The 576716-nt window shown below is 44.2% G+C and overlaps 1 long non-coding RNA gene and 2 pseudogenes across 4 annotated transcripts; 1 reads left to right on the top strand and 2 right to left on the bottom strand.

Moving 5' to 3' along the window:
• Nucleotides 1-215333: 215333 nt before the first annotated feature.
• Nucleotides 215334-524971, bottom strand: LOC100579768. 4 transcript variants are annotated; one of them, XR_004026205.1, is made up of 9 exons: nucleotides 524770-524971; nucleotides 427414-427823; nucleotides 378486-378654; nucleotides 334569-334869; nucleotides 329326-329455; nucleotides 246020-246132; nucleotides 219930-220066; nucleotides 217014-217217; nucleotides 215334-215612 (listed from the first exon to the last, which is right to left on the bottom strand). It is a non-coding gene; the product is annotated as an uncharacterized LOC100579768 (long non-coding RNA). The 4 variants fall into 4 exon arrangements; XR_004026206.1 differs by lacking the exons at nucleotides 217014-217217; nucleotides 246020-246132; nucleotides 334569-334869; nucleotides 378486-378654; nucleotides 524770-524971 and having other exon boundaries at nucleotides 427414-427826; XR_004026204.1 differs by lacking the exons at nucleotides 215334-215612; nucleotides 217014-217217; nucleotides 219930-220066; ... (3 more) ...; nucleotides 378486-378654; nucleotides 427414-427823 and adding an exon at nucleotides 462441-462606 and having other exon boundaries at nucleotides 524770-524964.
• LOC115830764 lies at nucleotides 307798-308027 on the top strand (annotated as a pseudogene).
• Nucleotides 319291-319444, bottom strand: LOC115830752 (annotated as a pseudogene).
• Nucleotides 524972-576716: the final 51745 nt, after the last annotated feature.

Genomic DNA, 576716 nt, shown 5'->3' with positions numbered 1-576716 from the left:
AGTGATTGTCATACGATGTGGACAAAAATGCCATAAAAATCAAAGAGTAACCTTGGAGTGTTTTTCTTCTTTTATTCTAAGCTTTAGGTTTGTTGCATTTTTAAATGTTTTCGAGATTTTTCAGTGGTACAGTGATAGTGTTACAAAAGTACTTATGTAATGCCTTCAGGTTTCAAAGCAAACAAAAATCAAGAAATGTTCAGTTAGACCAGCTTGGACATATCTAGGTAGAGCCTAATTGCTCTCTGTCCTTCTGCATCTGAATTTGCTGATAGGGTTGAGCCTCCACTCCCTTGCTGTCATCACCTTCCTCCCATGCTGTATGTTGGTTCCTGCTCCACAGCCCTAGGATTTCTCCCCAGCGGTCACCAGCACCCTCATTGTCTGGCCATCCACTGGCTTTGAACTCTTCTCTTGCTTTCAATCTAGTACCCTTCCTTCCTTGGTCACTGTTCCTTCTCCATCTCCTCCTAGAATTTACATCCTCTGTGAACCCTCAAATATTGGTGATCTCCAAATTCTCTGATTTCTGTCAGTCCATTATATTTTAGGAAAATTCCATTTCAATATACCAAAAGCTCAAATATATATCTATGCCACTCTGACTGTTTCCTCAGACTAGAATATCCAACCCCCTGCAAGATCTCTCCCTTAATGATTTCTAACTCCACTTGGTCAACACTGAATTCATCTTCCTACTCCTCTAAAAACCTGTTCCCTCTGTATGGTAAGACTCAATATGTGGTAACATCAACTATCTAGTTAATCCTCACTGATTCTCACTAGTGTCACTCTCATAGCCTTCACACACTCATACACTCTACACACAAACACACCACACCCCATACACTGTGCCTGTAGTCAAAGGCCAGATCCTCTCAGTTTTGACTCTAGACTTTTCTCCAACTCCATTCCCACTGCTCTTGAGCTGAGATTCTCATCATCATTGCTCCCCTAGCCATTGGAAGAGTCTCTTACTGCTCTCCTTACCTCCAGCCTTGGTCTCCTTGCATGAAAGCTGTGTGATGCAGCCAAAGGAATTCTTTAAAATGCATATCAACCATAGCCCCCTACATCATACTCCCCATCTATTAGTGCCTGTAGAATAAAGTCCTAGCTCTTAAGCATAGCCAACCAAATCCTCCTTGACCTGATCCTAGAGTCCCTTTGCTGTCTCCATAAGAAATCTGCCACCAACCAGCACCACGGTATCTTCAAACACTTTACTGAAGATCTGGGGGCAATTGATGTCAATAAAAAACTATTGATTAAAAAAACAAACATTAGTGGAAATGTGATCTACAAAGTAGAGATTTGGAACACATAGTTTAGTTATACCAAATTCCACTGCCCCTCCAATGCCATAGCACTTAACTAGCTAGGTGGCATGGAAAAAAAAGAAGGGTGTGCAGCTGTAAGAAAGACAGATGGAGTTCTTTATCTACTGACACGGATATTCGATCATTTATTTAAGGAGCCCCCTATTGATGGAAACAGAGATAGTTGCTAATCTTTACAATTTACATTACTAAGATATCAGTCTGTCTGTCTGCCTTAGGGACAGTAGGCCTGAAGGGCAGGCAGAGCAAAACTGGGGACCCTAGTTACAGAGCAATAGGCCAGCTAAGAGAAGGGAAGCATTTAAGGACCTAGAGGCCCTGGACTTAAGGCATTTAACCTTGCTAGGAGAAATGCAATAAATCAATAATTTCAGTGCATTCATTCACTTAACACACATTTACTGAGCATCTACTGCGTTCCTTGGGGCTCTATCAAGCCCTGAAGATAAAGTATGGAATAAACACCTGACCAGTCTCTGCCGTCATGGAGCTTTCGGCCTATTGAGGAAAGACGGGTAAGTATTTCAGAAGGGGCTAATCCAGCCTGGCGAGAGGATGGAAGTGGTTTTCAGTAAGAGCTGCACTCAGCAGCGATCACAGAGGTAGAAAAATCGCTTATCAATGGTTCTTCAAGTGTGGTCTTGATCTGTAGCAGAAGCAGCACCTAGAAACTGGTTAGAAATGCACATTCTAGATACCACTGCAGACCTCTGGAATGATAAACTCTAGGATGGGTGGGGCCCAGCAATCTGTGCTTTAATAAGCTCCCCCAAGGGATCTTTACACAGCCACCACCTAGAAATCCAAAAGATGTAAAGCAACTTTCTCTGCCTGAGACTGATCTGGAAAGCTCAAGGCAGGAAGTAACCTATGAGCCCACCTTCAAAGTAGAGTGAGAGTTCCCCAGGAGGACAATCAGAGCTGGTGGGGAACATTCCAGAAATTCCAGGTGTTTGTGTTCCTGAGCCAGCTCATAGTACCTCCAACCTACATATTTTTCTTAATGGATTTAAAATTAATTCCGGGGAAATGACTTATGCACAAAGTTATTAGCTGCATTTTTGGAAACAATGTAAACACCCGTCAGCAGAAGACTTGTTGAATCAACTCTGATTCATGCATATAAATGAGGACTCTCTCTCAGTTTAGAAGGGGAGAAGTCTTTATCTACTGACTGGGAGGTGAGTTGTAAAATACAGTGCTCAGTACAAAAAGCCAGCTGCAAAATCATGCTACCTTTTGTGTGAAAAAATAACACCATACATATATGTGTAGAATACTGCAAAGATGCATAAGAAACCAGTAACAGTAGTTTGCCTCTCAAGTGGGGAATTTAAGGAAGCAGGATAGGAGAGGAGGGTGATCTTCACTGGACACCACTTTGCACCTTTTCAATTTTGTTTTATGTACATAGGGTTACCAATGTAAAGAAACAGGAGAGATATCCTCTTCAACAGGCGAACAAGTGGAGGGGAGAGGAGATGGCGCCTGTTCTGAACACCTTCCCTCAATCTCACCCCTGTGACACCTCTTGGGGAATTTGGCAGGGTGGGGGATGTGACAGGGAGGGGTGCTCGGTGTGGTGTTATATTTATTGCTTTCAGTACCTATTTTGTTCTAACAGGATGTGCTGCTTAGGGTCGCAGCCCAGGACCAAAGTAATAAAAAGGTTGCTATTCTTGTTACAAACCTTGAGTTCCTGGTATTTGGGAAATGGTCACTGAACAGAGAAACAGCGGGGGTGGGAGACAGAGGTGCAAGAATTAGGGGAGGGGCACAAACAACCACTGTGGTGGGAAAGGGGCCCCACGGGGAGCTCCATTCAGAAAAAGAACAATTGGTGGTTTCAGGCAGCTGAGCTGAGAGCAGGTAGGGAAATGAGACAGCCTATGAGAGGAAGACACTGACCCTTGCCACTATCCAAAAAAGGAAACAAAAAATAGGTGCAAAAGAAGTGGCTTTTCATACAAAATGCTTCTTGGTTTAGCAGCTTTTGGCACTCTCAGAAAAGATTATCTTGACATCTCTCTTCTATCTCGGCTTCCCCATATCCCTGGAAGGAGAGGGAGCTCACCCTTACAAAGCACCAAGTACACATCTCGTTCTGCTTACTGTCCCTTTTTGTTGTCACCTTGAATCCTCTCCAAAACTCTTCCAGAAAAACATCCATTTTGCAGATATGAAACTGAGGCTTAGAGCAGCAAAGTAACTTTCCCGAAGTGGTCATAGTGGAGCCAGATTTTGAACCCAAGTCTTTCAGACTCTAAAGTCTCTACTACACTTTGCTGCACTTGCTATATGATTTTAGACTTCTCATTTTGCCTCTCTGATTTATAGTGTCAAGTGTAGTGTTCATGTTCACTGTAGAGGCAGAGATGAGAGAGAGAGAGAGAGAGAGAGAGAGAGAGAGAGATGGTGTGCTACACTTAGCTAAGGAAAGATCTCTTCTCAGATTCTGAAACCACTCTACTTGGAGTCAGCCACTTGGGCCCAGACTCAAACCCCTGGATTTGAAAACTGCAGTTGAAGGGAACAGAGAGCATGGTGTTGTTTCCAATAAGACAAAATTTCACCAAGGAAATCCTGTTTAAGACAGAGGAAGGATTCCCAGTATTTATCTGAGCTAGTAACCTTGGTTTGTATTTGCTTCTGTAAAATACTGGTTTATCAAGTCCATGTACGTGATGGCAATCTTGAGCCCATCCATCATAGGAGTTTTCTCCCATCTTCATATTGGCCAATAGCAAGGTCCACACAACTCTCCAGCTCCAAGAACATTGTCAAGATAAAAGTTTATTTGGAAGGGATGTGACCTTCTTCGGGGTTTCAACAAAACCCTGCAGATGGCTTTAAACTGAAAGGCACCTCGACTCAAATAAGATATGACATCTCTGGGATTTGTTTGTTGAATCATTCAGCAAGGTTCATTGAACACCTATTGCATCCTAGGGATACAGAGATGACTAAGAGATAATTCCAGTCTTTACACAACTTATAGACACTAACATATACAAGTGTAACAGCAAAAGATGAACTCTAAAACAGAGACCTCAGCCAAGGCTAGGGAGCACAGTGCTGCAAGTGGTCAATTCTCTCCAGGACTGGGGTGGTGAAGCAGGGGTGAAGAGTGGGGAATTGTAAGAAGTCTCTAAAGGAAGCTTTGAGATGAGCCTAGCAGAATGAAAAAAAAAAAAAAGACATTCCAGGTAGAGAGAAGTGCATGAGCAAATTTTTGGAGGCTTGAAAATTTATTATTCATGCAAAGATGTTGCTCATACAGGAAATCTGTCTCAAATTTTTTGCCCTGCTACCAACTTGCTATATGATTTTAGACATCTCATTTTGACTCTTCGATCTGTAGTCTCAAGTGTAGTGTTCATGTTCACTGTAGAGGCACAGAGAAAGAGAGAAACAGAGACAGAATTATTTCCATTTATGGTAAGAAGGGATACATAATTGCATTGTCAGAGAGAGTCCTAGCTGGATTTATCACAACCTCTAGGAATCTCTCCATGAGACACGCATGTTTGACTAAAAGGCCATGGAGGAAGAATTCCAAGGTTAGCAAGTGGTTGTCATTCGTATTGCCTCATATCTGAGATCTATGATCAACTTCTCAAGAAAAGAGGAAGTAAATATGAAAAAGGCTCAATAACTGAAAGTAGTCAATCTTGGCAGAATTGATTGCTGGTGCTCTGGGAGAGCCAAGAGATGGAGTTGTCCCTTAGATTCATGCTGTTTTCTCATACTAGACCACTGGCAACCTCCCTCTTTTACTGACCAGACCAAGCTTCAACATCAACTCTTCCTACATTCCTTCCCTGACCCACCAAGAGAGGTCAGGTACCCTCTCTTCTGTGCTTTCCAACACTACATGCTTCCTTCACTGTAGCCTTTAGCATACTGAATTGTAATTGCCTACTTACTATTTAACACCCCTCACTAGACTATACATTTCATTAGGACACCATGCCTCTGTTTTATACAGCTAGCCTACTACACAACATGGGCAAAGTAACTGCTGAATATGAATAAGTGAACAAATTAATGGGAAATGAGAGGATGAAGGTTGGAAGGTAGTAAGCAAATGGCAGTTTGCACAAAGTGGTCAAGAAGACTAGTTCCCTACATCATGAGTGATATACTCTCTTGGATCCTAGGTACCAGTTTGGATGAGTGCAAGGGAGGAACAAAGGAAGTCCCAGAAAAAGAAGTGTTGTATTACAACTGTCCTTGGGACCATATGCTATCTCCCAGCTGCTGGAATTTTAAAAGCCAAAAGCAGTTTCTGGCCATTTCTCCATGGGCATCAAAAGGCATAATCTACTCCTACCTGCAATAGTTAGCTTCAGGTGGCTAGGCCAGATGAGTTTCTTAAAGACATGAAAAAAATGTTTTAAGAAGAAAAAATGAGAAACTATTTGATACGGGAGATGACAGGCTAGAATGAAATAGAAGAATTGAAGTGAGCTCTACTAAGCCAAGGAACAAGTGGGGAAGTTAAGATAGATGATGGTGAAGGTAATAATGATAATAATAAAGATACTGATGACGATAAAGGCAATAGTGATGATGATGATGAAGACAGTAGTAATGGTGATGATGATAAAGGCAATAGTGATGGTGATGATGATCATGACGATGATAAAGGCAATAGTGATGATGATGATGGTGGTGGTGGTAAGAGAGGTCAACATTTTGAACATCTCAACACAGGCCTTCTATATGCATTCTCTCATTTACCCAACAACAACTCGAGAAGGTGGGTATCATTTTTATCTTTATTTTAAAGATGAAGAAAATAAAACTCAGAAAGGGTAAATAATTTGCTCATGAGCACAAATCATTTTTTTTTTTTTTGAGGTGGAGTCTTGCTCTGTCATCCAGGCTGGAGTACAGCGCAGTTCAGTGGCACCCTCTCAGCTCACTGCAACCTCTGCCTCCCAGGTTCAAGCAATTCTCCTGTCTCAGCCTCCCAAGTAGCTGGGATTACAGGTGCCTGCCACCATGCCCGGCTAATTTTTTTGTATTTTTAGTAGAGACAGGGTTTCACCATTTGGGCAGGCTGATCTCAAACTCCTGACCTCAAGTGATCCATCCGCCTCAGCCTCCCAAAGTGCTGGGATTACAGGCATAAGCCACGGTGACTGGCCGTGAGCACAACTCTTATAAGTGGTAAAGCCAGGACTTAAAGCACACTGAATCCAAAGCCCCTTCAGCTAACTTTTTTATAGTCTTAAAAAAAGTAAAAACTTATTTACTTCGGATCTTGAAATCTTCATGCCAATACTCCTTCTGTGCTGGATAACAGTCTATTGAGGTCATTACTAAGAAGAAATAAACATGATATCAAACTTAGTTCCCCGGAAGTAGTTCAATACACTCCCGACTGTACACACTAAATCAATGGTGACTTTGATTTCATATTCCAAAATGAATGACTGCAGGTGTATAGCGGGTGGCATCCAGAACTCCATTTCAGAAGATAGAAAGTCAGTTCAGATGTGGTAGGATTAATTGAAATTTCAAATTGTACATTTCACAATTTGCATAAACCACTGAATTGTAATATAGATTCCATTCATTCTGTGAGATGTCCCTCTTTAGTCAATAACAACCCACAAATCCTTTCAAAACTTAGAGTCACAGGTCTTTGCCTTGGAAAGAATAATCATGGAATCCATTGACACTCAGAAACTTGGTTAGGTGCCTGATCCATTCCAGGGGATTTAATCGCTATGTTCTTAACTAATTGCCAGCTCTTAAAAGACAGAAAATATGACCATTAATTCCTATTTACCCAAAAGTCAGGGGATATATGGTCTTATTAATTTAATGGTCTGGTGAATAAAAAAGACTACAGCTAACAAAAGATAAATTTCTACATTTCCAAAATGTAGACTATAATATAATACAGTACATTTAACCTCATATGAAGTCAGAATGCCTTACGGTTTACAGAGTACTCTAAAGAGCATTACCAAATATGATGCAACAACACCATGAGAAAACTAGAAGCATTATCTACATTAGAGATAAAAAATCTTGAAGAGATTTAATTATGTGCCCCATGTGACATAATTAAGTCTCTTCAAGCTTTTATATCTCTAATGCAGGAGATAGAACTAGAATTTGAGCTGTGCCTCCTAACTCCTCACTCAGAGATCATTCTGCCATCTGCTCTGCCCCATAGTTTTTGGTCACTTTCTTTCTAGCCAAGACAAGCGGACATACAGAATTTATAGACAATAAGCAAGCCACCCAGAAGCACTGTCAACAAACTTAGTACAAAGGAAACATGGAATTTATTATGGAATACAGCTGGTTATAAGCCCATGCAAAAAGTCATGTCCTATTAACTTTTTTTTTTCTCCTGGGCTTAACACAAAGTAAATGTTTGTTAACTTCTGCAACTAGCATATTACCATTCTGTTCAGATAAGAAAGTTGTTTGTGGGGAGTCCTGAGCCACAAGCCAACTCTCTTTTACTTAGTTACTCTGTCAAGTCAAATCAGACCAGGAGCTCAGATACAGCATGTTCCAGATCAGGATTCCTTGTGATCTTCCTCCAAGAACAATCTCATCGCATGCTGTCAGGAGATATCTCCTTAACAGCAGTAAAAGAAACACTATATGGCATCATACTAATGAAGTCAAAACCTGGCCGGGATCTGCCAGTGGACACCAAGTTAGGGACTAGCTTCCATCTTCAGCTTGCATTACATGTAGGACATCCCAGATGTCCCCCAAAGAAACAAGAATAGATCAAAAGAGTTGTTCCTAGCCCAGTGTAGGTGCCCTAGGTTATGGAAACTAGACAAAGTTCCCATGGAGCCAAATGACAAGGCCATATTTTCAGGGATGGCCAGTTGCCCATTTCCCTTGTTGACCACTGGCCACTTTTCAATGGGGGCATGCCTATTATCCCACAGACCAGATCAGTCAATAGGAATGGACTGTCAGAGACTTAGGAATCAAACTATTCTGGTTTGAACATCTTTGTTCTTCTAGCTGTGTGACCTTGGACAAGTTGATTAACCATGCTGAGCCTAAGATCCCTCTTCTGTAAAATGAATGGGCATGAGGATTAAATGAGATCATGTTTGTAAAGCATCTAGTACATAGTAAGAGTTCAATAATACGGAGCTGGATTTCATATAACGTGCAAAAATTATGGACGACTAAAATTACCCTTGAGAATTCTTTGAATTGCCCAGAAAGAACAATATACTTTAAATATGTGTGTATATAAAACACGTATATATAAACAAATATATATAGTCTGCCATAATAATATACGTAACATATACTTATAAATATATGATATATATGGTAGTTAGTGCATATGCACATATATAATAAAATGTATGATACTATAAAATAGTATCATAATTATATATAAAAGAGTTTGTAGTTGATTTTCTTGAGTTAAATAAACATATGCAAAAACCCTACTCTAAATAGAAGCTGAGCATTTACCATGTTACTCTCCTGAAGGCTGTAGATGCAAAGGAGCATGAAATGCCTGATAATAGTAAATTAAGCATATTCTCTACTCAACACTCTTCTAGGCACTGTTTCATGTATTTCCTCACTTAGTTTTCACAGCAACCTTACAATGTAGTTTCTATTACTACTCTCATTTTACAGGTAAGGAAGCCAGGGAACAGAGACGTTAAGTAGCTGGAATAAGATCCCATAGGAAATATAATATATAGTCTGGCCCCCACAGGAGATTGTGATCTAGTTATGTAGGTGGATGAAAAATGGAATCGATGCTACTTAAATATTTTAAGATGACAGTCTGGAAGAAGTAATATGACTGGCAGAGCTCTGATACAGACAATATTTTCTGGACTTAGGATTTCAGAACTGGAAGGACCCTAAGTGAATCTGGTCAGTGTAAGGGAAGGAGAGTTTGCTGTGGGGTTGGAGGTTCCAAAAGCATTCTTCTAAAGTTAAAACTGAAGCTGTGCCTTAAAGGAGGGAGGGATGGGTATGGCTAATCAGATGGTAAGAAAACGGGAGCCAATATATTTATGCTGATTATGGGTATAAAAATTGGGAGGCAAGCTGCTGACTTTCCGTTTCGTGGATATGTAGGTAAGTGGAGCTGTAGCTATGATGACAAAAGATAGGAGCAGTGTAAAAAATAAGCTGAGATCATATTGTGTCGGCCCCTGTGGTGGCACTCCCAGGGATTTGCCATGAACCTCAGGAAGCCCCTGAAACTGTGGAGCAAGAAGATGAAAAAGGGCATTTTGGGAGGATAAAGTCTCCCATCCCTGGCCCAAAATGTTTTGGCCATCAAACCAGCGGACTGCCCCTCCATGAGAAACAGCTAAAAACAGTTCCAAGGAGCTCATTTTTACCCAACAAACAAATCATTAAGCAAATGTGTCTGCTTTCAGGATGAATCTGGACTTTCCAACCCTTGGATGACACCTTCACATGCAACCCACAAGGCCTCTGCTGAATGTCCCTTGCAGCCCAACAAGAAAGCCATTCCTGGCACTAGATGATCTATGGTCGTGTTTTGTTTTCAAAGCTCCTGGTAAATTAAGTCTCCTGGAAGGCACCTTCCCCGAACCTTCCCCCACTGTATTTATGCTTAATTCTTGTCACTTTTCACTGCCTCCCCAAATTAAATTTATATGTGCACTTGGCAAATTGTTGCCATTAGTGTAAACATTCTCTACAAGACATCCCCAAGTTCTGGTGCCTAGAGATTTCGTAGTAAAATGAATTGTTCTCCCCCTCAATGTCTTCTTTGTATATTCACTCACTTTGATAAAGGTCCATTGATATCAAGTAAGCTTGTTTTGCAAAGCTCTGATCAGGAAGTCTTGATCCAATAAAAGATTTGTTTATTTTAAAGAACTTGAAGGTAACTCAACATTGAAGTAGCTCATGTGTTGAATGGTAGCACATAGTGATGAGGTGTGCTGTTGTAACTAAGCTCTGTTAGATGTTGTAAGTTACAGGGATGGGTCTGGGGTGGAGGTGGGGACATTCAGGGGAGACTGATAGGGCAAGGAGGACCTATAAGAAAAGACTCGAAGGACTTTCCATCTTAAAGGAAATTTTAATGGATCAAGAAGTAAAAAAAAAAAGACGCACACAAAGAGATGACAGCAGAGAATAGAGAATAGTGCTACAGTGCAACATTTTCTTTTCTTTTTTTTTTTTTTTTGAGACAGATTCCCACTCTGTAGCCCAGACTGGAATGCAGTGGTGTGATTTTGGCTCACTGCAACCTCTGCCGCCTTGGTTCAAGCTATTCTCCAGCCTCAGCCTCCTGAGTAGCTGCAATTATAGGTGTCTGACACCATGCCCAGCTAATTTTTGTTTTGTTTTTGTTTTTGTTTTTAGTAGAGAGGGGTTTTCACCATGTTGGCCAGGCTGGTCTTGAACTCCCGACCTCGTGATCCATGGACCTTGGCCTCCCAAAGTGCTGGGATTACAGGCGTTAACCACTGCACCAGGCCAATGCAACACTTCTAATACTTGTCCCCAACTTTCCAATTTTACCAACTTTATAAATGTCAAACTCAGTTTGTTGCTGATTTGGTTTTTTGTTTTTATTTTGTTTGTTTGTTTGCTTGCTTGCTTTTGAGACCAAGTCTCATTCTGTCACTCAGGCTGGAGTGCAGTGGCTTGATCTCGACTCACGGTAACTACTGTCTCCCAGGCTCAAGTGATTTTCCTGGCTTAGCCTTCTGAGTTGCTGAGATTACAGATGCCCACCACCACACTGGGCTAATTTTTGTATTTTTAGTAGAGACAGGGTTGCACCACGTTGGCCAGGCTGGTCTCAAACTCCTGACCTCAGGTGATCCGCCCACCTCGGCCTCCCAAAGTGCTGGGATTACAGGCGTGAGCCACTGCGCTTGGCCTGTTGCTCATTTTGTTCTGCATAAACATATATTATTTAATGAGAGTCTGTCTGGAAATATATTTGTTTCATAGTTAACTTGATTCTGAAAAACTAAGAATCACTTTACTTTTTTTCCAGGAGAAAAGATAGTATAACATATAACCCAGGCCTCTTATGGTAGTTTTCTCACTGCCTCAGATAGAAAGAGCTGATATCCAGTATGCCATTCCTGTTCTTTTACACGCTTCAAACGCGCCTTCCTACTCTCTCTATGACAGTACACCTCATACTTTAAGACTCAACTTAACACCTTTATTGAATAACCATGATCTCTTCCATATTCTAGTAAAAGAATTAAAAGCACACATGTTAAAGTCAGATGTATATGAGTTTGGAGTCCAGCTCAGCCATGTACCACATCTCTGCTCTTGAAGAATTATTGAATCTCTCCAAACTTTGGTTTCCTGATCAGTAAAATAAGCATTAAATAACAAAGTAAATGCTGGCTTCCGGTAGGGTTCCTGATGGGAAGTAAGTGCTCAGTCAACTACAGCTGCTCTGGCTATGACTTACCATTGGTTTTTCTGTGTATTTAGTGCCCTACTACACTGTTTCCCTTTGGGCTCTGTGCTCTCAGTCTGGCCTGCTTTAATCCTCTCTTGTGGATGAAATTTTTCTCTCAAAGAAGACTCTAAGAGTTTTCACAATATAACTCTTAGACTAACTACCGCTTAGCCAGCTTCTCTCCTTCTGATTCTAACTTCAATCTGCTGCATTGGTCTCACTTCCTGCCTCATCATCACTGCCTCTTGCCTTTGTCTAGTTCCTCCTGGAATCTCACCCAGACTCTTGCACAAATCTAGCTAAAAACATCTCTTTTTCTGTCTTTTCCTTCCCTGATCTATTATAATATTAATAACTACTCTTTTTGAGCTCTTACTACTTACCAGGAAGATAAGCACATAGCATACTCATACTCTAATCTCCATAGCAATACTATATGTATTCCCAATTATTCTGATGTATAGATGAGGAAGCTGAGTGAGGCTGAGAAAGGTGAAGTTCTATGCCCAAGGCTACCCAGTAAATCACCAGGTTAGGGTTCAAACCCAGGTCTGTCTCAGCTCCAAAGCTCTTTTCCGTATGTTCTGGTCCATCCCAATTTATCTTAAAGTCCGATTAATCTTGCTAAATCACAGATCTGCTAAGAAATGTGCAGTTTGCTCTCCTCTTGATTTGAGAAGCACATTTGGCCTGGAATTGAAAGTGCTCTTTATCTGACTCCAGCCTACTGTCCTTTATGAGCCTATCATAGTAAATGAAACTGTTCTCCTCTATGTGTCATAGAAGCCAAACCTTTACCAACTTGCTGAAACTACTCCCCCTATTGGGAATGCCCTCTAGGTAGCCACCTCTTCTTCACACATACCCAATCCTTCCATGAAGCATGCATCCCATTCACTCTTTTGTTTAGCATCTACCACGTGCTAAGCAGTTTTAACTTCCATGCTATTCAGCACATGCTACTCATCACAAGATGAGTGGGGGTGGGGTGGGGAGATGGGAGGAGAATCAGCCTGTCAGGAATGCCTTTCTGAAGGAAACGATAGCTTACTTAAGACTGAAGAAGCTAGCACTTAGTAAATAATCTCTCCTTATTACAGCATTTTTCTAGGTCTTTCTTAAGATCACACTTTTTAAAATATTAGACTTATTTTTCATTTCTTTTTTGACACTTACTAGACTTAGAGCTCCTGAAGGACAATATTTGTAACCATTTCATCTTTAAATCTGTTTTACAAAATAGATACTCCATGGTAGGCATAAGCACAGACTTTTGGAATGAGCAAACATGATTTTTAAAAACCCAGTTCCACCTATGAGCCGCATGACCCGGTTAGGCTAGTTAAATTACTTAATACTCAATTTCCATATGTGTGAAATTAGAAAAAATAATATCTGCCTCCCAGGGCTACTATGAGAACACAAAATAATTTCAAAAATGTTTGTATAATGCATAGCATTGTGCCAGGTATACCGTAAGAGCTCAATCAGTGGTGGTCCGTTTGTATTTCTAATACAGTCTTAGAGACTATTAAGTTTTGTATATCTCTTAGCACCATACACAAGAATAGTCCCATGTGAACATTCAATAACCTGGATTGCCTTATTATCATCCAAATATATGTGTATGAGTATGATAAAATTAAGTAAGATTATTTATTTCTTTTTGCAAGACAAATTTTCTTTCTGCCCCAAAATAGCATTTGAGGTTGAAAAAGCTAGTGCTTAATCATACACCACCTTGACCAGAGTTTGTCAATCACTCTACAAGTAAGCCTGGTGATTCATTCCTGTCAAGTGTGTATGTGTGTATGTGTGCGTAGGAGGAGGTGGGTCCAGGGGGCCTCATTTAACCAAACAAAGCAAAAGCAAAAAAAATTTAAGCCAGGGCTAGTGAGAAATTAAAACCATGTAATTCATTCTAAGCAGCATTTGTGGTTGGTTTTTGGTTTAGATAGCGGTGGTTTTTAATTACCCAAGATACAGGAACACACATCTAAGAAAGAGAATCCCATTAAACATGCTCAAGTTGACCCTCCTTAATTCAGACTAATAGAGAGGGGAAGACAGATCATAAATTTGAAGAATTTTCCAAAACATGCCATTACCTTCAAATGCACATAGTGGCCTCAGCTTATTAACTACTTATTAAAAAGATCCAAATTGAAATTCTCTGATACAGTTAATGAAATAGATGAGAGTATTGAGCACACACTAGGTACCACACACTGCTCCAGGGATTCAGGGGAAAATACACCCATGAATGAGATCTGCCTTTTGGGTGAAAGAGCTGCAAATACCTAACTTCACTTCAAGACAGTGAAATAAGAGAAAATTGTTTTATGGGCTTCCAGAAGAAAGCAATTATTATAAATAGAAATAGCAAATTTCCTTCTGGAGACTAGATGACATTTTAGCTGGGCTGTAAAAACTAAACGCAAATTAAAGGCAAGGGAATTCATCTTTATTGAGTATCTATTCTGTGCCATATGTTGAATATACCATATGTCAAGTAATTTCTCCAACTCTCTGAGATAGGCATAAGTATGATAGTCTCATTATAGAGATGAGAAGGTATTTTTTCCAAGGCTACACCATTAGTGAGTAGAAGCTTGGATTCTATTGTGGCCCTGGATGATATAGAACCTGTGATTTTACATCCTCTGTTGCCCTACAGTTTCTGCATAGCATATGAGCAACAAGATTAAAACGATATAATACCAGAGTTTCTATCATTGTAGCCAAACAATGAATGCATGAAAGCCTTCGTAACCAGTTCATTTCTCCAAGTAGATTGAATGTGCTCACTGCCAATACTGCTTATATTATTCATTACCCAGTATAGATTAACTAATTTACAGCTAACTTATAACTAATTTAAACAATTAATAAAGGTTATTGGATTGAATTGAATGAATTTTTTTCTCTTAAGAGACAGTGTAAAGGTTAACTTAAACCAGGTTCAAGTCTAATTGTAATAAATTACGTAAAATACTAAGTCAGTCAGAGACCAAATGAGGTGTTCCCAGGGCTTTGATTAGGGCACCAGCCTACCAGGTCCCAATATACAGATGATGTCTGTGCAAAAGCTCAGGGGAATACAAAGAAGCTTTGTCAGAATGTGAGTTGTAGTGGTTTTGAGTCCTTATGAAAACAGCTTACCACCCTTCCCCAGTGGAATGGCCGTGTCAATTGCAGTGCCTCCATATGATGGATCTTATGCAGCCATCAAACACCTAACTGGATGCTGCTTTTTGGTCTTCTTTGCTGGCTCCTTCTCATCTCTCCAAAGAAGAATCCTTGGTCTTCTTCCTTTTGTAATCTACTCTCACTTCCAAGGTGATTTCATCCAGTCTCATAGCTTAGAACACCATTCAACAATCAAAACCTCCACATTTATATCTCTGTACCTCCATCTTTCACTCTAGACTTGTCCATGCAGCTGCTGGATTGACATCTTCACTTGAATATCTGATAAACTTTTTAAACTTAACATGCTCTAAGTTAAATTATTATTAAATTATTGATTTGAGGCTCTCCCTGCCGCCTCTCCACAACCCTGATCTATGTCTCCTGAAGTCTTCTGAGTCCCAGTTAATGGAAAAATCAAGTATTCAGCCATTTAGGCCAGAAGAACTTGGAATCAACTCTTCTTGACTCCTTTTCTTCCTCATACTCCACATGGAATCTACTAGCAAATACTATCATCTCAACCTTTAAAATACATGTAGAAATTGACCACCTCTGGCCACCTTCCTGCTACACTCAGCCTAAGCCATCATCACCTCTTGCCTATTTATAGTTCTGCAATTGCCTCCAATGATCTCCTTGCTTCTCACCCTTGACCCCTACATGCTATTCTCAGGCCAGAAGCCAGAGTGGTGCCAGTGGCTCTCCCTCTCATCAGAGTGAAAGTTCAGTTTCTTACTAGAAATCATAAAGCCCTCATGAGGGGGCCCTCCACCTCCTCCTTTTCCCTCCTTCCCTGCCCCCACACACACTTTCCCTCTGTGCCGTCTTGCCAACTACGGTCTGGCTGCACTGGCCTCTCTGATGTTCCTTAAAATGACACACACTTTCCCAACTGTGTCCCCTGAACATAGGCAATGGGCCTCAGTCTCCTCACCTACAAAATGAGATAATTAGATCAACTAGTCTCTAAAGTCCCTCCATAAAAATATAATGGCTTTATAACTATTATCTGCAAATATGAAGACCATGAAATCCTAACCCTAAAAATAGGACAGCATTTTGAGCTCCAACCAATGATAAAAAAGAGCTTGCATTTCCATTCTTCTTCATTACAGGCTCTGAAAATAAAAATTAAATGTAAAAAAAAAATTCTTATAATGAAAACTGGAAATTTAGCAGAGGTCCACTGTAGTATTTAACCACTGAAATACTATGGTGACAAATACTGTATTAGAATAATAAGAAAAATATTCTGTTAAACTGCTAAGAGAAAGTAGGGAAGCAGTTTTATATGAATGCTATTATAACAAATGAAAATGTAAAAATAAATAGAAAGAGGTGTAGAAGGAAAATCATTAACATACTAAGAGTAATTGTGCTAAAGTCATTGGATTAATGGTTATTTTTTCCTCCTCCTTGTCTAAATTTTCTACTTATATGGTTTATTTTATTGCCTTTTATAATGAAGATGTGAATATATATGTGTGTTTAATCTTTCAAATGTTTAAACTAAGAGATTTATCTCCAACTAGAACCAATAGTTTATGGTCTTTCAATGACTGGGTCTATACACTACAGGCAAATTAGAAACTGTGTTCTTTGAACAAGAACATGGTAATAAAAGATTAACAGGCAATTTCCCTACATTGATGTGGATCAGCCATGCAGTCAACTCCTTTGGCAGCCAGGAGCTCAAATGCATGGACTCAGGTATTTTCTTATCTCACAAATATAGTTAGGGACATGCTCACTAATTCACATTGTTGGGAATACTCAGAGGCCCTTGGAGGGACTCTAAATTCTTTCTGTCCTCAGTGATGTCAAGATGTCATTCCAAAGGAAAGGGACAGCATAACCCTTATCATTCAAGAATATTCATTGAGTTTCCCAACTTCAATCTAATCGATGCAGTATTTATTAAGTCAGTGCTATGCAGCTAGACATGTAGAGTTCAAAGTTTTAGATTCACTGTTCTCTGTACAGAAGCTGCCTGGCTTTGGCCAGGTTGCTCGCCATCATGGATCTCAATGTCCCCATCCCTAAAATGGGGAAAGTAAAACCTTTGCCACTGTGGGAGAAAGGAATAAAGGGTGGAATGGGGAGTAGAAATGTGTCCCACCTTCAAAGGCTGTTATGAGCATTAAATATTATAACAGGTTAGCAAAAGACTTGTTTCAAATTACACACTCAAAAATTCAGTTCTTTATTCATTCAGCAAGTGTTGAGTGAAAATTTAGGATGTGCCAGGCCTGTGATAGGTGACATGGCTACTACAGTGAACAAGGCTCATTCTCCTGCTCAAAAGTGGTATCTAACTGGTAGGGGATCCAATAAATAAGAGATGATTACAATACTGTAGGCTATGCAGTAGATGGCAGAAAGAACACTACTATGGGAACACAGAGAAGGGCAGGAGGGCAGGGGGATAAATATCCCCTAAATACAATTAAAAAATGTTTTTAGTATCAATAATAACTTGAGTGTTGATTACATACCAGACACTATTCGGCATTTGCAAAAAAAAAAAAAAACTTTTTTACTTGCATTATCTAATTGATTCAATTCTGTTATCAATATCTCTATTTTAAGATAATTGAGACAGAGCGATTGAGTTGCTTTTCTAGAATCACACAGCTATTAATCATTGGAACCAAGGTTAAAAGCCAAGAAATCTGACTTCCAACTCGCATTTTTAACTGTTGTGAGCACCGCCTTCTTCATTGACTATTGTGTTTGTTAAACAGGGTAACAAAGGTAAAGTGCATAGAATATTGTCTATCATGTAGTAATTCCTCAATAAATGTTAGCTAGTGTTAGTAATAACAGTAGTAGCAACAGCGTTAAGAGTAATAACAAAAGAAGGAATGGAGTAGTAATAGTAGAAGTAGCAGTTATAAATAATAGTGATGATAGTAATAACAGTAGTGGCAGCAGCAAAATGTAAAGCATTCTATAAATGCTGGCAGTTAGTCTGGGCTGAGAAGAAGCAAACTAAGAAGGAGGTGAAAAGGGTTCTTATATTTTTGTATCCTATGGTTTCTCTCTCAAGAAACCTACTCTTTGGTGCAGAAGGGCCTGCACACATAAAACAGCTGGACATTTAGAAGAAAAACTCTTTATGCTTCAAACTGAATACCTGAATTTTCAAGAGCCACATGATTTAGGAAAAGGTTGTCTTTTAGGGTAAGCCCAGAGGGACATAATCCTTAAGTTTTGGCAGCATATTTGGAATGCACAAGGTGCCACACTGAGTACTCCACAAGAACCAAGCAGTTTATTCCTTACAAATGCTCTGTGAAGTAGGCACTGTATTGTCCCCATTCTACATAAGAGAACACTACTGTTCAGACAGGGCAAACTGTCTGCTCAAGGTTACATAGAATAAGCCGGGATTTTAACACAGAGATATGAACTCTGCTAATCTGGCTGCTGGGATGGGGGTAAAGTATAACCCAGATGGAACAGACTTGGGCAAAAGGAAAATAAAAGACAGGGCATGCTGAGAAGAGGAGCTGCTGGAATCAAAGCAGGTGGAGGTGACTCTGCTGGACTCAGGGCAGGGAGAGTGACTCAGGCCAACTGATGCACATGAGCCTGGGTCCTGCCCTGCCCAAGGACCCCACCCAAGAAAAACCACACAACAGAGACACACATTTGTTTCATATATCTTGTTTTTAAGTTGCATTTTGTTTTTGTTATCTGTATTGAGGTGTGTAAAACCACAATCAGAATGAGGAGAAAAGACAACTTTTCTTTTTTATTTTGTTATCTTCCAAAATCTACCCAAAGTAATAAAACTTTTTAAAAAAAAATGTTACTTTGGTTTTAGGACAATATTTGGGACCATGTTCGCACACCCATTTGACCCTTCTTCCTAATTAATACCCTGTAGAATTTGTTCTTAGCTGAAGTAAGCTTAGGAACCTCAGAATAGCAGTTGTTTATCCAATCAACAAACTTTTATTGAGTATCTACTGTATATCAGACCATGTACAGACATGACAGTGAAGTGAAAGAAGCACAGTCTTTGCTCCCCCGGAACTGACATTTTAGTTGTGCAATAATTGAGGCAGGCAATAAATGAAAAACCAAATAAATAAGATAGTATCAGATTGAGACACACAGTTGGACAAATATAAGCTAGAGTGACATGAAGAAGAATTATTCAGGAAGATCTACACCAGGTTGAGGGGCTGGGGTTTGCCCTGAGAACATGATATTTGAGCTGAGAATGGACAGTAAGAAGGAGCTTGCAATGTGGAGATCTAAGACTGGAGGCAGCCAGGTGGAGGAAACACCCAGAGCAGAGACCCCAACAGAGATGAGAACTTGGGATGTTGGAGCAACAGAGAAAACCGGTTTAGCTGGATCGTAGAGTGCCAGAGATAGAGTACGAGAAAATGAAATCCAGGATGTAGCCAGGGAGCAGATCAGGAAGGAGCTTGAAAGCTCAGCATAAGACGTTTGGATTTCACTTTAAGTGCTATGAAAGCCATTTGAGGATGGTAAGCAGATCAGAGAAGGAGCTTATTTTCCTTGGTGGAAGTATCTACTTGGTAGCTGTGTAGAGAATGAGTTATAGAGGGCCAAAGAAAGGTGAGAAATCAGTTAGAAAGATATTATAATGGTCCAGGTGGATGAAGATGGAGCATGGACTAGGGTGCTTTTGGTTTATTTGGAGCAAAGCAGACAGATGTGGAAAATGTTTTTAAGTTAGAGTTAAGAGTTCTTACTAACAGAGTGGACATGGTGGATGAGGAAACTTGTGAAACCTAGAAAAATAACCAGCAGCCAGGTTAGCAGAGTTTTGGTGTAAGGAACATGATGTATGGTGGTGATAATCAATGGAACATGTAGGTCTGGTGATGAACAAGCTGGTGGAGGTTTGGGGAAGAGGATTCAAGGGTTCTGTTCAGACATAACAGGTTAGAGATGGTTATTAGATATTCATGTAGAAATGGAAAGCAGGCATTTAAATATATAAGTACAGAGTTCAGAGAAGACAGCCTGGAAATAGATTTTGGCTTTTTCACCCTGTAGATGGTAAGTTAAACATGTGACCAGATGAGATCATCTTGGGGAGAGAGAAGGGAAAAACTAGGTTCAGAGCATCTCAACATGTGAACTTCAGTTTCCTCATTTATAAAATAGAGATCATAACAGATACCCCATAGCATGGCTTTACAAATTATATTTTATTTATACTGAAGTCCCAATCTGACTCCACATCCCTAGCTCATTGTAACACCATATCACAGTCCTGTCAAGGCAATTTCACAAGGGCTAGGGTTTCTCAAGGGACAGGGTTTATTAACCGATTTGCAAAGCAAGAGCCTGCAGTTCTCTGTACTCCACCAGCACTTCTTTCTTTCTCCAGATCCCTGCTTGACTAACTCCATCACCAACACGTTTTTACACAAACACGCACAATATTTTGGGGTCATTTTTCCATGGACTGCTGAATCTCAAGCCCTCAAAAAAGAGAAGGTTTTCAAGACCCTGACCTGGGAGCATATGACCCCAGGGAGTCATAGCTGGCATGGGTTGCACCCCATTACACAATGTCAACTAAAGTGGCAGCTGATTCCTCTTGGCTGGAACAAATAGGAGCTTCCCTTAGAGCCCTGGCCTGGTGCCCAGCGGGGTTAGTAGCAAGCAAAGGAGTCTTCAGTCAATGGGATGAGTGAGGACACTGACACACATGCTCCTGATCTGCCCTCTCTGCCACATTCCATTGCGCAAAAGAAAGAGTGGCAGATTCTGCCATAATAATAGCTAACATTTCTTAAGCTAACTCAGTGTCAAACAGTTGGGTAAGCGATTTCTATGCATTATCTTACTGAATATTTCCAGCAATCCAGCAAGCCTTATACCATTATAACCCCCAAGTTATATAAATTACTGAGCCTCACGGAGGTTACGTCATTGCTAAAGGTCAAACAACTAAGAAGTGGCTGAGATGTAATGCAGGTCTGCTCTGTGCACACTGAGCCCAATAGGCCACAGTATTGTATGACAACCCTTTTCAGTCTGTGTCAGCAACATTGACTTCCTACGCACACGGTGGGCTGCGCACTGGATGAGGAGTCGGGATGAGTCCTAGCTACTAGCTATGTGGCCTGTAGTAAGTCGTTTACCTTCTCTGGATCTTAATTTTCTTATATTCAAAGTGGAGAAAACAATCTCTGCCTCATCAGGAATATTGGGAGCACACAACGTGATAACTGATACAAAAATTGTTTGCAGACTCTCAAGGGAGAAATGCACATTAAAGACAATGATGCTGATAATAATAAGATGATCATGATAATGATACACACATACACATACATACATGCACACTAGAATGAAAACATCTCAGGGCTCCTTTAGCTAATTATTAAGAATAATTAGAGTAGTGCCTGGTCCCTATGTTCAATGAATATGAAGTAAATAAATAATTATGTAAGGAGAAAGAGCTGATGAGAGAAAACTCTACAGACTCAACCCACTTCAAGCAATTGAATCTGGAAATGAATCACCTAAACACACATAAAGTTGGGGGTAAAATGAAGTTATTTAGTTATTACAGCTAAATAACTTTACCTATCTAGCAGTTAGCACCATACCTAGCACACAATAGGTTCTTTTGTATAGTTATTTTCTCATTGTCTCTCATTTCCTCTTTCTCAATCCCCTTCCTTTTCCTTCTCTCTCTTCTCTCTCTCTAACTCTGTCTTTCTCTTCTCTTTCTCTTATGTATACATATATTATCTCTCCCTTATATTAGAATATATATGTACATACTGAGGCAGGGTCTTGCTCTTTTGCCCAGGCTGGAGTACAGTAGCACGATCACCACTCACTGTAGCCTTGACCTCCTGGGCCCAAGAGACCCTCCTACCTCAGTCCTGAGTAGGACTCCAGTTTCACACCTCCATGCCCAGCTAATTTTTTATTTTTTATTTTTGTAGAGACAGAGTCTCACTATCTTGCCCAGGCTGGTCTCAAACTTCTGAGCTAAAGCGAAACTCCCACTATAGCTTCCTGAAGTTCTGGAATTACAGGCGTGTGCCACCATGCTCAGCCCCTTTTATACATTTTTAATTATCTTTCAGTCACTTCCTTTCTTCTCGCATTTCTTTCAGTTCTTCCATATTCTCCCTAATGCCTCCTTTCTCTTTCCTACTCCTCTATTCATTTTTCCTAGCCACTATATAATGAATCCTCTTCTTTGTTTGCTTTCTTTTAGGTCTTCATTTATAGCAAGCTCTTTCTTCCCAGACTTTGATCACTTTAGATAGAAAATTCATCTATGAGGCCACTACAGAAAGACTTCCTAGAAATCCAACCATGATCACCTTCCAATAGTGAATGTCCCGTTTCAAATTCCAATCTGTGGATTGACTCACCCTCAAGGGCACCCTAAAAACAATCCATCCAATCAAGGCCACCTCTTCCATTAATACAGTCATTGAGGGGAAGCTTGTCAATTCCACGAAATTTATGTCCATCTATGTTGCTATAATAGCTTGTGTTTTTCAAGAACAAGCTGTGTAGGCTTCTGTCTCCCCCTGTGAACATTGAGCCTCTGGGAATCCTTATTTACATTTCTAATTTCATTTAACTTCCATAACAACCTTACGGGTAGACCCTATTTTTTCCCCAATTTATTAGTGGATATATTAGTCTGTTCTCACACTGCTGATAAAGACATAACCAAGACTGGGTAATTTATAAAGAAAAAGAGGTTTAATGAACTCCCAGTTCCACATTGCTGGGGAGACCTCATAATCATGGCGAAAGGCAAAAGGCACATCTTACATGGTGTCAGACAAGAGAGAAAATGAGAGCCAAGAGAGAAAAAGGGAAACCCATTATAAAACCATCAGATCTTGTGAGACTTATTCACTACCACAAGAACAGTATGGGGGAAACTGCCCCCATGATTCAATTATCTCCCACTGGGTCCCTCCCACAACACATAAGAATTATGGGAACTATAATTCAAGACGAGATTTGGGTGAGGACACAACCAAATCATATCAGAGGGCTCCCTGGATTGATGCCTTGGTGATTACTTGAGGGAGGAAATGTGTTGAACAAAATTTTCTCTGATGATTTCCCACTCAGTCTCATTGTTATAACCAGGAGACTCCAGCTGGTCTCAAAAACCTTGACATGTAGTTGGGCTGCAAAGTTCATTACATGTAATGTACTATTTCATTCAGTGTGAAGAATCAAATTTGGTGAAAGAATTACACAGAGTTATGGTTTTCTTAGGTTTACTTAGCTCACAGATCTGGTGGTTGGGGTGTCCAAGATCAAGAGGGTGGCATCTGGTGAGGGCCTTCTTCCCACATAATAGCATGGCAGAGGGCATCACAAAATGAGAGGGCAAGAGTGTGTCAGTTCAAGTTACGGTTTTTCTTTCTTTCTTTTCTCTTTCTTTCTTTCTTTCCTTCTTTCCTTCTTTCTTTCTTTCCTTCTTTCCTTAATAAGTTAACATTTATTAAGATCCACCTGCAACACAAGATGATTCATTCATTCATTTATTCATTCAATATAGTTCATGTCCTTTTCACATGGTGGAGGCAGCAATGTGTGCTTGTCTTAGCACTCAAGCTTTGGAGTCAGGCAGTTTTTGTTGGGCTCTTGAATTTGTTTTGCTAGTTGTTTGACTTTGGGTAAGTCCCCTAAGCTTTATGAGGTGTACTTTCTTTAACATTATAATGACAGCAATAGTTACTACATTACTTTTCAATGAAATAACGTAGGTTAATGAGTCACATGGTAACTGGCATATTAACATTCAAAAGTTGTATATATTAAAACCAATCAACAGTGATAGATTGTGACTAGATGAAATCAGTAGTCCACAAGCAAGCTGTCTCCTGTTCTATTTGGGAAAACTGTTCAGAAAGCCCTAAAATGTTTATTTTACATTTGAAACACTTATTTGTCAGAAAAAAAGGCAGTGTGTTATCATGTGTATATCATTTGGGCCAAAACACACTGACACAAATAAGTTTCACTGTTGAATATGCTTAGACTTGTAATTTTCTTCTTACTCACAAAAAAAGTTTGTGACTTGACCATGGTATTTCCAGTAAATCACTCAAGTTAATGACCTTACAGGAGATCATTTGTGCTTTTATCTCCTTTTGGTTTAATATCAATTTGAGTTTACACTCCATTGAATCGGACTCTTTTAGTGTTTTCCAATATTCACATCCTGCAGTGAACTGACATCATGCATGAAAAAATCACCCCTTCCTATCCAACCAGTGCTAGTAAATGTTTAACAACCAGCTCTGTGGAAATAGGAGTTGGGGAAAGCCCTAATTAGTAGGATTAACCAAGTTTTATTTTGTTGAGACAGGCTCTTGTTTGTTGCCCAGGCTGGAGTGCAGTGGGGTGACCACAGCTCACTGCAGCTTTGACCTCTGGGCTCAAGTGATTCTCCCACTTCAGTCTCCAGAGTAGCTGGGACCACAGGTGTGCATCATCATGCCTGGCTAATTTTTGTTTTTTTTAGAGATCAAGTCTCCCCATGTTGCCCAGGCTGGTCTCGAACTTCTTGGCTCAAGCAATCCTCCCACCTCAGCCTCCCAAAGTGTTGGGATTACAGGTGTGAGCCACTGTGCCCAGCCATTAGCCAAGTTTTGTAGTGTAAATACTATCCCCATGGCCAATTTCCAGCTACCAATATGACATCATGACTAGGTCAAATTATCAGAAAGTGATGAGTTTTGAATATTTGTTAGCTCTGTTTTCAATATAATTTATTTACTTTTAGGTTGATATATATTAATTTTAATAATGCCTGTTTAAAAATCAGCTTCCAAAATTCCTAACCATTTAACAATTGGCTCTATCCAGCCTATATGTTCTGGCTCCAGGCACCCCTGGGTAAAGTAAAGAACCTATCCAGAATCCAATTCAAGTCCTGTCACAAACTGCTCTATGAACTTGGGACCCTAAATTTATTTCTCTAAGGTTGTTTCTGCACATGTAAAGTGGGGTAAGAATCCCTGCCCTTCAGAGACTGTAAGGATTGGAGAAAATGCACGTATAGCCCCCATGCACATGAATGGTAGCCTTAGTCATGGTGGCCATTGCTCTTATTACTGGGTAATACTAGAATTGCAGGATCAAAGGAAAATGTTAAGTCCAGATTAGGGTTTTAAATAGAGCCTTCTCACAGGAACATGATGAATTTTGGAAACTGGGGTAATAAATGAGGGGTGTTGGAAACCCATTTATATTATTCCCAAAATGCAGCACACACAACTTTGGTGGGATATAAGATGATTTTTGTTGGTACATAGGTGTGTATTCCATGTTTTGATAACATTATACATATTTTGAGAATTTTATTCTATTTGTAGTAAAAGACATTGCCTTTCCATTCTTTTCAAACATTTCATTGTTTATATATGCAAAAATTTTCTTTCTAATTAAATTTTAATATATATGAATGTAAATAAATTTTATTTAAAGAGTAACATTCCATAAATACTAAGACAGAAGGTGTTCTAATATTGGAAAAAAATGTGTAGGTGTTTCATAAATGAAGGAAGTTTAGAGGATAGCGAATTAAAGTACCATAGTGGTCCAAAGGATGTACACAGGACAGGGCGGTGGAGATGAAATCCTGACTGGGATAACACCTGAGGTTTGGAGAGTGACTGGATTGGCAGGTAAGAGAGGAGAGGGATGGTAAAAGGCTGGACACATCAAGTAGAGTGAAAACTCAAATCACAAGTCAGAAAGTCTGTGACCAAAGGGTTTTTCTGTGAGTTAAATTGACTTGTTGTATGTACTTCAAAAACCAAGAGCTATGTCTACCCAAGGCAAAAGAAAGACTTTCTACTGAGAGATGCTAGATGATAAGCCCAGATAGAGACAGGGGAGAGGCAGAGGCAGTCGTGAAATTCCTCCAGTTTGATTCTTCAGTGGTCCCTGGCTCTTCAGAAATTGAGTGTTATTCTAAAAGAGACAACCCACGGCCTCTGCAGAAAAATCCAAAGATGGAGGGAGAAAAGGATATAAGCAAGGAGAACACACACACACACACACACACACATACACACAAACACACACACACACAAACACACAGGATATATGCAAAGAAACAGAGGGGGATCAGGTAAGTTTTCTCTACACTGATTTTCTAAGTGCGAGCCTGATTCTGTCACTCTCCTGCTAAACATTCTTTGATGACTTCCCATCACTCCGATTCACATTTTGTTACATAGTCTACAAGTCCATCCGTTGGAGAGCTGGCCCATTACTCCAATGCAAACTTTGTTACATGATCTAGAAGTCTATCCCTTGGAGAGCTAGCCTCCTCACCTCCTGACACTATGGGTGCCCTTCGTGCATTCCAGCCACACTGACCAGGACTCGGTTTCTCACACTCTCCTTGCTCTGTCTCACCCCAAGGCCTTTGTGCCTGTAGTTTCCTCTGCTTAAAATGTGCTTTGGGCCACAATCGATCTACTCCCACTTCAGAGCTCAGTCGACTTATCCTTTCCTCAGAGAAAACTTTTCTCATCCCCCACTGTAAGTAGGACAGGACACCAAGTTACACTCTATCATGGTATCTTTTAGCCTTCCTTCATGACATTTATCACATGTACCTTCCTGGGCAATTATTTGATTGGCATGTAAATGCCTGCCTGGGCTGGAAATTCTCAGGGGAAGGAGTCCACTGATTTTTCCTACCATTGTACCCCCAGTAACTAGTACAGGAATTACTTAATGGGCATCCAGTAAATATGTGTTCGATTAATAAATAATGAATTGAGTAGTAAAAGAATAAATGAGTATGTGTTGTTAACTATAATAAGTTGTTCAAATACTTTTTTATATTTGTTGATTTGTGTTTTGCTCCAAGTTTTATGCTAGCTCCAGAGAAAACTAAGCTGAGAAGCCCCAACCCCTGGCCTTGAGTTCAGAGTCCAGCAGGAGACACAAAACAAGTCATTAAAATGCACTGTGATTGCATTGTATGGACTTGGATTCTGATCAAAGTACGTAAAAGAGATAGTCTGAGAGAATAGCAACACTGCTAGTTATCATTTGTTTCATATTGCAGTAAATGCTATCAAGACTTTGGTTTTTAATACTCCTTCCTCGGGATTTATGACTCAGCCACTTACAATTAAGACTTTTCACCATGATCTGTGCTCTCCTCCGCATGACTCTCTGATCTATTGGTCACAGTGTATCTATCATATGTATCTATTGCCAATAACCAAAAATTCCTCTTAAAAAGAGAGTAAGGTATGCATCTATTTATGTTATTTTTAAGTTTGTACCTTGAAAGTGTTTACAAGTAACTTAACCTTAAAATGTAATTTTTAATTGGGAGTGGAGATAGAGGCAGTCTAAGAGTTCACAATGAAATAATTTGGAGTTTTTTCTTTTTGGAAGACTCTTCCCAAAGTCACATTTTTAACTGATGTTGAGTACACTCAATGTGAGTAATGTTTATAATTAGCATTTATCCATCATTCTGAAGACCCAGATGAATATTTTTGATGAATACAAGCAACTCACATTATTGTAGTGAGAAAGCCCATTGTTAACCTCTTTGGAGGGAAAACTTAAGACTCAGAAAGTTTCAGAGTCTCATTGAAGCTCACACAGGTAGAAAGTAGCCTTGCAAACTCTTGAAGTCATTCCTCCAATTCCAATACTTGAGCTCTTTCCAACGACTTCATGTTGTCTTGGTAACTCACATGCACTTTCCTCTAACCCTACTTTGGTTCTCAGAGCTTTGCAGGCAAAATTAGGAGCTTCAGGACCATAGAAATATTCCATTTTCCAGACTAGATGACGTGTAGGAAAATACTTGAGGCTTGCCTTTTCCAGGAACTTCACCCCTTCCCTGTTACGTACTTTTGATTTTGACACTTCCACTTCACAAATTATGTAGTAAGTACTCACCTGGACTGTTATGGTCAATACCCTCAAAATCGAAAAGGGAGTGCTTAAAAACATTTTTTTGAGACAGAGTCTTGCTCTGTCACCCAGGTTGGAGTGCAGTGGCATGATCTCACTGCAACCTCTGCCTCTGGGGTTCAAGCAATTCTCCTGCTTCAGCCTCCAGAGTAGCTGACACTACAGGTGTATGCCACCACACCCGGCTAATTTTTGTATTTTCTTTTCTTTTTCTTTTTTCTTTTCTATTCTTTTTTTTTTCTTTTTTTTTTTTTTTTGAGACAGACTTTCACTCTTTGTTGCCCAGGCTGGAGTACAGTGGTGTGATCTCAGCTCACTGCAACCTCCACCTCCCGGGTTCAAGCAATTTTCCTGTCTGAGCCTCCCAAGTAGCTGGGATTAGAGGTGCCTGCCACCACTACCAGCTAATTTTTGTATTTTTTTTAGTAGAGACGGGGTTTCACCATGCTGGCCAGACTGGTCTGAAACTCCTGACCTCAGGTGATCCGGCCGCATTAGCCTCCCAAAGTGCTGGGATTATAGGTGTGAGCCACCACGCTTTTGAAAACACAGTTTAAGCATGTTTATGTTCTTTGGCCCAATAATTTCACTTCTAAGAATATGCCCTAGAGAAATAATCACAGAAATCTACAAAGATTTAGCCTCAGCTAAAGACTTCACTGATACTTGTGTATCTTTTAAAAAAAAAAACCTTGGAAACAGCTTATATAAACTGTAATCTTTTCTCAGTGTAGAAGATTATGCAATCTTTAAAAGTAATGTGAATGGATCTTGAACATCAAGGAAAAATATTGGTGATTAATTATTAATGTGAAAAATTAGGTTATAAAACAATATGTACAATATAATTTCATAATTTCTCCTTTTTTTAAGTATATGCTTACCTGGTAAAAACCCTAGGAAAATATGTCAAGTTATTAGTGAGGGTAAACTCTAGGAAGTAAGACTATAAATTATTTCTTCTTCTTCTTCTTCTTCTTCTTCTTCTTCTTCTTCTTCTTCTTCTTCTTCTTCTTCTTCTTCTTCTTCTTCTTCTTTCTTCTTCTTCTTCTTTTCTTCTTCTTCTTCTTCTTTCCTCTTTCTTCTTTCTTCTTTTTCTTCCTCCTCTCATCCTTCTCCTTTCCTTCTCCTTCTTCTTCCTCTCCCTCCCTCTCCTCTTCTCCTCTTCTTCCCCTCCCTTTCTTCTTTCTCCTCCTCCTCTTCTCCTTCTTCTCCTTCTCCTTCTTCTTCTTTCTTATTTTCAGAAAAATACACAATGAACCTGTATTGTTCCCAGGAGAGAAGAATGAAGGCAAGAATGGGGAAAGAAGATTTACCAATGCAATGAAATCAGGAACAGGTTATGTCACTTGATCATGAAATGTTGAACCTAGAAGACATGCTATGAAAGGAGGACTCACCTTTCCTGCACACCATGCACGCATCTCACAGAGAACATAAGTTCCAACCTTTCCACAATTCTCATTCTGCAGATGACAAATTACCCTGACCAGTCATTGCCAGGATTTGAATCAAAACCTCCTGACTCCAGTCAAGGCTCCTTCTGATAGAAAAATATACCTATAAAATATAAATAAGTGTGTATATGCAAATATTTAAATTAAGAACTCAGAAGAGTTATAGGAAATAGGAAGGAAAAAGAATATAAGGGCATATTTATGAGCCCCAGTTAAATATATACAACCTCCAGTCAAATACTACTATTTATTATTTTTATTTATTATAAATAATAATATTTATGAATGGGATGAATATCTTCAGTCACTGAAAGAGAATGAATCCACAAAGAAAAGAGAAGTAACTTATCCAGTCCAGAAAGCACCACATCAGCCCAGACAAACACTCAGAGAAGCATTTAGCAACAACTTGCGGGATAAGGGTTTCCATTGTATATTTTATGATGTCGTTCATCATTCTGTTGAATTGTATGTTCAAAGAAATGTGGCAAGTCCTATTTCTCTTTCCCAAATCTCTGGATTTTTACTTTCTACCCAACCAAAGCCCTGTACTAGAAGTCAGAAATTGTCAACTGACTCTATTAAAATTTCAGCCCCAAAAACTGTACCCTCAAATGCTATGATTTAAATGTGGACTGCCAATGCCTCTAGAGAACTTAGTGCATTGACAACATGGAGGAGGAGCTTTGTGTCTTATCCATAGGAATTCCCTACTGAAAGGCAGTGCCTTCTTTCAGGTTATCCATTTATTTTATCCTCTGCAACAGGACCCTGCATTCTAGCCAGGATCTCAATGTGCTTCACAAATGTTACCTACAGGCCAGTATTAGCTTTATCTTTTTTCAGAATTGTTTCTAGTATCAGATGACTAATACGATTTTAGTGCAACATTCGGGGTTTACATTACAACAGAGCTAACAGGCCAAACCTGTGATGATATTTTCTTTCTCTCCTTCATGAAGGCATAAGTTCTCTGGCTGAAAAAGTGTAGGAGGGGCCAAAAAAAACCTCAGAACCCCTTGATCTCACCATCTGGAACCTCCTCCCCTGCATTGGCATTGACTAATTCTAAGATCTGAAAGATAACTGTCTTTTGGTCATAAGAAAACTTTGGTTCCCTGAAGGCCAACTCATAAAACTAAGACACATAATTTAAATGAATTTCACGTTTTAATCTTACTTGTATTAACAAGTAATAAAAACATTACTCAAGGTATCATTAGTTGCTATTATAAACAAATTTCAAAAATGTATATTGCCCCAAACACAGTAGAAGTTTCCACCTATATAAAATCCAAAATGGGTGGTGTTCATCAGCAAGTGGATGTATTCCTGACTCCAAGAAACACAGTCTTCCCTCTTTTGGCTCCATCATCTTCAACATGGAGCTCCAAAAATGGCTTGTCCATGTCAGCCCCAAAATGATAGACAGGAAAGACCATGGAAGAGACCATGAGAGATATTTAAGCAGCAAACCAGAAAGTAGAACATTTCTGATCAAATTTTTTTTAAGTAAAGTTTTTTTTTAATTGAAGCACAACACACACACACACACACATACACACACACACACACACACACACACACACGCAGACAGAGAGAGAGCTTGAAAACAATTACAGCTCAAAAAATTTTTGCAAGCTGAGAACACCCATGTGACCAGCATGAAGATGAAGAAATAAAATATCCAACATGGCACATGTATACATATGTAACAAACCTGCATGTTGTGCACATGTGTACCCTAAAACTTAAAATATAATAATAATAAAATTTAAAAAAAAAGAAACTGTTAGAACCAAAAAAAAAAAAAAATCAGCATCCAAGAAACCTCCCTTTTCCTCCTACTCTGTTCACCTCTCACAAAGGTAGCCTCTGTCCTGGCTTTTACCACCATAGAACAATTTTGTCTACAAGTTGAATAATACAACATAAACACTTCTATTTCTGCTTTATTTCTCACAACATTGTGTTTGTAATATTTATTCCTATTGTCACATGTAGTTGAAGATCATTAATTCTCCTTGTGATAGTATTTCATTTTGTGAATATAACTACATTTTATTTATCCAGTCTACTGTCTGATGTATATTAAAGTTGTTTCTAGTTTGGGTCTGTAACAAGTAGTGCTACTATAAATTTTGATGATTGTAAATGTATATTTCTGTTGGGAACATTTCCAGTAGAGTAATTACTGAGTCATAGGACATGTGTATATTCAGACTTATTCAACAGAGCCAAACAGTTCTCCTAAGAGTTGTATCAGTTTACACTCTCACTAGCAATGTATGAGAATTCTAGTTGCTCCATATCCTTCACTAACACTAGGATATCTTATTTATTTATTTTTATTTAAATACGTTTTTGGGGAACAGGTGGTGTTTGGTTACATGAATAGGTTATTTAGTGGTGATTTCTGAGATTTTGGTGCACCCATCACCCAAGCACTATACACTATACCCATTGAGTAGTCTTTTATCCATCACCCCCTTCCCCACAAGTCCCCAGAGTCCATTGTATCATTCTTATGCCTTTGGATACTCTTAGCTTAGCTCCCCTTATGAGTGAGAACATACAATGTTTGGTTTTCCATTTTGAGTTACTTCACTTAGAATAATGGTCTCCAATTCCACCCAGGTTGCTGTGAATGCCACTATTTCTTTTTATGGCTGAGTAGTATATATATATATGTGTGTATATATATATATATATATATATATATATATATATATGTGCGTGTATATACACACACACACACACACACACGTCACATTTTCTTTATCCACTCGATTAATGGGAATTTGGGCTGGTTCCATATTTTTGCAATTGTGAATTGTACTGCTATAAACATGCGTGTGCAACTATCTTTTTCGTATAATGTCTTCTTTCCCTCTGGGTGGGAAAACCCAGGAGTGAGATTGCTGGATCAAATGGTAGATCTACTTTTATTTCTTTAAGGAATCTCCACACTGTTTTTCATAGTGGTTTTACTAGTTTACCTTCCCACCAACAGTGTAAAAGTGTTCCCTTTTCAGCACATCCCCATCAACATCTATTATATTTTGATTTTTTTATTATGGCCATTCTTGCAGGAGTAAGGTGGTATTGCATTGTCGTTTTGATTTGCATTTCCCTGATAATTAGTGATGTTGAGCATTTTTTCATGTGCTTGTTGGTCATTTGTGTTACTTCTTTTGAGAATTGTCTATTCATGTCCTTAGCCCACTTTTTGATGGGATTGTTTATTTTGTTCTTGCTGATTTGTTTCAGTTCCTTGTAGATTCTGGATATTAGTCCTTTGTAGGATGTATAGATTGCAAAGATTTTCTCCCATTCTGTTGGTTGTCTGTTTACTCTGCTGATTACTTCTTTTGGTGTGCAGAAGCTTTTTAGTTAAATTAAGTCCCATCTATTTATCTTTGTTTTTGTTGCATTTGCTTTTGGGTTCTTGGTCATAAAGTCTTTGCCTAAGCCAATGTCTAGAAGGGTTTGTCCTGGTTATCTTCTAGAATGTTTATGGTTTCAGGTATTAGATTTAAGTCTTTGATCCATCTTGAGTAGATTTTTTTTATAGCATGAGAGATGAGGATTCAGCTTCATTCTTCTACATGTGTCTTGTCAATTATCCCAGCACAACTTGTTGAATAGGGTGTCATTTCCCTACTTTATATTTTTGTTTGCTTTGTCAAAGATCAGTTGACTGTAAGTATTAGGCTTTATTTCTGGGTTCTCTATTCTGTTCCATTGGTATATATGTCTATTTTTATACCAGTCCCATGCTATTTTGGTGACTATGGCCTTATAGTATAGTTTGAAGTCAGCTAATGTGATGCCTCCAGATTTGTTCTTTTTGCTTAGCCTTGTTTTTGCTCTTTTTTGGTTCCATATGAATTTTAGTATTGTTTTTACTAGTTCTATGAAGAATAATGGTGGTATGGTATTTTTATGGGAATTGTGCTGAATATGTAAATTGCTTTCAGCAGTATAGTAATTTTTCACAATATTGATTCTACCCGTCCATGAACATGAGATGTGTTTCCATTTGTTTGTGTTGTCTATGATTTCTTTCACCAGTGTTTTGTAGTTTTCCTTGTAGAGGTCTTTCACCTCCTTGGTTAAGTATATTCCTAAGTATTTTACTTTTTGCAGCTATTGTAAAAGCGGTTGAGTTCTTGATTTGATTCTCAGCTTGGTGGCTGTTGGGGTATAGCAGAGCTACTGATTTGTGTACATTAATTTTGTATCCTGAAACTTCCCTGAATTCATTTACAAGTTACAGGAGGTTTTTGTATGACTCTTTAGGTTTTTCTAGGTATATGATCATGTCATCAGCAAACGACAACAGTTTGACTTCCTCATTACCAATTTGGATTCCCTTTATTTCTTTCTTTTGTCTGATTCCTCTGGCTAGGACTTACAGTACTATGTTGAAGAGGAGTGGTGAGAGTGCGCATCCTTGTCTTATTCCAGTTCTCAGGGGGTATGCTTTCAACTTTTCTCAGTTCAGTACAATGTTGACTGTGGGTTTGTTATAGATGGCTTTTATTACCCTAAGGTGTGTCCCTTATATGCTGATTTTGCTGAGGGTTTTAATCAGAAAGGGATGCTGGATTTTGTCAAATGCTTTTTGTGCATCTATTGAGATGATCATATGATTTTTGTTTTTAATTTTGTTTATATGGTGTATCACATTTATTGACTTGAAGATGTTAAATCATCCCTGCATCCTTGGTGTGAAACCTGCATGATCATGGTGGAAAATCTTTTTGACATGCTGTTGGATTCTGTTAGCTAGTATTTTGTGAGGATTTTTGCATGTATGCTCATCAGGGATATTGGTCTGTAGTTTTCCTTTTTGGTTATGTCCTTCCTTGATTTTAGTATTAGGGTGATACTGGCTTTCTAGAATGATTTAGGTAGGATTCCCTCTTCCTCTATCTTGTAGAATAGTGTCAATAGGATTGGTACCAATTTTCTTTGAATGTCTGATATAATTTAGCTGTGAATCTATCTGATCCTGGACTTTTTTGTTGGTAACTTTTTAATTATCACTTCAATCTTGCTGCTTGTTTTTGCTCTGTTAAGACTTTCTGTTTATTCCTAGGTTAATCTAGGAGGGTTGTATATTTCCAGGAATTTATTCATCTCTTCTAGGTTTTCTAGTTTATGCACATAAAGGTGTTCATAGTAGCCTTGAATGATCTTTTGTATTTCTATGGTATGGGTTGTAATATCTCCCGTTTCATTTCTAATCGACCTTTTTGGATCTTCTCTCTTCTTATCCTGGTTAAGCTCCTAATGCCCTATCTTTTGTAATTTTTTTGTCTCAATTTCATTTAGTTCTGCTTTGATCTTGGTTATTTGTTTTCTTCTGCTGAGTTTGGGTTTAGTTTGTTCTCGTTTCTCTAGTTTCTTGTGTGACCTTAGATTGTTTATTTGTTCTCTATCAGACTTTTGGATGCAGGCATTTAATGCTATGAACTTTCCCCTTAGCACCACTTTTGCTGTATCCCAGAGATTTTGATAGGTTGTGTCACTATTATTGTTCACTTCAAAGAATTTTTTTAAATTTCCACCTTGATTTTTTTTGTTGACCCAACCATCATTCAGGAGCAGGTTATTTAATTTCCATGTATTTGCATGGCTTTGAGGGTACCTTTTATAATTGATTTCCAATTTTATTCTACTGTGGTCTGAGAGAGTACTTGATATAACTTTGATTTTCTTAAATTTGTTGAGACTTGTTTTGTGGCCTGTCTTATGGTCTATCTTAGAGAGTGTTCCATGTACTAATGAATAGAGTATATATTCTGCAGTTGCTGGGTAGAATGGTCTACAAATATCTGCTAAGTCCACTTGTTCTAGGGTATAGGTTATGTCTATTATTTCTTTGTTGATTATCTGTCTTGATTACTTGTGTAGTGCTGTCAGTGGAGTATTGAAGTGCCCCACTATTATTGTGTTGTTGTCTATCTCATTTGTTAGGTCTAGTAGTAATTGTTTCATAAATTTGGATTGCCGGTGTTAGATGCATGTATATTGAGGATTGTGATATTTTCTTGCTGGACTAATTATTTTATCACTATATAGTGTCCATCTTTATCTTTTTTAACTACTCTTGCTTTAAAGTTTGTTTTGTTTGACATAAAATACCTACTCCTGCTTGCTTTTGGTGTCCATTTGCATGGAATATCTTTTTTCACTCATTTACCTTAAGTTTATGTGAGTCCCTATGTGTCAGGTGAGTCTCTTGAAGACAGCAGATACTTTGTTGGTGAGTTCTTATCCATTCTGCCATTCTGTATCTTTTATGTGGAGCATTTAGGCCATTTACATTCAATGTTAGTATTGAGATATGACGTACTATTCTATTCATCATGTTATTTGTTGCCTAAATACCTTGTGTCTTTTTTCATTGTGTTATTGTTTTATAGGTCCTGTGAGATTTATGCTTTAAGGAGATTCTATTTTGGTGTAATTTTGAGGATGTGTTTCAAGATTTAGAGCTTTTAGCATTTCTTGTAGTGCTGGCTTGGAAGTGGTGAATCCTTTCAGCATTTGTTTGTCTGAAGAAGACTGTATCTCCCTTCATTTATGAAGCTTAGTTTCACTGATACAAAATTCTTGGCTGATAATTGTTTTCTTTAAGCAGGCTAAAGATAATACCCTAATTCCTTCTGGCTTGCAGGGTTTTTGCTGAGAAATCTACTGTGAATCTGATAGATTTTCCTTTATAGGTTACCTGATGCTTTTGCCTCACAGCTCTTAAGATTCTTTTCTTCATCTTGAGTTTAGATAACTTGATGACTATGTGCCTAGGCTGTGATCTAAGTGTGTCTTTGATTTCCAGAAGTTGTAATGGTTTTTAATTAATGCTATCTATTTCACTGGATAGTTTTTCCATTCATATTCTGTATCATGTTTTTTATTTCTTTAAGTAGTATTAAGTAGAACCTTTCTCTGGTGCCTCTTTGATTGGTTTATTAATCAACCTTCTGAATTCTTTTTCTGGCAATTCAGAGATTTTGTCTTGGATCCATTGTTGGTGAGCTAGTATGATCTTTTGTGGGTGTTAAAGAACCTTGTTTTTGCATACTACCAAAATTGTTTTTCTGGTTCCTTCTCATTTGGATAGACTACGTCAATGGGAAGATCTGGGACTCAAGGGCAGCTGTTCAGATTTTTTTGTCCCAAGGGGGTGCTCCTTTGATGTGGTGCTCTCCCCTTTCCCCTACAGATAGGGCTTCATCAGAGCTGAACTGCAGTAATTGTTATTTCTCTTCTGGATCTAGCCACCCAGTGGAGCTATTGGGCTCCAGGCTGGCTGGGGAGTGTCTGCGAAGAGTCCTATGATGTGATCTGTGTTAAGGTCTCTCAGCTGTGGATCCTAGCGTCTGCTCCAGTGGAGGTAGCAGGGGAGTGAAGTATACTCTGTGAGGGTCCTTGGTTGTATTTTTGCTAAGTGTGCTGGTTTTGTGTTGGTTGGCCTCCAGCCAGGAGGTGGTGCTTTCAAGAGTGCATCAGCTGTGTTTGTATAGGGAGGATACAAGTTTGCCCTAGGGTCACCTTTGGATAAGTATTCAGGTTTCTCAGGTGGTGGGCAGGGCCATAGAACACCCAAGAGATTATGTTCTTTGTCTTCAGCTATGAGGGTGGGTAGAGAAAGACCATCAAGTGGGGACAGGGTTAGGCATATCTGAGCTCAGATGCTCCTTGGGTGAGGCTTGCTGTGGCTGCTGTGGGGGATGGAGGTGTGATCCCCAGGCCAGTGGAGTTATGTTCCCAGGGGGATTATGGCTGTACCTGCTGCATCACTCAGGTCGCCAGTGAAGTGGGGAAAGCCGGCAGCCACAGGCCTCACCCAGCTCCCACGCAGCTGACAGCCTGAAAGGACGGTCTCACTCCCACTATGCCCCGCCTACAGCATCAACTTTACTTCCAGTTCTTGTTGAGAACTTGCCCAAAGCTACAAGCTTCTCAGGTGAGAAAGCAAGCAGACTCACAGTTCCTTGGCTGTCCCATGGAGCCTGCAGGAGCAATCCACCTCCTTCAAAGGCTCTGAGGATACTCTTGGCTTTCCTGGTATATTCCTGTGGTAGTTCTTAGAGGAAAAGCTCACAGTGTGGATCTCCACATGCTGCTCTGTCCCTCTGAGTGGCAGCTGTAAGTTAGTCCGGTCTCTTATCTGCCATTTTTTCCTCCATGCTCATTTTTATGGAGCTCTTCCTTGTTTTCCACATCTGATCATGTTCCACTGGTCAGACTTTAGTCACATGATCACACCTAAATGCAAGAAAGGCTGGGAAATGTAGGTTGTGTGTCCAGGAAGAAGAGGAAACAGTGTGGTATATTTACACAATATGCAAATATGTTAGAATCAGCCCAATAACAATAAAATGACAGTTCCCAGAGTATGCCCTGGAGGCCAGAGAAATGAAGCCTAGTCTTTCCTAACTGCATCTTTGGTCCTACACAGGAATCCCTGCACAGAAATAACATGTTGTAAGTTTTTCTGTCCAAGAACCTTTAATTGCCACCACAGGACTTCTCTTCCTAAGAAATGAAAGTAAAGAGATCCATTTCAGGGGTAAGTAAAAGAGTGTTTGAGGAAAGAATTGAAGGAGAAAAAAATTATCAAAATATCCTTGGGTTAGTTTAAAAATGTAATTTACCCAAACCCACATTCCTCATTCAGTCAGCTAATTTGGACTTTACCCTAACTAATTAATAAACCATGGATATTAATAGAGACTCTGTAGTATGAATTATTCTAGTGAGTCCCTATTTACCACATATTCTCGCCCAGACTAAATACTTCATGACAGATAAAAAAAGAAGTAAGGAAGAAAAGAAGGGAGGGAGGGTGGAAAGAAGGAAGGAAGAAAGGAAAGAGGGAGAGAGAAAGGGAGAGAAGAAAGGAAGGAAGTGAGAAGGAAAGAAGAAAGGAAGGAAGCAGGCCCCTCTCTGTATGAGTTGTACATCTCTCCACTTCTTTGCTGGGAAACTACACTTGGCTTCTAAAACCAGCCTCTCTGGTCTAATGACAATGACAAAAAGGAGCCCTGAGTGAGGAGACCCAAGAGTATTTGAAACCAGGTTACAACTCCCTTCAGTAATTTGGTTCTGTGAAAAAATATGCATTGCAACAAATTATTCTTAACTCCCACAGTAAGAGATCCAGTTCTCAAGGGTATTTGAGTTTATTTTGAGGGTGGAAGTAGAGGAGGCAGGCATTATTTTTATCAGTTTTTAAAATGGATTTTATGACCGTATGCATGAAGGAATAGTTCTGGCAGAAAAACATCTTCACTCTAATCAAAGCCCAGCGGAGATTCTTGATGTCATAGGGTATAAGGAACAAAGGGATTTTGCTCCCATATTGTGCATGTCTGCCTAAAACCAATACACACACTTCCTTGTCCCCTTCAATCTGACCCATTATCCAAGAAATGCAAACACTGAGGTACAGTCTTTCCCACCGTATATTTTAAATATCACCTGATACCAATAAGAGTATGTTCAATAGATAAATACTGCTAACAAAATTACATCCTTGGGAAGCAGTTTCATTGGACATTTTATCAAGATTAGATGTGTTCACATTCTTTGAGCCAATGATTGAACTTCTGTCCTCATTTCAAAGGACATGCTCTTAATTTCAGGAAATAAAGGTCTTACACATAAATGTTGTGGAGGTGATTATGGCAACAACCACCAACTATAGAGATTTGTTAAATTAATTTGGCATATAGAACATAGTGATGATTCAAATTATACCTATGCATATATGTATAGCTCCAGCCATATGTAAATTCTTACAAATTTTGAATTAGTAAACTTATAATAATTGGGTTTTCAAGAGCTCTAGTGCTAAAGGAATCGTGAGTTCATGCTTTAGCTTTAAGTGAACACATTAGTTCATGCTTTGTGAATGGTAGACTATTGCATTTCTGTTTCTAAGGCTGTGGCATTTTAATGATTTTACATTTGAAAATGTGTTGAAATTTAGTTTAGGTATCAAGTTAAAAGTGATATCATTTTGCATCAACTTGGTGACATGCTTAAAAGATATGTTAAGTAAAAAAAGGAGGAAAAAAATTGTTAGTATAGACTGGTAACAAAACTGAAACCAAAAAATGAAATAGAGTAAAAATGTTTTAAAATAAAATAAGTTTATTTTTCCCATTTTTGCTTCTTCTTTCAAAATTTCTTCAAGAAAAAAATTAAAATATTCTTTGAAAAAAATAAATATATATAAATTTGCAAACAAAATTCGCCTCTTAGGTCTATACTTTCTCATATGTCAACTGCAAGTCCCAAATTGTAAGGATCACTTAGGTTACGTGAAGCCTGATATTGGCCTTGTATCTCCAATATTTTTTATGAAAGTCAGGAGGCCTCATTCTCAGTGGTGGTATGAGCTCATATTAGTCTGTTCTCATGCTACTAATAAAGACATACCCGAGACTGAGTAATTTATAAAGACAGAGGTTTAATGGACTCTCAGTTCCACGTGGCTGGGGAAGCCTCACTGTCATAGCAGAAGGTGAAAAAGGGGAAAGGTACGTCTTACATGGTAGCAGGCGATAGAGCATATGCAGGAGAACTCTCATTTATAGAACTATCAGATATTGTGAGACTTACTCACTACCACAAGAGCATCATGAAGACCCACACCCATGATTCAATTACCTCCCACCAGGTTCCTCCCATGACACATGGGAATTATGGGAGCTACAATTCGAGATTTGGGTAAGGACACAGTTAAACCAAATCAGAGCCCTTACAAGGGGCAAACTTCCAATAGTTAGAGGAACCTCCATAAGCCCCCCTATCAAGTCAGTCACATCTACAGCCACATGACACATAGCTACGATGATGATGCTGATGATCAACTTAGAAAAGGGATGCCAGCAAGAATGACATTCTTCCTCAACTCTGCAGCTCTCCTTTACCTTCCTTCTAGAAACAATTTCTCAGTCTGAGGAAATCTGGGGTGGCAAAAAGATCAGAATTTGCCTTTTCCCTTCCTCTTTAATTTGAATGTACCGCTGGTACTGAAGCCAAGGCAGACTGAAGCCAAGGCAAGACATGCTGAGTCAAGTCTCTTTTTACCAACAATCTCCTTATTGTTCTTGCGGGCAGCATGCGGTTTTGTTTCTCTTTCGGTGCCAGTGGCACCCAGCCTATCTTTAGTCAGGACCTCCTGCATCATTCTAAGAGAACATTTTTTTTTCTCTCCTGCATTTAATCATATTCTCTGCCACTATATTTTAAAAGAAGTGATGTAGGTTCAATCTAGCTAGAGATGCAACAGCCCTCTGTCCCTAGAGTTCTGAAAGAGGAACACTTGCCTTCAAATTGGGAAGCATCTCATGGATCCTGTTTGCCTGGGATCCCACTCTAGCGCCGATTCCTGACTCATCTCAAAAATTCAGATACAGTCTTGGTTTTTGAGAAGGTGCAACACAGAGCTGTTACATCAATTAGTCAGTTCAACAATATTTCTTGAGAACCCACTAGGTGTCGGGCAGTGTATTAGCTGCTGAAAATGTGGCCATGGAGACGTGCCTTAAACAAATGATTCCAGTAAGTTATTAAGTCATAATCTCAACTGTTCAGGGTGCTACAGGAGTGTCTCACAGGGAGACATACTTTAGTCTAAGGCAATGACTTTCCACTAGGGGCAATTTTGTCCCCCCTGGAGACATTAGGCAATGTCTAAAGACATTCCTGGTTGTTACATGAGGGAAGGTGAAGAAATGAACAGGAGTGCTATTGACATTGAGAAGTTAGAGGCTAAAAGGCTGCTAAACATCCTACCATGTAGGATTTGGGGGTTTGGGGTTGGGGAGCTACAGGACAGTCCCCCACTCCTCAACCACCAACAACAAAAATTATCTGTTAATCATATCATGGTTAAGAAACCCTGGTAAACTTCCAAACTTAACCAGGCAAAGAATCACCTGGAGAGCTGGGCCACATACCCAGAGTTTCTGGTTCAGAAGGTCCAGGTGGGGCCTGTGAATTTGCATTTTTCGTAAGTTCTCGGGTGATGCTGAAGTTGCTGGTCCAGCAACTACACTTAGAGACCTATAGGTCTGGAGTTTCGGAGAACACATCCTCCCCAAAAACTGATGTGTGAAAGTTTAGCAGAAGTTAGCTAGGTTTAGCAGAAGTTAGAAGATAAAATTTTGCAGGCAGTTTGTGCCAAAGCCCAGAGGTGAGAGGTCCTGGCATATTCAAGGAACTGAAATGGAGTATGAGGTTGAATAAAGCTGGAAGGGGATCCAGAGTCTGACTGTGCAGGGCCATATTAGGGCTGTGGTCTTTATTCTGTTTGAAAGCAATGAAAGAGCGCAGAAGAGATTTTAGCAGCAGATGGAGGGAACTTTATCAGGCAGTTGGGGTAGGGAGATAGAGTAGGGCATGTTGCCTACAATTTGATGTAATAAGACAGCGAGGCCTTTGGAGCCACACAATCCTGGATTCTAATCCTAGCTCAGGCCCCTAATAGTTAAAAGATTATGGACAAATTATTTAACTGCCATGCGCCTCAGTTTCCTCACCTGTAAAATGGGACCATTCAGATCTATTTCAGCAGATTATTGTGAGAATAAATGAGATCATGTTCATAAAATTCCCGGCACAAAGAAGGGCTCAATGAATGTTAATTCCCTTCCATTAAATGTTAATGATGAAAGGACAAGGGGATCCTCCAGAACCTCATTTGCATCACAAAGAGAACACAGGAAAGCCTGATCTCAGCAATCCAGGTCTAACTAAAGAGCACTTGCATCACTAATGTGTGCCCAATCTGTGCCAGGACCTGCTGCTGGCATGTTAAAGTGCAAATTAAGCAACCACCTGCCCACACGAAAATGCTGAAAAGCTAATGCTAGGTTTGCAGATACCATCACAGAGCTCAGGCCAAAGTTACCTAATTTATAGATGTTTGGATACTTCAGAGGCTCTTCTCCCTTGTTCTTTATTGTTTTGTAGACTGACAATGGGGATGAGAAACAGGGTTTGAAACCACAATAAGTAATAATACTTAGTCCTTAAATAACATTTGCCATCTTCAAAGCCATTTGCAAACACTCACAAACTAAGGCTTACCGAGCCCCATCCTTGGGAAAGTGTCATTATCTTTGTTTCTTCAAGACAGCAAAGAGGATGAGGTAATGGAGTTAGCCAAAGCCTGTGGCCAGTTGGCATCAGAATGAGCAGTTTAATTTAATCCAGGCATCCCTAGTGGACCCATTCCAGAAAGACCTGGACATTTCGCTGAACAATGGGTTGTGCAAAATGTTGGATTAAAAGAGTAAGTTCTACTTTTCAAGAGCCCCTTGTGAATCCAGTTCGGCACAGATGTTCCCAGCACAATCTGAATTAGACTTAATTGGAAGGTTTGCTTTGGCCAGCAAGGTATTGTCACTGGTTCCCCAACTCTTACTCTGCCACCTCCCAGAAAACTGAGCAAATGTCAGGACTTTGTGTGTGTGTGTGTAATAATTATGTAATTAATAATGATAATATCTCAAAGTTTCCTAATCTCTAAACTGGAGAGATAATAACCTACAGGGCAGTTGTGAGGACAAGGTGTGAAAATGCCAGGTAGGTAATCAACACAAGGAAGCTTTCTTTATCATTGTTGTGGTTGACTTCACTGCTGTTGTATTTATATCATTTTATTATCTACTCTAAGTTACACATATGCTCTGCCTTAGAGTGTTCATAACAAGTCCCTTGTAAAGATAAGCAGCTAACGTCATCCTCTGTGGGCCAGAGAGGGAAAATGGGCTCACTCAGAACTACACAGCTAATCACTGGCTGAGCAGGAAGGAGCCCAAGGGCTTTCTTTATCTCACCTGCACTTCAATTTCAAATTCTTCTCCTATCACAGAGACTTTTGATATGTGTTCATGAGGTCTGCCTCTCCACATTCTGTGAAAATAGCAACATCTCCAATCTCCCCTCCCGTAAGTCCACACTAACTCAGAAGAAATTTGTTAAGCCTCTATTATATGCCATACACTGTTCCCAGGGTCTACAGAATGTCTTCCAGCAGTTTGTCCTCAAGAAGCTTCCAATCAATTGAAAAAGATAAGCACCAACCATTCTGGAATAACTGCTTCTCTGAATCTAAGATTTGGAAGGGAATGGCCACCACTAGAATTTGGGATTTGTGAAATGTCAGCTATGCCTCTCATCCCTACACCTACCCCTATGTCCTCAGAATGTCCTCCTTTGTCTCAAGGTATAAGATACCCTTGTTAAAATGCCTAGAAATGCTTTATGCTTATTTCAAATTAGATGCTTTTTTTTTCTACTTTAAATCAGTGTGGCACTGATTTAAAACCCTGGCTTTGGGGTCAGATAGATGTGCACCTAATTCCCATATTAGCACTACCTTGTCTATTTTACTTACCTTTGAAGAAACTAGAACTCCTGTAAAGATGACAGATTTTTGATGGAGGATTTGAAGGACAAAATGTACATAAAGTACTTACCACAAAACTAGGCATGTGATAGTTCTCCATAAGTAGCAGCTATTGTTATGATTGTATTATTTATATTATTATTGCTTTTATTACAAAACCATGTTACTTAAGTAAACATTGTGTTAAATCTGAATGCAGAGTTTGGCAATGATGTTTCTAATATGTCTTCTGTAAATAATCTTAGTGCAATTAACTGGTTATCTAGTGTAATAGACCTGAGGTCCTTGCAAATAATACAGTTATTCATAGCGCAGCTGCACAGATTATTTAAAAATTTAAAAAATATTTGTCCTTTTTTTCCTGGAGTTGCAATAGCTCAGTTTGGAAGCACTGGTCATTTCACAACCATCAGCCATAAGAAGGCGTTAGCTCCAAAGAACAGACTTATTGGAGTCAAACAGAGTATTAATCCTAGCTCCGTTTCTTAGTATCAGTGTGATTGCGAGGAGTTCAGCTCCACCAGGACTCTGCTTCCTCATTTGTAAAATGGAGATGGTAATATCAACCTCCATGGGTTATTGAAGAGTCAGTGAAATAATATGTATAAAAATCACTGCACTATACAAATGCTAGTAAAATACTAGCTATTTTGCTGTTCTTAAAAGATCAATTTCTGTAGTTAATATGAAACTAGAAAAAATAATTACTATTTTATAAATATAGTTATTTGGTAGATAGACTCTAAAAATAGAAGGTTCCTGTTGGAAAAAAATAGTGGAAGGGATGCTTGGTTTAAAAGGGTGGAAGGGAATGTATCATAATTATTAAATACCCACTCTTTGCATCCAAATAGCATACTAATACCATATTAATATTAATAGTATGTGTTATAGGTCCAGACAGATCTGGATTCAAATCCTAGCTCTATTGCTTCTTAGCTGTGAGGCATTGGAAAACTACTAAATACCTCTGGGCCTCTGCTTCCTGATCTACAGGTGCAATAACAAGTGTTACCTCCCTCACTGGGTTTTGATGAAGATTATGTACATGGAAGTACTTATCACAGTATCTGAGAAATATCAGGCATGTTACAAACATTCACTTTATTTTAACTATTATAATACACCAAAAAGAAAAGACAGCTTGGTCAGTGTTCTCTAGGTCAGTGCTTTAGGGAGAATAACACACTTATCTTAGGCAGAGCAGCAGTTTCAAGGGTAACATCTGAAAGTGCTGTGCCAGCTGAGAGAAGCAAGGTCTGGAACTGAAGTCCTGAATGCATGTAAATCAGAGAACCATAGCAAACAGAGGAGAACCAAGGCTAGGAGCAACCTGAAGGTGGCAGGGTGCTACACTGCCTGAAATATTACCACACATAGGGTGATCATACCTCCCAGTCTGCCCAGGTGTTACAGTATCTACTGATATGTAGCAATCCGCTCCAAATTTAGCAGCTTAACATTTTGTTCCTGTATCTGCAATTTCAACAGGGCTCTGGAGGGAGAAAGAAAGAGAGAGGGGGAGGGAGGACAGGAGAGAGGAAGAGAAGAAGAAATTAAAGGAAAGAAGGAAGAAAGAAAGGAGGGAGAAGAGAATGGATTAATAGATAGACCGACAAATAGATAATTGAAAATTACAGGATGGCAGAGTTTGCTTGGACTGAAGAAAGAGATTGCAGAGAAAACCTCACCATTCCTGGTATGCTCCAAGGGAAAGGAGATTTATGTAGAGACTGAAGGTTGCTCCAGCGAACTCTGACATCCCTCTTAGCTCTCAGATTCTGTGACCCTTTCTAAGGAACAGGCATGGTGGTGATTAACATTCCCTTTTCCCAAGATGAGTGGTGCAAGCTTTCATCTTGCAATGTTTATAAATGCCTTTGAAAATGGAATGTGCCACATACACACTAAGAGCTATTATTAATATGGTGTCCAAACACCTCTCTCCACATGATAGTTAAACAACAAAGCATTAGGATGCGAGAACTTCCATAGTAAGTATGTGTGTGTGCACACACCCCAATTCAGGAATGTTCTTTATTCTCTCTCTGCCTTGGGAGAGATCAGAATATCTCACAGAGGCCAGAGATGAGGCAGAATCGGGGACATGCAAGGGCCTATATAGATAATTGGGTGACAAGAGCATAATTAAGTGAACCACTTTTTATGGAGCTCCTATCTCCTGAAAGATACAGAGCTAAGTGCAATAAAAAATGTAAAAACTCAACAGTACGAGGCCCTGTCCTGGGAATAAGGATACGACAAAACATAGACCTGGTTTGTAAGAGGTTTACTCTCAGAAGATAAACTTTAAGGTGAGTCGACCAGGCCCCAAATGCAGGAAACCCAGTAGGTCAGAGCAGGTGACAAGAAAGAGAATATCCTACTTGTAAATAACTAGGGATAAGTTATCTAAAATTTTTGCTGTGATTGCAAAGGCCATAGTTTAATTTTTTTTAATTTATAAATGCTTTGAGAATCCAGTGAAAGTTATGAACTGTCTTCCCAGAGATATGCACTTGCAAATGAAATTTTACAATAAATCTCCTGGAATTCACAAATTTCCTAAAGCTCTGTCCTCCATGGGCTCTTTTTTGTACCTCTTGTGTAACTGTGACTTCTAAGATGTACATTAGCAAAGGCTGAATGGATTCAAAGCAGAGACCAGATCTTCTCCAACTCTGGATTCTGGGTGTCTAGCACAGGGTCCACCAAGCACGTTACACAAAATTGAGGAAGCCTATTTTAGGAAATCCTAGATAACTGGCAAAGCAGAGCCAACCTAAGTATACTTCCTGAACTTCCAATGTCCCTCTTTCATGAAAGAAATAGAAGCTGGGGATGCTTAAATGCACTGTAGCTGTAAATCCCCCTGGAATAAACCTCTCAAAGAGATAAACATCCACTAGCAACCATTCACTGGAAGAAATAGATTTGTCACTTGAGCAGGGTGCTCATTTGTAATGACAATAAGAAAGCAAAGACAAGAGAGAGTAAAAGAGAGAGGGTGGGAGTGGGAGGGCAGGAGAAGTAGAAAGAGGGCTTTGGAAAATCAAAGCTCCTCATCTCATCTTTTTCTAAAGCAGTCATCCTCCTTGTGAAGGTAAATAAAACAACCCCATATGGGGATTCATTATGCAAATGAGCAGCAGGGGAGAAGTCTAAGAGGAAGAGGCCCAGGTGGATGGTTACGTGGTGGGTCACCTCCCAGTGTCCTCTCATCTGCCCAAGCCTTTGCATGCCGCTCTAGAGCTTCTCCCCTTGAGGGCTTCCAACTTCCGGCCACCTTGAGGGACTTTCTGGTAAAGTGCCACAGAAGATAAAATTAGAAACCAGGCTTCCTTTTTTTCCTCCTTCACTCTGTTACTCACACATAAATCAGCATTCACTGAGAGATACTCCCCACCTTCTATTGGCAGACACAAGAGTAAGCTGAGTTTCAGGCTACCTCCCATCTGACTCTCATGCCCCTCCCTTTGCTCACCTGCCACTGCAAAACCAAAGAAAAACATGCCCCTGCACCCCCCATTCTCTTCATTTTACGTATTCTCTCTTCTTTCAAAATGTGTGACCCTGAGAAAACTGCTTAACTTCACTGAACTTCATCTGTAAAATGGGGGTTTTAAAAAGCCTATCCACCCACACAGAATGACCATGAGGAAAAAAATGCAGCAATATGAGTGGTGTTTGACAGCAAGTTGAACAGCCACACTACTCAGCTGAGATTGTTATTGGCAACATCACCATGAGCCCAGTTCCTCGGGGTTGTAATCCCAAATTCAGCTTCAGATATGATCCCTGAGGATCATGTTTGCATTTATCTCTCACTCTAATAGTCTGTACCCTTGAGGGTGGTCAAAAAATGCTACAGACACTGGGATGTGAATAAAAAATTAGTTGATTATCTCCTTTCCCCAAGGCTGCTTCTGATGCAGTTTTTGTGTATCAAGAGGAGAAAATAAGGACAGAAATTTCACGCTGTTTTTTCATAAGGATCAGGGTGTGATTCATTTGCATTTGCTTGATGAAGGAAGATGGAGCATGGTCTAGAAAACTTGCAGGAACTTTTCAAAGCCCACCCCTGACAAGTCAGGTCTGGAGGAAGCCCTGGGCAGCTCCTCAAGTGCCACCATACATGGGGATTTGCTTCTGAGTGGTACATGGATAAATATTATGTTTTTGTTGTAAAGTTTAGAAGTACATTTTAAATAATTATAAAAATCGATACCTGTTTTCCATTAAAAGTCATCACGATTAATTTTTCTTCCGTAATATTTCTACTTAGGTTGAAAAAAGAGTTACTATCTAGAAAATATAAAAGAATCAATAAAAAAGTCACTATCTAGAAAATATAAAATAATCAATAGTTCAAATAGATTCCAAGTGGGTCAAAAACCTTGACTTGTTACTCAAATCAGATATCATAAACAAATAAGGAAAGCTTTGAAGAAGAGGCAAGATAGCTGGGCTCCAGTTCTAGCTCTAGTTATTTTTCTATAAAAATGTAGACACAATGTATTACATCTCTGCTCACAGTTTTCCTAATAATGACAAGGAGTATGTTGCTACATCGTGGGAAAAATGTTCTCTCTCTCATCCTCATCCTTTAAAGTTTACTCTACCCCATCTTCCCTCTCTGGTGGAACACGTCTCTCCTTCTGCCTCACTCCCATGTTATGAAGCCTGGGTTGCTTGGGGAATGATATAGGAGAGTGATTGAAAGCATGAGCTCTAGAGCCAGGCTGTTGGGTTCATATCCCAGTTCTGCCACTCACTGGCTGTGCCTCAGTTTTCTCATTTGACAAATGAAGCATCTAGCTCATACAGTCATTATCAGCATCAAAGGAGATTAGGTGAAGTCCTTAGAGAAGTATCTTGCTAATAATAGGCACTCAAGACATGCTGGTTATTATAATTGTTCTATTAGAATTTATTGTTATTGTCCTCTTGAATATGTCCCATGTGGTTTTATTTTATAGTCAATTGTCTACTTCTCCCATGAGAAGGAAAGCTTCTTGAGAGCAAAGGTGTGGACTCTTCAGTATCGATTTTCCCTTAACACTATTCTTTGTAGGTTATTGGCATGTGTTATTGAATTAAAGAAAATGTTATTTGACAATTTAAGAAGTATTTAGTTGAGTGTTGATTTTTTCAAGCCAGTGGATTTGGATTGTATCCAAAATAAAGTGATATAAAAACAAACAGTATTGGTACTCTGACCACCCTCTCCCCTTCTGCCCCTTCCACATTCACAAGTAAATAGGAGAATTAAATCCCCAAGACTTAAGGATATGTGTCTTTTCTCCTCAGAGTCCATGAGACTTTCACATCAAATAGGTTCTTCATGGAAAATTTGCATCACAGACTCATGATATTTTAGAGTTGAATGAGAGTGTAAGACAATCATTCTTATCTCTTATTTTACAGAGAGGGAAACTGAGGCTCTGAGATGAAAATAGATGCACCCAAGATTACAAAGTGCATTAGTGGTAGTGCCAGAAGTAGAACATTCCTCAGCATGCCTGGAAATATCACTGCATTACAAATCTGTATGGCTGCAAAACAATGCTCTGTTCAACAATATACAATAAGGGGTTTAATGACTCAATGAACAGCTTGCTTCTCCAGGAAAAACACATCATCAATTTTTCAGAAGGCATTTGAAGGAAACTCATCATCATCTGCTACACACATCAGTTTCTAGCATAATCACAGCAGTATCTATTGAGTAGCTGCCATTTAAAGTAGGAGTCTGTAAACAAAAGCCCATGGGCTAAGTCTGGCCCACCACTTGTTTTTGTAAATAAAGTTTTATTGGAACACAGCCATACTTGTTCAGGTCTCCATTCTCTATAAATATTTTCATGCTATAATAGCAGAATTAAGCAGTGGTGGCAGAGACCAAATGGTTAGCAAAATGTAAAATGTTTACTTTGACCCTTTATGGAAGAAGTTTGCCAACCTGTTACAGAGCATGTACTGCATGCTAAATGTTCTGCTAGGAATGTAACATATATTTCTCTAATCTTTAAACTGATCTACTAAGTGTTTAGGATTATCCAGCCTTATTTTATAAACTAAGTTTTGGGCAAATTCCTCAATTTATTCTTAGATTACAATGCTTAAAGAAATCAAGGGATTTGTCCAAGGTTTATAATTTCTAAGCATTAAATTGACTTTTAGTAAAAGCAAAACATTAGTACATATTGTTAGATGTCAATGGTGAGAATATGAGATGTAACACCACAACTCTATGTGTCTGACTCAAGGAACAAATGAGAATCACAAAGCTGAACAAATCAAGAAAATGTAAAATAGCTTTAACAGTGAACACAAAAGAAGAGGAAGAATCTTTTTATAGAAAAAAAAAAATAGGTGCCTTCCAAAGTATGGAGATTTTGATTCCTATCCTAGCTTTTGCTCCTACATTGCGGTGTGACCTTGAGCAAGTTACATGACCTCTCTCTGCCACAAGTCTCCCATCTACAGAATTTGGTCTTAGAGCCCCCTGATTGCTAAGGCTCCTTCTAAGTCTCTGGTTCTGTGGCTTTTCTTGGGGCCATGCAGAGCCATGTCCTCTGCCGTGATTCAGGCAGGTCATGTTGTTGAGGCTACAGTCTAAGAGTTTTCTGAGGCCCTTAAGGGATTCTTTCCAGGATTCTATCACACTTGAACCTGCTCAGTCAGGGCTTTAAGAGTTCCAGAGTCTTGATAATAAATCTTTCAAGCAGGGTTTGGGAGTGGAGGAGAGAAGACAGTAGAAAAGCAAATTTGAACTTTTACAAATGAAAATAAAATCACCTTGCCATTTTTTTCCACTCTAATGAAGACGATAGATATAGATAGATAGATGATTAGATAGATGATAGATAGATAGATAGATAGATAGATATAGATAGATATAGATAGATATAGATATAGATATAGATATAGATACAGATAGATGGGACTGGTCCATTGGGTCCAGTAGAAAGCATGATTTATTTTTGGTTCAAAAGTGTACTCAATAGTGCAACATTATTTGCTATGTATCTGTCCAATTGCCTCTTAACTTACCCAAGTTTTAGAGAATTATCTACTCTTGTGAACCTGAGATTATTCACTATCTTTAAGACACATTATGCAATCACTGGCAAAATCAATTCTACAGAAGCTTGACTCAACCAATACAACAAACAATATAACTGGCTTTCTCAAGGCAGAGTTTAATAATCTTTAGCCTATGAATTCCTCCTACATAGAAGAAAGCTGAATGTTCTATAAGAATGGATATTTTGCCAGGCCTCTTCATTTTTCCTGCTTGATGTTCACAAAGTGATGTGGTCATAGAGAATGTTGCAGCTGATATGGGAGTGAGATTTGTCACAGAACATACCCCCTTCATCAGAGAATAAATCCCCATTTGAAAATAATTTCCTAACCCCATCAAGATCACAAAAGATTACTAATACTACAGGTCAGTGTTATTCAAAATAATATTTAGATCCTTAAGTGCCCTAAAAGATCAGAAATGCTGAAGGCCAATATCTTAATCCCCCGAGGACCTACAGTTTGACCTCTAGGTATACTTGAGGCATGAGGTTTTTCCTTAAGAACCAGCAAATCCAGAGAGGAGCCAAGAGGGTAAGAAGACGAGACTGGTAGGTCATCTTCTGAGGAAAGGACAAAGGAGACTCTCTCACTCCTAGACCCAGCTGTGCAAGTAGCTGCTGTTTCTTTAGCCTGGATCCAGGAATAGGAGACATGTGGAGCTGTCTGATTTATTTTTGGATAGCGCAGATACCATTATATCAACATCACACCAGGTCTACTCATAAATGCTCTGTGAGGTCACAGCAAGATGAGTCCTAATGGCAAAAACAACCACATTTTATTTTTCAGCCTGAGAGTTGGCAATCACATGCTCCAAATGATGTTTCCGATGATCTATCCAATAAATCAAATGGTCGTTTCAACTGTCCAACAGTGGTTGCTACTCCCTAGTAAATAAAAAATATGTTTAAATTAGGCAACAGACTACATGATTCTTATCTGCTGGTCTAACATCAGACAACTGATGTTTGTGAATATTCCTAGAATCTTAAATTAGAAAGAACTTTTGGAGTTACATGGTTCAGCCTTCTAACTAATGAGCCTAAAGTCTGAGGCTCTTATAGATCTGATTTAAAACCCCACCTCCACAAATAACTAGTGCATGGCCTTGAGAAAATTATTAAATCTCTCTGAGGCTTGGGTTTTCCATCTGTAACATGGAGATAATATCACTATTACTTTAAAGATAGCTGTAGAATTAAATGAGCATCAGCTCTCAAAACACCTGGCCCAACATCTGCTACAATGTAAGCATGCAATAAATATTAACCATTAATATCATTATTATTATTACTGTATCCCCAAAGGCTGGCTATTTGGCCTTTTTAAAATCAATTTTATTGTGACAAAATCTGCATACAATAAAGTACATATATACACAGTTGATGAGTTTTGGCAAATTTATCTGCTGGTCTAACATCAGACAACTGATGTTTGACTGTACCATATAACCACCATCAAAGTCACAATATAAAACATTTCTTTGACACCAGAAAGTTTCTTTCTGAACTTTTAAAGCCAATCTGTTTCAGCCTCAGCCCCAGACAACCTCTAATCTGCTTTGCACAAATCCTAAATGTCATTATAGATTAATTTTTCTTGTTTTAGAATTTCATGTGTACAGTATACTAAAATATGTATTTTGTGTCTGGCTAGTTTTTCTCAACATATTTTGAAATTCTTTTATGTTGTAGTATCAATAGTTTATTCTTTTCATTGCTGAGAAATGTTCAATTGTACATATATACCACAATTTTTGTATCTATTCGTCTGTTAACAGACATTTGGACTGTTCCAGTTTGAAACTATTACAAATAAAGCTGCTATGAACATTTGTGTACAAGTCTTTTTGTGGCCATATATTTTTATTTCTCTTGGGCAAATAAAGAGAATAGCAGGTATTCGAATGGCTGACTGATGATAAGCAAGTGCTTAACTTCACAAGAAACTGCCAAATATATCTTTCAAATTGTTGTGGTATTTTAAATTCTCATATGGTTTGTCTCTGTGTCCCCACCCAAATCTCATTTCAAATTGCAACCTCCATAATCCCCATGTGTTGAGAGAGGAACCTATTGAGAAGGGATTGGATTATTGTGGTGGTTTCCCCCATGCTATTCTCGTGATAGTGAGTAAATTCTCACAAGATCTGATGGTTTTATAAAGGGTAATTTTTCCTGTGCTCACACACACTCTCTCTCACCTGCTGCCATGTAAGACGTGCCTGCTTCGTCTTCCACCATGATTGTAAGTTTCCTGAGGCTTCCCCAGTCACGCATAACTGGCAGTCAATTAAACCTCTTTCCTTTATAAATTACCCAGTCTCAGGTATTTCTTTATAGCAGTGTGAAAACAGACTAATACATATTTTTACTGGCAATGTTGAGCGTTTCAGTTGCCTACCCTCTCACTGACACTTGATATTGTCAGTCTTTCTCATTTCAGTCATTTTAATGAATATATTGATAACTTATTGTGATTTAAACTTGCATTTCTCTGATGACAGATTATGTACTATAGATTTTCAGATGTTTATGTGCCATCTCTGTATCTTCTTTTATGAAGTGTCCAAAACTTTTACCAATTTGGATAGAGACAATGTCTTATTATTATTGAGTTGTATGAGATTGTATATATTCTCTTTAGAAGTGTTTGCCAGATATATGTGTTGAGACTATTTTGTCACAGTCTAGTACATTTAGTGTATTTTAAACACACTAACAAAATATCAGTCTTCTCTAAAGCAATTCTGAAGTTTAATAGCTTTATTAGGAAACTCAAGCTTATATCAAAAAAATTAATCTTTTTATATCGGGGACCAAATGTCACCCATTGCCTGTTTTTATAAATAAAGTTTTATTGGACAAGACCATCTCATTTGTCTACTTATTGACCATGGTTTCTTTTCTGCTGCAAAGGCAGAGTTGAGTGAGTAGTCGTAACAGAGGCCATGTGGCTTCTGAAGCCTCAAATATTTACTATCTGCCCCTTTATAGAAAAGTTCACCAACTGCTACTTTATAGCATTGAACTGTTTGTTCTACTCCAACTTGTGAGTAACAGAAAAGAAGCCTGTCATCTCCTCCAACGTTCTGAAACAATTCTTTGTCTTCCTTTCTGTTCTCCAGGCTAATTAAATACCTCTCAACTTGTCATGGAACAGGTTTTTAAGGTTGCACACCATCCTGGCCACTCTTCAGTTTGTTAGATCCTCTTAAATTGCCATGTCCAAAACTGTCATAAGACTTATTTGTGATCATATCATTACAGGCAACGAGAAAACCATTTACTCCTTTAAATTGGGCTCTATGGCTTTTTAACAGCCTCATCCCATGGTTGGCTTCAATTATGAATGTGGTCACTTATAGACCTCAAGTGTTTTTCTTCTGAAAGAGATCTCCCTAAGAGTATTTACCCATTCATTCATCAGTTCATTTAATAACATTTTATGAAGTGACTCCTGTATTTGATGCATTGTATACATGGTTATTTGAATGTACATTCCATATGCAGAATTTGTCTCTGTTAATTATTGGAGACTAAGACATTCCAATCTGCCATGTATGATATTGGCTATTACTAAGATTATCTGTTGCTGTGTGACAAATCCTCCCCAACATGATGCATAAATAAGTAATGATCATCTACTTAGTTAATGATGATGCCATTTGGGCCAAACTCAGCAGGGAAGACTCATCTTTGCTCTATAAGGCATCAACTGGCATCCTTAGGCCCTGTCATCTTTCTATGTGGTCTCCTCGTGTGGTCCCTCCAACATGGCAGCTTCAGGGTAGCAATCCAAAAATGCATTTTCCAAGAGAGAGAGCCAGAAAGGAGCTACAGAAGCATTTCTAACCTAACCTCAGAAATTACTTAAGGTCACTTTTTATTTGTCACATTTTATTTGTTGAAGAAGTCTCAAATTCCTCCCCTTTTTCAAGGGCTTAGGGAACTAGTTTCTCCACCTCTTGATGACTTTAAAATCTCCACAGCTACCATTGCTTTTATTGGAGTGATGGTTCTCAAACAGTGGTCATAAAGAGCTCTGATAGTCCATGGTCTGAACTGAGTTTTTCTACCGTAAGGACAGAACTTTAACATGCATTCCCTTAGTCATTTCTCTCAAGAAGTAAATATGATTTTGGCCTGGTGACAGCCACCTTCACTGTCCACTCACACCTGCCCTTGAGCTGAGAAGCATCACTCCAGTAGACCCATAGCAAGGACATCAGGTTTTCCACAGACCCGTGTAAGGCAGTCTCCTTCAGGTTACTTTTCTCGACATTGGAAGCTGTGTTCTGGACCTCAGCCTCAGGAAGATTGCGTGTGCTGCTTTAAGATTAAATTAAATTCAAAGGGAAGAAGAAATATTCCTTCAATCCCTTAGGTTTCTGGAAATACCATAAAATTTTCCTGATCACACTCAAGAAAAGGAAATCTTTATAATAAGTAAATTCTGCCAAGACTATCTCTTTGAATATCTTCTGGGGCCAGCAGAGTGATAACATCTTGAGTTCATTTAAAGTAAACTGAGATTTTAAACTTTTAATTAGCATTATTTCTAAAATGTTAAGCATGAACCCTATTACATTGCTCAAGGAAAGATGGATGGGGCTTTCAAGCAGACCTCAGAACTGCTAACTTAGAAGAAGCAGGTGAGTTGGTGAAAAGCACATGAGCTTTGAAACTAATATCCCAGCTGCAGCGGCATCACCCTATGATCTGGGGAAATCATGTAATCTCATTATGCCTCAGATTCCTCATTTGTCAAACAGGGAAAAGTAAATGTGAAATGCTCACCGATGTTCCATGTGACTTTCACTAAATCTGGAAAGCAGAAAAGTTCCAGGCTTAATTCTTATTATCTAGCCCCCAACAGGGAAAAGTAAAGAGAAAAACAGAGCAAATATGGGACTTAGAATTACTAACTTTGCTTCCAAATAGCTTCTTAGAACCTCTGTTTCCTCATCTATAAAATGCAGGTAGCCATTCTTGCACTGCACATATGCCTGGGCAGATGAGCTGATTAAATAAGATGATGCCTGAAAAATAGCACCGTAAACCTAATAGCATCCTAACTTGTCAATGGCTTTGTAAAAACAAACAAACAAAAACAAATTATATGAATCGATCAAGTTCTGAGGTGCTAGTATTGAGAAAAAGGCAAGAGGAAGTAGGAGTTCGAGCCAAGCTCTCACCTTTGGACTGAATCTGTAAAACAGCAAAGATTCAACCAAGATATCTGGAGCGTCCAACTATGTGATGACTATGCACAGATTCTAGGTGACAAGGAAGAAAGGAATGTAGGTAGGGAAGGGATGACTAGCCTTTAATGACGACCTGCTAAGAAAGGGAGTAGGACTTAGCAGTTTGGAGTAGGAATCCAATTGCCTGGCTCTGATCCTTAATACAGTACTTCTTAGCTGCAAGGTCTTCGCCAGATAATTAAACTTTCTGTGCCTCAGTTTCTCCATCTGTAAAATGGAGATAATTAATACTAGGGTCTCCTGACAGTTGTGAAGATTTTATTAGTTACTATAAGTGTTTGGAACTTGAGTGCTTCCCACAGAGTAAGCCCTCAATCTGTATTATATTTATTAATTTAATTACTGCACTTAACTAAAAATACATTTATAAAGAGTTTAGTCCATGCCAAGCCCTGTTCTAGAAACTAGGCAAAGTTACGAGCAAAACAAATCCCTGTCCTCAAGTAGTTTGGACAGGGTTCTAGAGCAGTTCCAGAAACATAATAGACAAATTACTACAAAGTAGGTGAGTCCATATTACTATAATAAATTTCTACTGAAAATACCATGGATAAAAGTAAGGCAGGGTAGAAGAGGTATGAGACTAAGGGATTGAAATTTTAGGTAGAATAACTAAGGAAAGCTCCCTGAGGCTGTGACTCACTCTTCATTTAGGGGAAGGTGTAGTAGGCTGCCCCGGGAGCCCCCAGATGGAGGCACTCATTTCACCTGCTACCAAAATCTCTGGCTGCTGCCTGTAGACTCAGCCAAGTAGAACTTCCTCACTCCAATTTTTACTCCTCCTCAGAAGGCAGCCTTCATTCATGACTGGTCAAAATGGATACACAAAAGCCCTGCCACTTCTCAACTGGGACAAATTCTTTTTTTACTTTTTTTTTTTTTTTTTAAGACAAAGTCTCACTCTGTCACCCAGGATGGAGTGCAGTGGTGTGATCTTGGCTCACTGCAACCTCCTCCTCCTGGATTCAAGTGATTCTCCTACCTCAGCCTCCCCAGTAGCTGGGATTACAGGTGCCCGCCACCACGCCCAGCTAAGTTTTGTGTTTTGAGTGGAGACAGGTTTCACCATGTTGGCCAGGCTGGTCTTGAACACCTGACCTCAAGTGATCCTCCCATCTCGGCCTCCCAAAGTGCTGGGATGACAGGTGTGAGCCACCGTGCCTGGCCTTCAACTGGGACAATTCTGAAGGGCCAGCCCAGTGGCAGGATTCCCTGTGGGGATTTCTGGAGGCCTCCACTGAATTGCAACATGGTCCCACTTCTCCCTCTGCCTAATCCCTGCTTCCCTCCCTCAACAGTTGTTCCTCAGTCTACTCCCCAAGTAGTGTCCTCCACATAAACTTCAGAGTCTTGGGCTCTCTTCTCCAGGAAACCTGACCTATGACCAAGGCTAAATAACTTGTACAAAGTCTTTGAGCAGAAAGGAAGGGAGCTAGGACTTGTTCCTGGGCTTGCCTGCCTTGGTGGCCTATGCACCTCATGGCAGTTATCAGCTGCAGTGCATTCCAGCCTGTTCCTGTCAGTGTGGCAACAGGAAACTTCTTGGAATTTCTGAGCAACACAGAGCATGAGGGTTGGTATGGCTGTGGATAAGCGAAAAAGAAGTGAATGTTAATTTCAATAGCAGAAGATACTAAATGTCCCACATCAAAACCCAATGATGAGGAGAGCGCATCATTGCATTTTGAAAAAATAACCTGTAGTATTCTAGAGCTTGACTTAGGTTTTGCTGTAAACTCAGTTCCTTTGCAATAAATGGATAATGGTTTATTTTATGTCAACTTTAAAAAACCCTCTTTACAAATAAGTTCTAACTTTCGTTTTTCATCAAGCACATTTTTCTTATTTTATTTTATTTTGTTTTATCTTTTTTAAGTTCAGGGGTATGTGTGCAGGATGTGCAGGTTTGTTGCATAGGTAAACATTTGCCATGGTGGTTTGCTGCACAGATCATCCCATCACCTAGGTATTAAGACTAGCATCCATTAGCTATTCTTCCTGATGCTCTCCCTCCTCCCCACCCACACTCTGAGAGGGCCAGTGTGTCCCCTCCATGTCCCCTCCATGTGTCCATGTGTTTTCATCATTCAGCTCCCACTTATAAGTGAGAATACACAATAATTGGTCTTCTTCTGTTCCTTCATTAGGTTGCTGAGAATAATGGCTTCCAGCTCCATCCATGTCCCTGCAAAGGACGTCATATCATTCCGTTTTATGGATGCATAGTATTCCATGGTGTGTATGTACCACATTTTCTTTATCCAGTCTATCATTGATAGGCATTTAGGTTGATTTCATGTCTTTGCTATTGTGGATAGTGCTGCAATAAACATATGCATGCGTGTATCTTTATAACAGAACAATTTATAGTCCTTTGGGTATATACTCAGTAATGGGATTTCTGGGTCAAATGATATTTCTGCCTGTAGGTCTTTGAGGAATTGCCATACTGTGTTCCACAAGGGTGAACTAATTTACACTCCCACTAACAGTGTAAACAAGTATATTTTTCTATGTTTTAGAATGGCATTTATATCGTAGGACATAAAGTGAACTTTTGGGGGACTCTCAAAAGGTGATCTTCCTCTTAGTCTCAATGAGATCTTCACTTTTACATCTGAATGTTTTTAATACCTGACTTTGGCTTCAGACACGACCCTGAATGCAGAAGTTCCAGAGGCTGGTGAAAAGGCATCTCAGATGGAAAGAGGGAAGACAGAAAGTCCTCAGAGATTGGGAAAGTCTTCCTATGTTACAAATGATTGGAAGGGAATCCAGGAGCTGAAAGAGAATTAGCATTACTATAAGTGGAATCTCAAAAAAAGCAAAAGTTCAGTTAAAATATCCAGAACTTGAAGGAAAAAAACTAAGTCCAAATACATGTAATTTTTAATGAGCACTTACTATGCATCTGAGCTCTGTCTGTAGATGTATGACTGCATTTATAGAGCACCTTTATGTGGAAGATGGTATTATAACTCACTTAAAAGGAATAAAAGCTGAGGTTCAGAACAGGTGACTTCCCAAAATTTACACAAATGACTTTCAGAGTGAATGTTTCAACTTAGATTGGCTAACTCTCAGTGCTATGCCCAAAACCAAGAATTCATTTTTATAATCATTGGGAAGACAACTCAAAAAATAAATATCCAGTTCTTTTGTAGTTCTGCTCTTGCATTTTCTGAGATGCAGCATTGTAACCCTCAGGAAGCTTAGTCCAGTCAAATGGATTCTTTGAGTTTATCTGCAAATCTGTATAAATATATAATCTTCTCTGAAAGTATTTGTGAAGACACATTTCTTGTGTTCTCCCAGAACCTCCTGAGCTTCCACTGTGGCATTAATAGCAGGGGTTGAAGCCTACCTTATCAGAGTTGATGTAGACAAATTACAAAATTTCTAGCAGCACAGCATTCTTTCGACATGTTCCAGCCTCTCCTAGAGCCTATGAAAATAACGATATGGGTCTAAGAAATGATTAAAAGAGAGGCCAAATATTTCTACTAAGTATTAATGACTCTGATTTTTACCGATGCAATGTTGGCCTCTTTTCATTTTGGAATCTTGGAAGAACTTCCAAACCAGAGATGGGAACCCTTGTAAGGCATCAAAGCAAATGTTACCTAGTCTCCAACTGAAGTTCATAGGATTTCATGGATTCAATAGGATTCTAGCAAACAGAAATATATAACATGATCTTAAAATATAATTTTTTAACTCCTGCATTATTTGAGTAGTGTCCTTGACCATTTAATCCCCAGCCCCCAAGTCTCAATTTCTGCATCTGCTAAGTAAGTAATAGCTACTGGAGTTCACATACCATGCAGGGCTAATGTGAAGAGCTAATGATCCCTTTGGTTTTCTGGTAAGGTATTCGCTGAGCTGCCTTGAAAGTGTTTTATTGGATATTTGTTGCATAATGAAAATACTCTAATCGTGTTCCTTCCCCACTTCCCTATGCTCAGCAGCATTTGGGAATTGTCCATTATCCAGTGTAAGCACATAAGCTTCGTTTTATAAGCTTTTCATGACCTGCTCCCAAAATCCTACCTCTCCAAACTCCGCTGGTATATCTTTCTTTCCCACCACAGCCAAAGATGCCCCACTTCTGAGACCAATTATTGACTTTCATTTTGCATTGATTTGTTTAATCAGCTTCCTCTGTGAAGAATGCTCCTCTCCCTGGCTGCCCGAAGAAATCAAGTTAATAATTCAAATCTCACTCAAATGTAACTCTACAGTATCTTCTCCTTCCACTCCCTTGCCACCCCACTGAGCTCCATGGCACTTTGCTCTTACGGCTAATCAATATCATAAGGCTTCTGGCTATGCTCAAAGTGACTTACAAAATTTACAAAATTGTAATCCAGCAACCCAAGTCTTCTGGCTCCTTTGGCTCCTTGTTCTATTCTAGTCTCTTACCACAGATGCTTCTAAAAAAATAAAAATAAAAATAAATACCAAGAAACTAAATTACCCCAGGATCTGTGGGAGACTCTGATGAATACCCAAGACATTCATTTCATGTTTAATAAAGCTAATGTGCCCAGCCATTCTAATAAAATTGTAGAAATGCAATTGACTAGACCTCATGGCTGGCTCTGTCTCTTCAGATAAGGCAAAGAAAGCTGAGTACAGTGTTTCCAGAAAATAAACAAAAGCAAGAATGAACTAAAGGGCTGTAATTCCGTCAAGAGTCTCTGGCCAGTGACAGAAACCCCCCAAAGCAGGCTTCTGTGATCTCAGAAATGACCACTTCTTTGAAATCCTTAGTCCCTGTAATATTTGAGTTTGATTCTGACAGTGACAAGACTCACGAGATAAGGCCATGGACTGCAGTCACAGATTGACTTTGTATAACACAGCTGTCCACAAATGAAGGATTCACCTAATCTCAATGAAAGCAAATAAATTCCATTGTGGTGGTGCCTTAAGTCCACAACCTCAAAGTAGAATTTCACCTCCCTCAATTAGAAAACATCCATGTATGCAAAAATTGAAATACTTCAGGATACCTGTAAGTCATAGGAAGAGAGCTTTTGTTGTTAGAGCTGATCGACCACAAATTTTTATCAGACATAGAATGCCAAGAAGATCTATAGGATTCAAGAAAGTGGAAGCTATGTTGTAACTCTGCCTTGACACAGCATGGCATATTTTGCATAACATTGTTAATTATCTTGATATAGCCTCTCAAAATCCATCAATGGGCGGCATGGTGGCTCACACCTGTAATTCTTGCACTTTGTGAGGCCAGGCCAGGCAGATCACAAGGTCAGGAGTTTGGGCCTGACCAACATGGTGAAACCCCATCTCTATTAAAAATACAAAAATTAGCTGGGCGTGGTGGTGCGCACCTGTAATCCCAGCTACTCAGGAGGCTGAGGCAGGAGAATCACTTGAACCCGGGAGGCAGAGGTTGCAATGAGCCAAGATCGTGCCACTGCACTCCAGCCTGGGTGACAGAGTGAGACTCTGTCAAACAAACAAAAACAAACAAACAAACAAAAAAACTACAAATGTAGGCAAGTAACCATCATAATTGTCCCCATTTCACACATGAGGAGAAATGTGGCTCAGAGAATCTGTGTGATTTCCCCCAAGTCATGTTAAGTAGAGGCTCAGGGTCAAAACCACCCCCAGTCCAGTGATTTGTCCACTCCTCTAAATATCCTGTCTACTCAGGGGTTTCACATAACATCAAGCAAAGGCTTCTGTTAAAAAAAAAAAAAAGAAAAGAAAAGTACAACATTCTAAAGGAAACTCTAGTTGTTCCTAAAAATTGCCAGGAAATAATGCTATGACTATTTAACTTATTGTTATTATTAATAAAGTGCATCTAGATTATCCTACCTAAATTTTGGCCTTTACTCTCCATGGAAGGTGTTTTACTAGAGATAAAATATAATGTATTTTGAAGTGCATGGTATTTGGCTGAGGAGAGATTTGGGTTCAAATATCAGCTTTGCTATTTACTAGCTTTATGACTAAGGGCAAGTTTCTCAGTCCCTTTGAGTTTTCTTATCTTTAATATAGAAATTATAACAAATTCATCACAGAAATATGGTAAGGAGTAAACAAAACTGCACGTGAAAAGTGTTTAACAGGGTGTACTTGATGCATAGTGGTGCTCAAAGAATGTCAAAATCTAGGGAGACAAACTCTTTAACATCTTGTCTGCTAACGGTGATCAAGCTACCCACAAGTTCTTTCATAGAGAGATTTCATTCAGGCTGCAGCCCCACTAGGGTACTACTCTTTGCATAATACCTTACACTTTGTGAAGAAGGTACATACACTGTCACAATTAAGGAATCAAATCACTGTCTTCAGGTTTCAGCCATTTGCCAGAAATCACGTTAGCTTTTGAATCCACTAGCAAAAGATAAAGGATTCACTTCTTTTCCTTATTAACAGAATTCAAACAAAACATGTCCTAAGCATCTGAAATAAGCCCCAACATTGGGAGAGCACTAGATGTCAGTTACAATTTCTTGAGTAGCTGCTAAGTTCCAGTCTCACTGTAAGGCACTTCCACCCATTAAAAGACATTAGCACATTTGAGCCTTGCAAACAACTGAGACTCAGAGTTGCCCATCATTGCTTAGCTCCCTAAAGTAGCAGAACAAGATTCTGACTCCAATGCTCTTCCCGCCTCCTTTAGGGCAAGGGCTCACTGCCTATGACTCCCAAGTCACCATCAAGTCGACATCCAACAGACAGTGCCCCAAGAGTGTGCACGGGTGGCTGTGAGTGGGAGGTGCCTGACTCACCACCACTGACTCACCATCAGGAGGGATCTGCTGCACTGGTCCTTTGCATGCTTATTCTATCCTTTTGAAATAGGATGACATCTTACTTGGTTTAGATTTAAGTCAGTATCTACTTACCAAGTAGCCTGATTCATTTCAGAATTTCACATATGTACTATGTTTCCCAGAAAGCCATTTGAAACAGCAGCTTTTCTTTGTGTGAGTTTTATTGTTCTACAAAAGGAAAACCTGCTTTTTCACGATTGCTCACTATTTATGAAGTCAACACTATTTGTCAGGTACTGTGCTAAGTTCCAGGTACGGAGAAACTGACTAGACCGATTCCATCCCTGCCCTCGTGGAGCTGATAGTCAGCTGGACATAACAGACCTAAACACTAAATTATAAAAGTGATTACACAGTAAAAACTCTGATGACTGCCACAAAGGGGAAGTCCAGAATGCAATAAGAGGTTATATTAGGGGACATACCACAGTCTTGGGGTCAGGGAGGGCTTCCCTGAGAAAGTGCTATTTAAGGAGAAAGCGGAAGGATGAGTACAAATTGGCCAATCAAATAGAGGGGTAATGATACTCCCAGCAAAGGAAACAGCACTTGCAAAATCCCTGGGGCAGGAAGAAGAGTAACACGTTTAAGGAACTGAGAGGTCAGTGTGGCTAAAGAGCAGAGACCCAAAGTGGAAAAGATGTAAGAATGGAGGAACAGGAGTATAGCAATGCTTTCCAAAGCACTAACTGGCGATGGCATCAGCCATTGTGAATGCATACAGTCAGCCCAATGCAAATGCCAGTTAATCTCTCTGATATTTATGGAAGTTAGACCTGAACCAATGAAAAGTTCAATGGCTAATTTTTCTTTTTTCTTCTCTTCCTCTTCCACCTTCTATTTTTTTCTTGGTGATTATATTACTTTCTAAGTATGAGAGGGGAAGTAGAGAGAAAGAATCTCCGAAGAAACTGCTTACATTACACATCTCATGCACTGTGTGTAGGGAAACATGTGTAACCTTAAGCAAACTAACAAGCTTCAGGGTTTTTTGTTCTTCTGCAAAACAGTGCTGAAAAACTGCAGAACACATTTAAGATTAAATGAGGCAATGTATACAATCTACTATGCACAGTGACTCACTCTAATAGTTAAAGCAGCACCCTCTTTCCAGGTGAGACAGGAAACTGAAGAGGTGTATTAGTTAGGCTAGGCTAACTGCTGTAACAAACAAATCTATGCATAGTGGTTCAAACACAACAGAACTTGATTCCCTGCTCATGTAATGTGTAAACTGGCTGTTCTGGAGGTGGCCAGCTCTCATCCACAAAGCAATCCAGGAACCAGTCTCCTTCTCTCTTAGTGCTGCACCCTGCTCCTCCACATCAGGCTGGAGGAAAGGTAAAACATGGAGGAGTGTGTATGAACAAGGCCTAAAAGTGAAAATATTATTTCTCCTGTAGAGCTCCATTACACAATCTCACCTAACTACCGGGAAATAAAGTCCAGTGGAGTGGAAAAAGAAGGAGAGGGTGTAAGTGGCTAGCCAGCAGTCTTGGCCAACATGCATAAAGGTGAGAGAGGTCTTTCTTATTCAATCAGCTTAAATAAATCAATCTTTCTGCAAATAGGTTCTGCACATCTCCTTTCTGCAAACCTTAGTCTAGGTATGACGATGACAATGAGCAAGTCAGTGTCTTCTGCCCCATCTGGAAGTTCCTAAGGATATGACAGCAGTGTGACTTCTCCCTCTCCTTTTTCTCCCACAACCACTCACTTGTCTCACTATTTTCTCTAGTTTTCTCTTCTAAGGATATGTGAAAATCCTTCCTCTTCTTATGATTACTGTCACTCTTCTTGATTTCTCACTTAAATCATGGTGAAATGTTACCTTATATCACCTGCAACTAGACTGACTCCCCTCCCACCCACCTCTGCTTGCCCCCACCTGAAACTCCAGTCCATTCTTCCCCCAGGGATACAAAAGGGCTAGCTCTCCAGTGCAAATTGCAAATGCAGTAGGCACTGGCCTGCTTCATATCCTGTTTGGTTCATCCCAGCATACAGGATAAAGTCCAAACCTCTTCATTTGACAGCTTACAGTATCTGGCCTCAGCTTCCATGCTTTCTCATGTTTCTCCAAGCCCCTTCTGGTACCTAGGGCTCCAGCAACACAGAATTACTTATAGTTCTCTGCACACAGAGCCACCAAGGTGCTTCTCTTCTCCAGGTCATCTTGACTCTTGTTGACCCTCTGGTGGCATGCACATCTTTAAAGTCCATCTCAGGCATTGCCAATGGTTGGAAGCATCCTCTGATCTTCGCCCTCCTCTGCCATTCTCAAAACACCTTGGGCATGTAATTATCTCTGAATTATCTCTGTAGTGTGTGCTCCGTTGTAATTCATCTGTCCACCCTACTATCCCTGAAACTCCTGGAAGGCAGGCAGCATTGAGAGCATTGAATGTCTTTCTAAGGACTTGCAGGTCTATCCTGCAATTTAAAAGAAATTACTGAGGATTTTTTAATAGAGGGAGTGACACAATGTAGTCAATATTTAAGAAGACAAATTTCAGGGAAGATTTTAAAGTTGAATATGGAAAGAACTGACTGAATGTAGGTCAACTAGCAAGAAGGGAGAAGATACCAGGGTGGCATTTTCTCTACACCCAGGGCCTCAAGATTTGGTCCCAGATCTGCAGATGATAGCCGCATAATGTAAGCACAATACCTCTCCTGGCTTTGTTTTATTTGTGAACAAAAAGGAAATAATAAATAATTCTGGACCATCTTACCAGTTTGATATGTGGGCATTGCAAAATAATGAATGCTAATGTGCTTTGTAAATTGCAGTAAAATTGGCAAGACTAGAAGTTAAAATCCAAATAAATCCAAACTTAGGCAGCCTCATCATACCTTCAATGTCAAGTAGAGTCCCTTCTTGAAGTCTTGAAGGATGCGTCCCAGAAGCCCCCACTGTTTCCTTGTGCAATGTGAGGCTGAGATCATCCGTGCTTGCCTGCCACCTGAAAGCTGAGTTTTAATATCTGAAGGATTGCCACGCAGAAGAAAAATGGGACCAACTCCATGGGCTGTGTAGCAGTTTCCAAGAGATGAATACTGGCTCAACATAAGAAAAAACTTTCAAACAGTCAGAGCTGTCCAAAGGCTGCCAAGGGCTGGGAATGGAGATGGGCTGTGAGCTCCATGAGATTGGAGATGATGGGGCCAAAGCTGGATGCCTATAGCTAGACTCCACACATCAGAAAAGTTTGGACTGATCAGCTTCAAAGCTTCCTCTCAATTCTAAAATTCTATTGTCCGCACCACTGGGTGCACCTCTATTATTATACATACAGATGACATGAGATGGTTGATTAAGGCATCTTTCTCCTCCACTAGAGTAGGCTCACCAGGAAGGTAGGAACTGAGTCTCCTTCAATTGAGATCCTCAATGCCTGGTACAGCTCCTGGCACACAGTAAACACTCAGAATTGCTGGTGGAATAAATGAATGTGTAAATGAACTAGTTTCTTTTTTTATGCTATTGACACCCCATAGGGGAAAAATAATGGTTTATTAGTTCGTTCTTATGCTGCTATGAAGAACTGCCTGAGACTGGGTAAATTATAAAGGAAAGAGGTTTAATTGACTTGCAGTTCTGCAGGGCTGGGGAGTCCTCAGGAAACTTACAATCATGGCTGAAGGCACCTTTTCACAGGGTGGTAGGAGACAGAATGAGTGCACAGTGAAGGGGGAAGCCCCTTTTAAACCATCAGCTCTCAAGAGAACTCACTATCATGAGAACAGCATGAGGGAAGATGCACCCCCATGGTTCAGTTATCTCCACCTGGTCCTGCCTTTGACACATGAGGATGTTACAATTCAAGATGAGATTTTGCTGGGGACACAGAGCCAAACCACATCATAAAGTGTCCTTAAGTTTATACTAGGACGAGTTCTTTCCTTTTGGGCCTTGTGTATTTTCATACTAGTCTACTTTCATACTCTCCAACTTGGAGTCTTTGGACTTTTAGAAGCCCTAACTTCAATATTTTAAAAAGTCAAGTAATAAAAATCAGGCATTTGTCCATGTTGCAATTACCCAGGTTTCAAACACACCCAGTTTGTATGCATTTGACTGGGAATTTACGAATGCAGTGTGGCCACTCTTTATCTTATATAGCAAACTATACCCCTGGAATGTTGCACCTATAATCTCATTTAATCTTTACACAAAGCCTGTATTTTAGGTCACCTCATCTCTAGTTTATAGACAAGGAGACTGCAGAGTTGAGATAGTCTATATTAAATATTTACTGTCAGAGGCAGAATTTCAATCCAGTGCCATCTGGCTAGCTGGCCCACACAGCACTCAGCTTCATTTTAGAGAACAAGGTTCCTCTGATGTGTGTTTCTGTCACAGATATGCTTGGGATGGGGACCTTTCCTGGCTATTAGCAGTTTCTGTCCCTTGATGGGCCAGTCAAATATGAGAGGCAAAGAGATGAATGCACAGAAGGCCTTCTGATCCCTCAAGAAACCCTCGGTTTAATGAGAAGGCTGATGCCCTACCTGCTAAGCAAACCTGGCCTCACAGACCCACCATGCTCAGAAAGCCCCCCACTCTCCTTTTCCAGTGCAATCTCCTTTCTACCCTCACATACAATATATAGCAGAACACCAGGAAGTCTCCCAGGCATTCTATTCTAGACCTTATATTTTTCTGGTGTTGACAACTTAATACGTGCTCATGCTTCCTTTTATGGGTAAAGATAAGCCCCCCTGATGGCAATCAGGGGACTGGTGTAGGAAATGCTGCATTACTCCAGTAAACATTTGACTGCACTTTCTCCAAGACATGCATCATTGTGCCAGGCCCCAAGAACAGCTTCAGGTCCACAGATCGGCAGGTGAGATAGCCTGGTCATGAATTATGAGAGGGCTTCTTTAAAAACCAAGGCAGAGCTGTGTGTTCTGGGGTGGCCCCTGCCGTACATGACAGAAAGCTGTTCTAAGGAAGCCAAGGGCAGAGTCCAGGTCTCAGATAGGGTGGAGTTCTCTGCTTCAAAAACTCATCCCTGAGAAAGGGGGCCTGTCCAAGTGGCTTTTAAAAGGAAATTACTGCAATTATGTAGCTACTTTTCATGTCTTTTTTTGAATTGAAAACTCAGGAACAACCTCAAGGTCAATGAGGAATACTGTAGATCTACAAATGCAGGGCACAAATAGCAAAACTATTGACAATAATTACCAATATTAAATGAATGCCTCCAATGTGCCGGTAATCATGGTATGTTCTTTTCATATTTCACTCCATTGCACCTCACAACATTCTCTTAAGGTATTTATTGCCCCGTTTTAGAACTGCAGAAACTGAGGCAGGGAGAGGTTGAGCAAGTTGCACAGCATCTTGCATTAAGCAAGGGATGGAACAGAAAGCTCGGCAGCCACCAGAAATGGTACTCGAAATGAATATGTGTGGATTCAAAAACAGGTACATGGTATGTTATTGAAGGGGAAAATGCAAGTAAGTTCTCAACTTGTATGATCCCACTTTTTCTAACTCACAAAAAGGAGTACTAGCTGACCCCATTAGGATGGTTACGATAAAATGAGAACAAACAGAAAAGAGCAAGTGTTGGTGAGGATGTGGAGAAATGGGGACTGTTGGTAGGAATGTAAAATGGTGTAGCCACTGCAGAAAACATCATGACAGTTTCTCAGAAATGTTAAAAAAGAAAATCCATATGATCCGGTAATTTCACTTCTTGGTATATGTTCAAATGAACAGAAAGCAGAATCTCAAGGAGATATTTGTACACCCATGTTCATAGTAGCATTATTCACAACAGCTAAAACACGAAAGCAAACCCAGTGCCCATTGATGGAAGACTGGAAAAACAAAATGTGATATGGCACAGCTCACTTTATTGCACATTGCTTTATTGTGCTGCTCAGATGTTCCATTTTTTACAAATCAAGGGTTTGTGGCAACTCTGAGTTGAGCAAATCTATTGGCACCATTTTTTTCTGACAGCGTGTGCTTGTTTCATGTCCTGTCACATTTTAGTAACTCTCACAATATTTCGAAGTTTTTAACTATAATTATGGTGATCTGTGATCAGTCACCTTGGGCATTACCATTATAATTGCTTTGAGGTGCAATGAACCTCACCCATGTAAGATGGCAAACTTAATGGATCCACATTGTGTGTATTCTGGCTGCTCCACTAACCAGCCACTCCCCTTGTTTTTCCCCTCTCCTCGGATGGCCCTATTTTCTGAGACATATAGTGTTGAAATTAGGCCAATTAGTAACCCTACAATGGCTGCAAAAAGTTCATATGAAAGGAAGAGTTACATGTCTCTCACTTTAAATCAAAGGCTAGAAATGATTAAGCTTAGTGAGGACAGCATGTCAAAAGCTGAAATGGGCCAAAAGCTAGGTCTGCTGTGCCAAACAGCCAAATTGTGAATGCATAGGAATAACTTTTGAAAGAAATTTTAAAAGTGCCACTCCAGTGACCACATGAATGATAAGAAAGCAAAACAATTTATTGCTGATATGGAGAATGTTTTAATGGTCTAAATAGAAAATCAAACCAGCCACAACATTCTCTTGAGCCAAAGCCTAATCCAGAGCAAAGCCCTAGGACTGAAGATGTTTTTCAATTCTATGAGGGCTGAGTGAGGTGGGGAAGCTGCAGAAGAAAAGTTTGGAGCTAGCAGAGTTTGATTAATGAAATTTAAGAAAAGAAGCCATCTCCACAACAGAAAAGTACAATATGAAGCCACAGTGCTGATATAGAAGCTATGGCAAGTTATCCAGCAGATCTAGCTAAGATAATTGATGAAGGTAGCTCCATTAAACAACAGATTTTTAATGTATACCAAACAACCTATATTGCAAGAAGATGTCGTCTAGGACTTTTATAACTAAAGAGACATCATGCTGAGTTTCAGAGCTTCAAAAAAACAGGCCTATGCTCTTCTTAGAGGCTAATGTTACTCATGACTTTAAGTAGCAGCCAATGCTCATAATCCACTACAAAAATCCTAGGGCTCCTAAAAATTATACTATATATACTCTACCTGTGTTCTATAAATCGAACAACAAATGTTAAATGACAGCTCATCAGTTTACAGTGTGGTTTACTGAATATTTTAAGCCCACTGTTGAGACCTACTGCTCAGAAAAAAAAGATTTATTTCAAAATATTGCTGCTCATTGACAATGCACCTCGTCACCCAGGAGCTCTGATGAAGATGTACAAGGAGATTAATATTGTTTTCATATCTATTAACATAACATCCACTTTGCAGCTTATGGCTCAAAGAATAATTTCAAATTTCAAGTCTGATTAAGAAACACATTTCATAAGGCTATAGCTGCCATTGATAGTGATTCATCTAATGGATTTGGGCCAAGTAAATTGAAAACCTCTGGAAAGCTTTCACCATTGTACGTGCTATTAAGAACATTTGTGATTTATGTAACAAAGTCAAAACATCCACATTAACAGGAGTTTGAAAGAGGTTTCCAACTCTTCTGGATGACTTTGAGGGGCTCAAGACCTCCAGATGTGATGAGAATAGCAGGAGAACTAGAATTTGAATTGGAGCCTAAAGAATGTGACTATAATCTTATGATAAAACTTTGGTAGATGAAAACTTGCTTCTTATGGATGAGCAAAGAAAGGGGTTTCTTGAGAAGGAATCAACACCTGGTGAAGATACTGTAAAAATTGTTAAAATAACAAAGGATTTAGAATGTTACATAAGCTTAGTTAATAAAGCAGCAGCAGAGTTTGAGAAGATTGGCTCCAAATATATAAAAGAAATTCTACTGTCAGCAAAATGCCATCAAACAGCTTTCTACAGATAAATCTTTCCTGAAAGGAAAAATCAATTGCAGTGAACTTCATTGTTGTCTTATTTTAAGAAATTGCCGCAGCCACCCCAACCTTTAGCACCCACCGCTCTGATAAGTCAGCAGCCGTCAGCATTGGGGCAAGACCCGTAACTGTTGGAAGGATCAGATGATCTTTAGCATTTTTTAGCAATAAGCTATTTTTAATTAATGTATGTACAGTTATTTTACAAACATGTTGTATTAGTCCTTATTTATGCTGCTGATAAAGGCACATCCAAGACTGGGAAGAAAAAGAGGTTTAATTGGACTTACAGTTCTGCATGGCTGGGGAGGCCTCAGAATCACGGTGGGAGGTAAAAGGCACTTCTTACATGGTGGCAGCAAAAGAAAATGAGGAAGAAGCAAAAGCAGAAACCCCTGATAAACCCATCAGATCTTGTGAGACTTATTAACTATCATGAGAATAGCACAGGAAAGGCTGGCCCCCATGATTTAATTACCTCCCCCTGGGTCCCTCTGACGATACATGGGAATTATAAGAGATACAATTCAAGTTGAGATTTGGGTGGGGACACAGCCAAACCATATCACATGTTATTGCACACTTAAACCACAGTACAGTGTAAACACAACTTTTATACACACTACAAAACTAAAAAAATTGTGTGATAATTTATTGTGATATCTGCTTTATTCAGATGGTCTGGAACCAAGCCTGCAAAATCTCTGTGTTATTCCTGTTTATACATACAATGGAATATTATTTTGCCTTAAAAAGGAAGAATACTCTGACATGAGCTACAACATGGATGAACGCTGAGGATATTATGCAAAAGTGAAATAAGGCAGTTACAAAAAACAAGTGCTGTATGAATCTAAGTATATGTGACACATAGAGTAGTCAAATTCATAGAGAATGGCGGTTGCCAGGGCCTGGGAGGAGGAGGAAACAGGGAGTTATCATATAATAAGCACAGAGTTTCAGTTTTGCAAGATAAAAAGAGTTCTGGAAATTGGTTGCACAATGGTGTGGGTATACTTAAGACTATTGAACGTAAAACTGAAAGGAAGGAAGGAGGAAGGAAGGAAGGAAGGAAGGAAGGAAGGAAGGAAGGAAGGAAGGAGGGAGGGAAGGAGGGAGGGAAGGGAAGGGAAAGAAGGAAAGGAGTGAGGAAGAAAATAGAAAAGAAAAAAATCAAGTTACAGTATGCATGAAAAAATATCCAAAAGGATACACAACAATGAGTTGATAGTAACTTGCATTGGATTATCATTTTACAAATAAATATACCTAAGTTTTGCTTGACTTTCTATTTTTTCTACAAAAAAACATGTATTGCACTAGTAATAAGATTTTTTAAAATTATCCTCAAGACAAGAGAAAAGCCATGAGAGGGAGTGAAAGCTGGAGCAGAGGAAAAGGAACCTACAATCCATGTACAGAGGGATGGAATGGACCACTGGTTCTGCAGGAGAGTGGTTCCAATCAGGCAGGCTGTGCACACTCCTCAAATTAGGTTCTTGTGCTCAGATGCTCAGCCTTTGTGAAAGAGGAGCTTACGAGAATCCTGAATAACCAGAAGTAGGAGGTCTTCATCCACATTAAAAAGAATAGGTGGTGAGAGTAGAGTCAGAGTTGTAATTCTGGGTGGGGATAGGCATTGCTGCAAGGAGGATCTTGTAATACACCTGTTTGAGCACTGCACCAGAGGGTGGAGGCAGGCACAGTGAAGACTGGTAGGAGGGAGAGTCCCTTCTCTGGCCCACTACCAATTAAGATACCGAATTTAAAACTCAGAGATTAAAGGGGTCTTAGAAAACATTCAGCCTAAACACCTCAATCCCCCAAAGAAATTTAAGCCCATGGAAGTGACATGATTTGCTTAGGGTTGCATAGACAGTTTTGTGGCAGACACCAGATTGTAATCCAGCTATCCTGAACATGTCTTCCTTATCAGTCCACCCATCCATCTATCCATTTATGCATGGATTTATTCATCCATTCTTCATTCACATTTATTGAGCATCAAATCTATACCAGGCTCTGAAAGAGCCACTCTCCATCTCCTTATCCCCCCACAGTGCGCCATACAAAGTGTATTTGCAGAGAGATAAAATGTAGTAGAAAATGTCAGATGCAAGTTTATGCTTTGCTGCATTTTCACTTCTCTTTGTCATCACTATTTGCATTATTGCTTATTCTTCACTTTACTCTGCAATGGTCACCTCATACACAACCAAACCACCACCATGAGAAGAGCTTCATAGAGAGGAGTGCTTTGGGGGCAGAATCTATGTGAGTGCTTCTCTTAAACAGGTTTTTATAGTTAAGGATATGCTGTGTTTATGCTGACCAACCTCTGCTTCTTGAGCTATCATGCAGGAGGAAGGAGAGGGTCTGTCTGTCTTAAGCTAGTCATTGTAAAATCTGTTTGAAGTACCGCCGTAGTTGAATAAATATTAACTTTCTCCTCATCTGTACACTTTCGCCTAATACTTTTTTTTTAGTTTTCACATCATCTGTTCCCTTTATCAGGACCATCTTCTAAGGCCAAGGAACAAAGATAAATGAGGGCAGAGTATTCTTCATATTAGAAGAAAATAGCTTTGCCAAGTTGATCTACTTTGGGGCAGAGGATGAGGAACTACAGCCCATGGGCCAAATGTCACTCTGACCCATCCATTGTTTTTGTCAATAAAGTTTTATTGGAATACAGCCTCATTCATTCATTTACATATTATCTATGACTGTTTTCCTTATAATGGCAGAGTGGAGCAGGAAGGACAGTGGCTCTGTATCCAGTAAAGCTGAAAATATTTACTATTTCTGTCTTTATCAAGAAAGAAAGACAGAAAGAAAGAAAAAGAGAGAGAGAGAGGAAGGAAGGAAGGAAGGAAGGAAGGAAGGAAGGAAGGAAGGAAGGAAAGAAAGAAAGAGAAAGAAAGATAGAAAGACAAAAAGAAAGAAAGAAAGAAGAAAGAAAGAAAGAAAGAAAAAAAGAAAGAAAGAAAGAAAGAAAGAAAATAGCCAACCTCTGATTTACAATGTGTTTGCTATTTTGTCAAGAGATGATTTACACATCCTATTTTTTCTCCTCCGGATCTCCAAGATGAAGTGGTGTACAATTGCAAGAATGACTAAAAGAAGGAGGAGCATATGCTCTGCAGTTCTAACAGTCTGGGGACCACTTTTTACTAAATTCCTTCCATCCTTCTTTATAATAGTGATTGATGTTACGTGGCAGACAGTGGAGAAATGTAACTGGTTTTCTATTGGTAGATAAATTTGTTACATCTTAAGCATAGTAAAAAAGCCAGTGACTCTAGGAGTCACAATACATTGGAGTGGTTAACCTTGTGATACTGAAATGACTCATCAGAGTCCCTGACTTTACTACTATTAGTTTCCTTAGTTTCAATCTTCAGTCACTGTATTCATGCTGCTAGTGTTTCTGAAAGTGCCCAATATGTGTCAGCTGCACAGGTTCTTGATTTGCTGTAGGGGCTTTTTCAATTTTTTTCTTTTTTTTCTTTTTTTTTTTTAAGATGGAGTCTCGCTCTGTCGCCCAGGCTGGAGTGCAGCGGCCCGATCTCAGTTCACTGCAAGCTCTGCCTCCCAAGTTCACGCCATTCTCCTGCCACAGCCTCCCGAGTAGCTGGAACTACAGGCGCCTGCCACCATACTTGGCTAATTTTTTGTATTTTTAGCAGAGATGGGGTTTCTCCGTGTTAGCCAGGATGGTCTCGATCTCCTGACCTCGTGATCCACCCGCCTCAGCCTCCCAAAGTGCTGGGATTACAGGCATGAGCCACTGTGCCTGGTCAAATTTTTAAGAGCCTTTGACATCCCTTGGCAGCTGAAGAAACTGTGAAAGTTTCTGCTTTACTCCACAGCCTATGGATGCAAGCTATGGATTTAATCAATAACAAGAAAAAGATGCTAAAATCATGTTAAGAACAGAATGTTTAACTCAATCTGGAGTTTCAAAGTCTAGATAGGAAGACAGGACACTGTGCATGGTTGAGGCAGAAAGGAACATAATACAGGAAATTAAAAGCTTAAACAACTGTGGGATGAATTGGAGTCACGCTGGTCAGGAAATCTGGAAAAGCTAGAATCCAGGAAGCTGTGCAGAACCGGAAAATTCTCAAGAAGATGCACGGAAGGAAACCAATGGAGACTTTCTGCATTTATTGACACCTACTCCCTGATGGCTGCTGCTGAAAATAAGAACTTCTTCTTCTCTTTTGCCTTCAAAATACCACACCAACACTTCTTAGAAGAATCCAACCCTGAACCCTCCTGGCAAAAATCTAGGAAATGTGGTCCAAGGCTAGCTTCTCTCATGCAGGGAAGAACATAAAAGGAAAGAGAGGATAATGCTGAGTTGACATTAAATAACCCAGCATATTGGGGGATCCAGGAAGACTTCCTAAAGAATATGATACCAGAGACTCGGTTTTGAAAAATCAAAATTGGCCAATCCTTGGCCTTGGTCAATGATTCATCAAGAGAGTTTCCCTTTCTAGACTACAAGAACCTGAATTAGGGAAGTACAGCCTTCCCAAGAAGCATTCATCTTATGCAACCAAATGAAGATGTATCCATAAATAGCCTGACTTGCTCACCATTCTGTGTTCAAAATGGATAACTGAGAGCAATCTTTCTTTCCTAGAGAAAGAAAGATATGCTTTATAGTTATTAAAACCAAGAGCAGTAGCCCTTCACATTACAAATGCAAGTGAGGAAGGATTTTTCTCCCAACATATTTCCTGAACAATGTGGAATTGTTGTGCCAAGAGATTGCGCAAGGGTGGGAAAATCGACCAACTACATGGTTGTTGGGCAATGCCCAGAAGTCAGATCCTAGCATCCCTCCCGTAGCGTTATTCCTTCTCTCCTTTGTGGCCCCCTCCCCTTCTTTTCAGAGACACACCAGGAAGCTCCAAATAACCATCCCATTGGTAACTGATCCTTCATCTTTCCCTCAAGATTTACATTGATGGAAGTCTCACAGTGCTGTGAAAGTAAAGGTGAAGCATCAGTTAAGCACCTACCATTTCTCTTGCTATGTTAGATTCTTTGTGTGCATGATTCAATTAAATCTTCTAAAGGACCTTTCAGATAAGATTATTATCTGCACTTTCCAGGCAAGGAGGCAGAGGCCAAGAAAGATAGATTGATAATACTGAGGTCGCACATATACTACTTTGCTCCATAGAAAATGGAGTAGGGAGTAGGGAGACCCCACTTCTCTACTATAAATGAATCCTTTTTTTTTGAATCCTGAATTCAGTGGGAGCATTCGTGGGTCACATAGAGGTCATCATACTCTCGGAGCTTTGCAAAACCATGGAGAACCTTAAATCCATCTCTTGAGACTTCTCTTCTTCCCTCCCTTACCCTAGAAAATGTGAAGCAGTGAGATCACACCATGGCCAGAACAGTAGCCACCTTGGAGTTCCCCACAGACCCCAACTTCCCTCTGTGCCATTTTCCCAAAGACACAAAACCAAAAACCAAACAAAAATGGCACCTTAGAGACTAGAAGGTAGTCTAATATCAGTAGATTTTCAAATTTTCAGACCAAATTCACCTTTGGGTGTTTTATTTCATGTAAGTTATTGTGTTTTTCACCTTCCACTGTTTCTTTATTAGCGAAGTACATACTAACTTGTGTTCAAAAAATTAAAAATACAGGAGTCGGGCATGGTGGCTCACGCCTGTAATCCCAGCACTTTGGCAGGTGGATCACTGAAGGTCAAAAGTTTGAGACCAGCCTGGCCAACATGATGAGACTCCATCTCTACTAAAAATATAAAAATTAGTCAGGCATGGTGGTGCGCACTTATAATCTCTGCCACTTTGAAGGCTGAGACAAGAGAACCGCTTGAAGCAGGGAGACAGATGTTGCAGTGAGCCAAGATCATGCCACTGCATTCCAGCCTGGGTGACAAAGCGAGACTCCATCTCAAAAAATAAATAAATAAATAAATAAATAATAAATAATAAATAAATAAATAATATATATAGATAGACCTGGAGAAAAACAAAATATATAAACACATTACAAATATAAAAATACTAAGGTCTTCTGTAACACATGAGTTCAGCACTTTATTTTTCTTCTCCACATTCCATTGTGTGCATTTCTCAGTCCTTGTCAGTAATTCTTTGAAGTCTTGGGACCCGGATTGTTATTGTGACATTCTTTTGAAGTTAATGGGTGCAGGAAATCAACGTGGCACATGGATACATATGTAACAAACCTGCACATTGTGCACATGTACCCTAAAACCTAAAGTATAAAAAAAAAAAATCATTATAAATGTTCTGTGTGCTGAATGGATTTCAGGCTTTATTTCAGTTTTAGAGCCATAATAGTGACATTTAGACTTATCTCTTCTTTAATTGTTATCACTGCTTATTGCTAGTCCTTCTATATGGTAACCATCTTGTTCAGAGTCCTTAATTGTGTTTTATTACTCAGTCTGCAGTATGTCTTAAAAAATGTGCAAGAAGAGTTTATAGAATCAGTTTATAGATAATATATTTTGTCTCTTTTGCATATCCAGTGATATCATTCTCTTCCCTGTGTATGTGAAGGCCAACTGGAATATATACGTAATATTCTTGGTGCATATCCTTTTCTTTGTCAACTCTATAGATGCTGCCAAATTGTCTTCTGGCATTTAGTGTGCCAGGAAGAAGACTAAGGCCAGGCTAATTTTTATCTTCAGAAACTACCCATAGTTTTATGTTTGGATATTTACAGGGTTTTGTGTTTGTCTCAGTAGGCTGGAAGTTTCACCAAGCTACATAGATGGAAGGCTCTTATCCTTGAGTTTTCCTAAGTTGGGGTCAGCTCTTTCTGTCTACCATGAGTTTGCTTTGTTTTAGCTCAGGGATTATTGTTTTTTTCATTCTTTACGCTCTTTGTCCCCTTTTCTCTCAATTCTGTAAGATTTTCTCAACTATGTTCTCCACAGCCGTGATACACCTTTAGGGAGCAACAATACTGCCCCTTTTTGCCTCTCACATGAATTTAATTCCAGCCATTGATGCATATTCTTCTTACTTTATCCCATCACTATTCTCTGATATAAGCCATATTTTGCCTTTATTTCCCTCCAGATCTTGCCTTCAGACTTCTGTTTCCATTTCAGAGAGACCAAGACTTCATGCAGTTTCTGAACATGCTGCGCAGTTGTCTAAAATGATCATCTAGATTTTATGGAAAATCATTTTCAAGATTGCTCTGCCTTCCTGAAGTTATTCCCTTCCCACTCACCCCTCAACACACATACCCTTTTTTTTTTTTTTTTTTTTTTTGCATCATTTTTCACTGGCCTCTTGGTGTTGTTGTTGCTGATAATATTGTTTGTTTGGCTCATCCTCGGACAGGACAAGGTCAATTTGTCAGTATTTATTAATGCCAAGAAGAGTGATTTGCACTGTGCATTGCCCTCTTGGTCAAATTCTCATCTCAAATCCATGATTTGTGTTCAGAATCCAGTCTAGCTCTTACTCAATAACCAGCTTTCACCTGTGATGCTCTTGCCTTGACTATGGTACCCCTTCCTCAGCCCTCAGCTCAGCTCCTGGTACTTAGAGATAATGCAAGATGGGACCAGCCCAGCTTCTGGTACTTAAGAGATAATGCAAGATGGGACCAGCCCAATGCCCGGCATGCAGAGCTAGTCCCAGTGTCCCAAGTCTTCATGTCTTGGCAGCTGTCTCCAGAGATTTGTCATGATTTCTTGCCGCCCTGTGGTCACTTTAATTGTCCCGATTCCTGCCCAGCAATTTGCTGTGATTTGCAGAATCTGGCTGGTTTGGGGGAAATGGGAAAAAGGGAGCTGAGGAAAGATAAATAATAATGTTTAAGAGACCAGCACCTCAGGAAGGGAAATAAGTGATTGCTTCATTTCCAGTTGATACAAAGCTTAGGGCTGAGTCTAGGTTCAGGGAGTGGGCAAAAGCAAAGCCTCTTCTTGCTTTCTCGGGGGAATTTTTCTCACCAAGGAAAGTAAGAGTATGCGCATTCTGGAGCCAAGGTAGATCTTTCTCAATCCAGATCCATCTACCCTGTCATTACCAAGAATCGTTCCAGATTCTATCATTAGGCTGTACTGTTGGTCTTCATTTTCTTTCTCACCCACAGTTTTAACGGTTTTAATAAGAAAAACTGTGGGGTTCAGCTTTGGAAGGCCCCAGCCAGCTGCCATTTTGAACCAAAAGTCAGTGGGCAGCTTACTTTAAACTTTTCCAATTTCCAAGCAGCTATTATCTCAAAAAGTCAGAAAGAAGACATCCAAACATCTAAACCCCATGGTGGCCTATCCCTCTCTCTTCTACTCAGTCTGGTAGAAAACTTGTTCATAAAGCAAGAGAAAAAGATGACAAAGTATTATTATTATTATTATTTCAATTTTAGTAAATCTTCTTCACAGAATCTTTCAAACTGCCAGTTTAGTTTTCACTCAACACCTCAGCCTCTGCAGATTGTCCCACCAGCAGGCTCTCCACTACTCTACAGATTACCTCAGGTCAAATCTGTGAAGTCCCATTTCTCAGGGACAGCCATGCAGCTTCCAGAGTCAGCCTTTGTCCTTCTCACTGGGAGGCCAAGGTGGTCTTTGCTGTGCAGGGTGGCTGAACTGGAGCCCTGTACTTATAATCTTGGAAGGAAGGTTACCTCAAACCTTCTGACCTTTACTTGTCAGTTTTAGACTTCCTTCTCACCTTTCATCCCCTTCAAATATAATTATCCTGCCCATCTCCCAGACCTCCACCCAGTTTAGGGGCTGAATTTCATTGAGTCTACACCAGGCAAGAAGACACAAAATGCAAACGAAGAGAAAGACTGATTTGAAAAGAAACTAACATGATTAGGGTATATTCATGTTAAGAACAGCATGACAGTTAAGATCAAAGTCTCAGGACTCCCCAGGTTCAAACCCCAGCTCTGCCACTTAGCACCTGTATAAATTTGAGCAAGTTATTTGACTTCTCTGTGCTTTATTTCCTCATCTGTAGAATAGGACAATAAGAGTCTCCACCTTATAGAGTTGTGTGAAGATTAAGTTAATATCTTCAAAGTGCTTTCAGAAATAAATGTCCAAGATCTGTTAGCTATTAACATCACCTACCACATGGAACGTTCTTTCGGGCATATTATTATAGGCATTTCGTCTACTTACTATTCTTCTCTCCAGGAGTATTTCCTCCACATAAGATGAATAATAGGAAACAAAGTCAGAGTCTTGTTACTAGATGCACAAGCACATCACTATCACCACTCCTCCCAAACAAGAGCAGAATTACTCAGCTAAGCTTGGTAGCTCAGCATAGTGAGTGTATAACCAAGCCTGAGGTCTGAAGTGAAGACAACACCGTGCTCTAGAATGGTAAGTTCTCTGTGGCAGTTGCTGAGCCCACTCATCCATCCCTTTACCTAGACAAGAATGCCCAACCGCCTCTCCCACATAGGGACAGACTGAGAAATAGAGGTGATGTGACCAGCTGCTAGATGGAGACCTGGTCTGCTTACACGTGGTGGCAAGATGTGAGAAAGAGAGTTCACCCTGAATGGGCCACACTCTGACAACCATTGCCTTCCTTGAGGGCAAACTGGAAGCATATCCTCGAATAAACATGCTTTCCCCTCCCCAGTAATTTCTCCATAGCCTCCCCATAGCTCTGCCAAATAGACGTGCTTACCCACACATTCAAGTTGAGCATACTGAGGTTCTGAGATTCAGGGGTAGAACCAAGATGACAATCAGGTGGTTCCCAGCCAACGTCCATGCTGTTTTCACCATACCCGACAGAAGGGATGTGTGCATGCAAAGGTGAGAATTTATCAAGTCTCTTCATTCAGTTGCTGAGCCAATTGCAGAAAAAGAATTCATGAAGAACCTGGAAATCTTATTGAGCTTAAGTCAGAGTCTTCTTAGGGTGTCTATCAGAGTAGGTCCTTCAGGTCTCCTTTGCTTAAGTACATTCCTCTCTCATTCTCTACTAGTGCATTAAATCAAATCTGTTCAAATACCCAAATGCAATACTCAAACAAGGTTTTCTCGGATCTCAGTGGGCCTCATGTTTCCCAAATGTAAAAGGGAGTAGACCTTGTAGGATGTTGAGGGGACTACAACCAATGTACAGGGTTTTGGACATACATTGAATGCTCACTTGTGAAATGATATATATTAAGTAATGTAGTCTTCCTGATATTTCCCAATGTTTCCAGACTCTCTCTCATCTTCTCTCATTCTGGCATTTAGACATAGCAGCATCGGGTGATTCAGAGAAGAGTAATAGTAACAGAAGAGTAAAGGCCTTTGAATCTTCAAAAGTTTAAATATTGGTTCCAGACATAGAGAATATATAATAGGTCACAAATAAGCTGTTTCCTGTCTCCCAAAATTAAATGAAGATTCCACAGGATGAGATAATGGAATAAAGAAAATCCTTGGAAACGAGCCCGATGTCTTGTCACCTGAGTGCCAGGTAAAGATGGGGGTGGGGTTGAAGAATGACAGAATCCGCATAAAGCTGGGGCTTCTACGACAGAGGGTACCTGATATGGTTTGACTGTGTCCCCACCAAATCTCATCTTGAATTGTAATTCCCATAATTCTCACATGTCATGGGAGGGACCAGGTGGAGATCATTGAATCATGGGGGTGGTTTGCCCCATCGTATTCTCCTGATAGTGAGTTAGTTCTCATGAGATCTCATGGTTTTATAAGGGGCTTCCCCCTTCACTGGACCCTCCCCGTGAAGAGGTGTCTTCTGCCATGATTGTAATTTTCCTGAGGCCTCCCAGCCATGCGGAACTGTGAGTCGATTAAACCACTTTTCTTTGTAAATTACCCAGTCTCTGGTATTTCTTCATAGGAGCATGAGAATGGACTAATACAGAGCCTGTACCTTCTTTGCCAGATAGGACCTGAGAAAGTGGCGAGTTCTCAGGTACTCAGCATGGTGTGTGCAAGCCAAATACGTACTTACTATGCAGCCAAAGCAGCTAAGAGCCAGTGGATCTGAAAGAGCCCTGCGAAGTGAAGAAGGGGCATGAAGGAGACACTCATCTGGGCCAAAAAGAAGAGGCCACATAAGAACAAGCATGGCTTAATTGATGCCACCAAAGAGAAATGATGGTCCAGAACAGATTCCTTTATTTCCTTCTCTCAAAATTTCAACAACAGGTGATGCCCCCACCTTTAAACAAAAAACCTGGACACATCACCTAGGTACAGAGAAGGGATCTCAAATTAACTGAGATCAAATTTCTAGCACCAGGGAGCAGAGGCTTGCTATACTTGCTATAGATATTAAGGTCTAGTATAAAAGAGAAAGGAAGTCACATATATTTTATAAATGTTGTAGCCTGAGTTTTATACCCGTTGCACTGCTGTTTTAGAATCTGTAGAATCTAGTTCAAGAAGACCCATAATTTAATGCAAATAATGGATAAAACTGAAAGAAAAAAATAGGATCATAGCTTCTTCCTCCCCTGATACCTACTAAAATAAACACAAATTGGAGCCGGGTGCAGTGGCTCACGCCTGTAATTCCAGCACTTTGGGAGGCCAAGGCGGGTGGATCACCTGAGGTCAGGAGTTTGAAAACAGTCTAGCCAACATGATGAAACCCAGTCTCTACTAAAAATACAAAAAGTAGCCAGGAGTGGTGGTGTGCGTCTGTAATCTCAGCATACTTGGGAGGCTGAGGCATGAGAACTGCTTGAATCCACGAAATGGAGGTTATGGTGAGCCGAGATTGCACCACTGCACTGCAGCCTGGATGACAGAGCAAGACTCCATCTAAAAATAAATACATACATAAATAAATAAATAAATAAATAAATACACACAAATTAGAAAAGAACAACAAGCCAAAAATTCACCAGGAACTGTTTAATAGGAAAAGACACTACAACTTTATCCAACAAACTTCAAAAACAGTAAATAAGAAAAGAAACAAAATTCTGGTCCACCAGAAACTAAAACCATGCTCGATTTCTCAAAGATACAGTTAGGAAAAGAACATGTAGGAACAGTGAACACGCACAAATAGATAGCGAAGGAAAAGGCCAAGAATGAACATTTGAGGCAAGAAGTCCCACATAACATTCGTCTATTCATCCATCCATTCATTCAGCAAATAATTGAGTGCCTACTCTATGTCAAGGACCATTCCAGGCACTTGAAGATAACAGGGAACAAAGCAGAGTAAAGCTGCTGTCCTATATTTTCATGGTGGTTGACGGAAGAAGGAAATGATTTTAAAAAAACGAAAGACAGTAAAAGATAAAATGCTTCTGATGATGTTAAGTGCCTTAAAGAAAAATAACAGAGATGGGCCAGGTGCGGTAGCTCACTCCTGTAATCCCAACACTTTGGGGGACCAAGGTGGGTGGATCATGAGGTCAGGAGTTCGAGACCAGCCTGGCTAACATGGTGAAACCCTGTCTCTACTAAAAATATAAAATGTTAGCCAGGAATGGTGGCAGGTGCCTGTAATCCCAGCTACTCAGGAGGCTGAGGCAGGAGAATCGCTTGAACTCAGGAGGCAGAAGTTGCAGTGAGCCAAGACCAAGCCACTGTACTCCAGCCTGGGCAACAGAGAGAGACTCCATCTCAAAAAAAAAAAAAAAAAAAAAAAAAAAAAAAAAAAAAAAAAAAGAAAAGAAAAGAAAAAGAAAAAGAAAGAAAAAAAGAAAAATAACGGAGATGGGGGACGGAGGGTGCCATGTCATCTGCTATATACAACAATATATATGAAAGTATATTTAATAGTATAAATGAGCAAAGACCTCATTGATATCCTAACATCTAAGCCTAGACCTGAGGGATTTGAGGAAGGAAGCCATGTGGTTATCTGGGGGAAGAGTATTCTAGGCAGGGGAACTACACTGCAAAAAACCTGTGGACAGTGTGGGCCTGGCAGATTTGAGGCTCAACAAGAAAGCCAGCGTGACTGGGGCCAAACAAGCCAAGGGATAGGAGAGTGTTGCCAGTGGCCATCACACAGAAGCCTAGGAAGCATTGAAGGGCTTTGGCTTGAGGAGGAATTTGAGCAGGAGAGTGTCATGATACAACAAACATTTTTAGAAAATACAGTACTAGTGAAGCACGTTAGACTTTAGCAGAAAGAACGAGGGCCATCAGAACCCAGCCTATTGCAGTGTGCTGTGCTGAGATGGTGAATGAAGGGGAGATACAGCTGGTAGTGGGCCCTGACACAGCACACTTTGTGGACTCTTAAATGAAACCAGTGTGGGGTCAACCAGCAACTAGAGCTGAGCTCTCACCCCACACTCTGTATCCTCAGAGTCTGGAAGAATGTTCAGAAAGAAACAGCCAGCCCATAAATTTAACTAGAAATGATAAGACAAGACCACCTTATTAAAGATAAGGCAACAAAAGAACAATCATATGTCCTCCACCTTGAATCAGGGCAAAGAGATGATCTGGGCAGAGCTCACCAAGCTAAGCCTGAGAAAAAAAGGGGGAAATGGCATTTCAACTATGCAAACATTCTAGAGCACAAAAGAGAAAGGTAACACAATCTGCGAAAGAACAATAAAAAACTCAGTATGGAATCATTTATACAAGACTGAAAAACAAGATGATGAAGCAATATGCTGTGATGAAAAAGAAGATTACCGAGTTAAGGAAACAAGGAAGGGCCAAAGCAACATCTTTACAGATTAAATAAATAAATGTAAACCAGCAAAGAACTGACTAGGCTCCACTAAAAATTCAAACAATGGCATACAAAAAAGGCTTTAGGAATCACAGTGAATACAAAGCTAAAAGATAAAGCAAATAAATCGATCTGAGATGGTGATAAATAAAGACTCCGAAGTTGGCCCACATAAAGTTCACTTATATTTCTCAAGTACAGCACCCAACAAAAGAAGAATATTCAGATGTGTACCTTCATGTCTGAAGGTTTTTCTGATGTTAGAAAACTATTATACTAAATCTGCAAATCATAAGAAAACGAATAAATTGGAAGAAAAACAACGTAATTTAAATAGAGATACTCAATGTATCCTGATCAATATTAACCACAGAGAATGCTTTCATCCAGGAAAAAAAAAAAAAAACAAGGGAGTGGAGGAATCAAGCTGGTCTCTGACTTCTTCACACAAATGTTTTTCCAAAAAAAATCAGAGTAAAATCTACATAGTCAAATAAAGGAAAGTGTAACCCAAGAATATTAAAACTGAACATATTCTCAAGCATGAAAGAATCCAGGGAATATATGGGCCATGTTGTAAAATATACTGGAAGACTAAATACAATCACGAGATAAATTTATTTACTTTTTTTAAACAAGCACATCTCTAGAGTGAAGAAGTTATGTTTAAGAGAACTAGTGGTTAGGACTAAATCCATTAAATAGTGTAGACAACACAACAGCAAAAATGTTGTTTGCAGAACAGAATGTGTTATCAATCATTTAAATTGAAAATTATAAAAGAAACAAAAATCAGGAAGTGAAAGAAAATGGGAGAAGATATTAAGAGTGGGAATCACTTGATTTTTCATAGTAGGAAGAGAATTCATGCCACATGAAAAACTGAAATATGTATGTTAAAAGTAAATAACATGGCACTAACCTACCTGGCTTCAGCATGTTTTTTACCTAAGCTTAGAAGAATATTTGAGGAAATAGTATCACTGGCGATGAAAGAAACATGATCTAAATTTCAGCAATTCCTTGAATTTAACTTCAGTTTTTCTCTGGTTGCATTCGACTGAAGTTAAGTAAATGCTTTATTTCACTAAATATGGCCAGTATGATATTTAATTAACTAGCTGTTTACCTAAATAGCTTCCAATTCTTGCATTTTTTTGACACACACTGATATCTGGAATGATATCCACCAAAAGTTAAAGGTGGCTATTTACTTCTTGCTGGTGGAATTTTGGGGTGATTTGTTGCTTTCTTTGTACTTTTAAAAATATTTTAAAATTAGTTTATTATGAGCATGTATCATCTAATGAAAATAAAGTTTTATGTTTATTTTATATATATTTTTTGAGACAGAGTCTTGCCCCATCACCCAGGCTGGAGTACAGTGGCACCATCTTAGCTCACTGTAGCCTCCACCTCCAGGGTTCAAGTGATTCTGCTGTCTCAGCCTCCAGAGTAGCTGGGATTACAGGTGTGCACCACCATGCCCTGCTAATTTTTGTATTATTAGTAGAGACGGGGTGTCATCATGTTGGCCATGCTGGTCTTGAACTCCTGACCTCAGGTGATCTGCCCGCCTCGGCCTCCCAAAATGTTGGGATTACAGGCATGAGCCACCGCGCCTAGCCAAAATAACATGTTTATAAACTACAATGAGATACCACTTCTCATGCATTTCTGTCTTCCTGAATTTGACTACTCTATGAATTTGAAGTGCTCTAGATGCCTCATATAAGCGGAATCATATAGTACTGTATGTGTCTTTTGGTGACTGGCTTATTTCACTCAGCATAATGACCTCAAGGTTCATCCTTGTTGTACCATATATCAGAATTCTACTGATGACTGTTTTTTGAAAAAACAAAATGACTGCTATTTTTCAAAAAAAAAAAAAAGAAAGAAAAACAAGTATTGGAAAGGATGTGCAGAAAATGGAACCCCTGTGCACCGATGAGGGGAATGTAAAATGGTATAGCCATTGTGAAAAACAGCATGGCAGTTAGTCCCTCAGAAAATTTAAAAATAGAATTACGCTATGATCCAGTGTCTCCGCTTCTGGGCATCTATCTCAAAGAATTGAAGGCAAGGTCTCACGGAGATATGTGTACACCCATGTTCATAGCAGCATTATTTACAACAGGTAAAAGAGGGTAGCAACTTAGTGTTTATCAATGTACATAGATGTATAAACAGTAAGTGGCATATACATACAATGAAATATTATTTAGCCTTAGAAAGCAAATGGTTCAGATATATAGTACAACATGGATAAACCTTGAGGTCATTATGCTGAGTGAAATAAGCCAGTCATGAAAAGACACATACAGTACTATATGATTCTGCTTATATGAGGCACCTAAAGAACTTCAAATTTATAGAGTAGTGAAATTCGGGAAGACAAAAAGCAGAATGATGGTTTCCAGGGGCTGGGAGAAGAGGAGAAGGAGGAGCTATTGTTTAACAGTTGCAATTTCAGTTTTGCAAGATGAAAGAGGTTCTGGAGATGGATGGTGTCACAGTTTCACAATGGGAATATGCTTAATAACAGGGAACTGTGCACTTAAAAATGGTTAAGATGGTTTTATGGTTAACGGTTTTAGGTTATGTGTATTATACCATGATAAAAAAAGTTTTATTAAAAAAGTAAACAAATAAATAATTTTAAACATGCACGATTAATATTAATGTAATAATAAATCACTACTAGATGGTGCCCTAAAACTGAAATTATTATTCACTAGTAGTTGATTTATTGAAGGCCTTATATAAAGGTGCCATTTATTTTAAACATCACAACTTCATGAGCGTGTTCTCATTTTAAAGACGAGAAAACTAAGGCTCAGATATGTTAAGTGACAATTACAGCATTTGCACACTTCCAAGTTCTGAGAGAGAGTGGAAATTCATGTTTTTAATTCCAAGTCTATTCATCCATTCATCAGTTTTGTACTGAGGCCCCACTCTGTCCCACACATTATGTTTGTTCCACCATGACATAATTTCTAGACTTCTTCCTGATGACTAACTTTGACTAAGAATTTCCCCTTTAGTTGGTTAAAGGAAAGTATATGGCAATATTTCATACTGATTTAGAGACTCTAATTCACAAACTGTCTCAAAATGGTGCATCTATTTAGTATTCCTTTCATCTTCACTTTGAAGATGAAACAGTCACTGATTTTACATATACTCTGCATATTTATTTCATTTGAAAAATACTGTATAATGAAATTGGAACCATGATGTTTGTTTATAACTGGTTCAACTCTACATGTAGACTGTGCACTTTCTATATGCAGTTCTATTTTACAATTGTAAAGTTTTTTTTTTAAAAAGAAAAGACTGTTAAACACAAGCATAACATGAGTTTGTTTCACTCAATAAATTCAATTTTGATGTATGATAGATAGTAAAACACAGATGACCCAAATATTTATATAAATGTGTCTAGGATTATATATTATTTACCTATTGCTATTTGTCAAATTACCCCCAACATTAGTGGCTTACACAACAAACATATATTCCCTGACAGACTCTGGGTCCGGAATCCAGGCTTCACTTAGCGGAGCCCCTCAGGCTCACTCTCTTTCACCTTTCACAGAGCTGAACTCCATGTGTTGACTGGGGTGGTCACCATAAAGCTCTACTGGGGAGAATCTGCTTCCAGAGTCACCGACGTGGGTCTTGGCAGGTCGCAGGTATTTCCTGGCAGTTGATCAGAGGCATCTGTTCCGTGCCACATAGATTTCTGATCACAATAAAAGTTTGCTTCTCCCACAGTGGGGTATCTCAGAGAAAGAGAAACCCAAGATGGAAGAAGAGTCTTTGTATAACCTAATGTCAGATGTTACTTCCAATCACTTCTGCCTTATTCTGTTCATTAGAAGTGAGTCACTAAATCCAGCCCACACTCAAAGGGAGAGGATTACACAAAAGTGTATAGGGCAGGAGGTGGGGGTCATTGAGAGCCATCATAGAAGCTGGTTGCCAAGAATACAAAAGCCACGTACCAAAATGTTAGCAATGATTGCCTCTAAATACTGGATCAGAATTATACTTGGTTTTTATATTTTTGTTGCTTCTCTGTTTTTCTAAATTGTTCACAGCGCAGAGGCAGAAGTGGTCTGTATTTAAATTCTGCATCTGTCACTCATCATCTGGATAACACATAAGACAAAGCTGTCAGTCTTACCAAGCCTTTGTTTCCCCAGTGCCAACCTCTTATACTTGTAAATAGCAACATGATCTGTATGTAAAAGACTTACACAGTAGCACATTACAAGAGCTTATTATCCAAGCACGATGGCTCACACCTGTAATCCCAGTACTTTGGGAGGCCAAGATGGGAAGATCACTTGAGGTCAGGAGTTTGAGACTGGCCTGGGCAACTTAGTGAGGACTTGTCTCTACAAAAAGTTTTTTAAAAAAATTAGCCAGGGACTGTGATGCACTCCTATAGTCCCAGCTACTCAGGAGGCTGAGGCAGGGGGATCGCTTGAGTCCAGGAGTTGGAGATTACAGTAAGGTGTGATTGTGCCACTGCCCTCCAGCCTGAGTGAAAAAGTGAGACCCTGTCTCTAAAATTAGTGCTTATTACTGGTCAATATCTAATTTTTAATATATTGAAAATTAGATGGTATGGTTTTATCCCACTTATATTTTCATTAGCAGGGAAAAGATATAAACAGATAAAACACAGGAAAAATAAGAGCAAATAGTATAAAAGCAAGTGCTCAAGTATGTAGGTGAGACAATAAATGAAGATATTAGAAATAAAGAGAAAATAGAAGATGAGGAGATTGTGGGAAGGGATACATTTCAGAGGAGGCAGGGCAGACTTTGAACAGGTTAGACGGCAGGATTAGAGGGTTTGAAATTCTAATGAGCTTCTTGTTTACTGAGGGCCTCATCCATGCCAGAGTATGAGTATAGTGCTGAACAAGGCCGAATATCTGCCTTCAAGAAACTCATAGTCTAAGAGACAAAGATATAAATGAAAAGAATCTTTCAAAATATTTGGTGACTTCAGAGCTAGAGATTAGCATTTGATCAATAGCTAATTATTAAGCACCTATTATGTGCAGATATTACAGTGGACACTCAAAACCACGGCCCTCAAAGAGCTCATAATATAGTGCAGAAGATGGATAATTAAACAGGCTATTTTATGCTAATATATTTGGCAATGTAATAAATGCTAAAGTGAGAAGAGAGATGAGATGAGATGGAAGAGCAGAGGAGGGCAGAGGACTGCACAAGGAAGGCTTTCTGAGGCAGGTTATATCTAATCAAGCTGAGATTATGTTAGCCAAGCCAAGAGTTAGGGGAAGGAAGTTTTAGCTGAAGGAATACCCCAAGCACAGGGTTCTATGATGCACAGAGAAGATGGCATAACTGAGAGACAACAGGCAAGAGGATTTAGACAGGTGAATCAAGGCCGGAATCTAGAGTGTTCAAAACTCCAAACAGGAAAGAGGGTGCATATTCAGAATCTGCAGTGAGCAATGACATGGTGAATGCTCTATTTAAGGACGGCCACACAGAGAACATGTGGATAAGTGGTGAGCTCAGCACCTGGAGGGGAGGGGACCATGACATCAGAGGTTGAGTTCACCTGGGGTCGTCCTCCCAGGGTGATTTCCTGAAATGCCAATGGCGTCTGCACTGGAAATTCACTGCAGCTCATTCTAAGCTCTGCAGAACCATGTGATGCTTGTAGAAACAATTAGTCTCATGCATGATAGACAGAGTGTCTCAGAGAATGACAGAGAAGAAAAAGCTCTCAAAACAAATCAAAACACACCAAGACTCAAATGGGGTCCTCACAGACAGTTTCTTCAATAAGATGGTGCCAGCAAAGGCAGAGCCTGACACAGGTTGGGAGAAGTTTTTAGTTGCCACCTTAGTGGGAAAACCATCTGATTTTACTCCTTGAGAGCACTGTGACTTTGGCCAAATCCCTTAATCCTTTTGACCCAAGTTTCACATCTCTAAAATAAGGATAATTAACCTCTACTTTACAGGACTGTTGCAGGGATAAAAGGAGATTATCACTATGACAGACACAAACCACTACCTCACTGTGAGCGAATTTTACTATTATTATGAGACAAAAAGTTAACGTTAATTGCTTGTTAATGCTTGAATTCTGGAGTTCAAGCTTGGGTTCAAATCTCAGTTCTTTCGATTGCTAGCTGTATAATCTTAGACATGTTGCTTAACTTCCCTGAGTCTCTTATTCTTTATCTATAAATGGAGGAAATAATAGTAACTACTTCATAGGAGTTTTATGAGCCATAAATTCTTAATTTATGTAAAATGTTAAAACAGTGCAGGCATACAGTAAACTCTCAATAAACATCAGCCATTATTATTATTATTAACAGTAGTGGTTGTAATAATAGCACCAGTACTAATAGTAGTAGTAGCGTTTCTGGGCTCTACTGATCCTGATTTTTATACAATGCATATGTGAGTGGAAAATCACATATTGATGCAATTCAGATTGTTTAGCACCTCAAAATATTTTCATATATTTTGTGCTCTTCAAACCCAGTTGCAGGCAGGGTTGCAGCATTATTCTGAGATTAAGTGTAAGGACAAACTTGGAGAAGTCACAAGAATTTCTTATGATCGCACAACCAGAAAAGGCTGTGCAAAGAGTTGAACCCAACTTTCCTGATGCTAAATTCAGTGTCCTTTCTCATCCTTTCTCTCTGTGCTGGGTATGGCATGCTTTAAAAATAATAATTTTGAGACATCTCACCAGGAATTTTCTTTAGATTGAGCTAAAATCAGACTGTATGGAATCAGTGAGTGTTACTGTTCTTCTAAAAAGTGTTTGTCTTTTCCAGTCTTGTCTCAGCCTTTTCCCCCAAGAAGAAATTTTCAGTTAACTATTAGCTTATGTTGCAAACATTTGTTCTTATATGCACTCATTCATTCTTGTAGGTGATTAAGGATGATGGGTATATAAATATACAAGTACATAAATGACAAATCAAACCATGTACATATGGTAATTTAATTTTGAGAGGAGTACCATGTTCATGCATTTCTATCAGCCTGCCTACTTTTGATGAATGTGCAATTTTTTACCGACCATTCTATCTTTGCCAATATTTAAGTAAATATCCTAAGTGTAGCACTAGAGAAAAGCATCTATGCCATCCAGATAATTTGCAGCTGGGAAACATGAGCAATGTTTTGTTTTTTTTTTTTTCTAGATTCTAAGTACATTGCTGTTCCGTACTTCACTAACGCTGTATGTTTCACAGGTGTCTGTGCTTTGGAATGTGCCACTGGGTGAAGTAACATTGATCCTAGATAGCAGTATAAGTTTTAAGATAAAGTTTAGTCATTTGACTAAATATGGCCAAGAATATTTTGGAAACTATCACAGATTATAGAATTTTATAGTTACAGAAATATAGAGAAGAGATACCAAATCCAGCTAAGTAAGATTAACCACAGATAAAAGAAGAGAAAGAGCATTCTAGAAAGGAAGAACTGGGTAGAAAAGTAGGATGACTTCATTCAGGAATCTACAGGAAGATTGGTGTTGCTGAAAACAAAAATGGCAGAGATGAGACCAAGGTGGGCCAAGGGGAGGTACAGGGTCTTGGATGCCATGCTGAGGGATGTGAACTTTATCTTGAGGTCATGGAAAGGTGTTAAGCACAGTGTGGCATAGCCAGGTTTGGTCTGGGACAGGGGAGTTGGAGGATGGTGCCTCATTTCCACAGCAGGCTGGAACTCCCAGCGTTCTCTGCTCTTTTTTCACTATTGAGGATGGTCCGAAGCTTTCCAAGAACGACCTTCCTCCTCTACAGCAAGAGGGCATGGAGAGTGATTGAAGGCCATCCAGAACACTGTGACTCATAAGCGTTCAAAGTTAAAATCATCTCTGACAATCAGCAAAGTCAAAATGTCATTAGGTTTCACAGGGCTCAGTGCTGAGAGATGGGAGCCCTTCGGATATAATGTGAAAAAAGAATTGAGACTCTAGGTGGCCAGGTACTCTCTTAGATTTTTGCACCCCTCAGAGTGTTGGATAGAGCTGAGCTGTTGTACAGCTGTGGGTTTTGCAAACCTGAGCTTATGAGTTCCTTTCCTAAAACTGTCTCCTCGCCATACCACACAATGCAATTTTGCCCCTCTACGAAACTTGGGGGGTCACAGGGTTTGAAGTAAAACTGAAAGTTCCAAAAGAACCACAAGAGACTTCTGCTGTCATGTCCTCCCCAAACTTCTCCTGTCAAAGTATGCCCTCTTCTTTTACTGCATGTGTACTTCCCAGATGTAGGGCTGACTCAGAGTCCAGATGTTATAGTAAAAGAACACTCAGCTCGGAATACATGCATTTGGTTTGTATTCTTGTTCTGTAGCTTTCTGACCATCTGACCTGTAAATCCATTTAACACAACTTTCCCATCTGCAAAACAGAAGGTTAACTAAATGATGTCTAAGGGAGTTTTGAGTTCTCTAACATTCTGTGACTGCAAGAACTTCCTGTCCTTGATGCTGAAAAGGCATAAAAGGAAACAAGCCACAATCCCACAATTATAATATAGCCATGATATTGATAATAAGCAGATACCCAAACAACGTAGTAGGAAAGTGCCTAGTGACATGGAAAATTCTTCAGCTCTATTGCCAATGAGAAAAGAATCTACAAACAAGTACATTATGATCTCATTTTTTGCACAGTAAATATATACATAGAAAACACAACCAAAAAAGAGTCTCATGGTCCTCTCGGGCCATAGGATTTTCTTTTTTGTGTTTATATTTATTTTCTCTCTCTTTCTTTTTCAAAGAAGGTACATTATTTTCCCAGTAATCAAGTACATTTTATTTGTAATATGACAAGGGTCATTATTCTCTGAAGTGTTGTGGATCTCATGGATCTATTGATTATTTTTATGGAGAAACAATGAAAATTTTGCAAATGATGTGACATTGAATCGGAAACACAACAGCTAAATGGGGGTAAGTTTTGTCGTAGAAACCCCTTCATCTGCTGATTTTCCCATCCTTTTCTCCTGAATACTTCTTACGATTTCTTATGAGTAGCACTGACTTTTCCTACTAAAGCATGTATACCACTTGAAGGCAAAAAGCAATTCTCCTGGTTCCCCTGTATTCTCTCTAAAAATAACAAGCATTTGGTCCTGAGAATATACAGAATAAATAAACTTGCACTTATGATGTTGGTTTTTGTGATGTTGTTTAACAACTAACTCTGTGGATAGTTGTGCAAAAATCCTCTGTCCCTGGTTTCTCAGTGGTGTGTGACCCAATCTCCCAAAGCCAAGTCCATGAGTTCATTTCCTACATCCCTCAGTTTTATTGTTTTCCTTGTGGCTTGAAGCAAAATCTCAACAAAGTGTGCAGTCATTGCACTGGGGAAACTAAGTAGAGACAGACGGATAAACTAGAAAAGCACAAGAGAGTTCAATTGTGAATGAATGGTTCTGTACAGAAGCAAGGACTCACTGGGCTAGGACGGAGAGATGGAAGAAGCAGAGGGAGGAGAAAGGAAGGGAAAAACCTCTACCTCTTGGACTTGGGCCAAAATAAGGTGAAATTAATCTTAGGAAAGCCAGTGGTGGAATAGTTGTCAGCTGCATTGCATTTCTTAAATACCGTATATCTAATGGGTCTTGAGAGCTTGTTTGGAGGTTCTAGCAGGGAAGCACATCTAATCATACATCCTTGACCAAAGACCAGTCCCCCTCTGTCAGGGAATGGTCGTCTTCTTCGATCGAGTGTGCAGCTTTGGGAGGAATGCCCTTGGAGCTGTGAGCAAGGAAGGGACACCCGCTTAGCCAGCCAGATCAGCCAAATCAATGCTGGAGATCAATGGGGAGACAGCTGTCGCAGTCAGATCGCCCTCACATCCAATACCATGTATCTACATGTCAACAACTCCCATATGTTACATCTTCTGCCCAGCCCGATCTCCCAAGTCCCAGACTAGTATAGTCAACTCACTACTTGACAGGTCCACTTGGATACTTAATGAACTTCTCAAACTTAACATGCCCTAAACTGAACTCCTGATGGTCCTGTCTTAAAACTGTGTAACAAGCAGCTCCCTCATCTCAGAGGACAGGACTCTCATCCTTCCTGTGCTCAGGCCAAAGTAGGAATAGGAGTCATCTGTGCTGTCATTCTTTCTCTCATATCCCACATTCAATTTGTCAGGAAGCACTGTTGGCTCTATCTTCAGAAAAATATCAGTATCCAACTGCTCCTCACCAACCACACCACTGCTCTTCTGGCTCAAGGCATCACCATCTTTTGCGTGTATTACTGAAAAAACTACCTGATGTTCTCCTTCCTTCCTTAACACCCTAGAGTCTATTCTAAGCACAGCATCCAGAATGAATCTCTTAAAACATACATTATTTTATGCCACTCCCCTGCTCAAAATGTCACACTGGGTTCCCTTTTCACTCAGAATAAAAGACAAAGGAGGGTTTTTTTGGTTTTTTTTGTTTTGCTTTAGTTGTTGTTGTTTGTAGACAATGGCCTACAAGACCCCCGTGACCCAGCTCCCAGCTCCCATTACTTCCGTTACCTTATCTCACTCATTCATTTCTTGCCACACACTTCTTCTTGCCCCTCCTCTAGACAATTATCCACTCATATTCATGGTGGCTTATATACACTTTATCTAACTGTTAAATAATATGAATAGCTAATATTTTGAATCCCATGTGCATAGCACTTTGCAGTTTACAAATTACTTCTGTATATAATATTTCACTTAATCTTCACAATAATATTGTGAACTAAGTATTACTTGTCACATTTTATAGATAATAAATCTAAGCTCAGAGAGGCTGAACAACTTGTCCAGAGTCATATAGTTAGTAATTGGTGCACTTGCATTCAAATATAGGTCCGTTAGACCCTAAAAGGAAAAGGGGGGGATTAATATTGATTGATGTGTACTGGGGTAAGATCCTTTACTTGACAATCTCATTTAATTTCCCTTAGTCTATCATTTTCTCACCTTCCATTATGTCCTACTCCATTACACAAAGTGTCCATAGTAGATGCTTACAAAATGTTGATAAGCATCATCATCATGATTACAAATTCTAATTATAAAATGAGTCAGATTCTCAGTTATCATAGATTATATATCTATAATCTATATCATAGATTATATATCATGGATTATATATATTACATATTATATAAATTCTAATTATAAATTATAAATAGAGTCAGATTCTCATTTATCATAGATCATGTTCTTTTTACTTCATCATTCATGAACTAAAGAAAGAGACTTATGACCAACAAGGTGGGAGAATTGAATTCAGTGTGCAATAATTGTCTATGTCTCTTTTTCTTCTTTCCAAAAATCACTGTCTGTTTCTCCTCACTGTCTGCTCTATGGCCATTCCTAAGGGAACACTTGGTTCCTTGAGTTCCTTTCTAACGTTATTCCCACGTAGCAATACAGTTATTTAACTTGCCAACTGTATGTTTCCAAGTGCCCCCAACATTGTCTTTTGTAAATGTCATGTGGTCTAACTCATTATCATTCCCTAAATTGTTCATCTATATTCTCAGGTATAATTATTTTTCTCCTTTCTCAGAACATGTTCAGAGCTTGATCAGTTATTTAGCCAATAAATATTTCTTTAGCCTTTAATATAGACGAATCCCTGATTTAGGAATTGGAAATTGACAAAGAGATAGGATATTTTATCTTTGTGGTACAACAAAGGATAAAGATAAGAACCAAGATAATTTTAGTCTCTTCCTAGGACGTAAGTGTCTGAGCTGGAAAGTACCTAAGAGATCAATTATTCTCCATTTTATAGATATTGAAACTGAGTCCCAGATTTTTTAGAGCAGTTTCCAGTTTTTTGTACCAATTATTTTTATCCCAACAGATTTTAAATGTTAAAGACTGTGTACTCACTAAAAAGAAGAAAATACTATGTTTAAGCAATTTCAGTCTTTCCTAGTTTTTTTTTTTTTAATTGAAGCTGTCAATTGGGGCTTCTAATTAGCATGAGGTAGAGTTGCTACTTAAATTGATTTCATTCCATCAAAATTAGAAAAACCTCCAGCCTGGCCAACATGGCGAAACCCTGTCTCTACTAAAAATACAAAAATTAGCTGGGCTTGGGGGAAGGCACCTGTAATCCCACCTACTTAGGAGGCAGAGGCAGGAGAATCACTTGAACCTGGGAGGTGGATATTGTGGTGAGCGGAGATGGCGCTTCAGCCTGGGTGACAGAGTGAGACTCCGTCTCAAAAAAAAAAAAAAAAAAAGAAGAATGAAAAGAAAAGAAAAAGTTGATGTTTTGGCTGAGTCTTTGTACTACTAGAAAGACTAAACATAGTTTTTTCATTATGTTTTTCACAATTTTTTGTGAACCCCTGGGGATTCAGAGAGCACAATTCAGGCAAACTTGCTAAGATGGGACAATAATAACAACCACGTCAAGAGTCAAACGATGAGTCCTGTATTCTCCCCATAGTCCTTCATGTTTCATGCATGCAGCCACCATTCCTTGGGCCCCAGCTGTGTTTTGGCCGGTCTTCTATGTACTATGATACAAAGAGCTGCAGATGCTCCCAGAAGAAAAGGGAAGAGAAAATTGTGCACATGTGAACAGCAGTCATTCACAGAAGTAGGGCCGAGTGAAAAAATAGTGAGCAGACAGATGAAGGAGGTAGGAAAGGATCCAGTTCTAAAAGAATTTATATAGCATCATCCCACAGAGTTTGAACCTTATTTCATAAGCAGTGAGAGGTCATCGAGGATACCGAATTAGGGAAATGGTGTTATCACTTTATGTTTTCCGAAGGCTGTCGTGTGGAGTGTATATTAGCTTAGGGGAAGAGATCAGAACCAAGGAGACCAAGTCAAAGAGTATTACAGTAATCTAAGCAAGGATATATGAGGGCCAAAACAGTGGGAAGAGAGGGGTAAATAGGAATGGATGTGAGAAGCATTTAGAACATTAGATAGGACTAGAGGAGCAGGAAGTAAGAATGTAAAAGTGCTGTAAGTGTTCTGTCAATTTAGCAGTCACGTCCAGCCTGCTTTTTGAGGTCATTAAGTGCCATGTCCCATGCGACCCTCTCCAAGCAAGCATCAGCTTAGTTACCAGAGATAGACACCTGACCCCAAATGGGCCAGATTTTCTTTCCTGGAAATCTTAAATAAAGGCATAAAGACTTAATTGTCCATATCCTGGAAAATCCTGCATATTAACATTGGAGCTTTGGAGACTCAGCTAAAGACCATGCTGGGGCATGAATAAGCAGCAAAAAGCAGTCTCTAAGGTAGATACCAGAGAAAATTGATACAGAGAAGACAAATGAAGAACCACATCATCCAGGAGAGGAAGCAAGGAAGAGGGGATAGGAAAAAGATAAGGGAGAGAGACGGAGACCTTGGTAAGGGATTGTACTCACGAAATTGTAAGAAAACAAATTGAGAATCATTATACCAGAGAAACAGGACTTGCACATCTGACCTGGAGAAGGTATTTGAAAAAAATGCTGTATTCCACTTTACGGTGATTTCAGGAGACAGAAAAGACCCTGGCAAAGAAAATCTTAGGAAGGAAGCATCATGTCCCTGCTGTCATGAGCTCAAATGTGGCACAAGGACATTGTGACAATTAAGTGTTCTAGAAATGTGACAAATCAGAGTGTTTGCCTGTGTTTAAGAAAGGAAGGCTTCTGAGGAGTAGTAAGGTAATTATAGCCATTATATTTACATATTTGTTTAGCACCAATAAATTGCTATGCCACATTTTGGGGTTTGGGGTTTTTCAAAAGAATGCTGGTGGTAAAGGGGTAATAAAAGAACTCATTGAAAAGAAATGTAAATGTGTACGTGCTGGCCATTGTGCCAGGTGGGCAGAAAAACATAGAGACTGAAGATGATCCCTACCATAGGGAAGCTTACCTCCAGGGAACACGATAGTATAATGTTAAGTATTATAGTGGAAGTTTTAACAGGACACTCTAAGAACCAGCATGAGCCAGGGGGATATGGATAACTATTTTCTAGGAGGAAACATTTGAGTATTACAGAATAAGCAGAAATTCACTGGACAATTAAAGGTGGAAGAGGGAAGGTGCTATGAAGAAATTATCACACTTTTCCTCCCAGTAGTATTTCATACATGTAGGTACTGATTCAAAAACAAAACCTTAAGTCTCTTGAAAGTAGGTTCTAATTTTGTTTTTATTGATAAGCTGATATTTTTCTTGTTGGGTCCTAGCCAATCTTAATATATTTGGTCTTACTCCATGATGGTGAATCACATGAGCTTAGGAGTCCAACAGACTGGACCTCAGGTCCAAACTCAGACATTTCCTAGCTGTGTGGCCTTGAGCAAGCTACTTCATAATTTCATAACTCTGTGCCTCAATGTTCTAAAACAGGGGCTATCCTGGTATTTACTTCATTGGATGTTTTTGATAATTATACTACTTCCAGTAATACAAAAAATATTTGAAACATCTTACTTAAGAAAAAACTTACTCTTTATGTCCCATTCTCCAGTAACATTATCTCAAAGTCATAAATATACTGGTATATGTAGTTTGTTAATGTACCAGCTTTTTAAAAGAATATTACAAGAAATTAAGAAAAAATATTTACCCACTATGTTTACTCAAACTAAACATTAGTCCCCTCACACTCTTCCAAAGCTCCCTTCTGTTTTTTGATGTCCTCAGACTTAGATATTGAAAATTGCTAAAATTCTAGTATACATTTAATATACATTTAATTACATGTTCTGCTTCTTTTCACCTAACATTATTTACAAACTTTTTTATTTGTTATATTTTTCATAATTATTGCTCAAAATTTTTAGAATGAAGGTGTTATCATTAATTTAAGTTGCCCCTATTGTTAGATATTTGAATCATTTACAATTTTGCACTATTAAAAATAATATTACATTGCCTTCATTTATTCCATAAATAATTTTTGAGCATATATTAAGTGCAAGACATGATTCTTCAATGTTGGGGTAGGAAATTGATTCAGGTAGAAATTCTGCTTTCAAGTTTTCAGTCTAGTAGAGTATAGCTAGATCAGTAGGTAAATATTTGCAATAATAGGAGTTGCATGGGTGCTGTAAGAAATGTCCAGTCACGCTTTTGGAGCAAGTGGCTTTATTTGGCTATAATTCATGGTTAGTGAAACAAAACACGGAGAGATTAAATTGGAATAGTAAGGGCAGATCATGGAAGGTCTCGAACTCTAAGTTACAGAGTCTGGGCTACTTCCTGTGAATGATGGGTTACTATCAATTGAGGCACCATGAACTAATGGCTAAACAAGCATGGGTTCAATGATAAAGGTTTGTTAAATAATTCATGACATGTACAAATAATGGAATACCATAAAGCCATTAAAATAAGTGGTAAAAGAATAACTAATGACTTGAAAACTATTTAGAACATTATCTACATAGAAAAGTCAGGTCATAAAACAATATATACAGTATGACTCCAAGTTTGTATCAGAAACAACAAATAGAAAAAAGCTGGAAAGATATACACAGCAATGTCCTTGTGGTTATTTCTGAATACAGAAATTATGACTGATTTTCATTTTTTCCTTTGTACTTTATGTTACTTTTTTCGTTTTAAAGTTGGGCATGTAATAGAGCTCTAACTGTTTAGCATTTGGATTGTCTCCAGTTTCCATTATTGGTGGAATACTTTGATGAAAATATACAGAAATATTTGTGTGTGTCTCCGTCAATTTATGTAAGTGAAATTTTGGGATCAAGAGATATGCCCACAGAATATGTATACTTCGTGTACTTTTAAAAACCTTGGTATTTAAATTTTTAAATTTTAAAAAAAGGCACTGTTTCTAGAGCCAGACTACCTATGCTTGAATGTAAACTCCACTATTTCCCAGAATGTGACCCCGAACAAGTTACATTAGTTTTCTGTGCCTCACTTTAGAATGTGAGGATATTAAAACATCTTCCTTATGGGGTTATTGTAAAGGTTAGATGCATTGTTTCCTGTAGCCTACAACAGTGCCCAACACAGGGTAAGCACTTAATCAGTGTAAAACGTTATGATTTTTTGTTTGTTTGTTTGTTTGTTTTGTTTTTGCCCGACGTGGTGGCTCACACCCGTAATCCCAACACTTTGTTTGAGGGGCTAAGACGGGTGGATTACTTGAGACCAGGAGTTCAAGACCAGCCTGGCCAACATGGTGAAACCCTGCCTTTACTAAAAATACAAAAAATTAGCCATGCGTGGCGGTGCATGCCTGTAATCCCAGCTACTCAGGAGGCTGAGACAGGAGAATCTACTGAACCTGAGAGGCAGAGGTCGCAGTGAGCCGAGATTGCACCACTGCACTCCAGCCCGGGTGACAGAGCAAGACTCTGTCTCAAAACAAAACAAACAAACAAAACCAGCCAACAAACAAAATTATAAAATAATTATGAATTTTTATTACTGATAATATAACAAAAATAATTTTATTTTGTTTTTACCTGAAGCATTTTTTCTTGTCATTTAATGTTTTCCATTAAGACAGTGTTTCACACCATCCAAGTAATTTATTCTTACAATTTCTATCACCACTTTAGAAAATGTTCTTTACTGGGTTTGAATCTATGACCATTAAAAAAATAGAAAATGTTCTTTAAGAATAATTCCCAAGCTATGGGATATGAGCCATTATCTTTTGCTCTTGATATGAAAAAGTATATAGTTTTTAAGCTATCCAATCACTAGTCACAATATATTTTGGCACGCAAGCTAGTTAGGATGTAGCTCTACAGTGTCAAAATCAATTCTGAAAGAACACAGAGATCCCTACAGGATTTCAAGCTTCACTTTTCAAGGGAACATTACGGTTTGAACAAGCATTTGTTCCCTATATTTCCCTCTGGAGCCTCTCTGAGACAGACGAAAGAGGGAAAGGAATCTTTTTTATAAAGTTAGAAGGTGCACCCGCCAGAAGCAATTACAGATGCGCAAAGAAAGCATCCTTTAAAATTTTGGGTTTTGTAGAACATAATCCTATCACAAAAAATATTCTGTTAAACAAAGCCTTACTTGCAAGATGAGGCTGCATTAGAATTCAGACATATTCTGTATGCCAGCAAAAGAAGTACGTCCTTTCCAGACTCCTTTGTGCTTCCTCTGCACATGTCTGTAACTGATACAATACCCATGGCTCAGAGGAAGGAACTGAGGACTGAAATTCAGGATACTTGGATTTCAGACTTGCTTGCTACTAATTACTTGGGTGACCTTGTACTAGTAGTTACAAGGCAACTTTTCTGAGCTTGTTTTTTGTGGTAGAAATGAGTTATAGAAACACAGCTGATGTCCAAGTTTTCTTGTGGTCTAAACATTCTACTATGTTTCTCCTGATTTTATTGTTTCCTTCTAGACTTGGCTCAGAGTTAAGAATGCAGTAGGCAGTCATTAAATATTACAACAGGATTCCCCTTAGCACTTGGAAAGAAGGTGAAAATTCATGTGCTAATATTTTCTCCCTTGACACACAACCCATATTTTTAAGGTACCTATTAGGTGTTGGACACTGTTATGTGATGGGGACACATAATAAGCAAAACAGAAACCGTCTTTGTTCTTTGAAGCTGAGAGGAACATCAGATAATTAAACGGGTGATGACTATTAAGTTTGACAGATGCGGTGACCTCAGGGATAGCCAGCTTTGAGGTGCTGTGATTTTAAAGCTGGACCAACCACTGGAAGATGCTAATTGTACTGATGTGTCAGCTCCTTTAGATAACCCTCCCTGGCCCTTTCCAACATCCTTAGCTCAGGCTGGATGAGGTGTTTCCCCTCTGGGCTCCCACAGCATCCAGTGCCTACTTTCATCTGGTCCCTTAATACATTGAACTGAAAGTGTCTGGACATATGTATTCACTCCATTAGATGCACAGTTCTCAAGAAGATGGGTTATTTCCATTATTTCTTTTTGCCTCCACCCAACCCCCCTATTTTAAGACATAGGACAGTTCCTGATGCCTTGTTGGGGCCCAGAAAATGTTTGTTGACTAGATATACCAGATGGTAGAAGTCTAATCAGAGTCCAATCAGCCCAGGAGTCAAGGACCAGCTCTAGGCAACTAAATACTGTCTTGCACAGAAAACATCGATATAAAAGTAATTATCTGGTTACCTTCATTCTCATTCAGATTTATCTTGTACTGCTCAAATATTTCCTCCTTTACCAAGCCACAGAGAGCATTGAGCCCTAAAGAAGAAATGATGTTGGAAAAGCTCTTTGACCTCTGTGCAAGAAGGTGAGTACACACACACACACACACACACACGATAACTTTATATTCCTCTGAATTTTTCTTTTTCTTTTTCTTTTTTTTTTTTTTTGAGATGAGTCTCATTCTGTCTCCCAGGCTAGAGTGCAGTGGCAAGATCTTCGGATCTTCGCTCACTGCAACCTCCGCTGTCTGGGTTCAAGCGATTCTTCTGCCTCAGCCTCCTGAGTAGCTGGGACTGCAGGCGCGCGCCACCACGCCGGGCTACTTTTTTGTATTTTTAGTAGAGACGGGGTTTCACCATATTGGCCAGGCTGCTCTCGAACTCCTGACCTCGTGATCTCCCCTCAGCATCCCAAAGTGTTGGGATTACATCCTGACTTTTTCTTTTCAATTCAATGAGTTCTTGTCAGCGGTTGACCCTGATCTCCCATTTCAGGGAACATGCTTTTAATAAACTCAGTAGAAAGTCAAAATAGACAAAATAGTTCTAATACAACTCTAAGACATTGGCGCTGTCTTGCTGGTGGCCTGAAGGTATACCAGCAGCATCCTGATCAAGCTCTGGGTTCTTACCACTGCCAAGCAACCTCTTTTCCAATTTGAATCAGGAAAGAAGCTTCCTGAGTCTGTGGGGAGCAGGGAATCTGCAGGTTAGTTGTCAGCCAACACCTTTGGTTCCTCCATTGTCTGACCCTGACCCATTAGTCTATCTTTTCTTTCTTCAGCTCCCACTTGCTCTTGCCAAGCTGAGGCTGTCTGTTCTCTGAAAGCCCAGCTTATCTTCCACCTCTTTGCCTTTGCACAGACTGAACTCTGGCATCAAAACTCTCCCACCCTCTCTGCATATTCAAATATTTCTTACTTTCAAGGTTAAAGTCACAGGGGAAATGCTCCAAAATGTCTTTTCTGATTATTCCAGCTTCATATAGTTTCTCCCTCCTCTGAGCTTTCTATGGAGCCTTCTGTTTGTACGTATTCTTATTAGTTCCTGCTTGGTGTTTTGGGAGTTCATGGACTGCTCTCATCTTCCCTGCTAGCTGCAAGTTCACTGAGGGCTAATTCATTGCTACATTCCCACACCCAGGACAGATAGGATGCTAAGGACATTTGAGGTGGATGCAGGGATGGGTTCTTCCACCCACTCTTGCACTTCTCATTCTTCAAAATAATGGACACATCTGCTATTTGAAAGGAGTGAGGGGGATTTGAGAGGCCTAGTTGCTAGAGAACTTCCTCAGGTTGGATCCTTTGTTCTATCTAGGCTTCACCCAAGCTAGGCTGATCTTGGGTGGAAAGCACTCAATTCCAAGGGGAAAGCATGGGCAAAGGCATGGAGATGTGAGCCTGCTGTGACTTTTGGAAACCATAGAGTGACTTGAATTCAGAGTCCACAGTGAGAGAAGACATGTAACTGGAAATATAGGAACAGCCTCAGATGGTAGAGACACTTGCATGATGTTTCACAAGATGGGACTTTATCCCATGGCCATTGAGGGCACCCCAAGAAGGTAAGCAGAGGAGGCAAGAGTGTGTCTCTGAAAAATGACCCTGGCTGCTTTGTGAACAAAGACGGACAGGAAGTGGGGGCCAGGGAGATCAGCTAAGGGAAAGTTTGTTAGACTCCTTGAAGGTACCATCTCTTTTGGTTTACCCTAGGTGGGAGAAGAAGTAGTAAATTTAGATGGCATGCAAGCACTTTTTTTTTGCAATTAAAAAAATCTCTGAGAAACAAATGGGCTAACTGTACCCAAAAGCCTTCCAAACCATCCAGGCAACAAACAAATATAAGATACACATTCCCTCAGGCTAAGGGAAAAATGAAGCTTCAAATTAAGTAGTGTTCCTAGGCACATCCTGCCTGTTCATTTTCTTCAAATAGTGATTGACACCTGTTTTTAGCTGAAACGTGCATTCTTCCCCAGAAAGTGAGGAGGAGGGCACAGAGCTTGCTGAACTGGGGGAAAAGAGTAAGTTACAGATCATTCAATACATAAGTGTTATTTTAAAGTAAAAAATTTCCAAAGTGGTTTTTGTTTGTTTTGTTTAACTCTTTTAAGCAAACAAAACAAACAAAAAGAAACACGAGTTTGTTTTACTCATATGTCTTTCATTTCTGTCTTGAATTTGTGGCCAAACCCCAGGTACATAACTACTACTCGCTGAAGAAGGTATGTGCCTTCGTTTCAGCTACCTTTCTCTGCTGTTTGGAATATTCTGCTTTCCTGTGGCTGCCATTTTTAGAGCTCTAGAAATCATACATAAAGAGAGCTGATTAGTGGGGAGAAATTTCAGTTGAGGAAGTGATAAGAGTTTGGATGTTTGCTCCCCCCGCCCCTCCAATCTCACATTGAAATGTAATCCCCAGTGTTGAAGGTGAAGACTGGTGGGAGGTAATTGGCTCATGGGGGCAGATTTCTCATGAATGGTTTAGCGCCATCACCCGTTGTGCTGTCCTCGTGATAGTGATGAGTTCTCGTGAGATCTGGTCATTTGAAAGTGTGTAGCACTGGCCGGGCAAGGTGGCTCATGCCTATAATCCCAGCGCTTTGGGAGGCCAAGGTGGGTGGATCACGAGGTCAGGAGATCGAGACCATCCTGGCTAACATGGTGAAACCCCATCTCTACTAAAAATACAAAAAAAAATTAGCCGGGCGTGGTGGCTGCCGCTTGTAGTCCCGGCTACTCAGGAAGCTGAGGCAGGAGAATCACTTGAACCGGGGAGGCGGATGTTGCAGTGAGCCGAGATCGTGCCACTGCACTCCAGCCTGGGGCAACAGAGCGAGACTCTGTCTCAAAAAAACAAAAAAGAAAGAAAGTGTGCAGCACTTCTCCCATAGCACTCTCTGGCTCCTGCTTTTGCCATGTGACATGCCTACTGGCTGTTCACCTTCTGCCATGATTGTAAGTTCCCTGAGGCCTCCCAGAAGCCAAGCAGATGCCAGTATCATGCTTCTGTACAGTTTGCAGAACCTTGAGCTAATTAAATCTCTTTTCTTTGTAAATTACCTAGTCTCAGATATTTCTTTACAGCAATGCAAGAACAACCTAATACAGGAACGGACTCAGAGCTGGTGCCCTGTGTTGCTGTAGTGCCTCCCCCTTAGCTGAGCAGAACTCTTCATTTGGGTCTTGTAGAGCATAAGCATATCACATTAAATACTCTGTTAAATAAAGCCTTGCACGGAAGATGATGCTCCTTTAGAATTCAGATGTATTATTTATGCTAGCAAAAAAAAATCAGTCTTTTACAGAATCCTTTGCATTTCCCTTGTACATATATATATATAGCTGATAGAAGATACTTGATGAGACCCCCACCTGGCAAAAATTTCTTTCTGGAGTCTTGCATGAATTCTCTACGCTCCGTTTTCCTGTCTAAAAGGTAAGGTTAAAAATAGTGACAGCTAATCTTTGGAGTCTGTTGCTCTATCACAGGGGCTGGAAACTATGGTTTGTGGACCAAATCCAGCATGCCACTTATTTTTGTGTGGCCAGAGAGCTAAGAATGGTTTTTACGTTGTTATTATTATTATTATTATTATTATTTGAGACGGAGTTTCACTCTTGTTGCCCAGACTGGAGTGCAATGGCACAATCTCAGCTCACTACAACTTCCACTTCCCGGGTTCAAGCGATTCTCCTGCCTCAGCCTCCCAAGTAGCTGAGATTACAGCCATGTGCCACCACACCCAAATATTTTTTTGTATTTTTACTAGAGACAGGGTTTCACCATGTTGGTCAGGCTGGTCTCAAACTCCTGACCTCAAGTGATGCCCCCACCTTGGCCTCCCAAAGTGCTGGGATTACAGGCACGAGCCACTGTGCCCAGCTGGATTTTACATTTTTAAATGATTGGAAAAAATCAAAACAGTAGTAATAGATTATGACGAAGGAAAATGATATAAATCAAATTTTGGTGTCTGTAAATGAAGTTTCTTGGAATACAGCCTCTTATTCGTTAACCTGTGGCCTGCAGCTGCCTTCCATTGTGGTGACAGAGTTGAGAAGTTGACACAGAGACTAAATGGCCTGCAAAGCCTAACATGTTTATTATCTGGCCCTTTACAGAAAAGAATTTCTGACCTATGCTCTATCTACTTAACAACCCTACATGTGAGTTCCCACCAGTGTTTCCATTTTAATGGTGAGGAGACTGGGGCACAGAGGATAACATGCTCTAGTGAGCACAGCTAGAAAGTGGATTCAGTGTCTACACCACCCAGTCAGACTCCAATGGGTATACTCTCATTCTTTATAGACTACATTTCCAAGCTTCTGTGTTAACACCTCAAATCCTCCCAAAGAGAAATTGGTTAAAGAGTAAAAAAAAACACTGTTAGCTGGAAGAAATAAGGTCTAGTATTTGAAAAAAAAAAAAAATGTAACTAAAAGAGAAGAATTGCAACATTCCCAAGACAAAGAAAAGATCAACTTTTGAGGTGATGGATAACCTGATTACCATGATTTGATTATTATACATTGTATATGGGTATTGAAATATCACGCGTATCCCCAAATATGTACAACTATTATTTATAAAAAATAAATAAATTTGAAACCAAGTTGAGGTCTCGTCCCCTCTGAGAAGTCTTTCTCCACTATTTTATCTTCTATTATTCTCTTTCTCCTAGCAAATTTCCATATCACTCCCTGTCTGTCCCATTCCTTTTGGCCCTTAGTCTTGTCCTACTGCAGTCACTTACTTGTTTTTCTATCCCAGTAGAATGCAAAGCCCGTTGAGGGCAGGCAAGGTGCCTGCTTTTACACCCCAGCCATTGGCACAGGGCCTGACTCACAGTAGGAGCTTGGTGCAAATGCCACTGATTGAACAAATGTGACTTAGTAGGCGAGTGTGATTCTTCTCCCCTCTACTAAAGCAAGCTCATTTATAACAGAGATTAAAACTTCCGCTCCCAGTGTTTCTCCCCACAGGGAAGAGCAACATGCTAGCTCTCAATGGTCCATTATTGGAGATTGCCTGTATTGAAAATGAAAATAAAGATATTATAATTGTCATTTATTGGCAACAGTGTTTGACCCAACCCACCAAGGGGGACCTCCTGCTTGGGGTTGTTCAGGCATGCCATTTCAGGATATTCTTTCTCGGTGAATCCTTCTCATCGCGAGCTGGACCATTTCAAGTCTCTTTTTGAAAGCCTGTATTGACTCACTACTATCTACACAATCAAGTCCAGTTTCTTCAGCTTGGCTTTTAGAACTCTCAGGGGTTTGATCCCAAGACAACTTTCCAGATACATCTTCTGTTTCCTCACATTAGACTTTCCACCATCTCCCAAGCTGCCACCCTTAGCCTGTGACCATGCCTTTAATCATCCTGTTCCCCACCCATGTCCCCAGTCATCATATCTTTGAATGCCTAATGCTGTGGGGAAATGCAGCCTCTACAAGGACAGAGACTGTGCCTCAGTCAGTGCCCTCCTCTTGTCCTGCAGTGTTTAACCCAGTGGCTGTGCACAATAAATGCTCAAGAATGGCTTGTTTGTTGCTATGGTTCTAGTCTCTTATCCATCCACCTGTTCTCGTCTAAATCCTCTGACTGCATAGAGGTAGGAACACCGGAAGAAGGTAGGAAAAGGAACAAAGACCTGTGTGCCTCCAGTATTCAAGCTTGTTCATTCATCCAACATTTATTAAACACCTACAATGTGCAAGGCACTGTGCTGAGAACTTTATATTTATTATCTCTCCTAATATTTATAACATCTCAGCGAGGTAGATACTATTATTAGCTTCATTAGACAAAGCGGTTAACCTAGGCCTAGAGGTGTGTAATTTGCCCAGGGTCACACAGCTATTTGTGTCTGCTCATGGAACAAAACTATGGTTTTTCTATTACATGTCATCATCCTAAAACAAAGACCTTGCCACCAGGGAGTGGAGAGAGAAAACCTGTGAAACTCAAGAAAGTAATCATAACTCCCCGCACAGGTAAAACAAAGGAAGTACAAGTGGCTTATTCACATAGATATTTTTTTTTAATTGTGAAATGAGGAACTCTACAAACCTGGGTGGGGTTTTCAACATGGTTGGCCTAGCTGAAACAGAGGAGGAAGTGAAAATCAAAGGAAGGAATGAAAAGCTGATTTGGAGTGAAAAAGTCTCTATTATCACACATGTTCTGCGTTTTTCTCAAACTCATTAAAGTCTGTGTTCCAAACAGAAAACTTCAGGAAATTTAGGGGCTGGCCATGAAAATATACTGTTCAGATCTCTTGCCATGAGAAGCTGAATGAATGCCCCAGGCTGCTGATATCTGCTGTGTTCATGTCCCGGCCACACCTCCTGTAGGCAGCCCCCAGCCAATGACTAAACACCACAAAGAGACTGGTCCGGGCCCATTCCTTAAGGCAGCAGTCCCCAGCCTTTTTGGCACAAGGGACCAGTTTCATGGAAGTCAATTTTTCCAGACTTGTGGGATCAGGGGGATGGTTTTGAGATTATTCAATTGCATTACATTTATTGTGCATTGTATTTCTACTAATACTATTACTACATTGTAATATATAATTAAATTATTATACAACTCACCATAATGTAGAATCAGTGGGAGCCCTGAGCTTGTTCTTCTGCAACTAGATGATCCCATCTGGGAGTGAGGGGAGACAGGGACAGATCATAAGGCATTAGATTCTCATAAGGAGTGTGCAACCTAGATCCCTCACATGTGCAGTTCACAATAGGGTTCGCACTCCCATGAGAATCTAATGCCACTGCTGATATGACAGAGGGTGGAGCTCAGGAGGTAATGCAAGCAGTGGGGAGCAGCTGTAAATACAGATGAGGCTTTGCTGGCTGGGCCACCACTCACCTCCTGCTGTGCGGCCCAGTTCCTAACAGGACACGGACCAGTACGGGCCCATGGCCCAGGGGTCGGGGACTCCTGTTTTAAGGCATGAAAATGTTCAGACAGGCTCAAGAACTCCCTCTGATCATGCCAAATTCTAGAATTTAGAGCTGTACTACAATCTGAGACTCTTTGCCACTCAATTTTCTTTCCTCCTCCTCTCCTTTCACAGGCGTAAGACCTGCAGCAGGTCTGAAGCCTCTTGCTGACTTCTTCCTCTTTTTCTTCATCAGTGTTTCCTCTAATAAATCTCCTGCACAGCTAATCCTACCCTTTGTGTGTGCTTCTCAGAGTGCCCAAACTTCCACATTAGTTCATTCAGACTTTCAGGTAATCAAGATGGTTTTTTTTAACTCATCTTCAGAGAGTTGGAAAGAATTAATGATAGAAAAACAATGATTCTCATACCCCTTGCCCAAGAAATTTCTGGCTTCTGAAAAAACTCCTCAAATACCACAGTAACTACAATAATTGCTATGATGAAATATTTTTAACTTTTACTCTGGAATAACCAGCTGAACGACATGAATGGGTGTTTGCTCACTTTAGAGACCAGAGAGCCGAGTCCCAGAACAGTGAGATGACTTGTGTGAAGTGCCATGATGTTGGTAAATAGGTATGGTAAACTGACATTGCCCAGCCCCTAATTTTATAGGCACTCCACTCTGCAGTGTTACATGACTTCATGTTTCACACTAACTGAAGGACACAATCAAGAAACCTGAAGTATCTACTTTGAGTAACATAATCAGTCAATTTAACCTAAAGAAACTCATTTTTGCATAGTGAAGAAATATCTATTGCTTGAGTGTTTTTAAACCACCTTAATTGTCTGGTCAAAGTCTTCAGCAGCGTGAGGCCTTATCAGTTGCTCAATATAATCCCAGTGCCTAGAACCATTCCAAGACTACAGAAACCTCCTTACAACATTGATGGATTGTTGTTGGATGGGCTGAAGTTGGGATATCCACATGGCATAATCTATTTTTCAAAGATGACAACTACAGTTGTTAAGTATGCATTTCAATGACCAACTTAAGAATATAACATGTTATCAAAAGCCATTAAAAATAGCATTTATTTCACCCTTACAATGTGCCATACACCATGCCAGAACCACCGTCGATTATTGCCCAATTTTGCAGATGAGGAAACTGAGACATTGATATTGGAGACATTAAGCCATTTGCCCAGTGTGTCACACTAATAAGTGACAGCGATCAGATTCAAGTCAGATTAGACAACCACTCTGCGATTTTGTCTTCTTCCCCTGGGATTCCAGATGTGAGCACAAAAATCCTCATTTTGGCCTAGCAATGTGGGTAAACAAGACTGAAACCACAAATAATCCAGAATAGCCATGTATTTAAAGAAATATTTTCCAGTGCTTCATTCAAACTAGATCAACAAAGTGATACCTAAAAAGGTGTTGTAGACCATTTGAGCTATGCGCAAAGTAGAGGACATTTATAATTATCTCATTAAAGGCTTGACAACTAATGCTTCCAAGGTACTTAATGCATTTCAGATTATTTCTCTTAAGGTTTTTCTCTGCAGATCTCTGTTATTTGGTTCACATTCTAACAGGGGAGCTTGAAAAGCCATAGGAAACTGCCCAAAGAGATGATTAAAGGGAACAAGCTTATCCTGACTTCCAATCTTGCTTAGAAAGGTCTTGGTCATGTCTGCGTATGCAACCCTTGAGTTTACCATCAGCCTCACCCATGCTGGTCTGTCTTTGACCACACTGACCAACTCATATCAAAGGCTGAATGTGGACAGTGTGACAGGCCGTATTCAATTCTTCCCATGTTACCAAATTTAGAAAGAGTCATCGTCAGACTGGAAGAATAGCTCCATGGCTGCCTACCCCAGACTCAGAAAAGAGGAAACCAGAATTCTAGATGGAAAAAAGGCAAAAAGAAGAACATTCTATTCATGATTTATTTAGTCATTATTTATCCCCAACAAATATAAACTGAGTGCCATTTTAGGCCAGGCACTGTGTTAGGAACTGATGAAAACAGCATACTTGTTTCTTGAGGTAAAGGGAGGGATGAGAAAGGAAGTACCTTTTTCATCAGACCCTGCGTACCCAATGGCCTTCCTTGTTTCTGTCCCATGGATCAATCCTGGGTCTTCTCAGCCAACCCTGGTTACCCACTCACTTTGCCAGCCATTTGTTTACAGCTGGTTATGTGACACACTTCTGGTCAATGGTATGTAACGGAAAGTCTGAAAGGGGCCTTCTTGGAAATATTTACCTCCCAGATAGAAAGAAAAGCATAGGAGAAGAGGCCCTTTTTGCCAGCCCTCCCCCTTTCTTCTTGTCGGACATGATGTTCTGAGAGGACAGAATGCTTAGGGGTGAAGCAGCCATATTGCAACCATGAGGAGAAACATTGCTGAAACTTGAAGAATGGAAGAACAGAAAGATATACAGGATGTAGGTCCTCAATGACATTGAAAGGTGACATGCATCGGAATCCAACAAGTATGTGATCAGCTCAGAGAGGCCTAATGCATGTGAAGATTTAAGAAGTGTCCGGTTTTATTAATAATATCAGTGAACAAAATGAAAACTTATAGTATCCACTTATTCTAGATCTATTTTGTGCCAGGCAATGGGCAAAGTGCTTTTCACATTATCTATTTTCATTTGCACAGGAAAGCAAACAGATGTTCAAAAGAGTGAGATTGGGCAGCTACCTCATATTTACCTAAACCAAATGCAGTTTTTAAGTCTCTATCATCCTTCCTCCTTCTTGTGTTGACAGCCCCTTGATGTTCCCATGGAGAGCCACAGTTACCCATCCCATGTGGTTCCAGATGAACCATCAACTGTGGTGTCTCAGGCCCCTTTTAGATAATTGAGAAACAGTAAACACTAAAAAAACTACTGATATTCTCTCTTCCTCTACACCCCAAAGCACATTTGGTTCATTCTCTTTAACTTATAAAATATAATATTTTTACCTTGTTCTTTTTCCAAGACCCCACCACATTTTTTAAATGATGATCTTTTCAATATATTTTTCAGCACATCACTTATTCTATATAAATATACCATATTACTAACATTCTATTTGGGAGTCAAGCAAAGTTCCAGTCTCCCAAATTCTATGTGTTCTCACCACGGACTAGCTCTAGAGGTATGTGGAGAAGGTGCAGTTACCAGGAAACAAGGAGTTAGAAGGAAAATATGTGGGAGGAAGGGCTCTCACCACTCACACTTGTTAAAGAAATATTACAAACAAACACAAACTCTGAGAACAGATTCCCCTGCAAGCACACTGTCCCTGCCAGGAAAATATTGCTCATTCCTTAATGCTGGAAAGGAATGAAGAGAAGAGATCTGCCTGGGAAGTTCAAGAACATTTTCAGCCTATTAATATGGCTTAGCAACTTTCAGATTCACGCAGCTCAGACCGTAGAATACAGAGGTCAGCAAACTACAAACCAAGGGCCACTTCCCATCTGCCACCTCTTTTTGTAAATAAAGTTTTATTGCAGCACAGCCATACCTATTTGCTTATGAATTGTCTATGACTGTGTTCACACTACAATGGCAGCATTAAGCTTCTGTGACAGGGACAGTCTACTCTGCAAAGTCTAAAATATTTTTTATACCTTGTCATTTACAGGAAAAGATTGGTGGCCACTGGTCTAGTATAATAATATCAGCAATTATCCGTTATTCAAAATCTACATTTATCTAGATTTAGGCCTCATGACCTCTGAAGTAGGTACCCAAATCCTTATTTCCAAAATGAAAGGAAAGTGAAGCTTAGAAAACTTCAATAACTCACCAAAGGTAATAGAGCAAGGATTCAAACCTAGACTTATTTAGTGAATATTGCCTGATGCTCTACTGTGCATTGGGCATGGGCTAAGTACAGAAAACACAGTCATGAGCAACACTCAAATCTCTCTTCACTCTTTGGCAAAAGGGGTAGCCCCTTCTCCATCTACATGCACCATCTGGGTGAGTGCCATTCCCTTCTAGGCATCTCTAGATGCACATTTTTATTTCTGCCAATAGCAGAGATATAGGTGGTGGGGAGGGCTAATAATAATACTCACATTCAAACAACTTCAATTTCCAAAAAGGTTTTGGATACATGACTTCATTTCTCCTTCACCATTGCTTTTTGTCCGTTTCAGAGAGGCAGTATCACAAAGTGGTTAAGAATGAAACTTCTGGCACCAAAATGCTTGCATTTGAGCCCTGTTTGCTAGATGTGTGAACTTGAACAAGTTACTCAACCTCTCTGTGCCTCCATTTTCTCATGTTTAAAGTGGGGATTATAACAGTAATTATATTGTGGGGTTATTATGAGAATTATTTGCATAAACACATGAAGCACTGAGAATAGTGCCTGGAATATAGTTAAGTGCTCAATGTTTACTTTTCATATTGTTTTATGGATGAGCCCAAGAATCTTGGTCAAGGCTTGTAGGCAGAGGCAGAGCAAGAGATTCCAAATCCCAGCCTCCTCTTCTTAATGCTAGAAATGTCCTGGAACACAGCCCTCTGTTTCTGCCTCTCAGGTGTCACCATTGTCCCTCACACACTGTTGTTCTTGTCCAGGCTACAGGTGCTGTTCTGTAGTGGAAAATGACCTAGAGCTGGAGATCAGAATGGAACACTGCACAGCAATGTCCAGAGAAGGAGAGAGTAGGAAAAAGAGAAAAGAATATGAGGGCATGAGGGCCTATGCAGCATTCTGAGCAGCATCAGGGCTTCACTCAGGGGTGGGAGCACCCTGGACAGGGGAATGATTCAGTGCTCCTTCAAGGAAATATGTTTTTAACTGTTTGGCCATCTACTCTGTGTGGGAAAATCAGAGAAAATAGCTTGTTGGTAGCAGCCTCAACCTCCCCTCTGTCCTCTCAAACAATTCAGCTCTGGCCCAAACTTGCATACCTTCCTGGCGCTGACCTGATCCACCATCCCTAGAAGATAACTCTGTTGGCACCTCTTTCCACCTTCAGTGTCTTATCAAACATTTTTTCCAAGCATAATTCTCCATGGAAGGAATATTAATAAATAAACTGTGTTCCATGTCATTAAATTTCCAGTGATGTCTCAGAGCCTATTATAGAATCAATCCTCTGGCAACTTCCTGTCTAGCCCACCCCTTAATTTGACTCTGAGTAGAGTTATTGCCCATTTTCAAGGCTAAGTAAAAAGGCATAATCACAAAGATATGGCCAGAGAGTGGAGAGGAGCCAAATCACATACCAGCGTGAGTAGAAAAATGGCTTTAATTTAGAGGGAATCACGCCCCTTCCCTGCAAAACACTCCTCCATGTGCCTTGCCAAGGGACCTCTTTATCAAGGTATTCATTTTTTTTAAGAGGAAGCAGCCGTTTAAGACATCAACTGATAAACTAAATTGGAGCCAGAAATGTGATTTAAATCCTGATTCCAAAATCTATTACTGTTTACATCATTTATAGAGTATAAATAATTATACTCACTTTACAAATACCACTGCAACATTTGAATAAAATAACATTTTTTTTAATTATTGCACTTTAAGTTTTAGGGTACATGTGCACAATGTGCAGGTTTGTTACATATGTATCCATGTGCCATGTTGGTTTGCTGCACCCATTAACTCGTAATTTAGCATTAGGTATATCTCCTAATGCTATCCCTGACCCCTCCCCCCACCCCACAACAGTCCTCAGAGTGTGATGTTCCCCTTCCTGTGTCCATGTGTTCTCATTGTTCAATTCCCACCTGTGAGTGAGAACATGCGGTGTTTGGTTTTTTGTCCTTGCAATAGTTTACTGAGAATGATGATTTCCAGTTTCATCCACGTCCCTACAAAGGACATGAACTCATCATTTTTTATGGCTGCATAGTATTCCATGGTGTATATGTGCCACATTTTCTTAATCCAGTCTATTGTTGTTGGACATTTGGATTGGTTCCAACTCTTTGCTATTGTGAATAGTGCCGCAATAAACATACATGTGCATGTGTCTTTATAGCAGCATGATTTATAGTCTTTTGGGTATATACCCAGTAATGGGATGGCTGGGTCAAATGGTATTTCTAGTTCTAGATCCCTGAGGAATCGCCACACTGACTTCCACAATGGTTGAACTAGTTTACAGTCCCACCAGTAGTGTAAAAGTGTTCCTATTTCTCCACATCCTCTCCAGCACAAGTTGTTTCCTGACTTTTGAATGATGGCCATTCTAACTGGTGTGAGATGGTATCTTATTGTGGTTTTGATTTGCATTTCTCTGATGGCCAGTGATGATGAGCATTTTTTCATGTGTTTTTTGGCTGCATAAATGTCTTCTTTTGAGAAGTGTCTCTTCATGTCCTTTGCCCACTTTTTGATGGGGTTGTTTGTTTTTTTCTTGTAAATTTGTCTGAGTTCATCGTACATTCTGGATATTAGCCCTTTGTCAGATGAGTAGGTTGCGAAAATTTTCTCCCATTTTGTAGGTTGCCTGTTCACTCTGATGATAGTTTCTTTTGCTGCGCAGAAGCTCTTTAGTTTAAATAGATCCCACTCATCAATTTTGGCTTTTGTTGCCATTGCTTTTGGTGTTTTAGACATGAAGTCCTTGCCCATGCCTATGTCCTGAATGGTAATACCTAGGTTTTCTTCTAGGATTTTTATGGTTTTAGGTCTAACCTGTAAGTCTTTAATCCATCTTGAATTAATTTTTGTATAAGGTGTAAGGAAGGGATCCAGTTTCAGCTTTCTACATATGGCTAGCCAGTTTTCCCAGCACCATTTATTAAATAGGGAATCCTTTCCCCATTTCTTGTTTTTGTCAGGTTTGTCAAAGATCAGATAGTTGTAGATATGCAGCATTATTTCTGAGGGGTCTCTTCTGTTCCATTGATCTATATCTCTGTTTTGGTACCAGTACCATGCTGTTTTGGTTACTGTACCTTGTAGTATAGTTTGAAGTCAGGTAGCGTGATGCCTCCAGCTTTGTTCTTTTGGCTTAGGATTGACTTGGCGATGTGGTCTCTTTTTTGGTTCCATATGAACTTTAAAGTAGTTTTTTCCAATTCTGTGAAGAAAGTCATTGGTAACTTGATGGGGATGGCATTGAATCTATAAATTACCTTGGGCAGTATGACCATTTTCACAATATTGATTCTTCCAACCCATGAGCATGGAATGTTCTTCCATTTGTTTGTATCCTCTTTTATTTCATTGAGCAGTGGTTTGTAGTTCTCCTTGAAGAGGTCCTTCACGTCTCTTGTAAGTTGGATTCCTAGGTATTTTATTCTCTTTGAAGCAATTGTGAATGGTAGTTCACTCATGATTTGGCTCTCTGTTTGTCTGTGATTGGTGTACAAGAATGCTTGCAATTTTTGTACATTGATTTTGTATCCTGAGACTTTGCTGAAGTTGCTTATCAGCTTAAGGAGATTTTGGGCTGAGACAATGAGGTTTTCTAGATATACAATCATGTCATCTGCAAACAGAGACAATTTGACTTCCTCTTTTCCTAATTGAATACCCTTTATTTCCTTCTCCTGCCTAATTGCCCTGGCCAGAACTTCCAACACTCTGTTGAATAGGAGTGGTGAGAGAGGGCATCCCTGTCTTGTGCCAGTTTTCAAAGGGAATGCTTCCAGTTTTTGCCCATTCAGTATGCTATTGGCTGTGGGTTTGTCATAGATAGCTCTTATTATTTTGAGATACGTCTCATCAATACCTAATTTATTGAGAGTTTTTAGCATGAAGCGTTGTTGAATTTTGTCAAAGGCTTTTTCTGCATCTATTGAGATAATCGTGTGGTTTCTGTCTTTGGTTCTTTTTATATGCTGGATTACATTTATTGATCTGCATATGTTGAGCCAGCCTTGCATCCCAGGGATGAAGCCCACTTGATCATGGTGGATAAGCTTTTTGATGTGCTACTGGATTCGGTTTGCCAGTATTTTATTGAAGATTTTGCATCAATGTTCATCAAGGATATTGGTCTAAAATTCTCTTTTTTGGTTGTGTCTCTGCCCGACTTTGGTATCAGGATGATGCTGGCCTTATAAAATGAGTTAGGGAGGATTCCCTCTTTTTCTATTGATTGGAATAGTTTCAGAAGGAATGGTAACAGTTCCTCCTTCTACCTCTGGTAGAATTCGGCTGTGAATCCATCTGGTCCTGGACACCTTTTGGTTGGTAAGCTATTGATTATTGCCACAATTTCGGAGCCTGTTATTGGTCTATTCAGAGATTCAACTTCTTCCTGGTTTAGTCTTGGGAGGGTGTGTGTGTTGAGGAATTTATCCATTTCTTCTAGATTTTCTAGTTTATTTGTGTAGAAGTGTTTGTACTATTCTCTGATGGTAGTTTGTATTTCTGTGGGATCGGTGGTGATATCCCCTTTATCATTTTTTATTGCGTCTATTTGATTCTTCTCTCTTTTCTTCTTTATTAGTCTTGCTAGTGGTCTATCAATTTTGTTGATCTTTTCAAAAAACCAGCTCCTGGATTCATTAATTTTTTGAAGGGTATTTTGTGTGTCTATTTCCTTCAGTTCTGCTCTGATTTTAGTTATTTCTTGCCTTCTGCTAGCTTGTGAATGTGTTTGCTGTTGCTTTTCTAGTTCTTTTAATTGTGATGTTAGGGTGTCAGTTTTGGATCTCTCCTGCTTTCTCTTGTGGGCATTTAGTGCTATAAATTTCCCTCTACACATTGCTTTGAATGTGTCCCAGAGATTCTGGTATGTTGTGTCTTTGTTCTTGTTGGTTTCAAAGAACATCTTTATTTCTGCCTTCTTTTTGTTATGTACCCAGTAGTCATTCAGGAGCAGGTTGTTCAGTTTCCATGTAGTTGAGCGGTTTTGAGTGAGTTTCTTAATCCTGAGTTCTAGTTTGATTGCACTGTGGTCTGAGAGACAGTTTGTTATAATTTCTGTTCTTTTACATTTGCTGAGGAGAGCTTTACTTCCAACTACGTGGTCAATTTTGGGATAGGTGTGGTGTGGTGCTGAAATAAATGTATATTCTGTTGATTTGGGGTGGAGAGTTCTGTAGATGTCTATTAGGTCCACTTGGTGCAGAGCTGAGTTCAATTCCTGGGTATCCTTATTAACTTTCTGTCTTGTTGATCTGTCTAATGTTGACAGTGGGGTGTTAAAATCTCCCATTATTATTGTGTGGGAGTCTAAGTCCCTTTGTAGGTCACTCAGGACTTGCTTTATGAATCTGGGTGCTCCTGTATTGGGTGCATATAGATTTAGGATAGTTAGCTCTTCTTGTTGAATTGATCCCTTTACCATTATGTAATGGCCTTCTTTGTCTCTTTTGATCTTTGTTGGTTTGAAGTGTGTTTTATCAGAGACTAGGATTTCAACCCCTGCCTTTTTTTGTTTTCCATTTGCTTGGTAGATCTTCCTCCATCGTTTTATTTTGAGACTATGTGTGTCTCTGCACGTGAGATGGGTTTCCCGAATACAGCACACTGATGGGTCTTGACTCTTTATCCAATTTGCCAGTCTGTGTCTTTTAATTGGAGCATTTAGTCCATTTACATTTAAAGTTAATATTGTTATGTGTGAATTTGATCCTGTCATTATGATGTTAGCTGGTTATTTTGCTCATTAGTTGATGCAGTTTCTTCCTAGCCTCAATGGTCTTTACAATTTGGCATGATTTTGCAGTGGCTGGTACCGGTTGTTCCTTTCCATGTTTAGTGCTTCCTTCAGGAGCTCTTTTAGGGCAGGCCTGGTGGTGACAAAGTCTCTCAGCATTTGCTTGTCTGTAAAGTATTTTATTTCTCCTTTACTTATGAAGCTTAGTTTGGCTGGATATGAAATCCTGGGTTGAAAATTCTTTTCTTTAAGAATGTTGAATATTGGCCCCCACTCTCTTCTGGCTTGTAGAGTTTCTGCCGAGAGATCTGCTGTTAGTCTGATGGGCTTCCCTTTGTGGGTAACCCGACCTTTCTCTCTGGCTGCTCTTAACATTTTTTCCTTTATTTCAACTTTGGTGAATCTGACAATTATGTGTCTTGGAGTTGCTCTTCTCGAGGAGTATCTTTGTGGTGTTCTCTGTATTTCCTGAATCTGAATGTTGGCCTGCCTTGCTAGATTGGGGAAGTTCTCCTGCATAATATCCTGCAGAGTGTTTTCCAACTTGAGTCCATTATCCCTGTCACTTTCAGGTGTACCAATCAGACGTAGATTTGGTCTTTTCACATACTCCCATATTTCTTGGAGGCTTTGTTCACTTCTTCTTATTCTTTTTTCTCTAGACTTCCCTTCTCGCTTTATTTCATTTATTTCATCTTCCATCGCTGAAACCCTTTCTTTGAGTTGATCGCATTGGCTCCTGAGGCTTCTGCATTGAAATTACATTTTTAAAATATCATAAAATGGTTGGCCTATTGCAATTGATCAATAAATATTATTGTCATTTAAGTAGACAAAGGAGGTAAAAGGGTCCAGAAAACTTTGTTTTGCCACGAATCTGCTAAGCAATCAATCAGAAGGAATGTTCAGATGAGATCCCTTGAAAACATTCCTCTCTGTCTACCTGCCACCTCCTGGCAGCTGGTGTCCAGGCTAGTGAGCTTCTGATGCCCTGGACGCTGCACACAGTGTTGGGTGATACAGTGAAGCAAATGAGATGCACCCACGGCCTCTCTGAGAACAAGAGATTGAAAGGGTCCTTTCTTAAGACCACTCTCTGAGTGAGGGTCTGAGAGGACACAAGTGGTGGATGAGGGAGTAAAGATAAGAATGGCAACGGACAAGTAGTGGAAGATTTATGTGTCCACAAACAGCTAAATCATCATCCTCACTCACTGAGGCATCCTTTTATGTCCATGGCTGCCTTGTCCTGTGAACCAGCCTTTGGATAAGATAATAACAACAACACAGTGAATGTTTATTTAGCACCTATTATGAGCTAGACAATCTACTAGGGGTTTTACATATATTCTTTCTTTTAAAACTTTCCTCAAATCCCATGAGGTTGGAACTCTGATGATCTTCATTTTGTACGTGAAGAAATAATCTCAGAGAAGCTCAATAACCTGCTTGGGGTCACTGGCAAAGTTGGGAATTAAACTCAAGGTCACCTGTGTTGCATTTTCTGGTTGGTAACATACTAGAGCATGTGCAACCCAATAAATGGTGACCATGATGATCAAGATAAGGAGACAGTCATGGGTTCCAGAGTGGTACCTTGAAGACATCCTTGTCTCCTTAGTGCCTCTCTCTGAATTCTTCCCTTAGTCTTCCCTCCCTCCTGGGACCACCAAATTACTATCTTTCTAATTCTTCTTTTGATTCTAGCTCGTCTAGTCAGGAGAAGTTGTGACAGTTACTGAGGAGAGGTTCTCATGATTCAGAGGCTCACTGAACCTCTATGCCTCACCCTAGTCTAGTGAGGAAATGTAGCTTTAACATACTCTCTAAGGAGCCAGGGGACTGGGTTTGAGTGCATTCATTTGTCCCTGATTACCCGACCTTGGCCAAGTCACTTGACCTCAGTGAGTCTTAGTGGATAATCAACCTCTGTTCTACAAACACATCATATTCTCAGAAGGTGGCTGTGATGTCACCTCTTTCTACCATCTCCTCCCATCACATATTCTTTCTTTTTTTTTTTTTTTTTTTTTGAGACAGAGTCTCGCTCTGTCGCCCAGGCTGGAGTGCAGTGGTGCAATCTCGGCTCACTGCAAGCTCCACCTCCCGGGTTCACGCCATTATCCTGCCTCAGCCTCTCCGAGTAGCTGGGACTACAGGCGCCTGCCACCACGCCCGGATAATTTTTTTGTATTTTTAGTAGAGACGGGGTTTCACTGTGGTCTCGATCTCCTGACCTCCTGATCCGCCCGCCTCGGCCTCCCAAAGTGCTGGGATTACAAGCGTGAGCCACCATGCCCGGCCCACATATTCTTTCTTAAGAGATTCTGCTTCCACTCTACTCCCTCAGTTATGGTCCAGAAGCCCAAAATAATAGCATCTTTTGGAAGAACATCTTCCCAAGGCTCTAAGCTCCTCTGGTATGTTCAGTGCTCTGTGTAAGTCCTTTCTTCCCTGAAAGCACAGTGATTTAATATGGTCCAGAAGTTCTCAAACTTGAGTATGCAGCAAGACCTATAGGAAAACTGTTAAAACTCAGATTTCTGTGCTCCACTGCCAGAGTTTCTGATTCAGTAGGTCTGGAGTGGAACCAAGAATTTGCATCTGTAACAATTTACCCATTGATGCCAATACTGCTGGTCCTAACACCATTTTGAGAACCACTGGTATAGTCTTTTGTTATTGAACAAGCACTGCACAGCCAGGATGAATTGGTTAACCTACCTGAAGTCGCTGCTCAGCTCTTCTACTTTCTAGCTGAGCAAACTTGGGCAGGTCAATTTCTCTGAGCCTCAGTCTCAATCAACATTAAATGGAGATGATAACAATGCATATCTCAAAAAGTTATTGCAATGACTGGGGGAGTTCCTGCACATAGAGCCTTCAGTGTTCTACCTTGCCCTTAGCAAGTGCTCAATATTTGTGAGTTGTTAAAATTCCAGGGGTTTTAAAGCCCCTGAGATCAACTATCCTGCATCCCCTCACTAGGCTGCACTGCACAATCTCCAGAAAAAAAAAAAATCATAACTATTGAATGCACCTCTATACCATGAACTTTCCAGAATGCAGGCCAGCTTCAGAGTAAACCAGTAATTACAGAATGACTCATTGTCAATCTCTGGGCTAGTGGCTAGACAACGTCGAGGCTATTTAGTTTTTTTCTGTAAGGAAAGAGCTCATGACACAATACTGAAAACTCAAAATTTGGACCTGGGTAACCTAGTGGGGTAACCTCAAGCAAGTTCAATACAATTTCCAGAGCTCAGTTTCCTCATCTGTTCAATGGGAACAATAATGTTCACCTCAAACTGAATGAGCTGTCAGCCTGTTTTGTGAGCTATGGTCCTGCTAGTTGTGAGAAATCCAACAGCTACCTAAATATTGGTGTCCATTACTGATCCAGGCAATTAAGGTGCCACGACTGATCACCTGAGTTCAGCCACTGCTCCCTGTCCCTTGACTGTGCTGCCACCTGGATTCTGCTATGTAATGAACCCTCCTTTCTGAGGAAGACCAAGCTCCCTGTGTTTCCAGTGAATGCCATTGGCCGATGTACCTAGCTATGGGCCATTCCAAAAAAGTGATGTTTTGCAAAGGCTGGATACAGCCACAAAGCTCACAGGAGACAAAGTCCATAATCATGTGCCCATTTTTCTTCCCCTTCTCCTCCAAAAGTCAATTACATTACTCACTAGTCATGCTTTGAAAAACCTCCAAAAATCCCACAGGAAAGCACCACAAATTATTTTTATCATTTTTGTTCCATTTCTCCTGTTTGCTTAGTAATCCTGGCAAATAATTTTGTGCAAACAAAAACCTTTTAATTCTATTGGGTTCTTGCCTGTGACACTAAAGGCTCAATGTTAAGGTCCAGGGGTAGGTGGAAAAAGTGCTTTGGATTTAAACTACCTTATAAATGAGCTTATAACAAAATGAAAGAACACTTAGCAGTAATTTCTTTATTCATTTAAATAAATACGGAGTGCTTACAGGGTGGCAGGCACAGTTCTTAGCTGTTCAGAATATAACAGAGAATATAGCATAGGCTCTATCTTCTTTTATTAATACCCAATCAAGGAATATTCTAGATGATAGAAATAATTAATGGCAGAGTATTTGGCCAGTAAACACTGGCTCTGTCACCTTCAGCAGTTTAATTTGAATTGGTCAATGTATGAGTACTGAAAAGGCAAGACTTTAAGAAGTTATCTACCTCTTGCTTTTTAATTTTTTTTTTACTGCGTCAGAAGAAATTATGACTCTTCACAAATAAGAAAACAAGTAATGGAAAATATTTCACCTGTTTTTTAATTGGCTACATTAAACAGCTATTCATATGTTTATTTATTCCCTCATTCAATCAACGATTTGTTTTCTGAGACTTTTTATCCACCAGGTACTAGAGATACAGCAGTGAATGAGACACTTCCTGCCCTCCAAGACCTGTTAGTCTATTAGGGCCAGATAATTACCATACAGAATGGTGAATTGTAGGAAAACAAAAATAACAGGCACAAAATAAACAATAATTGTAAAGCCTGAGTGTGCCTGACAATGTGGCTCACATATATTTGTACAATCCCAGGTACCTTACACATATTTGTGTAACTCTCTCAACAACCCTACAAAGGTGGGAAGTATTATGAACCCCACTTTACAGCTGGAAAATTGAACCATGGACACATCAGGTCACACAACATTTAAGTGCTACATTTGGGAAGGAAAACTTTGTAGTTTTTAATGACCATATGTTGCTTCCTCAAGTAAAACTTCTAAGCATTAACTTAGAGGTTGAATGACAACTTAACTTTGCCATCAGCCTAGAATATCTTGACTTACAAATGTCTCAAAACATGAAACTTCTTATCCATTGGGATTCATTTCAAATATGAAAGAGTCCAGCAAGAGATTTTTTCCCAGGACTGAGTGCCCAAAAGGTTTAATGGCCCCACCGGGTGGTGGCCAGAGAAGCACATCATATAAAACAAAGACAACGGAAGGACAGAAGATTTGCTTCCTGCCCCAGTGCCGTCTCTCTCTGCCATGTGACCTCCAGTAAATTGTTGGAGCTTGGGTTCCCCTTTTAAATTCAATGGGGATTTCAATACCAACTTCAGGCCATCATTTAAGGGGGTTAGAGGTGAGTATGTTTATTTATTTATTGGTTTATTTATTTATTTATTTATTTATTTATTTATTTATTTTGAGATGGAGTCTCGCTCTGTCGCCCAGGCTGGAGTGCAGTGGTGCGATCTCGGCTCACTGCAAGCTCTGCCTCCCAGGAGAATCAAGTGATTCTCCTGCCTCAGACTCCCGAGTAGCTGGGACTACAGGCGCATGCCACCACGCCTGGATAACTTTTTGTATTTTTAATAGAGACAGGGCTTCCCCATGTTAGCCAGAATGGTCTCAATCCCCTGACCTCGTGATCTGCCTGCCTCGCCCTCCCAAAGTGCTGGGATTACAGGCGTGAGCCACCGTGCCTGGCCATGAGTGTGGTTTCTAAGCTGCTATATGACCATTGAGCAAAAGTCTCTTGCTCCTCTAGACCTCACCATCACCATCCTCTGAATCTTGCTTTGTCCCTCTGAAAGAGTATTGTATGTCATGTAACCTGACTCCATATGAAAGCTATGTTTTTTATTACCATTATCAATACAGTCATCATCATCATCGTCATCATCATCATCATCATCATCATCTCCATGAGGAGCTTTGGCCCACAAATACATCAAAATGTATTTACTGAGTGTAAGCTAGTCTGGAATCCTTTTATTTTTATTTTTATTTTTTAACTTTTATTTTAGGTTCAAGGAAACATGTGCAGGTTTGTTATATAGGTAAACTCTTGTCACAGGGGTTTGTTGTACAGATTATTTCATCAGCTAGGTACCAAGCATAGTACTCAACAGCTATTTCTAATCCTCTCCCTCCTCCCACCTTCCACCCTCAAGTATGCCCCGGTGTCTGTTGTTCCGATTTGTGTCCATGTGTTCTCATCACTTAGCTCCCACGTATGAGTGAGAACATGCCATATTTGGTTTTCTGTTCCTGTGTTAGTTTGCTAAGGATGATGGCTGCCACCTCCTTCTGTGTTCCTGCAAAGGACAGGATCTCATTCTTTTTATGGCCACATAGTATTCCATGGTGTATATGTGCCATATTTTCTTTATCCAGTCTACCATTGGTGGGGACCTAGGTTGATTCCATGTCTTTGCTATTTTGAATAGTGCTGCAATGAACATATGTGTGTGTGTGTCTTCATGGCAGAATGATTTCTATTCCTTTGGGTATATACCCAGTAATGGGATCACTGAGCCAAATGATAGTTCTGTGTTTTGGTCTTTGAGGAATCACCACACTGCTTTCCACAATGATTGAGATAATTCATACTTCTGCTAATAGTGTATATTTTTTCTCTTTTCTATGCAACCTTGCCATCATCTCTCTTGTTTTTAAATTTTTAATAATAGCCATTCTGACTGGTGTAAGGTGGTATCTCATTGTGGCTTTGATTTGCATTTCTCTAATGATCAGTAATATAGAACTTTTTTTCATATGCTTGTTGGCCTCATATATGTTTTCTTTTGAAGTGTCTGTTCATGTCCTTTGCCCATTTTTAATGGCGTTGTTTGGGTTTTTTTCTTGTAAATTGTTTAAGTTCTTTATAGATACTGGATACTAGACATTTGTTGGATACATAGTTTGTAAATATTTTCTCTTGTTCTGTAGGTTGTCTGTTTACTCTGTTGATAGTTTCTTTTACTATGCAGAAGCTCTTAAGTTTAATTAGATCCCATTTGTCAATTTTTGCTTTTGTGGGGCATTAGAATCCTGAGCCTAAGGCTACATCATCAGTCACAGCCAAAAGCCCTAGAGAAAAAGGGAACTCTGCAGAGGTTTAGCCCAAAAGGGAAATCATCATCACAGCAGCAGCTGCTTTGGCTGACCTGGCATGAATGAACCATGTACTCTGGATAGGCACTTTACAAAAACCACAGAACTTTGCCAGCTTAGAGTTTCTACATTGCCCCACTGGCTCTCCCTGAATTACCACACCTGATGCTGTTCAATGATTCTGTGTGGGCCACTATGTTACCGCTATCAGCTAAGGTAAAAATACAGTATTTGTTAGCATCATTCCAGTTTTACAGCCTTCTACCTACAGTGCTGTATTTTCAGGTTCTCTTACCTCCCTAGTCTTTTCACGCTGTCCCTGCAGGGATTTTTCTTTCTGCTATGCAGTCCAGGTCACTCCAGGCTTTCCTTGCTCTCTTCCATGCATGTCACAGACTGGCACTCTCCACAGCCTTAGCTCCAATTAATTCTTTGTTTTGTTTGATTTCCAGCCAACAGCCAGCAACTCTTTGGGTTTTACTCCTGGTTGCTTAAATAAATAAACCAAATGTTAATTTGTTGCTCATTGATTAAGTGCAGAGATCGTGTAACTGAAAATACTAATGATTTTCTAGGTATCCACATTAGCACAGTAATGGTATTGGGTTTAGTTCGTGTTTGGTGTAGTGGAGGGAAGGGGATGTTCTTTCTTTAACATTTTTAATTTTATTTGTTTCTTCCAATGGCCTGGCAAAGTAGACAGGACAGGAATTATTGTCTATATTTCACAGATGAGGAAGCCCAGAGACATTAAATAACTTGTTGAATGTCACACAGCTCAGAAAAAGGTATCTGCAGCTAGGACTCAGTAAACCTGACTCCCTGCTCATGAAACTGTTGTAGGTGGCTCCATTCCCAGTCATGTACCCCTGTGGAATAATAATAATCCTTTATATGATGTATTAATATTTTCATAAACATTTTCTGTGTTTTTCAGAATGTCTTCCATGAGACAGCAGGTGGGTGAAATGCACTATAAGGAAAGAGTCCTGGTGGTTAACTGTGTGTAATATGCTGTATACTGCACCCACTTCTTGGAGAGTCAGTACATTGGTTAGTATGTGAAAGCCTCTGGGAAGTCCTGCGGCAGTGCAAGACTTGGAAATTAATTTTGACCCAGCATTGTCCAAATATATTTGAGCATGAATAGACAAGAGTGAAAGCAGAGACACCATATTCCAACAATACAGACAAGAGACAAGAAGTGTTTGGGCAAAGAAGGATGGCAGCAGAGGTGGTAAGAAGCAATTGGATTCTGAACATATTTCAAATGCAGAGCTAACCAGATTTGCTGGTGGATAGGATATAGAGTGTAAGAAAATGAAAGAAGTCAAGGATGATGCTGAGATTTTTAGGCCTGATCAACAAATGAACAGAATTTTCACTTCCTTCAAGAAGCTCTCCCTAGACTAATAGCCCCACCCTTACCATCACAACCTCTTACCACATCAAATCCCTTGCCATCAGAGATTGCACAATTTTATTTATAGCTTTGTTGATGACATTTTTGACAATGGCTGAGTTTATCATTTTTGCTTGCTATTATATCTCCAGTGCCTAGCACATTGTAGGCACGCAATAAATATTTGCTGAATGAATGAATGGACTGAGACTAGCATGTGGTAGTTGTTTAAATTGTAGCTACCATATTATTAATCAATCTAATATCCAGGTGATATTAATATTAATATGACTAATCAATTTAATATGCAGTGTGGGGCTGGAGAAAGGTGGAAGAGGAGTGACTGCTAACAGAAAACAAACAAAAAAATGATGGTCAGAAACCCCAGCTCTAATTTGAGTTATGCCCATATGTTTCTGAGTTGGCCTTGGGCAAGTCCCTTCACCTTTTCAGACCCATTCTTCTAATGCTATTCAAAAATAGATAAGACAATATGATTTTCATCAGCCCTGCACCTTGCTGTCCATGGGTCTAAGTGAAAGCAACAGCTTGTGTCTTCAGTAATGTCGTGCAACACTCTTCAATGCAGAACCTGTCTGATTTAATGTTCCATTCTCTAGCACAATTTAAGTCCTTTAGTTACCTGGAAAAGGGTAATGCAATTGTTGCTGAAGCCACCCAGAAGACTTCCTGGAGATTTTCTTTCTTCCTCCTTCCAAGACCTTTAAGTAGCAGATGAATATAGTGGTGTGTGGTAGAGAAAAAAAAAAACTTTTACAGTTTGTACTACTCTAGTTCAATTGACAAGATTGCAATAGGAACTTGCCCCTTTCCTACCCCCTAAAGGACCACTGGGCAAAAGTCACTCGCCACTCTAGACCTCACCATTCATTTGAATTTTGGTTCATCACTCTGAAAGAGTTCTTTTTCCTTCCAGTTAGGAATGCACACAAATACGTTTTCCCATCTGGACCTTTTTTGAACCATTCTCCCTAAAAACCAGTCTTGGGTTCTTGAATCTGGCCAGCTTGCATGGACAGTAACCTCACCACAATGCATACACATGTCCACAAGTTTTCATTAGCTCTCTCAATGAGGGCTCTTTTGGGTAAGGCTACCCAGAAAGTGATTTTCAGTTTCAGTTCATTTATTTTTGTTTTCCACCTGGCTGCCCAGGGCAAACACCTACCCCAAGAGCTTCTCCCTCTGGGGACCATCCTGTCTATCATTGGTTGCCTTGGTACAAATGTTGCACATGTCTCCTAATGCTGAGGCCCTACTAGACTCTTTCTTTCCCCAGAAGATGTCACTACCTGATTAGAAAAACAGCTTTCATCCAACCCCCAGCCCCTCACTGCCACTCAACGCACAATTCTCCATGGCTAATAGCTAAACCCAAAAGTCACCCCATCTTTCCTGATGTTGTTACCTTTCATTTTATTATCATTGTTCTGCGAAAAATATTCAGGGCATCTTATTACTTCCAGTCTTGTTTTTAAAATATTCCACTATGACAATTTTTTTAGTTTTCCCCTCAAAATGACCCTCTGCTGCTACTTAGCCTAGTTTATAGGTGAGAAGACTGAAGCACAAAGAGATGAACCAGCTTACACAATGACTATTGACAGCAAAGTTTACACGAGAATTTGTGTCTCCTGATAACATGTTCAGGTGTTGAAAAGAGAAGGTGCCAGAATTTTATTGGTTGAGCCATTCTTCTAAAGAAGGAGGGGAAAACTGGAACATGGAAACAATTCAAGGTGAGAAATGCCATCCTGTGAAAATAGACAGGAGGTGACTGGAAAGCCAATGGCTTAGCTAGAGGGCAGCTCAACATTCTTTCTGGCTTCAGGATTCCAGGATTCCTTAAAAACCAGGATTCCCTGGAAACTATGATACAAAGATGATGACAGCAGAAGACTTCACCAAGCCTTACAGTCAGTCATGGGGACAAGATCAAAGGGTGGGCCAATGCACCATGGATCCTTTGTCATTGAATGAAGCACCTGGGACATGTAGTATATCACTCTGAGTTCTTGGTTTCAAGAACATATGGAGAAAAATTGGGGAAGAGGGGTTAGTGATTTATTGAAAGTTTCTCAGAGGTTCTCAGCAACAGGAGACTTAGAAGAACAAGAACTGCAGCAGTCTGGATGATTTAAGAGGAGGAAGCTCAACAATGATCTTGCAGGAAGAAGGAAGAATGTAGCCGAATACCACCACTGCAGCTGCCTGAGCTGTGAATAAATTTTACGTAAGTATTTAGCTTTGGGACATACTCTCAGGTTTCAAAATCCCAGAAGCAAGAGTCACACAGTCAGGGTTCAAAATCTCAGAGGCAAGGTGGCAGAGGGATATAATGGGCCAAACTCTGGACATTTGCTAAACTCTATCAACCTAGGGATGAAAAGAGGGAGGATTTCAAGTCTCTGACATCTGTGATAAGTAGAGGCCACTATTCTCCAACCATACTACAAAAAAGAGGCTCTGTAAAAACAAGGAAGGAGTCTGCATGCTGGACAGCTCCCAAAATTACAATCTAGGAGAGCCCACTACACAGTAGGCTGGTATGCATCCCTGTAAGTTCAGTGGTTCTTCCAGAGCCCTAGAAGATGCAGAACACTATAGCATTCATGGTCGATATAAATAATAGCTATAATTTAGCGATCACCTACTGTGAAATGAGCAAAATAGGTACTAAATTCACATATTATCACATTTTATCTTCACAACAGCCCTGCAATGGGTATTATTAATTCTGCTTTACAGAAGAGGGACTTGAGGTTCAGAAAGGCAAGCTATTTCTACAGTCAAACAATTTGCAGGGAGAATTAGAAATCAAATCTAGTTTTCTGTGCAAAGCTGCAGCTCTTTCTACTACCTGATACTGTGCTCTCCAGACTAGACTAGGCAATCCTGTATTTCTATAGCAATGACAGAAGAAGGATGAAGACTCCGCAGGAGTCAAGTTGGAAAGGTCATTTTTGATAAGGGTTTGAACCAAGTTGGTATCTGAAGTCATCCAAAAAATAAATAAATAAGAGGGAAGCAATAAACTACTGGAATAATCCCAACAGTGAATCACTTTCCATTTTTATGTGTTCTTATGTGGCTTAAACAATAAATAGGCAAGTATTTGTTGAGTAAGACAGTATTAGATTCTATGGAGGGTGAGAGAACAGATAAACCAGTATCTTTCTCTCTTTTCATTTAAGTATCTTGAAATCTTGTTGTTTTCCTATATGCTTAAAAAGATAACTAGCAATTTGAATTATATAAATTCAGATATTAAACAACAAGGGTCCTATGAAACTTTGTTGTCAGGGGAGTTTCACAAAAGCAGTAACACCTGAACTTCCCACTGAATACTAGGTTTGAACAAGTGAAATCGAGATAGGTGGGCACACCTGGAAGAGGACCACCAAAGCAAAGGCACAGACACAAGAGGAGATTGGTCTACCTGGAGCTGAGAGTTCACAATACCACGTATGGAGAGAAAGAATTAAAAAGCAGGTTGAGCCGGGGACAGCAGCATACAACTATAGTTCCAACTAACCAGGAGGCTGAGGCAGGAAGATCCTTTGGGCCTACGGGTTAAAATCTATCCTGGGTAACATTGCAAGACCCTATTTCTTAGAGGAAAGAAAAAAAGGAAAAAGTAGGTTAAAGGTATCAAAGCAGGTTGAAATAAGTAAATGCAGAAGTTTCTGAATCACAGGCAATGGGCCTTGACATTTATATGACAAGTGATGGGAATCTGAAGAAGATATTTGAACTCATTAATATGTCTAGCACCTAATAGAATGTTCAGGCTCTACCAGGTAGGTTTGCTAAGTGAGCGAATGAATGAATGAATGCTATGTATAGGATGTGCTAGCATGGACAGAGTTAAGAGTGTATTGCAATGGCAGTCTGGATGATATAACATGGTGTTGGTAGCTGTAGAAAAGTTATGAAAAGTTTGGAAGCAATGAAAAAGACATTATAAAAGGGAAAAAAAGATTCTATTCCACCATTGTTTCCTGAGTGGTAATTTACATGAAAACAGTAGGAAAAAATTCTTCTAATAACCTCTAAATTCAAGAACTCATAACTCTACCAGTGGAGCTCAAGATGCTTATACATCTCTCTGGCAGTCAAAGATCTAGTCAGGGGAAGAAAATGAGAAGCATATTTTTAAAAGCAGAAAGTAAAAATATTAAAATGTATGTTAAGCTTTGGAGGCAATATTTAACTTTTTCTCTAATTAGGTAATTGAAGCTCAATTCACTAATTGTCAATGGAGAAATGCAGGTCTTATTATTCTTGGTTTGCAGATGGGAATACTGAGGGTCAAAGAAGCCCAACATTTCACAGTGACTTGATTCCAGGTACATTTATTCTAAGACCCATATTTTGTTTTGTATTATCACATGTCACAGAAGACTCGAGGAAGAAAAGAGAAAAAAAGATGAGAAAGATTCAATTCTAGGAAGTCTCCTTAGTAGATGTCTCAGGAAATACATGATGGGACTGTATTATAGTGAGGACCCATAGTTGAGCATATATAAAACTTTTCTCTCTGCACAGGTATAGCACTCTCCTGCTTACCTAGGAGAATTTGCAGTGAATGATAATCCATTTTATCTCCCAAGAGTTGGTAAATTGATTTTGTTTGTTTGTTGCTTTTGAAATGCACAGACTGCATATATGTAGTTGGTGCTTTTTTACAAGGCTCTGTTGGGTCAATAAAGACCCTCCTTTTCCATTTCTCCTCCCTGCATCTTACAGCCATCACATTCCAGCAGACACTAGGGAGCTCTCACCCAAGCCAATAAGCCCTAGAATTACCTGAAGCTACAATCATTCCCATCAAATAAGGTCTTGCAGTTTGGAACAAGTCCCATAGCTTCAGCAATTTGGCTTCTTGGCCAGGCCAAAAATGCTGATTTCCCCTCCCTGGAAGGTTTAGAAACCTGGGATGCACCATGGATGGGGTGCTCCTTGTGTTCTCTGCATCCTTCTTCATGACACAGGATCTGCTGAAGAGATGACTGAGGCTTCATGAAAGCTTTATGAGACACAGTGGAACAGAAAGGCTTTGAGCCACCGTCACCTTTGTAAAGTCCAGCTGCTGCCATCAGCTGCACAATAAAAGCTGAACAGAAAGGTTGGCCACATCCCACAAGTAATGCTTCTTTATTGTGATTCATTCAGAAACACCGAGTTCCACTGAGAAGCTGGGGATAGTCCAGAGGCAGCCTCAACCAAAACTAGCTACTTCTTGGAAATTTTCACCGGAGAAATGTGCTTGGGTTTTAAGCCCCAATGGCTGGTTGCATCCCACTGGTCACTCCTGAGGTTAATATCTCTTTACCTGTAGCACTGACTGCCTTTTCTCCAGTCCCCTGCTAACCCACCATCCAGCCTTACTTCCCTACAAACAAACAAATAAACAAAAAGGCTTCTTCTTAAAACAAAAACCCAGAATTAATATGATGCATAAAAACTATTATAGCCAAACACAAAGGCTCACACTTGTAATCCCAGCACTTTGGGAGGCCAAGGCAGGTGGATCACCTGAGGTCAGGAGTTCGAGACAAGCCTGGCCAACATGGTGAAACCCCATCTCTACTAAAAATACAAAAATTAGCTGGGTGTGGTGGCAGGTGCCTGTAATCCTAGGTACTTAGGAGTCTGAGGCAGGAGAATTGCTTGAACCCGGGATGAGAAGGCTGCAGTGAGCTGAGATCATGCCATTGCACTCCAGCCTGAGCAATAAGAGCAAAACTCCGTCAAAAAAACAAAAAAGAACACAAAAAACAAAACAAAACAAAAAACTATTATAGACTACATTGGCCAGACAGAATGCAGCAACACAGTGGTGCTCATTAAAGAATCATGGTCATGCCAGGATTTTGCTCTCATTCCTATAAGCAGCGAAAGTTCCCAGAGATGTCATTCTTCTCTTTAGCCAAGTTCACCGTACAAAAGTTTTCCTTTCTTATGTTTACCTAGAAGTTAAAAAAAAAAAAAGGGAAGAGGGAGATTGAAATTATTGCCATAGATTATTGGGAAAGAAACTTGAAATTGGTAAGGTCTTTTTGTAGAATAATTAGGGAGTATTCATCAAAACCTTAAAAAGTGCAGGCCCTTTAAACCAGAAACACCACAACTAGCTATTTATTCTGTGTTAATGGGCACAGAGCTAGGGATTGAGGTTACAGGGTTAAGGTGCTCCCAGTTTCATGGTAAAAATAGCAAGAGGCTGTGGATTATGGACATGGCAGCCCTGTGACTGATGACCCATAGATGCAGAAAGCAGAATGCTCCAGACTGTCCATGAGAGGAAGACCATGCCTAGAAAAGCCCATGGGCACCCACAGCTTTGTCACAGTGCTAACTGCATGATTCTCAGTGTGCTTTCAGGCACCCCCAAGCACTTCATGCCACTGCTCCAGAAATGGGAAGTGGTTGGCCTTGCTGTTGGAACTAGTTGAGACCTTTAAGATAAGAATCTCTAAGGGGATTCCCTGAGACCAAAACCAGACATTTCATGTAATCATGATCAGCTATTTCTCACTCTCTATCAGACCAGTGAAAATGAACAAAGTGGATGAAGGGAATCAAATGAATCTGAACTTAATACAATGGAGCTGTATTGAGGCAGAGGCTGCCCTAAGACCCAATACAATGGAGTTCTCCCCCTCACTTTGTGTTTCGCCTCTTCTGAAAGCTCTCTTAGCTGAAGATATATACAAACACATACACACAGGCACTACTCATACACTCAGACACGTACATCCGTGAATGTGCACAGATTCTCCTGAAACAAATACTATTTTAAAATATTAGAGGGAAATGACCTGTGCTACAGCAGCACTTTTCCTTCCAAGCCAAAATTGTATTTGAGTCATTGTCTGTGGCTCAGATGCTGTGTTACTGAGTGAGAATTTCATACAGTTATGTGGGAAACTGGTCCATAAACATACTTGTTAAGAGCATTTAGCTTTCTGGCTCCAGCCATTCTGATGTCTGTCTTAGAATTGTGCCAGGAGCCAATGGTAGAAAAAGAAGCAGCGTCATTCAGCTTAATTGGGCAATGATTAGGACTTCCTCCAACAAAGAAAGCAAGCAGGGAAACTGTAGCTGACCTCCCTGGGGCTGTTTAGGGGTCCTGGGTCCAGGGACTACTTTACACAGGATAAATATAGCTGAACTTTCCTAACCTCCCAGCCTGATTTAATTAGTAAACACCTTCAAAGGGATCAAGCTGACTTCTGAGACAAAGTCTACCACACACTGCAAAGGTGGGCAAATAAATATTTAAAGGGCACATCCCTGTAGGTGGAGGGGGGAGGGAAATAGATTAGGAACAGTAGGAAAAGATATGAGTTAACTTTGGGAATTCTGTTGTGTAACTGCCCTTGACCTTGCCCCTTCCAGTGGCTAAACTTGCCCTTGCTCCAGGGCTTTTGTGAGACCTCTTCACTAGACACAGCCACCCAGCCTCAGAAAGAACTATCCCAAAATATGGATTCACTTAACCTTATTATAGTTGTGGTCAGAGTTCTGCTCACAGAATATTTCAATTGTCTTGAATGTCAGGGCTGAACAAGATCTATTTAAAGGTCTAGAACTAAGCACTGCTATTTATCAAACTTGTATTAACATGCAAATCACTACTAAAGTGTGTTTTGTTTTGTTTTATCTAGCAATGATATAACCTAAAGGACTGACTCTTCAATGGTGGTGTTTCAGGAAATGCCAGCCGTTGTCAACTGCACCTCTGCAGAAGACCAGCCCTGTCTATAGCATTTCCAGACACTTTATGCTTTTTCAGTGGCTTTTAGCCAATTATCACATAGTTCCCCACCACATTGTGGTGGAACAGCAACTAACAAGACTTCCCAGGTCACACAAAGGCTCTGAAAGAATCAAAGTGCATGCCACACAAATGAACTACCATCAGTTCCACCTCCACTGTTAACACTCTGGAGAACTTGGGATAGAGAGATTTTCATAACGGGATTTAAATCTAGGAGTCATACTTGGAATTGGAGTTCAATTTTCTGAAGTGGTTCAGATGGGAGACCAATATGAGCTTCTTAATTACTTTATTTCACATATCAGAAGGCAAATGAGGCAGGGGAGTGAAGAATACCATTCTGGGAGCACCTGCTGAATTCCAGGTATGATATTCTAGGAATGATATGCTGCTGCCCATTCACTGCCTCACTTAATCCTCATGGCAAACCTGAAAAGTATGTATTATTATTCCTATTTTGCACAGAAAGCTGAGGCTTAAGTACATCAGATGGGCTACACGCAATCCAGTCTGTTTTGTTTTGTTGTTTGATTGGTTCGTTGGTTGTTTTTGTTTGTTTGTTTTATTTTGTTTTTGTTCATTTTGCTTTATCATTTACATATTGATTGTTCATTCTGCTTTATCATTTACACATTGATTGTTCATTCAGCAAAAAATTGTAAAATACTCACAGACAGTAACTTTGTCTAAATTCTTTCCTCTCTATTCCCAACATTCATCTGACTGCTAGACTCATATTCATTCATTTATTCATTCAAAACATATTTATTAGACAATAGGAGCACAGCAGTGAACAAAACCAAAAAGGTGCTTGTTATTATGAAGCTTATATTTTAACAGAGAAAGACAATCAATTAAATAAATAAGCAAGTTAGAAGTAAGAAAGAAAGGATGGAAGGAAGATAAGAAGGAAGGGAGAGAGGGAGGGAAGGAGCAAGAGACAGAGGAATAAAAGAAGGAAAAAGGGAAATTATCAGAAAGTGAGGTGTATCATGCAGAAAACTGAGATTGGAAGATGTGATGGAGAGAGGCTGGATGATACCTCAAATTGGGTATTCAGAACAGGATTCTCAAAAAAGGAGAACTTCAAACTACAAGAAAGAGGAAGCCACAGAAAATCAAGGGGAAGATATTGTAGCCAAAGAAACTACAAAACCCTGAGATGGGAAAGAACTTTAAGAGCTAAAAAAAACTGAGAAAAAATGAATGTGGCTAGCGAAGGTCAGTGATTCAGAGAAAGAGTTACACAAGATGATGTCAGAGAGATGGTTAGGAGCCAGGTGACATAGGACTTTGTAAGCCACAGTAAGGATCATTCATCAAATATGTGTTGAATGAATAAATGCACAGCCTTGGAGCACTAAGAGAATGTGAGTACCAATAGCCTTTTAAGGAATTTATACTTGAGTCAGAAAGACAAAAGAAATCCATGTCCACTCATTCAAGAACTATTTCCTGAGGCCCTATGGCATGCTGGGCAATGTGGTTGATACAGGGGCACCAGAGAGAATAAGCCATACTCCTGGCCTTCTACCAGTTCACAAGTTTAAGGAAAGAGACAAGACCATGATCAGAGTAACAGGTTTTTAATTTGACAAAATGCTATGTGAGTACATGGAAAACATCTAACAGCCTGGAAAAGAAGTCAAGGAAAAGCAAAGACAGCATATAAATTACAGTCAAGATAAAAAATTCAGAAATGCGTTGGTCCCTGTAGGCTAGAAAGGTCAGAGGAAATTGTCACAGAGAAAATTAGACTTAAGCTGGATCTTCAGGAGCAGAACTTGTTGGTAAGAGGGAGGAATTCGAGATTGAATAACAAATGCGCACAGGTTTAAATCAAAGGTCAGCACCTTGGTGAGGCATACAAACCTCCCCCAGCCTCTGCTTCTCCTAAGCAACACCTGCACTGCACACACACAAAAGCTCCCATGCTCATCCTCCCTCTCTGCTGAAACACAGCTGAAATGACCTACTATTCATCCCCTAAACTACTTGATATCTTGGTCACCAGGAAATGAAGGTCTGATTCTCACTCCAGCTACAAAGACTATGTACATCTTGCTGATGGTTGAACATCCCTCAGGATAAAGAATTCCTAATTTCACCAGTTCTCCTTCCTCGGCAAAGAGATTCCTCCTTAAATGCAACAGAAGTCTACTTTCTTGGTGCAGCTATTCCTTGATCCTAATTATTTTATATTTTTTTAATCCTAATTTTAATCTCAGCAGTATGTTGGCCAACTATTTCTGGGTACGAATCATTATCACAACATCAGAGGCATGTACAATAAGCATTAATTTCTCACTTACGAAGGTATGGGCTAGCTGGGAAGGCTCCGGAGCATGCTGAAGGGTGGTGGGAGGTAGCTCTGTTCCACGTTTCTCACTTTATCTGGGACCAGTGGGCCAAGTGGGCTAGGTTATTACAGTGATAGCAGAAGTATAGGAGAATGAGTGGAAACATGAGATGTTCCTTATGGGGCCGGAACTGGCACTCTATAACATCTACCTACATTTCGCTGGCCAAAGCAAGCCACACATCTAATCCCAAGGTAAAGGGGAAGGAAAGTGCATGCTGCCTGTTATAAGGCTATGACAAAATGGATGCAATGGGGCAAGAATTGCAGCGAAATATTCAACCAACCACAGAGGTTACAAATTATTCAACTCACTTTTCCTGCTAATTTCAGATCTCAGAAGGTGGAATTCATGTTCCTAAAAACATCTTTACTTTTCAAGCTAAGCTTTCTCAACTCCTTGGTTTTCAGAGCCTTTCTCCCCACCCCGATCTGAACACATTTAAGTTTGCAAACATTTGTAGCCAATGTTTATGAATGTTTCTAGCAATCAAATGTGGTCATGGTATTGTCTTCCAGAGTGGCTTTGCCAGTGCAAGACAGTGGGTCCATCTGCTAGGATTTGATGCCTAACAAAACATTACAAAAGTTAGCTCACACTTCTAGAAGTCAGGTTAGGCAATTCTTCTAGTCTGGATTGGGCTTGGTGATTTCATGCATGTGCATCAGCTGCAGATCAGCTAGAGATTGGCTGGTCTAGGGTGACCTGGGCTAGAACAGGTGGGATCTCTCTCAACACTATTTGTCTTCTTCCAGAAGGCTAACCAGGACTTATTCACATGGCTGTATCACGGTTCCACAAGTTCGAGAATGGAGACTGCATGCTTGAAAAATGGGCTTAAGTGACACAACCTCACTTCAATCATATTCTAATGGCCAAAGCCAGTCATGAGGCCAAACCAGAATAAATGACAGACTGAACCTCATATAGGAGAAGGTGGAAAGTACAGTGATCATTTCTGCAATTCCACAACAGAAGTATTCCATACTGTATGTTCATGAATGCATTGAATGTAATAAGCTTGCCTTGGGTTTTGGCCCATGCCACACTGTTAACTCAGAGAAGTCAATAAAAAACCTTAGACTTTTTTTTTTTTTTTTGAGACAGAATCTCGCTCTGTTGCCAGGCTGGAGTGCAGTGGCATGGTCTCAGCTCACTGCAATCTCCACCTCCCAGGTTCAAACGATTCCCCTGCCTCAGCCTCCTGAATAGCTGGGAGTACAGGTGTGCACCACCACGCCCAGCTAATTTTTTGTATTTTAGTAGAGTCGGGGTTTCACCATGTTGGCCAGGATGATCTCGATCTCCTGACCTCGTGATCCGCCTGCATCAGCCTCCCAAAATCCTGGGATTACAGGTGTGAGCTTCCGCACCCAGCCACAATCTTAAGACTTTTAATGATGAACTATTGTCAACTAAATTCATATTACACTTGTATTTATGCAGCTGATTAGAACCAAATTGCAACCCTTCGTATTCAATTTCATCTCCATTGCTTCAGCCAGCTTTGATCCCTTCATATCTCTTCTTGTAGCAATCTTTTGATTCCTGTTTAAATCAATTGCCATATTCTGAATAACCTCTTCATGTATTTTCTTATCATAGTTGATGTAAGAAATAAATTGATATTGTATTGGTTCTATCAACAATTTAAGGACAGGGATAACCACATTTTCTAGTCTTCCTGCATATCCTATGGCAGCCATCACTGTTCTGAGCACATAGCTGGTCCTTGGTTACCTCATGAAGTTATATAAGAATGAATCAATACCCAAAACAACACAATTCCAATGGGGTAAATCAGTGGTTCTTGAATTCTTTTTTTTTTCAGTAAAGTTCTTTTTAAGATAAAATATTTTATGAAAGTCCAACATGAAAGGCAGATAAACATAAGAAGACATTTCTGAAATTCTTTCTACTTAACTTTTTCCATTCTTATCTCCCATAAGATATCTGAGGCCTCCTCAGATGCCATGGAATAAAATTTGAAAAACACTGGATGAAGTCAACATTTTTCAAACTTTTCAAACTTAACCCTCAGTAAGAAATGCATTTTACATAGTGACCCAGGACACACTAACATATAGATAATTGAAACTACTGCTCTCAAGACTACTTCATCCTAAGTACAACACAATCTCGTTTTCTATTCTACTCACCTCATTTTTTGAATGTCAGCCATGAACTACTAAATTGATTTTATAAGCCACTAAACAAGCAATGCCCCATAGTTGGAAACTATTAGACTAGATGATCTCTTGAAGAAGTCTTTCAAGTTTTAAACTCTATTGGCCTATGGTTCTACAACTTCTGTATCCTCAATTTCTATTGTTTATTCCCAGGGCAGAGAAGGAGGTGATGGGCACCTCCAAAAAGAGCAGAAGTTAAGTTGTAGTTAAGCCACAATCACGCTCCCCAAGTGCATGAAGACCACATAATCTCGTGGGCATGAATAAAATCAATGGATCACTCTTGAGACGAAAGCTCACTCTGGAGTCAGACTACCTAAGTTTAAATCCCAGTTACTCAGGCTTATTACTTAACCTGCTTGTCAATAATTACCTTCTCTGAAATTTATGCCTAATAATTGTTACCTATCATGCAGGGTCATTAATAGGATTAAATAAGATCGTGTATAATGAATGTAGCTCAGTGCCAGGAAAACATGAAGTGCTCCAAGTTCTCTAGTATTGATAGGAAGTAAACGGTTATTTTTTTTTTTTTTTTGCAAAGAGTGAGCTCAATTATCAAGACCAAAGATGTATAAATTACTCCCCGCTCCCACTGTCTGCTTTAATAAGCAGGGAGATGTAGGTTCAAATTCTTTCTCTGCCACTGACCAGGTGTGTGGTCTTAGATGACTCACACTTTCTGAGCTTCAAGATCCTCAGTTGTGAAATGGAAATAACAAAACCTATCTGATAGAGTTGCTAGGAGGATATTAGGAATAATGACAAAACAATGAATATAAGACACCTGACCCAGGACTTGATATACAGTAAGTGCTCAAGAAAAAGAGTGTCGGTAGAAAGGGAGAAACACCCTAACAAAATCTGGCCAAAAAAAAAAAAAAAATCGAAGTGCTTTGAAAAGCAACTGTTGATATTTTTAAATAATGAAAGAAATAATCACAGCCAGATCACATTGGTTATTTTAACTGCGATGCATTGCTGTAAAATGCAGAGCCCTACTAAGAAGTTCCAGCAACATAAAGTTGTGGAATTCATCACTCTATCACGTGTGTCTGTGTGTGTGTGTGTGTGTGAGAGAGAGAGAGAGAGAGACATCTGTTTGGCTCAGAAAACACAATCACCTTCAGTGTGCAACACAATGTGCTGAGGTTACAGGATAAATAGGGCAAGTTCCTGTCATCAAGAAACCTATACTTTATCAATAGCTCATCTCCCTCTCTGTCTCTCTGAAGCTCTGTCCTCTTTTTATTTAGCACTTACTAGGTTATAGGCACTGTGCCAAGTATTTTACATCATTTCACCTAATTCTCATAGCAACCTGATCAGATGGGATCTGTTATTCACATTTCATAGTAAAGAATCCCGAGGCCATGTAACTGTTCAGGGGCAGTGCAAGGATGTGAACTCAGGTTTCTCTATTAGCCCCTAGGTCCTCCATAACTTCGTGTAGGAGCACAAACGTGTGATACCTTTCCTCGTCCTTCCTTGTCATAAGGATGGCACCACTATAACAAAAGACAGGATGACAAGAGAAAAGCATGATAATTTTTTTAAATGAAAGTTTGATGTGACATAAGAATCTTCAAAATGAAGACCCAATGAGCTACAGAAAACTATTCATTTTTATGCTTAGATTCAATGAAGAATGGACTGCCATGTAGAAATGTGATCAGGCGAGAGGATATGATCTAATGGTAACAGCGGGGATCTCAGCATGATCTGTCTGTTCCTATTCTTCTTGGCCTTTCTGGGTGGCATTTCTTCCTCCCAGGTTTGGGGTAGGATTCCTCCGAAATGAGAGTCTGATGACCTACTATACAATAAGGTAGGGCAGAGAATTTCGTTTTAGCCAGCTCCTCCACAGTAAGGTGGGAGAAAGTTAGTGTAGCATTTCTTGTTTCTGTGGCTGGTTCTGGGCAAAAAAGAGGAGTGGGAGCAGAAGTTCAAAAGGATCTCACTTCTATGAACTCCCTATGTCCTTCAGCTCAAAGTACTCAGCAGGCCATGGTGCCATACTTTGGAGTATGATGTTCTAAACGCCAACACTCCCAATTCTACTCCTATGAATTGATAAGCATAGATAGAAAGTTCACCAGATATAACATAAAATACTAGCTATGTGGTGCCTCTCTGTGTAGATCGTAACAGCATAGGGTAGGAGCTGAGAACATAGATTTCAAACTCGGCTAGATCTAGGTTTGAATTCTTGTGGTACCACTTAGCTCTGTGGGGAGAGAGAGAGAGAGAGAGAATTGGACTGAAACATGATATAATATAAAGTTTACATAAATACACACACACCATACACACACACACAAACACACATACATGCACATACCACCACCCCCATAGGCTCACTGTGAAAGGTACCTTAAGAGAAGACTGAGAAGATCTAATTCAATCTCCTTACTTTGCAGTGGAGAAAATCAACCCTGGGTGGGGACAAAGGCACAGTGGATTTCCTGCCAGTGCTCCCACAGGGAGGGAAAGACTGTCACCATTGGTACCCCAAGCTCCAGCCCCTCAGCCCTGTGCTTTTCCCAGCACTGCATCCCAGGAGCTCAAATTTTCTATAAATGTGTCCAAGTTTTCAAGTGGTTACTCCTGAGGTCAAAGGAAATGGCCATCCCAGATAACGCAGAGTCTTGAAGAGGAAGAAAGTTCCTCTCATTCTGAGATTTTCCTCTATCTGCCTCATAGAGGTCAAGAGAAGGGCAAGGGAAAGCTCCCATGACTTGACTCCTAGGTCTTCACATCCAAGAACGTAGTGGACGTTTAAATAAATCAGGCTGTAGGCAACAATTCAGACAGGCTCCCCCACACGTTCTATGTTTTTTGTTTTGTTTTGTGTTTTTGTTTTTTTTCCCCCTAGTGGATACCATCAGCTGTCTTGTTGCTAAGAGACCAGAGGGGGTGGGAAAGGCCAACAGCCATATTTTTCAAACTTATCTGCAAAACCGGTTTTGCCCTTGCTCCCCCAAGGGGTTCTACTTCTTTAGGAACCGGATATTACAACTAGGCAGATGGAGAGAGTGAGACTACATTTTTCGAGAAATGGACTGAGCTTTTCCTGGACATTTGGTGTCATCCAGCAGAGTACAGGGAGCTGCCAATTACAGGTCTGATGCAATGTTTGGGAAAGAGCCGCAGAGTACACATGACTCAACAAAATATTACGATTTGCATTCCTATCTCTTGGGAAGTTGCACTTATCAGCACCAACAAGTGCCATGCGGTCAGCGAGAGTGCTGGGCTGAGTTTGTCATTGGAGAATTAAAAAGGAATTAAAAAAAAAAAAAAACCAAGAAGGGGTTATGGGGAGGTGAGTGTTTGAATCATTCCGGGACTTTCCTTTCGGGTTGCATTCCAATCAGACAGACCTAAACCTGGCAGAGCCATACCATTGCTCAATGTCAGAAACATTCGCCTGGAATGCGGGGACATGTGAACTGGACACCCCCTGCAGCTTCCCTGTGTGGCCCAGAATGCTGAATCCACCATAAACACACCATCAGGAGAGCAGAGTCAGAGCCCAGAGCCGGGGTTAGTGGGGAAGTGGCACATTTCATATAAAGGAAGACACAAAAGGTGATGCTCTCGGCAGCATTCCCCCTCTAAGGCCTTTGTACAGGCTCACAATGCACACTGATGACCCAAGCAGAGATGGAAAATGAGCTGGTGCATTTTTTTTGCCCTTAGAAAAAAGTAAGAATGTGAATTAACTTCCTCCTTCTCTGGGTTTCTACTTGGCAGTCTGAGACAGACCAAAAAAAAAAAAAATTCCTATTTCCAAAGAACTCTAAAACTTTGAAAGTGGATATATGTGGACATCAAACTCCCCGCCCTGCCCCTGTCCAGGGACCTTTTCCACCCCAGCTAAGATAGTCAGGGTTCAATCCTTGTCACGAGTATAAATTAGAACATAAATCAGCAAACCCAAAAGCCCATTTACACCTTGCAGCTTGTTCCGGAGCAGAGAACTGATCATTGGCAGAGCATTCTGGGTAACTATATGCAAATCACATCACCCCTCCACCCCAATACAGAAGAAAGGAAGGCATCATAGCGAATCTGCCATTAACAGCAGAAAATAATGGCACAGGGTGCGATGTTCGCAAGGGTCGGAGATACAGTCTAAAAAGTAAAAACAGCCAAGCTAAATCAAATGCATACTATAAACAGACAGATAGTAAGAATGTGATGGCTTCGTTGTATTTAACCAATGGGATATGTACAATAGCTTTTCACATTCACCACTCTGATGATAAACTAGTCAAAATAGCATTGGCAGTCCCTATCACACAGAAGGTATAAACTTACTGCTAAAACAGTGACGATTACTCATGCCAGCTGTCAGAGATGATGCAATCTTTCACATAGGATAGCAATTAGCCGAAATAATCCTAAACCACTGTTGCCCTTAATCCCTAATTGCCTATCTGGGTTTGTGGTTTTGTCTACCAAAAAAGACACATACAGTAGCAAGTGAAAGGGCTTTCCAATGAAGATTCTAGGGTGAGGTTGAGTGTGTCTTTTTGGAAAACTGACAGGTGCACAAAAGATCAGACAGCCAACTGAGGGAGACCAAAGGCAGTGTGTTCAAAATTGAGTTTACTGCCCTTTAAACTCTAGAATTAGGGAGGAGGTGGAGGTAAGTGGGGACAGAAGGTAGAATCACAGTAACAGTGAGCTCAGAGCCGATCCCAGTATGGTTTTGGTTATGAACTCATTGGGTGACATTAACATTTTATTCATGGAGGCAACATAATGTAGTGTCATAGATATCAGCAGCCTCAGTTCTCCTTCACAATCTGATAACTCTCATTATGTAACACCAGACAAGTCACTTTTTCCTCATGGGAAAAAAGAGCTGAACCCAAGATAAAAGCCATGGCTATGATTCCTACAAAGGCATTTATAAGTTATCTCTCAGAAGACAGAGTTTAATCAGAATATATGGCAATAGATAAAACAGTCAGTAACAATGAAATCTAGATTTGTATTTTGAGAAGGTAGTAAAAGAGTGTGTCAAATTCTCCTTCACGGCCAGGCGCAGTTGCTTTCGCCTATAATCCCAGCACTTCGGGACGCCAAGGCAGGCGGATCACCTGAGGTCAGGAGTTCAAGACCAGCCTGGCCAACATGACAAAACCCTGTCTCTACTAAAAATACAAAAATTTGCTGGGCATGGTGGCGGATGCTTGTAATCCCAGCTACTTCAGAGGCTGAGGCAGGAGAATCGCTTGAACCCAGGAGGCTGAGATTGCAGTGAGCTGAGATCGTGCCACTGAAGACACAGCAAGACTCTGTCTCAAAAAAAAAAAAAAAAAATCCTTTGCGTTGTACAGGACATGCAAAGGAACGTTGTCCCCACAGTGGATGTCCTTTAAATAGGAGTGTGCTTTGACATGTGTCCAATATAATGGTAATCACTGTCAGGTTAAGCTCTAATAGTGTCTACTGAGCCTTTAGGAAAATTGCCACTAGAAACTTGTCAGCATTATATTGCTAACATCCAGCACAGTGCAAAGTTGTCGAATAAATGTTTGTTGAGTAAATTGACAGCTCAATGAAACTCAGTTTTGAGTTGAGTTAAAGGTGATACTTCTCTAATGAATATTTGGTCAGGTCAATCAGTCAGGGCCATGACTTTCAACCTCGTAATCTTGCCCCTCCTCCTATATTTTCTACACTGGTTAACTCTGTTCCCCCGTTTATGAAATACCCTCCCCCGACATTTACCTAGCAAATTCCTATTCCTATTTTGAAACCTTTCTCAGATGTCTTCTCCTCTGAAAGCCTGTCCCTGCCACAGCCTTGAGGATAACTGATCACTTCCTCTTTTGTGCCCACACTGATACAAAGAACGCAGTGCCTGGCAGATAGTATTACCTCAACACATTTTGATTAATGAGCAGATGAATAAATGAATGGTCTGCAAGAATGCTGACAATTGAGGTAAATCAATCAATAGCAATTAGGTGCATACTTGGTGTAACGCATTGTGTCTCTGCCTTTTGTTAGAATTGCATATCACAATAAAAGTCTTAAGGCAGGGAGGTAAAGAATCTATGCAATGAAAATCCTTGTAGCTTTTGCTGTGCCTCAGTAATCCACTCAGTGCTTTGGATTGGCCCCAATTACTAATATTCTCCAAAACTGAGGAATCAAAGGGAGCATTAATGCTAATATCATCCCTGAAATGTTACTCATTGCAAAGTGCTGTGTTCAGCACCATCTCTGAAGGCCTTCCACCCATTCTCAAAAGAAAAAAGAAAGCAGAAGCAACTGCCTTCCTCCTCTGAAATAGCGTTTGTCATTTTCATAAATGTCTTTGACTCATGCAATTTGTCATTCAGGCACATATTTCCTCCTGGGCCTGTCCCCTTTCTCCTTGAATGGGAAAGGATCATTCTGGCTAAAGGAGCCCAGTCCTTCTGGAGAGAGATCTGGTTTGAGGCACTGTCTTCCAAAGCAGAAGCATAATAACTAGAGCTAAAAGCTTTAGCCATATGGAAATGTTAGAATGTCAAGAGGATTCCCACCATTTTTAAATTCCGTAGGCATCTGGATTTGTTAATATCCAACCCAGGCCAAAAAGTCATGGAAAAACAATTAAGATTGTGGAGCCCATTCGACTGTTCTCTCTAGCCAGCATTTTATTTTCATCACAAAAGTTTCATGAACATTCAAGTCATGGACCATTCATAGCGTTGGTGAGGAAGTCTGTACATTTGAACATGCATGTTTCAAATCCCTAATAAAATGTCCAGAAAGATACACAGAGAACCCTTCACCTTGGTTATCTTTGGAGAGACAAAAGAGATTAGAAGAGTCATAAATAGGAATTTTTACTATTTTCTCTAAGTGTTCCTGTATCGTTTGATTTTTTTGAACCATGAACACATTGGAAATTTAAAAATAGTAATAAATTTATCAAAATGAGAACATAGGATGAGTTTGGGCCAACACATTAGAAATTTAAAAATAGTAATAAATTTATTAAAATGAGAACGTAGGATGAGTTTGGGCCAGCTCCCTTACATTTCTAACTCTGTAATTTTCCCACCTTTGTCATGGAGCCTCTTGGTACATGAATTTGTTCTCTTGTTCTTTAACATTTATCAGGTCACTCAGTAGGGAGTGAAGGGCTCACAGGAAAGAGAGGAGACTAAAACTGGTCCCAGCACTGTCTGAGCCGTTTCCTTGCACAATCTCATTTTCATCCTCCTAAAATCCCCATAAAATAAGTACTACTGGCTACAGAAAGCTGAACATCCAAATCATACCACTGATTTTCAGGTTTTCTTTCATCTATAAATGAGTACTATACATGTCCTTCTATTTTACAACCTGCTTTTTGCATTTACCAGTACATCATAACCATCTTTTTAAGTAAATGAATTTCATTCCTGTAGTCATTCTTGATGGCTGCCTAGCATTTGTTCATATGGATGTGTTGAAATCTACACAGCCAAGTCCCTATCACATTTTGAGGATAAGAAAATGAAGTTCAGAGAATTTAGTGAGGTGCTCAGGGCCACATAGCAGGTGAGTAAGAGCAGGAATTAGGCTCCTGGTCTGCCAGGGGTCTGGCTCTCACTCTTACAAATGTGCCCCGCATTATGTTCCAAGGACCCCGTCCTCCAGCTTCTCCTGGGAGCCCTGGCCAATGACATCCTTGCTGGATCCATCCTGGCACCTTCCCCTATTCGTTCTTCTATCAGAAGCAGTCACTCTGTCCAGATGAGCAAAAAAAAAAAAAAACGGGAAATGCAAAGCTCATGCATTTTACTACCCCTGTGGCTCTACAGTGTGACTGGCAACTTTTCACTGCCAAAGTATAGTAGAATTTAATCAGCAACTTTTTACTGACAAATTACAAGGCTTATTCTCGGACTTCCTCATAGTCATCCACCTGTCTGCTCAATAATAAGCTCACTTAAGTCCAAAAAAATTAGACAAAGCACAACCAGAGAATAGAGGAGACATGGCCAGTATGAAAATATCTGGGGGTTTTAGTCAAAGTGGTTCCAGAATGAGTCAGCAGGGAGATGTGGATGACAGGAAAACAGATTTCCACTTTAACAGCATTGAAACAACTCAAGTACCAAGAAGAGGGAAAGTCACCATCCCCTTGAATGTAGCACTGGGACAAGTTCCTTAGCCTCTCTGAGCCTCATTCTCATATAGAGAATGGGAATAATGATAAAAAGCATGCATGTAAATTGCTTCACAAAGTGCCTAGCCCATAGCAAGCACTCCAGAAACAAAACTAGTTTTATCACTTTCTCAACAATACTAAAGCAAACCCTATCATATGCCTTACTTTACAAATTATGAAACTCAGGTGATGAAGCTAAGTGGCAGAAAATAGACTAAAACCAAGTCTGCCCGATTTTGAAGTCCATTTTCATAACCACCAAGTTATTACTTCCTCCCTTAATAGAAAATTTAGAACAAGAAAATCCCTCATAATCTCGTGACCCTGAGATAAACACTTTTACTCTTTTAAACACTTTCAGATTTCTCTTCCATATATAAATGAATACTATTATTCAAAATTGGAGATCATGCATTACATTCTATTTTATAACCTGGTTTTTACATTTACTATTACATTGTAACCATCTTTTAGATCAATAAATGTTCATTCCCGTAGTCATTCTTGATGGCCATTAGTTCATACGGATAAGCTGTAATCTGTTCAGCCAGTTCTCTGTTGCTGGACATTTGTTCACAATGTAATCAACACTGCAGTGAAAATCCTTGTTGCGAAGTCTTTGTCTTAGCCATTAATAGGTTAAGACAATGTAGATACATTGGAGTTTGTTCTAAACTAGCAATTGAGTGCATGATGAGAGTTTAAGACTCATTCCATGAGAAAAAAAAAAAAAAAGTGGAAAAACTGGCATCCTCCTCTCTGGAAAAGTGAGAGTCCATAGGCTGAAGTGGTGGCATGACAGCTGCCCTCAGATGGCCAGGAAGGCGTTGGTGACACAGTGACTAGACTTTCTCCAAAGGCTCCGAGCAAGTAGGACAAGAAGACAGCAGGCTTCTGATGAAAAGCATTTTCTCACAGACTCAATTGTCAAAGGACAGATTAATGTGCCTCAAGGAGTGAAAAATGCCCCAGGATGCAAGAAGCTCAATTATATGCTGACCTCCCCACTGTGCAGGGATGTTAAAGAACAAAGCAATCAGTCTTAATTCTTAGGACTGCCTGAATTTTAAGCATCTAAGCTCTATCTCTAACTTACTGACTTGCAATGAAAGTTGGGAACCTACTAAACACCGAGCACTCTACAACATTGTTTCGCTTCATTCATAGACACTTAATAAAGAATGAGGCACAAGAAGGAAACCTAACTTATTTCAATGAACACAGCTAGTAAGTCTTGGGAAGTTAAATCTCTATATTTCTGGTGCCAAAGCCCATGCAGTTTGGTCCAGTGATTAAAAGCATGGATTTTAGAGGAGAACTGACTCAGGTCAACAGTTATCCTTCACTTGCTGGCTGGGCGACCTTAAGCAAGTGATTCAGACTCTCTGAACCACAGTGTCTCATTGGTGGCTGCAGGATAATAACACTCACTTCTGAGTATGGCTATGAAGGTTGAAGGAGCTGACTTATGTAAAATGCTCATTACCGTGCCTAGCACAAATGAAGCACTCAATAAATGTTAGGCAACATTAGCTAGTTGGCAGGTGTTGAGAGGTTTAGGAGAAGAAAATTAAGGGTTGCATACTTGGTTCCATAATGTGCTCCTCCTTCTCTAAAATGAGTTCATCTGTGTTTATCCATGAAGTTTTTAAGTGCCCTGGCTTCCAGAGCAAAAATCGTAAACATTGACTTACCCATGCCATTCATTTGTTCATGGCTGGGCACTGGGCTAGGTGCCATGACTATAAAATGAATGGGCAAGGCAATTATAGTGTCTGCCCTCATGGAGCTTCCAGCTTCCTGGAGAAGACATGTCTTAACACATGACAATGATCAAGGATGAGAAGGATACTATAGGCTAAAAGAGGGATGCTATGAAAACAATTTGCAGGGCTCCTCACTTTGTCAAGGGGAGTTCAAGTAGGCTCCATAAGTGGGTGATATCTAAGCTGGGCCCTACAGGAAGAAGAGGCAGAACAGAGAACAAGGTGCTGGGTGAACAGAATTACTTAAGGATCAAGCACAAGGGGGTGAGAAGTCATGGAGCAAGTCTGTAAAGCTCATCAGGAGCCCCTTTTACAGCAAGTGCACTTTACTGTGAGGAGAATGTGGACTCATGGTGTGGAGGCTTAATCAAAGAAGTAATATGAAGAGACAAGCATTTAGAGAGCTCATATGGGTGTAAGAATGGATGAAGGGAGCAAGCCTGGAGGCAGAGGCTTCTGGAAAATAGTAGTGACTTCAAAAAGAGAGTGGCAATGGGACCCAGAAAGTGGTCAGATTGGGGAAACCATTAGGAGCAGTGTCAGCCAAGCACATTCATTCTGGATGTAAACCTAGAGCATCTGCATGAACAGGGTTTTCTGTCTGGGTTTGGTGTGGGGCTTAACATGGTAGCTTGCACTAGGATTTTAAAAAGCCAAACAAAGAAATATTTTGGTGTCAGAATTTTTCAACTTTTCTTCTTTGGTTCCACGTGTTTAAATAAGAGGAATTAAGAAGATTCCTTGGTAAGCAAAGCAGAATGATTTCTAGGCTCTGGCCCCAAAGGTGTGCTTCTACAGATCTCCAGCCTCGAGCCAGCTCAGGGGATGGAGAGGATCCGGGAGCTGGAAGAATCAGGAAAACCAGTTCTTAATAATAATAGGTCGCCTCTGTATAATAACAGCTTCTGGCTTACAGAGTACTTTCACCGGCATTATCTCATTTGATTCTCACAGTAAATGGAACTGTGGGGAGGTAGGTGGGGAGAAATAGGGCAATTAGCATTAGCCCCACCCTTCCAAATATGAACATTTGTGGCTCCGAGAGAATAAGTGATTTGCCCAAGATTATAAAACTGCTGAGTAGTGGGGCTGGGAATGAGAGTTTTATGACTCTCCGTTCAGTGCCTCAGCGCCCTGTGTTATAGCTATTTTGGTGGAGGGAGAGTGGTTCATTAGGCCTGCTGAGAAAGATAGCATATATTTACTCATTAACACCTAAGAACAGCAAAGCCAAGGCTAGAAGAAGATCTCTGAGCAGATGAGGTACAAAACAGACAGTTTTGAATGGAGTGAGCAGACAATACTCATAAAAAGAGTGCAGACAGTGCATGCCCAGTCTGGGGCAGGCTGGATGTACTAGAGGCAGGAAACCACTAGCACTTGTCTGAACCCAAGGAAATTACATTAGGTGAGGAATGGAGTGAGGAAGGAAGAGTAGGCACTCCACACAAGAATCTGGGGGCCTCTGGTCGGCGAGTCCTACAGCCGAGTCTGAAGGCCCATCCAAAAGTCAGGAAGCAAAAACAAATTCCACAGCTTCACCAACTCTGAGCAGGAGCATTCAGGTAAAGAGACCTTACTCTGGTGCCTGTTCATGTCACCAAAGAGTTGATAAGAAAAAAGACCTGAGACTGTGTGTCTGGACAATTCAGTAAAATCCTCAAAGCAGAAACCTGGCCCATGTGGTCCTGCTAGCACCAGGGTCTGGCAGCTGCCCAGGAGGTTGTGAAAGGGTTTAGTTTCAAGAGCAGTTGAGCTATGCCCTCCAGCCCTGGAGAACCACAGAAAGTAATTTTGCAGGAATGATCCACAATGGCCAACGAGGAAGAAGGAAGGAGAAAACTGTTCCCAGAATCCGCTGGAGACCTCTATCAAAATGGTCCTACCATCTACATCTTGAAGAGTAAGAATGAGGGCACACAGACCCAAACCAAAGGCACTCTTGGTCCTTACTGCACATCACTGTACCCCAAATTTTCTGCAAAGTCCTTTATGTTTAACACCATTCCATTCTCACAGCAACCCTACATTATGTTGAGGAAACTGAGACCCATAGTAGATGTGGTCTTTGCTCAGGGTCCCATAGCAAGTGAACTACAGAGCTGGGATTTCCCAGGAGGTCTGGTAGCTCAGAGCCCATATTCTTTCCACTCCTCACAAAGCCTTGTGAGTTTATGTGCTTGAAATAACATTGGAGGGAGAGAAGAGGAAGGGAGCATGGAGCACAGTGGAAATTGTGTCTTAAGCCACCACCCTGACTCACTCCCTTAATTAAGCAGGGAATGGCAGCTGAGGTATCAGCCTTTAAAGGGTGGGGGGTGGAGTTCTAGAATACCAGTGCTTATGAAGGGGAATCCAGGCTGCCAGTGACTGAGGCATGATTCAGCATGGTGACTTCCAGATCAAAGAGGAAGGCTAAACCAACAGCAGCCCCAGATACAAGAACAGTGCCCATGCTCTCTGACATTTCTGAGACCCACTGTGGCTCCCTGCTTCCTTCTCCAGCCTCGTTTCAAACTAAGATGCAAACGGCTGTAGTTTTGTTCTAGGATGCCCATATCAGAAGCCTCACGTGGCCTTTAGCCTTTGCTCCTGAATTGGTCCCCATTGGGAATGTTCTTGCTCTTCTCTCTGCCTCCCTGACTCTGAGTCATATTTCAAAGATGACCCCCTCAATTCCCTTTTGTTCGACCAGATTTGTTTACTCTAGTCTGTTTACTCATGAATTCATCCTATCATTCATTTAGCCAATATTTGCTGAGTACCTTCTATTCTTGGGTTCTGTGGAGACATTGGGATGCAGTGTTTAAAAGAAAATTCAACTCAATCCAGTAAGTGTTTAAAATGCTCACCTGGTGTATCCATCCTGGTTCTAGTCCCCATGAAGAAGGCAGAGGAGCATCGTCCAGAGGAGACCTGACCTGCACCTACTCATCTCCTGTCCTCATTGCCACATAGGAATAAGAAATACATGGCAATAGAGGGTAATAAAAGTAACAACAAGAGCTTGGAGGATGCTTCCCTGTTATAGAAATGTTTAACTTCTCTGGTCTATCGAGGGGTGGGAAGGCTTCCAAAAGCAGGTTGCAATCTAGGTGTGTTTGAAATGATGAGTGAGATGAATGAACAGCTGGAATCAAGAAACCTGGGATCTGGTGCATACTCCACCTCTGTCTGTGCTGACTTGGAGCAAATCATCTCATCTCTTTGGATCTCATGAGGGGGCTGGAGTGGCACAACGACCAAGATCTCTCTTGCCTGAGTGCTGATCTTCATATTGAGTGACTTCATATTAACTTCATATTGCTCATCTTGCATCTCCAGGCTTCCATTTCATTGTCTCTAAAATGAAGATGCTAATAACCAAACCTTGAGACTCTAGAAGATTCAACAGGAGAATGTACGGAAATACAAACATGATGAGCCCTGGGAAGGGATGAGTAGGTCCAGGTCAGGTATCCCCTGGACGATGCTCCTCTGCCTTCGTCATGGAGACTGGAACAAGGGTGGACACACCAGATGAGCATCATCAACATGTACTAGATTGAGTTGAGCTTTCTTTTTCATACACACAACACACACTCAGAGACATACAGTTATTATCATCTCATCTCAGAATACTCTCCTCCTTCATTTCCATCAAAGCACTGAACTCCTCTGTCTAAACCCTGCTCCACCAGCAGCCCCAGCAGCATTGCTCCCAGGCCCTTCACTTGCTCTCCTTTGTGAGTTCTTACGTTGCACACATGCTGAGCACAAGTCTTTGGGGGAAGGCAGAGTTGAGAATTAAATTCTTCCTAACTGTATGATTTAAACTCACTGGGCCTCAGTTTTCTCACCCATAAGGTAGTAGAAATAATATACCTACATTATGGGATTCTTTTGAGAATTAAGTAAGACAATCCATGAAAAGTGTGTGGCAGAGTACCTGCACATGGTAAGTGCCTGATACACGTTAGTTGCTGCTATTCCTACTCTGTCAATCACTCGCAGTGTGAGTTTGACCAAGTGACTTCACCTCTCCATGCTTCTCTCTTTTAGGATTACTATGAGGATTGGGTAAATTAAAGTGCATAAAACAGTTCCTGGCATACATAAACACTACAGTGTGAGCTATCATTGTCATTATTTTTATTACTTTTTACACACAACTTACTTTTATTAATAACTCCTATTATTTCAAGAAGACTTTTTTAGCTCATTGATTTTAAAACAAAGGCTGCAAATTCTTAAACTGTCTTCCCATGGAGAAGCAGAGTCTATATTCCCTCTCCTCAAATCTGGGCAGGTTTAGGGTAGCTTTGACTAATAGAGTAGAATATAAATGACACTGTGTGACTTTTAAAGCTGGGTGATAAAAGGTCATGTTCTTCTGCCTTGTTTGCTGGAACACTTCATTTTGGAGCTCTAAACAGCCATGTGGGAAATATGACCATCTTGATGCCAGCATGCTTGAAGCAAGCTCCAGCTACATCTAAGGGCCATCTGTAGGCACCTGGTAGTCAGTTCCAATTGATTTCCGGCTTCCAGTTAACCTAGTAGAGAAATTCCACCCCTCAGTTATTTGAACAATCCCCAGCCATTCAAGTCTTCCAAGCCGAAGCCCGAGATAGCATGCAGCACAGAGAAGCTATTCTTGCTGTGCTTTGTCCAAATCCATGGAATCCTGAAGAATCTGTGAGCATAATATATGGGTGTTGTTTTATACCACTAAGGTTGGGGTGGTTTATTTTATAGCAATGTATAGCAGGAATTAACTCGTTTGATAAGCCTGTGATCTATCAGATTTCACCAAGATTTCCAGAAACCAGTTTGATATCTGCCTATGTTCCAGCTTCCTCAAAGACTTTCTCAGTATCTCTCTTATACTCTCTAGGAGTCTCAGTCACCCCCCTCACTATTTCTTCTCTTAATGTTTTATGGGCATCCCAATGGGCTCCATGCCTGTTTGCAAAATCTTCATCTTTATTCAATGAGTTCTCAGGTCAGATCATGTTTTCTATTTTATAGATACTAAAGCAGAGGCTAAGAAAAATTAACTGACTTGTCCAATGTCATCCAGGTGTTTTGTAGGATGCCTGACTCCCCCTCCAGTGCTTTTTCTACTACAATCTGTCACAGTCACAGGGATAAAAATTGTCAAACCTCTATATTCTGCGTCTGAAGTGGGGGAAAAAATCATCCTGGAGCCAGAGGGATTACCAACTCCTTGAAAAACTCTAAGCTTCATTTCTTTATAAGCCCTACAGAACTGTCACCCAGCCTGCCTCTGCAGAAACAAGCTCTTAGTGGCTTAATCAGAATGACAGCCAAGCATTTGCTTCAGAATAAAATGCTGCAATTACTCTTAGGTAATAGGTGCATGGGTACTTATGTGTGTGTATAAAGCACTTTAGCTAATATTGCCAGTCACCACAGCATCTAGAAATCCTGAGTCCTGCCTAGCCATCCACTGCCCCCTCATTCTTTCCCATTCCCCAGGGCCAAAACACAATGAAGATTTGTAATTGTGTACTAGTGAAACAGCACTCCAAACACACACACACACAAGCACACACACACAATTTTTTCAAAGCCCTGATTTGTAACACTGCTGGTTTCTAGGACATAAACACTTTCACCATGTTCATTTCATGTTAGCGACATGAGGAGTTGGGAAGATGTGAGCATAACAGGCTCTTATGAACCAGTGAGTCAGTTTCAGTGCACCAATGAGCCTCACTTCTCACTCTGTTGAAACATAACCACAGAGTCAAGCTGCCACACTGGTTTTGTCTCTTTACTAGTTTGCCTTCTGCAAATTGTCCCCAAAGACCAGTGCTCAGGGAAAAAATTTATTTTCAGAACATTGAAGGAGCCATTTTCAGCTAGAACACAACTCATACAAGATTAGAACATTTGTCTGGTGTAGTTATTGCTTGCTCATTTGTGCACTATTTTTATGGACTTAAAGCTGTTGATAATTCAAAAAATAACTCTTGCATTAGCAGAATTCAATACTCTGCATTTTGGCTTCGAAGCCTAGCATCTACTCAGCCTTTGAGCCCCTAAGACATACAGTTCTACCCGAGATCCTAATGTAAAGAAATGTAGAATGATAAAATCCTTAGAAAAGTACCTACACTAATTCAGTATATACTGTGTGCCAGACGTTGTTCTAGACACTCATGGCAATACAACCATGATTAAAATACAGTCTCTTGCAGAATGAAATTTGATTCAAGTGGAGGAGATAGGTGATAAACAAGTCAACAGGGAAATGAACAAGATGAAATAATATATTGTCAAATGTTGAAAAAAATATAAAAGGGTGAGGTGAGAAAGTGTGGTATGACTTTAGATTAGGTAGTCAAGGACAGCCTCTCTGAAAAGGCAACATCCGAGCTGAGACTTGAATGGCAAGGAGGAGCCAGCCATGCCAAGAGCAAGGGGAGGAAAGAGCTTGGTATGTTAGATGAAGGGAAAGGAAACCTCCATGGCTGGAGAGGTCAGAAAGTCAGAGAGTGCTCAGCTTTATGAGAAATAGTAAGATGTTAGGATGTCATTCCAAATATGATATGTTGACAATTGGAGGGTTTAACTCAAGAAGTGTATAATGTGTACTTATGAAGAAAGTCTGGCTGCTGTAGAGAAAAGAATGAGTACAGGTGCGAGATGATGGAGAATGAATTGATTGAGATACAGTGAGAGTGATACATATGGGAAGAAGAGAGTGGAATAGAGTATATTTTGGAGGTAAGGATAGGAGGACCTGATACTGCCTAGGCATGGTGTGGTGACCACTCTTGTTCACTCTCTTGCTCCAGGTGCAATGAGAACATTCCACAAATGTCTTTAACACACAGTGAGTGAGCACCTAATGCATGAATGCATCAAGCTAGGACTAGGAACTCTGCAGTTAAAGTGGCAGGGCCACTAGCTTACTGGGGAGACAGGCACATAAACAAATGACTTGAATATAAGGTGGTGAGTATCACAACAAGGCTATGTCTAAATCACCATGGGATACGGCAATGGACTGTATCTGTAGGAGTACCAAGAAGGATATCAAAAAGGCAGTAGCATTTCAGCTGGATATGGAGTGACAAGCATAGGTTTTTTTTGAGGATAAAGAGCCAGACAATGCAGGGAACTACTTCCAGTGACAATAGTACTGGTGACAATATGCTAGGCCCAGAAGAATAACACAAGTTGGAGGAAGCTGATGGGAAGATGAAGAAGAAAATCCACTGCACTGGTCTTTGAGAAGACAACCTGAAAATACAGTAAGCTGAGTAACTTTGATTGAGGAAATGGCTAGGACCATTCTAGACCTCCTGGGACCTCAGCTGTGTAGTAGTCACCATTGAAAGACACTTTAATTCATTTCTTCCTTTTGGTATTAATAACTGTCTTCTCTGCTCCTCACCACGAATCAGCCACCAACATACCATATGTGAACACCATCTCTGGGTCCTACTCCTAGTGTCCCCTGGGGCATCTTAGGCCTTGCTGGTGTATGTGGCCAGTGATACTGCCATAATAATTACAACTACTTATTGAATGCCTGCTCTGTGATCAGGCTTTGTGACATTCTCCCACTGATCCTCACAAACCTCTACAAGACAGGAATTATAATTCCCAATTTACTGACAGTAATTGCTGTCATGAAGTGAATGCTTAGCATGTGCCAGGCACTATACCAAGTATCTTCTGAGTATAAACATATTTCATTCATGCAACAGTATGATGAATAGGCATTTTGTTAATTCCATTTTACAAATAAGAATACCAAGATACAGACTGGGCGTGGTGGCTCACGCCTGTAATCCCAACACTTTGGGAGGCCAAGGCGGGGGGGCAGATCACCTGAGGTCAGGAGTTCAAGACCAGCCTGGCCAACATGGTGAAACCCCGTCTCTACTAAAAAATACAAAAATTAGCTGGGTGTGGTGGCAGGTGCCTGTAATCCCAGCTACTCGGGAGGCTGAGACAGGGAGAATCGCTTGAACCCTGGGAGACGGAGGTTGCAGTGAGCCAAGATTGCGCTACTACACTCCAGTCTGGGTGACAGAGCGAGACTCCATCTCAAAAAAAATAATAATAATAACAGCAAGATACAGAGAGGGGTCAAGTAACCTCCTGAGTTTAGCAATTGGGGATCTAGAATTCAAACCCAGGTCTACCTTACTCCAAAGTTCATCTATAACATGTTAGTTTGACATGCTAGATGGACAAGACCCAAAAGTGACCTAAAGTCAGAGTTTGGGATAACTATATAACTGCTTTGCCTCTGTCATATACTGAAGCACAGGGCTGATTTGGGGACTGCTGTCTCTCTGGACTCTGGTTTTGTTACTTTGCCCTGATGAGGCTTCAATGCCATGTCACTAAAGGGCCTCACTCTTCCTTTGTGGCAAGCTTCTAATTCCGGATGGCTGTAAAAGGTGGGAGGCAGGTGTGCCCCACATTCCTACTTCTGCAGCTCAGCTGGACACAGGGTTATACTCCACTTGCTCCTTTCCTCACACCTCTGAGTTCAGAAATGCCACATGCCAATGTCAAATGCACATGACAGTGATGATTTTCCCCCCCATCAAATGCTGAGTAAGAGTCACTGCAACAAATAGCTTAGAAAAAAGTAAATTTTTCAAACTAACATTAGAGAAATCCATAATCTGACAGACTCTGTGAACAGGTTACTGAAATCTGTTTCCTCTTGCTCCTGGGCACAGAGATTGACTACATTTCCCCTTCTTCCTTGTAGTTAGGTGTGGTCACGTGGCTGGGCCCTGCCCAGTGGGAAAGAAGCAGATGAGATAGCCACCACTTCCTGACCTAGCCCTTGTAAACCTCCCTTGGGTGACCTCCTTCATGTTCTATTCCTTCTAGGTCACTGGGATAGTTACCAGGGTGGTCTCAAGAGCCACCTTTGGGAGGTAGATAGCATAAGCACCATCAGTTAGGGTCTCTGACTGACTGCACTGAGCAGATTGCTCAGCTCTTAGTCCACAGAACCACCCACCCTAACACCTACTCAAATCCTTATACTTCTAAAACTAGATTGTAATTACTTGTCCATGAATTTTTATAGCCATTGGAATATGAGCTCACTGAATACAGTCATTATTCATGTTTAGATCTTCATAGCCTAATACAACATCTGGGAAAAAAAAGTGGTACCCAATACAGCTTTACTTAATCATTAGTGTTAGCTGCCTTTGTTAAATTCATGAGCTGCTTCTTGTTTCTTTGTTTATTTGTTCGTTTTCATAAACCAGATTGGGCAAGAATTACCATACCCACAGGTGGATGTTTGCATTTCATCCTAAGAGTATAATCACTTAGTATAAGCTTTGAACTCTCATTACATACAAAGGGCTCTAAAAGTTTGTGGGTCATGGATACCTTTGTGCACTAGGGAAACTGGAGTCACCTCAACTGAGAGTCTGAGAGATTGAAAACCCTGGAAGTAGAGGAAACTTCTACTTCTGGCCAAATTGGAGTAACAGGGATGAGATCTGCCTTTTCACCTAACAACAACAAAAAAAAGGACAAAATATGAACAATAGTTTGGAAAACACTTGACATCAGGCAACAAAGGACAATAACACATACCTGAGGCATGGTATGGAAATATAAAGAATGTTGACTGGAGAGGCAAAGGCTGGGGTTCTAGCTCAGGTGAGTCCTATGATTGCCCAAGATGACCACCTCGAGAATTTTTCCAGGTCTCAACACAGGGAGTGGGATCTAGGCAGAGCCCAGCAGGCAGGCTGCGTTGGGGAGACAAAGGTGAGTCCAAGTACAACAATGTAGCTGGAGCTCACAGACCCCAGAACCAGACAGAAAAGAGCTGCCCAAAGAACTGCAGAAGTCTTCACTACATACCTATTAGAATAGCTAACATGGGAAAGACTGACCATATTCAGCATTGGCAAGGGTGTGGAGAAACTGTAACTCTCCTACACTGTGAGTGGAAATGTAAAATGGTACAACCACTTTGGAAAACAGCTTGGCAGCTTCTTAGTTACACATCCACCTACCACATGATCCAGCCACTCTACTTTTGGGTATTTTCACAAATGAAAGCATATGTCCAACAAAAATTTGTACAAGAAGTCTCATAGCAACTTTGTTTGAGATAACCGAAAACCAGAACAATCCATATGTCCATCAACAGACAAATAGATCTACAAATCATGGTACATACATACAATGGAATACCACAGAGCAACAAAAAGGAATGAATGATTGATATATGCTACAACATGGATGAATTGCAAAATAATCATGCAGTGAAAGAAACCACATGTTAAAGAGTATATGATGGTTAATTCTTTGTATACAAAATTCTAGGAAGTGACAACTAATATCACAGTGACAGAAAGCAGATCATTGGTCCCTTGGGAGTGAGGGGACAGGAGGGTTAATAGGGACAGCCTGAAAGAAGAGATTATAAAGGGGCAAAAGAAAATTCTGGGGGCGATTGGCATGTTCATTATCTTAATTTCATGGATGTAGACATATGTCAAAACTTACCAAACTACACACTTTCAATTTAAGTATAAAATATACACACTTAAATAAAGCTGTTTGTTTTAAGAAAACCCTGGGATTAAAGGACATAGGGATATAGGTGTCAATTATAATGAAAGCTTTTTTTTTTTTTTTTTTTGAGACAGGGTCTTACACTGTTACGCAGGCTAGAGTGCAGTGGCATGATGTTGGCTCACTACAACCTCTGCCTCCCGGGTTCAAGTGATTCCCCTGCCTCAGCCTTCCCAGTAGCTGGGATTACAGGTGCATGCCACCATCCCCAGGTAATTTTTTGTATTTTTACTAGAGACAGGGTTTCACCATGTTGGCCAGGCTGGTCTCGAACTCCAGAACTCAAGTGATCCACCCGCCTCAGCCTCCCAAAGTGCTGGGATTACAGATGTGAGCCACTGCTCCTGGCGTATAATGAAAGCTTCTTAGTCTTGTGTAAAATGGGCTTCTGTACTATCCCAGAAACAGTCACATTGAGGCATCTGCTGGGGCTTCCCCAGAGGTGACTAGTGGGGAAAAATAGAGTATCAGTTGATATTGGTTGAGGAAGAAAAAGACCTGGGTTCTAGCTCAGACTGTTCTTTTACACACTGTGTAACTTCACATGCAGTTGTCCCAAAACTTGGTTGGGAAGGAACCAAGCTCTTATTTTTAAAAAGCAAGAGGAAATAATGGAGAGCATAATTTTGCAAACCAGACACACCTGGATTTGTTTTTCTACCTTGTTACTGAAGAGCAACACCCATAGACGAGTGCAGGAAGCCCAAGTGTATGGTGATAAATTTTTACACACTGAAGTTCTCTCCTGAGCTGCCCACATCCAGATCAAGAATCAGGACATTACCAGGCCCCCAGGAGCACCCCCTCCTGCTCCATTTCAATCACTACATACATCAAACAAACCTCAATTTGAATTCAACCTCCACCACTCATTGGCCATGTGACTTTCAGCACATTTTCTCTTTCATAAAGTGGAATTCATAATGCCAATTTGACAGATTTTATTTTTTGAAGAATAAAATGAAATCGCAGGTTTAAATCACCTACCACAATGTCTAACATGTCAGAGGGTTTTATACACAGGAGTTTCCTTCCCAACAAGAAGCTTGGAAGGGCCAGACTCCAAGGGGCAGGAGACAGTAGAGGACTCAGAGGATCCTAAGTTGCATCAGGGGCACACCTGTGGGTGAGTCACTTTGCCATTCTGGGTTCCAACTTCAATGCCATGAAACGAAGGCCCTATAAACACTGGATTCAATATGGTACTCCTTCAGGATACCTTGCCAGGGATACAAGGATGAATAAGACATGGCCCTTACCCTTTGAGAGTTTGGAAGTCAGAGCTCTCTAGTTCTGATCCGCTGTGAGTTTGAACTTCAGTTTCTGTAAAATTGTGTAAATATATGTAAGTGTACAAATGGGGAGATCAGTGCCATCTTTAAGGATGGTTCATCACAAGTACCAAAAGCTTTTATTTTTATTTTATTTTATTTTATTTTATTTTGAGATGGAGTCTAGCTCTGTCACCCAGGCTGGAGTGCAGTGGTTCAATCTCGGCACACTGCAACCTCCACCTCGTGAGTTCAAGCGATTCTCCTGCCTCAGCCTCCCAAGTAGCTGGGATTGGGATTATAGGCACCCACAGCCATGTCCAGCTAATTTTTGTATTTTTAGTAGAGACAGGGTTTCACTTTTTTGGCCAGGCTAGTCTCGAACTCCTGACCTCATGATCTGTCCTCTTCGGCCTCCCAAAGTGCTGGGATTACAAGCGTGAGCCACCGCACCTGGCACAGAAAAATTTTACAACCAGCATCTCACCTCACACTCCCTAATCAGAAACTCTAGAGTTAGACCCCAGAAATGAGTATGTGTTGCTAATCCCCCAGGTGATTCGGACACAAGCGGTCTACACAGAGCACACGGGAACCACAGTGGAGGAGCCAGGATGATGGAAGTTGTACTGAGCCCAGGACATACATTGCCAAGTTAATCATTACTAATAAATCTCTAAGGCCAATTTGCATCCTCTTCATGTGCCTCTTTTCCCGAAGACATACCAAAAATATACTCTCCTTAATTAAGAATATCCAGTTACTTGAGTTCCAAACAAATCATTTCTTCTTTCAAACCAGGATCTAAGTTCCCCATCCCTACTGAACATCAGCTATCAGAAATCATTTGCCTGTTTCTCAGCAGCAACTGATCATGACGTGACAAGACTGTCCTGGGGCCTCCTCTGAATAAACAGCCCACAGCACTGAGAACAAACTGTTCTGTCAACCAGCAGGCTGCTAGCACGGACAACTCTTTACACCTGTTGTCACAAGTGCTAATGATAAGTGACACTCATCACTGAGGATGTCTGAAATAGCCTTCCCAAAAGAATGGACAGTTGCATCCAATGTCTAGCCTTGAATTATACAAAATAAAGAATGATAATTAATAATTATAATAATAACAATAGCCAGCATTCACAAGGCATGGATCATATGCTCAGATACTTCTGGGCATTTTTAGTGTGTTATTTCACTTACTCCCTGGTATAGAATGAATTACTGATTTCAGTTCTTCATCTTTCATTTTTCCCTTTTTTACATTCTTTGACATGTGACTTATAGTTGTCCCTAAAGGTGGGGTGTATTTCCCCACTTCTTCCCCTCAGGCAAACCTAGGCTACCTCAGCTAACCACAGATGTTTCAGTAAGAATAAATGGTTCAAATTAGTGGATAGGAAGCCACTTACGTGGTGACTTGTGACATAACAATGACTGACCAATTCCATCTCCTAGAACAGTGATTGGCAAACCCAGGTATGGGCCTAGGCTCTGTTTTTGTAAAGAAAGTTTTATTGGAACAAAAAAAAAAAAATCCATGTATTTACATATCATCTATGGCTGCTTTCCTGCTGTAACAGCAGACTTGAGTAGTTGTCACAAAGACCGCGTGATTTACAAAGCATAAATATTTACTATCTGGCCCTTTACAGAAAAATAATTGCTGGTTCCTGCCCTAGAACAAGGTTTCTCAAACATTAGTCTGCATCAGAATCACCTGGAGGACTTATTAAACAGATGTAGCTGAGCCCGAGAACCAGAATTCTGATTGGGTAGGTCTGGAGTGGGACTCAAGAATTGCACTTCTAACAAATACCCAGGTAGATGCCAATGCACTGGTCTAAGGACCACACTTTAAGAACCACTGCCCTACAACAGTGGTTCTCAACTCTGGCTATATATTAGAATCACCTGGAGAGCTCTAGTGTTGAGCCCTTGGGTATATCAGTAATTGCTGAAAAGCTGGCCGGGCACGGTGGCTCACGCCTGTAATCCCAACACTTTGGAAGGCCAAGACAGGCAGATCACGAGGTCAGGAGATCGAGACATCCTGACCAACATGATGAAACCCCGTCTCTACTAAAAATACAAAAAATTGGCCGGGGGTGGTGGCATGCACCTGTAGTCCCAGCTACTCAGGAGGCTGAGGCAGGAGAATCGCTTGAACCCAGGAGGTGGAGGTTGCAGTGAGCCAAGATCGTGCCACTCCACTCCAGCCTGGTAACAGAGCAAGACTCCATCTCAAAAAAAAAAAAAAAAAACTTCCTGGGATTTTTAGATTTAGAAAACTACTCGGGAGCAACCCTTTTAGTCACTGAGTTACTGGTTGAGCAGCTACCATGAACAAGCAACTGTCTTGAAAACCGTTTTGAGGACACAGTACTGAACCTGAAGAAACTCCTAGTTTGAGGAGGAGACACATGGGTAAATAGCAAAAGGGAAGCTCTGTGCATGCTGGAGGTGAGCATTCGGTGACAGGGGCATCCCAGGGATGAGCTGTCAGGCAAGGCTGGGAGAAGAGGAGGAGTATATCTGGGGGAGGTAACACCAGAAGCAAATTTTGAAGGGAGAAATGTAATACACATTTCACCAATAAGAAATGTGGAGTCAAAGTTTTAGGTCTCTTGGCTGGGTTCACATTCTAGTATGTGGCGGGTCAGGATCAGGATCCAAACCCAGCTCTTGGAACATTTCCTTCACACGCCAAAGCCTATTTATGTTTTTCCTTCTGCATGACAGGTTAGTCGGGGGTTCTGTTCCAGACTCCAGTCTCATACACGAATGTAATGACATCTACAAAATAAGTACCCTCTAAAATTGTTGTTGTTAAGTGATGGATGTAATTGAATCATGGTATGATTCAGAAGGCATATCAGGGTCTTCAGGTGTCTCAGGGTCATCCATTCAAGCAGCCATCATCCAGATATTCTAGGTATGTCAGAATCCTCACTCATCTACATTTCTGGCTGAAAATTGTTTTGTATATTACAGAGAGACAAGAAGATATAATTTGCCTCTGGATGGAAGTATATACTACCACCTGATGTAGTATTCTTGCCTGAAAATCAAACTTTAATTCAATCAAGGATCTAAGTACCATTTACCAGGAAACCAGTGAACCAACCACAGAGAGGCAATCTGAGAAATCCAGACAAATGAATAACTCAGTGCAGAACAAACAACTCAGCTTCTTCAATAAATTTAAATTGTGAGGAAAAGTTTGTTATGAGCTAAACTGTGTCTCCTCTTTACAATTAAGATGTTGAAGCCCTAACCCCCAGTACTTCAGAATGTGACTGTGTTTGGAGATAAGGCCTTTAAAGAGGTAACTATGTAAAAATGAGGTCATGTGAGTGGTCTCTAATCCCATATGACTGGTGGCCTTATAAGAAGAGGAGATTAGGGCCGGGTGCAGTGGCTCACGCCTATAATCCCAACACTTTGGGAGCTTGAACAAGGTGGATCATGAGGTCAGGAGTTCGAGACCAGCCTGGCCAGCATGGTGAAACCCCATCTCTACTAAAAAAAACACAAAAAATCAGCTAGGCATTGTGGCACTTGCCTGTAGTCCCAGCTACTCGGGAGGCTGAGGCTGGAGAATTGCTTGAACCCTGCAGGTGGAGGTTGCAGTGAGCGGAGATTGCACCATTGCACTCCAGCCTGGGTGACAGAGCGAGTCTCCATCTCAAAAAAAAAAAAAAAAAAAGAGGAGATTAGGACACAGATGGTCCTACAAAGGACCATGTGAAGGCACACAGAGAAGATGGTAACCCACAAGCCAAGGAAAGAGGCCTCAAAAGAAACCAACGCTGCCAACACCTTCATCTCAGACTTCCAGTTTCCAGAACTGTGGGAAAATGTATTTCTGTTGTGTAAGGCCTCCAGTCTATGATATTTTATTATGGCAGCCCTAGTACACTAATATCGGGTTCCTTATCTTTAGAGCCGATGCTTTGGGCATTATTCAACATACCTTTGCAAACAGCCTCCAGCAACTTCCATCAGCTGGTCTGGTCTTTGGTTACAACTTCTGGCATTACGTAATACAAAGTCTTATCCTTCTTCCACATTTGAACCCTTTATGTGAGGGAAGCTGCCTGCTACCCACAAGACTTCCCTTTTCTGCCCTAAACACCTCAGTTCTCTCACTTGTTCCCAGGCCGTGGCTTCCAGACCCTCCCCAAGCACAGTACTCGTTACACACCTGAAGAAGGCCTACATCCCTGAAGTCCCGCCTTGCTCAGGGCTTATGAATTCGCTGTTCCCTTTGCCAGAGACCACCCTGACCTCGGATATCTGCTGGGCCCACTGCTTTGCTTTGTTTGGGTCTCTGCTCAAATGTCATTTCATCAGAGAAGTATCCCCTGGCCTTTTCATCCTTCACCCCTTTACTTTGCTGTTTCTCTTTCTATAGTACATATTAGACATTTATACAGATCATTATGGGTTGTCTGTCTCCATCCAATAAACTGCAAGTTCCCTGAGGACAGGTACTCAGTATGCATCCCTGCTGCGTCCGCTGCACTGAGGACAGGGCCTGTTGTTCTGAAGGGGCTCAACCTGTATTTCTTGGATGAGTGAGTAAATGATAGCTGTTTTTAAAGTTAGGCATTTCAGTTCCAGGTCACAGCAAATATCTTTGCTTATTTCCCCCCCTTCCCTTTAAAAAGGCTCAGCAACAAGCCTAAAAGTAGCAGAAGGAAGCTCTGTCAGTGGCCACCCAGCACCCTCAGCATCACTCCCCCCCAACAACAACAAAAAAAGCCGCCAGCCCACCCAGGCTGCAGCTGGACAGCCCGGAGACACTTCGTGGCCATCTGCAGACCACCGGGCCCAAGTCAGCAGGCCGGGGAGACAGCAGGAGGCCTCAGGGACAAGTGCTTCAGGCAGACGCGCACCCACCCTGAGCACATTCGACTTTCTCCTCATCAGACAGCTCGTTTGCATCTGCCCATGTGTACCTTGGCTTCCACAGCCTCTGTTTACAAATCTGGGTCAAGGAAGGACAGGAATTCCAACAACATGCGATTTACAGAAGCCGGCCCGCGGCCTGTTCTCATTTTGCCTTGTAAGAACGCCGTGTGGAGCAGCGTTGAGTCACTGGAGTTGGAAGCCACCCAGACCCAGTTGATGTCCAGCTGTCATCTGTGTTTACCATCATTGCAACTTGGGGAAAATAATATGATCTCTGTGAGCCTCTGTTTTCATGCTTTTTAAAAAGAAGATAATGATACAAGCTTATCAGAATTCGAAGTGGTGTATAAAGAGAGCAGCCCATGGAAATCATTCAATAATTTGATATTATTATTTACATTCCCAAGTAATGCTCTAGTGTGTCCCATCTCAGGCAGAATCCTGGAGTTGTCCTTGATCCCACTTTCTCCCAAAGACAATTGGCCATGGTTCTACCTCTTACTTTATCATGAATTCATCTATTTCTTCCTCTTTCTGTGAGGGTCTTCACAGGAAGACTGGCTGTTCCTAGCACAAGCTCAGGAGTTGTCCCCTGTGAGGTTGGTCATGTCTCCACCACTTCTGGCTGGGTGATGTTGAGCGTGTTATTTATCTTCCGTGTGACTTGGTTTTTTAATATGTAAAACAGAATGACAATGGTAGGTGTGGAGTCAACACTGTTGATTCCCTATTAAAAGCTTCTCCCAACACTCTTCTCCATTGCTACCTCTTGTATGGAAGCTGAGAAGCCAAGTATCAGAGTTCCTAGCCTTCTCTGCAGCCAGGGGTGTGCTATGACTCATTCTGGCCCAAGATACAAGCAGAATTCTGCTAGTAAGTGCTGACAAAGCTTGAAGGTTAGGTTATAATATCCATGGGAAATGCTTAGGGAAAGGATTGCGTAATAGAACAGAGCTGCCTGTGGAATGAATGTAGCAAGGTAGAGACCAAGGAGGAAACAGAATTCAACAAGAGGAACGAGGTGAGGACCAGGTGCTGTGAGAAGATTTCAGGGAGGTGGATGGTGCTGGAAGAAAAGATAGGACCTGGGCAGGGCCTGGACATCCCACACTGCTTTAAGACAATCTCGGAAGCTGCCTGTTCCTTGAAGGGAGCTAAAGAGTCAGTACAAGGGACCCACCATTCATCACTGAACTGTGAAGTGGTTATGAATTGGTCTCCACATCATCTGGTTTACATGGCACACATTCCAGTCACCATTAAGTGTGAACCGTGTCTTTCATCTCACACTGTCTGGCAGCCATCTCACCAGACAGGGCAAAACTTTGCGGGAAACCCCAGGATATAGGGTTGTGCCCAGCAAGGTCCCCTGGGCTGCTCTGCAGTGGCCACAGCCCCACTTGGGGGAACACTCATGTATGATACCCCCTCATGTGCCCTGTCCCAGCTGGAGAGCTGCTGCACTGTGTCCAGGCCCTTAGAGGCATAAAGGTCATGGAGAGATGTCAGGAAAAATTCCAGTGAATGGGTCTGCTATAATCACAGAAACTGCTCCTCACTTTCCTGAATGTCATGGGTCCCTTCCACCCACCCAGCCACCCCATGGTAGAACTGCTAATATTGGGGAAGAAGCCAGAAAACAAACAGACAGAAAACATTCCCCCGAAAGAGTGGCTCTTAGGTGTCCCAACAAGGTGACCAATTATGGTCCAGAGAGTGTGTCCAAATTCTGACTCCCAGCAGGGGTGGTGCTAGCCCCAGCTTGGAGATTGTTCAAATATGTAAAAGGTTATATTATGCTAGGCACTCAGTAGCCCTTTTGAAAACATGTTTTAAATACCTTCAGTGTCTAGTTTCTCACAGGCTTAACCTGGAACACAACCACACAAATGTTCTTTCCAAAATGCAAATCAGACTGTGTCACTTTCCTACTCAGAGATTTTGGTGGCTCTGCCTTAACGATGAAATTGAAGCTCAGCCTGGCAGATGCATCCACTGTTTCCTCTTTCTCATTTCTCTTTATATGGATGTCCCAAACTCATTTATATTCCTCAGACACACAGTGATACTCCTCCCTGCTTGCTTCTGCACATCACTGCATTCATTCAGTAACGTACTCATTCATTGAATGAACATTTATTAAGCACTTACTGCATGCCCATATGTTACTTATTAAGATACAATGATGAACAAGAACAAATGCCTGTCCTCAAAGATCATATCATCAGGAGTACTCATGCCTGGCAGCACATCAGAATTGTCCACAGGGTTGCTTGAAAGCTCAGAGGTTTGGGCTTCATTCTACTATCTCAGAATGAAAAGAGAGGGAAAGGAAACAGCAAGCAAAAACATCAAAAGAGAATGAGGGGAGCTGATTACAAATTTCTCCTATTACCTTCCTGACAACCAATTGGGTGAATGGGCTGGGCTGTAGAGCCAAAACGACTGGTTCAAAACTCAGGCATTTTTATATTCTGGCTTGCTGTGACATTTCCCCTTTGCATCCGTGGCTGTGAAATTATTACTAGTTCTCCCTTTTACTTTCAAAAGTGCCCTGTTTTGGAGGATAAGTTCTATAATCACCTTATTCTATAGTCAGTTTTACCCTCTCCTACCCGTGAACACTTGGGGGAAATGGCTGAAACTTTCTGAGCCTGTTTCATGGTCTGTATCACAGAGTGAGCCATACCTACTTGAGGAGGTGTGAGAATTAAATGAGATGATGTTTGCCAAGTGCTTGGCACAGTAGATGTTTAATTCACAGAAGATGTTGTTATTGTTTGCCTTGTAGAAAGTGGTTCTCATCTGGTCTGCATTTTTCACTGTCAGATGAAACGAGACCTCAACGATGAGAACATTCAGATGAAGCACAGAGCATTTATATTGGTGGAGAGGATGGCCCAAGTCAGCAAGACATTACTTGGGTAGTCGCTGGCCAGGGTGACAAGCCAGTCTTAAGTATCTCTGTTACAATATTAAAACTTCAGCTCAATGGCCTAGAAAGCTGAACTTGACTACCCTCCTTGTTGGTTTAAATTTCTATAGCATTAGGTCAAATGCCAGCAATGCGCCCAGAAGGAGGGAACTGCAGTCTATTTTGATGTCCAGGGTCAGGCTGAGGAGAGAGACTGACACATTATCTGTCTGGCTGATCGTCCACTCCCCTCCACCACGGTGGTGACTCATCAGATGGCAAGAAAGACCCATCTCTGCCTGTCTGAACAGTGATTCTGCTGGTGATTCATTGTTGCCCACCAGAAAGCCCCCTTCTTAATGTCCTCTTTCTGAGCTCTTCAATTAGCATTTAGGTCAAAGGATATTTAGAGGGAAGGGAGGGTAGAAAGATCTGCCAGCCGGACCAAGTGTGGCTTCACTCAGTGGCAGTGTGTCACAGGGAGGGAGAAGAGGAAGTGCTGGGTACGGCTTGCTCCCAGAGTAGAACTTGGAAACAGCTAGAGGAAAAAAATATATATAATAAATGGTGAATATTTATAATATTGCAGAGGTCCTTGGGGTGAAGGAATCTCACCAAGGACAGAAAGAAGGGCCAAAACTTTATAGAAATCAGAAATCTTTTTGGATGACATTGCATGAAGGTTGCTACATGAATGGATTGTTTAAAAGTCTAAGGTATGTCAAACTGAAGATAAAGTGGATCAACATGAAGAGAATATTTGTAGAGTCTAGGATAAAAGGAAGACTAAGGCAGGAGTTATCCAGTGCTGTTCTAGAAAGACAGTTACTAAGGCTGGTAGATATTCAAGTCTCTAGAATTATCCATAAGTTCTCTAGTATGGGCCTAAAAGTGGTTAGTTTTCCCAAAGTGTGATAGGTAAATCACATTATTAGTAACGTACATACACATCAAGAAAAATTCTTTTAGAAGTAATCTGTGCATTCATACCACTTGTACATCAAACCAAGATTATCACATGTATTTTTCTTTGAACACAATTAAGTAAAAATATGCAAACTTTTTCTTTCTCCAGACATGCCAAGCTTCAGCTGAAACTCAGGCCTCATACAGTGTGTGCCTAACAATGTGCTCTGAATGATTGACTATATTAGTGATTGAGTGAATAAAAATATGCATTATACTTCTGCCTCTTACAAATCTAGTTAATGTGAGTCTAATCTTAAACCCTGCTCACCTTAGAATATAGAATAAAAAATATATTTTTTAGACACGCAAGGCTGAAAACAAGAACCCGGACAGAAGTGACCCCACTAACTTCTGGCCATGTTGTAAACCCTCTTGGGACACCTTTTAGCCCCAAGGAATCTGGGGATCTTACAGTGGGTAGTTCACATAACCTGTGATGAACCAATAAGCCATCTCTGTCTGCCTTCAGTCTCTTGAGGAGAGGTTCTTAACTTAGGTCCATGAACTCTTCAAGGATCAGAAGGCAGACACCTGGAGGCCTGTGAAGAATAAGGAAAAAATACAGCTTGATTTGCACTCACCTCTAATTGAAATTTAGTATTGCTATCACTTGTGTATGTAGACAACACACAGTTTATTAGCAATAGCTGTGATTTTTGTCATCCACAGAAATGACAGATAATTTCATATTATATGTCAGCTGTGGCAGAGATCATGAAATATTGCCCTCATGTCTATTTCAAAGTTACATTAGTTACTGGACTTCTGCTACATCTTCTTTGATGCCTTCAAATAGCATATAGAGCACTTGTGGTAGTCAGGCTTCTAAGATGACCTTCAATGACTCCACCTTCTGGCTTTCATAACTCATATTCAGCTCTCCCTTGAGTGTGAGCTGAACCTAGTGACTTGCTTCTCATGGATAGAATAGGGCAAAGATGAGGAGGTGTCACACCCACGAGGAGGTTATAAAAGATTATGACTTTGGTCTTGCTCACACTCACTTTCCCTCTTACCTCCTCACTCTGACAGAGCCAGAGGCCACGTTGCAAGCTGTCCGCAGAGAGGCCCACATGGCAAGAAACTGAGGGCAGCTTCTGGCCAAGAATCAGTGAGGAAATGAGGCTCTCAGTGAGACATCTTGTGAGAAACCAAATTCTGCCCACAAGCCTGTGAGTGAGCTTGGAAGCAGGCTCATCCCTAGGTCATCTCAAGATGACTACAGCTCTGGCAGACACCTGAATTGCAGCCTCATGAGAGACCTCTAGCAAAAGGACCCAGTTAAGCCACGCCCAAGCCCCTGACCTGCAGAGACTGGGAGATAATAAATGCCTGTTGCTCTAATACATTTTTTGTCGCTCAGCAATGGATAACTAATATAGTTTGTGTGTGTGTGTGTGTGTGTGTGTGTGTGTGTGTGTGTACTGTTCCATAACAGTTTTTTGCTACAATTAGTTTCCTTTGAAATCCCACGTATCTTTATTTAATTCATTTAAAGTCATTATTCCGAGAAGAGATCATAGGCTTCACCAATCTGCCAAGGAGGTCTATGCCACCCAGGAGAGCCCCTGCCCCAGCCTCTGTTTTGAAGAAGACATGGGTTCTTGGAAAAGGGATTATATATCATTATTATTATATAAATGGTATATATATGTGTGTGTGTGTGTGTGTGTATGTGCATGTGCGTGCACGTATACATACCACATTTTCTTGACTTGGAGGTGGTGAAGTGGAGTTTGGTCCAGCTGATGGTTGCTCCCCTGAGGTTGGAGCAGTAGATTCTCATCCAAACAGCAAGAGACACCAAAGGGAAAGAAGAGAGCAGAGAATCTGTGTGGCAAGTTTGAGCCCAAAGTCTGAAGAGTGACAGAGCAATGGGGCAGATAGAGAAGACAGGGAGAGAGCCAGGAATGTCAGAGTTTGGGGAAAAAGTGGCAACCTGAGCTGCAGTAAAAGAGGGGTCCTGAGAAAATTCTATATCCCCAAGTGATTTGGCCTGATTCAGTTAAAAGACTAGATCAGCAAAGAGAATGTCATCCCCCCCTCCGATTTAGAGTAGAAATCCCTTGCTGTGTGACAGGCATTTAGGCACTGCTTTCTTGCACCTGTTACCAAAGTCTGCCCACCCACCTAAATGGTAAGCTCCTTGGGGGCAAGGCCCATGTGTCCTTGTTTCCTTTTAATTCCAGAGATCTACTGCAGCATATATGTTCACACATCAAATATCTGCTCAGAGACAGTGCTGGGCCTGGGAAACAGAGATGAATTAGGTTCAGTCTATCTTGAGTTGATTATGACCTAAAGAGGGAGACAGATCAATACAGGCATTGACATTAAAGAGCTTCAGTTCAAATGTGAACTGCATTTCTGACCAGGTTTGGAGTCTCTCCAACCCTTGACTTTACATCTGGTAAAGAAAGGTATAACACTCACCTTGCTGGTTTGTGGAACACTAAATGAAATAATATATTTCAAGAGCCTTACATAAGGCCTGACATGGGGCAGACACCTCTACCTTGCTTCTGATTCTCACACCATTTCCAGTCTTATGATCACAAGGCCACAAGTGTTTATGTGAGATCAAATTCCTGTGTAAAAGCTGTGGCAGACTTCTAAAGATAAGTCCTTCTCCCAACAAGCTTTCCTTCTCACTGCAAGATAATGTTCACCCACCCCACATGCCATGTTCTGTGAGCTCTCGGAAGCAGAGACCATGTGGGACTCATTTTTGCAACCCCAGCAAGTAGAAGAGTGCTGCATCAAAGTAGGGTCTGTTCAGCACAGGTTGAATGAATGAATAGGATGATAAATAATAAATCACAATAAGCTCTCCAAAATCGAGTGCAATAATGTCATGCAAGAAAGGTCATCATGAGCTGGAGGACAGGGGCCTTGACCTGGCTCTTTCAAATGTGGAGGATTTAGTTGAATGGAAGATAACTGGGGTAGAGAAAAGAGGGAGATAGTGAAGGCCCACAGTCACCTCTGGAGAGGAAGGAGAAACATTGACGAGGAAGCATGTAAAAAAGCTACAATGGCCTCTGCCAAGTTTCATTTTAAAAGAGAAAAGATCAGAAGTAACTGGCAAATGTCAACATGTGTTAAGTATGAGTGGTAGGTGCAAAGGTGATTAGTATATTCCCTATGCTTCTTGCTATGTTGAAAATATTTCATGACAAGAGAGGAAAAAGGATTTTAGGTGGGAAGAATGCCACAGGCAGGTGCAGAGAAGTCAGGAGACAAGTGGCAAATACAGAACAGGAAGCCTTGAGGCAGACTTCTTATTCAGGTCCTACAGGCCAAGTCCCAAGTGAGGGGCAGGGGAGCAAGCTTGGTGCTGTCCTTGGTCCTGAACCAAAACCACACCCTTGAGCATTGCTATTTCTACTTAAAAAGCAGTGGGTTCCTGCCTAATCCCCCCAGTGCTCAGAGGTTTCCTTAGTATTCTTTAACTTAATTTTTTAACTTATTTTAAGTTGATGCATACAAGTGCAGGTAACATAGGTAAATTTTTGTCATGGGTGTTTTTTGTACAGATTATTTCATCACCCAGGAATTAAGCCTAGTACCTGTTAGTTGTTTTTCCTGATCCTCTCCTTTCTCTCACCCTTCACCCTCTGAAAGGCCCCAGTGTGTGTTGTCCCTCTCTATGTGTCCATGTGTTCTCATCACTTAGCTCCCACTTATAAGTGAGAACATGCAGTATTTAGTTTTCTGTTCCTGCATTAGTTTGCTAAGAATAATAGCCTCCGGCTCCATCCACGTCCCTGCAAAGGACATGATCTCATTCTTTTTTATGGCTGTATAGTATTCCGTGGTGTATATGTACCACATTTTCTTTCTCCAGTCTTTATTTAGGTTGATTCCATGTCTTTGCTATTGTGAATTGTGCTGCAGTGAACATACGAGTGCATGTATCCTTATAATAGAATAATTTACATTCCTTTGGGTATATACCCTGTAAAGAGATTGCTTGATTGAATGGTATTTCTGACCTTACATCTTTGAGAAATCGCCACAGTGTCTTCCACAGTGGCTGAACTAATTTACACTCCCACCAACTGTGAATGTCTTTCTTTTTCTCCACAACCTTGTCAGATCTGTTACTTTTTTACTTTTTTTTTTTTTGAAATGGAGTTTCACTCTTGTTGCCCAGGCTGGAGTGCAATGGCACCATCTCGGCTCACCACAACCTCTGCCTCCTGGGTTCAAGCGATTCTCCTGCCTCAGGCTCCTGAGTAGCTGGGATTACAGGCATGCACCACCACGCCAAGCTAATTTTGTATTTTGAGTAGAGACAGGGTTTCTTCATGTTGGTCAGGCTGGTCTCAAACTCCTGACCTCAGGTGATCTGCCTCAGCCTCCCAAAGTGCTAGGATTACAGGTGTGAGCCGCTGTGCGCAGCCACTTTTTAACTTTTTAATAGTAGCAATTTTGACGGTGTTAGACAGTGTCTCACTGTGCTTTTGATTTGCATTTCTCTGATGATCACTGATGTTGAGCTTTTTTCCATATGATTGTTGGCTGCACGTATGCCCTCTCTTGGAAAGTGTCTGTTTATGTCCTTTGCCAACTGTTTGTGGGGTTGTGGGGTTTGTTCTTGTAAATTGAAGTGTATTATAGATGCTGGATATTAGACCTTTGTCCGATGCATAGTTTGCAAAAATTTTCTCTGATTCTGTAGGTTGCCTGTTTATTCTGTTAATAGTTTCTTTTGCAGTGCAGAAACTCTTTAGTTTAATTAGATTCCATTTGTTAGTTTTTGCTTTTGTGGAATTTAATATTTTTAAGTCAAATTTTACCAAGCTACTATCACTGCAAAAGAAATAAAAAATTCTAGCAACAGAATACATTTTTTTCCAACCTGATAGTAGTATGTATCTATTATTTATCAAGCTTTTGTATGTTCTGGACACCGTGATAAGCAGTTGTTATATATTGTCTCATATTGCTATAATTGTCTTCATTTTATAGATGAAGAAAGACACACAGAATGATTGAGGTCACAAAGCTCATAGATGGCACAGCTGAGATTAAAAGAGGTCACATAAGTACATACTCCAGGAATTAGCTAATCACTCCCTGGCATAGGCAAATAAGGCCTTAACTATGTAGAAGGAAGTAACTCTATGAAGTCACTGTCTTAAAACTCTCTTGATTTTTCCATCTACAAAGGCAAGATTGTGTATGCCAAAATGGCAGTGTAGGTGAAAGTACCTCATAAACTATTAAGTCCTCTGCTAGTGTTGGCAGCTCTCTCTGCTCTCTGTTATTGATAGTGATGGTTATAGTGACAATCATATGTCTTCAGCATATGCCAACAACATAAACTAGATTCTACTTCCATGGCTCACGGAGGTAAGCCAAGGCAATATATACATAGATACATACATACATAAATGGTAAAAAAGAGAGAGAGAAAGAAAGAAAGAAAGAAAGAAGAAGAAAGAAGAAGAAAGAAAGAAGAAGAAGAAGAAGAAGAAGAAGAAGAAGAAGAAGAAGAAGAAGAAGAAGAAGAAAAAGGAAGGAAGGAAGGAAAAAAGGAAAGAAAGAAAGAAAGGAGGACCCAAAATGGTGTGGCACAGACTTGGATTTGTGGCCTTTATTTTACCATATATTAACAATGTGACTGTGGGAGAGTGATTTGATCACTTCCCAACCTCAGTTTCCTCTTCAAAGAAGGGGTTGTGTCAATCCAAAAGGATAAAATGTGTGATAGGGCAGCCTAGGAAAAACTACAGCATCGCTGATGATGGTAATGGCAGCTACTACTTATCGATTCTCTTCTGCCTTGTGCCAGGCACTGTGCTTAGGCACTTTATGCACACAGCTCCAATCCTCATGCTGGTTCTAGAGAGTTCCTATTACTATCTACATTTCAAAGATGACAGAAGAGTTACTCAGGGAGCCCTTAGTAACTCTCAGCTAAATCAGAATGCAATTTGACTCATCTAATCAGATGGCACTTGGGAGGCTGGATGGCAAGGGCTGGTAGACAAGAAGTGGCCCTGCCCTATTTTTTCCAGAGTCTAGGCAGGTACTTCTAACAACAGGACCCATTTCAAGCTGAGAAAGAGAAAATCTCCCAGGCCACCACCCAGTTTACCAAAGTGCCAAATTCCAAGCACAGTGGAACCCAGTCTGGCTCCCCAGATGTTCAGAAGGCAACTGCCTCGGGTCCTCCCCTATGTCTCCTTTTCTCCAGCCTCTGAATCAGAGAAAAACTTGCCCTCCAGGCAGCAAAAACCAGTTCAAGGGAGCTGGGCTCCTTCCTCCTTGCTGGGCGAGCAGGGGAGAGGATAGAGGAACTCGTGCCAAAGGTCACAGTGTTCTGGGTCAGCGTGTCCCAGCTTTGAAGTCAGAGAGCTGCCAGTAACCAGGCAAGAAAAATGCTGTGGGCTGCTCCATCTATCAGGCCTCGGACAAGCTCTTGCTGGGCCTCAGCCTGCACAGCAGCTGCATACTTCAGGGAGGGCCACCCACACGAGAGACACCCCCTGGTCGCCACAGCAGCACCCTTAGGAACCTGTGACTGCAGAATAGCCAAGCCACAGAGCACACAACAGCTTCACAGGTGTGCCCATGTACCTTGCCCTCTTGCCTCCGTCACCAAACTCCCTTGGGGAGAGTAAGCTTTTTTGCATTTCCCAGGTTGTCCTACTTTCTCTCTCTGTACTTACAACTTCTCCTTAATTTGTTCAATCCTGACCCCCACCAAAAATAAATATAAAAAAAGTTAATTGTTCACTCACAATTCTGTGATATGATAAAGGTCCAGGTAATGGTGCTCAAGTTATAAAAACACCACTGTCCCTGTCTTTGCAGAGTTTATAGAGGGACATAGACATTAACTAATAAATGAAGAAGTTGGTATAGGATTAAAAGTTGTGGTGGCATTATGAAGGAAAGAGAACAGGGTGCCAGAGGAGAGAAGAGAGAGTAATACAGCAACCTCCAGACAGGAGGATAGGAAACGTTTCTTCCAGCAGGGGCAATGAGATTGAGGACTGAAGGATCAGCAGGAGGCTGCCTTCAAGGCCTGGTGGGGTGTGGGGTGAAGGATTTTTCTGGGAAACAGCACGTGCAAACGTCCTGAGGCAGGAAAAAGAATAAGATAGTCAGGAAAGGGAAACAATATACATAATAGATAGATGTGAATCTTCGATTAAGCTGTAGAACCCGAAGTCTGTACTTAAATTCTCCATCTCAGTATTCTTAGGTAGAATCAGGTAAGGATTCTGGGAGGAGGTACACTTGACCTCAGTATGAGAAGATGCAAAGAAAGAATCAGAAGACAAATGGTTCCAGTTTAGAGATATTTTTGGCAGATACCCAAAATCTCCCAGCTAGAAGGGATAGAACAGCAACTTAAATACACAACTAACAATAACTAACTTATACATGCATATTTTCTAAGTTTCTTCATCCAGTGCTTCTTCATCATACTTCAAGTTGGTCTAGAGATAAGTTTGTCTACAGATAGGAACGGAAGTAGGAAAAATGAGAAGAATCCAAGTTCCTATTTCTGTTCTCCTTACAACTAGGGAGAACCAGTCTATAGAAATGAGTGAACTAGTCTGTAAAAATGGGTGTTGAAATAGAAATGTTACCACCCAACTGTTCAGAGTTTCTGAGTCCAGCCATCCCCAGCAGGCCAGCAAAATCAGACTGTGGACACTTGGATGATTATCAACTCCTAGACCTAAGACAAGCCACTGACCTCTCTGAGCCTCGAGTTGCTGTTCTCACAAGAGAACAGAGCTGACAATATAATAAAAATGAGAGTCCCCTTCTTGGAAAAGCAGGGGGAAATGATCATTCAAAGTACTATTAATAAAATATAAAACTATTTCCTTTCTGTCAGTCTCTCTTTTGACTTGTCATGCTGTTTTAAATTTTTTATTTAACATAAATATAAGTAAAGCATAATAAATATTTTAAATCATCAGCATACATTTTATCATTCATCTTTATATTGTATAATTCCAGTTTTAAGTGCAAGTATAAGAGCATTGAATCCATATACAGAATCACCAAAATTACCCAACTTGTATTTTCTAGCCTGTACACACAGGTTTATTTTGTTCTTACCAAAAGAATAAAAACACTGCCCAAAACAAACTCAGTTATTTTTATTTTACCTTTCAATACACACACATTATACCAACAGTCAAAATGGCTGGCGGCTTTCATCACACACTTACTTCGTACTGGCCGTGAGTTCCATTGAACTTCTGGGCTCTGTGGGTCCACCAGAATTCTGTCCTCATGGGGCATGGCAAGGACGATATGTGATAAACAAGAAATGTGATACAGTGCCTATCTCCTCTCATCACTTACCTGCTGCGTTACTGCATCAGACTTTACTTACAAAACTCAAATTCAAAGATAAAAATCTGTGAGAGTTTCAAGCTAGCGACCGCAGAGCATTAAACCAAGCCTGGGGCTCTTCTGAGCAAGGGGCCATGTGTGCTCGCCCTTGCCACACCCACATGAAACCTGCAAGTATGATGCTCTGGATAGTAATCCTGACTATATGTGCTTAGTGTCACCACTTATGTTTTGACCATCATAAAGTATTTCACCTTTCTGAATCCAATTTCATCTTAAATGAGGATACTGGTAGTCTCTACAACAGGAGATTGTTTTCTGAAACAAATGACAATGTCCATGTCATGTGCTCAGCATGGTGCCTGGCATATGGTTATACCACAATGAATGTGAGAAAATAACAATAATAATGATTGGCAGTTATCACATTCCTGGTGGTAACAGATAACCACCACAGCTCTCACTTCTCCCCACTTCCACTGCCTGGGGCACTCCTGACAGTGCCCAAGGGCATCTGTTCATTAGTATCCATTTTTCTGACTGCACTTCAAAACCCCCATCCTTACCCTGAAAATAGTTTACTCAAGGACTGAGTCTATTTTTGTTTTTGAAGAAGGAAAACAAACCCATGTGCCAAAGAACAGACTTCTTCAAAACAAGGCAAGTCCCAGACAAGGCCATGGCCCTGGCTTTTGGGAGTCGGGAGGAAGGTTTAATTTTGAGTAACCTCTTGGCAGAAGATAATAACTCCATCTCCCCTGCCTCTGTGGTTGTGAGTCAAGGTCTATTGTCCTCTGGTCTAGCACAAAGGGTCATGTGCTTCCCTATTTAAAGCTATGAAATTATCTCGCTTCAAACAACATCAGAACATCAGTCTTTGTCACTGTCCCCAGGCCCCTTTACCCCCTCTTCTGTAACAAAGAGTCATGTTCCATAAACTCTTAGAGTTTATTACCCTGGCCTTAAGGTGCCCCCATCAATGCACCTTTCTGATAAACCTCTCATTTTCCCCAACATGACTCAGATCCACTTTGTTTAGCTCATTTTTTTTTTGCACCCAACGGACATTTCTTGAACATTCATTATGTACCAAGCATAGTGCTAGACGCCAGGGACAGACCTGTTGAGTGTGATACAATCTGTTTTCTGTGTGTACGCAGACTACAAATGTACACCTACATTTCAATATAATGTGTTAAATGCAATAAGAAAGGAAAAAAGACAGCACTGTGGAAACCCAAAATAGAAGAGGGGGCTTAGCCCTATGTGAGGGGTTTAGTATAAGTTGAAGAAAAGGACATCTTCAAGAAAGAAAGTCAAGAAAGAAAATGGCTATTTCTCACTCATAACTTCCCTAGTCATTCATCTGACAAACACAGATTAAGCAACATTTCCCCAACCCACCCATATTCTCTGGCAGCTCCCCTCTCCCATCTCAGCTCTCAGCACACAGTTCTATAAATGCACATTTCATTATCTTACTCCCAGAATAGACTAGGGTCTCTATAAAGGCAGCAAGCAGGTCTGCCATGTTCTCTGTTGTAGCTGTAGCCCCTGATATTAGTGCCCAGCATATAAAAGGCACACGATCAATATGTATCCCATTAAACAAAACATCTTTTGGCAACCTAATGTTGTGAAGGCTCCATGCTAGATAATAGTAATCCTGCTTAGACAAATACGCATAAAGAAGTAAATAACAATAGAGGTTGGCAAATGTAAATACTAAATGAATAATAGAGACTATAGATGTTAGGTAGACTGATATATTTAACTCTGTTTCATTAAATTCAGTCCAATGAATATTAATTGTGCCTTCCAGAAACATTATAGGAACAGGAGGAGATGCAAAAATAAAACAAACAAAAAAAAGAAATCCTTACGCTCAACCTGTTAATGTAGAAAAGCCAATACAAATGCACCAAAAAAAAATAAAAAAAAAAGAAAAGAAAAAAAGGACTATGAATATTCAAGGGAGGGGCACCAGAAAAGATTTCAGAAAGTGTTTAGAAAACACTGGAGTAAAGCACTTCTGTGTGGGTTCAGATGGAGACAGAGGAAGAAATCATTCCAGGAAGAAAAAGCATTTGAAGCAAACAGAAAGAAAGACAGAAAATGGGTGGTGCATTTCAGAAAAGCTTGATTCGACAGCCATCTAAAGACAGTGCTCCGGAGCAGAAAGAGTCTAACCTCCAGTATTCAGCAAGTTCACTAGCTCTTCCAGAAACCTCCTACACCCACAGTACTGGAACATCATGGGCCTGGCGATGACTTCCACACAGAGGCACTGGCCCTTTTTGTTTCCTTCAGCAAGGAAGTAGCACAATCAAAAGTGCATCTTAAGAATATTTATAGGCAACTACACAGGAGACATGTGCTGCTACCGTCTTCCCAGTCCTTCTACTTCCTTAAAGGAACCATACCCTTTTCCATTCCAAATGGGTCTAATAGGTCTTCATTCAGGGTAGTCTCACTCTAACCCTCAGTCTCAGGAGTGGATACAAGAAGGTCCATCATAAAAACCCATCCACTGTAATAATGACCAGTCCAGTGGTGGGCAGATTCCTCAACAAGAGCCACTCAGAATATTTTTCTGGATCAATACACAGATATTGGGAAAGAGAAGTATTTTCTCAGCTGATGTTGCTAAACTAGGAGGAAACAAGTTGGAAATATATGCAGCCATGTTCTCTACCCCACAGAGAAAGCCAGCCAGGTGGCATGAAGCCAGCACGCATAGGAAGCCAGGCTGAAGGATGGAGAAGGGGCCTGACAACATACTCTGACAGATGGTGTGTTTTAAACCTTGAATGACTAAAAGGACAGTGGACCCATCAACAGAAACGCAGAAGTCAAGGGGATGATCTGATTTTCAGAGACAGATAGTATCAACTCAAATCATCAAACCTTAGAATCAGAAAGGTTGTAAAGGGATTTGGTTCAAACACTTATCTGATGCCTGAATTGCTCTATCTTTTGTTTATGTTTTTCCCAGAATGAGTTTTATTCTGCTGGTGGCCTCATTCAGTCAATGAATGTTGATTAAGCAGTTGATCGATTTGGTGAATAAAACGTGAAGAGCCCTCTTTTTGAGGGGCTTTCCATTTACTTGGGAAGAAGGCAATAAACAAATGAACATATACTATATCGTCAGATTTTGCATACGGGGTAGTATGAAAATTAAAACAAGGCCCCATAACAGCTTTGGGGTATGCTGTGTTATATCACGTAGCCAGGGAAGGGATGTTGAAGGGGATTATATTTAAGGAGAGACCTGAATGGTGGAAGGAAGTGAGTTACACAAAAAGAAGAAGAGCATTCAATGAGGTGGGAGAGTGCTTCACATACAGCCATGAAGCCAGGTACATGTAGAGCTGGGTAAGTGGAGGTGAGGGGATCTGGTTGTGGGAGAGGCTATGGTCACCAGTGGACAGAGCACAGAGGACTTTGCAAGCCATGGTGAGTGTGATGGAAAGGTGTTGGAGAGTTTTAGGTAGGCGAGTGTTATACTAGAATACCTAGGAGAGTATCTAACCCAGATTCCATAAGTGGAATTCAACTTGTCTTGAAAGTAGAGAAAGACAGATATAGGAACAGGGGAAGGTGTTCCTGGCAGGGGGGCCACGCAGTCCTTGGAGCAGCAGTGAAAATGCACTTCAGCTGCCTGGAGGAGAGTGAGTGGGCAAATGGGGACAGACACAGTGGAAATTCTGGGGCAAGGCCCAGTGGACCAGAAGCTTGAAAAAAGAGGTTGGAACCCTACTTTAGTGAGACTTAGATGCTAGGCTAAGAAAACAACTCCTTATTAAATGGGCAAAGAAAAGCCATTAAAGATGTTTGGAAAGGAAAAATGACTCCACTCTGCCTCAGCAAAAACTTGTATCCCTGGAGAAGTGTGACGAAGGAGGAATAAGCATGAGCTGGGATTCAGGCAGACCTGGTTCAAATCTAGTCGCACTCTTGACTGTGCAATCTTGGGCAATCACACCAAGAGGATAAAACCAAGTAAGAAAATCAGAAATACATCAAATCACCTCATCTTTCACAAGGAATGTTCTAGAACAGACACTGGAAAACTACTTTATCTCTACAAATAAAGTTTTATTGGAAACACAGATGCATTGTGTGTTTGCACATTGCCTATGGCTCTGTTTTGCTCGCTGCAATGGCAAAGGTCAGTAATTGCAACAGAGACCTATGTATGACCAACAAAGCCAAAAAGTAATTACTATCTGATCCTTTACAGAAAGAGTTTGCTGACCCTGCTCAGAATAAAACTTTATTTTACAGAATAAAACTTCATGTTACAGGATGGCCCCTTTGCAGTAGGAGAGGAAATAAAAACTTGATAAACTTATCACAATTTAGGAGACAAGAAAAGCTAAAGGGTTTGGCAATTACCTCTAGACTTGAAAGAAACATTATTTTCTCATGATAAACAGTCAATGGAAGATGTGTAGTGAGACCTGAGACAGAAACAGAAATGCAGATGAGAGAAATGAGTACGGTGAAGAGGCAGAAAGACATTCATGGAGATGGGTGAAAAGAAATAGGGGGTCGGGTGTGGTGGCTCGCACTTGTAATCCCAGCAATTTGGGAGGCCAAGGTGGGTGGATCATCTGAGGTCAGGAGTTCAAGACCAGCCTGGCCAACATGGTGAAACTCTGTCTTGACTAAAAATACAAAAATTAGCAGGACATGGTGGTGCACACCTGTAATCCCAGCTACTCAGGAGGCTGAGGCAGGAGAATCACTCAAACCCTGGAGGTGGAGGTTGCAATGAGCCAAGATCATGCCACTGCACTCCAGCCCTGGTGACAGAGCAAAACTGCCTCTCAAAAAAAAAAAAAGGGAAAAGAAATAGGGACACAGGGGAAAGGGACAGGCAGAAAATAGGACAGGTTATCACAAAAAGTACCATACAATGAGGGGAATAGGAGACATTTTAAAAACTATGTATATCTTATGTATACACTGATATTACCTCTGTAGGGTTGTGACAGTGTTTATGTCCTCACCACAAAGAAAATGTCTTAACTGGAAATATCAAAAAGTCGTTTCTTCATTCCAGCCTGTGCTGGGATGGAAAATCAGGATATATTGACCCAAGGGATACCTGTGTTGACAGAGACCAAGACAAGATCCATACAAGGCTTTGAAGGCAAAGTTTATGGAACATTGAAGAATGTTTCCCGCTTGTTTTTATCAGAAATATCTGTAAAGGTTTATGGGCCCTCCTTTCTAGTCTGTCTTTCTAAGCTTATAAAAGTTCTTTTAGGGGATGTCTTACTGATTGCAAATATGACAAATAGAAGTAATGAGTTTTTTAAAGTTCCCCTTCCCTCCCTCCCAAAAAACAAAGCTATTTCCTGATTTTAAAGACAAGAGGAGGAGTCTGTTACTGTAGAGAAGAAAACTCAGGCAGGCCTAAAGTAAAATTAACACTTCTGTTCAGAGTGCGGGCCATCCCCTGTGACCACAGTGTGACAACTGAACTTGGTCAAAAGCCCTGACAGCTAGGGGAGAGGGCTCAGGATAAAGAATAGGAAGGAGGAATGGAGAGAGGGGCCTTCCACGCCATTCACTATTTTTGCTCTGGAATAAGTCATTGTTCACGTTATGCATACAAGCAAACCAGGATTTGAATTCTAAATCGGACACATGGATGGGGAGGAGAATGGGGGAATAGGGAGAGGTTGGTCAGTGGGTACAAAGGTACAGTTAGACCGACAGTAGGAATAATTTCTAGTGTTCCATTGCACAGTTGGGTGACTATAGTTAACATATTATCTATTTCAAAATTGCTGGAAGAGAGGCTTTTGAATGTTCTCACCACAAAGAAATCATAAATAGTTTTAGTGAGGGATATGCTAATTATCCTAATTTAATCATTACATATTTTATACATGTATTAAAACATCACCATGTACCCCACAAATATAAATAATTATTATGTGTCAACTAAAGTTGAAAATAATTTTTTAAATTTAAAAATAAAAGGTAAATTAAAAAGAAATAATATGACACATGGAAGCTGGTTGATCCTGAGCAAGAAGTTCTCTCAAGTTCCTTGGTCTAAGTTCTGTCTGAAGAGCTACAAACAGTTTACTATAGTTGGAGCAGGCAGCATTTGTGGGGCTGTGGCAGGAGAGCATGATAACGATAATGATAATAAATAATAACAATAGCTATTTACTAAGTGTTTCATGTGTGCCAAAGCCTGTTTTAAGTGCTTTAAAATATAAACTCATTTTATTCTCACCACAACCTTATTAAGAAGTGAGTTATTACTCTTATTAGCTCCGTTAGTTAACTGAGACCCAGGATGTGATAGTTAATTTCATGTCTCAATTTGATTGGGACTTGGGGTACCTAGATGTTTGATTAAACATTATTCTGGTTGTGTCTTGAGGATGTTTCTCAGTGAAATTATCATGAAATGGTGGATGAGTAAAGCAGATTGCCTGCTCCAATGCAAGTGAGCCCCATTCAATTCATTGAAGGGCTGAAGAGAATGAGATTGAATGAGAGATAATTCATTCTCTGTCTGACTGCTGCTGACCCGGGACATTGATCTTTTCCTCAGGCCTTTGTACCTGGACCAGAACTATACTATCAGCTCTCCTGGGTCTTGCTGACTTTGGATCTTGGAATTTCTCAGCCTGCCTACCCATGTGAACCAAATCCTTATAATGAACCTCTTTTTAATATATCTATCTCCTATAAATTCTGCTTCTCTGGAAAACCTGGACTACTACAGAGATTTAAGTAAAATGGCCAAAATTTGAATTCAGAGAGTCCAATTCCAGGGTCTGTACCACTATCGGCTGTGCTCTCTGTTGCCTCTATAATGAGGCTGGAAAGACAAGTGGGAATTACAGTATTAGTCTCCTAGAGCTATCATAACAAACTACCACAAAGTGGGTGGCTTATAACAATAGAAATTTATTCTATCTCAGTCTGAAGTCTAGGATTCTGAAATCAAAGTGTGAGCAGAGCCATGCTGCCTTTGAAGGCTACAGGAGAGAATCCTTCCTTGACTTTTCCAACCTCTGGTGACTCCTGGTAAACCTTTACATTCCTTGTCTTGTAGATGCATCACTCTAATCTATGCTTTCATCTTTGCATCACCTTCTTCTTTGTGTCTCTGTGTATTCTCTCCTCTTCTTACAACCACAACAGCCATTAGATTTAGGACCCACATTAATCCAGTATGATAGCATCTCAATTTTCAACATCTGCAAAGACCCTATTTCAAAATAAGGTTACATTCTGAAGTTCCATGTGGACATGAACTCTGGGGAGATATTATTCAACCCCCTACAGTTATGTAGGGTCTTGCATGATTCTAATACATCTGTGAGATCTAAAGAGATAATTAATTATTACTTTTTAGTCAGGGTTCCTTGGGTCCCAAGTGACAGAAACCTAACTACCTCATACTGGCTTTTGCATAAAAGAAATGTATGAGCTCAGGTTACTAAAAAATTTAGATGTAAACTTTAGGTATAAAAGTTTCAGAGATGGCTGCTTCCAGGAACACAAACAAATCCCATCTTTTAAGTATAATTTCTCCTGTTTTGATTTCAGTGAGGCAGACTCTTCCCAGGAGACGTCAAGGTGGCTTCCATCTCTCCAGAAATAGGACTAAAAGAACCAATGACCAAATCCACATTGCTTTTATTTTTCTTTGAAGTTATTAATAGTGAGAAGTCAATAAAGTTTCATTCTCTATCTTCTTAGCAATATCAGGTGAAGGAGAATTTCTTTTTCTCCAAATTTCAAAAAAAAAAACATTTCCGGAATAAATTTCAGTGGACCCACCTGGATCATATTACATCTTCAATTACATCTTCAGTCCCCAGCCAAGGGCAGGGACATTTTAATTAGCCTGGACATAGACCCATTGCACTTGGTCCCACTCATCTGGATGAGTCAGGGATGGTTCCAGAAGGAGAAATTCAGACATTGGATCAAAAGGGAGGATGGCTGCAGGGCAGGCAAAACCAATATATTCCAGCCTTAGATTCAAAAGAGGTGAATGACAAAATTGAATAAACCTTGGGTGTTCAGAAGAAAGCATCCAGGTGGCTGCCATTACATTAAATCTTCCATTTCTAAATCAATGTGCAAGGCAAATACAGTGTAGAATCCATAGTAAGTGCTTATTCCTCTAGTAGGAATGCATTAAGAGGACCAATTGCTTTTATTTTCACCATAATTATTATTATTGATGAGGCTGTATAATTTACTGAAGGTTTTCAGCATATCCAGTTCTATTTCATGAAGAGCTCTAGCCTCAAGAGCTTACATTTTATTTGAAGACATAGCCGCTAGGAATTTCACAGGAGACAAAGAGGAATGAAAGGAGACCAAATGACAAAAAATGGACTCAGCTTAATAAGATGTCTGAAGTAGAAAAAGCTTTCACCCCACCCTGCGTGTCTTACATATAGTATTTTCACAGGGTCAAATCTAATTAGAAGCAATGGTACGGGAGTAGAGTGGTTACATGAATCCTCCTGCAGATGACTATTATAAAAACTGGATTTAAAAAACCTTAAACAATTTAAAGACACTGGAAAGCATCCCAAACCAGACAGTAGCCAGAGGAGAGTTTAATCCTGAAAAACCACAACTGTGAGAAGGATTGGTAATTTGCAGCTTTCTCTATTGAGGGTGCTCTGTGATCCCCATGGCTGCAGATGTGAAAACCCATAATCTTACTGGCCTAAGGTGCCAGAGGTTGGTATATAAGGATAGAAGAGGAGGCAACATTTTAAAGGATGATTCCTGGCTATGAGAATCACAGAAGTAGTGAGATATAAACACCAGCTATAAATTCTGCCAAATTCCTCAGCTGACAGCTAAACTGTACACGCACAGGAGCATCCCAAAGGGACCAGTAAAGGGCATAAGTAGACCAGATGGACATTTACTCTTTAAAGATAGAACTACAAAGGATAAGATCTGTGAGGTTTCTATTATTTTTTTTTTAATTATGTGTCTTTCCGGTTTTGCACAGCTTGGACGGCAGAAAAAGGAAGTCTTATAGGCCTGAAATGTCAGGATAGAAAACCTGAGGTGGGTAGACAAACTAGAAATTAGGGGAAAAACCTAGAAGAAAACAAAACTGAGAGGGTGAACCTCACACCGCCCAAATTCTTGGCAAATAACCAAGTTTTGTAGGCACCTAGGAGATCCCCAGAGAGTCAGGCTAAAAATACAACACTGGAAGCCATAAGAAGAGACTAAGGCTATCAGGTGCTACACACTACAAGAGAGATAACGTTTGAGCTTTGAATCCTTTTAAGTTAACTACTTACTATAACAAAAATGCAATAATCCTCAAAAGTACACAACATAATCCAGAGTCGCTATAATGTGTTATCTACAATGTCTACTTTTCAACCATAAATTACTACACATGCAAAGAAACAGAAAAGAATGACCCATACTCAGGAAAAAAAGGCAATAAAAAAAAACATGGCATGGCAAAGATACTGTAGTCAGCAGAAAAGTGTTTCAAAATGTGACATGAACGAATTGTCCAATAAGAAATTCAAATGGGGAGTTAGAAACTATTAAAATGAAAATTATAGCTCTGAAAGAAAAATTAGTTAAATTTTAGAGGTATCAGAAGAAAAAAATCAGTGAATATGAAGATAGAGCAATAGAAATGATTCAATTCAAATAACAGAAATTTAAAATATTTAAGGAAAATAGAAGTTCAAAAACCTGTGAGACAATATCAAGCATGATCCAACATGTATATAATAAGAATAGAAGAAGTAAAGTGGTAGAAAGGAATATAAATGTTGTTTGAATATATAATGGTCTGAGCATTCCCAAAGTGGGTGTAAATGATTAATTTAAAGGTTCCCAAAACTTAACAAACCCATAGCATAATAAGCACAAAGACATATATTCCTGAACACATCACAGTAAAACTATGACTATCTTTGGCTAGAAGCATAACATAAAGCTAAAACTTTGGAAGCAACCAGAAGAAATAATACATTCCAATAAGGAACTAACAATAAAATCTATGGCAGACATCTCATCAGAAACTCTGCAGATCAGAAGATATTTAAACAGCAAAGTGCAGTTAAAACAAAATAAATTATCAATCAAGAATTGTGTTTCTAATTATTTTGCTTAAAAAATGAAGGTGGAAGAGATATTTTCAGATAAATCAGAATTAGTTTAATATTAACTCAAAGATCCATAGAGAAATCACACACAAAAATATCAGAGAGATATAGATAGAAAACAAGGAATTGAAACAAAATATTAAAAAAAATACTTGATAAACAAGAAGGCAGGAAAAGAGAGAAAAAAATAAAAAACAAACGAGATAAATAATAAAGATAAAAATAGATGACCTCAATACAAATTTACCAGTAATTATAATAACCTCAAATAAAAGGGAGAGAGTCCACAAGAATCGCTTGAGCCCAGGAGGCAGAGGTTCCAGTGAGCTAAGATCATGTCACTGCACTCCAGCCTGGGCAACAGAGTGAGACTCTGTCTCAAAAAAAAAAAAAAAAAAAAAGAGAGTTTCAAACTGAATAAAAAATTAAGAACCAACTATATGCTGCCAACAAGGGACATATTTTAAAATTAAGACCCAAGCAGATTAAAGGTAAAAGCATAAAAAAGATACCATGCAATCAATAAGCATAAGAAAGCTAGAGTGGCTACATTAATGTCAGACAAAATAAACTGCAGGATTACTAGAGACATTGAGAGACACTATGATAATAAAGAGGTCAATAACTGATTGGATATAGACAGATATAGATATAGACATAGACATAGATATAGAAATAACAATAATCAATGGTATTGAATGTCTCTGATCCTGTAATATGAGGATATCGTATATACCACAGTAGCATATGTAAGCATATATATCTTACTAATATATTTTTTACTAAATTTTACTAGCACATTTTTTTCTCCCTCACCAGAACATAAGTTCACATAATGTGATTTTTTTGTCTGATTGTTCACTTCTATATCCGCAGCACCTAAAACAGTGGCCAATGGATGATAGTTATCCCAAAATTTTGGTTGAAAATAGACCTGTGTGACTAAATAAATGAATAAAATGCCATTGAAGAGCTTGGGATAGCGTAGGGGCTCAATGAATGTTATTTTCCTGCTCTGTTTTCGTTTCCTCCCACATTCAAAGAAATACATCCACAAGTTATTGTGAGACTAAATTCACAGCTCAGGACTCATTCTCTTCCCAGTCAAAATAATATGATTACTTGCTGAATGAAACAGGAAATGACCAATAGCCACAACTAATGACACAGTCCCTGGCTGAGGAGATGAATGAACAGCTTCTATGCAGAGTAAGCAATAAAGAACCACAGGAATGTGAAGCAGAAATATTTGTTAATGATTTTTAAATGAAATGATACAGCTTGCCTTCCAGTTATTCATTGATGAATCTGACACTCACCCTACAAAATTTAACTGCCATCTTTTCAGACTAAATTCTTTTTGCCTGCACACCCAATTCTGAGGAAAGTGATAAATCATTTCAACAAGTCAGAGAATTAGAGTTCCTCATCTTCTGAAAGCAACAGGCCCCTTCCAAGACCTGATGAATAGTATAGATCCTCCACTCAGAAAAATGCATTCACACACAATGTCTTGCATACACTTTTAGGAGACTGAAGGACTCTGTTGGCCAGATCCATACACTATGTTTTCTGAGGCTAAGTTCTTCATTTTACAGAGGAAAATACCAGGGTCCAGAGAGAAAAATCATCTAACTCAAGGTCACTGGACTTACTAGAAACAGCTGTGAACCAACTCCACATCTCCTAATATCAAGTCTAACGTTATTTTCATTATAATTATTTTGCTTTTCATAGCAGACAAAATCTTTGCAGCCATCTCTGGTGAATGAGGTGTGTGACTCAGCTAGTTAATATCCATTCTGGAGGGGGAAGATATGCGTAGAAAGTAATGAGATTAGGGTTTGTGCCTGAGAGGAATGCTGATTTCAGTCTTGACTCTCTACTTAGCTGTGTGATCTTGAATGCATTACTGAATATTTCTGAGCTTCTGTTTTTCTTGTTTGGAAAATGAAAATTAAGAACACCTATCTCACATAGCTTTTGTGAAGATTAAATAAGAAAATCTTAGAAAGTATTGGCTGTTAGCAGGAGTACTAGCGTTATCAGGAGTTTAGTACTTTTATAATGTAAAGCAGTTTTTTGAATGGAAGTAGAAAATATTTTGAGTAATGACAATATCATTGGGAGAATTGTCCAGCCATCCACAGAAACAACTACAGCCAGTTCACAGGGTGCTCAAATAATGTGGCTCTGCAATTTAGGAGAAAGGCCATCCTATAAGAGCTAATCTCATAATATTCAATAGACAATGAATGTTTTAGTCAGAATATGCTAGTTTGTGCTCCTGTAACAAATCATGAAGGCTTACAATTACAACAAATGTTTATTTCTTATTCACATGACTTGTTCATCACCAGTTGCTTTTGAAACTGCTGGACCCTCTGGGAAGCAGACTTTGTCTGCAACTTCACCTATCATCAGGGTAGAAGAGAAAGACAACTATGATAAACCACAGGCTGCCTTCTGCCTGGTAATGACACATCTCACTTCCACTCACCTTTCATTGGCCAGAGCAAGCTACATAACCATGCTGTATACCCATGGGGCAGGACAATATAATTCTCCCTCTATGAAGCCCAGTGAATATCTGTGAACAATAATTCAATCTACCTTGCTTGATTGGAGCTACCCTTGTAGAACGGGCCACTTTAAGTAATGAAACACGGAGCTGAAGTATTTGAGCCCAACCAAAATGACCAGTTGAGAGGAAGGAGTCCTCAGATGACACAAACAAAACCCAAGGCCAAATCAAAATTGTCACAACTAGGCAATATGAAAAAAAGAAGCAGAATAACAGAAAGGCCATAGTCTCCATAGGAGCTGGAAAAGGGAGAGGGTGACGTAAAATATGAATTCCCAATCATTTGGCAAGAGTGCCCGGGTGCACTTGGCAAGCATTTTTTGCCTTAGTGGTATCTGTAAGATGGGGTCATAATAATAAGCAGGTCTTAGAGCAGTCATGGGAATCACTAAACGAAATGATTGATGTGTGCACAAGCACAGCACAGTATGTGGTCCATATTAGATGATCATTAAATGCTAGCATGTGTGTGTGTATACACAGGTATACGTATATATATATATGTACATACACACACGCTATATCATCCATATGTTATAATATATCTCTATATTGTGGATCACATCCAGGGTCTGGATCCTGAGAGGAGGCTGAGTCTGCAGACCCCACCTGGCTCTGGTGCTGCCCTCCGTGGTCATATGGCATGGCTTGGATTCCTCACATCTTTGTTGTGCATTACCATTTGCAAAAAGTGCATGTCCACCCTTTTTTTCCCATGTAATCCCTGCAAACCCACAAAGTGCAAGGTCCCACAGTTTGTAAGTGGCAAAGGCAAACTCCAAGCAGGACTTTACCTGAAGCCTTTGGGATCCAAATCCTGTGCTCTTTCTCAAACAAAATCCTGCCTGAGGCAAAGTTCTGGCCACCTTCTTTGATCTCTCCATCCCCTCCCCACCCACCGCCCACCGCCCACCGCCCACCGCCCACCGCCCACCGCCCACCATCATTTTCTCTCTCTCACCCTCCCTCTCTGCAATAGCTACTACAAAGGAACAATATTTGAAGAATAATGGTGCTCAGTTATCCCACTTTTCATTCAGGGCGTGTGCCTCCCCTTCAAGTCTCCCGGTGTGTCCAACCCAGGACGTGCCTGGCTTTGGGTTGGTTCTGTCCCTGTTCTGGGCTCCATCTGCCCTGGCACTGAACGCTGGGCCTGCTTCTCATTGTAACAAGGTTGCACTAATTAGCTGTGTTGGATTTTGCATATGGAGAGAGAATGCAAATAAATGCAAAGCAGCATGCAAATTAGCATCATCCTGGCTCTCCCAAAGAACCAGCCTGCAATACTGATGTCAGTGACAAAGTATATTAATAGCCCATCTCACTAAGGCATGCTATTTTTTCAAAGGAGGCAGGCATCAGGGTTTTTGTTTTCTTTTTTTTTTTTCTGGAATAATAGTGACTTCATATTGAATTCCGAGTTTATGATCCTTGACAAGAAGTTCATTGACCACAATGCTGTGTTCTCTATAGAAGGTTCTTGTGAGCAACAGGGTTTGTTGGAAAGAGAGCACAGACTCAGGAACTGAGCCATAGAGATCGTAGTTTAAAATGCTACTCTTTGCTTGGACAGTTACTTAGTCTGAGCCTCAGTCTCCAACTGTAAAATGGGATTAATAAATCTACTACGGAGCTGCTGATGAGGACTAAATGAGATCATGCTTAAAGTAGACTGAAATACAATAGGTGAGCAGTAAGTTCATCTCCTCCTCTCATATTCCTTCTCTGCTTTGAGGAGCTAAGTTGGTAATTCATGGAGACCGGAGGGTGCTCATCTCCCCCTCCTCGTTTTCCCTGTATTCCTTGCCATTCCATTAAATGTGTTTAAATATGTCTTTCTAGTACAAAGCTGTGACAGTAACACACAAGCCCGGTCATTTTTTGCAAGAAACTACAGGGTCTCTTACATCTTCCAGAAACGAGATTATGACTCTGTCCTGCTCCCCACAGCCCACCTCTGTAACACAGCAGCTATTCTTATAAAGCCTCTTCTATCATCCTCCCATCCCTAACGCCCTTCTCGGGTTCCCTGGGAGGTTAGGGGCTCTCCTCTGTGCTCCCAGAACGCCCACTCTGTGTCCCCTTCAGGACTGTACACTATTGCCACAGCCTGGTTTATCTTCCCCCAAAACAGACTAGAAGTTTCTCACAGGCAGGGACTAGTTCTGAATCATCTGTGTGTGCTGAGCACACATGGAAGACGTCCTGGCCCAGAGAAGGTGCTGAGTATATGTGGGAGTTAGAGAGAATGGGGAGGGTAAAAGGAAAGAAGCATCACCATATGTTTAGCAGAGGCCACATAAAAATCTGCATAATTATTCATAATAAAACACAGACAGAAGTGATACTTATATTCTGGAAATGCATGAAAACCTGAGCTTGGGTGCCTGACCCTGAGCCCCACCTCGAGCAGAAAGAGGCCACACGGACACGGATCTTCTCTAACACAGAGATGGTGCCCTGAGGTGGGCACTGTGGGGACAGTGGGGCTCCTGGTTAGGGCTCCCGGTTTCCCAGACCAGGCTCATCCACTCGGAGTTGAACATCCCAGTGTTCTGACCAGATGTCCAAGATTCACATTCTGTCACTGGAGCCTATGTCTGATGCAAAATAAGTAAATGGCTGTTGTTCGAACTTCCCGCTCCCCCACTGGTGGGGAGGACACGCACACACATATACACCAAGGGGCACACATTTGGAGCTGCTCACAGGCAACAGACACACACTCTGAGATTAGCTTTATCTTCTTAGGTGTTCCAAATACCCAGACACTGCTCTTGGTGGTTACTGGCATTTCTGAAGGTCCACAGATGCCAAGCGTGAAGATAGCCCCAGAGTCCCCAACTGTTCCGCCTGCCCATGCCCACTGCAGGGCCTCAGCTCTGGATAAAGACGGCACTCCTAGGATCCCACTCAACAATCGGTCTCCGGAGGATCCCTTGCCATTGGGCTGAGGAGTGTCCTGGGTTCTCCTTTTTGGGCTGTTAAGTTAATTTCAAGGCCAAAAGGCAGAGGTATCAGCTGAGTGAGCCAGAGGACCTACAGAATGGAAACTCTCTAGCCCCTGGCCCTCAGCTCTTTCTCATGGCAGCTCCTGGGAGAGTTGTTCTCACTTTGCCGGTGAAGATACTGAGAGATGAGGTGGCACATACACTTGCACTTGCCCCCGGACTGGAGCCGAGACCACTGTGCAGCCTCCCGGGGCCTGGCCTGGGGACCCAGGTAGATGGTTCCTGGGTCCTGGGTAGATGCTTCTCAAAGAGCTCTGAGCTCTTTGAGTAAACAGGTTCTTAAGAAGAAAACAAAGAGCTAGGGCAAAACTTCTAAGCCCTCAAAGGGTCTCACCTCTCCATAGGGGGAGGAAGGAGGGATGGGCATGGCCCTTCCTAGGGACAAAGCTGAAGGGTAGCATTTGGCCCTTCTGGGGCAGAAGCCTCTGTGGGAGGAGGAAAGGTCTGGAGAGACTGAGGAGTAAAGTTGGGGAGAGAAAGAAAGGAAAGGGGAAGAGGAAGGGAGAGAGAAAGAAAGAGGGAGGAAGTAAGGAATGCAGGGAGAGAGGGAGGAGGAAGGAAAGGGGAGCGGGAGAGAAGGAGTGAGGCGGGGAGGACCATCTACCTTAAAGGGAAGAGTGGCTTCTCCATGGAAACAAAAGTGCCTGTTTGCCTTAGGATGCCACCAAGGAGGAAAATTGTAAATCACTTTCCAGGCAGGAGGCAGGATGATTGCCCTGTCTTTGACAGCTGAATTTGAAAACACTCCTATCAATCATCATAGATCCTGTGGCGCCCACCTATGCCAGGTGCTATGTGGGCTATTAAAAAAAAAAAAAGGCCTCACACACACTGTTTTATCTTACACATTCCTTTTAGACAAATATTATGCAGGAATTATTTCGTCTCTTCCCCCATCCTCAACTGCAAAGAGAGCAAGAGAGGGAAAGAGGGAGGGAGGGAAAGAGGGAGGCAGGGAGGGGACAACAAACTTATTTACCTGCCCATCACACCAAGAAGGATCTTTCATCCAGACACAGGTGCTGGAGATGGAGAGACTTGAGTCTGAAACTCAGCAACCCCTGTGCCATTTATTGAGCGCTTACTGTGTGCCAGGACTAGTGCTGAGTCACCCACATTCTCCCATTTAGTGCCTACAGCGTGCCCTGGGAAAGGTATTGTCACTACTCCCATTTTTCTGAAGAAGAAGCTGGTTTTCAAGAGATGTCACACAAGTGGTTCAAGTCACAGCACTAGCAGGAGGCAGGTGGCAGGACTTCAACAGACTGAAATAAAAGGTGCTTATTCTCAACCCCCATAAAATGGCACTTTCTCTTTTTCACTGGAGACAGAGTCTCGCTCTGTCACTCAGGCTGGACTGCAGTGGCATGATCTCAGCTCATTGCAACCTCTGCCACCCCAGTTCAAACAATTCCCCTGCCTCAGCCTCCCGAGTAGCTGGGATTACAAGTGTGTGCCACCATGCCCGACTAATTTTTGTATTTTTAGTAGAAACAAGGTTTCACCATATTGGCCAGGTTGGTCTCAGATTCCTGACCTCAAGTGATCCACCCGCCTCAGCCTCCTAAAGTGCTGAGATTACAGGCATGAGCCTGCTTTCCTATTTATATGTCCTAATTCCATGTCAGCAAATGCCATAGCGCTGGGTTGGAGGAAGCCCAGCCTGCAGGAAAAATGACAAGCTGAAGGAAGGAGGTTGACTCCTGTTAAGGTTGTCTTAACAGGCACTTGGTGGGCCTTATGAGGTCGCTGCGCATGTGTGCCTGCATGTGTGTCTGTGCATGTGCATGCGTGTATGTGTGCGTGTGTACATGCATAGATGTGTGAGCACGAATGTGTGTTTATGTGCTTCTCTGTGTACCTGCATGTGTGTTTGTGCATGTGTATGAGAGCAAGTGTGAGTGTGTGTGCATGCGTGTGTGTGAGAGAGCAGAAGTGTGTATGTGTGTGCCTCTGTGTGTGTATAGTAGGTGTATGGTGCTTGGTGGCGAGGAGATTGCGCATGACAGGGTAGCTGGAAAGGCATTAAGAGTTCCCTTACTTTACATGAAGATAATGGTTTTCACCAAAATGGAGTATTCTCTCTCTCTGTTTTTCTATTTGTCTGCCTTTCTCTCTCTCTCTCTCTCTCCCTTTCTCTCTCTTTCTCTCACTCTCTCTCTCTCTCTCTCTCTCTCACACACACACACACACACACATCCTTGTATGTGATTTCTTCTTATATGTGACAGAGCTAACTGCTTAAAAATTACCTGGCTGGCAGACACTGCGATCATACATCCACAAGCTTTACTCCATGTGGATTCCATGAGGGGAGAGTTGTCCCTCATTTTACAGAGAAAATGAGGCTTGCAGAGGTCAAGTGAGGTTTCCAAGGTCACCCAGGCTGTGAATCAATGGTGGCTTAATTTCCCCTTAAATGTGACTGATTTCAGACATACCAAAGAAAAAGTATATATGGGAACATAATGAGTACTCACGTACCTGCTCTTCTATTTAAGGTAAAAATCCCTCCTTCCCAAAAGTAACTTTGAGGTTTCTCATTTCCTTAAATGTGTGTATAGTCTGCTGTTTGTGAACAACATACATCCTGGTTATTCTGTTTGCCACTGTCCTACCCAGATCCATCTCTGTGCCCCAGAGACTGCTCCCAGTAGAGGACATCTCCCAGATGCCCTTGTTTTCTGGTTCTTACTGGGTTCAGCCAAAGAGCCTGGCAAGAGATTGCAGCCGGGGCAGGCGGAGAGAGAGATCAGGGTATTTCCTACCGCACTTCCTCCTTGCTATGGTTATGTCATCCTGGGGCCTGCCTGACAGCCTCTCCTCTGACCCTCAGGCCCCCACCGGGTTCCTGTAACACTGCCTCCTATACTTGCCCCTTCAGGTAACTCCCAACTTGCTAGTTCCTGGAAACCTCACAACCTCCTTGGTTCCTTGAATCCAATATATAATGTTGGTTATATATTCATAACAAAACACCCAAAAACTAGTGGCTTAAAATAATGACCAGTTCTTTGCTCATTATTCTGTAGGTTGGTAATTTGACTTGGGCTCACCTAGGCAGTTCTTCTGCTCAAAGTGGTGCTGATTGGGCTCATTGTACATTTGTAGTCTGTCAATGTCAGCTCATCCTGGTTGGTAATGGCTGTTGGTTGTATCTTTCTCTCCAAAAGGCTTCCAGTAGGCCAGTGCAGGCTTCTTTACGTGAAGTCAGAAGCATTCCAAAAAGGTCAGGGCAAAAATCACAAGACCTCTGGAACTCACCCCAAATCACTTTTGCCACAGCCTATTTGTTAAAACCAGTCACAAAGCCAACCCAGATTAAAAGGGATGGGAAAATGGATTCCTTCTCTGGGTATAAGGAGCAGCAAATAGGGAATAAATAATGGAAGGGGAGGAATCTGTGGTTATTAAACCATCTCCCCTTTCTGAAACCTCTATAAACGGTCCCTTCTTTTCCTTTTCTTTAGAATTCCAATTCCATCTGGACATGCCTTCTGCTTCCTACTGGGACCCTACCAGGCACAGTATATAACATTATTATGATATCATACTACACCTAGAGTCTCACTCCATTGCCCAGGCTGGAGTACAGTGGCACGATGTCAACTCACTGCAACTTCCATCTCCCAGGTTCGAGCGATTCTCCTGCCTCAGCCTCCCAAGTAGCTGGGACCACAGGCATGCGCTAACCCCCTCCCACTCCGGCTAATTTTTGTATTTTTAGTGGAGACAGGGTTTCACCATGTTGCCCAGGCTGGTCTCAAACTCCTGGCCTCAAGTGATCCACCTGCCTCAGCCTCTCAAAGTGCTGGGATTACAGGCATGAGACACCGTGCCTGGCCATATACCGATTCTTCAGACTGCTTTTTATGCTTTACATCATGTTTTTGAGATTCACCTATATTTACTATATGTAGCTCTAGTTCTCCGATTTTCACTTCTCTGTGATACTCTTTGTATGAGTTTATTTGTCCATTCTCTGTTGGATGGACATTTAATTTAACTTTTTTTTTTCTTTGGTGTTGCAAATACTACATTTCTGCTTTGCACATGAGCATTCTCTAGGGAGTATAATTAGGAGTAAAGTTGCTGTAGTGTAATACTGCCAAATTACTTTCCAAAGTCAATATAGTCTTTAATAGAAGAAATAGAATTTGAGAGCTGAACAAAGCTGGAAAACCAGGTTCCCCTTACATTATGCAATTATGTGTTTTGAAGAACTGTAGCAATATCTGGTTGGAAAGAGCCACCCACCCAATGTAAGAATCCTTTCAACAGTGTTCCCCGGGGATGGTCAAACAATCCTTTCTTGAACTCTTGGAAATCCACATGGGAAGCCTGATACTTTAACTGTAATTCCCTCTGCAGAGCAAGAATAATTTTGGGAAAAAAATAGTTGTCTTTTTTTTTTTTTTTTTTTTTTTTTTTTTTTTTTTTTTTTTTTTTTTTTTTTTTTTTTTTTTTTGCTGTGCTGCTGAAGCCTGCACTCACCACTGGAACGTGTGGCAAAAGGAAAAAGGAACAAAGGATGAAGGCAGCTGGCGGTAGGCTGGGTAGATGCAGAAGGACCATTCTGCTCTGTAAGAAGTGTGTGCTTTATCCTGGAAGCAATGAAAAGTCACTGAAGGAAGTTGGGCAGGAAAGAAGCATGTTCAGATTTGGTTTTCAAAAAGTCATTCAATCTGGAGTATCCACAGTGGTGGCAGAGGAACCAAAGAGAGAACAGTTACAGTGACCCTGAAGAAAGATGCTAATGCCCAGATAAAAAGATATTAAGGCTGGAGAAAGGAACCTGCTTCAGTGGTTGAGACTAGAACCTGGAAGAGAACTGGCTTATGGCACTTACTTGCCCTATTAACATCCTTGAGCATTTGTTTCTTTATCAGTAAAACAAGGGTAATAATGGTACCTATTCCACAGAGTTTGTGTGAAGATAAAATAAAATCTCACATTTGAAACGTTTTAGGTCTGGCTCATGGTGTGTGCTCATAGTGTAAGTGTTAACTATTGTTATTGTTGAAGAACTGTTGAGAACACTTGGGGACAACGATAGTCAGGGTAGACTAAAGTGCCGTAGCTGAAATCCTCAAATTCGTAATGGTTAAAATACAACAGGATTTTATTTTCTCATATGCATGGGAGTCCAAGGTGAGAGTCTCAGATTTACAGACAGTCTCCTCCACATGGTGATTCAGGGCCCCTGGGTCACCTGGAACGTTGTTTTTCTCTTCATCCAGCCTGAGGAAAGGAAAAAGGTACATCCACTTCCTTTTTTTTTTTTTTTTTGAGATGGAGTCTCACTCTGTCACCCAGGCCAGGCTGGAGTACAGTGGTGAGATCTCAGCTCACTGCAAGCTCCGCCTCCCGGGTTCATGCCATTCTCCTGCCTCAGCCTCCCGAGTAGCTGGGACTATAGGCACCCACCACCACGCCCAGCTAATTTGTTGTATTTTTAGTAGAGACGGGGTTTCACCATGTTAGCCAGGATGGCCTCGATCTCCTGACCTCGTGATCCTCCTGCCTCGGCCTCCCAAAGTGCTGGGATTACAGGCGTGAGCCACCGCGCCCAGCCTAGTACATCCACTTCTTAAAAGCCCTCCTCCTGGATGTGAGCACAGCATTCCTGCTCATGGTCCCTTGGTGAAAACCAGTCACAAGGCCACAGCTAGATGCAAGGGAAGCTGGGAAATGTAGTCACTGACCAAGCAGCCACTTCTGTCTCCACCAGGGCTTCCCAACCTCAGCACTATTGGCATTGCAGGGTGGATAATTCTTTGTTGTCAGGCTGTCCTGTGCACATGGTAGAATGTTTGGTAGCATCCCTGGCCTCCACTTACTAGATACTAGTAGTGTGAGCACAGGCAATAGTAACACACACACACACACACACACACACACAGGATACAACTCCTACCAAGCTGTGACAACCAAAAAGTCTCTAGACATGTCTTTTGGGGGGCAAAATTGCTCCTGGTTAAGAAATATTACTTTACACTAAAGAAGGGGAGAAGAGATACTGTGAGGCAACTGGCAACCTCTTTTGGAGAGAGAAAATTCAAGCTACTAGCTCAGCTGAATTCCTAGTCCCTACTAGAATGTGAATTCCCTGAATGCATGGGTTTTGTATGCTTTGTTTTCTGCAGAATCTCCACTTCCATGCCTACAGTAGCACCTGACTCCAAAAAGGTGCTCAATAAATAGTTGTTAACTAACTGAATGTGTTAGGTAGACAAGACCAACATGTACTAGTCAAACACACCTAGGGTGCTTTCCATAAACCAAGCACTGTGCTTACAAAGGATGCCCTCTCTCCTCGCCGCAGGTAATAATTAATAATGACGATAATAATAAAAGCCCAGATCCACTGGAAGAAGGAAATCACATGAGATCTGCCAACCCCCCCTCAGGAGGTGATGAGCATTGGTACCTAAAGGACAAATACAAAATTCTGGCTCCATCAGCTGTTCCCCACCACTGCTAAAGGGCCTCACGACACCCAAATGCTGGAGATCCCTCTGCCATACCTGACATCAAGCCATTACATTCTCTGAGAGAAGACCTGATTATGCCGTAGGCAACAACCTACAATTTCTCATCTGCTAAGTGAGATTCCATGGGGTTTTAATTCTCCCGTTCACTTTAGAGGCTCCCGTCCCATCTTTGAAGTATTTCCCTTCCTCTTGGCTCTGACACCTCTGTCAACACTACAAGGCAGGAGATGCTATGACACTATGGTTGCCATGGATGAATCTAATGGTTATATTGATTTCTTGGTTACATCTGCTCCAAAAGAGCCATGGAGAATCAGGCCCCGAGGGTCTGGAAAGATAAAAGAAGAGAAAAAAATAAATGGACTTTTTTTCCTTCAGGGAAATAATTACTATAAACAAATTGACGTGTGAGCCTATGTTTAGAAGCGTTTATTACAAGAGACCATGAAATACAAGCACAGTAGTACAGGGCATGCACTGTGCAACCCGGGAAGAGTCAAACACCAAAATCACCTGAAAAAGAACCTCGAAGTTAGCTTCAAGGCAGGATGATTAAAAAGCCAGCCAGATTGTACATGTCATGAAAAAAAGATGTTTACTAGCTTTATGAAATCAAAGTCCCTAAGCTGCAATTTCCTCACTTGTAATATGGAACTAATAATATTAATACCTACCTCGCAGAATGATCATGAAAAACAAATGAAACAACAAGTGTGAAAATACCAAGCAAAGTCTCTGCCACACATTACAGTTTCAATTAATATTATTTTTGCTTCACAGGGAAAAGTGGATAGTCAGAAAATATGCATGGCTTTAAGCATGACAATTAATAAGAAGGAGTAAAAACTGGGACAACCTCTGAACAACCTCCTATAAATAGAAACAAAACCAAAATGTCAATAAAAACCACGTGCAGTTCCTCCATGACATGAGCAGGCAATAACCAAGAGGGTCCCCCTCAGGAGGCCATATGACATGGAACCCAGACAATGACTTTCCAAACCCCAACATCTGCACCTCTTTCCACAGTCAGACCAGCACCAGCACAGAAGGTTCTATCCTGGCCAGCCTTGGGGACAGCAAACTTCCCACCTTGCCACCCCCAAGAGACAAACAAATCAGGCAATTAAAAAGGGTGAGAGAGAAAGTGGACAGATTAATTTTTAGAGCCAGTTTGCACATCAAAACCAGACCTCAGCTACCAAAGAAATCAGACAAATTCATGAAATAAGAGTCTGAGGGTCGGTTTTAGCCCAATGTTACCATCCACACCGTTAGGCTAGTAGGGCAAACAGTTTGACTCCAAATCCACATATCTAAGACATTGGCCAGTGGGGGAAAGGCCCCGTCTTCCCTCTTTCCTTGGTTACTAGGCACTAATCTAAGCACTGTGGTATCAGAAGATGATGAGACAGACACTCTGCAGCATGTCTTCAAATGTGGCAACTGTTGAGAAGTCTTGGATAACGCTAGGGATTGTCCAAGAAACACAGAAGAAATGGTGCCTCTTGCATTGCTCAGAGATCCCCCCCACCCCCAGACATTTTAAACTTGGTCAGGCTAGACCACGGACAGCCTTCTGGTTCTGAAGGTGGCAAAATCTAGATACACTATTTATTTATTTATTTATTTATTTATTTATTTATTTATTTAATTTGTTTTTGAGATGGAGTCTCTCTCTGTTGCCCAGGCTGGAGTGCAGTGGCGGGATCTCAGCTCACCACAAGCTCTGCCTCCTGGGTTCACCCCATTCTCCTGCCTCAGCCTCCCAAATAGCTGGGACTACAGGCACCCACCACCAGGCCCGGCTAATTTTTTGTATTTTTAGTAGACACAGGGTTTCAGTGTGTTAGCCAGGATGGTCTCGATTTCCTGACCTCGTGATCCACCCCCCTTGGCCTCCCAAAGTGCTGGGATTACAGGCATGAGCCACTGCGCCCAGCCAATACACTGATTAAAAGTAGCCCTCCCACAACTAGGGCCTTTAGATGATATGCATCCAGAGTGATCTGGTTTCCTGCAAGAGAAAGAGTCCTGGGTAAGCACCTACAATGAACTAAGCATTGGGAACAGATTCAGAGATGAGAAACGTTCATATATTCATTCAGCAAATGTTCATTAAGCTCCCGCTATGTGACAATCATGATATTAGGAACTGGGTTCAGAGCAGCAAATCCAGTAGGAAATGAGCATTTTTTTTTTCTGCTTTCAAGTTGTTCACGGAGATACAGAAAAGTAAACAGAGGTCAAAACAGGAGTGGTAAATCCAACGGGAATGGACAGGAAGGGCCAAGACGAGTCTACAGGATGAGCAGGAATGAGTTAAACAAAAAGTTTGTTAAATAAATGAAAGAATAAGTATGAATTAATTAATTAATAGGCGAGAGACAGAGACCTCTGAGCAGAAGAGATTAAGTGCAAAAGCAAAGGAGCATGCAAGATCATCAAAATTGTCAGCAAGTAAGTGATCTGGTGGGGCTGGTGTGGGCTAAAGTGGCAAGATACTAACAAGAGCAATGATAAGAACACAATGACGGCTGGCATTTCCTGAGTTTTTTCCATGCACTGTTCAAAGGGCTTTAGGTGCATTGTTTCACTGAATATACACAATGTTACTACCTCCATTTTACAGGTGAGAAAACTGAGGCATTCATGAGACTGAGAATTTCCCCTTGGTCACACAGCCTACAAGTGGCTCAGCTGGGATTCAAACTAATGCCAGAGACTTCCTTCTTCACCTGTGGATCTTGAGGAGGGCTTTGCAGGTCACAGGAAGGCTTCTAGACTCAGTCTTGTCAGAAATTAAGAGGCCAAGAAAAGATGCTACACAGTTAAACATCTCACATTCTCTAAGGAGAGGCAGGCAAGTGCAAAGTCTACACAGGCCTTGCCAAGTGCTAGACCATAGGTTAGACAAAGAGGCATGCCTGTGCCTCTGACCCAGAATGAGGGTAAGTTGAATATTTCTTTGACAGATTGATGAAGGCTTCATAGAGCTGGTATCATCTGAGTCAAGTCTGGAGGGAAGAAAAAGATATCAGGCAGATGTCACAGTATATGCAAAGGAAGGGAAGGTAGAAACTGCACCACGTGTTGGAGGCAGGAAGGTTTGAAGCAATCTGAAGCATAGGGGAGGAGCAGCAAGAAGGACTCGTTTTTCACTCAGAGCTTGTCTGTGGCCTGGAGTCCAGGGTTTATGTCCTGGAGAACCAGTAGCTTGAGGGTTCTTCAAATTCAGAGAGGTCAGCCCTGAATTACTTAACATGGTACAGATGAAACTTATGCAAGAATGCCCTGCACACACATGGAGGGCTTTCAAGGTACTTATCAGCTGTCACCTGCACCTCTAAGATGAAGTGAAGATGGGTGAAGGCTGCTGGCAAGAGAGTAGGCTGAAGGACCTCAAAAATGTCTCTTTCCTCTTCTCTTTTTTTCAATTTCACACACATACATACAGAAGTTCCTTAACACTGAGAAAGCCCACCAAAAACACCTGGACCAGGAAAAAGGCAAGAGAAGAAGGAGGGAAAGCACCTAAGCACAAATCCCAGCCCTGCCCTGACCAGCTGTGTGCTCATCTTAACCATTTGCTCCTCCTGGGGAAGACTACATTTCCCAGCCTCTTTTGCAGTTAGTTTGGGGCCATGGGGCTGAGTCTTGGCCCATGGAGGCTGGGCAAAAGGCACAAAAGCCTCCACTTCCAGGCCTAGCCTTTTTGAACATCCTAAGTGACCCTCTGCCCTCTCTTTTTCCTTCTGTGGTGACTTTGGGGACCATATGCTCCAAATGATAGGGACTATAGCATGAAGGAGGGCTGCCCTACCCCAGTGAGACTGCAACTTAAGCAAGAAATGCGTTTGATATATTAATCCATTGAAACTTTGGGGTTTGTCTGTTGCTGCAAAAGGTATTGATTCTCCAGTGGTTCTAAAAGCTTGATCCACAAGCCCGCAGCCTCAGCCTCAACTTGGAACTTGTCTGAAATACATATTCTCTGTCCAGGAGCGGTGGCTCGCGCCTGTAATCCCAACACTTTGGGAGGCCGAGGTGGGTGGATCACCTAAGGTCAGGAGTTGGAGACCAGCCTGGCCAACATGGTGAAACCCCATCTCTACTAAAAATACAAAAATTAGCTGGGTGTAGCGGTGGGCACCTGTAATCCCAGCTATTTGGGAGGAGGCAGGAGAATCACTTGAACCTGGAGGGTGGAGTGAGCCGAGATCGTACCACTTCACTCCAGCCTGCTAGACAGAGAGAGACTCTGTCTCAGAAAAAGGAAAAGAAAAGAAAAAAGAAACAGATTCTCAAGTCCCACCATAAAGCTGCAAAATCAGACAGAAACTCTGTGCTCAGGGCTTAGAGATTGTTTTCAAGTGATTCTGATGCAGCTACAGTTTGAGAACCACTGGCTTCCTTTGAGAGGCTACTGTGTGGCCTTCATCTTTTTGAGCCTTGGTTTCCTCCTCTGTCAAATGGAGATAAGAACACCTCCCTTTCCAGGGTTCATAGGAGGGTCAAGTGATACTGCATGAAACAATGTGTTTAAGGAGTCTGGCATGGTAGTTGATACACAGTCAATGCATAATAAATGCTATTTCTTAATAAATAAAAATGTTAAATGTTAGTTCTTTTTCTTTCAGCTAGGGGCCAGGGACTGCCAGAAAAACAGAAGGTGGGGATGGGGATTGCCAGAGAAATAGAACGTGGGGTCAGACTCATACCTCTAATCCCAGCACTTTGGGAGGCCAAAGTAGGTGGATGATTTGAGGTCGAGAGTTCGAGACCAGCCTGGCCAGCATGGTGAAACCCCATCTCTACTAAAAAATACAAAAATTAGCTGGGCGTGTTGGTGGGTGCCTGTAATCTCAGCTACTCAGGAGGCTGAGGCCGGAGAATCGCTTGAACCCAGGAGGCAGAGGTTGCAGTGAGCCGAGATCGCGCCACTGCACTCCAGACTGGGTGACAGAGCAAGACACGTTCTCAAAAAAAATTAAAAAAGAAATTTAAAAAGCAAAAGAAGGTGTGATTCCTGCCTCTTGGCACTGTGCTAGACAGCTTGTAAGATGCCCCCAGTGATTTCTGCCTCCCGGTATTCAAGCCTTTGTGTAATGTACTCCAGTTGCAGGTGGACTGGACCTAGGGACTCACTTCTAATGAATGTAATATATTAAGCTAAGCTCCTTTTAAATGTCCTAGGGGAGAATTATTTGCCTCTTCCAGCTTCTGGAGGCCCCAGGTGTTCCTTGGCTTGTGGCTACATCACGCCAATCTGTTTCCTTTTTCAAATGAACTTCTCCTCTTCTGTATCTTATAAAAATACTTGTCACTAGATTTAGGGTCACCCAAAGAATCCAGGATGATCTCATCTCAGGATCCTTAATTACATATGCAAAAATATTTTTTTCCAAGGGAGATGATATTCACAGGTTCTGAGATGTAGACATTTCTTTTGGGGGTCCACCATCCAACTCACACAGTGCCCAAAGAAGAGTCAGGTCTTGTTCAGTCTTATATTCCACTGATCAAGACACCTCATGTGTAGTGCATGACACAAACTTGAAATTTGACAAAGTTTTTTAACAGAATGGCAGAAGTGCGTAACAGTAAAGCTACTGGGCTTTAGAATTAGCGAAACCCCAATTCAAACTTCAACCACTTGCAAATAAGTGACGTTAGGCAAATTACTTCACCTCTCTGGACCTCAGTTTCCTCCTGTAGGCATTTTAATAGTGTGTGTCTCATGGGGGTGTGATGAGGATTGAGGTAGTAAATGCAAAGCCACCACACAGTGTCTTGCATCAAGCAGGGCTGCAAAGTGCGGACACGGTGCCTGGCACACAGCGAGTGCTCAGAGAGGCTTGCTATTCCAACTAGCATTTTGAGGGCTGGAGTTGCTGTTGTCCTTACTCTCACAAAACCTCCTAGCCTTTTGCTCTGACTGCCACAGGGACCCTTTCACCTGCTCAGAAAGGAGAAAGAAAGAGGGAAGTCCCTAAGGCACCCAACAGTTCTCCTTTGAGACAGCTGTGGACTAAATATCCCAGCCCCGCCCTCCCATCTCCTGGCTGGTTTCCTCCAGTGATGCCTCCCAGAGAAGGGCTGGCGGCGAGCTTGCCTAGGCCCCTCATTGTTATTCCTGGCATGAGGTAACACTGCCAGCGTCCTCAGAGGCCCATAAGAATCCCCGCAGTTTGTCTTTCATCAGAGCAACTCAAAGCTGTGTGGCATCCTCCCCAGAAGACCACGCTCCCAACCGGGTTGTGGGAGCCGCCTACGTCCCAGGATGGTCTGGTATGTACAAGGCAGAACCGAAATAACCCAGCCCAGCACTGGCTCGAGGGCCACATGCCTCCAGGCTGCCAGGGAGATACAAGGCTTCGTGTGCAGAAAGAAGCTTCCTGGGATTTTCTGGACATCAATGCTCTGAGTCACACTGCAGTAGGCCCACACTCTCACTGCCGTACTGAGTAGCTGTGTGATTCTGAACATTTCACTTAAACTTTCTGTGCTTCAGCTTTGGCTTCTAGGAAATAAAGAAGAGGATAGTAACATCTACTTCATCGAGTTGCTGGGAGGATTAAGAGACAGTGTGAGTAGAGACTGGAAGAAAATATTTGCAGCGCATGTATCTGACCAGGGATTTGTATCAAGGATATATAAATAACCCTTGTGACTCGATAATAAAAAGACAAACAGCCCATCTTCCCAAATACAGAAAAGACCTAGACACTTCACAAAGAAGATATATGCAATAAGTGTGTGAAACAGTGCCCAATGCCATTAGTAATTAGGAAAATGTAAATAACAACCACGGTGAGACAGCACTCCACACCCACTAAGATGGCCAAAATCAGAAAGACTGTCAATACCAAATGTTGGTGAGGATGTGGAGCAATTGGAGCTCTCCTCTGCTCCTGGCAAGAGTTAAAAAATAATACTGGCCAGGCGTTGTGGATCACACCTGTAATCTCAGCATTTTGGGAGGCTGAGGCAGTCAGGAGTTTGAGACCAGCCTGGCCAACATGGTGAAACCCCATCTCTACTAAAAATACAAAAATTAGCGAGGCGTGGTGGTGGGTGCCTGTAATCTCAGCTACTTGGGAGGCCGAGGCAGGAGAATCGTTTGAGATCGGGAGCCATAGGTTGCAGTGAGCTGAGATCACGCCATTGCACTCCAGCCTGGGTGACAGGGCAAGACTCTATCTCAAAAAAAAAAAAAAAAAAAAAAAAGATACCACCACTTGGAAAAACAGTTTGGCAGTTGCTTAGAAAGCTAAAAATACACTTAGCATATGATCCAACAATTCCTCTTCTAGGTATTTCCCCAAGACATATGTCCATAAAAAGACTTGTCCATGAAATCTCATAGCAGCCTTATTCATCATCAATGCACACTTAAAACATCCCAAATGTCCATCAAATAGATGAAATAATAAACAGTGTGGAGTGTCCAGACAATGGAATACTAAATAGCGATAAAAAGGAAGTGTTTTTGATCTATGCAACAACCTGGATGAATCTCATAAACAGTGTATTGAAGAAAAGAAGCTAGACATGAGGAAAGTTAAGATGATTCTAAGAAGTTCTAGAACAGAGAAAATGCATGGGTAGGACAGAAATTAGAACAGTGGTCACCTTTGCGTGGGGTGAGCAGGACAGAAAATAGAGACACGAGGAAACTCCCAGGGGTGAAAGAAATGTCCTGTGTTCTTGTTTGGGGGTGAGAGGTACATGGATGTATACATTTGCAAAACACACCAAATTCTAACTTAAGATCTTTGCATTTTGTCATCCGTAAACTATATTGCAATAAAAAAGATTTAAAAGGGATATTGTATGTAGTAGAGAGATTAGCAAGGGGGCCAAGCTCATAGATGGAACTCAGCAAAGGCCAGCTACTATTACCAAATTGTAGAAACAAGTAAAAATGACTCAGTTGTATGCTGGGAACTTAGAGCACCGATCTGAACCGTGAGCCTCCCTAGTCAGGTCCCCTCTTGGAGAAGGGGAAAACTCACCCAGCGAACCCGAGGCGAAGACTGTTGTGCCCTGCCTCCCACGCTTCCTGTTGTTTCTCCGGTAAACAGAGAAACAGAAAAAGTGCAATTTAGTGATGCAAAAATGAAAGATGCAGCTCTAGGAGGAGTGGAGCAAATGCGGAGGGTGGTGCTGGGGGAGTAATGAGAACAGGCTCACTAAGCAACAAGGAGGCATGGATGCCACAGAATGTCCACAGCCCGGGCTGCTCCATCTGCGGGTTTCAGAGATGCCTGAAGCAGCTGTGGAAATGACATTGGGCCTAGCCACTGGGGCAGTGGCCTCTTTTTTTTTTTGAGAAGGAGTCTCGCTCTGTTGTACAGGCTGGAATGCAGTGGTGCATCTCGGCTCACTGCAACCTCCGGCTCCTGGGTTCCAGCGATTATCCTGCTTCAAGAGATTCTCCTGCCTCAGCCTCCCAAGTACCTGGGACTACAGGTGTGCACCACCGTGCCCAGCTAAATTTTGTATTTTTAGTAGAGACGAGATTTCACCATGTTGGCCAGGATGGTCTCCATCTCTTGACCTCATGATCTGCCCACCTCGGCCTCCCAAAGTGCTGGGATTACAGGTGTGAACCGCCACGCCCGGCCAGCAATGGCCTCTTGAAGACTGCATAGGCTCCAAGGGTAAGAAAAGGGGCTGGAGCCCAGCTGCCTCTCCCCCACCATACAATCCCAGGCCACCTTTTCTCATACTGGCCCCCCTTAGGGGGCTCCTCCTGCATCCTTAACTCTTTCCTGGAATGTTCCACCCTCTGCTGTGCTGTGGCCTACACTGAAGCAGGAGACATCGCTCCCAGCCCATCGTGGTCTATTCTACTTTAACTGAGATCTCTCATTGGACACAGGTCTACAGTGGCTCCCAGGATTGGCTTCGAGTGGCTGCTTGCTCAGATCTCAAGGAGCCTCATCTATTTCACACAAGGTAAACCAGATGAGGTGTCCACCCTGGTTCACAGCCCTGTGCGGCTGTGATCTTCCCATTACCCTGGCTGTGGCTGCCAAGTCTTCTCCCAGAGGTCCAGGGGGCAGCAGAAGAAAGTTGCTGATACCAGCAAGCAGGGCCTCCCTCCTGGTCCCCTGCCCAGCCCGTGCAGTCCACTTTCCAGGCTTCCATGGCCTGACTCCAGCTTTGCCAGCCATCCAGAGATGCCCACATTTGCATGAAGTAATTGCCCTTTAAAAGCATCTTTTAAAGAGAACACTCTGCATCTGAGAATTATAACAACAGAAGAAGAAAAAAAATAAGATTTCCCTCTCATCCACTACCAAACAGGAATGTCAGTGGCAAAGGGCCCATATTTTGGATACAAATCTTAAAAAAGCCTTAGGAGGCTTTAGGGAAAAAATATATCTATATTTGTAGAAGGTGGCAAAACTATTACCTTTCAGCTAAAGACTTTGTCTCTACCTGTGAATCAAAAGTCAGAACAAAACTGCACTCAATTACTAAACATGGAACAAGTATTTTGGGGTTTTTTTTTTTTGAAGCAAAAGAGTGCTATCATTTCATTCCCACCCATGACATGCTATGCACCCAGATCTGGCTACCTTATTAGCAAGGCCTGGTGCAGAATGAAAATGCTTGTTCAAACAGGAAAAAAAAAAAAAAGCTTTTTTCTTTATTCTGAGATCTCCATCCTGTTGTGTTTTGTTTTCATCTGCCATTTAATGTCATACTCTCCTGGGCACAGGAATACTTGCAGGGTGAATACAGCCCCTTGAAGACCTCCACAGCCCTGCCCCATGGCACAATTACGGGATTGACTCTGACCCTCTTCAGTCTTGGTCACATCTGGGAAAAGGAGGAGGTGGCAGAAGCAGAACTTCACTTACAAAACACAAACTCAAAGATAAAGTGATTAAGATTTTCAAGAGTTTCAAGGTGGCTATTGCAAACCTTTAAGCTCCAAGTGGGGAGCCCCCTTATATCTAGCAGTCAGCGTAACTGAAGGTGAGGAGCCTCCCCCTAGAATGTCTTATCAATCTGGGCTCAAGGCCTGTGCCTCTGCCCTTTGCCAAGTTACTGATCTTTCCCGTTTATAAAATGGGGCTAATAACAGTACCTCCTTTGTCAGGCTGATTGTATAATTAGTTGACCTAAGAATAATGGCTAACTCTTCTACAGCACTTGTTGGCATGAGTGGCATTAGCGGCTAGCCTAATGCCCCACACTGTTTGATGTGTTTTAGAAATATCAACTCACTTAACTCTCATAACAGGCCTGGGGGGACGTCGGTACTGTTTCTACCTGACAAGAGAGCATGTGGAGGGGTGGAGCAGCACGCAACTGGTCCAGGCCCAAACGGCTTGGGCGGGGAGGAGCAGCATGGCCAAGATTTGCACCCATCCACTCAGCTCCAGAGCATCACTTCTGCCAGGTGCCTGAAAGGTAAACAGCGGTTATTGTTTCATTTCATCTAGCCCTCATAATGAGCCTATGAGGTGGGGTTGTTACATTTGAGATCATTAAAGAGAAGGATACGGAAGCTCAGAGAGGTGAAGGAACTTGCCCAAGGTCCCCCAGCAGGACTACCTCCAGGAGAGGAGAGGATGTCAACTGAGGGGAGGAAAGGGATGGAGAAGCTGGGGCCTCTGACAGAACGGACCTGCATGGATGCCTTGGGGGTTTTTATGTAAGCCATGTCTCCAGATAGGATAGAAAGGCAGGAGTTTGAGGGGTATGGAAGAATGGGTCATTATAGCCCTGAGATGCTAAAATCCCTGATTATCAGGGCAGGATGGCAGCATGGAAAGCATATCTATGTCTTAATTTTATATTTGGGGAAACTGAAGCTGGATGTGGGAAGTGGCTAGCCTAATGTCCCTTAATCAGAAAACACAGCCCCGAGAGCAGATGACCCCAGGCCAGCATACTTGCCAGGTCTGTGGCATGTGCTGAGCACATACCAAGGGTCCCAAGTCCATAAATCCAACAGTCCAACTCCTCCTAAGAGGCTGCTGGATAACCACCAGGCAGTCCCAGGCACAGCCCAAATCCTTAAAATAAAGCCCCTTGCCATTTTGAGCTAGGGTGGGTTTTTAGTTGTAACATTTAGGAAAGGAAAACCACCAACTTTGTAGTCAGGCAGATGTAGAATTGAAAATGGCTTTAGCATTTAGTAACTGTGTGACCTTAGGCAAATTACTTGACCTCTCTGAGCTTCAATTTCCTCATCAGTAAAATGGATCAAAAGCAAGATCACATCATAGTGAACATAAGTTTCTGGAACAGAGTAAATGAAAAAGAAGTTACAGAGTGTCAAACTGCCTAGTGTAAAAGCTAGCACTTAGCAGGTGCTCAATAAAGACCATTGCTGAATCCATCGAAGGCCAAACCTACATAGCATGTAAGAGAAGGGTCTCACAGGAGATGTCAGTTCTAGAGGTACTTAACATACATCTCTGTCTAAAACCCAAAGAGGGGAAGTTCAGCAGAATTTGGGGAGGTCTGAAATAGAGGCCACCATTCATCATTACCCAGGAAATAAGATCTGGAAGTTCTAGTGATGGGAAGCAGGAAAGGGAAGTTGAAAAGGAGGCTTAAGTGTGAGAGAAGTTACATTTTTTGGAGTTTCTTTTCTATTTAAGGCCTTGCTAACCACTTGGTAAAACTCATTTCTGGTTCATGTTCTTAGCAGGAAAACACATTTCATGCTAAACAGTAAGAACAGGCCCCAGCTTGGAAAGTCCTCAGAGGTTCTCATGTTTCTTGTGTCATCTGCAACTGTAGGGTACCATGGGCTGAGTGACTCAATTTGAATAATTGTACTTTGAGGATTTCTAGGGGAAGCACCCAGGGCAACCTTCTGACTAGGATCTCATAACACACAGATAGAGTCAAATCAAGATGCTTCTGAGGCCCAGAAGGCTCACTCCAGATTGCAATGCATTCATTCAACAAAAATTGATGGCTCGCGCAATGTGTGCTGAAGACACTCTCAGAGACTGAGGACCCATAGTGAGCAACCTGGACACAAAGGGGCTTACGCTCTGTCGGGGGAGGCTACCAAAAGAGAATCTCCCATGGGAATAGGCTGCAGAGCTAAAGGTGTAGAACTTGGGAACCTAGTAATGACTGGGAGTTAAAGAACAGCTCTTCAAGGAGATGGCACTAGAGGTATGAACTGAAGGAGGAGAAAGAAATGTATTCATCTCCTGGGGCTGCCATGACAGAATATTGTAAATTGGGGAGCTTAAAATAACAGAAAAGTATTTTTCCACAGCTCTGAAGACTAGCAGTCTGAAATCAAGGTGTCAGCAGGACCGTGCTCCCTCTGAAAGCTGCAGGGAAGAACCTTTCCTTGCCTCTTCCTAGCGTCTGGTGGTTGCCAGCAATCCTTGGTGCTCCTTGGCTTGTAGATGCATCATTCCCACCTTTACCTCCATCTTCCCAAGGCCTCCCCACTGTGTGTCTCTGTCCCCAGGACACCAGCCAGTGGATTAGGGGCCATCCTCATCCAGAATGACCTTATCTGAACGTGATTGCGTCTGCGAAGACCCTATTTCTATTATACATAAGGTCACATTCACAGGTTCTGGAAGTCCGAACTTCAGCATATCTTTTGGGAGACACAATTCAGCACACTGCAGGAAGCAACACAGGCAGGGTGAGCATTTAACAAAGCCCTGAGCTCGGCAGCAGATGGAGGCTTCAGGAAGGAAGGAAGCCAGTGTGTCTGGAGCCCAGTGAGGAAAGGGGAAAGTGGGTGGCAGTCAGATCATACGGACCCAGGAGATGGTGAAGAGCAACAGGGGAATTCACCAGTTTTTAACTCTGAGATAGACACACTTTTTCCAGCTCATGCTGTTTGCCTCAAAGAGGTCAGCATCCCGGCACAGAGTTGTGGCCACCCAGCCTCTTCATAGTCTGATGCACCACACCTGTGACTGGCCTGCCACTCCAGAGCACCAGAGGTGAGGCAAAAATAGCTTATGGTGTTGACAGCTCTCTGCTCTGGGAAACCAGAGGCTAAAGGTGTCCCGTTTACTGCACAGTTGCTGCCTGAGTGCATCCTGATGGGCAGCAGGGGAAACCAGAAAGGGCCCTTCTCTGCAAAAAAAAAAAAAAAAAAAAAAAAAAAAAAGGAAACCTTGGACATATATATGTATACCAAAGTTTTGTGCTTGAAGTAAAGATTTGTTTTCTGTGCAGACCGTCTTTGGTATAAGGAAGTCCAATCATTTGTTTTACAAATACTTATGGAGTGCCTACCATGTCACAGATACTTTTCTTGGAAAGAGGTAAGACAAAAATCACTGCCTTCCTGAAGTTTATATTCCAGGGGAGTAAGATAAACTAATAAGTCAACTCAAACAATTAATTGTAGCACCCATTAGGAGACACCAAGAACAATGGAGGAAAATAAAACCAGCAAGGAGCATAGTGAGCTTCGTGGGACGTGCGGAAGTTTCACTGTTAAATTTGGTGGCCAGGGAAGGCCTCATGGAAATGACGACACCCGAGCAAAGATTGAGAAGGGATGAGGAAGTGGACAAATAGGCTAGAGAGGAGACAGCAGGTGCAGAGAACTTGAGGCAGAAGTATGCCTGGAGGGTCCAAGTTATGACAAAGGGACCAGGATGCCAGCGTGAAGTGAGATGGAAAGGATGAGGACGTGATCAGAGATGTCACAGGGCTGCATCCCATGGGCCTCGCAGGCCACGGTGAGGCCTGTGGCTTTTACTCGAAATTAGTTGGAACCCTTTGAGGGTTTGGAAGCAAATGGGCTTATGTGCTCTGGCTGTCATTTCAAAGGATCACCCTGGCTGTTGTTTTGAAGACAGATTGAGAGGCAAAGGCAGAAGCTGGGAGACCAGCCCAGGGGCTGTTGCAAAAATTCCAGGCAGGAATGAGGGTGGCTTCGAACAAGAAGTGAGAGGAGGTCATAGTCTGGATACATGTGACAGATGGACTGGATAGATAGCATAACTGCCCGAGAGATTCTTCCTGCCCACTGCATCCGTGCACCATGGTCAGCAGTGTCCCGCTGGTAGAGATGGTGCCAGAGTCAGCCCCCATCTCTCTGCCAGGAGAACTAGGCAGCTGCTTGAGCTGGCCTCCAGGCCTGTTGCCAGCAGGGGGCTACCGAATCATACACAGGTAGCCACCAGCACAATCCCACGAGACTCCAAATTTGTTACTGCCCAAGGGGTTATTCCTGCCCACTGCATCAAGAAAGACCACGGCATTGTAGTACAAAAAGAATTTAATAGACACGAGGCTGGCCACGCCACGTGGGCGATGGAGTTCGTACTCATATCATCTTGTTGAAAGCTCCTAGGTTAGGGATTTTTCAAAAGCAGTTTGGAGGAAGGGGTTGGGGTGGACAGGTAATAGGTGCTTGCTGCTGATTGGTTGGGGCAGAGATGAAATCGTAATGGGTTGAAGCTGTCCTCCTGTGGGGCTGAATTGCTTCTGCATGGAGCCATCAGTTCCAGGTGGAGCCATGGGTGTCAGATATGCAAAAAACCTGGAAAGATGTCTCAAAAGGCCAATCTATAATAGCAGTGTTATTCACAGGAGTAATTGGGAAAGTCGCGTATCTTATAACCTCTGGAATAATGTCTGCACCTTAGTAGGATTCATGCTCTCCTCCTCCCCGCACCCTGATGGCCCCCTATCTGCTTTACAAAAGTGGTTGAGTTTTAGGCAAGGCCTATTGTCATTTAAACTGTAGCCTAAATGTCTTCCAAAGTTAGCTTGATCCAATAGCCCAGGAATAATTAAGGGAAAGGCAAGATGGAGGTTGGGTTAGCTTAGCTTACTGTTATAATTTTCTCACTGATATACCTTTTGCAAAGGTGGTTTTAATAGGATGGATGAGAGAGGGGATGACCAACTGAAGTTCCTCATCTAAACCAAAGCCTTCCCCATCTCAAGGCCTTTGTCAGAACATCTTTTCCATCCTCCCTGCAGCAGGCTCCTTTAGGTCTGGGCTTGACTGTCACCTCCCCAGAGAGGGCTTTGCTGGACCCCAGCTCAAGTGTACTCCCCTGTAATTCTCGTTCCCATCCATGTGGATGTTGTACTTAAACACTAGTGGCCTGCTTAGGTTTTGTCTATTGCCTTGATTTGAGTCTGTGCCCCACACTGGATGCATCGAGCTCCAGGAGAGCAGAGACCTGGTTTCTCTTGTGCACCTGCCACATCCAAGAACCAAGCTCAGGGCCACTCAGAGGAGGTGCCCACATTATATTCAAATGAGTGCATATTTACATAAAGACATAAAATATCCAACAAGGCATTTGTTTTGGGAAGGAGGGAAGGAAGGGAGGGAGGGAGGAAAGAAGGAAGGAAGGAAGAAAGGAAGGGAGGGAGGGAGGGAGGGAAGGAGAATTTATGGAATTTGCAGACTCAGCATTTAAACCCAGGTTTGCTTACCCAAATATCACTCACTTTCTACTTCCCTCCTCCACCCCATACAACCATCAATCAATGAACAAACCCATCCTGCGGCTGGCTGGGGAACCTGAGTGCTTAAGTTGCTTGCAATGTAACTGAGAATGCTAAACTAAGATGCATGTAACACAACAGTGACCGTGATAAAAAAAAAATTCATTAGCAAAGTTTGTTGTAGAAGACTATTTAATTATAAGGAAAGATGTTTATGATACAGTTTTAAAAGAACATTTTAGAAAACAGCATGTAAAATATAATCTCCTTCCTAAAATATATATATATATATATATATATATATATATATATATATACACATAGAAAATTTACTGGAAGATTTTACATCAAAATGTGGGCTGGGTATATTTGACTGGGGTGATTACTGGTATTTGGCTATTTTATTTAAATTTTCTATCATGATTCGGTATCACTCTTGGAGCAATACAAAAGTAATTAAAATTATATTTCTGCATACATATAAGTCTATAGTAAGCTGCAAGGTCAGTAGTGATTCCCATAGAAGGGGCAGGCCAGTGGTCAGGCAAGGCTTCCAGAAGGAGGGAAGGTGCGGAATGAGGTGGAGCGCGCATGTGAGAAGACATTTCCTGCTGCCGTTTTCCCACAGTGACGCTGTGTGGTGGCCCCAGGCTCCTCTGGGGTGTTCTGCCTCTTCAAGCCTCTGAGGGAGACATGCAACTTGTTGGCTGGGTCCCTGAGAGGACCCTCCTGCCTGGCTTTGACCTAGAGGTCTCTTGGCCTCCATTGCCTTCATTCCAAAGCACTCCTGAAAGCATCCTTCCTCGGAAGATCCAGGAGAAGCTCACAATTCCATATCAGCTAGGGATGTGTGATCATGTGACCTGCATGTCGCCATATGCAATGACGCGGAGAACGGGAGTCAGAGTGAGAAGCCCTGGGTGGGAGGCCCACTCTCCACTGCTTAGCTGGGCGACCCCAGGGGAGTCATTTCATCTCGGAGTATTAATTGTCTGTAAAATAGGGTAATGAACCTCTCACAGGGCTGTAGTAAGGGCAAAAGAAGATAACTTTTGTGAAATTAATGGGAAAAGGCCAGAAAAGCTGCTTTCTAGACAGTAACTCACTCACAAATGTTAGCAAGCAATGATCCCATGGAAATTCAGTGCAGGACTCACTCTTGCTGGTAACAGAGAAGGAGGGCACAAAAGTCCCTGTCCACAGGGGCCAGGATCCCTGGGGGGTCCTGAGGCCTGGGTAGAAGGCACTAGGGATGCACCCAGCAGGAACTTCGGTGCTGCCAGCTTGCTCAGCATGGAGGAAACCTCTGCAGAGGAGGGGTGGACTGAGGAAGGGGAGCAGCAGAAGACAATTTCACACCAAGTGCTTACAAAGTGCCAGGAACCGTATTATCTCTAATATAAGACACCCTGCCAGGTAGTTATCATCTTCATCATTTTAAAAACGAGTAAAGTGCGGCACAGAGTGTTATGTAACCTGTGCAAGGTCACAGAACCAGAACATGGCCTCTCTACCTTCACTCTACGCGCACTAATCTCCATCCCCAGGGCCGAGGGGCTGCAACCGGATGGTGAGGTTTTAGTCTTAGCCCTGATGGTGAGGTGGGGAGGGGACAAGGGTGACTTGAAAAGCTCTCTGTTACCCTTGGCAACTGTCTTTCCATTCGCACCCCCTCCTGCACTCCTCTGCCAGGCCTGTTGATCACAGAGGCACCATCCCATTTGCTCAGCCTAGAAGTTCAGAATCTCCCGAGGTTTCTGAAGCCTCCAGCACTGTTCTTTGTGACACTCTAAACACAGCAGCTTCTCCTCCTGGGGATGAGAAAGGGTCAGCCAGGGCCCTGGGCCTCTGTTCCCAACCCCTGAGCCCAGCCCTGTTCCCAAGGCTGCACACTATATATCCAGCCCCAAGGACATGGTGCGAGCAGGGCGAAGGCAGAGAGGAGAGGGGACACAGGAACTGCCCCTAGGAAGGGAGGCCCCGAGGTCCAGAGAGGGGAACAACTTCAGGCCTGGCTCATGGAGACGTGTCCAGCCTCAGAGGGAGCAGGATCAAGCAGAGTTCCAGGTGCTGGGTAGGGCAGAAGAGGAGGGTGGTCCCAGAGCCCCGTCTAAGTTCCTGCAGGAAATCTCTAAGGAGGAGCTGCCTGGGGGCAGGCTGGGGTGCAAAATGCCTGTCCACTGGCTGTGGGGCAGGAGAGGGAAGAAACTAAGAGGGGAGTTCTTGTCTGAAGCTCATCTCTACGCTGATGGCCCAGAGTGCAGCTAGGAAGTATGGACTCAAGCTGGACTGCCTGGGTTTGAACCCTGGCTCTGTTACTTAATAGATTCTCAGGTAAACGAGTTAAATCTCTCCGTGCCTTACTTTCTCCATGTTTACAAGGAATGATAATCACACCTGCCTCAGTGTTGATAAGAGAAAGGAAATGAGTCTGTGTGGTTGAAATTTTCACAGGGAGCCTGGGGTGCGGTCAGCACTGCCTAATCCAGCGACTGGCACACCTTCTCTGTAAAGGGCCAGAAGGTCAATATTTTAGGCTTTGCTAGCCATATGGTCTCTATTGAATATTCTTTTTGTATTCTTCAACCCTTTAGAGACATAAAAATTGTTCTTAACTCAGAGTTCTTATAAGCACAGAACACCGACCAGATTTAGCCCAAAGGCTGTAGTTTTTGTTTGTTTGTTTTGAGACGGAGTCTCACTCTGTCGCCCAGGCTGGAGTTCAGTGGCGCTATCTCAGCATCCTGCAACCTCCACCTCCTAGGTTCAAGCGATTCTCCTGCCTCAGCCTTCTAAGCTGGTGGGATTACAGGTGTGTGCTACCATGCCTGGATAATTTTTGTATTTTTAGTAGAGATGGGGTTTCACCATGTTGGCCAGGCTGGTCTCGAACTTCTGACCTCAAGTGATCCACCTGCCTTGGCCTCCCAAAGTTCTCGGATAACAGGCATGAGCCACTGTGCCCAGCAAAGGCTACAGTTTAAGGACCGCTGATCTAGACTAAGCGTGACCCTAGAGTTGTAGGTGTGGTTAGGGGCAGGCATATTGGCTGGCTTCAGTTGGAAGCAGTTTCTAGGCCAGCCTGGTGAGGCAGAGGAAACATGGCAAGACTGGGGGCCCGGGTGGGGTGGAGCACAGCCTGCTGTAAGCTCTCATGCTGAGCCCTGGGCCCACCTGCGGCCATCATTCCCATCGCAGTTTAAGAAGCACCTAAGGCTGGAGCCCCTGAGGACAATGACAATGGACAGTGTGCCATTCAGAAGGGATGACCCACCATACGTCCTCTAATAAACATTTAAAAGTTGTTTACTATATGCTAAGCACTGGCCTAAGCCATGAACAAGGCAAAAGGGCCCAGGCTTGACCCCTGGAGGTCTCAGCTGGCAGGTTGCACCTTTGACAGCCCCAAGCTGGGTCTTCATCCTGAGTCTCAAGATGCAGTAGCCTCAGTGAACTCCTCAGCCTCCAAGGGTTCATGGGGTGATCCTCTTGGTGAGGCTTGTGAATCTGGGAGCCCATTATTCTGTCCTTCTGGAGAGAAAGAGAAAAAAAAGGATCCACTGACTATAAAATGGTAGCAGGACGGTGGCCCACCTGCATTGCTCAGCTGGTACAGGGGACAGGGCACCCTTCAAGTGAGGACCTCAGAGCATTTGACATATGTTCACTCATTCCAGAAAGCTCTCCTTCACTGCCCTAGATACCAAGGTCTCAAGAGGCTCCTAACTGTGGGCCCTGCCCATCCAAGAGAGTGACAGCATATAGTGAACATTGCCATTTTACAGATTGGAAAACTGAGTTTGAATAAAGCTAACTAAGGTGTCTAAGATCATGCCATTCACCATGATGGAAAAGCAAATCAGAATCTTATGTACCCTGTGCCCCACAAACACAGTGGACTCCTTCCTGTACCCCATCAGCATTCTATTCTATAATATTACAAAGCACAGTTGTACCTGGTTGGTTATCTTTTTTTATTTTGACTCATGTCCTCTGTGCCCTGAGCCTACTTGTTGCAGGACCCATGGTTAATCTCTAATGAATATACCAGCAATTGACAGGTGGGTTGAGTTTCTTTTTACAAAGAAATGAAAGTAACACCATCATACATATGAGATCTGGAGGGCACAGAGAAGCCAGTTCTGACCATGCAGAAAGAGTGTGGCAGAATTGGAGCAGAAAAGAAGAGTCTCCATAAGTATCTTAGAAACGGTATCGAGAATGCGTACCTCAAGCTGGTTGTTTTTAACTTGTGACTGACCGCAACACTAACAAACAAGGGAAAATGAAATCCACGATCATCCTCAGACAGGGTCACCCTGACATTCAGAGCAGAAGCCACAAAGTTTTGCTGTAAAGAGCCAGACAATATATATTTTAGGCTCGGCAGGGCACAGGTCTGTCTCACGATTCCACTCCCCCACTATAGCAGGAAAGCAGCCACAGACAATATGCAAAGAAATGGGCATAGCTATGTTCCAATAAAATTTTATTTACAAAAACAGGCTATGGATCATAGTGTGCCAAATCCTGGTTGAGTACAGACAATGGTAATGTGACCACTTAATGAGATTCTATCGTGTGCCATGAACTCTACATCTTTTAATCTCCTTCCTAAGGCAGGTGTTTGCTGAGCACTCACCCCCAAGCCAGGCACTGTTCTAGAAGCTGGGCTTCAGTGCAGGAAAATGCAAAACCCTGCTCCCTCAAACTTACATGGTGGAGAACCCTGCCAACACCCCACCCTCACCCCAAGAAAAAGCATCATCCCCACTTTTCAGAAAAAGAAAAAGGTACGAATCCTAGAACTTGTGAGGGGCACAGCTGGGATTCCAGCCCAGATTCCAAATCTCGGTTCTTTTCAGGATGCCATACCATCTCTCAAAGCAGAATCAGGACCCTCAATTTCAACCCAGAGGCTGCATCTCATCTTTAGCCAAGCCAAACTGCAGCTGCAATCTCCTATGCAACAGCAGCCCAAGTTTTAACGCCCAAAGCAAGAAAAGATGCAGTGGACACTGACTGTCCAGCCTCTGATAAACCTAATAGAAGCTGCTCTCCAGGGCAGGCCATGCAGGTCTGGCCCTATCCACGTCTGGAATCACGAGATGCAAAAGATGCAATGGATTTAAACTCTGCCTGTCTACCAACAGTCCCATAGACTGAGAGGTCTGGGGGAGGCTCTGGAGCAGGAAGGTGGAGATGACAAACACAGCTCTGCTGTTTTGAGGCCTGGTATGGGCATGGCACTGGTTCAGAGTCTCCCTGTCATCCTTTTTCTATGGTTTTCATGGCTTGGACCCTGAAATAAAAGAGCCCTCTGTGAAAGGGAATGAAGACAGGGAGGAACAGAGAGTAGAAGAAAAAACTTTTCTTGAGTGCCCACTTGATATCAAGCACTTTAACATTTTACCCACACACGATGGGTAGGTATTCATCATTGCTCCTGTTTCATAGACCAAGGATCAGCACAAAATTTTTTTGTAATAGGCCAAGTAGTAAATATTTTGGTTTTGTAGGCCATCCCATCTCTGTTGAAACTACTCAACTGTGCCATCATTGAGTGAAAGCTCTACACACACCAACTATAGCTTATGTAGACAATACATAAATGAACAAGCATAGTTGTGTGCCAATAAAACTTTGTTTATAAATGCTAATGATAGAATTTCCTATAATTTTCATGCTATAAAATTACACTTCTTGTGATTTTTTTATTTAAACATCTAAAAATGTAAATGTTTATATTTGCATTTAATTTACATTTATATTTAAAAATGTAACATTTTCTATGTAAGAAACCATTTAAAAACGTAGCAAAAATCCTTAATGTGCAAGCTGTACAAAAACAGGCACTGGACTGGATTTAACTTGCGGATCATAGTTTGCTGACCCCTGTTTTAGAAGAATTCATAGTTTTAGAAGAATTCATTTAGGTGACCTGGCAACCTGACGCAGAGCCTAGGTTTGTAGGTGCATGTTTGCAGGTGCGTACACCATGCTGCTGATGTAGCATTAGGAGGGGTGGCGAGGACTGTAGCAAAAACCTATCCATTTTGACAACTTCAAGTAGAACAGTAAAGGCCTTTATCCATTCAGTCATTCAATCACTTATTCAATGGTTCCTTAAAATGTGCAGAGCCGGGAGGACATGGTGACTCACGCCTATAATCCCAGCACTTTGGGAAGCTGAGGCAGGCAGACCACAAGGTCAGGAGTTTGAGACCACCCTGGTCAACATGGTGAAACCCTGTCTCTACTAAAAACACAAAAATTAACTGGGCGTGGTGGTGCACACCTGTAATCCCAGCTACTCAGGAGGCTGAGGCAGGGGAATCCCTTGAACCTGGGCGGCAGAGGTTGCAGTGAGCCAAGACTGTGCCGTAGCACTCCAGCCTGGGCGACAGGGCTAGATTCTGTCTCAAAAAAAGAAAAAAATGTGCAGAGCCCTGGGGGAGGTGATATTCATGCCAAAGGCCTCTTTCAAGCCTTACAGCAACTCTTTTTATTTTTTGTTTTTTGAGACGAAGTCTTGCTCTTGTCCCCCAGGCTGGAGTGCAATGGCGTGATCTCAGCTCACTGCAACCTCCGCCTCCCGGGTTCAAGAGATTCTCCTGCCTCAGCCTCCTGAGTAGCTGGGATTACAGGCACCTGCCACCAAGCCTGGCTAATTTTTGTATTTTTAGTAGAGATGGGGTTTCACCATGTTGGCCAGGCTAGTCTCGAACTCCTGACCTCAGGTGATCCACCCACCTCGGCCTCCCAAAGTGCTGGGATTATAGGCGTGAGCCACTGTGTCCGGCCAAGCCTTACAGCAACTCTTCAGAGGGTTGGTTATTTACAATGCTTATCCCCACTTTACTGATGAGAGAACAGAAGTGGGGAGAGAAGCCCAAGCTCTTTCCGTGATCCAAGCTGCTTAGGCGTTGTGATGGTAGAATCTTTTCCTTAAGGATTATGGCAGCAAATAACCAAAATAGAAATAAAAAAAATATGAAAAGATCAAAAAAGAAAGACAGATCTTAAAGTTGCATATATGTATTATTCCAGACGCGGCAGTCGGAAAAACTTGGTGGAAGAGGCATCTGGGCAGGATGGAAGAGGGCAGCATTTCAGCCAAAGGAGGTGGGGGCACTGCAGGCAGCAAGAAACAGAAAGAACAGAAAGAATAAAGTCCCAGAGAGCAGGATGGAAGACTGAGCAGATGTCAGGAGATCTCCTGGTGGTGCAAAAGTTATTAGGTTGGTGAAAAAGTAATTGCGGTTTTTGCCATTACCTTTAATGGCAAAAATCACAATTACTTTTTCACCAACCTAATAGTATGGACACTGGGAGGTGGGCTGGATCAGTCAGAGGAAGGCCTAAGGCCCCTGCCCAGAGGAGGGGAAGGGAAGAGCTTCAGGGAGCTGGGGACACCTGAGCCATCTGTCTGATGTGACAGTTGAGCAAAGGCCTTGGTGTGTTGGTAGCACAAGACTAGGGAGTTTCAGAAGGTGCTGGAAGGGGAGATGGAAAAGGAGACAGAGAAAAATAAATGAGACACAGCAGGGGGGCTGGTGGACAGCTGGAAATTCTGAGCCTAAGGGTTCTTTGCAGCTTCCCAGCCCCTGCACTGGGAGGATCAGCTGGGCCAGCCCAGTGGGATGCAGGGGTAAGTGTCACCACCAGGCCCAAAGCTTGCACACGGCCCAGGGGAGAAGAGGACAGCTCAGTCCAGTTGTTGACCTGTTGGGCTTCAGCTTTCTCAAACTCCTCTCACATTCCCACCCTCACAACCTTATGAGGACAGCTCTCAGCAACCCCACAGGACAACGGGGACACTCAGACCCACAGGCCACAAAGCCTGGAATGGAGACACACCCTGAGATTTCCTATGACTGCTAATGATGCCAGCTGGCACCTGTGGGGTGCTTATGACATGCCAGGCACTGAGATAAGCTTTTACCATCCTCACAACTTAACAAAAATGTATTACATATTATTATAAATGTATGTATATATACATGAAATACTATATATTATCCTGATAAGTAACTTTAAAGGTAGAGCAGTTGTTTTGTCCCACACTGAGTATGCAGCCAGGATTGAACCCAGCTGTTTTCTTTGTCACCTTACCGCCCTTTCATGTATCCCTCTAGAGTCTAAGCAGCACTCTCTGGAGAACAGAGAGTTATCAAGAATGAAGAAGAAAGGAAAAGCAGCTGTCTTGGGGACACTGGAGCCCCATTATCTCCTCAGATGAGAATGTAAAGGACATGTTGGGGGAGGGGTGGGTGAGCCAGGGTGCTGTGTGATGCGGGCACTGGAGGATGATTCTGAATAAAGGTCAGGCTTCTCCAGCGTGAGAAAGCCAGCCGGAGAGGAGTGATTCCCTCACCCATAGCAGTGCAGGCTTAGCCGACAGCCGGGACGAGTACCGGACTTGGCCCAGAGTGCAGGTTGTACAATCATCTCAGCCCTGCCGGTCACTGCAGAGCACCAGGGCAACCTGGGGAGAGGAAAAACAAACTCATGAAGGCCTGCCAGGCCCGGACAGTCCGAGGAGTAAACAGAGGAGTGATCGCCCCCAGGGACCTAACACCCCTCCCTGTCCTGCTGGGCTAATAATAATTACAGTCACTAACATTTACGGAGCACTCACATGCCAGGCACGTGTGCTCAGAGCTTTAGATACATTCTCCCTTTAATCCTCCAGGAAAGTCTGTGGGAAAGGTGAAAAAATTATTCCCATTTTACAGAGGAGGATCAGGAACTGAGCTGGGATCATCAAGCTATTTAAATAGAGGAGCTGGAATCGAAACCTGGCAACCTGACTCCACAAGCTGCACCCATGACCTCCATGCCACAGGGAGGCTGCTGGGCATGTGGCAATAGAAAAAAAAAAATATTTAGGAGCCTAGATTATGTGGAATCAGATCTTAGCTCCACTGCTGCTCACTGGATGATCTTGGATTAACTATGCTCAGCAACTGTTGTCTCAGTGGTATAGTGGGGACCCCAGGTCCTAGCGTGGTAATGAGCATGGGGGGTGACATTAATGAGCAAAGTGTCTGCCAGTAGTTCCTTCATAACTGGTGTCTGATCTCATGGGACCACAGCCCCTGCCACCTCCCAGAATATGACCTGGGTCTTCCCTGAACCTCTGACTTCTCCTCAGCCCCCCATCCTCCTGGGCTGCACTCTATTTGGTGAACTCCCAAAGAGGATTCCAAAGCCTAACAAGTGACCAAAGGCTCCCTAAGAAACATGCTCTCTGATGACTTAGCCCCCCATCAAAGTCAGCCTTTAACTTTTCTCTTCCCTCCATTGCCAATTCATTATACTCCATCCATGGAACAATAAGGGAAATGTAAAAGGTGGGCAATTCAATTGCATCAATATGTCTACTTTCTGGAATTTTGGACACACAGTCTTTTGAGAAAAGAAACAGAAACCGTAAGCTCACCAAACGCAGGTAAAGACAGTCTTCTGTGCAGTTACCCAAACCTATTTGAAAGTAAAAACTCTAGTCAGGCCCTCCTTGGAGGTGACGAATTCCATAAATATAGAAAACTGCTGGCCCTGGGAAAGACTTTTTTCTTTGTCTGCAAAGTATCTCCCCACTACTCCATAAACATCCCCACTACTCCATAAACATCCAGGTCCCCGTCCCATAGATTGAGTGAGGTGGAGGGGAAGGCCCATGTGTAGAACTGAATTCAACATGATTGGTTTTCTTTGCAATCCTTTGAAATAAAATCCGAGGATTTTGTTATATGCATTTTAAAAGCATTATTCTGAAAACATGTCCATAGCTTCTCTAGTTTGCCAAAAGGGTTTATGGTACAAAAAATGTTCCAAGCATTTCTGATCTTAGTGGGTGAGGCCCTAGTGAACTCACATGTTCCTTACTCTTCATGAAATCATTCTCTAACAGTTTCTTATAGATAGGATCCCGTTGTTTTCCCCTTTCAGCTTTCCCTGTGGAAATCCTCCTGGTTTGTCTGCAAATATGCGTAACAGAGAAAGAGAGAGGGAGAAACAAAGAAAAAACGATTTTCTTCTAATCTCGACATACTTTTCCAATTATGACCCCCCCCACCCTGCTATGCGTAATTGTGTGTTTAATCATCTGTATGCCCTCATGGCCTGTAAATTCCAGAAGGGCAGGGGCAATGTTGAATCCTCGCATCCCAGTTATAGACTGAACATTTGTGTCCTCCCAAAATTCATACGCTGAAATTCTAACCTCCAGGGTAATGGTATTGGGAGGTGGGGCCTTTGCGGGGTGACGGTCCTGACAGTGGAGCTCTCCTCATGACTGGGATTAGTACCAGTATTGGGGGGTGATGATCATGACAGTGGACCCCTCATGACTGAGATTAGTACCATTATAAAAGGGACCTCAGAGAGCTCTCCTGCCCCTTCCTTCACATTAGGACACTGCAAAAAAGTAATCATTTATGAACAAGGAAATGGGCCTTCACCAGACGCAGAATCTATCAGCACCTTGATCTTGGACTTCCAAACCTCTAGAACTGTGAGAAGTGAACTTAGTCTTAAAGTATTCTGTTGTAGCAGCCAAAATGGACTAAGACAGTAGGTCTCTGATCAGATCAGTTTTGGCTAAGTGCTTGAGATGAGAAGGGGTCTTACCACACATAGCTTCTCTCATTTCCATGGGTAAATTTCCCTCCCTCCAGGAAATCTCAAGATATTTTCCCCTGGCCTCAGTGATCTGTTCAGAGTTCTTGGCCTTTTCTTCTTATTTGGGCCACATGGAGGACAAGTTGGCACAGCACCTGCCTCCTGGGGTCAGGGCCTGGCAGTGCCTTCTCACCCACATGGACTTTTTCCCTCTCTCCTCCTCTGAGCTCACTGCAGAGTGAAGACTACATTCTCTCCCGAAACCGCTGGTCTACACAACTAGCAAAATAGCCTCTTGCTTGTGGGCGTCTCTGGTAATCATGGTGATAAATGAAAGAACAAGTTTTTCTTGAACAGTGAGTCTATACCAGCTGAGTACTGGACCTTTCGCAGTTGATATTTATGGAACACTCCATCCCCAAACTGCAGACGACGCATTCTTTTCAGGTGCACATGCAACATTCGTCACAGGACACTGAGCCATAAAATAACCTCAACCACTTTCAAAGGACTGAAGTCATGCACAGCATCTACTCTGAGGACAATGGAAAGAAACTAGAAGTTAACAATAATAAGTAGGTAGACAATCCCCGAATACCTGCAAATGGGGAACCTCGCTCAGTGCTTGGCACAAAGTGGGCTTTCAATAATATTAGCTCCATCCCCCAACCCCTGCCCCGACATCTTTCTCCACCTTAGGTATGACCAACCCCTCTACTGCTGCTGAAAGTGAAGGTAAACCAGCAGCCAAGGACATTGCTGAAGCCCTGAGTGTGTCTTTCACTGGCCAGTCTGCACCATGAGCTGGGACCGTGAATTAACCCTGGCCCCTGCCTTGAGCCCATGGGCTTTCACCAGATCCATGCTTAGACAGGAAGATCTCCACCATTCTGCCAAACAAGGCACCTACCTTGCTGAGGGGGCTGCCAAGGTGTGGGGTGAGGCTTGATTTAGTAATGGATCTTGTTCTGCTTACTCAGAACCTTCTCTGGCAAATAAAATCAAACTTGTTTTTTGGGGGGGAATTTAACTGTTATGTCTTGAGGAAAAAAAACAAGTAGCGGCTGGGCACGGTGGCTTACACCTGTAATTCCAGCACTTTAGGAGGCCGAGGTGGGCAAATCACTTGAGGTCAGGAGTTTGAGACCAGCCTAGACAACATGGTGAAACCCCATCTCTACTAAAAACACAAAAAATAGCCGGGCGTGGTGGCACGTGTCTGCAATCCCAGCTACTCGGGAAGCTGAGGCAGAAGAATGCTTGAACCTGGGAGGCGGAAGGTGGAGGTTGCAGTGAGCCAAGATTGCTCCACTGCACTCCAGCCTGGGAGACAGAACGAGACTCCATCTCAAAAAAAGAAAAAAAAACAAAAAAAAAAGTAACACATCAGGAATGTCAGCAGAGTTAGAGGATTTCCATGATCGCAGCAACACAGAAAACCAGCAAAAACCTTGGTGAGCCAATCATTCAAAGTAAATAGCAGGCGTAGCCCTGGCATTCTTTGGGTTGGAAAACGAGGTGGGCCCTTAGTTATGCTTAAGAGTTTGCTTGAGCTTTTCAAGGCCAATAATGGGAGTGATCCATGTTTTTGATTCATTAACTAAATGGGCAGTTGTGGTGTTAATAATCTGCCACGCATAAGAGCCAGGTGGAGGGACACATTATTACCAGATGCCTGAAATGTGTAAACAACCACAGTTTACAGAGACAAAGCTGGTTGCGGCATCATTTTCCTGCAAATTAGGATAATGTCACCTAGGCACAAATGAGTGGAAAATTAAGATCTGAATTAAAACACATCTAAAGAGACTGATACAGGACAAAACATCCTTGGCAATCAGTTCATGGAGGCTTTCACTGGGATTCCATCGAGTGAAGGGAGTTTAAAAAGGTACGATTACAGCCCAGTTTTGTCACATCTGAGCTGTGGAACCATGGGCAAGAGGTTTCACCTCAGTTTCCTCATCTGTGAAAAAGGGGTGGTAGTGAAAGAATTTACCTCAGAGGGCTGATGAAGACTGAGATAATGCACAAAGATGCTCCACAAGTGCCAATCACATAACAGTAAACAATATTGGGCACTGACCGTGCAACCTAAGCAAAGATGCTGCATTACGACAATTCTGGGAAGTAGATAAGAAAATTAAAGCTCAGGAAAGCTAAGACATTTGTCCAAGGACATAGCTGTAAATCATAGAGTCAAACTCAGTCTAACTCCAGAACCTCAAGAAACTTCCAGTCCAATAGGAGTAATCAACAGAAACCACTCCCAACAATTCCAGGACAGCCAGCCACGCAGCCCCAGGGACAATATGCTGGAGCCAAACACAGCCAGGGCCCACCCTGTAGGAACAAGGAGTTAAGTTGTCCCATTTGAGCTGGGTCTTGAAGGATGTTTTAGTTTTTACCAGAAAGAGAAGGAGGTAAGAACGGCCTTATCGGAAAACCCATACTGAACAAAGTAAGATGGTATGGATTAAAAGAAATTCTCTGTTTAGGTAAAGCTGACAAGACAGCTGTTGTGGTGCGAGCTTTGGGTTTGTTGGAGCCTCTTATGATTATTTCTGTGTCTTTGCAAACATTCTGGTTAGTACAGTGCTGTGGGTATAAGTACAGGCTCTGGTGTCTGATGGTCTAAGTTGACATAATCAAGCTGTGTGACTTTGGGGAAGAGACTTAACCTCTCTGGTCCTGAAGTAGGTTTGCCTTTCACATGAGGATTAGCATAGTAGCACTCTGGGCAGCTCTACTAACTGCAGAGCTCCATGTGAACACTTAGCATCAAGCCTGCTAGGAAGCTGATGCTTATGTTTCTGTCCCACTAGATGTGGCCCTGGGTCTCCCTGTGTCATCCTTTTGCCCACTGCCTAGACCCCTTCTGCCCATTGGCTGGAATACTCAAGGAAATACTAGTTCGTGTCCTAAAAAAAAGGAAATTCTCAAGAACCAAAGAGAAATGGGGCTTGGACTATTACTATTACTAGGGATGAGTTACTGCTGAAAACAACTTATCGACTCACAGCCAGATTTAGGGATCTGACTTCATCCCTTTTGCAAAATACATTTTGGCTAAATAATTGTGACGTGATGTCATTTGAATTCTAACCATTTGACGGCTGACAAGGAAGGCACTTTTTGTCTGGACCACAAGGATGTCTGTACTAATCTTTGTGTTTTATCATATAAAACAGAATGGCAGATTGGAGACTTTCATACAAAGGTACATTTGCTTTAACGTCTCCTCTTACACTTCACAAACTCTAATCTTGGGGATCTTGTTTTTTGCCTGGGCTTAGCTAGGTGCTTATGTTAATCAGTCTTTAAATCAAAGATGCTAAGACATACATCTTTTCAAAGTTCAATATCTCCAAAATAGGTATGTGTCCTACAACCAGTGGCATACAGTAATGCAGTAGTTTCATTGGAAGCATTTGTTTCTTTCTTAGTACACATGAATTAAGGGTGAGTCATAAAATGAAGGCATCTTAAATTTGAGAAAATATTATTTGTGTGGAGAAGCATGCTAGGTTTTGGACAAAACTTGCTTTTGCTTGAAACAACAACCACATCAATATATGTTATCACTTTTAACTTACAGATAAGAAATCTGATGCCCAGAGTGTTCAAAAAAAGGTTTTTCTCATGACTGCCTAGTACGTAGGAGGAAGAGTTAAGGTGGGGTTCTCATTACTATTGTGGATTACATATTTACTGCAAAACTTAGTGCTGTAAAACAATAATTGTTTTATGTTGCATGATTTTTTTGGTCAAGAATTTGGGATGGGCTTGGCTGGGTGGTTCTCACTTGGAGTTTCCCATGCCCTTGTGGTCAGATGTCAGCCGGGCCGCCGACTTTTGAAGGTGCAGAGGGCCTACATGTGCATCCAAGATGGCGGCTCTCAAGGTTGCTAGCTGATGCTGGGAGCTCAGCTGAGGCTACAAACAAGAGCACCCACCAGGGACCTCTTCAGCTCGACAGTCTCAGTGCTTTCCCCAGAATAAGTATGCTCAGAAAACCAGGCAGGAGCTGCATAAAGCAGTCACAAGCCTGCAGACTCAAGGAAAAGTCATATATCCCATCTTTCAATGGAAAGAATATCAAGGAACAAGGTCATTTTGTTTTTAAACCACCACAGATGGGAACCTCGTTCTGACTGGTACCAAGACCCCATATTTGGAATGACTTGTCTGGTGCCTAGGAGCAAAGCGAGAAAAAGAGAGTGTGAACTAATCATGAGGAAGAGGATTTTTAAACAAATGCAAGAGGGTTCATCCAGTCACATGTAGCTTCATTTTCACTTTCATGTATTCACTTTGTAACCTCAAACACTGGTCCAGCATTGCTCCCATTATTGAGAACATATCTAGAGCTTTCTGGGAAGTGGTTTCAGGGCCAATTTCGCAGGCTCATAAGAAACATCAGGCTTAGAATTGTGTCAGCTGTACCTTATTTCTAACCTAAAATGGCCTTTTGTAGTTTAACAAGTATTTAGTGATCACCTGCTACAGAATGTTCTGGTTTCTGTGGATTCCTTGATGAACAAAACAATACCTCATTCTTCACTTGGCTTACATTTTGCTGGAGGATGCAAAAAATAACCAAATTTGTAATAACATCCGCAAGTCATCAGTACTACAGATAATGATAGGAAATGAGGGGCGGGGGAAACTCTTTTAGAGGGAGTGGTCAGAAAAGGCCTCTCTGAGAGTTGACATCTAAGCAGAGAGCCAGGCAGATGTGCAAGGGAGAGTGTTCCAGAAAAGGAAAATAGTATGTGCAAAAGCCCTGAAGCCACACTGGTCTCAGATATGTCTGGCCCACAGCAAGGAGGCCAGTGTGGAAAGTAGGATAAACAAGGGGGGAAAGTGGCAGAGGAAGGGTGCACCTGGGGTTCACTAAGGACAGAGAAGGCACTTAGGATTTTAATCTGAGATGAGATCCATGGGAGGATTTTGAGTGGTTTAGTCCCATGCTTTGGTTCACATTTTTAAAGGATCCCCTGGCTGCCAAGGGGGTATAAAGGATAGAGTAGAAACAGGAAGATAGATTAGGAGGCTCCTGCAGTAAATCAGGCTAAAGGTGGTGACAATTTGTCTGAACTGTCCTTGGTGGAGAAGGTAAGTAGGGGCTAAAAAGAGCAGATATTTGTTCCATAGGATTTGCTAATGGACACACCTACCAGTTGATCCTTTAAACCCATGAACAAGGTATATTTCAAAATATTGCTCAGTGGCTGCCCAAATTACAGTGGGACCTCGACAGAGGTGGCAACTTCGATGGTAGAAAATGAGAGACCCAGGTTACACCAGTTCCCTCAAACACTAGCTGAGGATCTTGACCCTCACTGCATAGAAAGGGCAGGAGCTCAGGCATTAGCCCTTCCTTCTCACTCTCACTCTCTGGCAAGAAAGGTATGAGGAGAGTCAAAGAATAAATCACTAGTTGGAAAGACCCTCTCAAAAAAAGAGTTCACAGATAAGTCTAGAGCCTTCGAAGGGAGCTGCCAGGAGAGACCCAAGCCCATTTGCATGGGCAAGTTTGGGTATTTCGGCCATTCAGTTGTTGACACGACTTGGTAGTCACAGCCTCTCCTTTGCAAGCCAACGTTCTCTAAGGAGCCTTTTTTTGTCAAAAAGAAACCACCATTGTGGCTGCTTTGAGACAGATTTTAGGGGGAGTTTCATGCTCTATGAGCCTCAGTAGTGAAAGGGTCAAGGTTCTGCTTAAATACCACAAGTGGCCCAATGATGGGATCAAGATGCAAACCCAAGCCTATAATAGTGACTACTTTTCTTTTAATTTTACTCTGACAAGCACATCTGCAGCCAATTACAATGTGCCAAGCAATGTTCTAATCATTTTATAAAATGTTTAGTCATTCAATGATCCTAACAATCATATGAATTCAGTATCACTATTATCCTTTATTCAACAGTCAATACACAGTTACTGAGCATTTTATACATGAGAAAAGTGAGTCACAGAGAAGCTAAGTGACTTGTCTAAAGTCACACCACAGAGCCAAGATTAGAACCCAGGAACTCTTGCTCTGGAACTTTGGCACATGTCCTGTTGTTTAAGTCACTCTAACTTGGATTGTTTCTTATTTTCAGCTGAAATTATTTCTAATAGAAATCTGTATATCTATTAGAAATAATTTCAGCTGAAAATAAGAAACAATCCAAGTTAGAGTGACTTAAACAACAGGACATGTTGTACATAACAAGAAGTCTGGAGATAGTCATCTGTCTTAGGCTGATGGAACAGTTCAACAATGCTATAAAAAATCCAGACCTTTTCTATCTTTGCTGCTCCACTATCTCAGTCTATTGACTTGTCACCTCATAATTACAAGATGGCTGCTGCACATCCAGGTATCATGTCCAAGATCTAGGGAGGAAGAAAGGAAAAGAGTAATAAGCTTCCTCTGCAAGGGGCTTTGCCTTTTCATTGGAGAAGAGACTCCCTCCTCAGCATACTGTTCCTAACAAGACTGGGTAACTTGCCTGCCATTACCATATCTAGTTTAAACCAGTCATGATTCATCTCACCAGGTTGGGATAAGAGTCTGACTTCCCTGAGACTTGGTGCCCCCTGCCAACCCTTTGAACATATTGATGTTCTGTACAGTGGGAGGCAATGGTTTTGAGGTAACAAGAGACAGCGTCTGCCATGGATATTACTACCCCATGATGGGAACATTGCAGCTAGAAGGCACAAGGTTAAGATCACATGACTGACAATATGGCAGCTCCAGAATACTAATGCAGGTCCATCTAACTCTAAATCTCATTATTTTAACTGTAAAGTAATACATTGCTAAGTGGAGTCGAGAATGGATGGACACACGTGTGGCTTTACCACTGAAAGTTGTAGCACCCCGAACAAGTTACTTAACCTCCCTAAAGCTCAATCTATTTATCTCTAAATTGTGGCTAGTAATGATGCTGAACCAAGGGGCAGCTATGAGTGTAAAATGAAATAACATATGCAAAGACCCTGACAATACTAAGCAATCAATAATTCTTGGCTATTTTTATTATTGTTGTCACTACTATTATCACTTGTTACCCTACAAGACTTTGTAGCTACAGTGGCCTTGTACTCAGATTAGAACACCACTTTGGGCATCTTTGGGCAATCTGGTAATGGCAGTCAGTAGTGGGTAGGCCTGAAAGTGAGGGGGGGTGTTCAATATAATACTAACTACAGATTTAAGAATCTTCCAGCTTGTCTTGCTTGAATGTAGTGAGTCAAGGACTGGTGGCTCAAAATACAGGTCTACAGATCTCCAAGGCACAATAGTTTAGTTTTAGCCTTGGTTCTGTTACTAGTAAAATGCCGTTTGGCCAGAAGTATCTCATTTCTCGTTTGGGGACCTTTGTGTTTTCATCTGCACGGTGAAGTGGTTTTTCCATTATTGGTATTCAGTGTGTAGTGGACACCAATTCAGCAGCTATTATACTCACGGTGCCATGGAAGCCATAGAGGAGCAGTGATAGGGGATGCGGATCTCACACTCAGAAAGCTTAGAGGCTTAGGAATCTTCAGTGTTTCCTTCAGCATAACATTTAATAACATTAGCCAGAAGGCAAGGCTAATAACCCCCAACCCAAAGGTTTATTCTGAGGATTAATCATGTTAGTGACATTGTAACAAAAAATCTCTGAACAAATGCAAAAAACATATAGCTATGGCAGTTTCCTAATGAGCTAAACATAGTCTCACCATGTGATCCAATAATTGCGCTCCTTGGTGTCTACCCAAATGAGTAGGTTTCCTGTTCCCACAAAAACCTATGTACGAATGTCTGTAGCACCTTTATTTGTAGTTGCCAAAAATTGGAAACAACTAAGATGTCCTTCAATAAGTGAATAAATAAACAATCTGTGGTGTGTCAAAATCCCAGAAAGTTATTTTGTGGATATCTACAAGCTGATTCTTTTATAGCAAGGCAGAAGACCCAGAATAGCTGACACAATACTGCAGGAAAAGAGCACACAAGCTGGAGGACTGACACTACTCCACTCCAACACTTCCTATAAAGCTACGGTCATCAAGATGGCGTGGTATTGGCAAAGGAATAAACAAGCAGATCAATGGAACAGAACAGACAGCCTGGAAACAGACCCACATATATATAGTCAATTGACCTTTGACAAAGGAGCAAAGACATTACAATGGAGGAAAGATAATTTTTTTCAACAAATGGTGCTGAAACAACCAGACATTCATTTGCAAAAAAAGAATCTAAACATAGATCTTAAACCCTTCACAAAAATTACCTCAAAATGCATCATAGACCTAAAAGTAAATTTAAAACAATAAAACTCTCAGAAGATAACAAAGGAGAGAATCCTAGATGACCTTGAGTATGGCAATAACTTTTTAGGTACAACACCAAAGGCACAGTCTATGAAAAAATTAATTGATGAGCTGGACTCCATTAAAATTAAAAACTTCTGATCTGCAAAGACACTATAAAGAGAATGAAAAGACAAGCCATTGACTGGGAGAAAATATTTGCGCAAGACATGTCACTTAAAGGAATTTTATACGAAGTGTACAAAGAGCTCTTAAAACTCAAGAATAGGGAAATGAGCAACCCAGTTAAAACATGAGCAAAAGACCTGAGCAGGCATCTCATCAAAGAAGGTATACAGATGGCAAACAGACATATGTCATCAGGGAAATGCAAATTAAAACAACAATTAGATACCACTACACACCTATTAGAATGCTGAAATCCAAAACATGAATACCAAATTCTGGTGGAGGATATGGAGCAACAGGGACTCTCATTGTTGGTGGGAATGCAAAATGATATAGCCACTTTGGAAGACAATTTGGCAGTTTTCTATAAAGCAAAACATGTTCTTACCATAAGATCTAGCAACAGAACACCTTGATATTTGCCCAAATAAGCTGAAAACTTACATCCACACAAAAACCTACACACAAATGTTTATAGCAGCTTTATGCACAATTGCCAAAAACTTGGAAGCAACCAAGATGCCTTTCAGTAGGTGACAGGGTAAATAAACTGTGGTACATCCAGACAAAGAAATATTATTCAGCACTAAAAACGAATGAGGTGTTAAGCTATGAAAAGACATGGAGGGACCTTAAATGCATATTACTAAGTGAAAGAATCAGTCTGAAAAGGCTACATCCTTGGGAGGCCGAGGCGGGCAGATTACGAGGTCAGGAGATTGAAACCATCCTGGCTACCATGGTGAAAACCCTGTCTCTACTAAAAATACAAAAAATTAGCCGGGCATGGTGGTGGGCGCCTGTAGTCCCAGCTACTCGGGAGGCTGAGGCAGAAGAATTGCTTGAACCCGGGAGGCGGAGCTTGCAGTGAGCCGAGATTGCACCACTGCACTCCAGCCTGGGTGACAGAGTGAGACTCCGTCTCAAAGAAAAAAAGGAAAGAAAAAAAGAAAAGGCTACATCCTATGTGATTTCAACTGTGTGATTCTGAAAAAGATAAAACCATGGAGATTAGTGGGTTGCCAGGGGTTAGGGGGAGAGAGGGAGTAATGAGGAGAGATAGGGGAAGCACAGGGGAATTTTAGGGCAGTGAAACTACTTTGTATGATATTATAATGGTAGGTACATAACACTATGCATTTATCAAAACCCACAGAACTACACAACACAAAGAGTGAAGCCCAATGTAAACTATGGACTCCAGTAACTCTTAATGTATCAATATTGGTTCATAAATTGTAACAAATGTACCATATTAACTCAAGATGCGAACAATAGGGGATATGGAGGGAGAAGAGGAGAATATATGGGAACTCTATATTTTTGACTCAATATTTTTGTAAGCCTACAACTGCTCAAATAAATAGCCTATTAATTTACATACACACAGACAGCTGAGCAACAGTCATATCCTTTGATCTAATGATTCCACTGATGAGATCCTCTTGAGATACAGGACATACTAGGAGAAAACTTTATTTACAGAAGGGGAAGAAAGTCAGCAACCTGTAGTTCATCACAAGCAACCACATGGATAAAAGCAAATTTCAAAATGGTAGTTGAAAAGGTTATGGAATAACGTGGACAATGCTTGTGGAAAAATGTAAATGGAAAAAAAAATTGGAAATCACCTTATGATAACAACTATGTAAAAAAAAAAAAAAAAGAAAAGAAAAAACCCCAAAAACAAAACAAAACAGAAAAACCCTAACTAGCCAAGCGTGGTGGCTGGTGCCTACAGTCCCAGCTACTCGGGGGGTGCTGAGGTGGGAGAATTGCTTGAGCCCAGGACGTCGAGGCTGCAGTGAGCCATGTTTGCGCCACTGCATGACAGCCTGGGCAACAAAGTGAGATCCTGTCAACACTTGTATAAACGGACATAAATGGGGTATAGCACATTGATAATGATAATTGATAGTATGTTACAAAGGGCACAAGATTAGGATAACTATTTTATTCATTTTTTCAATTTCTTATATTTTTGACTTATCTTCTAAAAATATATATGAGGTCTCAAATATATATATAGTCTACGAATCCTACAGTGAGGGGGGAAAAAGACAAAAACTGGTAGTAAAGCCAGATGGCTAATAACAATAGCACCACCTCCACCTCCTCCATTACCATTTCTTAGGAACTTACTACCTGGAAGCCACTGTTCTTAGTACTAAGTTCTAACTAATCTGGGCTAACCCACTCAAAGTCACAGAGCTAGATAGCATGGGGTTGCTTACAAGCAAGTAAGAAACTGATCTCTGAACCTCTGGCTTATTCAAAATATACTTACTGAGAACCCAGTAGAGTCACCAGGTGCTTCAAACATGCAAAGAAAAATGAGAAATAATTTAGAGAACAAGGAGGGGAGGTTAAGAAACCACTTACTCACTCACTCGCCTACCCAGCAAGCATTTATATATTAATTCCTTACAAAAGGCTAGGCACTGGAGATACACATGATTAAATGTTATCTCTGGCCTTTAAGAACTGCCACTCTATTCTCCTCAGAACCCTACATCTTCCAACCTGTGACATTTCTAATCGTGGACAGGCACGCTAACTGTTTAAGAGGCTGGGACCACAGGCATAAACTGAAGCTCCACCAGCAACCCTGGATGTGTGATCACCCTAAGTCAGACTTGGAAGTGCAGCTCCTGAAGGGCAGGAACCATCCCCACGACCCCTCTCTGCCCATTCTAGTTCACTTGAACTGACTTTTAGGGTCAGGAAATTTATTTTTGTTTCTACCCCATCCACCAACCCCACACCAAGCATTTCAGATCAAGTATCTGTGAATCATAGGTCAGGTTGACTCATTTCTTAAAGTTTCCAGGCTGTGAATGAAAATGGTATTGATGGCTGGGAAGATGACCAGATGCAGGGAGCATCAATGAGACTTGTTCTGCATTTATCTACAAAAATGCAAACCAGATCTGCAAGCATTTTATTAAAATGAGGAAGGCAGCTGCTGAAAAATTTACCGTCAGAGAGGCTTGATAAATGGAAACGATCACCATTCCTGTTTCAAAAAACTAATTTATCATGTACACCTTCCTAATGACATTTTCTCTATTCATGGTACTGCCTTTTTGGTTTATCTTGGTTAATGTGAAAAAATGCCCAGGGTGGGTTTTTGGAAGCTCAGTTATAGATTCAGTGCTTATAAAATTATGAGTTATTTTTTCCATATAAAACAGGAAAGGGGAAATAAAAGAAATGTGGATTGAACACCTATTGCAGATTCTCATTTCACCCCCTGAAGACCGAGCAGGTTAGGAAGCACATGCTAGGAGAGGGTTAGTCCCTCAGCGAGCTCAGCAGCGGAAAAGCACCACAGGCTTTGGTCTCCTTTGGTAGAAACCTGCTCAAGCAGGGAACACTTAACTAAGGGGTGTTCAGGAACAGAAACTCACAGTAGGGGCAAAAAACAGTTCCGGGACTAGGAGAATTAAAGCCCCAGACACTTAGCTGGGCTATGCCTCCCACGTGGCTTCACACCCATTTACACTGACCTTTCACCTTCAGAACCACATTGAGTCTGCTGACCCATGTGGAACACCCAGCAAGGGGCCATAACTCTTGCCCTACATGGAAAGCCTGATTGGGCCCCCTAGGGAAACCCGCTGGCATCTGAATCAGATCCTGTGACCTCTGTGGTCCTCAGCCTCAAAGCAGGGGAATACCCTTTGCCGTGGATCCACCACAAAGCCTCAGGGCCTAGGTGAGAAAACTTCACCTGTGAATCATGGCAGCTCAGCACCTTCTCTGGGCCTCTCTTGGAAGCCCCTGAAGGGCTTAGCATGTGTCACCAGGGACCAGGACAGCTGCAAATTCTCCTGTGAAACAAGAAAGTTTCATGGGCTCTGGTGGTCTCTGAGGATGCCTCATCAATTCATGAGATGACCTATTTGCAGGTGACAAGGCTCACAAATGCCAAATGAATCACTCATAAGTGAGTGTGGTTTTCAAGTTTTCAGTGTCATTTTAGTGGATACCTGGCTCATTTGGAATTGTGATGTCAATAGACGGAAGCCCAGAGAAGGTAAATGACTTGCCTAAGAACACACAGCTAGAATTAAACAAGTTTGGAAGTAGAATTCAGGGGTCCACAACCTTTTTTCCCATCATCATACCACCTTGCTTAGAACAAAGATAAACCTAAGCAAAAGAAAAAAACATATATTCATTTTAATTGGATAGCAAAATAGTAGGAAAGAGGAGGAAAATCTAAAGACAATACATTCCTTGCCACTCATGGGCTCTTTGAGACATTGTCTCAGCTCAGAGCTCTGGGCTGGAGCTTAGAGCTTTATCAGGAATTGCCTTTCCCCACCCCAACATGTAGTGAAGGGCGAGCTAATAGGACATTCTTTATGTCAATCCTGGTGGCAGTGTGTGGGCCCAGTTATTCAGTATAAGAGCTTCAAGCTGCTCACTGAGTCCATTCTGCAGATAAGAGAAGTAACGTCTCAGGAGAAGAAATGATCTGCTCAAGGAAACCCAGCTGGCTGTGGGCAGAGCAGACACCAGATCACTGTGTCACAACACAGAGTGAGTGGTGGTCAGCATCACTCACTATCCAACTCTGTGGGGTTCCCAGAGCACAGGGTACTTCTCTAGACTGTGAGGATAAAGGAAACTCTGGTCCCTCTGACAACCCTTCAAATTTTACATAATCTGTCTACTGGTTTGATATAATTTCTAAGGCAAGTGGCTGATTTTGATAAAATGTGTTGTAGCTACCAAAAGATAGCAGTGAACCTGGCTAGGTTTGTCAACTTACACATGAGAAGCGATCTGGAAGTATAATGAATGGGAAAGCAGATAAATAATTTGTGTATTTGGTCCAAATAAAAGGTGGGTACATCCACATGATGCAATAAAACAATGCAGCAGTTAAAAAGAATAGAGTGGCTACCATGGATAGCACTCTTCAATATATTGCTGAATGAAAAGGGGTAAACTGCAAAATACTCTACCAGAGGTGTACACAATAGCACTCAGTGTGTATATGTGCATGCTACAGTGTACACTTAAATGAATTAGAATGGTCTGCAGGAATGTGCTCTAAAAGATAACAAACGTGACCTACACCGAACTAATGAGGAAACAAGGATTGAGGATGGGTGAGCTAAAAGGACTTTGGCCTTATGTGGAAAGTTTTTAATTTTTCCGAAATGAATGCAATCATTTAATATTTATGTGATAAAAGATTTTTTTTAAAAAAGGAGAAAATAGAAATATAATTTTAATGATTCATCGATCTATTCACTCATTATTTGAGCATCTATTATGTGCCAGGCATGAAGAAGGTAAAAAAACCCAGCCCCTGCCCACAAGAATATGTTCTAACATGGAAGGAGGAGGTTTCCTGCTTATAAGCATGATGAGATATATTACAAGTGCTCTGGTGAGTGAAGAAATCAGAGCAGAGTAGGAAAATAAAGAAAGGGATCTCCATGTTTCACAGGAAATCCAAAGGCCAAAACAGAGTCTCCAGTCAATTCTGCCAAGGCCTGCCATCTTAAAAAAAAAGGAGTATTATGACAACAGTTTGCAAAAGGACACATCTTTTGTAATTTTAAAGTAATATCCATGATCTCTCACTTCAGCTAGAGTTCACAAATGAATATAATAGTACAACGGATAGTTTGCAGTTTGTAAACATTTAACCCCCATGAATGGAGAGAGATGGTTTTGTTACTTTTTAAAGAAACTAACTCTTTGGCTGCATTTATCAGTACATATGGTTTACTCCACTAGACTAGAAATGGCTCTGCCAAAATTGCTGCTTAAATTTGGGTTTCTAAAAATAACTCATGGGAAGCCTGCAGTGTGAGAGGAAGATGGTTGCACACAGCTCCAGGGAGGAAAATCTCAAGCATTTGATTTGAATTACCTAAGAGCTGAAATTGAGTGCAAATATCTCCTTGTAGCAACTGCTATATAATTAGCCATCCTAACGGAATCCTTTCAAAACCGAGGCAGTTCAACAAGTTATTTTAATTGAAAATAAAATTTTCTGACCAACTATTCTGTCAAAACCACATTAAATGAAGATAGCTCAGCAGTGACCAAATCACTATAAAAAGCATTATGTGTTATGGGAGAAATGAGCGGGAAGGAAGAGGGGGATATGCCTTTTTTTTTTTTTTTTTTTTTTTTTTGAGACAGTCTCACTCTATCATCCAGGCTGGAATGCTGTGGCACGATCTCGGCTCACTGCAACCTCTGCCTCCCAGGTTCAAGCAATTCTCCCGTCTCAGCCTCCCAAGTAGCTGGGATTATAGGCATGCACCACCACACCCCACTAATATTTTTTTATTTTTATTTTTTTTATTTTTAGTAGAGATAGGGTATCACCATATTGGCCAGGCTGGTCTCGAACTCCTGACCTTGTGATCCGCCCACCTTGGCCTCCCAAAGTGCTGGGATTACAGGCGTGAGCCACTGTGCCCGGCCGGGATATGCCTTTCTATAAGGGTAAAATGTGGCAGTTTTCTGGGCTCCTTTTTCTAGCTTCATGTGTCTTCTGGTCTCTTGGAAAAAGTATTCCATTTTCTCTGCATCAATGTTACTGCTGGGGCTACCACCTGAGTACAGTGCATCACTGTCTTCTGAAAAGAAGCAGCCAAGTTAAGATCTCAGAGATAAAGAGGGGAAGAGAAGAGAAAATGGCACTTGCTTTCTGTCCCGTTCATGACTAGCACAAGGACACCTTCCAACCCAGGAGGGCCACATTCATCCATCAGTTCTTGGAGAAGACTGCAGAGACTCGGCACTGCCTCTGCACTTGGACTTTCATCTTTGCTACTTATCAGCTGTGCTGAGTTATTTTTAGCATCTCTGAGTAGCAGTTTTCTCATCTTAAAAAAAAAAAAAAAGAAAAAAAATTGTTGTTATTCTCACACCTCCCAGGATGGTCAGGAAGGTTAAATGTGTGCAAAATCAATCTGGTATTCTAGACAGTATCTGCAATTGCCTGTGTGAGGAGGACTAGGGAGGGTACCAGACCCTTCCTCACAAGTTGAAGTGGGTTGGTGCGTGGACCAACGGTATCAGTACTGCCTGAGAGCTCATTGCTAGAGTAGACGCTCAGCCCCACACCGAAAAATTGGTCAAAAGTCTGCATTTAACAAGTACCCCTGGAGATTTGTGCGTGGTTCAAATTTGAGCCTCACTGGCTGGCGCCATCTCCCAGGTGTGTGATTCTATATCGGGTGACCTGTGTCGAAAGGAAGGGAGGGAGGAATGAAGGGATGGAGGGAGAAAGGGGTCAGTTAAATTAAAAAACAATAAAACTAAAAGATCTTCGAGTTACTAGTTATGCAGGTTTAGGTTAAAACGTCCTGCCAAGGAAATCTAGACCTTGAAGCCATCCTTTTTGCTTAAAGCCACATCACTGGGCTTGCGATCCCCATTCAGACCGAACATGTGGCCCCTCAGACCCATCACCAGGTCTACATCTAAAAATGCTCAGGTGGGCCGGGTGTGGCGGTTCACGCCCGTAATCCAGCACTTTGGGAGGCCGAGACGGGCAGATCACTTGAGGTCAGGAGTTCGAGATCAGCCTGGTCAACATGGTGAAACCCCATCTCTACTAAAAATACAAAAATTAGCTAGGCATGGTGGCGCACAACTGTAATCCCAGCTACTTAGGAGGCTGAGGCAGGAGAATTGCCGGAACCCAGGAGGTGGAGGTTGCAGTGAGTCGAGATTGCACCACTGTACTCCAACCTGGGCAAGAGTAAGACTCTGTCAAAAAAATAAAAATAATAAAAATAAAAATAAAAATAAAATAAAATAAAGTAAAATAAAATAAAAGTGCTCAAGTGGACAAATGTGATAAGGGAATGTCTCGTGAGACAGAAAGCTACCTGATTTATTTTTCCCCAAGCCTCTAAGCACTGTGGTTAACCAACCTTCTAAAAACACCAGCGGTGCCTGCCTCCAGTCCATTTAGCTTGGTTAAGAAAGGAAACATCTCTTCCAGAAGATTCTGAAATTCTGGTTTCCTGAGCCTCGCAGTGACTAAAATGGAGTTGGGGGAAAATGACTCTTAGACTTTTAGTCAGTGTAAGTGGAAATTGAGATGAGACACACAATATAAAGTGACATATAAAATCCTAATTTTGGAATAAGGAACCCTGGAGATGGTCAGCTTATAAGGCACTTTTCAAATCCTTACTGGGAGGAACTATAATGAAATCCTGATTTTAAAAATAAGGAGGTGGAGGCTCTGCAAGGTTGAGTGGTCAAATTAGGAATTGAGGGCTGTTGTCTTTTGTCTTTTCCATCCCATGCATGCTTGTTCTATGGCCCAGTATCCATGTCCCCAGCCACCTTCCAGAAATGATCCAGTCATGTCTTAGAAGAATTACACTATGTCTTTGTGGTCTTTGTCACTGAGTCTTCACCTGAAAATGGATTCTACTGATGAGGGGAGTAATGGTGATGTTCCCTTGGATAAAAGCCCAGCTTCGGAGCCAGAAGCTTTTGGATTCAAATCATGGCCCTGCTACTTATAACTAACTTTTGGTAAATTGACCCCTCTGAACCTCTCGATTTCTTCATTTTAAAAAATGGCAACGATAGTAGCTAATAAGTATCAAGTGCCATTCTAGGCAATTTACGTTTATTAACTCTGTGAGCAGGTGCAATATACTATTATCATTCTTCATGTAGAAATGAGAAAGCTAAGGTACAAAAAATTGAAGTGACTTTCCTAAGGCCACATGGCTGATAATTGTCAGAATCAGGATTCTATAGGAGCCTGTGATGTAGCAATAATATATCAATGCTCTCAGAGGGCTGCCAAGAGATATCTATGAGATTGTAGAAATAAAATGCTTCCCAGGCCACCTGGCAAAGATAAGTGCTCAACAAATTATAACTATAAGGTTTCCATTTATTTTATTTTTATTTATTTATGTATTTATTTATTTATTTATTTAGAGACAGAGTCTCAAATCTGTCTCTCAGGCTGGAGAGCAATGGCATGATCATAGCTCACTGTAGCCTTGACCTCCTGGGCTCAAGAGATCCTCCCACCTCAGCCTCCTAATTAGCTGGGACCACAGGCATGTGCCACCAAAACTGCTTTTTTTTTTTTTTAATTTTTATAGAGATGGGGGTCTCCTTAGTTGCCTAGGGTGGTATTAATCTCCTGGCCTCAAGTGATCCTCCCGCCTCAGCCTCCAAAAGTTCTGGGATTACAGGCATGACCTGCTGTACCCATCCTATAAATTAATTTCTTGAGCTAGCCAGAAACACAAGGTTACTATGGCATCCACGTGGCTGACAGGAAGGGGAAGTTGCTGCTTGCAGAAGTGATACTCTCCGACAGGTATTCATCCCCACCTGTCCTCAGCAGGCATTCGGCTTTGACATCATGGTGCAGGGCAGGAACTTTGGTGCTCTGCCCTTTGAATCTTTCTATTGATTTTTGTCACACAGAACCTGCATGGGAACCTCAGCTGGAGCAGCTGGTGTGGAAATGGGTCTCATGTCTGCCTGGCAAAAAGAATTGCCGTTTCCAAAATGAGCTGGATGGATCTAATCCCCAAAGCAATGGACATGTATGAGTGACTCGCCACTTCTGAAATTCTCTGCAAATCAAACAGATGTGGGGGAAGATCCCTTGTATAGAAGAGGCAGCACGCATGCAAAAAATTGGCAAATGAGGAACTCTGATTTAGAAGACTCTGTTGGCTGCCAAGTTACTGATCAGCCACTGCTTTCTTCTTCTTTATTAAAATATTCCCAGTTCTATTCAGGGATAAGGGAGATAGCAATGTGCTCAAAAGAAGTCCAAGGCAGGGGGAAGAATTGGCCCTGGCTTGAAACAGCCATGACAATCTTGTTATCTCTGTCAAGGACTGGCTGGGAGCTTACCTGGACTAATTTGGCCATTGAGACATAGGGGAAGTCTACTGGGGATTTCTGGGGAAAATTTTCTTCCCTAACAGAAGATAGGGAGTCACAGTAAAAAGGCCCCTTTTTTCCTGCCTGATGCTTCTTCCTGCTCAAAACGCTGTTATGACAAAGTGATGTCTACAGCAGAAAGGGCCATCACAGGGATGCTAATCAAGTGCTCTGATGTGGTTGAGCTGTCAAATGCATCCTTTCTGATGCATCGGCCAATACCAGGTGCTGGCAAGGACAGAGGGAAACAGAAATCTTGAGCACTGCCTGTGGAAGTGTAAATTGGTACAGTCATTCTGGAACACAATCTGGCAGTACTTGTGAAATTAAGTGTGAGTGTGTGCTATGACTCACCCACATCACGGTCCATATCAGAGAAACTCTCCCACAGTCCATATGGGTACAGGTGTGAAGAGCTCATCACAGAACTAGGCTGTGGTTACCTCATGTCCACTAGCAGCAACAGGAGAAGCAAACAGGGCAGGATCTATGGCAAGGGCAGGGTAGATGCAGCCCCTCAGATGAACCAGGTGAACACAGAGCACCAAGACTGGCTCTGAAAAAGAGTGTTGAGTAAGCAAAAAAACCAGATTGAGATCTATAGCAGAATCCCATTTGTCTAAATTAAAAACAGATACCCAATCCGAACAAGACAGGGAGGATCCTCATGCAGGCCCTCATGCAGGGCCTGCAGCAAGCACACTGGAGTGGCTGCCTATGGAGGAGGGAAGGGAATGAGAATAAAAATTCCACACTTGTCTCCTCATCTCCTCTTGCAATAGAGGAGGCAAGTGGCCGGGGGTAAGGGGCCTGGTAGAGATCAATGATGATGAAAATGACAATGAACAAAGAAGGCATTCATAATAAAATTCAAAAGAAAAAAACACAGCCAGATTTACAGTCAGAGAACCCAGGCGTGAATGCTGCCTTGATCCTTACTGGCTACAGCTCTTTGGAAAAATCACAGTGCCTCAGTTTCCCCATCGTGAAGAGCAGGTTTGAAGAGTGGCTCTGCAGAGTGGTTATGTGACCATCCAAGGAGATAGTGTGGGGAGATTCTAAGCTTGGAACGTAGCAGGGGCTTCCTGGATGGTAACTGCCAGGAGCCCTAAGGACCCAGATCTCTCTTCTGTAAAATGGGGATTTACATTACCCACCCAGCATGATTATGGTGCAGTTGAAATGAGACATGACCATAAGGGACAAAAAGCAAGATCATGATACCCAGGAGCATCTCCTGCTCTGACCCCTGCGTGCAGCAGTGTGTGCTGTGCTCATGCCTGATACAGCAGCGAGGGTCAGGCTGTCCTTTCGTGACATCATTCCTAGTGGAACATGGGCCTTACACATTCAATATACATATTCCCTTTTACTTTATTCTAAGGTAATGACTGAAGTTTAACTGAATAAGACAAGTTATAAAAAAGAGAAGAGATGAGAAGAAAAAAGAAAAAAAGAAGCTGTCATGCTCTTATTATTCCAAGTAGGCAAAACCTTCATTTTCCAATGAACAGCTAGCCTCTTTCTATACAGGTTTTCTGTAATCTCAGGAAGGACGCAATGCCTTATGTAATTGTCACATCACAGATTGTCACTGCTCTCCTTAAGGTGCTGCCTCTTCCCCATGATGACCCTTCAGATGTCTGGGAAAGATTCCGTGAAACAGAAGGACCATGTATCCCTGGAGTCCGCTTTGTTTCTAATTTTGCCCCTAAGTGCAATAGGCTGCAAGAACCCCCTTCGGCACACAGCTTTCTTGTTTTCTGGAAACTATCTTCTAAATAAACTTCCCAAATAGGGATACAAGGTCAAACTAAGGCTTTGATGCCTCTTGACAAATTGTTACTCCAAAAGAACAAATTATGCTGTCACCGGCAATGGAGGCATATGCCAGGCTCTGACACATTCTTAAAATAAACCCCAAAACCGGCTGGGTGGTGGCTCACGCCTGTAATCCCAACACTTTGAGAGGCCGAGACGGGTGGATCACGAGGTCAGGAGATCAAGACCATCCTCGCCAACATGGTGAAACCCTGTTTCTATTTAAATATACAAAAATTAGCTGGGTGTGGTGGCATGTGCCTGTAATCCCAGCTTCTCAGGAGGCTGAGGCAGGAGAATCGCTTGAACCAGGAAGTCGGAGGTTGCAGTGAGCTGAGATCGCGCCACTGCACTCCAGCCTGGTGACAGAGCAAGACTCTGTCTCAAACAAACAACAAAAAACACAAAACCTATTCTAATTTTTGGCAACCTGATGGGGGAGGTACATTACCATTGTCTGATTTTCTGGTGAACATCACTGTGACTCCCAGGGACCCCAAGTTCACTGATGTGCTATTTTCCTCATGTGAGGTCTGTGTAAGAGCACCCACATCTTGTTGAAGTGGGTTTTCTGCATAGAAAGAGAACTCTTTCACATAGGCAGGCCTGAGAGGTGGAGCGGTAGATGGGACAGAGAGAAAGTCAGGGAGAGGAGAGTGGGAGCCTAAAGCCTTCTGGGAAAGAAGGAAAAACAGGAACAACAAATGAAAATGTTTGTGTAAAAAACTGCAAACGAGAAAAAAAAAATCTCACGTCCACTGAGGACACAGCTCTATAAAATGTATGCACGCACAGCAGGAACAGGGGGCAAGAGGCCAAGCAGACATGAAGGCAAGAGTTGTAATTGGGTGAGATAATGGCTCTGGGGTTTGGGCATTCTTTAAAATTGTTTTTATAGATGTGGTTATATTGATTTTCAAATAAGATAACCAAAAAAAAAAACACAAAGTATGTTAGTCCAAGAATAGGAAAATAAGAGCAGAGTCAGGAGAGGAAAGGCAGAAAATGAAACAACGGCATGAAGACAGTATGATCAGTCTCTTCCACCCTTAAAACCCCTCTGGGGCATCCCTCAGGGCTAAGGATAAGGTCAAGCTACTTCCCGCAAGCAGGGAGGTCCCACATCACTCCTCCAGCCCCGTCCCTGGTCGCTGGTCACAGGTTGCTCCAGCTCGCCCCTAACTCCAGTTCTCCAGCCCAGGCCTGGGTTGGGATCTCCACAGAGCATAACTCTGGCCCCTCTGTTGGGTTAGTCCCCACACCTCCTTCTGGGAAGAGCCCAAACATCCTTTCCCCTGGGAAGCCTCCCCTTTCCCCTAAAGTCGAATCGCTGCCTAGTCTTATCCTGCCAAGACATCCTGTGTGTTCCTTTTCTGAGTTTCCCACTGCAATGGCTTATACTGAGCTGCTCCAATATAGACCTTTTGATTAGAAGTCTAACCAGTTCAGGAAGGGGACATCACACGAGGACTGTGCCAGCTGTGGAAGGAAGGACTGGCCTGGGAGACGGGACAGGCAGAATGGGCTGGACAATGCCCACTAGATAACTCCACGTCAGTTTTCCCCTTCTACTCTCTAGCCCCACATCGCCAATCCAATCAACTCTTTAAAAACTTATTTCTCAAGTGCCTGTTATCACCAAGACATTGTGGTGAGAAATTACAAAACCCAGGCCATTCCTTGAGTGTGTATAACCTAGTTAGGGAGTCGAGACTTCAACATGAGGATTGTTAGATAACCATGCAGCAACGAAGTATAAGATAAAACAAGATTGTCAAAGATTAATCGAGTATGGGCATTGTGTGGTCTGGGTTCAGGACAGCAGGGTTACTGTGGCTGCAAAGGAAAGTCCTCTGAGAGCCAGATTTAAAGGATACCCACTGGACAGGTAGATGTGAAAGCAGGGGGGTGAGAGGATAGCATTCAGTGATCAAGGCCTAGAGCAGGGAAGGGGTATTATTGCACGCTCAGTGGCCAGCAAGTAGTCCCCTGAGGGAGGGTGTGTTAGGGTCAGAATTTTGAGAACCTTAAAACCCAATGATAAGAATCTGCACTAGAAAAGAGACGAGCAAAGACCCCATAAAGCAGTGCAGCTGATGAGCGTCATTTGTGTGGATAGATGCTCAGGACAGACTAGAAAAAGATCCAGTTAGTTAAGAACCTCCTGTGAAAGTTAAAGCAGGAAGACAGGCATGTGGTACCACAGCTGCCATCTCCCACCTACAGGCACGGTGGTCAACACCAATTCATTAGAGCCCACTTTCCTACAGGGCCCAGTTGGGACCTCAGAGTTGTTTCCCATTCAGGGCCAAGAAAGCCCCTACCAATGGATCCGGAATGACAGTTCAAACTTATTTTGCCTTGCAGGTTGTATTAGCATTAGTCAGAAGTGACGCTGTTATGCTGCACTAACATGTCTTTCCAAATTTTAGTGGCTTAAAGCAACAAACATTAATTTCTTTTTTCAGCTGCATGTTCATCACAGGTCAGCCTGAGATCATGCACAATCTCAGCATCATCCAGACCAAGCCAACATGGCAGCCTCTACACACAGCACTGATCAGCAGCAGGCCAGAAGTGAGAGTGACCTCTGGAGGGTTTCTCACTAGAATTCCGACATGAAGGACAGAAATGACATGTCAATTCTGGTCACTACTCCTTGGCCAGAATTGCTCACAATGGGCAAGAAAGTTCAGTCTTACCCTGTGGAGGACAGAGTCAGAAACGATAAATGGCCTAAGTATATCCCCTTTCAGTCACATGGAATTTACTATTAATCAATTCAACTAGCAAGAACTTATTTTCAAATGGCATGCTCTGCACCCAGCCACTTTCCTTCTCATTATCTTCTTCTATTTTCTTCATAGTAATTGTCACTATCTGAAATATCTTAACTGAAATGCCTTGTTTATGGATCTGTCATCTGTTGTTGCCTGTCTCACAGACTAGGTTCTAAGCTCCATATCTGCCTTGTTGACAGTGTGGGGCAAATATTAGTGAAGTGAGCTCAGCAAATATTAGTGAAATGAGTAGGTGGATGAATGAAAGGTTCCACAGGGCGAGGACTCCGTCAGCTTAATTTAGTGTGCACAATGTCCAGCATGTTGTCGGAACTCAGTGGGCCGCTGAGAAGTTAGCCAGTTTTTCATGTGTCTGCTTGAAGTGACATGACTCAGCACTTCTTCTCCCCTTGGTGCATTTCCTCTCTCTTTCCCCCTACAGGGACGTAAGCTGAAGACTGGTCTTGACAGATACTATGCCTATTGATTTCAACCTTGAGATCCCCCCACTAACCTTTCTCCCCTTACCCTCAGGATTCAGGGCCAGGTTTCAGACTGGCCTGAGAACATAGGGACCAAAGGGAAAAAAACAGCCAGAGTGAAAGAGAAATGAAGAAGAGACTTCTGGCTGGGCGTGGTGGCTCACACCTGCAACCCCAGCATTTTGGAAGATCGAGGTGGGTGGATCGCTTGCGGTCAGGAGTTCAAGACCAGCCTGGCCAACATGGCAAAACCCTGTCTCTATTAATGATACAAAAATTAGCCAGGCTTGGGGGCGTGTGCCTGTAATCCCAGCTACTCTGGAGGCTGAGGCATGAGAATCACTTGAACCCGGGAAGCACAGATTGCAGTGAGCTGAGATCGCACCACTGCACTCCAGCCTGGGAGACAGAGTGAAATTGTGTCTCAAAAAAATAAAAATAAAAAAGAAGAGACTGCTGAGAGGGATGTAACCAGCCCTTGCACACGCATGCACTTGCACGTAAATTGTAAATGCTTCACTCTAGTCTGGCCTCTTCAGGAACTTGCTGTGCAAACTTGGGCAAGTCCCTCCCCCTGTAGGCCTCTGTTTCTCTGATAGTAAAATCTAGGTATTGAAGAAGGACATTTCTAAGGGGTCTTCCAGATCTAAAATGCTACAAGCAAGAAATCATCTAGGGGCATATTTCTCAGAGTGGGGTCTATGGGGTTACAGCTTTTATAAGGCTTTTGTAGGCCTCACACACATTGTATCAAATACATTAATTGCACTCATATCCTTCATTAAAAAATAATTCCTATGTAACTGTGAAAGTTGAGGCAAACTTAACATAAAGTTGACATAAAGTTCTATAAAACATACAGTATAACTATTTCTATTTTGCATTTTTGTTTTCATGTTTTTCAGCTAAGAATTTTACATGTTTGTTCTCAAGGTTGTTTGTGGGTCTTTGAAGTATCAAGAAGTCCCAGACATTCTGTTTATAGCACTTAACTGGTCAAATGGGACTATCTCAGATGTTCGGTAAAAATGTCATTTGCAGTCAGGGCCCCACCCTAGACCCACTGAATTAGAAAATCTGTTGGGGGAACCCAGGAATCTCCATTATAGCACGTCTCCCAGATGATCATTTGCAAACTGAGGTTTGAAAACCACTGCCATAAAAAGAGGCTGAGGAAATGGGCTGAGGGAGGCAATTAGGGAGGAGGAAAGAGGGTTACAAAGGTGACCAAACAAGGGTGAAAAGATGACGGTGCATGGCTTACGTTTTGCATGTGTGCAAATGTGTTTCTGCCCACGTGAGCCCACACGTTCCACCAGAGTAAACACATTTTGCAAAACCATGAATCGCTCTCTGCTGAGCCCCTCCTCCAGACCCGGAAAACAATACTCAAACTTAGTCTGGGACTGCACCCCCTCTGGTGATTTGCAGGAGGAGTTAATATTTCTAGCATATCATTGGGCACCCAGCCTGAAGACTGAAGGTGTCTCTGCCAGGGACAGGTACTGCAGGAAGGACTATCAATAGCGTTGTCACCCAGATGTTCGTGGCAATGAGTTCTAGCTTTGGTTAGTAATACATACTAGCTCCATCAGTGAGCGGTCTTAACTCATCTGTGGGGATGGAGATTTTCTTTAATCTTATTTTGTTTTAATTCACAGATAAAATTGTATGTATTTACTATTTACAACATGAGGTTTTGAAGGACACAGTGGATACATTATGGGATTACTAAATCTAGCTAATTAACATATGCATTACCTCATCTAGTTATCCTTTTTGTGGTAAGAACACTTTACATCCACTCTCTTAGCATTGTTCATGAATACAACACATTATTAACTATAGTCAAAATCGACTTCTTGAACTTATTCCTCCTATCTAAATGAACTTTTATATCCTTTGGCCAGTATCTTCCCAACCCCTCCCCAGACTCTGATAACCACCAGGCTCCTTTCTACTTCTTTGAGATCAACTTTTTTAGATTTCACATATGAGTGAGATCATCTGGTATTTGTCTTTCTCTGCCTGGCTTGAGCCACACACACAAAAGTTGCATGTGTACATATGTGTGTGTGTGTCTGGCACACACATAAATCTCAAAATTTATTCATTTATTTTTTGAGACAGAGTCTCACTCTGTTGCCCAGGCCGGAGTGTAGTGGTGCAATCTCAGCTCACTGCAATCTCCACTTCCCGAGTTCAAGCAATTCTTGTGTCTCAGCCTCCAGAGTAGCTAGAACTGTAGGCGTCCTCCACCACACCTGGCTAATTTTTGTAGTTTTGGTAGAGATGCGGTTTTAACATGTTGGCCAAGATGATCTTGAACTTCTGACCTAAAGTGATCCTCCCACCTCAGACTCCCAAAGTGCTGGGATTATAGGCTCGAGCCACTGTGCCTGGCCTGTGTGTGTATTTAAGCATCTGCAACGATTAGAGGTGAAACCTAGCAATAAGAAGTCATCAAACTGTACTGCTGAGTGCTGGTTTTCACGGTGCCAGGAAAGACCAGGATAAAGGGGTAGGTTGGAAAGAAACAGGAAACTAATTCAAAAGGCCAAGTACTGTGCTAGGGATTTCCTACGTATGTCTCACATTAATCCACTGGGGAGAGCATTATCTGTCCCTTTCTTCCAGTGAGGAAACCAACACACAGAAAAGATCTGTGACTTGCCCCGGATACTGTAAGATCAAACCCTGACCCAGCTAACCACCAAGTTCACGTTCAGTGCCCCATGCAGTGTTGCCTGAAAGTTCCCTAGCTTTAAACATAGGAGGGATGGGAGAAGGAAGCCTGTTCTAGAAAGGGGGAGCCTGAGGAAACTGATCTCTCGAATCAGAGATAACAACCCAAGTAATTTCCCAACAATTTAATTCACAAGCAACCAGTGGTTATTGGAAAAAAAAAAAATCACAGATTAGCAATAAGAAAAAAAATACACATATAACCACATCCTCTCCCAAGTAATGATGTTTTTATACGTCCATATTTTTACTAGCAAATACATATTTTTTCTAGCCTACAAATGACATGATCCTATTTTTGAAATTTTATCAAAATTTATATAATTTTGCCTTTTTAAGAACATGGATAATGTGTTTGCTTGCCCAGTTCTCACCTTCTGTGAATTTATGTCAATCCATACATTTCTTTCCACATTCTAAGGGGGAAAGAGGAAACCCTTCACTTCTTTTTTGTTTGTTTCCTGTTGTTGCCTGCTCCTCTGAACAGATGCGTTTAGGAAGGGTTAAAGAGTATCCTATGAAATGTTGTGTTCTGGTAGATAATGTGGCCTTCGGAAACACACTAAACAAAAATTAAGTTGGTTTCCTCCTCCTCATAGTTGAAAAAGAAGAGCAGGTTTTGTAGCAATTGAGAGAAAATAATTTTTTAAAATTATCTTAATGCCAAAGGAAAAAGCAGCTGTCCTGTCTTCCCCTGCACCGCAGGGAGCAGCCCTCCAAGTGCCCCCATCACCCCTTCCAGGCATCCGCTAGTTGGGAGAGTGAAAAATAGCCTCCTTTTCACTCCCCTGTTGTTAACGAGGCTCCCTATTGAGACGTAGTTAATCACATCAATTAAGAGCTTTTCTTGCATGTGGCCTTGCCTGCTAGGCACTGGCCCTGTGTCCATGGGAAGGTGAGTAAGATAAGCAGCCAGTCAGGTCATGTGATAATTAAAATACAGACATTTTGCTTTTTCTTCTCTTTCTATGTTTTTTCATTTGTACATTTTTTCTTAAATCGGGCATAAGTCACGTACAGTGAAATGCTCAATTCGTAAATAAACAGTTTGATGAGTTTTGACAAATGCAAGTATTCAAATGCACCAAACCAGCAAGACAGGGAACATCTCCCTCTCCCAGAAGGTGTTCCTGTGCCCTTCATAGTTTCCTCTGCCATCGTCCCAGAGAAAACCACTGTACTGACTTCTAGCACTGTCATATGAATGGAGTCGCACATTCTGTGTTTAAAGAGAAACACGAATAATGAGCAAGAACGAGCAGCTTCTAGCGGGAATGTAAAACAGGGTAGACACTTTGGAAAAGAGTTTAGCAGTTGCTGAAAAGGTTATACGTAGAGTTACCATATGACCCAGCAATTCCACTCCTAGGTATATACATGCCCAAGACAAATGAAAACATACATCCATACGAAGTCGTGTATGAACCTTCAGAGCAGAATAAATCATAACAGCCCCACCCCCAAAGAAACAACCCAGTGTCCATCAACTAATGAATGAATAAATAAAATGGGGCATATATTCATACAATGGAATATATTCATACAATGGAATATATTTTGGGCATAAAAAAGAATGAAGTATGTGTTGTAACCTAGATGAACCTTGAAAACGTTATGCTAAGTGAAAGAAGTTGCTCACAAAATGCAATATATTCTGTGGTTCCATTTATGTGAAACATCTACAATAGGCAAATCCATGGCCAGGCGCGGTGGCTCACGCCTATAATCCCAGCATTTTGGAGGCCAAAAGGGGCAGATCATCTGAGGTCAGGAGTTTGAGACCAGCCTGGCTAACATGGCGAATCCCCGTCTCTACTAAAAATACAAAAATTGGCCGGATGTGGTGACTCACACCTGTACTCCCAGCTACTTGGGAGGCTGACGCAGAAGAATCACTTGAACCTGGGAGGTGGAGATTGCAGATCACGCCACTGCACTCCAGGCTGGGTGACAGAGAGAGACTCCATCTCAAAAAAAAAAAAAAAAAAAAAAAAGTGGTTGCCTAGCACTGGGGATAGAAGGGAGATTGGGAGGTGATATCTAAAGGGTACAGACTTTCTTTTGAGGTGAGGAAAATATTCTAAAATTGGTAAATTATATGGTATGTAAATTATATCTTAACAAAGCTGTTTAAAGAAAAAGAAACATTCAGAATCAAAAAGAGTAAAGACAATTGTAACGGGCAGAGAAGACAGACCAGTTTTCCTTCATTGGAAGTTTAACTGCAAAAGTGTTTGGCATTGTGGCCTAAGGACCCCATGCCACCTGGGAAGCATAATTGTTGTTCAGGAAAGAAGGTCTCCTTCCCTCCCACGAGAAGGTTGAGGAGTTGTCTGCTTTTCTCAGGAGTCCGTGCCCTGTTCCCAGAGTTTAAACTCTGAGAGTCCAGGAACTATTCATCAGATTCATTTGTTTATTCCACAAACATTTATTAAGCTTATGTTTAGTAGGAAGTACATAACCACATTTAGTCCTGACATTGCTATCAAGTGGCTGCATTTATAGGGATATCTTGAATGCTTCTGTGTGTCTGGCCCTGCGTTAAGCAGGTGATCCTAGGGGACTAGGGTGGTGGAAGGAGCTCATCATGAGAGCAAGACCAAGAACTTTGAGAGTAACAAACCTGGTTCTAAATTCTTTCTTTTTGGCGGAGTCTCGCTCTGTCGCCTAGGCTGGAGTGCAGTGGTGTGATCTTGGCTCACTGCAAGCTCCGCCTCCCAGGTTCACCTCATTCTCCTGCCTCAGCCTCCCCAGCAGCTGGGACTACAGGCGCATGCAGCCATGCACCTGTATTATATTGTATATAAAATACAATATAATTTTTTGTATTTTTAGTAGAGACGGGGTTTCACCATGTTAGCCAGGATGGTCTTGATTCCTGACCTCAAGTGATCCTCCTGCCTTGGCCTCCCAAAGTGCTGGGATTACAGGCATGAGCCACCACGCCCAGCCTCTAAATTCTTATTCTACCATACATTAGTGCATGACTTTCTCTTTTCCTGCCTCACAATTCCTCACCTGCAAAGACCAATGACTTACCCTATGGCTGAACGATGAAGAGTCCCAGCTCTAGGAACCAGACCCCAACTCTACCACTTCCATGCTACATGTGGCTTCAGGTAGTTTCTGAACCTCTTTGCACCTCACTTCCCCATGTGTAAAATGGGGATGGTATGATAACTGCCAACACTATGTGGGATTGGATGAGCTTACACATATAACCCAGGGGTCAGCAAACTTTTCCTATAAAGTGCCAGATACTCAATATCCTGGGCATTGTAGGGCAGCTGTCCTTACTGCCCCTTGTCATCTCTGCCATTGTAGCATAATGCAGCCATAGGCGATACGTTAAGAAAAAGGGTCTGCTATGTTTAATAAAATGTTATTTATGGACATTGAAATTTCCATTTTCATTTCATGTAATTTTCACATATCACAAAATATTCTTCTTCTCTTGATTTCCTTCACTACCATTAAAAAATGTGAAAACCATTATTCACACTTGGATTGTACAAATACAGTGGTGGGGACAGATTTGGCCCATGAGGCGTAGTTTGACCACCCCTGACATAAAACATGTAAACAGTGTCCAGCACATGGTCAGCTGCCCTGCCCAGCCATTGAGCCTGGGCAACAACGACTGAGCATTCACCTATGTTGAGCTGCGTACTGAGCCTTTCCCTGCCATATCTCATTCAAACCTTATCATAATTGTACAAAGGGGGTTCTCACATGAAAAAGCCACGACTCAGGTGAGAAAAGAAGCAGAGTCATTGTAAATCCAGGTCTTTCGGACGTAAGCCATTGCTTCTATCCATGATAAAATATGTGCTGGCCACCAGGACACAACAGGGAACTGACTCACTTGGGCTCATCTCCAAACAATACAAATCATGATTCAATAATCTGAGATGTGTGTTGCACAAAGCAAGGGCTGGAAGGAGGAACAAAAGGGCACTCACTACACAGTAAGCAGTGAGGGAGACCCTCTAAAGAAGGGATGATGGCCTGAGAACAGCCATGCGTCTGGTGCAATACCGAGTGCCAAACAGATGAGGCTGGAAAGGTAAATCCACCCTGAAGCCCTGCTGTGGAGGGCTCGAGGACATGGTCGTCTCTCATGCGGGGGGTGGAAGGAGACACTGGTCCCCACTTTTTGAAAGGGAACTCCGCAACCTCAATAGCCTAACCAGCCCTTGTTTCAGCCATTCTAGTTTATGGGAATATGTCCTAATGAAGTAGGAAAACATATTCACAAAGATTTAGCTTTGGGAATATTCATGCCAACACTGTTTATAATAGTGCCAAAGTTGAATTCATTTCCTAAATGTCTGCCCTAGACACTTAGAAAAATTCAAAGGGTTTTGCCACTTAGGTCTGAACAACGGTGAAGGCTGGTCTCCAAGCAATCAAATGGTGATGTAGTAGAAATGCACATGTTGATATTAAAGTGTATTTATCATGTATTTAGTAAAAGAGCTACTTACAAACTAATGTATATACCACCATACAACTATACACATACACACACACACACACACACACACACACATCAGTTTGTTTAATTAGTTACATCTAAGTGATATAAGGGTTTTTCGCTTTTTCTGGAAGAGGTATATACTGCTTTATAATAAGACGTGAAATAAAACTGATGTTGGACAAGAGTTTCAAACTCCCAGTGATTTAATTGGTTAGGTAGAATCACTATTCATTAATTTATCCAATACATCCCTAGGAAGGATCCATCACAAGCTAGGAACTGGGTTATGCACTGAAGAATTGAGAGAGATGAGATAGACAGAGCTCCATGTTGAGTAGGAAAGCTGGTCAGGTAACCACCTCCATTCATTCAGTGGCACTGATGTTCTATAGTATTTGCAGAGAGGAGCCCCAGCTCCTGAAGAAGGGTCCAGCCTCTCCCCCTAATTTGATCTCAGGGTTGGCTTACACCCCACACAATCAGCTTTTGATCAATTTGACAGAAGACCTTCTGGTATCCATGGTGAGACTAGTGTTTGGATTGAAAGCTAGGCCAGTGATACCACCATGTGAGCCTTTCTTTTCCTCACTCACAAACAGGGTAACCTCTCGCAGCTGTCAGGATAAGCCAAGGCTCGGGAAGTGTTCTGCAAATGGCAAGGCCCTGCACACGCTGTGGCGGAGATTTAATGCCGAGATCCGAACCTCATTCTACAAGGATGACGACCTGGAATTTAAATGATGATGCATGCCAAAATGCAGGGAGGAAAGCATGTTTATGAACTGAAAGGCTGAACAGAGACAGGCAGTGAGCAGTGAGATTCTAGGTCACTGTACCTTGGAGGGACGGACACCTCATTCTGTACCTCCCACCTCAGCCAGTGCCAGGGTGGCTCCTGACTTTCTGGTGCTTGTTTGTAACCCCAAAGACAATCTGTACATTTGAAATTGGATAAAATTTCCCTGCAGGTTTTTGTTCACATACATTAAAGAGAAGTATTTAGGAAGCATTTAGGACCTAGGGCCGTGAAAACAAATCTTAACATATCTCACTGCCGGTATAGTAGAAAGAGAAAGGGGTTTTTCCGGTTAGGTCATAAGGGTTTGAATCCTTGTTCTGTGCGCTTTTGTAAGCTATTATCCCTTAGCTTCGGGGTAATAATACCTTTTCCACATGGAAAGTAATAAGAAAAGCAACGTTTGTATACAGTATTGATGCTCAATAAAGAGCAGTTGTAATTTTCTTAGTGAGAAGGCCTCAGGGAACTTACAAAGCAATGAGGCCATATCACCCAGAAGCTGGACCTGGGGTAAATCAGCTCACTCTGAATGGGAGGGAGGCTCAGGGTGGTCTGGTTATCTCACAGCTAAACTTGACATCAGCTCAGCCTGGAAGTGGTGAGGTGAGAATACCCTGTCTTTCTCAATGATGCGGGAAGCTAAACTAAACTAAAACTCCAAATGTGAAACTGGCCCTGTGTTCTGCACTCCTCTGAGATCACGGTCGTGCATGAAGAGAATGCATTCATTTTTTCTGGGGAGGGAAAGTAAAATGAATTAACCGGAGAGTAAAGAAGGTACTGCTGGGGCAAGCATGAGCTGCCAGGGACCTGCCACGATCAGAGGCGCCTGTGACGTTTCTATCAGAATCACCCCAGAGCAACTCGTGAAATAACCAGATTCTAGGTCAATCTCTTGGAGTCAGCAGGCCTGGGGTGGGGCCCAGGATTCTGTATTTTACCAAGACCCACTGATATACTTCTGATATGTCCCAAGGGCAGTCTTGGCAACCATTTGTGTGGTGGAGAGGGCACTAGGCATTGGCTTCGGGAGGTCCCAGTTCAACACCCAGCTGAAGACCAGCTCTCAAGCGCAGTGATAAAATTTTCTCAAACACACTGGGGCAGGGCCCAGGTTAAAGCAGCCTGGGACTTGTGTACAGGCTGCAAACATATGTATAAACAGGGAAACATCTTTGTGAGCTATGCATGCAATTTTATGTATACATGCAATTAATATATATTGCATATATAAATATATACATATGCAGGTGTATATGCAGACACATATGTATGCGTATATGAGTATACATACATGCACATTCAAATGTAAATACATGAATGCATGTATACAGGCATGCATATGCATATAGGCATGAATACATACACACTCCTATTTCAATTAATCCTCACACAAGTTCCACTTTAGTACCAACATTATCCCCATTTCCCTTATAAGGAACCTGAGGCATGAAGGAAATAAGAAACTCACCTAAGGTCCCATAGCTAGTCAGTGGCAGAGGCAGGATTTGAAAAGGACAGGCTGGCTCCAGAGTTTCTGTTCAGAGGTCACTACATTATTACAAACCAACCCAAGAGGTTAAGCAGAGTAGAAGCTGAGAGACATAAACCTGAAAAGCAACTTGTGCCCGGGGTGGACTGTGTCTAGTAATGAGTGATATGAGTCCTCCCATTTCTGTACATGCATATTGTTTCTCCCATCAAGAGTTGGAGTTGCTTTCCCTGCCTTGAGTCTGGGCTGGTCTGTGGCTGCTTTACCAGGGGAAAGTGATGGAAATGATTCTGTCCTAGGAAACTTTCACATCTACCCACTTGGGATTCAGCTACCCAACCTACCATAAAGAAGGTTGAGCTAGACTGCTCATGATGAGAGACCTCATGGCAAGACAGAGGCCACCAGTCACTCCAGTCACCCCAGCTGAAGCACCAGACTCCTAATTTAATGCAGCCACACACCGATTCCAAACGCTCCCATGTGGAACAGAAGAACCACCAGCAGAGCTCAGCCAACTTATAGAACTATGAGAAAAATAAGTTGTTTTAAGCCACTATATTTTGTTATGATTTGATGTGCAGCAAATAGAGAACTCATTCATGCACCTACATGGCTTGCAGTAAAATATAAATTTTAGAATAAGCAGCATTATGTGCTGAGCACTAGGCCAGGCAGTGTATTAAGTGCATTACATTCATTGTCTTGTTTAGTCTTTATTGGCATTAATGTAGGAGGTGTTAATATTATCTCCATTTTATTGATAAGGAGACTTAAGCTCAGAAAAGTTAAGTAACTTACCCTCAGCATTGGCAGTTCTTGGAGTTGTACCTAAATCTGTCTCATTCTAAAGTCTGCATCTTATGATGTCCAAGGTTTTTAAAATAAAAATAAAACAAATAAACACAAAGCTTGTATGTAATATCAAGGTTCTCCAAAGAAATAGAACCAATAGAATGTGTGTGTGTGTATGTGTGTGTGTGTGTGTCTGTGCATGTGTGTGTCTGTAGGGACATAGAGAGATTATAAGGAATTGACCCACACAATTGTGAGGACTGTTAAGTCTAAAGTCTGCAGGGCAGGTTGGCAAGATGGAGATCCAGAGAAGCCTTGATGTTGTAGTTTTAATCCAAAGGCATCCTGGAGGCAGAATTTCTACTTCCTTAGGGAACCTCATGTGTTTTCTCTTAAGGCTTTCCACTGATTGGATGAGGCCCATCCACATTATGGAAGATAATGTGCTCTACGCAACGTCTGCTGATTCAAATGTTAATTTCATCTGAAAAATACCTTCAGTGACATCTGGACTGGTGTTTAACGAAAACCTGGGTAACTACCCAAGGTGACAGATGGAATTAACCATTACATGGCATTTCTCTGTGATCTGTGTCCCTGAAAACCTGGGCCCAGCATTCCCAGTCACAGTCATGATTCACACAAGCAGCAAAATAAATGAAACTGCAGTCAGAATATGTCAGATTAAACATGGAGTGCCCAAATCATGTGGCAAGAGGCAACCAGCCACATTGAACCCATCAAGGAATGAGCCCAGAAGACAAAGATAACTGACACAGCTGAAGCAGGCCATCAGTGTTTCAATCAACAGGTGCAAGGAACTGAGGATGGCAACAATTAGGAAGCCATGGTTGGTCCCAGGAGCCAGCTTTACCCTCAACTTGCTACGAGACCTTGGGCCATACCTCACCTCTCTGAGCCTCAGTTCTCCATGTAAGCTTGCTGTTCTGCAAAGAACTGTCAAGTTCTTTCCATACTTCTCTTCAACTTCATCTTAGGCACAGGCCATTGCCATAGCAACCTCCTTTCAACTGTGGGAAAAAATCTAACAAATTCCATTTTGCCACTACAAAGAAAGTGGGGTACAGAGTGCATCATGCACTTCCTGGTGGCAATAAAGTAAGTCACTGGTGAAACCTCAAAAACTTGGGAACCCCCAAAACTCAGGCTCTTCTCTTCCTATTTGTTGGGAGAACCAATAGGAGGTTCTCACCCTGTTGTCACACACTGTATGCTAACTTAGCATTTGTAGGAATTCACATCCTCCCACCACCTCCTACAGTCACCAGCAGATATGCAACCCAGAACCCAGACTGGCAAGAGGTTATCACTCACACTGGATTTTGCTTTTTTGTCCCCACTAAAGGCAGCTGTTTCCTACAAATTTGTGTCAATCAGGCCAGGAAGTTTCTTTTTCCCTGCAATCCATTGTATGCAGGAAGATCAGAGGGCCCTGTCAGATACAAGGACGGAACTAGCTGGGCACTTGGAGATACAGGCTGGCTGCCCTGGCCTGGCCTTGCCCCAGCCCTCCTGGTTGCTCAGCCAGTCCACTGTGCTGGTGCAGCTGTACCTACCGACAGATGCTCAGAACAGGAGACTTGTTATGATAATTAATTAGGAGCACTGGCATCATCGTAAAGAGCCTCTGTTCTGTTCCAAAGCCAGCTAAGAAACTCACATCACTCACTTCCTTTCCTGTCTCATAAACATGCTGCCTCTAGTCCACTGAGGGGCAAGCGATTGAGCTTGTTTCCTAGGGGTAACCTCTCTAGTAAAACAAAGCCATTCTGAGGAGCCTGTGTGGACATCGGGCAGGACTACATCTCATTCTCATCTCATGGATGAAAAAGCTAAAGCGGATAATAATACCTATATATATAAATACCTATATATATAATACTCATATATATAAAATACACATATATAGGTATTATATATATAATATATATAAAATACATATATATATGTATATATACCCCTCCAAGATGGCAGATGACACTGTCTGAGCACCCAGTATAATCTATACTCTCATTTTTTTCACCATTAATGTAAGATTAATAGGAAATTATTAATGCACTGCTTCCATGTTGATCTAAGAAAACCAAGACTTAATGAAGTTAAACAGTTTGCTCATAGTCACTTAGTAATGAGTGAGCTCAGATCTCAATCTAGCTGTGTTAAATTCCTAGATCCAGGTCCCTTCCTCTTTACTATGCTGTTAACTCTGTGCCCAGCGCATAAACTGCAGTGAGAACTTACCCAAGAAATAGGATAATGACCCTTTGTTTCATGCACCACCCATTTGCTGAGCATCTTTGCTGGGGTGGTTACTAGAAGAAAGCACTAGAAAGGTCTGGCAGAGTGGTTAGATACACAAATCCTGGAGCCACTGCGAGGTTTAAAATCCTGGTTTTACCATCTACTGTCTTCATGGTAGAGCTAGACCACATTACTTAGCCTTTGTGTGCCTTGGTTTCTTCATCTGTAAAATGAAGGTAGTGACAGTATCTCTATCTCAGTTGGGTCTAATGAGGATAAAATAATTTGGTAAACATAAAGAACTTAAAACAGTGCCCTACACATAGTGTGACAACAGCACGAGTTTTTATTGTTGTGACTGTGGTAAACACAATTGACCTCCTCATTCTTCCCCTTACAGGATCCCAATCTAGTGAAGGAACACGGATGTGAAATAAACAAAACTAAATGTATCATTTTAAATAATACTATGAAGAGAAGAGTAATATGAGCAAGATGGCAGAATAGTAGTTTCCAGTGTTTATCCCTTCACAGAAACAGCAATTTGAACAACCACCCATGAAAAATATACCTTCACAAGAGCTAAGAAATCCAGATGAGCAATTACAGCAGCTGGGTGGAGCATAGGAATAATAAAAGATGCATTGAAAAGGGTAGGAATAACAGTTTCACATCACTTACGTCACCCTTCCCTCAAGACAACACAGTGCAGCATGAAGAGAGAAACCCTTCATGTAGAGGAAGCAGAGTGAAGTAAGCACCCAACATCAGTGCAGATCCTAGTACCAGGTTGGCCTTCACAAACCCATGCTACAGGCATAAACACAGTCAATAAAGCCATCCCAGTGTATCTCAGTGCCAGTCTGGCCCCCAGGGACCCAGAATCTAGGCCTGTACCCATGGACTTAGGCACCAGGCCAGCCCACTTAAGAATTCCAGCAGTAAACTTGCCCTCAGACCCTGCCAGCCAATCCACCCAAAATATCTTGACTGGTGAACAGCTTTCTCGGCCAAAGCTAATTTGTAAAGAATAAAAGAGATCTCTACTTCTTAAAATATGTAGACACCAACACAAGACCACGATGGTTACAAATAGACAAGGAAACATGACTAAAAACAAACTAAAGCACCCGTAACCAATCCTAAAGAAATTGAGACCTATACATTGTCTGACAAAGAATTCAAAATAATTGCCTTGAAGAAACTCAACTAAAAGAGAACACAAACAACAAAATCAGAAAAACAACACATAAACAAAGTAGAAGTTCAACAAAGAGAGATAAACCATAAAAAAAAGGCCCAAACAGAAATTCTTGTGGTAAAGCAAAATGACTGAACTGAAAAATTCTATAAGGAACTTCAGCAGCAGACTTGATCAACCAGAAGATGGAATCAATGAGGTCAAAGACAGGCCATTTGAAATTAGTCAGAAGAATAAAAAGAAAAAAAGAATGAAAAAGAAAACTTATGGGACTTATGGGGGACACCATCAAGTGAACCGAAATACACATTATGGGAACTCAAGAGGAGGAATGAAAGCAGAGGAGAAGGTGATAGAAAGTTTGCTTAAAGAAAAAAATACATAGAACTCTCCAAATCTGGAGAGGAAAATAAAAATCCCAATCCATGAAGCCCAAATAATTTGTAATTTATTAAACATAAGGAGATCTTCATTGAGACACATTAAAATCAAATTCTTAAAAGTTAAAGATAATATTATGAGCATCCATCTGAAGGGAAGAGTCCTCCTCTCCTTGGGCACAGAACTTCCCCCAGTCCCCAGTCAGCACCAGGTTCTCAGCTACCTATGTCTTATGCAATTCAGGCTTGGCACAGATTCCCAATAATGCAACCTCCTCACTGGATGATAGGCTATGTGAAGACAGAGTCTTCATTTTATGCATCCTTATAACTCCAGTGTGAAGCACAGACACAACATATCATGTGCACTCAATCAAATTTCGTTCAATGAAAGAACAAGTGACTCTCTTTCATTCTCTTGGAGTTGAATACTCAGTCGTCCCATGAATGGTTCCAGTGCTCAAGCTGAGAATCTTACACCACAGCCAATGCCCTGAAGAAATTGAGACTGTGCTGGGAAGTCAGACACAAAAAGAAAGAGATGAGGTCCACTCTTGCTGTCAGACATGAGGAACTAAGAGTCTTTCAAACACAGGAAGATGACTTTGTGGCAGAAAAACCCACAGAGGAAGTGAATGATGGAATGGAACTTGAGGACAGGTGGAGTTTGAATAATCAGTGGGGTAGTCAATTAGAAGGTTAGGGAAAGCCCCATTCATTTATCTGACAAATCAAGCCCCAGTAGGAGCCTTTAGACAGGTTCTTCTCACAAGAACCCCGCAGGCAGGAACTATCAGCCTAGGTTAATGTCAAGGATACAGAGGCTTGGAGTGGTGAGGTGACATTCCTAGAGTCAGAGAGCCAGCAACTGTTGGAGCTGAGGTCTGAACCCAGCACTCTCTGAAGCCAGAGCCCATGGATCTCTCAGGCATCCAAGGGAGAAAAAACAATGGGATCAAAGCACAGACGTCAAGGAAAGCCAGTAGTGTTTAAAAGACAAGAAGTGAGACCTGTTTACCAGAACTGATTCCCCACATGAGAGGCTCGGAGGCATTCAGTCTTTATTCACAGGCTGGAGTGATGTTGCAGTGGACTTAAATGCCCCGAGAGGTCTGACTTCAAGCCTGTGGGTGACATGGAGCTACTGTTTTTGAGTTGGACAGGGACATGGTCAGAACTATGCTTTCAGAATTTGGACTTGGCCACTGGAAGAAGAGACAGTTAAACTCAAGTTGCCCAACATGAGGCATGGGATGGGAGAGGTTGGGGGAGGGATGGAAGGAAACAGAGTGGGCACCAACAGGAAGGAAGCAAAGTCAGGAACTGCTGGCTGGAGTGGGTCCAGGGAGAGGGAAAACCACTTCTCCTTCCCTTTCTTATGATTGCAAGATTAGTACATGAGAATTAGGCTGCACAGGCCAGGACTTCCCAAAACTCAGGAGGGAAAGAGCCCAGAGCATGTGTCTCCAATGAAAGCTATAGCTCCAAATCACGTGATCATCGGTCATCTCCTTGTCCACCCTGGAACCCTTGCCCCAGTGTATTTTGGGGTCAGACAGTCCCTCAGGGGATACAGCAGTGTCCTTTCCTTCAGCATTCAGGGCAAATGAGAGGCAAAGAGATCAATGGAATGCAAAAGCGTTACTATAGATAAGGAGTCGGACGCACAGAGAGCTTCCACCACTTGCCTAATATCACACAGCAAGTACATGCCAGAATGAAAATTTAAACCTAGAGCCCCTGTGTAAACCTTACCTGAATCAGTCAGGGAGCAGCAGGGAGGCAGTGGAAGAATAGGCCCCCCGACCTCACTCCCCACCTGCCTTCCCATCCTGCCAGTGCCTCCCAAACAGATACCAGAGAGCACAGCAGCCCCGTGTTGCATCCACCCTGATAATGCATCCATGCAGGTCAGCCTTCTGGGCACAAAACAAGGCAGAGAAGAGCAAGAAGTGGACCTGGAGGGGCCCATGAAAGTTCCCCAGCACCCACCACTCCAATGGCCCAGCCCCTGGTAGGTCTCCAGTGCCCTTCACCCTACAGAGCCACAGAATCCCCAGGCCTTGACTCTGCAGCAAGGGCCCGCCTGCCTCTCAAGAGAAGGGCAGGGCCCCACACAGGCAAGTGCTCTGCCTCCGCCCAAAGCTGGGCATGCATCATCACACTCCCGCCTTCCTTCCTCATGCACTCTCCCTTGCCCTGCTTCTATCAGTGGCTCCAAGATGCAAACATCTCAAAACGACCTGCTTCTGTGTAGGTGAGCAAACAGGAGTGCTGTCTTAAGAAATGAGGGCCAGCTGATGCCCACTACCAGGCCCAGCCAGCCCCTCCCAGCTTCCCTTCCAGCCCTGCACATGGAGGCCTGGCGGCCAGGAAAAAGAAAGGGCTCCTATCTCTGATTCCTCAGGGCCTCTGATAAGAAATGTCATCCCTTGCTGGGTAATATTACCAAGCCAGATAAAAATCTCTATCAAGCTTAAACATATGGCTGGCTGCAGAACACAGAGCCCAGTGGAGAAGGGTAATTTATTTGCTTAAGCTGAAAACCCTGGGCAGCCGAGAGAAGTGCTGAATAAAAGAGTCAGAGCCAAATTATAACCTCTTCTGACTTGGCATGGGGATTTTTCCCTGGGAAGGATGAGACACCTGAGAACAACAGGGGGCTCTCCACACATTTCTCCTGACACAATAAGCACTTTCGCCTTCCTCTTTCTTCAAAGGGCACTTTCACTTATGTTATCACATTTAATCCTCACTACAACCTCAAGAGAAGCATTTTTAGCTTCCTTTTTACAGATCAGGAAATTGAGATTCAGCAAGGTTAAGTAAAGTGGCCAAGGTCACAGAGGCAGCCATGCTGGAGTGAGGACCCAAACCCCAGCAGGTCTGACTCACCAGCCCACCATCAGATGGGGAGGCTGATCCCAGCTTCTGGGGAGGATCGGCTCATACATTAACTTAATCAGCGAAGTCAGATCTGCCCGACTTAACTGACAATGTCAGCTGCACATTGTAATCTTGAAGGTCCATTTCAAGGCTCTTCCCTGTCTCCTTGTTGCTCTGTAGCCTAGAGGATAATGAGAAAGTCTTGCAGAGCATAGAAGCTCAAGGAAAAGGACGGGAGGCCAGGGACAGTACCCAGGAGAGCAGTGAGTGACCTCAGGGCTTAGATTCCAGCCTCATATGCTCAAGGACTAGCAGGTAGAAGGAAACTGTGGAAAGAAAACTCCTCTCTCTGTTCATTCATTCATTCACAAATATTAGTGGAAAGCCTATTGTGTGCCTTCTCTAGCTTGGCCTTGGAGATACAAATGCAAATGGGCAGGCTAGGACCTGCCTTCATGGAGCGTCTGTCTTCTAGAACTGACTTACAGGTCAGTAAAGAGGCAATAGCCACAGGGCGTGTTAAGTGTGTTTGTGAATGCAGAAGTTCATGTAACTGATCTGGGGTTGGTGGCTGTGCATTAGTGTGTAGCTGTTAGCATACTCCACACACTGCTCTAGGTACTATTCTTTAAAAAGTCAGCACTGTTAAGGTTGACTTTGCTCTTTGGTAGTTAATATAGCTTCAAGATTGTTCCCAATTACTTCATATAGCCACTAATTTTTTTAGATTAATTTTTAATTCACAAATAAAAATTGTATATATTTATAATATATGATGTGAAGTTTTGAATTATGTACACATTGTGGAATGGCTAAATTGAGTTAATTAACAGGTGCATCATCTCACACACTGATTTTTTTTTACTAATTTTTTAAACAGCTGTATTAGTCTTCCATTTTATCACAATTTAATCAACCAATCACTAACTAATGAGCATTTAAGCTGAGTCTCATTTTTCTATGTCAAACAATGTTGTAATGAAGATTCTATTCTCATCATGCATGTGTTTCTGCATGCAAAATTCTTAGGATTCACCCAGTGTTTTTTAAGCTTGGCTTTTCCTGTGCTCTTCACTTCAGCAGTAGCAAGGTCTCAACAGTGTCCTTTACAAGATAATGGCTCCCATGCACCCATCCTCTTCAGACCCTGGTGGGGCTCTAGTAAAAGAGTTTTAGTTCTCTTTAGTGAGCAACTGCCACCATTTCCACAAAAGCGCACCAGAAAACAAAAACATTTCCCTTCTGGGGGCCAAGAAACCACTCCTCTTATCCCTGCCTCCTCTGCCCATGGTGACTTAGTTCAGAACCAAGCTGAACTTAGCAGCAAGACACCAACCTCTCTTCTCACAGGTCATTCCTAGAAAGTGTCAGCTTTCCTTTTCTTCTGGACTCTGAGGGATTCAAGAACACAGAAAGCCCAAGGCTAGCAAATCTCCACTGAAGCTCAGGATTCATCAAAAACCAAAGCCTGGCCTCAGAAAGCACAGCAAATGTCAACTGCACACTTCGGAGCCCAAAGTACCTTGGAGGAAGGCATCAGTCCCAAACAGAAAACCTTTGGATAGTCAAAAGATAAAGAGAGTATGACCCCATGGCTGGAACAAAGTAGAACCTCAGACAAGAGGACATCCTCTTCATGAGAGGTTGGCCATCCACTGAAGACACCATGGGGGGCCGTGAAGGGAGGGCAGACATGAGAAAGGCAGAGCCCCACTCCTTGGTCCCCTGGAGAAAACCAAAGAAAGGGCTATAATCTATGTGATCAGAGATGGAGAAACTAAGAGCCTGGGGAATAAAGAAAAGGGCCTTACTCACTCTTCCTGGACAAGTTAGAGAAGAAGACATTTGAGTTAGATACTGGAAAGTGAGCATTTAGAAGACAGAGAAAAGGGAGAGGACCTTCAGATGGTACTAACAGAGCAGTGTGGCATGGAGAGTGAAAGAATGTTCAGCCAGTGGCCAGGCTGTAAAGGCTATTCCTCAGGTGCTCTGCTAAAGAGCTTGGCTTCTCCCTCCAGATGCAATGGGGGGCTGTGTGGGCTCCAGAGCAACAGAATGACAGATTAGAACTATGCTTCTGCATCACCATGGAGCACGAACTAGTGAGAGAAGATTCTTGGCCATGTAGAAACCAGTATCCTACAGTTCTAAGAACATCCCACAAGGCAACAAATGCAGTGACTTAATCAGAAGCCTACGGAGCCTGGCTCCCAGTCTTCAGATCCCAGCTCTGCCATTCCCAGGTTGAACAAGTTACTGATCGACCCCATGGACAGTTTTCTCATCTGAAAAATGGGGATGATATCAGCAGAGGCCTCTTAGGGCCATTTTGTTGTTTGTGAGCTGGATGAGTTAATATAAGTAAAGTGCTTAGGACAGTGTCTGGCACACAGTAGGGGCACAACACAAGACAGCTGTTGGGATGGCTGCCATCTCTCTTGTCCCCTTGGTTTCCTCTTTCAGCATTGTCATTTCTTCTGTAAAGTGAGCAGCTACGAATCTGAGCAACAGTGAGCAGGTTTGGGCCAACACTTGCTTAGGAGGGCTGGAACTACATCTGAAATAGTTTGGGGTCTGTAGCTTCTTGTTAGTCCCCAGAATCCCTATAACAGGGATTCTCTAAGACTGTGGTCCTCAAACTCCACTGCATAATAGAATCACCTGGGGAGATGTTATAAATCCAAATGCCCAGGTCCCATTTCAGACAAAATCAAAATCTTTGCAGCTGGGGTACTAGCAGCAGGATTTAAAAAATCCCCTAGGCAATTCCAACCTTCAACCCAGTCTCAGAACAACTGATCTAAGAGTCAAATCCAACAGGAAAGGAAAACATGGCAGAGGGTAAAGCAACCCCACCCTTGAGCAGTGTCATCTGCAGAACTCATTATCAGCTCATTATGAAGCCTCTCCTCATTACACCTTACAGGGCAGCTCAGCTGTCACACGGAGCTAACAGACTTGAAAGTTGCCGTGGATCATTACATTTGTAACACCCCCTTCCAAAGTCTTCTGGAAGCAGGTAAGGGTAGAAAATACCAACAAATACAGCCATGTGGGTAACTCTTGTGGAAAAAGCATTGGGTTGCGTGCAGACAGCTGGTTCTGGCCCTAGGCTCTTCCATTAATACTACGTAACTTAAAAAGCATATAACACTTATGCACCAGTTTCTTCAGTAGTGAAATAAAGGTAAGAACTGACTTACTCATTAGATAAGGTGTTTGTGGGGTACAAGCCAGAAGACAGAGGTCAGCTGTTGCAAAGCATTTTTATTTAACATGTTTTCTAGGTCTTCAATGGAACATAAAAAGTTTAGGAGAGAGAAATGTCCCCTTAAACACTTTTTTTTCAATGAGAGAAGGGAGGAGTCAAGGAGTAGAGTTGGTCGGCCACATGAAAGCTCCCTTCAGAGCAGGCTGCAGTGGTGCCTGCCCACAAGGGGTACAAGTGGGGCCAGTGATAGGGCAGGAGCTCAGGGTGTGTCCAAGGGCTGCCCCAGCAAAGACGTTAAGATAGGATATGTTATCTGGGAACAATGGAACAACTGTACCGTTGTCCTAAACCTGAATCTGACAAGAGGGGATAAGACTCCAGGAAGTATGTCCCCAAACCACTGGCCAGAGTGGCCCCAACAAACCACTGGCCCATTTGTTCATTCCTTTATCTGCTTACTCATTCATGTACCTTACAGTAGTGTATGTCAACTACGTATCAAGAATTGTATGGATGTACAAGATTGTAGGAATGCTGGAATGAATGAGCCTCACTCTGCACCCTCAGGAGGGAAAAAGATAAGTAGGTCAAACGAGTGGTATTTAAGTACAACACAAAGTGCTAAAGTATAATAAAATAACAAGCATAATAGTAAATAGCCACCACTCATTGATGGCCAACTATGCACAGGCACCATACTTGGTATTTTATATTGAACATCTCAAATCCTTGCTATCTCCTCACGGTAAGGATCTTTCTGGGGGCAAAGATGGTTGTTATAAGCATTATTACCTTTATTTAACATTTACTGAGTCCTTACTGTGTTGCAGGCACTGTGCTGACGTTTTGTTTGTTACCAGCAGGGAGGTAGTAATGATTTAGATTAGAGCATGGGCTCTGGGCCCAGATTTGCCTGTCAGTAGCTGGGTGATTTTGAGTAGGTTACTTTACCTCTCTGTGCCTGAGGCTGGGCATGGAGGTCATCTCCAAAATAGAGAGTTATGCATTTAACAAATATTTAGTAGGCACTTACCATTTTTCAGGGAATAAAGCACTTAATAAAATTTACAGAAGTATCTGCATTCCTGGGGATCATGAGGGGTTGGGGGTGTCAGACTGTCAACAAACAAATAAACAAGTAACTATATGGTGGGTCAGATGATGATAAGTGCTATGGTGATCGATTAAGACAGAAAAAAGAAAAAAGGAAGATGAAGGTGCGAGGTGGGTGCTGTCTGCATAGAGTGGCCCAGAAAGCCTTGTCCAATAAGATGTTTGGGGCTAGATGCGGTGACTCATACCTGTAGTTTCAACACTTTGGGAGCCTGGGCAGCAGGATCGCTTGAGCCCAGGAGGTGGACACCAGCCTGAGCAACATAGTGAAAAAACATTTTTTTTTCTCTACAAAAAATAAAAATAAAAAAATTAACCGGGTGTGATGGTGCATGTCTGTAGTCCCAGCTACTTGGGAGGCTGAGGCAGGAGGACCACTCGAGCCCAGGAGGTCAAGGCTGCTGTGATTGCACCACTGCACTCCAGCCCGGATGACAGAGCAAGACCTTGTCTTTAAAAAAAAAAAAAGACAAGATGTTTGGCCTCCGTGTGTGTGTGTGTGTGTGTGTGTGTGTGTGTGTGTGTGTGTGTAGGAAATAGTTTGGGAAAATAAGTAATACTATACAGCAGTTAAAAAAGAGTAATGTATGTGTACACACACATATGGACACACAAAGATCTCCAAAATATAATTATCGACTGAAAAAATTAAGATGTTGAAATACTTGATTTCCCCCAGCTCTGAATGCCATGGAGTCCACAGAGCCAGAAACAGCAGGTGGAGGACCCAGGGATCAATCCCAAGGGGCTGGGCTGCTGAGGCTCCTGCTGTAGGCCGTCTCCCTCTATGAGGGAGTGAATGCCATGCCCTCTGTCTAAGTCTCCAGGCAACAGCATCTTGTGACCCAGCTTCCAGTCTGATTTTGTTCTCTTAGTTCCTTGAAGATACTTACACTGATTTCAAAACAAAACAAATCAAAAGAGCTTCCCTCACCTCCTGACCCCCAGCCTGTGAGAAGCCATGGAGAGCAATTCATGAATGCTGAATTGCAACGTGAAGTCCTAGGGGCTTTATCTAGCTACAGATCTAACCCACAGGGTATTTCAAATATTTTTGAAGTTATTGCCTACATCCAAAATTCAGAAATTTTCATTATATTCAAAGTCCAAAAATTACTTTGGCAGCACTGAACGCACCCTCCCACAATACAACATTAAGTGGATGCTAATGGAGGGCTGGCCCCTTTATTTAGGGAAGGCACCCTCCCATTGACCCATCCCCACTCCTTAGAAAGCACTTAGTCCAAGGCTGAACACAGTGGCTCATGCCTGTGATCCCAGCACTTTGGGAGGCTGAGGCAGGCAGATCACCTGAGGCCAGGAGTTCGAGACCAGCCTGGCCAACATGGTGAAACCCTGTCTCTACTAAAAATACAAAAATTAGCCAGGTGTGGTGGTACAATCCTGTAATCCCAGCTACTTGGGAGGCTGAGGCATGAGAATTGCCTGAACCCGGGAGGCAGAGGTTGCAGTGAGCCAAGATTGCGCCACTGCACTCCAGCCTGGGTGACAGAGCAAGATCTTCTCTTAAAATAAAATAAACCACCTAGTCCATTCTCCTCAGGTGGTGATCCCACTGCTCAGACAGGTGAGAAGGCTCACACAGCAAGCCAGGGCAGTACCAGAACTACCATTACCAATCAGTATTCCTCACACAAAGACCTGTGTCCCTTCCTCCTGCCAGGCTCCACTCCTTCTTCTTCGGGACCAATTACAGTCTTAGAAAGTAGATGATCCACTTGACATTGGGTGACATGGGGCTACAGCAAGGCCCTGAGGAGTACCCTGTGTCCAGGACATTTTGTGGGGAAGTGGTGTTCTTACACTGTATGATGGTCCAAACACATTGCAACACTATCGCCATAATTAGCCCAGGCCTGGTCATCAGGAGGACTCTTGCTCAATATTATTCTTTGCTTCTTGGTTTCCACATCCAGAGAAATAATACTTCTCTAAAAATCAATTGTCCCCAGCAACCCACCTACACAGTTCTTGGAAAATATGGGTTAAACATTCTGCCTTACAAAGAAAACAAGGAACAAAGAGGGTGAAGGAAATTCATCACCATGGTCCTGCACTTCACATTATTCACACCAACCGTTTTTCCAGTCACCGAGTTCAAATGACCCTGTCCCTTGGGGCTGCAAAACTATTTGTACCAACACTTGCCATTAAGGAAGCTTCACATGCTTTAATAAATGGGATTACTCAGTACCAAGAGAGGCTAAATGGCTTCAAGAGACTGGAGGTTAGGGGAACTGAAAATGGCATGGAAGGAAGATGCCAGAATAATCAATTTCTGACACAAGAGAAGGAACGGCTGGATGCCAGTCTGCTGCCCAGAACACTGGAGGGACTGTGATATGGGAACTGCAAAGCATCAGTCAAATACGTAGGTGGCCCCAAGAGAATCCCTTCCCAAACTTCCAGAAAAAGTAAGGAGATAGATGGCTCTCCATGATGACATACAAACTGTTTTAAGAAGAGGCTGCATCTAGTAATAGGGGATGCTTGACACATAGCAAGTGCTCAGCAACCAATACAAACACACATACTAAACACACGCAAACATGAACAACACACACACAAACACACACACAAACAACACACACAAAATACAAACACATTCACCACACACACACAACTCATGCACCCAAACACACACACCAAACACACGTACACACACACAAAATACACACACAAAATACACACACACGAACACACACACAAAATACACATACACATTCACCACACACACACACACAACACACATGCATACACACACAAACACACACACACCAAACACATACGCACCAGACACACGCACCCAACACACATACATGCCAAACGCACCACACACACATGCAAACACACACACGAGCACACACACGCGCATACAAACAACACACACACATATGCACACAAACACAACACATGAGCACAACACAAACATACAAGCATAAACACACAGATGCACACACATGCACAAACGCACACAAACAACACACAAACACACATGCACACACACAAAAACACATGCAAACACACATGAGCACAAGCACAAAACACACAAACACAAGCAGAAACATACAAGCAGAAACACACATGCACACAATGGACAAACATATACACACAATCACACACAAGCACACACAAACATGCACACACACAAGCACAAAACACACAAACACACATGCATACAAGCAACACACACAAGCACAAAGCACACACAAACACAAAAGCATAAACACACACAAGCACACACAAACATATGCACACGAACACACCCAAGCAAACACACACATATACAAGCACACACATATATGCACACACATGCACAAACATATACACACAAGCAAACATATACACATATATGTGTATGTACACAAACATACACACATATGCACACACATGCACAAACATATACACACAAGCACAAACATATACACAAACATATACACACAAGCACAAACATATACACACATATATGTGTATGTACACAAACACACACATATGCACACACATGCACAAACATACACACAAGCACAAACATATACACACATGCACAAACATACACACAAGCACAAAATACACACAAACACATGCACATAAACAATACACATACAAATACACAAGCATGAATGTACATACACAAACACACAAGCACACACACAAGCACTCATACACAAGCACACACACAAAAGCACAAAAACACATAAAAACACACAAGCACTCACACCCAAACACATATAACACACACAAACATACACACATAATTTCTGAATCTCTTAATCTGTGCTGTGCAGCCCTGTGGACTGGCTCCTCTCTGCCCACAATTGTCTCTTGATGATCACACTCATATTTAAGGCTTAAATAACTTAAGTCCCAAATACAAATCAGAATATCCATTTTTGCATAAATTTTGGATATCCAAATTTATCCCTTTGTTCCATGTGTTAGGATTTTCCAGAAAAACAGAATCAGTAGGATGTGTGTATGTTGAAGAGAGAGACAGAAAGGGAGAGATTTTAAGGAATTGGCTCATGTGATTATGGGGGCTGGCAAGTCCAAACTCTGCAGGGCAGGCCAGCAAGCTGGAGCCCCTAGGAAGAGCTGATACTGCAGCTTGAGTCCAAAGGCAATGTGTAGTCAGAATTCCCACTTCCCATTTCCTCAGTCTTTTTACTCTTAAAGCCTTCAACTATTGGATGAGGCCCATTCACATTGTGGAGGGTAATGTCCTTTCCTCAAAGTCTACTGATTTAAATGTTAACCTCATTCAAAACATACTCCATGTGACATCTCAACTGGTATTTGATCACATGTCTGAGTACCATGGCCTGGCCAAGTGGACACTCTGGATCTATACATGCAGCTACCTCCTTACTGTCTCCACTTGGATGTCTGACCAACATCTCTAACATAATAATTCTACTTCTATCCACAAAAAAACAAACAGGCACTCCTGCTCACCCTGAGGATTCGCCCATATCCATAAATGGAAACTTCATTCTGTAGTTGCACAGGGTAATCAACAATCAGGATCATATTTCTTATGGCACCCCATAGCCAATCCACCAGCAAATCCTACCTTTGAGATATACTCTGAATCTGATCATGTCTCACAATCTCCTCTGCTTCCACCAGGCCAGGATTACTGCAATACCCTGGATTACCACAATAGCCTCCTGATTGGTCTGTCTTTCCACCTTTGCCACTTCCAGTCCACTTTCAACACAGCAGCCAGAAAGATCTCATTAAAATGCAAATCAGAACCTGCTAAAAAGTTTCCAACGGTCCCATCTCAACAGAGAAAGAGCCAAAGTCCTTACCAAGACTCCCTCTGAGCCATCTCATCCCTATCTTTTTTGCCTTTTGTGGCTAGACTGTCTCCCCCGCCACCATCTCCCCTGAGGTATGGCTGCCTATCTCTCATGACCAGATAGGGCATTTCCTGAAACCCATCCAGCTACAAGGGGAAGCAGCACCCACCAGGGCCTTAGAGGCTGAGCAAGGGCCATGACTTTAGGGCATTAACTTAAGGACAACAGGAGGGGAGGGAACACTGAAAGGTGTTAACTAGAGGAGAGGTGGGCACAGGGTAGAATTTGTCTCTTTGGACGATTCCCCAAGGCAGCTGGTGTGGATTGTTGTCTGAACTGTATTTTAAAAGAGAAGAATTAGGTGGCTGCCAGGTAAGGAAAGGTGGGAGGAGGGAGGGAGGAAGGGGGAAAGGAGGCGAGGCAAGAACCTGAGCAGGTGCTCTGCAACCTTCATGAACTCCCCTGCCAAGCGGCTACTATTTCGCACAGCAACAGTCATTGACTCACAGGGAACAAAGGCAGAAAGAAGAAACGGTGTTTGATTGTGGCCAGAAGAAAGAAAGCCTTCCAGTGGCCAAGAGGAGGGGCACCTGGTGCTGAGTAGGTTGGCTCAGCAAATGGAGCTGATCCGTCCCTCCCCTTCCTTCTGCCTCCCTTCCCTCCCTCAGACAGTACCCGAGCACAAAGACACAATGGCTGCAAGGTCCCTTCTGTGTTCTGATGACTTGGTTGCAGACATCTGGAGAGGGAGAGAGGAATTACCATCTTTCCTACTGAAGAACATTAAATCTCCTTCCAAAGACCTGCCCAGCTCTCAGCAGGGTGCTTTGTCCACCAGGCCAGGTTCAATGTACCTATAAGGGCTCCTCTTACTGAAGCTAGTGAGGCAGGCTGCTCCACTTCTCAGAATCCCTCTCAATTAGCAAGACAGCCTACTGCAGAGCATATTTTTTTGCAAGCAATAGAGGATTCCGTCCCCAAGGAGTCAACTAGCAGGAACTGAGCCCTGTCAATGAATCTGTGAAATGATCCTAAACAGGCCAAGTGAAGACTGTGCTTCAGGGCAGGGCTGGGAAATGGGTGACTTGATTATTTACAGAGGCTTGTTACTCCAGAGACCAGCACCCTCAAGCCCATTCACGTGCCGCATCTCCCTCTTAGGACTTATCACTGCTGGAAATGACATTCTTTCTTTCTTAGCCTCCCTCACTTGGCTACAGACCCCATTAGCACCATGGCTGCATCTGCTGTTCACCGCGGCAACCTCACACCCAGGGAAGTGCCAGGCATGTGGGGATCACTGAATAAATACATGCTGAATAATGACACTGCTCATGCTAAATGGGGACAAGACAGGATGGAGGCTCCCGGGGAAATGTGGAGCTCAAAGAAACCTTCCATCAACATTTGATCCAAATTCTTAATTCCAAACAGCAAAATAAAAGTTTTTACCAGTGATTCCAATCTCAGGACTCCTCCATGGGGGTCCTCAGTCTATTTTTCGAAGGGTCAAGAAGTCTACCAGAAATTTCACCTTCCTTTCCAATAAGACCACAGTTGTCACCGAAAATATCAAGCTTCTTTGTTCGATACTGGCCAGAATTATATCACCTCAGCCTGGTGACCCAGATCAGGAACTCCCACTGGCAGATATTTTTAGATAAGAAAGTAGAGGAATAAATACTTAACAATGAAGTTTGTTCGGCTGATAAACTCCCTCACAGGGAAGGAGAACCATAAAAGGGATTTCTGGTATAGCACATGTTGGGAACCACTAGTCTACACCAGTGGTTCTTCATCAAGGGTGACTTTGCACCCTCACCTGCCCACCAACCCCAGGAACAGCACTCAACTAAATGTGCTGCTGGGCTCTAAGCCACCAACGCGAGCAGCATTTGTGTTTACCTGGAAGGCAGGGGCAGGACTGAGCTTCGTGTGCTCCTGGGCAGCTCTGTGTCCCACTGAGGCATGGGGATCAGAACCCAGGCTTCTCAGCAAGGGCAGAGAACCTGGAAGGGTTGGGTGCCCCCTCTGTCTGCGGCACAGCTAGCCTAGTGTGTATTTATGCTAAAAAATGCATTGAGATCCTCCCTCCAAATGGACTGTACTTACAGGCCAGATGCTTCAAGGCTGCCCCCCACTTTCCTTTGCAAGCCTGTTGCTGACATGGCCTCAGGAATGCAAACAAACTGCAACAACACAATAACAATGACAACTGCATTTCCAGGTAGGGAAAAGAACATTCTCTATAGCGAATCAAAGCAAGCTCCCCCAAACCCACACCTGAAAAATCCATTAAAAGCATAAATTATAGAATCTCATCTGGGATCACCTCTACTCATTGTGTGACCATGAGTCAGCCAGCCTCTCTGTTCCTCAGTTTCCCCAGTGGGAGGCAGTGATGATTACTCCCCTCTGAACATACATGCAAAATGAAAACAACTGGGTGTATGTCCCATCATCAACTGAAAGACACGTGAGGAGACTGTAAAATGGACCCAGTGGCTCCTGCCCCTCAGAGGTGTGGTGACTGCAGGGCCTAAGGCCCCAGCACAGTGCCCAACTTCCCCAGAAGTGCTGGGTCTTGGGCACCCCTGCCTCCTTCCACTGCCTGGGGGAGCCTCCATCTGTGGACCTCTGGCAGTGGCAGTGGTGGTGGCTGACTGGTCAGGAGGAGAGTGGCCCAGGTAGCTAATTGGTGAGAATCTCAACAGCAAGTATGCATCAAAATCATCCCAAATGTCCCAGGGAAGGAGCCCAAATCCATAGTGGGCCTGGAGGCTGCATCCTCAATGCAGCAGAGGCAGGCAGGAATGAACAGCACCCTGCGGCCAAGTCCTGGCCCTAACGAAGCCTCAGGTTTCTCTAACAGTCACTTGCTCAACTGCCTTCCAGGAGCTGCTTTGACAGCCTTCTAGTACCTTTCTGGCAAAACCCAGGTGCGATAACCCTGCAGCAGCTTCCACTCACGCCTACAATGTCTGACAGGTACATGGCAGGGGCGAGATTCCCGTTTACTAAATAAAAGAATGATGTATGCTCATGAGTAGCTTACAGAGAGGTAAAGCTAAGGCTGCCTGTGAACTGCAGTGCCTGGGAGGATCAGGAGTGAGTGACTGTTTCAGAATAGCCACTAAACTACTGAGGCCCCAGCACAGTAGCCACAGGTGAGTAGTCACCCTCAGAGGTATGGTGACTGCAGGGCCTAAGGCCCCAGCACAGTGCCCAACTTCCCCAGAAGTGCTGGGTCTCAGGCACCCCTGCCTCCTCCCACTGCTAACTACTAAATGTCCTATCAATCCTATCCACAAGCGTCAGCCCAGAACACCTCTGCAGACATTGCCCTGCATTGCGACATCGCTGTGGAGAGGTTCTCCAGCATCCAGTGCCTTCCTGTCGATGAGGAGGTGCAAGAGGCAAGGCACAGGAGGAAGGTGCTGGGGTACATACCGTGCTCCAGACAGCCAACTTCATGTGCATTTCACAGCTCAATCCTCACCACCATGCATGAGATGGACATGACTATTACCCTTATTTTACATCATGATGTTACATCAGATGACAGACAAACCTGGGGCTTTGAGAAGTAACATGGCAAAAGGCCCCTTAACTAACAAAAGGTGAACATGAACTTGAACCACAGCACTGGGACTCCAGGGATCTACCTTGGAACCACTGAGCCATTCAGTCTCCTTCATCACTAGGGAAGTGGTGTTAACACTTACAATACTGCAAGGACACATTGTATTAGTTCCTCTTGCTGCTGTAACAAATCATTGCAAACTTGGCAGCTAATAACCTCACAAATTTATTCTCTTACCCTTCTGGAGGTCAGAGGCTGAACTAAGTCATAAGGAACTAAAAGCAAGGCATCAGCAGGGCTAGATCCTTCTGGAGCTCCAAAGGAAAATCAGTTTCTTGCCTTCCACTTCTAGAGGCTACCAGCATTTCTTGGCTCCTGGCTGTATCACTACAACCTCTGTTTCCATGGTCATATCTCCTTCTCCTCTAGGGTAGTCAGTTTCCTTCTGCCTCCCTCTAATAAGGAACCACTAATAAGTAACTATTTGTGATTGCTTTGGGTCCACATGAGTAATTCAGCACTCTTCCCATCTCAAGATCCTTAACTTAATCACATCTGCAAAGTCCTTTTTGCCACGTGAGATAACAGTAGAAGGTCCCAGAGATTATGGTCATCTTGGGGGGCTGCTGTCCAGCAGACCACATGTGTTGACTTGTCTGTACCCTGCACTGTCTTACTCGTCATCACATTCCCAACACCTAGCAAGGATCAATAAATGCAGAAGGAGGGAAGAAGGGTAGGAACACAAGCATTCCATCCCCTAGCCCCCCACAGAGTGTTAGAGCAGAGAGAGATGGGCTCAGGTCCAAGGAAGGCTGAGCAGACACATACATATGTACTGGGAACCCTTAGAAATCGCAAGATGTCAGCACCTCATTGGCTTGAGGTCGGAAGTCCCCAATGAGTCATGTGTTTGTTTTCCTAACCCTGTGTGTTCCCACAGCTATTGCAGCCTAAATAGCAGGCCCACAAGCAGCAGGCAGCTCCTCTCATGCCAATTTCCTGGGAACCCAGGCAAGGCTAGAGTAGCCAACAGGTTTACTGCTGTGCCCTGGTGAAGGCACTGTTCCTGCATTACAGTAAACAAAGCCAGACAGAAGAGAAGCCTACAAATAATTGGATCCTTGCCACAAATGCTTTTATTGCCCCCTACCCCTGCCTGCCATGTGATACTATGAACAGTTGCTCTTCAGGGTAAATAAAATAGCCATAATAGCTACTGCTCATGCCAGGACTTTGCAAATATCATCTCTATTCTTTTCAACAAATCAGGCAAAGCAAGTGTTGCTATGTTTATTTTACAGATGGGGAAACTGTGGCAAAGGCAGCAGTAAAGTAACTTACTCAAAGTTCTCTGCTTGGAAAAAGGCAGAGCAAGGTTTCAAACCTGAACCTATCAAACTCTAAGGTTGAGTTCTTTCAGCTTTGGCACACATTTGCCAAGTGTGAGGAATAAATTGTGTATATGGAGACACAGGTCTTGTCTGTGTAACAGAGCCAGGTGTTCCAGCCTCCAAGTTAGAGCTAAGCGATCTGGAGCCCAAGCTCCCTGCTGAACTAAGGGTGTCCCTGCTTGTACCTACATTTGTCCATTTTGCACATGTATGTCTAGCTTCCATGCTGTGTTTGACACTGTAGTGGGCACAGAGGACACAGAGATAAATAAAGGAGCCACAGTCATCCCCTTCAAATGGTTCAGTTGACACACACACCAAGAGATGAGCCAGAACAGCACAGTAAGTGTGTTCTGGACCAGAGCAAAGCCTTGGAAGTGTGATGTTCCAAAATGGAGAGTCAGCAACTCCACCCAGGTGGTGAGAACAGTCTTGTGGGAAATGGGTTTCCTCCCCCAGATCCAGAAGGATGAACAGGAGTTTTCCAAGAGGAAGAGAATACTAGTCCTTGCAGAGAAAAGGGCATCCTCCTTATAAACCTTTAGTTCACTGGGAAAAATAAATACATCCCTGGGTTTATGTTTGGCACAGAATAAGTGCAGAGAGGGAAAGAGGGAGAAGAAGAAGAGGAGAAGGAGGAGAGAAAAGAGGGGTGGGGGAGGTAGGGAACATCTTGTTTCTATCTCCCTCATTCAAAGCTCTGCACTTTGCTTTTATTAGGCCAAAGGTCAGAGCAAAAAAAAAAAAAAAAAAAAAAAGTGCAGAAGTGCAGATGGTACCACCTGTAAGCTCACAGCTCGGCAGAGTTGGGGAGATGGCCGGCAAGGCAGATGGCTGCCCAGCCTTCTGACTTCGGCCACCCAGGAATCACTTTCAAATATGTCTCCTTAACATGGGAAAGCAAGCAAAAGTGTGAAGAGGGGCCTCAGGCAGGCAAGTGAAGAAAAGTATTCCTAAGGGAATGGACTTCAGGATACAGGCCAAAGACTTAATTTGGCATCTGGACTCCCTGGGGCTATGCCATGGTGAAGGGGGACAAAAGAGGAGGGGATGCAGCTCCAACTACACAAGGAGGAATGCCTTACTTCAAGGCCATTGTCAAAATCAGAGCCCCAAGTCAGTTTCAGTTCTCAAGGCTGGAGATTTCGCTGAACTGGTGAGGCCCCAGCCTGCACACTATGGCTAATTTATGGCTCAAAGGCCTTATTTCTCCATGACCTATCTCAAAAGACCTTCTTCTGAAGACTCCAAAGATTTTACGAAAAATCCTCTGCTATGTTCTAGCCTCTGGGGTGGCCACCCAGGGAGAAGCTTGTGGAAAGCCTGTGGCGACAGCAACCTGTGGAAAGGAGGTCACAATTTCTCTCTCCTAAAGCTTCTTTTCCTTCCAGCCTCCAGCACCCAAGCAACACTGTGAGGGAGAGAACTGGCTGCAAGTGTCACAGAAGTCTGACTTGGGCACAGGTTTGGGTTCACACACACACATACACACACATGCACACACACATGGGAACCAGTTAGGTGACATTTCAATGCTGGCTGAGCCACTGCTGTTAGGCAACCTTGATAAAGCCCCCTGGTCCCACAGAGCCTCGGTGGATTGTTGGGTATTCAGTCACTGCTAGGTGCCTGTTAGTCTCTTCTTTCTAATGATGCAAATAGTTTTAAGTAAGGATGACAGCAAAGCTCAGAGAAGCCTGAGGGACAGTTGAGATGACATCACCTGTGATCAAGTGCAAACAGGTCCTAACTCTTCACCCTACCTGCACCCTCACCCTCCACCACGTACCTCTGCAGTGCCTTCCTACTCCGACACTCAGCGTAGTGAGGTCACTCGCCTCAGCCAATGGGGTGGTGGCAAAAGAGAGGCCAGCAGAAGCTTGGAAAGGGCTTGCTCACCTAGGAGTGGTCTTGTCTTGCTCTGTGCTTTTCACCGTAAGAAGGACATTCCCCCAGCTAGTCTGCTGGTTTCAGAAGGAGATGAAAGACCCAGAGGGCAGACTGGAGACACCCCAGCCACTCCAGCAAAATCACATCAGCCACCAGGGAGCCACACCCCAGACATGGAGGCAGTCCAGCCAAGATCAGCAGGGCTGCTTGGCCAATCTCCCCAGATGTGTAGATAATAAATGTTTAATACTGAAAGCCCCTGAGATTCTGCAGTTGTTACTTGGCATTGCTGTGGCAAAAAGTAATTGATGCAATTATGGTACACCATGATAGAAACATAATATGCATCTCCCAAGGCTACCGATGAGATTAAATGAAATAAATGAAGGTCTTAACTCAGTGAATGGTAGCTGTGATCCACCATCTCATAAGAGGGCTTGAGATCACCACTAAGCTGTCTGGAGAGGTCAAGGGAACAGCCTCAGTTTCCTGTTCTGAGGGAACAACAAATGTTCATGAAGGAAGCAGGAATGGGGCAACCACCTCACCCTTCTTGCTCTAGCCCCACAGGTTGCAGCAGCCCTGGGCCCACTCACACAGTCAGGATCCAGAGCCATAAGCACAGCAGTGTAGGCTGCGACCGCTTCTACACCCATGTCCTCCTCCTCAGCTCTGGGCCTCACAGACTCCACCGAATGACTGCTTGGGTCTTCAGCTGTCTCTTAAGGCCTGGTTTCCTGGGAATTCAAAATGACTCCCCCTCCAAGGCTTGTTCTCAGGATCAACAATGAAAATGGATTTGAAATCCCAGCAAGAGGCAGACTGCTATACGAAATGAAGGGATGTCTTCCTCCCTCACCACCACCATCGCTGTCATCGTTGACATCATCATCGTCATCATCATCACATGGTTGTCCTCACTATCATAATAATTAGAGGAACACAATATTCCAAAGGCTAGGGGGAAGAAATGGGTAGCAAGGTGGCTATAGACCAGTGTTTCACAACCAGAGTGCCAGGTTCAAATGCCGGATTGTCTTCTCATGTGCTGTGAGATCTTAAGAAAGTTACTTAACATCTCTGAGCTTCGATTTTCTCATCTATAAAATGAAGATAACAGTACTACCTACCTCTTAGTGTCATTATGAAGATTAAATGAATTAATATAAAAATCAGTTAAAATAGTGTTTGGCATATATGAAATGCTCAGAAAGTATTAGCTGCTACTGTTATTACTACTGTCACTGTTATCATTATTAGATGTACACAGAGTAGGCACTTTAACTTATCAACCTGTCTAATCCTCACAAAAACACTAAGAGTTTGGACTCATCCAGTCAGTTTTGCAAGGTGAAGAGCCTTGCTTAGCTTCCAGGTTAATGCTTTGTATGCAATACCAGGGGCCCTGGCAACGTGCAGGCAATCACAGGGCCCAGAAATGCTCCCCGTGCCTCCCTACACCCCATACCTATGATCAGGAAACAGGCTGATAAGCTCCCTGGCAGTTCCTGGATCGTTTTCACTTTATTTGTGCTGCTTTCTGCAGCTTTTGTGTTCTACAATGCCCTTGGCTGGGCAATCAGCCCCTGGGGCATCAAAGGCCCCGCTGGCAGCAAATACAAAGCCACAGCAGTGCCAAGGGTCCCTCCCCTGCCAGCCACCCGCCACCCGCCACGCAGCCCGGGAGATTCACAAGAAGGAGGTGCCCAGCCTCCTAACCACTCCAGGTGTTACTTAACCCTCAACCTTGCGATCTGTCCCAGAACAGGCCAGGTGCGCCAACCCCAGTGCGACAGGCAGGGCTGATGTCCAAGTTTCTCCTGGACTCAGGGCAGCAGGCAGATAGCTGTCAACACGACGGTTCGGAGAACTTTGGTGTGAAAGAGCTCAGAAAAGCTTCATAGGGAGGGCACTGTCTTGAATCCAGAATGGGCAGATCCCTGTTTCCACAATTCAATAGTCATTTACTGAACACCTGCTCTAGGGCAGGCCTGGGACTGGGGCTGAGGGATTCAAAGACAATCTGACATGGTCCTGGACTTGAGGGGTACACAGGCTAGTGAGGGGGCCATGTGGAAAGACATGTTGAATGCTGTGATGAGCTTTGAGCAAGAAATGAGATAAAAAAGAAGACTCAACTTCCTGTGTCTATTCACTCAGTAACTATTAACAGAATGCCCACTTTGCGGCAGATGCTGGGGAGATGACAGTGAGTGAGGCACACAGTCCCTGTTCTTAAGAAACTCATGTTCTTGTTGACTCTGCCTTGGGGAACTCCAAAAGCCTCTCAGAGAAGCTTCTGGATGTCAGCTGTGCCTCAAGTAGCTGAGTAATTTTGGGGAACTTATGTTGCATCTCAGCACTTCCACGTCCTCAACTGTAAAATGGATATAACATGTTTGTATTATAACATACCAGGTGGCCTTGAAATATTTTCCTGCAGAAAAATTTCCTAACAGAAAAAAAATTCAAATTACATTAAACGACAAAAGCTGGTTACAAAACCAGAGGAGCCTATTCTTTACTTTTTCAAATATATGTATATGCAAGAATCTGTATTTAATATGAAATGAAATATAGATGAAAAGCATATAAAATGCATTACATATGTACATAATAGGCATGCACTATTATGTCCATATAAACTATTATTACACATGGTTATAAACTAGCAGTTCTAGTGTGTGTAGGGGTATGCATACGTGTGTATACACGTGCACACATGAGTATATATGTTGTTAGGATAAAAAGGTTTTTTAATTTTTCTGTTTCTTAAGACGGCATCTCATTCTGTCACCCAAGCTGGAGTGCACTGGCACCGTCACAACTCACTGCAGCCTCTAATTCCCAGGCTCAAGTGATCCTTCCTCTTCAGCCATCAAGTAGCTGAAACTGCAGGTGCCCACCACCATGTCCAGCCAATTTTTTTAAAAAAATTTTGTAAAGACAAGATGTCACTCTGTTGCTCAGGCTGGTCTCAAGCTGCTGGGCTCAAGCAATCCCCGCATCTCAACCTCCCAAAGTGCTGGGATTATAGGCGCAAGCCACAGCACCCAGCAACAAGTGATTTTTTTGTTTGTTTGTTTGTTTGTTTTGAGGCAGTCTCCCCCTGTTGCCCAGGCTGGAGTGCAGTGGCACAATCTCGGCTCACTGCCACCTCTGCCTCCCAGGTTCAAGTGATTCTCCTGCCTCAGCCTCCCAAGTAGCTGGGACTACAGGTGAGTGCCACCACGCTCAGCTAATTTTTGTATTTTTAGTAGAGACGGGGTTTCACCATGTTTGTCAGGCTGGTCTCGAACTCCTGACCTCGTGAAGCACTCGCCTCGGCCTCCCAAAGTGCTGGGATTACAGGCGTGAGCCACCGTGCCTGACCGCAACAAGTATTTTTTAAGTTTTCTTTCACTTATCTGAATTTCTTAAATTGTGCAGTCAGCATGTACTACTTTTGAAATTTAGAAAATAGGAGGCCAGGCACAATGGCTCACACCTGTAATCCTAGCATGTTGGGAGGATGAAGTAGGCAGGTTGCTTGAGTCCAGGAGTTCGAGACCAGCCTGGGCAACATAGAGAGACCTCGTTTCCTGCAAAAAAAAAAGTCAAAAAATTAACTGAGGGTGGTGGTGTGCACCTGTGGTCCCAGCTACTTGGAAGTCTGAGGTAGGAGGATTGCTTGAGCTTGGGAAGCCAAGGCTGCAGTAAGCAGTGATAGAGTCACTGCACTCTACAAAAAATAAAATAAAATAAAAAATTAGCCAGCCATGGTGGTGGTGCTGTAGTTCCAAGAGCTGCTTGGGAGGCTAAGGTGGGAGGATTACCTGAGTCCAGGAGTTTGAGGCCAGCCTGGGCAACATAGTAAGACCCCATCTCTATAAAAAATGAAAAAATTAGCCAGGTGCAGTGGTGTGTGCCTGTAGTCCCAACTACTTGGGAGGCTGAGGTGGAAGGATTGCTTGAGCCCAGGAGGTCAAGGCTGCAGTGAGCTGAGGTCACATCACTGCACTCCAGCCTGGGTGACAGAGCAAGACCCTGTCCCCAAAATAATAATAATAAACAATTAAAAATTTAAAAATAGGAACAGGAGACCCCTCTTTCACACACGAGTCTTTTAGGCTCCGATGCTCCTCAGCTACTAGAACAATGATCCCCCACATATTAACAATGCTCCCCACAAGTCCTGTTGAAGGCTTAGCTTGCCATGTGCTAACCTACAGTATTCATCACCCTTCACTGTGCCGGTGAACTGGGTGCTCTATGCTCCCCACTTACAGAAGAGAAAACTGAGGCATGAAGCAGATAGGTCCCTAGCTACAAATGGCAGAGTGAGGCGCTCGACACTCTTCTGAAGCCAAAGCCAGTGCTCCTACCCTCTGCCCAGTCCTGCCTCTCGTCAGAGAGCTCAGAACCCAGCCAGGCTATTCCTGCTGCCAGTTCTCCTTTGTGGAGACAGAGGCTGTGCGATGCACCGCCTGGGACAAACCAGAGGGCTTCACTATGGAGAACAGGGAGCCTGGGAAAGGACTCTGGGCTGTGGGAACAGCCCCAGCCGGCAGCCCTGGACGCAATGCCCATGCCAGCCGAGGAGAACGTCCAGGCATTTCTGTCCCCATGTGAATGGGCTTGGGAGCAGCCAGGTCCCAGGAGCCAGAAAGGCGGGAAGCAGCTGCCAGCACGCCGGCACCAGCACCCTGCCTTGCGCACTCGGGCCAGCTTGGTTGGCTGCCTGTCAAGGCTTCAAAGGAGTGTGCAATGCAGGCTGGGGGACCTGGCTGGACTGGTTTGCCTGAAACTGAGGTGGCTGAACAAAAGGAGGCCGTGTGGGCTGGTTTGGCGGGAGCCCGTGGCGGGATGGAGGGCAGGAAGCGGGAGACAGCAGTGGGAGGGCTGGAGAGAGATGCAAGGTGCACTTGGCACTGGGCAGCCTATGCCTGCAGGAGGGGACCAAACGCCAGCTGGGGGCCTCAGGTATAACCCACACACAAGGGAAACAGGCTCAGGGAAGGCTGTGCCTTGGCAGGAGATGGCCAGCAAAGTGCAAACTCTTGTGCTGGTTAAACTCCAAGGGATTAGGTGCAGCATCTGTGCATTCTGGGAAATTCATTGAGTCATTTCTCCATTCATCCAACAGTGGCTGAGCACTCACCATGAGCTAGCACTCAGTAGTGCTGAGAACTAGCTGGGGGCCAGAACACCAGGGCCCCTACCTTGGCCACCTTGCATGGTGCCACAGCCCAGGGAGGTAAGAAGCCAGGGTCTCCCCAGGTTGAAGAGAGGGCAGAGACTTGTCGCATGGCACAGGGCATAGACACAATGCCTGGCTCCGTGGTGATTCCATCACTGACTCTGGGACTCAAAGCCTATGACTTCCTCCCCTGAGCCTTAGTGCCCATCATACACTATATGCTCAGTAAGTGTTGGCCAGGCAGTCAAGCACATCAGTGCATGGGTAGAAGTGGGTAAACCCAGGATATAGGATAGCTGTCCCCACCCAAGTTCTCTTCTGACTGCATCCTGCCCACTCCCAAGGGAATCACCACCTTGTGGATAAGAGGTTCCACTCTCCAGGGACCTCAAACAGTGAAGTCCTGAGCACAGAGCCTGGCACTCTAGGTGTCCAGCTAAGGGGAGCCACTGTTAGTGCTGCCGGGGAATACAACAGCAGGAGGAGGAGTCACTTGATTTCAGAGCCACACAGGCAGGGTTGGGACCCAGATCCAAGGGACTTGGAGCCTGGCTCTTTCCTCAACTTCAAGCCAGCACCAAAGAGAAGGTCACAACCTGGCCCCTGTCTTTGAGATTCTTATGTAAGAACAGAGAGAGATCCGCACAAAAATGGAAGCGGGGGAACCGTGCATGGTGTCTTGTAATCAACAGTCACAACAGATGACCCATTAGAGAACTCAAGAAGATCAAGGAAGGCAAAGAGAGGGGCTGGGAGATGGCAGACAAGAATGCCTCAGTGCACAGGCCTGGGAGTCAGGGGTCCCGGATTCTGCTCCAGACTGCCATCTCTTCTATGGAATGAGGCCGGTCACATTCCCCACAGAGCGTCTTCTCATTTGGTAAATGAGAGGGCAAGAGCAGAGGATCCACAAGGTCTTTCTTTGCACACTACAGTTCTGTGCTTCCAGAGGGAGGGTAGGTGGGAGACTATAAGGAGAAGGTCAATATTTGAACTTTTCTGGCCTCTCGAACAGGATCAGCAGAGCTGGAACAGCTCTGGGTGCTGCCTGCCTTCCCAGGGGTCTAGCCAGCCTCCTCATCCTCCAGCCTGCCCTGCTGCAGCTGATCTTGGTTGTAAGCCAATGTGGCATGCAGAGAGACAGGTTGCAGAGAATGGAGACAGAGGGATCTGGGCTCATTTTCTACCCACTGTTCAATGTGGGGCTTGGGGAAAGATATTTCTCCTCTGTGAGCCTCAGCTTCCTCGGGTGTAAATATGGATAAGAATAACACCTGCTGCAAAAGGTTGTCAGAGAGATTAAATGAGAGCCCAAACAAAACACAGCGCAGAGAAACATGAATTCCTCTCTCCCTACTCTCACTTTGAGCACAAGCCCTTTGAATAAAAAAAAATACAAATAAAAAATAAAAAGTCTTCTTAAACGTCCACTATTACAAAACAAGAGTGAATCAGAAAGAAGGCTGGGGCCGGGCACGGTGGCTCAGGCCTGTAATCCCAGCACTTTGGCAGGCCGAGGCAGGTGAATTACTTGAGGTCAGGAGTTTGAGACCAGCCTGGCCAACATGGTGAAACCTCATCTCTACTAAAATTGCAAAAATAAGCTGGGTGTGGTGGTGCACACCTGTAATCCCAGCTACTCTGGCAGGAGAATCACTTGAACTCTGGAGGCAGAGGTTGCAGTGAGCTGAGATCACGACATTTCACTCCAGCCTGGACAACAGAGCAAGAGTCTGTCTCAAAAGAAAAAAAAAAAAGGAGGCTGGATTTTCATAAGGAAGATCTGGGCTCCCGTCTCTGCTCTGATACTTATTCTACATTAAGGCACTGGGGGAGCTACTCAAGCTCTCTTGGCCTCAGTTGCCTCACCTGTAAAATGGGGCTAAAAAAAAGCTCCATTCACAGGGTTTGGGAGACCGTAAGTGAGCTAATGTATGTGAAAATGCCTTGGAAATCAGGAAGCTTTCAACACATTAATTATTGCAATGCTCTGTCTTAGTAAGGCAGATCCTCTTGTAAGAAACAGCCTTGGAAATAGTCTCTCACATGGTTCCAACAGGAAGGGAGCTGTATTGATATTCTGCACAAATTTAAATCTTCCCTAACATCTAATCAAAGGCAGGCAGTATGGCAAATTCTTTCTGATGTGGCCCAAATGGTCTGGGAATGGTGCAAGACTGGGCATTTGGAGAAGGGTGCCTGGGGTAAGCTGGACAGGAGACTTTCTCCCCTGAGGGCTGAAGGTGCCTGGTGCAGGGCTCTCAGGCACCTTGTCAGTGTTTGTTCTGTGCACATTGAGCGGGCCTCCTGCCTTCTCCTCTGGGTACATTAGGTGACAGTGGGATTATTACCTGCCTGACAGGTAGTTGAGAGACAGGGGTACAAAGAGGGCAAGAAACAGCTCCTCAGAGAAGCTGCCAGCCCAGCAGCTGGCCCCCGAGGCCCGGAACACCCAGGGTGCAATGATGGAAGGCATCCTGCTTCTGTACCCCAAACCACTGAGCAAATACACAAGTGTGGCAGGTGCCCAGGGCTGCTAGCCAAGTAGGGCTCCTGCCTGGCCAGCGCCAGCCCAACCAGCTCCCTGGCACCGCTCCCACTCTCTGAGCTGGCAGGCAGAACGAAGGATAGGTAGATGCCGGGGCAGCCACGATGAGGGGCTTCTCTCCTCAGATCCTTGGAGGTGTTGTCTAGAAATGGCATGTCTGGGGCTGGGCACAGTGGCTCACACCTGTAATCCCAACACTTTGAGAGGCCAAGATGGGATCACTTGAGGCCAGGAGTTTAAGATCAGCCTGGTCAACATAGCGAGACCCCAGCTCTATAAAAATAAATGAATGAATGAATGAATGGATTAGAAATGGCACACCTGCAGCTAGCCAGCCCTCGGGCCTCTTCCCAAAAGGCATCCTCCTCATGATGCTGACTCGCTTCCCTGAAGACAGCACAGGAGCATCGGAGCAGCTCAGTGTTTCCTAGAGCGTCTTTTGTTGTTGTCGTTAAACTATACTGCTTCTTTTAAGGTGCTCACGTGGAGACCTAGAAACTGATAATGCCTCCATGGGAAACTTTTTTTTTTGAGACAGGGTCTTACTCTGTCACCCAGGCTGGAGTGCAGCGACACAATCACGGCTTGCTGCAGCCTGGACCTTCCTGGGCTCAGGTGATCCTCCCACCTTAGCTGGGACTACAGGCATGCACCACCATACTAGGCTAATTTCTGTTATTTTTTTTGTAGAAATGGGGTCTCGCCATGTTGCCCAGGCTGATCTGGAATTCCTGGGCTCAAACCATCCACCTGCCTTGGCCTCCCAAATTGCTGGGATTACAGGCATGAGCCACTATGCCAGCCCTCCACAAGCAACTTTTATCCAGGAATTTCAGTGACACCCACTGGCCCATGAGATCTCAATAAGTCACACCAAGGGCCCTGGAAGGGGTATCAGGTAATCTGGTTACACTCACTGCCGTGTAGCCTTGGGCAGGCCACTTCCATCCACAAGTGCAATTCCTTCATTGATAAACTGAGGAGCTTCACCTGGATGCCTGCTGTGGGCTCTGCAGACGGTGGTGGGGTGTAAGAGGCTGTCCTTTGCTGTGAGGTAGCTCTGGATGTAGAAGTTCGAGCTGTTACCTCCTTAGCTGTGTGCTCTGATCATCTATTTGATGTCTCTGAGCTGTTTGGTCCCCTTTAAAAATCAGGAGAACAATTCTTCCGTGCAGAACAGATAAGAAGTGCCTGGTGTAGAGCAAATGCCCAAAATATGGGGACTGCTGTTTCTTTTGTTCACTCATGCTGTGTTCTCAAACTGATACTGATGTCAAGCTATTTTCTCCTTGAAGAATGTAACAGGCTTGCCTTGAACCCAAATTACTCCGTAGATCAATCTACATCTCACGTAAAACTAGGAACCTAGCTACTTCACATCTCTCTCTCTGAATGTCCAGCAAATGGCATTTCCACACTTAAAGAATATCAGGTGAGTGGCAGTGATCATAGCCTACTAGAGATGTTCTGAATAGAGAAATCGGCTGCAAAAGGGTTACATAATTTATCCTTATAAGACCATTCAGTCATTCCAAAAGTAGTTGATGTATTAGGCAATGCATGTAGCACTAACCAACCCATGCCCTGGCAGGATTTGAATCCAATAGTTATTACTATTGTAATAGTAATAGTTATTACTGAGTTTCTCACTGTATCTATTACCAAAACAATGGTGCACAACAAGCTCAGTGGCATAAGCACTAAGTGTCCACATATCTGTGTGGTCAGGTAGGTAGCTTTGGTGATGTCGGCTGGGCTCACATGGAGGTCTAGGAGTTGGCTGGCTGTCAACTGATCTAGGTTGGTGTCAACTGGGACCATTAGAGCACCTGAGTTATGTTCTATGTGTAGAACATAACTACATGTAGAACATATGGTTCTCCTGGAACCAATGACTAGCCCTGAAATCCCTTTTCATGGTGATAAAAGAGATTCAACAGTGGAAATGGAAACAGGTTTTCAAAGCTCAGCTTGTGGCCGGACGCAGTGGCTCATGCCTATAATCCCGGCACTTTGGGAGGCCAAGGCAGGCAGATCACCCGAGGTCAGGAGTTTGAGATCAGCCTAGCCAACATGGTGAAACTCTGTCTCTACTAAAAATAACAAAAATTAGCCAGGTGTCGTGGCGCAGTCCTGTAATCCCAGCTACATGGGAGGCTGAGGCAAGAGAATTGCTTGAACCCAGGAGGTGGAGTTTGCGGTGAGCCAAGATCAGGCCACTGCACTGCAGCCTGGGCCACAGAGCAGGACTCTGTCTTAAAAAAAAAAAAAAAATCTCAGCTTGCATCATGTCTACTAACAGCTCATGAGACACAGTGAGTCCCGAATGAGATACAGGGAACGAGTGAAGTGTTAGGGCCATTCCTGTAATCAGTTCACCACATCATTTTATAGATGAAGAAGGGAAGGTCCATATAATTATGCTACTTACATAAAGTTACTGAGCTCAGTATCTGAGTCAGGATTTGAACTTGGGCTATTTCAACTGTACCAAGTTCCATGCTGCTGCCATCAGATATCATGGGTACAAAGGAGAGGCAGCAAGAACTTGGAAGGCCAAGAGTGAACCGGACACCAGATTTGGCCCTGCCAGGAATTCTTCAGTGCATCTTATGTGTGGAAGGCCTTTGTGAGTGCAGGGAAATGCCTTCCTGGCCCGGGTGGAGATCTAGCACAAGCTCTGGCCAACAAAAGCTATCCTCACCCTATACAGAATGAAAGCAAATAGCATTGAATTAAATAGCTGCAATCAACCAGCAGCTTTATTTGGGAGAGTGGATATGAATTAAGCAGTTCCTCAGAGAAGAATGCAACTTTCCTTTTATTTCTAAGCCCCATAAATCCAGGGTAAGGATCAAGCCAAGACTCCAAGTTAATTGATCCACTCCCACCCCCTCCCTACCTTAAAATGTCCTGGTTTTACTGGGGATAAGGACAGCACATTGTAACCCACCTCCACACAAGGCCTGCAGCTCTGCTGTGTTGACATAGGAAAGAAAAGACCGAACAGCATCCAGAGCTGACACCCAGCATCTGATTCAGTGGTTCTGGGCAGGAGCACAGAAGCTGACTTTTCTTTTTTTTTTTTTTTTTGAGACAGAATCTCACTCTGTGGCCCAGGCTGGGGTGCAGTGGCATGATCTCGGCTCACTGCAACCTCTCCCTCCCGAGTTCAAGCGATTCTCAGGCCTCAGCATCCCAAATAGCTGGGATTACAGGCACGCAATGCTTCCCCACCCCTGCACTCTCCCTCACTCCCAGCACCTTCTGTAATGCCACAAACATAATGATGCATGCCATCTGAGCTCAGACGCTAATCAAGAATGAAGGAGAAAGAACACTGAAGACCTCCCTGCCATATTAGGCATATTGTCTACAGTTGTTCATTAAAATAGCACATAAATGAGTATTTATTCGGTTCTTTTTGCACTATTTTAAGAGGGATGTCTCCAAGGACTTGAAAAATCCCAGGAGTATTTTTAGCACACTCACCCTGCAACAGCATTTCTGTTTGTGGGGGCTGCTTACACTGAGTATAAAGATGGCCCAGACAGGCTGGGCGCAGTTGCTCACGCCTGTAATCCCAGCACTTTGGGAGGCCGAGGAGGGCAGATCACGAAGTCAGGAGATCGAGATCATCCTGGCTAACATGGTGAAACCGTCTCTACTAAAAATACAAAAAGTTAGCCGGGCATGGTGGTGGGCACCTGTAGTCCCAGCTACTTGGGAGGCTGAGGCAGGAGAATGGCGTGAACCCGGGAGGCGGAGCTTGCAGTGAGCCGAGATTGTGCCAGTGCACTCCAGCCTGAGCAACAGAGACTCTGTCTCAAAAAAAAAAAAAAAAAAAAAAGCATAAGTCCTGGGGAATCGGACTGGAGAGGCAATGCCCCTGTCCCCAGTAGAGATTGTGAATCCTAGGCTGGGGGATGTGTCCTGGATTCAGCAGGAACAGGAAGCCCACAGGATGTCTGTAGCTAAGGAGCGATGGAAGCAAAGCTGCACTCCAGGAAGATGCATCTGGAGGCAGTAGGAAGGGTGGTTGGGCAGAGGGAGGGCCTGGAGTTGAGAAGACCCCTAAGGAAGCTACCAAAACAACCCAGGGGGTCTGAAATAGGAAGCCAAGGCCCACGTTGCAGTGGTAAAAATCCACCAAGCGGTGATTATAGGCAGGTGGGGGAGATGAAGTGTTTGGAAGATGGTAGCACCTGCTCATTCAGGAGCAGCAGGGCAAGCTGAGTTGAGACACGTGAAAGTGAGCTACTGGGACTTGAGGGTCCCCTGCAAAGGTGCAAACACGCTCTGGAAAAAGAGGGGCCCGGAGCCTGCATTCCCAAACACTAGGATCCTGTATTAATTTTCTACAGCCACTATAACAAATTACTACAAACTTAGTGGCTTAAAACAACACATATAATTACCTCAGTGCTCCTTAGGTCAGAATGTGGGTTGGCTCAGCTGGTTTCCCTGCTCCTGGTTCACGAAGCTGAATTCAAGGTGACAGCGGACTGGGCTCCTAACAGGAGGTTCTGGAAGGATCCCCTTCCAAACTTATTCATGCTGCTGAATTCAGTTCCCTGCAGCTGTAGGCCAGGGGTCCCCATTTCTCTGTTGGCTGTTAGCTAGGGGCCACCGTTAGCAACCAGTCTCTCCCTCCAGTTCCTACAAGTGGGCCCCGCATTTCAGAGCTGGCAGTGGCACATCAACTCCTTCTCACACTTAGAATCTTTCATGGCATCTTCCTGATCACAGTCAGAGAAAACCTCTGCCTTTAAGGGCCCGTGTGATTGGATTGGGCCCACCTGGATAACCAAGGCTACACTCCCTATTAGAAGTCAATTGATTAGTAACCTTAATTACATCTGCAAAGTCCCCTTTGCCATATAAAGTAACATTCCTTCATAGGCATAACATCAGAGATTATGGCGTGGGCATCTTTAGAGGGCCATTCTGTTTACCAGAGCTTCTCTGCTTCTCCACAGGAAACAGGCTGAGACATCACACAATAAATCATAAGGGGTAGAAGTGCCCTGCCACAGAAGGAGGCCTGGGTTCTAAGCATCATGGAGAAGAAGGACTTTACCCAGCCTCAGTGAGGGGTGGTGGAAAAGATGAAAATCAAGAAACATTTCCCAAAAGAAAAATGAGATTCTGATGGAACCTGGAATTGAGCAGAGCAAAAGGATGTGTTGCCAGTAGAGTTGATTAGGCTACAGGTCATTGGAAGAACATATTTAGAAGAAACCGAAGCTAGAGCGAACTCCAAGTAAACGCCAGTTTACTGCTTTGTCCACTGCAAGTGGACAGCATTGCAGGAGCTAGCCTCCGAGTGCCAAGCTGCTGCCATTCCCGTCTCCTGGGGGGCCGATTCTGCCTTTTCAGGAGCAACACAGTGTGCCTTCATGGAAACCCCATCCCACAAGTGAGAGAAGCTAAGTGAATCTGCACATGCTGGTCTAGGAAGACATCTGTGATACTGTAAATAAAAATGGCACGCTTATCAATACCATTGCAAGTTTCCATTTCCTGCCTCCCTCAAAACGAAGTACAAAAAAGCAAACGTTGTGAGTATGTATGCACTTGCAAAAGCTGATTGTTAAATATTCAAGAAATTTGCGAACTGGTTTTTAAAGCTTTGGTTGCCTGAAATCGGCTGCGGTGGGATTTCACCATTGAAATCGACAAACCTACAATTCAGGGTTTTTGTTTCTCCTCTTGAGAAGTTTAACAGTGCACCACTACGTTTGCATAAATTACCAAATTGATAACAGGGATTATCTCAGGAAGGGGCGAGATGGGTTTCAAGCTGGTGTTGGTTACTCTCCCTTCTTTATATTATTAATTTTTAAAAGTGGTGCAATTATAGCAATTTTTAACTTTTTCCATTATCTTCCAGATGTAAAAAATTAATGAACATAAAACAAAACCACCAGGCTGTAATTCCTCATTTTCAGAGTTCTTCTCCTTGGAGGCAGCAGCAGCATCCTGGGCACCGTGGCTGCCTTCAGCTGGTCCAGACGCAGTGGCTCTGACGTTCTCTGGCAGGCGGGAAATGCTGCCTCATGGTCAGCGGCTGCTCATCACTGATGCACTGCTAAGAACTGGGCAGCCCAGACCAGCTAGACAGCTGAGGTCTTCCCAGGAAGCTGGACACACCTCCCCAGGGAAGAGCCTTCCTTAGCTGCAGACTGAGCCACAGACCTCGGGGCTCATCTGCTGCAACCATTATGAATCATACTAGGATTATCAAGGAACAATCTTCTCCAGGATCAGCCCTTTCCCTACCACTGTCAGATTCAGGGAATTTTAAGTGGTGGGGGGAGGAGGAAGGTAGCCGGTGTATTCCAGACAGCAACACTAACCACCTGTCCTGAGGATGCAAGATTTTCTCATTTGTAAGGCTCTGCGTAACACACTCATCCTAGCACACAGGGCTTCAATGTCAGGATGTAGCCTCCTTCCCAGGAAGCTGGCTGGACACTAGGTCACAGATGAGCTGAAGCTCTCCCAAGAATACACCCCCTGTTTGACCCTGACATTCACTGCTACGGCCACCTGAAGCCGAGACTTTCCATCTGGAACATTTTGGTACCTATCTCCCTGGCATTTCACCAGCATTCTTTTCCTCTGTGATTGTTTAACCCAATAAGCACACAGAATGACATTACACATAGTGGTAAAGAAGTTGTTACATGTGGTGATGAAGATGTCATTACACGCAGCAATGAAGGGGGCTTCCAGGAGCCTAACAGAGGCGACAGAGGCACAGAGGGGCAGCTGGCCACTTCCTGGGGAGAGCATCTACTAATTTCCAGCCTGTGTGTCTGGCACAGAGCAGCTAATCATGACATGACTGCTGATCTGTGGGTGACTTTATGTGACCTTTTACAATGTCTTTTTCTTTCCTTATCATATCATCATTCCATTTGAACAATTTGCATCCTGTCCCTTTTCCCCATAATGTAGTCATTTTTAACCCTCATTTTCATGTTTAAATGGCTGAAGAAAGAATTCTGTGCATGCGCTGGAGGGCCTTCAACCACTACCCTCTCACAGGAGATTGAAGCTATTTTGGAGTTTTCATGGTTATAAACACATTGCAGCCAATATTTTTGTGCATATGTGCAACAGGATTCTGAAAATGTTCTCTGAAATAAATCTATGTATTCATAGATTATTACAAACTCCCAGGGCGCAGGAGGGTAAGATGTGCTGGTATTCCATCTGATCCTGGTGAACACAGGAGCTGAATGTGACCTACGGCTGGGCCACATGTGGCATCACCCCCAACGCAAGGAGAGCCCCAGAGACCTCATCTGATATGTGGTAGGCTGTGATGGCTGCCAATATAAATGAGGCAGTGTGTGTCCAGGTCCTATTAATTCATGTTAAAAAATTAAGGAGGGCTGGGCATGGTGGCTCACGCCTATAATCCCAGCACTTTGGGAGGCCGAGGCAGGAGGATAACTTGAGCCCAGGAGTTCGAGACCAGCCCTGGCAACATAGCAAGACCCTGCCTCAAAAGAAAAAAAAAAAAAAAAAACAATTAAAAGAGCACTTGGTAGCATGCACCTGTAGTCCTAGCTGCTTGGGAGGCTGAGGTAGGAGGACACTTGAACCTAGGAGGTTGAGGCTGCAGTGAGCTGTGGTCATGCCACTGCACTCCAGCCTGGGCTACAGAGCAGGACTCTGTCTCAGAAACAAACAAACAAAACAAAACAAAAAAATTAAGGAGGAGGCAGCTGGCCACGTAGTTGTGTAGACAACACATTCTTAATGTCTCAGGAACCGGGCAGCAGAATTTTTGCTGTTGCAGGAATGTTCCCACCTGTTCTGCTGTGGTCACTTCTGCTCCATTCTCCATTGCCCTCTGGCACACTGAGAAAGCCCTTTCACATGGAGACATTCAGAGGCAAAGTTTGGAAAATAGGACTCTGGGACCTCCATACAAGGGCGAGAGAATTTAATTCAGGTTAGAAACATCTGGATTTGAGGTCCACTGGATTTGTACAGCTGCCCATATGTCCCCCAACCTCTCTGAGTCTATGCATTTCCATCTATAATCAGGTGGGTGACGATGGCTAGATAATCTCAAGGGCACCTCTCTAATGTTCTACACCATCTTGGAATCTTTTTTTTTTCTTTTGAGACAGGGTCTTGCTGTGTTGCCCAGTCTTGTCTTGAACTCCTGGGCTCAAGCCATACTCTTGCCTTGGCCTCCCAAAGTGCTGGGATTACAGGCATGAGCCACCATGTCCAGCCACCATCCTGGAATCTAACAGGATGGGAGCTGCTGACCCAGGAATGGCAGGGAACTCGTCCTCATCCAGACTGAGACATCAGACCCTCCAAACTTCAAGTTTCCACAGCACCGAAGCTCTGATTAGGAAAAGCCATGGCTCTCTGGCCAGGATAATCACGCCATGTCACCTGGGTAGCTTATTCAATTGTGAATGTTTAAAGAGCAGTACAGGCGTGACTCATCTTCGTCTCCCTCATAGCACCAGTTGTGTGGTGAGCATGTAGGAGAATTTGTGCTGTCTCCTTCATAGTGAAAACAAAACCAAAGACAATCTATAAGATACCAGCAAGGGAGGAGTTAATGTAAATCATGATCCAGCTGTAAGCGTTAGCCATTACATTCATGGTGGAGATCTATCCTTAATAACACAGAGAGATGTCTACCACATATTTCCAAAGGGATACATTAATTTCTGGACCACACAAATGGTCCTGTGAGGCCATGTGTACCTACAAACAATCCACAAATAAGTAAGGCCATAGTTGGTGACACATGTTATGCAAGGGTAGGTTCACAAACCCAACCTCACTTATTCTTAAGCAATACTAAGATATTTATGGCAGAGAATGGTTACCATCCCCCTTCTTTCTTTCTTTTTTTTTTTTTTTTTGAGACAGGGTCTTGGTCTGTTGCCCAGGCTGGAGTGGAATGATCTTGGTTCACCGCAATCTCCACCTCCCAGATTCTGGTGATCCTCCCATTCAGCCTCTTAAGTAGCTGAGACCACAAGCATGTGCCACTACACATGGCTAATTTTTGTATTTTTTGTAGAGACAAAGTTTCACTATGTTGCCCAGGCTGATATCCAACTCCTGAGATGAAGCAATCCTCCCACCTTGGCTTCCCAAAGACCATCCCCCTTCTAAAGCTCGTCTAGAACTTATCCCTGGCAAGTGAAATGACTGTATCCTACTTACAGGAAGACGTGTTTAAGAAGTGGTGTGCCTTCTCTCCCGTCCTTCATCTCTGCTGCCAGCTGGAGGGACTTCAAGGTCCCAGGGATGGCAGAACAAAAACGTGGAAGAGACCTGGGCCTCTGGATCACAGAATGAATAAAAGCCACCTAATGACCAGGAAAACGCTTCTCAAACTTTTTATTTATTTATTTATTTATTTATTTATTTATTTATTTATTTTTAAGACAAAGTCTTGCTCAGTCGCCAGGCTGGAGTGCAGTGGCGTGATCTTGGCTCACTGCAACCTCCGCCTCCCAGGTTCAAGGGATTCTCCTGCCTCAGCCTCCCGAGTAGCTGAATCTACAGGTGCATGCCACCACAGCCAGTTAATTTTCGTATTTTTAGTAGAGACAGGGTTTCACCATGTTGGCCAGGATGGTCTCGATTTCTTGACCTCATGATCTGCCTCCTTGGCCTCCCAAAGTGCTGGGGTTACAGACATGAGCCACTGCGCCCGGCTTCAAACTATTATCTGACTTAGAAAGAGGCATCTTTGAGCTACTAAAATACTGAGGTTTATTTGTTATGTCATCTAGAGTTACTCTAACTAACCAATCACTTCTCGGACAGGCACAGTGGCTCACACTTGCAATCCCAGCATTTTGGGAGGCCGAGATGGGCAGATCACATGAGACCAGTAGTTTGAGACCAGCCTGGTCAACATAGTGAAAACCAGTCTCTACTAAAAATACAAAAATTAGCCTGATGTGTTGGTGCACGCCTGCATTCCCAGTTACTCAGGAGGCTGAGGCACAAGAATCGCTTGAACCCAGATACCAGAGGTTGCAGTTAGCTGACATCGCACCACTGTACTCCAGCCTGGGCAACAGAGTGAAACCCTGTCTCAAAAGTAAATAAATAAATAAATAAATAAATCTATTTCTCTTTTCTTTCTCTTAGATGAGGAAACTGAGGCTCAACATGGTAAATTAAACTTGGCAAGGATACACAACTCACAAGGTGTGGATTCCCACTAGTTTCTTGGACAGTTTCTAAAGTCTATGATCTTTCCACAGCACCCAGCTGGTGGCATGCTAATTGCTTAAGTGCCCCTAGAGTCCAGATGAAGAAAGTTCAGGGCACAAGACTCTGAGAGTATAAAGCACTCCAGAAATAAGCCAGTTGCATTTGTCATTAGCTTTCCTGTCCACATTCCCTTTTCTTAGGTTCAGTCCATCTAGAACTTCAATTTCAATGGAAACAGAGGAAACGAATGTGGTAGCAGACATCACTAAGCACTCTCAAAGCCTTCCTGTTACTTTGAAATGGTCTAAAAAGCCCATTCTTTCTACCCACTGGGTCCCCACCTTCCCCGCCAAGTCTGTGTTCTCTGTTCGGTTCATTATCAGCACCGCCCACAGCCAGACACGGCCAGGAGGCTTCACAGAAGCCAAAGAGCTTATCAGAAATAAGTACTTTATTTGACAGTGAGGCCAGATGTGCAGAGAGAGGCATTTCAAGGCCTTCACTTCTCTTCTCATAATTAGTCAGCTTCTAGCAATGATGAGAGTCTGAAGATGTCACAAAATAATGAATGACCTTCTCAAGCAGCTCCAATGAGGGAGCATTGTTTCAGCACCCATCACAGGATTCCAGAATGTGAGCATTGAGGGAGACCCTCAAAATACTGGCTAACCCCCCTTGTAGAGATGAGGATAAATTCCCAGAGAAAAGCTATGTCATCTGTCCAGCCACTCTCTGTGTATCCACTGTGCACCTGCCGTGTGTCAGGCAGTGACCTAAACCCTGGGAGGGAATAAATGCAAAAAAGACACATTCCCTCACCTTGACAAAACAGAGCTTCATGAGAGACACTGACCCATTTATCTCAGGCCCATACATGTTTATTGCAGGGCCCACTAATGCTTGGGTCCCCATGCTCACCAGAACAACAGCTATTACAGCAGCTACAATGGTCCAAACCTATCCTCATATACGTGTCTACAGTTCCCAGAAATCTGTAAAGATTTCTGTAAAGGTCTTTTGTGACTCCAGGATTTAACACAGTGTCTCAGGATGTGATGTTTAAGCTAAATTGAGTCAAATGAATTAATGAATGAATCACACTGGAACAAAATGAACAAAAAGTTATTTTTTTGAGCAAAAATATAACTTTTTGTTCATTTTGTTCCAGTGTGATTCATTCATTAATTCATTTGACAAAGCACATTTCCTAGCCCCAGTGATTAGGACTTACTGTTGAGGGATAGAGAGGTAAGTAATCACAGTAAGTCCCAGGACACTATATGTGGAAGGGAAAGAAAGAATGCAGGTGACACAACTAACTCTGTCAGGAGAGTCTCCCCCACAGCAAGGTACGAATAAGGACCATTTGTTCCAGTCTCCGTAGCATCCTAGTCTGTTTCCACTTCCTCTTGTCATCATCTGTCCTCTTCAAAGTTCAAATAGCTCAAGATGCAGAGATTGTGTCTCTCTTGTTCATTCCTCAGCATTCAGCCAGTGTTCAATAAACATTTGTGGAATGAATATATCAGGTTAGGGACACAAAAACACATTACAATTCCATAATAGAAATAGAAAGTGAAGATATGCTTACACACAGGAAGAAGTGGCTAACTCTGCCAAGGGGAAAAAAAACAACAGGAACAATATCTTACATACATTTACACACTCACACACATGCAGCTATTGCAATGATAACAACACCATTAAGCAAGACTTATTTGTGGAACCCTAACTATTCAACAGGCATAGTCCCAAGAGTTAATGATAACAACAGACTTATAAGGAAACTAGTATTATTATCCCCATGTTACAGAGAAGATGGAAACAGAGGCACAGGGAAGTTGGGGGTGGCCTTTCTGAGGTCACAGAGCTAGTAAAAACAGGAGTTGCAGTATAAATCCACATGGCACCCCCCTATACTATGACCTCAAATCAGGATGGTTTCAGTGAAGAAGGAATGAAATCATTTCTACAAAACCAAAAGCAATCAGTACAGAGCTAGCAGGCCCTGGGAACATAGCAGGCCCCTTCATGCCTCATTCCAATAACCCATGAACCTGAATGTGCAAACCTGCCCCATACCAACAAAAATTTGGTGATTCTCAACCATCTAAAGAGATTTTTTAAAACACCAAAGCCCAGATCCCTCTCTAGATCAATTAAATCTTAATCTCTGGAGTACGGTGGGAGTGGAGTGGATATTAGTAGATTTTGCAAGCCCCTAGGTGACTACGTTATACAGCCAGGACTAGGAACTCCTAGACTGACTTGTTTACAAGGCACAAAACGGGACTCTGGCAGGAGGAACAGCCGAGAAATTGCTGAGGATCAGCAAGAGTGCAAGAAAGAATGAGTTGACTGTTTGACTACTGTTTGCCTAGACTAATTATTCATGTGACTCGAAACAGGGTCTCCATCAACTCTGCAAGAACTCCTTGCACACCCAACACGGCCAAAGTTGGCTCACATTCATTTGAAGAGGGTGCCCAACTGTCTGCAACCCTAATGCTCTGCCCAAGAGGAGTTGAAGACCTTGCTAAACTCACTCAACTCTTGAAGCCTCCATTTTCTCATTTGCAAAATGAGAACAATAAAAGCTGGTTCAAAGGGCATTTGTGAGTATTAAAGGGGATATTGATGTTGATGAATTTACCAAAATGCAAAACAAACAGATAAGCATCAGCCTCAGAGAAAATATTATTTCCATCTTGGAAAAGGCTGAGTAGAGTAAAGAGTACAGTAGAGACCCAGGTCCAAGCCTGGCTTGGCCTTTCCTAGCAAGTCTAGAAATGACCCTGCCCATGTATTCCTCTTCTGCCAACCAAGGTACCACAATAGCTCCTTCATGCATTCCCTCATTCAGCAAATGTGTATTGAATGTCAACTCTAATGTTTTTTTTTTTTTTTTTTTTTTATCTTCTTAGTGATTTATATTTAAATATTTCTTAATGATTTATATTTCTTAGTGAAGCTTATCCACCATGATCAAGTGGGCTTCATCCCTGGGATGCAAGGCTGGTTCAACATACGCAAATCAATAAATGTAATCCAACATATAAACAGAACCAAAGACAAAAACCACATGATTATCTCAATAGATGCAGAAAAGGCCTTTGACAAAATTCAACAACCCTTCATGCTAAAAACTCTCAATAAATTAGGTATTGATGGGACGTATCTCAAAATAATAAGAGCTATCTACGACAAACCCACAGCCAATATCATACTGAATGGGCAAAAACTGGAAGCATTCCCTCTGAAAACTGGCACAAGACAGGGATGCCCTCTCTCACCGCTCCTGTTCAACATAGTGCTGGAAGTTCTGGCCAGAGCAATCAGGCAGGAGAAGGAAATAAAAGGTATTCAATTAGGAAAAGAGGAAGTCAAATTGTCCCTGTTTGCAGATGACATGATTGTATATCTAGAAAACCCCATTGTCTCAGCCCAAAATCTCCTTAAGCTGATTAGCAACTTCAGCAAGTCTCAGGATACAAAATTAATGTACAAAAATCACAAGCATTCTTGTACACCAATAACAGACAAACAGAGAGCCAAATCATGAGTGAACTCCCATTCACAATTGCTTCAAAGAGAATAAAATACCTAGGAATCCAACTTACAAGGGATGTGAAGGACCTCTTCAAGGAGAACTACAAACCACTGCTCAATGAAATAAAAGAGGATACAAACAAATGGAAGAACATTCCATGCTCATGGGTTGGAAGAATCAATATCGTGAAAATGGCCATACTGCCCAAGGTAATTTATAGATTCAATGCCATCCCCATCAAGCTACCAATGACTTTCTTCACAGAATTGGAAAAAACTACTTTAAAGTTCATATGGAACCAAAAAAGAGCCCGCATCGCCAAGTCAATCCTAAGCCAAAAGAACAAAGCTGGAGGCATCACGCTACCTGACTTTAAACTATACTACAAGGCTACAGTAACCAAAACAGCATGGTACTGGTACCACAACAGAGACATAGATCAATGGAACAGAACAGAGCCCTCAGAAATGATGCCGCATAGCTACAACTATCTGATCTTTGACAAACCTGACAAAAATAAGAAATGGGGAAAGGATTCCCTATTTAATAAATGGTGCTGGGAAAACTGGCTAGCCATATGTAGAAAGCTGAAACTGGATCCCTTCCTTACACCTTATACAAAAATTAATTCAAGATGGATTAAAGACTTATATGTTAGACCTAAAACCATTAAAATCCTACAAGAAAACCTAGGCAATACCATTCAGGACATAGGCGTGGGCAAGGACTTCATGTCTAAAACACCAAAAGCAATGGCAACAAAAGCCAAAATCGACAAATGGGATCTCATTAAACTAAAGAGCTTCTGCACAGCAAAAGAAACTATCATCAGAATGAACAGGCAACCTACAGAATGGGAGAAAATTTTTGCAACCTACTCATCTGACAAAGGGCTAATATCCAGAATCTATAACGAACTCAAACAAATTTTCAAGAAAAAAACAAACAACCCCATCAAAAAGTGGGCAGAGGACATGAACAGACACTTCTCAAAAGAAGACATTTATGCAGCCAGAAAACACATGAAGAAATGCTCATCATCACTGGCCATCAGAGAAATGCAAATCAACTCTAATGTTTTGATATAAATCATGGGAGCTAATGTACTTACAAAAATGCTTTGGAAATTTTAATGTGCTCCACAAATAGGAGGGAATTGTTTCTGTTTGTAATGATTCACTGTAAGCTGACGAGTCCCAAAGTCTATAGGGACCTTATGGGGTCACATCAAAGTGCAATGCTTGGATCCTTTCAGCCCCACCCCCTCTCAGTAGTAATACAGTCCCTGTGTGGATATCTCCAGTGACGAGATCCCAACCACTGTCAGAGACAGAGCATTCTCTCAGGTTTCTTTTCCTGTTATTAAGTTGCTTTCCGTTTGCCTGCTGTTTCTACCTTTCCATTTTGGTTCTGATCTTTGGGGCCACAAGAAGTATATTTGACCTCTTCTCAGTCTTTCACTAATTGAATATCACCATCATTAAGGTCCAGCCTCTACCTCCTAACTCCTCTCCACATCTTCTCTCTGTGAAGCTAAGACAGCCCTAGTTTCCTTGTATTTCTCCGTTTGGAAGGCCATAATAGACTGCCCCAGACTGGGTGGCTTAAATAATAGAAAATTCATTTTCTTACAGTTCTGAAGACTACAAGTGCAAGATCAAGGTGCCAGTATGGTCTGTTCTGATGAGGGCCCTCTCCTTGCATTGTGGATGGCTCCCTTCTCATTGTGTCCTCACTTAGCAGAGAGAGAAGAGAGACAGTAAGCTCTCTGAGGTCTCTTATTTTGAGGGCACTAATTTCATCACGAGGGCCCCACCCTCATAATCTAATTTAACCTGAATTATCTCCCAAAGGTCCACTTCTTAATACTGAATACATGGGGGTAGGTTTCATCATATACATTAGGGAGGAGGAAAAGAGTTCAGTCCATAACACTCCCCCACAAAAGATTATCTTGCTAAACAGAAGCAAATCTGATTGAGACATTGACTAAGTACCCACCATGCCTACAAAACATGACTCGTATATGCTGAGGAAATCAATTTGATTGCCCTACCATTAAGACACATATAGTCTAGAGATTGCTATCACCTACATTTTAGAGGTCCCCGCACCTTAAGACAGAATGAGCCAGAGGCTTGGGTCAGGGAATTTACAGAGTCAAAGAAGTCAAGGCAAGAGAAAAACATAGCCCCACCCTTTGATTAGATTTTATTCTACAGATTAAGACTCCTGAGCCAAAATCACAAAATATCAACCCATTCACTGTTGACTGATTGCCTTTGGATCATGCTGCAGAGATCACAGCAGCAATAAACATGGCAGGCAAATGTATCAACCCTTGGGGAACTTTAACTTGTTTTCTGCTGTTGTAGTGAGATCAAGTGTGTGTGATTCAACGAGACGGGTCATGTGAAACTTCCCTGTACCCCTCAAGCCCAGCACAGAGCCTCATCCAAAGTAGATGCTCAATGATGACACCTTGTAAAACAACAAATAATAACCAAGACCTCTCCTAAGTCTGCTGAGGGGTAGCCACATGGCTTCTTAAAAGTCAGAGGCCATTTGCTATTAAAGAAAGCCATGAGCTTTGCGCAGTGGCAGTATCGTAGCCAATGAGGTTTCTCTGAGGTGCGATTATTGCTAATAGAAAGCCATGGATGGTCCTGGAGACCAGAGCCATCAAAACCCTTGTTCTTGTGCAGAAAAGAAGGCAAACCAGGGACCGAACTTGGCTTTTGAAGATGACTCACCACCAAAATCCCAGGTCTTGATGACAGGTTAAATCTTGTAAAACTTTAATTTGGCGAAGGAGTTGGCTACTGTATTACTCTGTCACATGTCTTGGGAGAGGTCCAGTTTCTGTCACCCTAGCATTAACTGAAAAGTGGGATGAAATATGAAGACATTTTGCAGTTTATAAGAGAAAAGCACCAGGGAGTTTTAACAATTTGGAGAAGTATTATCCTAAAATTGGACTCTAATGGTCGCTGAAACCATTGCTGCATTCAGTAAAACTGGGTTGCCTAAAGCTACTGCCATGGAGAATCTAAAACAAGACATAGTTTAAGAGGCACGAATCAGTCACATAGAGGCTTGATGCACAATATGTCCAATGAAGCTTCCACCAGAGAATTGAAAAGCAGTATCTCAGCAGAATTGCAACTTCTGATTTTAGGTTCTTGTCAATCTATTCTAACTCTTAGCAAAAGATTCTTGCTGTTCAGCCTCAGAAACACTTTTATCTTATCAGTTGACTTTCCTGAAATCATGCTGTATTGAGCTATGATTCTTACTCAAATATAGTTCCTATGTCAGAACCTTATCAATGAGAAATTTCGCAAGATTGCGTGCCAAAATATCCAGTACCACACTTGCATATTTTTAATTCAAACAGAATTAACATTGCATCTTAGACAGTGTGGTTTACCCTGCTAGTCATGTCAAACACTGAAGACGGTGACTGTACTACATGATTATTTACCCACTTAGCTCAGGTTCCCATTGTTCACATTCACATCAAGACAGATCAGCACTGGCACAATCATTGCTTTTATTGGGTATACCAAGTGTTAACAGATCCTTCAGTGTGTTTCTCAAAATCTCTGTTGGCCTATGGTAAAGAAAAATAAAATCTATTTTGAAAACTCACAGAGCTCTAGTTAAAGGTTCATTTAATACCACCTATACGTCTTTAATGTCTTTAGATGGAAAAAAAAAAAAAGCTTTACAGTTCAATTAATGTTTCCCCTTTGGGTGCAATTTAACAGAGAGGGCTTCAGAAAAAGAATGAAAGAGGGCTATTAAACACATTTCTTATATAAAGATACTTGTTCTTATGCAGGACATATAGAATAGGCCTTTTTGTAGCAAATATTTTAAACGAGATATTTTGTTATGTGATGCTTTTTTAGCTGCAGCTAAAACAATTTTTAGTCATGGAAATTCTGAAAAGCTTGTCATTTCTTTTATTATACTTACTGGAATATGATTACTTTTGTTGAAGGACAATATTTTACCCTCTTTTCCTTACCCTGTGGCCCCCAAAAATGTTTCTGCTAATGATATATAAGCAGATTTCTAATACTTTATCTGCTTTTAATCTGTGAAAATTAATATTTGGATACTTCATAATTATCTTGATTATGTCACTTGATAAAACAGTGATATGTATTAATGTTAGTTCAACCATATATTTATACTGCCTGGGAATAGGTGGATGCAATTGTGTGGTGAGCATAATTTGGCAGTGTTCACTAGCTTGCAAAAACCTACTGCAAGAGCTTAAACATCTACATGAACACTGACACGAAAAAAGGATGTAAGCCTGACCACAGCTTCTGGTTCCTAGATGGACCTGGCTGTGGTTTTCAGGCCCCAACCTGCAGGGAGCCCCTACAATCTCATCAGCTGAGTGGGCAGAATAAAGACGTCATGCCTGCACATGCTCAGCATTGTGCCCAGCATGGTCAGGGATTGATAAAAACACTTGTATATTCTATTTTTATTATTATCACCACCATTATAATCATTACTGAGAGATGCATCCGTAGAAACATCATGTCAGAGAGAAGCAGAGGAACCCAGAAGGCAGCAATTAAACTAACATTTAGAAGCAACACAGGTGATGGGGCAGCCCAGAAAGCTGAAGACAGAAACCATTTCAGAGAATTAGCCGCAAAAGAAGTAGGGAACAGGCATGAGAAGGGAACAGTTCTTTCTGGAGCTAACTCAGTGAACATGGCAGAGCCTGTGGGAGCATACATTTTTGCATCAGTTTCCTCATTGATAAATTGGAAGAAAGGTATATGGTAGAGAAGGTTACATTAGTCAATATTTGTAACAAGTCAGGGCACATAGTAGGCCTTCAGTCAAGAGAAGACACTTTTGTTCTCACATCTCCCTTCTTAAATTAAGGAGCATCTGCCCTGAATACAATCCTGCACAAAAGTAAATCCACCTAAACAAAATTTCACAGTAACTACAAAAGCCTAATGATCATTTAAAATTCCTAGGAGAAACAGACGACCATTCACCAATTAATCCGGTTTAGATAAATCAAGCACCACTTAAAGAATCATTTCTCCTTAAAGAGGTAAATGCAATGATTGTCACATGGCAAATTTCTAATTTTTCATTCCTCTCAGGAGACCAAAATGATACAATCTTAGTAATAAATTTCTCCCTAAAGTTTCTGAGGACGCACAATTTCCAGCCTCCTCAGACAAAGGTAAGATGAGTCAACTAACATTACTGTCGACCAGTGTGAAATGTAGGCCACCTTTGTGTCTACAACTAACATACTTTGTTAAGGATCAGATGTAGGACAGTGGTTTGTGGAGTGAAAATTAGGTGGGTGTCCACTGGGCAAGACATTGCACAGCATTGCCTGTGCTGGAAAATGCAAAAGAGAATAAGCTGGATGGGAAGACATCAAACCTAAACCTACACGTGTAGAATCACACTCATGCATACAACCCACATTCTTACTGTTTTCCCATTATCAGGAGACATCAAAAAGTAAAAGATGTCTCATACCTTCCAAACACATTTCCCAGAAATGTCTGTTAACAGGAAGTACGTACCCTTCACAGAATTTCTCCCATGTGTAGATAAATATGCATATGCACTATATTGTTCTGTTTTGCTTCTACAAAAATTGGCCAATTCTATACAAACAGTACTACAACTTATCTTTTCCAATTGATTGTGGACACCATCCCATATTAGTACATATAAATCTATCTCATGGTTTGTATTTAGGTTTTTATTTTTAGTTTTTATTTTAAAATAATTTCAGATGTACAAAGTAAGAGTTTAAAAAACAGAGAAATTCCATTTAGCCTTGCAACTTCTCAATTTTGACATCTTATATACACAGTACAATTATTCAACTGTGTCAGGAAATTAACTTTAGTACAATACTATTGCCTAATCTAGCAATTTAGTACAATACTATTGCTTAGTTGCTTAATCTAGAGACGATATTCAAATTTCATCAGTAACACTTTTTTCCAATGCAGAACTCAGCCCACAGTCATGCGTTGCAGTTACAGTTGGAGCATGTCCCTTCGTCTCTTCTAGTCTGAACTCATTCCCCAGTCATTCTTTGTCTTTCCTTTTTAAAGAGTGCTGATCAGTTGTTTACTAGAATGTCACTCCATTTGTGTTTGCCTGATATTTCCTCCTTGTTAAATTCAGGTTATAGTTCTGTAGGCCACCTTTGTGTCTACAACTAACATACTTTGTTAAGGATCAGATGTAGGACAGTGGTTTGTGGAGTGAAAATTAGGTGGGTGTCCACTGGGCAAGACATTGCACAGCAGGCAAAGTATATACTGAGCAGGCAAAGTATATACTGAGCCTAGAATATCTTGTGGTGCCAAAAAGTAAGGCAGTGCTCAGAAAACAACAGTAAAATGGCAAAAATACATAGAACCCAACTTGAAGGGCATCCCAATGTAAAATCTAGAAAAATCTGAGCACAAAATGTATTATAGTCATAGGTTATAACCAATATAATGAGAATCCATGAGTCCATACTGATTTTTAAAAATTGCATTTTTTCAATATAAAAGAAAATATCTTCCTTATAGTAAAATTTTAATTGACAAATCCAGAAGTAATGATGGAAGTAGAAAATCACTGTTTGGCACACACTGTAGTAATAACTGTTTCAGACAAGAATTATCCATGAATGCTAAAATTAGTTTGGTGAAAGTATGATGAGAAACAAGACACTTACATAGGTCCAAAGTATCTCCTGACAAGATATTTATTCATTACACAGAGAAAAATAGAAAGCTTTACAGTAGAGAAATCTGGCAGACATCACCTTAATCAAGTGATGGAAGTAAACATCATTAGTAATGTGACAAACCAACACCAGGTGCCTCCTGATCTGAGGCACTGAGAAGAACACAGCATCTCATTCTTTATAGTGGCAGCTGAGCATTGTACTGTTGACCAGCTAGGCTGTCTTCAAGGTTCTGATACATTACTAATGCTGTTGAATAAATATCTTTTGAAATTTCCCTATTTCTAGGGTACAGACTCCGAGAAGTGGGATTGCTGGGCCAAAGGGTGCATAAACTCTAAACTTGGAGAAGTCCTGCCCAACCTTCCCTTATCTTTTTATTATTATTATTATTATTATTGAGACAAGGTCTCACTCTGTCACTGAGGCTGGAGTGCAGTGGTGCAATCTCAGCTCACTGCAACCTCTGCCTCCCAGGTTTAAGTGATTCTCCTTCTTCAGCCCCCTGAGTAGCTGGGACTACAGGTGCACACTACCACATCTGGCTAATTTTTGTATTTTTGGTACAGACGGGGTTTCACCTTGTTGGCAGCTTGGCCTCGAACTCCTGACCTCAAGTAATCTGCCTGCCTTGGCCTCCCAAAGTGCTGGAATTGCAGGTGTAAGCCACCACACCTGGCCTCGAAACTTCCTTTATAGCGGTTGGTCCTGTTCATCACCCTCCACACTTCAGCAGCAGTGTGTGAGAGTACCCACTTTCTTTGCTAGCATTCAGCACTACAAGCCACCAGAATGCTGAAAGCTGGGGCAAAGGAAGCCATATGTGGCTGTGTCAGCAGCTAGGCAGATGCAGGGAGTACAGCAGGAGCCAGACAAACCGAGAGTACTGGGTGCATCCGGATGCAGAGGGATGCTCTGAGGTTTAACTAAGTCAGGGCTCCAGGACAGGCTGCAGTCAGCAGAAGGTATATGTACAAAAGATAGCAGGGAAAAGACAACAAGACTAACATATCTGTTGGATGCTATTTGAGAGGTTTGCTATTTAGAAATGACCTAAGAGCTTAAACTTGCACCAAGCCCCACCTGGCCCAGTCTCCATCCTTCAATCACAGCTCCTTAAAAGTCTAACACAGGGGTGTCCGATCTTTTGGCTTCCCTGGGCCACACTGGAAGAAGAAGAATTGTCTTGGGCCACACATAAAATACACTAACACTAACGACAGCTGATGAGCTTTAAAAACAAATAACAAAAAAATCTCACAAGCTTGGTCTAAGACAATACAAATGTAGTAGTGAGGTTTCCCAGTCAAACTTACTAGTGATAGTTGCCAACCTTTGTGTTGTAACTTTTTTTTTTTTTTTTTGAGATGGAGTTTTGTTCTTGTTGCCCAGGCTGGAGCGCAATGGTGTGATCTTCGCTCACTGCAACCTCCACCTCCCAGGTTCAAGCGATTCTCCCGCCTCAGCCTCCCGAGTAGCTGGGATTACAGGCATGTGCCACCACGCCCGGCTAATTTTGTATTTTTAGTAGAGACAGGGTTTCTCCATGTTAGTCAGGTTGGTCTTGAACCCCCAACCTCAAGTGATCTGCCCTCCTCAGCCTCCCAAAGTGCTAGGATTACAGGTGTGAGCCACTGTGCCCAGCCTGTGTTGTATTTTATAATCAATTTCATGTCACTTTATGTGGACTTCACAACAACATAGAGAAAGGCATTGTTACATTTACAGATAACAAAGAGTGGAAAATCAGAGAGGGAAAGTAACTTGTTCAGGGCTGCACAGCTGCAAAGTGAGGCAGGTAATTGGTATTTGAAAGGCTACTTCAGTGGTATCTGGAGACTAGTCTATCTCCTGGCCCAGGGTTCTCCCTGTAGCAGGACCACTGTTGTCCTAAGGCCACAAATACATTATCTCATTTCATCTCTAGAGCCATCTGATGAGATGGGTAATATTGTTAGCTCCATTTTACAAATAGGAAAACGGAGATTGTGCCCAGGGCTTTGCTACCAGTAATGGGTGGGCTCAGGACTCTCTCGGCAGAGAGGGAAGTGAGGGGACAAGGCAGACCCAGCTCAACCCCACCTCCAGGATGAGCAAATGTAGAGAAAGGTGAAGAAGTGCTGGCACCTGGATAAAGCCCTCCCTTCTCCCCCACCCAATAAACCCAGTAAATCCATAGTTCTTGATTACCTACTGTATACAAACTGGCTGGATTACACGGACCTGCTTTACAGACTAATGTTCATTATAATTCACAAAAGTCAAGGGGATCTTATTGTACAATGAAATATAGTAGTTGGGGCCTGCTGTGGACTGAAAGGTGCCAGCATCCATTCTGCATTCATATGTTGAAGTCCCAACCCCCAAGGTGATTGTATTGGAGATAGAAACTCTATGGAGGTTAGTAAGGTTAAACAAGGTCCTAAGGGTGAAGCCCTAATCTGAAAGGATATGTGTCCTTAGAAGAAGAAACACCAAATAACCTTCTCTGCTCCTACAACCATGTAAGGACACAGAAGAAGGCAACCATCTGCAAGCCAAGAGGAGAGCCCCCACCAGAAACTGAATCAGTTCACACCTTGACCTTGGACTTCCCAGCCTCTAGCACAGTAAGAAAATAAATGTCTACTGTTTAAGCCCTTCATTCTGTGATATTTTGTTATAGCAGCCCACATAGACTAAGACAGGGTCCCTTCATAAATCAGACTGGTGGCCTGATTAATTTGTCTTTTGACTATGCCCTCATCAGTCACGTTGGAGAATAGTCCCCCAAATCTATATAAGAATTCACTTATAATTTACACGTATACATATGAATGCCTATATTATTATTATTATAACAGGGATGAAAACAAAGACATTTTATAAAAAAGAAATAAACAGGCCAGGCGCAATGGCACACACCTGTAATCCCAGTACTTTGGGAGGCAGAGGCAAGCAGATCTCTCTTCAAGACCAGCCTGGGCAACATGATGAAATCCTGTCTCTACAAAAAATACAAAAACTAGTCAGGCATGGGAACACATACCTGTAGTCCCAGGTACTTGGGAGGCTGAGGAGAGAGGATCATTTCAGCCTGGGATGTCTAGGCTACAGTGGGCCATGATCCTGCCACTGTACTCCAGCCTGGACAACAGAGATAAAAAGAAAAAGAAGAAGGAGAAGAAGAAGGAAAAGGAGAAGGAGAAGGAGAAGGAGAAGGAGAAGGGAGGGCCGGGGAGCAGAGGAGACAGAAGAGGAGGGGAGGGTAAGAGAGGAGAGGAGAAGAGAGGAAGGAAGCAGGGAAGGAGGGAAGGAAGGAAGGAAGGAAGGAAGGAAGGAAGGAAGGAAGAAAGGGAAGGAGGGAGAGAGGAAGGGAGGGAGGGAGGGAGGGAGGGATGCAGGATAGTCTAACACGGTGAAATCCTGTGTCTACTAAAAATAAATAAATAAATAAATAAATAAATAAATAAATAAATAAAAAGGTGTGGTGGCAGGCGCCTATAGTCCCAGCTACTTGGGAGGCTGAGGCAGGAGAATTACTTGAACCTGGGAGATGGAGGTTGCAGCAAGCTGAGATCACACCACTGCACTGCAGCCTGGGCAAAGAGCAGAACTCTGTCTAAAAAAGAAAGAAAAAAGAAGGGAGGGAGGGAGGGAGGAAGGAAGGAAGGAAGGAGGAGGGAGGGAGGGAGAGAGGGAGGGAGAGAGGGAGAGAGAAAGGAAAAAGAAAGAAAAGAAAAAAGAAAAGAAAAGGGAAGAAAAGAAGAGAAGGGACGTTGTAACATTTTCTCCTTATACTCTGTTGTGGTTTTAACTGTGTCCTCAAAAGTGTTATGTTGAAGTCCTAACTCCCAGAACCTGTGAATGTGCCTTATTTGGAAATTGGGCCTTTGCAGATGTAATCAAGTTATGATGAGGTCATGCTGGATTAGAGAAGATGCAATTCTAAGAAAAGGGAAATTTGGACACAAACACACAGGAGAGGACACAGGAGGATGGAGGCAGAGACTTGCATGATGCAATGACAAGCCAAAGAGCACCAAGGATGGCCAGCTGCCAGCAGAGGCCAGGAGAGAGAAAGGGAGGATTTTTCTGGGCATCTGCAGGGAGAACACAGCCCTCACAACTCTTTGATTTCAGACTTCTGGCTTCCACAACTATGTGAAAATACATTTCTGTTGTTTTGAGCAGCCTAGTTTGTGGTACTTTGTTATAGCAGCTCTAGGAAACTAATACACACCCTGACCAATCTGCACATCCTACTGAAGAAGAAAGAGTAACATGTAAAGCAATGGGAGGAAAATGTCACACAGGTGCAGAGGCCAGATTGGAGAGTAGTGGCTCATCATAATGATCATGCCCACAGATCCCTGGGAACCGAGGTGGGCCCCTGGCCATGAGGAATCACCCAGGGCTGATGTGAGACTCAGGCGCCTGTTAGGGATTATCCAGGTCTTTCACTCATTTATGCATTCAGCAATCAGCAAGGATTCCTGAGGAATATTGTCAATTAATCACTCAAGTTTCACCCTCAGAAAAATAAAGTTCTGGCATCAGAGGGACAGAAAGATTGTCGACGTGCCCGGTCAGGAAGGTGAGTTTGGTCAAGCAAGATTGTGCCGGGGAGCTGCCACGGTCTGAATGTTGGTGTCTCCCCAAAGTTCATAGTTGAAATCCTAACCCTCAAGGTGATGGGATTTGGAGGTAGGGCCTTTGGGAGGCGATCCGATCATGAGCGTGGAGTCCTCATGAATGGGATTAGTGTCTTGACAAAACAGGCTCCAGAAAGCTTTCTCGCCCCTTCCTCCATATGAGGACACAGTAAGAAGACACTGAACCGGGAAGCAGTGTCACCAGACACCAAATCTCTCAGCACATTGATCTTGGACTTTTAGCCTTGAGAACTATGAGAAATAAATTTTTGTTGTTTGTAAACCACCCAGTTTATGGTATTTTGTTTCAGCAGCCCACATGGATGAACACAGGAGCAAAGGGGAAATCATGGAAGGAGGATTGCTTTCGTTCCATAGGCAAACCTTCCCCACTCTGTGAGTGGCTCAAGGTCAGCAAGGGAAAACAGATTCCTGATCTGGTGGGGGCCAACGGCGAGTCTGAAAGGGTCACAGGAAGTGTGTCAGCCTCTGCCTTCTGGGACCCTTGAGCAGCCAGACACCGGTGCAGAGGAAACCCCCCAAGAAGCACTCAGCCCACATTTCCCCCCAGCTAGCCTCACTTCCCCCCTCAGCACTGCCCTGGTTTATTTTGACAAGGTTGTTTCCACCCTGTACGGTCACACACCCTTGCAGACACTAGGGAGTCCTGCCCACTCTGGGAACCATTGTTCACTGTGGAAAACCCGAAGCGTCACCTTTATGCACAGCAGGCTGGGAAACAGGGCTGCTGGAGAGGCCCTCAGGAGCAGTCATGGTTGTGGGCAAGCAGCAAAATGGGGTGCAGACAGCATGCAGGGCTTCCTGGCATAGACCTGCAGGTGGGTGGTGGGTGGTGGGGTGGGGGGCAATGGCAATGCCCTGGGCCTCCAAGTGATGAGCTTGGAAACCTGCTTCAAGTTGAACTGAGCAAAGGATGCAAAGGTAGGAAATACAGAAATACACCTCGCAAGAGAAGAGGAAACATACCAGATGTTTTAACAGGTAGAATTTCAGATAAAAAAACAAACCCTGTATTGAACATGGAAAAGGCACAAGGGGGACAATGAGGTCTGGGAGAAGCAGCAGCTGCATGAAGCAAGTACACCCCTCTGGTGATGGGATCTGCGGGTGGAATGATCAGCACTGAGAAGCCTGGCGGACCTTGCAGAGCTCCAGGCTGGGCTGTCATCTCTGATAGTAGCAAAACGCAGCTGGTTCCAAGTATGGGAATAAACAACAACAACAAAAGCCCTATACACTGAAATCAACTATTGCTATGGGACAAAGTCCTGCTGCCAGGAAAGTATTGCTACGGTGACACTGTCAGGCACAGGAGGCAAATGGGAAGGGGCAAGGCCTTCCGCCCTTCCCACCTGCCAGTTTTCCTTTGAACAACCAGGTCTGGCCACTCTGGGCCTGCAGACTTTCAGGGCCATAATCAGTAGCCACAGACTGGCCATTTCCCCCTTTATACTGGGCCTACACAAGGACCATAGTCAAAACATTTCTCAACAACTGACTTGCTATGCAACCAGGGAGGTGCCTGACCACTCAGAGCAGGTGCTGGCCTGATCTCCTGGCTCCTCGTTACCTCTGGTGCTTCCAGTTCTGCACCAAGCCCTCCTGACTGCCCAGGAGGCCCACATCACTTATTTTTATTACCTGCCTGGCCTCTGTAGACAATTGAGTTTGGGATGCCTGGCTGAGAAGGAAGCCAGGTGGGGGATTCTACCTGATACATCAACTGTTTCATCCTTATTCTGTGTGCCTCAGGTCCCAGGAAGGCAGGGACATCCCTGATGGGGCTAACCAAGGGGTTCTAGGAGCAGTGTGCAGGGGAAGAGGTTGTATGGAGTGGGAGTGGCATGGGAGGGAAAGGAAAGCAGGAAAGGCTGTCAGTAGGAGGACAGGAGCAAACAGGACAGTCCAGAAACCAGCAAGGGCAAATGAAGCCCAGGGAGAGAACATTCAAAGGCCTGTGAGCATAACACAGTGTCCCGGTTTGCAAACATCTGGGCAGTACACATTTTGGAGTCTCTTTCTACATGCATCTGACTCATCTTGATTTTTGTAGAATGAGGCCAACATTGACCATAGGGAAAAGTCCAATGTTCTCAGCCCACTGCTCTTGCCCCACGTGAACTTTCCAACGTCTCTGTTCATTACCTTCTTTTGTCAATCAATGTGGGCAAAAAGAAAACAAGTTTGTTAAAAGTGGATGGAGGCCAGGCGTGGTGACTCACACCTGTAACCCCAGCACTTCGGGAGGCTGAAGTGGGTGGATCACCTGAGGTCAGGAGGTCAAGACTAGCCTGGCCAACATGGTGAAACCCCGTTTCTACTAAAAATACAAAAATTCGCCAGGTGTGGTGGTGTGCACCTGTAATCCCAGCTACTCGGGAGGCTGAGGCAGGAGAATCACTTGAACCTGGGAGAGCGAGGTTGCAGTGAGCTGAGATCACACCACTGCACTCCAACTTGGGCGAAAGTGCGAGACTCCATTTCAGAAAAAAAAAAAAAATGGGTGAAATGTGGTAATGAATTAGAGTTGGAGACAGCAGTATGAACTCATAGTTAGCTTAACATAGATAAGATGGATACCTGGGGAAATATTTACACATACGTGCATGTACATGGATTCATATACACACATTTATTTATGTATTTATTTATTTTTAAAATTTTTTACAGGGAAAAGTGCAAATGCAGTCCCCCATTACCACAAATTATGCAGTCACGTCTCCCACATTTGGGGGAATCACAGGGGTCAGCACATTTGGAGTGCAATGGATAAGCCTCACCCTGGGGAAACCACCTTCGTGATCATGGTATCTCCCCATCCTCCCTACACACATATATTTCACTGCTCTGTCAGTTGAGAAGATCTGGAGGAAACAATACCTCAAGCACATCTAGCACCCAGATCTTGGATTCTAAGTCCTTTCTCCAGTAAAATGACAGGGGATCCTTGAAGAAATGGCTGATTCTATAACTGGGGCTGGAAATATACAAGATAAGCCCTAAGCATCTTATAGTGCCAGAAAGTATGGATGTACCAAAAAAAAAAAAAGAGAGAGAGAGGGAGGGAGAGACGGAAGGAAGGAAGGAAGGAAGGAAGGAAGGAAGGAGAGGAGGAGGAGAGGAAGGAGGAAAGGAAGGAAGAAAGGAAGGAGGAAAGGAAGGAAAAAGGAAGGAAGGAAAAGAAAGGAAGGTAGGAAAAGAAAGGAAGAAAAAGGAAGGAAGGAAGGAGAAAGGAAGGAAGGAAGGAAGGAGGAAGGAAGGGAGGAGGAAGGAAGGAAGGGAGGAAGGAAGGGAGAAAGAAAGAAGAAAGAAAGGAGGAAGGGAGGGAAGGAAGGAAGGAAAAAAGGAAGAAAAAGGAAGGAAGGAGGGAGGGAGGAAGGAAAGAAAAGAAAAGAAAAGAAAAAGAAAAGAAAAGAGGGAGGGAGGGAGGGAGGGAAGGAAGGCAGGAAGAAAGAGAGAAAAAAAGAAAGAAAGGAAAGAAAAAAGAAAGAAAAGAAAGAAAGAAAAGAAAGAAAGAAAGAAAGAAAGAAAGAAAGAAAGAAAGAAAAGAAAGAAAAGACCCATAATAAGAAAGTATGTCAAATGGACACAGGAAGTAACTGAAGAGTTCCCAATAGCCAAGGAAGAAAAACCATGAGCAATAAAATAAAATCATATTGGATTATAACCCAAATAAATTAAAAATTATAAAATAATACCTGCAAGTCCATACTGATATATAAATAAATAAATAGGAGAGAGGAGTTAAATCTCCCAGGTAGAAAAAGTCTAAATAGCTCATGTAGATCCTCTAGCCATGGAGAAGGAAGAGCAGGAATGCCCTCTTCTCAGGGGATGGCTATGCACAGTGAATTTCTGCTGAAGAGTTTAATATAAAAAGAGGGTTAAGAAAGAACAAAAACACAAAAGTATCTTTAAAGTGGACAAACCTGACAAACGATACCGCAGCCAGGTAATCAAAGTCAACATCAGTGATAGGTCATGCTGATGGTGCCTACCCTTGATTTCATAAAAGCGGAACTTTACCTCTGTGGCCTTCCTCCATAATCCCAATCTAATGATAAGAAGAATCAGACAACCCTCACAGAGGTACGTTCTATGAAATACCTGACTAGTCAAAGCTGGTCATCAAAACTCAAGACTGTCAAGGTCATCACAAACCAGGACAGTCTGAGAAAGCAGCACAGCCCAGAGCGGCCTAAGAAGACATGATCACTAAATGCGATGTGGGATCCCAGATGGGATCCTGGACCAGGTAAAAACTAACGTAATGTTTCAACTTCAGTAAATAATAATGTGTCAGTATTGGTCCATTAATTGTAACAAATGTGCCACACTAATGCAAAGCGCTAGTAACAGGGAAAACTGGGAGCAGGGTGTATGGGAACTTTTTGAACTGTTTTCACAATTATCCTGTAAATCTAAAACTCTTCCGAAAATAGAGTTTATTCTTTAAAAGTGTCTGGAGGATGTGCACAAGGGTGTGGAAGCAGAGGGGCTACAGGTAAAAAATCATGACATCTGGAATAGTTCCTTCAATTTTTGCTCCACACGGTGACTATCTTACCCTGCTCCCATTAAACTCTGAACAATGTTATCAGCCTGAAAAATGGATTGGCATAAATGTGAAATGTCGAAGCTGGGAGGGACTATGGTGGCCATCCAGGCCCCTGCTTTCAATTACACTTGAGGAAAATCAAATCTAAAGACCGAAAGCGGCCGGGCTCGGTGGCTCACTCCTGTAATCCCAGCACTTTGGGAGGCTGAGGCAGGCGGATCACCTGAGGTCAGGAGTTCGAGACCAGCCTGACCAACATGGAGAAACCCCGTCTCTACTAAAAATACAAAATTAGCCGGACGTGGTGGCGCATGCCTGTAATCTCAGCTACTGGGGAGAATCGCCTGACCCCGGGAGGCAGAGGTTGTGGTGAGCCGAGATCACGCCATTGTACTCCAGCCTGGGCAACAAGAGTGAAACTCCGTATCAAAAAAAAAAACCGGAAGCAAATGACCAGTGAATGTTTCAGTTCAGTGCCCATGGGCAGAGCTGAAATCCTCAGGGTCCTGGAAGAGTGATGGAGAGCAATGTCAGCCTGTCCTCAGAACAGCCCACTCTGCAGAGGAAACCGAGGCTCACAAGAGCCAAAAGCCTTCTTCCCAGCCAGAGGGCTGGCAAGCAGCAAAGCAGAGAGCCAGGCTCGCGTCTCCTTTCCAGCTTCACAGAAGCGCTTCCTCCCTACGACCACTAACCCTCACACCCCTGACCCCTGTCCCCATGGCCAGTCACTTTCCCGTTTCCTCCCACAGCAGCAGGGGGCAGTGGCTGAAGACTCAGGTAAGATGCAACTCAGGGAGGACGGCACTTAGATTGGTTTCTCTTTTTTTTTTCTTGATTCTGTCTTTATGAAACTTTTCTTTAACCCAACATCGTTTAAATCCTGATCTGATTTCTCATGAGCTTGAAGCCAGGGTGCCCACGCTCTGCAAAAGAAGAAAAATGCCAATATGAGTCCTTGAGGCTCAGTGTTGTTGTGCAGTCCGTGGACAGGACAATGTCCTCATTTCAAGGTTTCATTTTTGGAAGAAAAAAAATTCCTCAGGATGCAGGACGCCCTGCATCCCACAGTGAGTATGCCCCCATTGCAACCAGCTCTGGGAGGGTGACCAAACTAAAAAGGAAACAGTTCCAAGCACAAGGACACAGATTACCAGCAGAGTCATTATTACTCACAGCAATTCAGGCCCAGGGTCTATGTGGTGCAGGGTTTCTGAAACCCGACCTATACCTGGGAAGGAGGCAGAGAATGAGAGGCCTGGATGCTGGGTGGAGGTTCTGTGATTTACTTTGTTACAAATTTAAGAATAAAACCTGCTGGATCAGGAGCTTTTCCTAGCTCCTCAAATAAACCTGGATCCCAAGAGGAACAGAAAGGAGAAAGGTGAGTGTGGGAGAGGAATTGGAGTGCAAGCTCAGAGGTCCTTGAGGGAGGGAGGAGAAGGTGTCTGCTTTGGGGAATGGCAATAAGAGGTATGTTGGGATGGAGATACCCAAATGTGTAGCACTTATACCGATTTAGTGAATGGTCCTCTCATTAGTAAAAGCTTCTAAACATTAGCTTTAAGTTTAAAAAAAAAAAAGGACATTTGAAGTTATGCAAAAGCCCAGAGGACCAGTATGCGCTTCACATACGTTCCGCAGGAAGATTCCTTCATTTGCAAACTGGAGTATATTACATAATCATTTCCACTTCCTGGCAGGTTGTGAAGAGTAAATGAGATCATATAATGTAAAGTGCTTGAAACACCATGAATAATACATTTGAGCTATTACTATTTTTACCATGATTGCTGGTAGATTAGAAGTAGTCTCTTCACGGCCATCTTGATTACTACTAGTACTAACACGACCATCACTCAAACACTACTACTACTATAAGGATAGTACTTTATTAGTGGTGCTTAATAGAATCTATTATAATTCTCAATCCTTAGCATATTTCAGGAGGAAAACTGACTGACGGACTGATATAACGCACAATTAAGGAAATGAACAGTGAAACAGATAGATTCCTGTAATGTGGGGGTGTATCTTAAAAGAAAAGCAGTCCAATAGGTTGCAAAGAGCAAAACCAGGAGTCAAGAGCTGTCTCTAGTCCCAGGAGCCGGATGCTGTTAACACAAGAGTGTTCAATAAATACCTAACTGATGTCTGAGCAAGGAAGAGACAAAGAATGACAACAGTCAATTGGGCTTAGCTTAGATAAACACTCAAAGCCAGGATACAGACAGAACAGGACAAGAGTGGCTCTTACAGTCACTTGATTCAGGATCCTTGTTTTAATGATGGGGCTGTGAAGGATCAAAGGGGTCAGCTGGGGCTCAACACTCAAAGGGCAGCTTTGGGCCAAGTCAATCAAACCAGCCTGGTGAGCTGAGATGCATGTTACCCAGTAAATACAGGTATTGGGATAGACTGTGTCTCTGCAGTGTGATGGTTAATTTTGTGTGTCAACTTGACTGGGCCATAGGATTTCCAGAGAGCTGGTTAAACAGCATTTCTGAGTATGTCCAGATGAGATTATCACTTCAACCAGGAGACTGAGTAAAGCAGATGGTCCTCTCCAACATGGGTTGGGCCTCATTCAGCCCACTGAGGGCCTGAATAGAACAGAAAGGCACAGGAAGGTTGAATTTCATCTCTGCCTGATTGCTTGTGCTGGGACATTGATCTTCTCCTGCCCTTGGCATTCCTGGTCCTCAGGCCTTCGCATCTAGACTGGAACCTACACTATAGGTTTTCCAGCCCTCTGCCCTTTGTGACACAACAGCTGTTTCCTAGGTCTCCAGCTTGCAGGTGGCAAATCACAGGACCCCTCTGAGTCCATAATTGCGTGAGCCAACACCTTATAATAAATAAATCTCCTAGATATAGATATAAATATCAAGGTAGATATCGATATAGACATGGATGCGCATCTATCTTCATGTTCTATTGGTCCTGTTTCTCTGGAAAACTGACTAATACACTGTATATTTCAAAGACTTTAAAGAAGGACAAAGCTCCACTCTGTTGACTCCTCATAGACTATCTCAGCACCTGACTCATAACAGGAAAGTGGACAAGGGCAGAGAGGACAGGAGAGAATGGCTACCTCCTGTCAGTCACCACCACAAAAGGTGCTGGGGAGGTGGGTTCAGTGAGACCCAAGGCCCTGCTCCCAGGGAAAGTTGGAGAGATTGTGTTCCCAGGCGAGATCCCAAGCACAGCCCCCTATCGGCAGATCCCTTCCCACAAAAGGCACTGTAGAGAGAAAGATCCTCATCTTCAGAAGAAACAGAGCTGAAAGAGGGGGCTAGGAGTGGGCAGAGGACAATGGTGGATAAGGAGAGACGGATGGAGAGGGGGTGAGGAGCAGCACAAGAGAGTACAGAGAATGTGCCGGGAGAACAGGTGGGCACAGAGCAGGTTTAAGGGATTCAGAAGACTCATGTCCTGATTTGGGAGCCACCATCCATAAGCAGGGTGAGATCTCAAGCAATGCAATTGCTCCAAGCCTCCAGTCCCTTCATCTGTGAAATTCTGAGATCCATGAAGCTGGCTTCACTCCCTGTGATTTCCTTCAGAGAAAGCACAGTGGCTTTTCTCCTTTATTTCAGGCACCCTGCACAGTGGCACACTGCAGGTTCTCGTTCGATATTTGTGCAATACAAGAAAGGAGAAAGGACGAGAAATCACTTTATAAACTATAAAGTCCTGGGCAGATGACAGGGCTGCCTTTGTTTCTTAAGGCAGACTGGGGAGCTTCTGAAAGGGGAATACTTTCTTTCTCACTTTGCCTTTCCAGCCCCAAGTCAGTGTCCTGAATTCAGTTAACCCAAGAAAACGTTCTCCAAGCATGTCCTATGTGCTGTTAAAATGCCAAAAGCTGGAAGCAGACAGAGAACAAGATCCAGACCCTGCAATCCAGGGGAGAAGAGCTGATGTTCAGGAAAGTGAAATGCTGCTTCTGGAGACAGAATAAATCCCCCCAGAGAGAGGATAAGAATTGACTATTCCAAAGCCCAGCCTTTCCTCAAAACCATAATGATAATCATCACCCATAGTGACAGCCACAGTGGGTGGTCACCTGTGTGGCTGGCTGCTAGATGAGCTGGACTGAAAGAGACTCAGAAATGCTTTCATTTTCAGGTGATGGTGCAGCCACTGCTCCCCGCCTGGGCCTAGTGCATTGCAGACATCATGGAGGAAGCTCCGTGTCTGTGGGTGTGACGGTGTATGATCAGTGAAAGATGTTATCAGAAGAAAAAAAATTAGGCACATTTTCCCCTAGACTTACTAATCCTTCCTCTGCAATTACCCTCATGGTTTGACATTAATTGAACTCTGTCTTCACTACTAAAAATAAACTCCAGGGCAATTGCAATGCACCAAAAACCTCAATATGAAACCACAAGAAACAGTAATAGAGAAATGGGCCAATACCAGAGGTGTTTTGAGAAGATGTTTCTGTTTCAAGTGTAGAGTTCCGAGTGGGCCAGGAGTTCTTTAAAATCCTGTGGACACCAAGTGCAGGAAGCAATCTTTACACACATACCTTGTGGCGAAAGACTGGTACTGGCTTGTATCCCTTGACAGGGAAGCGGGAGCCTACTGATGAGGTGTCACCAAAGGCCAGGGGGCCAGCATGGCCAGTGTGGCAGTATCAGGCAGGGAGCCAGCAGATGACACCAGGGGGAGGCAAGGCCAGAAGAGGAGTCCAAAAGAGCAAAGTGAGGGTCTAAAGGGAAGAAGCTCATCCTGTCTGCACATCCAGGGAGCAGGGCCAGGGGTGAGCAAGAATGACACTGAGAGAGTCAGGAGCTAGACAGATCAGGAGCTGGAAGGAAAAACAAACAGGCTCCTGTTTATTGCCCATTTCCTCGGGCAAGGTTCCGCCACCCTCACAACCAGACCAAGTGGCTTCTGGTCCATGATGTGGCTGGGAAAATTGAAGTCTGGCTGGGTGTGTGGTGTGCACCTGTAGTACTAGCTACTCAGGAGGCTGAGGTGGGAGGATCGCTTAAGCCCAGGAATTGGAGGCCAGCCTGGGCCACATAGCTAAGACCCTGTCTTTAAAAAAATAAAAGAAAAAAAATTTTATGTGTGTTTTGAGACAGACTCTTGCTCTGTCACCCAGGCTGGAGTGCAGTGGCACAATCTTGGCTAACTACAACTCTGCCTCCCGGTTTCAAGTGACTCTTGTGCCTAAGCCTCCCAAATAGCTGGGATTACAGGCGTGTGCCACCATGCCCAGCTAATCTTTGTATTTTTAATAGAGACAGGGTTTCACCATGTTGGCCAGGCTGGTCTCGAACTCCTGGCCTCAAGTGATCCGCCCGCCTCAGCCTCCCAAAATGCTGGAATTACAGGCGTGAGCCACTGTGCCTGGTGAGAAATTTTTTTCCCTTTTTTTTTTTTTTTTTTTTTTTTAAGAAAGAGAGAAGTTTGAAAAGCTGTAAAAGACTTGCCCAGAGTCAAATGGGGCAGTGGGAAGTGGAGCCTGGGGTAGACCCTAAGTGTCTGACTCCGTGTTCCTGGTGCCTTTGCTGCATGGCAGGCAACAGTCCCGACTCATGGGTGGGAAAGGTGAGGATGCCCTCCTACTGGTGTGCGTCCCAGCCAGGCTGATTTCTAGGCAGGTACAGACAGGCAGGCTCCCAGTGTGAGAAGTGCCTTTAGGACAAGTAGAACTACGGGCACAGATGCAAATGCCTGGGCCTTTCTTCAGCTTCTGTCATAGAACAGACTGCCTGAGGCTGTGCTCAGGACTACGGGCCTGGGAAACCCCTGCTCTGTCTTTCTGCTCCCAGCAGCTGAATTCTAGGGAAATGTCTCTCCGTCACCCCACCCCGACCTGCCAAGCTTCTGGCTTTCAGATTCTCTGCCACATGACTGAGGTCCCATCAGCCCTTTTCCCCAATATGAGAATAGCTTGTTTCAGCCCTCCAGGTGCAACAGCGCATGGGGATCAGGAAAGGCTGCTGCCCCTGTAAGCTCTCTTGCTCCCTAAGCCTTCCTCAGAAGCATGGGCTCCCAAGACATAATTAAATGACTGTCCCTGAAGGTTAAAAAGAGCTGCGAGGCCGAGTCGGGCAGATCACGAGGTCAGGAGATCGAGACTATCCTGGCTAACATGGTGAAACCCCGTCTCTAATAAAAATACAAAAAAAATTAGCCGGGCGTGGTGGCAGGCACCTGTAGTCCCAGCTACTCAGGAGGCTGAGGCAGGAGAATGGCGTGAACCCAGGAGGTGGAGCTGACAGTGAGCCGAGATTGCGCCACTGTACTCTAGCCTGGGCGACAGAGCAAGACTCCGTATCAAAAAAAAAAAAAAAAAAAAAAATAGAGCTACGTAGGGCTCCCAAGGAAGGCTTGTCAGCTGTAGATATTGCAGTAGCAGAAGTGAGAAATTCAACAACGAAACAAAAATGAATGCGTAATATGAATGCACAAAGGTGCTGAGCTCTAAACAATGGAAAGGATTTTTAATTGCTAAACAGCAGCTCAGCTCCCAGTACGCTTTATTCACAAGCATCTTTCAAGAGCCACAAGAGGCAGCACCTGCTCCAGGAAGCCTTCCGGCATGCAGAATGTCCCCTCCACCATCCTTACAGACACCTAGGGAGTATGGAGTATCCTATGTGTGCCAGTATCCCCACCTTGACTGAGGGGCAAGGCCTCATGCTCTTCACCTCTGCATGCCACAGGAATGCTATCTCAGCAGATTTGAAATGCAAATGCGCTTTTGAAAATTTCAGGCACAATACAAAGATGACATATGTAGCACAACAGAAGTACAATTCTCTGCTATGCTCTCAGTTATGACTTCTCTGTCTTCTCACCAGTCCACACCTTCTCACCCACCTTTCCACCCTTGCATAGCTTTCAAATTCATGATAGGAATCATGTCAGTTTCCTTTTCATCATGTCATTTATTCTTTCCAACATCTTACTTAAAAAAAAAATTGCAACTGACCTCATTCTTTCCTCTGAAACTTTAAAAACTTTCTTCTTTTGGTTATTTCTCTATCTCTTTTTCCCTCTCCTTTCAATTACTCATTCATTTGTTCTTTCACCCTGGGTCAGGCACTGTGCCAGATCCTGGGATGTGTAAGACAGTCCTTGCTCTAAGCAATTTCACCAGCAATAGGGGGAACGGGCAGGGGAAGGGGCAAGGGACATTTCAACCCAGTGCAGTAGCCATGGTATAATGGAGCCATGTCTTCACTAGCCCGCTGCTGTCCAGTGAAGGGGGTAATCAACTCCACTCTGGGTGAGGGGCTGGGCACAATTGGGAAGGTGATTCTCAGCTGTTTCCCAGGCTGACTTGGTGATAGGTGAAAGGCTGGGGGGACAGCAAATGAAAGACTTCAAAATAGCCTGGTACATGGAAGGAATTCTAAATGGCATAATAGATGAATAATTTGCAAAAACTCTCTTCCCTTTTGGAGCATTTCCTCCTCAGTGCAAGGCAGCCTGCTAAGCTGTTTTGCTCCAATATCTCACTCAACACAAACAACATCTTCATGAGGTAGGCACTAATACCATCCCTACTTTACTAATGAGGAGACCAAGGCTTTGAGAGGCTGAGTGACTTGTCCAAAGTGAGGCAAGTAGCAGAACCAAGAAAACCCAAGTCTACCTGAAGCGCTCGGTCTTAACCTCTAACCCTTTACCTCCTGCACCCTCAGCCTTAGTGTGGAAGGAGCATGGAATTCAAGGAGGTGAAAGGAGGAAGCATGGATTGGCTGGGAAAAGAGGAAGAGCTCATGTTCTGGATGTCCCAAAGGTGTCTCAATCTGATTATATAACCCTCACCCCACCTTTTCCTCTTTTCCCCAAGGCTGTCTCCACATGTTTTCACAAGACAGCTGGAGCATCCTGCACCTTCTGCTACAAGTGGGGCATTCACTAGGAGATGGTGGCTCCTCCCTCCACTAGGGACAGAGGGAGAGCTTCCTAGGCACAATGAATAAGTGGACTAGACTCTGAGAACCACATCGGGGAGAGGTTATGGGGAGCCAGCTTCCCGAACACATTGGAACAGCACAGGAAGACACATCGAGAGGTCAAGAACCACAACCCAAGTTGTGCTGCAGGAGATCATCAACTCCAAAAGCTATTTTTGGTTTCACAAGGATCAGGAGGATAAAGTCCCTTACCTTAATTCTCCAACCTCAAAATACTCCAGCTTTAGGTCAGGTAAGGACAGTTCTCAAGTCCGTCCAGAGTGCTGAAAGGATATGTATTTTCTCAGATTGGAAGTGCCGAAATCCCAGGTGTAACAGGATTCTAGAAACACACAGAAAAATGATACATATTAATATCAATGTTTACCTTGAATAGATTTGGTAATGAGATGTTTCATTCATTTAAAAGTTAAGGACTGCACATTTACTATACACTGAATGAGGAGCACAAGAAGAGAAGACATTTAATGAGCAATGCTTATGTGTCAAGCACTGTGTTAGGCATTTTATATACATTAAACTGTTTAATCCTATGAGATAGGTTTTGATAGCCCCCATTTCTGAAGTCACACAGGCAGCCAGGGCAGAAGTGATGGTTGGGTCTTTCTGACTCATAAGCCCCGACCCATTAATCATGTTTCCCTCCCCCTACTAGAGCATTTTCATTCACCTTCCAAGAATACTAGGTACAGAGGAATAAGAAACACACCCAATAACCCCATTCTGAGAATAGCCTGTCCCTGGGTGCCCAGCCCATTTCATACACAGTGGGGACCATGTGAGCCATGGAGGCTGCATCAGATTAATTTTGTTGTACGTTTTATCTGAGCCCAACACTGTCATCTGGTAACATGTGTTCAGTGGACATCATGCATTATTCAGGAAACAAAAAAATGTAGCCTCACTAGAGATTTTTATCTTAACTGATCATCAAGATGGCTAGATGAGGTGGTCAAAAAGGGTGGAACAGTGTGGAGAATGAGGCCCAGGGGCCATCCTTCTCTGCTATCCTAAAGCAGCGCCTGGTACTTAGCCCGGGGATCCAGGCACTGACCTTCTCTCCTGTCCTTCAAAGAACTGTGATGCTCCAGTGTGGCCCCCACAGAAAACCCCATTCATACATTTACAGTACGATGCCCTTTGCCCTTTTCAGCACCCTCCCCCATCCTCACTGGCAGCCAAATCATGAATGAGATGAAGCTTGGTCAGCACAAACTCAGAATAAAGAACCCTGAAAAGTTCTGAAGGGGAATTTGCTCTCAACTCTGGAATAGCTGGTGAAACATCCTTGCCCCACAGGCAAGAACAGAGGGCAGGTGGCTTGTATTCCCCACTTTGATTTCCTCATCTCTCCGCAAGGAACAACTTGGCCATAATTGTCTTCTCCGAGGCCCTCTGGTTGTCATATTCCTTCCTTAGATGTGTTGGTATCACGGACAGATCTGCAATGGTTCTGCGAGCCTCAGAGTCCTCGCCTCCTCTCATTCAGTGCTGGCTTAATGCATCCTGTACTCAGAGTCCAGTTCCCAGCAGCACAGAGTGAATTCCCCCTTACTCTGAAAAGTCCCCTTGACTAGCTAGGCACGCAGAAAGATGCTGTCCTCAGCGCCTCTGGGCTCCCCAGTGAGCAGCCTCCCACACGCCTCAGGCATTGTGACTGGGAAAGCACTTTTAGCCTTATTGTCAAAATGCATTTGCTTCGTTACCCAAAAAGGGCAGAGGCACAGCCTCATGGTTGATGGTGGGCTCTTCTCAGGCTTCCTGGGTTGGCATCCCAGTTCTACTACTTAAAGAGACTTTTTAGGACCCTGAACAAGTACTCAAACTTGAGCTCTCTGAGCCTCAGTTTCTCATCTTAGAGGCTTGTTCCTGATGTTAAGTGAGAATCTTTGCAGAGTTTAGCACTTGTCTCTGGATATTACAAGCCCACAGAAATGTCAGCTTTTATTAGCACCACTTAGGCAAATGCTAGAGACTTAACTTCTTCCTCTCCTCCCAGGGGGAAATGAAAAGGCCTCCCCTCTTTCTATCTCACCACAGTGACTTAGCGTAGGGGCTCAGCACATGGGGCCAAGGGAACAAATGAAGGCAATGAGATTGGGCCAAAGCCTGGGGCTTCAGTCAAAGGTTCTCAGCTCCAGGCCTGGCTGTAACCCTCCCTTTCCAGCGTACTCATCTGTGAAAAAGAGTGGACTCAAACACTACCCGTCTGCCAGGTGCGCCGACAGGATTAAATGAGACAGTTAGCAAAAGAGGCACTCTGTAAACTACCAGGGAAATCCAGCTAATTATAATAACAGCGCCTTTACTAGCAAATTCTGTGGAGGACATTTCACTAAGGACTGTCCTCCTGAAACCTCACTGAACACACACAGAGTCCCCAAGAAATCAGGAGACAGACATAACCTTTCTTCCCATTTTATAGATGTGGAAACTAAAGTTCAGAGGAGCTAAGGGGTCTCCCTGACACCAAGAGACAAATCCACAAATACAGGGCTGAAGTGTTGGTTTGCAAGCTGATGTCCTGTCCCCTCCTCCTTGTAAGGGGCTGGGGAAAGGGGGTTGCAATAACCCAGCACGTTGGCTCCTGCAGAAAAAAGAACCTCTTTCCAAGGCAGCCAAACTGATTAATGTTTTTAATTAATGTTTTTAGCCACACACACAAAGCAATGTTCCATGGAAATTAAAGAAATTAAAATTTCTAAGCTTCTCCCAGGAGCTGCCAAGAATCCTGGGCAGGCCAGGGTGTTTAGAGCTCGGTGCAAAGCAGAAGGTCATAGCCCCACCTCAAAATACTGAACCTGCTCAGCAGGGGGTCACTTCCCACCCACAGAGTGACAGGCCACAAGGAGAGAACTTGCTCAGAAATATGCCAATGCCAATAATTGGTGGGAGAAGCAGGGAGTGAAGAGGAAGGTCTGATGGGAGGTGCTAGGGCCTGGGACTGAAGGGTCAGGTGGCTGCCCCCAGACCCTCTGGCTATCCTCCCACCTGACACAATTCTCAAGGATGGGATATCCACCTGCTGTGTGGTTGACTGAGGTACCTGCACCTGATGTGGCCGAGCAAGCCATGGGCTTTCTAAGGACACTGACAACACTTCCCTGATGTCGCCTGGGACCGCAGAAGGTCATGCTGGGCCCAATGCTGTGCTTTGATGTCTGAGGAGCCTGAGTGCCAAGGACAGGCTGACTCAGGACCTCCGAGGCTCCCAGGAGGTTCAGGGCAGAGGTGTGCTCTGTGTTAACATCTATCTGTTCTCCTCTCTGCCAGCAGAATATCAAGCATGCCACAGTTTCAGATCATCCATTCCTCTCCACAGGCCGAGAGGCAGGGCCGTATTGTCTTCCTTCTCCAATCAGAAGGTGAATTGCACAAGGGCTAGGTAACCTGAACAAGGAGAGGCAGTCCTATATGTAAGGCAGGTCTCTGTTGGAAAGATGGAGAGACCCAGGGTATAACACACAACATTGACTAATCACCATCTCTGCTACCAGCAAGGTGGCTCATCCTGCACGGCTGCTGGCCTTGGATGCCACCAGAACGTGGCCCAGGCAGTGGGGCCAACTGGGTGGGCAGATGGCAGCCAGGACCAGCCACCAAGGGCTAGGGTAGGAGCCTTTGGCCACTTGGCAGGAGACAGGGAACAAGCTTCAAAATGAGCAACAGCACTTGGGTTCATGACGTGGAAATCATCAAAACACCGTCGCCCACTGCAAATAGATCACGGAGGTAGACTATGGTACCTGCAGGAGCTGTAGATGGCAGAGAGTGGAGCAGTTTCCCCTGGGAAGCTCCTGAGTGCAAGCTCCAGCTTTGGGATATGTTCTTTCCCTCTGGAGAAGGCCCCAGAAAAGGACACAGAAGCAGATACTGCTTCTCACAGGCAGTCAGCAGAGCCTGGCCCCCACGCTTGCTAGATTCTATCAAATCCAGCAAGCCGAGCATGGGGTGCAGGGCAGGGTGGGAAGTGCATAGTCTGCCCAGCTCTGAGCCGGTCCCCACCAGTTAGGAGCTGTGTCAACATGGGAAGTCAGCCTAGCTTCTCTGGTCTTCTGCAAATCTAGGATTTAAAAAAAAAAAAAAAAAAAAAAAGCAGCTACTCAGCCGGGCACAGTGGCTCACGCCTATAATCCCAGCTCTTTGGGAGGCTTAGGCAGGAGGATCGTTTGAGGCCAGAAGATCAAAACCAGCCTGGAAGGCTGGGCGCGGTGGCTCACGCCTGTAATCCCAACACTTTGGGAGGCCGAGAGGGGAGGATCATGAGGTCAGGAGTTCAAAACCAGCCTGGCCAAAAAGGTGAAACCCTGTCTCTGCTAAAACTACAAAAATTAGCCAGGGGCAGTAGCAGGCACCTGTAATCCCAGCTACTCGGGAGGCTGAGGCAGGAGAATCACTTGAAGCTGGGCAGCAGAGGTTACAGTGAGCTGAGATCGTGCCACTACACTCCAGCCTGGGCGACAGAGTGAGAATCTGTCAAAAGAAAGAAAGAGAGAGAGAGAGAAAGAGAGAGAAAGAAAGGGAAAGAAAAAAAGAAAGAGAGAGAGAGAAAAAAAAAGGGAAAGAAAGAAAGAAAGAAAAAGAGAAAGAGAAGGAAGGAAGGAGGGAAGGAAGGAAGGAAGGGAGAAAGAAAGAAAGAAAGAGAAAGAAAGAAAAAGAAAGAAAGAAAGAAAGAAAGAAAGAAAGAAAGAAAGAAAGAAAGAAAGAAAGAAAAAAAAGAAAGAAAGAAAGAAAAGAAAGAAAGAAAGAAGGAAGGAAGGAAGGAAGGAAGGAAGGAAGGAAGGAAGGAGGGAAGGAAGGCAAGCAAGCAAGCAGCCTGGCCAACATGGCGAGACCCCGTCTCTATTAAAAATACAAAAATTAGCTGGGCATGGTGGCACATGCCTGTAATCCCAACTGCTTGGGTGGCTGAGGCAGGAGAATTGCTTGAACCTGGGAGGCAGAGAGTGCAGTGAGCTGAGATTGTACCACAGCACTCCAGCCTGGGCGACGGAGCAAAACTCTGTCTCAAAACAACAACAACAGCAACATAAAACAGCTATTCCTGGACTGGGGTGGGGTGGACGGGAGTATTGTACTGCAGTGTCTGCAGAGTGCTTAACACAACCTCTGGCTCAGAATGGGTGCTTGACAAACACTTTGTTATTCTCAGGGTCTAATTATTGTCCTTATTCCCGTTGCCTGGTAGGCAAATTAGGTTTCAGGACAGATAGTCTGGATTTAAATCCTAGCTCTGCCACTTGCTGAGAATGTGACCATTGACAAACCACTTTACTTCCCGATGCCTCCATTTTCTTATCTACAGAAATGTGGGTGTGACCACCAGCCATAGGGGACCATTGAGGATTACAGAATCAAAGCAAGTGGTGCGGTATGAGCTTTCAAAAATAACAGTCTCAACCCAAACTGAGGAGCGTTTCTACAAAACAACTTACCCGGACTCTTCAAAAATGTCAAAGTCGGCCGGGTGCGGTGACTCTCGCCTATAATCCCAGCACATTGAAAGGCCAAAGTGGGTGGATCACTTGAGGTCAGGAGTTCGAGACCAACCTGGCCAACATGGTGAAACCCCGTCTCTACTAAAAATATAAAACTTAGCCAGGTTTTGTGGCACATGCCTATAATACCAGCTACTCGGGAGGCTGAGGCAGGAGAATCACTTGAACCTGGGAGGTGGAGGTTGCAGTGACCTGGGATCATGCCACTGTACTCCAGCCTGGACCACAGACTGAGACTCTGTATCAAAAAAAAAAAAAAAAAAAAATCAAAGTCAAGTATGACTGGGGAACATGAGACACAGCCACTAAATGCAATAATGACCCATAATTGGGAAAAAAAATAGTCAAAAAGGACATTATTGGGACTACTGATCAAATTTTGTGTGGCCTGAGGATTAGATAATACAATTGCAGCAATGCTAAATTTCCTGAGTTTGATAATTATACAGTCGTTATGTAAAAGAATGTCGTTATCCTTGGGAAGCACACACTGAATATTTAGGGATGAAAGGGCATGTCTACAACTTACTCAAATGGATCAGGAAAAAATAGCGTATTTGGTGGTGGGGTGGAGTGTGAGTTAACAACTGATGATCTGGGTGTCCAGTAGTTCTTCATATCTTCATAATTTTTTTCTGCAAGTTTGACATTATATTAAAATAAATAAGGACCACAAGCTACAGAACAAGAGGGCAAGAATCACCCTGAAGAGCCTGGAGTATTAACTGTCCATGCAAGCAAGAAATCAAAGCCTTTCTCAAAAAAACCTATGTCACCTTAATTACAAATGTCAGGATTTATTACGTAGAAAACTACAAAGGGTAAGGCTGAAATTTCATTTGAACTACCACCTCCGTCCAAGAAGAAGAAAGAAAAATGGATGGCTACTACTGTTCCTACAGCCCACGGCCAGGCTGACAGGGCCATCAGGAAACAATTAGGCCACATCCAAGCCATCCAGCAGCCTGGCGCATAGGTGAGCTGGGATTTGACCCCAGGCTGCCTCAACAGGAGGCCAGAGGGAGGCAGGTACTCCAAGTCAAGCAGCAGCCAGCCCCAAGATCAGCCCTTCCTCTGAAGCCGAGGCCCCACGCACTGTAACGCTGAGCCCTTAATACAGCTGCAAACTGCAGGGGAGCCCAGACCTGTCTCCCTGCCCTGTGTACTCCCCCCACACTGTGCACAGCAGGTGCTCAACACTCGTCTGTAGATGTACTCATGGACACGCATCTTCTTTTCAATAACGCACAGACTCTTTCAGGAAGAAGGAGCAAGAAACCTGCAACAACTGTGTCCCAGGGAGGAGAAACAGGGGTCTGGGGACATGAGGGTTGGCAGTCTTCATTGGAAAACTTTGTATATCTTTTGGATTTTGTGTCTTGTAAATGCTTTACTTGTTCAAAAAGTTTTGTTTTGTTTTTCTTAATTCTTTTAATTGATTCCTTTATTTTATTATTTATTTATTTATTTATTTTTGTAGAGGCAGAGTCTCACTGCGTTGCCCAGGCTGGTCTGGAACTCTTGAGCTCAAGCCATCCTCCCTCCCCTGCCTCCCAAAGTGCTGAGATCACAGGTGTGAGCCACTGCACCCAGCCATTTTGTTTTAATACAAAAGGAAAAAAAGAAATTGACAAAGTTACCTGTGAGGCTGCCATGAGTGCGAAGTCGTGAGTAATCCCATGCTACTTAATGCTGAGCCTCCGGCACACAGCTGTTGCTCACTACGCTACACATCCTCTTGTTTTCAAAGAGTGAAGAGACTAGAATCATTAAAGACCCAGAGTCAGCAGCATCACTGATTTTACTGGAGAGTGTTTAGATTTGATCACCAAAAGTTCAGTCCTTATGTTTCTGAAACTCTAGAGCTGCTGTTAAAACAAGGTAGGAAAACCAGCCTGAAGTAATCCTAACATCGTTATCCAACTCCAGTAGGTGCCAGGAACTGTGAAGATGTTTTCATCCCTACAACAACCCAAGAAGGTGGGTAGGTGCTCATATTATCCCCATCTTACATTTCAAGAAACCAGGTCACAGAATGGTCACAAAAGGCACCCAAGACCTCTGCAGAGGGAGAAGCCTGGTAGGTGAAGGAAGGAAGTCTAGCGCCAGAGACTGGGCTTCTAAAGTCTATACATCCTCCTTGAAGGGAATGTGAGGACCACCACTGTCCCAGGAAAAAAGGATTTTGACTCAGAGAACCCTGGGTTCCAAGCCAAGCTCCCTCCAAAAGCCGCAGGTGTGGTCAGACAGCCTTTGGTGGCACCACCTCTTGTGAGGACTGAAGAAGATAATATGTGAGGAAATGCTTTGGAAACTGTAAAGTGCCATGCAAATCTCACCGTAGAAACAGAGGATGCAGTGGGGGCGTGGGGAGGAAGGAGGCATCGAAGTTCAACCTTACCAGGAGGTTTTCCCTGAGCCATTAGAAGTATTTCCACTCCTGGTCTTCTACCTCAAACTTTCCTTTTTGTACTACACTTACATTCAACTTTCCCTCAAAAACGTCCTCCCACTTCAGAGGTTTTAAGTTATTAAGTCAGCCCTAAATGTAAATAGTTTTCATTTCTCTAACCCCAAAAACTTCCCTTCCCGCCAGCATGCTTTGGTCTTGTCACCCAGAACATCAAAGCCATTGTTTTCCGTAAAAGCGTTCTGATCACTTGGGTGACTTGTGCAGATAAACACCACCCACCACATGCCAGGCTGTGCAGCACCTTCCTGGTGCCCTGTCAGGAGGTGAACAGGCCAGGAAAAAATGCCAAACTCTACTGGCAAATGCTTTGCGCATGGTCACATGCCCTGCACCTCTCTCCAAGCTATTTGGGTAGCCGTGACCAGTCCCTTCCCCACCAGGGCCCTCTTGCAGAGGAAGGAGGTTGGACCAAGCAATCTCTAGTTCTCCTTGAGATCTAAAATTCACTGATTCCATCTCATCCTCCCTGCTCAGAACTTCCTGAAATATAATAGTTCATTTACACACAGACACACACATACACACACACACAGAAGCTAAGTAACTGTGTATAAGCTGGGCTCTAAGCCTGGGCGCGGTGGCTCATGTCTGTAATCCCAGCACTCTGAGAGGACAAGGCAGTGGATCTCTTGAGGTCTGAAGTTCAAGACCAGCCTGGCTGACATGGTGAAACCCCATCTCTACTAAAAATACAAAAATTAGCGGGGTGTTGTGGTGGATGCCTGTAATCCCACCTACTCAAGAGGTTCAGACAAGGAATCACTTGAACCCAGGGGGTGAAAATTGCAGTGAACCGAGATTGCACCACTGCACTATATCCTGGGCGACAGAGCGAGACTCTATCTCAAACAAACAACAAAAAAAAAGAAGCTGTAGTTTTTGGTGACTCACAGAGAAGAAAATATATTTTTCCACTTAGCTCAAAAGAATGATTCCTCCATTCTTCAATTACTCAAATGATGTAATGATGTAAAGTCACCAAGCCAATGGGGCACCTGGGGAAGTTCCAGGCTCCTGGGAGTTCAAACGTCAATGAAGGTAAGTGAAGCAGGGAATTTCCCATGGTGGACAGGTGCACCCAGAGGTGGGCTGCAACAGAGAGTTCCCTCCCTGAGAAAACATCCCATATCCATTCAACTCTCCAGCTCAATAAGCCACCTTCTAGGGAACCCAGGAAACACTGAGCTCAACGCTGGCCCAGAGCCCATCGTCCAGGAAGTCACGCCCCCAGTATGAAGGTTGCCTCTTCCAGGAAGTCAATGTTGAGCCACTGCTCAGCCCAAACCCCCTAGACTATAACCTCCAAAAGGGTAACAATCGTGCCTGGCATGTCATAGGAACATAATATATCATAAATATTTGCTAAATGAATTACTCACAGTGCTTCCGTAAAGCTTAGGTAATTCCATTCCCCAAAATACTGGGTGCTTTTATGTGCTAGGTACTGGGAATAAAATGGTAAGCAAAGCAGATATTTGGCCAGGCACAGTGGTTCACACCTATAATCCCAGTGCTTCAGGAGGTTGAGGCAGGAGGATCACTTGATGCCAGGAGTTCAAGACCAGCCTGGGGAGCACAGTGAGACCCCATCTCTACAAAAATATTTTAAAAATTAGCCGGATGCTGTGGTATGGACCTGTAGGTCTAACTACTTGGGAGGCTGAGGTGGAAGGATCACTTCAGCCCAGGAGGTCGAGTCTGTAGTGGGCTATGATCATGCCAATGCACTCCAACCTGGGTGACAGAGCAAGACCCTTTCACTAAAAGCAAACCACCACCACAACAAAAAAACAAAGCAGATGTTTCTCCATCCAGGCTTCTTCTAAAGCAATTACTAAAGTGCTGACAGATGACCATCAGCTCTCAGCCCTCTCTGGGAACTGCCTTGGCCGAATACAATCACCTTGTTCAAGATTAGGCATCCTTTGGGTGGTGGGGTGGAGGGGCACATGATATGACTGATCAGCCCTCACCTCAATTCAGGACAATTCTGAAGGATCAGTCTAGCTCCCAGGCTCCTCTGGCATTGGCGTTTGTTGGGATATTGTTACAGCTCCACTTCTCCCTCTGCCCAACTATGGTTTCTTCTCCTTCAGTTTCACAGCTGTTGATCCCAAAGGAATCCCATAATAAACATCCTACTTGCTAATCTACATCTTAGCATCTGTTTCCTAGAGAACACAGCCTGCATCGCGAAGGTTTATATGACAGATGCTCAGGCCATGTGCCACCAAGATGAAGGTTCCAGGACCAGAAGGGCAAGCATATCATAGCAAATGGGAGCTACTTTGTGGGAACACCTTGCTGACAAGGATGCAAAGCCTGGGCTCAAGGCTGGGATCAATGAGCAAGGGTAGTGAGCAGTGTGCAAACACTCGTGATCGTTTGAATGTGTGGATGAATCCCAGCTCATTGAGTTAGAGACCCATTTTCTTCAACTTTGTTCACCTAGCACCTAATATAAAAAAGGAGTTTGGTAAAACTTCTGTTGGGTGCCTAGATGATGACTAGATGGACAAATAGATAGATGAACTTACACATTTGGTTGAGTTTATTGTTAGACGATAAATGAAAGATGATTATTTGGTACAGGTTAAATTGTGTCATTTGTGTAAAGTATTAATCACAATGTCCAAATAACAATAATGCTAAAAATGGCAACTGCCAAGGCGGAAGGGTCACTTGAGGCCAGGAGTTTGAGATCAGCCTGGGCAACATAGTGAGACCTACAAACACACACACACACACACACAAACACACACACACGTAAATAAATTAGCAAGGCAGCTTAAGTCTAGGAGTTCAAGAATACACTGAGTTATGTTTGTGCCACTGCACTCCAGCCTAGGCAACAGAGCAAAACCTTGTCTCTAAAAAAATTATAATAATAATGGTCCAGGTGTGGTGACTCATACCTTTAATCCCAGCACTTTGGGAGGCTAAGGAGGGCAGATCACCTGTTTTCAGGAGTTCTAGACCAGCCTGGACAACATGGTGAAACCCCATCTCTACTAAAACCACAAAAAATTAGCCAGGCGTGGTGGCACGTGCCTGTAATCCCAGCTACTCAAGAGGCTGAGGCAGGAGAATCACTGGAACCCAGGAGGCAGAAGTTGCAGTGAGCCGAGATTGTGCCACCTCTGCACTCCAGCCTGGGCAACAGAGCGAGACTCCATTTAAAATAAAATAAAATAATAATAATAATAAACAAAAACATGACAACTAAGGCTGGATGTGGTCGCTCAGGAATGTGCATTGGGAGGCCAAAGCAGGAGGATCACTTGAAGCCAGGAATTTGAGACCAGCCTGGACAACATAGTGAGATACTGTCTCTACAAAAAAAAAATTCTTTTTTTAAATTAGCCAGATACGGTGGTACACACCTATAATCCCAGCTATTCAGGGAGGCTGAGGCAGAAGGATTGCTTGAGCCCAGGAATTTGAGGCTGCAGTAAACTATGATCGCACCACTGCACTCCAGCCTGGGTGACAGAGCAAGACCCTATCTCTTAAAAAAAGAGAAAGAGAAGTAAGCTACTCATGGAGAACTTCCTATAAGAGGTAACGTGTGATCAGCAGCTTGAAAGAAGTGACAGTGTGGAAGCAGGCATGCAAGAGAAGAGAAGAGCAACAAAACATTAGTACATAAGCCCTGACTCTGCTCTGCTCATCAGATGCTGGGGTAAATATAACACTGTCACTAGGATAGCCCAGCAATGCATGGGGAAGCATGCTGTCACCTAACACCCATCACCATGGATGTGGGTGAGAACATGCCTGCAACCAGCGGAGATGAACAGTTGACAGAAGACACCGAACTTACAACTGCGGTTTACAGACTTAATCCTATAGTGATAAGAAGTCTTCAAGCTTATGGAACTAAGGTGTTGGGTGACAGCTGGTAATGCAAGTGTCAGAACTGATACAAGATATCTTTTTTTGAGACAGAGTCTGGCTTCGTTGCTGAGACTGGAGTGCGGTGACATGATCTCGGCTCACCGCAACCTCCGCCTCCTGGGTCCAAGAAATTCTCCTGCCTCAGCCTCCCGAGTAGCTGGGGTTACAGGCATGTGCCACCATGCCAGGCTAACTTTTTTGTATTTTTAGTAGAGATGGGGTTTCACCTTGTTGGCCAGCCTGGTCTTGAATTCCTGACCTCAAGTGATCCGCCCACCTCAGCCTCCCAAAGTGCTGGGATTACAGGCGTGAACCACCATGCCCAGCCAAGATTTCTTAAATAATCCAACCTTTGAACTGTCCACAGTTTCTTCAGGTATCTCCTGCAGCAGATGGGGGCTTAGGAAGTACCTGGAGCCTCCATTCTGAGAAAACAGCTTCAGGGGCAGAACCCACACTTGAAAAGCCCAGACTCCAGCTTCAGCTTCCCCCCCAGGAAATGTACGGACCCTGGGGGCCATCCTCATTAAGATGCCCACCAGACCTACTGGACATCCTTATTTCTGAGGGTGGTCCCTGAAGAAACAGATAAGAGGATTAAGGACAAGGAGAATAAATTAGAGCCTGGGCTTTGTGCAAACAAGAGTAAGTGAAGAGGACAATAAGAAAGGGATAGTAAAGTTTGGTTGGGAAAATCACAAAAGCAGTGGTGTCACAGAGGCTATTTGCTAAGTGGTACGATGTATTCTAGAGAACACTGATGCCTTTAGCCTATTACTACACATCGTGGATCTGCAAGCACCTAAAACACTAAATACTGGGGCTGTCAGAGGTGGCAGGTGGGATGACAACTCAAAAAACCAAACTCCAGGGCAGGCTGGGATGCTGTGTGTCAGGTTGAAGGTCACAAGTCACAAAGAGGCAGTAAAGCTCACAGCTGAAGCAGACAGGCCTTGCTGCTGAGCTACCTGGGCTGGAACTGAGTCTCCACCACTTCCTGCCTGTGTGACCTCTGTGTGGCAGAGCAATGAGCACCTCCCTGAGGCTCAGACCAGATCTATGATATGGAGATAAGGATACAGAGCCCCCAAAGTGTCTGTTGGAACTGAACATGACCTGTGCCAAGCCCCTGATGTCTGGTTAATGTTCAATAAGTAGGTGCTGGTGTTATTATAACCATAGGTAACAGTGCCACCCTTTCCAACTCTATTCCACAAATCCCTAGGGGGTCAAGAGAGTCTCCTGAGTGACTTCTGGGGGCCAGATGGAGATGGGAGGTTCAGCAGGAGGACTGAACCTATTTTTATCAAAGCAGCTCTCCTTTAACCAGTTACAGGTATAAAGCTTGCATATAAGATTTCAGTAGCCAGTGGAGTTTGAGGGCTTTAAGACAGCAGAACTTCAAATATTCATCCTCTTGTTTATTAGTAATAATAATAAACACTCAAGAAAGCAAGGAACTCATCTAAACTCACCTGGCAAGTCAGAGGCAGGAAAAGGGAAGCTGCAGCTGCTGGCCCTGAATCTCCCACACAGGCAATTAAAGCTGCTCTGGAGAAGGGTTAGAAGAGATGACCTCTGAGGTTTCTTTTAACTCTGAGATTCTGCAATTGCAAGTTGAAATTCTAACTCCCATCCTTTTATTCCCCCTGAGTTGAATGTGGGCATTTCTGCAAACCCAAAGATGTAAGCTGCACTCTTCCTTAGAGACAACAAGGCTCTTTAAAATCCATCCTGGCTTCTCCCTGCTAGCCTCAGCCTTCCTACAGAGGAAGGTTCCAGCTGGAGAGCTAGGGAGGGCTCCAGGCACTCAATGTCAGACAGGCAGAGACAAACAGGGCTAGAGAAGCCTCCAGCTCCACAGGATGTGGTGAGTGAAGCAGCAAGAGAAAACCAGAAAAAACCATCTAGAAACACAACAGCCCCACAAATAAAGAGACAACATGAACACACAGGGACTTTTCTTCTCTTCATTTTTCAAGCTAGGAAACCCAAAAATAGTTGAGGGAGCTGTATCTCAAAGCTTTCTGAAGAAAAACCCTGCCTAGCTCATAAGACAAATCTAGGGGGACAACTGTTAAGTTTGAAGTCATAAAGACCATAAGGCCAGTTCAGTGATTTCATGCAGAACCCCACGACGTGAAGAGCAGGGTGTTGCAATCCCAGCCTTCAAACTCAGGGGCCGGTGTGCTAAGCCGAATTTCATACAAAGGCTCAATGTTGAAGCTCACTCATTTTAAGTCAAGGCTGCGTTGCAACTGGCTCAACTTGAAGGCGTCCACATGGAAAGAAATGAACTTGGCTGGAGGAGCAGCCAATGTCAGCATTCCCAAAGAGAATTGGTAAACACACAGATGGAAAAAAGAAAATTGGCCTCACTAAGGATAAAAAAAATATATAAATCTAACAAGAGACCATTTTGCACCCATTGAATGATAATTTTTTTAAGCTAATGATACCCAGTGTTGATGAGGTTGTGGTGAAACTGGCATGTCCACACGTTGATGGACGCAGCATAAACAACCTTATTTGAAAGTAATTTGGCAATGTGGGTCAAGAGTCATAAAACTGTGCCCTTTGACTCAATAATCCTGCTGAGAATCTGTCCAAAAGATTTTCCAAGAAGAAAAAAGTTATATGCACGAAGATGCTCATGGCACCCTTAAAAGTGTAACAGCAAACTACTAGGCACTTTAATTTTTAACAACAGAGAACTGATTTAGAATATGACTTGTCCACTTGATGAACCATTATACACTCTTTAAAAATGATCATTTGCAAGCTGCTTTAATAAAATGAAAAAATATTTAGGGCACATCAAATGTTTAGGATATATTATAATAAAAATGTTTTCGCTTTAGGATTAAAAAAAACTGACTACAAACTATTCCCTACACATGACTATATAAAATCATTAATTAATGTAAAGACAAAACACATCAGATATCTGAAAACAATCTGATTAGTCAAGGAAGAGTTACTGATTTTGTTTTCTCACCCGTATCTATTCTTTGGAAATACAATGCTGTGTGTGTAATAAATGACATCAATAATGATTATGGGCTGGGCGCAGTGGCTTGCACCTGTAATCCCAGCACTTTGGGAGGCCGAGGTATGTGGATCATTTGAGGTCATGAATTTGAGACTAGCCTGGCCAACATGGTAAAACCCCATCTTTACTAAAAAATACAAAAGTTAGCCCCGTGTAGTAGTGCGCACCTGTAGTCCCAGCTACTCAGGTGGCTGAAGCAGGAGAATTGCTTGAACCCGAGAGAAAGAGGTTGCAGTGAATCAAGATCGTGCCACTGCCCTCCAGCCTGGGTGAGAGTGAGGCTCCATCTCAAAAGAAAAATTAATGATGATGATGATGATGATGATGATGATGATGATGACATTTTATTGGGAAAACTTCAGTAATGTATAAAATTAAGATAAAATTCTGGGGAACTGGAAATAGAATTCAGGATATGAGAAAGGATCAAACTCAGAGGCATTTGAGCATCAAGTCAAAAAAATATGATCTCTAATCACAGAATGGAAACTGTAGGCACCAATGGGGTGATATATTAGCAACGTCAGCTCTCCAGGCCCCATGGCACATCCGGCAGTATCTGATCATCTCAGCTTTGTGAGATTCAGTCTTCTTCCTCCTCCTCCTCATACAGCCCAGTGTTCAAAGAGAAACAGAAAAACCCAATCTGTGTAATTTAAGTGCCCACCCTTTGAAAACATAAAGCCCTGCTGAGAGACCAAGAAATAACTTAAATACTGAATTTCCTAAACTCTGTCTTCTTTTTTTTTTTTTCTGAGACGGAGTCTTGCTCTGTCCCCAGGCTGGAGTGCAGTGGTGCGATCTTGGATCACTGCAAGCTCCTCCTCCCGGGTTCATGCCATTCTCCTGCCTCAGCCTCCCGAGTAGCTGGGACTACGGGCATCCACCACCACGCCCGGCTAATTGTTTTGTATTTTTAGTAGAGATGGGGTTTCACCACGTTAGCCAGGATGGTCTTGATCTCCTGACCTCGTGATCCGCCCACCTCGGCCTCCCAAAGTGCTGGGATTACAGGCGTGAGCCACTGCACCCGGCCTCCTTTTTTTTTTTTTGAAAAAGGCAACTTGGGTCAGCTTCTACACTGGCACTAGAAGTAATGAGGAACTTTAGTTTTCCATCGGGTGGGACCTAGTTGGGATTTCCAGTGTGGACCACAATCCCAACACACAGTTGTCCTCACTGAAAGTCCAAGCAGGGGTGGCCAAGGCAAAGGCAGTACTTTGGAATCACAGGGGACCTAAGTCTAGTTCTGACTCCAACACTACCAGCTCTGTGCCTTTGGGCATGTTATTTTACCCCCACGACCTCAGTATTCACATCCATAAAATGGGGACGTTTCAGAATTTTCCTCCTAGCAGCATGGTGAGGACTTAGTGTAGCTCCTGGCAATAGTCACGGCTCACTAACTGGTGGCTCTCTCCATTATTCTTATTTCCTATGTACCCCTGTCATTGATTCATCTCCCAGGTCTTCAGGTACCAGGTGTGCATACATGGCAAGGGAGGGCACACAGGTAAATGACTAAATGCAGCTGAACAGCCAGGCATGGTGGCCCACACCTGTAATCCTGGCACTTTGGGAGGTCAAGGCAGGAGGATCGCTTGGAGTTCAAGACCAGCCTGGGCAACATAGTAAAACTCCATCTCTACAAAAAATATATACATATATAAAAACTTAGCTGGACATTGTGGCATGCACCTGTAGTCCTAGCTACTTGGGAGGACTGCCTGAAGCCAGTAGTTCGAGGTTATAGTGAGCTATGATTACATCACTGCACTCCAACCTGTGTGACAGAATGAGACTCTGTCTCTAAAAATTTGTTTTAATTAAAAAAAAATTTTTAATATACAGGTCAAACTTGGCTGACATTAGGATCACCTGGGAGCTTCAAGAAGCACAGCTGCCCCAGTCCTTCCCAGAACAATTATGTCATCAGCTTCTCTGGGAGTGGAACCCTGGCAAAGCTATTTTTATTTATTTATTTATTTTGAGTCAGAGTCTCGCATTGTTGCCCAGGGTAGAGTGCAATAGCGGGATCTCGGCTCACTGCAACCTCCGCCTCCCAGGTTCAAGTGATCCTCCTGCCTCAGCCTCTCGAGTAGCTGGGATTACAGGTGCCTGCCACCACACCCAGCTAATATTTTGTATTTTTAGCAGAGACAGGGTTTCACCATGTTGGTCAGGCTGGTCTTGAACTCCTGACCTTGTGATCTGACCACCTCGGTCTCCCAAGGCACAGCTATTTTTAAAGCTGATTCCACTGTGCCACTGGGTTGGGGCACATCTAATTTAAGCAGGAGCAACCCAGTGATAATTGACTTAGGCCACAGTTCAACAGCTCCAATTGAAACCATCGAACGCCCTGTAAATGACCAGCAAATAAATGGCAAGGGGCTCCCCAACTCCCTGCCTGCTGCTCAGCCGAGTGACTTTCTGCAAAGCAAGAAAGCTGGCCGGCTGGAGTGGCCCACCCCACGGAAGCCACTGGGAAGCACCTGACCAATATGGGTGGTGCACTGACAGTCTTGGGGTGAACACAAGCCCCTGGGGCAGAACTTCACCCCAACATGCAGCTTGAAGGTCTTGCTGCTGCCGTCCCAATGCTGGAGTGCAGTATTTCCTGAGGAATCTGCAGGCTCCTCAAGAGCAGGTGTCCAGGGAGGCTGAGGGCAGATGCCTTGCCTTTCCCAGCCCCAGTGAAGGGACCAGGACAGCAATTCTCAGACTGGATTTTCCAAGGGCGATCTGAGTAGAGGAGGGGCTTGCTGGGCCATCTTCACCACAGTCACCTGCCTGACAGTCTCACTTGGCCAGACTGTCCAAAGACCAGCATTCTACTCTTCCTTTCTCCATTTCTAAAGAATCCTCAGTAAACAGCCTGGAGCCTCGATAATAACAGCCTGTTTCTGTCCCAGTGGTGACAGATATGCTAAGAACGTTCCATGCACACAACCTGCAGTAGCTCCTGTAATCTCACAGTGGGCATTTGGGGTTGATGCTGTCCTTATCCCCATTTTATGGATGAGAAAAGTGAGGCCCAGAGAGGTAGTCTACCTTGTCCAAGGCCATAGCAGACTGGAACTCGTGGCCTGGCATGGGTTCCAGAGGCTGGGCTGTTCTATGCTACACTGCAGTGCCCTGGCTTGAGGGCTGCCCTCTTCATTGATTCCTCCCTTTAATCAAAAAATATTATTGGGCCCCTGCTCTATGCCAGTGCAGGGCAGGGGGCTGGGGCTATTGCATGGGAAGAGACATAGGCTGTCTTCTAAAGAGCTCTCACCTGAAACCTAACTCTCACAATCTCTAACAGATCATGTACTCTTGGAAACCTCTCTAAGCAGTGTGGGCCTGGACCGTCTCCTGCAGAGGCCCAGCAGGGGACGGAGGCAGAGGAGCAGGGGATCAGGGTACAGGCTGCAGGGTCAGGCAGACCTGGAGGTGAATGCCAGCTGTGTAGGGACTGGCTGCATGATCTGGGCAAGCTCCTCCCTGGCCCTCGGCTGCCAAGGCCTGCTATGCAGAGCAAATGAGAAACTGTCTGCCCTCCATAAAAAAATAGCTCCGACTAGTTAGAAGTCAGAAGTGCTGTTTAGAACAGGGGCTGGCAACCTTTTTCTTTAAGGGTTAGACAGAAACTATTTTAAGCTTTTTGCAGGCCACAGGGTCTCTGTCAGGACCAGACTCTGCTGTTATAATAGTACCTAAGCAGCACCGATAGCACATAGAAGAATCGACATGGCTATGTGCCAATAAAACTTTATTTACAAAAACTGATGGCCTGTCAGTTTGCTGGCCCCTAATTTAGATGACATGAGATGGGACATGTAACAGCCATGACATCAGTTAGCTGAGTGATAACCTGCTCTGTTTTCGTTTTCTTTTGCCTCCTTCTAGAGCACTTGGGCTTTAAGGTAATAGTGATTCCCAGTTTTTTGAGGTTTCCTACTTTCTTTGGTGATCTTTAGTTTTTGTTTTTATGTTTTGGGGAGGAGTCTTACGTAGCTTTATTTAACCCTACAGTGCCCCAACCAAGGTTGAGACCCCAGTTGTAAGTCTTCCCCCGGCCCCTGTTAGGCTGTGACAGAGGGTTGGAGATTGATGGCTAGTAAAAAACAAGTCGGCCAGGCACGGTGGCTCACGCCTGTAATCCCAGCACTTTGGGAGGCTGAGGCAGGCGGATCACGAGGTCAGGAGATCGAGACCATCCTGGCTAACACGGTGAAACCCCATCTCTATTAAAAATACAAAAAAAAAAAAAATTAGCCAGGCATGGTTGCGGGCGCCTGTAGTCCCAGCTACTCGGGAGGCTGAGGCAAGAGAATGGCGTGAACCTGGGAGGCAGAGCTTGCAGTGAGCCGAGATTGTGCCACTGCACTCCAGCCTGGGTGACAGAGTGAGATTCGGTTCCCCCCCCAAAAAAAAAAAAAACAAGTCATGGCAGATCGAGAGAATGTGAATGCAGACAAAACGCTGTAGCTTATGCTGAAATGTGTGCCCCCTGAGGGTCTGAGGAGACAGAAAAAGGAGAAGAGAAGGTTAGGCATAGCAGGAAAGGTGAGTAAGCCACACGCTTGGATGCACAATTCCTGCTCATATGGTAAGGCCTTTCCCTCCTATCCAAGAGCCAAAGGGGGGTTGGGCATGCTGGCTCCAGGCAGAAAGGGCTGCTGGAGACCATGGGTGTCAGAGCCCTGTCTTCTTGTCTTCTTTTCTGGGAAGAAAAGTTCCACTTCATCCATGCAACAAGTTCCTATCACCCCTGCACCCGCTGCAGAGAAGATCACCCAGACTGGATGGACAGCGCTGCTCCTGCTCTGTCCTCTGCAGACAAGCTTTCATCCTGGGCCAATAGTGGCCCCTATGTCAGACAGGCCAGGGTTCAATCCCAGCACTTGCACTGGTAAACTGTGTAGAACTTAGGCAAGTTTCTTATTTCTGAGTCTCACTTTGCCATCTTTATCTTGGTGGTGAAAATAGCTTTATTCATCCACTCAGCAATCATTTACTGGAGTGGATATGACTCTCTACTTCCTAGCACTGTACCCAGGAAGGGCTGAGAGAAGCCTGGAACACAGTGAGTGCTCAGGAAGAGGCAGTGAAGAGGACAGCAGACTCCTTGGAAGTCCAGCACAATGCTGACTCATAGGAAACAAACAGGAATGTTTGAGTGGCTGCGCACCAATCTGAGGATGACTCGAGCCCCCAGGTGGTCAGTGTCCAACTCAGAGGGCTGTAGAACTTCAGAACATGATATGTAGTGGCCAGCAGGGGCTCCAACAGGCATCCTGGAAAGGCCAGGGTCTGAAATGAATAGATTTTAGGTGGGTCAGAAAAGCTCTCGGCCAGGGAGAATCAAGATAAAGGAATGGAATCAAGACAAAGGAATGGAAACCAGCAGAGCCTGGGGGTTGCCACCTGGTTGATGCAAATTATGGGTTGGAGGCTTGGATTACCAGATTTCAGCAGATTTAATGACAAATCCTATGACATAATAAATACCTATTAATAATGAAGAATGAAAGAGAGGATTCCAAGCCATATCAGCAGAGGCAAATGTCAAAGTTCGCTTATAAACATGCAATTCCTTGCTCTAAATGGAGTCTAGGAAAGCCATCACCTCAAGACAGGATGAGATTCCCTTTTGTATTAGATTCTCAGGGCTGCCGTACAAATGGTCACAAAATAGGTGGCTTGAAACAACAGAAATGTTTTCTCTCACTGTTCTGGAGGCTGCAAATCCAAAATCAAGGGGTCAGCAGGGCCGTGCTGTCTGTGAAGTCTCCAAGGGAAAACCCTTACTTGCCTCTCCTGGCTTCTGGTGGCTGCCAGGAATCCATGGCCTCCCTTGGCTTGGTGCTGTATCCATCTAATCTCCGCCTCCATCATCACATGGCCTTCCTCCCAGAGTGTGTCTGTATCCACATGTGTCCTTTCTCTTACAAAAACATCCTTCATTGGATTAAGAGCTCACCATACCCCAAGATGACCTCACATAACTTTATTACATCCTCAAAGATCTTTCCAACTAAAGTCACATTCAAGGGGACAGGGGTTAGGACCTGAACATATCTATTTAGGGGACACAATTCACTCACATACTTACCCTTTTAGGGCCTCCCTGATACACCCCACTGGCCAAGTTTTGCCTAAGCCAGGCCTCTCAGTGTGTCTTCAGTTAACAGGAACATAATCTTGAGTCCCTGGTGGCAATTGTAAAATCAGAGAAGCTTCATGTGCTGACCTCATCTCCAAGAGCACTTAGGTTCTGCATCCACATCAGCGCTGTCTTGGTGTCTCCCTAATGGTGTTTTTGAAAGAGGTTTCAAACCACCCCCCATCCCACCCCACCCTACAGCTGAGCCAGCACTCTACACTCAAGAGGCATCCAGATGCATGGTGTCTTAACAACAGACAACCCCAGACCTGCAACAGTTAGTAAGCCAGGCAGTTAGTGAGGGACCATCGAGGACAGATCCTGTTCCCAAAAGCCAGGCAGGAGGGTCACTTTGGAAAAGGGACGTATACACCCCTGCCTGTTTTGCAGGTTCTCCCACTCAGTTCTGACACATCCAGAACTTCTCCCCAGCTGCCATTTGGAAAACCCTATGCAATCTGTGTACGGAGTCAGCCAGGCAGGCCTTCCACAGACATTTGTCAGGCTCCACTCTCCTACACAGGATTGTTGGCTGAGCACAAACGTGAACAAAGGTCAGCGCCGAATAGGAATGAGTGCTCCAAAGCCATAGGTTTCCGGAGCCTTCGAACCCAAAGCTCCCTCTCAAGGCAGCATCCAAGCACATACTACAGGCACTCAATAAATGTCAGTGGAGGCAAACTGACCAGAAAGACTTTTCCAGTCTGTAAAGGGAGCCTGTGTGTGCTCAGATACTCAGCAATGAATCTCCTGTGAGATGTCTGGCAAGTTACAGAACCATCGTGAGCTCTTCTCCTTATCTGGATCTAGAAAGCTGACATTAAAAGGAGTCTTAAAGCACTTGCCATACTTTTCCTTTCCGTCTTTGTGGCAGGAGAGGTACTGCCCAGGCAAGCTGTCCTTTATTCAGGAGATGGCTCAAAGTAGGCTGGGAAAACACAGGGTGAGCCTTTCCTGACGAGGCCTTATTCTTGGCAGGGCCACAGAGCACCCTCTGGACTGAGCTTTGTGGTAGATGCCAGGCAGAGGCATTTATTGACCTCGTGGTACTGTCCAGAACATGCACAGATGAACAACCACTTGCTGAGGATGGCCCCAGTGCTAGCCTCTGCGGTTTTTCTTCCTTTCAGCCAGTATTGTATTACAAGCCCACTTTGTGTCCCATACAGGAGGAGACTTGGGCAAACAAGAGCGCAGCCTTCATGGGACTAATCCCAGGCTCCTCTCCTCCTTCCTCCCTCTTCTCTAAGCTCCCCAGAAGTTAACCTCGCCTTCTCCCCAGTTCACTGCCCAGTTCATTCTTCATCTTCCAGGAGAGATCCCGGGTCAGGTTTTCCATTCAAAGAAAGGCCCTGTCCTCCTTCTGACCTGTCCCTTTGTCATCAGCCGGTGGGTATGCATCCATTCTCACCAAACAGCATCCAACCTGCAATCAGCCCTGGGGTGGGTGTCCCATGAGCCTCCAGAAACAAACACTCATTACCCAAGGCATTGTCAGGTGTGCCATCCTCGAATTAAAGTCTTCCAGAGCTAGCATCAGCAGCCTCCTGGGGATTTTCCTTTCTGGGGCAAAGGGGCCTGGGGCTCAGGACCCATCTCAGCCAGCAAACCCACCAGCCACAGCTCTGGGATACCCGTGACAGGGGGCATGAAGTCTCGGCACATCAAGGGAAGAAAAAAAGAAAGGCATTCTAATATCCCCATCAGCAGGTACTCCCCACCATACCCCTAAAAGATGAAAGGACAATCTCAACAGTCACATGGTTTCCTGAAAAGTCCTTTCTATGTCCCATTGTGGCTCACACTTGACTTTTACAGCGCTGACGTATGCTGTCCAATGGGGTGGCCACTGGCTACATAGGGAGGGCTATTTAAATTTAAGTCATTGAAATGAATTCACACAAAAATTGCAGTCCCACAGCCGCTACAGCCCCAGGTCAAGTGTTCCACAGTCCCATGTGGCTAAGGGCAAGGATGTCAGGCAGTTCAAGTTACAGAAGGCTCTTCACTGCTCCCAAGGCCTTCTCTCACTGCTGAGAAGAGGGGCAAGCCCCATCACCTATCTTGTGCCCCAGTTATGTCCCAGTTTAGCTTCCTAGAGGTATAGTGGAAAACAATTCCATAGTGAGAGAAATGGGCATAGCTCAGAAATCAGCAAAAGAACTAGTGTGGGGTCTTTTCTAAGACTCAGGGTCCAAGTGCAGCTCTGTTACTTACTAGGTGCATGACCCTCAGCAATTCAGGTCACCTCTGAATGTCTCAGCTTCCTCATCCCCACAATGCTGGCAAAAATACTCTCCCTGCCTCTTTCCACAGCTTTTGGGACAATTATGAGACTCCATAACCGAGGTAAATTCAATACCATACAGTGGCAGGATCAAAAACAACACTGTACTATTAAGGTTTGCATTCTTTTAGACGCTATTATTATCATTCTTGTTTTGTTATGAAACCATCAGCTACATTGATCCACCAGCATTTATAGGGACTCTAAGCAATGCAGTTTAATTTAATACAAACCAAGTAAGCTACCCCCCTCCATGTGATTCCGGCAAAACCTCTAAAACTGGATTTGCAATTATACTATTTATTGTGACATTCTCTTTCACTGGTTTTCCAGCCTTTGTTCTGCATTCATATCAAAGTAGTCTTTCCAAAAGGTAAATCCTGTAACCTCCTTGCCTCTCCCCCTCACCTAAAGTCTGCATCATCAGGAAGGTAGGATGGAAACTCCTCAGAGCTTCAAGCACAGAGCTCCTGGTGGACTCTGAACAGCCTGCTCATCTCCTGCCAGTCTCTTTCCTGCACCCAACACCTCACTCTGTTAGTTCCTAGATGTAGGGCAGAGGCTCGGACACCCAGCTCTAAATGGACCAAAAGGCAGCAGGCGGTGCGAGGAGCCACCTTCTCTAAATAACTCTACCTGCAACTGAAGTGCCTGCAACTGACACATCCAAGGGCAGAGTGGAGAGAACAAGGAAGGGTCCCCCAGAACCCAGGATGGCCACTTGGCTTTAAATGGGGGGTGAACAGAACTGTGTCTTTGGCCTCTCTGTGACTGTGCCAGGATGATGTCACCTTCCCAGTGACAGATGTAATGCCAGAGCCTACAGCAAGCCTTAGAGTGAACAGCTGCCTGAGAGACCAATCCCAACTGTCCAGCCCCATGGTAAACTCTGTCTGACGCTGTAAGGGGTAGGGGGAGCATGAGGCTCTGATGAATCTGCCAACTGGCTGTAAGAAAATGTGTACATTATACCCACTTAGGGGACAACATTTTTTCATTGGTGAACTTGGGTAAAGTATATGAGGGAGTTCTTTGTACTCTTCTTGCAGCTTTTACTCAATGTGAAAGTGAAATTATATCAACAAAATTTTAATTACCTTTTTAAAATATATATATATTTCTCATATAAGATAAGAAAAAGTGACAAAACCACAGAAAAGAGCATCTGGATATGAGGTCTAAGCCTTGGCTTTCCCCAGAAGTGCTGGGGCCTCCTAGTGTGGGTTGAATGCTGTCTTCACCCCCAGAAAAAAGATACTGCCCTTAGAATCTGGTGGCTATGACCTTATTTGGGAAAAGGGCTTTTGCTGATGTAATGAAGTTAAGAATCTTGAATGGGCATGGGGGCTCACGCCTGTAATCCCATGCTGTGTGAGGCTGAGGCAGGACAATGGCTTGAGCTCAAGAGTATGAGAGCTGCAGGGGGAACATGGTAAAACCCCATTCCTAAAATAAATCAATAAAATAATAATAAAATTAAATAAAGTTGTTTAAAAATAATAATCTTGAGATCATTGGAGGCCCTAAAAGATGAGGAGAGATGGACATAGAGAAGGTACGTGGAGACAAGAGCAGAGATTGGAATGATTCCGCCACAAGCCGAGCAACATCCAGTGCCACAAGCAGCTGGAAGAGGCAAGGAAAGGCTGTCCCTCAGCACCTCAGAGGGTGTCAACCTCGCTGACACCTTGATTTCAGACTTCTGGCCTCCAGAACTGTAAGACAGTAAATTTCTATTGTTTTAAGCTACCAAATCTGTAGAAATGTGTTACTGCAGCCACAAAAAATGATAAGGGCCTTTGCCTCCAGCAGGAGAAGGAAGCCAGGCTTTGACTCAGGAGGGTCTGAAGCCCAGTGTGGCTGGAACCCTTCCGAGGACCTCCATCATCCAGTTCTGCTCCCACCGGTGGCTTGGGTTGGTCGCTGCTGTATCCGCCAAGCTGAGAACGGGCCACCACATGACAGGCATAACCAGGAACTATTTCTGAACCAGTGAGCTAATGGCCTCCCACTCTGATATCCAGGTGCAGGCCTGCTGCAGGGAACACACCACCGAACATCTGGGAATGACAACTGACAAAACACGACTCCCAGCAGATGCTGCTCCTCTCCGGGCATGGCTGACTTGCCCCTCTTTGCCCAGCCTTCCCTGAACCCATCTGCTTGTCCTGGAAGGACGCTCCTGGGGCTCATCGTCGTCATGGCACTCCTCCTTCTGCAGGAAGCCTTCGCAGTCCCTGTGGGGTTCCCCCTCCAGCTGTGAGTTCCCTGATGGTGCAAATTCAGTCATTCTCCACTGGACATTCAACCCTTGACAAACGTTACTGGACGAATAAACGATCCCAGAACTGCAAACAGAATATGAAGATATTTCTATTCCAACTCTTCAGTCAATATATATTCAAACCAAGAATCAGAGAAGTGGAAGGAACCACCAGGACCGGGTCCCAAGGCACGCAGGACAAAGGCCACACTGGACTTAGGGCAGGACTCCATTCCTCCATTCCAACCCCACCTGGACCCCAGCTAGATCAGCTTCCTCCCCAAACATCATTCCCTGATGATTCCCAAGTGCCAAAAATGATGCCTGACACATACTACATGTTTAAGTGAATATTTATTAAATAGGCCCAGAAGTCAGAGTGGGGATGTACAAAGTTGGTTTCAATATTTGTAAATGCTGCTGCTTCAAAAAAAAGGTGGGGGGGGGGCTGCCTTCTATGGAAAAATTAAAAATATCTAAGGGCGCTAAATCCCCCTGTGTTAGTAGTTCAGGGAACTTTTCTGCCACACTTTTTCTCAGAGGAGGCAGGAGTGGGTGAGAAAAGCAAGAATTGAGTGATTTCCAATAACAACGCTAGTGCAAACAACCACACTCACCCATGCACCAAACAGGTGGCAAGTCTCACCAGGTGTCAGACACTGAGAGAAGCACCAGGGACACAGAAATGGCAAACCCCAGTCCTGCCCCCTAGACCGCACAGTCCAAGGTAGAGGGCAGGCAGTCACCAACATGGTGGCAAGTGGCCAATGCGAGCCTAGGACCTGGGATAACAGAGCATGGTATGAAGTCAGCCTGGGCAGGGGCAGGAAGGCTGCCGTGTGAGGGGTGGAAGATCCCAGAACTTGAAAGATCCTGTCTTGGGCACCTCTAGGAGGAAGAGAAAGCTGCTGGGCAGGATGAGACCCAGACTCTGTTGAGGAAAGAGAGGAGAGATGGCCAGCCCGATCTCAATCCCGCAGGCCAGAGGTCCACTGGGGCCCTCTTCCAAACACACCTCCTCTTCCCTGACCACCCCAGTGGGGATCTGACACTACTGCCCATATGCAAGTCTCAGTCTGCTCCTTTGTAAAATAGAGACACTAAAATGTAGATGAGGCCAGGCATGGAGGCTCACGCCTGTAATCCCAGCACTTTTGGGAGGCTGAGGTGGGCAGATCACCTGAGGTCAGGAGTTTGAGACTAGCTTGGCCAACATGGTGAAACCCCGTCCCTACTAAAAATACAAAAATTAGCCAGGTGCAGTGGTGTGCCCCTGTAATCCCAGCTACTCGGGAGGCTGAGACAGGAGAATCGCTTGAACCCGGGAGGCAGAGGCTGCAGTGGGCCGACATAGCACCCCTGCACTCCAGCCTAGTCGACAAATCGAGACTCTGTCTCAAAAAAATAAAATGCAGACGAACCCCCAGAAGACAAGGACAAAAAGCCCAACCTAGGCGTTAGAACATCCAGGCCCTAGGCCCTAAGAGGGATGGTAACCCTTAGCCCTGTCATCTACAAAATAAGGTCACAGCAGAGCTAGATGATCTATAATGTCACAGCTGAAGTTAAAAAATTCAATGAGTTGATCACACCCAACTCAAGGTGCTGGCTTAAGGATTAAGAAGGAACACATGTGTCAAAAACCATTAGGCTGCAAAGCAGTGCCACGGATGATCCTGTGTACAACAACAACCCCCTAAATGTGTGGCCCACTCCCAGTGAGCCAGCCCCGGGCTCAGAATTCTGCATTCATGGCCGGGTGCAGTGGCTCACGCCTGCACTTTGGGAGGCCAAGGCAGGTGGATCATGAGGTCAAGAGATCAAGACCATCCTGGCCAACATGGTGAAACCCTGTCTGTACCGAAAATACAAAATTTAGCTGGGTGTGCCCCTGTAGACCCAGCTACTCTGGAGGCTGAGGCAGGAGAATCGCTTGAACCCAGGAGTCGGAGGTTGCAGTGAGGCGAGATCGTGCCACTGCACTCCAGCCTGTGTGACAGAGCGAGATTCCATCTCACAAAAAAAGAATTCTACATTCATTATCTCCTTCGTCCTCACAACAAACCTGGAGAATGTGCAGGTGCTACATTTCTACCCATTTCACAGACCAAAATGTGAAGTTACAGGTGAGTCATTGTTGAAGCCAGAAACCAGGAGTCAGACTCAGGCAGGGGGGCCCCTGGAGCCCCTGCAGGCCATCCCCACTCCCTAAACAAGGTTGAGAAGGCGTGGTCTAAAGAGGAACACCATGGAAGGAAACCAGTGCTTTCTTCACTTTTTAGTTTGGCAAAACAATCCTTCATGTTGTTCCGTGGTTTGGAGAATAGTAATGTGTATGGGGAACAGGTGCTCAGTGGTACAGACAAAGTTGTACATTTCCAGCCTCAGAGTCTTCAAGGCAGCTTGCTGGTAGGAGAATCTGGACTTGCTCATGCAGCCTTAGCTGCTCACCCAGCTTGGGGTGGAGCACAGCCCCTCCAGACTCCAGCCCAAACAATCCCCATCACCGCCGCATTTCCTAGTACAACACACAGCACCGAATCTATGCAGTGGCCTAAGCTGGACACCGAGAAGAACATTTTACCCCTTCCTTCCTGTAACCCCAGAGGCTGCTCGTGCACCATGTTCAGGGACTTCTCTATTGGGTCTCCAGTGCATCCCTGTCTCCTCCAGCTCAGGCCCCGTCACCACTGGCCACCAGCTTGGACCTCCCTCCGATCTTGTCTTCGTATGGCAGAGACCATGCTTTCTGAAATGCTAATCTCTCCCTCTCTCACCTCTGCTTAAAATCTGCATCATGAGACCATCGCCCTCAGCACAAAGTCAAAATGGTCTTTCTAGGATCTGGCCTCTGCTTACCTTTCCTGTCTCCCTCCTGCCTCTTCTCTGGGCAAACTCCTTCCTTCCCCTGACCACCCCAAGTCCACACCCTGGGCTCTTCTGTGTGCCTATGGCACCCTGTGTCCCCAGGCAGGTACCTTGGCTGTGATTATCTGATTTCTCATCTAAATTCCTCCCCTATTCGCGCCCCCCGCCCCTCCACACACACACACAGGAGAACAAAAAATCTGTAAGGAAAATGAGTACTTCCAACTCATTCCTGTACTTCCAGAATGCATGCAGCACCATGCCTGGCCTGCAGTATGTGCTCAATTAAACTATTGCATAATGAGAAACACCCTATGTTTTGAAGTGTGCAGGAAATTGAAACAATAATACCCTCTCCCCACAAAAAAACAGAAAACAGTTATCTATGCCTCAGTTTTCGTGTCTGAAAAATGGAGACAGACTCCAGAACAGGGTTGACAGGAAGGAAGTACCTCAAAGTAAACCCTGCAGAGGCCTTCAGTGATAAGTGTTCACTTTCCCTATCTTCAGCTTGCTGATTTCCCTATCATGGTGCATCCATCCAGAAGGCCACAAAGATCCTATCTCCCACCAACTGAACTTCAAAAGCATCTTTATCTGCAGAACCCACCTCAAGGAAGGTTGATTCCTAACTTCTCTCGGTGATCCTTTTATTCTGGGCTGGCTAGGCACACCCGCCCAGCCTTATCTGTAATGTCCCCAAGCTGTTGTCTTTCCAGGAAGGGTGTCTCCTATCTACAGGCCTCCAGGAGGCAAGACCAGGGAGGCAAATAGAGGAGAGCACCTCTGAGGCCTGAGATCTGGCTTCTGCCACCCTCAAGCTGTGTGACCTGGGACAAATCAACCCATTCATCAGAGGCTCAGCTTCCCCATGTACCCCTCTGTTCAAAAAAGGGAGTAGGCTCACAGACCCTCCAACTTGGGAACTGCAGTAACAGGCTGTACTGGACACGTTGAATGAACACCACAATGTCTGCCTAAGCCGATCCCTTCTAGCAAAAGAGGGAGAGTGTGAAGCAGAAAGAAATCAGGGAAATTTCCAGAAATCATGTCATGGGCTACCTGCAGATGACAAAACTACTACGTACAGGAGACCCCTTCCAGGAATCACATACTGCATCCGGGGAAGGCCAGAAGTAAGTGCAGACATACATGAAAAGGCAGGCATTAGGGATGGTTAAGTGGATGCCAATTCCATGCTTCCAGAAATGAACTCAGCCTAATGAAAATTCTGCAGGGGCCTCACCTGTATATCGCACTTGGGGCTAGGAGCGCAAGCACCCAGGGGCTCCTGAGGGGCTGCTGACCTAGGTCCCAACCCCGTTCTGCCATTTCCTAACCGGTTTGTTCTCAGCCTCTTTGAACTTCAGATGCTGAACAGCTTAACAATGTCAGAGCCTAAATCAGCCTCTGGCCCATTAAAGATGTCTGTTTCCTGCCTCCTTTCCTTAAAGAGTTTCAATGAGAAGAGCTCCTTTAAGGGTAGACACTGGGTCTTTTTTTTGTTCTGAGACAGAGTCTCGTGCTGTTGCCAGGCTGGAGTGCAGTGGCACCATCTTGGCTAACTGCAACCTCCGCCTCCTGGGTTCAAGCGATTCTCTTGCCTTAGCCTACCGAGTAGCTGGGACGATAGGCACGTGCCACCATGTGCAGCTAATTTTTGTATTTTTAGTAGAGATGGGGTTTCACCATGTTGGCCAGGGTGATCTCGATCTCTTGACCTCATAATCCGCCCGCCTCGGCCTCCCAAAGTGTTGGGATTACAGGCGTGAGCCACCGCGCCCGGCCTGGGTCTTTTAACTTTTATACCCCCAGAGTGTAGAATATTTAGAATACCAGAATTCCTTTATAAATGCTCACTAAATGCATGGATAAGATGAAAACATAAGACAGGAAGCAATCAGGGGACTGATAAATAGTCATCAATTCGCTTGGTAAAATGCACTCACATGGCTAGCACACATGAGACATCCCAAATCTCCCTCCTGCTCTTTCTCCGTTAGAGCCACACAGATGCTCTGCAGGCCTGAGCCCACCTACCCCACCCCACCCCACCCCACCCCGCTAAGGGGCAGCACAGAACAGCAGCAAACCATGAGGACCCAGGCCGCCTGCTGGGTTCCCATCTTGGTGCTGTGACCGTGACAACTGACTGAGGCCCTTAAGGTTCTCCTTCGATAGTACCCACTTCACAGTGAGCTAGGAGGACTCTGTGAGTTCAAATATGACATGTGCTTAGAACCAGGCCTGGCACATGGCTCCCGTGGCTGTCAGCTATGGGATCATTCATGCTACTATTGTTATTCCGTATAACCAGATGTTGGAAAAATTCTGGAGTCACTGAGCCACAGAAGGCGCACATCCAGATCCTAGATTGCAGCTGTCAAGACACACTTCGACCCTTGGACTTGGAATCCTAAATCACTGGGTCAAATCCTGGCTCTCACCTACCTCTGGCATCTGACTCTCTCCTCTCTGAGCCTCAGTTTCCTCCCCTGGAAAGCAGACTTTTCAACCTGCCCTGTCTTCCCCAAAAAGGGGATCAAGTAAAACAGAAAGCATAGGCCGGGCGTAGTGGCTCATGCCTGTAATCCCAGCACTTTGGGAGGCCAAAGTGGGCGGAATGCCTGAGCTCAGGAGTTCGAGACCAGCCTGGGCAACACGGTGAAACCCCAGCTCCACTAAAATGCAAAAAATTAACTGGGCATGGCGGCATGCACCTACTCGGGGGGCTGAGGCAGGACAATCACTTGCACTCCAGCCTGGGCAACACAGCGAAACACTGTCAAAAAAAAAAGAAAAGAAAAGAAAAGAAAAACAAAAAAAGAAGAGAAAAAAAACAGAAAGTATGAAGTTTTCTAAGGTTGGTATGGTAGGTGCTGAATAAATATATTCATTTAAATGAATAGATTACAACCTCCCCCACACTTAGATCAGCCAACCAACCACTCTGTCCATCCTGTTTGATGCCACGCCCATGTTCCCTTCACCTCACCACCTGTCATTCCCATGTGCCTCTCTGCTTTCTGTTAAGGGCACTCAGCTTTGATCACCCAGCAGGGCTTTTGGTGCCAGGGAATTAGAAACCATGGCCAAGATCTGAGAACACGTCTATCCCCATATCACACAGGCTGCCTGCTGTTTCTCAGCCTTGCCCTGCAGAACGGGGAACGGCAGGGAAGCTGGAAAGTGCACCCACACCTCCCTGCCTGCCATGCGCATGCCTGTGTGCACCTTGTGTGTGTGTGCACGTTCAGAGGTTGCAGTGCTATCAGCTGCGCAGCACACGCTGCAAAGCCTCCCAAGGCAAAGAGAAACACTCGCTCCCAGGACTGGGAAGGGCTGAAGAGGAATGAGCTGTTTGGCCCTAGGCAAGTGACTCCTCCTGTATCTCAGTCTGTTCACCTATAAAATGAAGACCATGACCCCATGGCCTGCAGAAGACTTTTTTTTCTTTCTTTCTTTTTTCTTTTTTTTTGTTTTTGAGACAGAGTCTCGCTCTGTCACCAGGCTGGAGTGCAGTGGCGCAATCTCGGCTCACTGCAACCTCCACCTCCTGGGTTCAAGTGATTCTCCTGCCTCAGCCTCCTGAGTAGCTGCATGGTACAGGCTTGCACCACCACACCCAGCTAATTTTTGTATTTTTAATAGAGATGGAGTTTCACCATGTTGGCCAGGATTGTCTTGATCTCTTGACCTCGTGATCTGCCCGCCTCGGCCTCGCATAGGGCTGGGATTACAGGCGTGAGCCACCGCGTCCAGCCAGAAGACATGTTTAAAACCACCCCTGAAACTTGAGTCTGAAGAGGGCTTCATATCACAGGCTATCACGGTGCTTTTCCTAGTGCTCGGGAGCAGAGCGTGGATTCTGCCATCCCCAAGCTGTGCAACCTGGGGCAAGTGACTTGGCATCTCTGACCCTGCACTTCCACATGTGCAAAATAGGGGGATGGTACTAGTAGCTAAAGTAGAGGTAAACGGTGCTTGAAAAGTTGTTTGAAAAGCATTAAACCACCATGCAAGCTAGGTCAGTGATAACTGGTTAGTTACCAGAGGGAATAAAAAGTGATAATGATAGTGATGATAATAATAGTAATAATAGTGCCTACCATGATAGTGAGGCCTATGAAAGGCCATTCTTAAAATAAAATAAAAATGAATAAATAAGAACAAGCTTCTACTAAAAGGAGGGCTCTAGCTCAAGTGTGAAGCAGACCCTGTTTTCATGTTTTGCAGAGAAACATGAGACATAAAAAAATTAAACTGGCCGGGCGCAGTGGCTCACGCCTGTAATCCCAACACTTTGGAAGGCCAAGGTGGGTGGATCACGCGGTCAAGAGATCCAGACCATCCTGCCCAACATTGTGAAATTCCATCTCTACTAAAAACACAAAAATTAGCTAGGCGTGGTGGCACATGCCTGTAGTTTCAGCTACTCGGGAGGCTGAGGCAGGAGAATCTCTTGAACTCAGGAGGCAGAGGTTGCAGTGAGCCAAGATCGAGACACCGCACTCCAGCCTGGCAACAGAGCGAGACTCTGTCTCAAAAAACAAAAACAAAAACAAAACACAACAACAACAACAAATTAAACTGCAGAGCTGTGTCTTCCCTTCACCATGGAACCTGGAATAGAGGTGGCAGTCCTTTCTCCTGCCACAACTCCCTATCTGTCCCTACACAGTGTGGAAAGACAGAGCAGACTTTGTTCAGAGCTCCTTTCTTGCCAGCCAAGGAAAGGCCTTTGATGGTGCTGGATGGATGAGGGGCAGGCCCCTCTCAGCCTCAGCTCCAGCCCCAGCCCTGCCAGCCTGGCTCTGCACCATCCTTCCTGTGGAACAAGCACTAGGGCTCAACCTGGAACAGCTGAGTGCTGGGGGCAAAGCCAAGGTTCTTCCCCTTGAGCATGGGTCCCAGATGCCCTTCCCACACTCCATTGTGACACGCTATAGTTGTAGATGTGCCTGTCTACCTCCCCAAGCTCTGAGAGGGCACTAACCCAGGCTATCTCTGTCAAGAGGTGGTACAGTATGATACGCAAATTCAAAGGCCTAGAGGCCAGCTACCCAGCTACAAATTTAGCCCTTGCAGAAACTAACTGGGCATCTTGGGCAAACTACTAAGCCTCTTGGAGCTTGGCTTTTTATTTGCAGAATAGAAATGATATTACGGCTGGTCGTGGTGGCTCACGCCTGTAATCCCAGCACTTTGGGAGGCCCAGGCAGGCAGATCACTTGAGGCCAGGAGTTTGAGACCAGCCTGGGCAACATGGAAAAACCCCGTTCCTACTGAAAATACAAACAAAATTAGCATGGTATGGTGGAACGTGCCTGTAATCCCAGATACTTGGGAGGCTGAGACATGAGAATCACTTGAACTTGGGAGACGGCGGTTGTAGTGGGCTGGGATTGTGCCACTGCACTCCAGCCTGGGCGACAGAGAAAGACTCTGTCTCGGGAAGGGGAAGGAAGGGAATTACAGACTCTTGGGCATAACTCTCAGGTCCACTGTGTGTTAGTAACTTAGTGTCTTGACCTGAACTACCATGAAGCTGTTTATGGATTTTATTTATCCCACTTACTATGAAAATTAATATATTTCCCTGTAGAAATTTTGGGCTTGGTTAGAGGCACTGCCCCAGACACACGGTATATTGGTCTGCTAGGGCTGCCATTAAAAAGGAGTACAGAGTGGGTGGCTTTAACAACGGAAATTTATTTTCTCATGATTCTGGAGGCCAGAAGATCAAGTTGAAGGTATTGGCAGTTGGGTGTCTCCTGAGGCCTCTCTTTGGCTTGCAGATGGCTGTCTTTTCACTGTGTCCACACATGGCCTTCCCTCCGTGTGTGCGCATCCTGGTGTCTCTGTCCAAATTTCCTCTTCTTACGGGGACTTTAGCCCAGTTGGCTTAGGGCCCACCCTAATAGCCTAATTCTAACTTAATTACCTCTTTAAAGGCCCTACCTTCAAATCCAGTCACATTATGAGGTCCTTGGCACTAGGACTTCAACATATGAATTTGCAGAGACACAATTCAGCCCATAACACATGGTATGATATGTGTACTGTGTTGCCTTTCTAAAATCTCAAAACCGGATAAACTCCCAAACATAATTCATCCTAAATGTTTTGAATAAAGGATGGAGGACCTGGAGGACAGGCTTGTAGGGTGGTGCAAAGGATAAATGTGGCAGCACACAGAAAGCCCTGGCCCATGGTACAGAGCTCACAGACTCCCAGGACCAAGCCGAGCAGCAGTTGCAGAGCAGCAGCTCAGTCATTGCTTCATGGAGGAATCCACAAACTCAAACAGAGGCCCGAATCCTTCTTCTACACTGTATGACTTTGGGGAAGTCAATCCCTGGGCCTCAGTTTGCTCACCTGCTCAAGGCAGGCAACTCCCACCTAGGAGTGGCACTGGGGGGCTGAATGACACCCACGGGTAGAAGTGAGTACTTGTTGGCCGGGCACGGTGGCTCACACCTATAATACCAGCACTTTGGGAGGCCAAGGCGGGTGGTCACGAGGTCAAGAGATTGAAACCATCCTGGCCAAAATGGTGAAACCCCATCTCTACTAAAAATACAAAAATTAGCTGGGCATGGTAGTGCGTGCCTGTAGTCCCAGCTACTGGATAGGCTGAGGCAGGAGAATCGCTTGAACCTGGGAGGCGGAGGTTGCAGTGAGCCGAGATGGCACCACTGCACTCTAGCCTGGTGACAGAGTGAGACTCTGTCTCAAAAAAAAAAAAAGAAGTGGGTACTTGTTGAGTCTCAGTCACAGCAGTCACACAACCACAACAAGACAATTTCATCAAAAAGCATCTGTTCTAGTTAAAACATAGGCATTGCAGGCCTCTGTCATCCCTCAGAATGATTCTCAAATAGCATTCTGAGGCCCACAAGGAAACTTAAGAGTAACAGAGGTCAACTTCACCCTCAAAGGCAAGTCTTTTCTTGGAGCAATGTCAAACAGTGGCAAAAGTCCATGGTTTTGGTTTCTCTTTGCATATGGTTGTGCCTTACTGCTAGTAATTAAGAGATATTCAAGATGATCAGTATTTCAAGGTTTGTGCATGTTTTCTCCAAAGTCCTGGAGCCAACCTGCCTAGGCCATGCTTTGCATTTATGTATGTATCTTCTGTAGTTGGGATTCTACTGGGAAGGAGAAATTATGAACCAGTCACCTACGTGAGCTGTAGCAAAAGAAAAGAAAAGGAAACAAAAGAAAAGAAGAGGAAAGGAAAGAAAAGAAGAAAAAAAAATGTTCCAGTCATCTAGGAAGTCCACATAGAAATGAGCTCACGACAGATTTCTTGGAGTAGGGAGAAGGGAATGTCTTCTCTAATCTCAGGAGATCTGGGTTTCAGCTCTAATTCTGCAAGTTAGAGTTTCAGTCTCAGCTTTTTTATCTGTAAAATGGAAGCAAATTACCTGTTCAATTTATCTCATGGTTGATTTGGGAGGGGTGTGGATAGTGCTGTTGCTACCAGAGCAAACATTAGAATGGTTTCTGATACTAAATACTAAATAAATGTTACTATAATACTAAATACTAAATAAATGTTAGCTATTATAATTTATTCTTCTAACTATCTTTATGGCCACCCCCGATAAAGGTATTCCAAAGAGCTTGATTTTTGCAGATGGAGACAAGAGTGGGGATTGAGTCAGGTTCTCAGGCAATCTACAGGCTGATATCTCCAATATCAAGGTCTATCTGTTCATTCATTTTACACAGAGTCCAGTAAAAGCATTCCTGCACAGGGAGGTTGCAGTAGGGTGATCTCCCAGCAGATCAGCGCCAAGATACTCCAGAACAATTCAAAAGGACAGAAATTGCCCAGCCCGACTTTCAAAGCAAGAATAAGTAATGTGCCATAACCGTCAGTTCAGGGCCAAATTCCAGGCAGGCCCTTGTTCTCCCATTGAGGAAGGACAGAGAAGCTTCTGCCTACTGGAGAGAATGACCTGAAAAATGCAGGCACGGGCCGGGTGCGGTGGCTCATGCCTGTAATCCCAGCACTTTGGGAGGCCAAGGGGGGCGGATCACGAGGTCAGGAGATCGAGACCATCCTGGCTAACACGGTGAAACCCCGTCTCCACTAAAAACATAAAAGATTAGCCGAGCATGGTGGCAGGCGCCTGTAGTCCCAGCTACTTGGGAGGCTGAGGCAGGAGAATGGTGTGGAGGTGGAGGTGGAGGTTGCAGTGAGCTGAGATCGCACCATTGCACTCCAGCCTGGGCCACAGAGCGAGACTCCATCTCAAAAAAAAAAAAAAAAAAAATGCAGGCACAACCTAGGTGCAGACACAGCTTGCGATTCTAAACCATGAGACCTTGCTGAGCTCCCCAGACTATGCCTCTGTTGCCTCATCTGAAAATGAGGGCACATATTACATTTTGTTTCAAAGTATGACTATAAAGCCAATGGAGAAAAAAGACTTAGCACAAAATCGGTACCCAAAACATGCCAGTTCTTTCTAGAATAGGGTGTTTAAAGAAAAAAAATGGCAGATCTTCAAGATGTAAAGGAAGCATCAAATGAAATGAGTAAGGAAACCAGGGGTCTGGAAACAGGGAAGGGGCTTTGCAGCCCTGGGGAAATTTGTGCTGAGTAAGCAATGAGACAGTGAGTGTTAAGACAGCCTCAGAGCTCAGGGAGCTCAAAGGGCTTTAACAGACATGATCTCACTGGGATTTTTTTTATTAGCTTCTTAGACAGTTTAACAGGTTTCTCCATCTCTGCTGAGACAGTGAAACTGTGGGCTTCTCTGGCCTCCCTGGGCACATGGAGGCCAGGGCAGTCTTTCTGAACCTGCTTGGGTGGCAAAGGCCCAAGATCTGTTTCTTGATCTACAATCAGTCGTGAGCCAGGCATTGCAGAAGGAAATTCATTTTTTAAAAATAAATTTCCTAGAGCAACATTAAAAGAATGCTGTTTTTTGGCCAGGCGCAGTGGCTCACGTCTGTAATCTCAGCAATTTGGGAGGCCGAGGCAGGGAGATCACGAGGTCAGGAGTAGAGCAGCCTGGCCAGTGTGGTAAAACCTCATCTCCACTACAAACACAAATATTAGTCGAGCGTGGTGGCATATACCTGTAGTCCCGGCTTGGGAGGCTGAGGCAGGAGAATCGCTTGAACCCAGGAGGCAGAGGTTGCCGTGAGCCGAGATCATGCCACTGCACTCCAGCCTGGGCAACAGAGTGAGACTCTGTCTTTAAAAAAAAAAAAAAGAGAATTCTGTTTTTGTTTTTCTAAGAAGCAGAGCAGCGTGGAAAGAAGGGAGGCTTTGGGATCAACCCTGGGCTTAATTCCCAGCTCAGCTGCTTCCTGGATGTGTTTCTTAGTCTACAAAATAGGGCAAACAGTTCTTCCCTTGAAGGACAGTGCCAAGGACCAGTGCAATGACAAATGTGAGGTTCAGGCAGTCTAGGCATGTGATGACCGGGGGAGGCTTGCTGTTGATATTGTACTCCTTTGTTACACGCCTTTTAATTTCTCCTAGGGGTATTCATTCAGCTCTAATCTCAAGACCTTTCTGTGATCTGACGTCCCTCAGATGTCAGATCTATGCTGTGACGCTGTCTTCCTTTTGATCAGCCTGAGGCCTGCATCAACTCTACCCACTGGCCTTGCCCTGGGCTTCCTACTCAGGGCCCTACCCCTGAGCTCTCTGCTGGTGCACGGGTATGACAACAACACGGCTGTGGACACTGCTGTGCAGGGAGCTTTGCCTCAGGAATATTGAGCTCCAGCAGTGCACTGGGGTAGAAGGAGCAGGTGGGATGGAAGTTTCCCAGGAGGGTCCTCTCCCTCTCTAAGGAAGCCTCGGTTCCCTCTTCAGTAAGACAGGGGCACCAGGTATGGTGGCTCATGCCTGTAATCCCAGCACTTTGGGAGGCTGAGGCAGGTGGATCATGAGGTCAAGAGTTCGAGACCAGTTTGGCCAACATGGTGAAACCCCATCTCTACTAAGAATATAAAAATTACCCAGGCATGGTGGCACGTGCCTGTAATCTCAGCTACTCGGGAGGCTGAGGCAGGATAATCGCTTGAATCTGGGAGGCGGAGGTTGCAGTGAGCCAAGATCACACCACCGCACTCCAGCCTGGGCGACACAGCAGGACTCCATTTCGAAAAAAGACAAGAAAAGACAGGGGCTTGCATTCCCATGTGATTGCCCAATGGAGTGAGATAATGTCTGTGAAATGGCTTATAAACTGTAAAAGTGCTGAGCAGACTGAGCTGTTAGCCATCCTCCCTCCTACACCTCCTCACTAGAAGGTGCTCCTCGTGGGCACCTGAATCTTGAGTGTGAGGGAAGGAGACATAAAGGAGAATTCCCAGCCCAGGCCCTTTTGGGTGAAAGTCAGTCCTCCCAGGTCAGTCTTTAGTTCTGGTGACACATCTGTCTCCTAAGTGATTGCCAGCTGTCTCTTCTGATCCCCCGCGATCAGCTCTTCTCCCAAGAGTCCTTTAAGCAAATTCCATCTGAGCCTGGTGACCTCTGGGCCCCGGTGCTTAATAGAGACAGTGGGAAACTCCTCCACCTTCAGGTTCAGGAGTGGAGGCAGCATGGAGCAGTGGCTGGAGCTCCCACACTTGAAGCAGGACCAGCCTCACCTGGGAAACTCTGGCCGCATCTCCCCACATGGCACAACAGCTTTGTGGCTAAGGGCTGGACAGGCAGATGGCATACAGGAGCTGGGACACCCAGAAACGCCCAGGTCTCAGCCTCTCACTCCTATGCAGGGAGAGTAATAACAGCATGCCGCCATGGGGCTATTGGGTGTTAACCGCAGGACTTGGCACACAGTAGCACCCAAGTGAGGTGAGCCGCTTTCTGTGGTTAGCATTCCCACTGTCAAGCCTGCATCATCAGTAAAAGGGAGATTAGAAGGGCATGTGCCCCAGAAGTTTATTAAAAGTATTAAATGAGAAGACTCATGTAAAGTGCTTAGCACAGTCTCTGACACTTAGTAAGTGCTCAATAAATGAGCGTTCTAATGGCTTAAGTTGGAGGGAAACTCCCGTCCTCTGGCATGCAGCTTTTCCAGGAACCCAGGCCGCCAGGGAAGGTGGGGGACAGCCTCAGCTGGAAGCAGAAGAGTGTCTGGCCTGTGACTAAGGCACAGCGAGTCAGAATCCAGCCGCTGGGCAGGGCCGGCTTGGGCTGATGCCTGGCCTGGCCCCAGTTCAGGGTGATGCGTTTTTACCGTAAGGTCTGGGTAACTCCACAGCCAGCACTGGGCCTCCCTGTCCCTGGGTGGGGCCTGACACTCACCCATCAACCATGAGAGCCACTTCGTAAAAGAGGCGGGGACTCTAGAGCAGTGAGGGCCCAGTAAGAAAGGGCAGATTCACGGGTTTCAGCGTCATCTCCTAAATGCCACCCTCATTGGTTTAACCATGTGAGAGACGTTAGTATAGCATGGCAGGTCTGGGTGCCAGGCTGAGCTCTGGGACAGGAGCCAAAGTCAATTAATACCAGGGATGGGGGGTGGGGGTGGCTGAATAGGGAGAGGATGCTGATGGGCAGCAGCAGTGAAGGGAGGCTGAGCTCCCTCCCAAAAACAGGAGGGAAGAAAAGAAAGGTGGGGGAGAGAGGAAAGAGAGAGAGGGAGACAGACAGATACACACACACACACACACACACACACACACACAGAGCTCCTGGAGTTCAAACGTTCCAAAGTCAATGCAGCAAATGGGAGGTTCAGGTCACAGGGGGCTGGCCTTCAATGTGTCCCATAGGCCAGGCACTACTGGGTGGGCCCTTCACCTACAATAGTCTTATTGTAACAACAGCTGGGACGGCATAGTGATCTGGTGTGTGGGCACCAGAGAACAACTATGAAGTTCCACATGTTGACCAGCCCCTTCCTTGCTGACTAACATGGGACAGGTTCATTAACAGCTCTGTGCTCCACTCTCCTCATCTGTAAAATGGGAACAGTAGTATCTCCCCTCCCCAGCCAAAGGCTACACATGAAGATGAAGTGTGTTCAGACATGGAAAAGGCTTAAACAGGGCCTGGCTCGCAGTGAGCCCCCAACGAAAGTCGGCTATTCCTGACGCCTCTTACCACAGCCTGTGAAGTAGAAATTCTCAAGCTTCTTTTCAGAGCTGAGACCAAGGGGGTTCAGAGAGGGTGCATGACTTGCTCATGATCGCTGTATTGATCCGCCAGGGCTGCTATAACAAATTTTCACAGGCTGGGTTGCTCAAACAACAGAGGTTTACTTCCTCACAATTCTGAAAGCCAGAAGTCCAGGATCAAGGTGCGGGCAGAGTTGTTTCTTCCGAGGCCTCTCTCCTGGGCTTATAGATGGCCACCTCCTCCCTGTGTCTACACGTGGTCTTCCCTCCTCATGTGTCATCTTAATCTCTTCTTCCGATAAGGACGCCCACCAGTCTGACCGTATTAGAGCCCCGGCACGTGAGCTCAGTTAACTGTACCTCTCTAGAGACCCTATTTCCAACCACGGTCACATTCTGAGGTATGGGTGAGTAGGACTTCAACCTATGGTTTTAAGGGGGACAGAATTCATCCAGTCATAGTCACCAAGCTTCCCTGAAGCTCTCCTGGTCTGGAACAGAGAAATCAGAGTGAACTAAGATCAAAATCTGAGGGCAACCTTGGCTTTCCCCTTCTACACAGAATTGGATGACAGCCAGGAGATAGATCTATGAATTTTCTCCCCTGAGAAACCAGACGGGACCACCTAGAGTCCGTCTCCTTCCCCCCAGACGCCCTGGACCTACCGTGGGCACAAGCTGGAGCTCAGGGAATACCTCTGTGCTCCACCACTCGGCAGCTGCTTTTCAAGAGAAGGAAAACACTGCTACACACCATCCACAGCCACCTCACAATACTGTATCCCTTTGTCAGGGATAATAAAACAGAGGGAAAGTCACTCTGAAAATTACTATGGCCTTGGGTCAAAGGCAGGCTGACCGGGGCTGGCAGAAGAAAGCTAAAACTTCCTTCTCTGGGATTCTAGGAATTTCAACAAGCGAGACCAACAGATACTTTCAGATTAAAGAAAGGCAGTGTGTTCCCAAACTTTGACCCCTGTGCACAGGCTCTGCAGAAAAGCTGTCACTTTGCACTCAGTTTCCTTGTAGGTAAAATGGGGATAATAATATTGTCTGTCTGCCTAATTTGTACAAGGCTCTTACAAGAGGGTATAGCACAAAGTAAGTGCTTAATAAATGTGAGCTTTTCTTTGTATTCCTGTTTCACAGTATTTGTAAGTATTTCACAAGATTCAGAAACCTTGTCCCTGGACTGTGATGATCGCCTTTTCTTCAGTCTTCCATTCACAGACCCAGCCTCTGGTGGGCAGTCACAACACACCTGGCCATGTCCAGAGAGGTCCAGAAACCTGCCCCAGGTGTCAAAGCAGCTAAGAAACAGGGCTGGGTGAGACTCTGCCTGACTCTTTCATTCTCCCAAATCTAAGTTAAGCAGTGATTCCTATGCCCACCTGGGAGGGGAGAAACCTGAGGCCCACCTTGTAAATCCCTGCAGGCTCAGCGTGCCTGGCATTGGGCTGGGCAGGGGAGACAGAGGGAATGCCAAAGAAAGAGCAGTTACAAAGGACAGACCACAGGTCCAGGACGACGGGACTTTCAAGAGCTTGTTCATGGCTCTGTTTTTGCCCAAACTCTCTCGATCCGCCTTTGAGCAACGGTAATTATCTCTTTGCCTCCATCCACTTCATTTACCATGCCTGTCCAATTCTTTCCCAATAAGCCAGAGAATAAGAGTGCAGACATTAAAGGTCAGATTTGTATGGTGCTGAACCCATTTAACCCAGCTGTGTGGCTTTGCGTAAGCTACCTAGGCTCTCTGAGCCTCCATTTCCTCGTGTGCAAATCGAGGAAAACACTCGCCTACTTATTAGAAGGAAAGAAAAGATTGAGTCCCTGCTATGTGACAGGCCTTCAACAAGGGACCACCTCTTGTCATAAACAAGAGGCACATTCTGAACAAGTGACCACGGGTTTAACTTGTACACAGGTATTATGAAAACAACAAGTCCGCATTTCAATAAATATTTGTTATATAAATGAACAGGACTGTTCCCAGAGCCTGCTGCTGGGAGGAAACTGGGGAATAAGGAACTCAAAAACAAGGTAAGAATGTCAGAGCAGGGAAGGGAAGGGAGGAGGGAGGGAGTCATGACCTTGGGTCAAAGGCAGGCTGACCGGTGCTGACAGAAGAAAACTAAAACTTACTTTTCTGGGATTCTATCCCTAGCACCTAGGACTGTCTGATATATTAGGCACCCAATACAATCAATTGAATGACTTGTGCATAATAATAACCCAACACACTTGGGAGAGTAAGCATGAGCAGAAAGGCCAGTCGCCCTAAGTTCCCTGCCTTGGATGTGTAGCTGGTACCCTGACAGACCAGAAGCAATTTGGCCTGCAGTGTTTTTCCTGGGTCTGCACTCCAGCCAGCCCTGCCTTGGTGCAATGTTTTGTCTGTCTCTAAACCCCTTCGTACACATTCACATGTGTTACTAACTCTTTCTTTTTTCCAACCCGCAGCGAGGCTGGTAGCTTTAGTCCCTTATTACAGAGAAACAAAAGGAGGCCCAGAGAGCTCATGGGTCTCTCCCTAGGACACAGAGCTGACCGGGGACGGTGAGTGTCCCAAAAGCCAGGCCTTTGGTTCCACATCCTGTGCTGAGTAACGTGCTAAATAATGTTGATTAGCTGAAGGAAAAAATGAATGGATGGGAACAACAGTGGGATGTGATTATTTTCCAAAGAACTCAGTCCTGTCTATGGCTACGTGACAGAAAAAACTGCTCAGTGGGAGGTCCAAAACTGACACCCAAGGCAACAAAAGGAACAGGGAAAAGGAATCGTTTCAGATAAGCAATGGACGAGACCAGCGTGTCCTCCTAGGTCGTCAGGGCACAGGCTGGGGACTGTGAGGATTCATGCTGCCTTTGGAGGGCCTTCAGCATGGGGCAGTTGAGGGCAGGCTGCTCATCCCCCTGGCAATCAGGGGAACTACCAGAAATGGCATCACCCCCATGAGACTGGCAAAAAGCAAAATTCTGACCTATCAACTGTGGGTGACCAGATGGGGGAAAACAGGGCTCTTGTGTACAGTAAGTGGGAGTGTAAATTGGCATGATTGTTCTGGAGGGCAATGTGATCGCGTCTTATAAAACAGAAAATGTTCCTTAGCCTCCACAGCAGCGAAGTCGCCTCAGGGTATAAATCCTGGAAGAGCTCTCACATAAGTGACCAAGAAAGCACGTGCAGATGTTGCTCCCAGCAGTGTTTGTAATATGGGAGAATAAAAAAGAAAGAAAGAAAAGAAAAAAAAAGCATCAAGCACAGTGTCTCAACAGGGGAATGGTTAACTGGCCCTTGAAAAATACTCGGCAACTGTTCATTGTTCATTCTCCTCTGATCTGACTTCCCACACACGCACTCACCCCACCCACTTCACGTTCATTTTTATGTTTTATCAGCCTATTGCCTTGACCCCCAGGGGAAAGCAGAATTCACATATGAAAAAAGAGGGTCAGACTCCCCGGAAAGCTTTTCTACGTCCTTTGCCCAGGAGAGGTTCCCATTACAATCGGGCCTGGACCTCAGCCATGAGCACAGGGAGGGAAGGAACCAATTTCATTCCACTTAAACCAATTTGCCGGGCCCAGACAGCAGCTAATGAGCAGCCTGCGCCCTCGGAGTCATCGATACCACTTTCCAAATCAAGTTACCAAATTGGTCTTAAAACCACTTCAAAGGGGCCGGGCTGACTGTTACCAGTGAGGCATCCTGCTGGCCATATGGCCACGCTTCTTCCCACTGGCATCCTCCTCCTCAGTATCAGCTGCAGAGGGGATGAGCTGGCTGGCTGCTTTTGTCTCTGCTTTGGATCCCTCCTTCCCCTGAACGCCTGATTGTCCATAATGGAACTTGGGTCACCATTTAAAAAAAAAAAAATGGGACAACTGTGGCAGAGGGATTCAAATAAAGGAGGGCCCATTCAGGCAGCACAGCCACTAGCACAACAGCCCGGTGAGGTCAGTACTCTTATTGTCCCCATTTTACAGACAAAGAACCTGACAGTATGAAAGCTGGGCAAGGTCTCACCACAGTTAGCAAGTGGCAGAACCAGAAATTGAACCTGGGGCTTCCTTAAACCACAATCCATGCTCAGCCTCTGAGCCACGCAGGCTTTATAGTTTAGATCTTCATGACTTACATTCCCTTCTCTACAATCAAGCAGAAAAAATAGTCAAACGGGCCAGGTGTAATGGCTCATGTCTATAATACTAGCACTTTGGGACGTTGAAGCAGGAGGATCGATTGAGCCCAGGAGTTCGAGGATGCAGTGAACTAGGATGGCACCACTGTACTCCAGCCTGGGCCACCCCCATCTCTTTAAAAATAAATGGTCAACCGAACCTTGAACAAGGGCCCAAAATAATTTTCCTTAAGAGGCTTTTTGTTACTATTCATAAATATAACCCCTATTTTTTATTGAGTGCCCATGGAATGAAAAGCACTAGACTACCTTGCCTCTTTAATCACACAAAAGTCCTGAAGTAGATGGGATGATTTTTTTTCTCGCACATGTGGAGTAATATGCTCCACATCCTACAGTCAGGAACGGAACACTCATCTTCCACATTGGGGATGAAATTCACTTTAAACCCTCAACTCAGTTTTCTTTTCCCTAAATCCAACTATCCATCAACCTGTCTGTCTTCAAGCAGAAGGCTCTGTGGAAGAGCCCGTGTCAGCCCTATTAGGTGGTCTCTAGATTAGTGGTTCTCAACAAAGGGAGATTTTTGCACACACATATGCACATATGCACACATGCACACATGCACATATGCACATATGCACACACCACCACCACCACCATCACAAAAGAACACGTGGCAATGTCTGGAAACACTTTAGGTTGTCCCAACTGGAAGCTGGGGTTGCGACTGACAGCACTACTGGCATCCGGTGGGTAGAGGCCAGAGATGCTGAGCAACATCCTACAATGCATAGGACAGCCCCCACAACAAATCATCTGACCCAAAATATGAACAGTGCCAAGGCTGAGAAACCCTGCTGTAGACCCTACCTATGTCTTTGCAATTTCTTCATGGTCTTGATATCATACAAAGAGAGCTTCTTTATTAATCAATACAATAATGTAATACTCATTTGCATTAAAACTGAGCAAACTAATTTTTGCAGCTAATGGACCCACCAGGGCTGGCCAGAATAAAGGGCTGGGCTGGAATTCATTGCATGAAATGGTGCTAAGATCACTTGAGAAATGTGTCCTTTCGCTTAAGATTACCAGGAGGCTACTATGTGTCAGACTCTGTGTTAGGATCTGGGGAGGGCGTCAACGGGCAGGAACACTCTGTGCAGGACCTCTTTCTGTCCCCAGAGGACACACATCACCTTACTGAGTCACCAGATGGTGCATGGGGCATTTCCAGGCCCCCCACAACAGCACATTCTCTTCTTTCAGGACCTCAGGAGAGAGGCTAAAGACAGAACAAAAGGAGACCTGGGAAGATGGGTCACTCAACTTGGAGAGGAAGCCCTGAGGCAGGCCCTGCTCCCTCCTCCGATTTTATTTCTCAGATCCTAAGGAATAATAACCACAGTTAAAATGACAGTCTATACAAATCTCAGCATTGGACATGACAGTTTCATTCCAGGCTTTCCAAAGCCACTTCAGAACAGCCACCACCTAAACAGCACCCAGGACAGGAGAGCCGATGCCCAGCTTCAAGGAGGGACTGAATCTCACAGTCTTTCCTATTGAAAGACAATAAAGCTGGAGGCTCCAATACTTAAAGCAAAATGAGGCACCAGCTGGTCAGGCAAGTCAGAATTTGAACCCAGCTCTACTGAATGAGAACCTTCAACATTGACACCAGGTGGCTATCACTCATCCTGGTCAACAGTACATGGTGGACCTCAGAAACCTCTGGACACTCCCTGGGCCTTAGTTCAGCAGCTGTAGAATGGGTTATCATGTCCCCTATGGCAGCCTTGGGGGGCTCCTCCAGGTCAAGGGGGAGAGGTGAGTGACATCCGTTTCAATGCATGAAGATGTAAATTAGGTGCTTTCCCACCACTGGCTGCGTAGTTGCCCGCAGGAGAAGCCTTAATGAGAGGTGGCTATGGGTCAACAAGAACAGAACCACACCTGATTTCTTTCCTGTCATCACAGGCAGACGAACCTGGGTTGAGATGCCAGCTTGATGACCTTAGGCAAGCCATGGAAATTCTCCATGATCCCTTCCACATTCACACAGTGGAGATGACAGTTCCCAACTGGCAGAACTGACAGGCGAAAGTGTCTGGCCAAGGCGAACATGGCCTTGTGAGTCTTAAGAGCCACACATGCCGGGAGTTACAGAGCTGGGGATATGGGATCACACTCTGAGGGCCCAACATCTGTGGGCCTGAGGACCTGGGACTCAGGGTGCCCTTGGAAAGGTAGTCATCCCCTGACAAAAATGGGCCCACAGGGGTGGTGCCCTGCAGGCTGGTTCAAAGAGCCAAGGGCCCCGAGGAAGCCAAAGGGAATGGTCTCCAGAAGGAGAGGCATGGCCCACTTCCCAAAAGAGAAAAGTCCCCCCCCACACCCATGGCGCAGAGCTGAGCTGGTGCTGGTCGAGGGGCTCTGCAAGAAAGAGGGGCCCCTCAGGCCAGAGAGACACTGGTACCAGAGCAGGAGACTGAGTGTGGCCTGGAAAGACATGCATTGCCCTAAATCAGAATAAAATTTGAAAAAGGCATGATGATCACGGTGTTCACATATATACTATAACACCAAAATGATAATAACTCTTTAAAAAGTAATGCCCAATAATAGCAAACTGGCTAAATAAAGCATGACATTTCTACCACCAGAGTAATGACAGCAAACATTTACTGAAGATTTACTGTAGACCAGATACTATTAAGTTGACCTTTTATAGGTCAACAATTCAATGCTGCCAAATTCATATGGCTGTACATAATATTTTAAGCACTTTACATGTATCCATTCACTTAATCATCACAGTAACTCTTCTGAGGTACTATGTCAGAAAACCTGCCACATCTCATTCCAATCAAAGAGATGCCCATGTCGGAATTTCCTGGAACCTGTGAATATGTTGCCTCCCATGGCAACAGAACTTCCTAGATGTGATTAAAGCTAAGGACCTTGAAGTAGGGATTATTCTGGATTATCAGGGTGGCCCCAGTCCAATCACATGAATTCTTAAAATTAGATAATCTTTTCTAGCTGAGATCACAGAGGTGAAAAGAAAGAGGGAGAAAAGATTTAAATCCTAAAAGGAACTGGACCCACCATTGCTGGACTTGAAAATGGAGAGAGGAGGCCACAAGCCTAGAGGGGAGGCTTCTAGAAGCTCAATGCAGCTGGACAGCCAGCAAGAAAACAGGATCTCAGTCCTACAACCTCAAGGAAACGAATTCTGCCAATATCCAGAATGAGCAAGGAACAGACTCTCCCCTGCAGTCTCCAGAAAGGAAGGCAGCCTACAGGCTCCTTGATGTTAGCCTGGAGAGATCCATGTCTGACCTCTGCCCTAAATAACTGGACATGAGCAGGGCACAGTGGCTCACACCTGTAATTCCAGCACTTTAGAAGGCCGAGGTGGGAGGATCACTTGAGTCCAGGAGTTCCAGGCCAGCCTGGGCAAGATAGTGAGACCTCGTCTCTACAAAAGATACAAAAAAATTAGCCAGGCATGGTAGCTCACGTCTGTAGTCCCAGCTACTCTGGAGGCTGAGGTGGGAGGATCCCTTGAGCCCTGGAGGTCAAGGCTGCAGTGGGCCAGGATCACACCACTGCACTCCAAGCCTGGGTGACAGAGCAAGACTCTGTCTCAACACCGTCCCCCCACCAAAAAAAAAAAAAAAAAAAAAAACTATGCATTAATATATTACGTTATATAAACTCTAAATTTGTGTTAATATTTTATGGCAATCATAGAAATTAATAAGCAGGATAAAAAGCATTCATAACCACACTTGAAGGCAGATGAGAATATGAATCACAATGCCCAAGGTCACTCAGCCAGCAAGGAGCAGAGCCGGGTCTGAACAGCTCGTGGGACCTCTGGCCCTGCCGTTCTGCTCTTCAGTCTCGTGGAAGAACAATTCCAAATCCAGTTCCCAGATGGCAACACAAAGACTGTATTTTGGGCTGACACTACCAAAAGTTGGGCTTTAAAAAAAAAATGCAGTTATTATTTTCAGTAATTAAAATTGTTAAAAGATCTTGGCCTGCCTAGGCCTGGATGATGGCAATAAAAATGTGGCTAGAGATGAACTAACATAGGGGTTGGGTGGGGGAAATAATGAGTCTAGAGAGACCAGGCCTGATATTCAGCAGGAACTCACTCACCTGCAGTGGTTTTGTGAAAGGCTGAAGCGGACCCATAGCAGCGAGTAAACAGATGCCTCCCCATGAGGGCAACTGTTGTCCCCCGTGTCTAGGCATGTTCCCTCAGGGAACATTCTCCCACCCACCTCCACAAAATGCAGGGTTCAGGCCTGACGCAGAGTCTCAGAACCTGGCACCATGTATCCCAATGCCTCAGACTCGAATATTTGACTATCACCCCCAAGGGATCAGAGAGTTAGGAAAGTTAGAAAACAGTGGGCCCAGCAGGCAGGTGCCTTTGGACTCACCTAGAAGAAAGGAAAAGATCTGCTTTGGTCAGGCCTCTAAAGATATGGAAAGTATGTGGAAAATGTACAGACCCTTAGGTCTGGTCTTAGGCCTGTTTCAATCATCTCTTCATCTTCTCTGTTAGCACATGGCCTCCGGTAAGCCACTTACCTCTCCAAATCTCAGTGTCCTGGCAGTAAAAGGTGAATACCAAGGGAGCCACGTGCCAAGCAGCTCAAAGGGGAGATGATTCAGCCTCCACTTAAAGTACCATCACGATGGCTGTATGTGCCAAGGTCACCCGCGCACCTCAGGAGAAGGCTCCAGGGAGTGTGGTCAGCTGCAGAAGCAAAAGGTATGACTGTCAGTGCCATGGAGTCAAAGGCAGGCCTCACAGAGCACAGCAGTGCCAGGGACTCGAGGCTTTGAGAGATCCCACACCCGGCTCCCGTGCTGCCTAACACAGCTTTTCTCCAGCACCTCCACTTGCCGGACCATACCCTGTCCACCTCTGCATTATCTGTGGTTGTAGGCCCCCATCCATGAAGCCTGTGTGCCTTAACCATCCCACATCAGGGTGCAGGGCCACAGTGCTGGTTGGGAAAGGGCCGCAGCCCCACCTTTGTACATGGAGTCCTTAAAAAATGTTGGTCAAGTGAGAAGGCAGGTGAGGATAGGGGAGAAGAGTCACAGGGTTGCCAAGACAGACCCCAGCTCTTTCTTCCTCCATAACCGCAAAGCCTTGGCCTAGAGAAAGCGGAAGCAAGAAGACCCCTTGGTCCAACCCCCATAGTCCAATTTAACTTCCCAAATAGAGAAAGTACATGCCACAAAAGAGGATGGGGCTTCTGTGATACCACTCAGAAGTCCTAAATTGCTGCATCCCTCTCAGCCTCAGTTTCCTCATCTATGAAATGGGCATGATGCCAGCCTGTGCACCTCATCAGAGGAAGGACTGCTCAAAGGAGACGCTCAACAAACTTCCCTGTGTGAGCATGCATTCTGCCACACGATGACTGCACCATCGAATGAGACCCACTCGCCTGCCACACAGAGACCCTGGGACAGAGGAGCGCAAGGGCAATAAACCTAAGATTTCAGACATTAGTAAAAACAGACTGGAATCTTCACTCATTTTCAGGGACATTTCAGTCTTTCTCTTCCATGTCCCTTGGTGCTGCAGCTTTGAAAACAAATGGCATTTCTTTTTAAGGGTGTCATTTTTCTTTAAACACCTTAAGAAAAAAAGTTAGAATCCCAAAGGGATCTTACATTTGAGTTCTTGTGTAATCTGTTTTGCTAGAAGCTTTCAAATACATATATTTTTGAAGCCACAGGTTACAGCCCCAGGGTGAGGCCTTGGGTTCCTATCAGCAGCCCCTCAAGGCTCTGGGAGCATCTCTTCTTTTCATCTGGAGCAGCTGTCCTGGAGGAACATGCCGTGGACACAGCTGTCTGAGATGAGTAAGCCTCATCTCTGGCCAAAAGGAAACACACTGTGATTTGGGGTCTCTCTGTCTCAGGATGGGGCTTCCTCGGAGGCATGAAGCCATGCGGGACGGCATCCTTTCCCCGGAAAGTGCTGAGATTGTCAATCTCGCTCATATTTGATCAGGGCTTGTCGCCTCTTCGTGGCCCCCGCTGATAAAAGCAGGGCTGGCGCTGTTTCTGGAATGATGTGAGAGATACCACCCCCATCCCAGCCCTAGGAAAAAACGATATCATTCTCCGGATGGCTATGCTCCTTGTGAACACCCCAAGGAGGTCACTTGAAGAGGTTACAAGGCCAGTGATTCCCAGCTGGCTTCCGCTGAGGGAAAGAGACTGATCTTGGAAGAATCAGGCCAGGAGCCTGATGAGGAAAACTGAGGGACTCCAGTGTCGACTTCCACACAGGCTCTGAACTAGACGGAGCATGCAGCAAGATTTAGCGTGACAGAGACTAAATTCTAGCTCTGTCACTTTCACAGTGAGACTAAAAAATGTCTTCCCTCTCTGAGCCTTGGGTTTGACTTCTGTAAACCACGGGTAATAAATAATGTCCTTGTTCGATACCCATAAAGATTGAATTGAATTGGGGCCAGGCTCACTCCTGTAATCCCAGAGTCTTCCTTCAGAAGGAAGAAAGCATAATCTATATGCTGGCTGGCTCTATGCAGCAGCAGGTATCACAAGCGGTTTTTGTCTGCCTTTGCTTCTGAAGGTTAACCCACTACCTATTTAGAGTGGCCAGGTTGGTCTCTCTCTCTCTCTCTCTCTCTCTCTGTGTGTGTGTGTGTGTCTTTTTCCCTAGGGTGGGCATTTTCATTCAGGCAGGTGGCACCCTGCCCAAGGAGGGTGGATCACTTAAGGCCAGACTTTGAGACTAGCCTGACCTACATGGCAAAACCCTGTCTCTACTAAAAATGCAAAAATTAGCTGGGCGTGATGGCACACACCTGGAATCCCAGCTACTCAGGAGGCTAGAGGCACGAAAATCACTTGAACCCAGGAGGCAGAGGTTGCAGTGAGCCAAGATCGTGCCACTGCACTCCAGCCTGTCTAAAAAAAAAAAAAAAAAAAGAAAAGAAAAAGAATGAATTAGATAATGTGCCAAAGCATCTCAAGATTTGCACCCAAGACTCGTCAGTTCCCTTGCCCCTGCTGCCAAATTAATTGCAGTTTACTTGTAGAGGTAAAGAGGGTGCCCACAGCAAAGGGACTGAACCAGATAACTCAAGGTAATCACCCAGTGGATGATGCGGGCTGCAAGCCCGAGGGGTTAGGTGACTTGGTCTGGACTTAAAACGGGGACAGGAAATTAGATACCAGCATTCATTTTTCTGATTTACAAATCCTTTCCAGCATAAAACTCTTCTAAGGCACATATGTGAACATACACAGTTATGCTTCAGCCGGTTCCTCCCATCTAGAGAATCCAACCAAGGACACACAGGGTGTCTAGGGAGAAGAGGTTATTCTGTGGCACAGGTGGCTCTGCAGAGGTGGCTGCCATGCCAAGTCCCACAGGAGGGTATGTTCCCAGCGAAGAGTTTAGAGCAAAGACCTGCTCAAGTTACATTAGGGGTGAGGTTCCTTCCTAAAGGCACCCTCAAGCAACCCCTCACTGGAAGCAGGAGAGGAAGCAGCTCAGCCCTGAAGGCTGCAAGAGCTCAGCAGTGCCTACTGCCTTTGTTGACCTTTGAAGGTGGACAATCATGGCGGGAGGGAAATGACTTCTCCAAGGCCAGGACACGGAGGGGTAGGACGCACGGATCTAACCATAAACCAGATTCAGAAAGTGTCAGACCAGCATTGGGGCAGCCATAGGAAGCCAAAGCCACACCCAGCACCACCTTCCTCCTTTCTGAGAAAGGCCATCAAAGCAATATGACAGCAGCTGGCACGATGGAGTGATCCTCATTCAATAGAGAGTTCTAGCCTGGGTACTTCAGGGCTACAGTTCTGCTTAAAGAAGACACTGTTGACCAGGTGGGGTGGCTCACGCCTATAATCCCAGCACTTTGGGAGGTCAAGGCAGGCAGAACACCTGAGGTCGGGAGTTCAAGACCAGCCTGACCAACATGGAGAAACCCCGTCTCTACTAAAAATACAAAATTAGCCGGGCGTGGGTGGTGCATGTCTGTAATCCCAGCTACTCGGGAGGCTGAGGCAGGAGAATCACTTGAACCTGGGAGGTGGAGGTTGTGGTGAGCCGCTATCACACCATTGCACTCCAGCCTGGGCAAAAAGAGCAAAACTCCATCTCAGAAAAAAGTAAAAAAAAAAAAAAAAAAAGAGAGAGAGAGGACAGTTTGTCCAACTCTTGCCTCAAGACCATTCCTCACTCAAACCACTTCCACCCTCACGTGGCCACCCCTGACAAGATTCTCAATCTTTGGCCCACACCTCCCGCTGACACCTCTCAGATCAGGAAGCTACCAGTTACTCTAGCTTTTGGTCAAATCCACCCTAACCAGGATGGTCATTACAGCCAAGATCATCAGAGCACGTACTGCGTGCTGGACACTGTTCTCCGCTCCATACAGAGGAGGACCTGACTTTGATAAATGGTCAAGATGATCCTCTGGGATACATACTGTCCCATTTTACAGATAAGAAAACTTCTCAAGATTAAGTAACCTCCCAGGATTGTGCAACCAGAGCTCATGCTCTGTGCCATCAGGCCATGCATGGCTCACCTTCCTCTGGGCTTTGGACCAGACTCCTGAATACATATGTGACTCTGTCATCTATCAGTTGTGTGACATCAGCCAAAGCACTTCATCTCTCTGAAACTTCACTTCTTCCTCTACAACAGGGGATCATAACAACACCTTCCTGAATGAAAATGCCCACCCTAGGGAAAAAGACACACACACACACACACACACACACACACACACACCCTGACCTGGCCTCTCTAAATAGGTAGTGGCTTAACCTTCAGAAGCAAAAGCAGACAAAAACCCCTTGTGATACCTGCTGCTGTGTAGAGCCAGCCAGCATATAGATTATGTCTTCTTCCTTCTGAAGGAAGAGGCTTAAAAGAAGAAGAGAACTCGCTGGGCACGGAGATTACAGGGCTAACGCCTGTAACCCCAATACTTTGGGAGGCTGAGGCGGGCAGATCACCTGAGGTCCGGAGCTCCAGACCAGCCTGACCAACATGGAGAAACCCCGTCTCTACTAAAAATACAAAATTAGGCAGGCGTGGTGGCGCATGCCTGTAATCCCAGCAACTCTGGAGGCTGAGGCAGGAGAACGGCTTGAACCCGAGAGGCAGAGGTTGCTGTGAGCCAAGATAGCGCCATTGCACTCCAGCCTGGGCAACAAGAGCGAAACTCCATCTCAAAAAAAAGAGAACTTAGGAGAGGCCCTGGTTGGATAACAGAGCACCCAGGTACAGCAGTTAAAACCAAAGAGAACTCTCCAATATTGTTTCTAGCCCAACGCCATCTGGCCCCAGGAGCAACAAAAGTGGAGACTGCCTAAGTAATTACCAAATTTTATCAGTTCCATCCCAGCTCCAGGCCCTCCAAAAAACCACTGACAAGTCAAAGCCAAGAATTTAGCAGCTTCTCAACTTTTCCCCACACACCTGGAGGTAGACCCTTACCCCAAGGAACAAAGTCTTCATCCTGTTAGAAATCTATGAAGGGAACATGTAAACAAATGTTGCAGAGATAAGGAAGCCTGCCATGAAGGAGTCAGTTTGCAATCTCCGGCCGAGAAATTGGGAGAAATGTACTCATTCACTCTTTCCTGACCTAAGACCATTCCGGGAGTTCCTAAACAAAGGCTGGCCATCTCTTTCCCCTCTATCTTTGGCAAACCTATTTCAATGATCACTGAGGCACTTTCAGACCAACTTCCTCCCATTCAGAGAGAGCCCAGACCATCCTGGGGAGGAAGACACCCAGAGGGAAGGCTTCAAGGGGCCCAATGCCTCAGCAGTCCCCACCCCAGTCACCACCACCAGACTGGTGGCTTGGTGAAGATGAGGATGAGGCTGTCTTATTTATCGCCTTTACCAAGACAGGTACCTGGGGCAAAGTAAGCATTCAATAAATTTTTGTTAAACCCTGGAATGTGCAGCATCCTTCCCCCAAAAAGAACTGCATGGAGTCACCTCTACTCAATAAAATGCCCAACCAACGACTGAAGTTTCTTTGCCCCTTTGAAAATATGAAAGGCCCTTTTTCAGTCACCTTAGCCGATGGCCCATACTACGGAAAAGGAAACCCATCAAAGGGTAGTGAAAAGGGCTCAGTGTTGTATCCTGTAGCTGAGTTGATGGCTTCAGCAACTACAATGTTGACTTATGAGCAACCTACAGCTCTGTAACCATCACAGCTAGTTGAGAGTTAGCTGTGAGGCTGCAACCCTGCTGAAGGCTTCAAATGCCCATCTCATTTGACTGTCTTGCTTTAGAGGCTCAAACAATAATTCCCATTTCATGGATGAAGAACCCAGGATGTAGAGAAACTGTTCAAACTTTCTTAAGGTTGCTCATCTAGAAAGCTATGGAGGCAACATCCCCACACAGTTCTGCCTGTCTCCTATGCCCAGGCTCTTACACTGCCTTGGAAGAAATAGTCACTCCCAGAGAAAGCAGCAAGCAAGTAGAAACGGCACATCCTTGGCCTCTGGGTGACCACACACTAGGCAGATGTCTCCAAGGTCCCACCAAACCCAGAGGGGCTTCATCTTGCCCCTTCCAGCATAAGGGCATCATCCCCTCATCAGTCTCTCTCCCGCCCACCCTGTACACAGCACACATCTCATGCACAGGATCTCCACTTTATGATGGTGTGCCCAGCAAGAAACTATACCCATAGGTTTGTGCCTGTCTCCATGGGAAACCAGAGAACAGGAATGAGTTCTATTTCTAAATGCAGGACATAGTAGTACCCAACACACAAGAGGCACTTTAAAAATATCCATGATACCGGCCAGGCACAGTGGCTCATGCCTGTAATCCCAGCACTTTGGGAGGCCAAGGCAGGTGGATCACCTGAGGTTGGAAGTTTGAGACCAGCCTGACCAACATGGAGAAACCCCATCTCTACTAAACAAACAAAATTAGCCAGATGTGGTGGCGCATGCCTGTAATCCCAGCTACTCCAGTGGCTGAGGCAGGAGAATCTCTTGAACCTGGGAGGAAGAGGTTGCAGTGAGCCAAGATCGTGCCATTGCACTCCAGCCTGGGCAACAAGAGCGAAACTCCATCTCAAAAGAAAAAAAAAAAAATTCATGAAACTGAGTTTGCTAATAAATTAATTCCCATCTATAAAAGGGCAATAATATACCCTTTTATAGCCTCCAAGGTTGTTGGAAGGAAAAAATAAGATCACCCATGAAAAGAACTGCTAAGATCCAAATTGCTATAGATAAATCCCTAATCCCTGACAATCCTTAAGAATGATAAATAGAACAGAAAAATTAAATGTGAGGATGACCTGGCACAACACTCCACATGCATTGGAGATAGATACGCATATACATGCATGTACGTGTGTGTGTGTGTGCGTGTGTGTGTATGTATGTATAGTCAGAGATGTGTATATCTAGCTATATATCTATCAACTTATTGAGACAAAAATAAGAAATGTGTATTATAAGATAGAAACATAATACGTATTATGTTTTTATTTTTTATTTTTAATTAGCATAGAAAGAAGGGGCCTTGGATGTGGAAGGTGAAGCTGTACGCAGCTTGGTGTCCATCAGGTACCATGTCTACGAACAGCGAATCTGCACAGAGTTCAATGGGAGTCCAGTGATGCGCCCGTAACAGACTGGGACTCAGCCACAGCGTGGGGAGTTGGATAAGGCAGGTGCTGGGAGGAGTAAATGGGGCTGATTTCCATTACTGCTCACCTGCGAAGTCCTGCAGACAGGATAGAAAGAAAACTCATGCGACAATAGTTCTCGCATGCCCTCCCATGTTCAAGCCTCCTTGGAATGATCCCTCTCAGACTTCCCAGGGAAGGCCTTCATTATTCATTCCTTTACCAGGAGAGGGGCAGAGGGGAGGGAGATCAAACCTAAAGCAGACACCCGTTAGTAATGGGAGAGGAGCAGAAACACAGACCCCCTGCCTCCTTGAGACCAATCCCACCCCGGGAGCACCTTATACCCATGGCTGGGCCTCACCTGCCCCGAGTGCTGGCATGGGGCAAGTGGGCTGGGAGTGCACGGCATTCCCAGCAAAGAGGCAGGCCCCACTCCTGACGTTCCCACCCAGCCACAGACTGTCCACCGCCAAAGGCCAGGCCCTCCATGGTGGTGTTCCCAGGAATCTGGAGAAAATTCAATAGAGGAAGCCTGAGGATGGGGTGGGAGGAGGAAATGGGGCAAAGAGGCCCTGCCAAGTTTTCCAGAGGAAATGAGTAACCCGTTGTTATGCAGTCACACAGCGCCAAGCGAGGAAGTGGCATTGTCTGGGGACCAGCCGCAGGGCCTTACATAATAGGCACCCCTCTCACTTTCTGGCCCTGGCCGTATTTGGGGATTGGCAAAAACATCTGATGAGCACCTCCAGCCTGTGTAAACACTGGCTTTATTAGGGTGGTGGACAGAGGTCTGGACGGGAGTTCTGCTTGGCTTCCGCTGAGTGAAATCGATTCCCATGGCCTCATCCTGCAGGCTCCCAACCGTTGGGTGGCAGTGCTGCTCACTGGTTAGCCCCAACTCTGAGGCCAGGCTGCCAGCACCCATCCAGATTCCAGCTCCACCACTTTCCAGCTGTGTGATCTGGGCAAGCTGCTCAGCTGCTCTGTGCCTCAGTTGCCTTGTCTATAAAGTGATACTATTTGACTTGACTGCTAGGGTTACAGAGGATGAAGCAGAATCATACACACACAGTGCTCAGAACAACACTTTGCACAAAATAAGCTTTCAATGATGAGCCAGTCAAGGTCCTAGAGATAAACATAGTGCCCCCACCTTCAGGACAGGAAACGGAATAAGTAAAATACAGAGGTGAGGCCTGCATTCAGTAGAGTCTGCACTGGGTTTGGTGGCTGGGCAAAAGAGAGGCAGGGCAATCACTTCCCCCCAGCACCCTGGAAACATAAATGGAAAAGGAGTCTCCCTGGGAGCAAATAACAGAGGTGATAAGCTTGGAAATAAGAAACACCAAGTTCTTGGCCAGGTGCAGTGGCTCACACCTGCAATCCCAGCACTTTATGAGGCTAAGGTAGGCAGATGGCTTGAGCCCAGGAGTTTGAGACCAGCATGGGCAACATAGTGAAACCCCATCACTACAAAAAAATACAAAAACTAGCAGGGTGTGGTGGAGCGCACCTGTAGTCCCAGCTACTAGGGACGCTGAAGGGAAGGATCCCTTGAACCTGGGAGGCTGAGGCTGCAGTGATGGCACCATTGCACTCCAGCCTGGGTGACAGAGCAAGACCCTGTCTCAAAAACAACAGCAACAACAAAAACCCCATCAAGCTCTTGCTGGAGATATAGGAAGATTCTAGCCAAGTTTAACAAAACCTTGAAATTCATTCCAATTAAACCCCCTGGGTCACAGCCCACGATATCATCATGAACCTGAAAATATGCTATAAGGGGGTTCTCAGCGGAGTCTGTAAATCCACCCACTGCTCTACACAGACAGACCTGGGCATGTCAGTGAGGGGGTACGAAGGTTAAGAAAAACCCTTGACGCCCCAGGAACTGTTAACCTTTACACACCCTGCTGGGGCCCCCACATTCCTATTCACAACAACTCATAGACGGAGATACACACACACACACACATAAACATGCAAACACACAGCATCTTTGTTTTGAAAAATGAGGAAACTGAGGCACAGAAAGGTTATGTTCCCTGGCTGAAGTCAAACCCTGAGTAAATTTAAAGGGTCAGAATTCAAACCCAGGTTTATTTTATTCTCCACTGAAAAGATTACTGCCAGGCATGATGACTCACGCCTGTAATCTCAGCACTTTGGGAGGCCGAGGAGGGTGGACACTTGAGGTCAGGAATTCGAGACCAGTCTGGCCAACACGGCGAAACTTCATCTCTACTAAAAATGCAAAAACATTAGCCAGACCTGGTGGCGCATGCCTGTAATCCCAGCTAATTGGGAGGCTGAGGCACAAGAATTGCTTGAACCCAGGAGGTGAGGGTTGTAGTGAGCTGAGATCATGCCACTGCACTCCAACCTGAGCAACAGAGTGAGACTCTGTCTCAAAAAAATAATAATAATAATTCTGCACCACCACCCCCCCCGAGGTTGGTTTTTTTAATTATTGTTATTTGTGAAATAATCACAAACGTGTTGGGAACACAGAGCAAATCCTTTTCCCCTACAGCGTGTGAGAGGGAGTGGTGGACCTGAAGCCCTGTCACTACAGAGTACTTCCACATGTACTTTTCTAAAGCAAAGACATTCTCCCTTAGGACCATATTCTATAGGAAGATCAGGAAGCTGACACAGATACGTAACTAACATCTAACGCTCCCAGCCATCCAAGGTTTGACAATTGTCCAGAATCAAGCTTTGCATTTAATTCTCACATCTCTTTAGTCTCTTTCAGTCTGGAACCATTCCTCAGTCTTTCCCTGACACTCACGACCTTGACACTTCTTTTTTTTTTTTTTTGAGACGGAGTCTCACTCTGTCACCCAGGCTGGAGTCCAGTGGCACCAACTCAGCTCACTGCAAGCTCCACCTCCCAGGTTCAGGCCATTCTGCTGCCTCAGCCTCCCAAGTAGCCGGGACTATAGGCGCCTGCCACCACACCCAGCTAATTTTTTTTTTTTTTTTTTTTTTTTGGATTTTTAGTAGAGACAGGGTTTCACCGTGTTAGCCAGGATGGTCTGGATCTTCTGACCTCGTGATCCACCCACCTCGACCTCCCAAAGTGCTGGAATTACAGGCATGAGCCACTGTGCCTGGCCGACCTTGACACTTCTGAAGATTATAAGGCAGTTATTTTGAAGCACATCCTTTAATTTGAGTTGGTCTGATATTTCCTCATGATCACATTCACATTATGCATCTTTATTAACATTTTTTTCTTTTTTTCTTTTCTTTTTTTTTTTTTTTTGAGACGGAGTCTTGCTCTGTCGCCCAGGCTGGAGTGCAGTGGCGCGATCTTGGCTCACTGCAAGCTCTGCCTCCCAGGTTCACACCATTCTCCTGCCTCAGCCTCCCAAGTAGCTGGGACTACAGGCGCCCGCCACCATGCCCAGCTAATTTTTTTTGTATTTTTAGTAGAGACGGAGTTTCACCATGTTAACCAGGATGGTCTCGATCTCCTGACCTCGTGATCCACCCACCTTGGCCTCCCAAAGTGTTCTATTTTCTTTTTTAAAAAATTGTCCCTGGGAGCACAGAACCTATTAACATTTATTTTTCTTTTGCCTAATTGCAAAGCAAGAGTTGGGAGGAAGATTTCCTGGAAGAAAGTAAATCATCTAAGTCAACTGTGATGACAACCCACACCCAATCATTTTTAATTGGGCGAGGCAAAACGGTGTACTAGTTTATGGCTTAGGGAGGGTTCCAGCAGTCTGCCTGTCTGGGGAGGGACTACAGCTTTTACACAGCCAAGTAGATCCTGGCATCAGTTGCTCATGCCAGCTTTGCTTACAAATAAAAAAATTAAAAAAAAAAAACAGAAAAATGAAAAACTGAAAACCCTCAGAGTTCAGCCTAAAAAGACCTTTCATGCAATGCCAGGACTCTCCCTTTCCCACCCCCTAAACCCCCCTTGCTTCTGTCCCAAAGTACAATACATATGTTTATCTTGCTTCTAAGTAGGGGTATATTAAAATACTTGAGGATTTTCCCCTCCTAATTCTGGCATGCTGGCTCCCACTGGCTGTGCAGCCACATATCATGAAGTGCAAAAGCAACAGTAAATTATACCCTTTACAAACACAGGGATCTTTCCTGAGGTTGGAAGTCGCATCACTTGAAAGGCTGACTTTCTTCAAACTTCCAGGAACTGAGTGGCCCAGAGCCCATCTATTTAAAGGTCAACCCAGCCCTGCTGTATTTGGAGGGCTGCCTTGGACACAGGCTTATTCTCGGCCCCTCTCTGCAGCCACCGCAGCAGGCCAGGCTGTGAGCACCACTGTGTCCCTTTCAAAGGGAGAAGGGAGGCCAGAGACAGAGGAGGGCCAGAGAGAGATGGGAGATTGGAAACAACCAGTTGCCACCCCCTTACCCACCGCACCCCTCTGGGGGATAGGGTGGGGTGATGGTGGCTAGCAGAGTAAACTCCTCTGCCATGATTAAATCTCGGAATCGAGCTTAGGTCCCAATTTTCAGGGACAAGATGGTCCATTTGGTCACACTTTTAACTCAGCTGCCTGGGCTTAAGCTCTAGCAAAGCAGAGCAGATGGTAAAGAAGACAATTCAGGACCATCCTGATAGGTATAGGGACCACAGCAATGGGAATTTGCTGTGTAGGAGAAAGATAGGGCTCAACTCGATACAGCCTGAGCAAGTGGAAATTCACAGCCAAGAAGCAGGGTGGGGGTCAGAGGATAGAAAATTACTAACAGGCAACATCAGGAGTAAGGGGGATTCTGGTTAAATCAACCTATCAAGATTCTTGCTAAAGGCAGGCCAGGGTGACCAGACATCATCTGGAGGGTGGTAGAAGATGAGGGACCCTATCTATCAGATATGGAAGATATTGAGGGCGGGTGGTCCTTACCAAACTGACTCAGCAGAGTTTTTTGCTAAAACTAGATTTTACAGGAAGTGCACAGATGGGCCTAGGAAAAGACTTAGGTGTCTGATTAAATTGGGTAATTGGGTCAAGCAAAGAATCTTTGTCAGTAGGTAGTGGGAGATGGCCCCTGTACCAGCTTGGCAAGGCAGCCAGAGGGGACGACAGCCCTTCTCACCCACCAACCACACTGAGAATCTTTGGAAAGTATTTAACCCTTAGCTTGGTGTTAACTTACACAGGTCTGTGTGTATTTAATTCTATGAGCTTTGCTCAGTATTTGCTCACTCTTCAAACTGCTCGTGAATTCAGAGGATGCCAGGTAGTGAGAAGTCACTGCTGATAGAGCACCTGCAGCAGGCACAAGGGTTCTGTGGTTGGGGGGTCAGCACAGATTACAGATGACTTTCAGGATGGTACAGTCAGTTGCCTAAAGTCACCCAGCTAAGGAGGGGGCATGGCCAGAATCCCAGTGCTGACCAGTCTGACTCCGGAACATAACCTCTAATTTCATCACACTCTTCATACACCCCCACATTCAAGAAGGGAGCAAAGTTGTAAAGAAGACAGGCCCCACAGATCCTGGACCATGCAGCAAGCAGTGCTAGGATGGAAAGAACTCATTCCACTAAGAGGCATCCAAAAGGGCTCCATGGAAGATTTAGCATTTAAGTGTTGCCTACAATGGGCCTTTTTGACAGGTCAGAGAGAAAAGGAAGAGCAACCCAGGAGGAAAGTACAGGAACAAAAGCAATGAGACCAGAAACGGGCCTAGATGGGTGATGACAACTAGCTGGCGAGGCTGAGTCTCTGCGTGGTGAGGGAGCCCAGGACTCCTTCTGGATGTCTTTCCAGCCTGTGTGGAGTGGGTGTCCCCTCAGTGCTAATCACCGCACCACATCATTGACCCAGGTTATTTCTGATCCCCACAACAGTGCAAGGAGTAGAGACGAATAGTCCCATTTTCAAAGAAGAAGTTCCGGGTTAGAGAAGCCACCACTACTGAGTACCTGGCTCCTAAGCAACAGGGCCGGACTTGAACCCAGGGCTGTTTGCTACCGAGGTCCGTGAGTTTCCCATGCAGCCTTCCCACGTCCTTTTCCCCTTTCTGCTGAGGTCATTGTCGGCACAGAAAAGGATGTTCGGGGGAATGAACGGAGGAGGGAAGGAAGGGGGGAACAGCGCCAAGGCTGTGATTCAATGCAGACCTTTCCTCGTGTCCGATTAGCTTGAAAAGACTTGGAAATCAAAACCAACCAAACAAAACACTCAACAGGCCAGCCCAGGAAGCTTCTATTCTCCGGAACAGAACTGAAAAGAGAGCGAGCAGGCCAAGGGTCTCCAAGTCAGATACATCATCAGAGGGGACTCAGGAAAGGGAACGTGTTGCCGGATAGTGTCTGAGGGTGGGCACCCAGGGACAGATCCTGAGGAGGGAATGTCTGTCTGTGTGATTTAACAGGGAGCAACCTCAGGAGAAAGGAAGGGAAGGCGGCAGAGCCAGGCAAGGGAAGGAGGTGGTCTCGGCTGGGGACCAACTCAGGCCATCCACAGGATGCCCGGGAACATGAACCGCACCACGGAGTTTACCCCTCATGGAAACAAGAAGGAGCAGCCCTTTGCACCCCTGAGTCAGCCAGGGCTGGTGCAGGGTGAGCAACTTCCCGGATGGAGCAGCTCCAGTTGGAGGAAGGCTAATCTCCAGAGAAGGGGTGCTGTGGACATTAGCAGCAGTGGACGTTAGCAGCCGCTGTCTCGGCAGCTGGGGTGAGTGTACCAGTCCAGGGAGGGAGATCTGGGGCAGCCCTTCAACAACAACCACTACAGTTAGTCACAACGGAGTGACTGTGCGATGCTCGGGAATGATAACAGCCCCCATTTTTTAACATTTCCTGCAGTCAGCTTCCCTAGGCCAGACACTGCCTGGGCTGAATCAGCCTCTCAAATGGGTGCTGGAAACATCTGGGTCTTAGAGGGACACCAGGGGCAGGAAAAGAACCATTCTGGGGAGAAGAGAGCCGGCCAGAGACCATGACTGGAGGGAAGTGGGCAGAACAAGAACAGGACTGCAGAGAGTCCCACCTTTTCTCCACGCCTCTCTCCTAAAGAAAGCTGACATCTGAAATCAAATGAAACGAGTTGAGAACACAAACTCATGCTCCCATTCTTACACCCCAAAAAAGTCTAAAACTCAACTGGGCACAGTGGCTCATGCCTGTAATCCCAGCACTTTGGGAGCCCGAGGTGGGTGGATCACCTGAGGTCAGGAGTTCGAGAGCAGCCTGGCCAACATGGTGAAACCCCATCTCTACTAAAAATACAAAATTAGCCAGGCATGGTGGTGCATGCCTGTAGTACCAGCTACTTGGGAGGCTGAGGCAGGAGAATCGCTTGAACCCAGGAGGCAGAGGTTGCAGTGAACCGAGATGGCACCACTGCACTCCAGCCTGGGCAACAAGAGCAAAACTCCATTTCAAAAAAAAACAAAAACAAAAAACCTCTAAAATTCATAGAACAGCCTCTGATAAATCTTTTCACAAGATTATATGATCTCAATAATTATTTTCAATAAATTAATTAATGAATCCTACCATAGTGCCCGCCATATGGTAAGTGCTGAATACAAGCTGAATGGCGTGTCCACTGAACACACTGTAACATCCACCATATGCTTACAGATAACCTCCTAGATCTTTCCCAAAATAATAGAGGCTCTCTTTTCTGAAGTTGAGTTTGGCTTTAATCTCACGATGCTGGATTTTTCAACTAGATTTTTTTTATTTTTCAACTATATTTTTTTGATTTTTCATCTTGATTTTTCAACTAGAGCTTTACTGTCCCCAAATGTTCATCAACAGATGAATAGATTTTTAAAAATGCATTATACCTGTGCTAGGGAACATTATTCAGCCCTAAAGAGAAATGACGTGCTCATCTATGCTACAACGCAGATAAACCTTGAAAACATTACACCAAGTAAAGAAGCCAGGCACAAAAGGCCATTCCAGGATAGGTATATTTGTAGTACAAGTAGCTCAACAATTTCTTAGCACTCAGAGAATTGTGGGAATAAAGAGGTGACTGCTAATAAAAACAAGATTTCTTTTTGGGGAGATGAAAATGCTCTCAAATTGATTGTGGTGATGGATGCACAACTCCATGAATATATTAAGAACAATTGTGTTGGCTGAGCACAGTGGCTCCTGCCTATAATCCCAGCACTATGGGAGGCCAAGGTGGGTGGATTGCTTAAGGCCAAGAGTTCAAGACCAGTCTGGGCAACGTGGCAAAACCCCATCTCTACTAAAAATACAAAAGTTGGGACCGGGCGCGGTGGCTCACGCCTGTAATCCCAGCACTTTGGGAGGCTGAGGCGGGCAGATCACGAGGTCAGGAGATCGAGACCATCCTGGCTAACACGGTGAAGCCCCGTCTCTACTAAAAATACAAAAAATTAGCCGGGCGTGGTGGCAGGCGCCTGTAGTCCCAGCTACTCCGGAGGCTGAGGCAGGAGAATGGCGTGAACCCAGGAGGCAGAGCTTACAGTGAGCCGACATCGAGCCACTGCACTCCAGCCTGGGCAACAGAGCGAGACTCTGTCTCAAAAAAAAAAAAAAAAAATACAAAAGTTAGTGAGACATGGTGGTGTGTGCCTGTAGTCTCAGCTACTCGGGAAGCTGAAGCAGAATAGCCTGAACCCGGGAGGCGGAGGTTGCAGTGAGCCAAGATGGCACCACTGCACTCCAGCCTGGGTGACAGAGCAAGACTCTGTCTCAAAGAAACAAAAAAAAAATTGTATACCTTAAATGGGTGAGTTTCAGGTGAATTATATGTGAATTATATCTCAATAAAGCTGCTATATATAAAAAAGAAAGGAAGAAGTTTGCTCTGATGTGAAGGAATAACACCAGCAATGATGGATCACAGCCACTGTATGAAAACGCAAACTGGTGGCTTCTAGAAGAGGTCCGAACAGCTCCATGAACACACAGACATGTGTCCCCAAATACATCCCCCTGGAAAGGAGGAAGAGAATAGCTGCTGCCCACCGCTCCCCAAATCTCTGACCCCCGGCTTCCAACACCGTGCCAGAGGGGGCATGGAGCAGACAGCCAGGAACTCTTATTTTGTCTCCTGCCCTGAGCAATTCCTAAACAGTGGGAGTTAAATATTTATAAAGCCATCACTGTTTGTTTAATGTTCAATCTGTACTTGGGAAAGCTGATGCAGGGAAATGCTGAAGTGACAGCTGATTATACAACCCGGGAGAAGCACGGCGCACCAGGATCTGACACTTCCCAGGGCTCTGGCCCTCACCTTCTCTCCCTTTTGCTCCCCAGCACGGGCTGCCTTCCTCCTTCTCCTTGTGCCCTGGGTTAGGGGGAGGCTCCTGTGTTTAGTCTCCTCTTCCCAGCTCCTGTGGAACAAGACAAAATAGCCCTTTTCACCAAAAGCTGGAGTCTCCGTGCTTTTAATGGGATGCGAACAGTCCCTGAGACTGGGATACTATTGGGGACACATCTTCCTTCATGGAACCCACTGCACTGAACCCTCTGCCAATAGAAGATCCTGCTCAGAAGCGGGGACCTAAACCAAGGCAGTGGGAGCCGCACACTCAGACCAGGAACGCCTTCTGAGGCCTCCCCCAAATCATCCTCCTCGTCCTCCTCTGAGCATGTCCTGCACCAGGCCCCAACCTGAACACTTCATCGAAGATGAATGTTGGAATCCAACTCACAGGCTTCACATCTGGCTTTGTCATTTATCAGCTGCGTGACATTAACCCGCTCTGACTCAGTTTCCCACACTGCGAAGCACAAATGAATGGCCCGTCTACTTCACAGAGTTGCTTGTGAGCATTAACTAAAATAGTACTTAGAGGCAGCCAGCATCGCTATGATGAACTCAACGGTGACCCCGCCACCTGCTTCGGAGTCCTAACTCTAAACCTCACTTGTCTGTGACCTTGGGCAATCCCAGTCACTTGTCCCAGCCCTCCTCACTGGTCTACCCAGCAAATGAGATTACCACATAATGCGATAAAATAAGATACTTAATAAAATGATAAAAATGAGATATACAGTAAGACAAAATAAGATAGGGTGAGCACTGCCCAAAATATGGGTCAGGGCTTACCGGTGTTGCTGATACAGCAAGGTGGGGAGATGGCTGCTAATGCTCCTTCATGTCTGGGACTCCTGGGACTCTTTTGGGGACCCAGATACTTCTGAAAGTGGCTAATGCACAGGGATTATCCTGCCAGCTGCATCCAGTAAGGGGTTGCCAGAACCTCCTAATCGCCTTCCCCATTATGGTGTCACCAATTGGTCTGGAAGTAAAAAGATGGGCCTGGGCTAAGTAATGGTGAGAGACCCTGTCCAGCCTGCAGGACCTCTCCTAAGCCTGCGGCCTTCCTTTCCTACCACTGAGTTGGCAGTAGAGTAGGGGACACAGATGGATAAACAAGATCTCCCTCCTCAAGGAGTCCTGGGTCCCACAGTGAGCTGGACACATAAAGAAACCCCTAATGAATGCAAGGATAGAGGTAGGAAGGTAGCTCAGAGAGGTGCAGTCAAGGCAAAGAAGAGTGAACTAGGCAGAAGGAACAGCAGGAGCTCTGCAGACATGGAAAACTGAGAAAGAAGAGAACCTCATTACCCCAGAAAAGAACCCACTTAAAACAGATCCAGATATTTAATGTAGCGTATGGGGGAGGGGGGTTGCAGCATCTTGAAAAATCAAGCTTCATCACCTGCTTCGGATTCCTAGCTCTACCCATTTGGCTGTGATCCTGGGTGACTTTTGTCACTTGTCCTAGCCCTCCTTAGTGGGGGGTGGGGGGTTTATCTTGGAAAAAGAAATAATTATAAAAATGACTTTATATTTATTAGTATACAATTTATAATTACACATAAACTACACATAAAATAAGATTTATCTTATACTTTGAAACCTGAATTGGCCCGGTGTGGTGGCTCACGCCTGTAATCCCAGCACTTTCGGAGGCCAAGGTGGGCAGATCACGAGGTCAGGAGTTCAAGACCAGTCTGACCAATATGGTGAAACCCTATCTCTACTAAAAATACAAAAATTAGCCGGGCATGTGGCACATGCTTATAGTCCTAGCTACTCAGGAGGCAGAGGTAGGTGAACTGCTTGAACCCAGGAGGCAGAGGTTGCAGCGAGCCAAGATCACACCACTGCACTCCAGCCAAGGCAAAAGAGCAAGGCTCTGTCTCGGGAAAAAAAAAAAAAAAAAAAAAAAAAAAAAACTTGAAGCAGAAATTATAATTTTTTTAATTTATTATTTATTTTTCGAGACAGAGTCTGGCTCTCTCACCCAGGCTGGAGTGCAGTGACGCAATCTTGGCTCACTGCAACCTCTGCCTCCTGAGTTCAAGCGATTCTCATGCACAGCCTCCCAAGTAGACAGGATTACAGGCATGCACCACAATGCCCAGCTAATTTTCTGTATTTTTTAATAGAGATGGGGTTTCGATATGTTGGCCAGACTAGTCTCAAACTCCTGGCCTCAAGTGATCCTTCCTCCTCGGCCTCCCAAAGTGCTGGGATTACAGGCAGGAGCCACTGTGCCCAGCCCCTGAAATTATCATTTTAAACTATGATCTAATTTGCTGAGTTGTGTACAGAATGAATCTAATGTCGAGGCCTTCCTTAGCACACATTTTCTCACAAAATATAAACTTCCTTCACTCCACTCCTTCATCATTCATCCAAGGAATCATTTTGCAAAAGACCTTTCGAAGACCTCTCTTAATTTTTTTTTTTTACATTTTTAAATCACTTTCCCTTGATTTGCATAGGGAGCCATCATCTTTCCTTTCTCTTCTCCATGGTTAACAGCTCTGATTCTGCTAGTGCTCCCCACTTGCTGTATCCTCAGCATTACTCAGTGCCCAGCACACAGGAGGTGTCAGTAAGCGTGTGTGGTTCATGCAGCCTCTCACAGGCCTTTGCTGATTCCAGGAAACCCTGCAGCTGGTACAAAACGTGCAATTTCTGGCAGCTGATCTGCCTTGGAGAGAAAAACTCCTGTTCCTCAATTCTGCCGCTGTCATTTCATTGAAAATGCAGGCAATCATAATGACCAACACTTAAATATTTTATTATAGTTGCATATTTATTAACCAATCAAAGGGCAGGATCTTTTTTGGCACGCTGACTAGAGATGCAAATTGTCTTTCATGCAAAATACACACTCACAAATCAACATCTACAATTCCTGGTTTCAATTTCTTTAAAGCAGTGCCAAAGTTAATCACCTGTAAAGCATATGGAATACAAACTATGGTTTTACAATTTTTTACAGCTGTTTTGCCTTTAAGTTATTTGGTGACAATTTTTTTTTAGCAAATCAATATTATCCATTCTATCCAAAGTACTAAACTTTCCTAAAACAACTCTTTATAAACTCAATTTTCATTAGTTTATGTAGTATTTAATTACCAACACAACAACTTTTGGCAAGCACATAAATCAACTAGCAGTAACAAGCCTTCTGGGCACACCAATATCAATGGCTAACATTTATTGGGTGTTTACCATATCATAAAACACTCTTCTAAGCCTTTAAACGTACTAATTCATTTAATGCTCATAATCACTTTAGAAGGTGGGTACCAGTATTAGTCTCATTTTACAGATGCAACATACAGGCACAGAGAGGTTAATTAACTTGCCCAAGGTCACACAGCTAAGAAATAGAAAAAATTTTGGATCTGGAAAGTTGGGCTTCTGGGTAGCCCACAGAGTCTTCAATGAGCCTGGGGCCTCACTCAGTTTGCTTTTACAAAGGGAATGAGTAACATCACTTAATTCAGTGAGTAGGCCAAATAGAGGTCAGCTATGAGTTTCTGCTGTTCTTGCAGTGGACTGACAGATTTTTACAACGTCTGGCCATCAGTAAATGACTGATTATCACTGGATGTGGGTGGGCTGAATGTTGGCAGTGAGTTTATTCATGCATATTTTTATGTTAGGATGACTTTTGCCGTCCTAGGCAAGCTCTGTCTGCAGGAACACAGATAACGCAGGACCCCCTCTATTTCTGTGTGGCTAGAACATGAACCGCTGTTGGGGGCAAGAGGAGAGGCTGGGGGAGACTTCAAGGCCAGATGTGTCAGGCCAAGTGTTTTGGATTTAACTCTGCCTATAGTTGCTTCTTCATGTTCAGTGACTGGCCAGAAATTGCACCTGCCTACCGCTGTGAAGGGATAAGATTCAGGAGACCCCCGAACTGCTGGCACCAAATGTAGAACGGAAGGAAAGGGAAGAAAACCTGACAGTGGAACGTGGGCCTGCATGCAAGGGCTTGGAGGCTTTCCTTCCACTTCTGACTTTCCCCTAGTCCCCAGGACACCTGCACTGCTGGATGGTGGGCCACAGTGAGTGAGGCCAGGAAACGAAGGTAGGGACCCTGACCAGAGGCCAGGCAGCTCTTCCAGGCAGAGGGAAGGTCAGACATCTGATCTCTGGGCTCTCGGTCCAGCGTCCTTTCCACCACCCCATGCCACAGTCGCCAACAGAGTCAGAGTGGGTAGCAGGATGGTGACTGCTCAGGGGAGGGGGCAGACCCCACTCAGACTGGATGAAGAGTGAGAAAAAATATATAACATTGCACAAAAGTGGGGAGAAGCCTTCAGTCTCCAAAGCCCTGCTCCTGGAGCCCAGACAGACTGTGTTGCTAAGTCAATAACTTTCCAGAGTAGAGGGTTAAGAAGAGGAAATGGCTTTGTTACCTGAATCCTTTCACTTGTTAAAAGGAGTCACCTTCCTGATCCTTGAAGTAATCGACATCAAGGAGGAATGCTGAGAATTTTCAGCTTCTCAGCCAGCTGACAAGGTGCTGTGTGAGAATGTGCACACTCCATAGCAGCCCAAATACTACTTAAAGTGCAGAGGCAGGTGGCATTAGAAAATAAGCCAACAAAAGTAAACCAGGCTTCACTGCTCCCTGGTTAGCAGAAGCTGAGGGCTGGCCAGGCTCCTGGTACCCGACGTGCAATCACATCTCAAGGGAGGGAAGGCCCAATGCGCACTGCCTTCACCAATCTGACAGCTGTCATCTGAAGAAGGGTGTCAGGACAGCCCCAAAGATCAGAACCCAGAGAGCTGGGAGAAAGCCCCCATGACCCAGTGAGAGGAAGAACATTAGAACTCTGCACACCACCTTTCAGTGGTAGTGAGTGCCCCGTCAGTGGAGGTATTCCAGGGCTGACTAAACAGAGAAGTGGCCAGGTTGCTACGAATAGGGGTTCAACTTATCTCTTGGGTGGTTAGAAAAGAATGCAGCGACTCAAGGCTTGTGCATTTGCTCACTGCATTACAAATGCATATCAGAAAGGTTGCACAATCTAACCTGACCCTTTGTTCCTTCACATTCTTTCTCTCTAGGGCTTTCTCTGCAAAGCTAGAGGAGCTGTATGGATGTCAGGAGCAAAGTATCCTTTCTTCCTTTATGGAGGGCCTACTATGTGCCAGCACTATCTGGGGAACTTAGATGAATCATGCAAGCCCCTAGTGCCAGTTCTCTAGAGCTAAGGCACAATGGCTTCAGTTTATCAATGAGACTAGAAGCCAATAAACATTCCTGAGGGCCTAGTGGTTCCAGTTGTGAAAGCCGTCGTCACTGGTGGTAATGTTATTCTATTATTCCCACTGACAAATGAGGACATAGATCAGGGAAGAGAAAGGACGCCATCCGTTCACCGAGCAAGTTCGTGGAGGAGCTGGCTTTCCAATTTAGCCAGCCATACCCAGCTCCAACATCCACACTCTTTCCCTGGCTGTGCTGCATGGGGCGATACACAGTCCCACATCCCCAGGAACGCCCCCTCCACCAGGAAAGTCAGGACTTGTCTCCACTCCCCCATCCACTGCCTTCAGGGGTCATTCCACCGTTTCCTCTATATTTCACCATTGGCCCAACTGAATTCCGGTGGCGCAGGCCGCCCCTGAGGCATGGCAGAGACGAGCAGGGCTTTGAGAGCAGAGATGAAAGGCAGCGCTGCAGAGCGCATGAGGTCTCAGCACAAATGTCAACTGCTTTCATCAGGAAAACCCAAAATTACCCACTCTTACATGCAGTCTTTCATCTGCTACGGGGCAAGCAGAGGCTGCTTATTAGAAACGCTGCCTTGTCCGTAATCTCCTTGTGGGGGACAGGGTTGAGGGGCAAATGCCAGCATCACCCTCAGAATCACAGCACTGCCTCACTCCGAGGGGCGGCTGGCCTGTCGGAAACACAGGCTCCACTCTGCCCTTGGCCACCAGACGCTGACTAACCGGACAGAGAGGAGGTCTTCCTGGGCCAGCTGCCACCACTGCAGAGGCAGACTCTGCCAAAAGACGGCTGTCCCTAAAGCGGGCTGCAGGAGCGCTGGGCCGGCCAAGCCACTGCTGTGCACCTCCCACACATACAGCCTGCAGCTCCAGGAAACAGAGGTTTGAGACCGCAAACTAAATGTACAGGAGGGCTGACCGGCCCCTCTATTTCTTCCTTCTCTCTTTCTCCAGCAAAGCCAGCAATTGCGAACTCCACATCATAGATTACTGTGGCTAAAAGGGGCCTCTTGAGGTCACTGATATGGTTCCCCTGGATCAAGACCAGTCTGTCCTGGGTCATCACAGGAGCCAGGCTATAATCCTCACGAAAGGGATCTCAAGAGATAGCTGGTTTCCTTTATTGCTACCAGAGCAGCCTGCACCTTTCTGAATCCCAGCACTGATGACATTTGACTTTTGCCTTCTATTCCAATATCTATCGCCTCCTCATGATCTGTGAGTCCTTAAGACCAGGGGCTGTTTTAGCCTTTTCTGTGTCTTCGGGACTTAACACAAGGCCTGGTCCAGAGAGCTGGCTAGGAAATGTGGGTGGGTGGATGGGTGGTTGCATGGATGGATTAGTAGATGGTAGTGCAGGCAGAAAGGGGAAGAGACAGAAGAGAGTTGTAACTAGGGGCTATCAAACACATCTACTCTAAACTGCCACAATCGTGGAACTTTTCGGCCAAAGTGGGCTTGAGAGATGCTCTAAGTCTCACTGCCACTCCTTATTTTGCAGAGGAGAAAACTTAAACTCTAGCACTCACTGTCTTGTGCAAGGTGAGATAATCCATCCTAACATCTAAAGCTTTTGGCAGCCTCCATCAGAAAGGATAAATAACAATTTATCCTGCTATCAGAACCGAAACGATACTCACGCTCCCCTAGCTTGTGCAAGAAGTGCTGCCTCTAACCTGCAACCCAGAAAGCTTCAGCTCAGTGCTGCCAAAAATACAATAAAATCAAGAGGGAGTGGGGCTCAGGAAGGAAGGAACACAGGTCTCCCACCACCACAAGCCAAGCTTAACGTGATGGCCCACACCTTCCCACCAGGAAGGCCAGCCCTCTCTGCTTCTCACCTGGATCACACACCTCACCAGGAAGAGAGGAGGACAAAGCTAAGCATTTGGATCTTCCAGGAATAATTCCTACTATGAGAGAAAATGCAGCCAAAATCCAAAGACCAGAATGAAATCATCTATCTCCTGCTTGGTTATGGCGAATACAGACACATCAATCCATGACTACTTCCTGACAGCCTGTTGTGCATTTAGTCCTGGGCTGAGCACACACAAAGGACAAGAAGTCTAAATCCTGACCAGGCCCACATTGAGGTCATTGATCTACTACTCATTCATGAACTTGTTCACACAACAAATCATTATTGAGCACCAACCACATGCCACAGTACTAGATTCGGGAGTTTGGGTCTGTTCTCTGCTGAGTATGCAAGAAGCTTGAACTTGATTCCAGGAGAGAACATCTAACAATAACCATCATGCACATCACTCATGTCTGCACAGTGCTTTTCCATTCTCAAAGCACTTGCCCCTACACGGTGTGTTTAATCCTCACAAAACCCCAGGGAAGACATCAGATAAGTGTTCTCATGCTCTCCCACTGCACATTTAGGGAAACTGAGGTACTGAGGGTTAAAGGCACTCATCCATGACCACACAGTGGAACTGTGACTCAAACCCACATCTTCTGTTTTCTTTTGGCTATAAATCTTTGCTCCCCTGTAAGTGGGATGTGGGGAGTCCATATTGGCCTAGTGGCCAGGGTGGGCTGGACCGTGAAGGATGTGAATATGTGGAAAGCACAGGACAAGGTTGCATGAAAAGACATAGATCTGGGCTCTTCAGGGTCAGGTGATGTACCCATGGCACAGAGCACTTGGCATGAGCCAAGAATCTGAAGCAAAGCAAAACAAAACAAAAGCTGTCCACTGTAGAGGAGGAGGAACATAGAAAAGTGATCAAAAGCAGCATTCTAGAGTCAGACCAATCCTGGTTCCACTTCTACACTGTGTGCTCTAATGGAGCCTCTACTTTCTCATCTGTAGAATGGGGCTAATGAACCCATCCCATCTCTATAGAATCCACCAGGTTTAAGTGCCAGACATAGTGTCCACATACCCTCTTTTTTTTTTTTTTTTTTTTTGAGATGGAGTTCTGCTCTTGTTGCCCAGGCTGGAATGCAGTGACGCAATCTTGGCTCACCACAACCTCTGCCTCCCACATTCAAGCAATTCTCCTGCCTCAGCCTCCCAAGTAGCTGGGATTACAGGCACGCGCCACCACTCCTGGCTAATTTTGTATTTTTAGTAGAGACAAGATTTCTCCGTGTTGGTCGGGCTGGTCTCGAACTCCCGACTTCAGGTGATCCGCTGCCCACCTTGGCCTCCCAAAGTGCTGGGATTACAGGCGTGAGCCACTGAGCCTGGCCCACATGTCCTCTTTCAACCTGATGGGATCTGTGATGTCACAACTGTTTTAATTGAGGTAAAATCTGCATAAAATAATATTAACCATTTTAAAGTGTACAAAATCAGTGACATTTGTTTAGTACATTCACAATGTGGTATAATCACCATGTCTATCTAGTTCCAAAACATTTTCATCACCCCCAAATAAAGCTTTGTACTCATTGGCCAGGTGTGGTGGCTCACACCTGTAATCCCAACACTTTGGGAGGCCGAGGTGGGTGGATCACCTGAGGTCAGGAGTTTGAGACCAGCCTGGCCAACATGGTGAAACTCCATCTCTACCAAAAATACAAAATTAGCTGGGTGTGATGGCACATGACTGTAATCCTAGCTACTCAGGAGGCTGAGGCAGGAGAATCACTTGAACACGGGAGGTGGAGGTTGCAGAGAGCTGAGATTGCGCCACTGCACTCCAGCACTCCAGCCTGGGAAACGAGAGAAACTTGGTCTCAAAAAAAAAAAAAAAACCAACACTTTGTATCCATTAAGCAGCTACTCCCCATGGCCCCCAGCAACCATTAATCTGCTTTGTCTCTATAATTTTGCTTATTCTTGAAAATTCATAAATCAGACAATATGTGACTTTCTGTACCTAGCTTCTGTCACCTAGAACAGCATTTTTGAGGTTCATCCATGTTGTAACATGTATCAATGTCTCATTCCATTTTACAGTTGAATACTGTTTGCTATTCTTCCACGGACAGACATTGGACATCTGGGTTGTTCCCACCTTCTGGCTATTGTGAATAGTGCACATGCCTGTAAAAGCTTTTTGTGGACATACGCTTTCAATTCTCTTGTATATACGCCTAGGAGTGGAATTGCTGGGTCATATGTAATTCTATAGTTGACTTTTTGAGGAACCACCAAACTGTCTTCCACAGAGACTGTATCATCTTACATTCCTACCAGCAATGTACAAGGGTTCCAGTTCCTCCACATCCTCGCCAACACTTGCTATTTTCTGGGTTTTGTTGTTGGTGGTGGTGTTGGTGGTGTTATTTAATTATAGCCATCCTAGTAGATATGAATGGGTATCTCATGGTTTTAATTTGCATCTCCCTAACAACCAATGCTGTTGAGCGTCTTTTCATGTGTTTATTGGCCATTTGTATAACTTCTCTGGAGAAATTTGTGTTCAAGTCTTCTGCCCATTCTGAAACTGGGTTGTCTTTTTGTTTTTGAGTCCACTAATGTTTTGAGCAAGTGTGTAGCAAACTCATATGCTGCCTCAAGCCTATTCATCTGGCAGTCCCAGCCACTACTGAAAAGCAGGGTTGGTGTGAGGTAAGGCTGCTGGATTCTGCATGCGGGCCTGGAGAGAACAGACAGCCGTGTGTGTGTGGCCCCAAACCCTTCACTTAGTAGAGGCTGCTGGAGGCCCTGGAGATGTCCAGGCAAGAGCAAAGGACATGATTAAAATGGAGTGGGAAGCGGGACTTTCGCGGAAGGTTAGAAGAGATTAAGGGAGGGAAAGACCGTGGACGACTTAATCCCACGTAGACCCTGGAGTGTCTGAGTAGGTGATTTCAAGGAATCAGTGACCAGCTGTTTTCCATTTCCCCAGCAGAACAGGAGGAAATGTGCAAGTCAGGGAGAGGGTTAGGCTGAGCACAAGAAAGTGCTTCCATACTGGAGAGCTCTACCTGGCAGAATCTGCCAACACTTGGCATAGAATGCAGACCACCCATGGGGCAGACTGGACCCACCCAAGCAGCAGCGCCCAACAGAAACCAGGCTTAACTGTCCCTGTACCCCATGGAAACACCTTCTTCAGCAGAGAGAGAGGGACTCATCACAGTCATGTGTGGCCCAGCATTAACCTTAACACCCCATGGCCTCCCAACATAGGAGAGCCTATACTGGGCCCAGGTCAATGGATCAGGCTAGGTGCAGTGAAATCCTGCTTTGAAGGCCAAGTGCCAGGGAGCAGACATGAACAGCATGCTGTGCCTGACCCTGAGGAATGCGTGGCTGATAGGAGGATGCTGGGGAAACCGCTCACTCCAAACCAGCAGAAGGCACAGGCACCATGAAAACACCTGGACAGAAAGTCTCTTGGACAAGGAGCTGAGCTTCAAAGTTAGCAAGAAGGGAGGGAAGAGGCCAAGCAAGGTGGCTCACACCAGTAATCCCAGCACTTTGGAAGGCCGAGGCAAGCGGATCACTTGAGATCAGGAGTTCAAGACCAGCCTGGCCAACACGGTAAAACCCCATCTCTACTAAAAAGAAAAAAACGAAGTGGGGTGTGAAGGGGGTGGGTGGGAGTGGCTCACGCCTGTAATCCCAACACTTTGGGAGGTGAAGGCAGGTGGATTACCTGAGGTCAGGAGTTCAAGACCAGCCTGGCCAACATGGTGAAACCTCATTTCTACTAAAAATCCAAAAACTTAGTCTGGCGTGGTGGCAGGTGTCTGTAATCCCAGCTACTTGGGAGGCTGAGGCAGGAGAATTGCTTGAACCTGGGAGGTGGAGGTTGCAGTGAGCCGAGATCGTGCCATGGCACTCCAGCCTGGGTGACACAGTGAAACTCAGTCTTAAAAAAAAAAAAAAAAAAAGAAGAAGGGAGGGAAAGACATAAAATGACCCAGTATTTGGGGTCAGTGGACATGTGTTCAATGCTAATGTCACCATTTATAATTTCTGGCAAATTCCTTCACCTTTCTACCTCTATCACAATAGGGATAATCCAACTTCTCCACTGCGATGGTGTGGAATAATACAAGTGAGTCAGCTCACAGGAAGCTGCTGCCCTCCCATCGTGGAGGGCTGTACCTTGGCAGATGCTCTCCTGAATGTGCTCTGCAGCCTCTCCCTGGGTTCCAATCCCCCCTTAGCCACTTACTTGCCAAGGGATCTTTGGCAGATTACTTAATTCCTTTGAGCCTTAGTTTCCTCATCTGTAGAGTGGGTGTGTAATCACAGTACTTATTATAGGGTGGTTGTGTGTGTTACATGTGTCAACACGTAGAAATCACTTGGAAGATGAATGGGAAGTGCTCAAAAATTTAAGTAGCTATTATTCTATAACTTTCAATAAAATAAACAAGCCTTCTTCCTAAACTGTCTACATGTTTAGTATAGATTTCTGCACAGTGGGCTGAGCTGAATGCCAGGATGTTCAAACTGCAGGATCACAGAACTTTATCACATGTGGGATCTGGAGAAACTAATGTTCTGCTCGAAGAAGTGAAGAGACAGGTACAAAGGCTCACCTAACTCAGGGCACTCAAATCCAGGTCTCCACTAAAAGCTGGTTACTCTGCTGCCCTCTCCCCATCCACCAACTTCCCCACACTGAGCCGCACCCATTCTTTATCCATTATGAAACAAGCACCACCCGTAAACCTGTGGTGAGGTTCAGTTAAAACAGTTTACTGATGAATGTAAAGCTGTTCTTTTGGCCATCGCCTAAGATAAGGGCCTGAGGCCAAAGGGAGCAGGGAGGTCACCCATAGTGCGGACCCCTAGTCACAACAAAAGAACCATCAATTTCTCTAAACAGCACTCTAAGAAGCAAAGAAAAGCACAGCAGAGGGGGCACCCATGCTATTAGACACAGCTGGTGTAAGCCCTAGTTCTATGACTGTGCCTTTGGACAAGTTCCTGACCATTCCTGGGCCACAGTTTCCTCATCTGTAAAACAGGGACTACACAGAGGTAGTAGCGAGGATGAGAAACAGAGGCTTATACAATGCCTGCGGTTTGGCAGCCTGTTTTTATTACAGCTGTCATCTCCTCCGGAGACCTCCAGCCCTGCACTTCACAGTGGCCACAGGGATCAGTTTCAGTGATTCACGGGCCAGGGCCTGGCCCTGCAGAGCCTTTGCAAGGCCGGCCAGGTGAACTGCTGGGAGTTGGGGACCGGCGGCCGCTCAGTCCTGCTGTGCAGGTCAGAGCAACTGCACACAGGAGCACTCCCTTTGCGGTATCTTCAGGGCTTTGGGTCTCAACCTAGCTGCATCTGGACGCACTCGACTGCCACAGGCCCAGGAAAACAATGGCCAGAACGGAGGAACACATACAGCATAAGCAAGGGGGTGACTCTACTAAGAGGAGCCCGACACAGGCTGCAAATGGCAGAGGAGGTCACTATTCTGGGAGTCCCGCCTGTCTGACCTCCTCTGAGTCCCTGGATGGTTCAGGGCAGGAGGAAGAGGAGACGGAAGTCTACAAGTCCAGCCTGCCCCAGGTTCTGGGATTGACAGATTGTCAGAACTGAGTTAAAGCCCATGTCCCCATCCTTCTCACAGCCTCTATAAGTAAGCCTGACCCACGAAGACTGCAGCACAGGAATGCCTTACAATAATTTCTATTGCTCTTCACCGTACAATACACAGTCTCTCTCTCTCTGTCTCTCTCTCTCTCTCTCTCTCACGCACACACACACACACACACAAACACACACACACAGCAGACTGATACAATGGTTAATAGCACAAACTCTGGAGCCAGACTGTTGGGGCTGGAACACCAGCAAGCCACTTTCAGCAGTGTGACATTAGACATTATACTTAGCCTCTCTGATCCTCCAGTTTTCTTGTTTGTAAAATGGGGCTAATTATAGCACCATCTTCCTAGGATTATTACAGGAATTAAATTATTTAACAGATGAGACCAAATTCGCACTGCCCAGAAGTTAACAAGCACTAGATAAATGTCAGCTATGATTATTAGTTACTAATCTAATTATTATCATTAGGAAGTCATTTAATTTAACTGATTTGACTGGTAGCTTCTTCATGAGTTGTCAATCACACAGAGATTTACCAAGGAAAGGCCATAAAGAAAAGAAGGAAGAAAATTAGCATTCTTTGTCAGCTTCCTACACATGTGATCATTTCAGGTCAGGATTTCACATTCCCTGCAAAACTGAGGTTGTGATCCCCAGTTTACAGATGAGGACACCAAAGTTTGGAGAAGCCAAGGCAATAGAGTCAGATTCCAAAGCTAATAAATTTATTACGGAACAAAAACCACCTTCTAAAATGTCACCTTCTTGTGCATGTTTCCATGACCCTGTACCTTTCTCACACAACTGCCCCCACCTCCATCTCCCCAATCTTCCCACCAGTCCCATCTTCCCCTTGCGTGGCCAGCAGAGACCCACGTCCATGGTGGACACTGCTTAGGCACCCCACTAATTGCTCTTCCAGTGCATGTACAGAGCTGACCTCATAGCAGGATGAGGATGGATGTGGTGTGCAGAGACCCTTCCCTGCACCCCACTCCCAGCACCTTGCGACCAATCCCCACACACCCAGCCTCTGCCCCATGTTGGAAAAATTGCCTCCCACTCTGGTGCTACAGATATGAATCTCAGCCACAGTGACGACTGTGGCAGCTACAGGCCTGATAAACACCCTGACAAGAAAAGAAGCATCAAGTGCCCGCTTCTCTCTGGTTCCTAAATCCTTTGGCCAAACATTTTCTCCACAACTCTCCACTCCAGTTGTCTGGTCACTGCCTGTCAGAAAGAAGTCCCAGGTCCCTGTCAGTCCCAGAGCCCCTGCATGGACTCTGCCCACTGTCCCTTTCCAACATGGAGGCTCCCAATTCTGGGGTCCCCTACACCCTACCCTGTACCACCACATCCCCATGCCTGCTCCAGACAGCACTCACCTCCTATGACAGTGGGACCAAAGCAGTTCTTAAAGGTCCAATCCACTCAGTTCTTAAATGAAAAACAGTTGCCCATCAGTCACCCCCAAAGAGCTCCGCACATATGCCAAACATTCGGTATGCACTACTTCAACTGATCCTTGAAACAATCTCCTGAAGCAAGCACTATTACCACACTCATTTTGCAGCTGGGAAAAACAAGGCTCAGAAGGTAAAGTGACTAGAATCACATGCTGGTAAGGCACAAAGCCATGATTCAGACACAGACCCTCCCTCTCTTGAGATGCATCACTTTGAAGACTATTTCCTACTGTTTTCCTGTAGTTTCACCTGATTTGGGGAGAGAGAGCTCAGTTTTTCCAGTAACCACACTGCGAACACAGCAGACAGCCACTTATATTCATGGATGATCTGAATAGTAAAAGTAGCCAATAGGCAAGGACAAAAACGTGGCCTGCATGACCCATTTCCCTTTAATTTTTAAAAGTCTCTTTCAACCAGGTCTCTTCAGAGTTCTTCATCCATCAGTAAATATGAACTAACGCCATATTGAGGGCCTTCAAATATACAGTGGGCCAAACCTTGTCCTTCCACTGGAAATACGCACAGGATCACGAGAGACATGGACCTAAATGGCAGGGGCCACGTGGGGAAAAAAGGGGCAGCGTCTATGAGCTAAGGGGACAGAGCAACCAACTCTGCCGGGTAAGTCAGAACAGGCTTTGAAGACCTGGCGGCTGGGTTCAAAGCTAAAACTGGATGGGGACTGGAGAGGGAGACAGAGGCGGAGGGTGACCGTTCCTCTTAGGACTGGTGATGGTGGCCACCTCACCTCCCTGTGGCAGGGACCCTACTGCTACGATAGTTCAGACACCTCCTGCAGCCCTTCCTCCCGCACTCCAAGGAGTTTCTCCATCCGACTCAAAGCCCACCATGAAACCAGCAGTGCTATTGCATCTAATCTCAAGGTCTCAGACAATGGGGGTGTTTAGCTGGGAGTCCCACCAAGCGTTTAAGAAACTGAACAGGAGGCTGGATGCGGTGGCTCACGCCTGTAATCTCAGCACTTTGGGAGGCCGAGGTGGGTGGATCACAAGGTCAGGAGTTTGAGGCTAGCCTGGCCAATATGGTGAAACCTCGTCTTTACTAAAAATACAAAAATTAGCCGGGCATGGTGGCACGACCCTGTAATCCCAGCTACTCAGGAGGCTGAGGCAGGAGAATTGCTTGAACACAGGAGGCAGAGGTTGCAGCGAGCCGACACCATGCCACTGCACTCCAGCCTGGGTGACACAGCAAGATTCTGTCTCAAAAAAAAAAAAAAAAAAAAAGAAAGAAAGAAAATAAAAAAAAAAAAAAGAAAAGAAACTGAAGAGGAAGGGATGAAGAGATGCACATGCATGCACAGATAATGAAGATGCACCTCCTCATTGCCGACCAACATGAAAATACAAAGCCTGGGATGCCTGGAAAGGACTGTGTACAGAATACTAAAATGTGGTTGTATTTTGTGGAGTTGTGCCACATGTCTCCTTGACTTATCACCCAACACACAAAAAGAAGGCGAATTCCAAAAAGATGAGGCAGCCATAAAATTTAGATAGAGAATGCCATGGGTGATGAGCGGCCACAGATTAACTGAAATGGAATTTCCTCCTTAGTCACTGGAAGGCATAGGAACCCAACTCCAGGCAGGGAGGCCACTGAGCCACTTGAATCAGCCTCTTGTTCGCTGCTCGGAGGGAAACGCAATCAGAAAGAAGCTGGGTGTGGAATGTGCTCCTTTCTGCAGCACTTTTTTCATTTCTTCAGCTACCCCCCCACCCCAACCATCCCCTCCTTACAACCACTATAAAATCTTGCCTTGGAAATCTAAAATCCACAATTATTAGGGTGATAGCTTAGAAAACAGGGTCTGAAATGGTGAGGATTTCGTGGAAAAATATAAAGATTTAACACAATCTTTCTGCCATCTGGGCTTCCTGACCCAAATCTGATCATTGGCAGCACTGCATACTAATCCAGGAATTCACTGACAATACGGTCTGAACTGTTTCAGTGGTGTTTTCCTCCCTACCAGCCCTGTCTGCCCGCCCCCTGTCCAGCATGCACCCCAGCCCGCCCACAGAGCTGCAGCAGAATTTCCTGTCATCCTCCGGAGTGCTGGCCACCACAGCTGATGACTTCCGGAGACCCTGCAGGAGAACAGGCACTGTAAACATAGCAGTCCCGTGTCACTTCCATCAGGCATAAAGATCCAGTCTCCTGAAGGCTAGAGTGCCTTCGAAGGGCCCGGGCTGTCCATCTGGGACCAGATCCCTGTCATTTATAGCACTGCATTTTGACATGTCTGGGGTAGGAAGCAGGCAGTCTGGAAACATGCTCAAGAGTGCCAGGGAAGGCCGGGCGTGGTGGCTCATGCCTGTAATCCCAGCACTTTGGGAGGCTGAGGCTGGCAGATTACCTGAGGTCAGGAGTTCAAGACCAGCCTGGCCAACATGGTGAAACCCCGTCTCTACCAAAAATAAAAATGAAAATTAGCCAGGTGCGGTGATGGCACATGCCTGTAAACCCAGCTACTCGGAAGGCTGAGGCAGGAGAATTGCTTGAGCCTGGGAGAGGGAGGTTGCAGTGAGCTGAGATTGTGTCACTGCACTCCAGCCTGGCTGACAGAGCAAGACTCTGTTTCAAAAAAAAAAAAAAAAAAAAAAAAAAAAAAAAAAAAAAAAAAAAAAAAGAGTGCCAGGGAAGGCTGGGAATCCCAGCTGAGTCCTTAATGGCTGGGTGTCTCAGCCTCTCCAAGCCTGTTTCACATCTGTAAAATGAAGGTGATATGACATTTACATCTTTGGGTCACTGAGAGAAATATTTAAATCCTGGCACATAATAAGCACTCAATAAAGGGTAACAATTACATAAGAATGGTGACATTAATGCCTGCACATTGACACCTCAACCATCATGCACAAGACCTTAACATCTGACAGAATGCATCAAAAACAAGACTCAGGCATGAGACCCCAGAAGCATCCGGAAGGCACTGGATTCTCCGGATGGCAAAACAGAGTCCACCCCCCATCCCCCTCTCAACCCCTAGGAGCAGGGGACATCAGATGTGTCCCTTAAGCCACTTCTCACCCATTCGTCACACTAAAGAGTTACAATCTGCTCAGCCACAGCCTGAACTTCCCCAAATTTCTCCTTTTACCATTATCTTCGGTGCTATCTAAACATTTATCATCCTCAGGAAGATGTAAAATGCTGGTGCTGTCTGAATTCAAAATGCAATGTCAACTGGAAACCTCAAAGCCATTTGGAGGATTTATTTTGGTGCTAACTAGAGAGCAAATGAAACCCCAGGAATGGCTTAATTAACCCTGCAAGCAGCAGTCAGGCATTTTCTTCCTGTCTCGTTGTGGCTCTCAAGGTTCCCTTAGGTTATCAACAAGGATAAAGGAATTGACAGGGACAAGAACATAACCCAGGTGGTCATTAGAGTCTGTCCATGAAAGCAGAGTGGGGAAAGGAGCTCTCATTTGGAAGAAGACCAGTCCAGCTCTGCCCGAGATCTGCCATACACTGATTATGTGACCATCTGCAAGTTCCTAACCCTCTCCAAACCGCTCTGAGGTTATAAGGATGTCCAGGCTTCAAGGATACTTGGTGTGTGGGGGGTGTTGTGCAGAATATATCCTACTGAAACCTCAGACCCTTCCTACACAGAGCAACCAGTATAGCCCCATTTTACAGATGGGGAAACCGAGGTCAAGAGAAGTTAAATAACTTGCCTCAGACCACATCTGCAAATGGCAAAGCCAGGATTCAATCCAGGCCAGCCAGCTCAGGCCCCCTAAAGCCACTGCACTCTTGCACATGACACAAAAGACTCAGACTGTGATGTCAGGGAAATCCAAGATGGGAGATCGACTCAACCTCTATTTCCTCGCCTGAGAAATGGGGGTGACAGCAATAACCTCACAGTGTTGCTACAGCAATGAAATGAGGTGAAAGTCATGTAAAATGACAGAAGAACACAATTATATATACTCAAAACACCCACAGGACCTCAATTTTTTAGCACACTGCCCTACACACAGTAGGTGCTCAACAAACATTCATACAAACATTCACCTGAGTTGAGGTGCTCAACTCAGAGATGACCAATGGATGTGAAAACCTTACAAAGTTGTTGTAAGGATTAAATGATGCCAAAAATAAGAATTGCCAGCATGCTAAGACCACAAGAAATACATATCCCAAAGGAAATTCTCTTCTCCATGTGAGGCTCCTCTGGACATAACCCCCAGGGCACCACACAGGTGGTCTATATCCCTGTAACCAATCAGTGCCCAGAAGAGATAGTGAAGCTCAGCACAAAAGAGCAGGTGAGAGCTCCGAGCCCATGGCATTTGCCCATGTTCCTGAGTGGGAGAGAGAAGGCATGTGAAAGCATCACCCCCAATGTTGCATCCTCCAAAATCACATTAAAATCATCAAGTCACAGACAGAAGCTGCTCCAGTTGGATTTCTAAATATTCATCTGAGCATTTGTGTGTTTTGAGGCTGGGAAAGGGCAGGGGAGAGAGAAACTTTTCCCCAAGGAAGCCAGGTACCTTTGAGCACCGCAGGGACTCATCAGCAGATAGACCAGAGCTCTGCAGACACACAAAACACAGCCTGGACCCAGGATGCGAAGCCTGAACCTTAGTCCTGCCCTAGGACCAGCTCCTTGGACATACAGTCTGTGCAGGCACACAGGGCTCCTGGCTCAGAGGGGACCAAGCTTGGTTTAATGCTCTGCTTCAGCATCTAGAAATTCTTCATAATTTTTGCACAAGAGAGCCCACATTTCATTTTGCACTGAGCCCCACATATTATGTAGCCAGCCTGGCCTACCACAGACAAGCCAACAGGCCCAGTTGCTCCTCCTCACTGGCCTCAGTCTGTCAGTGGTAAAATGGAAGCATAATGCCTGCCTCACAGTTGCCAAAGCTGGCCAGGGACCCACGCACTCAACACTTCATGAGTGTGAAATGCCATCCCCCTAACTGAGGGCCATGATTTGCTGCCTGGCAATGGGATTATTTTCCCAAGTATTGGCTACCACATTGATGTTTTGCAGGTATAACGAGGCCAGAGATAGACACACACCTCAGAATGATGGATGCTGACATCATCATCATCATCATCATCATCTTCATCACTGTAAAACACTGAGCTGGCCCTAGAATGGGGCACATCATTTAGGGGTCTGACAGTGCTGAGCAGCAGGGCCAGGGGCAGTCAAATTCAGCATTGGTACCAACATGCATCCTCTCTCCTGGTACCAACCTGCAAAACTGGATAACCCACCAGAACAAAAATCTCCATAAACCCCTAGTACCCAAAATAAAAGAAGGTATTGGCTACAGTAAGACCCCTCCTCTTACAAGTGAAATGCCCGTACTGCATACCAAAGACAAGTTGTAAGCTCCTTAAGGATAGAAAACAGGGCTTCACACACACATAAATGAAATATCTAGTAATACTTCTAATCAAGGAGGTGAAAGATCTCTACAAGGAGAACTACAAAACCTTGCTGAAAGAAATCAGACATGACACAAATAAATGGAAAAACATTTCATGCTCATTGATTGGAAGAATCAAAATCATTAAAATGGCCATACTGTCCAAAGCAATTTATAGATTCAATGCTATTTCTTTCAAACTACAAACATCATTTTTCACAGAAGTAGAAAAAACTATTCTAAAATTCACATGGAACCAAAAAAGAGCCTGAATAACCAAAGCAATTCTAAGAAATAAGAACAAAGCTAGAGACCTCACATTACCTGACTTCAAATTATACTACAAGGCTACAGTAACCAAAACAGCATGGTACTGGTGCAAAAACAAATACACAGACCAATGGAACAGAATAGAGAACCCAGAAAGAATGCCACTTACCTACAACCATCTGATCTTCAACAAACTTGACAAAAAGAGGCAATGGGAAAAAGACTTCCTATTCAATAAATGGTGCTGGGATAAATGGCTATCCATACGCAGAAGAAAATGAAACAGAACCCCTATTTATCACCACACAAAAAATAACTCAACATGGATTAAAGACTTAAATTAAGACTTCAAACTATAAAAATCCTAGAAGAAAACCGAGGAAATACCCTTCTCAATATAGGCCTTGACAGGAATTTATGGCTAAGTCCTCAAAAACAATTGCAACAAAAACAAAAATTGACAAGTGGGGCCTAATTAAACTAAAGAGCTTCTGCAGAGCAAAAGAAATTATCAAGGGAGTAAACAGACAAGCTACAGAATGGAAGAAAATATTCACAAACTATGCATTTGACAAAGTTCCAATATCCAGAATCGATAAGGAACTTAAACAAATCAACAAGCAAAGAAGCAAATAATCCCATTAAAAAGTGGGCAAAGCACACGGATGGACACCGCTCAAAAGAAGACATTCATGCAGCCACCAAACATGAAAAAATGCACAACATCACTAGTCATTGGAAAAATTCAAATCAAAACCACAATGAGATACATTTCATACCAATCAGAATGGTTTTCATCAAAAAGTCAAAAAATAACAGATGTTGGTGGGCCTGTGTAGAAAAGGAGACACTGATACACTGTTGGTGGGAACGTAAATTAGTCCAGCCACTGTGAGGAGCAGTTTAGAGATTTCTCAGAGAACTACAAGTTGAACTACCATTTGACCCACCAATCTCGTACCTAGGTGTATACTCAAAGGAAAATAAATTGTTCTACCAAAATTACACATGCACCCATGTGTTCATGGCAGCACTATTCACAATAGCAAAGACATAGAATCAACCTAAATGACCATCAGTGGTGGACTGGATAAAGAAAATGTGGCACATATACACCAAGAAATACTATGCAACCATATAAAAGAATGGAATCATGCTCTCTGCAGCAACATGGATGCAGCTGGAGGCCATTATCAAAAGCAAACTAATGCTGAAACAGAAAACAAAATACTACACGTTCTCACTTATAAGTGGGAGCTAAACATTGGGTACACATGGGCATAAAGATGGGAACAATAGACTCTGAGGACTACTAGAAAGGGGAGGAAAAGAGGGGGACAATGACTGAATAATTATTGGGTCCTATGCTCAGTACCTGGGTGATGAGTTCCATCCTACTCCAAACTTCAACAGCATCTCATATACCTTTGTAACAAACCTGCACATGCATCTCTTGATTCTAAAATAACAAGTGAAAAAAAAAAAAGAAAATAGAACTTCAGCTCTGGAGCTCTGGTGTAGCTCCAGAACATGCAGCCTTGCACAATGCCTTGCACGCAGCCAGAACCGAGTATACACAATGACAGCACTAGAAATGACTTGTGAACTGTCAAAGTGCTTGATGCTCAGTGGTATCATTCAATTCACAGGTAGGGTGAACGACTATCCCAGTTTGCACAGGACTGAGGGGGTTCTCAGAATGTTGGACTTTCAGTGCTAAAACCAGGAAACTCTCTAGCAAACCAGGACAAGTTGGCCATTCTGTTCACAGGTATTATTTCTAAGGCCAAATGTGAACAGAGGTTACTCCTCAGTGGAGCATTATGGGGCTGTTTTTCAACCATCAACACATTTCTACACATTCTTAGTTTTCACCAAAGACCTTGTATTAGTGTTATCATCATGGGAAGTGTTGAAGAAATAAAAAGGTTATTTCATAGTATGCACTATCCATTACCAAATCCAAATTTTCTATTTCTAATCATATTTTTCTTAAAAAAAAAAAAATTACCCTTGGCCAGGTGCAGTGGCTCAAGCCTGTAATCCCAGCACTTTGGGAGAACAACGCAGGAGGATCGCTTGAGCTCAGGAATTTAAGACTAGCCTGAGCAACAGAGTGAGACTCCATCTCTATTAAATGTAAAATTAGAAATTAAAAAAAAAACTCTTCTCAAATTGTCTATTTTTAAACTTCCCTTGTGGCTGGACATGATGGTTCATGCCTATAATTCCAACACTTTGGGAGGCCGATGTGGGAGGATCACTCAAGTTCAAAAGTTTGAGACCAGCCTAGGCAACATATCAAGACTGTCTTTCTCAAAATAAAATGAAAGAAAAGAAAAGAAAAAAAAATCATCCCTTGTTCATTTCTGTCAGCTTTTTCCCAGAGCATTCAACTTCCTTCCAGCAGTTTCCCCCTCCTGACCTTTACAACCCTGCTGCCCTGAAGTGTCCTTCTGGGCCACCACAGGCATCTCAATCTTGTCTTTCCTAAAATGTGCCTGTGCTGTGGGCTTTGCTAGAAGCCCCAGATCCTGGCTGAGACAGGCTCATAAAGTGGTTAAAGTAACTCTGGGTCCCCCACCCCTCTTCCTGCAATGGGTCACTTGGGTAACCCCCAGTGAGTGAGGGCCAGAGCCAGACTCCAGCCAGCCCCGCCAGCAGCCGTCTGCAGCAAGCCCAACTTCCTCCTCAGCTCTCCACCGTGCATCCAACTCCCCAAAAGCCCACAGCAGTGGTGCCTGGGACCTCCATGTCCAGCCTCATGATATCCAGCCAGGCCCAGACAACGCTGTTGGCTTCTTCACAAGTGTCTTCTCAACAGCAATGTCTTCATTCACACCCCCACTCCAGGCCCCTATTTCTTTTTTCTTTCTGCTGCTTCTGCAAGGAGCCCCCATTATGTTGCTCCTTCTACGCCCAGACTCTGGACCTGCCCTGGCACTTGCCTTGTCCCCTTCCAGAATTCACCCCATTCAGACGTGTCATGAACTGGTACCTGGTGTCAGGCATGCTGACTGGCAGAGGGATATAGTGGTGAGCACCACCCACCCCTGCCTTCCAGAAGTTCCCAGCCTCTCAGGGAAGGAACCTAGGAAATAGTGCCAACTAGAGAGTCATGTGGCAACCTCCGGTCAGGCTGCAAATGTGCATGCTCTGTGCCCTGTACTCCTGGGACCGACATGCACCTGCAGCCCTGTGCCAGGATGCTCATGACAGCATTGTTTACAAAAGCAAAATTCTGGAAACAACCCAAGACTCTGTGGCACAGGGAATGAATGAACAAGCATAGTAGCATCATCTGCCCAGCATAATGCCGAGAGAAAAGAGGAAAGTGCAGACATCTTATACATTATGTCACCTATCTAAGAATTTAAAAACACACAAAATGGTGCTACCAGTGATCTTCAAATAGATTTGTAATGAAATTGTAAGAGCATGACCTGTCATACCCCAAGTTTAGGAGAGGTACTTGTATGAAGAAAAGGATGGGGAATGGGAGACAAGGCTCACAGACTTCCCATTTATCTTTTTTTTTTTTTTTTTTCTTTAAAGACAATGATCCAGGCTGGGTGTGGTGGCTCATGCCTGTAATCCCAGCACTTTGGGAGGCCAAGGTTAGGGGATCATGAGGTCAGAAGATCGAGACCATCCTGGCTAACACGGTGAAACCCCGTCTCTCCTAAATATATAAAAAATTAGCCAGGTGTGGTGGTACATGCCTGCAGTCCCAGCTACTCAGGAGGCTGAAGTAGGAGAATCGCTTGAACCTGGGAGGCAGAGGCTGCAGTGAGCCAAGATTGTACCACTGCACTCCAGCCTGGGCAACAGAGCAAGACTCCATCTCAAATAAATAAATTAAATAAATAAATAAATAAATAAGCAAATAAATAAATAAAATAAAAACAATGATCCAAAGCAAAGCATGCCACCTCATGAACACGTGCTAATCCATGGGTGGGAATACAGCTTTTGTTACGTTGCCCTTTGTGGCTTTCTGTTTTGTGTTTCAGAGCTAGATATTCACACTATGCAGAGATCACCCTGAAACTCCACAGCAGATTCTAGAATCCATGGAGGCTTTGGGAAAGACAGTGGAAAGCCGAGGAAGCCAGAGAGCTCCAGGCACTCACAGCACAAGAGGGAGGCGGACCACCAGATCATGAGGTCTCCACCGGTGCCTCAGCAGCCAAGCACTGCCTGGCCTGAAAGGAATGTGCTCTATGCCCTCACTTCCACCAGCTCCAGGCTCCCTCCCCGAATAATCAAGAGTCAGGCTCTGTTCTGCTCCCTTTTCCGGATGTCTCTGTGGATGAAATGCAATCCCACAGAGTGGTGTCATCCAGCTCTCAGGCAGTTTCCCAGAGGTGACTCATCTGTCCTCTCAACAAGCGCGTGAGGGGCACAAGACGAGGACTGTCACCCCATTGAGAGATGGGGAGCCACAGCCACACAGAAGTCCCAAGAACTGCCTGAGCTGACTCAACAGCCGGAAACTAGGACAGTCACAAAGCCAATCTGACTTCCAAATTTAAATGAGATTCAGGGCTTACTATGCGTCATGTTCAGAGAGGGGAGATGAACAACTGGCCAGTTTTACCTCCCAGATCATCTCATTTTCACAATAACAGGCTTCCCAAAGGAGCAAGCGAAGGCCCAGAGAGGCCAAGTGTCCTCCCTTAGCTCACAGAGCCAGAAAGCCTCAGGGATTTTCTAACATGCCTCAACAACCTCCCCAGAGCATTTCTCCATCAGGAAAACTATTTTTATTATGGGTATCCTTATTTTCCCTGCAAACGCGACAAGAAGCTTCTGGGGCCCCCCAGTGAGCAGAAAGCTGAGAGCTGGGGGCCAGCCAGTGTTTATTTGTTTATGCCATCATCTCCCACTGAACCCAGTCCCAAGCTACTGAGTGACTCAGAGACCTGACCACCAACAGCTGTTCTTTGGTTGGAGCCAGATAAGCCAACAGGGGGTGGGGGCGTCCATTGCACTTCCCAGTAATCAGGTGGGACACACTCTTTCTGTCCAGTACCCCCACCCCTTGTGGAGTGATAAAGGGTGACAGACAGATGAGAAGGAAAGACCCCCATCCCCAGCAACTGCACTGGAATTCCAGCTATCAGCACGTGGGCACTATTTTAACAAGGCTGCAAGACAGAGAGAGAGGAAAGAAGCCCCCATGCCACCACCTCACCCCCACCACAGGGAAATAATCTGCCTCCTGGGAAGGTGAGAGGGAAGAGAGCCACCAGGGCCACTGGAATATAGGTTCCAGCCAAGGCCACCCTGAGGCCCAGAGTCTCAGGAATGGGCCATGGTTGGCTCCAGTCTAGTGTGGCCCATCAATTATGGTGACTTCACTGCCCCAGTCTGGTCTCTAGCGTGATAAGCGAAGGCACTTCCCTGCCTAGCTTGGTCTCCAAAGCCTTTTCCCTGAAGGTTCCCTGAGCCAGAAACAGAATGTATCTTAAGGCTTTACCTGTCCTCAAAAGCCTGATCTCTGGATCCTACTCCACTCATTTTAACTGAAAACATCACTCAGGTCCAAAGGACAGAATAATGAATCTTTCTTTCCTTTCTTTTCTTTCTTTACATTATTTTCTTTCTTTACAGTCTTTTCTTTCTTTACATTCTTTTCTTTCTTTCTTCCTTCCTTCATTTCTTTCTTTCTTTCTTTTCTTTCCTTTCTTCACGTGGGTACAAAGGACAGAGTATCTTTCTTCACTCAGGTTCAGAGGACAGAATAATGAATCTTTCTTTTCTTCTTCCTTCCTTCCTTCCTCTCTCTCCTTCCTTCCTTTCTTTTTCTTTCTTTCTTTCCTTCCTTCCTTCCTGTCTTTCTTTCTTTCTTTCCTTCCTTCCTCTCTCTCTTTCTTTCTTCCTTTCTTCGTTTCTTTCTTTTCTTTTCTTTTTTCATGCAGGTACAAAGGACAGAGTATCTTTCTTCACTCAGGTCCAGAGGACAGAATAATGAATCTTTCTTTCCTTCTTTCCTTCTTTCTTTCTTCCTTCCTTCCTTCTTTCCTTCCTCTCTCTCTCTTTCCTTCCTTTCTTTTTCTTTCTTTCCTTTCTTCCTTCCTTCCTGTCTCTTTCTTTCTTTCTTTCCTTCCTTCCTTCTTTCTTTCCTTTCTTCCCTCCTTCCTCTCTCTTTCTTTCCTTCCTTCCTTCCTTCCTTCTTTCTTTCTTTCCTTCTTTCTTTCTTTCTTCATTTTTGGAACTGGTCCTTCTTCCAAACTTCTCACATAGCCCCTTACTCTGCTCTTCCTATGGACAGCTGAGAATCATTTTCCAACTTTATCAAATATGCTCCCTTCTCTTAAGATAGCCTGCCCTGGCTGCTTCCTATGTCTTTCGCAGGCTAACTAGGCGCTGTAGGGAACAGGCCCAAATGCACCCATCCGGCCCAGATATCCAAGAGGCCAAGGCCACGGTCCTGCACCACAGCGTGAGAGTTCTTCTTTGCAGTGCCTACATACCTATGCTTGCCCCAAAACTCACTCAGGGATAACGGGGTTGGGGAAACGGTGGAAGGTCAAACAGAGACCCTCTTGGAATCTGTTCCCTTCATTAACTTTGGAATTCCACAGGCCAGTGTTTTCTCAAGACTTGTTACACTGAATACTCCCCCAGGAGGAGGGGGCTGCAATCTTCACACCCACAGGATCTAGCTGGGAAAGCCAGGAGACAGCTTCATGGGATGAGGTCAGCCACCACCCGCCCAGCCCCCAGGTGGAGGAACTAACATTTAGAGAGCAAATACTAAATAGCTAGCATTAGAGTAACAAAGAGAGATTCAGAGGTGTTATGGTTTGCAGATGAAGAAAGTGAGGATCAGAGAGATTAAAACACTTGAGCATATTGGGGCCTGTGGGGCGGGGCCGGGGGAGGAAAGGCATCAGGATAAAAAGCTAATGCATGCTGGGCTTAATACCTACGTGATGGGGTGATAGATGCAGCAAATCACATGGCACACGTCTACCATGTAACAAACCTGCACAACCTGCACAAGTACCCCAGAACTTAAAATAAAATAAATACATACATAATAAATAAAAATAAAATAAAATCCCATATACAGAAAAAAATAAAAATAAAAACTTGAGCAAGATCACATAGCAGGTATAAAACAGCAGACCTTCAAAACCTGATTTAGTTTTGTTCTAAAAACCACACTCTTCAAATAATTGTAGCTATCAGTCAAAGAGGGCCAAGATTTCATGACACAACCACTCGAGGTGGGACGCTGAGTGACTGTCCCTGGAGCCCAGGCCTGCTGGACCAAAAGCCCACTCAAGTTAGCATTGAGGCCTGTGTGTAATTCAGGGACGGAACAGTGTGTCCAATACTGTTCTAAACTGACCTCCCAAAACTCTCTAAACTGACCTTCCAAAACTGTCACTGAGACCCCTCCTTGTCAATGCAGCACCCCCTGCCAAAATGCACACGCCTTTACATTTTACTATGTATGGATATCAGAGCCTAGGACATAGTAAGCCCTCAATAAATGTCTGCTAAATGAACAGTAAGGGAACTAGCCGTGTGAAGGCCATCTTCTAAGTTTTCTGTAAAAGCCTAATGAAAGCACTGCACATATACTGCTTAACAAGTCTCACAGAAATATTACATCTTGTAACAATTTTTTTTTCAGTGTTTATGATCTAGGAGAAGTTTCTGCCTTTCAAAGACAAACATGTTTCCTTTATTTAGGCCAAGGACAAACTACAGCCTGAAGGCCCATTGCCAGTTCTTGTAAATAAAGTTTTATTGGCACACAGCCACACCCACTCATTTACATATTATCTATGGCTACTTTCCAGATACAAAGGCAGAACTGACAAGCAGAACAGAGCTGTGTGGCCTGCAAAGCTGAAAACATTTATCACCTAACCCTTGATATAAAAAGTTTGCCAGTCCTTACTTTAGACACAAATATAACCTACTTAGCATGTTGTGCTAACTAGGAAGCTCAGAGCTAAATGTAATGTTAAATTTTAGTAACTCATTCATCTTCAATATTTTTTATACCTTTATGCCTATATGCTTTGATCTTCTAATCCCATTTGAAAATTTTATTTAAAAACTAGTATTCCCTGAGTACATATTATATGCTTGGCACTGAATGAAGCCTTTTAATATGCTCTCTTATTTAATTCTCACAATAAACTCATGGAGTAGGTAATATTATCTTTTATTTATTTATTTATTTATTCATTTGGGAGATGGAGTCTCACTCTTTTCACCCAGGCTGGAGTGCAGTGGTGCAATCTCAGCTCACTGCAACCTCCGCCTCCCAGGTTCAAGTGATTCTCCTGCCTCAGCCTCCCGAGTAGCTGGGATTACAGGCACACGCCACCACGCCCAGCTAATTTTTCTATTTTTACTAGTGGTGGGGTTTTGCTACATTGGCCAGGCTGGTCTTGAACTCCTGACCTCAGGTGATCCACCCACCTCGGCCTCCCAAAGTGCTGGGATTACAGGTGTTAGCCACCATGCCCAGCCCTGATCTTTGATTTATTGAGAATAAATGAATGAAAAGAATAAATGAATAAGTCACCAATCGATTGCATAGTGGAAACATTTATTATTTCATAATTCAATCCCAGATAATAATTAACTCAGGAATTGACTGAAAAACCTTTGGTGCTCAATGACTGTAACAGGCAGGACTCAGATAGTAACTGCAGGCAATTTGACCCAAATTATAGGATTATAAAGTGCTATCGTTCTGGGATCCTTATTGTTTTCAATCTAGCTTCAGACCAAGCTGTGCAGTCACTTCATTATGAATCTTCAGGATTTGGGGAGAATCAGCAGACATGACACAGAGCTACTACTCAAGTCACAGGCTCAGACACTGCCTCCAGTGGCGTGGCCAGAGCCACACAACCAGAGTACCGCAGACAGAAACAATTACCGACGCCCCAATATAGTCCTCTTCAGGAGGACTAGGTCCACATGTCACTAACAGTATTTTTGAAAAGTTGACCTTTTCTTAAGTACCAACATCCTAAGCAGTATTATCTGCAAAATCACAGGTCTCACGTACCAATTGTTGTCTTTTTCTAATTTGAGTTAAACACAAAACAACTTTTTTATTCTTATCTATAACCTGAAATCATCTTGCATTGCTCATCGGCATGCTTTGAGAAACACTGGCTGGACAGGAGTAGGGGTGTCGAGGCTGACAGACGGGAATGCAAACACCAGCTTCTCTGCTCTCTCCATCAGTAACCATGGCAGCTTTCTCACTGAATCTCAGTTTCTTCATATGTGTAAGGAGGAGACGCATCCCCCTTGCCAGATTAGAAGGTGAACTGGCACATTCCAGGTATTCATACATACCAGCTGTTAAGCAACCTTGGGCTGTTCACTGAAGAACCCCTGGAGATGATCATGTCACAGCCTTTCCCTCATGGCCACCCTGGGTAGACCATCAGGGGCTCCAGGTACCGTGGGGAACAGGTCCAAGATGCCAGACCATCTCCAGGAACCCGGCCAGGATTGTCAGTGTGGGTGGCAGGGCAGCCTGTACGACTAGAGAGTGTGCTGTGAATAATTCCAGGAGCCCATCAAGTGACAACAACACAGGTTGGGACTGCTGTAGCAGCAGCCAGGGATAACAGGGCTCTTCTCAGTGGCTGAAGGCAGGTTTGTGACATGAAATCAGAACAGCAAGCTCCTGCACCATGAGTAGAAATGCAAACTGTTTAGGCAAAAGTCCAGGGAAAACTGGGAGAGCCAGCCTTGGAGGCATGATGCACCAGCAGCACCAGCACCCACCATCTGATTTATGAGTGTGGGAGCCACTAGGCCTGGCTTGCCCAGCTACATCCTCATGTACACCTGTCGTCCCAGAGTAAGTGATATAGCGTCCCTTTCACTCTCAAGTCTCCTGGCTGAGAAGAGAAATTAGCCAGTTTTTCTATGAATGAATGTACTAAGGCCCAAAAGGAGAGGTAGTTTGCCCAAGGTCACAGTCACCAGTGGCCAAGAAGGGAGAATGTGCGTCTCTCAGCTCCAGGCAATGTTGTGCAGTGGCTTTGGAGTCAGACAGGGCTGTCCAAATGCTGCCTGTATTCCCTGGGGACACTTGATTTCCCTCTGGGTGCTCCAGTTACTTTAACAGTAAAACAGGCAAGGCAAGGTGGGTCACGCTTGTAATCCCAGCACTTTAGGAGGCCGAAGCAGGCAGATCACTTGAAGTCAGGAGTTCAAGACCAGCCTGGCCAACAAAAACTAGCCAGGCATGGTGGCGCACGCCTGTAGTCCCAGCTACTTGGGAGGCTGACACACGAGAATCACTTGAACCAAGGAGGTGGGGGTTGCAGTAAGCCAAGATCGCGCCACTGTACTACAGCCTGGGTGATAGAGCAAGACTCAGTCTCAAAGAAAACAACAAAAACAAAACAAAACAAAAAACAGTAAAATGGATAATGACCATAATGGTGCGCATCTCTTAGCTCTGTTTTGAGGTTTGAATGGAAAAACATGTGCTATGTGCCCTGTAGAGAGCATGGCTTAATAAATGGGGATTATTACTACATCAGCATCTTTGCTGACACACAGAAGGAATCTTATTCATTGCCATAACCATTCTGTGTCCTTTGGTGCCCGAGCCCACTCTAGCCCTACCGTGAAGAGTGAGAGATAACCCAGACCACCACAATTGGGTTGTTCTAGGCAGTAACTGATAAAAGGGGAAAAAACAGAGCTATGGACCATGTGATAAGTGAGGCACAGCTGCCACCACGATAGGGTGTGGGGAGAGGGCAGGAAGGGGTGAGAGAGGACTGGGAAGGCACAAAGGAGTGGGGAGTATGCTGCCTCTGTCTTTCCCAACTGACCCCCTCCCATCCCAGGACCTCTCTGCTAACCACTGTGAGCCTCTCTCCAGACCCTCAGCAGCCCCCCGAAATGGCTCCTCTGTCTGCCCCTACGTGACCACAGTCAAGCACGGCCCAGCACCTGCTGCAGCTCACCGTCACACACACTCTTCCCAAGACCGCAAGGAAAAGTCTTCAGCTGAAGGGGCCTGGTTCGGTGTAAAACACGAGGCAGTTCTCAGCTTCTGGCTCTGTCTTCTCCTGGATAAATAACCTTGGGGAAGGTACATGGCCCCTCAGAGCCTCCAAGCACTCAACTGTATAATGGATACACCATTGCTCTCCTAGTGGGATTGCTGGGCTAAGTCATATATATACTCAATAAAAGAGTGTTTCCCTTCTGTCTGACCTTTTCAAAGAAACCAAGAGAAAACCACGGAGAGTCACCATATTTGATCAAGGCAACTGTGATGCAACAAATAAAATGCCTACTATATGTCTAGCCTGTGAGCAAGGCAAATGCACTTCCTCAACTCAGAAAGATTACTTTCTAGTGTGAGAGAAAGACATGAAACCCAGTAACTTGCACAGATGAATATACAATTAGAACATATCTAAGAGCTATGGGTGAGAACAGCATATAACACCCAGAGGGACATTATTTACTTTAGGAGGTCAGGAAAGCCTGTCTGACAAAGTGCTGTCAGGCATGAGCAGAATTAGGAATCCAATCAAAATCAGACTCAAGTCCCCGCCCCAACTGTGGTCTTGGCCACCACATGCCAGGTGGCCTCAAGTGGTCTGAGAGCTGGATCACTTGCTGTTTGAGCTGCAGCTCTCCTTCAGGCAGCTTGGCACCACTCATCGCTCAGAGCTAGCAGCCTCCCAGGCCACCAGGCCTGGACCTGAGAGGCCAGTCCTTCCACTTGTCAGCTGCAGAACTGCAACAGGCCTTTGTGGCCAACCCAGCTGCTCCCCCCCTCCAGCTGGCATGAGACTCCATTTCCTCATCTGCCACTGACTTGTCACTCTGCCTTCCCATGGGCTGCAGGGAAACTGTGACCTTTAATCAACTGTCCACGCCAACCAGCTGTGCCCAGGCCAGAGTCCAGCACTGCCTCCCTGGCTCTGCTCAGAAAGATCATCAGAGCCAAGAAATGTCCACTATCCCCAAAAGCTACCCCCAGCCAACATCACCCACCACATGCTGAGTGTCTGTCATGTGATCAGCATTTCAATGTCTACTTGGCGATCTTCAACTCCAGTCCTGTGACGTGTGATAATACTTAACCCTTCACTGCAGGGAAAGGAATCCATCAGTCTGCATGGAGGCACGCAGTGTGTATGTGTTAAAGAGTCACACCCAGGCCTGTCTGCCTCCACATGCATCTGCCCACATACAACCCTCACAGTACCAGCCATATGGCCTTATGTTGTTCCTAGCTCTGAGCGCAGAGCCAAGAAATTATCCCCCCATGCATATCTTTCCATTGAATCTCTCATGTCTTCATTCATTAACAATCCTGTCTTAATTTACCCTTTCTGCAGTATGAGAGACTGTGCCAAATGCCACACAATGTCTTAAGGACACAGAACCAACAGCAGAGGCACTTTATAGGGAGGTAGATGGCGACAGATACGTAAACTGGGAACATCAGAAAATGGTGACAGGTACAATAACACACGTCAGGGCAGGGAACAGTAACGGGTTCCAGGAAGGACCTCTTTAGTTCCATCTGTCTCCCCCAGGCACCCAGCATCACACCAACCAGACAGAGGGTGCTCATTAAATGCCACCTCATTGAGACAACCAGCCACATCCCAGTGAACTCTCCGCCACCAGCCAGGACAGCCTCACCTCAAGCCCAGCTGAGCGCCGGATGGAACGTGCATCAGATGCTTCACCAGGAAGAGTCGGGGTCTTACATTCCATAGGGAGACCCAAAGGAAGTTGGCAGAGATCTAAGTAAACAGAGATCTCAACCCTCGCAGCCAGCTGTGGTCCTTCGTCCCCCATGGACATCCAAGCTGTAAGAATCCGTGAGGCATTCAGCCAGGGCCTCCCTTAAAACCACTTTTAGTATCCTGAAATGTGCCGGATGTGTGTCATTCCTGTACATGGTTCCACCAGCGTTATTCCCCAGACCACCAAAGATCACTGTAAATCCATCAGGCTCATTAAATACTTGAACGAAGCTCCATGCAGCTGACAGGCACCGCCATCTTGAGGGGCATCTTTTTAATCTCCTTCTGGCCAAAAGATCAGGCCTGCAACAGGGAAGAAGAAAAAGACAGTCTTGTCACAGTCACTGACCCAGAGCAGTATTCAGTCACTCTTTCCTCCTTGTGTTTGGCCCTAACAGAGTGTAACTCACTAAAAATAATTCTCCATAACTGGTAACACATGAAGTTGAGACCGGCATCCAGGGAGGCCTTCAGGTGAGAGCTACCTCCCCTGCAGTACCAAGGACCTCTCAGACAGGGAACTGCCAGCTGCTCATAGCCTCAGGACCACCCTGGGAGGGGAGAGGAGGCTGTGGGGCGTCCATTATAAAGTTGAGGGGAGAATGTTTGTGACTGGCTTAGAAAGCTGACAGCAAGGCCAGGCCTGGCGAACAGCCTGGGCTCCCCTGCAGGGCTGAGAGGTCCCTGCAGGGAGCTGAGGGGTTTAGGGTCAGCTGGTAGGAAGTAGTTCTTTGTTTTGTTTCTTTTTAAAGACAACCACACAACCCTGGCCTGGCTCCAGGCCTTGTCCTGCACTGTGAGCCTCTTCAGGGCAGGGCCTAGGACCTGTTCTGTTCTTATTCATTCATTCAGTAATTACTGAGCACCTGCTAGGTACCCAGCACTCTCCCAGCAGGAGGGCAATAGCTTTGTCTTCCCAATCCAGTGTATTTAAATTACCCCAAAGATAACTGAAGGACAAATTGATCCACAATGCCTAGGGCTGGAGGCTCAATATTCCCCAGCCACCCAATGATAACAATAACTGTCCTTTGGGGAATGTGTATGATGTACCTGCTAAAAACTCTGGCCTCTCCATCTGATATGATCTCTCAAACATCCTGGGATGCCTGCCCCTGTTTTCCAGATGAAGAAGTGGAAGAACACAACCATTCTACTTCAGACTAGTAAGAGAGGAGCCTAAATCGGAAGCTGGACAGTCTGTCTCCCAAGTCTGTGCCCTGATCCACTGCTCTAAGTTACCTAGCGAGGGATTCCTGCCCAGAATGGCCGCAGCTAAAACTTACTTCCAGGCTTGCTGCATGTATGAAACTCTCATTTCATCCTCACAAAAAACTATGTGTTGTAGATTATTGTTAACCGACTTTAGAGATGAGAAATTTGAGGCCCAGAGAAGTGAAGCAACTTCCACAAGGTCACACAGCTTTAAAAAGAAAAAGAAAAATCACAGAAAAAGGGTTTGAGGCTGGGCGTGGTGGCTCACGCCTGTAATCCTAGCAATTTGTGATGCCGAGGCTGGTGGATCCCTTGAGGCCAGGAGTTCAAGACCAGCCTGGTCAACATGGTGAAACCCTCTCTCTACTAAAAATACAAAAATTAGCTGGGTGTGGTGGCGCATGCCTGTAATTCCAGCTATTTGAGAGGCCGAGGAATGAGAATCGCTTAAACCAAGGAGTCGGAGGTTGCAGTGAGCCAAGATCACACCACTGCATTCCAGCCTGGGCCACAGAATGAGACTCTATCTCAAAAAAAAAAAAAAAAAAAAAAAAAAAAGAAAGAAAGAAAGGAAAAGGGGTTTGAAACAAGGCGGACTGGCAGACTGGCTCCAAAGCCCACGAGCTTGACCACTGCTCCAACTTCCATCAAAAGCAACGATTACTGCCAAAGAAATGTTTACAAACGTAGTGGTTTAAAACAGAAAAAGAAATAAAAAATAAAACAGCACACATTTATGATCTTACATTTCTGGAAGTCTGACATGGGTCTCACTGAGCTAAAATCAGGATTTTGGGAGGGCTGCATTTCTTTCTGGTGGCTGAGAGGGAATGCGTTTCCTTGCTTTTCCAAGCTTCTAAAGGCTGCCTCATAGGCCTTGGCTGTAGCTTCTTCCTCCATCTTCAAATACAACACCAAGGCATCTCTTTGACTCTGCTTCTGTGGCCATATCTCTGTCTCTGAATAACTCTCTGCCTCCCTCTTCCACTCATAAGGACATATGTGATTATATTGGGCTCACCCAGATGATCCAAAATCATCTGTCCACCTCAAGGTCCTTAGCCTTACTAGCATCTGCAAAGTCCCTTTTGACATGCAACATATTCACAGGTTCTAGGGATTCGGATGTGGACATGTAGGGGAATGTTATTCTGCCTGCCATACAAGAATAACAGAGGGCACCCATCTCCTGTTTTAAGAAGTCTTCCGTGAGGAGGCACCACCCATTCTCAAAATGGAAATCAAGCTAGCTGCCTCACCCTGCCCACAATGCACACAGCCACACACACTTGCGGCAGCTAGTGAAGAAATCACAAAGGAAACAGTAAGGTACGTTTTCTTCTTAAAAAACATATCCAGCCGGCCGCGGTGGCTCACGCCTGTAATCCCAGCACTTTGGGAGGCCGGGGCGGGTGGATCACAAGGTTAGGAGATGGAGATCATCCTGGCTAACACACCCGTCTCTACTGAAAATACAAAAAATTAGCCAGGTGTGGTGGCGCATACCTGTAATCACAGCTACTCAGGAGGCTGAGGCAGAAGAATGGCTTGAACCCAGGAGGCAGACGTTGCAGTGAGCCAAGATCGTGCCACTGCACTCTAGCCTAGGTGACAGAGTGAGATTCAGTCTCAAAAAAAAAAAAAAGAGAGTGAGATTCTGCATCCAAGTTGGGTTTGACCCCAAAGCTGTTTTCTTTCCATTCTGAGACACACTCTTTCTTATTTAAATAAGACAGTGTTTCTAGGCCAAGCGTGGTGGCTCATGCCTGTAAATTGCAGCACTTTGGGAGGCTGAGATGGGTGGATCACCTGAAGTCAGGAGTTCGAGACCAGCCTGGCCAACATGGTGAAACCCTGTCTCTTCTAAAAATATAAACAATTAGCCAGGTGTGGTGGCAGGTGCCTGTAATCCCAGCTACCTGGGAGGCTGAGGAACGAGAATCACTTGAACTCGGGAGGTTGCAGTGAACCGAGATTACACCATTGCACCCCAGCCTGGGTGGTAGAGCACAGCGTGAGACTTTGTCTAAAAAAATAAAATAAAACAAATAAGACGGTGTTTCTAGAAAGTTCAAGAAGGTTCTGGCAATGGTTGAGTAGTTCCTATTGAAGCAGTTCCCTGGTAGATAGCAACTATAAACTCTGAACAAATATTTTTTAAAAATCAAAAATCTAGGCACCAGATGACCAAAAGTAGAACATTCTGGAGCGTGATCAAGACTTGGACACTCAGCAATCCAGTGAATTCCTGCTTTTGGTCAATTTTAGCCCGAGAGTAGGTCCAGTTCTGCAACAACATGTGAGTGGCTAACACTCAGATGGTGTTGCTGCACTAAAACATCAGGACAGAGATCAAGGCAACACAACAGGTGAAAGTGAAAGAAGAAATCCTGGTAAAAAGAGAGTTTCCAAAAAGGGGAGTTCAAATTCTGTGTACAAATGTTCCCTAAGTCACTAAGTGACTCCTGAGCCAAGTTTGCATGCAGTAGCCCAGTTAAAGCCAAAAGAACTAAACAGCAATTTATATTGCTGCCCAATACTAGGGAGTCAGAGTTTGAAGTCTTAGTTTACTGAGTTAACTACCTACTGAAACAAAAAAGCACTACTCTTTGGAGGAACAAAACAGAATCAGTCCTTACCAAGTATCACTCACAATGTCTGTGATATAATTTATAATAGCTCAATGTAACAAACAACTAAAAAGAAAACAAAAACAGGAAATGTAATCCATTCTTAAGAAAAAAGATAGTTATGGGGACCGTCCCCATGACCCTGAGATGACCCAGTTTCTGGAATTAGCAGACAAGGGTTTTTTAAGCAGCTATTATAACTATGCTCAAAGACTCAAAGGAAAATGTATTCTTAGTAAATAAAAAGATCAGAAAGCTTAGCAAAGAAAGAGCCAAATGGAAATTCTAGAATTACACAAAAAAATCTGAAACAATCAATTGGATCCATTTAACAGCAAACTGAAGAGGAACCAAGAGTCAGTACAATTTGAGGAGAGGCCAGTAGAAATTATTTAATCTGAATAACAGAAAAAAATTCTGAAAAATTGAAGAAAGCCTCAGAGACCTGTAGGACAATATCAAAAAGCCTAAGAGACATGTAATTTTAGTCCCAAAAGGAGAGAAGAAAATGGAGCAAGATCAATATCTGGGGGGGGGAAAGGGATGAAAGTGTTCTAAATTCAGTGAAAGACATTAATTTATAGATATGAGGATATCAGCAAATCCCATGCACGATATATATTTTTTAAATCACACGTAAGTATATAATAGTTGAACTGCTGAAAATCAACGTTTGAAAAAAGTCATGAAAAGAGCCAGAGAAAAACAGTGGTTCTAATTTCTTAAAATCATTGAAAAGGCAGATAATTACATCTGAACTCAATATGTGCTCTGCAGGTGACTTCCTCTTGTCTCATTTATTTATTTATTTTATTTTATTTATTTTTTCCTTGAGACAGAGTCTTGCTCTGTTGCCCAGGCTGGAGTACAACTGTGCCATCTCGGCTCACTGCAACCTCCACCTCCCAGGTTCAAGTGATTCTCCTGCCTCAGCCTCCCAAATAGCTGGGATTAGAGGTGTGAGCCACTGCACCTGGCCCTCTTGTCCCATTTAAATCTACCTGACAGCTTTTAGACCCAAGAGGAAGATGGCTTCAAAAGGAAGCTCAAGTATCTAAACAGCCCCTAAGAGAAAAGAAGAAGGAAGTACAGTAATTAAAAATTACAGCTTGAAGTTAGACTCCCAAATTTACTACTTTTCTTACTCTGGGGAAATGTTTTTAACCCTTAATTTCCTCATCTGAAAATGGTGGTAAACAACATCTACTCATTTCATAGAACTATTGTGAGGTTGTGTGATGTTTTGAATGTTTGTTACCCACACCCCCAACGCCTAAATTCATACGTTGAACTCTTAATTGCCAAGGTGATGATCTCAAAAGGGGAGGCCTTTAAAAAGTGATTGGGTCATGAGGCTGGAGGGCTTAGTGCCCTTATAAAAGAGGTATAAAATACCTTATTTGATCCTTTCACCATATAAAGACCCAACAAGAAGGCATCATTGCTGAACCAGGAAACAGGCCCTCACCAGACACCAAATATGTCTGAGCCTTAATGTTGGACTTCCCAACCTCCAGAACCATGAGAAATAAAGTTCTGTTGTTTATAAGCTACCAGTCTAAGGTGGTTTGTTATACCAGCCTAAATGGACTGTGACAGGTTGACATAAACGACATAAAGGACTTAGCATGTTGCTGGGCACATATTAAGAGCTTGATGGATCTATCACTCTCGCATCAAATGGAAGAGGCTCCTGCAAGTCACCCCACAGCAGTGACTCCAGGACTGCACACACTCACTCCTCAGCTCCGACAATGACCACCAAGACCTGCCAGCCCTGCAAAGCAGCCCAGGAGAGGCAGTGCTCCTGAATGTCAGGACTGGAGTACCGTCAGCTGAGAGGGGCCACTTACAACAGGAAGGGGAGCTGTGATTTATGGTACCAGCCTCAGTAAATGACAGGGGAGTGAACAGGGGACACAGTCTGTTAAATATTTACTGAGGCCCACAGGCAAGTCTGAAGCCAAGTTTGTTTTGTTGGGGTCGGGTCCATTAAAGCTCTGTCACCTGAGGAAGAATTATGACATGGTCTGTTGGGTATTACTGCAGTCAAGTGGTGGTCCCTGACCAATGGCAAGGGCTGCCCTGATGCTCACAAGAAGGTGGCTGCACCTCGCCCTCCACCTGCAAAAATACACAATGCATGGCATTGTACACTGGGATTCCCCATATCATCAAATCACAGTGCTTTCTCAGGGAGCATTTTCTTTTCTCTCCTGCTTACTTGCTGTTAGATCCCTTTCATTTGCTCTTTCTGCAATGGGTTGGCTAAAATTTAAAAACCACACAATGCCAATAATTGGCTTTGATGTGGAACTGGAATTCATACGTGCTGGTGAACAGACACCCTAAAAAAGGACAAACAACCACTTTGGGAAACTGTTTTGCACTATTCACTAATGCTGAATATACCCAAACCCTATGACCCTGCAGCTCCACTCCGTGGTATCAACGCACAGATACGTGTGCATATGTTCACCAAAAGACACGTCTAAGGATATCACAGCGGCACTATTCATAACAGCCAAACACTGGAAACTACTCAAATGCCCATCAACAGTAGAATGGATTTTTTAAAATATGCACACAATCTAGTGACCAGTGAGAATGACCTGAAAATGCACGTACCACATGAATACATCCCACAAACATAATTTCAAGTGAAAGAAGCCAGACACAGGGGAGTGTGTGATTACATTATTTATATTAAGTACATAAACAGGTTAAACTAATCTGTGTGGTTAGAAGTCAGGACAAAGTTCTCCTGAGTGACTGACTGGGAGGGGGCTTCCAAAATGCTGGAAATGTTCTATTAATCCAGGTGCTGGCTCCACACTCAGGTTCGGTTTGAGAACATTCGTCAAGCTATCGATACACATATGACATGTGCACTTTTCTCCATGCGCATTATTTCTATAAAAAGGGAGTTTATATTTTTTGAGTTTTCCTGTGAAAATATGTTTGCTGGAATGTCAAAGACATCAGAACACCCCCTCAAGGCTTGGGAATCGGCAGCTTCCAGGTTTCCCTGTTTCGTCATATTCTCACGCCCCACTGCCTCACAGCTGACCCTTCCCCAGAGGACACTGAGGGGAAGTCTTCACAATAAGCATGCTCTGGCCCAGTGACACAGAATTGCCCCACAAGAAAACGTGGCCCCAGCCCCATTCTCTTGGCTCCATCTCTCTCCTCTCTGCCTCCCAGGCTATCAGGACCAAATCTGTCATTTCCTTCTTTTTTTTTTTTTCCAAAGTTAAAATAGGAATTCTTTTTTTATTTTTTTATTTTTATTTATTTATTTATTTTTTATTATACTTTAAGTTTTAGGGTACATGTGCACAACATGCAGGTTTGTTACATATGTATACATGTGCCATGTTGGTGTGCTGCACCCATTAACTCGTCATTTAATATTAGGTATATCTCCTAATGCTATCCCTCCCCCCTCCCCCTACTGTCATGTCCTTCTTGACCCTCCCCACCAGGTATTTCCACTAGCTGAGGCCCTGCCACAGATATTTGGAAGGAAAACGAAAAACAGGCCGCGTCTATTCCCTGCCTAACACCAACAGACCACCTCTGCGCATCCACTCCCCCTCAATATAGGACGGGCAGATGGATGCTTTGGTAACTGAAGACTTAAAGTATACAGGGTTGGTACAGGCTGGTAAATGGGGTATGAGGTACAGAACACAGAAAGTGAGGGAAGGCGTCCCTGGTACTAAAGCTTTGAGTGGAGCACCGTTTGCAGGGGGAGCCACAGTAAATGTCTCCCAGTGTGTGTGTGGCTGTGCCTTCCTCTCTCTGTCTCTCTGCCTCTGAGCCTTCTGGACTCTGCATGTGTATGTGTGTGTGTGTGTGTGCAGATGTGTGTGCATGCATGTGTGCATGCACGTGTGTGTGCATGCATGTGTGTGCGTGTATGTGCACATGTGTGTATCTCCCTCTCTTGCAGAAGGGACCAGTCATGTTGTTAATTTTAGTACCAGCAAGAGTCAGAGGATGTTAATTATAACACCTCTGAGATCCGGTCAATGGGGCAGCAGTCGTAGGAGCAGAAGTCTCACATGCTGAGTGTGCCTCAATTTCTCTTTCTCTCAGGATTGTGAAGTAAGATTTCTTCAAAACTGGCTGGGCAAGGTGGCTCATGCCTGTAATCCTAGCACTTTGGGAGGCCGAGACTAGTGGATCACCTGAGGTCAGGAGTTCGAGACCAGCCCGGCCAACATGGCGAAACCCCCTCTCTACTAAAAATACAAAAATTAGCTGGGCATGGTGGCGGGCACCTGTAATCCCAGCTACTTGGGAGGCTGAGTCAGGAGAATCGTTTGAACCTGGGAGGCGGAGGTTACAGTAAGCCAAGATTGTGCCACTGCACTCCAGGCTGGGCAACAGGAGCCAGACTCCATCTCAAAAAAAAAAAAAAAGATCTCTTCAAAACTGATACCAAAAAGACGATGTCTCCTTTATCTTCTTCCGACGAAGGGAGAGGAGGCAATTTCTCTGGCTGTGTTCATATTATTTCTCTGTGGTACCCCAGGAGCTGGGGCTTCCCTAACCTGGAAGATAAATCAGGGAGATCTGTTCCCAGAGAAAGCAGCAGCTGTCCCCCCGCTGACAGGCTCTATTTTTGCTTTGTTTCACTTCCTCCCTAACGTGTGCTGGGATGACATGGATCAGCTGCTTTGGAATTCCCAAGCCTTCGAGCACCTGCTCCCCTCGCACTCACCCGATTCCTCATTCAGGGGAGGGGGGATGGGAGCCACAGGAACCAAGATGTGAATCCTCATGCTGTGGTCACAACCGTATGGCCTTGGGCACATCCCTTAAGCTCATTGAAAGTGTTTCCTCATCTGTTCAATAAAAACAAAGAATAAGCCGGGCCCAGTGGCTCATGCCTGTAATCCGAGCACTCTGGAAGGCGGAGGCGGGCAGATCACTTGAACCTAGGAGTTTGAGACCAGCCTGGACAACATGGTGAAACCATATCTCTACAAAAAATACAAAAATTAGCTGGCAGTGGTGGTGCACCTGTAGTCGCAGCTACTCAGGAGGCTGAGGTAAGAGGATTCCTTGAGTCCAGGAAGTCAGTGGAGGCTGCGGTGAGCCGACATCATGCCACGGCCGAGGCGACAAAGTAAGACCCTGTCTCGAGAAATAATAATAATAGGCCAGGCATGGTGGCTCACACCTGTAATCCCAGCACTTTAGGAGGCCAAGGCAGGCGGATCACCTGAAGTCAGAAGTTTGAGACCAGCCTAACTAACATGTTGAAACTCCATCTCCACCAAAAATACAAAAATTAGCTGAGTATGGTGGCTGCCACGTGTAATCTCAGCTACTCGGGAGGCTGAGGCAGGAGAATCACTTGAACCCAGGAGGCGGAGGTTGCAGTGAGCTGAGATTGCGATTGCACCACTGCACTCCAACCTGGGTGACAAGATTGAAACTCCATCTCAAAAAAACAAATAATAATAATAATAAGGAATAGAAACATGTGTCCACTGGAGTTCATCTGTGGACAAGACACTGAATGTATAGAGAGTGCTCGGCACACAGTGGGCTCACAACACAAGCGGATAAAGTCACCCTCAACAGCACAGCGCTGCTATTACTGTGGCTACTCCCATGAGTCAGACTCAGGAGATGCAAGCCGAACCCAGTCCAGTTCCCTAATGTTATTAAAGGCTTGATTTCCTCTACACTTTGCCAGACACGATGTGGGTCTCCACAAGGAGGAGGCAAGCAACCAGTACAGAACCAGCCTTCTACCAGCAGCCACCTTCATCTGCATGATGCAGCAGAGCCCTGCTTGAGCTCTGCAAGGTACACTGCTTAGAGCCAATCTTCAGAAATACTGACATTCGGGTTCTGCCAGCCTCCAGCAACCCATGTGTGTCCTGCACAGTGCTTGGGAACTCAACAGGTGCTTAGGAATGACTGGAAAGCTGGGTGCGGTGGCTCACGCCTGTAATCCCAGCACTTTGGGAGGCTGAGGTGTGTGGATCACGAGGTCAGGAGTTCAAGACCAGCCTGGCCAGCATGGCAAAACCCCGTCTCTACTAAGGTACAAAAAATTAGTCGGGCATGGTGGTGCATCCCTATAGTCCCAGCTACTCAGGAGGCTAAGGTAGGATAATTGCTTGAACCCAGCAGGCAGAAGTTGCAACGAGCAGAGATCATGCCACTGCACTCCAGCCTGGGAGACAGAGTGAGACTCCATCTCAAAAAAAAAAAAAAAGGGCCTGGCGCGGTGGCTCATGCCTATAATCCCAGCACTTTGGGAGGCCGAGGCGGGTGGATCACGAGGTCAGGAGATCGAGACCATCCTGGCTAACACAGTGAAACCCCACCTCTACTAAAAATACAAAAAAAAAAAAATTAGCCGGGCATGGTGGCAGGCGCCTGTAGTCCCAGCTACTCAGAAGGCTGAGGCAGGAGAATGGCATGAACGTGGGAGTGGTGGTTGCAGTGAGCCGAGATTGTGCCACTGCACTCCAGCCTGGGGGACAGAGCAAGACTCCATCTCAAAAAAAAAGGAAATGTTGACTGGAATAGTGGGCAATTAATTCCAGCTACATAGACAGTGCTCAAGTGCTAGCTCCTAGCACAGTGCTAGAAGCCAGAAATCATATCAAACATGAAAGACACAATCCCTGACTTCATGGAGCTTTCAGGCTGTACCAAGATTTCCAGAGAACCAAGCACACACACAGGACATGTCCATCAGCAAGGACATTTGTTGATGTACAGGTTGCCTTGGCGGGCTGGCAGAAGCTAAGGAACAGGAAGAAAGGTTGGACCACGTGGGATGTGAGAGGCCCCAGTACGTCAGCACACAAGAAACCTTGGAAATAATCTCGTTCAATGTCTTCACTGAAGAGCTGAGAAGTAAGGCCTGGAGAAGTAAAGCGACTTGCCCAAGATCACCCAGCGAAGACCTGCAGATGCAGAGTGAGAAGCAAATCTCCATGAGAAGGGTGTGCTGAGCACAATGCCTAGAGGAGGAACTGGTCCTTAAACTGGTAGGTGCTGGGGCATTGTCCGTCGAAGGTGGCACGACCAGAAGCCCAGAAGAGCACGTAATTACCACACCTCCTGAGTGCTGGTTCTGAGAGCATTGGTTGTGTTCCTGTAATCTCCAACAACGCTGTGAGATACGAACTCACTTAGAAACGAGAACACTGGTGCACAGCAAAGCCCAAGTACGCCCGAGCCATGCAGGAGTCAGCGAGAGACAGAGCTAGGATACGAGCCCAGGCACTGCCTCCGGAGCCTTTGTTCTTTTTTGTTTGTTTGTTTTGTTTTGTCTAATTGAGATAGAGTCTTGCTCTGTCACCCAGGCTGAAGTGCAGTGGCGTGATCTCAGCTCACTACAACCTCCACCTCCTGGGTTCAAGCGATTCTCCTGCCTCAGCCTCCCAAGTAGCTAGGATTACAGGCACCTGACACTAAGCCTGGCTAATTTTTGTGTTTTTTAGTAGAGACAGGGTTTCACCATGTTGGCAAAGCTAGTCTCCAACTCCTGACCTCAACTGATACCCCGGCCTTGGCCTCCCAAAGTGCTGGGATTACAGGCATGAGCCACCACGCCCAGCCCTGGGTCTTTGTTCTTAACCACTAGTCTGCCTTGCCTTTGAAGAATTATGTGATGACAAAGACTGGAGGCAGAGCCATAGGATAAGAAGCTTCTAAAAGAAAGAGACGGGAATGGCACACTGCTGGGAAATGCAAGGAAAATAGATTTCCAAAGCATCAATATCATCTACTGTCAGGAGTTGACCAAAACAGCCCCAACAGGGCTCAAGTCTTGCTCTTTTTCCCTCAGTAGTTTCATCATGTCATCCATGACATCCTTCTCCAGACTGGCTCCCTGTCAGAGTGGGCAATGTGTCTAGTTGTGGCCTGAAGCCATAATATCATTCCCCCTAGGCTCAGGGAGTGGGGAGACAGGCGTCCCCAGAACAGCCCACCCCTGGCCACTTCTCCCCACCCCCTTGCAGGTGAGAAGGCAAACGCCCTCATCTGCAAGATGCCTGTGGGCAGCATCCAGTGAGGCTGTGGGCATTTCTCGCTGATAGACACTGTCTTACAGATCCATTAGGACTCAGGCACCTAAAAGTTATGGGAATATGACTGTGCTAATAAGGATCCCAGGGTTACCTCACTATAGCCTTCTTTTTAATTAACTAGACCAGACCAGACCAGTAAGGAAGAGCAATAGTAATTTTAAGACAGAAAGAGAGGCAGACAGGAAGACAGGCAGACAGTGGCAGGGAAGGGAAAGCGGAAGAGAGGGAAAAAAGAGGGAGGGATGCGATGTCAAGTAATGACCAATGCTTCAGAGACAAACAGGCTAGGGGGAGAATTCTAGCTCTGAGGCTTCCAAATCTGCGAAGCTTTAAGCTTCAGTTCTTTGAACCTGCATCCATATCTGTGAAATGCCTTGCAGAGTTGAGGGAACGCTAGAGATAACCCATGTGAGGTCCTCGCACCTAGTAGATCCTCAATATAGGAAAAGCTCCCATTTAATCAGGCTCACCTCCACTCTCCTTCATCTTTAGGCTCAAGATGATTAAGATGCTGAAATGACAAAGAAGAGTCGTGAACACTGTTCTTCTCCAAGTGACAGACCTTCAAAATTTGTGGGTTTTTTTTTTTTTCAATTTCCTTTTGTTTGACTATGCCCACAAAATCCCTCAGGGAAAGGTCAGCAAAGGTCCAAATGTCAATCAATCATGAACAAAGGGGCAAAGTGCCAAGGACGTGAGCCATCAAACAATGACTCAAGGTGACAGTTCTTTGCAGAACAGCAGGACCTGCACTTGAAGATTCCAAATACAGAAGTTCTACAGTGTGCATGTTCTCTAAGAAAGTTTAGTAAGGTTTTTTGTGGGGGAGGGGGGCTGCTGTTTTTTTGAGACAGAGTCCGGTTCTGTCACCCAGGCTGGAGTACAGTGGCATGATCATGGCTCACTGCAGCCTCAAACTCCCGGGCTGAAGTGATTCTCCCACCTCAGCCTCCAGAGTAGGTGGGACTACAGGCACGAGCCACCATGCCCTGCTAATTTTTGTATTTTTTTGTAGAGAGAGGTTTTCATCATGTTGCCCAGGCTGGAAAGAAAGTTCACTAAGTTTGACAGAGACTCAAGAGTTTATACTGGTCCCTGTCTGCAAAGAGCTTAAAATCTCATTTACAAAACAGGACTATGAGAAATGGTCCATTTAAGGACTAAGTCAAAATGTTATCCTAAACAGTAGTAGATGTCCATGTGGAGTTCAGGGAAGCTCCATGAGAGATCAGAGCTGCTTTTCTGGGATGTCCATGTGTCCCCTGAGAGGTATCTAAGTTGGGAAGAGAGAAAGAGACCCTTGGGGTAGGGGCAGGGGTTGGGGCTAATGTCAAAATAAGGAGAATGAAAGGAAATGGCACTTATCAGTCACCAGTCACAAAGAAAACCCTTTTAATTTCCCACTTAATCCCCATGTATCCTCACAACCCCACAGACAGGTCTCATATCTGAAAGTTACAGAAACAGCAGCGTGAAGAGGGCAGGCACCTTGCCCAGTTTGTGTGGCTGAAGAGGGTGGACTTGAGCCCAGGTCCACAAGACTGAAAGTCCCCTTGGGGGCCATCATCACACCACAGCCTGCCTCACTTTAGAATCCGGGCACGTTCTAGGCGCTCTGAGCTCCCGCTGTCTCAGGGGCTGGGGAGTTGGCCTCCTCGGCGAGAGGAAACTTTCCAGCACGCCACTCTGCTGAACCTGTCCTCTCCCACATCCCACAGCTCCATACATCCCATAATCACCACCTTTGTTCCAACTCCTCTTTAAAACCTGGATTAGCTGGGCTTCCGGGGAGGTCACGCTCCTGACTTTGGAATGCACTTCTGACTTTCTCAGAAGCAGGTCTCTACTCAAGTCACGCAGGCACATCTCACTAAGTAAACTTTGGCAGCCATCTAGCTTGCCCAAGGACTCTGGGTAAGTCCAAATTGGGGGGATGGGGCAAATGAAAGCGATGACAGCATGAATAGCCCACGACCGGAAGCAGGCACATCGGCTCTGCTCTGCTGTCACCCAAGCACCACGGAAGACAGGAGTTGTGGAAAACTGGCAGCAGGTGCTCTGGGGGCACCTAGGAGGTGACATGGTTCCCTCCTATGCCTGCTTAGAGGACAGATCCCACTTAGGCCCCATCCCATCAGAACTGGAGGGGCCAGGAGATGGGAAGAGTGTACGGGCAATGCTAATATCATCCAGGGAAAGGTAAAGGATGAAAGCGGGAGGAGATGAGAGGAAAGGGAGAGAAGGGGAAAGAAGGGAGCAGTTAAAATAAATACACAGGAGACATTCAAATTCACTGTATTAAAAACCTGTCAGAACAGCACTCCAGAAAAGAACCCTGACTTGGGGAACCTGAGTCCCCAGAGCTCTGTGGGAACTGGGTGACATTACAGCATTCATAGCAAGCCAAGTGTGAAACCACAAACATACACACACACACACACACACTGCTGTTTGGGGCGTGTGTGTGAATCACTGTATGTTTTCCAAGTGTCTCCATGGTGCAAGTCACAGTACTGGTCTCCTAAAAGGCTTCTCCCAGTCTTCCCCCCTAGGCCAGTGGCTCTCAAACCTGAGTGTGCCTAAGCACCACCTGTGGACTTGCTACAACGCAGATCCAGAGGCCCACCCCTGTAACTCTGTTCAGTAAACCTGGCTGGGGGCGGCGGGCGGTGGGGGCGGGGGGCAGAGGGTGCCTATTTGCCAGGTCCCCCAGGTGAGGCAGGGGTGCCACAGAACTCCCCAGAGAAACCCTGTTTCAGAGGACTTACTGCTCAGAGAGCAAATCGGTCTCTCTTTCCAGCATGAGGCCTTGGAGATAAAAATGAGAATATGAGTGATGGTTGCTAAAAGGGAGAAGGAGGAGCCCACGACCTGCGCTTACTGAGCTCCATTCTGTGCTGAGCACAGGCCGGGTCCAAACACTCAGGGTCTCCCTTCCTCCCCACCCTCCCCTTGGAAAAGGTTGCTAGAAGCTTGTGCATATGAGCAGCTAAGGCTCCCCAGGGTGCCTCGTCCAAGGTCACTGAACTAGGAAATAGCAGAACTAGGAACTTCCCTTTGTCTCAGAGAAAAGAAAATGAGGAAAGGGGTACACTCTATATCATGGAGATGTGGAGCGGCTTAGAGGAGAAGAAGGAAATGGAAAAGAAAACAAAGAAAATAAATTATTGAGCACATAAGACTTTGCACACTTGGCCACATCCCTTTAAATCCTTCAGTCCTTTACTATGCTTATTTCATAGATGAGGAACGGAGGCTCGAAATATGTCTAATGATGAAGTATTCCTCTTACAATCAGAAAACAACACGTGAAAAAGGGAGAGAAAGAAGAGAGAGAGAGAGAGACAGAGAGAAAGAGAGACAGAGAGAGAGAGAGAGAGAGACAGAGAGGACACACACCTCTCCCTTCTTGCTATGGCTCCAGGAAGCAGGCCACCTCTGAGCACCCTCCTGGCTCTCACAAACCGTAACACCGGGAGGAAGAACAGACCCCAGCTGTGAGGAAGGGGACAATGTGCAACTTTCCACAGTCACTGGCTAAGGTGGGAAAGAGTTAAGACCAAAATCCAGCATCCCAATTTCTCCCCCAAACACCATAGAAAACTGAGTGCAACTAGCAATGACACTTCTCATCATTATAGTAGAGGACGTTCCTCCACTGTAAATACACAGGCACCCAAGGGGTCACATCCAAAGAAGCACGCATGGTGAAAGGGCAACTGCACCTGCTCCAGCAGGCACAGTGCAGCCCAGGGCCACACACCAACACACACACACACACACACACCTGGAGGCCAACCAAGACTGCAGGGCAAGGGAAGGGCCAGGTGGCAGGCCAAAAGATCAGTAGGCTTCCTGCAGGTGGGAAGGGTACCCACCAGGGATGTGAAGGAAAGGAAGGGTGGGCAAAAACCGTAAAGAGGATGAAAACCTTCTTTTGGGGAAGAAGGGGATCACACAACAAATTGAACTGCTTCACTTCTGTCTCAAACCTGCTTCACAATCAGGCCAAACGTAATACCCACTGCTAACATTCACAGTGCACATTTCAGATCAGACATTGCACACCAAGAATTTGAGTGTGGCTCAGACTCTCAACACCCCTATTAGGAAGGTATCAGTCTCATACTTGTGTTACAGGTGACAAAACCATAGCACCAGTCATATGGGTGGGAATAAAATGAACTGGGATTGAGGACCCACAGTCCAAGCTCTTAAACTTTTAGCTTCAGCTGCAACCATCCCTGATCTCTGGACATGGTGGATGTGTCATTCACTGATTCTCCTCTGGGCTTCTGTACCTGCTATTCCTCCAACTGTTACCCACCCTTGGTGAACTTCTACTCATCCTACAAAGCCCTTCTACTCCTCTGTGCAGTCTTTCCCAATCTTCTCATTAACCCCTTGTGACTTTCAGCTGAATCCACTGCTGCCCCTTCCCCAGTGCTCCCATGGCATCATGACATTATCAAATTTAAATCCTAAGCCCGTCACTCTACTGTGTCATTCACTCTAGCACTGCACCCCAAGATGCAGAACTGCATGTACTAAAACATGCAGGCTGTATTTTCTCCATAACCCTCGCCCCAAATTGAGCTGCCCTGAGCTTTGCATGTTCCCTTGAGTGTCTTACACAAAGCTGTGAGCAGCTTGAGGACAGTAACTACACAGCCTTAAATTCTATGTCTCCCAGATATAGGGCGCTTGGCTGCTTGGCAGCTACTGGTGCTCAATTAATGTTCACGCTGGGTATTCATCCACTAGACATTTACTGCACACCTATTGTATGTTAGTCACTGTGCTTGGCCAGAATGATGGAGCTCATTTTTAATGAAGAGATGGCAAAAGATTGCAAAGGAAAAATGGACAACACAGAATCATTGATTCATAGAGGCAGCAAAGTGGAGAAACGGAGCAAAGATTCTGTGGGGCAAAGGCCTCCTCTGGGAAGCCTAGGCTCTGAAATCTCCATAGCACATGTGCACCCTGCCTCTATTGCATACTGTGTACACCAAGAGGGGTATTTAACATTTCTAAGTTTCACCTTCCTCCTCAGAAATTAACGACACCCTTTACTTCATAGGGCTGCTGGGAGGATAAAATGAGACAATCCATGCAAATTGCACGCCGGGTCCCTCCTACACAAAAAAAACATGCAATAGATATTAGCTACTATTGCTACCACCTAGTAGCTCAATACATGAACGTGAAAGCTAGCCACGATGATTTTTCAGCAGCCAAGAATGCCCTTGAAGGATAAACATACTTTTGTGCTTCCAGAAGTTAGAAGGGGTCTCCTTCCTATTCATTTTCCAAATAAGGTTAAGAAAGTGTTACCCTTCAGTTAATTCCAGATGCCAAGTAATCTAGGGCTGTGCTTACCCAGCAGGTAAAAGAGCTGAAGGTAAATCAGGTGTGTGTTATGGGAATCTTCAGAAGGCTGCAAGGAGAAGCAGGCATTCAGTCTGAGCCTGCCCGGATTTCTGTAAAACCCTCAGGAGGACACACCCAGAGGCCAGAGGCAGGCCCTTGTCTTGGGACACCATAGGCGCTCCAGGCTGGAAGCCTTCTTCCCCATGTCCTCACCTAACCCCAAGCAGAACAGCCAGAGCAGGCCAACACCAGCAAGTGAGAGGGCAGGAAAACAGGAGGAACCGTGCGGGGCTGGGGAAGAGAGAGCAGCTCAGTGGTGCAGTCAGCAAGAGAGGAGGAAATTCACAGGGCCGTCCCGTCACTTTGCTTTAATGTGTCTGGATTCCTAGAAGATCTGAAGCAAGGGGCAGGCGTGGGGACAAAGGATATATCTCAAACCCACAAAGGACCAGGGACCACTGTGGACATAATTTCATCAAAAGTCTGCTGTAACTCTCATGATGGCCTTTGACAGTGGCAAGACTATCCCCTATGTGAGACCTGAAACACTGAAATAATCAAGCTCAGATTCCAAGCCAGGGTTTTCTGGCTGCTTCCATTGAAATTCTCTGCCAAAGTTCAGGCATGACATTCTACAGAAAGGTCACTTCTACTTTTAATATTTCTGTAGTGTTTGAAGTTATTTTTAATGAACTTTTTATTTAATTTTTAATTTTTGTGGGTACACAGGCATATATATTTACAGGATACGTGAGATATTTTGATACACTCACACAAAGCATAATAATCCCTTCAGGGTAAATAGGGCATCCGTTACCTCAAACATTTACCCTTCCTTTGTGTTAGGAACAATCCAATTAAACTCTTATTTACTTATTTATTTATTTGAGACGGATACTCTCTCTGTCACCCAGGCTGGAGTGCAGTGGCGCAATCTTGGCTCACTGCAACCTCCACCTCCTGTGTTCAAGCGATTCTCCCGCCTAAGCCTCCCAAGTAGCTTGGGTCACAGGCACCCACCACCAAGCCTGGCTATTTTTGTATTTTTAGTAGAGATAAGGTTTCACCATGTTAGCCAAGCTGGTCTCGAACTCCTGACCTCAGTGATCTGCCTACCTTGGTCTCTCAAAGTGCTGGGATTACAGGCATGAGCCACCGCACCCGGCATCTTTTAGTTTTTTGAGGGTTCTTTTGTTTTTGTTTTTTTGAGACGGAGTCTCACTCTTGTCGCCCAGGCTGGAGTGCAATGGCACGATCTCAGCTTACCGAAACCTCCACCTCCCGGCTTCAAGTGATTCTCCTGCCTCAGCCTCCAGAATAAGATTACAGGCGCCCACCACCACACCTGGCTAATTTTTTTTGCATTTTTAGTAGAGACGGGGTTTCGCCATGTTGGCCAGGTTGGCCTTCAACTCCTGACCTCAGGTGATCCGCCCGCCTCGGCCTCCCAAAGTGCTGGGATTACAGTGAGCCACTGCGCTCAGCCAGTTATTTTTAAACGTACAATATATTATTGTTGACTGTACTTCTAATACAATCAGAAAAGAAAGTACAGATGCTTCACTGGGTTTTCTTTTTGAATCAGCATCTGGCACCAGAACTTGCAGATATTCCTCTCTGGGTGTGGGAACAGTTCCTGGATATGGGTCAAAAAACACCACCAAAGAGCTGTATCTTGATCTTCTCCTCACAGTTGATGTCATGCCCTACACTGAGAGGCAGTCACATACTTTACCAGATTCTGGTGGACTCTGCCTAAGGACAGACAAGCAGAGGGCCCCTGGACACCGGGAGTCCAGCGCATCCCTTCCTCAGCAGCAAAATTTGCAAAGACTCCATCAGCTGTGCCAACATCACACAAACCTAGGATGTGAAGCATCCCTCTCCTCGCTAATGTCTATTTGATACAAAAGTTTTCATAACCACTCCCCTACATTCCCATGAGTAAAAAACACATTTATTCTGAGATTTGCCATCCCCTGAGAGGGCTCCTGGGCATCGCGTCAGCAAAAAGGTAGTTGTATGTGCTAACTCCAGGCCAAAATGTGGAGGAGTGTCACTTATACGCAGTGTCCCTGTCCCACGCAACCCCTCCTGGTGCTCTCCCTGGAGAGGCACACAGCCGGCAGTAACCATTCCTCTGCATTGCGTGTTTTAGATTTGCTCACTGTCTTTATTTTTTTCTTGCAGAGGAGGTAGACAGGGCATGGTTTTCAACCCACTCACAAGGTGATCTGGAATATAGTCCAGGAGGACAGGAATTAATTCAGCATTTCAGCCTCTGAACTTCCTGCCCTCCCTAGTCACTGGACAGAGAGGAGAAGGAGGAGGCAGAAAGGAGACCTGACTGTGGCCGTCACAGAGTTAATAGGACACACGGCATATTCAGCAACACTACTCATCACTTTGGCAAACAGTATAAATAATAAGGGCTCACATTTTCAGGCTGCATGCTGGGGCTTTACATGCATCATCGCATTTAATCATTGCCTTGACCCAGACAACTTTGCAAGTAAGGTCACTGAGGCCCAGAAATGTTAAGCCATCTGCCCAAGATCTCATAGCTAGTAAGTGGGAGAAGGTGCTTCCTCTAGCTGAAGAGGATGTTTGTCTAGACATTTCAAGAGCTCCCAGAGCTCTGAATGCAGAATGAAATGGCCAGTTCTACAGATACTTCATCTTTCCTTCATTCAGTAAATATTTACCAAGTAGTCCTATGTAAAGGGAGGGAGTGCTGCTCATTCTCCCGCTCCACTTCCCTCAACCCCCAAAGGGTATTTGGTTCTGTATTGGCTACTGTCTTACTTTTCTGAGGGCAGCCATAACAAATTGCTACAAACTGGGTGGCTTACATCAGCAGAAATGCATTCTCTCACAGTTCTGGGGACTAGATTTCCAAGATCAAGGTGTCAGCAGGACTGTGCTCCCTCTGAAGGCTCCATGAAAGATCCTTCCTTGCCTCTTTCTGGCATCTGGTGGCTTCCTGCAATCCTTGGAGCTCCTTGGCTTGTAGCTGCATCACTCTAATCTCTGCCTCTGTGATCACATGGCCTTTTCCCTGTATCTCCACAAATCCTTCTTTCCTATGTCCCTCTCTTCTCCTCTAAGGACACAGGTCATTGGCTTTAGCCCCCACCCTAATGCAATATGATATCATCTTAAGTAATGACATCTAAAAAGACCCTATGTTGGCCAGGCATGGTGGCTCGTGCCTGTAACCCCAACATTTTGGGAGGCCAAGACAGGAGGATCACTGAAGGTCAGGAGTTCGAGACCAGCCTCGCCAACGTGGTGAAACCCTGTCTCTAGTAAAAGTACAAAAATTAGCCAAGCGTGGTGGTGGGTGCCTGTAATCTCAGCTACTCGGATGGCTGAGGCAGGAGAATAGCTTGAACCCAGGAGGCAGAGGTTGCAGTGAGCCGAGATCATGCCACTGCACTCCTTCCTGAATGACAGGGCGAGACTCCATGTCAAAACAAAAACAAAAACCCTACGTCCAAATAATGCCATGTTCTGAAGTTCATACGGGCATGAATTTTGGGGGGACACTACTCAATCCAGTACAATTGTTTACTGTGTTCTTCTACTATAAGGTAAAATTTGTAAATGACAAACATTCTCAAGCTTGCAGGTTATGAAGTAGCAGGGAACAGTAGAAACAACCAGGCCCTTAAGGTCTCAGAAAAACAAGAGGCGGGAAAGAGCCTAATGGGAAACAGTTGGTATTGTCTACCATCTTCTTTGTCCCTTCGACTCGTGGTATTAGTCCAACACTGCAAAGCTCAATACTAAGTAATAAGACTGCAATACATCTTTGAAAGCATTAGCATCATTTTGTTTTTTAATAATAAAGAATAGGCCGAGCGTGGTGGCTCACACCTATAATCCCAGCATTTTGGGAGGAGGAGGTGGGTGGATCACCTGAGGTCAGGAGTTCAAGACCAGCCTGGGCAACATGATGAAACTCCCTCTCTACTAAAAATACAAAAATTAGCTGGCTGTGGTGGCGCATGCCTGTAATCCGAGCTACTCAGGAGGCTGAGGCAGGAGAATCGCTGGAACCTGGGAGGTGGAGGTTGCAGTGAGCCGAAATCGCACCATTGCACTCCAGCCTGGGCAACAGAGAGAGACTCCATCTCAAAATAAATAAATAAATAAAGAAAGAATAATAATGCCAACTTCATGATTTACTAACAGCTGCTTAAATAATTCATTGTAATTGTAACAATATGGAACTTGCAAAATCGTTGAGTCCACCCTGAAGCAGACCCCTAAGCCTCCAGTCAATATCATCTCTGCCATCTACAGCTTCCTAAGCTGCTTGTTATTGACTTTGGTCCAGCAGAAGCAACTCCTGAATACCAAAGTGTGCCTGAAGATCACAGTAGTGCCTGTGGTTTTGTTTTTGGGAAATTTTAAGTAATTCTTAAAGTCTGAGAAACTTTTAAAAAGTAAACAGATAATACATATATATATATATATATATATATATATATATATACGTTAAAAGGAAGGAGAAATAATAGGATGCAACATTTTACACACAGGACCATTAAAAAAAAAACCTGTGGGCCAGATGCGGTGACTCACACCTGTAATCCCAGCACTGTGGGAGGCCTAGGAGGGTGGATAACCTGAGGGTGGATAACCTGAGGTCAGGAGTTGGAGACCAGCCTGGCCAACATGGCGAAAACCCATCTCTACTAAAAATACCAAAAAAATTAGCTGGGTGTGGTGGCATGCACCTGTAACCCCAGCTACTCTGGAAGCTGAGGCACGAAAATTGTTTGAACCCAGGAGGTCGGGGTTGTAGTGAGCCAAGATCATGCCATTGTACTCCAACCTGGGCAATAGAGTGAGACTCTGTCTCAAAAAAAAAACAAAAAAGCAAAAACAAAAACAAAAAAAAAACTGTGATTCAAGTGATAGGAAATTGGTAAAATCAACTATATGCCTGGATTCTGGAAATGAGCACTATTGCATTTCTGGGTGGTGGAACTCGTGTTTTAAATTCCCTTCTTTTCAGGGAGTAGGGAATGCCATAGACCCTGAGGCCTTATAGCTCAGAGAGCTGGCACTAAGGTGGACCCTAACCTCTCTGTCTTCCCACCACCTCGCAGAACTGCTCTAGGATTAAATTAAATGAGTTAATATTTGCAAAGGACTTAGAAGAGTTACCTAGCTTCTAGAAGGACTATAGAATTCTTTGTTAAGCAAAATAAATATCTATTTCATAATAAGAAAAGATTATTTTTAAAGTCAAGGAAAAAAACACTGTCAGACAAGGACAGAGGGATCACAGAAGAAGGAGCCTCAAGCCCCGGGGGCTGTGCTGTTGCCTCTTGTTATGTTTTCCTTTGATAATAGTTGAGATGGACGTCCTGCCCTCAGTGAAGGCATACTTCAGATTCAGCAGGAGGCAGCAACAGTGATTTTATTAGGGGGCAGAGGGCGAGTGACCTAGGGCCTCTGGGACATTTTCATCCGGAGATGCTCCATAAAGGATGACATCTCAGATCTCAGCTTCAGGTCTCAGATTTCCCAGTCCCCTTCTCCCCACCCCACTGGCCACCATGCATCTGCATCCCCCAACATAACTGCATAAAAAATGAGACTGCACAGCCACAGGGGCTGTCCTCGAAGTTCATTTTTCACCTTCAATCAAGGCCAGCCCAGAGGGCATTACCATCCCAATAGCCCAGCCTTTGTCAGAGAGGAAGGCAGAGTGAGGACGGAAAAGCAGGGAGTAAGTGCTGGTTCAGCAGAGCCCTCCCCAGCGGAGCATCTTCCAGAAGCATCGCTCATTGTTATTCCAGCCAGGTGTCAGCAAGCTGGCCAAGCCCGGGATACTGCCGAGGAATGTGCACATCAAGATCAGAGATAATTCCCCCCACAAAATTCCTCACCTCCCACCCTCTAACTGCGGAGGAGTAAATGGGGGTGTTCCAGGCAGAGGAGCTGATGGGTCTCCTTTGCACAAAAAAGGACTGCCAGGCTGTGGTGGCTTGGACCCCTCCTCCTCCACCCTCCCAGGCAAGTGTGCCCCTCCCCCTTCTTCCTTCCTGACAGCCTGACCTTGGCTGAGGCCAAACACATGCCCGGGCAGCATCCCCGGCCATTCCTAGCATTCTGGGCAAGCAAGCCTGAGGAAGGCCGCAGGCAGGTCTTGAGCAGAACTGAGACGGGCATCTGAGGCCAGCTAAGCCAGGCCCTAGGTGGAAACCACTTGGTAGAGCTTCACCATTCAGGCAAGCAGCCCATGCACTGCCCAGCTGATGACTTGGGTTTCAAGCCATGCTCTACAGTGAATCAGTGAATGTAAGCCTTACACACAAACACATATAGCATTAGTGCAAACTCCTCACAGGTGCAAGGAGCCTTCCTCTAACACGGCCCAAGGCTCGCTGATGGTGTGCTTACCTAGCATAATGTGTATCATCTGCGGAGGGTCGGCAGACGGGAGGCAAGGTCTGCCTAGGTCTCGGAACCCAAGATCTTCCCTGTGTACTAATATGAATGCACAGACAATACATAACAGTCTGGTCTCCTGCAGTGATGCCTGCCTTCACCAGTGATTAACTGAGCCTTCAACACAAACTAAGGTCTCTGCACTGCTTCTGCCACTGCTCTGTCACCATCCTGGAACCCATCAGATAGCAAGTTCCTCTCTCCATCCCCTATCCCCTTCCTCCTGTGACCGCCCCATGCTCACCCAGCCCACCCCTGTCTCTATTAGATAGGGCTACTCCTCCAGGCCTCCTTCATTCCTCTGATGCTGAAGGAGAGGGAGTGGGAGGGGACACTGAGGGAAGGCAGGATGTCCCAGTGCCTATGATCCAAGAGCAGGACAATCCGCCAGCAGGTCAGCAGTGGGCCTCAGCTCAGAGAGCACCAGCATCTCTGTCATCTGGCCCCTACCCTGCCACATCCTATTCCTGTGGGTCAGGGGCAAGAAAGAAGACCCAGGGGCAGCTATGCTCCCTACCCAGATAGCTCACGAGGTCCCATCAGCAGGAGTTGGGATACATGTCATGGAAAACCACGAAGGTGCTGGGCCCAGAGCAGGGGCACAGCCAGCAGATATGATGAGCTGGAGGAGTAGGTCGTCTGGGGCCTAAGGGTACTTGTAAAGGGCTCCTGAGAATGCCAATACACCAACAATTCAAACAGCAGGGCAGGAGGGGAAGGGGTCCCTGACGCACCATCACGCCATCCTGTTCAGGCAGCCAGAGGCAGAGCTGGACTGTCAGAGGGAGAAGCCCTGGGCGTGTGATATTTATGCAAGTCCCTTTATCTCGCTGATCTGCAAACCCTGCCTACGTAAGCCATCCCTGCCAGGTCACCAGGCAGCTTCAGAGGCCCAACTCACTGATGATCACACCCAAACAAGGGTTTGCCTGCCAGTGCCACACTCAAAGGACATTTCCCTTGGACTGCCCTCAGCTCCCACTCCCCACAGGCTGGACACCAGGCTGGCCATCAAATGCTGCGTCCATCGCATTCACTTCCTAGGGCTGCTGGAACAAACTAGTACAAACTCAGCGGCTTAAATCCACCCACATTTATTATGATACAGTTCTGAACATACAAAGTTCAAAGTGGGTCTCACCAAGTGTTAGCAGGACTGTGTTCCTTCCTGAAGGTTCTGGGGGAGTTCCTATTTCCTTGCCTTTTCCAACTTCTAGGGACTGTTATTCCTTGTCTCATGGCTCCTTCCTCCGTCCTCAAAGCCAGCAATGTTACTTGTCACCTCACATGTTTCTGAACCTGTCTTCTGCCTCTCTCGCCCACTTGTAAGGACTCTGTGATGAGACTGGGCCCTCTGGATAATCTAAAAGAATCTCCCTCTTTTAAGGTCAGCTTTAATTCCACCTGTGACTTTAATTTCCCTTCTCTGTATGGCATATGACATCCTCATGTTCCAGAGATCAGGATGTGAACCTCTTTGGGGGAAGCATAATTCTGCCTGCCACACCCAGGTTTATCCCCATCCTCAGGCTACTGTTCAATATCTGCAAAGCCCCCAGATTGGCACCTACCACGTTGTCCTTCTGAAAAAGCCAGGACCATCCTGATTCCAGTGACCCCTGGATGATTTCAACCACCTCCCCATCCTGAGAATCCTCATCCAAATTGAGGTGCAGTAATGTGGTGCTCACTTCAGGATGAAGAAATAGTGGCAAGAGACTCACCCAGGGCCACACAGCTCTAAGAATGAGATGTGGGATTGGAACACTGGTGTTCAAGCAGGCCTGCTGTCTACAGCCCCATATGAATCTCAAGAACTCAGACTAGTTCTGGTCTTAGATCCTCTTAGCCAGGTCCCTCTAGGACAAGATGGCCTCTGTCACCTCCATCTGGTGCTTTGGTAGACAAGAGGACCTCTATCTCTAGTTCCCGCTGCCTCCACTGAGAATTTCTCTGTGTTAGAAATATCCTGGCTGGGCGCGGTGACTCATACCTGGAATCCCAGCACTTTGGGAGGCTGAGGCGGGTGGATCACGAGGTCAGGAGATCGAGACCATCCTGGCTAACACGGTGAAACCCCATCTCTACTAAAAATACAAAAAAATTAGCCAGGTGTGGTGGTGGGCACCTGTAGTCCCAGCTACTTGGGAGGCTGAGGCAGGAGAATGGCGTGAACCCAGAAGGCGGAGCTTGCAGTGAGCCAAGATCGCGCCACTGCACTCCAGCCTGTGTGACAGAGCGAGACTCTGTCTCAAAAAAAAAAGAAAGAAAGAAAGAAAGAAATATCCTGCCACATTCAACACATGTCTGTGTGAAAAGCAACAGGTAAAGAATAAAAGAAGCAAGGGGTGGGAGAGAAATCAAAATTTATTGAATGCTTGCCAAGGGCCAGGAGCAGGCATCCAGTTACTGAATCTTGCCCACAAACCCTGACAGCAGGCCTCCTTAGCTCCATTTTACAGACAGGAGGCTGAGGCTCCCAGAGATTGGAAGCATGCCTAAACTCATGCAGTGGGGGACTGGCAGGGCCCCAGTTCCAGCTGGCAGTGTCTCTCCCCCCTCCCCAGGTCTCCTTCATCCCTGCCCACCCAGGAACCCAGCATTCCAACCCACACGGAACTGACCTGACCCCTTCACCCCACGTAACCTTTCTTTCCTGCCCCACCTCCACTGCAAACCACATCCCACCTGCAGCTTCTCTGGCCTGGAGCTTGATTGGTTTCAAGCTTCAGTTTGTGAGGAAAGAGGCTTTTTTCCCCTTGGATGGCAGGCCCAGGAAAGCCATACAGGGTTTAGGGCAGGGATGTGCCAATCACCTGGAAGCCAGTCCCAACCTTTCCCCTACATCTCGCTCCATCCGCGCTGAGCCAAAATAACCTGGAATCAGTGATGCCAGCGGGCACAGGGGCAAAGGCCTGGCACCTCAGCAACTCTTACCGCTCTCATCCAGGCACAAAAGCAAAGCCCTGGCCACAGGTACACAGGGTCCTGGGGGATCCAGCTTGAAGGTGGGCCCAGACACCGGGTCCCAGATCTGCCAGGTCCAAGCTGGGGGGCCTCAGGCAAATCATTCTACCCCTCTGGGCTTTGACTTCCAAGCCAGCACTGTGCTAAGGGCTGCGGCAACACTTACCAAGTGATAAAAGAGACATGATCGATGTCCTTAGCAGAGAAGCTGACATTACACAACTGTTCACACAAGCACACACCTAAGTAAGAAATTGCAATTGGTGCGACAAAGGAGAAGTCCACCCCTAACCCCAACAGCTAATTTAGGGGTTTAAGGTGGGGCTCCCAGAAGAGATGACTTTTAAACTGACACCTGAAGTTAGTAGGATTTTTTGTTTATGAAGACGGAAGGGAAGAGAGAAGTTCCTTGGCAAATGCCACTCACTTGAGAACATTTAAAAGTGGCAACTGGCCAGACACGGTGGCTCATGCCTGTAATCCCAACACTTTGGGAGGCTGAGGTGGAAAGATCATGAGGTCAGGAGTTCAAGACCAGCCTGGCCAACACAGTGAAACCCCATCTCTACTAAAAATGCAAAAAATTAGCTGGCGCAGTGGCAGACACCTATAATCCCAGCAACTCGGGAGGCTGAAGCAGGATAATTGCTTGAACCCAAGAGGCGAAGGTTACAGAGAGCCGAGATCATGCCACTGCACTCCAGCCTGGGTGACAGAGCAAGACAGGGTCTCAAAAAATAAATAAATAAATAAATAAAACTGGCAACTGCCCAGATCAATGGGGCAAATCCTTGTATTCACTTGCAAAGCATGGTTTGGTATCACAATCAGATGCAGATTTGTAAAGAAACGTCCCCCATAGAAATGGAGGCGTCGATTCCAGAGACAGGATGCCTAACAAAGGGGACTTACTGTGGAGCACCCCGGTTCCACCATCTGCAAAATTCACAAGTTAATCAAGACAGATCTTACAAATCAATGAGAAAAAAATTGCTAACACCCCAAAGGAAATGACCAGTTAACAAACACAAATAAGCCATAAACATGAAAAGCTGGCCAACCACACCAGTAGTCAAAGAAAAGCAACTTTATAACAAGATAGTTCCCCTCATGTTTTAAGAGTTTGCTGCAGGCCGGGCACAATGGCTCAACCCATAATTCCAGCATTTGGGGAGTCCAGGATTGCCCAAGGCCAGGAGTTTGAGACCAGCCTGGTAACATAGTGAGACCTCGTGTGTACAAAAAATATTTTAAAATTAGCTGGGCATAGTGGTGTGCACCTGTGGCAGGCTGAGTTGGGAGAATCTCTTGAGCCCAGGAGGTCTAAGCTATGAACTATGAACTGAGCTATGAACGTATCATTGCAATCCAGCCTGGGTGAAAAAGCGAGACCCTGTCTCTAAAAAATAAAAATTAAAAGTTAATTTTTTTTTTTTTTTTGAGATGGAGTCTCACCTGTCTTTCAGGCTGGAGTGCAGTGGTATGATCTCAGCTTACCGCAACCTCTGCCTCCTGGGTTCAAGCAATTCTCCTGCCTCAGCCCCCTGAGTAGTTGGGATTATAGGCACCTGCCACCATGCCTGGCTAATCTTTGTATATTTAATAAAGATGGGGTTTCATCATGTTGGCCAGGCTGGTCTCAAACTCCTGACCTCAAGTGATCCACCCACCTTGACCTCCCAAAGTGCTGGGATTACAGGAATGAGCCACCGCGCCCAGCCAGAAAAGTTAAAAATTTTTAAAAAGAGTTTGCTGCAGTAATTAGAATGCTCACACTATTGGAGGCTGCCTCAGCAACCCCTAACATTGTCTGTGGAGTGGTGACTGGTTAAAGATTCCTCAACAGCAAGCTGGGAATGCATCAGGACCCTATTAAATTCCTCGGGTGTGGGTGGCTCTGCCAAGAAAACAATCAGAGACACATGAAAAGGTTTATACCTTGCAACAGGTAAAAGCAGAGGAAATCTGAAAGCTCCGAAGGACCGACTTGGCTGATGATTAGCAATGACAATGACAATAATACCAGTAGCAGGCAGCATGCGCCCAGTTCCTGCTCTGTGCCTGGTACTAGTGAGGGACTTTGACAACTTTCTTCAACTCATCCTCACAACAACCCCATGTAGAAGGGGTTCTTATTTTCCCCATTTTACAGAGAAGAAAAACCTACTTATGGAGTACCTTTCCTGTACAGGTGCATAATGAAATATGGAAAAGATACTCAAAATAAGTTTTTAAAACTTTAAAAGACATAGGGGAGATGGTCATAATATAATATTAAGTAAAAAAAAAAAAAAAAGTCAAGAACAAAACCACCTGGAAGCAAGACAACAAGATTTTTTTTTTTTTTTTTTTTTTTTTTTGAGATGGAGTCTCGCTCTCTCACCCAGGCTGGAGTGCAGTGGCGCGATCTCGGCTCACTGCAAGCTCCGCCTCCTGGGTTCACGCCATTCTCCTGCCTCAGCCTCTCCGAGTAGCTGGGACTACAGGCGCCCGCCACCACGCCCGGCTAATTTTTTGTATTTTTAGTAGAGACGGGGTTTCACCGTGGTCTCGATCTCCTGACCTTGTGATCCACCCGCCTCGGCCTCCCAAAGTGCTGGGATTACAAGCGTGAGCCACCGCGCCCGGCCGACAACAAGATGTTAAGGGTGACTATTGCTAAGTGTCAGAATGATGGGTGATAATTACGAGTGATCTATATTTGATCAATTTTTAGCAGAGGCAGGGTTTTGCCATGTTGGCCAGGCTGGTCTCAAACTCCTGACCTCGGGTGATCCACCTGCCTTGGCCTCCCAAAGTGCTGGGATTACAGGTGTGAGCCACGGCGCCCAGCCTGCACCCATGCTTTTGTCCAAAGTCCTAGTCATTGACCGGTTTGAGAAGTGGCTCCCATCAGAAACAAGTGGCCCAACTGTGCCACTTGAAACTCCGTCTCAATAAAAAAGGATAGTTAGTTGGAAGCCTGGCTAGGTGGAAGGCTGGTTAGATGAAAGAGTGGCTGGGTGGAATAAAATATAGAAGAATGGTTGGGAGAAAAAAACATGGAAGGGTAGAAGGAAAAACAGAAGCATAGGAGAAAGGGGATATTGAGGTGAAATCATCAGGAAGAGGTGAGGTAATAGCGTCCCAGGCAACACGATATCAGTACACCAAGGAGGAGGGAGGCTGGGGACACGCCCGCAGTGGCATCCCAAGTTCATGCCTTCTGAAGACGCCTTCGAGAAGACTTTGGTTCCGGTGGTTCCTGGCAGAGGAGCAGCCTGTTGCTGGTCCCACACCGCACCCCAGCGCCCAGAGCTGGAAGCCGAGTCTGCCGGGAGCTGGCCTCCTGCGCCAGCACCTCCGCCGCCAGGACCTGCTCCTCGCCTTCTGGAGCTCACTGGGAGCCGGTTGTCTTCACAGAGCAGCCTGGTGGTTCTAGGAAGTGGCCCTGCCCAGAAGCACACATGCCGTTCCTGGTAGCCCTGGAGCGTCATCAGTTCTCGTCACTGCTGGCAGCCGCAGCCAGTCACGGGGTCCGTGTGAAAGGAGGTGTTCACGGGGCTTGATGTCACAGCATTATTCCTGGGGCTCACCACACCCAGGTGGAGATGACACACGAAAGGAGGGAAGAGAAAGTAATCTCCCCTCAGGATCTGTGTGACTCAGCCTCTGCTTGTAGAGACAAAGAAACAAATGACAGCCAAGGGCCTCTGTGCATGAGAATCTCGTGCAACTACTTTTGACCTAGATGGTATCATCCCCATTTTACAGACAAGGCGATTGAGGCCAGGACACGTTCAATGAATAGCAGTACCGAGATTCAACCCCAGGTGACTATAAAGCCCAAATCTGACTCCTGCACAGATTTCTCCAAGGTCAGCATGGCCCCGAGCCTGCTCCGTTTAGACAGAAGCCATGACGGGATTCCACAGGACCAGGGCAGTCAGGACCCTGGCAGGGAGTCAGACCTGTGTGAATAGTTCGCAGGCCAGCAGTGGATATTTCTGTCCCTACTTCATAGCTTCTTATGTGAGGTTACTGTCTGTGCCATGTTTGCTACTTAATTATTTAGGAGGAGCAGTCTAGGGTCATAGGAAGGAAGCAAGCTCCAAAAACAGAGACCAGAGTTCAAGTTTGGAGTCTGCCATGGCGTGATATGAGCAAGCTGCTTCATCTACCTGTTGTTCCTCAATAAAAGGTCATGCCCGGCATGAGGTGGGCACCCAAATACATTGTTCCTAGTCTTTCTTCATCTGCCTCACAAGATAAGAAGCCCAGACCTGGTTGTTCTGTATGTTCTAAGAATACAAGAACACAGGCAGTTGAAGAGCCAAGCCTACAATCAAAATTGTCCAAAATGAGACAGCCAACTACAGACAAGCATAAGATGGTTGTGAGGAAGAAAATACTCAATTTACCTCACTTAAGAGTGCCATTACAAACGAGCCTTCAGGCCAGGTGTGGTGGCTTATGCTGGTAACTCCAGCACTTTGGGAAGCTAAGGCGGGAGAATCACTTGAGCTCTGGAGTTGAAGACCAGCCTGGGCAACATAGCAAGACCCTGTCTCTACAAAAAGTGAAAAAATTAGTCAACTGTGGTGGCACACACCCAAAGTCCCAGCTATTCAGGAGGCTGAAGCACGAGAATCATTTGAGCCCGGTAGCTCAAGGTTACAGTAAGCTATGATAGCACCACTGCTCTCCAACCTAAGCAAGACCCTGTCTCAAAAAAAAAAAAGAATCATGAAGTGTAGTCACAAGAGAAAAAGAAAAAAAGAGAAACCAAGTGGTGACTCAAAGTCACAGAACTGCTTGCTGTACATTAGTAGATTTCATAGAAAGCTACTATAATGGCCACCATCTATGGGCCAGTTGCAGTTCCAGAAATCCTTGTACAATAATCATTCCTTTACAGAAGACAGGCTTGAAATTTTCCATCAAAAATAGAAAGTCCACTTTGATATCTGGCCTTTTGGCCAATATTTAAGATGCCTGTTTTCAAAAAGTGCCCACGTTAAAACTTGTCTCCATATCACTCACAAGCATTCTGCAGAAGGTAACCTATGCCCAAACCGAAACCTCAAGACCATCTTTTATTTTTATTTATTTAATTATTTATTTATTTTTTGAGACAGTCTCACTCTGTCACCCAGGCTGGAGTGCAATGGCACAATATCCACTCACTGCAACCTCCGCCTCCCAAGTTCAAGTGATTCTCCTGCCTCAGCCTCCCTAGTAGCTGAGATTATAGGCGCCTGCCACCATGCCCGGCTAATTTTTGTATTTTCAGTAGAGACATGAAATACACCAAGTTGTAGTTCACCATGTTGGACCGGCTGGTCTTAAACTCCAGACCTCAAATGATCCAGCCGCCTTGGCCTCCCAAAGTGCTGTGATTATAGGCGTGAGCCACCACATCCAGCCTAAGACCACCTTTCTGGTGACAAGTTTGAATCTTTGGGGATTTCTCACACCAAAGATGATAACTGAAGAATCATGGATCCCTGACAGCACTCCAAAGATTCTGAACATTCAACTCCATTCTTTTTACTTCTTTAACTCTCATTTCCTCTCTTCTCAACCCAGAGTTTAACTTCATCACGGTCCACCATACGAATCAGAGCACTTTGAAGATTCATTTGAAGATGGTTTCAACTCACAAAAGAAAACACAAATGATTTAATATCCATTCATTCATTTGACCAATATTTATGAAACTTCTCCCATGTGTCAGGCAATGCCAGGAGAGGGGAGAACATGAGGATAAAAAAGCAATAAACAATGTCAGAAAAGGTGGATGCTCCTCCCTATCTGTCCCTAATTGTTTTTGTTTTGTTTTGTTTTGTTTTGTTTTTTGAGGCAGTCTCACTCTGTCACCTAGACTGAGTGCAGTGGTGTGATCACTGCACACTGCAGCTTCCAACTTCAGAGCTCAACCAATTCTCCCATCTCCTTCTCTTTCACCTACTGAGTAGCTGGGACTATAGGCACACACCACCATGCCCAGCTAATTTTTTATTTTTTGTAGAGATGGGGCCTCACTATGTTGTCCAGGCTGGTCTCAAACTCCTAGACATACTCCATCCTCCTGCCTCAGCCTCTAAAATTGCTGGGATTACAGGCAGGAGCCACCATGCCCCAGCCTGTCCCTAACTGTTGAGAGTCCCTGGGGGAACCGAGCTGCCTCTTCTTATAACCAATGTCATCAAGAGCCCAAAAGAGGTCTTATTCATCTCAGTATCCCAGTACAATGTAGGCACATGGTAAGCACTCTCAATTATTATATTACTATTATTATTATTTTTTAGGCAGGGTCCTACTCCATCTCCAGGGTGGAGTGCAGTGGCAAAATGTTGGCTCACTGCAACTTCTTCCTCCCATGTTCAAGCAATTCTCCTGCCTCAGCCTGTCGAGTAGCTGGGATTACAGGTGCCTGCCACCAGGCTCAGCTAATTTCTGTATTTTTAGCAGAGACAGGATTTCGCCATGTTGGCCAGGCTGGTCTCGAACTTCTGACCTCAAGCAATCCACCTGCCTCGGCCTCCCAAAGTGCTGGAATTACAGGCATGAGCCACCACGCTCAGCCCTCAGATCATTTTAGCCTCAGCTTCAGTAACTAATCTATCAAATGGGATGACACAAGGATGGAAGGTTTCCCTCCTCACCCCAGGCACAGCAGTTAGGAAAGCACTCTAGGCCTAAATGTTAGCCTTGCTCCTGACTGGTTGTGTAGCCAGGACCAGTTCCTGTGACTCTCTAAACCTTAATATCCTTATCTATTGAATGGGGATAATGACAATACTCCACTGTCATTTACTTACTTAGTCTTCAAGAAAAACTCCATTTTAGTCCTCAACAAAAACTCCATTGAGTTAATATAGCTGGCTGGGGCCGGGCGCAGTAGCTCATGCCTGTAATCCCAGCACTTTGGAAGGCCAAGGCAGGAGGATCACCTGAGGTTGGGAGTTCGAGACCAGCCTGACCAACATGGAGAAACCCCGTCTCTATCAAAAATACAAAATTACCTGGGCGTGGTGGCAGGCGCCTGTAATCCCAGCTACTTGGGAGGCTGAGGCAGGAGAATCGCTTGAACCTGGGAGGCAGAGGTTGCAGTGAGCCAAGTTCATGCCATTGCAATCCAGAGCGAGACTCTGTCTCAAAAATAAAAGAAAAAAAATATATATATATATGTATGTACAGCTGGCTGGAAGCACTTAGAGTCTTAGGCCTGCCACATAGTGTCTATAAAAGCCTTCCCAGGACACCCAGCCACCTTTCCCAGCCACCCCAGCATACCCCCTAAGCCCTACACATCACATGCCCCATCAAAGCTCTCCACACACCAAAAGGACACTCATCCTTTTGTCCACACATTGGGTGGAGGGCAGGTGTGGAAATTCGTCCTTTCAGGGAAGAGGGGTGCCCACTCTCATTTTTCTAGAAACATAGAGTCCTCAAGTTTCTTGCTCTACTTTTGATAAAGATGTAGGCACAAGAAATATTTCTCATCTCTCTTTTCTAAAAGAATAAAAACGGAATGAACTTGAATATAAATAGCAACGTCAGGTGGCCTGGTCAGGGAGGGGCGAGATTATGGAGAAGGGAGTGGGGCATGACCAGGGGACGCTGCTTGTGGGCTCCGGCCAGGGTGGCTGCACAGGTGTGGGGCCCCCACCCCTACCGGCCATACCTTTCATGCTTCCGCTCCCCACAAGGGAAGCCCGAAATTTTCGTTTTCACACGAGGTCTATCCATTTTTACAGGTTAGTGATTAGTTCAAAGGACAATTGTTTCAAACACAGGCCCAAGAAAAACGCTGTCCTGAGCAACCTCGCTGGTGGGGGTTCCCGCTCAGTCCTCTGAGGCCTGAGATGACGGGAGTTCACCGGGAAAGGTGCTCTCCCGTCTCTCCTGGGGAGGGTGTTACGAATGCAGATTCCAATCCCCTCACCCATTTGTCCCCTTCCCGGGAGAGAGAAGGGGCTACACTTTAGAAACACTGCTCTAGTCCAGTGTCTGCCAGGGCCAGCAGAAATGACCCCCCCAAAGCCACCTGACTAAAGGAGCGTGAAGCTGGAAGCTGAACCCTAAGAGGGTTTCTCTAAGGCCAGAGGCACCTTACAGCCTCAACGAGGGTTTCCCCTTGGGGTCAGCGAGCCATCCAATTTCCACACACCAGGACCCATTTCCATCCCCCAAGCTCCAGACACTAACCCTTAGGGGTCCTTACAGCCAAGGCCCCCAGCTGCTTCTCCATCCACCTCTGCGATGAAATCCCTCAGGGCTTCACCAGCTCAATCCACAATGACAGCAGGACTCCTAAGAACACTTTTGTTTCCCCTTAATAGTTGGCTTCCTGCACTGCAGACAGCTATGGTCCTTAGGGAAGATTCCAGCAGCCACGTGGGAGAAAGAGAGACAGAGAGGAGAGAAACCTAACTTGAATCAGGTAGTTTAAAATAGTAAACTGAGTCACACAGGTCTAGGGTCAAATCCCAGAAATGCTGCTTTCTAACTCTGTGCCTCTGAGTCAGTATCTTCTCCTACTACACCTTCAGTTTCTTCAACCGTGAAATGGGTATAAGGACAGCATCAGCATCTTTGGGTCAGGACAAGAATTCACAACCTCAGTGCACACTGAGCATGCTACCCTGTGCCAATGGATAAATGGTATTCCTGCCCCTGCTTCTTCATGGTATCGGGTAGATTCTCAAGGTCATTTCAAGACACTCACAAAATACGCAAGACACAGGAGATGTGTATGCTCTTCCTGTGGCCCTGCCAGGACACGCGACCCAGCCCTCTCCTCCCGAAATCTTGCCTGGTTCACTCCTGCCTGGACTTGCTGAATCATTGCCCTGGCTGCTTTCCTGTAACTCGGCTGCTGACTTGAATTGAACTCTTCGATGCTGGATCCTGTAAGGCGGACCAAGATTGAGGAATGTATCTCCGAATGCCTGGCATCCAGCCACAGTTCTGTAAAATGCCCAGGGCGCGAAAGACCTAGAGTGTCTCTCTAGCATCAGAGAGGGTCACATGACAATTTGGGACCCCTTTAAATGCTCTGAGGGACAGGAAAGCCCAAGAGGGTCCCACAAGGCACTCACTGTCCAGTCTAGGGCTGCACTGTGACTCAGAGGCCTTACTGCTGAGCGATGACTCAGCGGCCTAGTGCAGAGCCAGGGCAGCTGTGAGCAAGCCCCTGAGCTGCCTCCAGGAGTAGGTGGTCTTGTGCCAGGCAGGCCGGGCTCAAGTCAGCCCAGAGGAATGCCCCCTGCCCTCCACCTGTGCCCACTGTCGGAGACTCACGCAGCTGGCATCCCAGCAGTGCTACATGATCTACCTGTCCCTGCGCCAGGGTAAACAGGCAGAAAACAGGAGCCCTGCTTCCCGGCTGCCGCAGGGGTGAGGTCATGCCTACAGAGGGCAAGGCCATGCTAGATCGGAGGAGGGTGGGCGGCCTTGGGGCAGGAAATGGCAGGGATACCAGCAGGCCTCCTTGCCAGGCTGAAACAAGTTGGCACGTGGGGCTGGGGATGGAGGAGCCGGGAAGAGAAAACGCAGTACAGAAAGGGCAGGACAGAGCAAGGGCCACGGGATGGGGGCGGCGGGGGGGATAAAGGAAGGGTCAGTGAAAAGCTGGGATGTAAACAATGCTATAAGATGCTCAGAGACTTAAATAGCATCGTGCCCGCCTTTCTTCTCTCTCTCTTTATTCACTTTTTTTTTTTTGAGAGAGTGTTTTTTTGTTTTGTTTTGTTTTTGTTTTTGTTTCTTGTTTTTTGTTTTGAGACAGGCTAGAGTAGAGCAGCACAATCTTGTCTCATTACAGCCTCTGCCTCCCAGGTTGGAGCGATTCTCCTGCCTCGGCCTCCTGAGTAGCTGGGATTACAGGCACCCACCACCACGCCCAAATGATTTTTGTATTTTTAGTACAGACAGGGTTTCACCATGTTGCCCAGGTTGGTCTCAAACTCCTGACCTCAGGTGATCCCCCAGCTTTGGTCTCCCAAAGTGCTGGAATTACAGGCTTGAGCCATCATGCACGGCTCCTCATTCACTTTTAAAGCTCAGTTACGACCACATGCCCAACATTCAGGTCACACCACACCCCTATGGAAAGCCTCTGCCTCAACTAGACTGAGCTAAAGAGCCCCCTCAAACTCACTCGTTGGGGGCCTCCACTGCTGCCAGCCCTTAGGTCAACCTGAGCCTCCACCAGCAGAATCTCCCTCAGCCCATTCCATTTCTTCTCTCAAAACCCTATGCCGCTCATGTTCCACCTCATCCAGGAAGCCTTCCTAGAGTTGCAGGAGTCACTTTCCCCTGCCTCCTGCTGGGCATGGTTCGTTCACGACTGCATTATGGGAATTCTCTGGGAGGCTATATCTTGTCTTCTCACTTGAAGCCCTGGCTTGGGAAGACTCGCTCTCCTTCTACCGTGTACTTCAAGGCTCCGGCCACAGCCTATCTTGCCCATGGGAGATGCTCCATAAACTTATGCCAGCCGGGACTTTCCCTGATCTGAAATCTGTATATCGTGAGAGAGAACCTTGTCTGTTCTCCCAGCAACCACTATGCCAGCCAAAGTCACACTCTGCCACTGTTTCCTGAGTCCCTCTCCAAGTCAGCTGGACCTGGTGCAAGGCGCCACAGAGGCAGTGAGGACCAAGTCCTCTGGGCCTGCCTCGAGGGCCCCACTGTCTAAACCAGATCATTAGAACACGTCATAACATGTGGCCAGAACCTAGAGAACAGCAGGTACCAGGCTGCTGTGCGCATGGGGAGGGAGAAGAGCTGGGCAGGCTTCTTGAATAGTAATAAAGGACCAAAAACATCAGCTCACATTTATTGAGCTCTTAGTACGTGCCAGGGGCTTAACCTGCCTTAATCCTGATAGCAATCTTGCCAGGACACCAGGCACTGTACCATTCACTTTACATATGTTAACTCATTCAAACACTAACCCTACGAAACAGATACTGTTAAACTCTCCTATTTCACACAAGAGGGAGCTGAGAGCCAGAGAGGTCAATATCATACAAGATCACAGGTGGATTCAAACCCCAGCAGGCTAGAGGCAGAGTCGATGCACTGACCACTTCACCTCACTGCCTCTCTGCCTCAAGGCATTCAAGCAGGAGAATGATGCCCAGAGGAGTTTGGATGACTTGCCCAAGGTCTTAAGCTTATTCATGACAAGGAGAGTCACCAGCTCACTAAACATCCAAGTGTCTCTCCAATGGGCTCCCACAGGCTTCAGCATTAGCGCAATGCAGCTTTCTGACGCCAGGCTCTGCCTTGGAAGCTGCTGATCATGCTGTCTTCCAGCTGTAGTCACTGCTGCTACAGTTTGGAATCCCACACAAAGTAAACACAATTCATCACAGCAATTACTGCAGTGACTCAGTCCCAGGAATTCTGTAACCAGAAATCAAGGCAGCTCCCCAACTGCCGTGAGCCTGGGTATAGGCTACCCAGAGTCACCTATGGTCAGCCAACAGGCCAGTTTGGCTCCAGACCACCCTTGTAAAGTGCTGGCTGAGCTGCAGCCCTTGGAGATCTAGAGATATGCCCTCACTTCAGGGTCATCACTCACTTCCTGCCTAGGAAGGCAAGAACAGAGACTGTGAGCACGGCGTGGCAACGGGTCTAGAGAATGTGAAAGGTTTCTCCAATGAACCAGTCCAGAGCAGCAGGGGCCACAGAGCACAGAGCCCCCAGAAAGACCCCTTGTCCCAACCTCATTCCTGCATGGAGAAACTATGGCTAGAGCCTCCACAGCCTGCGTCGTGATGAATCAGCACCTGGCTCACGTCTCATCTCTGAGACTCTGGATCCCAGGTGCAGATTCACCCTCCTGAAAGGCTGGGATGAAATGACTCCCGCTGCTTGCCAAGGAGAGGTTACTCCTGCAGTGATTCAGTCTCTGACCTCACAGTGGAGGCAGAAGAGGCCACATCCAGAGAATGGCTGTGTCCATGCACCATGAATTACAGGCCAATTGGTGCTAGGCTCTGGGCTGGGTGTTTTGCTACATCGTCTCACTTGCTCGCCAAAAGCCTGCAAAGCCCACACTATTATATTATCCCCAGGGTACAGATGAGGGCCATGGGCGGGGGTGGCTCAAAGGAGTTAAACAACCGGGTCACACTGCTTGGGACTGAATTTGCATTAGAAACTCAAGATTCTCTCATTCCATGGCCTGTGTTCTTACCACGCACACACAGTGCACTCCAAAGAAAGAGGGAAACAAAAATCTCAGAAGAGCATCCACCCCAAACGAATACATCAATTAGGGTGACACTTATAGAGCAGGCCATGTGACAAACAAGCCAGCAAATGCCTCACAACACCTGGGTTCACCACCCACCTGCCAAAGTTTATATTTAAAATAGAGTTTCCTCCATACCTAGTTTTTTTGTTTTGTTTTGATTTGTTCTGAATTCCTGTTTTAATATAAAATGCTTAAAAATGCTTAGAAATCTTTTCGTAACTACATTTTATCTTTTTTTTTTTTTTTTTTTTGAGACAGAGTCTCCCTCTATCACCCAAAGTGGAGTGCTATGGCACGATCTTGGCTCACTGCAACCTCCAACTCCTGGGTTCAAGTGATTCTCCTGCCTCGGCCTCCCCAGTAGCTGGGATTACAGGCACCCACCTAATTTTTGTATTTTTAATAGAGGCGGGGTTTTGCCATGTTGGCCAGGCTGGTCTTGAACTCCTGACCTCAGGTGATCCACCCGCCTTGGCCTCCCAAGGTGCTGGGATTACAGGCATGAGCCACCGCTCCTGATCGTAACTACATGTTCTTAACTTATTTCCACAGTTACCCAGTTAATGCGTCTACATAAAAAATGAAAGAACAAAATTCACATCAATCTTACTTGTTTAATCCCATGTGCAGACACCAATTATGTCAGGCAAAGTTGCTATTCTTAACATCTGCAAAACTGGCTCTGCATGGGTCCACACCATCACTGTGTCTTACTATACAAACCATAGTGCTCTGTGGTATGAAATCTACACCAATCATTTTCATCATTAGTTATCTTTTTTAGAATACCTGAACCAGGGCCGTGGCATCATAACCAAAAGTGCAAACATGGGCCCCCAACAGATGCTGGTGGCCTGAGTTTCTAATCAGATTTCCAATGTGTATCAGATAAGCCGCAGAGATTACAAATCTTTTCCAAAATAAAGGTTCCTTTTCCAGGCCAAAGTAGTACTCCCTGATAACCTATGTTGTAAACCAGACCGACCGCTAGGTCTTCTTAAAGGGAGGCACACCTTTGCCTAACTGCCCTAGGGTGGGTGGTATAGACAGCAGCACTCTCTCAAATGGCCTTTTAGGAAGTTTCCAGTCCCTCAGGGCCCCTCACTCCCCTCACATACCCACAGGCTCATACACATGTAGTTACAGGCTGTGTACCCATGCATATGCAAGCAGGAGCATACATACACATATGTACAGGCTGTGCACCCATGCATGTGCACACAGAAGCACACATACACATATGTACAGGCTGTGCACCCATGCATATGCACACAGGAGCACACATACACATACGTATAGGCTGGGCACCCATGCATGTGCACGCATGATCACACATAGGTACAGGCTGTGCACCCATGGGTATGCACACAAGAGCACACATACACATATGTACAGGCTGTGTACCCATGGATATGCATGCAGGAGCACACATACACATATGTACAGGCTGTGCACCCATGCACATGCACACAGTCTTTCTCTTTTCTTATTTTCAAGTGTCCCTGATTCTAATTCCACCTCTTTTTACCTTGATGGCATAACTAGGACTGTGATGACAGCTACCACTTCATAGGAATGGCAAGGCCCTAGAAGTTTTTCATAGGATCCTACCTTTATCTGATTGAAAACCAGTCTTTCCACCTCCTGGGAACACCTTGTTTTGAAAGCTGGGCCAAGCTGCAAGTTCTGCCTAATCCTCAGTAAGTGGAAGCCTATGAGGGTCCCCAGAGCTGTTTTTCACCCATGGTTTACTTCCACTTTGTCACCAAACTGCTCTGACCCTGTCTTAAGGGTACTGAAAAGGTAAAGGTCTCCCAAGGCCTAAGGAAAAGAACAGAAAACAGCCTGGCTGCAGCCTCGGCCAGGGTCTGCCAGGCTAAAACCTCCAGGCTCCCCAGGCCAGCATTATCTGCCACCTACTCTCTAACCCCCTTCCCTTGTCTTTGGCAGACTCACTAAATGAACACACACTCTTCCTACTGAGCCAGGGCACCATAAGGCTCTCAGCAGCCACCCAACCAATCAGGGTTGGCACAGAGAAAGAGACTAGCTGGCATCCCCTTCCCAGCAATTCAGTGTCACAAAGGAGAGCCCCTGGGATCTGACTCCCAGCTGTGTCTCCAACCCCACCTCCCTTCAGCATGGTCCACACCATGCCCTGGGGAGGGCTTCAGTCCTCTCTAGGCCTGGACCTCCTCCCCTAAGGCCCAGCAACATCCCAGAGGGCCTTTCCACACTATGCAGCCATCATGTCCTCTGCCAGGCTGTACCAGTACCACCCTGAGCACAGCTGTTCCCACAGCCCTTTATTGGAGCACTAGGGGTGGTGGTCACCAGCTTTTCCAGTTTTGAGGAGTATTGGTCAAATTTGTTGGTTTTTTGTTTTTTTGTTTTTTGTTTTTATCTGAGATGGAGTTTTGCTCTTGTTGCCCAGGTTGGAGTGCAATGGCGCAATCTCGGCTCACTGCAACCTCTGCCTCCCAGGTTCAAGCGATTCTCCTGCCTCAGCCTCCCAAGTAGCTGGGATTACAGGCATGCACCACCACGTCTGGCTAATTTTGTATTTTTAGTAGGGATGGGGTTTCTCCATGTTGGTCAGGCTGGTCTTGAACTCCCCACCTCAAGTGATCCGCCCACCTCAGCCTCCCAAAGTGCTGGGATTACAGGCGTGAGCCACTGCGCCCAGCCAAATTTGTGGTTTTAGAGAGATGAGGTCTTGCTATGTTGCCCAGGCTGGCCTCGAACTCCTGGGCTTAAGCAACCCCTGCCTCAGCCTCCCCAGTAGCTGGGACTACAGGCACATGCCACCACACCTGGCTTTGGTCAGGTGTATTATAGGAATATGCAACTGGGATTTATTATCAGTCGCGTGGATAGAACATAACCTTGACATGTGATAAAAACTGACATTTTACCTCTGGGGTCTCTCTCCTAAAAATGCATAACCCCAGTCTAATCATGACAAGGTTATAAACTTTTCTATTTAAATGTATGATAGATAATATACTCAACGTTTGAGCTGCTCCCGATTTCAATATATTCATGCTTCAAAAATTCAAATGATACCCAAAGATACAATCAAGCGTCTCCTTCATAGTCTGAGGTTGCAGCAAGCTATGATCACACCACTGCACACCAGCCTGGGCCACAGAGCGCGACCCTGTCTCTGAAAAGAAAAAATATATATATCTTCTTCATGCATCTTCCTCCCTAACCCAGTCTCCCCTCCCCGCGTCTCCCTCCTCCCACCACGCATGGGCCACCACTTGTGTTGGTTTACTGTGCATCCTAACAGAGTTTGTGCAGACACATTTTTACATCCCCTCTACACCCATGCTTTTTTTTTTTTTTTTACAGAAAAGATGGCATGCCATACTCCCCACTCCACACTGTGCTTTTTGTGTCAACAATACATCCTGAGATCTGTCCATGTTTGTGCACACAGCACTTCCTCATTCTTTTCCGCATCTTGCCTAGTACAATGTGTCATCATTTGCCGAACCAGTCTTCAACTCACAGATGTTTGAGTTACTCCCAGTCTTTTGCTATTATAAAAATGTTTCATGAATAACCTCGGGCACTGTTCTTTTCCTACAAATATCTGTAGGTTATCTCTGTAGGGGAAATATCTCAATGTCCCAACATGAGATGGCGAGGTCAAAGGGCACATGCTTTTGTAGTTTGGAAAGAGAATGCCAAAAGGCCATAATTCCTCCCAAAGGGCCACATCCACTTGCATTCCATCCAGCAACACAGCTTTTGTCAACAACAGAGCACATCACCAACATGTGTATTGTACAACGTTGGTATTTTTTTATCTGTATTCCCTTTTTTATGATTGGGTAGAGCAACTTATCAAAGTGTCATTTGAGGCCAGGCACGGTGGCCAAGAGTTCGACCATCCTGGCCAACATGGTGAAAGCCTGTCTCTACTAAAAATACAAAAATTAGCCAGGTGTGGTGGTGGGCGCCTATAATCCTAGCCACTCCAGAGGCTGAGGCAGGAGAATTGCTTGAACCTGGGAGGCGGAGGTTGCAGTGAGCTGAGATCTCACCACTGCACTCCAGCCTGGGCGACAGAGCAACATTCCACCTCAAAAAAAAAAAAAAAAGGCCACGTGCAATGGCTCACGCTTGTAATCCCAGCACTTTGGGAGGCCTAGGTGGGCAGATCACCTGAGGACAGGAGTTCAAGACCAGCCTGTCCCAAATGGCGAAACCCTGTCTCTACTAACAATACAATAAAAAAAAAAAAAATTGCTGGGTGTGGTGGCAGGCACCTGTAATCCCAGCTACTTGGGAGGGTGAGGCAGGAGAATCGCTTGAATCCGGAAGGCAGAGGTTGCAGTGAGCCGAGATTGCGCCACTGCACTCGAGCCTGGGAGACATTTCAAAAAAAAAAAGAGTACCATTTGGGACCCCTTTCCTGTGAGCTGTCTTTATATTGTGCAGACCCATTTCCCACACAGCTATCAGCTACACCAGCTGCCATTCGGCCATGAGCTAGACTCCGTGGGTGGTGGGTGCAACTTGGAAACACACGGCACAGGCTCCAGTCATCAGGGAGTTGATCCAGGAGAAAGCTCACATGTAAAAGAAGGCTGCAGCCTGAGGGAACATGCAGTAGGAATGCAAGGGTAAGTGCAAGGATCATTCTAGAAAGGAAAAGCTCACTTAGGAAATGGGATTAACCACGGCCTCCAAGTACTACCTGCTCCCTGGAGAGATAGGAGAACAAGAAAGGCGCCCCACACAGCTAATCCTGTTTAGTAGGAAGGTAAGGCCAAAGACACCATGGACACCCACCGGGGCCTCGACACAAGCCAAGGAACTGGGTCTTACCATGCAAAAACGGAGGAGAACTCTCCCACCTGTTCTTTCTTTCCATTCTACTGACATTTCCAGACTGGTTACTTTGTTCACTTTTATTACCACTTAGTTCAGTAGCTCTTAAAGCTCCAGTCACCTCAAGAGCCCTTACAAAGTACACGTGCAGCCCTGGAGGGGTCCAGGATGTGTGCTTGGGAAAGGCTCCAGGGTGAGTGATTCTTATGGGTATCTCTGATAAAGGACTACCACCCAGCTCAGGGCTGACAGGGCCAGCACAGCCTCCCTGGGACCCCGCTAAGAACAGACCTTTCAAAGTGTGGGTGGGATGTGACAGAGAAGCTAGGACAGATAGGAGTGACCTTTCCGCCGAGTTTTGTTCAAGTGAGAGAGAAAAATCACCAGTGTCAGAGAGATGTCCACCTTGGAAATCTCTTTTGAACACAAAATCCTCGCCAGGCCTGGAGGCTGTGGATGGGAAAACAGGACACTCCGTTCTGCAATTATCTCAGGTCTACTAAGAATTCCTCCCAAGACCAGAGACACCTTGGGCAGTTCATCTGCATATCTAATGTATTATTTATGCCCCTGCCAGCTTCCAGAATGCTCTGGGTCATATCGCTTGCATAACCCCATCCGGTAGGTGGAAGACGATAATGTTGAGTCTGCTGTATAAGTATGTTTGGGGTCAAGGACTAGCATTCTTAAGTTCCTAGACTCACACAGTATTTTTGGCTAGCCATTCCTTTCTGTTTCAGCGTACGACGGGTCTAGGCTTTCAAATACTTCAAATACGGTTAAACTTCCTCCTCCTCCCCACGTTCACCCTCTCCCCTCTGTCCCAGCCAGTCCACCAAAAAGCCATTCCTGTATCTTGAGTGTGACTTCTCAAAAGCCATGAGGGTCTCCCTCTTCTATAAGGACTTGAGACAACACTCTTCATTTAGGCCATTCATAGGCAACAATAATCTAGATCCAAGGTCAGTTCCCAGCTCCTCACTCTGACCATTAGCTCCAAGAAAACAAGCCACCTCAGACCCCACAATGAAGCCAGTGGTTTAGGCCCCCAATGCCATCTCCCGTCACAACACACACCTTATTTCTCAGTTTTTATACCATGCAAAGGGCTAAATTCTAAACACACCTCCTTTAAGAAACCTTTCCCCACTACTACAACCAACACCCCCCACACATAAAACACCTGCTAGGTTCCAGGCACTGTCCCAGGCAGTGATATGCATGTAAAACACACCTCTGGCTGGGCGCGGTGGCTCATGCCTGTAATCCCAGCACTTTGGGAGGCCGAGGTAGGCGGATCACGAGGTCAGGAGATCAAGACCATCCTGGTTAACACAGTGAAACTCCGTCTGTACTAAAAATACAAAAAATTAGCTGGGCGTGGTGGTGGGCGCCTGTAGTCCCAGCTACTCGGGAGGCTGAGGCAGGAGAATGGTGTGAACCTGGGAGGCACAGATTGCAGTGAGCCGAGATCGCGCCACTGCACTCCAGCCTGGGCGACAGAGGAGACTCCGTCTTAAAAAAAAAAAACAAAAAAACACACCTCCATTCCTACCTAAGAAGTTCAATTGAGTGGATGAGACAGGCATTCTGATGCAAGAGGATGAAAAGGGCTCTGTTCACAGTTAACACAGGGATCTCTGGCAGCCTATTCTAAAGATCGGAAGTCAAGGAGAACTTCCTGGGGTAGGTGGCATGAGTTGCATCTTTAGGAAGCAAAGAAGATTAAAACGTTACAAGAGGTTGTGTTGGTTGTAGAGGAATGGGTGGAGACGAGCTGAGTTTCTAAGGCCTAATGGGCAAGGGACGAAAGGACAACAAACTGTGTGTGCAACATACCCACCCAAGAGCACAGATGCACAAATAAAGGTGGTCTTGGCTCTGCCCACTGCTTCACACTTGTCATTTCAGACCCATTATGAGGCTGCAATCGGGACTGGGCAGCTTTTCTCATTTACGAGAGGGCACTACATTCTGCTAACTCATGCAAATAGATCCTTTTAATAATGTAGACATGCCAGGAGATCGAGACCATCCTGGCTAACATGGTGAAACCCTGACTCTACTAAAAATACAAAAAAAATTAGCCAGGCGTGGTGGTGGGCACCTGTAGTCCCAGCTACTTGGGAGGCTGAGTCAGGAGAATGGCATGAACCCGGGAGGCGGAGCTTGCAGTGAGCCGAGATCGTGCCACTGCACTACAGCCTGGGCGACAGAGCAAGACTCCATCTCAAAAAATAATAATAATAATAATAATGTAGACATGCATCAGTAATTCAGAGGCTAGGAGTCTCCCCAGAGAAACCATGAGGAATATCAACAATCCCCTGCCACAGGACTTAGCAGCTTTGGAAGGCACCGTCCAAGCAGCCACTCTGGAAAGAAAGGTGCTTCTCTCAAGCAATCTGTACAAAGCTCCCTGTGAACACATCACATCTAGTCTGCCCAGGAAGACAAGGGATTCCCAACTCCTATTAGAAAACAGCCAAACAGGCCGGGCGCGGTGGCTCACGCCTGTAATCCCAGCACTTTGGGAGGCCAAGGAGGGTGGATCACAAGGTCAGGAGATCAAGACCATCCTGGCTAACATGGTGAAACCACGTCTCTACTAAAAACACACAAAAAAATTAGCCAGGCATGGTGGCGGGCACCTGTAGTCCCAGCTACTCAAGAGGCTGAGGCAGGAGAATGGCGTGAACCCGGGAGGCGGAGCTTGCAGTGAGCCAAGATCACGCCACTGCACTCCAGCCTGGGCGACTGAGCAAGACTCCGTCTCTAAAAAAAAAAAAAAAAAAAAAAAAAAAAGAGCCAAACAGGTATCTGTCAAGAGCTTTGATTTACAAATACCTGGCAATGATAAACCTCTTCCAACCATATTACCTGTTTTGTTGTTTGTTTGTTTTTTGAGACAGAGTCTCGCTCTCTTGCCCAAGCTGGAGTGCAGTGGCATGATCCCAACTCACTGCAACCTCCACCTCCCAGGTTCAAGCAATTCCCTCCTGAGTAGCTGGGATTACAGGCATGCACCATCACACTCAGCTAATTGTTGTATTTTTAGTAGAGATGGGGTTTTGCCATGTTGCCCAGGTTGGTCTCGAACTCCTGACCTCAAGTGATCCACCCGCCTCAGCCTCCCAAAGTGCAGGGATTACAGGCATGAGCCACCGTACCCAGCCCATATCACTATTTTTATCCTCACAACCTGTGTGGTAAGTAGGGTCCCATCTGTCACTTCTGTAGACCAGGAAACAGGCTCTTGCCTATTGGTCATACATTCAGAAGACTCCAGAGAGGGTATTGTGACCTGGCCTTCTAGCCCTATGCTACTTGCTCTCTACTATATGAACTCTAGGAAGTTGGGTACTAGGCGATCTGTTAAGGCCACCTTATTCAACTCCCTTTGAGAGCCCGCACAGGAGCTGAGGGCCTCTGTGACTTGTTGGTGACCCATCTCACTCAGATGCTATCTCTTGAAATTGATTAACTGGCTCAGGGATGAAAAGGTCTCTTCCAAAGCAAGAGGGAGGGCTGGTGCACACTGATCACTTCATTATTGGCCCTGTCTCACCCTCTTTGGAGGAGTGGACAGATGACCCTCCAAGACGGCTGGGTCTTGGAAAGACTAGGCCTTTCTGTGGAGTCCAGAGTTGCTACTTGGGAATGGGGAGACAAAAAATTCAACACAGGCCATGCACAGTGGCTCACACCTTTAATCCCAACTCGCTGGGAGGCTGAGGTGGTAGGATTGCTTGAAGCTAGGAGTTCAAGACCAGCCTGAGCAACAAAGAGAGACCCTATCTCTACAAAAAAAATTTAAATTAAAAAAAAAAAATAGCCTGGTGCGGTAGCTCACACCTGCATTCCCAGCTATTCAGGAAGCTGAAGCAGGAGGATCACTGGAGCCCAGGAGTTGAAACCTGCAGTGAGATATGATTGTACTCCTACACTCCAGGGTGGGCGACAGAGCAAAATTCTTTCTTAAAAAAAAAAAAATCCAGAGAAATTCCATAAAAGAGCAAAGCCGTTTTCCAGTTTTTGTCTGAAAAACTCTAAATTGATTTAAAATAAAAAATTTAATGAGGAAAGCATTAAATCCATGGATTTACAAAACTACTTCTGCAAAAGTTTAAACGGGCCATACAACTTTTAAAAATAAAATAACAAAATATATATAAATAAAAAATATAATAACAAATATAAATAAATAATAATTTTAAAATAACAACTTTAGCCAGGCGCGGTGGCTCACGCCTGTAATCCAAGCACTTTGGGAGGCCAAGGAGGGTGGATCACAACGTCAGGAGTTCGAGATCAGCCTGGCCAATATGGTGAAACCCCGTCTCTACTAAAAATACAAAAATTAGCCAGGCATGGTAGCAGGCACCTGTAGTCCCAGCTACTCGGGAGGCTGAGGCAGGAGAATCACTTGAACACGGGAGGCAGAGGTTGCAGTGAGCCAAGATTGCGCCACTGCACTCCAGCCTGGGCGACAGAGCGAGACTCCATCTCAATAAATAAATAAATAAATAAATAAGCAAGCAACTTTAAAATGAATCAACATGCATTTGCAAATAAAAACACAGGTGTCGGCCGGGTTCTGTGACTCACACCTATAATCCCTGAACTTTGGGAGGCAGAGGCAGGCAGACCACTTGAGGCCAGGAGTTCAAGACCAGCCTGGCCAACATGGTGAAACCCTGTCTCCACTAAAAAGACAAAAATTAGCTGGAGATAGTGGCACACACCTGTGGTCCCAGCTACTCAGGAAGCTGAGGCACGAGAATCACTTGAACCTGGGAGGCAGAGGTTGCAGTGAGCCAAGATCACGCCACTGCACTCTAGCCTGGGTGACAGAGTGAGACTGTCTCAGAAAGAAGAAGAAAAAAGCAGATGTGTAGCTCCTGGGTCAGATGATGAGGCATAAAATTGCATCTGTGATGAGAAGTACACCAAGTCTGGGGTCAAGACTTGGATGCTACCACAGATCTTACCTAAGCCATGGCATTTAGCCTCTTGCTGTCTAATTTCACCTCCTACAAAATGGAGCTAATAAGCCACATGTGGTGGCTCACGCCTATAATCCCAGCACTTTGGGAGGTTGAGGTGCGCGGATCACTTGAGGTCAGGAGTTCAAGACCAGACTGGCCAACATGGCAAAACCCCCTTTCTACTAAAAATACAAAAATTAGCCAAGCGTGGTGGTGCATGCCTGTAATCCCAGCTACTTGGGAGGCTGAGGCCGGAAGATCACTTGAACCTGGGAGGTGAAGGTTGCAGTGAGTCAAGATGGCACTACTGCACACTCCAGCCTGGGTGACAGAGCGAGACTCTGTCTCAAGAAAAATTAAAAAAAAATAATAAAATAAATGGGGCTAATAGTACCTACCTCCCCTTCCTTCAGGCCAACAAGAGGTGGATGAAGATCTAACCCGGAGCTGAAAGGGAATCTGCTGAACAGGTACTATGTGCCAAGCACATGCCAAGCACTTCTCACCTTACTCTCAAATGCCCTCTGATGTATACTTTCCCCATTTTACAGGACTGAGGACTCAAAGACAGCAAGCATTGTACCCCAAACCACCAATCCCCAGAGCAAGCTTTGGGGCACATAAAGGTGAAAAAGATGTTGCTGCCTGCAGTGGGTTTCCAGATGACTTGGTGCCTTGGTCATAGCAGCAGAGCCTGACAGAACTGGAAGCTGTCTGAATGGCCACCTCCTTCTTCACTCGCCATCCCACTCAAGTGTGTTCTCCCTCCCCTGGGCATCCTAAGAGAACCAGCTCATTAAAAGAGACTTGGCTGTAGCGTGGCCTGAGAAGATACTGGCCAACTTTTCATTCCCTGGCTGGACAGGACCAGCTTCCTGCATGGGCAAGGCCAGTTCGGTGCCACCCTCTTAGGGGAACAAATCCAGACAAGAAAGCTTTTGTGTGTCCAGCTCTGCGGAAGCACAGCTAGGAGAGCGGCAGGGTCCCCAAGGCCAGGGGCCGGTCCCACCAAGGTGTGGCCAGGGCTGCCAGCACAGGTCTCCTCCCTTTTGGAGCCAGTCTCCCGGCATCCCACACTATTTTAAGGCCTTTGGAGATCCAAACAGGATTCAACTTGCCCAGGACGGCCTGTAAAAGTTTTCCACTGGAACAAAGATTTAAATGCTGTAACTCAAAACATGACTTTACAATGGGCTCTGATTATCAAACGTTCCAGAATATCCTCTTTTGAGACACACTGCTCCTTTCTCTTTCCTGTCATTTACAGGCTGGCTGGCATGAGGCACGTAGTCTGGACTGGGCAGACGTCTCCTCTGAAGACGTTGGAGGAAAGGGCCTTTTCCTCTCAGCACTCATCCTGAGAAAGGGAGAGGAAGGGGTGACTGTTCACACCTAGCATAGAGAAAGACGTTCTCCTGATGGCAGTGGCCGTGATGCACACATCTTCTCAAACCCTCCACTGGCTTCCTGCTCCTTCCAAAGAAAGCCAAAGGCCCCATGTAGTGTGGACCCCTGGCCTCTCTGACTTCACTTTCTACCCCCTTTACCTGCTCACTCCTCTCCAGCCATCGGGACCCCTCATCCCCTTGGGTATTCTCTAGTTCCCCTCCCTCCCGACTCACTCCACTGTCTGCTCTGTGCCAAGAAGCAGATGCCTGTGGGCTCCAACAACAGCTCCCCAGTGCACTGGCCATCAACTGTGTTTAGCCAATGGGAGGCACCAGCAGGAGGTCAGAGGGCAGAAGAAGGGAGAGTTCATGGTAGGAGTGACAGGTCCCTCTCCACATGGCAGTGGCTGGGTACCCCACACTGCAGCCAATCCTCCCCAGCCCTGGCAACACTGTACCACCCCCATGATCCATGTTGGTTCCTTAACCTTCTCTGACACCTTCCCTAACACCTCTGTCCACAGTCTCTTCCTTAAACCTCCCTTCCTCAGCTAAGCCATTAGACCCTAACTGATGCACGGGCTCATGACCCATCTAGGTACTTCCTGTGCCCTCTGCCTGCCTTATTATCTGGCTTCAAGTCCCAGCTCTTTTTTTAATTATTTTACTTATTTATTTTTATTTATTTATTTATTTTGAGATAGGACCTCACTGTCTCACCCAGGCTGTGAGTGCAGTGGCATAATCACGGCTCGCTGCAGCCTTGACGTCCCAGGCTCAAGCCATCCTTCCACTTCAGCCTTCTGGGCAGCTGGGACCACAAGTCTATGCCACCACGCCTGGCTACTTTTTTATATTTTTGGTAGAGGTGGGGTCTCCCTATGTTGCCCAGGCTGGTCTCAAACTCCTCTCCCGAAGTGATCCTCTTCCCCTTGGCCTCCCAAAGTGCTGGAATTATAGGCATGAGCCACTGCACCCAGCCCGCCTTTTATGATATGGGTGACCTTGGGCCAAGTTAGTCAATTTCTTGCCACAGCTCCTTCATCTGTAAAATGGGGTGATGATAATAGGACAGTCACACGTTGCTTAAGGGTAGAGATACATTCTGAGAAATGCGGCGTTAGGCAATTTCGTTGTGCGAACATTACAGAGTGAGCTTGCACAAAACTAGATGACAGCCTACTCAGTACACATCTGGACTATACGGTACAGCCTATTGCTCCTAGGCTGCAGTCCTGAATGGCATGTTACTGTACTAAACATCAGAGTCAACTTAATACAATGGTGAGCATTTGTGTATCTAATCATATCTAAACATAGAAAAAGTATAGTAAAAATACTGTATTACAATCTCATAGGACCACCGTTGTATATACAGTCCATTGCTGATCCACACATCATTATGTGGTACGTGACTGTACTTAGAACATAGGGTTGTAACGAAGATGAAATGAGCTAATTGATGAAAAGCACCTAGAATAGTGTCTGGCACATAGTAGTAAACAATAAATACAAGCTACCATTATTATTTATTACTATCATCAGAGTCAGGCTCACTCTGTTGACCAGGTTGGAGTCCAGTGGCACCATCTTGACTCACTGAAACTTCCACCTCCCGAGTTCAAGCGATTCTCCTGTTTCAGCCTCCCGAGTAGCTAGGATTACAGGTGTCTGCCACCACACCCAGCTAAATTTTGTATTTTTAGTAGAGACGGGGTTTCACCATGTTGGCCAGGCTGGTCTTGAACTCCTGGCCTCAGGTAATCCACTCGCCTCAGCCTCCCAAAACGCTGGAATTAAAGGCATGAACCACCGCGCCCGGCTAGACCTTGTTTTTGACCCCATAGGGTTTAAGCTGAGTCACTCGCTATTCCTCCAAATGACAAACCTTTAAACTACAGATTCCCAACAATTCTGAGCACAGGCTCCATTACCAGTGTCTATCCATAGCCTTGCAAAACAAGTACTTTAGGAAGGACCACCTCACTCTACAGCAAATTATGATGTGATATGTAATCAGATATTATGTATACATATATATTTTTAAAATTCATAAATGAGGCCAGGTGCAGTGGCTCATGCCTGTAATTCCAGCACTTTGGGAGGCCGAGGCGGGTGGATCACCTGAGGTCGGGAGTTCGAGACCAGCCTGACCAACATGGAGAAACCCCATCGCTACTAAAAATACAAAATTAGCCGAGTGTGGTGGCGCGTGCCTGTAATCCCAGCTACTCAGGAGGCTGAGGCAAGAGAATCACTTGAACCCGGGAGGCGGAGGTTGCGGTGAGCCGAGATTGCACCATTGCACTCCAGCCTGGACAACAAGAGTGAAACTCTGCCTCAAAAAAAAAGAAAAACAAATCATAAATAATCACACCCCTTTAGAGCTACAACTGATATTCTCTACCCCACAAAAATCTAAGTCAAGGAAGCAGTACATAGGCTGATCATACCTGGCAACACAAAAGATTATGATCACTGGGACAGAATTCCAATCCTAGCCATGAGCTTGGGGCAAGTTCCTCCCCTGGCTCCGTTTCCCCATCGCTAAACAATCCTCACCTTCTCTGCTTCCTAGGGTCACTTTGTAACTAATAACTGAAAGGGATGACCATTTAGCCTGGCACAAAGGAGGGCCTCAATCAATATTAGTTCCTTTTCCTCTTTAATAAAACAAAGTAATTGACATAGAAAACTCAGGAAATTATATAGGAATAATATACTCTAATGTTATCTACAGCTTCCGAAAAACAATAAATCAAGGGAATTTTTCAAAAGTACATTTTCCAAGTGCAATGGTTCATGAAGCCATTATGAGGTTTCTAAACTTCCCCTTAATTTCCGGTATTCAAAAAAAAAAAACAAACGCTTCAGTGATACAATGTCAGTGGCAGCAGCTGAGGCCCACCCCCAGCCTTCTTTTTTCCTTTTAAAGGTTGAAAGGTGTTGCACGAAGCCTGCAGTCCTTGGCCAGAAAGACTTCGGCTGGATGGAAGGCGAGCATATGGCCTCTTCTCTTGCACGTGGTGTTCCCAGCCAGAGACCCAAGCGTCTATCTCTACAGTCAGCCCACCCATGGCCCTTCTCTGGGGACTAGGTGATAATTATGGCTGAAGGGGCATGGGGGTGTTTATCAGTCATGAACAAGATTCTAAAGAGCGCTGGCACTTCCCAGACAAATAGCAGACCCTCAGCGGGGCTGGCTTATGGTCCCATGGGCTAGAATCCATATCCTCAGGTGTGGGACAGGCCAGTGAAGGCCAACTGTAACCAGAACCACTCATGTCCACTGCCCATCACCTAGAGGATTTCATCATTTCATCACACCTGGCATGGGTGTGAAATGGGGAGTTTGAAAACGGAGAGCAGGTGGGGGACTCCCTGCCCGGCAGCCCCTCTCAGCACAGTGCAGGCGCCAAGCGTGTGGACTCTGAAGCCATATGCCCAGGTATGAATTTAGGCTTTCTTGCTTGCTGACTGTGCGCCAAGTTTCTTATTGTAATACTTTGTGCCTCGGTCCTCTCCTCTGTAACACGGAGACAACTGTGGAAACTAAATGATGTAATGCACTTAAAGCAGTGCCTGTAACACACTGTAAGCACTCTTTTACGTTCTTATTTTATTATTAGCAGTCAGCGTTATTGCCATTACCTCCAGCCTCTGGATCTGCCCAGTTCTGGCCAGCTCCAACAAGGACATTCCATTTTCTTCCACCATGGAGGGGCTTCGCTGCAGTCACTCCAAAATTTAGACTACATGGTTCAGCCTTGAGCCAACCCTCTGCAGCCTGCATACAAGCATTTGCTCACCTTTCATAGAAAAAATAGCTAATGCATGCTGGGCTTAATAACTAGGTGATGGGTTGATAGGTGCCGCAAACCACCATGGCACACATTTACCCATGCAACAAATCTGCACATCCTGCACATGTACCTCGGAACGTAAAATAAAAATTAAAATTAATTTTAAGAAAAGAATATGTATGAACCACCCACTGAGAATCAGACAACACAGAGTTCAAGGACAAAGTCAGTTTCTTTTCTCCAGTGGAGGAGTCACGCCAAAAACAAAGAGCCAAATAATTTAATAAATTTTTTTTACAGACTATGACTGGTGCCACAGTGAAATTCAACAGCATCCAGTGATGAGAAATAATGGAGGTTAGGGAATGAGTCTATTACAAGGGGTGGTCTGAGTAGGTGATATTGAAGTTAGGATGAGAATCAGCTTTTCAACAAGCTGGGGAAAGAGCATTCTAACATCTGGGACCAGCAAGTGCAAAGGTCCTGTGGTGCCCAGGGAAGGGTGTCAGGGAACTGATCAAAGACCAGGATGTGGGGCTACAGAGGGAGGGACCAGTTGATGAGGCTGGAAGATACTAGTGTTCATAAAATAACTCCATGAATACTAAACAATCTTAGGCCTGCATAGTCTATCTAATAAGTGAATTCTATTTACCTCATCCAATTGTGTGTGATTCCAACCTCTTCTTGATTACCTCTAGTGATGGAGAACTCGCTCACTGCAATTTCAGAGAATGCTCATTCACTCAATCAACAGGAACAGGCTGTTCAGGATTTCAAAAAAAGTAAGGAGATACAATGGGAAGCCTGAGGATAGGGTTTTTATGAAGGGTTTTTATTTGTTTGTTCATTTGTTTATGCTGTAAGTTCTGGGATACATGTGCAGAACACGCAGGTTTGTTACATAGATATGCATGTGCCATGGTGGTTTGCTGCACCCATCAACCCATCATCTAGGTTTTAAGCCCCACACGCACTAGGTATTTCTCCTAATGCCATCCCTCCCCTTGCCCCCCATCCCCCAACAGGTCCCAGTGTATGATGTTCCCCTCCCTGTGTCCATACATTCTCATTATTCAACTCCCACTTATGAATGAGAACATGTGGTGTTTGGTTTTTCATTCCTGTGTTAGTTTGCTGAAAACGATGGTTTCCAGCTTCATCCAAGTCCCTGCAAAGGACATGAATGCATTCTTTTTTATGGCTGCATAGTATTCTATGGTGTATATGTGCCACATTTTCTTTATCCAGTCTATCAGTGTTGGGCATTTGGGTTGGTTCCAGGTCTTTGCTATTGTAAAAAGTGCTGCTATAAACATATATGTGCATGTGTCTTTATAGTAGAATGATTTATAATCCTTTGGGTATACACCCAGTAATTGGATTGCTGGGTCAAATGGTATTTCTGGTTCTAGATCCTTGAGGAATCACCCCACTGTCTTCCACAATGGTTGAACTAATTTACACTCCCACCAACAGTGTAAAAGCGTCCCTATTTCCCCACATCCTCTCCAGCATCTGTTCTTCCCTGACTTTTTAATGATCACCATTACAACTGGCATGAGATGGTGTCTCATTGTGGTTTTGATTGCATTTGTCTAATGACCAGTGATGATGAGTTTTTTTTTTGTTTTTTGTTGTTGTTTTTTTTTTCATTTGTTTGTTGGCCGTGTAAATGTCTTCTTTTGAGAAGTGTCTATTCACATCCCTCGCCCACTTTTTGATGGGGTTGTTTTTTGTTTGTTTGTTTGTTTGTTTCCCCTGTAAATTTGTTTAAGTTCTTTGTAGATTCTGGATATTAGCCCTTGGTCAGATGGATAGATTGCAAAAATTTTCTCCCATTCTGTAGGCTCCCTGTTGACTCTGATGGTAGTTTCTTTTGCTGTGCGGAAGCTCTTTAGTTTAATTAGATCCCATTTGTCAATTTTGGCTTTTGTTGAAATTGCTTTTCGTGTTTTAGTCATGAAGTCTTTGCCCATGCCTATGTCCTGAATGGTTTTGCCTAGGTTTTCATCTAGGGTTTTTATGGTTTTAGGTCTTACGTTTAAGTCTTTAATCCATCTTGAGTTAATTTTTGTATAAGGTATAAGGAAGGGGTCCAGTTTCAGTTTTCTGCATATGGCTAGCCAGTTTTCCTGACACCATGATTAAATAGGGAATTATTTCCCCATTGCTTGTTTTTGTCAGGTTTGTCAAAGATCAGATGGTTGTATATGTGTGGTGTTATTTCTGAGGCCTCCATTCTGTTCCATTGGTCTACATATCTGTTTTGGTACTAGTACCATGCTGTTTTGGTTACTGTAGCCTTGTGGTATAGTTTGAAGTTTAAGGTTTTAAGGAGACTCAATGAACTCTGCTAGTTAATAAGTGTAGGTGAGGTTGTAAGCAGGCCACAGTGGAAGCAAAGGGCCCAAGTAGAAGATATTACCTATGGGCAGGGAGGAACAATGGTTGCTGTGGGAAGACTTTGCTTAAAGTGAGATACGAGGTCCTCAACTTCAGTGTTACCCGTGAGCTTGTTAGAGCCAATTATCAGGGCTTATTCTAAGTCTCTAGGGAGGGGTCCAGCTGTCTGGGTTTCAACAAGCCCTTTTGGGGATTCTGACTACACTAAAATTTGAAAATCACTGGACTACAGGACTGATAATATTAACTAGAAAACAATGGTGTCCCCCAGGAATGGCTTCATATCCCTCTGGAGCCAGGCAGAGCCAATGCCATTGGGCCAAGACATTAAGATCCATAAGGCAGGCTTGTAATCCCAGCACTCTGGGAGGCTGAGGCAGGTGGATCACTTGAGTCCAGGAGTTCAAGACCAGCCTGGGCAACATGGTGAAACCCTGTCTCTACTAAAGATACAAAAATTAGCTGGGCATCATAGCATGCACGTGTAGTCCCAACTACTCGGGTGGCTGAGGTGGGAGGATTACTTAAGCCCAGGAAGCTGAGGTTGCAGTGAGATTGTGCCACTGCACTCCAGCCTGGGCAACAGAGCAAGACCCTGTCTGGTAAAAAAAAAAAAAAAATCCATAAAGCAGTTTTCAGAGAAGACTCTGTCCGTGGGACTGATGTTCACTTACCCCGGCTAGGACTGGGCAAGGCCAGGCTAGTGGGCAGGAGAGAGGAGCAGCTTCAGCATCCCTGCAGACACCATCACTGCAGCCACATTCCAGTTCCACAGAGGAATGCAGACAATCCCCACAGTCCCCGGGGCAGGGCAGGAGGTAGAGAGTATTATGAAATGCCTGCTTGTTGACCAAAACCTACCTAGGGAATCTCACCGAATCCCTCAACAACCCGGAACAGTACTATTCTGTCTACTCCCTTTGGCTCAGTAGGGCCCAACAGATTATGTGTGACCAGCAGGTAACAGAGCCAGGATTTGATGTGCACAGGCCATTAAAAAAAAAAAAAAACTCCTCACTTCACAGGCCTTGGGGTCAGACCTCCCCTTACAGACCCTAAAACATTCCATTTTCTCTTCATTCCTCTCAACCTAAGTGACACCCATCATCTAAGGCAATCCAGAATGGCTGAGACCAGAGCCCCAAGTGGCCAAGACAAGAAAGCAGCCATAATAGTGTTGCCCATCGCCCCCTCCTATATATCTGGGGAGGTGGGGGGAGATTCCTCTCAAAGGTTTCTTGTTTTGTTCCAGAATGGTAAGAGACACTACTGTTCATTAAATAACTCCATGAATGTCAAATAATCTCAGACTTGGATAACCTTTTATCCAGTATCTGAATTCTATTTACCTTACCCAACTGTGCAAGAATTTTTTTTTTCTTTTGAGACAGAGTCTCGCTCTGTCGCCCAGGCTGGAGTGCAGTGGTGCAATCTCAGCTCACTGCAAGCTCCGCCTCCCGGGTTCACACCATTCTCCTTCCTCAGCCTTCCGAGTAGCTGGGACTACAGGCGCCTGCCACCACACCCGGCTAATTTTTTGTATTTTTAGTAGAGATGGGGTTTCACCATGTTAGCCAGGATGGTCTCGATCTCCTGACCTCGTGATCCACCCACCTTAGCCTCCCAAAGTGCTGGGATTACAGGCGTGAGCCACCGCACCCGGCTCTGTGCATGAATTTGATCTCTTCTTGATTACCTCTAGTGACATAGAACTCACTTGTGTTTTCAGAGAATGCTCATTTGCTAAATCACTCACAAAACCACTTGCTGAACCAGGCATGACATTAAGTACTACAGTAAAAATGTCTGTTGATGATACCTTATCTGTCAGCAGGTTGACAGGCTATCTGGAATGCTTGGTAGAATTCTAAGCTGAGTCTGGGCTCAAAGGAAGAGAAGGTCATGATCAGCTAGTGATGCCTGCCATGGGTACCCAAGAGAAAGTAACAAGTGTGGCAAGCATTTGGTATCTCTGTGTGGGAATATAGAGATGTCATTCAGATCCTCTCTTCACTGGGCTCATAATCTAGCTAAGAAAACCAAAAAATGTAACAAACCACAAAACACTGGGATATATGCCAAGATGGGGGTGGAGGAGGGGTGCCTGACACATAACTCTTAGAAACAGCCTGAAAAAAAAAAAACACTTGAGGTTTTTAAGTTGTGGCTTTCTCAGCTGTAAAATGGGAATATACCTGCCTGCCCTGCCCAGCCTTTTCTGCAAAGATGTTGTTTGAGAATCAAATGAGCTAATGGGTAGGTAAATACTAATGCTGACATTAGCCTTCAGGGAACCTACTGAGGACACTGATTTGCCTAAGCAAAGAGCAAAAGGCAATGAAGAGAGAGCAGAACGCAAGAGCAGTCACCTCCATTGGTCACTGGCTTCCTCTTGATTGCTCCCATGAGGCACTCTTGCCAAGTTGGTCCACAACCTCCTTGATGCCAAATCTAACAGTCACTTCTGTGTGATTCATTCTACCTGACCTCTTGGCAACACTGCAAGTGATGACTCTCCTCCTTCCTTAAGAAGGTCTTCCTTCTCTAGGCTCCCGGCATGTTTTTCTGCCTCACCAGTGGCTCCTTGTAATCACCTTTTCCAGCTCCCCAACTTCTACCCCTACCACTAGTGGCCATGTCTAGTCCTGTGTCCACTTTTCTATCTATACTCCAGTCCCGTGGATTTGGATCCCGCCTCTGCCAAAGTCTTCCAAACGCTATCTCCTACCATGATGGTCCCAATTCCCAGACTCACTTTGCCAAGTACCTGGTTGGCATCTCCTGTGGCCATTAATGGGCATCTGCAATTTAACATGCCTGCACAGAACTCTCTGCGCCCACAATCTACTGCCCATCTTCCCCATGTCCATTGAAGACACCAGCATCTGCCAGGTTGCTGATACCAAAAACCTAGGAGTCATTCTTTTTTTTTCTTTTTTTTTTTAATTTTTTGTAGAGACAGGGTCTCTCTAAGTTGTCCAGACTGGTCTTGAACTCTTGGCCTCAAATGGCCCTCCTGCCTCAGCCTCTGTATTAGTCAGGGTTCCCTGGAGGGACAGAACTAATAGGATATATATATATATATATATACACACACACACACACACGTATGTATATAAAGGGGAGTTTATTAAGTATTAACTTACACGATCACAAGGTCCCACAACAGGCTGTCTGCAAGCTTGAGGGGCAAGGAGAGCCAGTCCAAGTCTCAAAACTGAAGAACTTGGAGTCCGATGTCTGAGGGCAGGAAGCATCCAGCATGGGAGAAAGATGTAGGCTGAGAGGCTAGGCCAGTCTTGCCTTTTCATGTGTTTCTGCCTGCTTTATATTCGCTGGCAGCTGATTAGATTGTGCCCACCAGCTTAAGGGTGGGTCTGCCTTCCCCAGCCCACTGACTCAAATGTTAATCTCCTTTGGCAACACCCTCACAGACACACCTGGAAACAACACTTTGCATCCTTCAATCCAATCAAGTTGACACTCAGTATTAACCATCACAGCCCCCCAAAGCGCTAGGACTATAGTAGGCATGAGCTACCCAGCCGGACTTGTAGGAGTCATTCTTGGTTCCCTTATTTTCTCACCTCCATATCCAATCTGTGTGCAAATCCTATTGGCACAATTGCCCAAATAAATGTAAAATCTACGTTTTTCTCTCCACTTTCTTTGCTACCACCAAGACACAGGCCACACCACTCTCCCCTGAAATAAAGCAATATTGTTTCCCCAACCCCACTCCCACACCCCCACATAGCAAGCTCCTTGCTTCCATCCCTGCCCCTCTCCACCTGCCAAGCCAACCACACCTCTCCCTCCACTTCTGCTATCTGGCCCTCCTGTTCCTCAAATAATCAGGCTTGCTCCTATCTTCTTCAAGAAATGTTTATCCATACCTCTGGTAACTGACAATCATAAAAATATAGATGCTGTCATCTGCCCAGATGTTGTCTGCAATAAAATGCCAGACATCTGTACTGGGTTGATTGCTCCCCAGAATTCATGTCTATTCAGAACCTCAGAATGTAGCCTTTATTTGGAAATAGGGTCTTTGCAGGTGTAATTAGTTAAGTAAAGAAGAGGTTCTGCTAGATCAGGGTGGGCCCTGGATCTAATGACTGGCAGTATTACAAGAAGAAGAGAGAATACAGAGACACACAGAGGGAAGAAGGCCATGTAAAGATGGAGGCAGAATGCTGCAGCCACAAGCCAGGGATTGCCAGCAACCACCAAAACCAAGAGGAGACAAGAAAAGATTATTTTTCGGAGCCTTCATGTGGAGCATGGCCCTCCTGACACCCTGAATTTGGATTTCTAGCTTCCAGAACTGCAAGAGAATAAATATCTGTTGTTGAAAGGAGCCCACTGCTAATTTGTAATGTCAGCCCTAGGAAATGAACACAGCATCTTACCAATATTATCTCCAGTCCATGTGCCAACCCGCAAAGGTAAAATTGTGGATCTCACTTTACAGATGGGAAATTAAGTGTCAGAGAGGGGATGTCTCTTTCTCAAGTTCATACTGCCACACTGGCAGAGCTGAAATGTAAAACTCATTCAACTTCAGAAAGTGCTTTCTTTACATTGGGCTGAGCAGCCACCCTCTTTTTATAGAATAGATGTGAAAGAGGGAGTCCAGAGAAACAACACCTGAAAGTCTTGCTTACTTAAAGGACCTCTGACAGCCCTTGGGTTGGAAAGGATTTCTGGGAAGCCAAGGAGAGAAGAACTGGCTACCAACCATTTCGAGAACAAACTTAAAGGCAATGGGGCCTTAAAACCATAGCTGTCATGTACATTTTTGTAGCTAGGACCACCCCATCTCACATATACATATGTGTGTGAATATATATAAGGTTTTATTTTATACAACATGCATTTTTTTTTCCCCTGAGATGGAGTTTCACTCTTATTGCCCAGGCTGGAGTGCAACGGTGCCATCTTGGCTCACTGCAACCTCTGCCTCCCAGGTTCAAGTGATTCTCCTGCCTCGGCCTCCCTAGTAGCTGGGATTACAGGCACCTGCCACCACACCCAGCTAATTTTTTGTATTTTTAGTAGAAATGGGGTTTCACTACGTTGGCCAGGCTGGTCTCGAACTCCTGATCTCAGCTTCCCAAAGTGCTGGGATTACAGACGTGAGCCACCGCGCCAGGCTCAATCATTATTTTTTGCTCATCACAGAGTCCTTTGTGGCTCCTGACCTGAATCATTATTATTATGCTTGTCTCAGATGCTAACAAGTTTACCTCTGAACAGGCATTCTCAGCAAAAGATCCAAAAATCTTTAACTGGTGGAGGCACAGAACTTGGAACGGGCATCTGGCATGTAATTATTTTTAAGGGGAAAAAAAATAGTCCATCTCGTCAGCTTTCCATCTCGAGCAAAGACAAATTGGCCACGAGGACACACATGGAAGGGTGAGTCTGGGCGGGGGGACCTGCACCATCCTTTCAGGATTCACTGAGTTTCATCAAGATGAATGCAATCATTCACTCTCTGAGGTTGGACTGTCCTCAACATCCCTCTCCCCCCATTTATAGAAAAACCTGGCCTTGCTCGGCTCCCAAAACCACCGTGAAGAGGTTTCATGCAAGTTTTCTCAAGCGTCAGTGAAAACAGGACTTGTTTGCTTTATCATTTAAATTTCAAAATACATCTCTGGCCAAAGAGAAATATAAACACCACAGGGCTTGTGCTGCTATGAAGAGAAAAGGAGAGGCCACCAAGCTTCACCATCCAGCTGAAAAAGAAAAGCCCCATGCTTTAGAGCAGCAGTTGCTTCTTCTTCTAATTATTGTTGTTGTTGTTATTTGCAGATAATAATAAGTCTCACCTACTCAGAACTTTACAGAGCCTCTCCTTCAGAAACGTCACATCCACTCTGGGCCTCAGTTTCCCTCACCTATACAACAAGGAACTAGACACTCAGTAAGAAGCCCTTAGCAAGAGATCCACTTTCAGAATGAAAAGAGGAGAGAGCCAGCTCAGCTTGACTGAAATGTACCCAGGTGTAACCTGCCAGAGAGCACACAGCCTTCTGTCCAACAAAGTAGAACATCCCAGCAGCAAGAAGATACACACCCTGCCCACTCCTCACCATGGGATCAATAAAGCTATTTTCATTTTGAATGGAGAAACGAAAAGTAGGCTCACATACACTTTGATGTTTCCAGAATTGGTCGCTGAGTAGAAAAAAATGCTCACATTGAACTAGATGCCCTCCAAAGAGCAGGCACTCGGTCCTAACAGCCTGGGTCACCAGATGTTACAACGGTGCTGAGGGAAATATGGCACGGGGACTTTGGGCCAGAATGAAGATCAAAGGCTTTCAGGACAGAGGAGGACTTCAGGGTTTCCACCCCTGCCCCTGCTGAAGCCACCCAGCAAGATGCTCCTGCAGGACTCAACTCAAGACTCATGGTCTGGGGCCATGCAGGGAATCCATCGTATTTGCCAGAAAGAAAGGGGGAAGGAAATTTTTCCAGGGAGCTGCCAACTCCGTGCATGGGGCCTGGGGGAGCAGCTCAACCCTGACGTGCAAGCAGAGAGGCCCTGGAGTTCTTGGAACAGGCCTTGGTTCAAAGGAGGATAAGGAACAAGCTGCACAGATTCTCCCTTCTGTGCTGGGAGGCTCCTGGGCTGTGAAGGGGGCTGGTTAGGAGGGAGCCAAAAACTCCAGCCTCAGGGCTGCTCAGTCAGGCTGATGGCTTCCCTCTACAGGGAGCACCAGGGGGTGAACCAGAGGAGCAGTTGGCTGCCAGGGGACCAGAGGCTAGGTGTCTAGGACTCAGTCTGACATATTCTGGAGACAGACTGGGAGGCCAGCAAGAGACAGCAGACAGTCCATGTGAGTGTTACAAAGCCCAGGGGCTAGGCCGGGTGTGGTGGCTCACACCTGTAATCCCAGCACTTTTGGAGGCTGAGGCAGGCGGATCACCTGAGGTCGGGGGTTCGAGACCAGCCTGACCAACATGGAGAAACTGCGTCCCTACTAAAAATACAAAATTAGCTGGGCATGGTGGCGCATGCCTGTAATCCCAGCTACTCGGGAGGCTGAGGCAGGAGAATCGCTCGAACCCAGGAGGTGGAGGTTACGGTTGAGCCAAGATGGTGCCACTGCACTCCAGCCTGGGCAACAAGAGCAAAACTCAATCTCAAAAAAAAAAAAGACAGAAAGAAAGAAAGAAAAAGAAAGCCCTGGGGCCGGGATCCAGGGCATGTGAGTTCAGATAGACAGCTATAAAACCAACAGAGAGATTTTGCATACTCCCAGGGATTCTATCCATGCATTAAGAAGCAGGATTGGCTTTCAAAGATCTTTTACTACCTGGTGAATTTTAAGAACTCGTTGCTTATTAATTGAAGAACTAAAAGATACACATGGTAAAATTTTCCAACGGGACTGAAAAAAAGTCATACAGTCAAGGCTGTTTCTCTCCTGGCCCCAGAAAGCTCCCGGGTGGCCTCTTAGCAACAGCCACTATGACCATTTTCTTTGTGCACCCTTCCAAATCCAGTCTATGCAAATATGCTTGTGTGTATATGTAAGTATGTGTGTGTTATCCTCCTTTACACACAAATGGAAACAGTTACAAAATTCCAAAATAGACACTCACCATCTGGAGCCTTACTTTGTCATCCATCGAATGACAAACTTGGATGGGTCCCTTCTGACTCTGAAGATTCCAAATGATGAATCTAGCCAGCCATACGCAACCAGCCTGAAGAGCTAAAGTGCAGGTTGGCTGAACTCAACGCTGGGGAATCATCAGGTCTGGTGGACTCCACTAGTGAGAACAACTGATTTTTATGAGAAATCACCAGGATTAGGCAACAGGTCAAGCAATCTAGCGGAAGCACTTTGTTCAACCTTCCCAATCCCCTTAGGAATTAGGGATTATTATTATTATTATTATTATTATTATTATTATTCCCATTTTACGGAAAACAAAACCAAGATCCAGAGGCCAAGCAATTTGCCCAAGGTTACTGGCAAGTTGTAGGTAAACAGGATAGGCTGGGTGTAGTGGTAGCTCATGCCTATAATCCCAGCACTTTGGGAGGCCGAGGAGGGGGTATTGTTTGAGCCAAGGAGTTCGAAATTGGCCTGGGCAACATAACAAGACCTCATCTCTACTATCAAAAAAAAAAAAAAAGCTGGGCATGGTGGCACGCTCCTGTAGTCCCAGCAACTGAGGAGGCTAAGACAAGAGAATCCATTGAGCCCAGGAATTTGAGGCAGCAATGAACCATGATTGTGTTGACTGCACTCCAGCTTGGGCAACAGAGTAAGACCCCATCTCAAAAAATAAATAAATAAATAATAAATAAAGAGGATACAAATGCATTTTTCTCATGCTCAGCATTTTCGAGGACACCCATATAGCTGAGGAAGAGATGCACGCCATATGAAGAAGGTGTTCACCGAGCAAGGTTGAGTGACGCGGCAAGGAACATACAGCTAGTCACATATGTCTGATGCAGAACCTAAGCCCTTTGGTTTTGCATTCACATCCCATGCTTTTGATTTCCACTAAAGCATCCTGAAAATGCAACATGGTGGTACCCCACGTAGCAGCCGGAGTTCTGAAGTAGATGTCATCATCTACTCTTTTTTTTTTTTTTGAGACGGAGTCTCGCTCTATCGCCCAGGCTGGAGTGCAGCGGCGCAGTCTCGGCTCACTGCAAGCTCCGCCTCCCGGGTTCACGCCATTCTCCTGCCTCAGCCTCTCCGAGTAGCTGGGACTACAGGCGCCCGCCACCACGCCCGGCTAAGTTTTTGTATTTTTTTAGTAGAGACGGGGTTTCACCGTGATCGCGATCTCCTGACCTCGTGATCCGCCCGCCTCGGCCTCCCAAAGTGCTGGGATTACAAGCGTGAGCCACCGTGCCCAGCCCATCTACTCTTTTTTACCCACGAGAAAGTAAGGTAAACAGAAATTAGGTAACTTCCCAAAGTTCTCCTTGGTAAGACCGACCCTCAGCGATGGGTGTTCAGGCTCAGGCCAGGATTCTTTCCACTCAGCCACAGCAGATCTCAGGACACAGGCTTCCACTGTGCCCCTTCAAAGCTACTCTCATTTTCCACGCAGCAAACTGTGTTATTTAAATCAAACTCAAAATGATAGTGAAAAACAGTGACAGATGCTGATGAATTATCCCCTTCACCTCAACAAGACCCAAGTCTCCCTGGCCTCAGAAACCCAATTTCACGAGAAAGGAACTCCATGGAGGAAAAATATTTGGTGTAATTTTGTGACTGTAATTTGGTGTAACCAAATGGGGAAACAACTGAACAACATGCATTGACAGCCTTAAAAATGTCTAGAAACTTTGACTTGATAATTCTTGCAGAAATCTATCCTATAGGTTTCTGCACACATATGTGCACACATGCACAGACATACACCAAAACACTCAACATTATTTAAAAGAAGAAAATACATACAATGTTCTTTTTTTTTTTTTTTTTTTGAGATAGTGTCTGGCTCTGTTACCCAGGCTGAAGTGCAGTGCATGATCTCGACTCACTGCAACCTCCACCTCCTGGGTTCAAATGATTCTCCAGCCTTAGCCTTCCGAATAGCTGGGATTACAGGCAGGCAACACCACACCCGGCTAATTTTTGTATTTTGAGTAAAGATGCAGTTTCACCATGTTGCCCAAGCTGGTCTCGAATTCCTGACCTCAAGTGTTCCACCCACCTCGGCCTCCCAAAGTGCTGGGATTACAGGAATGAGGCTTCATGCCCGGCCACATTAAATATTCTTAATACCTAATAGTACAGATTAAATTGGGAGAAAGACAAGCTATCATTGCAATAGGATGTTACAACATTATATTGCATTAAAAATGATACCTAAAAGCTTGCTCTTTACAACACATGGAAATACTAATAGTACTTTAGGAGAAAAATCCAATAAACTTATTGACATTACATGATCTCAAGTTTAAAAGAAATATGCAAAGAAAAAAAGAAAAATGCAGCAATTGCATTAACACGACTTATTTTCTTCCTTATACTCTTAACATTTCCCACATTTTCTACAAAGAAAAATCTCATAAATAGAAGCATTATTTGAAAGAAATGATGACCCACCCTCCTGGATAAAAAGGTAAAATTTAAGAGCAAACTAGCTGGGAGTGGTGGCTCGTGTCTGTAATCCCAACACTTTGGGAGGCCAAGGTAGGCAGATCACTTGAGCCCAGGAGTTTGAGATTAGCCTGGGACACACGGGGCTGGAGGGGCCCCAAGGGAGAGGCCTGAGGAAAAGGCATCACCTGTTCAGCCTTCGTAATTACTTTAGGAATTTAGACTGTTAATTATTATTCCCATTTTACAGTAAAAGAAGTTGACTGAGAGTTTAAAATGCAACTACTCTTAGGATGAAGCCAGATAGTTCCTTTTTTTTGGAGATAGGGTCTCACTCTGTCACCCAGGCTGGAATGCAGTGGTGCAATTACAGCTCACTGCAGCCTCAAACTCCTGGGATTGAGCAATCCTCTCACCTCAGCTAGGACCACAGGCACACTCCACCATGTATGGCTAATTTTTTAATGTTTTGCAGAGACAGGCTCTCACTTTGTTGCCCAGGTTAGTGTTGAACTCCCGGGCTCAAGAGATCCTCCCGCCTCAGCCTCCTGAACTGCTGGGATTACAGGCGTGAGCCACCTCACCCAGCCTCAGATTGTCCCTTAAAGGGCGATTAGAAAGCTGAGGGCAAAGAGAGAGCTGGACACAAAGGACATGTGATCAAAGCCAACTGCTTCGACGGGCAGTGAAGGCCATTGACAAGCCTCCTAATGTAAACACTGTTCATCCATTTATCAATTGTTGGAATTAACCTTGCAGATAAAGCACAGGAGTCTTAAGTGTGGGCGTGGGAGGGAGTATAAATGTTCCACACCTTGCCAGTGGGAAAATGGGAAGTACAAGTGGCAAGAGGGGACATGCTGGTCTCTCTGCCTCCCCCAGTGTGAGTCCCAGGACATTGCCGAGGGTCCAGAAGTCTAAGTCAACCGAGAAGGAGTAACATGAGCTTATTGTTTAGAAGTACTGACCTGTCCCTGATTCACTCTGGGAAATAGGGCTAAGGACAGGCAGGAAGAGGGCAGGGGAATCTGGATTTTCCATAAAAGCCTTACCCATTTGATGTTAAATATATGCATAAGCTATTTCAATTAAAAACCTAATTCTTTCAAAAAGATATCAGACCCAGAATTTAAGCATATCAAAAGCAGGAGTTTCATATTTTAAGCTCCTATCCTTCTCTTTGATATGGTTAAAAAGCTCTGCATCCATATGAAGTCGGCTGTCAGTGGGATGGGCTGGAAGCCACAGCCTAAAGCCTCCCCAACAACCCGACACAAGAATCCACATCCCCATTGAGCAGAAGCCACCTTTAGGTATGCACCATTCCAAGCGTCTTTCTCATGCAGATAAACTGGGAAGGGATTACAGGTGTGAGATCATAGCACACGTGCCACTTTCAATATAAAGGCTTTTGAACTTTAACAACAACAATGAAAAATACACTACTTGAGCTTTGGAAATAGCAATCTTTCTTCTCTTGATCTTCTTGCCAAAGACTCTTGCTTTCCTTCCAAGACAACCTCCTCAAAGCAGTTAGAATGATCTGATCATGAAATCCAATCATGTCACTCCCTGGCTCCAAATCCTTCTTGGCTCTCCATGGGTTACAGGACAAAATTTACACCCAGCTGCTGTCCTCTTTTAGCTTGGGTTCATTTCCCACTTGCCACATTGCAGTTTGTTCAGGCAAACTGAGTTTCTGCAGTTCCCAGACTGAACTGAGCTTTCATCCATCTCAGCCCTGTAGGTGCTGTTGCTCCCGCCCACAATGTCCTTCTTATCTCTGGCCAGCCCAACAAGCTCAGCATTTCTGCTTCCAAGATTCATCTCAAGTCCTGCCTCAGTGGGAATTCCCCCTGATTTGTCCCGATGGACTTACCCCTCTAATAATCACTGCATTGAATTTATTTTTCCTTTCTTTCTTTTCTGAGACAGAGTCCTGCTCTGTCACCCAGGCTGGAGTGCAGTAGCGTGATCTCAGCTCACTGCAACCTCCACCTCCCAGGTTCAAGCAATTCTTGTGCCTCAGTCTCCCGAGTAGCTGAGACTACAAGCACTCGCCACCACATCTGGCTAATTTTTGTATTTTTAGTAGATATGGGATTTCACCATGCTGGCCAGGCTGGTCAAGAACTTCTGATCTCAAGTATCTGCTCGTCTTGGCCTTCCAAAGTGCTGGGATTACAAGTGTGACCCCCTGCGCCCAGCCTGCATTGAATTGTTTAATCTTTCCTTTCATGGTTTGCCACAGACAGACTGAGTCTTTCCATCCTTGTGTCCTCACGTTCTGAAAAAACAACCACTAAAGTAACAACTACAACAACCAAGACTCACTGAGCTCTTAAAACAGGCCAGACACTATTCTAGGCACTTTATATGCATTAATTCATTTAATCCTTACAACAGCTCTATGAATGCAATACTCATTTTACAGCTAGAACAACTGAAGCTCTGAGAGTTTAAACAGTTTAATCAATACCACACAATTGATTACTGGTAGAGCCAGGATTCGAACCCAGGCAGTCTGATCCACACCTGGTAGGCCTGACACATATGGCTGTGCAGATTGTACCCTGCACAACTCTGAAGTCCACCGTTTGTGTCACAGTTTAGCATAGCACTGCCCAGTGGAAATATAATGAAAGCTACGCATGTAATTTTTAATTTTCTTTCTATTTTTTCTTTTTCTTTTTTTTTTTTTTTTTTTGAGATAGAGACTCCCTCTGTCGCCCAGGCTGGAGTTCAGTGGTGCGATCTCAGCTTACTGCAAGCTCCGCCTACCGGGTTCACGCCATTCTCCTGCCTCAGCCTCCTGAGTAGCTGGGATTACAGGCGCCCACCACCATTCCTGGCTAATTTTTTTTGTATTTTTAGTAGAGACGAGGTTTCACCATGTTAGCCAGGATGGTCTCGATCTCCTGACCTCGTGATCAGCCCATCTCGGCCTCCCAAAGTGCTGGGATTACAGGCGTGAGCCACCGCGCCTGGCTGTAATTTTTCATTTTCTAGTTGCTACATTAAAAAATACTAAGCAGAAACCAAAGGTGAGATTCATTTTTAATGTTTTATTTAACTTAATATATCAAAATCTTATCATCTCAACATGTAATCAATATTTCAAAAGTTATTACGAATTTTTTCTTTTTTTTAAACTGAGTCTTATAATCCATTGTGCAATTTACATATACAACACATTTTAATTTGAATTTTCGCACATTTCTACTGCTCAATAGCCACATGTGGCTAGTGGCTAGTGGCTACCATATGGGACAGCACAGGCCTAGCTACTACTTGAAGAAGCCCCAAGTTTCCTGGGCCTCAGTGTCCCCACGTTAAAAATGAGGGCAGGCTTTATCTCTGTATCTTCTTTCACCATCAGATTGAGTTTGATAACCTTTCATTGATCTTAGCTAGTATCTGCACAGCTTTTTTCATGTTACACAAGACAACAATACTTTCTCTAGCTCTCAAAACATGCTCCCAGTTGCAAGTATCAGAAACTGAGGCTCAGGCTCAGCGCAGTGGCTCATATCTGTAATCCCAACACTTTGGGAGGCCAAGGTGGGCGGATCACTTGAGGCCAGGAGTTTAAGACCAGCCTGGCCAACATGGTAAAACCCCATCTCTACTAAAAATACAAAAATTAGCTAGGCACGGTGGTGCATGCCTGTAATCCAGCTACTCGGGAGGCTGTGGCACGAGAACCACTTGAACCTGGGAGGCAGAGGTTGCAGTGAGCCAAGATCACGCCACTGCATTCCAGCCTGGGCGACAGAGCGAGAGACTCTATCTCAAAAACACAAAAAAAAAAAAAAAAAAAAAAAAAAAAAACCTGAGACTCAGAGAGGCCAACTGCTCAGCCCAAAGTCACACAGTCAGCAGGGACTAGAACTCAGGCCTCCCTGCCTGACCAGTAACTGGTCTTCAGTTACTGCTTGCTAATTCTTCACCCAAGCACGCTAGGAAATGGGTACCTCCTTCCCTCGAGGGAGATGCTACACCTCCCCTTGGCATCCCCAGCACATTGTTGAAATTTAATGAACCATTCTGTTCATCAACTTTTAAAGAGATCCCATCATGCATCCTGCTCTGATTACTGAGCAGAGGAACATCTGGAAGTTTAAACCACTCAACAGCTGGGCAACATTTTTATCCTTAAAAAGCATAATTTATTACTCCAACAATGAAAACCATATTTGTCAATTTGGGGAGAAGGGTGTGCAACTTTGCAGCTATCAGTTTCTGGGCTGGGAGGGGTGTATGTTTGCCCTTGGCCCCGTGACCTACTGGAGTAAACAGAATGAGCCTGCTGCTAATCCGCTCTTGCTGATTAAACTCCCAACCCACACAGAGGCAACCCTTCCCTATTACAGATCAGGTCTGAAGGAGGGCTGGACCGCTGGCCTTGAACCCATACTTCTTTTCCAGGCTCAGCAGATGCATCCCAAGCAAGCTGAACTGGGTGCAGGGCAAGTCCCACGGGAGCATCTCTACAAAAGGCAAAGAGTTCCAAACTCCAAATGCTTGACCTCACCCTTAGAATCATCTCAATCCAGTGACATTCCAAGAAGATGAAAGAATGCGGATGATCTTTGAAGCTGCCAGATGAGACTCGATAGAATCTGTGGTGCAAGAGAAAGAGACACACACCTTCTAATTCCACCTCCGCATTTCTTAGAGATTAATGATGAGGGCGAATTACTTGGCAAAGAAATCCTTTCCAATGTTAAGAGTCTATGATTCCAGGAAAATGCAAAGCAGTATTGGGTCCTACCTATTTAATATGTACCCCAGGAACTCTGGCACAGGTAACCTTGAAACGCATCCCCAACTGCTCTGCAGTGAGCTCCTGAGGGCTGGGTAGCCTGCGGGTGCCATTAGCCGACTCATCTCCCGAGGCTCTTCCACATTGCACATCTCAACCAACCTACCTGGAACCCTGGAGGAAGAGATCACCTCTAGACAGGAGAGCATACCAGTTAGGACACATAGAGGGTCTTTCAAATCCCAGCGTACCCTGCTACTGGTTAGCTGTTAACCTTGGAAAAACACTTCTCTCTCTGCCTCAGTTTCTCCATCTGTACAATGAGAAATTACTATGGATCAACCACCTCAACTGTTGTGAAGATTACGTATACAGGTTGAATACAGATGCAGAGTGCTCACAGAAAAGCCTGGTGACAGTCAGAGCTATCTACAAGCGCACTAACAGACGAGGAAAGCAAGATCCAAGAGGAGTCAAGTGACTAGCCTCATTTTACAGACATGGGGCTCACACTTGGATCCCAGGACTCCAGAGCTGGGAAGAGAAAAACCAAAGCGACGTGTACCGTGAGATTCTACAACTGTAAAGCACCCTTGCTCCTTCACCGAGCACAGATTTTGCTATAGTCCCAGTACCAGTGTGCCTACCCCAGGGCTCACAGCCAATTAGAGAGCAACCAGCGCTCCAGCAGGGACTACATAGCAAGACCCCATCTGTACTAGAAATAAAACAAATTAGCTAGGAGTGGTAGCACATGCCTGCAAGTCCCAGCTACTGGTAAGGCTGAGGCAGGAGTATCCCTTGAGCCTGGGAGACAGAGGCTGTTGTGAGCTATGATCACACCACTGCACTCCAGCCTAGGCGACAGAGTGAGAAAGAGAGAGAGAATAACCAGTGTTTATTGAGCACCTACCACATGCCAGCTCTGGGAAAGCTCTACATGCACGTCATTCTACTCTCACAATAAGGTAAGGATCTAGTGAGTACCATTTATTTTCTAGTTTTATAGATGAGGACATGGAGGCTCTAGAGGGTAAGCAACTCGCTGAGATCTCAGAGTTTTGAAGCGGCAGAGGGAGAATTCAAATCAATGCTGCTGGAACTGCAGAGTGCACCCTTATCCATCATTATGCATGATTGCCTTCCAACAGATGTCAGCAATTTTTTGTGGCTTCTGGTGGTCTCTCACCGAATATCTGAATAACACAGAACGCCAGCAGAGCCTTCATTTATAAAAAGCCCAGGCGCTGAGCCTGACGTAATACATGAATGAATAAATCCTGCTGATGAACCGGGTCCCTCTCCTGGAAGAGAGACCTGCCTGCTCTCCCTTCTTACAATCTGGGCCTCAAGCATGGATGGAATGTCAGGCAGGGGGCAGCACAGGAATTAACAGCTATTGATTCCTCACTGAGACATCCGGAGCAGGGTGGGGCCCCTTGGGAGCCCCTTCTATTCAGGTGCAATAAGTTTATCTGTTTTTGAAAGGCGTATCTTGGCAGGGGGGTACCCAAGCTCAAGGGCACACATCTACTAGAGGAGGCCCCAACAGGCCTACATTTCAAGTCTAAAATTGGAAGCCTGGAAGGAAGTGGGGGTGAAATCCCACCTGGGCAAGTCAAGATCACCTTGAGGAAAGCCACAATCCAGCCGGACTATGATCCTGCCTGGCGTCTTTGGCCCATGTTGAGGAGAAGTAAACTGGACCCGGGCTGTTTCCCTTCAGCTAGTTACTGCCACTCTCCTGGGCGTCAGTTCTGCCTCTGCAAGTGTAAGTGATCTTTAAACACCAACAGGAACAAGACAAACAGCAGGGAGCACTTACTCTGTGTTTATTATTTCCAGGCTCCGAGTTAATCTCTACACGTGCCGGATCTTTCTCTCTCTCTTATATTTTTTCTGAGACAAGGTGTCACTCTGTTGCAGCTCACTGCAGCATCGACCTCCCAGGCTCAAGCAATTCTCCCATCTCAGCCTCTAGTAGCTGGGACTGCAGGCACATGCCACCACACCCAGCTAATTTTTTTTTGTATTTTTCATTTTTGTAGAGACAGAGTCCAACTATGTTGCCCGGGCTGGTTTCGCACTCCTGAGCTCAAGTGATTCTCCTGCCTCAGCCTCCCAAAGTGCTGGAATTACAGGCATGAGCTACCATGCCAGGTCTCTATGTTATTTAACCCTTAGGGAAATATATATATATATATATATATTACAGACTCAATTCACAGACAGGGAAACTACTGAGGTAGACAGATGTTAAGTTCATTGCATAATGAACTAAGTAATAAAATGAGGCAAAGGTCCAGCAGGTCTGTGTCCCTCCTATTCCAGAACAGTGCTCTCAACCATCACACCAAGGGCATTTCTTTTGAGATGATTGATGAAGGGAACTACTTGGCCATAGAAGTCCATTCCAAATTTGAGAGTCTACAATCCCAGGAAAATCCAACAGCAGTACTGGGTCCTAGCTGTATACCCCGGAAATTCTGACATAGGCAACCAGATGTACGAAATGCCCACAGCAGCACTGTTTGTATCGGGAGCGGGTGGGGGGACACCTGAGAACGACTCACATGTCCTTGGAGAACAGATCAATCAACTGTGGTCAGTTCACACAATGGAACAGATTATCACAGTGAAAAATAAGCTACAGCAGCAGGCATCAGCAGAGACTTACCAACATGATGCAGAGCGGCAAAGGAAGCTGCAGGCAGCATGGAATTTCTGTAAAGCTCTAAAGAAAGTAAAGGGAACAATACAATATTTAAGAATACAAACGGGAGGCCGAGGTGGGTGGATCACCTGAGGTCAGGTGTTCGAGACCAGCCTTGCCAACATGGTGAAACCTCATCTCTACTAAAAATACAAAAATTAGCCAGGCATGGTGGCGAGTGCCCATAATCCCAGCTACTCAGGAGGCTGAGGCAGGAGAATCGCTTGAACCCAGGAGGTGGAGGTTACAGTTAGTCGAGATCATGCCATTGCACTCCATCCCCATCCTGGGTGACAAGAGGGAAACACCATCTCAAAAAAAAAAAAAAAGAAAAAAAGAATACGCATGGGTTTTTTTTTTTTCATCCATGACATGATAAACATCAACATTCAAGATAAGAGTTGGCCTGGCATAGCGGCTCACGCCTGTAATCTCAGCACTTTGAGAGGCCGAGATAAGAGGATCTCTTGAGCCCAGAAGTTCGGGACCAGCCTGGGCAACATAGTGAGATCCTATCTCAACAAAAAGAAAATCAGGGCCACCAATGAGGGAGAATGCTCGGGGGCAGGGGGTAGGCATGGGAGAAAACTGAAAAGAAGATGGAGTTGGAGTCAACCATCAGTGTTCATAGTTTGGATCCTAGGCAGGGTGGAGAGGTCATGGGTATTTATTTACCAATATGCCTCCCAACTGGCCTGTAGGTGACATCTATAATTTTGTTTGTTTGTTTTGAGACAGAGTCTCACTCTGTTGCCCAGGCTGGAGTGCAGTGGCGTGATCTCAGCTCACCACAACCTCCGCCTCCAGGTTCAAGAGATTCTCCTGCTTCAGCCTGCTGAGTAGCTGGGACTACAGGCATGCACCACCAAGCCCAGCTAATTTTTGTATTTTTAGTAGAGACAGGGTTTCACTACGTTGGCCAGGCTGGTTTCGAACTCCTGAACTCATTATCTGCCCACCTTGGCCTCCCAAAGTGCTGGAATTACAGGCATGAGCCACCACACCCAGCCTTATATCTATAATTTTGTAGGTATTTACAGTGTATAATGGTTTTCAGGTTGAAGCTACATTAAATTCATTCACCAATTCTGTCGCACCCAAATTATTTGCTAGCCATTTATGTTGTGGGCAGCATAACGTAAATGATGCTATGGATTATTGGAAGATGACTCAATATGTTGGGATTTTTTGGGTGGGTACCCTGTGCCTCCTCCTCCCCTGATGAATTTCTGCCAGGCCCATGAGAGCTGGGTGCTCCCTTCCATATTTGCAAAGTGGAAAAGCAGCATCTACCTAATAAAGCTGCTGAAAGCACTGACAAGAACTCGTGTAAAAGCTGAAGTCAGCCGCAGCACAGGGTCAAGACTCTGAGAGCAGCAAAGCCATGTGGTCAAGATCTAGGCTCTGCCACTTCTGGTTGAATGGCCTTGGCTGAGTTTCTTAAAATGTCTGTGCCTCACACCAGAAGCACAGGCAACAAAAGAAAGAGTTAAAAGGGAATGAATTTAAAAAATCATTCAGCCTTAGAAAGGCATAAAATTGTGACACAGGCTACAACGTAGATATACCTTTGAAAGATTACACTAAGGCGGGGCACGGTGGCTCATGACTGTAATCCCAGCACTTAGGGAGGCCGAGGTGGGTGGATCACCTGAGGTCAGGAGTTTGAGATCAGCCTGGCCAACATGGCGAAGTCCCGTCTCTACTAAAAAATACAAAAATTAGCCAGGCATGGTGGTGCACGACTGTAATCCCAGCTACTAGGGAGGCTGAGGCAGGCGAATCTCTTGAATTGGGGAGGCAGAGGTTGTGGTGAGCTGAAACTGTGCCACTGCACTCCAGTCTGGGCAACAGAACAAGACTCTGTCTCAAAAAAAAAACCAAATTTACACTAAGTGTAATGAGCCAGTCACAAAAGGACGAATACTATGATTCCACCTATACGGACGCTTAGGGTAGTCAGATTCATAGAAACTGTGGATACCAGGGGATGAGGGGAGGGGGACGGGAGAGTGAGTGTTTAATGAGTTCAGAGTTTCAGTTTGGAATGATGAAAAATGTTCCGGAGATGGTTAGATTAGTGGTGATGGTTACACAATAATACGAATGGCCTTAATGCCACTGAATTGTACAGTTAGAAATGGTTACAATGGCAAATTTCATTATGTAAATTTTCCCACAGTCAAAACATTTTACACATAAAAATTAAAAATAAACTGTCTGTGCCTCAATCCCCACATCTGTAAAATGAGGCTGGTGATCCCATCAGTCTCCTCAAAGGGTTTGCTAGGGAGATTAAATTAGCCAAAACCGGCAGAGCACTTAGAGCATTGCCCAGCATGCAGCAGGAGCTAAATAAATGAGAGTAAATTAGGAGATGCCCAGTGTGCAGCCAGAACTGCTCATTAAGACACAACTCAGCCCCTCCTGAGCTGGGGAAGAAATAAAGACAAGGATGCATGAAAGGCTGGCTCACTCGAGCCGACTTCATACAGAAACCCTCCCTGGCTGACGCGTCAGGCAGGCTCCTGGATTCTGGAGAGGCCCAGATATGGCCCAGGGTCTCCACCTGCTCAGCCTCTCCCAGGAACCCAGAAGCTCTTTTCTTGGGAATAATGAGGAAGGGGCTGGAGAAGGAGGATGGAGGTCTTCCCCACCAGGAAATCTCCTCTCTATTCTCAGGTCCACTTTCGCCAGCTGTCTGGATAAAGGAAAACTCTAGATTTAGGACAACTGAAAGTGCAAAAATAATTTCCCATCTATGGCCGGGGGCGGTGGTTCATGCCTGTAATCCCAGCACTTTGGGAGGCCAAGGCGGGTGGCTCACCTGAGATCAGGAGTTCAAGATCAGCCTGGCCAACATGGCGAAACCCCATCTCTATTAAAAATACAAAAATTAGCTGGACTTGGTAGCGGGTGCCTGTAATCCCAGCTACTCAGAAGGCTGAGGCAGAAGAATTGCTTGAACCTGGAAGGCAGAGGGTGCAGTGAGCCGAGATCGTGCGATTGCACTCCAGCCTGCGTCTGCCTCTCGTTTCCACATGGTCTGCACCACCACCCTCCTGTTTGCGTTTGGTTTGGGGGTGACCATGTTTTTGCTGAAGGAGCCAGAGGTGAGGTGTGCAGCAACTCGTTTAATTTTCTTGAATACCCAAACACACAGGGACCATTTGTATTCCCATTTTACAGATGAGGGAACTGAGGCACCAGGCTCTGAAGCCCACACAGCTACTTGGCAGCAGGGCTGAGGTTCAAGCCACATGGTCTGTTATTAGAGTGGGAGGAGACAAAAGCGGACATGGGCCAGGGACAGTAGGAGAATCCCTGACTGATGTGGTCACTGTCACTCACGTGGCCTAAAGCAGAGCTGGGTCTAGAGGAGGCATTTACAAATACAACCAGGAGAGCAGATGACGTTTGCACACTCTTTTTAGTTCAGAAATCAGAGCCAGAGAGCAGGAGAAGACACTGGGTAAGAGACCTACAAGTTTCCTCTCCATGGGATCCTGGGATCAAACTGCTCCTCTCCTACCCCTATCTTCCCATCATCATGACATCTATATATATATATATATATATTTTGAGACAGAGTCTCACTCTGTTGCCCAGGCTGGAGTGCAGTGGCAAGGTCTCAGCTCACTGCAACCTCTACCTCCCAGGCTCAAGCAATTCTCCTGCCTCAGCCTCCCAAGTAGCTGAGATTACAGGTGCCCACCATCACACCCAGCTAATTTTTGCATTTTTAGTAGAGATGGGGTTTCACCATGTTGGCCAGGTTGGTCTCAAACTGCTGACCTCAGGTGATCCACCCACCTCAGCCTCCCAAAGTGCTGGGATTACAGGTGTGAGCCACCATGCCCAGACGTCTACTTATAATTTTAAAAGGTTTTTATGACACAGGAAAAAGAAAAACAAACCCGTAAGCTTTTTGTCTGTAACTCACAGCAACTGAGACAAGTACTGCTTTGATTTTTCCTCTTTTCCCTCTCAATCTCTAGCCAGAGATTGTCTATAACCAGACACTTGACGTTAAGATAGGTATAATTTGCAGCCAAAATTAAATGCCCTGCCCTTTTGGGGTGGCAAGAGGGGTAGGAATAGGGAAGTTGAGGTGGAAATAAAAACTTTACCTAGGGAAAAGAGTTTATCCTTCCTGGTTGACGCCAAGGTTCCAGACTCAGTCTTTGCACTGTGACCTAGGTTCCGACCTAGGTTTCAATAACCGTGAACTTGGGTAAGTAGGTTAACCTCTCTGAACCTCATTTTGTCCCATCTGAAAAAATTGGGTTGAAAATGTTTCCTACCCAATACTAGTCATTCACTAAGCAGTAAACGAGGTAATGCACCCATCACACAGTGGGTTCTCGCCAGATGTAAGCTGTTGTAAATAATCACTATTACTGCAAATCTTCACCATCAATCAGAGGTAAGAATTAGCGGTTCCCATGCAGAGACAAGAACCAGGGACTCACAGACCCTCTGTAACAGGCGAACCCAACTCCTCCTATGCCCCAGCCCCCAGCCCTGTCCATCAACCCTATCTGCTCACTTCCCCTAGAAACAGCTCCCAGACCTCAGCCAGCCTACCTCCCTGGAGGACTTGCCTAAGACACCTCCTCTCTGAAGGCTTCCCATCAGCTGCTTCCTTCCTGGAGCTCCAGCACCACCCTGTCCATCTCTGAGAAGACCAGTAACTCACCCTGGTATTGTGGCCATGTGAAAATCATACATTTGCCTCCTTGCACTAGATTCCAAGGGCTCATCAAGCTCTTCTCGGCTACATAGCTGCAAGTCTCACACTGTCCTGCATGTGAGATACTCAGTAAATGGTGCAAGACTGAATTTTTATTAATCACATGAATTAATACAGGAAAAGCTCAAACCGGCACAAAGTCAGGGCTTAATATCTATATAATGCCATTTTATTATAGCTATTAGTAGTACTAAATAACATCACTCCAGATTGTACCTATATTAATGCTATATTATCATCGTCGATGCTCTTTCTCTCGCTCTGCGCCTCCCAAGTGCATGGACTGGGCTCCTGTAGCCTATAAAAATCTACAGTTCCTCTTGTTTGTTCCCTGTGAGAGCCTGACACAGTTCCAAGTGCATATTAAGCTTCTATAATTCCCAACCAGAGCCTTACTGAGTTTTTCCAGAAAGATAACAAGACGGGAAATGCTGCACAAAATGGGGTGGACTGAGACTTTTTTCGTCAAGATAGCCGTCTTTCTTTTCTTCCCTCCTTCTTTCCTTTCGTTCCATTTTCCTACCTTCCTCCCTTCCCTCCCTTCCCTCCCTTCTGTCTCTTCTCTTCCCTTTCCTTCCTTCCTTCCTTCCTTCCTCTCTCACCTTCCTTCTTTCTTTTCTTCCTTCCTTCCCTCCCTCTCTCCTTTTCTTTCTTTTCTTTTTTTGACAAGGTCTTGTTCTGTCACTGTGGCTGGAGTACAGTGGTGGGAACATAGGTCACTGCAGCCTCAACTTCCCATTCTCAAGCAATCCTCCAGCCTTGGCCTCCTGGGACTACAGGTGCATGCCACTGGCTAATTTAAAAAAAATTTTTTTTTGTAGAGATTAAGTCTCATTATGTTGCCCAGGCTGGTTTCCAGTTCCTCCCATCTCAGCCTCCCAAAGTACCAGGACTACAACAAGCAAGAGCTACCACACCCAGCCTTTCTTTCTCTTCCTTTCTTCCTTCCATCCTTCCTGCCTTCCTGCCTTTCTTCCTTCCTCCATCCCTCCCTCCCTCCCTCTTCCCCTCCCCTCCCCTCTCCTCCTTTTCTTTTCTTTTCTTTTCTTTTCCTTTCTTTTCTTTTGAGACGAGGTCTCACCCTGTCACCCAGGCTGGAGTGCAGTGGTGCAACTACAGCTTACTGCAGCCTAGAGACCTCCTGGGCTCAAGTGATCCTCCCGCCTCGGCCTCCCAAAGTGCTGGGATTACAGGCATGAGCCGCCACGCCTGAAGGTTCATTTCTTTAAGCAATTTTGCTATAATTGTTCACTGCAAATGAAGGTAAATCTGAAAATCATGCTTGCTACCCTGATGGAAATCAGCAATGGCTTACCAGCAGAGAGGGCAAAAGTCAGTGAGCTACCGGAAGCCACTATTGCTTAATAACAGCCGACCCCATGTTATGAAGCCCTGTGTTAACAGGCAGGATACAAAAGAACTGGCAAAAAAACAAACAAACAAACAACAAAAAAACAACATATGTTGAGGGGGGCAGAGAGAGAAAGGAAAAAGGAAAAGAACAGAAGAACAGAGTTATCTAGAATCTAAGGAATGATGACTTTTCCAGGCACATACAATCACTAAAGTATGTAAGGAACTGAAGCAATTCTGAATAGCATTACATACAAACAGTTCTAAGGGAAAAATGTTAACACTCTGTGAGCGGGGAGGTGCTTGCTCAGTCTAGCATTCAAGTCAATAACCAGTAATTAGGGAGCACCCACCGTGACCTGCCAGCTCCCTGCTAGGCTCTGGGGGAATGGAAAGGAAAGATATGAAATGCCTGAGGGAGCTTGTGCAAGGGGTTAGAAGCACCTATAACCAAGGTGCTGCAAACTGCTGGCCCCGGGGGCCACATGCGGCCCACAGGTATTTAGTTTGGCCTATGAATGTTCCTTTAAAAACTTAACTGAAAACATTTAAAAGTCAGGAGAATTTATATTTCAAAAGGCTTCTCTTTTAAAAGTGGAAGCTCTGGCAACACTGGGTCTATCTTTTGGCATGAGGAGAGAAAGGGGGCCGGGGAGGAGGGAGCTGGAATCTAACAGCAGCCTCTGTTAACATCTAGCAACCTCTCTCTCTAACAGTAACTCTCTGATAACATCTAGAAGAGGGACCCGCTGGTTTGCCAATCCGGACACGTCTTACTGTATTTGATCAGGACCACCTGGTGTGGTTGTACAATCTACTCATCCTCCTAAACAGCTAAGTTTGGAACCCTTGACAGGAACCCACTGTAGAAACAATATAGTAATACAATGGGGTGTGAGCTGGGAGAACTCACACACATGGTGCTGGGAGGGGATCAAGCAGAAGCCACACACTGAGAACCAGCGTTAAGGAGATGAGGGAATGCTTCCTGGAGGAGGTGACCCCTTAACGCAGTCATAAAGCACAGGTAGGAGTTCATTAGAAGAGGAAATGGGGAAAGAGACAATATCCTGTCCCATTTCCCTGGCTGGCTGATTCTCTCACTGTGTGAGACACAAACCTTAGAGAAGAATCTGCAGACACAAATCCTCTAAAGTCTGGAAGAATCATTTCATTCCAAGCCTTCAAAAATATTCACGCCCCACATTCACCTGCTGCCTCTGATCCTAGGATCATTATTTCTAACCCCAGGCAATCCTGCCAATCCTTATTTCTGACCCCAAGGCAGTGCTTTCCTCCACAGGGCAAAGGCACTCAGCCTTGGGACAGTGAGGGCCAGATTCTTAGCCCAGGGCCACCGTGCATTCAGCAATTCAATACATGCTCACTGAGAGCCTCTGACGCACCAGGCACTCAAGCTAATAGTGGGAAGCCATTAAAAGCTTTTAAGTGGTTGCCTTTCAGGATCTGGTTTGCCATTTGCAAAGCTCACTTGCTTGCAGGAGGGAGGTGCAGGATGCTCCTTGGCTTTTCCTTTTTAACGAGATCAGCATGCAGAGAATGTCTTCCTAATGGAAAAAGTATGTATGGAATTTCCAGAGTCATGAAAAGGAAGAGATACGGCCTTTGCAAGGCCTGGGGAGAGGAAAGAAGAGGGCTCAGACCAGCCAGGAACTTAGCAAAGGCCAGGGGGTACCCCCCAGCCCCAGCATGCCTGAAGCCCCCTCCCGCTCCTCTCCCTTTCCAGAGAGCACACTTCTGGGGGGCATCTGTCCCAGGTGTCCTCAGGGAAGGCAGCCCTATAAAGGGGAGGGACTGCAATGACCATAGGAAGCCCAGCCTGCCAGAGGAAGCCACTGGTCCCCACCGGCTGGGTCTGGCCAGGCTTTTCACGGATGAAATGAACTCTTCTGTTTTGTGAAAAGCAATGTACCACATGGATAGGAGATATCTCTCTTCAAAATCTCTAAGTGCGAAGATTGGCTGACGTGATCCCAACGCTGCTGCTGGCCCAGTGGGATGAATCATGACCTAAGTGGGACTAAAACTATGGAACAAACTCAGTCACAATAAATGCTGGAAGGGAACTCTGTCTTCTTTAGCCACTCTCCTATAAATTCCTGGGGACTTTCCACACAGAGGACCTTTTCCTTTTCCCATTTCCTTTTGAAAAAATGGGAAAAGCCAAGCATCCCACCAGAGAGTAACTGACACACTCTCTTCCACATTACCTAGAATGTTCCAAAGAGACTCCAGGCTGGCAACCCTTCCTCTGGACAAATCTCTCTGGCAAAGGCACATCACTCTAATCTCATCCCTGCCCCAGCTCAAAACCTTCCATAGAGCCGAGCACGATGGCTCATTCTTGCAATTCCAACACTTTGGGAGGCCAAGATGGGAAGATCGCTTAAAGTCAGGAGTTTTAAGCCTGGACAACAAAGCGAGACCCTATCTTTATAAAAAATTAAAAACAAAACATTAGCTGGGGAGTGGTGCCATGCACCTGTAGTCCCAGCTACTCTGGAGGCTGAGGTGGGAGAATTGCTTGAGCACAGGAGGTCCAGGCTGCAATGAGCCACTATGGCTCACTGCACTCCTGCCTGAAGCAACAGAGCAAGACTCTGTCTCCAAAAAAAAAAAAAAAAAGAAAAAAAGAAAAAAAAGAAAACTGTCAATAGTTCCCTATCACCCACAGGGTAAAATCCAAATGCCTGAGCACAGTTTGGAAGGTCCCTAGCGAACTCTTCCCTTGAACTTTGCCCTCCAAGAAGTCCTTTCTTTTTCTTTCTTTCTTGCTTTCTTCTTTTTTTTTTTTTTTTTTTTGGAATGGAATCTCGCTTTGTTGCCCAGGCTGGAGTACAATGGCTCGATCTCGGCTCACTGCAACCTCCGCCTCCTGGGTTCAAGCTATTCTCCTGCCTCAGCTTCCCAAGTAGTAAGATTACAGGCACCTGCCACCACTCCTGGCTAATTTTTGTATTTTTAGTAGAGATGGGGTTTCACCATGCTGGCCAGGCTGGTCCTGAACTCCTGACCTCAAGTGATCTGCCCGCCTCAGCCTGCCAAAGTGCAGGGATTACAGGCATGAGCCACCGTGCCCGGTCCCAAGAGTCCTTTCTGTCTCCAAAATAAATATCAAACTCATCCTCTTCTCTTCCTCTCCACTGCTAGAGCTGGGTCCAGCTCTCTCTCTTGGATTGCTGTAATTCAGTCCCCAAATGGGCCACCTGCTTCCATTGATCCACCATCTACCCATCAGAAAGGTCAATCAAATCAGGCACCGCCCAGCTTTGCCACCCCCAAAGACTTAAAAAAGCACTTAAGGCCCTCCATGACCAAACACCTGTTCACCTGGACCCTGGACGTTCACTCCCTTCCAGCCACACGAATCTCTTGACACTCTGAACACACCAAAAGTTTTGCAGCCTCAGGGCCTTCACACATGCTATTATCTTTACCTAGGATATCCCTTCCCTAAACTGTTTTGAAAGAAATTTAAAGAACCGGCTGGACGCCATGGCTCACGCCTGTAATCCCAGCACTTTGGGAGGCTGAGGCAGGCAGATCAACTGAGGTCAGGAGTTTGAGACCAGCCTGGCCAACATGGCGAAACCCTGTCTCTACTAAAAAAAAATACAAAACTTACCCAGATGTTGGGGGTTGTGCCTGTAGTCCCAAATACTCAGGAGGCTGAGGAACCAGAATTGCTTGAACCCAGGAGGTGGAGGTTGCAGTGAACCGAGATTGCGTCACTGCATTCCAGTCTGGGTGATAGTGGCTGGAATCACCCAGGCCCAGTGGCTCACGCCTGTAATCCTAGCACTTTGGGAGGCCGACGCGGGTGGCTCACAAGGTTAGGAGATCGAGACCATCCTGGCTAACACAGTGAAACCCCATCTCTACTAAAAATACAAAAAAATTAACTGGGCATGGTAGCGGGCGACTATAATCCCAGCTACTCGGGAGGCTGAGGCAGGAGAATGGCGTGAACCCGGGAGGCAGAGCTTGCCGTGAGCCAAGATCGTGCCACTGCACTCCAGCCTGGGCGACAGAGCGAGACTCTGTCTCAAAAAAAAAAAAAAAGAAAGAAAAAGAAAAAAGGAAAAAGAAAAATTCAAAGAACCTAGAATTGACAACCATGAACATCTTGTCATATGTATTTTCAAACTTTTTTTCTTTTCTACATATTTTCAAACTGTGTAAGCGATATGTGTAGGTATCTACCTTCTCTTCAAAAAAAGCATTAAAGATAGGCCAGACACTGTGGGTCCTCCCTGTAATCCCAGCACTTTGGGAGAACTGGGCAGGAGGATGGCTTGAGGCCAGGAGTTCAAGACCAGCCTGGGCAATATAGTGAGATCTCATCTCTACAAAAAATACAGGCACAGTGGCTCACACCTGTAGTCCCAGCTACTCTGGAGGCTGAGGCAGGAGAATCACTTGAGCCTGGAAAGTAGAGGCTTCAGTGAGCCACGATCACACCACTCACATCCCAGCAACCTTGACAGAGTGAGATTCTGTTCCCACAAGTAAATTAATTAATTGAATTTAAAAAAAGCAATAAAGGCAAAGTTAAAGTAGGCTTTGACCTTCACAATCACCCCACTCCCCCTCTCTCCCCAGATGATGACAGTGAGTTTGATACAGATCTTTCCAGCCCATTTTTTCAATCTTCACATTCATCTCTAAATATCCTTAAGTAACATACAGCATGAACTGTGAATTCTCAATCTTACCTAGGAAAGGGGTTGCACATGTTTCCAATTTCACTACCTGCTGCCAAGGTGGTCTCTAAAGTGACCTCACACACTCACTAGCAGAGCTGCTGAACACCCTGTGCCTTGTCAACACTTGAGTCAGACATCCTATTTCTGGCACGTTGTAAAACATGAAACATGTATCTTGTGGAAACACCCAGATGCTCTTCAAATGGAGAATAGATAAACAAACAGTGGTATATCCATACAACAGAATACCAGTCAGCAATAAAAACTACCAAACCCCTGATGCGTACAACAACATGGAAGGGTCCTAAATGCATTATGCCAGGTGAAAGAAGACAAATCCGAGAGACTACACACTGTATGAATCCATTTATAGGACACTCTGAAAAAGGCAACACTATATATAAGATCAGAAAACAACTCAGGGGTTGGTTAAAGCTGGGGGCGGGGAGAAGGAGCCTGGCTACAAAGGGACAAGAGGGAATCTGGGTGAATGATGGAAATGTTCTATGCCATGATTGTGACAATTACACAACAGTGTCACACAGTTCTATGCATTTATCAGAACTCTTAGCATTGTATCCTAGAAAGGATGAATTTTACTGACTAGAAATTAGATCTCCAAAACCTGACTTTGTTAGCAAAATTCAGAATCTTTTCACATTTATCATCCACTTTGCTTTTTTTTTTTTTAGACGGAGTCTCACTCTGTGTCCAGGCTGGCATGTAGTGGCAAGATCTCAGCTCACTGCAACCTATGCCTCCCAGGTTCAAGTGATTCTCCTGCCTCAGCCTCCCAAGTAGCTGGGACTACAGGCGCATGCCACCACACCCAGCTAATTTTTATATTTTTAGTAGAAACGAGGTTTCACCACGTTGGCCAGGATGGTCTCAAACTCCTGACCTTGTGATCCGCCCGCCTCAGCTTCCCAAAGTGCTGGGATTATAGGCGTGAGCCACCGTGCCCAGCCATCTACTTTGCTTTCTATGAGCACTGCATGGTCCTATCTTTCACCCACTTTGCTATAAGGCTGTTTGTCTTTTTGTTGTTGACTTTTGGGAATTCTGCATACATTCTAGATATTAGTGCTTTGTAATGTGTTATAAATATTGCAAATATCTTCTAAGTCTTTTATTTGGCTTTTAATACCATTGTAGTTTTTGTTGCTTAGATGTGCCTTTTTCTTTAATATGTAGTCATATTGATCAGTCTTGTCTTTTCTGCCAATACTTTGTTCCTCTGGTTAACTTCTACTGAGTCTTCGTGTCTCACTCAAATCCTGATTCCTCAGACATGATTTCAGTATGAACCCCCTTACCTCACAATAACCATCCCTTCATATTATTCTAGTACGTATTATTTCATATTCCTTACAATAATGTTATTTTTTCTTTGTCTATTTGCTTGTTTCCCCCACTTAACAATAAGCTTCTTAAGAACTGGTACTAGTTGATCTACTTTGATCACTACTGCATACCCAAGGCTTCGAGCAGAACTTGGCACACCACAGGCATTCCACAAATACCTGCCAATAAATGAGAGTGAAGAAAAATCCAATACAGGTGCATAGGCTGCACATAAACATGTGTGAGCATATAACACTGTACATACATGTTAATGACATGTTAGTGCATCACGGACAGCAAAAAACATCATGTGCCTCACCAGAAAACAGGAAATTCAGCTTCTGTGCAAATCTCATGAACCACAATATTTACCTGAAATTCTAAAAAATTCAGACATTATGCACAATAATCCTAGGACTGAGAATTTGTTTTTTATTTAATTAACTGAAAAACAGAAAATGTGATCTATATAAACAGGCTGTTATGAAGCTAAGCATCCACATCAAAGGAATGATAAAGTAAGCAATGAAACAGTCACTGAACAGAAATATCTACCCAATAAAAATGACATGGATGGCTGGGCACGGTGGCTCACTCCTGTAATCCCAGCACTTTGGGAGGCCAAGGCACGTGGATCACCTGAGGTTGAGAGTTCGAGACCAGCCTGACCAACGTGGAGAAACACCGCCTCTATTAAAAATACAAAATTAGCTGGGCATGGTGGTGGGCGCCTGTAATCACAGCTATCCAGGAGGCTGAGGCAGGAGAATCACTTGAACCCGGGAGGCAGAGGTTGCAGTGAGCCGAGAATGCGCCATTGCCCTTCAGACTGGGCAACAAGAGCAAAACTCCGTCTCAAAAAAAAAAAAAAAAAAAAAAAAATGACATGGACAAAGTGCATATAATATTCAAAAATGCCTATGTCCTAACAGTAACTAAGAAAAAAATCAGGATGTGTCCAGATGTGGCGGCTCATGCTGTAATCCCAGCACTTTGGGAAGCCGAGGTGGGATCACTTGAGGTCAGGAGTTCAAGACCAGCCTGGCCAACATGGTGAAACCCTGTATCTACTAAAAATACAAACAAAAAGAAAGAAAAGAAAGGAAAAGAAAAGAAAAGAAAAGGAAAGGAAAAAGAAAAGAAAGAAAAATTAGCCAGGCATGGTGGCATCCCAGCTACTCAGAGGCTGAGGCAGAAGAATCACTTGAACCTGGGAGGTAGAGGTTGCAGTGGGCTGAGATTATGCCACCTCACTCCAGCCTGGATGACAGAATGAGACCCTGTCTCAAAAAAAAAAAAAAAGATGCAACATATACACTATGATTATAATACAAAAAAATTAAAAATTAAAACATTAAAAACCACAGGCTGGGCACAGTGGCTCACACCTGTAATCTCAACACTTTGGGAGGCTGAAGTGGGAGGGTAACTTGAAGCCGAGAGTTACAGACCAGCCTGGGAGTGAGACACAATCTCTGCAAAAATAAATAAGTAAAAATAAAACAAGGCAAAGACAAAACAGCGATTGTATTGTTTGTATTCAACTAAAGAAATATTATTTTTTACGAATTTACCAACCCCACCTCCTAGCTTTTAAAAATTTATTTATTTATTTGTTTTAGAGACAGGGTCTCATTCTGTCACCCAGACTGGAGTACAGTGGTGTAATCATAACTCACTGCAGCCTTAAACTTCTGGGTTCAAGCAAGCTTCCTGCCTCAGCCTCCCAAGTAGATGGGACTACAGGTGCATGCCACCAAAGATAGGACTACAGGTACGTGCCACCAAGCCTGGTTAATTAAAAAAAAATTTTTTTGAGGCCAGGTGCAGTGGCTCGTGCCTGTAATCCCAGCACATTGGGAGGCCGAGGTAGGCAGATCACAAGGTCAGGAGTTCGAGAGCAGCCTGACCAACATGGTGAAACCCCGTCTCTGCTAAAAATACAAAAATTAGCCAGGCATGGTGGCACGTGGCTATAACCTCAGCTACTCGGAAGGCTGAGGCAGGAGAATCGCTTGAACCCGGGAGGCGGAGGTTGCAGTGAGCCAAGATCGCACCACTGTACTCCAGCCTTGGTGACAGAGCGAGATTCCATCTCAAAAAAAAAAAAAAATTTGTAGAGACAGGATCTCACTATGTTGCCCAGGCTGGTCTCAGTCTCCTGGGCTCAACTGATCCTCCCATCTCTATCTCCCAGAGTGATGGGATTACAGGCATAAGCCACAGTACCTGGCCCATATTTCCTTCTTCCACCAAAATCCTGGAATTCTCAAGTCAAGTACCTTCCTCCTTAAATCCACATTCCACATGAGTTTGTCATCTTTCTAGATGTATATTTGGGAAATTTCTCCTTGCTAACAATCCTTGAAAAGTGCCCAGTTCTCAGGACCCAGTTGAAATCACTTATGCCTGGGGCTGGGCGCGGTGGCTCACACCTGTAATCCCAGCACTTTGGGAGGCCGAGGCAGGCAGATCACGAGGTCAGGAGATTGAGAACATCCTGGCTAACACGGTGGAACCTCATCTCTACTAAAAATACAAAAAATTAGCCGGGCATGGTGGCGGGTGCCTGTAGTCCCAGCTACTCAGGAGGCTGAGGCAGGAGAATGGCATGAACCCGGGAGGCAGAGTTTGCAGTGAGCCAAGATCTCGCCACTGCACTCCAGCCTGGGTGACAGAGCGAGACTCCGTCTCAAAAAAAAAAAAAGAAATCACTTATGCCTGGTTATTCAGGCTCTCCACCATGTCCTGCCCCTCACCCTCACCCCACCTGCCTTTTCTACCTCCACACACACCACCAGCCACCTTAGCGGACTTGCAGTCCAAGGCCTCGAACCCCTGCACTGCCAGCCCACTGCTGTCACCAAGACCCAGGCTGAGACCCAACACCCCAGTGTCTTCCATCCCTCCTAGGCGATTCTCTTCCAGCTTCTGGGCTGCAGCAGGCCTGGTTGGCTGTGGTCCCATTTCAACCTGTCTTCTTTCTCTCCTAGCAGTTACATCTGCAGTGTGCCTCCCACACTGGAAGCTTCCCGAAGATGGCAACGGTTTCTCATTCATGGCAGAACCCCTGTGCCTCACCCAAGTGAACCCATTTGATTCACTAAATGCCGACCTCATCCAAGGCATTGTTCCATCCAGCGAAAATATGATTCAAGCCACATGTAATTTTAGATTTTCTAGTAGCCATAAAGTTAGAAAAAACAGATGAAATTAATTTTTATAATATACTGTATTTAACCCAATATATCCAAAACATTATCAGTTCAATATGTAATTAACATCAAAGAATTGGTTCATGAGATACCTTGGCAGGGTGCAGTGGCTCACGCCTATAACCCTAGAGCTATAGGAGGCTGAGGTAGGCAGATTGCTGGAGCCCAGGAGCTCAAGACCAGCCTGAGTAACACCGGGAGACCCCAGCTTTACCAAAAATACAAAAAGGTTATCTGGGCATGGTGACACAGACCTGTGGTCCCAGCTGCCCAGAAGGCTGAGGTGGGAGGATCACCTGAGCCTGGGAGGTCGAGGCTGTAATGATCTATGATCATATCACTGCATTCCAGCCTGGGTGACAGAGTGAGACCGTGTCTCATATAAATAAACAAATAGGCCTGGTGCAGTGGCTGACGCCTGTAATCCCAGCACTTTGGAAGGCTGAGTGAGACGGATCACCTGAGGTCAGGAGCTCGAGACCAGACTGGCCAACATAGTGAAACCCCATATCTACTAAAAATACAAAATTAGCCGGGTGTGGTGATGTGCACCTGTAATCCCAGCTACTTGGGAGGCTGAGTCAGGAGAATCGCTTGAACCCGGGAGGTGGAAGTTGCAAGGAGCCGAGATCATGCCACTGCACTCCAGCCTGGGCAACAGGTGAGACTCTGTCTCAATAAATAAACAAATAAATAAATAATGAGAAATCTTACTCTTCTCACTAAGTCTCTGAAATCCAACGTGAGTTTAACACACAGTACATCTTAACTTCCTTTCAAGTGCTCAGTAGTCACATAGGGCTCACAGCTACCGTATGGAGAGCACAGTTTAAGTTGCTGGGGATACAACAGTGAACAGTCTAGAAGTCCATTCCTGTGGCCCCATCCACCACTGCCAGCCTGGACCCGGCACTTACACTCTGTGCATGTTTGTCCTGGTGCTCTAGCTCCTGAACCTGATTTAGTTTCTTCTCAACACAGCAGCCAGACTGGTTTGATCTGACTTGGCTTTCAAAAGCCAAGTCCTATCAAATTACTTTCCATTTTAGAATACTGCAAGGAAGTCGGTCACAGTGGCTCACACCTGTAATCCCAACACTTTGGGAGGCTGAGGTGGGTGGATCACTTGAGGTCAGGAGTTTGAGACCAGCCTGGCCAACATGGTGAAACCCCATCTCTACAAAAATAAAAACATTAGCCAGGTGTGGTGGCACGCACCTGTAATCCCAGCTACTCAGGAGGTTGAGGTGTAAGAATTGCTTAAACCCGGGAGGCAGAGGTTGCAGTGAACCAAGATCGCCCCACTGCACTCCAGCCTGGGCAACAGAGCGAGACTCTGTCTCATAACAAACAAAAAACAAAAGCAAAAAACACTGCAAGGGCTCCCCATTTTACAGAGTAAAAGACAGAATCTTTGGAATGCCCTGCAGGCTTTCTGTGAGGCTCCACACTGCATGCTGCTCAGGTTCTCCTATCTCCCTTGCTCACGCCATTCTCATCTCACGCTTCTCCTGGCTGCTCCTCACCCCCACAGGCTCACTCCTGCCTCCACCTCTGTCCTAGCTCTTCCCAGAGCCTGAAACGCCCGTCTTTCCCCTCCTTCAGGTGGAGGTTAACGTCAGCTCCTCCATGGAGCCTGCCCTGACTCTGACCGGCCAACTTAACCACGCAGCACCACGCCCCAGCCCTCCAGACACTGGCCCTGCTAGGCCTGTTCCCACAGCACTTCATAATCTTGAATACACAATTCGTGTCCTTCTTTATTATGTCTGCTGTTCCTTATCTGTCTAACCCAGCTGTAACCTAAGCTCTAGCATGGAAATCTGTCCTTTTTCTTCCTTTCTGCATCCCCAACATCTACAGCAATGCCAGGCACAGAGTAGACACACAACAAATATATCCTGGAAAAATGAATGGGTTACAATTTAGTGGGAGAAGAGAGACATATGGTATACTAGGAAGATAAGCACTATCGAGAAAAAATAACTCAGGAAGGGGAATGGAAGAAAGGGAGGCTGCCATTTTATGAGGGAGGAGAATAATATAACAATAATAAACATAGCAACTACCACTACATAGTAACTACTATGTGCCGGAGCCTGTGCTAAGGACTTTACTGTTAACACAGTGGGGCCGGGGCAACTTTGCACAGGAGTTAGTTTTTGCCTGCACTGCCTCCATCTGTCCCCCAGCTGTCTCTGGGGACCAGCCTGCCCCACTACTGTGTGACATCCACTAGGACAGAAGCTTCAGGAGGACAGGGATTTTTGTCTCTTCTGCTCCCTGCTGGATCTCCAGCAGCTAAAACGGTGCCAGGCATACAGTAACTGCTCAGGAAATGAATGCATCCATCAGTCTTGAACCAAGTAGTCAATGTTGGGGCTAATGCACCAGAGAAAAAAGAGCCCTGAAGAATAATAAATAATAATTGCTTTACTCAAATGTTTTACCAAAGGGCTTACTTCCTCTGTGCTAAGTGCTCTGCACCATCCCTGGGAGGGAGAAGCGATTCTCCTCCCCTGCTCAGCAGCTGAGGAAATGGAGGCACAGTGACCTGAAGTAACTTGCAAAGGCAGTCTGACATCCGAGGGACAGCCCTCTGATTCCTGTCCTTCCTGAGACCCACTTCTGCAGCTTTATTTACTTTCTCATCTGTTTCTAACTTACATAAGCCAGGGTTTGTTTCTGATGCTTGCAGAGAACTATAGTGAAGTCACTGCCATCTTAAGATCTAGGCAACTAGAATATTACCTTTCTATTCAGAAACCACCACTTCATGCAGCCACAGGAAGTAATAAAGCTCAATAATTGGAACAGTAATGATATTAGCTAACTTTTGCTGTGTGCTCACTTATGAGCCCAGGTCCTCTGCCAGACACCTTCTGTTCATCATTTGTTTCATCATCACAGCAAACCATTTTATAGATGAGGAAAATGAAGCTTAGAGAAGTAACTTGCCCAAAAGTAACCAGATCTACACTCCTCAGCTCCCTGAGACATCCCCAGTGCCTCCCGCTACTGTCTGTTTTCCTTCTTTTTCATCAGCGTACTTTCCCTACAGGCAAGCCCCCCACTTCCCACCATGTCAAGCTGTCTCACATCTAAAAAGATAACGACTGTAGACTGTGTATCTTGTTTCCTTGAAGACAAAGCAGTTCTTTCTTTATTTTTTAATTTTTATTTTATTATTTTTTACAGAGACAGGGTCTTACTCTGTTGCCCAGGCTGGTCTTAAACTTCTCGGCTCAAGCAATCCTCCTGCCTCAGCCTCTCAAAGTGCAAAAATTATAGGCATGAGCCAACATGCCGGGCTGAAGCAGCAGCTCTTGACAGCCATCTGATTCAACAAAGTAGCAGGGCTGTGTTGGGCACTTAGACGCCCCTGTTCTCAAGAATTTCACAGTCAATGATAATAAAGAGGCAGATAAACAAAACAATATCCCATACCTCCCCTCCCCCCTCCACACACACACAAAGGAAAGGATAAAGAAAAAAAAAACAGATAGTTCGGAATTTTGCAATTAAAAAATGAATGAGACCATTTCCACATCATGCATATAAGTCTTGTGTTTTATGACCTGACATTGTTTTTGTTTTTAATTAAATCCTGAAACCTAGTTTTGGTCACAAAATCCAGTGGTATACCTGATTGCAGCCTCTTGAAAATGATTATAGATTTTGCACAAAGACTGAGGCATTTGTTTGTTTGTTTTTTGAGACAAAGTCTTACTCTATCTCCCAGGCGGGAATGCAGCGGCAATCTTGGCTCACTGCAACCTCCGTCTCCCGGGTTCAAGAGATCTTCCTACCTCAGCCTTCTGAGTAGCTGGGACTACAGGCATGTGCCACCATGCCGGGCTAATTTTTTTTTTTTTTTTTTTTTTGTATTTTTAGTAGAGACAGAGTTTCACCATGTTGGCCAGGCTGGTCTTGAACTCCTGACCTCAGGTAATCTGCTGGCCTCAGCCTCCCAAAGTGCTGGGATTACAGGTGTGAGCCACTGCACCCAGCCAAAACTGCGGCTTCTGACCTCTACGCGTGACTCCTGCCCACACCCACAGCCCAAAACTTTCCAGCATGGCAGCCCTTACCTAAGGCCTCTTGGCCCCTTTGTCTCTGACTGCTCCATGGCTGCGGAAAGGCCGGCAGCCAGAGCACGAGGTATCTTCGTGCAAGATGTTCAGCTTTCTGTTTGTGCCTGAGGTGCGTGGGGGACACACTCTGTCCTTCTTCTCAAGGCCAAGGGGTATACCCTTTTCTTGTTCATTTTTTTTTTTGAGACTGAGTTTTGCTCTTGTTGCCCAGGCTGAAATACAATGGTGCGATCTCGGCTCACGGCAACCTCCGCCTCCCGGGTTCAAGCGATTCTCCTGCCTCAGACTCCCAAGTAGCTGGAATTACAGGCATGTGCCACCATGCCCGGCTAATTTTTTGTATTTGTAGTAGAGACCGGGTTTCACCATGTTGGCCAGGCTGGTCTCAAACTCCTGACCTCAGATGATCCACCTGCCTCAGCCTCCCAAAGCGCTGGGATTACAGGTGTGGGCCACTGCGCCCAGCCCTTTGCTTGTTCTTAACCTCACTATCCTCTAACTTCTGAGAGTCACACTAAGAAGTCGAAGACTGTGGTCCAAATCTCTACAGCTCTGCCACTCCCAAGCTGTGTGACCTGGGAGGATATTTTTAACCTCTCTGGGCTGTGGGTTCCTCATCTGCAAAACCATCTATTTTTTAGGAAAATCATCCTATTTTATAGGAAAGTTAAATGAGATCATATAATTTGAAGTGTTAGAACCAACCCTGCCCCACAACGAGAACTCTACCATTGCTAGACATTCCATTATAAGTGCCTCATGGAGTTGTAGGGAGTAGAAGGTGAAGAACATGCTTTGCATGATAAACGATGTCCATGTTATACATGCACTATTATTGTTCTTATTATTAATTGTTATTTATTACCGTTACTAGTTCCTTAGATTATTTGAGGTCAGAAAACAGAAGAGACAAAGGGGGCTCCTGCCAAAGGACGCATTTTGGCAGCATTCCAAAAGGCCTTGATTTTCTGAGACTCTCTAGGGATGATATTGAAGTGACTGTCCACAGGACTCAATGGTCCAAATGATTCCAGATTGTTCCTCTGTTCCCATCCTCAGTCAGGGTCCCACCACAGACACTGGGAATATAAGTTGGGGTACAGGGTGCGGTCCTGATCCCTTAAAGAGATCACAAATCTGCATCAGGAAACAACAAAAAGCAAAACAAGGCCGGGTGCCGTGGCTCCTGTAATCCCAGTACTTTGGGAGGCTGAGGAGGGCAGATCACCTGAGGTCAGATGTTCGAGACCAGCTTGACCAATCTGGAGAAACTCCGTCTCTACTAAAAATACAAAATTAGCTGGGCGTGGTGGTCCATGCCTGTAATCCCAGCTACTCGGGAGGCCTCCCAGCATTTTGGAAGGCCGAGGCGGGCGGATCACCTGAGGCTGGGAGTTTGAAACCAGCCTGACCAATCCGGAGAAACTCCATCTCTACTAAAAATACAAAATTAACTGGGTGTGGTGATGCATGCCTTTAATCCTAGCTACTTGGGAGGCTGAGGCAGGAGAATTGCTTGAACCCGGGAGGCGGAAGTTGCAGTGAGCCGAAATTGAGCCATTTTACTCCAGCCTGGGCAACAAGAGTGAAACTCTGTCTCAAAAAAAAAAAAAAATAGCAAAACAAGAGAAAAAGGAGAATCTCATGTCTGCAGCCAACTATGAAAGGAAATGCAAAATAAAAAGGCCACACATCCAGAAGGGCCACCTGATATATAAAACACATAGCAAAGGGGCAGCCATCAGCAGGCCTGCCACTGCCTCTCCAGAGAACCTGGACCGGCAATTATCCAAGGTCTTCCACTTCCCCCAGATAATCTGCCTATGGTCTGCCCAAATGCAGGGCCACTCACACAAACAGGAGGAAAGAGCAAGGTGTCTTATGGTCCAGGAGATCGCTTGACGAAGCTGCCAGAGAAACGTGTCCATCTTGGGCAGGCAGAAGGCCCAGGCATGGCAAACACAGGCTCCAGAACCCAGCCAGAGTGCCTGCCTACCGCTCAGGAGGCGGAAAAAAAAAAAAACAACTAAAGAACAGGGAGTTAGTTGATTTGATGTGGGCAGTGAGAATTCACCAGGTTTTCAGACCAGCAATCATATAAACTAGTGGGGATCAGATATGTCAGAACAGAGGGAAGAACTCCTCCTTTCCAGTGCAGAAAAGCTCCAGCCACAGAAACATACAGCATGGAGGTGGCGGGGGGCGGGGGAAGGTGTTTAAGACAGAGGAAAAGGAAAGTAAATCAGAAAAAAAAACAAAACAAAACAAAAACGGACTTCTTCTATTTTTCAAGAGAAGCCGTTTATGCAAAAATTCTGCACTCAAGGTAGATAAGGCAACAAGGATAAGCCACTCTTAACCAGGCAAAACAACAACATAACCACTTAACAAATCGCTCTGGGAATTCAATGGGTACAGCATATACCCCACAGTCATACCCATAAGTGGAATTCCAGTTGGGCCCTTGTGCCGAAGCTTTAGACCACGAGGCACGTCCTCACCTCCAAGATGTAACTCATCTCAAATAATGGAGACCAGGCCACGAGGTTTCTCCCAGACACGGATTCTGTGTTTGTCCTTCTGCAGCTTCCAGGAAGGTTTTTCTCCTAATAAATCCTTTAGAAAGTTCCACTCAGGGTTCTGAGGATTGATACAACCCCCTTCTTGACTGATCAGAGCTTTAGAAAGATTCGCTATGACCACAGGACTGTGTCAAGTTGAACAAGTCTCAACTTGTCGCTGCCAGTATGCAAAATAGGTCTGAAACATCTTATAACAGACAACACAGCAGACACAGTCCCTGCATCCTCAGGGCCCCCGCCCACCCACCACACACAAACACATTTCTCTAGAGTTTTTTTTTTCTAGCAAGGAACTAGCCCCAGTAGCCAGGATTCACAGTGGTGGAATGGGCGAGAGACAGGCTAACAGCCTCTCTCTGGAAAACCTGATACCAGAAAGAAAACACCAAAACCTCATCCTCTTGTCCCTAAATCCTTGCACGTGATTTCTTCTCCTCTCTAATGTTCTGGAAGGGCCTTAAGTCAGGAGCTTAGATGAACAGAAGAATCTTCCATGCCTGCAAACCATCAGGAAAATGCATGAGGCATCCACGCACAGACGCATGCAGCTTCATGGCTGTGCTTCCTGAAAGTCTACACCCAGAACCACAAACACTGGCATAAATAAGAGCACGTTAGCAAGGGAAGGCAAACCTAATTAAATCAACAGCCCAGCCAAGAAAAATTACCATGATGAGGGTTTAGGAGCACCCAACAAACCCTCACATGCGATGCAAAAACTGAGAAAGTCTCAAAACACGGAGTTACAGAGTTTTTGGAAATCACCTTAGCCCAGCCCTGAGGGGGTGTGAGAGGAAGGGGGGGAGTGATGGTCAAAGGATGGAGGGAGGATCACACATTCACAGACCTCTAGTTTCGCCAGAGGGGCCTCCAAACCACATCGTGGCTCCAAATCTGTTCCGACCGCAGAGGGGTCTATTTTTAGAAATTAGTTAATATGCCTTTGATCAAGTTCATAAATCCAGAATTGCCTCTATGCACCGGCCATTCGGTGTCATCCCCTTCCCCTCCCCCTCCCCAAACGCCCAAACTCGCCACCAGTCTTGAGGCTGGTGATGAGGGCAGTGCACGCCTAGCACACACACATTGGATTCCGAAAGCCCCTTTCCTCCGTCCGACTCCTCACAGCGCATCCCTACCCAAGGCCAAGGCTCGAGTTTCCAGAAACGCAGCGGACAAAATTGGAACTTACTGGAGGGCAGATCTGGCCATGTCTCCACAGGTCACAGGGGCCGCCAACATCCTTTCCGCAAGGAAATCCACTGGAAGGTGCCGGGGGTCCCGGGGCACATCTTTGCTCGCAGCTCCTCGTCGCCCCTCCTCGTCCCGGCCGCCCCGAGCCCGCCTGGCCCGAGGGCCCATGTGCTCGGCGGCCACACGCGCTCTGCCCGGAGGAGCGCGGGGCTGGCGGGTGGCCCGTGACGTCATGGCGGCTCGCGCTCGGGCCTCGGGGGAGGGGGGAGGCGCGCGCCGCCCGGCCCGCCGCGTGCGTCCTGGGTTCCCGCGCTCCCGGCCTTCCCCAGGTCCCCGCCCGCCGCCTGGTGCGCCCCTCTGCCCGCTTCCCGGCAGCGCAAGGCACTGAGCCGGAGAGGGCCGCGCGGAGGCGGGGCGGGCTTGGGCCACTGCGGCCGCCAAGGGCCCAGACTCGGGGAGCGGAGGGTAGGTTCTGCCCTGGGCTGGGGGCCCTCGATACAAGCGCGCAGGAGTCCCACCGAACCGGAGGGAATTCCCGGTGATACCAGCTCGCTTGTGCGCCGCGCTTTCCGCAGTCTTTCCCTACGCCCTCTTACCCTCCCCACACCGTCCTGGAAGCAAGCGGTCTTCCCACTTTCCTGCTGAGGAAGGCGAGTTCAGTGAAATAGGAGGGCCAGGGATGCTCCAGGATGGGTGCAGTTCCCGCAAAAGACGGCCAACTGAGCTCCAACTCCAGTGATCTGAGCGCCTCTTTGGGTATCACCCAGCATCCGCGGGCCTGGTAAGAAGGGCGAACGAACCTTCTCGCCTCCTTCGACGTTTCCCTCTGTTTCCAGGAGCCAAGTTGCAAACCCGTGCAAAGGGCCAGCTGTCTGCGCAGCTCCCTCCACTCCGGGCAGAGTTAACCTACAGAGTGTGTTCAACTAGTCCCTTAAATGCCCAATAGTTCCTCCAAAGGAACAAGTGGACACTGGCCTCCCATGTGGGATGTGGTTATCTTGTTCTATCTGCCTAAACCTGAGACTAGACAGAAGTAAGAGCTGCCTCTGTTCAGTTCAAAGTTTATCTTATTTATTTATCTATTTATTTATTTATTTAGAGATGAAGTTGCCCTCTGTCACCCAGGCTGGAGTGCAGTGGCCCGATCTTGGCTCACTGCAACCTCCGCCTGCCGGGTTCAAGCGATTCTCCTGCCTCAGCCTCTGGAGTAGCTGGGATCACAGGCGCGCGCCACCACGCCCAGCTAATTTTGTAATTTTAGCAGAGACGAGGTTTCACCATGTTGGCCAGGCTGGTCTCGAACTGCTAACCTGAGATGATTCACCCGCTTCGGCCTCCCAAATTGCTGGGATTACAGGTGTGAGCCACCACGCCAGTGCCCGTCCAGTTCAACGTTTACTGAGCACTTAGGGGGAGTCAGGCACCCTGCTAGGCAATGGGGTGGGGGTTACTCATGGACCCTAGAAGGACGTCACAGCCCAGGAAAAATTGGACACACAAATGGGTGATTTCAATATTATGGAACAGAAGGTTGCCCCTCTTCTCCCCTGCCGGCTACCCTACATCTTACTCACTCCAACCTACCTGGAGGCTCCTCCCTCCTTCTGTGTAGTGTTTCATCACATCTCTTCCCATGGCTTCTCAACGCAAATGTTCTTATTTGAAAAAGAAAAAAAAAATTACTCAGTTGATGCTCCTGTTCTGCCTGTTTCACAGATTCATTTACACTCATGGGCATCTGTTTTGTGCCTGGCTCCTTGCCAGGAGCTGGACAAGTCTCTGCTTTGTGCCTGGCTCTCTGAGAGGGGCTGAACAGGTGTCTGTTTTGTGCTTTGCTCTCTGTGAGGGGCTGGACAGGTGTCTGTTTTGTGCCTGGCTCTCTGTGAGGGGCTAGACAAGTGTCTGTTTAGTGCCCGGCTCTGAGAGGGACTGGGCTGCAGTTGTCATCTAGTTGTCATCCATCTTTTAAAATATAAAGAGAGGATGATTAGAAACCTCTGCATCTATACATCATGCCATAGGAGCGGTGAGACCTTAATCCTTTCACTGCTTAATAACTTTTTCCAAAAACCAAAGGCTGTGACCTTGAGGAAGCCAGTGTCCTCCTGGGGGATGCTGGTGGGCTATGAGAGGCCCAGCTTCTAATGGCAGACATCTTTGTCCATGTCCTGGCAGATGATGCCCAGTCGCTTCTGCATGGAAAATCTCCCCTGGCTGAAAAGACACTTTCACCCAGGACTCACTCAAATTTGACCTTGATGCTGTTTGCCCTCTCTGGGTCTCCAGCTCTCATTCACTAATCTTAGATTCACATTTTCCTTTTCATTAATTTCTTTTTTAGAATTAAAACACTTTTTTCAGTAAAAATACAAAGAAAAAATAATATTTTAATATTCCTACCATCCAAAATAAACATTTTGGTATATCTGCTTTTGTTTTGTTTGTTTGTTTGTTTAAACAGAGTCTTGCTCTGTCACCAGGCTTGAATGCAGTGGCTCGATCTCGGCTCACTGCAACCTCCGCCTGCCGGGTTTAAGCGATTCTCCTGCCTCAGCCTCCCGAGTAGCTGGGACTACAGGCGTGCGCCACCATGCCCTGCTAATTTTTTGTATTTTAGTAGAGACGAGGTTTCACCATGTTTGCCAGGATGGTCTCAATCTCCTAACCTCATGATCCACCCACCTCAGCTTCCCAAAGTGCTGGGATTACAGGCGTGAGCCACCGTGCCCAGGCCTGCTTTCATTTTTTAAAAGTCACTTTTCTTCTTGCAAAAGTGATATTATATACACACACACACACACACACACACACATGCATACATACACATTGTAAAACATTAAAACTCTGCAACAAAAAAATAGAGAAGAAAAACAAATTTTATCAGCCAGAAATAATTTTCCTGAATATCAGATGAGGTCTTTTGGGGCACAGATGGATACATATAGGCATCTCGATATAGATAAATAGATGGATGCAAGATTGACAAATAGATAGGAAAAATATTTTACAATGTTAATATCTCATAGTTGCAATTTTTAAGAAATCTGATTTTTTTAATAGAAGAAAAAGAAGCTAACATAAAGCTAAAGGAATTGTTATGTTTTAAATATTTATTTCCCACATGAGAAGCACTGCTTTTTAAATAAGGCTACAAAGGTTCAGAAAAGATAATGAAAAGCTAGAAAAGAGTGGCATGATGATGTTTTATTTGTAGGCCTCATCATTGTAAAGTCCAGGCAACTTTTTACTATTACATTCACACATTTTCTCACATCTCCCTTTACCTCACCTATATTTGTTAGTTGTTTTCTGTTTTTGTTTTTGTTTTTGTTTTGAGACGGGATCTCACTTTGTCATCCAGACTGAAGAGCAGTGGCACAATCTCGACTCACTGCAGCCTCCACCTCTCAGGCTCAAGCAGTCCTCCCACCTCAGCCTCCTGAGTAGGTACGTGCCACCATGCCTGGCTTACTCCTGGGCTCAAGTGATTCACCCACCTCAGCCTCCCAAAGTGTTGGGATTACAGGCATGAGCCACTGCGCTAGCCTAGTTGTGCTATTGTCTTTCAGTTACCACTCTCCATTCTGTGAGTGCAGTTCTCATGGTTGTTTAGTATTGGTTCTATAATGAAATAATTTTATGCTCAGTACCAGTCTTTACCTTTTCTATATCTGCATCCTTTTTTTTTTTTTTTTTTTTGAGATGGAGTCTAGCTCTGTTACCCAGGCACAATCTGGGCTCACTGCAATCTCCACCTCCTGGCTTCAAGGGATTCTCTTGCCTCAGCCTCCTGAGTGGGGATTACAGGCACCTGCCACCACACCCAGCTACTTTTTGTATTTTCAGTAGACACGGGGTTTCACTATTTTGGCCAGGCCGGTCTTGAACTCCTGACCTCAAGTAATCTGCCCATCTCAGCCTCCCAAAGTGCTGGGATTACAGGTGTGAACCACCATGCCTGGCCTTATATCTGCATCCTTATCTACAAAACCCATTCATTCCTTTATCAAACATTATCAAATTCCTCTTATGTGCCAGGCACTGTGCTAGTCCTCAGGACTATGTGTGCAATAAGACAGCCCAAGTCCCTACTTTTGTGAGGTTGATATTCTAGTGAGAAGAAGCAGACAAATAAGCCAATAAGCAAGGTAATTTCAACAATTGTCAATGCTATTTAGAAAATAAATCTCGGCAGAGAGCTAAAGAGAAAATGGGGCAAGAAGATAATTGATTCTAGATAATTTGACCAACAAGAAGAAGCCAGCCGTCCGGGTGCAGTGGCTCATGCCTATAATCCCAGCACTTTGGAAGCCCAAGGCAGGCAGATCACTTGAGGCCAGGAGTTCGAGACCAGCCTGGCCAACATGGCAAAACCCCATCTCTACAAAAAATACAAAAATTAGCCAGGTGTGGTGGCAACGCACCTTGTAGTCCCAGCTACTTGGGAGGCAGAGGTTGGAGAATCACTTGAGCCTGGAAGGTGGAGGTTGCAGTAAGCAGAGATCACACCACTACACTCCACCGGGCGACAGGTAGAGGCTCAATCTCAAAAAAAGAAAGAAGGAGCCAGCCATAAAAACCAGATAGAGTGTTAGAGTGTTCCAGGCAGAGAGAACAGCAGAAAAAGGCCTAGAGAACCATCAATCATTTCACAAAGGCTTGAGTCAGACAAACAGCCATCCTCATCATTTTCTATTGGGTCAGGAATCACATATCAGTAGCTCCATATAGAACCAATGAGTGAACGAATGGACATCCTAGATCTTGTGAGAGCAGAATGAGAGGGGGTAATCCCAGGTGTGGTGGAAGCACAGAGAGGCATTTATTTGGCAAAGGGTGAAAAGACTGCCCCAGGAGGTGGGGCCAGAGCTGAAACTCAAAAAATAGGTTGGAGTTTGCCATTTGTCCAAGAGAATGGGAGCATTGGAGCAAAGGGGAACAGTGTGTATGTGTATAGGTTGATGTACTGTTAGCAATTCAGGATGGCTGGAGTGCATGACGAATGTTCTTTGTAAATGTATGATTTGAAATTTTGTCCTCTACTTTCTGCCTGACCTAACAGGCTTCAGGGCTTCAAGAGTGGTTATGACAGGTGCCACCACTTGCTGAGGCTATGAACCTGAGTTCTCCTCTTCCCAATGTCTGTCTACTGATTAGTCCTATAGATTCACCCACCTACCTTTCTTCATGCTCACGGTCATTGCTCTGGAATGAGCTTCTATCTCTTCAATCAATCTATCTCTCTCTCTTTGAGACGGGGTCTCACTCTGTCACCTTAGGCTGGAGTGCAGTGGTGCAACTATGGCTCACTGCAGCCTCAAACTCCTGGTCTCAAGCAATCCCCCCATCTGGGCCTCCCAAAGCTCTAGTATTACAGGTGTGAACCACTGTGCCTTGTCGGCTTCTGTCTTTTTTTTCTGGATTCTGCAGCAGCACAACTGGCCCCTCTGAATTCAATTCTCTGCCACTAATAGACTCTCAACAGTCTCTCCGGATTTATCTTATGAAGATGCAGATTTTTCTTTTCTCACTCTATCTACACAGTATCTAGCTGTCCTGTCTCATTGGCTTTTTCTTTTCTCTTAGAAAATCCTTCTTTAGGGCTCAGCTGTGCACTCTGTCTTTTGTGGCTTGGCCCCAGTCTCTCTTCCATGCACACTTCACAGAAGGCTCTAGGCTGCCTCTTCTTCTCCTGCTAGGACTCAGGTGATGCTGGCCCCAGCCCTACCTGGCAGCCTCCAGGCATTACTGAGTCTGGTCTTCCTCTTCAGCCTCTGAACAGCTCCCGGGCAGGGACATTCTTATAATTCTAATTTACCAAGTCACACAGGCAAGCCAAGGCCCAAAGAAGTCTTGTCTAAGCAAATCAGCAAGTGGCAGAACCAGGACTTGCTAACAAGTCACCTGTGTCTTCTACAGCACAGCTGCCCCTGAGGTGACAGAAAGCCAAGACTAGTTTTATTTCAAGCAGCAGAGACAAAGAAAGCCAGCTCCTAATGAATCAGCACTTCCTGGAACCCCATTGATCATCTTTATTCTCCCACCATCCCAACACTTTGTAAGATCGAGGTGGGTGGATCTCCTGAGGTTAGGAGTGTGAGACCAGCCTGGCCAACATGGTGAAACCCCATCTCCACTAAAAATACAAAAAATCATCTGGGCTTGGTGGTGCAAGCGCGTAATCCCAGCTACTCATGAGGCTGAGGCAGGAGAATCGCTTGAACCCGAGAGGTGGAGGTTGCAGTGAGCCGATATCGCACCATTGCACTTTAGCCTGGGCAACAGATAGAGACTCAGTCGCAAAAAAAAAAAAAAAAAAAAAAATTAGACCAGTCATGAAGGCTCATGCTTGTAATCCCAGCACTTTGAGAGGGTGAGGCGGGAAGATCACCTGAGCCAGGATTTTGAGACCAGACTGGGCAATATGGCAAAACCCCATCTCTACAAAAAATCCAAAAATTAGCCAGGCATGGTGGTGTAAGCCTGTAGTCCCAGCTACTGGGGAGTCTGAGGTAGGAGGATCACCTGAGCCCAAGGAGGTCAAGGCTGCAGTAAGCCATGATCACACCACTGCACTACAGCCTGGGTGACAGAGTGAGACTCTGTCTCTAAAAATAAAAATAATTTAAAAAATAATTGCCCAGACCAGGGCCAAGCGCAGTGGCTCACACCTATAATCCCGGCATTTTGGGAGGCCGAGGCAGTCTGATCACCTGAGATCAGAAGTTTGAGACTAGCCTGGACAACATGGTGAAACCCCATCTCTACTAAAAAAAAAAAAGAAAAAAAAATTAGCTTGGTGTGGTGGCATGTGCCTGTGATCCCAGCTACTCAGGAGGTGTGGCAGGAAAATTGCATGAACCTGGGAGGCAGAGGCTGCAGTGAGCTGAGACGGCACCCCTGCATTCTAGCCTGGGCAGCAGAGTGAGACTCCATCTCAAAAATGAAAATAATAATAATAATAATAATAATTGCTCAGACAAAAGAAAATTGGCATTTTTGAATGTCTACCTGTTGACAAATTGTTCTTCAGAACAGTTTTACCTGTGAACTTGTACATTTCCCTGTACTCCCAACCAGGCGCTATTCTTTTCATGGGGGGAAAGCATTCCAGTTCAATGGATTGGGAATAAAAAGAGAGACATTTCATTCTTATTTTAATTACATACTGATTTATTACCAAGAATAAATTCTTACACACCTGATCATTGGCTCATTGTACTTTATTTTATGAACATATTTTGCTTAGGCCCATTGACCACTTTGCTATTGAGGTGCTCATTCCCTAAATTAAGTTCCTTTACTTGTTTATTTTATTACAAATGCAATGAATGCTCACTAGTTTAAAAAATCAACAAATATGTCTGGGCGCGGTGCTTGTAATCCCAGCACTTTGGGAGGCCGAGGTAGGTGGATCGCCTGAGGTCAGGAGTTCAAGATCAGCCTGACTAACATGGTGAAACCCTATCTCTACTAAAAATACAAAAATTAGCTGGGCATGGTGGTGGGTGCCTATAATCCTAGCTACTTGAGAGACTGAGGCAGGAGAATCGCTTGAACCTGGGAGGCAGAGGTTGCAATGAGCCGAGATTGTGCCATTGCACTCCAGCCTGGGCGACAGAGCAAGACTCTGTCTCAAAAAAAAAAAAAAAAAAAAAAAGAAAGAAAAAGAAAAGTCAACAAATCCATCAGAAATGGCCATTGTTAACTCTGAAATACATATCCTTCTACATAATTACATGCACATACACACACACATACTCCTACATTTTTCTTCAGGTATATAGAAACAAACCATGTGCATTATTTGTATTCTGATTTTGCCACTTAATAATACATCACAATCATCTTTTCATAACGGTACATATATCTCTGCGACATTGTTTTTCAATAGTCCTGTAGCATTCCATTGTAAGCTTGTATCATATTTTACCTAACCAGTACCTTATTGCTGGGAATTCATCTTGCTTGCAAATTTCCATTATTAAACACGGTTCTGCTACAAACATCTTTGTGACTAAATCATTGCATATGTCCATAATGATTTCCTTAAGGTGAATTTTTAGAAGTGACTTATGAGATATTAACACTTTATTTGCCTGTAAATTGCAAATATACATCCCTGATGTCTTATTTGCCTTTTCCTTTTGTTTATGAGTGGTTTTATAAATTTGCTTTAATGTCAATAAGCTCATGTTCACCAGTCATTTAATTTGTTATTTATTCCTGTGGTTTTTATATTCAGAAAGTCATTATTTATCTTGTGATCACATTTACCTGCTATAGGGCATGCTTTGATTGATGCTCCAGTATCCATTCTACCCAGTGATCAGTCTAAGCCTAGCACGTGATTCTACTTCCTTTGTTAGTGATCAACTCAGGAATGGTCTCAGCTGATCCAATTCTGGCCAATAGCATGTGAGAGGAAAGCTACTGGGGAGCTTCTGGGAAAACTTAGACAATTCTAAGTGAGAGATAAAAGAAGAGATCATTTTTCCTCTTCTTATGTAAAAAACAATACTCTTTGTTGTTTGAGCTTAGTATTGTCAGGGCAGCATATTCTTGGTCTTGGGCATCAAATCCATGGTTAAAGCAGGAATAAGTAAAAGAAGCAGGCTAAGCCAAGTATGTCCCTTTTGCCAGAAAAAGCAAAAACCTTCCAACCAACCCATGGTAAAACATTCAGCCTCATTGGCTAGAGCTCTCATATGGCCTCTGCTAGCTGCAAGTAAAGCTGGGATAGCAAGTATTGGAGTTTTCCAACCTCTGTAGCAAAAGCAGGCAAGGAGGAAAGGGATTAGGAATTGGGATTGTGTTAACCAAGGTTCAGTATCTGTGTCGGCCAGTTTACTTACTTATTTGTTTGTTTGTTTGTTTAATTTATTATTATGTTTTGAGACAGGGTCTCAGTCTGTCACCCAGACTGGAGTGCCTGGTGCAATCCTAGCTCACTGCAGCCTCAAACTCCTGGGCTCAAGTGATGCTCCCACCTCAACCTCCTGAGTAGCTGGGACCACAGGCACACACCACTATACCTGGTTAATGATTTTTTTAATTTTTTTTGTAAAGACAAGATCTTGCAAATAGAGGAGCAAATGAAGATTGTGGATGTAGATGTGGTATTGTGGATGTAGATGTGAAGACTGTGGATGTAGGTGTGGTAGGGAGTTTGGTACTTAATAAGCTCTTCATAAACATTTGTTAAGAATTACCAGTACTTAAATTCTTGCTGGGACCCATCTACATTAGTATTTCCTGGGTTTCATTTGTAAACTAATGGAATAAACCCAATAGGGTGATGGCAAAGATTCTCTTCTTGCCCAATCTCTTACCAGGTCTTAACCTCAGCCTATAAAGACTTGGACAGGCTGGGCATGGTGGTGCACGCCTGTAATCCCAGCACTTTTAATTACACACTGATTTATTACCAAGAATAAATTCTTACACACCTGATCATTGGCTCATTGTACTTTATTTTATGAACATATTTTGGAAGGAAGTAGGATTACTTGAGCCCAGCAGTTCAAGACCAGCCTGAGAAACAGAGGGAGACCCCATCTCTAGAAAAATATTTTTTAAAAAAACTAGTCAGATATGGTGGTGTGCATCTGTGGTGTCAGGTACTCAGGAGGTTGGGGTGGGAGGATCACTTGAGCCTAGGAATTAAAGGCTGTAGTGAGCTGTGATTGCACCACTGCACTCCAGCCTGGGCAACAGAATGAGACCCTGTCTCTGAAAAAAAGGAAAAAAAAAAGCCTTGGACACACACTAACATGGTTCTAACAGCACAAGGATGCCTCCCTAGCAGGATTCGAGCCCACCCTGAAAGTTCCTGCCCACAAAATTCAAAGAACTTACTGTTTGTTCTAGCCAACACCTGAAGATAGGGTCCTGTGCTAGTCTCAGTCACATGGGCCTGCTCTTTGTAATTTTTCACTTCCCTAACTCATTTCAAGCCCTGCCATCCCCCATCCCTCCTTCTCCCTTTAAAATGCCCACATACCTGGGCACAAATTGGAATGGAGCTCAGGTCTTTCCCTGACTATGAGTAGTATTGAATAAAATCTGTTCCAATTGCTTTAGCGAATGTCTCGCTGGTCTAACACAGACGCTCAGGTGGTGAGGCAGCTCTTCCAGGCAGTCATTCAGGGCTCTAGGTTGCTGACAACTCTTCATCTTCAACGTGTGGCTTCCAAGTTGCCCTGGGGTCACCATTCCAAACAGCCTAAAGGGGAAAAGTCTGTGGAGGAGTGAGCATGGGGTGGGCTGGGGGTTTACGGGCCAGACCTGGAAGTGATTCCCATTACATTCATCCACATTCCTTTTGCCAGAGCTCAGTGACATACAGTGTACCCAAAGAAGAGGGAAAGAGATGGGTGCACAGCTTGTAGTCTCAGACGCACATTCTAATCTACTCCATCCCACCCATATCTCACTCTCCTTTTTTTTATTTTTTCTTTTTTTTGAGACGGGGTCTTGCCCTGTCACGAGGTTGGAGACCAATAGCATGATCTTGGCTCACTGCAACCTCCACCTCCCAGGTCCAAGCGATTCTTGTGCCTCAGCCTCCCTGGTATCTGGGATTACAGGCGTCTGCTACCACACCTGGCTAATTTTTGTATTTTTAGTGGAGATGGGGTTTCACTATGTTGGCCAGGCTGGTCTCCAACTCCTGACCTCAAGTGATCTGCCTGCCTCCACCTCCTAAAGTGCTGGGATTACAGGCATGAGCCACTGCACCTGGCCTCTTCTTCCGTCTTTATAGCTGATGTGGTTTCTAACAGCTTAAATGTTGTATCCTCAACATCTTCAAGTCGTTCCTTGAAAGTTCTGTTTTGCTCTTGGCAAGAGAGAAGGGAGAAGCCAGTTACTGAGCATGAATTATATACCAGTTAGCTTTTGCTGCAGTGTACCAGTTAGCTTTTGCTGCAGTGTACCAGTTAGCTTTTACCACAGTAACAAATAGCTCCAAAGTTTCAGTGGTTGGCAACTGCTTTCTGTTCACAGATGTGCAGTTTAACTGTGGCTGGGCTCAAGATGGTTCAGTGTGTCTGCTCATTTGGGGATCTGAGCAGATGGATGAACTCATATATGGGATGTGTTGTTCTCATGGCAGAGTGCAAAATCAAAGGAGACATTTCTAACTCCTGAACATGCATTTAATGATTCTTCTCAGACTTGGCATCTGTCACACCCACTCACAGCCCCCTGGTCAAAGTAATTATCATTGATAAGCCCAAAGTCAATGAGCTCAGAAGTATATTCTACCTAGAGGGAAGCAGGGCGAGAATGGGAGAGAGTGAATAGGAGAGAACAAGCAATACAATCTCTCAATCTGGCTCAGTTGGACACGATATCAAAGACAAATATTATTGCGTGAATCCCAATTTTGTTCTGTTTTTTAAAAAATTGTATTTATTTTATCATTATTTTGAGACAGAGTATCACTCTGTAGCCCAAGCTGGAGTGTAGTGGTGTGATCCTAGCTCACTGCAGCCTCAAACTCATGGGCTCAGTGATCCTCCTGCCTCAGCCTCCAGAGTAGGGATTACAGGCATGAGCCACCACACCTGACAAAAACTTTGTACTGTTTTATAATATTTGTCCATATTTATGGAAACACATTTGGCATTTTGATACATGCATACAATGTGTGATAACCAAATCAGGGTATTTAAGATATCCATTACCTCAAATATGTATCATTTTGTTGTATTGGGAACACTTTAAATCTTCTCTTCTAGTTATTTTGAAATATAAAATATATTGTCATTAACTATAATCACCTACTGTGCTATCTCGAATACTAGAAATTATTTTTCTTTTCTTTCTTTCTTTTTTTTTTTTTTTTGAGACAGTGTCTCACTCTCACCCAGACTGGAGTGCAGTGGTACTATCATGGCTCACTGCAGCCTTGACTTCCTAGAAACTCAGATGATCCTCTCACCTCACCCTTCTGAGTAGCTGGGACTACAGGACTGTGCCATCATGCCCAGCTAAATTTTTGTACTTTTTGTAGAGATGGGGTTTCGCCAAGTTGCCCAGGCTGTTCTTGAAATTCTGGGCTCAAGCAATCTGCCTGTTTTGGCCTCCCAAAGTGCTGGGATTACAGGCATGAGGCACTGTGCCCGGCCTCTGCTTTATTTATAACAATATAACAATAACAATATTTATAACAAAGTTAAGGTGGTCCTTAACCAGGTTTTAAAAATCTGTTTGTGGAGTGGTCATGGATCCCTCTGAGGAAATAGTGAAGATGGTGAGTCCTCCACTTTGGAAAAATATACACCAACATGTGCTCACAAATGTAATGGTCTGTTGATTCCCAGTTAGCAGTATCTGCCATGACTGTGGGCTACAGGAACACAGAAACCATGTCTTTGCATTTTTGTATTCCTGAGAGCCAGCACAGAGCTTAGAACCCAAAGTAGGGTGCCTGGTACACATTGGTTGAATAAACTAATTGGCACATAAGGAGACAGTATAGCCAAACTTACATAGAGCTTATCATGTGCCAGACATTGGTCTAAGTGCTTTTTGTGGGTTACCACACTGAATTCTCACAACAACCTATGAGGTAAACACTATTATTAATCCCATTTTGTCAAAGAGGAAACTGAGGTACCTAAAGTTTCAATGGTTTATTTAAGATCACTCAGCTTATTCCAGAGTTCATAATTATAACCACTATATTATAACAAAAATGAGGCAAATATATACATATATATTTTGAGATGGAGTCTTGCTCTGTAGCCCAGGCAGCAGTGCAGTGGTGTGATCTTGGCTCACTGCAACCTCCGCCTCCTGGGTTCAAGCAATTCTCCTGCCTCAGCCTCCCGAATAGCTGGGAACTACAGGTGTGCACCACCATGACCAGCTAACTTTTGTATTTTTAGTAGAGAAGGGGTTTCTCCATGTTGGCCAGGTTGGTCTTGAACTCCTGACCTCAGGTGGTCCACCTGCCTGGGCCTCCCAAAGTGCTGGGATTAAGGCATGAGACCCCGCCTCTAGCCTAAGCAAAACATTTTAGAAAGGTTTCGTCATTGTTGCTGTTTTTAATTTAGATTCAGCAGATGTTTTTTGAGAGCTTACTAGGTACCACACATTGTACTGGGTGTTTTCAGTATTAACTAGAGTATTAACTATAATGCTCTATTTTCTCCATCCTTGAAGGTAATCCAAGCCAGATGGATGCTCTTCTGAGCTCTTGCCCTATTAATGAGGTCCAGGTTGAGCAATTCTTAGTCCAGAACCAGAAGCACAGGTTCTCCCAAGCAGGAGCAGTTCCTTATAAATGGCCAAGAATAATGGGGTTAATTTATTACCTTTTTTAATGCATTGACATCAACTCTAAATATCATAAGCTGGTTGGACTGGCCCATCTGGCAGGAAGTTTTTGATGTCTTAATCAACTCAGTTTATCTATAGCAAACAAAACCATGTGCTCATCTGTCATTGGTCAAACACAAAGAAGCTGATTGCTTTTTAAATTGCCATCATGGAATTTCTTGGCTCTTAAAAAAAATTATGTATCCTAAAGACAGAAGCTGTAGTGAGAAGTGCCAAGAAAAGGGACATCTGTTTTCTGCTCCTCTTCTGTTATTAAACTAGATACTTGCCTTTCAAGGTCTCAGTTTCTCATCAGTGAAATGGGAGAACTTCACAGAGTGATCGACATTTTTTTTTTAATAGGATCTTACTTTGTCACTCAGGCTGAGTGCAGTGACATAATCACTGTTCATTGCAGCCTCAGCCTTCTGGGCTCCAGGGAACCTCCCACCTAAGCCTCCTGAGAAGCTAGCACTATAGGCATGTGCCACTACAACCAGCTAATTTTTAAATTTTTTTGTAGAGATGGGATCTAGCTATGCTGCCCAGGCAGGTCTCAAACCCTGGCCTCAAGAGATCCTTTAGCCTTAGCCTCCCAAAGTGCTGGGATTATAGGAGCAAGCCACCACACCTGGCCTCTGCAAATTTAAATAGGGAGATTGAGGAAGACTTTACAGAGATGGTAATATTATTTAAAGTCTAGGAGAAGTGAGGGAGTGAGTCATGTGAATATCTAGCATACGAATCTTTCAGGTGGAAGGAAGAGTAAGTGCAAAAGCCCTGAGATGGGAGTTTGCCTAGCAGGCTGGTGGGGCAGCAACGATGCCAGTGGGAGTGGTGCAGAAAGACAAAGTGAGAGAGAAGCAGCACTAAGGTCATGGAGTAATGGAGCACCACATTGTGCAGGGACTGGAGGACAATGTTACGTGAGGCGAAAGACTGCATTCGGTAAGATACAAGCCATTAAATGCTTGTGAGTAAGCAGTAATGGTGCTGACTTAGCTGCTTTTTTTTTTTTTTTGAGATGGAATTTCGCTCCTGTTGCCCAGGCTGGAGTGCAGTGCGTGATCACAGCTCACCAAAACCTCTGCCTCCCCGGTTCAAGCAATTCTCCTGTCTCAGCCTCCCGAGTAGCATGCGCCACCACGCCCGGCTAATTTTTTGTCTTTTTAGTAGAGATGGGGTTTCACCATGTTGGTCAGGCTGGTCTCGGACTCTCGACCTCAGGTGATCCACCCAACTTGGCCTCCCAAAGTGTTGGGATTACAGATGTGAGCCACCACGCCCGGTCAGCAGTACACTTTTAAAAGCTAAATCAGGCTGGGTGCAGTGGCTCATGCCTGTAATCCCAGCACTTTGGGAGGCTGAGGTGGGCAGATCACCTGAGGTTGGGAGTTCGAGACCAGCCTGACCAACATGGAGAAACCCTCTCTCTATTAAAAATGCAAAAAATTAGCCGGGCATGGTGGCGCACGCCTGTAATCCCAGCTACTCGGGAGGCAGAGGCAGGAGAATCACTTGAACCCGGGAGGCGGAGGTTGCGGTGAGCTGAGATCGCGCTATTCCACTCCAGCCTCGGTGACAGAGTAAGACTATATCTAAAAAAAAAAAAAAAAAAAAAAAAAACACGGCCAGGTGCGGTGGCTCACGCCTATAATCCCAGCACTTTGGGAGGCCTATGCGGGCGGATCACAAGGTCAGGAGATCGAGACCATCCTGGCTAACATGGTGAAACCCCATCTCTATGAAAAATACAAAAAAAATTAGCCTGGCATGGTGGAGGCGCCTGTAGTCCCAGCTACTGGGGAGGCTGAGGCAGGAGAATGGCGTGAACCCGGGAGGCGGAGCTTGTAGTGAGCCGAGATAGCTCCACTGCACTCCAGCCTGGGTGACAGAGGGAGACATGTCTCAAAAAAACAAACAAACAAACAAAAACCCAAACAAACAAGACGCAGATATGCATGCAGGAGGATTATTAGGCAGTGCCCCGGGATTAACACGGGTCTCAGAGGCCTTAGCCAACCCCACAGGGAGCGCTGCCACTGAGATGGTCCTTTGGAGAGGTTCATAGTTGGGGCAAGGGGACTTTGCCTTGGCACTCCTGGAGGTAGGCTGCCCCTGGAGATGGGACAGAACCTTGGAGAAGTCAGCTCAGAGAGGAAGGCAGCAAGCAGCACTGCTGCCAGCTGAGGTAATAACTGTCTTGGTCATGACGGACTAATTTGAACAGCACATTACAGCACTCACTACAAATCTCACATTCCCCAGGGCAGTCATTGTGGTCCATTTGGATTTTATGTTTTCCACCATTTTAAATATAAAATATATATACATGTTTGTGTAGACGTATAACACATTTATACATATATTTTTTATATACACACATACACAAACACTCAAGAAAATACATAGCCTTGTTCCATGTGTGCCTTTCTTATATTATTATTATTATTATTTTGTTTTTGGAGGCAGGGCCTCACTCCATCATTCAAGCTGGAGAGCATAGCTCTCTACAGCCTCAAACACCTGGGCTCAAGTGATCCTCCTGCCTCAGCCTCCCAAGTAGCTAGGACTACAGGTGAACACCACCATGCTTGGCTAATTTTTTTTCTTTAATTTTGTAGAGATGGGGTCTTGCCACATTGCCTAACCTGGTCTTGAGCTCCTGGGCTCAAGCAATCCTCCCACCTTAGCCTTCCAAAGGAGTGAGATTACAGGTGTGAGCCACTGTGCCCAGCCTTCTTATATTATTATAAAGCTATTTTCACTCAGTGGTTGGCAGCCTATCTGTTTGCATATGTATATACACATTCTCAATAATGAATTTGTCTTAGAAAGCCATCCATATTAGGACATCCAGTTCTATTCCATTTTTCCCTCTCCTCAGTCCCTTCCCCATCCCCATTCAAATGAACATGGTCCTATGTTTTAGATTAAACTGTATGAAGTTGGAATTTTGGAAGGTTAAAAATATTGGCCATTTTCCCATGTGTGGTGGCTCATGCCTATAATCCTAGCACTTTGGGAGGCTGCAGCAGGTGAATCACTTGAGCGCAGGAGTTGAAGGCCAGCCTGGCCAACATGACAAAACCCTGTCTCTACTATAAATATAAAAATTAGCCAGGCACGGTGGCTTGCACCTGCAGTCCCAGCTACTCTGGGGGCTGAGGCACAAGGATTATTTGAGCCCAGGAGGTCAAGGCAGCAGTGAGCTGTGATTGCACCACTGCACTTAAGCCTGGGTGAAAAAGCAAGACTCTTTCTTTAAAAAAAAAATATATATATATATGTGTATATATAAAAAATATATATATGTATATATATGTGTATATATATAAAATATATATATGCCATTTTAAATATATATTTTAAAATATATATATGTTATATATAAATTTATATATTATATATTAATTAAATTATATATTATATTATATGTATATTTAAATATATATATGCCATGTTAGATGGTTTAACCCAAAATCTCCTCCAGAGAGACAGATCCTGAGAAAAAAGAAATGCTAAATTTCCAGAGGTGGGAATTTTACTGTCCCAATGGAATGGAAGTTTAATGCAAAGTCAATATTTAGAAAATAAAGAAAGTGGTATTTTTTGCAGTATAGATCATCACTGGGCTGAGATTTATATTTCCATCACGTATGGTCTCATCCTGGATGGCTCAGCATCCACAGAGCTGCTGCATCACAGCTACCCATTGCCAATCTGAGAATGAGTTGATAACTCCGGCTGCCGTCATGAAAACTGATGTCCCAGGATGAGGGAAACTCTTGACAGTCATTATTGATTCATAATATTTTCACTCCTGTTTGCAAATTCAGGCTTGTCAACAGAAGTTTGTATCTTTCAATTAGCCAAGTGTGGTGGCACATGCCTATAATCTCAGCTAATGGGAGGCTGAAGCGTGACAATTGCTTGAAACCAGGATGTGGAGGTTGCAGTGAGCTGAGATCACGCCACTGCACTCCAGCCTGAGTGACAGAGCAAGACTCTGTCTCAAAAAAAAAAAAAAATAGAAGTTTGTGTCTTTCTCTTTGTAAATGTTTCATGTATTCTACCTCATCTAGAATACCAGAATTTATTTAACTGTGCTTAGGAGTTGCTTAGGGATAAATAGTTAGGGTTGTCTCTGATTTTTTTCTGTTATGTACGTTGCTGCAATGAACATCTTTGTGAACTTCAGAAAACTTCAATTTTTTCTCTTAATTTTACCTTTGTTTTATTTATATTATTCACATTATTTTAAAAACATTTTCACACATACAGAGAAAAAGAATATTACAGATCTACAATGTAGATTCATTAATTATTAACATTTCCTCATATTTGATTACTTTTCATGGCTGAGATATTTCAGAGTAAGTTACAGATTATCCCTAAATATTTCAACATGCATGTCCCCAAAACAAAGACATTCTCTTAACCACAACAAGATATCCACACTTAAAAAATTAAACAATAATAGCATAATCAAATTTTTCCAACTGTCTCTCAAATATCTTTTCTAGCTATGTTTTTCTAAAACCAGGTCCCATCAAGGACAAGGTCATGAGTCTCTTTTAATCTCCAAGAGTCGTTCCTGCCTCCTTTTTTTCATGACTTTGACTTTTTGGAGAAATCAGGCCTGTTATCTCGTAGACGATTCTATATTTTAACTTGTCTTTTTGTGTGTGTGTGTTTTCTTTCTACAGTAAAGCCCTACCAATTCAGCATCTGAATTTGGTCTTGATAAATTTTTAGCAAAATAATATTTTAGCTGGATAGATTACAAGCGACTAGAGGACCTGAATTTTAGTCTAGTGGTTCTCTATTGTAGGTAATCCACCAACCCTGGCCCCAGGAGACATTTGGCAGTATCTAAAGGTATTTTTGGCCATTACAAATGGAGAAAATGATGCTACCAGCATTTGATATATAGAGGCCAGGGATGCTTCTAACTATTCTGCAATGCACAGGACAGCCCTCTCATAACAAAGAATTTTCTGATCTAAATGTCAATAGTGGCTGGGAGCGGTGGCTCACACCTGTAATCCCAACACTTGGGGAGGCTGAGGCCAGTGGATCACTTTAGGCCAGGAGTTCAAGACCATCCTGGCCAAAATGGTGAAACATGGTTCTCTACTAAAAATACAAAAATTGTCGGGCACAGTGGCTCACGCCTGTAATCCCAGCACTTTGGGAGGCCGAGGCAGGCGGATCACGAGGTCAGGAGATGGAGACCATCCTGGCTAACATGGTGAAACCCTGTATCTACTAAAAATACAAAAAATTAGCCAGGACGTGGTGGTGGGCGCCTGTAGTCCCAGCTACTTGGGAGGCTGAGGCAGGAGAATGGTGTGAACCCAGGAGGTGGAGCTTGCAGTGAGCTGATATCATGCCACTGCACTCCAGCCTGGGCAACAGAGCAAGACTCCGTCTCAAAAAAATAAATAAATAAAAATAAAAAATACAAAAATTAGCTGGGTGTAGTGGCGGCACCTGCCTGTAATCCCAGCTACATGAGAGGCTGAGGCAGGAGAATCACTTAAACCTCATGGGTGGAGGTTGCAGTGAGCTGAGATCGCGCCACTGCACTCCAGCATGAGCAACAGAGTAAGACTCCATCTTAAAATAATAAATAAATAAATATCAATAGTTACCCTCTGAGCCCATTTTGTTTATATTTAAAAACATATAAATAAATAAAATGTGAATAGTGGTGAGGCTGGGAAACCCTGCTCTAATTCATGACTCTGACATTAAATTGCTCTATGACCTTGGGCAAGTGCCGTTCTGTCTCTGGCCCTTTTTGAGGGTTCTTTCCAGCTCCAAATCAGTTGAACAGAGAAGCTCTGTTGCTATACTGGCATCTCTACAGCTGAGACGGAGTGGCTCAGAAGCACTCCATGCCAAAACCTCCTATTTGACTGACAGTAGGTCAAGTTCACATCCTGTCTTATCACTAACATCCATTTTCACACACTGTAGACAAACTGTGTTGGAGCCAAGCTATACAAGACAGTTTGGATAGACCCAGCCATGAGACAAATGGGATGTGACTAAACAATGCCACAGTGTTGCCTGTCTCTGGTAATTCTCATGATTGACCAAATACGTGGGTTATGAACTGGCGGAAAAGGAGAGCAATACAGAAAGCAAAATGTCAGGACGGTCACACTCTTTATTATGATTGTGAGGTGAGAGCAAGGGTGATGCAGATCACTGCAAAATAGGCTATCAGAAAAATCACTGGACTCCGAATACCTGTTGACCTGTTGAAGGCCTCTCCTGAGATTCTGACTAGCCTTGGTTCCATATCCGTGTGTAAACCAGCCACCACAAATTGGGTCTCTGCTACATGCCAGGTACTCTACCAGGCATCTGAACACATATTATTCATAAAATGTTTAACTCATTACAACCACTCTGTGGCAAACTGTACTTCCCAAAAATGGCCTCAAGAAAGTCTCTCATCTCTTTTTGCAGTGTGGATTGGTTTTCCTCCCACTGACAGGTAAATTCAATGTTCCCTCTGTTTGAATCTAGCTGGGCTTGTGACTACACGGAAAGTGATACTATGACTTCTGGGGCTAGGTCATAAAGCATAATAAAGCCTGTCTCTGGAGCTCTTGGGTCACTCACTCTTAGAACTGAACTAACCTGGCCTGGGCAATATTGTGAAGGCCCATCATGACAGAAAGTACAAAAATTGGCAAGGTGTGCTGTTATGCACCTACAGTCCCAGTTATTCGGGAGGCTGAGGTGGGAGGATCACCAGAACCCAGGAGGTTAAGGCTGCAGTGAGCCATGATCGTAACACCATACTGCAGCCTGGGCCACAGAGAGAGACCCCATAAAAAAAAAAAAAAAAAGCCGAGTTACCATGCTGCAAGGAAACCCAATAAAGCTATGGCAAAACCCAGGCTCCCAGCACACAGTCCCAGCACAGCTCCCAGCTGACAGCTGGCACCAACCTACCTACCACCCATGTGAGTGCACCACCATGAAGGTGGATCCCTCGGCTGGGTGCGGTGGCTCATGCTTGTGACCCCAGCACTTTGGGAGGCCAAGGTGGGTGGATCACAAGGTCAAGAGATCGAGACCATCCTGGCCAACATGGTGAAACCCCGTCTCTACTAAAAATACAAAAATTAGCTGGGCATGGTGGCGCATGCCTGTAGTTCCAGCTACTTGGGAAGCTGAGGCAGGAGAATCACTTGAATCCGGGAGGCGGAGGTTGCAGTGAGCCAAGATCATGCCACTGCACTCCAGCCTGGGGGACAAGAGCCAGACTCCGTCTCAAAAAAAAAAAAAAAGAAAAGAAAAAGAAAGTGGATCCCCCAAGCGACCTTAGTTCACACTCTTTTCTCAAGAATTGAAGGCTAGTGTGGAGTCAATAGTTTGCTGGAGGTGATGGGAATGATTTTCTAGTCATTCCTCACAGTAAAAGCAGTAAAAAATACCTTCTGAAACCATACACAGTCCAAACTATTATTCTTTTGAATTTTCCATTACTATGGCTTATAACAGCTATTAATACAATGGCTGCTTGATTGTTGATTGACTCTCTGAGGTTGAACAAGTAGAAGAAGATGAGATTTTAGCTGCCAACAAAATAGGCAGTTGAGTCTAGGCTAATTCCTAAGCCATGGGATAGTTTTCAGTGTACTTTTTTTATCCTCAAGCAAAAGAATATAACTCCATTTTTCTTTCATCCCTTTTTTACTCTCTTCAAGAAGAAATGTGGTTTCATGAAAATCATATGGGTTTTATTTATTTATTTATTTATTTTATCTTTTTGAGACAGGGTCTCTCTCTATCTCCCAGACTGTAAGTACAGTGGCATGATCCTGGCTCACTGTAACCTCAACCTCCTGGGCTCAAGCCATCCTCCCACCTCAGCCTCCCAAGTAGCTGGGACTACAAGCATGTGTCACCAGGCCCCACTAATTTCAATATTTTTTTGTAGAGATTGGGTTTCGCCATGCTGCCTAGGCTGGTCTTGAACTCCTAAGCTCAACCGATCTGCCTACCTTAGCCTCCCAAAGTGTCGGGATTACAGGCGTGAGCCATCAAGCCCGGCCTGTGTGGGTTTTAGAGTTACAGATTTCTCAACTACAGTTCTGAGGTGATATTTATCTATCTAATCTATCTATCTATCTATCTATCTATCTATCTATCTATCTATCTATCTATCATCTATCTGTCATCTATCGCTAAAAAGAGATTTATTATGAGGATGGAGCTCACATGATTATGGCAGCTGGAAAGTCCCACGATCTGCTGTCTGCAAGCAGATCCGGAGACCTAGGAAAGCTGGTGGTGTCGCTGGAAAGTCTGAGAGTCTTCGTATAGATTCCAATGCTAGCCCGAAGTTCTGAGAATTAGGAGTGCTGAGGGCAGGGGAAGTTCAATTGAGCTGCAGCAGCCAGGAAGAGAGGGAGCAAATCCAATCATCTTCTGCCTTCTTGATCTATTCAGGCCTTCAGTAGGCTGACTGATGCTCACCTGCACTGGACAGGGTGATCTTTACCCAGGCTACCAATTCAGATACAAATCTCCTCCAGGAACACTTTCACCCACACACCCAGAAACAATGCTTAGCCAGCTCTCTGGCGATCCCCTGGCCCTGTCAAGTTGACACATAAAATTAAATGAATGATCACAGTAGCCATCTCTCAGGTTCTTGTGAAGAGTTCATGAGATCATGCATATGAGAGAGACTAACATGATAAGGAAATGCCTAGTAGATGAAACTTTCTTTACTTTTCTTTTCCATTCCTGAAGGAGACCATTATAAACCAACATATATATTATAAATATATATATAATAAATACATATTATATATATATAATAAATACATATTATATATATATAATAAATACATATTATATATATAATTTTACTTTAAGTTCTGGAATACATGTGCAGAACATGCAGCTTTGTTACATAGGTGTACATGTGCCATGGTGGTTTGCTCCACCTGTCAACCCTTCATCTAGGTTTTAAGCCCCACATGCATTAGGTATTTGTCCTAATGCCCTCCGTCCCCTTGTCCCCAATCCCCTCACAGGCCCCAGTGTGTGACATTCCCCTCCCTGTGTCCATGTGTTCTCATTGTTCAACTCCTACTTATGAGTGAGAACATGTGGTGTTTGGTTTTCTGCTCCTGTGTTAGTTTGCTGAGAATGAGGGCTTCCAGCTTCATCCATGTCCCTGCAAAAGACATGAACTCATTCTTTTTTATGGCTGCATAGTATTCCATGGCATATATGTGCCACATTTTCTTTATCCAGTGTATCATTGATGGGCATTTGGGTTGGTTCCAAGTCTTTGATATTGTAAATAGTGCTATGATAAGCATACACGTGCATGTTCTTTAGTAGAATGATTTATAATCCTTTGGGTATAAACCTAGTAATGGGATTACTGGCTGTATATGGAAACGGCATTTCCAATGTCTCTGGGATTACCAGCTTTTTCTAGGCTTAACAGAAACAAAACAAATAAAGTAATTAACTATTTCATATTTATTTATGTGCAAATTTCATGAAAGGGTATGTGTGTATGTATGAACCCACACTCACATGCAGTCACACACACTCACACCCAGTACAAGGTCAAAACTAGACCCAAGTACAGGTGCCCTTTAGATGTATCTAAGCAAATGGAGCTGTGGGGAATCACAGCTGAAAGTAAAACATAACATAAAAGTTCCAATTACAGTTATCCCCTAAGATAGCCTGTAAATTACAGGTTTTACCAAAGATAAGATCAGAGAGCATTTATCTACAGCTCACTCTGTGGGTTGATAACAAATTGCCATGTTCGCCAGGCACAGAATAGAGAAAGATTTGACTAGACGCTGAATGGGCCTCATTAGTAAAAACTCAGTACTTTCTACCTTCGGCAGGCAGGCTTTGATCCAGAACTCCACACACTGCAGCTCTGTTTGGGGCTTGCTGAGAGTTTTAGCAAGCTTTCACCAAGCAACGCATTGTGCAGCCTATACCGAAAAAACACGTCCTATGGTATTTCTTAATATCAACATCAAATTTGGAAGAACACACTTACATGAGTTCTGTTCTCTTCTGGGAAACTGGCTTCAGCTGTTAGGAAACATGGTGTGGTTGCTAGAGGTCACATTGACTACCTATTGCGACCAAAGTGTGGATTGGGAGAGGCAAGCTCTACCCAACTGCTGATCATTCATGATGCTTGTCTTCAAAGAAGGGCTTCATGGGCAGGTAACCTGTGCAATCACAAAGAGCTCCCCCTCTCAGAAAAGCCCACATTTGGTTTAATGCTCTGTGGTAGCTGTCTTGAAATTCTTAGTAACATTTGAGTAAGGAAGCCTGCATTTTCATTTTGCACCGGGCCCTACAAATTATGTAGTCAGTCCTGTTGACCTCTGAGCCTTTGCACATAAGGTTGCCTGCCTGGAATGCTCTTCCCACCTCACTTGCCTGGGGAATCTATGGTTTTCCTCCCTTCCTTCTTTCCTTCCTTCCTTCCTTCCTTCCTTCATCCCTCCCTCCCTCCCTCCCTTTCTTTCTCCTTCCCTCCCTCCTTGCTTTCCTTATTTTCTTGTTTCCTTCCTCCCCTTAATAGCTGTTGAGTCCCTGATGTAGGTTCTACCTTATGCTGGAGGCCAGGGATTCCAGAGTTGACAAGACAAAAGTAGTCTTTGTCACTAGGGGCTGGTGAAGGAAAGAGACAAATACATTTATAAAGAAACAGGCTGGGTGCAGTGGCTTGCACCTGTAGTTCCAGCACTTTGGGAGGCTGAGGCGGGCGGATCACTTGAGGCCAGGAGTTTGAGACCAGCTTGGCCAACATGGTAAAACCTCGTGTCTACTAAAAATACAAAAATTAGCCAGGTGTTCTACGCAAATAAACTAGAAAATCTAGAAGAAATGGATAAATTCCTGGACACATACACCCTCCCAAGACTAAACTAGGAAGAAGTTGAATCTCTTAATAGACCAATAACAGGCTCTGAAATTGAGGCAATAATTAATAGCTTAACAACCAAAAAAAGTCCAGGACCAGACGGATTCACAGCCGAATTCTACCAGAGATACAAGGAAGAGCTGATACCATTCCTTCCGAAACTATTCCAATCAATAGAAAAAGAGGGAATCCTCCCTAACTCATTTTATGAGGCCAGTGTCATCCTGATACCAAAGCCTGGCAGAGACAACAAAAAAAGAGATTTTTAGACCAATATCCCTAATGAACATCGATGCAAAAATCCTCAATAAAGTACTGGCAAACCAAATCCAGCAGCACATTAAAAAGCTTATCCACCATGATCAAGTGGGCGTCATCCCTGGGATGCAAGGCTGGTTCAACATACGCAAATCAATAAACATAATCCAGCATATAAACAGAACCAAAGACAAAAACCACATAATTATCTCAATAGATGCTCTAAAGGCCTTCGACAAAATTCAACAGCCCTTCATGCTAAAAACTCTCAATAAATTAGGTATTGATGGGAAGTATCTAAAAATAATAAGAGCTATTTATGACAAACCCACAGCCAATATCATATTGAATGGGCAAAAACTGGAAGCATTCCCTTTGAAAACCGGCACAAGGCAGGGATGCCCTCTCTCGCCACTCCTATTCAACATAGTGTTGGAAGTTCTGGCCAGGGCAATTAGGCAGGAGAAGGAAATAAAGGGTATTCAATTAGGAAAAGAGGAAGTCAAATTGTCCCTGTTTGCAGATGACATGATTGTATATCTAGAAAACCCCATTGTCTCAGCTCAAAATCTCCTTAAGCTGATAAGCAACTTCAGCAAAGTCCCAGGATACAAAATCAATGTGCAAAAATCACAAGCATTCTTATACACCAATAACCGACAAACAGAGAGCCAAATCATGAGTGAACTCCCATTCACAATTGCTTTAAAGAGAATAAAATACCTAGGAATCCAACTTACAAGGGATGTGAAGGACCTCTTCAAGGAGAACTACAAACCACTTCTCAACGAAATAAAAGAGGACACAAACAAATGGAAGAACATTCCATGCTCATGGATAGGAAGAATTAATATTGTGAAAATGGCCTTACTGCCCAAGGTAATTTATAGATTCAATGCTATCCCCATCAAGCTTCCAATGACTTTCTTCACAGAATTGGAAAAAACTACTTTAAAGTTCATATGGAACCAAAAAAGAGCCCACATTGCCAAGTCAATCCTAAGCCAAAAGAACAAAGCTGGAGGCATCATGCTATCTGACTTCAAACTATACTACAAGGCTACAGTAACCAAAACAGCATGGTACTGGTACCAAAACAGAGATATAGACCAATGGAACAGAACAGAGCCCTCAGAAATAATACCACACATCTACAACCATCTGATTTTTGACAAACCTGACAAAAACAAGAAATGGGGAAAGGATTCCCTATTTAATAAATGGTGCTGGGAAAACTGGCTAGCCATATGTAGAAAGCTGAAACTGGATCCCTTCCTTACATCTTATACAAAAATTAATTCAAGATGGATTAAAGACTTACAGGTTAGACCTAAAACCATAAAAATCCTAGAAGAAAACCTAGGCAATACCATTCAGGACATAGGCATGGGCAAGGACTTCATGTCTAAAACACCAAAAGCAATGGCAACAAAAGCCAAAATTGACAAATGGGATCTAATAAACTAAAGAGCTTCTGCACAGCAAAAGAAACTACCATCAGAGTGAACAGGCAACCTACAGAATGGGAGAAAATTTTTGCCATCTACTCATCTGACAAAGCGCTAATATCCAGAATCTACAATGAACTCAAACAAATTTACAAGAAAAAAACAGACAACCTCATCAAAAAGTGGGTGAAGGATATGAACAGACACTTCTCAAAAGACGACATTTATGCAGCCAACAGACACATGAAAAAATGCTCATCATCACTGGCCATCAGAGAAATGCAAATCAAAACCACAATGAGATACCATCTCACGCCAGTTAGAATGGTGACCATTAAAAAGTCAGGAAACAACAGGTGCTGGAGAGGATGTGGAGAAATAGGAACACTTTTACACTGTTGGTGGGACTGTAAACTAGTTCAACCATTGCGGAAGACAGTGTGGCGATTCCTCAGGGATCTAGAACTAGAAATACCATTTGATCCAGCCATCCCATTACTGGATATATACCCAAGGGAATATAAATCATGCTGCTATAAAGACACATGCACACATATGTTTATTGTGGCACTATTCACAATAGCAAAGAGTTGGAACCAACCCAAATGTCCAACAATGATAGACTGGATTAAGAAAATGTGGCACATATACACCATGGAATACTATGCAGCCATAAAAAAGGATGCGTTCATGTCCTTTGTAGGGACATGGATGAAGCTGGAAACCATCATTCTCAGTAAACTATCGCAAGGACAAAAAACCAAACACCGCATGTTCTCACTCATAGGTGGGAATTGAACAATGAGAACACATGGACACAGGAAGGGGAACATCACACACCAGAGCCTGTTGTGGGGTGGGAGGAGTGGGGAGGCATAGCATTAGGAGATATACTTAATGTAAATGACGAGTTAATGGGTGCAGCACACCAACATGGCACATGTATACATATGTAACAAACCTGCACATTGTGCACATGTACCCTAGAACTTAAAAGTATAATAAAAAAAAAATATATATATATATAAGAAGATAGATGTCCCTTAACAGCTACTCAGGAGGGAGGTGGTAAATGGAAAGAGTACTGGACTTGAAGTCAGGAGTGCTCTATTCTTTTTACTCATTAATGCTTGCCACTAGATACAGTTTGTTTATCTACCAATTGGGCATATTACTATTTTACCTTGTAATGTTATTTTGAAAATCAAGACTTGTGAACAGTGCTTCATGGATTGCCTGTGTACTGGCATGCCCAGTTTCTATTGTATAGGAAACTAATACTCAATCTTTTAAGTAATAAAACATTTAAAAATACATATGTAACCCCTAGGCCACATATATATGCTGTATAATATGTATAATTGTGGATTGAGAATAAAAAATGCTATATGTTAAGTCCTATTAAAACTAACATTTGTTGAATGCTTACCAAAAAAAAAAAAAGGAGCCAGGTGTGGTGGTGCATGCCTATAATCCCAGCTACTCGGGAAGCTGAGGCAGGAGAATCACTTGAACCTGGTAAGCAGAGGTTGCAGTGAGCCGAAATCATGCCACTGCACTCCAGCCTGGGCAACACAGTGAGATTCTGTCTGAAAAAAAAAAAAAAAAAAAAAAAAGAGGAAACCAAAAAAAAGTTTGTTTTAGATTCTAGACCTTGCTGGCCAGGTGCAGTGGCTCATGCCTACAATCCCAGCAATTTGAGAGGTCGAGGTGGGCAGATCAATTGAGGCCAGGAGTTCAAGACCAGCCTGGCCAAAATAATGAAATCCTGTCCCTCCTAAAAATACAAATATTAGCCCGGCGTGGGGGCGTGCCTGTAATCCCAGCTACTCTGGAGCCTGAGGAGCGAGAATCGCTTGAACCTCGGAGTCAAAGGTTGCAGCGAACCGAGACAGCACCATTGTACTCCAGTCTGGGTGACAGAATGAGACTCTGTCTCAAATAAATAATAGACCTTGCTGTGAAGAAAACATACAGGGTGCTGAAGAAAGCATTGCAACCAAGGAGGGAGTGGGCCCACTTTGGGGAGGGCAGTCCATGGTTTCAGATCCAGGCTCTACCAAAGAATCCCCCTCCTCTCTACTCTGAGAAGAGCTGTCCTCTCCCGTGCTGAACTCAGGTTGTACTTCCTTCCTCACTCATTTGTCTATTACTGCACTGGCCACACTTAAAGGCAATTATATGTGGACACTTCGTCTCCCCTCCTGCTGCATGAGTCATGAGTTGCTTAAGGAGCAAGCCCAGGTCATAAGCATTTTTCTCTCTCCACACTCTGTGGATGCTTAATAAATACTGAACCATGCCACAGTGCTTTGTTACTTTACATCATGGTTCACACAGGAGCAGAGTGGACAATTTGGCCTCCCAAGGGACATTTGGCAATGCCGGGAGGCATTATTAATTGTCAGGACCTGAGATGGGAGAGCTACTGGGATCTGGTGGTCAAAGGCCAGACATACAGAAACATCCAATAAGACATAGAACAGGTGGCCAGGCGCGGTGGCTCACGCCTGTAATCCAAGCACTTTGGGAGGCCGAGGCAGGCAGATCACAAGGTCAGGAGTTCGACACCAGCCTGGCCAACATGGTGAAACCCCGTCTCTACTAAATATACAAAAATTAGCTGGGCGTGGTGGCACACACCTGTAATCCTAACCACTCAGGAGGCTGAGGCAGGAGAATTGCTTGAACCCGGGAGGCAGAGGTTGCAGTGAGCTGAGATGACGCCATTGCACTCCAGCCCAATGGACAGAGCGAGACTCCATCTCAGAAAAAGAAAAAAAAGACACAGAATGGTCCCTACAACAGAGAGCTATCCAGCCCAAAATGTCAGTAGTGCTGAGATTGGAATACCCTGCTCGACACCTTATGCATCACACAGAATTACATATATGAATACTATTTTAAAATATGAACTGGAATAACTTGTCTCCTGCTTTCCAGCAAGAACACACTGAAGAGGTTCCCCTTTAGGACACCTCTCAGAGGCAGCCCCATGGCCTCTGTGGCACACTGCAGCATCTACCAGTGTCTACCAGAAACCAGAGTTTCTGCCTGCTTGTTCCCACTGTAATTGCATGAGCTCATTTATGCTAAGGATTGTAGTAGGCACTGGACAGATGTAATTGTCTCTTATCCAGTCCCTTTTTTCCCCATCTTTCTTCTGACCTAAGTTTCTCCTGATGCAGCTGAAATCCATTTCCTCAGCAGGGGATGTTTCTGAGCTCACCAGGGTGCATTGCATACCATCCGGGAAGACGATTGAGCAAGGCCAAGAGCAAATAGCTACTCAAGGGATTTGGGGTTGAGGAAGGAAAACTAAAATTTGGTAAGAGCTCTTATGAAGGGCCAAGTACTTTCCCCAGTATAATCTTCAACACAAAGTTTCAAGGGAGATATTATTAGCCTCTCACCCTGACTTCTCCTATAAAGGAAGAAACTGAGACACAATGATTCTTACAAAGTGACACAGCTACTACATAGTCAAACTCAGATGAAGCCCAGATATTTTCCGATGCTAATGCTTGAGCTTGTCTGTCACTGATGTTTACAAGTTATGCTGCCTATATTTTAATGTTCGTTCCTCATTTGAAAATGGATGTGAGGTTCCTCATGGGTATATATTTCAACAAGAGAAAAAGTAAGTAAAGAAATCAAGATAACAAAAATTAAAAAAAGAAAAATAGAATGAAGCCAGGACAAGGTTAGTACTAAAAATAAGCGCCATACAATCTTATGAGCTTGCTGTAGATAGACTGCAGTTTGACTTGGAGCTTCCCACCAGCCAGGGTAAAAAGGGAAATTTCTTCATTTATTTGCTCCTAATGTTCTCAGAGCTTAAAATAAAATACACATAATAAAAGTAAGGTTATAGGCCAGGCATGGTGGCTCGCACCTGTAATCCCAGCACTTTGGGAGGCCGAGGTGGGTGGATCACTTGAGATCAGGAGTTGGAGATCAGCCTACTCAACATGGTAAAATCCCATTTCTACTAAAAATAAAAAAATTAGCCCAGCATTTTGGTGCCCCTTTAAACCCAGCTTTTTTGGGAGGCTGAGGCAGGAGAACTGCTTGAACGGGGGAGATGGAGGTTGCAGTGAGCCAAGTTCGCACCACCGCACTCCAGCCTGGGCAAGAGAGTGAGTGAGACTCCGTCTCAAAATGAATGAATGAATAAATAAATAAATAAAAGTAAGGTTATAATCTCTGGTTCCAAAGAGAAGAGTTATCTTGGCACTGAGATAGAGGTTTCTCCAATGAATTCTTATAAAGGTGACTATAATAAAATGATGATCCTTACGGATATCCCTATTAAGTGACCATAGTAAATCTTGGTTTAGATGCAAATACTAATAACTCAGGTGAACAAAATGGTAATGTGGTCTGTTGATTAGCTGCAGGTTTGATTGAATTACATTTTGAGTTAAATTATAATTGTCAAAGAGACACTGTGGTTTATATGAGTCAAAGTAAGCTAGTAGTAACAAACAACTCCAAAGTCTCAGTGACTTACAACAATGAAGGCTTATTATTATTATTATTATTTTTAAATTTTTTGGAGGTGGGGTCACTCTGTTGCCCAGGCTGGAGTGCAGTAGTGCAGTCTCAGTTCTCTGCAACCTCTACCTCCCGTGTTCAAGCGATTCTCCTGCCTCAGCCTCCTGAGTAGCTAGGACTACAGGCATGTACCACCACGCCCAGCTAATTTTTGATTTTTTTGTACAGATGATGTTTCACCATGTTGGCCAGGCTGGTCTTGAACTTCTGACCTCAGGTGATCCTCCCACCTTGGCCTTCCAAAGTGCTGGGATTACAGGCTTGAGCCACAGTGCCTGGCCTCAACAAAGGCTTATTTCTTACACTGTATGTTCCTCCTGGGTTCACTGGGTGGTTCTGTTCTGTGTCATGCTCAGCCAGGAGCCCAGACGAAAAAGCTTTATCCCTATGCTTCCAAGATTGTCATACAGGAACAAAGAGACACATCCAAAGTCACTTGCACATTGGATTTTAAAACTTTTGCCTGGAAGTGTCATACCTCATTTCCACTCACATTTCACTGGCCAAGGCACATAAGAAGGCCACACCTAACAGAGGGGGCAGGGAAGTTAATTCTACCATGTTCCCTGGAGGAGGGAGAACTGGAAACACTTGGTGAACAAAGCTAATGACTATCTCTATGGAGTTATTTATTTATTTTGAGACAGGGTCTCAGAGACTCTTTTTGCCCAGGCTGGAGTGCGGTGGCATGATCAAGATTCACTACAGCCTTGGCATTCTGAGCTCAGATGATTCTCCCACTTCAGCCACTCGAGAAACTGGGACCACAGGCATGCACCACCAGGCCCAGCTAATTTTTCTTTTTTTTTTTTTTTTTGAGACGGAGTCTCACTCTCTCGCCCAGGCTGGAGTGCAGTGGTGTGATCTCGGCTCACTGCAACTTCCGCCTCCTGGGTTCAAGTGATTTTCCTGCCCCAGCCTCCTGAGTAGCTGGGATTATAGAAGGACGCCACCATGCCCGGATAATTTTTGTTTTTTTTTTTTAGTGGAGACGAGGTTTCACCATGTTGGTCAGGCTAGTCTCAAACTCCTGACCTCAGGTGATATGCCCGCCTCAGCCTCCCAAAGTGCTGGGATTACAGGCATGAGCCACTGCGCCTGGCTGAAGGCCCAGCTAATTTTTAAAATTTTTTTGTAGAGATGGGATCTGGCTATGTTGCCCAGGCTGGTCTCTAACTCCTGAATGCAAGCAATCCTCTCACCTTGACCTCCTAAAGTATTGGGATTACAGGTATGAGCTACTGTGCCTGGCCCCAGAGTAATTTTTTTAAAGATATACTAATTATCTATTGCTGTGTGACAAATTACCCCAAAAGTTGGCAAGTTAACAATAAACACTAATTATCTCTCACCTTCTATGAGACAGGAATCCCAGCTTAGCCTAGTTGGTGGTTCTGCTCCTGGTCTCTCTGGAGCCTGCACCGAAGCTCTCTGTCAAAGCTGTGGTCTTCTCAAGGCTGGACTCTCGGAGCATTCCCTCCCAGGGTCACTCACATGACTTTGGAAAGGCCTCAGGTCTTCTCAGGTCTTTGCTGACTGTTAGCTGGAGACACTGGTTCCTCCTCCGTGGGCCTCTCCAAAGCGCAGCCATCAAAGTGGCAGCTGACGTCCCCTGGGATGACTGGTGGGAGGCAGAATGCAAGAAGTGCCCAAGATAGGAGCCACGGTCTTTTTTTTTTTTTTTCCCTAATTTATTATTTATTTAAAAAAAGGCCCTTACAGATTTATTACTGAACCAGCCACTAGTGCAGAGCATATAAACAAACAAGAGAACACATTTTTTCAATAAAACGTGTCCCAGTCTCCAGATGGGGGTGACATTTTCAGTTTGATATGTTAGGATGGTAGTGACCTGATGCATCATAAGCGTGTGTGCCATCTCAGGTACAATTCCGTATAGCTCTAGCTATACGGTACTTGATTTTATTACTAGTTTTCATCTGCAGTTGCTCTTGGCAACTTCTGCCTGTATATTTCCTGTGTACCTTGTGGTGGCTGCTGTGTACAAGGAAACAAAGTTTAATTACCATTGACTTCCTCCCTGCCTGCAGTTAGCTGGTGATACTCTCATTGGCATCTCATCCGAAGCAGAACCAATATTCTGAATAATTCGCTGGAGCTCATGCCTTCTGGTGAGGTCACTGCACCAGTCCCAGAGTTTGACAACTAGGGGTCTGGAGGCTGATATCTGGGGTGGGACTGGACATGTACTCTTCCCCAGGGAAAGTTCCACAGTCCCTTTTCTTTTACGTGTCTTATTGTCATTTTTCCAGCTTATATGTAATGCTTTTCCCATACAACTTTATTTTATATATGTTTTTTGAGACAGAGTCTTGCTCTGTTGCCAGGCTGGAGTGCAGTGGTTCGACCTTGGCTCACTGCAACTTCCACCTTCTGGGTTCAAGCGATTCTCCTGCCTCAGTCTCCCAAGTAGCTGGGACTACAGGTGCGCACCACCAAGCCCAGCTAATTTTTGTATTTTTAGTAGAGACGGGGTTTCACCATGTTGGCCAGGATGGTCTCGATCTCTTGACCTCATGATCCGCCTGCCTTGGCCTCCCAAAGTGCTAGGATTACAGGTGTGAGCCACCATGCCTGACCTCCCTACAACTTTAAATCAACCTTTCCAACCAAATTGCCTTCCACAAACCCATATTTTATGGAAATATTAGAGCCCTAGGAGACTGTGGAAACAGAAGAAAATGAGGGAGAAAGCATGCTGTACTTTCCTAATCAGAACATATTTAACAATTTTTTCCCTCATGTATTCATTCAACCCACATTTTTTTACTGAGCATCTTCTGTGTGCCAGTTACTAAGCAGGTTCTGCAGATAAACTGGTGAACAACAAGAAAGACATGATCTTTATCTCAAGGAATTCGCAGCCTGAGAAAGGCCACCAGTTCAAAGTAGTAGACTGTCTCTAGGACATGAAGAATCAGCCAGAAGTAGAGTGCAGGTGTCCTGATGCTCATCAGCTCAAACCTGGAAGTCCTCCCTTTAGTGGGCTCCACTCCAGGCCTCCTTCCTCTTGTTGTTCTTGCCATCCATTGATTCCTATCATTTTCTTTCATATCTCAAAGGATTTGAAGGAACAATCAAATCTATAACCAGTTCTTTCTAGCAAGAATGGAGAAAGGCACTGTTGGCCTTTACCCTCAAGCACAGGGACACAAGGATGGGTAAATCGAGTCCCTGTTCTTGGGAGCTTACAGTCTGGAAGATAAATTACAGTTTACTGTGGTCAGTATAATAATAGAAGTAAGCTGAAGCTTAGGGCTTCCCAAACTAGGGTATAGATACCAGTATGGAAATGGGACAGGAATTAAGGTGATACACATAATTTTTTTTTTTTTTTTGAGGCAGAGTCTTACTCTGTCACCCAGGCTGGAGTGCAGTGGTGCGATCTTGGCTCACTGCAACCTCCACCTCTGAGTTCAAGTGATTCTCATGCCTCAACCTCTCAAGTAGCTGGTATTACAGGCACGCGCCACCATGGCTGGCTAATTTTTGAAATTTTAGTAGAGACGGGGTTTCACCATATTGGCCAGGCTGGTTTCAAACTCCTGACCTCAAATGATCTGCCAGCCTCGGCCTCCCAAAGTGCTGGGATTACAGGCGTGAGCCACTGCACCCTGCCTACACAGACTTTTTATGGTAATAATTATATCTGTGTAATTTTAGTGAATATAAAGAAAAAATATAACCAACACCTTAATTCCACCGTTGAGATTTTCTCTATGCATTTATTCACTTAACAAATATATATTGACTGTTACTCCATCTGTCATTGCTCTAGCCCATGGGTATCCAGCAGTGAACAAACAGCTGAAAATCTCTGCCCTCATAGATTTTACATGAAATTCAAATCAATTATTTAAATGAAAAAAAAATCCACAGATATAAAGAAGTAGGAGAATGCAGCAGGCAGGAGCCAGCTCTGCCGCTTACTTGACGGGTGACTTCGGACCAATTTCTGTTTTTTTTTTTTTTTTTTTTTTTGAGACGGAGTCTCGCTCTGCTGCCCAGGCTGGACTGTAGTGCCGCCATCTCCACTCACTGCAAGCTCCACCTCCCGGGTTCACGTCATTCTCCTGCCTCAGCCTCCCGAGTAGCTGGGACTACAGGCACCCGCCACTGCGCCTGGCTAGTTTTTTGTATTTTTAGTAGAGACAGGGTTTCACCATGTTGGCCAGGATGGTCTCCATCTCCTGACCTCGTGACCTGCCCGCCTTGGCCTCCCAAAGTGCTGAGATTACAGGGGTGAGCCACCGCGCCTGGCGGGGCCAGTTCCTTAACCTCTTGGTGCCCCTGTTTCCTTGTCTGCAGCACAGGGATGATAACGGTGTCTTCCTCACTAGGGTTGCTATGATCACTGCATGAGTGCCTGGAACACAGTAAGCTCCACATTAGTGTTTGTTAATTTTTTTAAAGTACAAGATAAAAATTGTGAAGATGAAGTAACAATTCAACGCTTGGAAGCTTGGTCCAGGACATCTTCCCAAGCGCCTGGAGAACTTGTTGAGATGCATCTTCCCCAGGATCCACCCTAGAGATTCTGACATAGTAGATATGGGGCAGGGCCCAGATTTTAACAACCTTCTCCCTCCCAGGCTTCCCTGAGAGTGAAACATCAAGGGCCGCTTTAGGGTTCAGATAAGGACTCCTCCAGGGCAGAGTCAGGATGGCTAAATACCTCCCTCAAAACTGTGCCACTGGCAAATAGTTGGGTTCAGAGAGAGGTGTCAGGCAGAAGGAAAAGGTGCAAAGAAGCAGGAGAGAATGGTTTGTTCATAAAACTGCGAGAAGTTTACCATGATTAGAGTGTCTGTTAGTTGCCTCTGATTTGGGGATTTCTTGTGACTTGTTCCCTGATTGAAAATGCTGAATCAAGTTTAATGGAAATCTGCCAACAAGGAGGAGTATTTTGAAATTTTGAGGAGTTTTCATTTTAGACCTTAAGTTATTGCACTCAGAAGCTCAAAGCAACTGCTACGAGAAAAACCAATTCCAAGGGGATTTTGTATAAAAATCTGCAGGTTGTCAATGAGTTCCCTTTTAGCAGCAACCCTACTCCCACCCCAGTGATTTCAGAGGAGAAGGGAAGTGTAAAGAGTCTGTTAACCTTAACTCCTTAAAGAAACAGCAGTTAGTACTCAATGGTCTTATGTGTTTTCAGGAAGTTTGGCTAGGAAGAAGTCTAAAGGAATAATGTTCCCAAGGGTTGCTTTCACAACCCTATACTGTGGTGGAGAGAATGCACTCTGGAATCTGATGAACGTAGGTTCGAATTCTGACTCCACCTTCAATCAGCTGCATGACTTTTGACAAACTACCTTGTTGCTTAAGCCCTCAGTATTCTTCTTGGTACAATGAGAAACACATAAAGAATGGGCGAGACAATGTGTGTGAAGGGCTTGGCACACTGCTTGGCGCATAGTGTTCGTGAAGTGACAACATATTGTTAATTTTTCACCAAAAAAGTGAACTGACATCCAGAAACTAAAAAGAGGAAGGCACAGGCAGTGCTAGCAATGAGGAACCTTTGCGCCTGGGACTTCTGGAAGAAAAAAATCGGAAGGGTGTGTGGCTAAGAGAGGACATTTGACTAAGGGTTGAGAATTTAGTTCAACTTTCAGAGGAACCCTAATGGTCTTGCACCCTAAAAGCAGAGAATAACGACATGCTTGGGTGGGTGAAGGTGCTCGAAGTGAGGAGGGGCTTCCTTACTTCCAGAATGCATGCCCATGCACACACACATGCATACACATACGGCTTCTCCTAAACTGTCATTCAAGGCGGGAAAGTGGGAGGAAGAAAGAGAAGAGGCAGCAAGGGTGGGTGGGGAGCAGGAAGAGAAAGCCATGTCAAAAAAGGGAAGGAAATGGGCTTGGGAGTGGTTGGCTGTACAGAGGGCTGGAAGGAGAAAATAAAACTGGCTTCCAGTGAACGGAGCTCATTGCCCTCATTCAGATCCGCCCCTGTGAATGGGTCTTACCTGGATTATTGAGTGCCTGCTGTGTGTACTTGCTAGTTCAGCACTGGGAGTGGAGTTGATTTCTGCTATAAATCCAGCCCTGGAGGTGCTTATCCACCTGTAGTGGACTGAATAGTGATCCTCCAAGTTCATGTCCACCAGGAACTTCAGAATGTGACCTTGTTTGGAAATAGAGTCTTTGCAGATGTGATTAGTTAAGATGAGATCATACAGAATTAGGGGGGAACTTAAATCCAATGACTGATTTAAATCCTTAAATCCAGGCTGGGCGAGGTGGCTCACGCCTGTAATTCCAACACTTTGGGAGACTGAGGCAGGTGGATCGCTTGAGGTCAGGAGTTCGAGACCAGCCTGGCCAACGTAGTGAATCCCTGTCTCTACTAAAAATACAAAAATTAGCTGGGCATGGTAGCATGCATCTGTGGTCCCAGCTATTTGGGAGCCTGAGACATGAGAATTTCGCTTGAACCTGGGAGGTGGAGGTTGCAGTGAGCTGAAGTCACACCACTGCACTACAGCCCAGGTGACAGAGTGAGACTATGTCTCAAAAAAAAGAAAAAAATCAAGGACTTACAGAGATACATACACATGCAGGGGAGGAGGCCATGTGAAGTCAGAGGCAGAGATTGTAGAGATGCATCTATATGCCAAGGAAAGCCAAGCAATGACAGCATCTACTAGAAGCTGGGAAAGGCAGGGAATGACTTTCCTCTAGAATCTTCAGCAGGAGCACAGCCCTGCTGACACCTTAATTTTAGATTTCTAGTCTCTAGAACCGTGAGAATAAAGTTTTATTGTTATAAGCCACACAATTCGTCATAATCTGTTTTGGCAATCCTAGGAAACTGATATACCATCATAAGAGAAAAACAAGCGAGGTATGGCGGCTCACACCTGTAAAGCCAGCAGTCTGGAGGGCCAATGCAGGAAGATTGCTTGAGCCCAGGAGTTCAAGGCCAGCCTGAGCAACACAGGGAGACCCCTGTCTCTACAAAAAATTTAGAAAGTAGCCAGGTGTAGCAAGTAGCACATGTTTGTAGTGCTAGCTACTCTGGAGGCTGAGGTGGGAGGATTGCTTGAGCCTGGGAGGTCTAGGCTGCAGTGAGACATGATTGTGCCACTGCACTCCAGCCTGGGCGATAGAGTGAAACCTTGTATCAAAATAAATAAATAAATAAATAAATAAATAAATAAATAAATAGCAGAGAACAGGCTGTCCTCACTTTGTAAGGCACTGTATTCATGGAAACTCATTTGTATCAGAACTGTGTCCTCGTTTTTCATGGTTCCATGGTAACCAAGGTGAGGTCTCAGTTAACACGAGATATACTATCACATTGAGAAAAAAAGAAAAAAAATAGAACCATACAAAGCAAGGACTGCCTGTTTACACATGTGCACACACACATGAAAAACCACAGTCTATAATTCAACAGAAAATTCATGAAGTACAGTGCAAGGTGGCTGTCAGAAGACAAAGATGCAGAAGGAGCTGGGGTTAGTTGGGAAGGGTTTCCTGGCAGAAACTAGTTTTGATCAGAGTTTTAAAAGGTTGGAAGAACTCGGGCTTTCAGAAAAGTCACAGGGGAATGTTGGGTGTTGTTTTATTTCAGGATTCTGATACCTACTCTACTACTTGCTGGCGATGCCATCTTCACCTGTGTGCACCTGTTTTCTCTTCTGTGGAAAGGTGATCATACATCCCGGTTTGCCTGGGAACACCCAGACCTAATCAACCACAGGAGCCACTTGCACTCTCAAAGGTAGCCTGGTTTGTATTAAAAACATTGGGGGACTGGGCACAGTGGCTCATGCCTGTTATCCCAGTACTTTGGGAGGCCGAGGCGGGCAGATCATGAGCTCAGGAGTTCGAGACTAACCTGGCCAACATAGTGAAACCCCTTCTCTACTAAAAATACAAAAATTAGCTGGGCATGATGGTGGGCACCTGTAGTCCCAGCTACTCAGGAGGCTGAGGCAGCAGAATTGCTTGAAACCGGAAGACAGAGGTTGCAGTGAGCTGAGATCGCACCACTGCACTCCAGCCTGGGTGAAAGAGCGAAACTCCGTCTTAAAAACAAAAAATATAAAAATACAAACAAAAACATTGGGATTGTCTTTATGTTTTACTTTATTTACTTTTTGAGACAGAGTCTTGCTCTGTCACCCAGGCTGGAGTGCAGTGGCATGATCGGCTCACTGCAACCTCCACCTCCTGGGTTCAAGTGATTCTCATGCCACAGCCACCCGAATAGCTGGGACTACAGGCATGTGCCATCACACCTGGCTAATTTTTTTGTACTTTTGATAGAGATAGGGTTTCGCCATGTTGGCCAGACTGGTCTTGAACTCCTGACCTCAAGTGATCAGCCCGCCTTGGCTTCCAAAAGTGTTGGGACTACAGGTGTGAGCCACTGCTCCCAGCCTACCTTTTACTTTCCAAATATAAAATAATAACATCATATTAAATATGCGTTTCAAATGACAATTTCCCTGGAGATCCTGATACTCACCTATCCTATGGTGAGGCATTCCCTGAATAGAGAACCACTTGACTGGGGCTCCACTGAGTCATTTCCAGGCAATTCAGCCTAAGGTTTTAGAGCAAGGACTCTGGAATCAGATCGAGCTGGGATTATACCCAAAGACCATCACTGTGAACTATGTGACCTTGACATTCATTTACAACTGCCCCTTTCCCAATTTGGCGGGCCAGTTTTCTCATTAATGCAATTAAGCTGAGAGTAATGCACCATCTGTAGAATTGTTCAGATGATTAGATGGTATATAAAATCCTTAGCACAAAACCTTTCATAAAATAGTAATTTCTTAAATGGCAGTTTTGGTCAGGCCTGGTGGCTCACGCCTGTAATTCCAGCACTTTGGGAGGCCGAGGCGGGTGGATCATCTGAGGTCAGGAGTTGGAGACCAGCCTGGCCAACATGATGAAACCCAATCTCTAGTAAAAATACGAAAATTAGCCGAGCATGGTGGTGGGTGCCTGTAATCCCAGCTATCGAGAGACTGAGGCATGGGAATCACTTGAACCTGGGAGGCGGAGGTTGCAGTGAGTCGAGATCGCGCCACTGCATTCCAACTTGGTGATAGTGCGAGACTCTGTCTCAAAAAAAAAAAAAAGGCAGTTTTTAAAAAAATCTGAGAATTGTGTTTAAACCGCACAGAGTTTATTTGGGTTTGATACTTCGAGACAGTAAGAGTGGAGACACTATAGTGTGTAGACCACCCTATCAGCTGTGTTGTGAGTGGGGGCTGAACTCTAGTACAAACTATCCCCAAATGTAGATAGTGAAAGAACAAAATATGCAGCCATTGACTGAAAAGATACAACTACCCAGGGTTTGGTTGTATGTATACCTTGTTATGACTTGCAGTGTGTCTGCCTCTGTGCCATTTTTTTTTAAAGGTTGTTGCCTCAGAGCAAGACAGCATGAAATTGTGGGGAAAATTTAAAGAATGCTTCATCCTTCATGGCTTTTTAGTTGCAAGAAACAGAAACTCTTACTGGCTAATTTAGTCCTAAGAGGAATTTTCTAGAAGGCTGTTGGAGAGCTCTAGAATTGATGGAGATAGGGAAGCCAGGGCTGAGATAGGTTTGACCCAGGCAATGCCAAGTTTTTAGAGAGCTGGATGACTCAGTCACTCCAGCGACAGGCACCAGAAGAGATGTGCTCTGTTCAGGGTCATTCCAGTTAAGATTCAAAGTCTGGCCGGGTGCAGTGGTTCACGCCTGTAATCCCAGCACTTTAGGAGGCCAAGGCGGGCAGATCACGCAGTCAAGAGATCGAGACCATCATGGCCAACATGGTGAAACCCCGTCTCTACTAAAAATACAAAACTTAGCTGGGCATAGTGGCATGCACCTGTAGTCCCAGCTATTTGGGAGGCTGAGGCATGAGAATCACTTGAACCTGGGAGGCGGAGGTTGCAATGAGCTGAGATCGTGCCACTGCACTCCAGCCTGGAGAGAGAGCGAGACTCCGTCTCAAAACAAAACAAAACAAAAACAAAAACAAAAAAAAAGTTTCAAAATCCTGAGAGAAAGAGTCTGCGCCATCTTTTCTGGACATCTCTGTGGCTAGAAGAGGGCAGGCACTTCCTTGGGCCTACAAAGACCACCCACAATGGGTAAGAGAAAATTCCAGGTTGGGCCTGGTGACATTTGCTTGTACTCCCAGCACTTCTCATGCCAGCGCTTTGGGAGGCCAAGGCAGGAGGATCACTTGAGTCCAGGAGTTCAAGACCAACCTGGGCCACATGGTGAGACCCTGAAAAATTTTCTACTGAAAAATTTTTTTTTAAATTTAAAAATAAAGTATATATATATACATGCACACACACACATACACACACACACACACACACACATTTGTATGTATATTTAAGATGGGGTCTCGCTGTGTCACCCAGACTAGAGTGCAGTGGCACAATCTTGGCCCACTGCAACCTCTGCCTCCTGGATTCAAGTGATTCTTGTGCCTCAGCCTCCTGAGTAGCTGAGATTACAGGTGTGTGCTAACACACCCAGCTAATTTTTGTATTTTTAGTAGTAGAGATGGGGTTTTGGCATGTTGGCCAGGCTGATCTCGAACTCCTGGCCTCAAATGATCCACCCATCTTGGCCTCCCAAAGTGCTGGGATTACAAGTGTGAGCCACCATGCCTGGCCAAAAATAAATTTTTTAAAAGAGAGAAAATTCCAAAAAGAGATGGGGTGCATTACCCAAAGAGGAGGAAAGAATATTGAGCAGTCCCAATGCCATAAAGGCTCCCTGGAAGTGAACTTGACCTGCTGTCTCAACCTGAATGTCTGTGTCCTCTGTGTACCATCTGTCTCCTGTCTGGACCTCAGCTTTTTCACCTGTAAAATGAGGCTGTCCACTCACGTGACATTAGTAGTCTTTCCATCCAGATTGTTCTCTGGACTCTGGTTAACTCTCACGGCTCTGATCGTTGATTTCCTTGTATTTAGACTCCCAAACCTCTCTCCACCAAGGTCACGAATGGAGACAGAGAAATCCGAGGCCAGTTTCTGAAGGGCAGATCACTGGCGGGAGGCCCTCTGGCAAAAGCCCACGGGAGTGTGGCAGGCATTCCACAACAGTGTTCACATTTATGCTGCAGAAGGCAGCAGTCTCGGTGCCTGGGAGGGAGATTATTTGCAAGGTGAGGGGAATGACAGCCTGGTTTGTTAGGGAGAGAGAGGGGGCCCTGCCAGGCTCCTGGAAAAACAACCTCAGGATCCCTGTCTGGCCTGAGTAGACCTGGTGAGGGTTCACGAGGCTGGGGCGCAAAGATGTGGTTTCTGTCTGCTCTGCGTTCATCATGCCACATTGCTATTAGATCTCGAGGAGGCCCCGGCACCTCGGGGAATGCTTCCTCAGTGCTTCATCTGGGAGCCATCCAGAGTCACACAGGGCACCTCATCAAAAGTTCAAAGCAGCTGAAACAGCCTTAAAACAAGTTAAACTGGCACAAGGCATCCTGGATTTTTCAGGTTTTGAAACTTCCTAAAGTATCTTAGCAGTAAGAGATGGCAGATGAGTCAGGCTGGGTGTCAGAGCAGACTTGGGCTTGAATCCCAGCTCTTTCACTTTTTTGCTGGGGGACCTTGCACTATTTACTTAATTCCTCAGTCTTTTTTCTCATCTGTCAAGTGTGCATAATCATAGTTACCTATTCATGTGGTTGTCATGAAGATTCGATGAGAAGTGTTTTGCACAGTACTAGGTACGCAGAAAATATGTTATAAATGCTAGTGTTATTATTCTTTTTGTTTGCTTGTTATTTTGAGTCACAGTCTTACTGTATCACCCAGGCTGGAGTGCAGTGGTGTGATCATAGCTCATTGCGGCCTTGACTGCCTGGGCTAAAGTAATCCTCCCACCTCAGCTTCTTGGGTAGCTGGAACTACAGGTACAACACCATGCATTGCTAAATTTTGTATTTTTTGTAGGGATGGGGTCTTGCTACATTGCCCAGGTGGCCTCAAACTCCTAGGATCAAGTGACAATCCTGCCTCAGCCTCCCAAAGTGCTGGGATTGCAGGTGTGAGCCACTGCGCTTGGCCTTACTACTCTTCACTGAAACTTTTTTTTTTTAATGGAGTCTCACTCTGTCGCCCAGGCAGGAGTGCAATGGTGCAATCTCAGCTCACTGCAATCTCAGCTTCCTGGGTTCAAGCAATTCTGCCTCAGCCTCCCAAGTAGCTGGGATTACAGGTGTGCGCCACCATGCCAGTCTAATTTTTGTATTTTTAGTAGAGATGGGTTTTCACCATGTTGGTCAGGCTGGTCTCGAACTCCTGAACTTGTGATCCGCCCACCTCAGCCTCCCAAAGTGCTGGGATTACAGGCGTGAGCCACTGCGCCCAGCGTACTATTCTTATTATTACTGTTTTGTCCCAGCTGGAAAGACCTTAACGTTACCTGGTCTGGACTTACTGACCCATGCTACAGGCAGGATACTGAGGCCTGGAGGGAGATAATGGCAGTGTAGAAAATCCAGTGTCCAGTCATACCTGTAACCCTAGCACTTTGGGGGGCTGAGGCGGGCGGATCACCTGAGGTCAGGAGTTTGAGACCAGCCCGACCAACATGACGAAACCCCATCTTTACTACAAAAGTTAGCTGGGCGTGGTGGCAGGTGTCTGTAATCCCAGTTACTTGGGAGGCCGAGGCAGGAGAATCACTTGAACCCGGGGCGAGGAGGCTGCAGTGAGCCAAGATTGTGCCACTGCACTCTAGCATGGGCGACAGAGAGAGACTCTGTCTCTGTCTCAAAAAAAGAAAAAAAAGAAAATCCGGTGTCCTAACATTCAGCACCATGACTTTGCCCCCACCCCCCACCCCCCTTTTTTTTAGAGGGACTCTCGCTCTGTCACCCAGCAAGGAGTGCAGTGGCTCAGTCTCAGCTCACTGCAACGACTGCCTCCTGGGTTCAAGAGATTCTCCTGCCTCAGCCCCCTGAGTAGCTGGGATTACAGGCCCACGCCACCGTGCCCAACTAATTTTTGTATTTTAGTAGAGACGAGGTTTCACCATGTTGGCCAGGATGGTCTCAGACTCCTGATATCAAGTGATCTGCCTTGGCCTCCCGAAGTGCTAGGATTATAGGCGTGAGCCACCATGCCTGACCTACTTTCCCCTTAACCATGAGGATGGTGCCACCTTGACCACAGGACCCAGATAGCCCTGGTGGGATCAATGTGACCTTCCCCACTGTGGAGTTTATCTTTAGACAACAGTTCAAAATGTTTCACCAGGTCCCTGGATGATCTGACTTGGGCCCACCCATGGGTCTCCCCCAGGGGTGGAAATTGTCTTGTCCTTCCTGCTCCTTCCATTCTGCTTTGCTCTCCATTTCCTGAGCATGTCTCCCCTCTCCCATAGCAGGGTCTCAGGATGTTTGACTTACCTAACTCCTACCCACCTTCCATGTCTTGGCTGAGAAACTTCCTCGAACTCCTAGGCTGTCAGATGCCCCCACATACTCTGTACTTCCTCACCCCACTACTTTGTGCCTTTGCATCTGTTTAGGTAATTATGTATGTAAATACTTGTATCATGCCACTCTTCTCCACTAGACTGTTGAATCTGTTTCTTCCACACGGGTGCCTCCTTTGTTTATTGGAGGTGCCCGATAAATATTTGTTGACTGGGCCAGTCTGGGTGTGTGGATAAGACGTGGCATGGACTTGGAAACAGGGTGAGTTTGAAAGCTTCATCTTAGTAGTAAGGCAAGTAAGCATCCTGCATCTCAGAAGACCTGAGGTCTTACTTTGCTTTGATATCAGTTAGGATTCAACCAGGGCCCTGAAGTCATAAGCTAATTCAGCCAAAAGCCAGTAGAGGGATCTCAGGAAGATTGCATCTTCTCCAGGGGCTTCATCTAGAAAGTGAATGCTAAGGTTGTCTCCAGCTCTGAGTCATCATCTTACATTTTAACCCTCAAGCAACCAGGCAGGTACAAACTCCTCTGGGCATAAATCTATCACCAGTCTCTTTCTGGCCATGGATCTCAGCACCTGAGCACACTGACTGCATTTATTCAACCATGTAATTGGGTCTGTTCTAGGTACCCATTCTGTGCTAAGCATGGGCGATATCATGACATATAACCAAGTAACTCCAATTCTAATGGGGAAGCAAGAGGAGGAAATAGGCAATTTCAATATGGTGTGGTTGATGGGAAGTAGCAAGAAGTGGAGAAGGCTGGCGACAAGGAATCAGAAAGAACTAGGGTGAGTCTTCTCACTGCATTGCTATGTGACCTTGAGAACGTTACCTGCTGACTCTAAATCTCAGGACCCTGAAGTGTAAAAGGAGGAAGTGTAATTTTCTAAGGGGGTGTTGTGAAAGAAAATGAAACATGAATAGCCTGGTGAATGAGAAGGGTACCACAGTGGCTAACGATTGCTGGCTATTGTGATCAAGATAACCATGGATAAGGGGAACCAGGAAAGTAGAGATCAGGGAGGGCTTCCATGAAGAAGTGACATTCAAACTGAGACATGGAGATACAGGATGGGGGTTGCTGAATGAACATCTCTCAGGCAGAGGAAAGAGCAAGGGTAGAGACCCAAGGGGAGCATGTGCCTAGCATTTCAGAAACATTAGAAATTACCTCCATAAGGTTGTAGCCTAGATCAGAGCAGGTGATATGGCAGCAGATGAGGCAGGAAAGGTAATCTGAGGGTAAATCTTGAACAGGTAGGAAGATAATTTTACTTTATAATCGGAGCAAGGAGAGTACTAAATTCCTATACGTTGGAGAGTGATCTGCTCTGCTAGCTTTTGAGGTAGCCTACTCCTGTGCCTTTGAGAAGCCTGCAGGGAGAAGATACTGCAGAGAACCCCAGGCACAGGGTGATGGTAAGCAGCAAGACAGCAGTAGCAATGGGCCAGGGGATGTGTGGACAGAGCCTAGAGTGTTTCGGAGGCAGACTCTAAAGGACTTTGTGATACATTAGAAAGGGAGGGTGAGGCCGGGCACAGTGGCTCACACCTGTCATCCCAACACTTTGGGAGGCTGAGGCAAGCGGATTGCTTGAGCCCAGAAATTTGAGATCAACCTGAGCAACATAGCAAAAACCCATCTCTACAAAAATTTTAAAATTAGCTGGGCATCTGTAGTCCTAGCTGGGGAGACTGAGGTGGGAGGATCATTTGAGCCTAGGAGGTTGAGGCTGCAGTGAACTGTGACCATGCCATTGCACTCCAGCCTGGGTGGCAGAGTGAGACACTATCGGAAGGAAGGAAGGAAGGAAGAAAGGAAGGAAGGAAGGAAGGAAGGAAGGGGAAGGGAAGGAAGGAAAAAAGGAAGGAATGAAGGAAGAAAGAAAGAAAGGGAGGAAAGGGAAGGGAAGGAGAAGAGAGAAAAAGAGAGAGGGAGAAGGGAGGAAGGAAGGAAAGGGAAGGGGAGGGAAGGGAAGGGGAAGAGAGAAAGAGAGAGAGAAGGAAGGAAGGGAGGAAGGGAGGAAGGGAGAGAGAGAAAGAAGAAAGAAAGAAAGAAAGAAAAAGAAATAAAGAAAGAAAGAGAGAAGGAAGGAAGAAAGGAAGGAAAGAAAGGATGAGGGAGGAGAAAGAGGGAAAGAAATTCTCATTTACTAAACCTGTGCTGGACCATTTCTCATATCTTGTCTCATTTAATTCTCTCAAAAGCTCTGGCAGAGAGGTATGGCTCCCACACTCTTCTGGCCACTCCTTTGTTTCTTTCCCTGCTGCAAATCAGGAAAGTCAGGCTCAAAACAGCAAGGTCTGCTCTAGGTCAGGCAGCTATCTGCTCTAGGTTTGGCAGCACAGCCAGATAGAACTCAAGTCTATGGGACTTCAGAAGCCACTTGCCATCTGCCCTGACATTCATTCCTAAACTTATTTGTTTCTCCCTTCCCCTGTGGAACTTTCTTATTTTTCTTTTTTTTAGAGCTGGGGTTTCACTTTGTCACCCAGGCTGGAGTGCAGAGGTGCAATCATAGCTCTCTGCCTCCTCAAATTCCTGGACCCAAGGGATCCTCTCATATAGCTGGGACTTCAGGCATGCATCACCCAGCTAATTTTTAATTTTTTATAAAGATGGTCTCACCATCTTTCCTGAGTTGATCTTGAACTCCTGGGCTCAAGCAATTCTCCCACCTTGGCCTCTGAAAGTGCTGGGATTACAAGATCTAGCCACCACACCTGGCCTACTTATGGAGCTTTAAAAAAATATGAAATCCTAGGCGTCACTCTCTGAACATTCTGGTTTAGCAGTTCTTAAGTGGACTTTCGAAATCTCTGTTTCACAAAAGGTAATTCTGAAAACCAGGTTTTTAAAAACATCTGGGCTACATTCTATGTAGCTCTCAGGAGCTTTGCACCACAATTGCCCAAAGAGTCAATGCAGAGAACATCTGTTCCTTTTTGCGTGCCCATCCTTTCCTTTTTGAACTTGTCTTTCCCCTTCCTGATGGTGCTACCAACCGAGGGGCCCCAAAGCTACCACAGGTTGGGGGCTGGGATCCAGTTGATCCACTGGCCTCAGAGTGGGCACATGACTGCGGGAGACAATTGGAATCCTGTCTAAGGCTTTTGCCTTGGAGGGAAAGAGGGGTTCTGTCTTTGAGAAGCTTGTGTAAGCCTCCAAAGGCTGGCAGCCACCTTTGCCCCAGGTGGAGATAGATCCTGACTGAGATGAAGCTACAGAGACAGGCTATTGTGTAAGCCTCTAGATTGAGTCATTCCTGCTTTTTCAGTTACATAAACTAATACATATTATCTTTTTTTTTTTTTTTTTTTTGCTTTTGCCCATTTGAGCTGAGTTTCTGTCATTTGTCACCAGGATATCCTGACTGATAGATTCAGAGAAGCTATTGCTGAGGCTTTTGCTATCTGGAATGAAATAGGTAGACATAAGGGAAGAGATTTGGCATGAGCTGAGGAGGCAGCATAGGACTGAGTGGGCTGAAAAAGGCAGACAACCCCAGGAAGTAGAAACTTAAACTATATGCACATACATCCATTTATTCATTAATTTGTTTATGTGCTCATTCATTTATTCAAAACAATTTTGGAAAGTGGACATCATGCCTGGTCTTCAGGATATAGTTATGAAAGAGAAAGACATAGTCTTTGCCCACAAGGAATCTAGCAATAGAGAAAGAGAATTAAACAGGTTATTTACACACATGAGCACACGAACCTGTGCTGTGATAGAGGAAGGGTGGAGGGCTCTGGGAGTCCAGAGAAGGAGATCTGGCCTGGCCTTTGAAGTTCCTACCTGGAAGAATCACCACCTGGAGGTGAGGCTGTGTTCAGGAATGCATTCTTCCTCACCTCAGTTCCACACACAGCTGAGAGCTCCAGGCACTGAACAAAGATGGAAACTGCCCTGGAGATGCCTACATCTGGCTACATCATCCCCTTTGCTCCTGTATCTTCAGTTCTCCCTGTCTCAGCTCTGTCCCCTCAGTATCTAAACTAATTATCTCTTCTATCTTTGATAACATAAAATAAAATTTGGGCCGGGCGCAGTGGCTCACGCCTGCAATCCCAGCACTTTGGGAGGCCGAGGTGGGTGGATCACGAGGTCAGGAGTTCAAGATCAGCCTGGCCAAGATGGTGAAACCCTGTTTCTACTAAAAATACAAAAAATTAGCTGGGTGTGGTGGCAGGCACCTGTAATCCCAGCTACTAGGGAGGCTGAGGCAGAGAATTGCTTGAACCCGGGAGGCGGAGGTTGCAGTGAGCCGAGATCATGCCACTGCACTACAGCCTGGGCCACAGAGCAAGACTCTGTCTCAAAATAAATAAATAAATAAATAAATAAATAAATAAGAATGTTTGAGTCAATCAAATAAATCCAAATAAAAATGTTTGACTTCACTTGATGTATTCATCTCTTTCCGTCTCTTCCTAGCTGAGTCTTGAAAGGTGGTCGAGAACTTTGCTCGTGCTTCCTCTGCTACTCATGCTTCAATATCCTTCACTTCATCAAAATGGGTCTTTATTCGGCCATTCATCAAAGGACTATTATTATTATTATTATTATTTGAGACGGAGTCTTGCTCTGTCGCCCAGTCTGGAGTGCAGTGGCACAACCTCGGCTCACTGCAAACTCTGCCTCCTGGGTTCACATGATTTTCCTGCCTTAGCCTCCCAAGTAGCTGGGATTACAGGTGCCTGCCACCGTGTCCGGGTAATTTTTGTATTTTTGGTAGAGACGGGGTTTCGCCATGTTGACCAGGCTGGTCTTGATTCCTGACCTTGTGATCCACCCACCTCGGCCTCTCAAAGTACTGGAATTACAGGAGTGAGCCACTGTGCCAAGCCCCATCAAAGGATTATTGAGTCGCTATTAGATGCTGAGCACTTATGTTGCCACTGAGGATTCATTGTTAAACAAGACTGATAGTGGGTCCATTCCTCAAGGAGTTGATTTAGGAGGCTGGAAGAGCGATTTTCACAGAAGTGAGCAGTATTATCTCAGGCACTCCCATTCCCCTGTGGACACTTGTCTGGAGGTCAGAGGATACTGGAAGGTGAGCCACAAAGGATGAAGAAGTGCATGACAGGCTGGTGGGTAGCAGTGTCAGTGGATGGGTAGGTGGTGGGTGAGCAATGCTTTGAACAGAGGGGACAAGGCATCTGAAAAAGCTCACAGAACGTGGACCACTGGGAAGAATGGCTTTGAACTTAATTCTGAAGATAGCAGGACCCCTCTGGATGGTTTTAAGCAGAGATGGGCATCATTTTAACTGTGATTCATAAGTATCACCAGGATTGTGGAAGAGGATCATTGGGAATGATGGAGAAGGCAGAGGGCCTCAAACTTCATCAAGCCCTCCAGGGCTTATTGAAACAGTTTTCCGGGCCCCATCTCCTGAGATTCTAATTCAGGCTGTGTACCTGCATTTGCAGCAAATTCACAGGTGATGTGGATGCTGCTTGTCTGGAATCATGCTTTGGGAACTCTTGGAGAAGGTAGGGCAGGGTGCTGGGAGAACAAAAAGGCAGCCATTTCTGGAGATGGATTGAATGAAGGGAATGAAGGAGAGGATGGCGGTGAATGGGGCTGTCATCCCACTCATGAGGGGTGTAGCCAGGAAGCTGCCTTCATGTGATTAAATCCAACAGACCTTCCTCTGCTATCTTGCTGTGCTTCTTGCTGCCTTTGACACACCAGGGCTTCCTCCCTGACATTGGTTACACGCTTTCCTCCGAGCTTCTCCTTATCTCTCTGATGATGTCTTCTCCTTTGGCTCCTCTTCCAGAATTTCCTGGGCTCTTTCCTGGATTCCATTTTCTCTGGGGGGAGGAGGAATGCCTTTAGCAGCTCCTGGAGCTTGAACCTCCTCCTGCTGCATAGTAAGCTCTAAAGTGTTTGTAAAATAGACTCAAATTGCCTGTTTTCGGTGGGGCGAGGTGGCTTATGCCTGTAATCCCAGAACTTTGGGAGGCCAAGGCAGGTGGATCAACTGAGGTCAGGAGTTGGAGATCAGCCTGACCAACATGGTGAAAACCCATCTCTACTAAAAATACAAAATTAGCTGGGTGTGGTGGTGCATGCCTGTGACTCCACAGGATTACTGGGAGGCTGAGGCAGGAGACTCGCTTGAACGCGGGAGGCAGAGGTTGCAGTGAGTCGAGACTGTGCCATTGCACTCCAGCCTGCGTAACAAGAGAGAAACTCCATCTCAAAAAAAGAAAAAGAAAAAGAAAAAAGAAAAAAATGCCTGTTTTCTTTGTTCTCCATTAATCCATAACCCCTCAGCACCAGGACCTTATCCATCCCATTTATCTTGGTATCTCTTCCTACCTTTAGCATGGTGCGGGAAAACAGCATGCTCAGATGTTGGTGAATGAATAAATAATTTCTGCTTTCACCATTTTGCCAGCTCTGTGAATTCAGGCAACTTACTTAATCCCTCAAAGTTTCAGTCTCCTCATTTGGGAAGTGGGCATTGTAGATAGAGTTTACCTCCTAACTGCTGCTTTGGGGATGAAGTCAGATAACACATGTAAAAATGTTTAGCACACAGTACGTGTTAACTACTATGACTGGTTTTTGTTTATTTGTTTGTTTTTGAAACAGAGTCTCATTCTGTTGCCCAGGCTGGAGTGCAGTGGTGCAATCGTGGCTCACTGCAATCCCCACCTGCCGGGTTCAAGCGATTCTCCTCCTGCCTCAGCCTAAGCTGGGACTACGGGCTGTCACCACGGCCAGCTAATTTGTGTGTGTGTGTGTGTGTGTGTGTGTGTGTGTGTGTGTGTGTGTGTGTGTTTAGCAGAGGCAGGATTTCGTCATGTTGGTCAGGCTGGTCTCGAACTCCTGGGCTCAAGTGATCCACCGGCCTCAGCCTCCCAAAGTGCTGGGATTACAAGCGTGAGCCGCTATGCTCAACCATATTACTGTTGTTTTGTTGTTAGTCCTTGTGTGACTTGGGGACAGCCATTTAACTTGCCTAAACCTCAGTATTGTCACATTCAACAACTGTCACATTCTTCCAGCTGGCTGTTGTCGGGTCTGGTGATATGGAGATTCTGGGAGAGTGTATGCATGTAATAAGGGTTCATTCTCTCTCTCTGATCTCTCTCCTTTCCCACCCCCATAGACCTCAGACTGCACTGGAGTGTTTTATCCCTTAATGCGCTGACGGGGATGACAATGGAAAGAAAGTGTTGGGGACTGTGGCTGAGCTCTCAGGCATTCTTTGAAAACAAAGAGCATTCCTTTCAACCTCAGAAGATCTACATCCCATGAACACTTGTTTCCCTCAACTCTGTCTTCCGAAATAGCTTAGTATAAGCTAATAAGGAATGAAATAAAATTAAAAACCTAATCAACTTACAGTCATTTACAGTCGTCTCCAACCAGTTTGGCAAAGCCAGCATTTCTGGGTGTTTTCCTCTAAATGGAGAGTTGGTGTAAGTTCTCTCCCGAAGGAGCTAGAAAAAAGACTTTTTGCTAAGGCTTTGGAGGTAGGCAGCAGAGTCTTTTTAGTTTTATTTTTTAAGATAAGTCCTTGCTCCCATCCTACTGGTTTTGTTTTTACTCTTTTCTCATTTATTTATTTATTTATTTATTATTTATTTATTTATTTATTTTTGAGACGGAGTCTCGCTGTGTCGTCCAGGCTGGAGTGCAGTGGCACGATCTCAGCTCACTGCAAACTCTGCCTCCCAGGTTCAAGCGATTCTCCTGCCTCAGCCTCCTGAGTAGCTGGGACTACAGGCCGTGCCACCGCGACCAGCCTCTCTTCTTCTCCTTTAATATAGTCCTATAATGTTCTGTAACCTCGAAGGAGGAGCCTTTTATAAAGTCATCTAGAAGTGCATTTATAGACAAGGGTGGAGAACATCCTTCAGCATTTTCTAGACTAAGGATTATTTATCGTTGGGAAAAAATGCT

The sequence above is a fragment of the Nomascus leucogenys genome, chromosome 16, assembly GCF_006542625.1.
Source record: "Nomascus leucogenys isolate Asia chromosome 16, Asia_NLE_v1, whole genome shotgun sequence".
NCBI classification, from domain to species: Eukaryota; Metazoa; Chordata; class Mammalia; order Primates; family Hylobatidae; genus Nomascus; species Nomascus leucogenys.
This window is presented reverse-complemented; position numbering and strand designations above follow the sequence as displayed.